Genomic DNA, 576,476 nt, shown 5'->3' with positions numbered 1-576,476 from the left:
GAGGTTTCTTCACACAAGCATTTAAATTAGTATTATTCTATTTGATATTAAATGAGAAGTCTGTGAATCATCATTATAGGTGTAATAGATTTTCAGTAAATTATAGTCATATAATTATTAATATAAAATTTTCTTGGGTCTTTGGTTTTCTCTTTATGAAATTGATTCTAAGTAACATAAATAGTGGTTTTCATTCACTTTTCTGATTTACATATTTTTGACGGTCCTTCCAGACTATAATGAAAATAATAATTTGGCTCAATTTTAAGTGAAAACACTTTATTGCAGTATATGATCCCTAAATTTCTGAAGTACAGTAGCTTCTATCATCCTCTTTTGCTAGTATCATGACCATAATAGTTGCTGGTAACCAGATATGAAACAAGATTCATTCCTGAAAATATCACAATGATGATACATACTTGGAAAAAGGAATGGAAGATTTTCTTCTAGTTTTCACTGACCCATTTGCAATGTGATTTGTAAACATAGTTTACATATTAAGTCAGCCATAAGAAACACTTAGACAATCTAAAACAATTAGTAAATGTACTTTTTTCTATCACAAAACAATGTGTTGCCTCAATTCAGCAGAAGAGAGTAGAGAAAATTACCATTCCATCTGTTCTTAATTGAAGTATAAATTCCCCAATTAAGTCATTATTTTAGTTAAATAACTTTTCTTAGTGTATGTATATATGCATATTAACAACATATATTCATTAAAAAAATTGTACATCTTGTTAATCTACACCTTTCACCCAGACGCTTCAATCAACAACCAGTAATCAGAATAATTCATAGAGCTGCTTAGGTGCCTGTTAGCAACCTCATCTCTACCATATTTCTCTTGCGAGAAATATAAAAGAGTAATCTAAACATCAACAAATTAGTCTATATTGTAGGTATTATTCAGATGATGGTATTATTTAAGAATAAAATATTCTTGAATAGAATGAACAAATCAGATATTTTGATTTTTTTTAAATGAAAGATTGATACTACTGTTTAACATAATGTGATTACACTGCATCTAATATGATTTTTTTCTGTAGTGTAATGTACCTTCCATTTTGGTGCATAACTTTACCAACATCATGAATGATGTACATCAATCTTATTTCTTCAATAGTTTAACTTAAACTCAGTTTTTTTGTGAAATACACATGAAAAATAATGGAGAAGAATTTTCTATGTCTATCCAAGTTTAAACAGCTCAATAACATTTGATATGTCCAAGGAAATATGTGGACATGGCTTTCTTATATGTTTTATTCCAGTATGAGCAGAATTTTATTGTACACCCTTGGAATTATAAACAGTAAAAAAGGAGGTGTGAAAAAAATAGTATCTAAAAAAACTTTTTAATTAAGCCTTACAACAATATCTTAATTAACAATGTTTACACTTCTTTGTAATTCATTCACTATTCAATTTTGAAAACAGATTCTATACAGTGGAATTCTGGAAGAATTGCCATAAAAAAATCTTGGGTGAAATGGGTAAATGATGAACTGAAGGCTCATATTACATGGTCTGGTGCAAAATACTTAGCTGGATCGATTCCCAAATTTATCGTTACCTGGAAAAGTACAATGCCTTGTTCAGCTAAGAAAATTGAAATGTCTGCAACAACTCATGTAAGTAAAAAGTGTATTTTGATTAAATTAATAAATATTCAAAGAAATTCTATGTACCTATATCTTTTTGATGTACTAATGAAATAATACATTAATGACTTTCATAATTCGTGATCATAAATATTATCATAAAGATAATAACTAATTTTATTATTAATTCTTTACTTTTCATAATTTTAGGTACTTTACTTTCTAATCTTTTGCACCTTAGGATAAAAAAAAAATATATTAACCTTTGACTTAAATTTTTCATACTAAAAACTACAGAATCATAAATATTCATTTTATTGCTTGGTCAACTCTTGTTTGAAGTAATTCGTGCTGAAACCTTACCTGCTTGAGCTTACTTATTTATTAGTTGATTTTTAGTTCACTTCATTGTATGTTTGTTGCTTTGGCCCCCAGCTAATTTATCTCTTCTTCACAAGTGTGCTTCATTTTTTCTGATTGTAGCAAATCTTCTGTGGTAATGATGAATAAAAATCTAGTTTTCCTGTTCAATTTTTCTTTTATTTTACATTTTTAAGCAAGCTAGAATAGTTTCTATTAATCTCATTATTGCTCGTCAAAGTCTAGGAAGGGCAAACAAATAAATTTGTTGTTGCTCTGTCTAGAGTATCTGAAGTAATTGCATTGCTAATGGTACAGTAGAGGGGATAGTCTACTAAGATATCGTAGATAGCAAGAAACTAATCCCTCATCCATCAAATAATCTTCATCCTGCACCCTGCGCATCTTAAATTTTTACGAGTAATAGATATCTACTACTTTCAGTATTATGAAAACACTATATTGAGACAAAGATGAACTTTATAAAAAATGATTATATTACAAAATTATTTATTTTTTTATACAATTATTTACATTTTTACAAAATTCCACTTTCATATTCCCATGCAAAAACTTCATGATTTGTGGCAAAATCATTCAAGGAAAAAAAAAGAATTATTTAAATATATATATTTTTTTTTTTTATTTGAATATGTACTACAATTACAATATTGGGTAAAGGCTATATAATTATCATTTATTAATTAATAAATTTAGTTTGTACTTTGACCAATTTATTATTATAAAAGTTGAACCAGGTTTTTTTCAATTATTTTTAGCTAAAAACCTTTTTATTACTATAAAATTAAATGTTTTTTCTTTGACATTCAGTGTAACATTTATAATTGTACTTTCCTGTTTTTTGTTAGTTTTAACTATAATTTTATCAAATTATCAGACGGTCACAATTCTTCTGGCTCAAATATAAAAACAACTTGTAGCCAGATTAATTAATTCATTTAAAATGACTTACTTTTAAACTTTAAAATGAAGATGTTTTTTGAAGCCCACATACTTGTATAGCACAGACAAATTAGGTTATATTTTTTTCATTTTTTTCATTTACTCATGGAATATGGTTAAAATTAACCATTCCCCATGATATGATAATATTGTGGAGCCAGTATCAAAATATAATCCAGGAATTTACTAGCCAAACTAGCAACCCGAATTCTTTAAATTTAGTACATCATACATCTACTTTTTTATATTATTTTATAAATTTTTAATTTCTGTTAATAAATATTCCAATTTTTACTTCATGCATGCGAAGTATTTTTAGTGATATATTTTAATGTAGCTATTTGTAACATACCTCACTTTATTTATGAATGTTATTTGTAATATTCATAAATAACATTCATATCTAAATAAAATGCTTTGCATTAAAGTAATTTATTTATAAGTAAGTTTTAATGTACTTTTAATTTTTAATAATATGTTACGTATTATAATATAACAATGCATTAATTAACAATATAGCATAATAGTTGCAAACATCTTACTGACAAGACGGTTTTTTTTTTTAATGTTGACTTATTTTAACTACTGACAATCAACTGTTATAAACATAATAATTTTAAATTTTATTATCATTTTAATTCCCATTTCCAGAAATTTATATGCACAACTATAAAATTCATAATTAATCAGTAATCTCTGATAATAGAGGAATAATCTGAATGCTCTTGGATAGTCAATACTCACAATTGTTGATAAGTGGATACTCTATTTTTATATAAATATTATATGTTATAATGATTCATACAGTACATTATTCATAAATTAGTGATGGACTAAGAAATTTTTTTTAAATTCTTTGATAACATTTATTATCTCATTAATAAATGTATTAAAAAATTAGTTTTGTAACTAGAATGCGCACACTTTCAGTTGGGCAATTTCCCAGAGCAACTCTTAAAAAAAATATATTTTATGTAATATTTTGCAGTGGAGTCAAATTCTCCCATCTAAGTCTGCAGAAATAGATTATCACCATTGTAATAACTTAGGATTAAAAAACTGTTTTCAAGAAAAAAACATAAAAAGTAATATCAAGTACTATGGAATGTATAAATACAATGTCAAGTTAAATTGTAAAAGCATAGCTATCATGTTCATATAATACTGATCTAATGTGTTACTATGATGGTCACACCAATTGAAGTCACAAACTTATCACCAGTAGTAAGCCTTTTCCATCCTCCTCTGTTCACCATTGTTTCCAATTCGTTGACGTACTTCTACACTCAGGACTTGTCCCCTACACTTTGACTCTGCTAAGTGAAATATAAATATTAAACAGTATGATTATCATAGATCCAATTATTATATTTAGTGTCTTTTTATTCCTCTTAACGCCTTCATTCCTCACTTTATTTAATCCATTTAAAGATTTTAGAATGCTATTAATTCAATTCAAAATTCAGAATTCAAATATTTTTAACCTTAATTAGAAAAAATCTAAATCACCGCAGTAATATAATAAATATGTTATGTATAAGTAAAATTTATTCAAAAACTATTAATTTTTAATGATAACCCAACCAAACTACTTTAAACAAATGTTTTTAAAATTTATATCATAATACCTTCAGCCATTTTTGTGACTATCTTCAATGATATTGATATTACTCTTTTTCAACACTATGTTATTGCTGGCAGTGATTTTGTTTTTGTTCAAATTTTAAAACTGAGATATAATGTTTTTTTAAACATTACTGGATTTTTCATTCATTAAAATATTTTTTAGTAATCTATAAGTACTAAGCTCTGGTACTCCTGAGCAGTAGCAAAACAGAACTGATTATTACAACTCTTTAGAATTTTTAACTATTGACATGATGACTGATAGTGAATCCTTTACTTTTTTACAACTGAAAGCAGGTATCATTTTATCCCACAACCTTTCATACTTTGTAAGTACTAATTAATGTATTCTTATTAGTAGTAGAAACATTTTTAGTGAAAACTTAGATAAATTATTCTTAAATAATTGAAATAGTTTGATGAATTTTTATGTTGAACACTTTTTTATTTCTTTTCAATGAGGCTGACCTTCACCTTGTTGTAGCGGTGAAAACTCTGTTTTGGGGAAGAAAAAGACTTTAATTAGAAAAAAAATTTAACTATTTTTTTAAGTACATTTAAAAAATATTTATCTCATAAAATAAAAATGCATTTCACAGATGTGTACATTGCAAGAAATTGCATAAATGAAACAAAAAATAGGTATTGTAATCAGAAATAATAATGTTTAATTTCATCAGTTTAAATTTTTTACGTAAGTATTAAACAGTATAGTAAATATTTTAACTGATTTACTTAATTGATTTTCTTAAATAATAAGTTTTGTTTCAGAATACTTATTTTGACTTGTTCGGACTTGAGCCTGGATGTAAATATTTTGTTAATGTAAAGGAAATTGGATTAAGATACTCAAGAAGTAAAGGGATTTATATAGCTACACCAGCTTGATTATCAATGAGACCATACTTTAGCTAACATTTTCAGTTAGAATTACCTAAGGAATGTTTTTCAACATATATTTTTTTAAATTATCAACAGTACATCCAAGGAAGGGATCCTGCTATTTACCTCCTGATGGATTGCCAAACATTTTTTTATTAAAATAATACTTTTATTACAATAATGTTTTGTTTGATATATTAAGATACTATGGGCTATATTTTATGAATTTAATACAAATGACTTCAAAATATTTTCTTAGCACTAATAAACCTACAAACTACAAGCAATCACTGCTATTTAGAATTATAAAGCTACATGCTATAAAATTATTTATAATAAATAATACTGTAAAAGACATTAAAATACAATATTTTTAACATTAATTAATGCTAGAAATATTATTGCAATACTGATAATAGAAAATCTTATGAATGTATTAATATGCAGAATTTATTTATTGTTAGAAATATAGTAATGTCATTATCAGGGTGCAATGATATACTACACAGTAGCATTGTATAACAAAATAAAATCATGATTTTGTATTTCACAATAAAAATAATCACATATTAAAACTGTAAGGTTTGAACCTCATTGAACCCCACACAGTCATCAGTAACTATGATAAATATGAATAGTATACAGTACTTGCACCGATTCAGATACTGTAGCAGTAAATATCAAACATAATGCGATATAGTCTGCTGTATTTAGAGAGCAATAGATTTAATATATGTCAGCCAGAAATGAATAAAAGACCATCAATCAGTTAAAGATATATATTAATGATCTATGTAAATGAAAACACTTGTTTATCCCTTTACAACTACCACAAAACAAGTAATGTTAACTTTCAGAATTATATTGTCTACTTTCTAAGGTAGTTTAATTTTTTATCTTCCTTTAAAAAGAATCAGATAAACTGGCAGTTGGAAAAAGACACCTTTTAGAAAATTAAATTATATATCTAATAATCTTTATCATCACTTTTTTTTAATTTTAATTTAACATCAGTTAACATAAAAGTAAATGTCAGAACTGACAGACAAAATACTAAGTCACATAAATTTCTAAAAGAAATTATTTACAGTTAAAAATTGATAAGGATAAAAATTAACTATTTAAATAGTTCTGAAGAAAACTTACTTTACCATAGAAAGTAGTTTTGCAACATAAAAAAAAATCATTAGTTACATACTGCTTATTAATTATTTCCTAGTGTGTACATTACAATTTGTTCAACTAATGAACAATAAATAATCCTCCATCTATGGCCCGATGAGATGAGGATGCCATTTATGATTTGTAAATGAGGTGTAGTCTCGTACATACTCAGACCAACAATTCCTGAGTTATGTAGTTAATTGAACGCCAACCACCAAAGTACACTGTATCCACTGTCTGGTATTCAAATCCACACAAAAGCAACTATCTTTTACTCTGATTTGAACCTAAGAACCTTTGACTTCAAAATTCAGCTTCATACAATCGATTTTGTAATGAATTATCACTAGACTAGCCCGGTGGGCATATTGTTTTGAATAATATTTTTTTTTTTTTAATTAATCAAGATAATTCTGATTTATTTATATTTTAATCTTAAAGCAATAAATTGAGGATTAATCTTTTTAATAAAGCAACTTTTTACAATTGGATTGTTTACTCAAATAATGTTTTCTCTACATTATAATACAAACAACAATTTAACATTTTCTCACCAATTAAAACAGCTAAACAAAGTTGTTAGACGAAAATAATGTTGTACTCTTAATGTTACTAATTCACAGATTAACATTATTAATTTACTTGGTGAACTCGCTTAATAATAATAAGTAATATTCTGTTCTGTTAGGGTTCATGAGTTCGTATATATGTTACAGAATATTTTTCAGTGTTTTGCCACTGTAAATTTTTTTACTACTTGTCCATAAGTATTTAATAAAGTTTACTGAATTTATAATATTAATTGTTTTTTTTTTTATTAATTTCATTCATGCTAATACAGATTTCAGCAACAAATAAAAAAGTTATGATAAAGTTATCAAAAAATCAAACTTCATTGTCACTTAACTTTTACTGTAAGGGTAACCATTATTCAATTACATCTTTCTAACAAAATTTCTTGAGAAATGTCTTAACCAGGCAGCAAATACAGCACATACCAATTTTCATCCTCAATCACTTATATCTGAAAGAATAAGAATAATCTCCATCATATTAAAAACTAAATAAATTATTTTTAATCTATGTTGTTAAAAACTGACATATTGTACAGAAAAATAAAGTATTAAAAATAAACTACCAGAAAAAATTAGATTACTTACTTAATTTACAAGAGTTTCACCTAAATAAATTCATAAACCATAAGCATCTTCAATGAAGAAAAAATCTTATTAATAAAATTTAATGAATGATTCACTCCTACCATGGAGGCCAGCACAAGTATATTTGTATTAATATGCTTTGTACCAAAAGACTACTTTTGTATTCTGTACAATACTACCATTACTGATACACAACAGACAAAATAATGCTGTATGAGTGGCCAAGTGCAGTTAATAGAAACAGGCTTTCTTACAGTTCAATGCAATTCAATGTTTAATCTATATCATCACTTAAAGAAAGGTAATGGTATATAATGGATTCCCTGGTAACAAGCTAAATGTTTTTGGGGGTCAAATGTGACAGACTCTTCATTTGTTTCAATAGATAGGAATAGCAATATGTACCATAGTAATAGTTGTTGATAATTTTTTTTTATGTATTCATTCAATTATTTATATATCCATTAAATAATCATTGTTTATAAACATTGTACCAAAATCACAGTTTTGAATCATAATTAAGTATTTAACCTTTATGGTGGTGTTGGTGTCTCTGCCTTTCATCTGGTAGATCCTTATTTTGACTCCAAGTCAGGCTTGGAATTTTCACATACTAAAAAATTCACTTCTTATCAGCAGCTATAAATGGATGGTTAGCCAGTAATTGCTTGAAAAAATAAAAACAAATTATTCTAACATATCAATTCCTTGTAAAATGGTGGTGGAAAAATTTCTGAGATTTTGTGGTCAATTAATTACACAAATTACAATTTTTATCTTAGCCAGGAAACAAAAAGTCAAAATCTCTGCTTAGACTATCAAATGTTATTTTATATATTAAATAATATTATAATTATACTAATTCTGGTTAATTAATACTATTGTTAAAAAACATAATGTATGAATATTTTATATAAAAATAAAAAATATGGCATTTAAAGGAAAGAAGTTGATCCACTTGAAAGTAGAATTAATAGGACGTTTTCAGAACAATTAGGTAGATTCAATTATCTAGAATGGGATGTTAGTGGATTTGGGGAATGAGAGACAGGTAAGAAATACAAATATATTTGTGGCTTAACTTTGAGGTTTTTTCAAGAAGAATGAATTTTTATAAAGTTATGGCTACTCCAGTCTTGCTTTATGATACTGAAGCTTGGGTTATGAAGAAAAGAGACAAGCGTACATTTAAGCTCCAGAGATGTTTCCTTTGATTAGTGAAGAAGAGTTGCACACGGTTAGACCATTTATATAATACAGATATTTGGTAAGAATCAGGGTTTGAAGGAATTATTAATGTCAACAAACATTATTCTAATCCAAGCAAATGGTCATAACACTAATAACAACACATATATACATTAATATGAACACTTGTTTAAAATAAGTGATATATACTTTATGCAGGCCCTAATTTTTATTCTTCTTATTTCTATGAAAGTAAGAAGAATAAAAATAAGTGGCATGCTGAAATATATAATAAAATATGCGATAGAATCTGTTCAGCCAAAAGTATGAAAAAATTGTTTTACACTGCCTATGGTCATAACACTAATAACAACACATATATACATTAATATGAACACTTGTTTAAAATAAGTGATATATACTTTATGCAGGCCCTAATTTTTATTCTTCTTATTTCTATGAAAGTAAGAAGAATAAAAATAAGTGGCATGCTGAAATATATAATAAAATATGCGATAGAATCTGTTCAGCCAAAAGTATGAAAAAATTGTTTTACACTGCCTTTTAGAATTGTACCGTACAAGCAGCACGAAATTCCCCCTATCCGATACACCATCCATAACATATTTTAGTGAGAGAGACACAATAAACAAAATAATTATAAAAAAAGTAAATATAAATAATTTTTTTTTCCCTTATATAAGCAACTAAATAAGTACAAATAAAGACAAAAACAACTCTACATTAACCATTGACCATCTGCCAGGTTAGTAAACTAAAAAAAAATATATATTTTTCTAAACAATAGTACTTTTAATTCAAATATGTATACATCTGTAAATATTTTGTCAGTGAAAGATTCATTTGGAATTATTCTGTTTTACTTAATTTGTGGCATTTCTGCCTTTCATCTAGAGGTTCTGGGTTTAAGTCCTGGTCAGGCACAGCACTTGTTCATATGCTCTGAAAAATTTATGTATGTATAATTTCTTTGATACAGTGGGACATATCAAAAGCTGATTTTTTTTTAATTGTAGTACTTTTACGTGTTCTTTGTATGTCTAAGTACTTTGTAGTTGTTCTTTGTAGTACTTTTACGTGTTCTTTGTAAACTGTCTGTTCTTTGTATTCTAAGTGAATACAAAATATAAGCTTTCTTATGTGAAAGCTGAAGGTTCTGCAATTACTAGTAGAAGTTAGTTGCTTTTATATGGATTCGAATACTAGACAGTGGATACTGGTGTACTTTGGTAGTTCTATTTCAGTTAAAAATTCTCATTGGGCCATGGACGGGGGTTGCTTATTTTTTACTAGTAACAGATTGCAGCATACACATATAACCGAACATTCACGTACCAAACTATATAACCTGTTCATATATGTTATATTATTGTTACTTTTTTCAGCTTAAATAACTGAATAAAGAATGTAGCTCTTATCTTGAATGCCAGGATTTAATTGAATTCGGGGCAGTTAAGAATGCCGGGATTAAATGCAATTCAGGGCAGTTAAGAATTCTTCATGGTAGGCTCATTATTCATAGTAGGGAGAAACAAAGTAATTAAAATTTCCAATTAATCTGCTGTAGGAATTTTGTATTTTAGTCACCACTAAAGTAATACATAACTGACCACACATATTTTTTTAATATAAAATTTAACAAATGTAAAATACATAATTTTTTATAGATAAAATTTATTAATTTTTATAACTAAAAAATAAAATAAAAAAATAGAAGATAAAATGATCATATTCACATGTTCATCACCTGAAACAAAAGATATATAAAAATATTTCGAAAATTTTGTTTATTTTTACAATTTTATTTAATTGTATATGTTTTTTAATACACCATATTTGTTAATCACTTTACCAGATTTGGTAAAATGAAATTTCATGCAGCAGCAAGAAATTCTGTTTGCATATAATTATGATGTTAATCTGGAATTATTCTTAAAAGATTCTGTGAAGTAGGAAAGGATAGAAATTTATGGTAAAATTTAAAATGTGTTTATTTACCCAAAGATATCCTTATATAAATGGATGTCTAGAAAATATTAACTGTCGAGGAACATAGATTGGACTGTATAAAATTGATAACTTAAGGATATAGGATTTCAATTTTTTCTAATTTAATATTGCTTTGATTAGGGTTCTATTTCAGTTTCCCTTGCCTTCAAGTAAATTCATGAGCATACTGTATACTGATACAGCTCTAACTTCCCATCAAAAAATCACGTTGATTTCATCTGTAATGATCTAATTTTGTATTGTTTTCTCTTTATAACTCTTTAATAAAACGCTTATTAATTTATTACAAATTTATTATGCATGCTGTGCAGGTAGGGAACGTTTGGAATATGTAAAACAAATTGTTTGGAATGTAGGATGTATGGGGTATACTGAAATGAAACAACTATCACTAGATAGGGTATCTTGGAGAGCTGCATCAAACCATTCAAATGACTGAAGACAAAAAAAAAATTATGCATGCATGCGTATTGAAATGTCATCTGAAAAGGTATTTAGATATCTTGAAAAAAATATAATCTTTAAGAGGTTTGCAGGACCAAAGTCATCATTTAAGGAAAATAGTGGTTTTTAATCCCTGGAATAGCACATCTATATCTCTCAAGACAAGGCTTTGTTGGACAAATTTTTTTTTTAAAGAGAATTCCACTACGTTTTCCACTGGTTTCACTAGAATTCCACTGGTTTTTAAACAAAACCACTATGCATCAATAAATAATTGTAATAATTTAATATAAATATAATAATAATTTTGTTAAATTTGTGTAATTTTTTTCAAGTGAATTCAACAAAACTGTATTTTCGTGCAGCTGTTATTATATACTGAATTTTGTTTTTGGAAATTTTAAGTTAAGGGAGAGAAATGTGTATTTTTTAATTTTGTATTATATTTTTAATGCTCAAATATTTGTTGTATAAATAATTTTTAAAACTTCCTAATTTATGATATAAATTGTATTAATTTTTCTTCTAAATTTGTATTTGTTTTAAATGCTCAGATATTATATGATATAAAATAATCAACATTAAAATTCATTCTAATAATAAATGACATACTTTTTCCTGTCTTTATTAAATTAAATTATATAAAAATACCCAATAATCTGTTGAAGACAATTTTTGTAATTGTTTAGAACGTTTAAAATATTTTCACAATGTAACTACATATTTTATTATGGTTAATCACACATTAATGTAAAGAATGAAATACTCATTAGTAATTAATATGGTACAATATTATTGATTTTATATTTAATTTTTTGTTTAAAAATAAACAGAAAATATTTTACAAATTTAAAATACTGTACTTAAATCTTGGGTTATTAGGATTAAAGCTAACCATACACCTTAGAACCTGACTGCAATTTCTTTAAATTTAGCTAAAAAAAATTTTTTTCAATTTTTTTCAAAATTTAAGGGAATGTGATCCCCCTTCGGTTTAATTATTTTAAAAGGTTTATTAACTTTATTAATGTTGTTTAATGTTTATTATTAAATGTTAATTCAAGTGAAGAAAAGTTATTTTATTAAAAAATGTAGGCAGTATATTATATTGGATTTATATTGTTTATGGCAATAAATAAAATGGTAAAAATAAAATTATATAAAAAAGTATAAAATTATATAAAGTATAGGCTAATGTGAAGTTTTCTCACATTTTGGTTAATTTAATGTTAAAATGCATTTTGTCCAAATTTTTGTTTAAAAATATACAACTTCAAATCTTTTTATTTTTGTTTCATTAGAAACAACCTTAAAAAAAAATTGTAAAATTTAAAAAATATATTTTTTAAATTTAAAATGTACTACAAAAATATCAAAATGGGGTACCCAGTTCTTTTAGTTAACTACTAAACACATATCTCAGGAACCCGCAGCTCTAACATTTGGCACAAATATATGGGACAATAATATTAATTTAAAAAAAAATAATAATAATAAAAATCTTTCTTAAACTTTATGCCAAACTTCTAAAAAAATATATTTATTAGAGAAATGAGTAAATAATCTGTGCATTGTCTGCAAATAGTAATTTATTACTACTGTATAAATATTTTTAAGGTTAGTTTAATTCGATTTAGTAAAAATATTTTACCATAATTTTATCACTGTAAAGATCACAGGTAATTAATTTTTTTATAGTTTTTATAGGTATCTTTTTAAGCAATATTTAGTTCTTAATTAATAAGTACTTTTCATAGGTAGGTAAAATTTTATTTACACATGTCACTAATTTATTTCTAATTAATTAAATTGTGCTGTATCATGTATTGCATTCACTACGTACAAGTAAACACTGTGTTCCAAACTAATAAAAAAAAAAATCTTCTAATATCAGAAACATACAGCTGACAAAGAAAAACAGCTTCAAATAACTATCAAAAATAGAACTCAACTGCTGCTAACATGACTAAGCTACACTCCTCATCTCTTCTAATGGAAATTCCACATCTTAACAAAAAATTAAGCCCGCCAGGAACTGATGATTAAAAACCCTAACGAGTAATTGTTGTAGCAAGATGAAAACAAACAATTAAAAGAAAATGAAACAAACCACACCAAAAAATATGCAAAATATTAACAGAAGTATATATACAAATTAGAAAATTATCCGCTTCATTGTCTTGAGTACAGGTTGCAAAATTCAAGGCTCAAGCTCCACAATAAATGCTAAGCCACAATCACCCACAACAGCTTCATTTAAAATCCCAAGGGTTTTGAAGACTTGCCGCTTGGGACATCTGATCCAAAAAAAAAAAACAATTACAAAAAAATCCAAACCCTCTAATATCAGAAAAATACAGCTTCGAATAACTATAAAAAATAGAGCTCAACTGCTGCTAACATGACCAAGCTACCTTCCTCATCACAGGTACATTTGATCCAAAAAAAATAAACTAGCTCCACCTCTCCTCAGCCTACAAAAATCATTCAACAAATAACACAAGAACTGTGAAATGTTTAAAAATGTGGTCCATGAAGTCGCATGGTCCATATCAGCAATGTAAATATCAAAAAATCAACTGCTCTAGAAAACAAATCAACTGCTCCAGCTAATTCCTAATAGCTGTAAAACCAGACTTGCTCATAATTACAGAACAGTCTCTGGAAAAACATATATGATGGTGAAGCTCATATATATGATGGTCAAGTGGTCCATCATCAAGGATAATAAGCGCATCACAAAAATCTGTAGAACTGAGTATGCACAAATTTTGGACAAAATAACACTGAAGAAATACTCAGATAATTACAATACACAGAAAGACACATACAAAAACATATTATGCAACTCCTGACAGCTATTCTAAAGGAATAGCTTCTTCCTTTTGCAGATTGGCAGACTTCATTTAGCAAACCACCAGTTTGCATTTGCAAAAGCAAACTCTATGACGTCCTTGGCTAAAACTTTTGGAATACCAATGCTTTCAATGCCATCTATCTGCCTGTAAAAAATCCTCAAAAGAAAAAATTATATGAATAATTTGAAGAAAGTGCATTAAGGTGCACAAATATCCAGGTATTAAAAATACAAAAGTAGGTAATGTAGAAAGAGAAATTGAAAACAGAAGCATCGACCTCATTTTAGGGATGCAAACCAAAAATCTATGCTGCTGTAAACATCTCTACAACAATGACAACTTGCGAAGCAGGGAAATGCAATTAATACTAGTGTCCAAGTATACTCTCTTAAAGTGATCCTATTACAGCTGCAAAAAGCTGCATTCTCATAATTTTTTCACAATAGTAGAAAAATTGTTCTAACCACCTACTAAAACTACATGCAGAAAACTACTTGTGGAAAACTACTTGCTTACTGATCGACACTACTGCTAAAAAATTAAAGGTAGCTAGAGCTTATACAGTAAACCTTAGCCATGATATAAGGATGCAATGTCAAGTTTATTCCTGGACCTTAGCAAGAACTTTACCTGGACCCCTGAGGCCTGCTGATAAAGAAAACGTGGGGTGACTTGAAATCATAGGAAGAGTAGCAAACTAGTTTGGCGCTAACCAAATGATGAAAAATAAATAAAAAAAGCATTAATTTTTTAAATTTTAGCCAATACTTAGCACATTATGTGTAATTTTATCAGAATTGTAAGTAATGAAAAATATTTTGACCTAATGACAATTGAGAATGAATTTTTTTTAGTATACAAGAGGCAAGCCTAACCATCAAACCTTACTAATTAAGGCAAGAGTTGCTACCACTCTGCCGTAATCAGCAGTTCAATCTAATAAAAAAATGTTAGTGGAAGGAGAATTGTTGATTTTCATTATTTATGCATATTTTAGGGTTTATATTACTGTAACATATTGAAATATTTTTTACTGATTGTACTTCGACCTCTTTGTCAGAACGACTATATTATATACAACTGTAATTAAAAAAAAACACACCATAAAACTTAGTGACCACCACACAGTCACATGGGTGGAATTGCATTTAAACAGTATTGCATAATAAAAATCTAGACTTAAAACCTTTTAATCATTTTTTATAATTCTTTATCGTGTTTAAATTAGTTAATCTTCAACAAAATCAATTTGTATGAATCATTTCAGATTATAATAAAATATTTGTTTCTTTTTAGGGTTGATAGATTAGGGTTGATAAGATTTGTTTATAATGTTGATACAGCAAAAGAAATTTTACAAAAAATTATAAAAACTTAATTCAAAACTGTTATGACAGAGTTTGGAATGAATGCAAAAGTGACACACTTTTGGAGTAACTTTTTTAAAAACACAATTCATTTCCATCCAGGTTCTCTTGTCTTATTGTATAATTTAAAAACTCAATTCATTTTCATACAGACTATCTTGTTATCTTCTCAGTGACCTCTGTTTCTGCAGTGAGCACTGGCTCATCATTCAATTTGCAAAGTCTCTTTAATTTTTTTACGTTTATCGTAAGAATAATCAAAGAGAAATTAATTATAAACTGGTATTTAGGCATGTAAATATTTTTTTACACTGAATTTATAATCCACATTTATTTCCATAGTGATGAATAAGTACCTTCAAATTTATTTTTCATGCCCTAGAGAAAAAAATATTCTTGGTTTTCGCCTGTTTTTTTTTTTTTTAATTTGTGGGTCGTACTCTTTCTGGTTTTTGGTTGTGGAGAATTTCTTATTTTTCCCATGTAAAATGATGTTGGTAGTTACGGTAATTTTTATCCACAGATGTGATCTTATTACCATTTCCATTATTTCCAAGTTTTAGTGGACTATTTCATACAATTTGTCACTTCATATTATATGATAATGGCCTATACACTTTTCAGTATTTGACACGTTTGATGCTGGATTCAATAAATACTTTGTTACAGCATTAAATCATACTGATTTACGTACATTGATATATTTATATTTGTAACCTTTTCACATTATGTACATATTATATTAGTTCACTGTTTTAAGTTATCTTTTTTATGAATTTTATCTTTTAACTGAACAATAACACATTTAAAACCACAAAAAAATACTTAAATAGCATTTTATAAGTAAAATAAATGTAACAGATGTGCTTAGTTTGTGAAGTAGTAGACTGTATAGAATGATATAGGGCTGTAATAATCACTTGCAGCAGTATGAAAACTAAATATATTTGATATATCAACTGAACAATAAATTTGAATAAAAAACACACATAAATATAAAATAACTAAATGTTCATAACCAAACATTATTTTTATGATCTCCACACCCAACACTTGTATTAACAAAAGTATTTTCTTCTTACTTCAGCTGTTATCTTTTGTAATTCATTAAATATCCAACATGCTGCCAGCCGAAAAGTATATTTTTTAATATACTTTTTTATTAATCTAAATATGAAAGTAAAATAATAATAAACAATTAAATCAACAAACTAATAAAGCTAAACTGCAAGAAAGTTATAGTGATAACCTGTATAAACAAAATTAAAGGTAAAGTTGACGTCATATTTATTGAAGACTGGAAGTTTGCATAATTTTACAATAGGTTGTTTAAATGTTCCTTGTTCATTTCTCAGTGTCACTACATGCACAAGGTAGTTGAGCCAGGATGAATCTGATCAATAATAGCTAATTTTCAGCTTAGTGGTGGCAGGTTATCTTTAACAATGACATCACCAACCTTGGCAGCAACTGGCCATGAAAGAAGCAGATAAACATCCCGAAGCAGCTTTGATTTTCCAACGTGACTTCTAAATGGACGATTGTATCTCAGGAGCAGAAATCGTCCATGTAGAAGTCACTGAGAATCAGCTCTCCACTCTCCTTGTGAATGGATTCCAGTATACCCCTGTACTTGGTAAATCTAACAAGACTACTCTCAAATACAAGAGTGCCCACCTCACATAGGAGGAAACTGCTTACTGGTGTGGTCTATTCAGTACTGCTACATGGTGCTGAGTTGTGGTCGGGTGTTGTTTGATTTGCCAAGTACAGGGGTGTATTGGAATCCACCCAATAGGAAGTGTTGCATCAGAGCAGAGCTGCCTATAGGATGGTGTCCAGGGAGGCAGTTGAGGTGATTACTGGATTCTCGCCTGTAAACTTGATAATGAGGCATAGCAGAACTAGGTAACTGAGAACACTCCCTTTAGAAAAAAGGAAGCGCTCTGCTGAAGAACTAGAAGAAGTGATCACACAGACATGGCAGGAGCAGTGGGACCAGGCTATAAAGGGTTGGTGGACTTATCGCCTAATTGGGGTCATCAGGGGGTGGTGCTGAAGTACCCATGACACCTTGGTTTTTGAGTTAACACAATAGCCCACACCAGTAAACAGTTTCCTCCTATGTTGGGTGGCCCTCTTGTATTTGGGAGTAGGCTAGCAATAAGCCTCCTCGTTTTGTCCGCCTTCTCCCAAGCACAGAGTACGTGAATACTAAATCTTAGTCTGGAGTCAACCCAGATTCCCAAGTATTTTATGGCCACCAGAGACACAATTTCTCTGCTACCAATGATCAAATGTAAAGTTGGCGTCCTCCTGGCGACAGAGATCACCACCATCTCTGTCTTTTCAAGAGCCAACTCCAGTCCTACCCCAGCCATCCACTCACTAATCCTTGTATACGACTCAGTTATCTTGCCTACAGCCTCCCTTGTTTCCACCTCCACTAGCAACGCTATATCAGCATAGCCAAATAATGTAACCCATTGTGGGAAAACAACCCGAAACACTTCATTATAAGCCATGTTCCAAAGGGTAGGTCCAAGGACCGACCCTTGCGGTACACTTCTATCGTGGTTCTTCTCAACATACTCATCATGCAGTCTAGATCATCTGAGGTCCGATGAGATAATTTCGCACCATCCATCGCAGGAAAGAAGGGACACGTAGGTCTTTCATTGTTCTCATTAATGGCTGAATGGCGGATTCAATTAAACTCGTTTCGTACGTCCAATGAGACTAGGACGCAGATCCTACTATTGCCACTCCTTGAGACTGTTCCCGTCAAGTCGCAGACTGCAGCCACAGCATCGAGGGCGTGGGCAAAAATTTGGACAAAATGTATTTTAACATTAAATTAACCAAAATGTGAGAAAACTTCACATTAGCCTATACTTTATATAATTTTATACTTCTTTATATAATTTTATTTTTACCATTTTATTTATTGCCATAAACAATATAAATCCAATATAATATACTGCCTACATTTTTTAATAAAATAACTTTTCTTCACTTGAATTAACATTTAATAATAAACATTAAACAACATTAATAAAGTTAATAAACCTTTTAAAATAATTAAACCGAAGGGGGATCACATTCCCTTAAATTTTGAAAAAAATTGAAAAAAATTTTATTTAGCTAAATTTAAAGAAATTGCAGTCAGGTTCTAAGGTGTATGGTTAGCTTTAATCCTAATAACCCAAGATTTAAGTACAGTATTTTAAATTTGTACAATATTTTCTGTTTATTTTTAAACAAAAAATTAAATATAAAATCAATAATACCGTGCCATATTATTACAAATGAGTATTTCACTCTTTACATTAATGTGTGATTAATCATAAATAAAATATGTAGTTACAGTGTGAAAATATTTTAAATGTTCTAGACAATTACAAAAATTGTCTTCAACAGATTATTGGGTAATTTTATATAATTTATTTTAATAAAGACTGGAAAAAAGTCATTTATTAATAGAATGAATTTTAATGTTGATTATTTTATATCATAAAATATCTGATAATTTAAAGCAAATACAAATTTAGAAGAACAATTAAAACAATTTATATCATAAATTAGGAAGTTTTAAAAATTATTTATAGAACAAATATTTGAGCATTAAAAGCATAATACAAATTTTAAAAATACACATTTGTCTTCCTTAACTTAAAATTTCCAAAAACAAAATTCAGTATATAATAACAGCTACACGAAAATGCAGTTTTGTTGAATTCACTTGAAAAAAATTTCACAAATTTAACAAAATTATTATTATATTTATATTAAATTATTAACAATTATTTATTCATGCATAGTGGTTTTGTTAAAATTCTCTTAAAAAAAAATTTGGTCAACAAAGCAGACAAGACCTTGTCTTGAGAGGAATAGATGTGCTATTCCAGGAATTAAAAACCACTATTTTCCTTAAATGATGACTTTGGTCCTGCAAACCTCTTAAATATTATATTTTTTTCAAGATATCTAAATACCTTTTCAGATGACATTACAATACTCATGCATGCATATTTTTTTTTTTGTCTTCAGTCATTTGACTGGTTTGATGCAGCTCTCCAAGATACCCTATCTAGTGATAGTTGTTTCATTTCAGTATACCCCCTACATCCTACATTCCAAACAATTTGTTTTACAAATTCCAAACGTTCCCTGCCTGCACAGCATGCATAATAAATTTGTAATAAATTAATAAGCGTTTTATTAAAGAGTTATAAAGAGAAAACAGTACAAAATTAGATCATTACAGATGAAATCAACATGATTTTCTGATGGGAAGTTAGAGCTGTATCGTTATACAGTATGCTCATGAATTTACTTGAAGGCGAGGGAAACTGAAATAGAACCCTAATCAAAGGTCAAGGGGGAAACCAAAATAGAACCTTAATCAAAGCAATATTAAATTAGAAAAAATTGAAATCCTATATCCTTAAGTTATCAATTTTATACAGTCCAATCTATGTTCCTCTACAGTTAATATTTTCTACACATCCATTTATATAAGGATATCTTTGGGTAAATAAACACATTTTAAATTTTACCATAAATTTCTATCCTTTCCTACTTCACAGAATCTTTTAAGAATAATTTCAGATTATCATCATAATTATATGCAAACAGAATTTCTTGCTGCTGCATGAAATTTTAATTACTTTGTTTCTCCCTACTATGAAGAATGACCCTACTATGAAGAATTCTTAACTGCCCTGAATTGCATTTAATCCCGGCATTCTTAACTGCCCCGAATTCAATTAAATCCTGGCATTCAAGATAAGAGCTACATTTTTTATTCAGTTATTTAAGCTGAAAAAAGTAACAATAATATAACATATATGAACAGGTTATATAGTTTGGTACGTGAATGTTCGGTTATATGTGTATGCTGCAATCTGTTAGTAAAACAATAAGCAACCCCCCTCCATGGCCCAATGAGAATTTTTAACTGAAATAGAACTACCAAAGTACACCAGTATCCACTGTCTAGTATTCGAATCCATATAAAAGCAACTAACGTCTACTAGTAATTGCAGAACCTTCAGCTTTCACATAAGAAAGCTTATATTTTGTATTCACTTAGAATACAAAGAACAGACAGTTTACAAAGAACACGTAAAAGTACTACAAAGAACAACTACAAAGTACTTAGACATACAAAGAACACGTAAAAGTACTACATTTAAAAAAAAAATCAGCTTTTGATATGTCCCACTGTATCAAAGAAATTATACATATTTGAGTTAATTAATTGAAACACTAGATATGACAACATAAGAAAATGAGCAGATTTGACTACAAAACAAGATTGTCCTAATGACAAATATTTATCTGAATCTATTTTTTACATTTTTTAAAAGCTTTCATAATCTTAGTCATATAGTTTGTACCAGGATTTTGCAAAATTTAACTACTTGCAACTTCTTAAATCACCTGGAGTTCCAAATCCCAAATCCCTGTTTTGAATGCGCATGTGTATAAAGAGTTTTATGTACATGGTATTATTTGAATAAAGGAATAAAGCAAATAAATAAGAGAATATAAAGGAAATAAATATTCATTAGTTCTCTACCACTAATTAGCATCGATACTTAGGTAGCATATATTACAACTACTATTTCTAGTCATTCCTTCAATGAGCTAGTAACCTAAAATACACCTTCATAATTATAACAATCCAATAGTACATTACAGACTATTAAACTCCTGTATTCGATAAGGAGTTAGGGTTTTATTGGCATAATTAAATATTAACTATCTGTTCCCTCAGAACCATGAACAAGTGTGCTGAATGTCTGTAACTGACTTGAAGGAGAGAAAGATGAACACCAATTACCTCCTCTGTTTTCTGTTTTATTCTGGCTAGCATCTTGTAACAGCTGCCAATGGCTGATAATAAAATAAATTTTTCAGAGCATATGAACAAGTGCTGTGCCTGACCAGGACTTAAACCCAGAACCTCTAGATGAAAGGCAGAAATGCCACAAATTAAGTAAAACAGAATAATTCCAAATGAATCTTTCACTGACAAAATATTTACAGATGTATACATATTTGAATTAAAAGTACTTACTTTTGTTTAGAAAAATATATATTTTTTTTTAGTTTACTAAGCTGGCAGATGGTCAATGGTTAATGTATAGTTGTTTTTGTATTTATTTGTACTTGTTTAGTTGGTTATATAAGGGAAAAGAAAATTATTTATATTTAGTTTTTTTTATAATTATTTTGTTTATTGCATCTTTTTCACTAAAACATGTTATGGATGGTGTTTCAGATAGGGGGAAGTTTGTGCTGCTTTCATGGTACAATTCTAAAAGGTAGTGTAAAAAAAATTGTGTAAGATAATTTTATCATACCTTAACTAAAGAGATTCTATTGCATCTTTTATTATATATTTTAACATGCCATTTATTTTTATTCTTCTTACTTCTATGGATTAGGGTTTCAAATCCTGCTCTACATAAAGTATATTTCACTTACTTTAAACAAGTATTCATGTTAGTGAATATATGTGTTGTTATTGGTGATGTTTGAACATCAAATAAATTTCCAGTTCAATCAGTTTATTGTCAGTTATAAATTTACTTTAATTATCAGTATTATAATATATGGGTATTATAATATATTATTATTTCTATTATCATTTTTTTCAGCAATTCCTTCAAACCCTGATTCTTACCAAATATCTGTATTATATAAATGGTCTAACCGTGTGCAACTCTTCTTCACTAATCAAAGGAAACATCTCTGGAGCTTAAATGTACGCTTGTCTCTTTTCTTCATAACCCAAGCTTCAGTATCATAAAGCAAGACTGGAGTAGCCATAACTTTATAAAAATTCATTCTTCTTGAAAAAACCTCAAAGTTAAGCCACAAATATATTTGTATTTCTTACCTGTCTCTCATTCCCCAAATCCACTAACATCCCATTCTAGATAATTGAATCTACCTAATTGTTCTGAAAACGTCCTATTAATTCTACTTTCAAGTGGATCAACTTCTTTCCTTTAAATGCCATATTTTTTATTTTTATATAAAATATTCATACATTATGTTTTTTAACAATAGTATTAATTAACCAGAATTAGTATAATTATAATATTATTTAATATATAAAATAACATTTGATAGTCTAAGCAGAGATTTTGACTTTTTGTTTCCTGGCTAAGATAAAAATTGTAATTTGTGTAATTAATTGACCACAAAATCTCAGAAATTTTTCCACCACCATTTTACAAGGAATTGATATGTTAGAATAATTTGTTTTTATTTTTTCAAGCAATTACTGGCTAACCATCCATTTATAGCTGCTGATAAGAAGTGAATTTTTTAGTATGTGAAAATTCCAAGCCTGACTTGGAGTCAAAATAAGGATCTACCAGATGAAAGGCAGAGACACTAACACCACCGTAGAGTTGAAATATTTAATTATGATTCAAAACTGTGATTTTTTAACAACGTTTATAGACAATGATTATTCAATGGATATATAAATAAATTGAGTGAATACAGCAAAAAAAAAATTAACAACTATTACCATGGTACATACCACTATTCTATCTATTGAAGCAAATGAAGAGCCTGTCACATTTGACCCCCAAAAACATTTAGCTTGTTACCATGGAATCATTATACACCATTAACTTTCTTTAAGAGATGATATAGATTCAGCATTGAATTGCATTGAACTGTAAGAAAGCCGGTTTTTATTAAACTACACTTGGCCACTCGTACAGTAGTCTTTTGTCTGTGGTGTATCAGTAATGCCAGTATTGTACAGAATACAAAAGTAGTCTTCTGTTACAAAGCATTTTAATACAAATATACTTGTGCCGGCCTCCATGGTTGGAGTGGTAGCATCTCAGACTTTTATCCAGAGGTCCTGGGTTTAAATCCTGGTCAGAGATTGCTTTCTCATACACTACAAAATTGCCATCTCATTTCATTCTCTGAGGCAATACCTAATGGTAGTAGTGGAGGCTTAGGACAAAAAAGATATATATATGTTTATTCTTATACTTAAAAAAAATAATTAAAGAAAACATTTTCTGATGATTTGTTTTTCATAATTCTGATATGACTCATGTAAGTTATCATTTGACAAAACACTATTACAACCCTCTTAACTTCATTATATTCTAAAAATTATTCAAAAGTTTTTTATTATGATTAATTCATTTCTGAAATGAGTTTATTTCCGTTTTATTTTACAAATTGTTAATATTTCAACCTTAATTAAATGCTTTAATTAATTTTTAAAATATTTTAAAAAATTGTTGTTTTGAGAATACGTATAAGATCAAATTCTTATTAAAATGTCATTCATTAAGTTATATTAATAAGATTTTTTCTTCATTGAAGATGTTTATGGTTTATGAATTTATTTAGGTGAAACTCTTGTAAATTAAGTAAGTAATCTAATTTTTTCTGGTATTTTGCTTTTAATATTTTATTTTTCTCTATATGTCAGTTTGTAACAACATTGATTAAAAATAATTTATTTAATTTTTAATATGATGGAGATTATTCTTATACTTTCAGACATAAGTGATTAAGGATAAATATTGGTATGTGCTGTCTAAGACATTTCTCAAAGAAATTTTTTAAAAGAGATGTAATTGAGTAATGGTTACCCTTAAAGTAAAAGTTAACAGTGACAATGTAGTTTGATTTTTTTGGTAACTTTTTCATAACTTTTTATTTGTTGCTGAAATTTGTATCAGCATTAATGAAATGAATAAAAAACCAATTATTATTATAAATTCTATAAACTTTATTAAATACTTATGGACAAGTAGTAAAAAAAATTTACAGTGGTAAAACACTGAATAATATTCTGTAACATATATACGAACTCATGAACACTAACAAAACAGAATATTACTTATTATTATTAAACGAGTTCACCAAGTGAATTAATAATGTCAATCTGTCAATTAGTAACATTAAGAGTACAACATTATTTCCGTTTAACAGCTTTATTTAGCTGTTTTAATTAATGAGAAAATTTTAAATTGTTTTTTGTATTATAATGTAGAGAAAACATTATTTGAGTAAAAATACAAATACTTGCTTTATTAAAAAGATTAATCCTCAATTTATTGCTTTAAGATTAAAATATAAATAAAGCAGAATTATCTTGATTAAGTAAAAAAAAGTATTATTCAAAACAATATGCCCACCGGGCTAGACTAGTGATAATTCGCATCCCCCCTTCCAAGATAGAAACAAATCTTTAAAAATAAAATAAAAAATATATAAATAACATATTTTTGAAAAATTTTTAATTAAACAACATTTTGAAGGAAACTAATTACAAAAGACTGATACACCATCAGTGAGAAGATTTAAGAAGTACTGTTACATGCTGGTGCCATCTTATTTACAACAACAAGAAATTTCTACAATAGCCTCCTCCCTCACCTCATTTCACAACACAACAGGCATATTCCAGAAGCTATTTACCAAGTATATAAGAGTGCTAGCATTTTTGGTTAGAGTTAGTGCAACTAGCACTTTCACACAAGTGTGTAAGTGGTGTATGGAATTTTTTATGAGTAAATTTTGCTTTTTGTGCTGGCCACCTGCTATCCACTTTATTACAACGAATGGATATTAGAACATTTTTTGATAAGTAGCATACTGTGATTTTTATTTCATACTTTTATTTAACTTGCAATGTATGTACTGCATATTTACGTAAGCGCAACTCTTGCTTTAAAAGCATGTAACATAAAATTTGTTATTTTTCATTTTTTTGATTATCTATCTTTTTATGCTTGCAAGTGCAACCATATGCCATTAGAGATTCTTTTGGATCTTTCAACATAAAATCGAGTCTCATTTTTAAGTCTGTAATTTGTGATAAGTTCTTCTAAATAATCAGTACTTTTGATGAACAATTAAAATTAATTCAGAAGGTGACCAAATTACCAATATTGCTTTTGGCAATTGCTCAGTTTTTATAACAGTAAAATCATTTTGTTTCTAGTTTATCATGAATTCATCAGTAAAGAAAGGAAAACATTTAACTATCTTGTGACAAATTTATGATTATGATATGAATATATGGAGATGTCCGTTTAGGGATCCCTGTGTCCAAAAAAGTGATTATTAAAAAATGTCTGTATATTTGATAAACTTTCTATTGATGATTGATTCTTCCATGAATTTTTAATGTTACAATGATAAGAGTCATATTTTTAATTAAGTTCAACTAGTATAGTGATTTACCATATAAAACTCACTTTTGACAAAAATGTCAATTAGAATCTCCCTTGTCAAACCAATGCAGCGATACCAATTCTGCATCCACATCAAACAAAATTTATTTTTTTTTTGTAGTGAATTTAAAATGAAATAATCCCTGTAGCACTGGTGCAGATGAGGGCAAACAAGTACAACCACCCTCTAGTTCAAACATTGCAACTGCAGGGCCTTCTTCTACAGTTCAAGCCAATGTGTAACATAAAGAAAGTGAAATTGAAGATGATAGTTGTCTTGAAGATGGTAATGGAAAATTTGATGGCCTGATGAGCACTATGCCGGTTGATAAAAAAAACACTCTTTGAAAATGTCTTCGAAAAACTACAATTTTACGGCAGATGCCAAACACCTCAAGAGAAAAATTTAATCACCAATGGCTGAACGCATATTCACAATGGCTAGCTTACTCAAGGTTATTCAAAGGTGCTTTCTGAAAATATATTCTGTTGTTTCCAGTGTCAGCAAGACGATAAGAGATGGTTGGGGTTCTTTTCCCATCAAACCCTTCACATAGTACAAGACGATTATTGTGTGTGCGACTATTGTAAAGCACGTGTACAGTCCCAGAGACATCGGACTGCAATGGAATCTGCAAAATGTTCATGGAGGGTGTTCCAGTGAACCTCCAACTTCACCATCCTTCACAAAAATGAATAGAAAAACAAAAAAGTACTGACCTCAATTGTGTCCTGCGTCATTTTTTCCGGCACACATGATTTACCTCTCAGAGGCAGAAATTTGCATGAAGACGTACTTATTGACTTATGCAATTTACGCATCGAAGCAGGTGATTCACAGCTAAAAGATCATTTTGAGCATGAATTGAAAAAGCGTCATACCAATCACTTAACATCCAAAATGAAATAATTGATCTATGTGGCGCTACAATTGGGAAACACATCATCAGAAGAATTAAAATGCTTGCATTTTCAGCATTTTGGCTGATGAAATTGCAGATATTTCTGGCAAAGAAAAGCTACATATTGAATTACATTTCTTTGATGAAAAGGCCACTGAAATTGAAGAAGAATTTTTAGGCTTTGTAGGGCTTGAAGAACTTAATGCCATAAGTATTGCCAAAGTCATTGACAATTTTGTGACAAACCTAAACCAAGACCATGATAAGTGTGTGGGGTTAGGCTTTGACATATGTTTAACCATGTCTGGGAAAGAAGGAGGTGTGCAGGTGATCTTGAGACAAAATACAACAAAGCCTTTTACCCCCTTTCCTCTTCTCACAAGCTTAATCTTGTTGTGAGCAACTTAAACGTTATTCCACCAAATGCATATAGCGATGTGCAGATCTTTATTTATTGTCAGTACCATTAATTGATAAGTATTCTGGTCTATCTTTAGAACCCAGGTTTTCTGCAAACAAATCGCCTGCATTATCATTGATAGATTTCCATCCAAGTAACATGAAAGGTGTTTCACTGGAGCAATGGAGTACTTTCACTCCATTCCTCTTGTGCAACTTTCAACAGTTTAGAAGCATTGAAGGAGAAAGTGAATTTTTGTGGTTCAAAATGTGGAATGAAGTACAGGAAGCGCCAAACAATTGAGATTTAAAACAAAAACAAATCGTTTTACCTGACAATTAGAAAGGCTCTGTTGACATCACTTTCACAGCAGAAGTACTATCGACCATTCATTTAACTCCCTTGGTTGAGTTAAAACATGCTAAGAAGCACCACTGGTGAAAACAGATTAAATGGGTTAGCTATGTTAAGCATCCACCAATAATGGGTTTTTGCTAAAAAGGAGCAATAGTTGAAGCTATACTTAGACAACTTGCAACTAGTCCTTGCAAACTATTCTTACAAAATAAATACTTTATTCTTCCTTTTGTTATTGTGTTTTATTGTATAGCACCCTCCCCCCTCATGGACTACCCTTCTCCCATGAAAGAAGTTAAATTCAGAAAGCTATTCTTCCTTTCATTTTGAGATGGGTATCCCCTTGGTTCAAGCTGCGAATTAAAGAATCATATTCAAAAAAGAACATTAAGGTATTAATTGGTATAACGACGATGGTATAATCAGTTTGAAAAGCCGTATGTCTATGTAAGGGAAGAGCCCAAGGCGATAAAAAATGTCTGGAGAAAATGTTGAACATGTCAGGAGTCTCCTAAAAAAAAATTTTTGAAATTTTGAAAAAAGTCTTGAAAATTTTTTTTTCAGCCCTTAGATAGCAATGCCATTGATAACAGTTTGGAATGTTTTATGAGAACGATACATTCGTGCAATCCTTTTACAGCTATTACGGGCTTTGAAGCTTACTGACGACGCTGTAAGTGTCGGCTTCGCAATCCAAATGCCAAATGTTGCAGCATGAAAATGACAACTTCTTGGATGTGTTGTGTTTAGTATGAATCATTTCATCTTAGTGGAAAAGTTAACACACATATTGTCTGTATTTGGAGAGGTTAGAAAATCTTCATCTTACAATGCGAAAGGATTCCCAAAATTAATTGTTTACTGTCAAATGTAACAACGGTAAGTTTACGGCCAGTTCTTTTTCACAGAAGCAAGAGTATTAGAAGGTGCTTATTTAGATATGCTGTGTACGTGGTTATTTCCTCAACTGCTAGATGGATCAGAGAATTTTATTTAGTAGCAAGATGGTACATCTCCTCACGTTGTACAGGATCGGTCGGCTTGGACCCGATGAAATCTCCCGATTTCATGAGATTGTTTGAGGTGGCCTCCAAGGTCATCCAATCCGACTCTATGTGATTTTTCCTTTGGGGTTTTACAGAGGATTATATGTCTTTGATACCTACTGATCTACCTGATTTGAGACACAGATTTGAAGCAGCTGTTGCTTCCATTACATCAGGCTCACTGCTTAAACTATGGGATGAACTCTCCTATCAGATGAATGTGTGCCGAGTATCGAAGGTGCTCACATTGAACACTTGTAGGGAAAAACTGTAAGAGTTACTTTTCCATTTTATTTGTGATTCATTATAGTAAGTCAAAGTTAAGGCATATTAAATAGTTTAAAAACCCCGATATTACTTTTTTGTACTATACAGATAAAAAAATTGTATTTACGTCAAGAAAATTGCCGATTTCTGCGGCAGAGTATTACCATTACGGCTTTCATCCGAAGATCCGGATTCAGTCTGGCATGCCATTTTTCATACGCTAAAAGTTTCCATTTTCATTTTCCCACCACGCTGATCTAATAGTTATCTCGTCGTCGCCAATCAGTTGTTTAAGAGCTGATTTTCGAAGTCGAAAGTTCTGAGGTTCAAATCCGAGTAAAACTTAGTTGCTTTTATATGTTATTAATACTAGACAGTGTATAATGGTGAGCTTTGGTGGCTCTCTTTTTCTGTTTAGCCTCTGGAACCACCGTAAGGTATTACATTACAGAATAAATGAGGATGATATGTATGCAGACGAATGAAGTGTAGTCTTGTACAGTACTAGGTCAACCACGCCTGAGAAGTTGGGTTAATTGGAACCCAACCACCAAAGAACACTGGTATCCACGATCTAGAATTCAAATCCGTATAAAAGTAACTGTCTTTACTAGGATTTGAACCTTGGAACTCTCGACTTCAAAATCAGCTGATCTGTGATGACGAGTTAACCAGTAGACCAGCTCGGCGGTGGCTGGGGTTCAATTAACCACACGTCTCAGGAATGATAAACCTGAGTTTGTACAAGTCTACACCTAATTTGCATATGATACATATCATCCTCATCTCACTGAACCTTGGAGAGGTTGGTTATTGTTCAGTAGTTGAACAGATTGCAACGTACTAATTAGGAAAATAAATATTCCCAAATAAAAGCTTCTGTGATAAATTAATTCGTCGGTCAAAAAAATATTCGTTTTGAACATTAAGATATTATTTTAATCATCTTGAATGATTCAACTGTGACTAGCAGTATTACTTCCATTTTGCTTGTGTCTTGGAGTGAATGTTAAGTTAATGTAATGTAAAACCTTATTATTTTTTAAAATCAAAGTTAAATTTTTACTGAAGTTATTTAGCCTAATTATAAGTCGTATTCAGCTTGTTAAAATGGCATTGTTTTGATGAAAACTGTTAAATTTTGTATTTGTTAAGGTTATAACTTGTTCGTGTGATAAGTGGATATTGAGGGCAAAGTTAATCTGTTTATTTTTCACAACACTTGTTTCTAGTTACAGTGCAACTGATGACTTGTATAGACTGTGTAATTTGAAGTGCTTAGGTTTTCTCCCGTTTTACTCGATTTCAAGTTTTAGAAAACATTCGTTCTTGAGTGTGTGTAAGTAAATATTTAATTAATTTGCTTATAAGTTCATTCCTGGCAGTTTGTGTCGCGTCTGAAATTCAATCAAAAACTGCCTTGTGGAAAAAAGAAAAGGATTTTCGTTTGGTAGGTTGTCATTTTCTTTCTGGAATAATTAAAATTATACTAGTAAAACGTTAATATAGATAATCTTTATTTTTAATTTTCTCAAGTGTTCTGTTAATATATAGGAGTAATCAAGGATAATAGTAATTATTCTAATATTTTTATAACGCTGACTTAAATTGTTCTGGATTTACTTTAGAACATTTTCATGGAAAATCTTTGGAAACAGTATATATATTGTAATCATAAACTTTCTGTTTACTTGTGACACCGCAGCCTTTAATTAATGTCCAAATTTTGTGTTTATATTTTTTAAGCTTTTAACCTGTTTGTTCCATAAATGGATTTATGAAGAAATATATTACAGTACCTAATATTTTTTAATGCATCAGTGATTTTATCATTCCAATTATGCATAAAAAAAAAAATTAACAATTTGTATGGTATTTATATATGGTCTGTATGTTATTGTTACAGGTACTTCATGTGCTGTTTTTAATACTTATTGAACAGTCTAGTGAAGTTATAATGGATTCAGCACAATCTGAGAGGTTGGAAAATTTTGATGGGAAGGTTTGTCTTTCTTCTTTTTTTTTATTAAAAGTTTTTATTTTACTTGTCAAATTTTCTTTTCAACCCAGTAAATAAGTGTGGAAAATATCACTAACATAAATAATAATATCATATAAATAAATTTGATAAAATATAGAAATAAAAAAATATATCATAAGCAAATACAGAAATAAAAGTTTGTCAAGATAAAAAAAAATTTAGAAAAAAATCCGGAGTATAGAGGTTCTTGTGAATGCAAAAAAAAAGAAAAGAGATTGCATGTGCTAGACACAAGTATGAAAAACAGTATAGTGAAAGAATGAAAGAATTCTGGAAGAGAAAGGGGGGAAATCAGAACCAAAGGAATTGAAATGATGTTTTCGTGGTCCTCTACAGGCATGTTCAAAAAAAATGATAAAAATCACCATTTCTTGCCCAGTAAATAAGTTTTTTGTTAATTTTAATCCTTTGCTAAATTGAACACATTTGAATTAAATATCTAGTTTGGTTTTATATATATATATATATATATATATATATATATATATACACATTCTTCATGGGAAAAATTAATTTCTTTGTTAGATATAATGAATAAAAATTTCACAATAGTGACAAAAATTACAAACAGTAGAAGTGTGTTCAATATAATATACAGTTTGGCAAGTTTTGGTATGATTGTGAATAGTTATAAATACTTTAATGATAAAGGGATGTAAGTAACTTACAACTGAGCTATTCTTGTTAACCTTATTAAATATCTGATGCTAGTCTGTTTTATTTGGTGACAGTATTGTTTAGCACTGTTGTATAATCTAGTTTTACCCTTCAAGTAATTGAATTTTTCATAAAACTGCACACTTTTTTGTCCTGTATATTAATTAAGTTTATCCTATATGAGTTGCAGATGTTCAACTATTTCTTGTGTAATACAATAGCCCATATAGTGTACTAGCTTCTAAGACAAATAGATTGACAGTGTTTTTCATAGAATGATATTAGTTTCTAAAAGTGTTACCTGTTGTGATTCAAGAACTGATTTTTTATTTTTAGAAATTCAACAGTTTATATAATTATGATTTATTATTTTCTACTTTGTTAACTATGGAAATGCTCTCTAACATTTTTCCTTGTTGTATTGAAAACAAATTATAAAGAGACACAAAAATCCAATTAACATAACTCGGACAAAAGTCAGTTTAAAATTTGAAAGTCAGACTGAAAAATGTATAGCTTAACTTGGTATCAACGATTTCATATTTAATAGCAGGTAAATTGATGTTTTTAAAATAAAAATAATATTGTGTGTGTAGAAATGATTGTCAGTGATAGAATAAATGGTGATATACAAATCTAGACAAAACTATTGACACAGGGATCACGGTAATGCTGTTGAAGTGGGCATGTTATACAATTCATTAAAAGACGTTAAAATTTTAAAATGAGATTTGTGCAAATGGTAAATATCAGAATAATGAAGTTTTTGATTTAGTTTATACAATAATATATTTCAACTAATGAAAACTTGTAATTGGAATGTCAGCAAAGTTTGCATGTTTTAAAAATGTGAATGAAACTCATTTCATTTCTTATTTATCAAAAAAGAAAACTTGTAATTTGTCAGAACTCTTACAAATTGAAATTTGTAATTGGAATATCAGTCTTCATAACTGAAAGAAAAACATTTTGTTATCAACAGATTTTTTAATTAAAATTTAAAAAAAAGAAGAAATATTGATTCTAATAAGATAGAAATATTGCTGAAGAAATTATAAAAAATTAATTATATGTGGAATGAAGCAAAACGGAATGGAATTGTTAAACAATTTTTTTTTTAGTCATAATCTTGATGTATTTATCCATTGTTTAAATTATTTAGCGAATTTAGAAAACATGTTACATACATGTTCAGTTGCTGGTGTAGTTCTCAGATTTGTTTGTTAATATTCAATTTATATAAAAGTACGCTTCAAAATAGTTTGAATAAAATAACTTTTTTTCTTCATCTGTAATAAAATAACATAAAGCACTCTGAAGAATCATTTACAAAAGTTGAAGCCTAAATCTAGATGCATATTTCAATTATTTAAAGATCATTATCAGTAGTTATAAAAAAACATAGGAAACAAGGAAGTAGTAAAACAATCTGTATTTATAAACTCAAGACTAAAAAGTAATACAACTTTGCTGTAAGCAGCCCAACCAGAATTTAAAGTTAGGTATCTTGTCCCACCATTTTTTTACTATACTATCTCATTATTGCAGACTTTTGTATAAATGTGGAATGTACGAGTATTATTGAAAATCATTTGAAGTAAAGCTGGTGTAAATAATGATTAATTCTTTTGTTACACTTATTTTCGTTCTTCAACAGTAAGCATGTTCTGATGCTTGTTTTTATTAATTAACATTGTTTTCAAATATTTTATTTACTTTAATTTTTTCTGCATTACTTATTAGTATAAGTTTTTTTTGTCCATAGCAATATGACTTCTTCATAAACTTATTTCTTTTGTTTTTATTTTACATTGGCCAACTAAGTCTTTTATAAAATGTAAGAAAGGAAAACTTTGAAAATAATGAAAGACAAATTATTACAAAATAATAGTAGTAGTTAGTAGAAGAAGTATTTACCAAATTATTAGTAATTTTAAGCATATAGGAGGAAAACTAGAAATCATTAAAAACTGAATAATGATCTGGAATCAGTCTGGAATTGATAAACACGCCAGTATTTTATACCAAACTTGTATTTGAATTAAATTGCTGTAAACTCATTAAATGGTTAAATATTTTAAGATAACTCTAAAATATATAAACAATTTTTAAGCCTCAAAGTTAAATAAAAATATTGAAAATAAAAAATCACACAAAATAATTAATTATACAGAGTAAGTCAAAAGTATAGAAGCCCCCTCAACAACTTTAAAACCATTCCAGTTAGAATACTGTAACTTTCAGAATAAGGTATCAGTCAACTACTTTACCTTTTGATGTAAAATAGAATTTCAACCCCATTTTTGGGGATGGCCCAGGAGTTGTAAATCAACTATTTTAAGTTGTAACACCGTCTGTGTGATACTTCATTTTTAAGATCTCTTTAAGACATCAAAAATGGTTTAAATAAAGAATTGGTACATAATCTGTACTCAAAATGGCGGCAGGATAAAGTTTGAATTTTGAAAATTAATGTACTTAATTCAGTTACCTTATACAGTTCAAGTAAACAGACTGCGCATATGAGTGTTCAGGTGGCCAATTCACAAGCATCTTCTGTAAATCCTGATGAACATAAAAGAAAGTAGGTGACATTAATATTGAGTAACAATCCATTATTAAATTTTTAAAAAATTATACATTTATTTTAAATTTAAATAAATTAAGACATGTTGAGTGATCAATAAATATTTCCTACTTTGTTTGGCACTTCTGATAACCCATGAATATTTTATTCATTAAAATTGTTTATTTATATGTAGTTTCCCTGAGTTTAAAAGTTATAAAATTGTCCATTAACAGTAAAAGTATAATCGCATTTTTATCAAAATCGTCAATGTTTTCACCAATTGATCTGCGGGGTTTTGTTCTCTCAGGAGACTATAATTCATTATTAGAGTTATACTTGTGAACCACTTTGTGCACTGAAGCAGCACAACTTCCACTTTATGTTAGCCATTTTATTAATGACATAAGTTTTATTAACGACATCTGAAATCACCGCCATTGGATTACTCTGTAATTCACTTTTGTAAAATATGTTTTTCCACATGACTCATGGCCTTTTTTTCAGGAGGGTTATCAATAATTGTTCACTATTATCAGCTGAATTGGTTTCAGACATGGTGTCAAAATAACAATATAACTCAAGTCATAGAGACAAATGTAGGAATACATTACACTCATGTTCCAGTAAACTTAAAAATATTGCATTATATTAATTTTAAATAAGATTAGAATAAGTAAATAAGTAACTTATTTAATATAACAAATTGAAATGAGGACAAAAGAGTGATCATATGAAAAGATCAAAGGTTCTAATAGAACTTAGAAGACATAACATTATGTAAACATTTGATTACATGATTACTGTATGACTAATTATATCGTTACTAATATATGACTAATGATTATTGTGTTGTATACAGATATGATCGTGTTGTGAATCGACACTGATACAAGGGATATACTCAGCCGAATCATGACAAACTCACTCACACATACGCAACGTTTGTTTATTCTTCACTCTATAAGCTAACTGAATACAGTATAAATTTAGAAGATCAATTAATGAATAAATAAAAACAAATTAAACTGAATTAAATTAAAATTTAATCTAATTTACTTAAAATTTATTTTTAAAGTTAAATTAAAGTTTTTAAAAATTAAAAAAAATTTATTTTTTAACACAAAAGATTGTTTTTATTCCAGTTTAATCAATAATTAGAAAAAAAATATTGTCACATAACCTGGTTCATCTGCTGATCATTAATGGTCTCTTCCCATTCTTGCAAAGTTTACTTCATTGTTGTTTAATTTTCTATTTAGAGTATTTCATTACTATACTGTTAGTTTCTTGAGAATTTATTGTGATCAGTTGGCTGATTGATTTTGTCTAGCTTTACCACATTGTAAGCCATTTTTTTATTAACATCTTTTTTATCGTTTTTGCAATTGTTTTTTATTGAATTAATTTTTCTGTGCCACTTGCTAACATTGCTATCAATATGTCACTTGGTGAACAGGAGAGACTTACACTTTTAATGATGAGGGGCTTTGGTGATAGAATTAGGTCGAATAATAAAGTTTGAATTGTTGAGTGTAACATTTAATAATCATAACCTATTTCAAAAGGTATAGTGTCAAAAACCATCAGACAAAACAGGGAGCATTAATAATAGAGGAATACCAGGGCCTAAATTAACAAATCATTAGAGATTATGCAAGAATATTTTGTGAATCCTCACTCCTTGACTCAGAACAGCAACATGCGAACATTACATTAGCAAAATTTCAGTGATTCGAACATTAAAAAGTGAAAATTCCTAACTTTTCAAAATTCATCTGGTGCAGGAACTTAATGAAGATGACTACGATTGAAGACTTGAGTTCTGCAAAATTATGATGAATAATATTTGTGCAGATCCTAATTTATTAAACAATATAGTTAGTAGTGATAAGGCCACTCTTTTTTAAATGGCAATGTAAATCACCATAATTGTTGATACTGGACTGATATCAGTCCACACTGGTATGGTGAGGCACATTCATTACACAATATCCAGTCAAAGTAAATGTACGGGCAGGTTGATAGATCCCATATTTATTGATGGAAATTTAAACACAGTGAAATATGCTTCTCAACCATATAAAAGAAAGACTGATCCCATTTAATACACCAGAACTAAAAGAAAAGATCAATAGTTTTGTTTTGTAAAACTGTGGCTTATCGATGGGAAAGCAATGGCGAAAAAAGCAGACTTTAACTTCATTAGCATAGCTAAAGATTTCATGAGATCTGAATCATTTCATAGTTCTGTAAGGTAAGAGATAAAGACAGAAGAGTACTGTGAATAGTGGAAATGACTTATTGCAATTCTTTGTCGAGATTTTAAAAATGTAGAGAAGATACAGCAGAGATTTATACTTCTTGATCATATCATTCAAAACATTGTTGGCTCCAACTTCCAAAATATTTGGTTTCAACAAAATGGTGCCTTGCCTAATTTCAGTCTCCATGTAAATGAAATTTTAAATGTGTTTTTCCTGGAAGATGGTTTGTTGAAAGGGGTCAAATAGAATGGCCAGCAAGATCATCTGACTTGCTACCATTGGATTAATTTCAATGGGGCCACTTAAAAAGTGTTGTTTATCATAATAAGCCCCAAGATATCTATGATTTACAAATTAAAATTTGAGAATCAGGGCAAAATATCACTAGGGAATCATTGAATAATGCAGATCATCATTTTACAACCGACTGCACATTGTCAAACAACGTTAGTAGGACATTTCAAACATTCATTAAAACGAAATGCAAGTAAATAAGTGAACTTTATGTTTAATAAATAATTTTGTTTTTTGTTAAATAAATTTATTTTATTATTTCCATTTAATAAAATTTGATACTTTTTCATTTCTCCCCCCCAAAAGTTACAAAATAGCAGGAAATATTAACATTAACAATAACCAGGTTGGAGAATTAACCCAATAACCATTTAAATTACTATTTTTATAAACGTAATCTAACCAAACTATGCTCGCTTCGCTCACTAACCTTAACTAATTAACATTAATGTTTTGAGTATTTAAATATTAAATTCAGAAATTATTGTTATTATTTATTAATTAAATAATCAAAACATTACTGTTAATTAGTCGAGGTTAGCGAGCGTAGGTTTGGTTAGATTATATTTATTAGATCGTGGATACCGGTGTTCTTTGGTGGTTGGGTTTCAATTAACTACATATCTCAGGATTGGTCAAACTAAGACTGTACAAGACAACATTTACACTCATACATATCATCCTCATCCATCCTCTGAAGTGTTATCTGAAAGGTAATTACAGGAGGTTAAACAGGAAAAAGAAAGAAAGATTACGTTTATAATTAATATCTAAAATTATAAGCAATAATGTTGTATTTTTAATATGTAAAATATGTTAATATGAGAATTTTTAAAATGACCAGTATAAAGCAGGATGATTGTGTGTTTTTTTGTTTTTTTAACTTTTGGGACCTTTATTAAGTATTGCTTCAGAAGTTGAGATGAATGACAAGTGGCATGTGAAAAAGCCATGCCTGACCAGGATTCGAACCCAGGACCTTCGGTTGAAAGCTCAAGACGTTATCATTTGCACCATGGAGGCCGGCAAATTTCTCCAACCTGGCTATTTTTAATAACAATATTTCCTGCTATTTTGAGTTGTATCCAGGTGAAAAACTTGCAAACTTTAGGAGGAGGGGAGTAATGAAAAAATACCTCCAACTTTTATAAAACAATAACAATTCCTTAAATTATCAATGTAATTTTTTTTCAAAATCCAAGCATTATCCTGCCGCCCTTTTGGGTACAGACATTGTATATACTTTTTATTAATCTTTCTTGCCTTAAAAAGACCATAAAATGATGTATCACACAAATGGTGTTGCCATTTAAAATATTTGATTTACAACCCCTTAGTCATTCCCCCAAGAAGGGGTTGAAATTCTATTTCTCATTCAAAGGTAAAGTAGTTGACCAATACATTATTCTGAAAGTTACAGTATTCTATCTGGAATGGTTTTAAAGTCGCTTAGGGATGTTTCCATACTTTTGATTCACTTTGTATTTATTAAAATATTATAATAAACAATAAGATTATAAAAAGTATTTTAATAATGAAGTAAAAATATCCATTTTGTGCAGTGAAAAATGTATTATAAAAACATGGCTATAACAAACAAATTAATCTGTTAAGTTTGACTTTAGTTAATCTGTTAACTGCTGTGGAATTTTTAAAAATATGTCATTCAGGTTTCGGTACCATATAATAATGTATGAGGGATGATCAATAATTAATGAGAATATTGATGAAGAGGAAAAACTATTTATTCAGTGGCAATGAAACTTACTGTACTTTTCAACATAGTCTCCAGTAACATTTAGACTCTTGTCCAACCATTCTGTGAGCTTTATGATTCCCGCAGAATAGAAGTCTTTACCTTGGTGTTTGAACCATTTGTGTACTGCTTTTTTGACTGCTTTGTTGTCAAACTTATTGTCGCGTAAAAAGTCTTTGAGCGGACTGAACGAATGAAAGTCAGATGAGAAAGGTCTGGGCAGTAAGCAGGATGTGGTAACACCTCGTGACCCAATTTCTCGAGCGTTTTTCCCATTTTCTAAGCGATGTGGGGGCACGTGTTGTCATGCAAGAGAATTGCACCTTTTGAAAGAGCACTCTGATATTTTTGCCTTATCGTGGGTCTCACTTTCTGTTGGAGAATATTAGAATAGTACTCACAGCTAAACGTGTTCATCTAAGTAAGTCACAAAAAATTGAGCCTTGCGAGCCCCCAGCCCAACATCACTTTTAATGGCTGATGCTTGTTTTTTGAATTTTTTTTCATTGTTTCCAGTCAAGACTTTGCCATTTGGATTCAGCCTCGAAATAGTGTTACCACCTTTCTTATTTCTTATATAGAAAGTCATTCATTACCCTCCGCTTCAGACAGTTCTTTGAGTTCAGAATAGATGCAAATCCAGTTGTCTTTATGGGCTTGAGTCAACTGACTTGGAACCCACCTCAAACATGTTTTGCGATAATTCAGCACATCATGAATGATTGAATGCACAGTTTCAACACTAATTTTACACAAACAAGCAATTTGGGAAATTTTGACTCGCCTGTCTTCACGAATTAGATTATTTGTATGATTTTGCAGTGCGGTAGATGAAACTTCAACTGGTCTTCCAGACTGATGGAGATCAGTCAAATTTATTCTGCTAGAATTAAACTGTTCCACTCACTTATACACATTACTGTGGTTTAAATATTTTTCACCATACTGTTTCTACATTCTTGAGAAAACTTTTACCAGTTTCACACCTTCTGAAAGCAAAAATTTTATCACTGAGCATTGCTGTTCCAGCGTACATGTTTCAAGCGGAGCTGACATTCTGAAATCAACAAAAGAGATTATGTTTAGATTAATTATGATTGAACAGCTGATTAAATATGTTCTCAAGGATGTCCTTGACCCTCAAAAAGTTTCATTGTTATTGAATAAACCTTTTTTTCTCTACATCAGTTTGTCCTGTTAATTATTGAACGTCTCATATATAAAATGTATTCACAAGATTGTTCAAAATTATTAATTAACAGTTAATAATATACATCAGTTCACCGGTTAGTGTTTTAATTCTAGTCAAGATTATTGCACACTGAACAAGTATAAATTTTGAAGAGTTTCATAATTTGACTTAATGAAATTTTGATGAGTATGACATATCATATGAACTTATTTATCTTGGACTACTTAAAGAATATCGATTACAGCCATTGTTTCTGTACATATAATAAATCTATAATTTAAACATATTAACAATTTATACCATCATTTCAAGGATATAGTCCTTTACTTCTTAAGATCACCTGTTGATGATGATCTACAATTTTATATCTGTTAATCCAATATTTATTTAGATATCAATTTTTTTCCAGAAAATAGATTGTGCCTTTAATAATCATGAGGTATCCAAACATCAGGAACTTTCAACAGAATCTGCAATTATAAAGATTGATCAGCAATTGCAGGTAAGATGGCTATTTAGATTATTTTCTACACATGATCATGTATATTTCTAACTGCTGCATGTATGAGTTCTAATAATTTTTTGATTGTGTATGTTTCAGATTCAATTGAAAATTAAAGCATAGTATATATTAATGTTAACTAAATTTTTTGTTATTTCACTTTAATCAGAATTTAAAAGAAAAAAAAAATTGAATTCAACATGACTAATATTATTCAATGGATATAATTTCAAAAGATAGAGGGTGGCCAAAAGTAACATCTCAGTTTTTCTTTAATGAAGCAATACAAATTAACTCATAACTGATCTTTTTATAATTAAATTAAATTTCAGTCAAAACGTGATTTACGGAATTACATTTTGAAAATAAAATGTTCTAAATGCTCTCCTCTGAAGTGTTCACAAAGCTAGACTCTTTTTACCACATTTTGCATAATTACAATCAGTGTTTCTTCTGGTATTACCACTATTTTGGTTAGAGTGTTGTTTTTTTTAGCTCTTCTAAATTTTGTGGCTTATTTACCACTAAACCTTTTCTTTCAAATAGTCCCAAAGAAAAAATCAAGAGCTGTCAAATTCAATAACCTTGGAGGTCAACAAAAACTGAAATTATTCAATTCAAAAATTTTGACCTAGGGAACTCCATTGTGGCTCAGCTGGTGTGAGTTGTATCTTGCTGGAACCATGCCTCTTTTGACACCATCTCCAAGGTCTGGAATGAAACTTTCTAAAGTGTTTACTGATATCTAACAATATTCACTGTTACCAAAACATTTTCTTAAAAAAAATATGATCGACGATTCTTTGTTGACAAAGAGCACACCATACCATAACTTTTTGTAGCTGTAAAGGATGTTCATATGTAACTTGGGCATTGGCAGTATCCCAAAAATGAGCATTTTGTTTGTTGACATAGCCACTAAGGTAGAAATGGGCTTCGTCACTCATCCACAAATTAGGCAAAAAGAAATCATCATTGTTGATAAACTTCCAGCAGTATTCCAGGCGTAATGTGTAATTTTTCAAGTCTATTTTATGGGCTAATTGGATTTTGTAAGGAAACATTTTTAAATCCTTGTGCAGTATTCTGCGCAATGATGTTCAATTAATGGTCAACCGAGTGGAACGTTTTCGTGTTCACATTGTGGCACCCTCCTGATACACGTTTCTTACTGACTGATTGATTACTTTCATTATATCTGGAAGATCTAACAGGTCTTCCTGATCTTCTGGCATCTTCCATTAATCCAGTCTGTTTAAATTTCAAAATCATTGCATGGATGGTTGCATCAGAAGGTGATTTTTTAGTTTTGTAAAACATTTAAAATTTTAATTGTTCAGAAACACTTCTGTGACTTTCCAAGTAAAATGTGACTATATTTATTCTTTCTTATTGGGTGTTTTTTATTTTTTTTTTATTATTATTATTATTATAAAATGAATCTTGCTTTTAAGTTTAATCTCAAGAAACAAAATTATATTTTAATAATATAAAAATTGTAAATTTGTTGTTTTCATGGGCAGTGAGTGATGGCCCAACCAGTTTTAAAAATATTTTTTTTTATATAAAATAAAGAATTACAAGTTTTAAGTACAAAAATTTACAATCATCACAAAATTATTTAAGTTTTAACAATAAAAGTTAGCATATTTTATTATAAAAAGGAAAGTTTAAAAATGTTAAAACTTTGAAACAAAATATTATTACACTGACTTGAAAGTAAGTAGGGTAATGTAAATAAATAATTAGATAAGTAAGTAGTGTAACTGTCGATTATATCATTAAAAAATAAAGTATAAACTTATTATTTACAAAGAAGCATAAGAGGAACAAGCGAATATGTTATGTTTTCTTGTTCAAATGTTCTGAGCTGGTGCAAGTTTTTTACATTTCATTATATTTTTCTTTACTAATGTAAAAAGTGTTTTGCTGTTATCTCTTATCAAATGATAGTTATCATCTTTACTTGAAACTTCTTTCTCATTGTGTGAATTATTGTCATTAGCCATATCCTTACCTTCGGAAACGCTGTTATTGCTCCTCCATCATCTTCCTTCTTGTAATGTAAGCTTCCATTTCTGAGATGTTTTTAATGTCATATTCAAAAAGCAAGAGACACTCTATAGATACAGTAAAATTATCATAAAAATTTATACAAATAACAAAGAAATATGAAATTTTCTTATTAAAAATTTACTCTACTGGTCAACAACGCAAGGTGCATATTCAGAAAGTTTACAAATTACTGTTCTGTAAGTCACATTCCAGTGGTACTAGTAAAGAAATTGCGACTTCTGCCATGAGATTAGTTTGCTGTTTTAAACATTATTGTCTTGTGTGTATGGATGCAGGTGCATGTCATTTTAGTGTTACATAACATTGTATTATTTACTAGGCTTTATTTATATTAATTTCATATTAATGAATTAATTGATGTCATTTTAATTTCATGTTTAATAATAAAACATCAATTTTTCTTCTGCTTAATTACAGCCACATTGTATAAATAATGTATTTTATATTTTACTCAGTTATTTTGTAATAAGACCAGTTGTTTTCTTAGTCATTGTACTTTAAAACTCAAGCATGATGAAAATATATTGTACTAAAAAAAGTATATACAAAAAAGTGTAAATTTGTTACATCAATTGTTTTGGTTTAAGTAATGCTATTATGACAAACATAGATGCATTAGTCATACAATTATGCATTAAAAGTTTAAAACAGAGGTGTAGTTAATAAGCAATATTTAAGACGTGTTGTTACAATAAAAACAGTATTTTTTGTTCTTTGAATTGGAAATTGTAACAGCTGTTATTTAACAGTAGTCGTGTTAAGATATCAAGTGAACACAAACCTCTTCACAGTCAAGCGCATCGTCTCAATTTTAAAGGTATTAAGTTCATAGACAAAGAAAAAATGGATTAATGGTGCCTCTTGTGAAAGTGATGGAACATGCTTGTAGAATGCTAAACTTATCTGGTTTGTAGTAATTGACGTCAGGAAAAATCTGATACAAAGCAGAGGCTAGTGGTTCTCAAAATCAAAATCCAAAAAAAATATACTCTATAATAAATACGAAATAGATGATTCTGACAGCTGGGGTATTAGAAAAGGATTCCTTAAATATTTCAAATTCTATAAAGAAATGCCTTCTATAAGAAAATTACACAATGTTTGCCATGAGGAACTGAAATTTACCACTTGGGTGCACACACATTGTATGGTAAATGTACGAGGGTTTTGTTTTTTTCAAGGTGTGATCGGTCGCGAAATAAAAACCCGTGCAAAAATCAGATGAACCTTTCCGCACATGTGTTGCACAGCGTCTTTAGTATGGCCTTCAATCAAGCCACGTCACCTCGTTTAGTTCTGAACATGCAGCTAGCACGTAAACATGTCTACAACAATAGCATCTCCCACCAAGTGTGAAGCGCGTGCGGTAATTAGATTTCTTCAGGCTGAGGGGTGTAATGCAGCTGAAATTAATCAACGAATAAGTAATGTGTACGGTGAAACTTCAATGAGTGACAGAAAAGTGTGACAGTGGTGCAGGAACTTTAAAGTAGGACGTACAGATGTTCATGATGCAGACGGTCAAGGAAGGAAGCGAGTGTCAACCGATGATCTCGTTGAGCGAGTGGATGAGGCGATTCGAGAAAATCGTCGGTTCACAATTTCTGTATTGAGTGATTCATTTCCTGAAATTTCAAGATCAGCTCTCTACACCATTGTGAGTGAGAGACTTCAGTACCGCAAACTGTGTGCGAGATGGGTTCCCAAAATGCTGTCTGACCATCACAAAACAATGAGACGCCTCCCTAACGTTTCTCCAGCGCTACCACAATGAAGGAGAAGATTTTTTGAACAAAACTGTCACAGGGGACGAGACATGGGTCCATTTCAAAACTGAAGAAACAAAAGAACAATCCAAACAGTGGATGCATTCTCATTCTCCCAGTAAACGAAAGAAGTTCAAGCAAACCTTCTCCAACAGAAAGTGTATGGCTACTGTGTTCTGGGACCGGATTGGAGTTCTGTTGGTGGAATTCATGGAACGTGGCACGACCATCACTGCAGCCTCATACTGCGTGACTCTTCAACGTCTATGAAGAGTAATTCAGAATAAGCAGAGAGGAATGTTGTCATCAGGCATTGTCTTTTTCCATGACAATGCTCAGCTGCACACTGCAGCTGTAACAAAGAAGCTCCTGCAGTGTTTTCATTGGGAAGTGTTTGATCACCCACCATACAGCTCGGACTTGGCTTAATCTGATTTTCACCTCTTTGCTCACATGAAACGCTGGCTAGGAGGACAACATTTTGGCACAGATATCGAGGTGCAGACCAGCGTAGAAACATGGCTGAAAACACAGGTGGCTCTGTTCTGTGGCAAGGGTATTGGAAAGTTGGTACCATGCTACGAAAAATGTGTAAATCGGAGTGGCGACTATATAGAGAAATAGCGTAACTATGTAAGTACTTGTTACAAATAAAAAAATTGTTATTTTCACTGTGGTTTTAATTTCGTGACCGATTAGACCTTGAAAAAAAATAAACCTTTTATATCATTATGAAAAATGATATATCATTAGAACACAAACTTTCAGTTGCTGTAATTGTGTTATCATTAACAACATAGTTGATTAAAAAAATTTAACACAGAAATACCTTTACACAAAAGAACGTGGTTTTGCAACAATAACGTTAAGCAAAAACAAATTTGTCAAATAAATAACATGCTGGATGTTTATTTGTCCACTATAAGAAGATTTTATACATACATAATTGGTGTGTTTTTAACTGGCACTCTTATTTGCACGTTTGCTATGTTAACAAAAAATTAGTTGTGTAAATAATCTAGAAATTTATGAGGTCATAGAAGGCCATAGGAAATGTAAATACAGATGGATAATTTAGAGTAACTGAATATTTATCGTTAGAGGATAGAAAAATTGCTTTTTAGTCCCCCATTTTAAGTTGTCACCATAACCTTATTAGAAATAAGTAAGGGATTTATTTTTGTGAACCACAGTTATGATTGGTTAGCTGTCATATAATTTTTTATACTTAAAAGGACTCCATATTTAACTGTAAACCACAGGTATCATATTATTGACCTAGATTAAAGTGCCTTTATTCAAAATACAAAGAGGTTAGAGGCAGGATTAGACTATACAGGATCGAGGTGTATCATGTATAGTCATTTAGCAAATTCATTTTTAAGTTTGGTAATGGTGTACACAAGCAATATGTGTATGAAATTTTTAGAGTTATGAAACTATGGTGGTATTGATGCCCAATTATGGTGGTAATGGCTCTGACACTACAGTAGTTGGCCAGATATGCCTATAAATTGGTGATTGTAACTCATTTGATCAAAAAACCTCCAAGTAAAATTAATTTCAGATTACAACAGTATTTCATTTTATCAAAGCATTATAATTCAATAGAAAACAATTAAAATTCTAGGAAATATTGAATAATTATCAAAGACAATATTAAATTCATAAATAATAATGATAGAAACGTGAAATGAAAGAAGTAACATCTGTTTATATAAACGGTTTTGTAGACATCTTTTCAATTTTGAAACATATCTAAATAATATTAAAATATTATGCTTTAATCCAAACATTTTTTGAATTCATGTCTGAATTTGAAAAAAAAAAAATTATTTTATATATATATATATATACATGTTATAAGATTTGTGTTTAATGAAGTATTTCTTTTTATTTGCTTTATTGTTAAACATATACTTTTTTCATTTTATACTTATAGTATACTAATACATTATTAAATCAAAAATTTTTGTGTAATACAGTCTTACTTATAAAGAGTGTTGTACAGTGATTTCAATATGATTTTTAATTCTTTATGTCATTAAACCTCATTATTAAATGTTAAATTATTAAATAAGCCTTCAATTATTTGGTCATCTGTATGTTTGAAGTTTTAAATAATCTTAGATGCAGTTGATAGCTGCAATCATTAAAATAATCAGACTAAATTTGTTTTAGGTTGATATGAATAGAGAGAATAAAAACCTATCTTCAAAAAATGACAATTGCTTTTATTGTGAGGGTCCTAGATTCACATCATCAGCAGAGGTACAGGTTAGTTTTGTCTGTAATTATAATTTTCAATACTGTGTGTAATCAGCTTTTAAGTTAATAAAGATTAATATTGGTTGCATTTAATTATGTGTTGATTATTAAAAAAATCTTTCTATTAAATATTTTCTCATCTTTGTTTTGTTAATTTTAAAAAATTGTTTAACTATATTGGTATTTGATTTGATGAATAGATTAAAAATGAATTTTGTTGAAAGTAAACGTTTTTTAAGAGTAATAGGATTTAGACCTGTAATATGCATAGATATTTATTATTTGTGGCAGGGACTAAAAGGAGAGAGTGAGATTTGTTTTATTAGAAGTTGAATAATTCCCATGAACATTATTCTTGATGACTAATGTATAGCTTTGATGATGTCATAAAATTTACACCAATGAAATCATTAAAATCCAGATAATTATGAACCTGATTTTTATGCATAGAGGCTCACATTATTTACCTTTTAAAGGTAATTAACTATATAGCAGAAAAAACTTATAGGGGGTACTTTGACAGTTCTGGTAATATAAAATATTTATGCTCTAAAATTGATAAAATTTATGATGTTTTACAGAATATTTAGCCACAAAATTATTTATTTATTTCTTTCTTTCTTTCTTTCTTTCTTTCTTTCTTTCTTTCTTTCTTTCTTTCTTTCTTTCTGAGTAATATTATACATTGTAGAAAAATTGCTGAAATGATTTTTTCCTCCATTTGTAAAACTGTTTCTTAAAAAGAGAGGGAGAGAGTAAGTGAGTGATCTGTTTACTTTTCCTGATTATGAAATTTTCCTAGATCACTGTAAATATTAATTTAAATTAGAAAGACTACAATTGTACAGCCTTAACAGCAAACAATGACTTATTCTTATTTATGTTAAACAGAAATGTGACTAGTTTTATATATCAGCTTGGAGGAAAAAAAATAAAAATTTAATGATATTAACTTATTGTTAGTAACCAGATTGACAGCTTATCTTTTCATTTTGGAGAAAACAGTCTTTTTGCCTGAATGAACATCTGCAAATCTTAGAATTAAATGAAAAAATAACTTCACAGAGTTATTCAGCTTGCTTGCACATATCTAAACAGTTATTTGCCTAAGATGATTTTTCTTTTTACATAAAAGTTCAAAATAAAATCCATGGTCTGTTTTTAAGGGAAATTTTTTTTAGAAATAGTTCAATGTTTTTTTTTTTATTACTACTAAACCAAAATTATTTAGAATTTCTTGGATTTATAGAATCCATACTTTGAAAAATGAAAATAATCACCATTTTTATTACAAATTAAACAGGAGTTTGGCTAATTTCTAGAATTTTAGTTGTATAATCAGACCAATACAGTACACAACCTTATATACGGTACTTGATCCGTAATAAGGCTTGCATGCTCAAGTGACCCTGAGAACCTGAGAGTTGTATAATGGCAACTAAGCTATTGGGTTTGGGAGAGGTCAAACGTCAGAAGCCGTGTGATTTTGAAGATGGGGAGTAGAAAAAAATAAAAAAATATAATTTTTGGAATTTTTAACATTTTTTTTTTTTTGTTAAAATATTTAATGATAATTTTACTATAAAACTTGACCACAGATTACTCCCTCCCCAAAAAAGAAAGCTTAGGTAACTTTTTTCATGTATAATTATTTTTTTAGTATAAATAGCCAATGCCAGGAATATATTACAAGTTTGTTCTTGGATTTTTTTTACATAAACGTTTCTTTAAAACGTTCAATATATTTAGTACATTAAATATTGAAAGAAATTTTCTTTTAGTTATTCATAAGCTAATATTTTGTCAGCAAATACGGAATAGAAAAATTATACATAACAGAAATACTTATATAAAACAGACAAATTTATGTATTCAAGTGGTAACCATGAATTTTCAACTTCTTTTTTAGTGAATATTATCAAAGTCTGTGGTTGAGTCACTTCATTTGTGTCATTTCTTCTTGTACAAGTGGGATCAGCCATCCCTTAGCTACGCTATCCTATTCTAAAATGTTTGAACTAATAAAGCTGGAACTTTCAACCCTGCTTTAGAAAGTGACTGCAATGAAGTAGTAGAGAGACAAGTATGATAATAGGAAGAAAAACTTAGGAAAAAAGAATATGAAAGTATATGCATAAGTAGTGGTGGTAGTAGTAATATTAAAAATAATGGTGAAAAAGATAATAACATTGGGAAAATAATATTGAAGATTGTGTTTCAAATATAAATAATGAGAAGAAGAGTAGAAAATTCAGGAAGACAGAAAGGAGAAAATGAATATAGAAAAGCCCTACACATATAATAGTGTGAGAGTTGTTACTCAGAGGTAATCCTTTAAGATATTGATAGAAAAATGTGTTGTATTCTTAAATGAAGTATCATCTGCAGTTTCTAGAGAATGTTAGAACTTGGGTTCCCAAGATCAAAGATCAGCATTTGTAGTTTATCATGTTAGCACTATAGACTCTTTAGTTGCTAGAAAAAAGAAGCCTGAGCCCTCAAAAACAAAACAGATTACTAATGAATAGATTTTACAGATCAGTGGCACTAAGAATGTTGTTTGTGAAGAATGTTTGTGCAAGACTTTTAATGAAAATGAAAATTTATAAGGAATGTTCTAAAGGCTAAATCTAAATCATTAAGTATTTTGGCCATTACACTTCCAGATGAGAAATGCAAGTTACCTTCAGCCAAAAAAAATAGAAGTTGAAATTACTGCTATGAATATTACATTAGATCTTGTCTGGTTTATGAAAGCCATTATACAAGAAAGGCTAGTAATAAAAAATATCTTCCATCTCATTTGAAGTGCAGAATTATAAATCAGCTATATTATGGAAAGGCTGATAAATTTGTTTCTAAGAATATCTTTGAGGTGGAGATTCATAAAATGTGATTATGTTTGAAAAGGCAGAAGGTTGATACTTATCGTAAGTGTGACACAGTAGCAGCTAAAATGTCAAGTAGTAAAGCTAAATTTCAAGCCAGAAATAGACTAAGCCCACCATGAAGCAACTAACTTGGCATATGAATAAACAAGAATGGAAAAAGTGATTGCTAAAATTGATGTGTAAAATGATGCTTCACATTTGATTGTTTATCAATACCTTATATTTGCTCATCAGTATCATTTTGCAAATGTCAACTTTGGATATGCAGTTTAATAATTCATGACATTGCAACTGGTCAGTGTAGTAACTACATGTTGTATGAGGTTATTGCTGTCAGGGGAGCTAATGAAATATCATCTTGGTTGTGTTGTTATCTGATTATATCACCTATTACATTTCTTTAAAATAGTATAGGTACTTCAAAGACTGTTTAGTTTTTTTTAATTTTCCCTGGATTTTATGTTTTTTATTTAAAATTAAAAAAAATCATACTCAAGAATTAAATACTTATTAGAATGTTATGATCTCCTAATTTTGTTTTGATTATTTGATTACAGAGCTGATGAGGTTTTGGTTATTGTTTTTTCATTTGATTCCTGTACTAGGTTCCATTACTGCACATATATTACTGGATTTTATGCACATATGTTATTGGATTTTATGTATTTTTTATTATATCCTAATACCTTAATTATGCTGTATTTTTAGAGTACAGATCATTAACATTAGATAAACGTTATTCACTCTTAATTATATTCTTAAATAGAATGTTATCTTATCACATGAGTAATGTTTTTTCTAAGTAGTTTTTTTACATTTACTAATTTTTGTAAGAGTAAATCATTCTCCTTTGTAATTATAATATAATCGTTGTATATCCCTTGCATAAACTCTAAAAATAATATATTTTAATTCAAATAAATATATCTTCATACTGAAGTTTATGCAAGGTCAGATTTATATATAATAGGTTAGTGCTGTGTTTGTTAGTTTTAGATTTGGTTTTTAATCTTTGGTATTTTATATTTTTACGGGAAAAGAAATTTGGGTTAAAATTTGCATTTAGATACTTTTATTGAAAAAATAAATAGTTTATCAAATCATTTTAACAGAGTTTTATTATTTTTGAATTTATGTTTATCATTTACAGTTTTCATTTTAAATAATTGCTATTTATCTTCCAATGAATTTAAATAAAGTTTGAGTGATTTGTTCTTATTTTTTTTTACTACCCCCTTTGTGGAATTGCAGCATTGGGGTGATTCAACTCTGTCCGAGACTATCCAAATATTGGTAAGAACAATGAAGATATACTCTGACCTTCAGCAGAGTGTCCTCGAATCTGAGAACCATTGCAGTATAATGGACCTGCAATATAAGGTGGGTTTTGAATGAGGACAAAGCCAAAACAAATAATTTAATTGTTAATAAAGAATTAGTTAAATGAATTTTTGTCTTAGTAGCTTAAGAGAGAATCTTAGTTTAAAACTGAGCAACTTCATAAAACAGTTAAAATCAGTATAAATTGTGAGATGTGTAAGTGGTATTAGATTCAGTGAAGACCCTAAATATATTAGCATCATCTCAGAATTTTCATATAAATAAAATAACCCAAAGAGTTTTAAATCTATATTTAAATCAGTTAACTTAAATTGTCATGTAGTAGGATGATGAAATTTTTTAAGTTGGAATATGTAAAAAATAAAACAACAACAAAACTGTATAAAGAATATTGAGGATAAAGGTAACAAAAGGTGTATGAGATATGATTAATTTGGAGAAAGGACCTTGAAATGTCAAATTCCAGAATTGCATTATAAGATCCAAGCTATTTTAAGTTGAACTAAGAGAAAATAAAAAAAAAAAATTAGGTGAAACTAACTACAAAAACTACTCTTCATTTTATCTTTATGTGAATATTCTATTTTATGTGTTAATGTTTTTTTTTTATTCCATATTGAACTTTGACATATTTTGAGATTAGATTTTGTAAAGAAAAGGTCGTATTTATGTTTAAGGTTTTATACAGTGGTTAAAAACAGCTGATTTAAGCGTACTTATGCAAGTTAAAAAAGAGAACTTGCATTGATAGTGTATCTGAGAACTCTTGATTTATGTTAGTAAATAAACTTAATAAGAGTCATTTTGACTTTTAGTACTTTGTGTGTAAATTTTAGTAACAAAAATAGATAATCAGGTGCTTTTATGAAAAAAAAAACAGTTGCGATTATTAATCTTTAAGTTTCTTTGTTTGGATCAGGAGCCCTTTACATTCTAAATTGTATATATGGTACAGATTTTTCAGGAAGAAGGAGCACACTCTAAATATTTATTTCTAATGAACGACAATATATACGCATATACATCACTGAATAGAGGAAAATTCAAATTTTTATTTATTTATTTTATTTTTATATGCATCCAACATGACCAGCATCATTTGTTATGTGACAAAATTCAAATTGGTTGTCCATTTTTTGCCACACTCAAATTAATAACTGGTCCCTGGTAATTGAATTCACTCCTTTAACAATTTGATTTCACAGATCTTGGAGAGTAGCAGGCATAGGTGGTACCTATACACTGTCTTTTATATATCCCCACAAATAAAAATCGCAAGGGGTAAGATCTGGTGACCTTGGAGGCCACTTAAAATGAACAAGATTAGGTTGCCCATCTTTGCCAGTCCATCATCCTGGAATTGTATCATCTTCCTGCCATACCTGACGTAACTGCAATTTATATGACTTCAGGTGCAGACTTTTTTAAACACATCCCATATCGTTGGTTGTGGAATTCCAAGTTCTCTGCTTCCTCTGCTTGTGGATTTCCTAGGGCTACATTCGAAAGCAGTTCAAATACGTCACCATTTTCATCTGACGTGCAAGACGACCAGTGCTTTTTCCTTTGCACATGCTACCATCTTCTATGAATTTCTTTTACCAATTGTAAATTTGTTTATGATGAGGTCGCTCTTTGTTTAACTTACAACAAAATGCATGCTGCATTGATACAGTGGATTCACTCTTTGCATACTGCAGCACACAAAACAACTTTTCCTGTGCTGTTGCCATTTTCTTGTAAACAAACCACAGTCCCACTGTAGGTATTGAATGGAATTATTACTTAAAACTTGGAAATTTCCTCTATTCAGTGATGTATCATATGTGTCTATTTATTTATTATTGTCATTAGAAAAAATATTTAAAATCTGCTGCTTCTTTTCGAAAAACCCATTATATACATAAGTTACATATTATAAATTATATTTTTACGTATAAGGTTTTATCTTGATTGACTTCTTTCTCGTCTATGGAATTTTTTTGTAACTTGATTTGTTATTCTGCTTTTGTGAAATTTTTTCTGTTTTGTATTTTTATGCTGCTTCTTGTGAATTTGTAATTATTTTTGTTACTGTTTCTTTTCTGGTGTTGCTGCAGAATTGGATCTGTAATACAGTTAATCGAGCTGAAGAATTCTTATACATTAGTGTAAGGACAGTGTAAATCTTTCTGTTCTGATTTTTCCATTTGAACTATGTAGCAGATTCCTTCAAAATCATTCCCCCTGATATCTATAACATTCACAATCATTTCCCCTACTATGAACACTTATTGCATTAATTAATTTACAGTATTATCTGGATTTGGGTGATTATTGAAGGCTTTCATCTCTTTTGAACAATGTATAACTTATTTTATATTCTTTTTTTAATTTTTAAAAAATCAGTGGTTTGTTGCAAAGATATTTTCTGCAAACTGATAGTGATTTAAAGCACATTGTATAGAATGATGCTGCATCCAAGCAGATTGTACAAAGGAAAATCTACTTTTATTTGACAGTTTATTATGATCTGTAATTCTCATCTCAAAAATTATATAAAATATTCAGATGCTTGTCATGTAGAATAATTTATATATACTTAAACTTATATGTGGCAAGTTCAGGGACATTCTTGGCCTCAATTAGAGTAGGTTACTACATAGAGGCTTTTATACCAGTATTGATTGTTTTTTTTATTTCAGAAGTATAAAAGAAGGTAAAAATAAAAATATCAAGTCACTTTGAAAATTATACTGTTGAAGAATAAGTTGTATTATTATCCATTTAAACATGAAATCAAAAAATTTACTATACTTCATTATCTTGAACAAAGCAATCATTTCTTGTTTATTACATGTGTTTTTTGACAAATTAATCCAGTTTTGTATAAATCAATAAATTGCAAACTTTACATCAAGTTGGCTAGACCTCTAAAAGTAATCAGTTAGAAAACTGGTTTCTAATTCTAACTCATGTGAGAATCAGCCACTGATTATTACATGAGTTTTTTTGTAATTCAATCATATAATTAGTTGTATTATTAGAATATCTTATAAACAAATCGAATGCTTGCTTGGATACATAGGTTGTGGTACTTTTTAGAATAACTTATGTTAGCAGTTATCATCAGATTCATACCAAAGTAGACTTTTTATGCATAAATAAAGTTATTTTATAGCTTAATTACCACAAATTCATTTTTGAAATGACACATCAGCATCTACAAACTTGATGTCAAGATGGAATTCTGAATTTTTTTCTATTTAACAACTTCTTATTTATATTGTATCAACTAAGCAACATCGAAAGGGATTAAAAAAGGAGATGATTCTATACCCAAAAATAAGAAAAAGAGTGCATATAAACATAGGTCAGAAAATGGTTTGTTAGCAAGTTCAGCTCAACGAAACATTTAGCCGTCCTTTCTGTTTCCTCTGAACACCGTAAATTCTCCCTCTAAACCAGTGTTTCTTAACCTTTTAAGTGAGCCGCACCCCTTTGAATCTGAAAAAAGGTCTCCGCACCCCCATCGCACAAATACCAAGAGCTGGCTGCAATTATCAACATCGGTTGATTTATCCAGTTGTATACTTACTTTTAGTGGACTGGCTTTTATGTCTTATATTATTTGTAGTAAAACAAGCTTCTAACAGGGGCTTTTGAATTGCTGGCTGGCATAATTTTAAGATAGTACCACTGGTATCAAATCGAGCATTTTTTGACTTCAAGCTGTTCATGCTATGCACCTGCACCTTCACCACCATGCAGATTGTTGAAATGCTCTGATAACTTTGATGGTTTGAGATTGCTGTTTGAAAATATCTTGGAACATAAGATGCATTGAGGTCATTGCGTACCATCTTTTTCTGTTGTACAAGTGAATCCATAAGCAACATACTTGTCGTTCCATTGGCGTTTTTTTGACATAGCAGGGTTCACTATAATCAATTAAATATTTAGAAATAACGTATAAAAAATACCAAAAATACACCCAAACCTCGTATAACACGTATGAATAAATTGTGGCATATGTTTCATTGAAACATATGTTTGTGGCTCGGGTGCATTATTTTAAATTAGTGAGAAAAATTCTTACATTTGTATTATCGATGTATCCTATTTGGGCTTGAATCACTGATCAATACGAATGTATTAAATAGGTAAGTAATGTAAATGTAATGGAAATAATCGGATTTTTAAATGCGTACATGTATCCGTCTCAAGAGGTTTTTGAACAAACTGGCGATGACGCAGAAACAATAATAGACTCAGGTAGAGAGTAAGGGAGTGGGAGTGGACACAGCCAAATCTACCTAACCGTTTTTAAACAAAAAACAATTGATTGATGTCATCGAAAATTCAAATACATACTTTTCAAATATCACAAAAATAATGCATGTATATTGTTAGAGGCTTCTCCCGCACCCCCAGGGGTGCGGGCACCCCCGGTTAAGAATCACTGCTCTAAACCATACTAAAATTCTTGGGGTACAAATTGAGTAATAAATTTGATGCTTCCTTATGGTTTTTTATCTAAGAATTTGATTGAAAGTGGTCCCAGAGCTCTCTCTAATTTTGGTTTTAAGAAAAACGGAGTAAACATGAAAACGTTTTGTCTGAAAATACACTTTTAGGTTTGGAATAAAATCTCTTTGTTAATTTACCAATAAACAAATAAAAATTTCTAGTTAACTTTGTAGAGAATTTAATTCTGAGAAAATTGATATAAATAATGTTTATTAAAATTTATCACAAATTTGAAAAGTTCAACTTTAATTAGAAACAAAACACTAACTAGATTGTAAAAATGATATGATTTTAAACTACATAATATAAATGAAAAAAAAAAAAAAAAAAAAAATAGGAAAGTTATTTAAAGTTAATTAATAACAGAAAAAAATGAAAAAAATTTTTGTTGTTTTTTGTCTTGTCATTTCACTGGTTTGATGTAGCTCTCCAAGATTCCCTACTTAGTGCCAGTAGTTTCATTTCAATATACCCCCTACATCCCTAACAATTTTTTTTACATATTCCAAACGCTGCCTGCCTGCACAATTTTTTCCTTCTACCTGCCCATCCATTATTAAAGCAACTATTCCAGGATGCCTTAATATGTGGCCTATAAGTCTGTCTCTTCTTTTAAATATATTTTTCCAAGTGCTTCTTTCTTCATCTATTTGCTGCAACACCTCTTCATTTGTCATTTGTCTCTTTTCAGATACTCCAATCGTCCAAGTTTCACTTCCATATAAAGCGACACTCCAAACATATACTTTCAGAAATCTTTTCCTGACGTTTAAATTAATTTTTGATGTAAACAAATTATATTTCTGACTGAAGGCTCGTTTCGCCTGTGCTATTCGGCATTTTATATCACTCCTGCTTCGTCCATCTTTAGTAATTCTACTTCCCAAATAATAAAATTCTTCTACCGCCATAATCTTTTCTCTTCCTATTTTTTACATTCAGTGGTTCATCTTCATTATTTCTACTACATTTCATTACTTTCGTTTTGTTCTTGTTTATTTTCATGTGGTAATTCTAAAATAAAAATTATATACTTTTAATGGTTTTTTTCAAAAAATTATTGATAAAACTGTAAACATTTCTTCAAGGCAGTTGCTCAATGTGGATGCCATGCTGTTCAGTGCATAGTTCAGTTTGGCAAATCCATGCTAGTTGAGCATGTCTAATATTATCATTATTATTCCTAATTTTAGACACAGCTTCTGTTATATGATGTCTCAATTCTTGTGTGCCAATATGAGCAGAAGAGACTAACGACTTCATCCAACCTCAAAGGATAAAGTCTGCTGCCATGAAATCATGAGATTTAGGTGGTAATTTTACCGGTTTGTTTCAACCAATCTATTGCTTACTAAATGATTCATCATATCACAATAGTTATCAGCAGGTGTGCCATCATTGAAAAACCATATTGCACTCTGCAAGTGGAATATCTTCCAAGAAACCCATCAGATTTGTTTGCAAAAATGCAAGTACCACTCTACATTAAGCCTTGGCGGTAAGAAAAAAAGGCCTATGAGATCATCACGAAGAAAACCACACCACACATTAAACAAAAAAGTACGTTGGAAATGACCTGTAGCAGTCTCTTGGGGATTTTCTTCTGTCCATGTATGTTTCGATAATTTACAGTACCATTTTATGTAAAACAGGATTCATCAGTAATAAGAATATTACATAGGAAATCAGGATGATGTTTACTTTTTCTAATTAACCATCAACAGAATTTCATCCGTTTATCAAAATCAGGTGGTAATAACTCTGGTACACGTGTTGTATGGAATAGATATAATTGTTATTCTCGTAACATTCGCCACACACTTGATTGCAAAACAAGAAAGTGATATGACAACCTTCTGTTGCTTGAGTGGGGGAGATACTTGTACCACATTCAATATTACTTCTTCATTGTTGGTGTTTCTCACAAAACCTTCATGGCCAGCATCAGATTGTGATTTAAGCATATCTTTTTCTCCAACTCGCTTCTCCAAAGCCTCAAATGTTTTATGATCCAGTACACTTCAGTCTGGATAATCTTCCTAGTAATCATGCACAACAGTTTACCATGAATTAAAAACATACCCATTAACTCTCCAAATGAAAACAAATTTGTGGCATCACCCAATGTGAATGACCAAACAATAACAGCATAAACACCGCTCAAATGAATATTCAGATGCTAGACACTAAACATAATTGTTGATTACCTGTTATTACTAACCTACGAAAAAATAAAAATTTTAATATGTTTTAGAAGGATGACTTTTAAATTTACTTTTATAACTTTTAGCATTTGTATATAAATTATTCTGTTTAAAATTGTATCACTTTTCCGATCCAGTTTATGTGTTTTGTTTATTCCAAACCTAAAAAGGTATATTTTCCGACAAAACTTTTTTAAGTTTTATCCCATTTTTCTTAAAATTTAAGTAAGATAAAGGTCTGGGACCACTTTTATTCAAATTCTTAGATCAAAAATCATAAGGAATCACCAAATTTACTCCAAGAATTTTAGTATGGTTTAATTTCAGAGGAAACAGAAAGTAGGGCTTTCACGAGATGGAATTTGCTAACAAACTGTTTTCTCACTTACGTTAAATGAACTTTTTTTAGCTTATTTTTGGGTATAGAATTGAAGACAATTTCTTGGGAAATGATTCAATCATCTTCAAAGAAATTACCACCTTTTTTTTCATAAATTTACAAAGATTATTTTATCATTAAATATTTCATAATATTTATTTTTAATTAGTTTATTAATGTTCTTTTGTACAAAAGTTTGTTTGTTTTACAGTGTACACCACTCGGACATGGAGAAGTTGGAAGGTCTGATGCGATGAATTTAGCAGATAATATGCATCTCTTAATGCATATGCATAGCAGACTGCATAACAGATTACTAACTGCAGTAGTTAATCAGAGAGGAGGAATAAGTCCACAACACCTCATTTCAACAGATCTCAGTTCACCTGTTACACAAACAAATCCTTCAGAAACTCAGCCTGCATATGGACCAGAAAAATCAATTCATAAGTGCCCACAGTGTGGTAAATTCTTAGTTTCTAAGCGCAATTTAAAGTATCATATGAAGTTACATACAGGAGATATGGATCATAAGTGCTATATTTGCAGTAAGGGATTTACTCATAAGAATAAACTATTGATACATATAAAATTACACACTGGACAAAAAGATTTTGTATGCACAGTCTGTAGCAAAGCATTTGTACAGAAATGTGATCTATTAAGGCATACAAAATTACATACAGGGCAAAAAGACTTTGTTTGTGGTGTATGTAGCAAGGGTTTTATACAGAGAAGTGATTTATTAAAACATTCTAAATTACATACAGGTCAGAAGGATTTTGTTTGTACAGTGTGCAGTAAAGCTTTTATACAAAAGAGTGATCTTTTAAGACATAATAAAACTCATTGGCCTGATAGATGCCATGTTTGATGTAGAAATTAAGTTTACATAGGTATCCATTACTGTGAAATGCATTCAGAATGTAGGAGAATATCTCTGTCAGTACTAATCTTAATTGACAGTATACTCGTATTAAATTTTCAATTGTAAATACTGTCATTAATTTTTTTATCCATTTTATGATATTTCCAAGAACTATTTAATATCCAAATGCTGTTTCTTAATTTTAAGTTTTTTTTTAACATATTGTGTCAATTTAGTGGTTAATTAGTGTACCAAACCTTTATTATTATTGAATTTAATCTAGCAAAGAATACTCTTCACCTTACCTAATTATTTCTGTTTATTCTTTTTTTTTTTACTTTGGTGTTTCAGTAATCTTATGGAAAATGATAAAATAACAAAAAATAACTTGAAATGATAAAGTTTATAAATACATGGATCAAACTAATAGTAAACATAAATCAGATCATAAATAGATCTTGAATGTTAAAGTGGTAATCTTAAAACTGGTACATAATAATAGAAAAATTATAACAAATGGTTGAAAATTACTTTTTGTCTAAAAAGCTTTAACCATTCATTTTCTCATAACCTGGGTGATTGAATCAAGAAGCTGGTTGATAGTTTAAAATTCTTTAGGTCCTTAATTAATTGACATTAGTTATTCTGTATAAACATTTCCGGAACCTTAAAATCCAATTAAATTGTCAAAACCAAACAGTATTAAGTTAATTTTAAATAAAATTGTGATCAAATACTAGTAACAACAGTATTTCTACAACTTTAGTCATTAAGATTATTTTCATTTATTTTGTTGTAATCTAGAATTAGCAAAGTTACCACTCATACAAAAATGATTTATTTCTATATTAACAATATTATGACTGTTATTAATTTCTAGAATAATGCAAAAGTAATGTGGGAAAAGAGTCCAAAAGTATATGACATACTCTTATGTCAGTATATCTCTGACTTTTTTGTAGTTTGATAAGGTTTTCTCGACAATGCATTTCAGTCCATTTCCCTTAACACTACATCACACACAAGCATATAGTAATGAGATTGCACATGATGACGGCATAGTGCCGTTACTGCAATGTATCTGTTTCTAAAATTATTTTTATTGCGTGAATGATTTTTTTATTTTTGAAAATATTATATAAATATTTTTTTTATTCTGTATGAATTTATTGAATTTTTATTAATATAAAAGTGACTTCTGCAATATATATATATACAATATTCATATTACAGATACGTTTATTAACGTAGATATTGAAAAACCTTTAATTACATTAGCAGTCGATTGCGGTAAGGTTATTATTGTTATTACTACTAATATTATTTACATTAGTTTACAATCATAATTGCAGTACTACATAAAATTACATGTTACAATTATTCTAATAACAGTTTTTCCTCATGGAAATTGTGTATTCTTCACAAATGCGTCTTGTAATTTGAACAAATAACATCATCTTCATATTTTTCTTTGTTGGGCAGAAAGCCCATTGTTTTCTTTCTTTACAAGCTGAAGGTTCACCTTGTTCAGCTTCAGGATGTGGTGGAGGAAGGGAATTTACTGGAATCTGGAAAATTTCTTAGTCTTGTTGTCATACTCGTCGGTATTTGTGTTTCATAAAAACGTCGTTTTGCTTGATCTTCAAGTAGACTCCTGGCAAGCGTTTTGAGAAACTCTTTTATGGGTTTCTTTTCATTTGGATTATTATGTTTGAAAATAATGTTGCATTCTCCTCCAACATTTATCATAAAGATATAAAATGTTATGATTTCATGTTTGGTTTGCTCACTTATATCTTCATCAATGGCGTTGTCATCATATGTGGTTGAATGGTTGAAAGGAGATAAACAACTTTAGTCTCCTTTGTTTTATATGAAACCAGAGTAATATTTTTTTTGAAATCCAAAAATTGTGATCTTTAGTGGTCTTTTGCAAAACGTTGTGGTGGAATGTGGGATTTGTTTTTTGTATCATTCCTACAATTGTTAGCTTCTTTTGTATGAGTCTTTCTGCAGGTAGAACCAATGTAAGCAAATTATCACAAGTAATATTTCATCCAGTTCTTTCACTGTGGTGAACCAATTTTTATACAGCAGCGTTTATTGCAGTATCAATGTAGAAAGGATCATGAGGCTGGTTTCTGATAAAATCTTCTAAGTTAGAAGTATAATAAGTTTGTTAATCGGAACACAATACTCATTAAAATTTAATTCATACTTTCATGCCTAAAATTTAATTTCATACTTTCCAGGTTTTTTGGGCATAAAAACCCTGAAGCAGCACATTCTTCATGAATTTTGAACCATTTCATCAAAAGTTGTGTACATACTGTAGTATTTTTTACAATACTACGCTATAGCAATAGCAGGCAAATTCATCAAAAAATTTGTCTAAGCCCTTTCGTTTCATTCTATTTGCATCAGAGACATCATCAAAATGTAACATTTGTAATAAAAATATAAATCAGTTTTCACCACAAATGAGCTGAAAAAACTTTACTCCAACACCATCAGATCTATGAACATTTCATTTGGCAAATACCTGCAAGGTAAAGCAAACCAATGAAAGATTTCATTTCAACAAAATTAGTTTGCCTTGTGTCCCTTTCTCTAGCATAATTGTCCTGTACACTTCTAATTTTTATGTTAATATATGCTGCTATTTTATTAACCATATCTAGAAAGAAAACAACCTAACAACGTTATTCAGTTTTTTCATGTTGTACTTTACTTCATGCAGTGGACCAGGAAGCTTTGCCACAATGTTCTTTTTAGGATTTTTGCATTGTTTTCTGATTGGATTAGCATACCAAATTGGTTTTTGTCCCTACATAAATAAGTTGGATCATTTCATTTGATTTCTTCAGTGTCTATCTGATTCGACACTGTTCAGATTCACTATCTGGTTCAGGGTTTTGCATCACAACTCCTTCATCTACGTCACTATATTCTTAGTTGTCTTTATAACCATTATCCTCAGAGTAGAATTCATTTTGACTTTCCTTACCTTTTAACTCTTGCAATATACTAGCAATACATCTTTGGTATTCTTCAAAATTCATTTTTGACAAAAATAACACAAAAAAATGTAGAAATACAGCACAGATACTTGAAATAAACTGCAAAAAAGTAATGTAAATACACACAAGGATGGCATAGATTATCGAAAATTTGACAACTGTATAATTACCACTGGAAGAAGGAATTGGGAGAATTGAGTAAACAACGGCTCTATAGTGCAGCCAAAATTATGAAAAAATAATTGCTATGCCGCCAGTGCATGTGATCTGATGTTAATCCATGTCTGAATCATATTATACCTTTTGTATTAATGAAGTTGTGTGGAACTTCCTTGATTACCATTTAAGAAGTAAAAATTCTCTCTTTCTAGACCAACATTAATACAACTGAACCCTAACATACAAACATAATTTGTTCATAAAGGGTGTTTAAGTTCAATTTTTATTGTACAGTATGTATTATAGTTTATAATTAAATAAAAATTACTGTACTATAGTTCATAATGATGCAGTGTTCACTTACAATACTATGTGAATGGTACAAATAAAAAATGGAATTAAAAATAAAATAAACATTTTATAATATAGGATATTTAATGAAAAAACAACACTGTAAAAATAGATACAGTAAAAACATAAAAGTGTGACCTATGTACATAAACATTTCATCTATAAAAGAAAGCCCTTAAAACTTGAGTAACATTCTGCAAACAGTTCAGTTATAAAGGTAAACAAAGATAATCTTTACATTGATTATTTAAAAAATTATAGATTCTAAAATTAAATGTTTAATTTCTCAATTTACATATGACATGGTGTACCATTAGGTGATGTTATTGGCCAGAACTTGGCCCTGGAGCACCTAAACTGTAAATATTCTTTACTTTCTTCAAAAACTTCATGATTGAAAGTTGCACTGTACCCTTTTTTCCACCTCATCATGAATTTGTTTGTAGCAGGCTAACGCTCTGTTAGCCTTCACAGAGAGTAGAGATTCTGTTAGAGTTTCGGTTATTCTGAAATGCCTTTAAAGAAAGTTCAATCTGATTTAAGGAATCTGTAAACAGGTTTGGCTGTCAAAGTCTTTGTTGGAAGAATTGCATTAGGTTCTTCTTCATCATGGCCTTCATCTCTTAGTTCTTCCTGCATTTCCATTAACTCATAGTTTGTCAGTTCTACTGAATGAGACTCAATCCTTCCACACTACATGTCAATACCCAAATTTAATTTGTGTCCCATTTCAAAGACTTCTTAGGTGATTTTTTTATCTGCTTCTGCAGTTTCTTGGGCAATTCTGCCATCAATTTATTTCTTTTGGCCTTGTAAACCAGAAACAAACTTCAGATTTAGTTTTCTCCAACATTGATTGATAGTCGTTTGTTTAATTTCGTTCCAACAATGAGCGATGGTTTTTACTGCATCTAAGATGTTGTAATCGTTCCATAAACCATTTAATATTACTGTTTCATCTGCACTAGTAGTTTCTACTGATTGGCTAATACTGCGACATAAACACAGCCGTTTGAAGGTTGCTATTACTGTCTGGTCCGTAGGTTGTAATAAGTTGTGGTGGTATTTGGAAGCAAGAATTTGACATTTACATGTGAATTAAAATCAGCTAATGTAATAGGATGACCTGGTGCATTATCCAAGATGGGTAACACTTTAAATGCCCGATTATTTTTCAGGCAATAATTTTGACAACTGGAATAAAGTAATTTACAAAAAAATTATGAAATAAAACTGATGTGACCCATGCTTTTTTGTTAGAACTCCAAATTACAGGCTATGAAAATTAATGAGAATCATAACCTTATTTTTAAGTAATTTTTGCCAGAACTGGTGGATAGTCTTTAGATGCATCATGATTGGCACTTGCAGACTCTCCTGATAAAGGTTTTTCATACTTATCTGTTTCTTAAATCTAGCAAACCATCCTGCACTAGCCATAAAATCAGTATCTCCAGAATGTGCTTTAATATCATGAAAAAGGCTTCTGGCTTTGTTTTGAGTCAGTTCAGTACTCAGACATTGATTTTTCTTATTATTTTGATTTTGAATCTAAATTGTTAGGCAATGTTCCATTTCCTCCACAATGGTAGATCATTTTTTAGACTGACTGGACTAAGTTATTATATGCATTATAATAAGATTGTTCATATAATAAAGAATGTTTGTTTGCCTTTTAAAATTGTTGCAGTATTTGAATAATTGAGGTTGAACACAATCTATTGAAGCAAGCAATTCATCATATTCAAGATGCTTCATTATGCCCATTTTCATTTCTATTGTAATCAACTGTATGTTTTGCTGCTTTTAGTGCTTCCATCCTTACTAATGCTATGTTTGTTTTCCATATTTATAATTAACCTTGCACTGGTAACATAAATAAGACAACTGGGTTAGGTAACAGGGGTGATGGATCATCCTAGGCTGAGGTTTTTGGTTTTTATTAATTAACAAAAAAACAAAATTGTAATAATGGAAATTTATTAAAACTACGTATACACATTATATTAGAGTGAAACAAGGAAAGGAAACAAAATCTTTTACTATTGTACAAAGTCAGTTTATAATACACTTTATACAAATCTCTGTCCGATGGTCTGGACATGGATTTCCACATTTTGTTCAGGCTGTTTTAATTTTCCAGTCTTTTATTTTAGAACAAATGAAGCACCTTGATTGCTTCTGTAATTTAGCTGGGAAATTCTGTTTTTCATCCTCATCTAATGGCTGCTTCAGTCCAAGAAAATTAGAAATGTCTTGATTAAGTTGACAAGGTAAATTTTGTATCAAGATGTCAGTGAATAAGTGGTTCGCAGAGATGATATGCCATTTTTCAAAAATACTTTTCATTTAATTTTTTTTCGTTATTAACAATTCTATAAAGAATCAGAGCATTAATTCCAGCTTGATCAGTAGTGCCAAAAAACATATCAAGGGGCCAGCAGCAGTGACAGGTACATCTCGAAACACTATATGCACAAACCATTCTACCAGACTCCACCTTTTGTTGAGTTGTAGAACTCGATAATTTTTGGTTTGTGTATATTTTATTTTCATACACATCTTTTTAACTATGCATTGTAGATATTAAAATAAGTGATTTATTATTTTTTGGAGTAAATGAAATCATAGTTGTTTTACCATCAAATGTAACTGAGAAACCAAGATGATAGGACACTTAACATTTTGTTTTGTAGGAAGCATGGTGGAATATCTGCTTTGTTTTTGTACAAATTTCCAACAAATGTTAAGCTGTAATCATTTAGCATTTCATTTACTCAAGGTACCTACAAGAACCAGTTGTCACAAGTGGTATTTCAGTTACTTCCATGTACCGATTTTGAGAGAGCTTTTACATAGCATGTACGAAGGCTGTCTTTAGTAGGCCTGTTTCATTGCTCCTCCCCCATACACGGTATGGCATCAATCATATAAAATATTCTGGCATCACATATTAGCAATTTTAATGCTGTACGTATCAGGCTTTGAAGCAGTGTACACTTGGAAAGGGCACTTTTCTCAAAAACCAAGAAGCTGTTCATCAATTGTCAGATAAACATGAGGGATATATTGTTCTCTGCAATTTTTTTATGAAAGCCAACTGGGTCAAGATACAAGATACAAGATACCCACAAGATACAAATAGGCAAGAACTTATCTGTCCTAATTAATTGTCAAATTTTAAACAAATAAGCAAAGATTTAAATCGCATTTCAGACATAATAAGTTTGTACTCAGAAGAACATGCTCACATTTCTTCACTCAAATTGCCATCTTTTCTCCTTCCTTCCACATACAATAATCCTAAGAGTGCTTTTATCATCTGTGATATCATCTGTGTTTTGTACAAATCTTTGGTTAGCGTAATTAGCATGTCTTATCTCTATTTTTTATTTGTAAACTGTACTTCAATAGCATTTAGATTTTTATCAATGTGTAAGTTTAGAACATCAATTTCAGAAGTAATATTTACATGCAATTTAGTGTTTGGAATTTTCACTAGATTACTTAATTGTGTTCTATTGGGTTGACGTGGTGTAAGTGACCATTTTTACCTTTTATGAAGTAGATGAAATTATTACCTTGTCATCTGACAAATTAGGTTCTATTTCACCTTCACACTAATTCAATACCTCAACACTTTATTCCTCTTCAGATGACAACTGGTCTTCAGGAACATTATCTTCTTGTCACTTAAATCATTTATAACAATTTTTTTAAAATTGGCATCATTTAAATTTATAAATTCCGTTTTTTAATAGACAGGTGCTGACAATTAAGCAAAACAGATGGTAACAGGGGTGATGTATCACCCTAAGCATAGTAAAAACCAATGAAGGTAAGTACATGCAACTATAACTAAGAGTGAATGACCTAAGAATAGAATGTGTGGAATGACTGACACAAACAAGCAATAATACCAACAAAATAATGCAATATATACCTCACTGCGGTGATGAAACATCTCTGTTACGTAATTAATTAAAGGCGAAACACAAAACACAATAAAAAATAAAATGAAAAGTGTACCTTCAAACCAAAAGTTGTTATATTTCCCTAAAATAATGTATAACCTTCTACAAAATGTTACTAATTTGTTTAAATTAACATATGAATCTGCTAAAATAGGTGCATTTTAAAATATAAACTAAACATTAAAAAGATGTTACAGTGGTTTTATATGAGGGAAAGAAGATATTTCATCAGTTTATTAGCAGCCACAAACACCCACAAAAAGTTTAACTTAAAAAAAAAATACTATTTTAACAAGAATGAATAAAAAACAAAAGTTTGCAGCACGATTATTTTTTACAAACTTAATACGGTAGTGAACTGAACACTACCTAGGCACACAATCAATAAACTAAGCAATAAAGTCATAGGCGGGAGCGATGACTGACTGACCCATTTATAAAATATGTACAGTTTCTTTTCCGGCAAGTCTCACAAAAACAATAGTCAAAACCGTAATGAATTACTGAGCAGTAAGGCTAAGCACTCTCTTAACTAAACATTTTTTAAAGAAACAAATAAAAAAATGTACATAATGAATGTACCCATACGTTTGAAACTGCGGGATTTAATCATTTGTTGATTGAATTGTTGGTTTTAATTTGTAGTTCATAAAGTGTATGTAAATCTGAATTGTTCATAACTTGAGGTTGGACTGTATTGATTTCACATTTTTCATTCTCAGTTTATTTTGGATTAAAATATATTGAACATTTTTTGTTGGATTGTAGATATATCTCAGCATCTGCGATAGTTTTGGTTTTCTTTTCTTTTTTTTTGTTTGTAAGCAGAAGAGATAACTCATTTTTTTTCAGGAACATTATTGATATTTTTCTTTATTTGACCAAAAAAGCTTTCCTTTCCATTCTTGATTTCTTTGATATATTTTTGCTGGCTATGGTATTCGATAGACTTTTCTTCCTTCTATTATTCCTCTTTCCAAAATCTACAGTTTCCATGCTTCATAATATTTTTTTTATTTTTTATAGTAACCTGCTTTAAGATTTTTGGTAGAAGCAAAATCATATTAGAAATAATTTTCTTGGCTATATTTAAAAACAAACAATTTAAATTTTAATCTTTAATGTCAGTTGCTTCATTGATTCAGAATTGCATTAGGAAAACGAGTTATCCTCATTAACATTTACCAGCAACAGTTGATTGTAAAGAGCTTCAGTTTGTTGCCCTTGTTGAGTAGTTGCAACTGGAATACCATATGATTAAGAATTATGTGATTTTTTCTTTTTTTTTAGATAAAACTATACATTTTTATTTTATATTAATTCTATTTATTTATTTTTAATGATGCATAACATTTGAATTCCAATTATCATTTAACTGTGTTTAACTTCTAGTTTTTTAAATTAAAAAAAATCACATCTTTGAACATTAATTACCTTATATTTTCAATAATATTATCCAATTTCCTATCATATCTAACAGGAAGTGTAGTTTAGAAACAAAAAATGGAAATAATTTTACAATTTGTAAAAGTATAAAAATACTAGACATTTTCTTCGCAATACATGCAACATACACTTAGTTCATGTTCTCTAATTACACTGAATTTTAGCATTTATATTACCAATTGGTGGTTTTTTCTTTTGTGATGTATAAAGAGACTTTTTTTATTCTCTGTGGGGGAAAATATTGATAGACCCATGTCTTATCACATATGACTGTTTGATGCAAATATTTATTTTCCTTACGTCAAAAGCAATTTGGAAGCCCGTAGCAAATTTCCTATTCACCTGTTTCTGATTTTGGGTCAAAAGTCTTGCACACCTCGCACAAACTTTACAGAAAAGAAGCTGCTTTGTGATAATAGAATGGAGAATCCATGATAGATACTCATTTCTGAAGCAATTTCATCAACCAAATGATGCCAGTTATCTTTAATGAGATCACAGATTTATCAAATGTTGTCATCCATCACAAAATTTTGGGATCCCAAAATTCATGCAAGATTTGAATTTTGTGCAGTAAAGTGTTGCCAACAAAAAAAAGATAGCGTGGCAGCTGACAGTTCAAGGTTATTAAAAATGGACCACTACATGAAAGAACAATGCGTTTTCACTGTGGAGCAATATTTTAAAAATAATGAAGGTTTGGCAGCTACAGTTCGCAATTTTCATACAAAATATGATCAGAATAGTGATTTAACTTCATCAACTGTGAAGAGATTAATTGAAAAATTTGGGGTTCAGAAAATCCACAAGTAATTGTTGAGAAACAAATGCATCCACAATGTGTCACTGTTTGGTCAGGTAATAACAGTTAATGGTGCTCGCTATCACGACATGATAATGCAGTTTTTGTACCTAAATTGCAAGATATGGATGTGAATGGCATATGTTTTCAACAAGACAGTGTCACATTCCATACAGCCCAAGAAACAATTCACTTATTGCATGAGTCATTTCCTGGTTATATAATTTCCCGTTTTGGTGATCAGAATTGGCCATCCAGATCATTTGAATTAATGCTGTTGGACTTTTTTCTTTGGGGTTTTTTGAAGTCTAAGGTTTATGTCAACAAGCCCACAACCACCCATGCATTGAAGGAAGAATTTGAGCGCTGAATCAACGAAAATTAGCTACATTTATGCAAAATGGTCATTGAAAATTTTGACAAAAGAGTTCATATGTGCCAGCAAAGTTGTGCAGGCCATTTACTTGATGTGCTATTCCATACATAACCCTGTACTGTATACTTTATGAATCAATAAAAAATTTACAGTTTTTAATTAAAAACGTGTGTTTTCTATTAAAATTACTTCTTGCATGAATTTTGGGACACCTATATATATTGTGATTCTCATTTTCCATTGCTTCATGCTCTCCTTAAATTTACTGGTCCAGTCATAACTTGAGTATGGGCAACATCATATCCCAAACTGTACATACAGTGTGGTCAAAATTTTGGAGGGTTTGATGCTCTTACTCATGAGAAACTTCACAGTAATACATTACACAACTGATGATGAAACCGCTTGCTGTGACAGTATTATTGATCAGAGAGGCATGAATACTGAGGTGGCTGGAGTATCTGTCTCTTCTCTGCATGGAGGTGTATTGAGGGGATAAATGCTCCAGTGCAGAGGGATATTGGTCATGGAAACCTAAAATATTGCTCTATGCCGTCCCACTTGTGTTTGTATGTGAGGCGTGAATTAAGTCCAGTTATTTGATCTCATATGTACATAAAACAAGTTGAATTCTTATAATAAAGAAAACTATAAATAAATATAAAAATTATAAAAACACCATATATCCTTTTCAAAATAATAAAATAAACATTGTAAATTTAAAATAGAAGCCTACTTGTAGTTTTTATTCTTTGATACCATCTACTAATTTATTATAACACTATGTGTAGCCAACATTAAATAGGAATTATTTCTAGGCTCAATTTTTCACTTTTAGGTAGAAATTGCTCTACTAAGCTAATAATTAAAGTATAAAAAATCTGAAATAAGATGTATTGCCACACAATGTAAAATAGACAGCCTATAAGTTAAAATTAAAAAGCAGTATAACAATTTCACTGATTATACAGTGAAACCATCTATAGCATGTACTAAGTGAATCAAATTTATATAACACTAGCAGACCTGTCGCGGCATCGCCCACGCTATAGGGTTACTTGCATTTCCCGTCATGATCAGGAATGTTAAGCCAGTCCAGGCTCGCTTCACTTAACCCACCGGGTTGGTCTAGTGGTTAACGCGTCTTCCCAAATCAGCTGATTTGGAAGTCGAGAGTTACAGCGTTCAAGTCCTAGTAAAGCCAGTTATTTTTACACGGATTTGAATACTAGATCGTGGATACCGGTGTTCTTTGGTGGTTGGGTTTTAATTAACCACACATCTCAGGAATGGTCGAACTGAGAATGTACAAGACTACACTTCATTTACACTCATTCATCCTCTGAAGTATTATCTAAACGGTAGTTACTGGAGGCTAAAAAGGAAAAGAAAGAAGGCTCGCTTCACTTGCCGTTCCCGTTTAACTGCACCTGGTTTCTGCACCCTGGGCTCCTCTGTATTCATTAAACTTATAAAACAAAAAAAAACTATAATACATAAAAAATTAAAATCATAAAAAAAATATCTGAATAAATTAAACTTCTTTTACTAAATTTAGTATAGACATATATATTGAGAGATATCGTCTAATATATTGTCATTGTCTATATCGACTTTCTCAGACAGTAATGTGATTAAATTTTTCTAAATATCTCAACCCCAGCGCCATCTAGCTGGTCCATTTTTTGCAAAAATATTTATTTTCATGTAACTAATATATATTCTTAATATGAACTAAATCTGACCAAAAATACAATTTTTCGAAATATCTCGACCCCAGCGCCATATAGTGGGTCCAAACTAACTCAGAAACCTTCCCTGGTATGTGACCAACCATTCCCCAAAGTTTCATCGCTATCAGATGAACGGTTTAGGAAGGCATAAGAGATACAAACATTCATTTTTATTTATATCGATTATTGGAGAGAAATCATTACAGTTGTAGAAAGATGTGTACATTCTTCTCTCTTAACTTTTCTAAGCTATCATATAGACCAGTCTAAAGATGGTAAGATCACTAAAAATTCAAAAAAAAAGAAAATAACAATAAATAAAAACTTTATTAAGTTTATTTATCATAATTTTACTTTGTAATTATTTAAATGTAAATTCTAAAACTTTATTTACTACAAGTCTACTCATAAAATTATAATAATAACAATATTAATAAAGTGGATAATATAAATGAAGTATAACTATTTCATAAATGTTCTGAAGTTCATGTCATGAAATTATAATATTTATGAGTGAGGAATCACTATCTCCTTGATTTCCTTAAAAAATGATAACATGTTAGTCATGAAAAGAAATAAGACTTTTCTAATGGTTATTTTAATATTTAACATTCCAGTAAAGTTTCTTCCTTGCTGACACAAAATAGGACCTTTTTGGAGTATTTAATGCATTCAATTTCTTTATTAGAAGCAGTCTATATATAATACCTTTTTTGAATCTGCATTATTTTAGATAATAGCTTCAATCTCCTTCCTTTTCTTTAGAAATGTTGCAATAGTGAATAGAGACAATCATTTTCGAGCAGTTTCTGACTATTTCATGCATTTGACAATTTCTTAAATGATATTAAATTTGTCTTGCAGGTATAATTTCTTTTATGAAGCCATAAGAAACTGATAACTATTATATGTATTAGAACAAAAGAAAGCATAACTGTAAACAATAAGTTGAATCAAGTAACTGAAGTATGAAATAGGTCACTATTAAACTACAGATACAGTATTGTACTGTAACCAACAATAAATTGTTAATAAAGCAAATGAACCTTAAAATATCAAAGCCAAGGTTTGGGACTTGCCAGTGTAGACCAAGTATAAAAAAGAAAAAAAAAGATTCTTTAGCAAGGTGCATATTGTTGAAGTTCAAGTTAGTGTCAGGCAGTATCAATAAAATGATAGCAGTTTCAGATGATATTATTCTAACTTAAATGGAACATAATGTCATTTCTGCTGGAACACACCAGAATGTGGTGACTAGCCTTATATACATGACTGAAGTTAGTACAGTAACCAACAGAAGCAATTCCCAACTTTGTTATAGTTAAACAGCAGTGCTGACTGTAGATCATTGCTTATTAATACTATTTATAGGTTTAAAAGTTATTGTAGTTGGTGCCACTGCAGAATTCTGATCGTGTTTTACAGTGTTGGGTTATATTATATATTACTATTAGACACGAAAATTGACTGGTTGTACTGAACATGAACTCATACCCAAAACAGTGGATAAATTTTATGGAGTTATTCTAGAAAGCGTAATGATTATAGGGTAAGGTACATGATAGAATATTGCTATGTCATGAAAGCTTTTTTAAAAACATGTGACCGGTGATTTCCTGTAGATTTAGCTCTATTACTTTCAACTGTAATTAAAATATTAAATTTTATTTAAGCATATTTACATCTTAAGTATTAATAACATATGAGGTATCTTGTGCAAGACAGTACTCAACAAACATCCATCAAGATGTATATATATATATATATTTTTTTTTTAAATAGGATGAGTCTCATGGCAATATTTTTCAAGTTAGTCCTATTTTTTTCTGGAAAAAAAAACAGTGTAAAGTACAGGGAGATTTTAGAGCATAAGGTTTATTACAGATAGGTGTGGTCAAAGAAAAACTAAGTTGCTACCTACCTTTTTGTATTGCATAGCACCCACCACTTCTATATGTCGAAGTACACTGTTGTGGCTGAGTTGGTAATTTTCATTCATTATTCTGAATTTAGACCACTTTATTAACGTTGAAATTATATTTTATTTAGCTTAGAATTTTTATTTGTTTAATAAAAAATATTTTGCAGTGTAATTTTTGAATTGAAGGGGGTATTGTATTTCTTTGGGGGTCCCTATGAAATAATTTACTGTAAATTTTGATTTTTACTATTTGAAAGCATTTGTAAGAGTCCACTACAGTATTAAGTTAAATAATTACTTATTATTGTACATGTGTAGTTTTAAAAATATACTTTCCTTATTTGATTTTCTTTTATGATGAAAAATTTAGTAATTATAAAGAAGTATATTTATAATGTCTGAAACTGTTTTGTTATGAATTAAAAATTAATGTTTTCTGAAATATAGATTATTATAATTTAAAATTGCATGAGGAATTTGTGAGTAGCCTATTTAGAGCTATTTCTGACTTAATTTAACTTCACTGTTTTAAAGTTTGTTTTATTAATAGTAGTAGTATATTTTTAAACAAATCTCTTTTAGTTTTTGGTTTTTTTTATTTAGTAGGAAAATGACTAAATGACGGTGGAAATTTTTACTGTAAAACAAGTTCACTTTTTCTACTGTATTGCCATCTTATTCTTCAACAGAGGTTTTTTCAAAAGTCTGTTTCTGTTTTGTTGAATTTACCTTTTGCACGGGATCCCTCATATTGTGTATATTTATATTGCCAATATGATACATAATTATGATTGTACAATATGATATATAGTAATTTTCAATAAATAACTTTATTTTTCAAAAACAAATGTGTTTATTTAAAAAATAATGATTTTACTTTAAAAATGAGCAACCTCCACTTGTTTCATTGTATATCATGCATATGACTTTTATTACTTGTTTTACTTTTAGTATTACTTTAAAAGAGTCAGAAGTGTAATCAACATAGCTGGTTTATTGCTGAGGTGAGCTGCACATGATAGAATTTAAAATGGATGGCTTTCTGAATTGATTTATAGTAAACAAAAGAAAAGGTAGAAGAAAATTTGGTTGATCTGAATGCAGATCAAATGAAACTATCATTTCTTACATCAAATAAATCCCAAAAACATAGGAAAGCAATTATCATTATCATAAGCAACATATTACATAATTAAAAAATTGATTGCTTATAAATCTTATAAAATATATAATATCTATAAACTATAAAAATCAGATTTCAACATTGCAAAAAAAGTGCCATGTTATTTTTTTTTTAAATGTAGGTTATAAAATGGCAGAAAACTGAAAAAACAACCATTACTGTTTGATAATATTAATATTAAAAAGCGGTAGATATTATTTGCAGAATTCAAAAATTCGAAGATATACCTGCCATACACATGGATGAATCATGTGTTTTGTCGTCACATATAAAATAGTCGTCATAAAGATATCTTTTGATGTTTAAAGAAGCACATCTCATTATCATTCAAGCTTTTGGAAAGGAAGGTTTTGTGTGCCAAACACACTTACAGTGCAGAAAGCTAATAAAAATTACGGAACTCTTACAAACAAATGAATGAGATCATAATCAATAGATGATGCCTTTACATGGTAAAAATCTGTAATACCAAATTGAAAATGAAAACAAAATATATTTTTAAATTTTTACAAGATTTATTTGAAAAAATAGAAATTGGAGTAGTAGATAACACTTCATACCTTAATAAACTGTACAAAAATGTCCTTGTTCTAATGATAGAAAGGAATTAATTATACAAATGTTTTGCTAATGATGAAAAGTAAATAGAGCTCTGATAAACACTTTATTCACACTTGAATAAACATATATTATATTAGTGCCACAATAAATAAATATTAAACAAAAATTAGACCATGTAAATAAAACAAATGATTATTAATAATAATGAAGAAAAATTAATTTAAAAAGTAAAAGTTTTACAATGCAGGAAAATAGTATTTTTAACTAGTAGAGTATATGGGTAGCCAAATAAATGCTTTCTTAATCAGTATATTATTTGTATTAATTTTATAGATCTATTGAGGATTTGAAATTGTATTGTTTGTAACTGATGGATTTTCAATTTTATTGAATATCATTCTAATGAGATTTCAGTGTTACAAATATTTCTTAAAGTTCACAAATATACAAACAATAATAGTTAAAACAAAAAATAGATTTTATCAACTATAATAGTTACAGAATTTAATTTTTGTTAAAAAATATTATAAAATATTTTAGAAACTTATTTTTTTTAAATTATTTTAATTTTAACTATAAAACATTACAAAAAATATTCATATAAATTAGTTTTAAAAAATGTATAAATAAAAGTCATGAAAATAAAAATTAAGAATATATTTGATTTAGTAATGGAAAAAATGAATATAATATTACCCCCTGTGACCCCTGTATGATACATGGTGGTCATATACCTATTTAAAAAAATTTGTATCAAAATTTTTATTTTAGTTGTGCCACCAGCCTCCTATCGGATAATTCTAATTTTTTTTTTTTTGTCTTCAGTCATTTGACTGGTTTGATGCAACTCTCCAAGATTCCCTACCTAGTGCTAGTCGTTTCATTTCAGTATACCCCTTACATCCTACATCACTAACAATTTGTTTTACATATTCCAAACGTGGCCTGCCAAAACAATTTTTCCCTTCTACCTGTCCTTCCAATATTAAAGCGACTATTCCAGGATGCCTTAGTATGTGACCTATAAGTCTGTCTCTTCTTTTAACTATATTTTTCCAAATGTTTCTTTCTTCCTCTGTTTGCCGCAATACCTCTTCATTTGTCATTTTATCCACCCATCTGATTTTTAACATTCTCCTATAGTACCGCATTTCAAAAGCTTCTAATCTTTTCTTCTCAGATACTCAGATTGTCCGAGCTTCACTTCCATATAAAGCGACACTCCAAACATATACTTTTAAAAATTTTTTCCTGGCATTTAAATTAATTTTTGATGTAAACAAATTATATTTCTGACTGAAGGCTCGTTTCGCTTGTGCTATTCGGCATTTTATATCGTTCCTGCTTCGTCCATCTTTAGTAATTCTACTTCACAAATAACAAAATTCTTCTACCTCCATCATCTTTTCTCTTCCTATTTTCACATTCAGTGGTCCATCTTTGTTATTTCTACTACATTTCATTACTTTTGTTTTGTTCTTGTTTATTTTCATGCGATAGTTCATGCGTTGGACTTCATCTATGCCATTCATTGTTTCTTCTAAATCCTTTTTACTCTCGGCTAGAATAACTATATCATCACCAAATTGTAGCATCTTTATCTTTTCACCTTGTACTGTTACTCCGAATCTAAATTGTTCTTTAACATCATTAACTAATTCCATGTAAAGATTAAAAAGTAACGGAGATAGGGAACATCCTTGTCGGACTCCCTTTCTTATTACGGCTTCTTTCTTATGTTCTTCAATTATTACTGTTGCTGTTTGGTTCCTGTACATGTTAGCAATTGTTCTTCTATCTCTATATTTGAACCCTAATTTTTTTAAAATGCTGAACATTTTATTCCAGTCTATGTTATCGAATGCCTTTTCTAGGTCTATAAACGCCAAGTATGTTGGTTTGTTTTTCTTCAATCTTCCTTCTACTATTAATCTGAGGCCTAAAATTGCTTCCCTTGTCCCTATACTTTTCCTGAAACCAAATTGGTCTTCCCCTAACACTTCTTCCTCTCTCCTCTCAATTCTTCTGAATAGAATTCTAGTTAAGATTTTTGATGCATGACTAGTTAAACTAACTGTTCTGTATTCTTTACATTTATCTGCCCCTGATTTCTTTGGTATCATGACTATAACACTTTTTTTGAAGTCTGATGGAAATTCCCCTTTTTCATAAATATTACACACCAGTTTGTATAATCTATCAATCGCTTCCTCACCTGCACTGCGCAGTAATTCTACAGGTATTCCATCTATTCCAGGAGCCTTTCTGCCATTTAAATCTTTTAATGGTCTCTTAAATTCAGATCTCAGTATTGTTTCTCCCATTTCATCCTCCTCAACTTCCTCTACAACACCATTTTCTAATTCATTTCCTCCGTATAACTCTTCAATATATTCCACTCATGTATCGACTTTACCTTTCGTATTATATATTGGTGTTCCATCTTTGTTTAACACATTATTAGATTTTAATTTATGTACCCCAAAATTTTCCTTAACTTTCCTGTATGCTCCGTCTATTTTACCAATGTTCATTTCTCTTTCCACTTCTGAACACTTTTCTTTAATCCACTCTCCTTTCGCTAATTTGCACTTCCTTTTATAGCATTTCTTAATTGTCGATAGTTCCTTTTAATTTCTTCATCACTAGCATTCTCAGATTTTCTACGTTCATCCATCAGCTGCAATATATCGTCTGAAATCCAAGGTTTTCTACCAGTTCTCTTTGTTCCACATAAGTCTGGCTCTTAACAGATATCTCTCCAATATGGTTGCACCTTTGGTCCAGCTACTCTGTATCACTGAGCACTCAAGCCCCCTCACCAACGGCAAAGTCTCATGAGTCATAGAAGAGGAATTCTAATTAAACACTATATTTTTATTTTCAGCCAAATTATGTTTCAAATATCCTGAAGAACAGTAACCCGGATTAATCACAAATATAGTTTTTTAATAAACATTTTAATTGTATAAATACATTTTTATCATTTTATTTTTTACTAGTGTGATTTTTATTTCAGTAATTATTACATTTTACAAAGTATGAACAATTAGGCAATAATTATTTTATGTGGGCAAAAATTGTATGTGTGCTTAAGATTGTACAACTGAAGTGAGAACTTCTATGGTGATCGTAATTGTTTCAAAGTAATATATATGTTGTACTTTACTTGACTGAATTACTCTTCAATAATAATATTTAGTATAGAATGATGATTCACCAAATGTTAGCGCTGAAAGATAGGTATAGTAGTTACACAAATAATTACAGATATACCAATTATAAATTTATTTAATGTAAAACAAAACACAGCCAACCAAGCTCAGAAGCCATACTCTACTGATGTTTCTCCCTTGCCTAACTAAACTCGGCTCCCTGAGTTTACATGAATGAGCATTTCACGTGAGAGCCTGACAGATCAGACTTTTTTAATACCCATCAAAAAGTGTAATGTTTTCATATTAAAAACTTATAAGATATCTGTAATTTTCTTTACTAATTAATTTTTATTAAATTTTTTTTGTGACATAAATAAATGAATGAATAATTTTGATTTAAATAGAAATTATGTCTTAATTTTGCAGCCTTTAGAAGACTTTAAGTTAAAATAGCCAGTATTGTTTTAGAACAGTCTCATATTACAGTAAAATTAGATTCTTTTATTTGATACAGTAGAATAAAACTTTTCATTTATAAACTCTACTGCTTATTGTTGTTATTACAACAATAGCCCACTACTATCATGATAATCAGGCAACAAAAATTGAATACTGTAACCAGTAATTTATAATATTAACAATCAAAAGATTTTTTTTTTACATTTAATAGCTTACTCTACTAATTTGAAATTTAACTTCAGAATTAAAGAAATTTGATTTAAAATATATATCTATTATTTCTTTTCCGTAGAATTAAGTAAAAAATAAAGTTTACTGTTAACAGATTTAGGGGTGTTGATGACCAAATAATCTATTTTTCTTAAGAATTATAGTCCCAACTTTTGAAAGTTTGGTTTTTAAGGCCCTCATCCATACTAGCACTCCATAAAGTAATGTAGTCCATGCTACACTAGCCAACAGCTTTCTGTTTGACACACGTATCTCACCTACATTTTCCATCTGCATAGGATTCCCTGCTGCCTTGACTACCACTATTTAAAAAAGTAGTGATGCAGAAGTCTTCTGCTGTCCTCTCTTTTCTTGTCCTTCATGCTCTGGGAACAATTCAGTGATCTTGTTCCTTCCTCTTCCTGCATGTTCAAACAAACATTGGTTCATATATACACCAAATTTATTTTCAGCCGGGCCAAAAGTGACTTTCCTCTGACAGCTGAAATATTCTTTCCACACACTTCCTCATATCCTCTACAGCCTTCTTTCCCTCTGAAGATTCTACCATTACAGCATAAATTTTTATTTCATCCAACCCTTCTCCCATCATTAACTTAGTAGAATATTGTCAGCTAGCAGTTGTCTCCTTTCAATTTCTTCTCAATAGAAAGATGCTTTACATTAGGTGTATTCCTCCTATACAGCTTCGCTATAAATGTACCATCCTGCATTCTTACGTCATGTAATAGGTCCACCCTACTTTCCTCAAAGCATGACTCTTTCCTTTCATAATATACGTAAAAAGTAATTTTTCCACTTATTCATCACCAGTCCTGTGATATCTTTCTCCTTCACACCCTTTTCAGACTGCTTGAGAATTAAATTATTCCCAACCTTCCTATCTGTGTTGACAAGCTACATCTGACAAATGTACATGCTCGTTTAAATGTCCGCCTTTGCATATAACCTTGATTGCCTTCCTTTTGGTATTAGGATTAGACAGCAAGTTCAAGTAATTCGTAGATCTCTTTTTCAACCTTCTTCGAGGCTCCATAAGACTGTTCATAATAACAGGTTCTTCATCAACTTCTGTTGTCTCACGCCTCTTCTCTTTGACCAACCTGTCAAGAGATTGGTCCTTTGCTACCACCTACCTTTGAGGCTTCGCTACCACTTCAGAAGCTTCTGGGTTTATTACCAAAAATGGCCTACCATCAATACCATTGTTTCCCCCCTGAAGCAGATCTCTCAGGTGACCTAGTAAAGGCCTCTCTGGATCTGTGCGGCTTAAAGTAGTCAATGCCCATATTCTCTATACTTTGGTTTATTAGACTTGATATTAAGTGAAGCAATTCATCAGTGTAATCAGAAGAAATGCTATGACCAAAAGATACCAAACACACATTTATACTACCTATTGATGCTAAATCCTTATTCCACTACTATTAACATTTCAGTTAAATTAATAAACTTCTAACAAAATGTAACCTGTTGTAAACAGAATACAGGAAATAGTCTTTTATGGCAAATTTAAATGAATGTAAAAAAATACTAAAAAACGTATCATTCACAAAATACACTAATCATACAATCCTTTTAGTCCTTGCCAACACAAGGTTAAAACATCCATACAACACAGCAATAACTGAAAATCGTATGACAGTATTAAAGAAATTGAATATAATGCAATGAAAACGATGTGAATAATATATTTGCATTTAATTTAAAACATGTTATACTTTAATACACGGAATGCAACAACAGAACAATTTTCTTGCCCTCTATCTAAAGTGCCGGTTCATAATCATAATAATTAAATTAAATGGTGATTTATATTATATTTCGATATCGTTATTGTAATTTATGTTACTGCTATATTTGTTTAAAAATTATTTTTTATCAAAGTTTAGTAGTAAAATTCAATAAGTAACAATTTAATTTCGTCAGTTGAGCTTACAAAATGCGAGTGTAATTGCTTATTTCTTGTTGCAAGATTGTAGCATATTATGTAACAGAACACAGTCGAAACATAATTTAACTTTTCAGATCATGCAGCCATTAAACTGGCACTATGTACGGCGTCAGTTTTAAAACGATGTTACAAAATCATTTTATATGGCATCTAAGTCGGTTATTTTGTTTTGTATTCGCAAAGGAATCAGTTTTATTACACAAGTTGAACGACGTTTATACGATGTAAAATGTTTTATTTAGACTAGAAAGAATATGACCATTTTTTTCTCAGAAATGTGCTTGTGTGTATGTATGTAACTTGTGTATTATAATTACTATGAGGGTTACGGATTTATTTATTATTTACAAAAATAGCTTATCTTACTAGCAACACATCGATGTATTGAAACACATAATAAATTATGATATACGGCACACAAAAAAAAGGAATTTTTCGTCACTTTTACTTCAGGTCTACAAATATCTTTTCTGACAAATGATATCGGTAAACATGTAACACATGTCGATTCGTAATGAATAAGAGTATACAGTAAAAATGATTTTTTGTCAATCTGAATAACCTTTTGAGCGGTGGGAATTTTTATAAAACGTAGTTTTCTAAATCTGCTTTCCTTATACTAACATATGTTACTAATCTGTGATTTATGACACGGGTTTTGTCATCATATTTTGTCCAATTTTCAACCGATTTGCTTAAAAGTATTATTTTTTAAATCAGCAAACTATCTTTCATAAACACAAAGAAAAAAAAATTCCATAATAATAAACGTTCCATAAAAAAAATCTGCAATTAAATTATCGTAATTTTTGTACTGTTTCAATTTTTTTGTTGTTACAGGCATAAAAAATATCCAATCTTAACGGGTTTTTTTTTGGGTTAAAATCTGTTAAATCTCTTTAATATACTGTAATTTTTGAAATTTTTTTCACAAGAGGGTAGCATAAGACTATGAAGGGAGGCAATCAGATACCAACATATTTTTCCGGAGCGCTAATCAAAGCTGATCATTGTGATGGGAAAAGGTTACTGACTTTAATCAATGCCCATAGTGAATAAAAATCAGTAATTACTGATAAGTAATTACTATGCCAAGTATAACAAATATTGCGATTTTTGTGAATAAACATTTGCTATTACCGATCAGTAATTATTGAAAAAAATCCATAGTTGCGTGTAGTGTACTGAAATATATTCAGTATTTACTTGTATGATCACTTCTCACGGAAAACTGTGTCAACACGTTCATTACTAAGCTTTTAGTTCTTTATCGGCTCTTAGTCGGTATGAAAAGTCAGTGATTTTTGTTGCTCAAAAGCATAGCATAGTTTGCTGATTTAAAAAATAATACTTTCAAGGAAATCGGTTGAAAATTGGACAAAATATGATGACAAAACCCGTGTCATAAATTACAGATTAGTATCATATGTTAGTATAAAGAAAGCAGATTCAGAAAACTACGTTTTATAAAATTCCCACCGCTCAAAAGGCCATTCAGATTGACAGAAACCATTTCTACCGTCTAAAAGTGTCTAGCGATAGCGAAACACATGAGAGTAGTGAAACTCAGTTTGATATAACGAAAGCTGAATGCAGTAGACCTGTATTTATTAATGCTCTTAAGAAGAATTCAGTTGTATTGAGCAAGTCATTAACCTCAAAAGAACAGACCTGGAAAGAAATAAAAACTGAATATGAAAAAAGTATTGGCGAAACAATCTCCTTTGAAAAACTTAAGAGGAGGATCTTAAGTAATCTAAAAACGGAAATAAAAAAAAGATCGACAAAAAAGCTACTGGTAATAAAAGTGTGGACAATAGTTGCTGGCTTCCTTCGCTTCCTCGCTCTGAGCAGGGCTGCCGAAGGGATCTAGTAGGTGATAGGAACCTGGGTGGTTAGGGACCGCCTGGGCAGTTGACTGGCCGAAGGTAGGCGCTTAAGGCAGCGTGCTTCGGTTAAATGTATTGGTGGTATGTATTTAATCATGCTGTCGGCGGAGTTGCGGCCGTTGTCAGCGGGCGGGATTATTCTTGCCCGGTGGGTGCGGTCGCGCTCCGACGGGGGCGCTAATGAGCTAATGACACTGTCGGCGGGCCTTCTCTGGGTACTCCTTTGGTGGTATGCAGGGGAGTCTTGACGGCGGTCTGCGAAAGATGGTGAATGTCACGCGGGACTCCGTGATGGCGCTGTGCGGGAGTAGGCGTTAATTCTCCTCTCCCGGGCAGACCGGAACGGAGTCAGATAGAAACTCATTTTGAGTATTAAGCGGGGTTCTTAAGGGAACTAGGTCTAAATTTCGATGTATAAAACTTTAGTGGGAAAGTTTATTGTTGAGGTTATTAGTACGGATCTGAGAGATTCAGAAAGTGGCTCTTTAATAGTTGGATCTAGGCGCGGGGTCTTCGTTACGCGGTTAGGTTTCTAGCTTAGTTCCTGAGGGCGACGTGGTAGCTGCAGGTGTCCGTTGTCTTCATTCTGAAGGCATAAACACGTAAATCTATCTCGGGGTGAATTTTTACCGATGTAGATGTCCCTAGGGGCATCTGCATCGGTGGCATCTCTGCGGGGCCTGAACTGAAAGGTGTTTGGCACAATCAGTTTGAGGGCGAGAAGATGTCCTCCGTTAAAGCCACTACCGGCTAGGAACGGAGGGGGTGGTGTAGCGACCGGACACGCTACGAGGGGGGATCTTCTCCCCTCGGGGGGGAATTGAGATGGTAATAAAAGTATTAATATTAAAATATGAGAAAAAGATTTCATTAAACTAGAAACATCACCTTCATATAGGGTGTTGGTTGAAAGTACCGACCAACTTTCAGACTCTGCAAGAGCAATCCAGAAAAGAGAACGAAATAGTTTTGATACAGACGAATCGGCTTTTTGTCTACTGCTGAATTACAGCGACTTGTTCTCATCGAACAACTGGTCTTAATAGGAACCTAACAAAAAGAAGTGGACTTGAAACTGCAACAATTGCAGAATGAAATAAATAAAAACCAAGAAACTCAAGCAACAGATGGAGAAGGAAATTTCTCTTTATCAGAATTTCTTATACTGAATTAATTTATTAAACAAATGTTCTATTGCTTTCATTTAAATAAAGAACATTCCTGTACCACCTTTCTTGCCTAAAAAAAGAATAATTTAATATATTTTACATGAAAATGTCCCTTATAGGAGCTTCAGTGCACCTCACTAACGGGCGTTATCGAGGTTAGTGAGGTACACACGTACAGATCTGGTCAACCTAACCAGACCTGTACATTAAATTTTTCCTTGTTTCTTTTTTGGTCTTATTATCTTTAATATTTATTAGATTTTTTTTTCCTTTTAAGGCCGCAAAGGACCACTTTAGTCAGAATAATTCAAGTCTTTTTTGCCGATCTTTTAGCCTTTAAGTTTTTAGCTTTCACTTTCTCCCAATATTTAGTCATTCTTAATGATCTTGCTTTACTATCCTCTTCGGAATTATCCCTTTTTTTATAACTAAAAGTTCTTACTTTAAAGATGGTATTCGGATCTTTAATAACAAATTTTAATTTTTTGGATTTATTAAGTAAATCTTCGTAAGTCAAATTTAATTCTTGCATGTCTTCTTTAATTTCTTTGATCTATAATGGCGGATTTTTTAAAGACCAAAATCGGTCAATAATTCTCTTAGTAATCCTATCCTGCGGTAATCTTAACAAGTGTGCACAGAAAGAAATTCGCTTCTTTTCCATAGTATTAATTAAGGATTCCAAGTTTTCGTACAGAAATTTATTAGGCAATAATCTGTACTGATTTTCGTGTTTATATTTTTTGTTTATGCAGGTTCTAAGAATCCTGCGTTCAATTTTAAGCAAAGGTTCAGTCCTATTTTTCTGATTTAATCTAAATAAAGTCTCGCTCGCGTAAGTAATTACCGGTTTAACCACAGTTTTGTAGCGTCTAATTTTAGTGTTAATCGAGAGCGATTTTTTGTTGTAAGTATTTTTGGTTACTTGTAGCACTTTAAATAATTTATTAAGTCTTTCAGTCCAATTTTATTTTTCGTTACAATTACAAGTAACGATCTCTCCAAGATATTTAAATTTTTCTACAAGTTCTACTTTGTTTCCATTAATATTCATAGAATTAATAATTAAAGGATCTATAGCCATCATTTTAGTATTTTCGTAAGAAATTTTAAGTCCAATTTTATTCGCAAGTTCTTCTATACTTGTTATTTGTATTCTGGCTTCTGCGATACTATTAGCTAATAAAGCTAAGTCGTCGGCAAATCCTAGGCAATTTAAATTTAAGTTATCTCTTTTGTATCCTATGTGAATATTTTTTGGAGTAATTTTAAACCGTTCGTGCTTCAGAAATTCTAGTGCACAATTAAATAATAAAGGCGAAAGTCCGTCCCCTTATCTCAGTCCGAATTTTATGTAAAAAGGTTCAGAAAGTTCGCCACGAAACTTCACTTTAGATTTTGTATTGGTCAATGTTAAACCGATCATATTTACCAATTTAGGATCCGATCCCAGATTTCTCAGAATTTTTAACATCGAAGGCCTACGTATGCAATCGTACGCTTTTTTGAAATCAATAAAAGAAATAATCATCTGTTTTTGCTTTCGATTATAAATATCTATAAGTCATAAATATTATAAATATCATAGTTATTTATATACAAAAAAATATAAATAATTAAAAATATTGCTATTTCTAATAGTTATAATATTAATACTATAAATAAATTATACAATAAAATTAATACAACTAATAATATAAAATTATTACCAGATAAAAAGGAAAAAATATATATAAAAAATGTATACACTCCATTTAGTCTGGTAATTGAAAAATTATGTAAATGTATTAACATAACACCTGCACATACTACAAGTAATAAATTAATCAAATATAGTAATAATAATTATAATAAGATATAATATAATAGTGATGCTAATCCTGATAAGGAAGGGGCATAGAGTTTGGGTTGTGAAGATTGTATGTAACATGATGCATATTAATATGACCAATCGTAAATTCTCTATACGTGCAAAAGAACATATGGATAGTTTAAAAAACAATAAACCAGAAATTTCTAACTTTGTTAAACATATATATATTAGATAAGGGTCATACATAATGTATCATTAAAAGTTTCCCCTATATTGTGCAACATAGCACAAGCAACAACAATCTTAGGAATTTTTTCCAATTTCACTCTGATTAGATTGCGTAATATGGGGAATCGCATTTTTATTTGACGAAATACTCTCTCTATGGTGACTCTTTCCTTAGCGTGGATTTTATTAAAAATGATCCTTTCTTCTCTAGTCTGCAGTGGACTAAATGGAGTAAGCAGCCAGGGGGCTATCCAATAACCACTATCTGTCAAAAGGCAAATAGCACCATTTAATTTGGATACTTCTTTGCAAATATTGCTTCGTCTCCAAATGCGGCTGGCGTGAATGCTGCCTGGCCATTCTGCTTCAACATTCGTTATTCTCTCTTTTGCATTGCAAGTGAATTGCACATTAAGGCTTGCATAGCCCTTCCTGTTTATGTAGGAATCACCAAATGCTTTTGGTTTTCTAATCTCTACGTGAGTGCAGTCAACTGCTCCGATAACACTCGACATTTTAAACAGGTTACTCTACTTCTTTCTAGCTTCTACAACTTCATCCGCCGTTCGAGGGAAATGAATCCAATCGTTAGCTTTACAAGTACGAGGGTTACTTTTTTTTCAAGGTCCGATCGGTCGCGAAATAAAAACCCGCGCAAAAATTGGATGAACCTTTGCGCATATGTGTTGCGCAGCGTCTCTAGTATGGCCTTTAATCACGCCGCATCACTTCGTTTAGTTCTGAACACGCAGCTAGCACGTAAATATGTCTACAACAATATCATCTCCCGCCAAGTGTGAAGTGCGTGCGGTAATTCGATTTCTTCAGGCTGAGGGGTGTAATGCAGCTGAAATTAATCGACGAATAAGTAATGTGTACGGTGAAACCTCAATGAGTGACAGAAAAGTGCGACAGTGGTGCAGGAACTTTAAAGTAGGACGTACAGATAGATGTTCATGATGCAGACGGTCAAGGAAGGAAGCGTGTGTCAACCGATGATCTCGTTGAGCGAGTGGATGAGGCGATTCGAGAAAATCGTCGGTTCACAATTTCTGTATTGAGTGATTCGATTCCTGAAATTTCAAGGTCAGCTCTCTATACCGTTGTGAGTGAGAGACTTCAGTACCGCAAACTGTGTGCGAGATGGGTTCCCAAGATGCTGTCCGACCATCACAAAATAATGAGAATGGACGCCTCCCTAACGTTTCTCCAGCGCTACTACAATGAAGGAGAAGATTTTTTTTGAACAAAATTGTCACAGGGTCGAGACGTGGGTCCATTTCGATACTCAAGAAACAAAAGAACAATCCAAACAGTGGATGCATTCTCATTCTCCCAGTAAATCAAAGAAGTTCAAGCGAACCTTCTATGACGAGGGATTTGGAAAGTTGGTACCACGCTACGACAAATCTCTAAATCGGTGTGGCGACTATGTAAAGAAATAGCGTAACTATGTAAGTACTTGTTACAAATAAAAAATTTTTTATTTTCACTGTGGTTTTAATTTCGTGACGATCGGACCTTGAAAAAAAAATAACCATCGTAACTTTCTCAAGAACATCATTAAATATTTTATTAACTGTAGTTCTATGAATACCAAAATCTTCGGCAACACCATCTTGGAATCCCGGATCTGATAGATATCTAAGAAATACTTCCATCTTTGATGTGGACTTACGGCACCACCTCTAGTTTCATTTCTTTCTTCTAAGAATAAAGTAGTTAAGTACTGTACCGACTCCTAGTCAAAACGAATCAGTTCCCTGTATCTATCGTCACTTAAATATCTACATTCCCTAAAATGTTTAGGTAATAAGTATGAAATCAAAACCTAAACCGACAACTATTGTTAACGTCTATATGCCTACAAGCGCCCATGAGGTAGAGTTTGTATACGAAGAGATTGATGAAGCAATTAAACACGTAAAAGGAGATGAAAATTTAATAATAGTTGGACATTGGAATGCAAGCATTGGAAAAGGCAAGGAAGGAAATATAGAGGGTGAATACGGGCTGGGCAAAAGGAATGAAAGAGGGGACCGACTTATAGAGTTTTGCACGAAGTATAATTTAGTAATTGCCAACACCCAATTTAAAAATCATAATACAAGAATATACACTTGGAAAAAGCCAGGCGATACTGCAAGGTATCAGATAGATTATATCATGGTTAAGCAAAGATTTAGAAATCAACTCGTTGACTGCAAAACTTACCCTGGAGCAGACATTGATAGCGACCATAATTTGGTGATAATGAAATTTAGATTGGGGTTTAAAAACCTGAAGAAAAGGTGTCAGATGAATCGGTGGAATTTAGAGAAGCTTGAGGAAGAGGAGGTAAAGAAGATTTTTGAAGAGGACATCGCAAGAGGTCTGAGTAAAATAGATAAGGTAGAAAATCTAGAAGAAGAATGGGAGAATGTTAAAAAGAAAATTCTTAAATCAGCAGAAGCAAACTTAGGCGGAATAAAGAGAACTGGTAGAAATCCTTGGGTTTCAGACGATATATTGCAGCTGATGGATGAACGTAGAAAATATAAGAATGCTAGTGATGAAGAAAGTAAAAGGAACTATCGGCAATTAAGAAATGCAAAAAACAGGAAGTGCAAACTGGCGAAAGAAGAGTGGATTAAAGAAAAGTGTCCAGAAGTGGAAAGAGAAATGAACATTGGTAAAATAGACGGAGCATACAGGAAAGTTAAGGAAAATTTTGGGTTACATAAATTAAAATTTAATAATGTGTTAAACAAACATGGTACACCAATATATAATACGAAAGGTAAAGTCGATAGATGGGTGGAATATATTGAAGAGTTATACGGAGGAAATGAATTAGAAAATGGTGTTATAGAGGAAGTTGAGGAGGATGAAATGGGAGAAACAATACTGAGATCTGAATTTAAGAGAGCATTAAACGATTTAAATGGCAGAAAGGCCATTTAAGGCCAGTAATGAAATGTAGTAGAAATAACAAAGATGGACCACTGAATGTGAAAATAGGAGGAGAAAAGATTATGGAGGTAGAAGAATTTTGTTATTTGTGAAGTAGAATTACTAAAGATGGATGAAGCAGGAGCGATATAAAATGCCGAATAGCACAAGCGAAACGAGCCTTCAGTAAGAAATATAATTTGTTTACATCAAAAATTAATTTAAATGTCACGAAAAGATTTTTGAAAGTGTATGTTTGGAGTGTCGCTTTATATGGAAGTGAAACTTGGACGATTGGAGTATCTGAGAAGAAAAGATTAGAAGCTTTTGAAATGCGGTGGTATAGGAGAATGTTAAAAATCAGATGGGTGGATAAAGTGACGAATGAAGAGGTATTGCGGCAAATAGATGAAGAAAGAAGCATTTGGAAAAATATAGTTAAAAGAAGAGACAAACTTATAGGCCACATACTAAGGCATCCTGGAATAGTCGCTTTAATATTGGAAGGACAGGTAGAAGGGAAAATTTGTGTAGGCAGGCCACGTTTGGAATATGTAAAACAAATTGTTAGGGATGTAGGATGTAGAGGGTATACTGAAATGAAACGACTAGCACTAGATAGGGAATCTTGGAGAGCTGCATCAAACCAGTCAAATGACTGAAAACAAAAAAAAAAAAAATTTTAGTTTTACGTACTCATAAAAACAGCCATCTTTCTCGTACATAAGTTTTCAGTACGGGTCTTGGATTAGTTAAAAATTATTCAGTAATTACTGATGGGTTTAAGTAATTTTGAACTTTTATTCACGTCTTTTCAAGTTAGTACTGAAAAAAATCAGTAATTCCGTGAAGTTTCTGTAAGTACAGAATAAGTAAAAGAAATACGGACGGAAGTAATTATGTAAAACAATAACTTACTTTTTATTCACTTACAGTTCAGTATTTACTGATGAAAAGATCAGTATAAGTAATTACTGATTTTTATTTAATTAACCCAATGAATTATTCATTTCATTTAATATTATATTTTTTTTATAAGCATTTAATTTGATTTTGTTTTTTGATTGTTGTTGGATGTACGTAGAAGTTTGTAGCGGACGGATATTTTTTGAATTACTATTACTTTTTATTACCTCACCGCTTTAAAGGTATAATCATTTTAGTCTTGCCTAGATGCCCAATGGTATTTTACGCTGCTGCTCTCTGTATAATGGGATATTAAATTATTTCGCAGTCTGTAAATTATAAAGATTATTCGGTCTATACTGTAAAATCTATTATATTCTCTATAACTTATAGATATTATACAATCTGTAAATTATAATATCGCGGTTATAGAGATATAGTGGTATTTTATCAATAGAATGTTGCCGAGAAGGGAAAAATAAGGCTAACATGGGAAATTTTATATCTGCTGGGGAGATTGTACTCGAGCACGACGGTTCAATTCAGTTTATGTTGGTGCATCGATTATCTTTGTTGAAGCTGTGTAAAATGTAAGCGAGTTATTACAGTTATTTTCTGCTTACAGTTAAGTTCGCTATAAAAGTGTGTGTTTGTTACGAATTAACGGATTACTGATTTATTTTCTTTTGTTTTATTGTTTATTGCGTAATTACCGAAAATCTTGTTCGGTAGCTTTTGCCGGCTTCTTTAATTAATATTACTAAACTGGATTTATCACGAAATCTAATTGTTCGCCCGTTTTATATACTTCAGAAGTATGAAAGCGACGGTGTATATTTCATTAAAGATTTTTTTGTACGTGACGAATGTTTATTGTAGTTTTGAAAGTTCAGTGAACTTCTGTCCGTTGACTGTGTATAATCAACAGACTCGCGAATATTTCCTGTACGATTTTTCCAGGTAAGTTGTTAAATGTTCATAATTATTTCCTTTTAACAAAGTTTGTAATAAAGATAAAAACATAAAATATAGAGAACAAAATTATTTCCCGATTCGTTAGATGAGAAACGTTACAGACTGGGAAATAATTTAATATCACTACCCTTATAAACACTCAGCCTCGAGTACGTAATTTATTTTAAGTTTGTGTTGTAATCTTGTATCCCTGGATGATGAAAACGATATTAACTCTATACAGTGTCTAATTAGTTGTACTAATTCATTCGGCACATGTTTTATGATCGGAAATCTTGCCTGTATAACTAAGCGGTTTGCTGTAAGGTACTCGGTTACATAATACGAAACAAACCGTTATGAAACCTGGAAACGTATCTCGATGTAGCGAACGTGATGATCTATGTACAATTTATTAAAACGTTCTGTTAGTTGCATATCTACGATTCTCTTGAAAGAAAAAAATCTGATATAGACAATACATGACTTTCTTTATACGTCTATTAAATTACATATATGCATTTTTGCTGACTTCATTTAAACTTATTTCATTTGAAATGAAAGTGAGATACGATCCTCCAATTCTTTAATAAAGTGGACAGTTACACGATTGCTAAAATATTAGTTTTTATTGTCAAATATTTATACAGTTATTAATTCAACAATCTTACCTGAAATATTAGGTTCGTTTTATTACTCTTTAAATAAATGTAAGTCTTATATCTATCTGATACTATGTTTTTTTAAAAATTATTATGGTGTAACTATCAACAAAATTAAACAAAAACGGAACAGGATAAGGTTACTAAATTTTATAGGGATATTTATTATAAAGTAGACCGAAAAAAATGCATAATTAAAAATAATACGATTCGAAATTATAATTTTCAATTAATATTAAATAATCAAGTGTTTCACCAAATCTGATGTGGACACCTATTAAATTAAATGATGTGGACAACTATTAAATTAAATGTACACATTTTCAAAAGTACACAAAATTTTATTTCGCTAATAACTTTTTTTTTAATTTTTTTTTTTGTCTTCAGTCATTTGACTGGTTTGATGCAGCTCTCCAAGATTCCCTATCTAGTGCTAGTCGTTTCATTGCAGTATACCCTCTATATCCTACATCCCTAACAATTTGTTTTACATATTCCAAACGTGGCCAGGAATATAAATTACTCTGGTAAACTAATTACTGGAATTTCTAATTACTTGGCTAAACAAGTAATATGTTTCTTACTAGGTTTGGTCGGATTAGGATTTAATTTATACTTTTCAATACAAACTTTTAGAAGAGTTGTCAGATCTCTTATTTTCGTTTTTACTTTCTTGGCGACATAGCTCTAATGTCACTAGAAAGGAAGTATGATAATCGTTGAAAAAATGGAGTACGGGTTTTTTTTTGCATTTTTCGACGCTTCATGACCTTGGAACCAAAAAAATTAAAAAATGGGTTTAATGTTATTATATACGTGTGTTGGCGGTTTAAGATTAAAAAAATTTGTCTGATAAATCGATTTTGATGAAATTATATACGAACTCGTATATATGGGGCAATTTTTTGATACAATTTTGGGCTCATTTTTTCCAGGAGGTGGGATAGGTAGTTTTTTGGGGCCAGTTTTCTTGAAACTTTACAAACATAATCCCGCTATACTTTATTTACTATATTTTTCCAAATGCTTCTTTCTTCATCTATTTGCCGCAATACCTCTTCATTTGTCACTTAATCCACCCATCTGATTTTTAACATTCTCCTATAGCACCACAGTTCAAAAGCTTCTAATCTTTTCTTCACAGATACTCCGATCGTCCAAGTTTCACTTCCATACAAAGCTACACTCCAAACATATACTTTCAAAAATCTTTTCCTGACATTTAAATTAATTTTTGATGTAAACTAATTATATTTCTTACTGAAGGCTCGTTTAGCTTGTGCTATTCGGCATTTTATATCGCTCCTGCTTCGTCCATCTTTAGTAATTCTACTTCCCAAATAACAAAATTCTTCTACCTCCATAATCTTTTCTCCTCCTATTTTCATATTCAGTGGTCCATCTTTGTTATTTCTACTACATTTCATTACTTTTGTTTTGTTCTTGTTTATTTTCATGCGGTAGTTCTTGCGGAAATTTACTATTTTTTTTTAACATGTGTAAATTTCATGCTCAGTTTTTTAAACAAAATGATGTTATATAAAACGTGGTTAACATGTATTAAAATTTATGTTTATTCCAATCAAAATTGTAACTCTTTGGCCAGTCTATTGGCGATGGTTTTAAATCTTAATATTTTATTTGTAAAACTAATATTCTCGTTAGCATTGATCGCATTGAAAATTTCTTAGCGGTAAACAAAAAACATGTATAAGACGGTTTAAAAAATTTTACAGCTGGCTGGGGAAAAAATGAACGTAATAAAAGTATAAATTCGTTTAAAAACTTTCTATCCGCTCGATTCACCTTAATGGTTTGATTAAAAATTTCATGATAACGCTACGAATTACAAACGTTAAATTATTTCGTTTGCAAGGACTAATTTTTTATATTTATCCTATGTTATGTTTATATGTTTACTTTTTTATAGAAAAGATTTGCGAAATTGCTTACATTATTCTGCGGTGTACAACTCATTTGTAAACTTAAATCGAACAATAGCACTAACTAATATAAACGGTTAATATTTCACGAAAAACGTTTTTGCTTTTTATTTTTAAATATCAATGTTTTTAATCGTTACAATTATATGAATGAAATTAAATAAACTAAAAACAATTACAAAAAAGAATCAAAAATTTCAAAAACATTTTTTTTTTGTCTTCAGTCATTTGACTGGTTTGATGCAGCTCTCGAAGATTCCCTATCTAGTGCTAGTCGTTTCATTTCAGTATACCCTCTACATCCAACATCCCTAACAATTTGTTTTACATATTCCAAACGTGGCCTGCCTACACAATTTTTCCCTTCTACCTGTCCTTCCAATATTAAAGCGACTATTCCAGGATGCCTTAGTATGTGGCCTATAAGTCTGTCTCTTCTTTTAACTATATTTTTCCAAATGCTTCTTTCTTCATCTATTTGCCGCAATACCTCTTTATTTGTCACTTTATCCACCCATCTGATTTTTAACATTCTCCTATAGCACCGCATTTCAAAAGCTTCTAATCTTTTCTTCTCAGATACTCCGAACGTCCAAGTTACACTTCCATATAAAGCGACGCTCCAAACATACACTTTCAAAAATCTTTTCCTGACATTTAAATTAATTTTTGATGTAAACAAATTATATTTCTTACTGGAGGCTCGTTTCGCTTGTGCTATTCGGCATTTTATATCGCTCCTGCTTCGTCCATCTTTAGTAATTCTACTTCCCAAATAACAAAATTCTTCTACCTCCATAATCTTTTCTCCTCCTATTTTCACATTCAGTGGTCCATCTTTGTTATTTCTACTATATTTCATTACTTTTGTTTTGTTCTTGTTTAGTTTCATGCGGTAGTTCTTGCGTAGGACTTCATCTATGCCGTTCATTGTTTCTTCTAAATCCTTTTTACTCTCGGCTAGAATTACTATATCATCAGCAAATCGTAGCATCTTTGTCTTTTTACCTTGTTCTGTTACTCCGAATCTTAATTGTTCTTTAACATCATTAACTGCTAGTTCCATGTAAAGAATAAAAAGTATTGGAGATAGGGAACATCCTTGTCGGACTCCCTTTCTTATTACGGCTTCTTTCTTATGTTCTTCAATTATTACTGTTGCTGTTTGGTTCCTGTACATGTTAGCAATTGTTCTTCTATCTCTGTATTTGAACCCTAATTTTTTTAAAATGCTGAACATTTTATTCCAGTCTACGTTATCGAATGCCTTTTCTAGGTCTATAAACGCCAAGTATGTTGGTTTGTTTTTCTTTAATCAAAAACACTAATTAAGTTATTAAACACAAAATGAGACCGACTAATAAAATTAAAGAATAAAAAGAAAATACAATTTCAAAAAAAGTATGAAATTGCTTCAAGAAAAAATAAAATATATTAAACACACACAATATATATATATATATATATATATATATATATAAAAAATGTTTTTCTGTCTGTATGTCTCTTATGCCTTCCTTAACCGTTCATCCGATAGCGATGAAACTTTGGGGAATTGTTATGCGCATGCCTGCGAAGATTTCTGAATTAGTTTGGACCCGCTAGGTGGCACTGGCGTCGAGCTATTTCGAAAAATTGTATTTATGGTCCGATTTGCCTCATATTCAGAATACATGGAAAGAATTATCTCTGCAAAAATTTAACCCGCTAGATGGCGCTTGGGTTGAGATATTTAGAAAAATTATATTTATGGACCGATTTGGTTCATATTCAGAATATGAATATTAGTTACATGAAAAGAAATATTTTTGCAAAAACTATACCCGCATTAAATAATAACCTAAAAATTAAACAACCTCATTTAATAAAAAATATATTTTAAAATACAGCAAATGTCTATAAATACTTATTCGAAAACATTGTTATAAAAACTGCGCCACGCTTTTATTTAACTAAATATTTTCGTTACTTTTAATTTAAAAATTTAATAATTATTACATTTATTTATTGGTTATTTATTAGGTATTTATATAATTTAATTTTTACTTTTCAGTGCATTTTTATATTCGTTAATATATTTTTTTTTTTTTGTTTAAAATTCTCAATTTGATTTAATTCTTATTTTTTACTTTTTAGAGGGTTTTTGTAATTTGTTTCCTTTTTTTATTAATGTTAATATTAATATTAGTTAAATAAAAGCTTTTTTAAAAAAATAATTTTTTATATGTAATCAAATATATTTTTGTAATTTTTATTTTTTTTTATAAATTTAATTCTTGATTATGAGGTAGACCAAGAAGTGATGATATATAGGCCTACGTACTACTTTTTTAACAATACTGCTTCTTTTATTAAATACGTACATCATTATAAAAAAAATACTGGACATTTATTATAACTCGCTTATTCCCGTTGCAGATATTTGTCAACTTAACTTAATTTGCTTTTGTTTTCTTGTTTACCTTTTTTATGCTGATAACGTTGTGACAAAATCATGCAGAATATTTCCTGTTTGCTCTAAAGGGAATATTTACGTTATTTTTAATACTTGTAGTTCATAACAACAGACCGTAGAAATGCATTGAATTCTTATAAGTACAAATAAAAATCAGAGACTTTACCTATCATCTCTGTATTTAATCACAAAAAAATAAAAATACAAAAATAGCTGGAATTATTTCCTTTTTATTATTAATTTTTTTTTTCAAACAATTTTATGAAGAACAGCATTTATCATTTTTTCGATATCACATCTGAGTTTATAGAAACAATTCCATATCTTTATAGCAGTATCAAGATTACTATTAAACGACTTAGATTACAAAATGGTTTACATATTATGTGTCAGTTCCATTAATAATCTGATTCATTCGCATTATATTAGTTTGTAATATACAGTATGCCGATTATTTGATTATCACAAATTTGCTATTTATTTATACAAAAATATTTAAAAAGGCTAGAAGTTTCAATCCAAAAATCAGTTACTTTTTTAAGTATAATTTTTTGTGTATAAATTAAGCAATAAATGTTTCGTTAATATGGTGCAAATGTGCATTATATTGTAAAAATGGTCATTTGTACATCATGTGTACTTCATATCGTGGAGCTCAGTTTGATTTGTTCTATAAATCTCTTATCTATGAAACGTTTTGGAAAAATATTCTAAGAAGTAGTCAAAAGAAGAATCCAAAGATTTGACCGTCTTCATCCTTGTTCTAAGTTTCTTATTATTTAATAAAAAAAAAAAAAAGGCTTCATTCAATAAATATGAAAAAAGCTAGTCGAAAGGCAGGTTAGTTATTAGTTTGTTCAAAACATTATATTTATCTTTTAAAAATTGGATTAGTTTTTTCTGAAAAAAGTAAACTGATATTTTGTCTTGCATAAGGCAATCAGACATAACTAAATTATCATTTAAAGTATTTGCAAATTCTTGATTTTTAAAATAAGTAGCGAAAGAATGAATTTCAGCCTGTTGATTGTTCCAGTAAAACCCTTGGGCTTCATCTTGTAGCACAAATGAATATTTTCAGCAAAGTCACATAATATGATAAAGGTTCCGTGTTCAATTACAGTTTTGTAAATTTTTTAAGAAGTTTGCTGAGAAGCAACAACTGAATTTCAAATGAAAATTGTTAATTTTTCAATAAATGTCTCGATAAAATCTTCTGCGTTCTTATCCACTGTTTCTAAACTGTGGATATCTGTTGATATCCACTGCTTAAAAGTTATTTTTTCCGCAGAATTTTCAACAAATATTGAATCTAAAATGTTTAAAAATTGTCTGAATCTGGACAATTTTTAAACTCACCAAAATAACAAATTTCTTGAGGTCGGTTACAAATAATTTGTGCAACACACTGTTTATAAGAAATGAAATGATTGCTCCACTCTTGTTAAATAATTTAATTTACATCCTTAAAAACTTTAATTTCTTGTTCTGATGGATGACACACACACAAACACACATACTATGAGTGGTGAGTTGACAATTTCAAAGGATTTATGGTGGGCTTTACACCGATATCGAATACAGTGGTAGGGTGACTAGGATTTCTTCATTCTCTTTTATTTTTTCAGATATTCAGATAACTTTTGGAGGACAGGTTATAATCCTATTTATATCCGTATCCGAAGTATATCGAGATGCGTTATAATGGGGCTGTATTGTAATTAAAATTAAACAGTTCGTAAACTGATTTTTAAAGAAAAATTATAAATGACATTTGAAAGTGATGGAGAATATTTATTTATACGAGTCATTTTATATGAAGAATTCCTAAATTAAATTTTTGATTCTTAAAAATTAAATGACAAAAAATTACATTATTCCAGATGTTGTAATTTTCTTTTTGCGCTTCCCTTCAAACAGTATTGTCCTTACTTTTCCTTCCGGATAAACTTTTCGTTTTTAATACAAATAAAATACCGGAATAAGAATTATTTTTTATAAACATAATTATATTTGTCTTTACATGATAGTCTCTTTATATATCGATTACATTGCCTTTTGTTTTTTATATTAACTACTAACTAGATTCCATATTCTGAATAAACTTTGCTGCTCTCAAGCGGTTTGTATTTCCGGAAACACACCAAATCGGAAGGCAATACTGATTATCACAAATTTCTGCCTGTAAATGATATCTTCATAAATTTTCTTTTACATGTATTGTCTTCTCAAAGGAAGTTACCGGTTACAAAAATAAAAACATTTAAACAGAAAATGAAGTATTTTTTTAATAAAATAATATTTAGTACGATTTAAGAATTTATTGGATAATTTAAATTTGATGGTTGTCGTATATGTTTGAAGAGTATGCTTGTGAATAGATTTTTTTTATAATTATAGTCTGTTTTTTTTTTCATGTTTCCTGAACACGAATATAAATCTTTAATGATAACTCCATTATTATAGTAACGGCAGCAGTTTTATAGAATAAAAACAATGTTTACTTATCGCTTCTAGTCAGTCGGTAACTCTTTGTCATATGAAATGTGTAAGGCCTACATCGTTAGTTTGATTTTAAAATAATAACACTGGAATTAGCTACTACGTACTTATGCCGATTACGTAACAAGTTTTGACAAGTTGCCGTCGTGTCTTTAATAAATTGGCTTCTTGAATTTTCTCTAGGGCTGTAAAAATTAAACAAATCTTAACCCATAAAATATTCTTTTATATAAATTTCATCCTTTAACGTGATCTAATATTTTCATTATGCATTATCTTCAGTTCGCTGATAAATATTACTACTTTTACTGGTAACATACACGTATATATTTTCTATAGCTTTGGCCGTACAATTTTGAATAGATTATCAAAATTATGAAATTAATTTGAATGAAGATTGAATGAAGAATTTCTCCGGGTTGACGTTTAGCCGATTAAAAATTATTGTAAAAAGTTTTACACCCGGTATGTTGGTATATTTGTTTCATTTCTTCCGTATTCGGATACTATATGTAGGCTACTATATATGCACTCTTCTTAGTCCAGACTGACATCAGATCCAGCTGACATTATTATATTGAATACCTAGAAAGAACAGCAAGCAAAACGTACATTAATTTCAAGGAAAAAAGAAAAAAACTTGATATACTGTATTACAATTCGTAATAGAATAAACGCCAATCGAAAAAGCAAATATCACTATATATGTAATTTATATTTGGTAAATGTACATCTAAATAATATACCATTACATGTTACAACATGTAACATTTTAATGGATGAAATGAAAAATGAAAACATAAATTAAATTAAATTCTGTTAGAAATTTATTACAGAAAGTTTTACAAACGAGTATTTACAATTGAGAGCCCTGGGCAACGATGCACTTTTGTGCTGAAATGCTCGCTTATATTTAGATTCACTTGAAACAAAACGTTGCCAATTCCATTGATTTCTTGTTCGCATTCAGTTCATCGATAGTGTAGGAATCTGATTCATATCCTGTAAATAATCCCTGAAAATGACGTTTCAGTGTGTCTATCCTCTTAAATTGTCGCACAGTTGGTTACTCGATACGGCCTCAAATTTAAATCGTGAAGAAATTTACGCCAAGATATTAGCTTTCTTGTGATTACGAATAGATTTATTCGGACAGGCAGAAATTTTTTGAACATCAGCTATAGTCTTAATGAAGGTTACGTTAAGAGATTTCGTTTTGCGTTTGAAACCGACGCCGTCGTAAGACATTTTTTAACCTAATCATTTATGCCACACTTTTCTGGGATATTGGCATTCAGAAAATTTTCTCCTTTGACGCGTTTCGTGAAAGGATTCATAAAGTATATAAGCTTCCACTGTAGCAACGTTTTCCTAAGGATTATACGTGTGAAAGGTTTTTTTGAAAAAACAGTTGCAAAGAACGAAAACTGTACCATACTAGAGTACGAGTAGTTTAAAACTGACAACAATAGATGGCAGTAGTAATATGTGTAACCAATAGTGGCAGCGTTAAAGGTAATCTTAAATAATTGCAGTTCGAGCCGGCTCGGTTCGATTTTAAGTTAGTCACTCTTATTATATCGGTACGTATTAATGTATTGTTCTTTATAAAATGTTATTGAATTTCTAAACGCAAAACCTTTATTATTCAAAATGATGGCCGATTTTGTATTAATCTATATTTTTTAGCAGCAGGGTAGAGTTAACGTTTGTCCGCTTCATTATTTATTGCCCAGAAGTGGATGAATATAAAACCTTAAAAACAGCTATTCCGTTTTCTTGATAAATATTTTAAATCTAATGCAGTGATTGCAATAACTTTTCTCCCCTAAAAGTGTATGACTTTTAAAAATGATTGCATAATTTTAATTTTTACTTTTAATTTTTTTACTGTAAAGTAACTTCAATGAGAATGTTTTAACGATGTTAACTAGCATTACTTTTGCTACAATGTGACGAGGGAACACTATTCGTGAAAGAATGAAAGAAAATTAATCTTAGAAATTATGTGTAAAAATGATTCCGAATGAAATTTTACTACGAACATCATAAAGTAAAAAGGCAGTACTTTATATATGCTTGGGTCTTTTTCTTTATACAGTTACAAAAATATGTTCTTATAGTCTTTCTTTCTTTAAAAAAATGTATTGAAATAATTTTCTTGTAATTCATCTCTCAATTATGATGTAAAATATATAAACCTAGTAATTACTAATTTATCCTAACCTAACCTAAATTTGAATTATTTCTCTAATGTTCCGATGTGACGGCCAAAATAGTTTTATTCGCTCAAAGCTTTAATGAAAAGAACGTTATTTTTTCTTGCCTATTTCAGTGCATTATATTCTCACAATTAAAAATCGAACAAGTCTTTGCTTGTACCAATCTCTTTTCCATTTCGCCCTTTCGTTACGCCAAAAGAATTCTACGGTCTACGAAATTATCGGAACGGTTTACCGTATAATTTTGGAAATTATTTAATACTAGCGTATGATTCCCTATACCCGAAAAAATAATTGTTCTCGTTCTACATACAGACCTGTCAGACCGTAAGAGAGTGTCAGCTAAAAATAGGATGCTACATTTACCAAAAAAAATTGTCCGTCTTTCACAATTACCCCTGAAAATCTATTGTTCTGGATATACACTGTACATTATTACCTTTCCTTTTTGAAAAGTAAGATTCGTCAATTTCAGTTATTTTAATTACAACCTCTTTGTGATGCGATTAAATTTTAATGAAAAAAGCGTTAAAGTATTGCGTAATACTTTAATTCTATAACGATGTTTACGTTATGTCATCGAATAACTGAAACAAAACGAAATTCCAATGAAATAAAAATTGTAAAGTCTTTAAATTGTAATTTAAGTTTTAGGGTCGTATTACGGAAAAGTTCCCAACCTTTTTTGTCGGCACGAAATCATACCGTCTTAAACAAAGATGCATTCTTTCGTATGTAAGCTGTTGTTAAATGCATTTTATCCGTCTTAATATATTGATTTGAATGAACATTGTGTTAAAAGCTGGTCACCAATTTGTATTTCAATTCAAAAATTTCTTTCTGTTTGTAATTAATAATAATTTTTTAGTGTTGATGTTCGTACTATAATTTTTATCTTGATACTAAAATTAATTATTGTGAGACAGAAAGCTCTAGTTAGTATATTCTCCTTAACGTAAAAAAACCTCTGCCACAGTAAAAGAGAAGAAGAAAATAAGTCAGAAGAACGGATTTCCGGTTGTAGTTAAGAATTCAGTGCTGTATTGATTTTTGAAAACAATATTGCATTTCGTGTTTTAGCTACCTTTCGGTGTTTTTTCTTCTTTTTTTGCATTTCATGTTATGTTAGTATTATTTATTCTTTTTTTTAATGCTGCGTGGTACTGTGTAATTTTTTTTAGTTTATCAATTTTTATACCCCCCCCCCCGGACCGGACCCGAAACCAAGCATGAACACAGCTCCAGGAGGTGCCATCGCCTCAAACTGCCTAGTCCAGAACTGACATTCCCCGAGACAGCCGGGACTCAGTCTTTAATTAGTCATCATGCTTCTAATGAGGGAATGTAGAGATCCTCCACCAGCACTCCGGTCTTGACGCCACGCTTCAAATGAGGAACCCCAAAGGGATCCCCCACCGGGACAACGGTCTTACTTTGCCACCTCATTGAAGTCCAATTAGAACACTAAGGGAGTCTCTGTTTAATCACCGGCAGCGGGACACATAAGCGGCGTTCAATCGCCCGGTGACACGGAGTCCTTTACAGTGCAAAGGAGATCCGCATATGTGCAGCCAACCGCCTTCACCATCACTGTCGCGGTTGGGGGCCCAACCGGTTTCTTCACCGAGACCCTACCCACTGTGGTACCCAGTGATGACAAGTCTGTGTACATCTGGAGCTTACAAGAGCGCCTCCGAGCCACACACTCGGTCACTCAATACAAAAGAAGCCCCACCCTTCCGTGAGGCCCATCAAAACAGGCATTTCATTCTCACCCAACACCAACTGAGCTGATACCATCAAGCGATTGACCAATTGTCGCTCACCCTCCGATGAGTCTACTAACACCAAATAATTCAGTCCGCCTACGTCCACTGATCCACTGGCCAAATCCATCCCACAGCTATTGTCAGCAACAACCTGACCAGCCTGTAGTGAGCCTCATCGAAGCATCGGTCCGCCCAGGGCATCTCTCCCAACAACTTTAGGTGGCCCAATAATCGTGCCAGGTCGACCACCCATGCAAGGTCATCGGCTCCACTGACCAAGTGGACGTAAATATCTCTTTGGGCCATCTCTGGAGGATCAGCCGGGGCAATTCGCTGTCAACTACCCCACTCTAGTACCTTCTGCACATTTATCTCAGGAGTACCTCCATCCGTCGTTTGAGTGGCCACATCAGAAACAATGAAATAAGTATGCGTAGCTTCATCCACTAGGTCCAACTGAGTCGACCGCGCTCTCTTTCGCTCCTCAGATGTATCCTCCAACACGTCTTGGAACAGTCCTACCATCCGAGCAATACCATCCATATTATGGGAAGACACCCTAATCTCTGCACTCTTATCTACATGTTGGCTAACTAAGTTGCCTAACATAACGGAGAAGAATAATCTTACTATTAGCTAGAAACAACCTCCGCTTGCCAGGATCAGAAGTCACACCACTCTTCACCCGCTCCTCATTGAGCTCTCCCTCTTCCATCGAGGAGGCATATTCCCGATCCAGATTCGAGGCCTCCTATCATGAGGAGAAGGAACTCCTACTGCCAGCCTTTGATTTCTTTATCTCATCCGTAGCCGGGGGAGAAAGACGCAGACGTCGTTTCCCGGTCGGCTTCAAAAATTTCGGTTCAATACCCACAACACAAGCTGTTGTGGGTGTTGATATTAGACATCAGTGATGTCTAAATTTAGCTGTTTGCTAAAATTTTGTAATAGAACAAGCAATGTTGAAATTATTATTCTATTAAGGTTTATTATACTTTTCAAATTTTTTTTATTTTCTAATGTTAATTATATAATATGTGAAATATAAAAGCAGTAAATGTACATCTATCCAAATTTATTTTTATTTTTGGATTTTTTTGGACACTTTTGGTTTAGTCCATTGCATTCAAAAGGGGTGGTGCATAACTAGATGTTACAACAGTCCTAAATTCAAAATTTCATTTTCCTACGGCTAATCGTTTTTGAGTTATGCGAGATACATACGTACGTACAGACTTCACGCCGAAACTAGTCAAAATGGATTTAGGGGTGGTCAAAATGGATATTTCTATTGAAATCTGAAAACAGAAATTTTTCGCGATCATAATACTTACTATACTTCGTACAAGGAAGTAAAAAATAGAACTTCTTTGATCCTAGGGACCAGAATGTGCGTTCATCTCCTCGTAAAAGAAACGTTCTAAACCAGTTATCGGATTAGAAGATTTTGATAAAGGAGTAGTTAAGCGAACTGTAAATGAATTTCACTCTAAGAATAGGGGAGCTGCCAGTAGTTAACAAACTTTGTAAAGAATTGAAATTAAAATTAATTTAAACGGCAGTGAAATTAGTTTAAGAAGAGCTTTGAAAGACTAGGTTTTAAGTGGCGCAAAACAGAAAGCGAAAGGAAAATTTTAGTTGAAAAACAAGTTATTAGGCAGAAACGGTTTTCAAATTTGCAGGCAATCGATGATTTTAGAATATTTAACCGGGAGATCTTGTACTTAAATGAGTCGTATGTTTTATCATCTCATTCAACGGCAATCATAAGATGACGTCAGCGGTGCAGGACTTCATTTATCAGTAAATAAAGGTGAACGTTAATTATAAATCACGCCGGAGGTGAAGTGGGTTTTATTCCAAACGCAATATTAACTTGGACAACCAAATCAAAATGTAGCGATTACTATGATAGCGTGAATACTGCAGGATGATTTTTAAGTCCTGTTACCCAATTGTTAATGTCTGGTAATTTTTTTTCTAAGAAAGGAAAATTTTGTTTTGTGACACGAAGTTGGTAGCGCTACTCAAGCGGTATAGGTACGGCAGTGTGAGTTGATTCTCCTTGAGCTGTGTAAACTTTTGTGGCATTTCCGGTCGTGTTACGAACAGAATGCCCTTTACCATAGAATAACGAGTTTTCATTCTTGAACAATATTTTGCTACGAAATCGTAGGCGAGTGTAAAAGAATCATTTCAAATTAAATTTGTTGGTGTTCCTCCGCCAGAAAAAAACGTCAATTTCTAGGCTAGCAAACCGATTTCGAGAGACAGGTAGTGTTTGCGACAGAAAACGTAGTAGTCGACCAACTCGCTTGACAGATGACGTTTTAGAGAATGTGAAAACAAGATTGCTCAATTCTCCACGGAAAGTTTACGAAAACTTTCCGCGCAAGTCGGTTTGTCATATTCGAGTATTCAGAAAGCCGCTAAAAAATTGAAATTGTATCCGTATCGCGTACGATTAGTCCAAGAGCTTCAGCCTCCAGATTTAAACAAACGATTGCAATATTGCCGTTGGTCTAGGTCTCTCGTAGACCATAACGGAATCGAATTTTTAAACACAGTATTCTTTAGTGATGAAGCTTGGATCCATCTCGATGGTTATTTGAACATTCAAAACTGTCGAATTTGGGCGGTTGAAAATCCTAACGCTTTACAAGACAAATCTTTGCATCCTGAAAAAATTGGTGTGTGCGATATCTCGTCATCGTATAGTCGGACCCATATTTTGCGAACAGTCAGTAAATGGTGAAGCATACAGGAATATTGTGCGCCAATTTGTGTCCCTCCTGGAACCTCAAGACCGGTATTGCTGGTTTCAGCAAGTCGGCGCTACACGCCACACGTCTCGAGAAACCGTGAGTTTTCTGCAAGAGTTCTTTGATGATCGAATAATAAGTAGGGCTTATGGCCTCCATGGTCCCCAGACCTCACATCTCCTGACTACCTTTTGTGGGGCTATATTAAGTCCGAACCTTAAAATCAATCCTCACACCATTGATGAATTTTAGTCAATATTAAAGACTTAATCACGAATATTACCAATGCAACTCTGAAAAAGGTTTCTGCTAATATGCTGAAAAGAGTCCGTGCGTGTATAACCGCAAGGGGTGGGCATTTTGAGCATATCCTTTAACAATTATGTAAGTAATAGCTTTTTATTAAATCTCTTTTGTAAGTAACAAATAGATTTTTTTTATGTAGAATAGATTTAAAAATAGATTTTTTTAGTAATAGATTTTTTAATTTCATGTTTAGTTTAACACCCATTTACTCACCGTACAGTCACAACAGGTGAATTACATAAAGTTGTGTCATCGTTTCAGCAGCAACCTACTACGTGCTCAATTAATTTCAATGCGATTATATTGTAATTAACTCTCTTTATACTGAAACTATTGTAATTTAATTATCTAAGTTAATAACACCCGTTCATTGCTATTTGTCATATTATAGTATATGTCAGTAGTACAACTGTTTTCCCGTTACATTTTTCTATTGATATGTTTTTCTAAATTTACAATTGAAAATAAGGTGTTTTATGTTCTCTTGTTTTCAGGAGTTGTTAAATTGTATATTGTCAAAATGTGTATTTAAAAAATATATAATTGTAAATCTCATTTAATATCATTGTTCATATGCTGATTCAGCTGATATTTATTTAGCATCATTAAGTTATGTTAATTTCATAATTTCTTTTCATTTTTTAAGATTGTGATTTAACTTAAGTTCATTTGTTCTTTCTCATTAACGTCTAATTTCTTTTGGCAAATACGAGCTTTTTTTTTGTTAACTTTACCCAACACTCCGTATCATAATACCCTTTTTTAAAAACTTCCAGTTTCATCAAGCAAGAAACAAAACACGACTGTTTGGCTACAGAAAGATCATATTCCATTTTTTTCTCAAATGCTTAAACCACAATTGTACGAACTAATTAAATTGAACAAAAGTAAAAGAAAACGATACCAATTTGATGAATTGTTGGAAAGAAATGGGTATCAAGTTCTGCGGCTTCCGCCTTACTGTGCTGTTTTAAATCCAATCGAGATGAGGTAAACGATTTGTTGCGAGCCACAATATAACGTTTAAGATGCCAGAAATGCGAAAACTCTGTGAAGATAAAATGAATTCGATGAGCGACGAACACTGGAAAACTTACATTGAATAGTTTAAAAAAATCTAAGGAGAATATTGGAGACAAAAGTTGGTAATAGATTCTCTGACAGAATCTTTAGTTTCATTGTCTCTTTATTATGTAGTGACAATGGCAATAGTGACAATTACATTCAAGGTAGCGAGGAGAGCGTTCTAGCTGAGGAATTAAACGAATAATTCATTTTCCAGTAAGAAACAGTAATAACCATGTTTTTGGAAATATCATCCGTTATTACATTTTACAATGTACAGTACAGAATCAGCCGACTGTATTTCATTTCAAAATTGTTGCATTTATTTGGTAAAGGGGAATTACTAAGAGCGAGGTACATGTTTTTACGTTAGGTAGTAATTGTCGCCACTCCAATCTCGCCGTTACTTGGCGACGTAGTTGATGTACGTTAGTGTGAATATGTATGTGTGTGTGTGTGTGTGTTGACGTATGTTAGTGTAAGATGTATATTAAGTGTGAAGGTTGATTAAATATAATTTAATAGACCAAATTAAAATAACTAAATAAAAAAAAATGAGAAAAAAAGGAAAACGGGAGAAAACGTCCTGCTGCTAAACGCAAATTATGTCTAACGGGGTGTCAAATGAAGAAATATTTTAGAACTTAAGATTAAGTACCATGATAGCTTATAGAATAAATTATAATAATAAATTAAATAAACATGAGAGTATGCTTTCATTAAGCAAAAAGTATGTATTTTTGTAATATCTACTTATAAAAAATAAGTACTAGCTGCAACTTAACACGTAAGTACCAGCAGTACTAACAATTAATACTTTAAGTTTTTTTATTAGTAAAATTAATGGGTCTTTTCTGTTTCTCCTTCACAATGGTGTTCTTAAGAATAACTATTTAAGCTCATTAGGAAAATAGTTGTTATTTTGTGGTAACTTACCTACATATTGATATTACAAATTAGATGTAATAAGTTTTTAACAATGCAGTTGTCTACACTATTTTATTTCATTTCGTATTGACATTTTAAAATTAGATGCTTTAGATGTAATAAATTTATAACAGTACTGTTAGATTTAAAATATAAGGGACATTTATATTTATAAATATAAATATAATTAACCAAACTTAACCTAGTATGCTTGCTAACCTTGACTAGCGAGCGTAGGTTAAGTTTGGTTAGGTAATATTTATAATTTTTCTGCAAATGGTAAAATTTTTTAAATCTTAAAAAATGAAAATTACGTTCTTAAAAAAACATTGTGGGGGAGAAACAGAAAAGACCCAAATTTATTAATTAGGTCAATATGGATGCGTAACGTAATTTTATGGCATAAATTGATTTATGGTCGCACTTAAATGTTGAAATTACTTCTGAAATGGTAAAGTTTTAAAAGATTATTTTTTTAAAGATGTATTTCGCTTATAAAAAAAAAACAATTCACAACCATGAATGGTGACACCATTTATCTGTTGTCTCTGCTTTCTTTAGTCAAATATAACTCGCCTTTCATTCCGCCAGTTAACTCTTTTCTTTCTTTTGTTATTCCTTTAAATAAAATATATATTTTTTTAAATTATTTCAAACAAGTTTTATAAACTTGTAAGGACATTATATCACACTGGAAAAGAAAAAAAACATGCAATCCAATTATCTAATTTAAAAGTAGAAAAACAATAACATAAAAGATTCATATTTCTAAAGAATAAATAATAGAGTTATCAAGTTCCATTTGTGCTAGTATTTGTAAATAGAAAAATAAGATTAATTAATCCATGAAAGACATAATAATGTTGCAATTTAAATAAGAGAAAAAATTTAAAAAAAAGTTAAATAAAAATTCTTTGTGGCTTTCATCGGGAGTCGAATTCCCGTTACAATATATATACCGCAATTCTTCGAATTTAAGACGTCATCGAATTTAAAACGCATCCTAAATTTAGTAGGTAATTTCTGGAAAAGAATTCAAAAAAAAAATTACAAAAATATATTTGATTACATATAAAAAATTATCTTTTAAAAAAAGCTTTTATTTAACTAATATTAATATTAACATTAATAAAAAAAGGAAACAAATTAGAAAAATCCTCAAAAAAGTAAAAAATAAGAATTAAATGAAATTAGAATTTTAAACAAAAAAATATATTAACAAATATAAAAATGCAGTGAAAAGTAAAAAATAAATTATATAAATATCTAATAAATAAAAAATTAATAAATGTAACAATTATTAAATTTTAACATTAAAAGAAATGAAAATATTTAGTTAAATAAAAGCGTGGCGCAGTTTTTATAAGTTTTTTAAAACAACACAACATTTATTTTTACAGCTATTAAACTTCATTTTCATTTTCAATGACGACGACAGGAGACGAAAAGGTCTGCTGGAACCTCTCCAGTTGAGACTGACTAGCTACAAGTAACAGTCTCGGAAAATGCACCCGCTCGCTTTCTTTGTAACCCTTAAAGGTCATCTCGGTGCAAATTTGAACCATCAAGAATTAAAACTTAAGTTATTTTATTACAGATAACTAAAGTATATACATATACTAAACAACCTCATTAAACAAAAAATATATTTTAAAATACAGCAAATGTCTATAAATACTTATTCGAAAAGATTGTTATAAAAACTGCGCCACGCTTTTATTTAACTAAATATTTTCATCACTTTTAATTTTAAAATTTAATAATTATTACATTTATTTATAGGTTATTTATTTTTTTAATTTTTTTGTTTTGTCTTCAGTCATTTGACTGGTTTGATGCAGCTCTCCAAGATTCCCTATCTAGTGCTAGTCGTTTCATTTCAGTATACCCTCTACATCCTACATCCCTAACAATTTGTTTTACATATTCCAAACGTGGCCTGCCTACACAATCATTCCCTTCTACCTGTCCTTTCAATATTAAAGCGACTATTCCAGGATGCCTTAGTATGTGGCCTATAAGTCTGTCTCTTCTTTTAACTATATTTTTCCAAATGCTTCTATCTTCATCTATTTGCCGCAATTCCTCTTCATTTGTCACTTTATCCACCCATCTGATTTTTAACATTCTCCTATAGCACCGCATTTCAAAAGCTTCTAATCTTTTCTTCTCAGATACTCCGATCGTCCAAGTTTCACTTTCATATAAAGCGACACTCCAAACATACACTTTCAAAAATCTTTTCCTGAGATTTAAATTAATTTTTGATGTAAACAAATTATATTTCTTACTGAAGGCTCGTTTAGCTTGTGCTATTCGGCCTTTTATATCGCTCCTGCTTCGTCCATCTTTAGTAATTCTAGCTCCCAAATAACAAAATTCTTCTACCTCCATAATCTTTTCTCCTCCTATTTTCACATTCAGTGGTCCATCTTTGTTATTTCTACTACATTTCATTACTTTTGTTTTGTTCTTGTTTATTTTCATGCGATAGTTCTTGCGTAGGACTTCATCTATGCGGTTCATTGTTTCTTCTAAATCCTTTTTACTCTCGGCTAGAATTACTACATCATCAGCAAATCGTAGCATCTTTATCTTTTCACCTTGTACTGTTACTCCCAATCTAAATTGTTCTTTAACAACATTAACTGCTAGTTCCATGTAAAGATTAAAAAGTAACGGTGATAGGGAACATCCTTGTCTGACTCCCTTTCTTATTACGGCTTCTTTCTTATGTTCTTCAATTGTTACTATTGCTGTTTGGTTCCTGTACATGTTAGCAATTGTTCTTCTATCTCCGTATTTGAACCCTAATTTTTTTAAAATGCTGAACATTTTATTCCGGTCTACGTTATCGAATGCCTTTTCTGGGTCTATAAACGCCAAGTATATTGGTTTGTTTTTCTTTAATATTCCTTCTACTATTAATCTGAGGCCTAAAATTGCTTCCCTTGTCCCTATACTTTTCCTGAAACCAAATTGGTCTTCTCCTAACACTTCCTCCACTCTCCTCTCAATTCTTCTGTATAGAATTCTAGTTAAGATTTTTGATGCATGACTAGTTAAACTAATTGTTCTGTATTCTTCACATTTATCTGCCCCTGATTTCTTTGGTATCATTACTATAACACTTTTTTTGAAGTCTGACGGAAATTCGCCTTTTTCATAAATATTACACACCAGTTTGTATAATCTATCAATCGCTTCCTCACCTGCACTGCGCAGTAATTCTACAGGTATCCCGTCTATTCCAGGAGCCTTTCTACCATTTCTGCCTTTCTGTTATTTATTAGATATTTATATAATTCATTTTTTACTTTTCAGTGCATATTTATATTTGTTAATATATTATATTTTTTTAATTTAAATTCTCGATTTTGTTTAATTCTTATTTTTTACTTTTTAGAGGGGTTTTCTAATTTTTTTCTTTTTTTATATTAATTTTAATATTAATATTAGTTAAATAAAAGCTTTTTTACAAAACAATTTTTCATATGTAATCAAATAAATTTTTTTGTTTTTTTAAGACTAAAAAAAAGTAAAAATATTTACTTTTACACATCAAAGTTACATACGTGTACCAAATTTCAATCACTTTAATACGATTGATGAAAAGGTATAGCAGTTGCAAGATTTGATTATTCCTAAAGCGAGTTAAATAAAAGCTTTTAAAAATAAAAACATCCAATAGAATTATTAAACTACTGTAAAATGTATTTATTTTTAAGTTACAGTAAGTCATATGAGTATTTTGTTTATATCAGTATTTTTCATTAAGTTTATCCTATTCTGAAAAAATGAATATGAAAGTTAAATAGTAACTACTTACAACAATTTATTGAATAATCAAAATATGCAATAAAACCCCTAAATCGAAAGCACTTAATACTATATTTTGTATAATAGTACCTAAGATGTAATGCAGTTTGCTATGTACGTATTTAGCTTTACAAGTGCGTTATTTTATCACCAGTGGCGGCTCGTAGCTATAATTCGTGGAGGTGCACCTTTCTTTTTTCTGTCCAGCCTCCGGTAATTACCTCTGAGATAATACTTCAGAGGATGATATGTATGAGTATAAATGAAGTGTAGTCTTGTACAGTCTCAGTTCGACCATTACTGAGATGTGTGGTTAATTGAAACCCAACCGCCAAAGAACACCGGTATCCACCACTTAGTATTCAAATCCGTGTAAAAATAACTGACTTTACTAGGACTTGAACGCTGGAACTCTCAACTTCCAAATCAGCTGATTTGGGAAGGCGCGTTTACCACTAGACCAACCCGATGGGTTAGTGGGGGTGCACCAGAAAACTTTTTCTGGGTCTATTCAAGGACATGGTTAAAGTTTTCTGTAAAATAAAAGAACCGAAAATAAAATTAGTCTAATAGAATAGCTGGAAGCAGGATAATAATATAATTCTACACTTTACCACATTGAAGAATATGGTACACGGTTTTTAAGTACATTCTACTTAAACCCCTATTCGGTTTAACCGAATAAATAATAAAATGCCAATAAAGATAATATTTTTTATTATTATTAGATAATAACTTAATAAAATGTCCGTTTAAAAACACTATAGTCCAATGGTGCTTAATATAAATTTCTATGTACACAGAAACACATACATAATTAGTTTTTACTAATTACCTTCTCTTTCGCCCGTCCAGCATGTTTTTGGACACATTTGGCAATCAAAAAGCCCTTGATTTCCGCCATCTTCTGATCACTACTGAAAAAACAACTAAACCGCTTTTATATTCCTTCCACCGACTAAACTAGAAGAGGAAACGAACAAGGAACTTTCCATACATACGTCGAGTAAAAAAAAAAATACTACCTTCCACCAGCACGCCAGGATCGGCACTACGGGAGCGACAGTACTCTCTCCCTCGCCTCACGTGCAGCTTCCTATGTGCGCATGCGCATAACAGCCATATACGCCGCTGGAACTGTGAAGCTTACAATTCCATACAAAGATTATTGTACCTTTTTCATAAACTGGGGGATGGCTACTGACATTAAGTTTAAGGATTATCTATTGTACAAGTCTAAAGAAAGAATTAAAGAAAAAGAACTCATTATATGCACTGTTATCGATAATATCAAGAGGAAAAAGGGAATGCTGCAGTTCTACAGTGCCTATACGCGAGCCGCCATTGTTTGTCGCTAATCACACTAATTTTTTTATAACTAAACAGCGTGTCTCGTTACGCTTTCTACGTTGTTAAGTTTTCTACGTGGTCGAGTCTTCGTCATAAGTTTCATCCGAGTCGGATTCATTTGCGTCATTGGTTTGAAAATACGTCGTCTTCGGAACCATCCAATGCATTCGACATACAACATTTCAAGAATGACTTTTTAACTGTTTTTGATGGCTCGGTGTAAGGGGATGATCATTTTCAGTCAACCACTGATTTTATTGTTCACGAATACGGTGTTTAAGAGATTTATTAACCACAACATCCAGTGGTTGTAATTGATTTTGGTTTGATTGGAATTTCTCCAACCACCACCCCTTTCGGTCGCCCTAAAGCATAAGACCGAATGTCTGTGCCACAAACGGCTACGAGCCTCGAAACAGTTTTAGCGACCAGTGTCCTAACTAACTCCTAGAGCTAATCTAAAAGCGTGAGCGGAATAAGCGTGGTACCATCCACCACTCGGTTGCGTGTCCCACCGCCCTCTTGTATAACACTAAAATGGGTAGGTGCATCCCGTCAACTATTAAAACAAATATGTCTATCAATAATTAAATTTATCTCGTCAAAGACAGCAATTCGCTGCCACGCCTAGGCTGCTGAATGCCAGCAAGTACCTGTCCACCATTAAAGCGTTTGGAACCTTAATCTGGCTGGTAACCAGCCATATCTCTTGGTTAGTTTCCTACAGCAGCGCGGTAGAAGTCTTTTCCCTTAGGTAAACTACTGATGTCGGTTGAACAAAGCTACCGCATCTAGGAACTCCCACACGGTCTGACAATGCGGCTGTCGCTACATTGACTCGTCGCTTGTGAATGGCCAGTTTGACCTCTAAGTTGCAGCGTGTCCTGAGTTCTGGCCCCCACAAGAGCAGGGTAGTTGAACATCATGTGTTCGTTGGACTGGACCTCTCCACAGACGAACAGCTCATCAGCTGCCAAGCGGAACCGAAACAATATTGGTTTAATTTTGTAATTGACTTGTCATACCTCCAGAAACTACAACTAGATCACATTTTCCATTTGTCAGTTTTGTTTTAATGTTATCAGGCAAATGACGACGAAAAGCATCCAACACTAATGTACTGTTTCGTTTCATAAGTGCACCCGGTCTACGTTCCCATATACATCCTAACCGATCTTGCATTAGATCGCTCGTCATCCAGGCGTTCTAGTGAGCTCGATCAATTAAACCACCACAGAACCATTATTTTGGCACAGTTTTACTGTTCAGAATTACATACGGCGAACATTTATTTCCGTTGGCAGTAGTACTCAACAGTTACTTTTACTTTCTCATATCAATTTTTTTTTTTTACCATTACTTGTTTTTGTCCCTCCTCACTTACGGTGTTATTTTTTGGCATATCAAAGATCACAGCAACTTCATCAGCATTAAAAATTTGACTTTGTTTCTTTAATCGTGGATCGATTACGTAACTTTGATATTACCCTAATTTATGCTCGTAATCTGATCATAAATTCCGGCAAATGGAGGTTCTGCGACGCAGTAACAGATTTTGCCTTTTCAAAAATTTTTTACACCACCCTTAGTTGTAAAGCTCTTTGAGATGAATGAACTTTCTAGAAATTTGTGTACATTCTATGCATGATGACAAATGTTCTTTCACGCTTCCTGTCTGGTCTCCAATCGTTGTTGAACAGGCATATGAATTCAAAAACTTCAGCTTTACACCTATTTACTATGCGTTTATGTCAAATAAATGGCCTTAGACTCCAGTTGATGACTCATCTCGAATTTAAGACGTACGTGACATTTTGACATTTTAATCTGTAAAAAAAAGGCGCGTCTTAAATTCGAATCGATACATATTTATTTATTTAGATGGTATGCTGTGAAGTTTCAGATGCGAGCGTTAAGTTGCTTGTTCGTTGCGATCGAGTAACGAAAACAAGTTTTCGTTTTCTGAAAAAATGGATAAAGTTGAAGTTTTAACTGTTATAAAGTATTTTATTCAAAGCTATAACCATGACCATGACGGACATAAAAAAGGGTTACATTTTATAGAATTCTTCCTCTTTGTTTTCCACGGTAAAAAAAGTGGACTGCCGAATTTAAATGCGGCCATACTTCCATTCAATATGATGAACGTTCAGAAAGCCCAAAAACCTATAAAACTGACGAAATACACAATGTTGCATAAAATGATCGTCAGTTGCAGGTAAGTGAGCTAGCTGACATCGCAAATATTTGACAGATCGTGTTCACTACAGTTTGCGTGAATTTTTGTGTATGAAAGAGCTTTCCTCTCGACGGATGCCGCATTTGTTAACAGTCGACCAAAAACGCATTCGACTGAATACGTCTCGAGAGTGTTTAAACTTATTTAAACGCGATTCCGCTCACTTTCCTCGATATTTTATAATATAAGATGAAACGTGGATTCAGTATTGCACTCCAGAGACTAATCAGCAGATAAAACAAAGGCTGGGGCATGTAAAAGTGTGCCAAACTACACAAAACGGCTCCACCGGTAGGAAAATTTATTACTGTGATTTTTTTTGTGGAATTCTTAGAATGTAGTACTTATAGATTACCTAGGGAAAGGCAGAACCCCTCATCGGGAAGTACGCTTCACTGCTGGACCGATTAAAGGTGTTATCCAGGCTAAATGTCCACATCTTGCCGAAAAGAAGGTGCTTTTTCAACAGGTTAATGTGCATGCAAATACGTCTCGGGTTGTTGCTGTAACAGTTTTATGATCTACGCTTCAAAGTGCTTCCACATGCGCCGTAATCGCATTAGGTGTTATCGTAAGGATATCGTTCCCAGCGATTATTTCTTCCTAAACCTGAAGAAATGGCCAATTTCCTGGATAAATCGCATTTTTTTGATAAATCAATTTATTCGATAAGTTAGATATAATATTTGTATTCTGATGCCCAAATATTTAACAAACTGCTTAACAACTGAAAATCACTAGACATTCTTTAATTGCAATCAAGTGTTTGAATAATGAATATTTTAATTTCATTATAGAATACAAAAAAAAATCATACATATTACAATTTGCACATTACACCGTACAAAATTTTTATTACAAGTAACATCCTCCTAAAACTTACATAATTATTCGCGGTTATTTTTCAGTTTCGTAGAACAACCTTTTAATGAGTGAAGGAAATGAATAATTTAACACATAAAATATACTAATTAAACGAATGAATAACAATACAATAAAACAAAGTATTCATCACATTTAGTTATAATAATCATCCTGTCTATATTAGATTTAAGATTCTAATCCTCAACAACACAAAGTTCTGACTGAGTTTAATAGTTTAAGGGTTATACAATTGAATCAAAAGAAATATAGAACACTGTATTTTTATATTTAACAAACTATTATTTTTGAGATCAAATTGTGAACTATTATTTTTAAAACTTAACAAATTATGCACCATAATATTTCATACATAATCTTTACACCGATATGAATTATTTAGCGTCATAAACATCAGTTCATTTTTCCAAAAAAAATATTCAATATTTATAATAATAGTTTTAATAACCCATCGGGTTGGTCTAGTGGTGAACGCGTCTTCATAAATCAGCTGATTTCGAAGCGCGAGTTCCAACCTTCAAATCCTAGTAAATGCAGTTACTTTTATACGGATTTGAATACTAGATCGTGGATACCGGTCTTCTTTAGTGGTTGAGTTCCAGTTAACCACACATCTCAGAAACGGTCAACCTGAGACTGTATAAGACTTGACGGTGATTCCCGGAGGTTAAACTGGAGAAAAATAGTTTTAATAATAATAATAATAATATTAATATTAAAAATGTTTTTATTGAATATAAATTATACATTTGTTTAACATTAAAAAAAAAAATAAAAACTAACATTGATTTGCCGACATACACATACAAGAGCCGCTTGAGTGATCGCCCTTAACATAAACTATATTCTATTATATAAACAATAACATCTTAATTACTACATCCTCTATAGGGATAAAAGCCGTATAAAAGGGATAAAATAATCAAAACAAACCGTCATTAAGTTCCAAAACAATATTAAAATTATAATTATTATCCTATGAACAATAATAAATCTTCACTTAATTGTTATTTAAGTATTTATGTATTTATTTATAAAGATATAGTTATCGCTATTTTCTCATATATCCGTGAAAGGAGTGGTTTTAGACGCCCGATTTCTTTACGTTTTTGATTTATTTTAAAATAAAATTAATTAAGGTTTTTAGATTTACGGAGAGCAAACAGTGTTAAAATCGATTAAAATAATTCACATTAAATATTTTTTTTTTTCTATTTTTCTCCGTTTAATGAATATTAATAAAATTATAAGACGCTTCTAACATGTACAGGAACCAAACAGCAACAATAACAATTGAAGAACATAAGAAAGAAGCCCTAATAAGAAAGGGAGTCCGACAAGGATGTTCCCTATCTCCGTTACTTTTTAATCTTTACATGGAACTAGCAGTTAATGATGTTAAAGAACAATTTAGATTCGGAGTAACAGTACAAGGTGAAAAGATAAAGATGCTACGATTTGCTGATGATATAGTAATTCTAGCCGAGAGTAAAAAGGATTTAGAAGAAACAATGAACGGCATAGATGAAGTCCTACGCAAGAACTATAGCATGAAAATAAACAAGAACAAAACAAAAGTAATGAAATGTAATAGAAATAACAAAGATGGACCGCTGAATGTGAAAATAGGAGGAGAAAAGATTATGGAGGTAGAGGAATTTTGTTATTTGGGAAGTATAATTACTAAAGATGGACGAAGCAGGTGCGATATAAAATGCCGAATAGCACAAGCTAAACGAGCCTTCAGTAAGAAATATAATTTGTTTACATCAAAAATTAATTTAAATGTGAGGAAAAGATTTTTGAAAGTGTATGTTTGGAGTGTCGCTTTATATGGAAGTGAAAATTGGACAATCGGAGTATCTGAGAAGAAAAGATTAGAAGCTTTTGAAATGCGGTGCTATAGGAGAATGTTAAAAATCAGATGGGTGGATAAAATGACAAATGAAGAGGTATTGCGGCAAATAGATGAAGAAAGAAGCCTTTGGAAAAATATAGTTAAAAGAAGAGACAGACTTATAGGCCACATACTAAGGCATCCTGGAATAGTCGCTTTAATATTGGAAGGACAGGTAGAAGGGAAAAATTGTGTAGGCAGGCCACGTTTGGAGTATGTAAAACAAATTGTTGGGGATGTAGGATGTAGAGGGTATACTGAAATGAAACGACTAGCACTAGATAGGGAATCTTGGAGAGCTGCATCAAACCAGTCAAATGACTGAAGACAAAAAAAAAAAGAAAAAAAGACGCTTCTAATAAAAACTGTTAAAATTACTTTTAATTTGTCATTTTATGAGACTGTATTCTTAATAAAGTTAAAAAAAAAAAATAATAACAAAATAGTCTACAATTATAATTAATTAATAAATTCTTTAATTAACTTATCTATAATTCTCAGTTTTCCCGTCTGAGAACTCAACCTCATTCATTTACAGCTCATTTTTCTTCATCCTCTACTCTGCTTATCGGACAACTAGCGATAAAATATAAAACATCTTCCTTGTTTTCAAACACAAAAATCATTTAATTGCTTAATTAAAGCATATAATTATTTTTGTAAGTGTACTGACTGATCTTACCTTAAATAGTTATTTAATCAGAAAATCATCTCTGTCGTTGTAAACAGTCCATGCCCGATTGCAACTGCATTTAAATAACATGGCGTATCGTTCGTCTACCGTTTAGTCCTGTTCGTAAAATTCAATTTACATTAGATCTCAATCAAAATATTCTCCTCTTCACTTGTAAATGATCTAACGTAAAACATTTAAAATAAAATGCACGTCATAAAAATCGGTAGCCCTTTTCCATTTTTTTTTTTTTTTTTTGTCAAAAAGTATTCCTTTTGATTATTTCTTCATCCAGAATTTTCGGATATCTACTTGATGGTAGTAAACCGTAACGATTCCTAATATTTTCAAACGTAGTTTGTCGAATGCAAATAAACCGGTTTCCAAAAATGTACAATAAGTAGGTGCATCGTCTTTTAAACTGAAAACTCTTTTCAATTGTCGTATTTCTTAGCAAATTATTGTTCTAAAATTACCATTGAATAACTGCAATTTATACGAAAAACTATATTGTTACGAATAATGTTAATAATAATACATACGCATATATTAATGTCTTTATCAGTCTTTTGACGTAGGATGTAAAAATACTAAAGAATGTAACTTATTTAAGCGGTGGTCTGGTGTAATTTTTTTATCGCTATCTTCCATTAAATCACGTATGAATATAAGTATGGAACGTCTATTTTCCATCATAACATTACTTATCTTGAACCCTCTGTTTTTACCGTTTAAATAAATGAGTATTATGTATACAGCAACTCCATCGGGGATCACGCATTTGTAACTTGAAACGGAACTAAATTTAAAAATCCTACCGATTGTCTTTTCTTTCTGTGTAAATACTTCCACCGCTTGATCTTCTGAAGTATGACTTTCTGAAAGCCGATAACTGTGCCGCTTTCAATTTGAAAGTCGAGAATTTAAAAGTTAAGAATCTTAAATGTATTAAAATTGTTAATATCCACCGGAAACGTTTCAAATAGAATAATAATATTGTTATCCTTATATGCTACCATATTTGTGAACAATAGCAGTATATTATGTTTTTCTGGATGGAATTGAGATTGACGAATCGCTTCGGGAACGAAAATATTCCATGTTACTTGTACTTCCTGATTATTCTGATTTTTTTTTGTTTTCCGTAGGAGAAGAAAAAAGCTCTGCCAGCCACCGCCAGGCCCGTTCTGACGGCAAGTGCGGGGCTCTCACCCGCTAAAAAACCTCCCCCTCTAGTCACGCCGGGGACAGACCTAATCCACATGGTATGTACACAGCCCCTGCGCAACCAACCGGGCGCTCTTGTCACCGAATTAGAATAGCCAGAGCGACTTCCCCAGGGGATCATCGGCGAACGACGATTCCGAGAAGCCCCCGCCGCCCACCACCCTAAGGCTGGTTGCCCATAGCCGTCCGGCATCGGTCTCTTCGCCTCAGGCCAACTGCAGTCTTCCAGTCTGCCTGCCCCTCTCCCCCGCTGCCTTATTTCTAATTATGGCTGACACTGCAGTCGTCACTCTCGTCTAAGCATCTCTGTCACCCAACATCACACTTTAGTGATGTTGGGTGCCATCCCCTCACCAAGTTCACCGCATCCTCCCGTACAGCCATCAGCTCGTCTTCGGTTTTACCGACTAACACCAACGCTAGGTCATCTGCAAACGCCACTGGTGTGACCCCCTCCGTATACTCCTGTCGTAATACTCTATCGAATGCTGTGTTCCACAAAGCTGGACCCAAGACTGACCTCTGAGGGACACCCCTTTCGACAGAGAACTTTTCTTCTCCCTCCTCAGAATTTCCAATCACGTACTTGTCTCTGAAATACTCTTGTATGACTCTCTTTAGTTGCGGTGGGATTTGCTTGTCCCGTAAATCGTGAAAAATCACTTGCAACGGAACTTCGTTAAAGGCATTTCGAATATCCAGGAACATAACTGTCCCAATTCTCCTGGTCCGCCATTTCCCTGCAACCGCTGGCTTCACAATGCTCAGAACTCTCCCAACGGCGTCCAGCGCTGAGCGTCCAATTCGGAAGTAATACTGATCTGCATCTAGCCCTCCACAGGTGGAGGGCTAGATGCCCTCCACCTCCGCAGGTGCATTCTCTCCAATAATTTGGCGAAGCAGTCCAATAGTCGTAAGGTCTATAAGCCGACGGAGCACCCAGACTTCCTACCTGCTTCCGCAGCATAACCAACCTCGCAACCTTCTACCTTTCAGGCATCCGCTCGTTGTTAATAACTGTGTTCATGGCCTGTAACACCTTGCCCGGCCGGGTATCTACTGTGATCTTCACAACCACTGGAGGGATCCCGTCCAGTCCCGGTCTCTTGCCACCCTTAATAGCTTTGGCAGCAGCAGTCAAATCATCGAGGGTGAATGGGACGACTTTCCCCGACCCACCTCCTCCTTATAGGTATCCCCGCCTCGTGGAAACAGCTCTCTTGCACCAAATCACTTCACCAAATCATCTTTAGGCAAGACCGGTAACCTCTTCCCGAATCTCTTCGTGACGACCCGATACGCATCGCCCCAGTGATCGTCGTCAGCCGAGTCGCACAATTGTAACCACTTTCTTTTCTTGGCCACCGCTATACCGTTCTTGAAATCTCTCCTGAGCGTCCGAAGTCGATGCAGCTCATCATCCAGATCCACATCCCGTCGCTGCGCTCGTTGAAGACGTCGCCGACTAGCTATACACATTCTTCTTAGAACTGCCAGGTCAGGAGTCCACCAGTAAACTCCTCGGTGACCAGGGACTGTGTCCTTAATGATTGCAGTTTCTCTGCCCGCTATATAAATCACACCTGTTAAGATGTTCAGGTCAACTATTTCATGCTCCTCGAATCCAGCTCCGACCCCAGCCCGAAATTGATCCACTCTGTGATCAAAGCGGGCTCTTTTCATACCACTTGTCCTTTACTAAGACTTGAACGTTGGAACTCTTCCAAATCAGCTGATTAATACCCAGTTGTCCTCTCAGAACAACTCCGTCAACCTCATATGTTATCAGGCGGTGGTCACTTAACGACTCCTCCTCCAGGACCCTCCAACCCGTCAGCCGCCGTACAAACAACAGCTGGGCCAATGCAAAAAACGACAAAAGTAACCAGGATACTCCAAAAAAAATACAATGAAAACAAAACAATAACAACAGAATACGTAGAATTGAACAGCAACTACAGAGCATCACAAAACACGACCGCCTCGCGTAATAGCTCAACAATCAGTTATTATGATGGTTATTCTGATTACCAACCTTTTATTTGCTTCGATCGAACGGGATTTATTTACAACCTCTTCCATTTCTTCAAAATTATACGCACAATAAATTTATCGTAGGCGATGTATTTCCTATTAATTATAAGACCACGACCTTGAAGTAGGTAATCTTTCTTTCTCTTTCAATCGCACTCTAATTTCATCTCTTCCTTTAACTTTCTTCTCGGGTTTATCATAATAATGAGAAGTAAATAGTACAGTAAAACTTTTGAACCGCGAAAAATTGACACCTTTTTAATGAAAGTTCGACACCATCAGATTTAAATGAATAGTTAGAGAATTATTACCTTTTATTGCCGGCTCCTGACCTTTCTTGCAAAGTTTTATTCCGTTTCATTCACTTCCACTTTAATCACTCTTACGTAATACAATAACCGATTGTTTCTTTCATTTTTTTTTCTTCGTATAACGCCCATAATACTTAAATTAATTCTTTCTTTTATGATCGTTTCTTTCAAATCGACTTTATTATCATTTTTTAATTCATTTAGTCGTTGTAGAGATTCGTTTTTATTCGTTGTAATACCAAGATGTCTAGTATTCGGTTTTAATATAAAATTATTTAAATAAAATAATTATTCAACCCAAAATAATTACATGAAAACTGAATTTACAAGTTATAAACAGAAGTTCTGATAAAGCAAAATATTGTTGGTAATCAACGGCGTTGTGTGCCCTGTATAGATAACACGTCAATCGTAAAATATACAATATTAAATTTTACAATTGTCCAACTTATCTTAATTTTCTTACAACTGATCTGACAATCGATAACTTATCTAAATTACCGTCGCTGATATAAGATAAAGCTTAAATTCTTACTATGTGTAACTCATTTCACTAAATCTAAACTTAAAATCAGTTTTCATATAGTTCCAAATAAAATAAAAAAAATAAAAAATTTGATTTCTCATGCTCCGCCTCCTTAAACCGCGAATGTTTCAAAGCGATACTTCTTATAAAATACAAAATTGCTTTCAAAATCATAAAATTTCTGGAGCACGTGAAACCATCGTCTGTTCACCGCAGTATTACAAAGACAACTAATATGCAACACTTTGTAAAATGTATTATACAGTACATAATTACAGCTATTATTGAACTACTGAAAACAGAACTTTTAATAGTTCATTACACGAATCGCACATCCCTAAAGTTTTTGAAAAAATACATTTGTAGAAATGGCCGACGTGGCAGTATTATCTAAGTATACACTGCACACTAAAATTCTTCACTGTCTGTAATAATGTTAAAATACTGAAAAAATTTTATAATTTTAACATAAAAATAAATAAAAGGAAGCTCTCTCTCTCTCTCTCTCTCTCTCTCTCTCTATATATATATATATATATATATATATATATATATATATATATATTGCAAGTAAAATGTTAAAAGAAATTAGATTTTACCTAATTGTTCTTTGAATAAATGTTTAAATATGTTAACAGTTTTGTCATACGTAATAGATGGTGTTGAAAATGCCAATGATATTATGTTATAATATCCGAAACAATTTTTCGCCAACGGAGATTTTAAGGGGGAAGATTTTATAGAAAGTACGCCATCGTAGTTGCTATTTCGTGGTTCTATATGCACTGCTGTAATTTCTACCTCATGATTCTAGCTTAAGTAAAGCTTTTTCTTTATCTAGATAGATAATCCATCTGTTTACAATTCGATTAGAATTGCGATTAATCTGAATCGATGTACGTATATATACTTTTAACAGTATTTACATCATCAAACAAGTTCGTCTGAAAAAAAAACTGCTGTGAAGATCTGTTGCATTGTAGTTTAATAAAATTACCAATGCTAAACAATCAGTTGGGTATAGCATTTTTCATATGCTAAAAAAAATTTCCAGACCGCATTCTTTCACACAAGCTTCGAGTTTATAGTAAATTAATTATGGTAAAAAAATAAAATAGAGAAATAAAAAAATAATATAGGTCTTGTGTCAGCTATAGAAATTATTTAAAAGTTCTTGTTTAATAGTATATTTATTATTCCTGGAAATCTAATAAAAACCATGTGTATTGTACTATGGAAAATTGGTTATTTATTAAGTCGAGTTAGTCTTACACATAAAATACATAGTTTTTGTTGCAGTTTGCATATTTTATCTAATGATAGACTAAATAACTATATTAAAATTCTGGTTTAATATATCAACACAAAGCGTCACGCTTTGTGCTTTGTTTTAATTCCTTTCCGGAGGAATTACGCTTTCCCAGGCCTAGAAGGAAATCAAATTTTAAAAGTAAGCTGGAAAATTTAATAAAAAAATAATTTAACTACGCGATCATCAGACGATGTTATTTGACGTTTAAATAGTCAGATAATTAATTCAAGTGAGGATTAGCTTTCGGCAAGTTTTTATCCATGTAAATAACTGGTTTTATATATCTAATCAACAGAGTAAGATAAATTCCCAAAAAATATAATATATATTGTTGCGAATAAAAAAATCAAATAGTTTTATTATAATAGCTGTTTTACAAAATTGCACAGAGGTCAAGGATCTGAAATGATCAGGGCCCTCCGGATGTCATCATTTCCTCATGACGGCTAGCTTTGTTGGTGAAACCGTCTATTTCAAAACGTGTTCCTCATATTATATAATTTGAAGGCAGATTATACTTTAATGAGATGAAATGGCTTCCAAAGGTACAGCTTAAAAAATTTTAAATAGGAAATTTTTAATTTTCTATCACTGAAGTCGTTAAGAAAATTGGATTACAAAAAGTCAAAATAAAAGCACAAACTGGCCTCGATTTTACTCTAAATTCAAACCAAAAAAGAAACTTGTAAGAAAAATATTTACTAAAATGTAAAAAAAAAATCTGATGTGGACATCACATGACTTCCTTGTACGCCTATTAAATTACGAGGGTAAGTAAATTATTACCAGCAATGTAGTTATAAATTTTATTGCAATACAAATAGGAAACTTACATGTACATCATTTTTCAACATAGTCCACTTGCATTTCAACGCACTTGGTCCATCGTTGCACAAGCTTCCTGATGCCCTTATGAAAGAAGGTTTTCTGTTGAGCTGGGATCCAGGAATGCACCGCTTCTTTCACTGTTTCGTTCGAGTAAAATCGACAGCTCCTTAATGCCTCTTTCAGTCGACCAAACAAGTGGTAGTCAGAAGATTCAAGATCAGGACTATACGGAGGACGAGCCAGTATTTCAAAGTTGAGTTTCTAGAACGTTTCAGCAGTGTGAGCAGCAGCATGTGGACGGGCATTTTTTTTTTTTTTTATATTCCCACCTACTCCTCTGGAACGGATCTACAATCAAGTTTGACTCGCGCCAAAGGAGTGTCCTTTACTCTAGCTCGCCTCCCCGCCCGCCGGCTGTATGTCCGGCACGGCAGGTCAGTTCACCGGTTAGCTCTTTTATTTCGTAGGTGGAAATTCCACCTACAACAAGCCGTCATCAGCGAGCGGTTTCTTCTTGACGAGCTTCCTCATCTTTCTTCTTTATAACTGCGGTTATAAACGACGAGATCACATTAAAGTTATCCTCGTTAAGTAGCATTTTATCCACCACATTCTCCGTAGATAATGGCCCTATACGTCTTACACAGGATTGCCTGCTTTCAGTCCAACGGTTACATTCAAATACTACATGTTCTGGGGAATCATATGCCCCACAGTAAGGACAGTTGTTGTTATCTACCCTTAGTCTTGCACATAAATAGGACCTGAACGACCCATGCTCTGTAAAAAAATTGCGTTATCCAGTAATTTATGTTCCCGAACTTCCTTTCTATCCATGGTCGGATCAAAGGTATCAAACGATGTGTCCATCGTCCCGTGTTGGCTACATCCCAACGATGTTGCCAATTACGCAGCATCTCTTCATATGCTTCTTTAGAAGGTTGTCCACATGCTATACTCACTCGCATCTCCGCCAGTTGTTTAAGCGGAGGAACTCCTGCAATTACGAGTACTGCCTCGGTGGAGACTGAAGAATATGCGCATATCACTCTTAAGCCCATGCGCCGTTGAATTCCTTCAAGGGCTCTTCTGTTCTTGTCGGCACGCAGAGCTCTTTCCCAGACTTGTATACCGTAAAGTAAGATGGAATTAACTACGTGAGCGTAAATCTTACGCTTCGCAGTTCTGGATCCTGTCATATTACCGAGTAATCTGCTAAGATTTTTGACCGTGCATTCAGCTCGTTTACGTATTTCATTCACGTGTGCCGTAAAACTCCTCCTCTTGTCAAGCCAGAGCCCTAAATATTTGGCTGAAGTCTGTTGCTGGACAAGATTACCCTCTACTCGAATTAGGATGTCAGATATTCTCCTACGATCTGTCATGACTACGTATTTTGTTTTACCATGCGAAAGTTTTAAGCCTTTAGTGGACATCCAGACTTCTGCCATTCGTATCGCTGCGTTTGCCTTCTCCGATAACTCTACTTCAGTTTTTCCAGTAACAACCAAGGCCAGGTCGTCAGCAAAAGCCACTGGGAAAACACCCAGAGGATAACTCAGCCCGAGAATTCCGTCATAGACCAGATTCCAAAGGAGTAGCCCCAAGACAGAGCCTTGAGGCACTCCACACGTCACTTTGAAGCGGAAGCAGGATCTACCCTGGTGACAAACAACAAACCTATCCTGCAGGTGATTCTGGATAATTCTTCTTAGGTATCCAGGAATATCCTTATCTCTCAACGCTTGTAGGATCCCATCCCATTTCAGCGAATTAAAAGCATTGCTCACATCAAGCAATATCACAATTGGTATCTTCCTGGTGCGCCGAGTACCCGATGCCGCTTCGTCCACCAGACGCATAACTGTCTTAACAGCACCCACCGTAGAACGCCCCTTACGGAAACCAAATTGTGCGTTAGAAAGGCCACCATGTTCTTCAATCGCATTTTTCAGCCGCAATTCCAACAATCTCTAGGAGTTTGCAGATGTTATTAATCATGAATATAGGTCTATATGCTACTTGTAAGTCATCGGTCCCCGGTTTCTTGATAAGGGCCAACCTGGACTCTTTCCATTGCATTGGAATACAACCATCTCTCAGGATCTTATTCATGATATTAAGAAGCTCTGCAGGCATCCTCTCTGCTAATATTCTGATTATCTCGGCTGGAATGCCATCTGGCCCGAGTCCCTTATGTAGCTTCAGTCTTTTCACCGCCATTAATAGCTCACTAGCGTCAAGAAGTTCAAAGTTATTATCCACAATCTCTTCCCGAATAGGATCCGCTTGCTGAGGAAATAATTCCTTAACAACACGATGGATCTTATCGTCTGTTAAGGCAGGTAATCTCTTCCCTAACTTGTTGGTAACAATTTTAAAACCCCTGCCCCATGGATCAGCATCTGTATCTTGACACAGTCGCTTCCAGCAACTGGCTTTAGCCCTTTTAATTGATGCATTATATGCATTCCTTGCTTCCACGTATACCTCACGCGCAGCATCCCTTAATCTAGCATTCTGCCTACCCGATCTTTGGTAGGCTCTTCTTGCTTTCCATGCTGCCTTCCGTAGTTGTTCCAAATCAGGCGACCACCAGTAAGCATGTTGCTGCCTCCGGGGATAAACTAAGACCCCCGCTTTTCCGCATTCCTCTTGAACTTGTTCCACAAAGTCTTCGGGGGACATATCGCCAGCAAGTCTTAGGATTATTCTGTCCCTAAACCGTAAGCATCCTTTTTTGGAGACGATCAGCCTTCCCGACATTACACGAATTTCCCTGGATCGGGACTCAAATGCTATAAATAGATGGTCCGATAAACTCTCTTTATTAATAATCCTCCAATCAAAGAAGTCGTTAATATCAGTACTCGTTGTAAAGGCTAAATCTATTGCCGAACACGACATTCGTCTACGGAACGTCATATCTTCACCGTTTATACACGTCAGCCCTAGTGTATTAACATACTCACTCAGGTGACGCCCTCTTAGATTGTTTACAGTTCCCGCAAATTCGGGACTTTTGGCGTTAAAGTCTCCAGCGATTAAAACTTTACGACCTCTATGCCTCATAACCTCTCCTGCAAGATTTTCTAGGAATACTACAAAATTATCTATTCCCGCATTTGGGGAATTGTAGCAAGAAAATACCGCGATTTCACCGAGGTCGGCCCATATAAAACCGTCACTGCTGCCACTGCTAATTATAGGCATCCCAGACACCGGAAAACCAATAGCTGCTGTCGTTGTCGTATCCACTAGCCATCCTGTTCCAGAAGTAAGATCATAAGGAGGTTCCGACACAAAAATGACGTCTGAGCGCTCCGTCAAAGCGGTGTCCCACGATAAAGCCAATGACTGTCGGCTCCTATTGCAATTGATTTGTAGAAATCTTATTTCGCAACAGTACACCGACCGGTCCTGTGGCCCTCCTTACCACATAGCATGCACGTTGTCAGGTCTTTACATTGTGCTCTGTGATGACCCGCTTTTCCACACCCGTAGCACAGTTGCGAACGGTCCACACCCTTGCAGGTCGCAGAGACGTGGCCGAAAGACCAACATCTAAAACATCTTTCTTCCGGTTCTCTTATGTACGCTCCACAATGAACCCAGCCGATGCGAACCCGTCTTTCCGTTAATTTTTTTGCGGCCCGGAAGTTCGTGACGTTTTTAGTTTCACCGTAAGCTTGTCTTATTGACGATAATTTAAAGTCTTCGTCCTCACCGAGTACTCGCGATAACGCAGTGGTTATTTCTTCTTCTGTTGTATCCATGGCTATGTCCTTAACATGTACCACCGTCCGCCTGCTTTCACGTGACCTGAGATCAATTTTAAGATCAGCCGACTTGGTTTTCAATAACGTTTTCAGCTCGGCAGCTTTCTTTGAACCTTGGACCCGAATATATAAATCATCATTTACATCTTTCTTTAGTGAGAAAATATCACCCACTTCTTCTTGTGACACCGAAGACTTGACAGTCCGTAATAAATCCGCGTAGGATCTTCCCTGCGCTTTAACAATAACAGTACCGCTATCAGTTACCGCGGGTGTAGTTCTTAAGACCTGTTTTACTTCTTGACGTCCTTCTCCTGGTCGGACATAAATCTTAATGTTTCCCTCCTGTTGACGAAGCAAGTACAATATAATCTTGCGTAAGCTTGTCCCGAATTTGCCTCCAGGAAGAACGAAAGTCGGCACTGCAGAACTACTTACAACTCTTTTCAAGACAACTAATATCGTCTTGAGTAATGGCTCCTCATGCTCCGATGAGTCATAAAATATTGTATATCGCGTAAATTGAATCGTAGAAGCATCACTACACATTATAGTAGAGATATCTTGCTTTATTTCACCTGGTTTCGCTTGGTACCTCCTAGATTCTTGAACGCTTTTATTTTCCACAATGTCATGAAAATGACATGTGTCACCCTCCTGTGGATATTCCTCTAGTTGTACAAGACCCTGCAATAAATCAATAGGCCATTTCCTATGTAGGAGGCCTATCAGATCATCGTCCCATGTTATATCCGCCATTATGTCCACTACTTGACTTTGGTGTGACAATTCAGTCTGAGTCGGAATCTCATTACATTGCTTCGGATGTGAGAGCTCATAAAGAGCCCTCACCGAGGTTCCTAAGTCTTTAGCTAATTCAAGAATCTTAAAAGCGCATTCTTTAATTTCTTTCTTAGTATTAGTGCTTTCATGCACTAATTTCACTAAATTTCCAACTTCTGTCATCAACTGATCAAAGTCTGTGCCCTCGATAGAATCACTATCTGTGCTAGATTCAATCTCCTCTAGTTTACGTTTATGAGGCTTATCACCAGGGGCCTCCCTTCTCTTGTCTCTTTGTGGAAGTGGGACCGTCCGTACACTAGGTGTAGTCTGCGGAGACACGCTCTCCAATTGGCTCACAGACTGTTCCTGCTGCGATACTTCCATCCTAACAGGGGAACGAGCCAGTGTTTTTTTAGGTTTAAAACATTTGTCAGCCATCTCACAATTCAGTAAAAGCAGATAAAATTATAAAATATTAAAAATCTAACTCTCAACTCAATCCCAATTAACTTGATACCCCACTCACTATAATCGGAGGGGGTCCAATACGGGGGTCAGGGGGTCACTTACTAGAAGCAAATTCAATAAAACTAGGTCTATATATAACAAGATTAAACTTGACTTCTATTCCAGTAACTTATAAATTAAAATATTTATATACTAACACACTGCATGTTAATAACACACACACAAATGCAGTTAAATGTAAATAGTTTACTCACTACTATACACAAGTATACTTACTTATGTATAGTCTTACACGCACAGTCTTAATATAATAAAAAAGCTTAATATTATATTTATAGGTCTCTTATAAAGAGATAACGCAAACAAAAGAAATAAATTTAACTCTGTTCAAGCCACAATAGCTTATCACTGTAAGCTATTGTTATTAATAATATAAAGTAATTATAGATAACAATTTATATTAAACACCTGCATCCATAATAATGTAGAAGCAAGCAACTCTGAACCTTATTGAAACTCAACACAAAGTTTTATACACTACTAATAATGTAAAACACACGAAAAAACACTCACACCTACCTCGCGCACTCACAAAAAACCACCAAAACCATACCAATAGCTCCAGAAAACCTCTGGACCGAAAATTTCTCCTAAATTCACTAGACTATAACCAGTTTCAGTACCGAAGTACGGAGCCAGCTACAAAGCAACCAAACATTCTGACGTCGAGTCAGATACTCCAATGTGGACGGCCATTGTCGTGCAACAACACAACACTTTCAACAGCAATCCTCGACGTTTGCTTCGAATTGCAGGCTTCAGCTTGGCAGTAAGCATCTCACTGTAACGCGCACTGTTTATTGTCGTGCCTCTTTCCTCATAATTTTCCAGTATTGGGCCATGTGAGTCCCAAAAAACCGTAAGCATCAGTTTTCCTGAGGACAGTTGGGTCTTGAACTTTTTTTTGCAGGGCGAATTTGGATGTTTCCATTCCATACTCTGCCGTTTACTCTCCGGCTCATAATGATTGATCCATTTTTCGTCACCAGTGATGATTCTGTCTAAGAAGACTTCCCGTTTGTTACCTTAGCGATCCAAATGTTTTTGGCGGAAGCGCGTTTGTTTATGCAACTGTGCGAGTTGTTTTGGGACCCATCTTGTACAGACTTTATGAAACCTAAGTCTGTTGTGGATGATTTCGTAGGCAGAACAGTGACTAATTTGCAGACTATGTGCCACTTTAATAGTTACTCGTCTGTCTAAGAAAACCATGTCACGTGCACGCTCAGTGTTTTTCCTCATTTGTGGCGGTAAGCGGTCGGTCCGGCTGCTTCGTCGTGCGTAACACTTGTGCGACCGTTTTTGAATTTTTCAATCCATTCGTAGACACTCTGTTGCAGCAACACACTTTTCCCGTACTGTACCGAAATTCTTCGATGAATTTCGGCCCCTGATACACCTTCCGACCGCAAAAAACGGATCACTGAACGTTATTCTTCTTTGGTGCAAACAGAAAGCGGAGCAGCCATGGTTAACGGCAGAACAGCGTTAATGGAACTAACCTAGCAGCATCAAACCTGCACAGACATAACAATTAAACCACGCATGCGTCATCTACGCCACACGACAGTACTACCAACACAAACAAAAATATAAGTAAATTGCGGATAATAATTGACTTACCCTCGTACATACACATTTTTTGCTGCAATTCATTTAAACTTATTTCATTTGAAAGCAAGATATGATCCTCCGATTCTTTAATGAAGTGGACAGTTACACAACTGCTGAAATATTAGTTTTTATTAACATCAAATGTTTATATAATTATTAATTTAACAATCTTACATGGAATTTTAGGATAGAGTAAAACTCCCTTTATTATTCGTATCACTAGATCGGTCTTCGTGAGTTGCTGATTAACAAAAGTTTTAGATTTCTGGTGTGTCGTACATACACAAGTTAATGATAATTAAACTATTCCGTTAAGTGAACTCCTGTATACTGGTTACAAATGTTAATTTTGACCTTACGGTGTAAAATATTCAGTTTTTATTATTGGATTATTTGATGAATAATCAAAAATGAAAAAGAAACAATCATACAGGAAAAAGAAAGGTAAAATGAAGAAATATATCTCAAAAAAACGACAAGAACATGAATATGAAGAGGAGAAAAATGTTAAGAACAATGGAAGAATAAAAAGATTAAGCGAAGATGATAAATATAAAGAGGAGGGAAGTGTTAAAACCAAACAAAGAATAAAAAGGAAGAAAATGTTGCAAACAAAGAAAGAATTAAAAGATTAAGAGAGGATGATGAATATAAAGGGAGAGAAAATTTGAAAACTAGAGAACGTGTACACCAATTAAGATCAGAAGAAATATATCAAATCAAAGAGCGATTAAATGATTGGCAACAAAAAAACAAATAAACGAAATAATCAACTCCGACTTACGGAGAATATTGTCCGACAATATTAGAGGAGTAATGCACCAAAAGATAAGAATTTTTTGGAATTTATTAAAGATCGGGCAAGTATGCCTCAGCTTATATGTTGTTCTTGAGGGTCTATTTCTCAGTCACTCTGTAGTTAAATTTAATGTAGATAAAATTAAACAGAAATTCCAGAATAATTAAATAAAATTAAACTAGAAAATCCAAAAATAATATAATTTTCAATTAATATTAAATAATCATATATTTCACCAAATCTAACACGTACACGTATATAATAATGCCTAAAAAATTAAATTTATACATTTTTAAAAGTATACAGTTTTATTTCACTTATAACTTCTGATTTTTTTTTTGTTGTTATTAAATAATTATTTATTGTAATTTTTTTTTTAAATAACAGGTTGATAATTATTAATAAATCATTATATTTAAATTAAAAAAAAGTTAAAAAAAAAGAAAAGGACATGAAGTCTGATTCGAACCGATGTGCATTCCCTTGTAAGATCCAAATATTTCATTAATTAAAATTTTATTTGGCTATAAGTAGAACCAATAATAATAAGTACTACTTAAGATACATCGTTGAAAAGCTCTCAATGACTGTTGATTACTGCAGTTAAAAAAAAAATCCAAATTCCAAATTTTGGGGGATTTTAGGGGCTTTTTTATGGTCACTTTTGGTTCAGTCGATTGCAATCAAAAGGGGAGGAACACAACTAAATGTTACAACAGTCCTAAATCCAAAATTTCAACATCTTACAGCTAATCGTTTTTTGAGTTATGCGAGATACGTACTTACGTACAGACGTCACGCCGAAACTAGTCGAAATGGATTCAGGGATTTTCAAAATGGATATTTCCGTTGAAATCTGTAAACCGAAACTTTTTGCGATCATAATACTTCCTTTACTTCGTACAAGGAAGTAAAAATTAATTTTAAAAAAAAACTTGTGTCTTAGAGCACTGGATTTCTAAAAAAAATATTCTGATTAGATTAAAGTTAGAAAAACTACATCCAAGAAAGCCTTAAATAAAATGGAATCTAAGGAATAGAAAACTTTTCGGTGCTTAATAGATCAATTTTGAAATATTTCATTTTAAATTAAGTCCTTAAAAATGGAAGAGTAGGAACATAACCCTTCTAAATACACTTACTTCAAATGCCGATTATGTAACTCCAAGAATCCCAGTACTTAATGGTGATTTTCTTGATATTATTATCACACTGTATGAAATTCTCCCTAAACTTGATAATTGTAACAATAAGAGGATGCCAAGTTGAGTTCTAGCCTTGGTGGAGTAAGGACATGCTGCTGTGCACTCGTTTACCAGCGTTGCTTGTTGATACACCTGTTATTATGACTATATTTTGCTTATGGTTAATAATAATATCTTTTGCATATTTTATTAAATCTGACACACTCCCTATGTCAAATTAGTTCCTTTTATTTTATAAAACATTAAATCGTTAAATAAAATATTATTTATAATATTTTAAATTGTGTTCCGTGTGGTCAATGTTTCTCTGGAACTTTTATTTAAATTACGGATAAATTTGTTGAGTCACAGTCTCAAAAAGGAAAACGGGATCGTTCATTCAATTCGCCTAACGAGGAAGACCAAGCAATAAAACGAATACCTGGATTTGAAAATGTATATTTGCTTCAAGGCATGGAAGCAGTGATGAAGAAATTCTTCGATGAAAACTTGGCCAAACTGGCAACAAAAGAAGATATTTTGGGTATATCAGCTGCGATTCGAGATCTCGTGGAGGAAAATAGATCCTTAGAAGAAGAAGTGCGGATTTTGGAGGAAGAAAACTCCAAAATTTTGAGTCGGCTTGATAATTACGAAGTCTGGTCACGCCGTAATAATTTAATATTCAAAGGGCTGAAATTTAATTCCGGTGCGGACTGCCGTGTGATTGTTAGGGACGTTTGAAGGGATTTCTCACAAATAGATTCGCAAGTAGTGATTAATCAGGCCCGTACATTTGGCAAAAAAAAGAAAGGATAATGCTCCTCTTATTGCGCATTTTTTATTTGATAACGTTATTGAGTGTATATTAAAAGTCACAAAGTGGTTAAGAGGAACTAGCATGATAATACACAGGGACTTTTGTTCGGAAATTAGGAAAAAAAGGGAAAGCTAGTGGCGATTCGAAGAGAAGTTATTAAAGCGGTGGGCAATACGAACACGATTGATTATTAATGTGGACCAGCTGATTGTGGAGGGTCAGAAATTTAGTTGGACGGCGATGGGACGGTTGATTTGCGGATCGCAAGACGGCATGGCAAAATTGAAGATGTTCAGTTATGTATAGTTAAATGTTGTTATAATTAGTTTAACTAGTCATACATCAAAAATAATAACTAGAATTCTATACAGAAGAATTGAGAGGAGAGTGGAGGAAGTGTTAGGAGAAGACCAATTTGGTTTCAGGAAAAGTATAGGGACAAGGGAAGCAATTTTAGGTCTCAGATTAATAGTAGAAGGAATATTAAAGAAAAACAAACCAACATACTTGGCGTTTATTGACCTAGAAAAGGCATTCGATAACGTAGACTGGAATAAAATGTTCAGCATTTTAAAAAAATTAGGGTTCAAATACGGAGATAGAAGAACAATTGCTAACATGTACAGGAACCAAACAGCAACAGTAACAATTGAAGAACATAAGAAAGAAGCCGTAATAAGAAAGTGAGTCCGACAAGGATGTTCCCTATCTCCGTTACTTTTTAATCTTTACATAGAACTAGCGGTTAATGATGTTAAAGAACAATTTAGATTCGGAGTAACAATACAAGGTGAAAAGATAAAGATGCTACGATTTGCTGATGATATAGTAATTCTAGCCGAGAGTAAAAAGGATTTAGAAGAAACAATGAACGGCATGGATGAAGTCCTACGCAAGAACTGTCACATGAAAATAAACAAGAACAAAACAAAAGTAATGAAATGTAGTAGAAATAACAAAGATGGACCACTGAATGTGGAAATAGGAGGAGAAAAGATTATGGTGGTAGAAGAATTTTGTTATTTCGGAAGTAGAATTACTAAACATGGATGAAGCAGGAGCAATATAAAATGCCGAATAGCACAAGCGAAACGAGCCTTCAGTCAGAAATATAATTTGTTTACATCAAAAATTAATTTAAATGTCAGGAAAAGATTTTTGAAAGTATATGTTTGGAGTGTCGCTTTATATGGAAGTGAAACTTGGACGATCGGAGTATCTGAGAAGAAAAGATTAGAAGCTTTTGAAATGCGGTGCTATAGGAGAATGTTAAAAATCAGATGGGTGGATAAAATGACAAATGAAGAGGTATTGCAGCAAATAGATGAAGGAAGAAGCATTTGAAAAAATATAGTCAAAAGAAGAGACAGACTTATAGGCCACATATTAAGGCATCCTGGAATAGTCGCTTTAATATTGGAAGAACAGGTAGAAGGAAAAAATTGTGTAGTCAGGCCACGTTTGGTATATGTAAAACAAATTGTTAGGGATGTGGGATGTAGAGGGTATACCGAAATGAAGCGATTAGCACTAGATAAGGAATTTTGGAGAGCTGCATCAAACCAGTCAAATGACTGAAGACAAGAAAAAAAAAATTATTTATTTGTATATAGTTTATTTATTCCGTTTTAAGTGCAGATGATTCTGCTTCTGGTGTAATATTTTATTTATTTTTTTACTTATTATGGACACGATTAATTTAGTAGTACACAGCTAAAAGGGATATGTTAGCCTAGATTTATCACTATTAAAGAAATGCTTTTTATGATTTTAAGTTTTTTTTTTTTTGTAACTAGTTTGGATGGATTAAATGTAAACTCAGTTCATTTAAAAGTGTTGACTAGTAATGTTTATATCAAAATTAGGTAAAGTATAGATATTTACTGAAAATAAATACAGTAAATATTATGCAGCTTCTATTAAATATTGCACTTCCAGCTCATATTTTCTAAATTCTATGTGGAATATAAGGCATGTTAGTTTTTTCTGTTTTGGAGGGGAATAGGGAAGACAAAGGAAAGTGCATAATTTTAATTGATGAATCTGGATATAATTTAATGTACTGTGTATACTGTTTGACCTATTATTAATTTTTTCTTATTTAAAAAATATAAGTAACACAAAATCGATGTTTTTGGGCTGAAGGTAACCTTCCTTGTAGTCCATTCTATTTATATGATTCCCAAGAATATAAACTATCAATATTATTTACTTTCAAATATAAAAACTAATTTTTGAAATAGCTACTCTTACGAAAAATGCTGCTAACAGTAAATCTGTTATTCTAAATTGAGCATGAATAAGAGAAAGAAATAGTTAAATAGGTATTAGAATATATTTTTAGTTAGTAGAGAGATGTTTTTCTGCATTTTCCAATGGCGTAAAGCGATTATTAAATTTCTTTGCTCTTTTGGTTTTTGAAGGAGAAGTTTGCAGGTGAAATTAAATTTGCAGATTCCCAGGGATAAGCTAAAAAAATAAGGCCGTACTCGATTATTTTCATACTTAACAAACGAATTATTATACTTCAGATTCATCGACAAATATATAATGTAACTGCATTATATGACATAATCGCAGCTCTACAGCATGTTTCCAAACCGAACAGATGCCCTTTCTCAGAGAACAAAGATCTGAATAAAAACAGTGAGAAACTCTTGTTTTGAACGATTTTACTACTTCGAACATTCGTTCCGGTAATCAATGGTTTACGAGCCACAAAAAATGTACAGTTTTATATTCTTGTAAGATTCGATTCTACGCCGGATAGATTTTTTAATGCTGATTTAACATACAACTAGAATTGAAATTTATTCAGTCAATAAACTTCATTCATAAGTAAATCTCTTTTTAAATTAATAATTTTATTTTCATTCCGCTTTTACGATTTCCTCTAATGATTGCCGATTACGATATCTGAACACGATAAGTAAATGAGGTAAAGGAAGCATTATTTCTGAATTAGTATTTATAAAAAGATATAGAACGAGCCGATTATAATGTTAAGAAATCATCTGCAAGCTTCTCTAATTAGTCGGTCGTTAAAAATAGATAAATCTATTTACGATGTAATATTATTCTATTTTCCGGTGTATATAACGGCCACAATAGAGTAGGATAGATGATATTGAAAATACATCTCCCGTGAATGAAAATAAAAATTTAAATGAAATGTTGAATAAAATGGGTTTAGTTTTTTGGAAACTAAAATTAGTCGGTTAGTTAATGGAACTGATTTAGCTTTCCACCTAAAAAGAAAAAGGTCCAAGGTGTTTTTATTTATTTATTTTTTTTTTTAATGGTTTAAAAAGATTAATAATTATAAAAGTACGTAATCCGAATTCAGAAAAAAATACTCAACAAAACAATGCGCTCAATACATAACTACTAATAAAAATAAAATTGTAACCTGTACTTTCTCAACAACTAACCGGTTACAATAAATATTTCCTAATAGAAGCAGAGAATTGTGCGAGAATAATGGAAATAACTTTGGCGGTTAAATTAAAAAATTATTTTTTTTGAAATTGAAGCAAACGTTCTCCGAGTGTCAAAAAATCGCTATTAGAAAATTATTAAAAGTAATTTACGAAGGAATTATTAATCGATGGGTCTAAATGTTTCAGTTTCTTATTTTTTTTCGAGTGAATTTTACATTTACTGTAACAATTTTAGATAATTTATTTTCTCTAATATTACTTGAAGTAAGTGAAAAGTCAAAGCGGATAACAACTTAAATCTGTTCGAAAAAATTTTGTGGTTAAAAAATATAGTGTAGGTGTACTGTATGTACACCTAGATGTAAAGGTACATCCATACTTGTATCGATATCGTACCGGTAATTGTGTAAGATTACTCAAAACATTCGAATGTGGACAGAGATCCGTATCTTATTGTTTTCATATATTTATGAAACCTGAAGAGATAATAATACAAATATGGAAAACAGTATTTACGCGGTTCTGTATTTATATCGCGTATCGCAACTTTGTTCGGTTCTAGCTGCAAACGACTAATCTACATTTAAGTAGTTGTTTTTTCAAAGTTTTTTACTTTTTAAATTTTATTACTAGAGACCGGATTATATGAATTTGCATATTTTCCTTAAAATCAAGTGATTGTGCATATTTTTGCTATATTTATAATATTTTTCGGTAGGGTATGTACCGAAAAAAATTAAGTCTTACGTTGTAGCCAGCCAAACCTATTAGTCGCACGGTTCTTACAGCGCACTTAGCAGCCGCGCGTCTATTGTTTTGCTAGCATAATATTATTATGAGACAAGTAAAACACAAACTCACACGAGACAAGGACGGACGATACCCACCTTGACATGGAAATGAAAAGTACATAAAATTTTATTACACTAATAACTTCTGATATTTTTTCATGATTATTTTTATTGTTATTATTTAGTATTATTTACTGTTAAAACAGTTTTTACAGTCAGAGGTTAATAATTATTAATAAAATATATTTAAATTAAAAAAAAAAAAAAAAAAATAGTTAAACAAGGGAGATGAAGTTTGATTCGAACCGATGTGCCTATCCCTTCTAAGATCCAAATATTTCATTAATTAAAATTTAATTTGGCTATAACTCTGAAATCAATGAAAATAAGTACTACTTATGATACATCGTTGAAAAGCTCCCAATGAGGGATTATTACTGCAGTTAAGAAAAAGTCCAAAATCAAAATCTTATGCATTTTGATCTTCTTTGGACACTTTTGGTTCAGTCGATTGCAATCAAAAGGAGAGATAGATGCACAACTAGATGTTACAACAGTCCTAAAAACAAAATTTCAACATCCTACGGCTAATCGTTTTTGAGTTATGCGAGATACATAAGTACCTACAGACGTCACGCCGAAATTAGTTAAAATGGATTCAGGGATGGTCAAAATGATATTTTCGTTGAAATCTGAAAAGCATTATTTTTCGCGATCACAATATTTCGTTCAAGGAAGTGAAAAAATTCAATATGAGCAAAAGGGGTTTCAACAAAATTTTATTTTGAATAAGTTTCGCCAAATTCTCAACATTTAATCATGTTTTATATTACGGGATGTTTAATTAAAGTAAATAATGTTTTATCTGTTTAAAGATAGTATATATTTATCTATAATTACAGAATAAGGGTTTTTATAATTGTAAAACGTATTATATTTTAATAAGATAATAATTTTGGTATAATGGGTACGATCAGATTAATGTTGTACAGTTTAATTACAAACAAGCAGGAAATTAACGATTTAAAATAGTTATGAAATAATTAAATAAATACTCGTGTATATTATAATAGTATGAAATTTTGTTCTGTTATAAAATATTATTACAATTAAATCTCACTTACAACTAGTTACATTGATAAATATGACGGGATTCCAGGTAAAATTTTTAATTAAAAAAAAATATTATGAAGATGATTTGCCAAATTGAAAATTGCAATTTTTTTTTTTTAAATTGAATAATAATTTTAAAAAATATATATAAACATAAGAACTATATTTTTTGAATAGAAAAAAAATAAAATTATAATCGTTAATATTAAAATAAATAATTTAAAAAAAAAAATAATGGTTTTCCTTTAAAACGAAATTGCTCTAAAAAGTAGAAAATAATTTTTCAGTGATTGTAAGGTAATCACAATAATTTTCAACATTTCTAAAAAGAAAACCATTGTGCGCTAAAAAAATATTACTTTTTCTAATAATTTTAATTTACGTTCACATTTTTACCTTTATTAATTCTCACAGAACACTTGCTCGAATTCTTTAGTAATATTTTATGAGCGCACAATGGTTTCCTTTTAACAAATGTTGAAAATTATTTTGATTATCTTATAATCACTAAAAAATTATTTTCTACTTTTTAGAGCAATTTCGTTTTAAAAGAAAACCTTGTTTTAAAAAATCTTTTTATTTTTTTTTACTTTTTAGTCTCCTGCCCGCATTAAAAATCACAAAATACATAAAAATCAGAATTCATTTACTTACAATAACGAATCGGTTTGTCGTCGTAACGATATCAGTAACAAATTAGTAACTATAGATTATCGTAACAAAATCGTTTCGCTGCCACAACAAACCTTTAGTTACCGAAATATATGATTGGTTATCCATATGAAAAAAAAGAACAATATTTCACCATGTCCGCCATATTGGATTTAAAATTATATTAAATGTGCTATATTATATTGTCATCAGAACCAAAGTTGTATGCATAATTTCAGCTTGATTGGATAATGAGAAGTGTGTCAGATTTAAGTTACCAAATTAGACCTACAGAGGATTTCGAACATACGCGTAAGAAACCCATTGAAAAAATAAAAATTGTAAAAATCCTAAGTTTGAAATTTAAAAAAATAATGGATTAATGAAATAATCTAAATCTCATTTTTTAATAATCTAATAGTAGTAAAAAAAAAAAAAAATTATGCGTATCAGGCTGAAATCGTCGTCCTGATTGCCGCCGGTCGAAATCTGTCAGGAACTATGAATGGAATTGTACAGGTAGACATCAGATCCTCTGATGTCCTTGCTGCTTCCTGTCCCTGATGACCACCGCAGTTTTGAATCTTAAAGTGTTTTCTGGGAGAATGAGCGACTTCTTCCTGGAAACCGCCCGGGCTTATATACACTCGGGGTTCTGACGTCTTTGCAACTATGAATGCTAAACGCAACTTATTTAAACAACTACCTTTTACCCGCGGCTTCGCTCGCGGTGAACCTTTAAACGAAATACGCGAGCAACTATGTCATGTCGATCAGTGGCTTTTTTCCCGGACATTAGCTCTTTAGTTACATCCTGCCACGAAGGATTACAGGTAAAAGTTACAAAGAAGTCAGGCCTGCCGTAAGTTCGTACATAAGCGAAAGCGTCTTGAGTGTATTCATGCAGTTACTAACTGTTCACAAAAGTAGAAGGCAGAATAACCATCTTGCCTATGTCTTTAGGTCTAATATTACCATCTGCGCTAATCGCATCTTGTAGATGAATGTAATTTTCAGCTCGTAATTTCGTCTGGTTTATAAAAATGTAACGAAGGCGTTCGCTCTCTACTTTAATATGCATATCTACCAAGAATTGTTGAAACTTTTTTATTGGGAACTGGCTGTCTTGTTGTTGGATTAATGACTGGAATATTGAAATGATATCCTGGCTCAGCTTTATTGAAAATTAATGGGTACTGCAAAGCATCATAAAATTTATGAGTATCGGCTACGCGTTTCAGCGTATTATCATGAGCCCGTAACACTATGTCTCGTGGAGAGCATGGGTCACCACTAACTAAAACAGCAACTTCATTGATCATCGGCGCATTATGACGCCTCTCATGTTCGCCACGTGGAGTCCGATCTGCATGAATGACCACTATGTAATTATCTGGAGGCCGGTTTTCTATTGCACTTTTAAAGGTATTTACCAACAAATTGTGGCTGAATTTTCAATACTGTATCTCTTTCGACTCCTTCAATATACTGACAACGACGGGTTACTTCATTTTCTTCATCACCCATAAAATACACTTGCAAAAATTTATACTGTTCATTATCTGCTGGAAAAAGTGATCCAATTTGATGATATATCTGTCCTTGTACAATAAAGGTTGGTGAAAATCCGGGCATTCTTATCACTTTATCTACTCCAAAGGATGTCATTTGGAAGCAAGATTTATACTTTCTGATTTTACTTAAAAATTGCTTCGACTCATCCATAACACTTAAATATAGAATTTTCAAAGGCTCCTCTGGTTCACCAAGTAAAGGAAGAGAAACTTTACCTCTGAAACAGCACATTCCAGCAGTTTCATCTTTCCATTTCAAAGCGTCGCAATGCTGACATTTTCTATTTATTGAGCCAATACCAATTGAAGAATGCTTACGGTATTCAAATGAAGGATCATATTGAAATCCAGAATTATTAAATACAGACCAATTGTTACGCATAAAATTTCGACGGCGCGCAATTTGCATTTCTGCATGAACGATTCTTCTCGCCTGCGATTATTCTGGAGTTTCTCTCGCTCTTATAGCTGTCTGTTGTTCAGCTTGTCTTTCTAAACGAATTTGTGTTTGAATCGGCGTTTCAGCTGCTCTTAAGGTAGCTTGGCGTTCAGCTTGCTCATCTAACCTTTCTTGACTCTGAGAAGTTGTTTCACCAGCCCTCAAAGCACATTATCTCTTCGCTTGTTGTTGTCGTCTTAGTTCTGCGTGAGCGGAAGATTCTTGAGTTCAAGCAACTTTTGCCGCCCGGACCCGTGATGAATCCCTGGACAGGTTAGATTTGCGCTTCCGAGGCATTTTAGAAAAAAAAAACCAGTAAAAACTGAAAATAGCGTTAGAAGTAAAACAATAAACAGGCACCTAACCTCAAAAACTGGAAAAGTTTTAGTATTGCTTAGAAGTGACAGAAGAATAACAATAAATGTAGAAGGATTTGAAATAGCAGAAGCACTATACTCGATTAAATAGTGACTTGACCGTCGGTATTATAGTGTTGGATCGGCACTTTATTTCATTTACTTACTGGAACGCCAGATGGCGTTGAATTTGGTCAAATTTTTTGTCGGACGATCATACCTACCAAAAAAATATTGTTTTTTTTTTTTTCTAAAAAGTGTCCTATGTCCTTCGCAATACCTTTGAAAATATGTGTACGAAGTTTCATGATGATCGGTTGAGTAGTTTCTGCGTGAAAGCGTAACAAAGAAATAAACAAACTCACATTCACATTTATAATATTAGTAAGGATAAATAGTGATAACAACTAAAAATATTTCTTACTAACTGCTGAGATAAGAAGGAAATATTCTAAAAAAAAAGAATGTTCAAAAAACTGCCCTATTTTGGTACATTTATTATCCTACATTTACACCTATTACGTTAAAAACCTGTGTGAGATTATTTTATACAGTATAAACTCGCTACAACTGTCCGAAGTGGTCGACTTTTCTCTTCTGATTTTCTATTAGCTTAAAAACAAGCGTACAAACAAAATCACATAATTAAGTAATTTAATATATTAAACGTTATAAAAAAATCCAGCTTCGAATATGGGCTACAAAGTTCGCCCGATATCGGCTCACCTAGTAGTTCGAATTTTTTTAACACCAATATTTTAAACCCCGTCGTCAGCGAACGGAAAGCCAGACTAAAAGTTCTTTTACAGAAAATAATTTTTTTTCTTCTTTATTTCATTCGAAGAACATAACAGATACTACGTACGTCCAAGAAGTTACGCAGCGGTGCTTTTTGATGCGAGCCAGAATGTTATTCATAATTCAACGTAGACCTTTTTAAGAGTTATGTACAGCTTAATTTAGACAAATGTACAGCTTAATTAAGACAATGTGTAAATTTTTATAGTATACCCGCTTTTCCGTTGAATTTGAATCTTTAAAACACATTTTTATAGTAAAGGTAGTTTTATTTCATATCCCTGTCTTTCTCCTATTAAACTTAAATAATTTATGCGTTACTGAAATATTTCTTTAAAGACTAAAAAAAAAGTAAACTTTTGAACTATCTTTTTAACGGTTATATTATTGTAATTCTTCGTCGATCGTTTCTATATTCGGCATGCAAATTTGATATCACGCCTGATATCGGACTCGAAAACACAATACAAAGTCGTAAAAATATCTTTGACCGAGGAAAAATATAAAATATACGGTTTTGAATTAAATACAAAGCGAGATATTCATAAGATTTACTTAAAATAAAGGCATACAAAAAGATAAAATGAGGATTTTTATTACATCTAAACATTTAGTAAAGCGATAACTAGGGTCGTTCGTGTGCTCGTTTCACACAAAGACTACCGGATAAATTTTAATTAGACTTTGCAGTTTTATATCTTAAAGGCTCGGTCATTATCTGCAATTAGAACTATCACGGTATTCCTGATGGAAGTTAAAAAGATCAAAGATACTATTCATTAAAGAAAAAAAATTAACTCTTAATTTTTTTTTACTTTTAAGACCATAATGGATCACTTTAGTTCATTTTTTTTTTTTTTGGCAAGTTCTTTCTTTTCTTGCTGATTTGTTGTTTTTCAGCTTTTCTTGTTTGCCAGTAATTTCTAAGGGTTTCAGGTCTTTATTTTTTAATTTCTCATAGTTTCCGATTTTCGTTTTTAGATTTTCACGGGTTATGTCTAATTCCTCCATGTCTTTCTGTACTTCGTATAACCAGTTCGATTATTCGTCTGAACTCTTACTTTATTATATATCCGTTACCATGTTAAAAGAAAACGATTTCTTAGTTCAGATTTTTATAGTTTTAAATATTTTATTATATGGTTATTATAGAATTATTATTTTTATTATAATTTGCTTAAATTAGCACATTTAGCGAACTTTTATGGGTTTTGATTGTTTATTTTGGCTATCGATATTGTATATGTCAAATTTAAGAAAGAGAACTTTTGTTTTTTTTATCTCCGGGACCACCGTTAGGTATCGCTTCAGAGGATGTGATGAATGATTTGTAGCGTGAATAAAAATGTCATGCCTGACCTAGATTCGAACCCGGGACCTCCGGATGAAAGACCGAAACGCTACCGCTCGCGCCACGGAGGCCGGCAACAAGAAAGAGAACTAAACTTTCTCAATACTCAAAGCTTGCTAAAATAATGAGAGTATCTCGGTCCTCTGATGCAACTGAAGTGCGTGATCCTCGGTTAGCTGCTGACTCGAGCTGCAATAAATTTCCAAGGCGAGTTATAGTTAAATTCCTCACGAGTTCATACTATGTCATTGTAGCGCTACCATGACCGCATAAGGATAAAGTGGATTTAGCTATAATATACAGATTTAGTTCGCCGATCGTCGACAAATTGGCGCCATGATAGAAGCGTGTTCGTATTGTCACGCTCAGAAATGGAAAGGGAAACCAAAGGGATGTGTTGTTTGTCAGCAAAAATTTCATTTACCTCCAATTCAAGAACCGCCGAAGGTACTTGAAGCACTGTTGAATAGAGACCATTCTTAATCCAACGATTTTCTAAACAATATAAATCTACAACAGCGCCTTTCAAATGACTTCATTTGGAAATTTTATCACGGTTTTTCTCACAACCATGAGGATATGTACGCAGCGGGAGTCCTGGCTAGGTGAGAAGGACAAGCGAATTGAGCAGCTAGTTATATGTAAATTGCATATTAATATGTTAACCTTCTTCTGTGTTGCAACAAATAATTTTGTTAATAGTGAATATATAAAATTGACCTACTACAACAAAAATACCTACAGTTATTGGTTTGTACGGTTGATAAGTTGACGGCGAGTGAATCGTCAAGAAAACTCATTTAAAAATAATATTAATTCTGGACTAGAGTTAAGAGAAAGTTGAAGAGAGTAACAAATTTCTAGATGGAAGTTTTTGGTGAAATGATATGATGGCAATTATGCGATTGACCCTGATTACTTTATTTAACGATCTACTGATCTTTAAAATATTAATTTATAACAGTTACAGAGGATAAAATTGAAAATAAAGCGCGTGTTTGAAGCCACGTGTCTTTAAACCTTCCTCTATTCTTGATTAGTTAACAAAACACGTAATTAAAACAATCACACCGCGTTTCATTGTTAGTAAAAAAAAAAGCTGTTAATAAATGAATTTTACCACATTTTTTTTGCACGTTGAATGTGGTACCAGACAGCTCTTGTAATTTATAATGAAAAAGCTATCCTTCGAACACATTCGCGAATGAGCTTTTTACGTTAGAGAAGTTTCATTCGTATTGTGTTAGGGGGTCGAGAGTTTAAGAAATTTTCGTTAAAAAATTGTATTTTCGTTCCCTAGACGCTTAGCTATTCGGTTCAAATTAAAAAAAGAAGTAAAATTATTAATTAAGAAAATTATCGATAAGGATATAAAGAAAATATGGACTAAAGTTGAGTGTATTGAGTAAATTTCGTTAATCAGTTGAATAATAAGAAATATGACATTTAGATTTTGAGGCGTAACTAAAACCGTCACACAGTGTATGAGGTTCGAGGCCCAAAGGAACCTATATTTCAGGTGAGTATTTTTATGGAACTTATTAAATGCGCGAATCGAGTACCGTGGTTACTGCCCCGGCAAGTGGCTTATAAAGTTTGTGGCAGGCACTGATGTAAGTGGATACCCTCGCTACTGATAGATTTGCGCGAGTACTAAACCGGTCATATGTCCCAAACGGTTCTCCTCCTTCATCAGATTTCCCTCCTGTCGTGAGTTGGACTCGCCGGATACATAACATAATATCCGTGTTATAACGACAGTAATAAAATCTTTTATATGCGTTAGAATCTGTAGTTATCGCGAAAACTAAACTATTATTGAAATTATATCTTATCACTTGAAATTATGAGTGAATGTTTTTTGATGGTATGTAAGAAAATAATTAAAAATTTAAAGCATATTTGATAAAATGTTAATGAAGTTCTGATTTGGACCCGAGCAGGAAGCAAGTAATATATAGTACGCTACCCACGTATTTAATTATGTAATAGCTAAAAGAAGAACTCTTTATAATCACAAGATAAAATTTATCGTAAAGTGATAACGTTATAAAGAACATAGGCGTTTTATGAATCATATTTTAAATAGAATTATCTCGTAGTTTATCTCCGGTTATTTAGTTAAATCTTTTTATATATGTGTATTGTTTGTTAAGAAAAAAAGTTACTGTTAATTATAACAACTGTTTTCTACTGCTGGTTCAGTTAATTGGAGGAGTACGACTCCGTTTTTCTGATTCAACTATTTGATATCCTACATTTTCTTGATTTCCTAGAAATTAACAGATCTCCATCTGTTTCCTAGTAGCCTTGATAATAGGTTAACCCCCGGCTAAAACTTCCATAGCTGTTGGTGATATGAATTTAAATTAAATGATGTTACTAATAAGATGAATGAATATATTCCAAGATCTCGTGGTTTTAAATCTTTGGATTTACCTTGTAACTTTACATTTAAACTGTCGTATTCCTTGGAACAAAGCAGATATCCTAACACGGTCATTAATTATATAAATGTTTCGAAAAATTAAAACAGAAAAGTAAGTTAACCAAATTGAAAAGATAATGTCGTTCCAGTAATCTGTTTGAATTGTTTATTGGATAAGCCGGTCGGATTATCGATAGTGAAAATACCGAGTATGCTGTTCCCAGTTCTAAAAGGTCATTGAAACATTTGAGTTCTACTAATGTTTATAAAAAAACGGTGATGAGTTGTACCAAAAAGTAGCTAAGAACTTTTTAACTTATGATTAAAAATACATTGTATTAGATTACTTATTGATCGTATAAAAAAAGCTATTTTATTTTTTTTTTTTGTAAACTTCTTTTTTAAACTTACTCACTTTATTAATTACGTAGATATTTTATTTACAAATGTTCATTTCCATTTATTCAAACATATTTAGTACAGTCAATTTGTATTTTTTTTTGAAAATCCTTACCTACCGATTGATGTTTTTTCCATGCGTTAGGGGTGATGAGGGAAGCTTAACTCCAGATTTTTAACATCCCCCTCAAAAAGATTTTTGAAAAACGCAAAACTTTTTGAAATGCTTTTTCTCTGAATCTATGCATTTTAGAGAAACGTTTTTCAAACAAAAAATGTAGAGGACATTCTCCTCTACAATTAATGTCTTTGAAGTTATGCCGTATAATTTGAAATTGAAATACTATGTGGCGCTGAAGTTGTAAAAATCGTGTTTTTTCGGTTTTTTCACCGGAAAAAATGTTTTTCGTCTGTATTGCATTTGGAAAAGTTGTAAATCTAAAAAAAAAAAAACAGACATCTTTTATTTAAACAATTTTATTGTACGACTTACCGTTTTGGAGCTGTAGCTTGTGAAAGTGTGAAAATGTTGTGAATTGGGCACGTGTTCGAAACCGGTCTAGTCGCTGAACAATGCCGATCTCCCCGGCTACAGTAACAATAGGCGTTGCCATTGTACCCCTATAACTCTGGAATGCTAAGTCGTACAAGAAATTTGTTTCAATAAAAGTTGTCTGTTTTTTTTGAGATTAACAACTTTTCCTAATGCAATACTGACGAAAAACAATTTTTTTCCGGTGAAAAAACCGAAAAACACGTTTTTTACAACTTCAGCGCCACCTAGTATTTCAATTTCAAATTATACGGCATAACTTCTAAGACATTAATTGTAGAGGAGAATGTCCTCTACATTTTTTGTTTGTTAAAATTTTCTCTAAAATGCATAGATTCAGAGAAAAAGCATTTCAAAAACTTTTTGCGTTTTTCAAAAATCTATGGAAGGGGGATGTTAAAAATCTGGAGTTAAGCTTCCCTCATCACCCCTAACATATGGAAAAAATATCAATCGGTAGGATTTTCAAATACAGCCTATTTTGATGACAGATTTCCTGTACTAATTATGTATAATTAATTCTGTGAGTTAGTCGTGTGAAACTGATCCGAACATTCAGAATAATTTTAGAAAATGTGAAAATCCTGTTTGTGGGGGAATAGAAATGAGGTAAAGATTCCGAATTAAAGAAGTTAAATTATTCCTATGTTGCAGCTGAAATGTAGTTGTTTAACTTTGACAATGAATCTAAAAAGAATCAATATGACCACTCATTACGTTGTACAAAAAACTCGACCATATTTCGTTTATCATCTTCAAAGATTTTATCCCCAAATATTAACAATTCGAATTAATATATGTTTATTACTAAAAACTTTGGTTCTTTTTCAGAATCGCAGCCACTTTTTTTCTGTTTTATCTTCCATATCAGTGGATATTTGCAAATAAATTATAAATGTAATCTGACCAACTTAACCTAAGCTCGCTTCGCTCGCAATCCTATTTTTTATTTCTATTTCTACTCGTTCATTTTATTCAAACATGGATCTTCCTAATGTACCTGAAAGAGATCCAATATAAGCATTATGCTTATAATTATAAATATAATCCAAGAAAATTTAACCTTTTTTTCTATCCTTTTTTTAACACTCCCAAAGTAACTGGTTCTCGCCGCTTAAGGTTAACACAGTTACTTCATGGTGTCGTGGCAGTTTCCCCCCCCCCCCCCACCGTATTAGCTAGCCGCCATCTGTGGCTTCCCATCGGGGTCTCGATAGCTTCATCAAGGCACGCCAGCCCCCTCTTCTGGATAATCAACCTATCTCTCCGCTAAGGAGCTACTCTTCCCGTTCCTACAATACGTATGCGAGGCTCGCATTCCGCGGACCCCGTATAACGAAGACCGCGTTACAGCCCAACACAAAACCAAATTTAACCTAGGCTCGCTAAACTTGACTAAAGCGTAGGTTAGGTTTGGTTAGATTATATTTATAAATTTTCTGAAAAATTCTTACAAATACCCACTGATTTGGAAGAAAAAATTGAAAAAAGTGGCTGTCGGATTCCGAAAATGTACCAAAATCTTTTTCGTTAAAGTTTTCTATCGTAAGAGTATTTAAACGGTTACACTTTCCGTAAATTGTCAAAGGATGTGATATTTCATGGTTAAAGTCATACGATCACTGTCAAATTTTTATCTTATCCAACGGTATAAAATTACGTGTATGGGTGAGGGATCTGAGTTGGAAGTTTCAGAAGTTAAATACTTTTACGTTTGTGTCTAAAACGATACTTCGAAATTATTACTCAACAGTTATGTATTTCAGCGGTTATAAAGTAATAAATAGACAATGTCGATTTCCTTCTTTGTTTCTTAATAGAGGAGGAGTTTCTTTCCGAATATTTCGATTAACATTTCGACTGACAGGACGTATGGGGAGAGAATTTTTAGCAGTAGATGAAACATAATAACTAAATGGAAGCTATATATGAGAAAGAATTGTTCAAATTTAGCAGTAGTCTTTAAACGGCTAGGTTGCAAACGTCGGAAGTGTAAAAAAATTCAATCTAGGATGCTTCTCCTATATAATAAATATTCATGAAAAGTAATTTCATTTACTGAGATTGTTGCTAAAATTTGTTTAATAATCTTTTTTTTTGCCAACTGCAAAAACTTTAAAAAAAAAACTTGCGAACTTCATCGCTTACTATTCTTTTAAAAGGTTTTGTACAATGTATCAATTAAATATTTTTCCGGACTGTGCTAATAACAACAAGCATGAGGTACACCATAGAATACATTTAACTACGTAATTACTAATCCTTAAATTAAATATTAAGAAACTGCGTAGCAGCGGTGTTCTTACACTGGAACCAATGGTTCAATCCCTCCCGATTCAAACTGAAAATAAATAACATCGATGTGAATATACTTTTTTCATTCACTTATTTTAATGAGGGCATAATAATAATAAGTAGCAGTATAATAGACCTATGCGTTAGTATGACTACTTCTGTTCACCATTTTAATTTTCCCTTTCTCCCTTATACAGTTCAGGTAGCAGAGTTTCCTCCCTGTCAGTATTGTTCTCTGTGTGTTTCTTTATAGCTTTAGTGCCCCGTTGTGGCGTATTCTTGCTAGCCTATGAAGCGTTAGCACCGAAAGGATTTCAGTGGACGGTCTGAAGGGAATTACGTCGGGAGCACAGGTTTAAAAGCCTAGTCTCCCGCGCTCGGACCCAGAAATGGGTTTGAGAATGCTGGTCGAAACGGATATGGAACGCTATTCACAAATCCATCCATAAAATTATAACAAAACTTGAAACTTAGACCTGACATTAAAATAAACACTTGAAACACCCCCGATTAACAGAATCATACAGCAGCAAGGGACACTGTCCAGGCTCTGCGATTTGAAGGGAGAAATTTGTAAAACTCCCGCCACTTTTGCGTTTCGTTCCGTTATAGTTTTATACATAGACTAAATATATATATTTTTTATTTACATAGTCAGTAATTTTTAAAAATGGGTACTGTTAATTAATTATTATCATTATAATCTGCTGTAAACTTTAAATCGGAGTTTTACTTCGTCTGGCCACAATTCCATTTCTACTTAAAAGGGTTAACGATTGTCCTGTTCAAATAATCGCTTAGATGACGTCTTCTGGAAAATCAACCGACCGAAAATACGTGAGATAGTACTCATGTACATTTTAGTTACTAGAACCTTAGCACCTGTATTTTCATTTTCTGCACACAATTTTTTTTCGATATAACGACGATTCCTCGGCTTTAAATTTCTCTTGATTTGAATTTGCTGTGTATTTCATGCCAGTTAAGGACGATCATTCTGATTTCGAAGTCGAGAGTTCTATGGTTGAAATCTTAGTAAAGGCAACTGCCTTTACATAAAAGTGCTTTTTATAAAAGTAACTGCTTTTATACAGATTTGAGTACTAGATCGTGGATACCGGTGTTCTTTGGTGGTTGGGTTCAATTAACCATACATCTCAGGAACGAACGATCTGAGACTGTACAAGACTACTACACACTATACACTTCTACTGCTACTACTGTTACTATACACTTCATTTCATTCATACATATCATCGTCATTCATTCTCTGAAGTAATACTTTGCGGTGGTTCTGGAGGCTAAACAGAAAAAGAGGAAGAAGGACAAATCACTAACGATGCCAGTAAGCTGAAGTCAACGCTTTCTCATCTTATATTTACCAGCATCCACTATATATTTTTTCCTTTTACCTACGAGGTTTACTGCCGATCAATTAACAAAATCTTAATTCTAAATTTTTTTAGTGTTTTTCATTTCTACGAAACTTTAACGGCAGTATTATGATATTGATGGAAATTCTTAATTAAGTCACATCAAAATATCAGCTAGTTCATTTCTCCAGAAATAAAATTAATCATTAATATTTTTCATTTATCACTGCAACCTATTGCAGATAATTTCTTAATATGGCTTGTTAAAATGTGTCCTAATCATCTATACTTCGACTAATAGAAAATGTCCATTATAAAAAATCACGCTGTTAACATCAACCATTGCGTCTCCATTGTGGACTGATGATACAGTGGACCACGTCCTCTACGTCTGTCCTCGATACGAGATCGAACGTTCACAAGCTGTTGGGGAACTTGAGAGAATACGTTCCTTTCTGGATCTCGATATTAACTGGATGATCCACGAGGACTGGTCTATAGTGGCTGGTTTCCTTCGCGCCCTTGCGATGTATAGGTCTGCAGAGGGAGTTTAATCGAGGCACTCGATCATGGTAGGATACTGGGTGGCTAGGATTTCGGCTTAAGCATTGGATTGGTTGGAGGTAGGCGCATTGTCATCGTGCCACGGTTATATTGGTGTTGTTTGTGATTCGATTTGGGGCACTCCCAAATCCCAAATGGTGTGGGTAGCCGCGCCACCGAGGTACGGTAACCCGTGCGACCAGGGGCGTGGCTTCGTTTCGCCGGTGGCAGTCCTGATCGTGACTTGGTAATACTGCGCGAGACTCCACATGATGGGACCGGGTGGTGGTGCGGGGTTTGTCCCCGGCTTCTGCGCGGACCGTAATGAGGTTACGTTCCCCTTGTTAGGTGACCTAAACTGGTCGACTTATTTGGGTGTAGGTCTGAATTTCTATGTTGCGTAAGACATAATTTTGATTGGTTTAAGTGTAGCACGAATTTACCTTTTAACTCGTTCGTTTTCTGAGGCATTCACAGTCACGAACGGTGCTGTCAAATGTGGACTAGGCGCGGGATTCGCGCTTCGGTGGTTTCGGTCAGTTTGTTTGAGAGAATCATGTTAGGTTGGTTGTGAAGATGTCTGTTTGAGGCCTATGTGAAGGCAAAATTTGATTTGTATTTTACTGATGCAAATGTCTGCCGAGGCATTTACATCGGTGGCATTCCTACTGAGGCCTGGCTGGTGACTGTGAAATGTAATCAGTTAGAGGGTCTAAAGGTGACCTCCCATAAAGCCCCTCACAGCTTGGAACGTATGGGTGTTGTGGCGCCCGGTAACATCACAAGGTGGCTGTCTTCCCCGTACAGTGTTAGGATACCTCCAACAGGTTTTAATAATACGTTCAGGTTACTACAATTAGTTCTACAAACTGAAAAACCCATTTTTTCACCTCCAAATCTGATAATGACTGTACAGAACCAATATCAATCTGAATCCGTTCCTTATTTTGAACATATTTACTTTTATGATACTGATAAATGAAATGACAAAACCCTAAAACTGCATAAAGAGTCACACAGTATACAAAATTTTATAGAAAAATCCAATGTATGAGACATGTTTGACATTCGGTATTTCCTCGCTCAAATGGCACAAATGCATCGAAGTTCCTACCTTCCTGTTTAAGACAAGCACAGTTGTATATAATTCTTTGAGTCTACTGAAAGTCTGCTTACTGCTTCAGTCTATGTACATTTACTGTAACCTAAATTTTATCAGTAAACAATACTGCAAGAGCATATAGTATATTTGTATGTTTGTTTATTACCGTAAACACAATAGTTGTACCTGACACAAAAAAAGCCACTTGCAATGAAATGGCAAAGTCATTCTAAAGAATAACACGTACTCTATGACTTGCCTTTTTAGGAAAGTGAGGAATTCAATGGTTTCCTCATTTCTTTTTTACTTAGCCAAACATGCTGTTTCAAATCAACATTATGAACTGGCTGAATTGAAGGTGACAATAAACCGAACAAGTGACAATTTGTTTTATTTACTTCAGAGACTGCCTGTGCAATGATATTACCCGTACAAAAGCTATAAGTATTATCACCTCTTATTCTGATAGTTTACATCCACACAATCATAAGAAAATTATGAAAAATACCGTAAAACAAATTTTGAAAGGAACAGTGAATTATACACATTGTCTTCATTCAATTAGGAACAACAGCAAACTTACTTTGTTATTCAAGTTCATAATATTCAACCCAGAACATCATAAATTTAACTCCTAGAGCTAACAATACTAGCTGATGAGATATATACAAAGAACATTTCTTTACCTTTAAATCTCTACAATAAATTAACTTTAAATATTATGAATTGACAGAGAAAAGCTAAGCTACATTTTTAAGTTTAAAAGTTTTACTTACAAAATAGGTTTTTGTGTAGTGACTGCAGTATCACTGCTGGATTGCGATTTCTGTAAAATTATTCCTGCTAATGTTAATTTCATTTTCCTATACGCTTATTTAAAAAATCGGAATTAGTTTAAATTTCCTGTCTATTATATTTATTATATTTATTATTAATGCAGGCAATTCAATTACAACCGTATGACAAACCTGCTGGGATTGTAAATCTGTGACATTATCGGTAATCTGTTAAGTATGCAAGTGCATTTTTAATTGTATTTTTTCCTGTCATTTGTCATATTATACAATGTTTTCCAATTGGATGTAGGCCATTTCATTAATCAGTAAGTAGTCATAATGTTAAATTGAATTATATGACCTGTATCATCTTTTGCAAGGAAAATAATCTGTATGTGGTTAAATAATATAGATACAATAGTGAACATAGCTGCACTCAAGATTGATAATCAGTATAAACATTCAATCAGTGCGTACAGTGCATTCTCGTGGAAGAACAAATCTTTTTCTTAAAATTCTAATTTTCTTTCTGTTATTGTATTTGTGCTGTGTATTGTAAAAGTTATTAGCATTTTTGAATTATGTTTTTTTGATTACAATGTGCAAGAATTATGTTTAGAACAGTTATACATAATCCTCCTTTTAGTTATAATCAACACTTTCTGTATATTGTATAAATATTTGTTATTTTGTTCCTCTCAAGAACTAGAATTATTGAAGTAATTTTTATTGATTGTTGTCAGAAGCCTGTAAAAGTGTCAAGAAAGAGGAAAGTTAGCATCCTGTTTATTGGTGATCTAGATCTTAATTTTTTTTTAATTCGACTGAAAATTTAAATTGTTTGTTTCAGTTTAGACACAACTGATTTTGTTGTAGACGATAATGCAGATAATGTAGATTACAAAGTCAAGATGTACTTTTCATTCTGTAAAAAATCAATACAATCTGAACAGCTCCAAGATACATTCATTTGTGTTAAAAATAGTTCTTCAAATGGAGATGTAATTTTTAGTGCTGGGAGTATCATTACAAGTAAGTGTTTGTATACCATATTTTCATTTTATTCATTTCTTGACGTTACTAAGTACTATAATTTGTGAACATTGATGCTGCTTTTGTTTTTCATTTTTACTTCACACTCCTTTTCTTTTTTTTCCTTTATAATGAAGACCAAAATAACTCTTGACTGATTTGATGCATTTTTTCTTCATTCTTTTATTTTTTATGGTAATAAATTTTACTGAAAAGCATTTACTGCACTGTACCTCTTCAGTTACGTACTACATACCTTCATCTTTGCTTCTCTGGCAATAAAAACTTGCTGAACTTCTTTTATTTACTAACTTTATATCAACTTAATGTTTGACTCATCAGTGTAGTTAAATTTCTGAGAATTGCTTCAGGTTTTTCTCTTTGTTGTATGGTAGCCTCTTCAAAACATCCTATTGTTAGCCAATGCTCTGAACGTTTTGATTTTCTTGTCATTTATCTTTGATTCCAAAAAAATTCCTTAGAAAAAAATGGTTCCTTAAAGATATCAGACATTTTTCTAATACTAATATATATATGTATATAATATTAGTTGATTACTTTTCTTCATGAAATTTCTCCTGAGCTTGAGCTAGTTTGCTTTGAACCCTTCTTCAGGGGATTGACATGGTTTACAAATGTATAGTGTAGTATCAATACTTTTACTTCTCATATTATAAGTAAAGTTAAACTCCTAAAATAACTAACTTATTCAGTCTGGTTAATAGCAGTGGCCATTACAAAGGCAACATTAGTTAAAAAAATGCACTCTGTCACTACAATAATGTCTCCTATTCCTTGAACTAAACAAAGTTTGAATCAAGGAGTATAATTTTTTAAAACCTACCACAATCTTCTCTCATGTCTCATTTAATTAATTGTTTTATTTTTTCATTTTCTATTTGGGTTTTTGATCTAGCACGATGATCAGCATTTCCTCCAAATCATTTTTAAATAGAACAATTACATATGTATAATTATAAATTATACATTAATTTATAGCTTAGAAAAATAAACACTTTATAATATTACATATAAGTTAATTCTAACTATATATTAATTTTTATTACAGTAATAGCATTAGTGATTTTTCAGAGCATTATAAATTGGTCTGTTAAAAAGTAACCCTGTAAAAGCATAACCCTGTTAATATTCAGTATGAATTTTTGTATTATAAGAAGACCAAAGCCTCCCAGTGTTACTTGCAATTCTTTTTACATGCCATAACTGCTCGGCTCTGCTATCAGATTCATCTTAAAACTGTTTTAATCTTAGTTAGATTTTTATGCTTATACTATAAAAGCACATTTGAAAATCTTATTTAACCTTTTCTAGCTTAACTTTTTTGCTCTCTTGTAAACAAAAAGGAAACCTTAAATTTAATTTGACTAATCTGTTCAATTTAAAATCATTACCTGTGTAATATAATTTTTGTGAAAAGATCATTGTACCTGAATTAGTGGGAAGATTTTTTGATGGTTAGGTTAATTATTGTAAATGACAATGTAAACCATTGTCCTTTTCTCACAGGCAGAAAACTAATGCTAAAATAGTTCTGTTTTCTGGCCGGATTCTTTTTTTCACCTTCCCTGATGACTTAATATTCAATATCAGATGAGTCAAAGATGACCTTAATTAATTTTAAACTACAACTTCCTAACCTATTATTTAGTTAAAAGTTATTTATTGTTGGGGAAGGAAAGGAACTCTGCAATGGGGTAAACAAAAAAGTTTACCCTTTTCATAAAAGTTCATGTGTTATCACTGTTATTAATGTCATCAGTAGTTTCTCTATGAATATTGGTCTTAGGTTCATTAAAATAATGTTCCTTTATATCCTTTCTTATATTGCAATTACAAGTGTCTGTTTGCTTTGTTTTAAAATCTGTCTGCTTACATTAATTATTTGTAAATAATAATGGAGCAATCATTACTATAAGGACTTTTTCTAGATTTTATTTAGGTTATAATCTCTAAACCTATTTCAGTATCATATGTGAAATCTATTTTAAACATTTCTTAGCAATATCATCACCAAGCTGAAATAAAATATTTTACTTTATGGTTTTGCAAAGTTAATCTACATACTCATTTCAAGAAATGTTACGATAAATCATTACACATAAGAACTTCATATAATAATGCTCAGAACAGACCATTCAAATAGGCCACAAAAAGTTTGTACCACATTGAGTTATCGTTCCCTGTCATTGCGGTTCACTGTCGTAGAATTACCATCTTAAAAAAAAATAAGGTCCAATCACTCAACAGTTGTATATTGTTTGGTGTCAAGGGTACAGTACGTCATCTTGTCATGGGTTTCTTAATTGTTTTCTGTTTTCTAATTGTGGAATTTTGTTTGTTTACCCCCTCAAAGCCCCTGTAAGCCCCTCAAAGTGAAGTTGCCTCTTGTCACTAAAGATGATTTCTTTTGAAAAATCGTCGTTTGTATTTTGTTCCAATTAAAACCATTCAACAAACTGTTTCTGTTGAAATGATCAGGTGGTTTCCATTGTCCAGTCAACTGAATTTTGTAATCTTACGTATAAACATCTTTCACGAGAATTCACGGCAAGTAATTTCTTGTAATTCTCAACAATTGTGAATGACAACAAATGGATCTTGTTGCATTCGCATTAACACTTTCACACACAATGGCAATACTTCGCAAAACGATTAGAATGAGATGGTAAAGTGTTTAATGTTTGCTATCAAGGCCGATCCCGTATAACACGGCTTTGAGGGTGTCAGTTGTTTCTACTCCCCAGGGAGGCTATGCCGACCCAGCTATGCTGTTCCTGTTAGCACACCCCCCCCCCCCCCAGTGGGTGGGTCTTGGTCTTTTAATAAGCGCCTGCCACTAATCTGGGGTCCCCAGACCGGGTCTCGGTATTTCTTTTTCCCACCTAAGGACCCCAGGAGTCCCCGTTCAATCACTGAAGGTGGGATGCTCTGGCATACCTCCTGAACAGGCTGTCCTCCCTGCCCTAACACTAACACCCCTATCTTCCACTTCTTCCAGGGTCTTCTTTCGGTTGTACTGACAATTGACCACTTCTGTTCACCATGAAGCATTACCTCCACTATTATCTGCAGTAACCTCTCCAAACTGTGTCTGCATCATCATCCTGTCTTCCTCCTACCTTGGGCAATGGAAGACAGTGTGTTCTGTGGTATCCCGCTCACCACAATACAGGCAGCTTTCAGAAGATGACCGTCTTCTCCTGCCATATAGGTAGCTATTAAAGCTACCATGCCCCAATAAAAATTGGGTTAGCACAAATTTAAGTTCCCCGTGCTCACGTCTGAGCTAAGGCCTGATATCTGGTATTAACCTCTTCGTCCAGAGACCCACCTCTGATCCAGTCCATTTCTACTGCCAGTGCTCTGTTGTGCCCTTCCTGGCCGTACTCTTTGTCATTCCTTCTCTTGTCCGAACCTCGTTCTTCCGCCAAGCTCCATAGGGGGAGCGAGGCAATCACCAGAACTGCCTCTGTAGAGACCCTTCGGTAAGCCCTAGCAACGCCGATTGCCAGTCGGCACTGCAGCCCCGCAAGCCTCCGAACGAACGGCCATTTCGTCCATAACGCCCTCCTCCACACTGGCACGGCATACAAGGCAAAGGACCGAACCACCACCACCAGCACCCTCCTTTTTGATGAGCTTGGCTCGCCAATCTTGCTCATAGCCTTGAGACAGTCGACACTGTTCTATCTGCCTTGTCGACTGCCTCCCTGACATGATCTTGAAAGGCTCTCCAGCTTTCAAGCCAAACCCCCAGGTATTTGGCTCTACTGATCGGCTCGATAACGACCCCCCCCTTTCCTGTAGCCTGAGAGGGGAGAGTCGCCTTCTCACGACTATCACCAGCAGCTTCGTTTTTTCTGCAGTGAGGGTAATGCCGTGGCCCGCCAACCATCTGTCGAACAATGGAATAGCTCGTTCACCTTTCCAGATGATCTTGGCCCGCCAACCATCTGTCGAACAATGGAATAGCTCGTTCACCTTTCCAGATGATCTCCTCTTTTGTTCAGGCGACTAATACCATGGAGACCTCATCGGCAATATCAGTAATCGAAACTTCCTCACAATACCGCAACCTGAGGACCCATCATATGCTAGGTTCCACATGGTCGGTCCAATTATCGAACTCTGCAGGACACCGCTCCATACTAGTCATAACCTCTTTACCTTCTTCATGACCAATTATCCTTCTGCCAATAAAATAGTCGTAAAGGACTCGCACCAGATATTGGCTGATATCTCTCTGAATCAACTCATCCATGATGCACCCGAACGGCAGTGAGTTGATTGCATTCTTGACATCCAACATCACCACCGCCGGGATGCACCTCGTCCTCCAAGAACCCGCTGCGGCCTCATCAACAACCTTCATCACCCTAACTATGGCATCCTCCGTTGTCTGCACTCTCCTTATCCATTAATTGACATTGATTCCTTATCCTTATTAATCCATATTGACATTCACTAAGGCCTCCCTTCCGTTCTACTTCATCTCGTAGAATCTCCACCAACAGCTTCTCGAAGAGTTTGCTTAGGTAACTTAATAGGCAAAGAGGTCGGTATCCGACTGGGCCTCCCACCTCTCCTCCACCTTTCCTCAGTGGAAACACCCTGGCCTTTTTCCATTTTGGTGGCAAACAACCATCCAGGAGTACTCAGTTAAAGGCCGCCAGCACTTGGTCCGCAGAAAATTCCACCGTTGCAGCCACAACCTCGTTAGTAACCCGGTCGAGGCTCTTTTTAACTTTCAGCCTCCCTTCCACCTGTCGCAGCTCGCCAATTGTGAATACATGGATATCCACTGCAGCTATCTCTCAATAGATGGGTCGGTCACCTCTAAGGAACAAAACAACAATTTGTTTCTAAGAACCTCCTCGGCAAGAACGGGTAACGTCCCCTACCAAATCTACCAGTTACAATTTGGAAGGCGTCACCCCATATGTCATTCTCCAACATGTCCAGGAGCTCTCTCCACTTTCCCTTCTTATTGTAGTATTTCACTCCTGTAAGCGCTCTTTTTTCCAGCCAGTTCCTTTCTGCATGAGAGGATGTCCTCACGATACCCCTTTCTTTTGGCCCATTCCAGCTGTTTCCTGGCCGTAATACAGCACCTTCTCGTATCCACCACCCGAACAGTCCACCAATATACATTCTTTCTTTGCGGACTTGTATGGTCCAGTGACTCTTCTGTTGCTTTTGATACCACCTTTGTAGGGTGCTGGGGGGAGACATTTTCCAGATGACAAAGGCGCTCTTTCACCAACTTCTTAAGCCTAGCTAGGCTCTCTTTCAGACATAATCTCCAGTTATCAGCCGCCACGCTACATGGCAAACCGTCCCCAATTTCAAACCAAACAAAGAAATGGTCGCTCAATGACTCCTCTTCACCACTCATCTCCACGACCCCTCTGCCAACCTCGGCGAGGCAAACGTGACATCTACAGACGAGCATCCGTTTACCATCACCAGGGTAGGCGCTGTCCCAATATTGAGCACCACCAAATCCAACTCGCCTGTATACTCCTCCAGAATCCGCCCTCTATGGTCCGTGACATGTCCTCCCCATGTCACGTTCTTTGCGTTCAGATCATCACCCACAATTACATCCTTTCAAAGAGGATGAATCATACCCGCCAGATCCTCCAAGCATTGTTTAAAATCATCCAGACCTGAGTTTGGTGAAATATAAACAGAAAAGACCACAACAACTGAAATCTCAACCCACACGTATCCATTTCTCTCACCGGTGGTTAGGATCGGCACATCGCTCCCTTAAACCATCGCACTCCTCAGCCACTGTCCAGCCGTCCTCCCTTAAATTAGGCTCAGACACTAACAGAAGGTCTGCTCCCTTCCGCCTTCCCAATTCCAGGAGCGCGTCAAGTGATGCCGCGCTCCTATTCATGATTAACTACAGAACTCTAGGCATTTCTCTTACCACAAAGGGCGCAATCTGATGCTCAGTTTCACCACACCTCAAAAATTTCGCCATGACCTTGTACTCTTTGGCTTGGTGCCCTTCCTCACCACAGTTATGACCCAAGGCTGACCTTTCAGGGCCACTGCAAGAAGTAAGCATACCTTGTTCACCACTGAACCATTAATTTCTTGCATTGGACCTTAGCATTAATTTCCTGCATTTTGTTTACAGCTGTGTGCAAGTCCTCTACAACTACTCTCTCCCCAGCCATACTACTACCATGTACATCCTGCCCTGGATATCTTCGATGTCCCCTATCAACACTTCTGCTAGGCTTTGTTCCACTACCAGCTTACCCCTCTTCAGCTTAGATTGCTTCACCAGCCTACACATGGTGGCGACCCTGTCCAGCAGTTTCCTATCATGGCCATCCTCCGCTAAGTTATATGTGGCTAAAATATCACCACTGGCCTCAAACAAGTGGACTCCTTTACCTCCTCACAATTTTTAAAGCATTTCCCTGACCATCTCCTGATAACCAGGTCCAGGACTTCCTTGTCTGTCACACCCTCCTCTATCTGACAACAGCTCTCTGTTGATGGCTCTTGTAGTTTGTGTGGCTGCATCCTTCAGCAGTTCACCACTATTGCATATCCCTATAAGACTGGAATGCGACAACGTGTACAGCTCTTTCATCACAATTTCCACATCCCTCGCTCTCTCATTGACCAGAACCGCGCATTCCTTAATTTCTTTTTTGGTGTTTGTGTACCGGCAACAAAGTTCTACCAATCTGGTAATGACCTCCAGAAGGTAGTCCATATCCATCTGTCCCTTCTGTTAGATCCCTTCATTGGTAGTTTCAGTGACCTCCACCTTCCTCTTGGGGGCCCTCACCACTGTAGTTTCAGTGTTTACTGTCACATCCATCATACTGGACTCTGGTATTGACCTAGGCGATCTAGGTGTCTTTCGACTTTGTTGAGAAGGAAAGTCAGACTCCATTTTTGCTTCTTCTGGCAAACTCATATTAGACAACTTAATATAAAATAAAATAAATTCAATTCAATTTACTTACAATTAGTCCACCTGACCTGCCATAGAGTTCCATCATAACTGCAACAAAAAAGACAGTAGAACTTATAATATGGGTTGGGTTGGCAGTGCCGCCAACCCAACAGCAAAATAATGGCATGCAATTCAAATCCATCATTTTCATGGGGATAGGTTTTTGTTCTGATTCCATTTATTGGCTTTTCTACATAAATTACCAGAGCCATTTATTGTCGATTTACTATTTCTGAAACCATTTTATTCTGCTAGTAATAAATTATTTTCATTTAGGTGAGATTTTAATTTTCAAATATTTTTGAGAAAGATAGAATCAATTCAAAGATCGGTAAGCCTATTATGTGATTAGGGAATTACGTTATATAGAAGCTTCTTACAAAAACAATAGAAAATTTCTCGGCAAAAAGCCATTCAATAACAACACTTCAACAAATTCTTTAAAATATTATTTAACTATCCTTTAGTAATACATAATTTCACAAAACAGATAATAAAAAAATTAATTTTATTTTTTTAAATTGGCAGAAAAATATCAATTAGACTTAAATTTTGTTTTAAAAATACACACTAACAGAAACAAAATGCATTGCACATGGCAGAATTAGTTGCAAGTGTTATGTTATAAGAAATCATTCAAACTTTCTAGCTCCTTTTAGACTTTATTGAAACTGAAATGTACCAGATTGCAAAACTGTAGTTATAATATGGAGAAACTCCTTCTCAGTTCTTTGGAATAGCAAACATGTTAAAAATATCTTATTCTATTTCCATTTATGAGTTGGGTATAAAAAAAAACTGTTTCTATAAACTTAAAATATTTTTATTATTGTTGATTTTCTTATGCCTACTTATTAAGATATAATAATGCACTACAAATATAACTTTTAAAAAGTGAATGAACTTTGTTTTTAAAAAAAAGTTCTGAAAATTATATGGTTTATCAAAATACAAAAACTAAATTTACATTATGTTGTGAGTTATCTAACAGTTTTCATGAACTAGCAAGTTTGCAAATTATCAAACCTGCAAATGAAAAGTTTTCGATAAAAAGTTAATTTATATTTATATTTTAGGTCACTAATTGTGGTAATATCATTTATATATATATATATATGTATGGATATTTTATTATTTACAGCAATTATTACGATGTTGGTTATTACCACTAATTCTGTAATATCTGGAAAATGAAGAACCCATTTTTGTGAATCATAAGACATAATAAAATGTGGATATTTTATACATTTCACATGTAGATATATTACATATCGTGTACAGAAAAAAATTTTGATTGAGGTTCAAAATATTGTAGGAAGATGTAATTTGATTTTATAAAAGCTAGGAAATTGAAAATTGTTTAATAAATATTTATTTAGGCTGATAGTAAGAGCAAGAAGGAAGGATTAAAATAACTGAAATGATATAATTTCAGTTATAAATAACCAAGAAATTATTTAATAGAAAAATGGAATTTATAAAATATTTCTACCTGAAAATGATATATTTTTTCAGTATGAAACTGTTACATATCCCAAGCTTTCAGGGACCCTATGGAGAGCAACTCAAAAATTTTAGATGGGAAGAGAAGGACTTTGCTTTGAACATCACTTTAAAGGGTATTAAAACCAAAAAAATATTTGTGTAAAAAAACATTGAGCTATGACAACTCTAATCAAAACGGTAACCATTTAATATTATTTATAGTTAGTTTTGAGATTGATCTACAGAACCTCTTGAATAACTGGTTAACATTGATACATTAAAAAAAGAAATACCAAATGCTTGTACCTCAAAACGATCTATTTTTTATTTGAGACTGCCTCTAAGCACTCTTGAAAGGAAACAATTTTAAGTGGATAAGATAGGATTATGATACACGATTTTAAAGAGCATTGAAAAACTTCTTTATAAAAATCTATAGGCTATGATCTATGACAACTTTAACCAAAATGGTTGCCATTTATTATTTTTCACATTTAGTATAGTTTTTTTTTTTTAAATGTTGTCTTTGTTATCAATCAATAGATTATTTTCATTGAATTGTTCATATGTTGTCTTCCCATAGAAGGCAAGCAATCAGTAGGGCAATTATTTATGATTTAGCTTTAAATATTTCTGTGAAGGTACAGTTAAACCATACTGTTTTGTTATTAAGTCGTAGTATGCATTTTCCCCCAATTCTGCATTACATCTTCCCTTTACTTTGCTTTTTTCTTGGATCATTTTTGTTTAGAAGTTACTTTCTTTGTCCCTGTATTATAAAAGTTACTGTAATCTTGTACTTTTAATGATGTTTTTCACTTTAATTAATATCTCCATTCTTTTAAGTATATCCTCATTAGTGGTCCTATCTGGCCCTTTCATATGTCTATAGATGTCCACGTTTATACATAAAGTAAAGATGTACAATATTTATTGTAGTTGTAAGCAAAAAAAAAATACACAGCACAGATTGGAGATATTTTATTTTTACCGTAAATGATTTCAACCTGTGCATGATATTTTCCTTTGGGAATGAAACAGAATTAGGAATACATTACATTTCAAGATTCTGATTTTTAATTTATCCTAAAGTTTCACTATTGTTCAAGATGTTTATAATTTTTTTTAAATATTTATTTTGTCCTGTTTTCGACTTTACCTTATATAGTAACAAATGTGACATTTTAGAGAACATCATATTAATAAAATTATATTTTTAAGTACAATGGATGTGCTAGAATAGATTATATGTGTTCAATTAATGCAATATAGTAAATTATTGTCAAGAAAATATTAATTTATATGTTTCATGACAATTTATTTCATATTTGTTTGCAGATGGTACTTATGAAAACAGTAACAATGATGAATTGCTATTAATAGAGTTAAGTGGAGGAAGCAAGTGTGAAGAAAATGTAAATTATTCATCTGTTGTCTACATTTTATGTGATACTTATGTAAGTTATGGTTTATATGAATAGGTGAAATGTGTCCATGTACGTGGGCAAATGAGCACATGTACTTGCATAAATAAAAGTTTACTTATTTATTAAGTTTATTAGTTGTTACAAATGCTGAAAAGAAATGCTCAAGAACTATTAACAAATAATGGAAATATATAAATGAACAGTCAGTATAAGTAGCTGTAAAGAAATTACTTAAAAACAGATACAGAAAGAAAGTATAGAAAAATAGATGAATGAATAAATAAACAAAAATTCTAACATCATTTGTATAGCTCTACATTCCAATTTTATAATTAAAAAAGTAAAAACATTGTTGTGCAGTTCTGTGTATGAAGATTGATTTTTTGTTACTTTATTTTCTTTCCTTTTTTTTGCTTTTGTCTAGCTCAAACACATAACCAATTATTATGACTCCCAAAGTAGGTAATACTACCTGAATACGCTTAGCAACAGATGCTGCTGATAAAGAAACATCAACATTCCAACTCGTAGCATAATAATGAATCATGCTTCTAACTTGATCCATTCAAATTTTTTTGGCCTTAAATTGAGCGTAACTCAAAAATGATTTAACCAATTATCAAATTTTCTCATGTACAACTTCAAATACATATTAGAGCATATATAAATTTCAATGAATTTGATCCTGTAATTTTGAATATTTTCGAGCTAAAAAAATTTATAAATGGGTTTATGTATATGCATATATAAACCCATTTATAAATTGAACCCATTAATAAACCCATTTATAAATTTAACCCATTAATAAACCCATTTATATATATATATATATAAACAAGGAATAATAATATAAGGAAACCCCATTTTAAGTGAATGGTATTTTCATACTTCTCATACCTCAAAATAAAGAAAATTCATTTCCACTCTCCCAGTACAATCAAATTATCAATACCAATACAATCTAGTTTTATATATGATTTTTTTTTTCATTTTTTGTAAACAATTCTTGACTGTTTATCTTCTTATTTTATAGTATTTCAATCAAAATGTATCACTGCTCTTTCTTTTTCATTGTTTATTATAATCTAAACATATGAACCATGTATATTATGATTTTATATGGTTAATTATTAAATATTTTATTAAAGCTCATAGATTACTTTCATTACTTTTTCTTTTATATCATACAAAATTATATTAATAGACCCTTTTATACTAGGACAACTTCTGGGACCGGTTTTATTAGATTTTTCAAGTACAAAAACAAGAAACAATCAAGTTTACTTATTATATAATGCCTTAAAAATTTTAGAATGACCTCATTTCACCAGGGTAACTAAAATCCAGCCAAAGATTTTTGCTGGCTGTAACTTCATAACAAAGAGTTTTCAGACATATGTTTGCATGAACTTTTTTCTTTATTTCAAAAGTTCCCAAATTGGCTAATTGTTCCCTTCTTCTGATTCACTCTGTGTTTATACATATATATACAATTTATTTTATAATAAATATATTTATTATAAATATGTATTTATTTTATTTGATATTAGATATATTTAATATTTAAATCCCCACATTCATCTAAGAATGTGTAAATGACAATTTTTTTAATAATTATTATCAATAAAGGAAAGGGATTGTTATTAATGGACCAACTTCCTTATGTTACAAACTCAATTAGGAAATCTGGATTGCTATTTTTCAGAAAATTGTTTTTAATTTTTCTGAAATTCCACCCATGGGACCTATCACCCATTTAGTCATATTAAAAACCAGATGTAATGTTATGCCATTAGCGCAATTATTTGCTGGCAACTAACTATTTTCATGACTTGAGTATTTTAATTGAATATCAATTTTAAGTACATTTCTAAAGTTTATTTTTAATGAGATCCTTTTGTAAGTACGAGTATTGTTATATTTTCCTTTGTTAAAATGTATAAATATTTCATTCATCATGATCATAATAAATTTTACAATTATCAAATTAAAAGATATCATGAAATTTTTTTATTGAACAGATACAATTGCATGTATAAACTTTCATTAAAATTATGTTACAGGTAAGTTATAATAATTAAAAAAATTTAATGACCACCACTGATTTTACATGAATTTTCACATTGGTTGTATCTAGAAATTAAAAAAATACAAAGAAAATAAAACTTTTAAACGAATGTCTTTGTTACTAAATTGAACTGTTGAAAACTATATGCTACCTACCATGCTAAATGCAGACTGAATTATTAAATGTAATTAACCTTATTCTACAGTCCTACTTGTTTTAATTTAAAAATTTTCAAATTCAAATTCATTATCAGTTATTATTTTGTTAATTTTATTAACTGATATTAAATTCAGTAGCATTTAATTTTTAATGTTTGTGCAGTACAAGTTACTGTAATTGCTAATATATTTTTATGTATATTAATATTTAAAAATATTGGTAAAATATGCTATAAGGTCAATTCATCTTACATTTATTAAGAATGAAGTAGAAAAGTAATAAAAAAACAAAATTAAAGTAGCTTCCAGAAATAAAACGATGTTAACGTTCCTTTTATAGTTTTTTAATTGTGTGTGTATGATTAATTAAAGCATTTGATCCAGCTATAGACCGATATATCAACATCAAAAGATTTGTTGTTAAAAAAACAAGCTAAGTACGCGAATTCAGTTGGTAAATAAAATGAAGATGAAATTTTAAGTAGATTGCATGCCTATAACATCGCTAATAATGAAAAATATATAAGTTGAAATCAAATTAAAAATATTTCAAATATAGATTCACTGTTTTTAGTATTAATTGTGGTGTATAAATCAAGCCCTTCATCTTGAAGGTGGTGATGGAAAATTAATGAGCATTCATGACATTTTATAAAAGAAGTTGAGATAAAATTTTTGGAATAATCATGCTTATAAATTTATTTATCATTTTCTTCAGGGTACAAAAGTAGAAAAGTGAGTTGAACCAATTATGACATGAGTATACTTTCAAGTTTTTGGTTTTTTTTTTTAAGTAATTAATTTATATAAGCTCAAAATTTGTTGGGAATACATTGTGGAAATTTTGTTATTTATGAAAAAAAAAGCATGACTGTATTTGAAACAGGATCTTTCAGTTAAGTGCAATCATTAGGTGATTGTTTTGTAAAACAAAATTTACACTAGAAGCTTTTAAAATTATTGTATTTATCCATAACAGCATGATAATCATTAAATAATGCTTTTCATTTCAGCAGTGTATTGACCTGATTTAATTATTAGAAAGTAAAATGGACTATGAAAATCAATTGAGTAGCTGTGTAATACATGTGTCATTTATTCCATATCCACTAAAATGTGCAAGAGGTTATACCTTTGAGTCTCAGGAAACTTATATTAAAAAAAATGATAATTTTTATTTTGTTGGTGAATAACAAAAGTTATAACAATTATAGGAAAATATATTGTTAAGTTATTCATTTTGTTACTTTTATTTCTAATATAATATTATTACTAGTATTTTAATTTTATAATATAATGTAGAAAAATCAGAATATTTTAATTTTAGCCTGTATTTAGTACTTATAAATACTTATTTTAAGTATTTAGTCCTGAAATCTTGAATTACACACTGGAATTTACATTTATCTTAAATTATAGTCTGTACTTTTTGCCTTATATCAGTAGTGTGCATTGTTCACAGAAACTGATGGTTTATGTCTTTTGTACTACAGTATTATACTGTGTAAAGATAGATATGAAACATTAGTATATCTTTGAATTAGATTTCGTAATTATATTACTTTAATATTTTATTTTAGGATATTAACCCAATTCTGATAGAGAACAATAAATGTCAACTAACATTTAAATGGGTTACTACAGCTGCTTGTGTTGCAAATAAAAGGCCTAAAGATGTTTCTCGAGACTGTATATTAAAGACAAAAAATTACAGGTATCTACTTAAATTCTATTTGTTGTATGTAACTATTTTATTTTGGTTAAAGTTAGTTAATAAATACAGATTATAGTTTATGAATACTAATTTATTAGTTTGTATATAGTGTAACTTAAATGTAGATTAAAACAAAAAATATAATATCTATCTTTTAACAAGTAGCTTCAATATTGAATGTCTAAAATATAATATAGTTAACCAAATTGCATTTAAAAATAAAAGAATTGTTACCTGGACTTTTATCAGTGGAAATGGTGGAGGACTTATAATAAACATAAAATAAATGTGTGGGTGAAGGTGGTGGAGGGATGATTTGGGGGGTTGAAAAAATGTCTAATATAGAAGTAGTAGATCATACAAAAATCTACAAAATTTTTAGAGGTCACTTTTTAAGACAACCTAAAAATTTCTGGGAAAAATGTGAACTTTTTTTTGTTTTATGTTTCATTTCTGCAAAAATAATTTAATTTTGACGGAACTTGGTGAAAGTATACCTTTCTGTGTCTTAAATAACCACAACTGTTTCTGACATCAACTTTCGTCCGAAATTGCAATAATACCATTTTTTATCCCTTTTCAACCCCCAAAATCAACCCTCCGCCACCCCTGCTTACGCATTTATTTTTTTATGTTTATTATAAGCTCCTTACCATTTCCACTTATAGAAGTCAAGGTAACAAATTTTTTTCCCTCTAAATGAGTTATTTCGATCAGTCTAATATAACCAAGTATAAGAAAAAATGTTTGAAATATTAAAACAATGGATCAATTGTTCTTAAACTTCAATTAGTGCTCATTAATCAGCATTTATATGCTCATTGGTTTTTTTTTAATAGTTAACTGTACTTATGGAATGTTGAAATTAACAAAGCAGAAAGAACAAAGAGAAACCACACTCTTTATTACAATTTTCCATAGTTCCTACATATATTTTTCAAACAAATTATGACTTGAACAGTTATGTAGAAAAGAAAAAAAATTTAATTCAGTTTATAACTCAACTTTTTCTACATAGGGATAATAATTTATAATAACTATGCCAGAATTAATCTTTCTTTCATGATGCACATTGTGGAAGTTTTTTAAACTAATTATGGTTAATTTATTTAAAAAATTTTTCTGTGTAAATAAATAATTTATCATTTCTTGGTCTTTTATTAGTTCTTGTAGTTTTTCTTTGCTCTTTGTGGGCTCTTATCTCTATCTTCATTTTATTTATCTCATCACTTTAAGTGAGTAAAAGACTAAGAAATTGTCACAAGAAATCTTGTATTTCAAGAAATAAAAAAATAATTATGTTAAAGACTTACTTGTATTGAAATTATTTATTGTTTTATTCTGTTTTTCACTTTTATATTATGTTTTTGATTGACTGTCTTCCCTCATTAGTGTCATATTCATTGATTATTCAGAATATTCTATTGGTTACTCAGCTTTGCAGAGAAATGTGTATGAAAATTGCATGAGTTGCTGCAAAATAAATGGTGTTTCTGAATCTACTAGAGTATTATGAGCTTGAGTAATATTTAACATTTCTACTTAATTTTTTTACCTGCGGTAAGTATATTCTTAATTCTTTTAGTTTACCACATTAGAGAACGTCTGTTCCAGATTTAATTTTGGACCGCTGCGAAATCCTAGCTTTTACACAGTACCAAGTGCATATGGGATAAATTATGAAGTGAATATTTGCGGTTCAATTGTAAATGGAAGTTGTTTAGGAAGGGATACCATTGTTTGTGAAGTACACAAAAATAAAACTGCTATCATTAAAGCTTCTGGAAAAATGGAATTAATTTTTAACTATACTACACTTACAGTAAGTGGTATACTGAGAAATAATTCACTAAAAGGTAAGTGATGTCTAGAATTTTTTACTTTTATGTTCAGAAACCATTCTTTTATATACTGTACTAGTACTTCAAAGTGGAGGGGAAAACGGCCAATTATTTCTTTGGAATGAAAATATGAAATTTAGTATAGTTCTGTTTCTGCCACCGGGTTGGTCTAGTGGTGAACGCGTCTTCCCAAATCAGCTGATTTGGAAGTCGAGAGTTCCACCGTTCAAGTCCTAGTAAAGCTAGCTATTTATACACGAATTTGAATACTAGATCGTGGATACCGGTGTTCTTTGGTGGTTGGGTTTCAATTAACCACACATCTCAGGTATGGTCGAACTGAGAATGTACAAGACTACACTTCATTCACACTCATACATATCATCCTCATTATTCCTCTGAAGTATTATCTAAAACGGTAGTTACCAGAGGCTGAACAGGAAAAAAAAAAGAAAGTATAGTTCTCTTTAGATTGAAGATTACGCTTAAAGCAGCTCTTAAACATTTGAATAGATATATGCAACTTGTTCAGCAAGGTATTTTATTAACTCAAACTATTCCTTTTTCTGTCTTTTGAGGTTGCAATGTTAAATATTAAAACTTTTTTTGTCCTTCATATTTTTAAGTGGATGGAAAACATATTGAATTTAAATGACGTTTCTTTAGCATATAATGCACATAATTTGGCAGCTTTTTGTTCCCCCAAATTAAATTACATTCAAATCAGTTCTTTTTAAAGATGTTAATGCACTGTATATTGATTATTTGAGAAATAATATGGCTGATTGATCATCGTGTTTGACTTCAACAGAAAAATGATGACTATACCAATTGGAATGAGAAGCAATAATGTTATCAGACAAATTATATATAGAGACATGATTGTCATTGTCAGTTTCAAATGATAAAAACTAAAGTTCAGTTTCAATAGTAATAAATGAATTTTAGAAAGAAAAATATGTAATAGAATGGTCTTCAGAAAATAAATTCTCTCATATAGTTTAAAAAATGTTAAATATTTATAAAATATAAGAAGAAACATGTGGCCAAGATTCATTCATATTATTTATTGTAACTGGGAAAGGGAAACATTTTTTTTTCACTCAGAATGATTAAGTAAATAAAAAAAACTATTTTTTTCAAATACTCCCCCCAAAAAAAAGACTACATGTATCAAAGTAACAATATATATATATATATATATATATATATAAATAAATAAATAATTAATTTTGTAGAATCTTTTGTGAGATCACATTATTTTATTAAAATGAATAAGTATAATCTGTATGTACGGCTGTATGAAACGTATACCTACACATACACTAAAAGAAATGTACTTGTATTTATTCTCTGTAAATAGCATGGCTTTAATCACAGCTTCTTCCCTTATAAGCTCATTTTTCCCATGTTTTTAACCAATAAAGAAGGTAAACGAATGGATCAATCAGATTTTTGTGGTTATGGGTTCCTAAACTCTGCATTTATTATAAATGCCATTATAACCCATGATCTCTTGCTCAAAGCCAAGTTTGATCACCAACTGACTCTTGGTATTCACTGTTTTTTATCATCAACCAGAAGGCATGTATGATTTAGAGAATGTCAAGGACATGATCACAGTGGTTGACTTCCTACGAAGAAGTGCTCACATTTATATGCGCACACACACACGCACGCACGTATGTGTGCACACATGCAGATATGCAAACAAATACACATGTAGATGTTTATTAAAGAGATCATAGTCTGTTATATGTAAGTTGTAATTATAATCAGAATTCATGGAGATATATACAGTACACTTTTTAAATGTTTGTAAAAAGAAAAAAAATTGCAAAATACTAATTTTTTGTGAAAGAAAAAATATAATTTTTTGAGTGCTATACGTTTTAAAAATGATCTAATTTCAAAAATGAAGTTTGCAGCTTTTACAAATTCATAAAATATCTTTTTTGTCAAATTTGAATAATTTTTAATCAAAATGAGTGTTGCTTGTGAAATAGTCAAGGTACCTTTATACAACTTCATTTTGAAAATAACCCTATTTCAGTTTGGCCTGAGTAATTGAATAGGGTACTCCTATACTCATTTTAATAAGTGGTGGTTGCTGATTTATATTTAAAATTAAGCTGTGCCTACTACTGAATGTTGTGATATCCCAGCTAATAGTTTGACAAATTAGGATGTATAGTTTTCTTACTATTTTTTTTTAGCTAGATTGAACCAGATGTTGGTTATATTTGCCATAGTTTTATTTTTTTTTAATAGCATGACCATCAATAGGTATTGCTTTAGAGGATGAGATAATGCTATGTCTGACTGGGTTGTTTGAACCCTTTGTGAAAGAAGGCAGAGGCGCTACCACTCGCGTCATGGAGGCTGGCATATTTTTCATACCTATATCTTCCTCAATTTTTGAAGGAATTAAAAATTCACATTATCAAAAAGATTATTTATATCTAAAAATGATGGACAGTTTTTTCCTAAATCTACTGCAGCTATTTCATTTTCTACATAAGTTACTAAAATACTATAAATTTTTCCTTTAAAAACCCATGTATTACTTACGTAAAACCATATCTGACACTTATGTATGTTTTCATTTATTTAGATGAAATGCTGACCTAGTCAATGCTATTCCAATGCTTTTGAAGAAAATGAAAGCAAGCTAAACAGGTTTATAATGAAAATTAATTTTAGCACTTTTAAAATGATTCAAAAACTATTACTGCTTCAACTGAGACACATTAATTATACTTAAATTTAGGTATACTGTTTGTTTCCTATAAAATTTCAGGATATTTCATTTGTACCACAAGATTTTGAATATGTAATGTTTAAATCTGCCTCTTCTTTTATGATTAACTTCAAAACCATTGTAGATACTAATCCAGATACTATTTCTAAAAGAATTTTTGTCATTAAAGCATGTATATTATTTTAGTTAAATAAATAATGTATAAGTGTATAGTATTATATATGTGTATAGTATTAAGTGTATTTAGTGTATATTATTAAGTATATAGTATTATATGTATGTTGTATAGTATTATATAAAATATGTTGTGTAATATTTTAAATATTATGTATAATGTTGTATATGTTAGAAATTTAGAGAAGAGAGAGAGAGAGAGAGAGAGAGAGAGAGATATTAATTTTTATTATAGATAAAACTACTTGAAAATTAATTTAACTTTTCAGAAGAAATCGTACAGAAATCTGAAAAATATTACATGAATAAATATATATATTTTATTAATATGAGTATATAAGAATTAAAAGGATTTAATAAATATATGTTATTAAAAACATAAGAATTATATTTTATAGCATATCATAAAATAATAATACTGCCATGGAACCATGAAATATGAATATTATGGAATTGATTTTTTTACATTCATGTGTACATAAATGAGTTAGTATAAATATAAAACCTTTTACGTTATATTACTTATGCTGATTACTGAATTGCAGGTGCTGTGATAATTTTCAGTTGCGCTGAAAATGATAGTCCTGAGAAAATTGAGTTAATGAACTATGAAAAAGTGCCCTTTTTTGAAGTCAAGACTCAGTTGGCTTGTATTCCAAATCTTTCTCATTGTTCAGTGAGTTTTTCTGTAGTATTTTATCTTTTATGTTGCTATTTATATGTTTTTGTTTGGTATGAGTTATAACCATAATATTTGTAAATGATGTGACATGAATCACAAGTTACTATTGAAAATAAGCATAACTGTTTTCATAGATTACATGCGTTCCATTTCCGACTTACTAAGGAAATTGAAGAATGAATTTCTTGCCTTTTTCACTTAGCTAAATATAATGCTGTACTCACGCTACTGCAAGTCAGATGTTGAGTTTTTAATTTCATTTATGATGTTTAATCTATATATATATAAATATATATTTGTACAATATTTCTGCAGAAACAGAAAAGTTTCACCTGCTGTGACTCAGAAAAGAATTATTTTTTATACATCATTAAATATTTTTAAAGAGAAGCAATCCATTGTGTAGAAAAACATGCTAGGGGTTATTGCTGGAAAAACCAAAGGATCTCCCCTTATATAATTAAAAAACACTGTAATTGTGGTAGCAGTGTACCATATTAAAATATTACTAGCACACTACTTTTACTAGAAACTAATGTTTTCATGTTCTATGAAAGATTTGTCATTTTAAAACTATTATAAAAGAACTTGCAGTAATATTTTATATGTTACCAGTATTGTTGGGTATGAACATAAATAATTAAAAAATTTGGTTTGTTTGAATATATTAAATACTTAACTGAAATCGTGTAAATGTAATATTGTATAATTTTATATTTAATTATATGTAAATGTACATTAGTCTAAATACATCACTGAAAATATCAGTTTGAAATTTTTGTCTGTTTACTGCATTGATCGCTTAAAGTAGTCTTATCTCTAAAAAAATCCTTCTGAAAATGATTGAATATTTTTATTAACAAAATATCTTGTCTTCTATGTGAGATTGCTTAATAAAAAACGATCTGGGTCTAATGTTTTTGATAAGACTTTGTAACTTTCTCCCAAATAACAACTTTAACAAAAGCTGGATTGTGCCTCCACAAGGTGCGCCTGGATATATCCCAAACAAATAGGAGAAATTTGTCTGGTGAACTGAATCTAAACAAACTTCATAGCTTCATTTATCATCAAATCACATCTCTCTGTTACCTTACTAGATCACATCTACAGTTATAACTCAGGACCTAGTCCCACCATAGGTGACCCCCTTGACAGTCAACCGTGAAAGGTCTTTTAAGGAATATTCCTTTAACTGAACCAAACAACACCAGAGTTCATAGAAGGCAGCATTCGTTTATGGTGGGCTGCCCCACTTAGAAGATAACATGTGATAGAAAGCATTGAAATATCCCAAAACTACACACATGCACAAGAAAAATACAAAGTCCAAAATCAAACCAAAGCAAACCAAAGCTACATTTCCACACACAATGTAAACTCACTCATACAGACTGGCATACTAAAAATAATAACTGGCCTAATGGACCAACACGAAATTCATCATTGATCTGCAGGAAATAAGAAATATAGTCTAGGGTGCCATGGAATCTCAAAGACATAAGCTCTACAAACATATACCTGGGGAGAGAGTGATAAAAATTGCCCCACAGTTTGTCTCAAAATAATAAACTCCATACAAGAATTCAAGTCACAATCCGCAAAAATCTCAACGCTCACCCTAAAAGCATCTAATGAAATCTGCACTCTAATAAACACCCATGCACCCACTAATAATAAAAATAACTCTCCAAAAGACCATAAAGAAACGGTAAAGTTCTGGGATTTACTTTACCTGACTATAAATAACACTCCGAAAAACCTTGCTAAACAATTACTCGGGAGACTTCAGTGCTCAACTAAGCAGAGAAAGAAGATACCACGACATCATCAGAAAATGGCCTGCTCAAAAGAAAACAAACAAAAACAGACAGAGACTTGTCGATCTCTCTACTGAAACCACAACCTAATCACAAAATCTATATATTTCAATTGGAAACCTCAAAAACTCAAAACCTCAAAACACCTCTACTACACTAAAGGAGAATGGCGACTAGATCAAGTCTTCACAGACAAACACCACCACAAGGAGATCTACAATGTAAACAGCGAATGTGACGAAACAGTGGAGAAAAGACATCAAGCATGGCTATTTCATCAATCCCAAAAATCAGAAACATCCTTCCAAAATGTACTAAAACAAAGAAAAGAAACCACCTGTATTTTATTTTTTAATTTTCTGGTGACCCCTTCCCTTAGTAATCCCCACCAGGAGATCTGTTTGGATCTTCGAGTGAGAACTGCTATTTTTTTTGAAAATGGTAATTTAGTATACTGGGAGGAGTTCTTGTTTGTCTTCTTTTTTTATGTGTAAAGGTTTTAATTTGATATTGCCAAATTCTTGTTTTAATAATCAAAATCAAAATTTACATTTCAGTTTTTCGAATCTGGTAAATATTATGACATAATGCCTCTTCATAAATCCACTAGCAGTTGGGAAGTAGATGACCTAAAAGGAAACAAGTATTTCTTTAATGTCTGTGGGAAGATTAAGAAACCATCACTAATTGATAGCTTGGAAGGTAAATTAAAAAAAAAAAAATGTTAATACCAATTCAAATGTTGTTTTTCACTAAATATAATAAATTAACATATTCAATTAAGATAATAATATTAGGATTGCTATGTTTCCTGTTTCGATTTTTTTATTTATATCAGTTTGGATTGGTACTCAAAGTTATTTCAATGTAACACTTTGTTTTGTTTTTTGTCGAACACTAGTTCTTTTTCACTAAATTTTAAACTTCCTCCTTATTCTTTAATGGTAAATTATAGTTTTTGGAGATCAGTTACAGCAACCTATAAATTGTCTCTCTGAGAATGACAAGATTTACTGTTAAACTGTAATTATGCTTACAATATATTGTGACTTTGCAAAATGAAAAATCCTAAGCAGCAAGTCTACTTTTAAACTTAGAGTAGGTAGGACCTTAGTGTTCCCTATTCTGCTGTTGATTTTTCCCAAGCCTCCCCCATCCAAAAGCCATTTTTTTTTCAAATATTCCCTTTTCTTTTTTTAAAATTATAAACCGGTTGAAATGGTGAAATAAAATCAAAAATTGAGAAAATTCACAAAACTGTTTACATAGAAATAAAAATCTAAAATAGATAAACATTTTTACTGTTAAAGAAGCATTATCATATCAGAAGAAATTTGTTTAAGTAAATATAAATTCAATGAGTTTAAAATATTAAATAAACATAAAAAGTTGTTTTAAGGGAAGGAGGGATATTTCTTTGACCGATTAAAGATTCAAACTGTCAGTTAATTTTTAGATAAATTCTTGTATCATATTGTACTGTATGTGGGCATAGAGAAGAGTGTAGTGGCCAGTTTGAGAAGAATTCAACTTGTTTGAATTGTATATAATCTAATATTTCATCTTTCTGCTTCAGCTGTCTAAAGTGGTATAGAATCAGTTTTTAGTTAATTATTTTAACAGACAAGAAAATACTAACCTCATAGTGTTATATTATTTTTCTTCTTTTATTTTTCCTTGATATGCCACATAAGCTTGAAGCTTGTGTATGGGATATGGAAAATGAAAACTATTTTAGTGTATGAAAAATCTTATTTTATATTTCTTTTATATTTATGTGCTCCAAGTTTTGTGTATCTATATATACTTAAACTAATTCTCTCTGCATTTAATGATATTTTTTAACAATTGAAACGTGCATCTATTTAAGATTTTTATTTCATGGTTAAAAAATTTTGAGTTTGTTTTTAAGTCAGATTTAAGAGAGGGATAATTGTTTAATTGTCCTAAGAACAAGACTTATGTTATTTTGGTACTTAAAACATGTAAAATGTTTTTTTTCTTTTGCTAGTCTAATTTACTTTATATTACATTTATTTACTGTGTATATACAACATTTTTACTTAACTATTTATCATTTATTCTATTTCTTTATGTAACTTTGTACTTTATTTACTACTGCATACTTAAATATTTGTAATATTTTTTTTATGTGAAATTGTGGAAAAAATGTTGAATTATATTAAGATATTACTCGTATATTAATTCAACACTGATTTTTCTTTACAATGTTACATTTTTACTTCCTTGCATGAAATAAAGGAAGTATTATGATCGTGAAAAATTTTGGTTTTCATATTTCAATGTAAATATCATTTTGACCCTATTTGAATCCATTTGACTAGTTTTGCCATGACATCTGTACATACTTATGTGTATATATATATATATATATATATATATATATATATATATATATATATATATATATATGTGTGTGTGTATGTGCATATATGTGTATCTCGCATAACTCAAAAATGATTAGCTGTAGGATGTTGAAATTTTTGATTTAGGACTGTTTTAACATCTAGTTGTGCACCTTCGTTTTTTTATTTCAATCGACTGAATCGAAATTGTCAAAAAAAGCCCAAAATTAAAAAAAAATTGGATTTTGGACTTTTCTTAACTGCAGTAATAAGCCCTCATTGAGAGCTTTTCAACGATATATCATAGGTGGTACTTATTTTCATTGGTTTTTGAGTTATAGCCAAATGAGATTTTAATTGATAAAATATTTTGATATTTGGGAAGGCACATTGGTTCGAATCAGACTTCATCTCCTTTTATTAACTTTTTTTTTTTTTTTAATTTAAATATATTTATTAATAATTATTAACCTCTGATTGTAAAAAAAGTTTTATGATAAATAGTAATTCAATAATAATAAAAAAAAAATGAAAAAATATCAGAAGTTATTAATGAAACAAAATTTTATGTATTTTTCATTTTAAAAAATTTGGATATGTAATTTAATAGGCGTACAAGGAAGTCATGTGGTGCCAAAAATCAGATTTTTACATATTTGCTTCAGATATAAGTCCTGGTAAGAATATTGTGCTAGCAATGGTTGTAACTGTAGTAAATTATAGTGAGACTTCTAAAATCTAGAATCTTTTCAGCGTTTTGTAAAGACATAGGTGCAGTTACTGTTTTATTATGCGGCAAGATGGTTACCACATGGGAAAATTTTGCAACGTGTTTCTGAATTAAGAAATGAAATCGCCAATTTTCTAGAAGAGGAAAACCGACTGCAAACCGAGAAGTTTCGAGAGGGTTTATTTGTGATGGAATTGAGCTAATTGGTCAGCATATTCGAGAAATTAAATACCTTGAATCTTCAACTTCAATGAGCAAAAACACATATGTTGCATATAAGTGTTAAAGTTAATGCTTTTTGAAGAAAATTGGAATTGTGGAGCAGAAATATAAAGAAAAAACCTAGAAATGTTTGTGCATGATTATGTTAAAACTTACAAGGCTGAAGAACATGTGAAAGTTGTTTTTGTAATCAATGAAAATCATGTAGCCATGATGGCAAAGAATTTTAAAAAGTATTTTCTTGCTGTTGACAACTTGGTAGCAAGTTATGAGTGGGTTAGGGATCCATTTCAAAATACTCCCGAAAGGCTCTTAACTGCCAAAGAAGAAATCTTCATAGACTTCACGGCAGTGGCAAAATCAAAAGACAATTTACTAATAAATCACTCTGAATTTTGGGCAGGGGTGGATGATGAGTTTACTACATTGAAAGTAAGAATATTTCGTACACTATTACCATTTTCAACATCCTACCTTTGCGAAACCAGATTTTCTGCGGTGGCTGCTTTAAGACAAAATATAGATCTCAGTTAAATACAGAAAAAGAACCCAAAGTGTCTATTTCTAATATTAAACCTTCCTTCAAAAACTTTGCTCTGCAAGACAGGCCCAAGGAAGTCACTAATAATTATTAAACTTGTTTTTAATTTAGTGTGTAAATTTATATATCTATTATAGTGGTGTAAATTTGTATTTTATTATTTATTATGTCAGAATATATTTTGTTTTGTTTCCTTTTAGCAAATAAGTAAATTCTTTTAATAATGTTTTCTTTTTGATATGTTCGCGCCACCATTTAGTGTTATCATCGCTCCCTATGGGGGGCAACCCCACAGGTTGAGAAACACTGTCTTAACAAATTAATTTTAAATAAAACCAAATTAGTACTTTCATTTTCAAAGATATTCTTAATTTGGTTTAATTTTTTAACAAATATTTCATTGTGGCTGGAAAATACAAAAAGAGGAAAAACATAATCAAATATATGAGCCAGATTTTGTTATTGATGTTAATATCTTTTTAGAAGTCCAGTGAGTGAAAAGAAGGCAATGAAAATCCACTTTATTCTTATCTATTTCCCTAAATTCTTGTATTTAGATTTACATTTATTAATTCCCCTGAATCTACTGATTAATGACTGTTTAAAAAGAAGAATGTACATCTAGTTTAAAATTTTTGTTTATTTTTAATATGCTTGAGCTTTTTAACTTTTTAATCTTAAGATAATTAAAACTAATTTTAAGTAGACAATGTTTAATTTGTGAATTATTATTTATTTATTACTTATATTATTCTTTGTATGTTTAGATCAACATGTAGCTGCCTACCTTTGGGTTGCTGGTAACAACTCTACAGTTCTTCTGGGTCGTGAACACTTTCAGCCAAAAAGTGATTTGAATCTGATTTACATTGGTCAGTTTTTTATTTTATTACTATTAAGTAGATTTAATATTTACATATAAGATGCTTATATTTATTTATTTTTAGATTAGGTTCTTGGTATTTATTAGTATGTTGGGAGCTTTGGTCTCTACATTTTTAAGAGCGCTTAAATTTTGATCAAAATTTGATTAAGCTTTAATACTCAGCATTTAAAATATCTAAAAGACATGCTAGTCTGACTAATTTTTTTTTAGACTTGCCTTCAAAAGTAGGCATATTTTTGTGAAATTTAGTAATATGTGAGAATTTTAACATTTTGAAATTGTGTTTCTATAAATATTTGAATCCAGCTTTCTTGGATGGCCTTAATATTATTCTGTTTAAAAAAGTTTACTTGTATCATCAGAAAATGATTACCTGCACACTGACAAAAGAGTTTCTTCTGAAGTGAACATTCTTTCAATTACAAAATACTATCTTAATCACATATGTAATTTTAAATATAATTGGAATTGGATATAAAATTACTGGCTGGAATCATTACATAAGCCTTTATTACAGATAAAGTGATTAAAATGTTATGTATCTTTTAACTTACATTTTTAAGTTACATTTTTTCAAGTTCAATGAATACTATATTGTATTTATTAATGTAAGGCAGGCATAAGGTTGTTGTAAGTGTTGATATTCTTTTCCTTCAGTTGACAAGATTTTACTGAATGAACACATTCCACTGAGAATGCTATGTTCTACAGTATAAGTAATTTAGATGATTGATTTATACATAATATTTATATACCAGGTTTTATGCTATTATTAAGGTGACTCAGAATACAGTATTATGTCATTAATTTCTTTATCTAAAATTTAATAGTTATAATACTAGTAAGAAAAAATAATTCAGTGATATGTAATCATTCGCTATGCTATATATGTGTGACTATATTCCCACACTATTTATTAGATGTATGGATTAAGATAGTTCTTTATTTTATATTTCCACTTAATTATGTTTTTTGTAATTCATGTCACCTGAGCAACGGGTATACACTTACATTTTATTATTATTCTTTAGTTCAGTGTGAATGTACATTTTCATTTCTTTGCCGATCATTAATGCTAAATTTTACAAGAATTTTACTCTCTCTTGCTGACATTGGACTTGGAAATCTGTGAAAATAAAAAATAGATTTTTATGACTTTCTGCAGGGAAATACCCTCAAAGGTTAGAACTCTACAGTCTTCATTGTTTACTGTTTCACTGTGATTTATAGTTGTGTTTGATTGTTAGTACATTGAGTTATTGTTTTGATTTGTTTTTTGTGAAAGAGAGCAGGTTTAAATCTTAAGAAATTTGAGGAGGCTTATTTTACATTCTTAAAGAAACTAATGTAGTCTGTATGGCTGTGAAGAGCTAATGAGTAGCAATGCTTTCCCAACAAATTAAAAAAAAACATTCAAAACTTCCAAAAATTATGGTAGTACTTCCTGTCAAAGACCTTACATGCAAGGATAATTTCTTTTTCAGTCTCTGAAGACTTATTTTACATTCTTAGGTGATCACTATAGATCAGACCATTAAATATAGATGCTTCTGAAATGATTCATGTCCAGGATTAAAGGATAGGATTGTACTCAACTCACCCCTAAACAATGCGATTTGGGAGTTTAAGAGGAATTATTTAGTTTATAATTTATAACAAAAAAGTTCAAGTTCTATAAATTGAAGATGCTCCCTTCTTAGAAAGTGCTTATTCAGCTCTTTCATTGTCTTTTACGTCTTGCTGTCCTGACTCCTACTGTACTCTATGTTACTGTTAGCAGAGATACTAAGTATAGGTCCTGGCAGAGAGAGTAATTATGGCTATACTGTGCAGCAGAGAGAATGCTTATGGCCTAATAAAACTTCTATATTAGTTCATGATTGAAATTATGTAGTTATCGTTCCAAGGCTACCCATGTAAGAAAGAGCTGACTAAATGCAAATAAAAGTTTGCTTGCCTCAGCAGCCCATTTCTCTACACCATTTTACATACCATAAAATAGTTCAAATTTTAATTTGAAAGATTAGTGTCCTGCAGACATACCTTCATAAAGTCCATGGGAAACATCACACATTCCAGTCCTCATTTTATAACTGATCCTCAAATCATTTATGTAAAACACAAGACTGTGCTCAACTATCTTGTGTGTGAAGTCTTCCCATTCGATCTTTCCTCAATCTTTGCATTAAATGGTTGAAGCCATGAGACTTATTATATTTTATCAAATCTCAACTTAAAAAAGATCCATTCAGCACAATGGTACTGATGGACTCTACTATTGATATAAATCTATCCTTTCACCATTGTATGTGCCTTAATAATTATGTACGAGAGCAACAGCATCCTTTAGAGCAACTTCTATTATAACAGTATGGGGTACTCATCAAAACCCAAAAGCTACACAGAAGTGGCTAATCTCTAGAAGGTTCAGAGCATTTCCTTGACAGGAGACTATTGGACTTTGCTTCATCATAACAGAGCACCATACTTGATCTACCACTTCACCATAGACTCAATAAATCACTCATAAAATTTGGGTGATGGGTTCCTATCACCCACTCAAGATCTACTAGTTTTATCTGATTCTCTTTCTTGTAAAGAGCACTGCCATTGTTTTTAAGGGTTAATTCCTGAGCCTTTTTAGCACACCAACGATGATAAAAAAGCATTACCTTCATCTCTGAAACAATATGGAGAAATTTCATCTGGATAAGTACAATAAGGTCATCAGCATATTACTCCATGAAGAACCTGTTCAGTTTAGATCAACTGTGAAATGTTTTTTATGGAGCCACATAAAGTGGGTTCCATAATCCTTTCTGCAAGCACAGGTGTGATAATTCCTCCCTCTATATTCATAAATGCACTTCTTATTCAGCTTGATGTACCGACAAGCTGATGGGGTGATAGTCACTGAATTTATGTGTCTTATTAGCAAACTGGTTATGTTGTGATGAATTGCCTCATTTTATGAGTAAATAAAAATCTGATGTGGGCACCACATGACTTCTTTGTACACCTATTAAATTACATTTACACATTTTTTTTAAAATGAAAAGTACATAAAATTTTATTTCATTAATTTACAATATTTTTCATATATATTTTTTATTGTTATTATTGAATTATTATTTATTGTAAAACTTTTTACAATCAGAGGCTAATAATTATTAGTAAATCAATATATTTAGAAATAAACTCTCATTTTTTGATTCTGATTATGAAATTGATTGGGAACAATTTATAGGCATTCTAAGATATTCAGTGCTTTTAAGTAGAAAGGAAGTTATAAAATTTACATTACTATTGTTTTGATTGTTCCAACTTCAAGATTTTCAGTTAATGTGAGTATACAAATGAATCGGAATTTCTTAATCAAAATCTCTGTTTCATGTTCCTATGAACTAGCTTCAAACTTGTGATTGAATTAACTGCACAAAAAAATATTTTATCTGAATTTGGGGTGTTAATATCATGACAAAAAATCAGATTTCTTGAATGTTGAGAGTAATTGTGTTTATATAATTTTAAAGTTTAACTCAGATTTTTTGCTGTGGTGATAGCTGAGAAGTTTTATTGTTATAGTTTATATGTACAAATTTACATTTGTTTAAATTTTATTATTTATATAAATTAACTATATAAATTTTATTTTTTAAAAGATTAAAGTTAGATCTCATAAATATAGTTAAATTTAACCTTTTACTTCTAGCTATTGATTTTTCAACAGTTCTTAAATGATGCTTTTGTTTTAATTACAGTTACAGTCACTTAAAGAATAATTAAAATTTTGATTATTAATTAACATTTTATTCTTTTGATTTTGGTACTGGTAAGATCTTACATTCTGGTATTACTTTTATGAGTTAACAATCAATCACCTTTTGTTATATTATTTTAAAGTTATCAGAACAGCTGGGAATCATGTTGTACTTGCCATGGAGTTGCTCTATTTTCACTTCTTTTATTTACAAAACTTTTTAATAAATCATGAATATATAGTAGCATAAGCACATAATTTGCTACCTTTGCCTAATTTGGTTTTATAAAATTGTTAAAACAGGTTTGAACCTCATTAAAAGAAATCTAAAAGCACTGTTTTTTAAAAATATTTTCTATTTATTTTTAAAGAAAAAAGTGCATTTTGAGAATAATATTTTTTTAAATATTGGGGTAATTTCCTACACATTTTTCTAATCGGTATGTGTAATACAATACGTTAAATATCATCTTTATTTGCTTTAAAATAATGTATCCAAAATATAATTAAACAATCTGCTACCTCAGAAATAAAGGATCACCGATAAGCTTATGTCATAATAAATATTTTTATTGTTTGTACAGTATTAATAATAAAACTACATATTTGTGAATGTTCACAGCATTTGATTTTATAATCATTGACAAAAGTTAATTATAATGCCTTAATTTAATAAAATAATGGTATTTTTTTTATTAATTATTTTAATAATTTTCTTTTAATTCTAACAATAAATATCATTAATAATGATGATTTATTTAAAATTAAATTCTATAATTGTTTACTGGCTAATTAGTTTCCACATACAGGCATTATTTTAATACAGTTTTAATCTTTTAATATAGTTTGTTTCATGTACATCAGTTATGTTAAAAAATAAAATAAAACTAATATTGTAACAATAAAGTGTTTATATGAAATTAGTATGCTCACATAACTGACTGATTCCTAACTGACGGATTACTAATAATAATATAATAATTTAGTCTCATCATACTCTTTAATAGCTCTAACTTTTTAAAAAATATCCATCTATATCTATTTACCACTACTTTTAACTTTTTAATTTAAATTGATTAAGTATTAACTGCTCTATGGTAATGTATTCAGAAGCCACTTTTTTCAATTCACTTTCACTTTCATTTATATTCCACTCTTTTCAGGGCCATTTTTACTTCCTTGTACAAAATACAGGAAGTATTCAGATTGCGAAAAATTTTGGTTTTTAGATTTCAATGGAAATATCAATTTCCAAAAAAAGTCCATATCCAAAAAAATTGGATTTTGGACTTTTCTTAATTTCAGTAATAAGCTCTCATTGAGAGCTTTTCAATGATATATCATAAGTGGTACTTATTTTCATTGGTTTCGGAGTTATAGCCAGATAACATTTTAATTAATGAAATATTTTGATATTTGGGAAGTCACATCGGTTCGAATCACACTTCTTCTTTTTTTAACTTTTTTTTTTTAAATTTAAATATACTGATTTATTAATAATTAATAATAATAAACTTAATAATAATTATTAATCTCTGATTGTAAAAAAAATTTACGATAAATAATAAATCAATAACAATAATTAAAAAAATATCAGAAGTTATTAATGAAATAACATTTTATGTACTTTTCATTTTAAAAAAATGTGTGTATGTAATTTAATAGGTGAACAAGGAAGTCATATGTTGTCCACATCAGTTTTTTTTTACTAGTGAAGTCGTATACACACTAGTTAAATACTATATTTTATTTCTAATGTTAAATTTCCAAAATCTGAATCAGTACTAGTAATAGTACCTTCATAAAAATTACAGCCTTGTAGATTTAAATATTAGTTATTAAATTAACCTAATATTAGTATTCTAAATGTAATTATAATAATTCTAGCTTTAGATATGACATATATTCTTAAACATTAAATTAATAGCAAATTGTTGAGATAATGTTTTGTAACACTTAAAAGTATTAATAGCATTTTAAACCATAAGAGAATATAGCATAATAGATCTCTCATTTAGTACTCCCATATCACCTATTTCCTTGATCTAATGAAAGCAGAAGGTTTTTTTGATAATTTACTGAACAGAAGTTCAATATGTATCTCACTTCAAAGATTATCAAATATAAATCCTAAGAAATTGATGTTATTTTCCTTCTTTTTTTTACTCATCCCCAATTTTTAACCAAGTTTCAAAATCACTTTGTTTTCTCTGGTTGAATTCAAATAATTGGTGCGATCCTAATTATAACTTGAAAATCACATGATCTGATTTATCTATGTTAATATTAAGATTATTATTATTGAAGTACTGAATTATTTCATCTGTTAGAATTTTTGCATTAACAAACTTGAATAATTTCTCTGCATAAAATGATGGTATCATTAGCTTAAATATAATAAAATAGTTTATTCAATCAGAACCCCGTATAATTCATATTAATGACTTCTGATTTAAACATATCATTAGATGACATGAAAGTTTAAATTTCTGTTTTTGTTTCAGTGCCCAAATTGTCTTGATCATATTATAATAAACTATATGCTTTTCCTTGCACACCTAGATATTACGCTTTTGCAATAATAATATTGTTAGTATTAACTCTATTAACCTATCAGATATGTTTTCTTAATCAAAATGTGCTTGCTGTATTATTTTCAACAGCGTTTATTACCTTGTTTATAAATTTAATAGTAGGCATAGATGTAGATACATTTTTCATAAAACCAGTGTGGTCTTAAAAAAATATTCTTCATTAAAAAATTCTAAATTCTATTATAAATATTATTCGTATTATTTTTTTTAGAAACATGGAAGAATTGAAGTAGGCCGTTAAACTTTAATTTTTATTTTATCCTTACTTTTATTAACTGGAATCACACCTACTTAATTTGTAATCAATCAGGAAATTCACCAGGCTCTAAACACTTATTAATATTATCATTTGGTAGTTCTGATAATTTTTCAATACATATAGAAGTGTACACTAAGAAACTTAACAGTATAACATCAGTAGAATGAGAAGTCTTTAACAATTTTATAAATCTGAAGCAAGGATATATGGCAGAGGCTGGAGGTACATTTAACCAACTAACTCTGTAAAGAATTAAAAGCTCCTATTGGAATATTAGTTTAGATATTTATTTATATCTTAAAAACTGAGTTTTCAGATATCCATCTTAAAGAATTTTGATTATTTACATATAGTCTTTAAAATGTTTTTTGTATGCATTATTAATAGTACTTTCAACTGACACAGTGTGCATGAGAAAGATATATATGTTATTCTGTTGAGGTAGCAAGTTCATTAAAGCAACTGTATCACAAAAATGGTTGTATCAGCTGTAGTACTGATGTTACAAGTGATGTTAGGACCAGTTTCATCCATTGCTTAATTATCATGAGTTTATTGAGAATTCTTACTGACTGCATTCATTGTTAAGTATTTCACAAAGTACTTTAAGTAAGATCTTTATATAACCTATTTTTTTTTTTAATGATGTTATTCTATTCGGTCCTGTATTAATATATATATGTTTTAAAATTATTTTAGGTGGTAGTCGGTGTGAAGGAGAAAATTTAAATGAAAGTATTAATAGTCATAGTTTGATTATAGAATTAGCGTGCAATCAAAGTAAGGAACAGCTCTATTTTAAGAATCAAACTTTGTGTAAACACTACTTAGGATGGATTACTCCTGCTGCATGTTCTTTGAAAGTATGTAACAATTTATATTACTTTATTTCTTATTACTATTGTAATCAGCAATGATTAAAGTAACTGAGAAATATATAGATGAAGACATATAGTGCAGAATTATACATTCAAGTTTTCAGTATTTAATTTAAAATACAGATTTGTATACAATTAAAAACCCCTGATTTAAAAACAGTAACAATGTTGCATCAATGAAACTGATAGCTGGCATCCTTTCATCTCTTTTAAATATGCATATTTAAAAGCAAACATATGCATGTAAGACTCTTAGAGTAATAATATGCATATTTTAAGCTGGCATATTTCATCACTTTTAAAGATGTTTGAATTAATTTACATAAATATTCAAATATTCTGGCATTTTATGGGCTACATAATTTTTGTAGTTGAAGTGAGTGTTAGGATAAATTCCTGAATTCTGAAAAGAGATTAGTAACTCATTATGGCATTAAGTTTTTGATACTGAAAATAATAGTTACCAGTTGAAAATATCACAAATTCGTATAAGGCTGTGGTGGAAATGGTCCTGTGTGCCTTAAATATAATTTTCATCTGGTCAAAAAAAAGTAGTTGAAAACTAACTTCTTTCTTTGTTTCTTAAAAAATTAATTTTCTCAATCATGCACTTTATGGGGTCCAGAATTATTTTTATAAATGAGTCACTTGAATTCACATCACTGCTTGAAGAATAATTTTTTTTGTACAATTAATTTAACAGCTTGTATCAGTTCTCCCTTGTAGACAATTCTTTCAACATCAGTTAATAAACATAAAAATTAAGTTGTGTATGTTAAAAATGTTCAAATGAGTAAAGAAACAGTTTGTAGAGGTAGAGGAAGTCATTGAAAGAATTATTAAAATTAGGTAGTATTTACAGAAATAAAATTGACAGATTTGATGAAGACAATAAAGTAACTTACTTTTTGAATTAAAAAAGAAACAATTTAGAAAATAAAATCACCAGAAATTAAATCTATTTTAATAATGTTGTTAGCTGTTAAAAAATTTATATATATATATATATATATATATACTTTTTTTTTATCTATATTTTTATTTTATTGAGTATTTAAGAATCTAATGGTTCGGTTTTCACGTAAGAATAATGCAGGATAATGGCTTTCTTATTCTGGCATGGTTGGAAGAGGACGAGTCCACACAAGGTGAAACTGATGACAAAGCAAAAGTTGCTGTTGAGTTACAAGCAGAAGTTTTTTCTGACACGGACGCTGAGCACAAACATCAGGAAGAAAACACAGATTCAGAACAGTCAGATGAAGAAAATGATCTGCAGCCTGCCAATGTCTTATCACAACAAGTGCTTGCTCAAATCAAGCAGCAAATAGTGGTGCTGGTGGTCCAATCTACCACGGTAAGGATGGCATAAATAATTTGTACACGCACAATCCAGCATCGTCACAACCTACCCGAACTGCTAGAGAAAATATAGTTACTAGATTGCCAGGCATAAGAAATGTAACTAAAGGAAAAGAAACAATTATGGATTGCTGGAGTTTTTACTTTCCAGATAATATATTTGAAGATATTGTTCGCTGTATGAACCAGCAATTGCTGCTAATGAACCACTCATACACGTGGCATCAGAGATGCACCGCAAACTGATATAACTAAATTGAAGGCTTTCTTGGGCATTCTTTATTTATCTGGTGTTAAAAACGGTAGTCATCAAAATGTTGACGAGTTATGGAGCAGTGATGAAACATGTCTAGAAATTTTTGTGGCTGTACTGTCAAAGAGACGATTTCAAACATTGGTTCAAACTACACGGTTTGATGAAAAAAGTACCAGAGTTGCTAGAAAACTTATTGATAACTTAGCCCCAATTAGGCAGCTTTTTGAACAGTTTGTTTAAAAATGTGAAGAAGTTTATTCAATACATGAATATGCCACTATCGATGAAATGCTGGATGCATTTCACGGTTGCTGTAAATTTCGGATTTATATCCCAAATAAACCAGCAAAGTATGGGATAAAAGTGTATGTGGATGTAGATGCTCATACTTTTTACACAAGTAAACTGGAGGTACATGCTGGGGAACAGCCTCAAGGACCATATTTTATTCAAAATGATGCCAGTAGTGAAGTGAAATGTCTTATTGAACTCATAGACAAATTACAATAATGTAACAATGGACAACTCTACATTATTAATGTCCCTCTTGCAAATGACTTGTTTCTAAATCATAGACTGACTATTGTAGGTACGATTTGTAACAATAAACCTCAAATCCCGATTGAGCTCACTGTTATTAGGGATCGTCCTCAGAAATCCTCCATGTTTGCATTTGGAAAACGCCCCAACAAATGCATACTGATTTCATATGTCCCAAAGAAAGGCAAAAACGTTCTCTTACTTTCAACGATGCATAACGATGACGCCGTTGATGTAACTTCAGGAGACTTGAAACAAGAATTTATAACTCCACAAAGGGGAGTGTGGATGTTGTGGACCACTTGAAAAGTGAGTATGATGTTTCTAGAATCAGTAACCGATGGCCTCTAACTTTGTTCTTCTCCCTGTTGAACACTGGTTCTATAAACTCTAAGTTAGCATTTAAATCAAACACATCAAGCCATGTCAAGAAAGAGTTTCCTCAACCGGCTGGCAACGTCCGTGGTGCAGCCACATCTCATGAGAGGGGCAGCAATTCTAAACCTTCATGTCAGCCTCAAGCAAAAAATACAGTGGATAGCACAACTTCCCCCACTACTGCCACCAAATCCTCAGCGACTACATGTGTTACTGCCCCGTGAAAAATCGATTTACTTAGTTTTAATGTGGCAGCTATTCATCCCCTATATATAAAGAACACAGCAAAGACTGTTCTGAATTGTTCCCAGTGTAATGACCACGTAGAAAATGAATGATATAAAAAAGGAACATTCAAAATAAATCCATGTGTTGCAATATTGATTCAATCAGTGAACTAAATATTTAAATATACAATAATTATGTATTTTATTATTAGTTTTAGTTTTTAGTTGCCATAAAATGTTGGTCATTATTTTGTTTTCATGATTGTAAAAACACAATTACGTTATTTTGAAGTGTTCTTTGAATTTTGAAATTTAATAAATTTTGTAGTATACTTTTTTTTTTTGTCTTCAGTCATTTGACTGGTTTGATGCAGCTCTCCAAGATTCCCTATCTAGTGCTAGTCGTTTCATTTCAGTATACCCTCTACATCCTACATCCCTAACAATTTGTTTTACATATTCCAAACGTGGCCTGCTTACACAATTTTTCCCTTCTACCTGTCCTTCCAATATTAAAGCGACTATTCCAGGATGCCTTAGTATGTGGCCTATAAGTCTGTCTCTTCTTTTAACTATATTTTTCCAAATGCTTCTTTCTTCATCTATTTGCCGCAATACCTCTTCATTTGTCATTTAATCCACCCATCTGATTTTTAACATTCTCCTATAGCACCACATATCAAAAGCTTCTAATCTTTTCTTCTCAGATACTCCGATTGTCCAAGTTTCACTTCCATATAAAGCGACACTCCAGACATACACTTTCAAAAATCTTTTCCTGACATTTAAATTAATTTTTGATGTAAACAAATTATATTTCTTACTGAAGGCTCGTTTAGTTTGTGCTATTCGGCCTTTTATATTGCTCCTGCTTCGTCCATCTTTAGTAATTCTACCTCCCAAATAACAAAATTCTTCTACCTCCATAATCGTTTCTCCTCCTATTTTCACATTCAGTGGTCCATCTTTGTTATTTCTACTACATTTCATTAGTTTTGTTTTGTTCTTGTTTATTTTCATGCGATAGTTCTTGCATAGGACTTCATCTATGCCGTTCATTGTTTCTTCTAAATCCTTTTTACTCTCGGCTAGAATTACTATATCATCAGCAAATCGTAGCATCTTTATCTTTTCACCTTGTACTGTTATTCCGAATCTAAATTGTTCTTTAACATCATTAACTGCTAGTTCCATGTAAAGATTAAAATAACGGAGATAGGGAACATCCTTGTCGGACTCCCTTTCTTATTACAGCTTCTTTCTTATGTTCTTCAATTGTTACTGTTGCTGTTTGGTTCCTGTACATGTTAACAATCGTTCTGTTTTCTCTGTATTTGAACCCTAATTTTTTTAAAATGCTGAACATTTTATTCCAGTCTACGTTATCGAATGCCTTTTCTAGGTCAATAAACGCCAAGTATGTTGGTTTGTTTTTCTTTAATCTTCCTTCTGCTATTAATCTGAGGCCTAAAATTGCTTCCCTTGTCCATATACTTTTCCTGAATCCAAATTGGTGTTCTCCTAACACTTCCTCCACTCTCCTCTCAATTCTTCTGTATAGAATTCTAGTTAAGATTTTTGATGCATGACTAGTTAAACTAATTGTTCTGTATTCTTCACATTTATCTGCCCCTGCTTTCTTTGGTATCATTACTATAACACTTTTTTTGAAGTCTGACGGAAATTCCCCTTTTTCATAAATATTACACACCAGTTTGTATAATTTATCAATCGCTTCCTCACCTGCACTGTGCAGTAATTCTACCGGTATTCCGTCTATTCCAGGAGCCTTTCTGCCATTTAAATCTTTTAATGCTCTCTTAAATTCAGATCTCAGTATTGTATCTCCCATTTCATCGTCCTCAACTTCCTCTTCTTCCTCTATAACACCATTTTCTAATTCATATCCTCCGTATAACTCTTCAATATATTCCACCCATCTATCGACTTTACCTTTCGTATTATATATTGGTGTACCATCTTTGTTTAACACATTATTAGATTTTAATTTATGAACCCCAAAATTTTCCTTAACTTTCCTGTATGCTCCGTCTATTTTACCAATGTTCATTTCTCTTTCCATTTCTGAACACTTTTCTTTAATCCACTCTTCTTTCGCCAGTTTGCACTTCCTGTTTATAGCATATCTTAATTGCCAATAGTTCCTTTTACTTTCTTCATCACTAGCATTCTTATATTTTCTACGTTCATCGATCAGCTGCAATATATCGTCTGAAACCCAAGGTTTTCTACCAGTTCTCTTTATTCCGCCTAAGTTTGCATCTGCTGATTTAAGAATTTCCTTTTTAACATTCTCCCATTCTTCTTCTACATTTTCTACCTTATCTTTTTTACTCAGACCTCTTGCGATGTCCTCTTCAAAAATCTTCTTTATCTCCTCTTCCTCAAGCTTCTCTAAATTCCACCAATTCATCTGAACCTTTTCTTCAGGTTTTTAAACCCCAATCTACATTTCATTATCACCAAATTATGGTCGCTATCAATGTCTGCTCCAGGGTAAGTTTTGCAGTCAACGAGTTGATTTCTAAATCTTTGCTTAACCATGATATAATCTATCTGATACCTTGCAGTATCGCCTGGCTTTTTCCAAGTGTATATTCTTCTATTATGATTTTTAAATTGGGTGTTGGCAATTACTAAATTATACTTTGTGCAAAACTCTATAAGTCGGTCCCCTCTTTCATTCCTTTTGCCCAGCCCGTATTCACCCACTATATTTCCTTCCTTGCCTTTTCCAATGCTTGCATTCCAATCTCCAACTATTATTAAATTTTCATCTCCTTTTTTTGTGTTAAATTGCTTCATCAATCTCTTCGTATACATACTCTACCTCATCATTATCATGGGCGCTTGTAGGCATAGACATTAACAATTGTTGTCGGTTTAGGTTTTGATTTTATCCTTATTACAATGATTCTATCGCTATGCATCTTGAAATGCTCCACTCTCCTCCCTATCTTCTTGTTCATCATAAAACCTACTCCTGCCTGCCCATTATTTGACGCTGAGTTAATTACTCTAAAATCCCCTGACCAAAAGTCACCTTCCTCTTCCCACCGAACCTCATTAATTTCTACTATATCCACATTCACCCTATCCATTTCTCTTTTTAAATTTTCTAGTCTACCAACCTTTTTCAAGCTTCTAACATTCCACGCTCCGACTCGTAGAATGTTATTTTTTAGTTTTCTGGTGACCCCTTCCTTAGTAGTCCCCACCCGGAGATCCGAACGGGGGACTATTTTACTTCCGGAATATTTTACCAAGGAAGACGCCTCCATTATTTCTATGTGAAAATACAGAGAGCCACATTTTCTTGGAAAAAAAAAACAGCTGGAGTTTTCCATTGCTTTCAGCTGCGCAGTACAGCTGCGAGGACTGAGTGATGTTGATATGGCCGTTTAAGTCATTCTGACTCACGTCCCTAACAACTACTGAAAGAGCTGCTGCCCTCTTTCAGGAATCATTCCTTAGTCTGGCTCTCAACAGATACCTCTCCGATATGGTTGCACCTGCGGTCCAGCTACTCTGTATCCCTGAGCACTCAAGCCCCCTCACCAACGGCAAGGTCTCATGATTCATAGAGGGGGTAGTATACTATTTCATTCATATTTATAAAAACTGTAAGATATAGCCAGTTTATCATTTTTTTAAATAATTAAAAATTTGTTGCCATTATAAATTATGTTTTGAGAAAAAATTTAGTTTTATTCAGGTATTCACTAATGTTAGATAAAATCTAACACGCGAATAACCATGTGATTTTCAGACATCTGAGTATCCCGGGTTAACAATATGACTAAAAACTGAGAAAAAGAATGTCTCAAATTGATTGAGACATTCTCTTTATATTGATGTTGCAAATTATTAACAGAGGAAATGGACAAAAAATTGCATTTCATAAAATCAGTTTCAGACAAAGAAAAGAATTCCAGAATGAAAAATAAAATAGAGACAAATATTAACTCTAGTCGGTTATGATTACCATACATCACAGTAATATCGAGCATATATTTGTGAAGTAAGCTAAATCAAATCAGAGTTTCAAGTTTTTTCTGGTTGTTTGTTGAAAAGTAAAGATGCTTTATATCATAATGTATCTTTTAAGCTATCATATCATCAATTAATTAATAAATACATATTATTGTGTGGATGTGTTTCAATTTTTATTAGGGTAAAAATTACCACAAAAAAAATTTAAATAACACTACTCTAAAAAAGAATTGAAGCTAGTATTTTGTGTTCAGTTATTCTGAGCTTACTTGCATTTTATCATACTCGTATCTATTATCTTTATTTTCAAATTTCGTATTTTTCCTTATAGCTGAGAAATTTTGTGAATCCTAATAAAAAATTTAGTCATGGTTCCAGAAGAAATAATTCATAAGTGCAAATAATTTGTGTAGAAGGATATTAAAAAATGAAAAAATGTGCCAATGAAATCCACTGGTTTTTATCAATATACTTTGATATCATATCACTGTGCTGTTACTCTGTAACATAGTGCTATATAAAATAAATAAATAATAAGATGACTAGGTTACTTTGTACTTCTGTTAAAAAAATTTAATAGTATTTGTAGATGCATGCACATGAGTGTACTTTGACAGCGTTATGTGGTTGTTAAAATTTCTTGAATGGAATTTAATTGATATGCGATTCCTTTTTGTATTAACTTGTTATTTCTTTTTTTGTTCCTAATAATATTTGTACTAAAGATTTCGTTCTTTTTATGTGGGAAGTAACCCTGGAAAAAATCTTGTAAAATAAAGATATAATATAAATCTATTTGTAGAATACAATAAATACAGCATAAATTTTACAACTAGGCTTCAGAGCTACAATTTTTTCAGGTCAACAAAAATTCAGATTAATCTAAAGTTACTTTTAATTATAGTATTCAGTGTCTCTAAACCTCATCGGTTTCTTTATTGGCCTATTTAATAAGCATTTTAGATGAAACTTATCATTTACTTTTCTCAGCCTAAATTATCAGTCTCCAAGTTCTGCAATGTAAAATATTTTACAGACAAATAAATGAGTCAAAAGTGCATAATTTACTCTGATAAATTGGTAACACTGCTGGCTTTTTGTGATTAAATTGTTTATAAGGCTCTTGTAAGGAAATATTTTTGTATTTCTGTTCATTAATTTTTTTCTCAACATTGTTATTTTAAGTTTCATACAACCAGCTTGATCAATCTGGATTACCCAATTACAGGCTATTGAATTACAGACTGGTAGGTCTGTAATTAATTTTTTTGAATTTTTGGTAGTTCTGTAATACTGTAACATGTATTTTACATATTGTGCAATTTATAATTAACTTTACTCATATTTTCCACTACTGTGTAAAAGTCAGAAAAAAGAAAAAAACAATTCTGAGGTCACTAAAAAAATAATATAACATCTTTAAGTAGTTTTTTTATAATGAAAAAGGTGAATATTACTGTATGATTTTTTCTTTTCAGGTCAATGAAGGATATGATTGTAAAACAAATGATCCTTATTTTCATTACGAATTTGATTTCAATAAGTTAACTAGAACAGATAACGATTATATAATTACAGTGCCAAAGAATAATGAAATTTATATGGTAAATGTATGTAAAAATGTTAATAGTAATTGTAATGATAAAAGAAATGTAGGAGTTTGTTGGAAAGATAATACCGGTCAATTAAGAGCCATCGGTGAAACTTCTTACAGTCCAAAATTCAGAAATGGGCGCATCATACTGGAAATGACAGGAGAGTCATGTCGTGCTGGTGGACCTAAAAGCACCGTTACAATTCATTTCTTGTGCGAACATGAACCTACTTTAAAAAATAGAACTGAACCTGAATTTAAGAAAAAGGTAAATTTCTGTCATGATTATGATGAACTCTTTCTTGGCTAAGTCAAGTAACATTTAGAATTATTTTTTTAAGCGTTTGTATGTGGGCAGGATGTAAATGCTGTCCCAACAGTATTTACTTCCTCATACACATAATGCAGAATGATTGACTGCCCAATTTTCAGTGTTTCTAATGAACACCATATATATAAGTATGAAAAATAACACAAAATTTTAAAGGCTAAGAGATATTAAATTGTATCTGAACTCATAAAACATAAACATAATTAATCTAATTATTGTACTCAGATGTTGTGCTACCTTTCACTAATACATTTTATTTTCAGTGGTGGTTTTTTTTATATTGTTCTTTAGGATAAAAAAATTAGTTATCTAATTTTAAAATATTTTAACTTATTTTAAAATAAGTTTATTTTAAAATATTACCAAACAATAAAAATAAATTGTTTTATAGCTTACAAAAATAAAAATCTATTCTCATACTTTCCTTAATCATTATTTTTGCTTTCTTTCATATCTCTCTTAGATTGTCATTTCAGTGTTCCAACTGAGTTTGTCTTCTGTTCTGTCTTCTGTATACTAATATTGGTCTTTTTGAAAATTTTTGTTTTCATTTCAATGGGAATTGAATTATGTTCTTGGATATCAGTTGTAACAATTTATTTTTCAGAAGGCTTTTATTTTAATTTTTTCCAGTCAGGGTTTAAAGCTATGAATGTTATTGCCATTCATTTAATTTAAAATTTTCGAAGTAACATTTGAATGGTTTATTTAAAGAAACATCAATGTTGGAGCGTCAGATCAATGCCAAATCAGATGTAATAATTGCAAGTTTTGTCTTGATTTTTTTCTTTTCTTTTGTGTAATCAATGATACAGCTATGGAAACTGTCTAAAAGTAGTAAGCCTTTGAAATATGAGAAAACTTATGTCTGCTTCACACTGCTTGTTATCAGTCCTTCATCAGACGGACACTTTTTCTTGCATCTTTTATTAATTCTGCTGGAAGACTTTCTTTCCTATTTATAAACAGCATAAGGGAGTAACCACCTATTCTGATAGCTAGCCGTCACTTTGCATCTTCATTTTTGTGCTGTAATTACTCATGTTTGAATATTTGATGCTCCTTTAGAGCTGTGAGTTGAATTCCTTGTCAAAAAGTGCTGGCAATTCATCAGCATTACAAAAGCAGCATATTTTTCTGTTACTTTTTTATAATAAAATGTAGAAAGTTAATTATTTTGTGTAATTTTTGTGAACTTTTCATTGCAATATGTAGTTTCATGAACTATGTTAGTATTATTTTTGAGAGGTATATTATTATTTATAGGATTATTGTAATATTATTATTTATATTATAAATTATTTATAGTATTATAAATAATATTACAAAATACTTGCTGATTTAAAATGTTTGTCTATTGTTAATAAAGAACAAGTTTATTTCTAACCTCAATATTATGGTAGTTGATTAGCAGTGTTATTAAATAATGCATGCTTAGTCAGGATTTGAAGTACTTTTAAATTGATTTTTTTTATACAAAAGTATTATACATATGTTTTCCATAGATCTCTCTCTGAATTTGTTTTATGAAACATCATGTATTATGTAACTACAAATTTTTTGCTCTGTAATTTCTTTTTTAAACCTTTATTGTTTTTAAACAATACTATCACTTGTGTGACTATATCTTTTATTAAAAATTACTTTTAGTGTTAGTGTTATACAGTATAAATTATAAAATGTAGAACTATTATTATGGACTATTCAGCATCTTTTAACAACATAAGATTCTTCATTAAAAATTCTGTTATTATAGAATAATACAATTTAAGCGTATAATTTCCAATTTGGCTGTTTAAAAAACTATTGAATTATCATTATCAGCCAGTTCAGCTGTATTTTTATCTGATATAGAGTTGAATTTTTAAAATTATTCATTTAATGGTTATTTAGGATTTAAGTTGATCTCTTTATAAAATCTCAATTTTCTAGAATTAAAAGTCAAGGAATTACTGTGATCATGTAGGAGGTACAGTTGTGTCAATCATTATTAACTATCACAAGACAGTAATATCTGTGATGGAAGTTGACTGTATAGATGTGATACAATAAGCTAGGTTTAGTCATTAGAGTGAAAGCTTTGGTCATTTTAAATCAAAGAAAACAAAATAAAGTCATGAAAGTGATATAGCAGAATTTTTAATACTATATATTAAAAATACAACAAAAGTATTGAAGATCAGCTCTTCATCATCCTCATGGTAGTGTTCATCACAAAACACGCACCTATGGTAATTGTACAATTGGAAACTCAAAACACCAAAAGCCTCTGTTTATTCCTCTAACTAGCCCATAACTTTCTAAATTCACACTTTAATTGTGATTTCTCATGTTCACCAAGCATCTTAGTATCTAGCTTCCTATGATTTCTATTTGAATATTTCCTATATTTCGCGATTTGAAAATGCTGTATAAAGTAAGGGTTGGAATTTTATAGCCAAGAGGATATTATGAAAAGTGCAACATCACTGCTAGATGCCATTCTGAATCAAGACCTCCAGAAATATTCTGAGCAACGAGAAAAGTTCTGGAGTATATATCTGGAGTCAAAGGTCATACTTTTAATGCGATATGATTTTTCAAAATTTTAGTCAGAGCTAAAACTTTGAGATACTTTTATTGTAATTCTTGAAGATGGAATACTTTTTAACAGATCTTAGAGAACCAATTTCCCAACTGTTTGTCAATAGTTCTATTAAAAATCTGTTGTTTTTTTTCTCAAGTTTTTAGCATGTAAAATATAAAATAATCAGAAAAGCTCAACACCATTTACAAAGTACAAAAACTATTCATTATACAGCTCATTAATAATATATGGATTTGCTGTTTAAAAGGTAAATTTGGCTTAGGTGATCCTAAAATAAAAATCAAAAATAAACGTAGAATGTAGATTATTCTGACACAAGTTTATAATTGTGATAATGTTTAAAATAAATTTTGTTTAAAAAATTTCCTAACTTAATAGATTATACCAATATACTAATAAATGCCTAATATACTAATAGATTGCTGCACAAAGATGGGGTAAACAATATAACATAATACAGACTTTAATTAACAGACTCCTTTCTGTTGTATCAAGCTCTCTATATTAGTTTTATCTGTATAAACTTGCCTGAGTGTCTGGTATTGTAAGGATATTTGTATAAATATTTCATTAACAAATCTATATTTTATCACCAGTTATGATTCGTTTGATGAACACTTCACATTACTGACTGAACTTTGTACAGTTAGTAGTTTCCGAATGATTGCAACATAATTGTCTCTCTGCTGCTGTATGAGATGAACTCGGTTACAACCACAATGCATTCCAAGTTTTCCTACCATGATCTTATAAAATAAATTAGTACTACAGTTGCAATCTTTTGTGATTTTTTTAAGTAAAGTGCTAAATTTTGTCAACTTTTCTCAATTGATTCACTGTCAACAATCATGACAAGGGACACTGATGAATGGCCTAAAAAAAAAGTCAAATTCAGATGATGGTGATGATGCTGAAGTATGTCTCCTTATGTAGAGTTTTGTTCCAGTCAGTAATCAGTTTTTATTATATATAAATAAGGACCTTTGGCTGCAATATAAATATTCATATTAGTTTTCTCCAATATCCACTTCATGATTTTATGTCATTTGGCTGTGTGCCAATCAAGATTACATAGTTCAGATAAAATTAATAATCATTTCTAAAATTCTTAATGGTAAATAGATGAACTTATAATTGCTTTTTCGATAAGCTTTACAGTTTATCAATGTTGAAAATAAAATAAAACTTCTTTATGTAGTAATATACAGATATTTTGGTCAATTTTTTTGTACAATATAGTATTTTTTTCTTTTTGATTATTTATTATTATTATTAGTGTACAATTACATGTTTTTATATAAGTTGGATTTTTTCTGTTTTTTTATGAAATTATTTACTATACATGTTTTACAGAATGTAGGGAGTTGTGAGTTTGACATGCATTGGTACACTGATAAAGCTTGTGTTAATCGAATTATTAGTAATTGTGTTATAACTGATAAAACTGGAAATTTTTATGATTTAACACCACTTAGAAGAACCGGGAATAATTATATAATATCACACAGTGATGAGAATCATGATTTTTATTTTATACTGAATGTTTGCCATTCAGTCAACAATGAAGAAAGAGTAATCTGCAAATCAAATGATGGTATTTGCTTGTTCAACTTAACTGCAGAACATATTAAGAATAGGTAATTTTTTACTTTTCCTGCTAATTCTTAATATTTATTTTCATCTTCTATTTCTCTTTTTTCTTCTTTTGCCATGACTGATTGATTAAATGTGAATTAAGAGCTTTGCCTTATTTTTTTTTAATCTCATGATATACAAATAAACAAGTTATTATTAAACACTTTCAAATTAAAATAATAATTTATCTTATTATCTGTTATGCTTTATCCTAATTGAGATTATGAAATATCTCTTTTATCAATACTTTTACTAGCACTAACTTTTACAGTTATTTGTTGTTAATTAATCCCAACAGTATGCTATATAACTGCACCCAGTTTTGTTTAACTTCCATGATCTTTAACTAGTAATTAATCTTTGCTTTGGCCTTTGCTATATCTCAATTTTCAGGGTACTCTCTAGAATGTTACAGATGTAGTTGAATCATTAAGTTGTGAGAGACTTAAATTGTCTTACTAAACACCATATTTAATGTATTGCTAAACAGCCCTATTTCATTTCAGTTAATATTCTGTGCAGCAAATAATTTATTTTATTTCTGCTCTTACTATTTAAAAAAAAATAATAATAAGCTTTTTTATTATAGTGCTTTCTATTGGTTTTAGTCATACTTTACTGACTGAAACAGATAGTTGAAATTTCATATTTTTATAAGGTACAAGTAAATAATCAAGTAAATTGTCAGAGAAAGTGAGTTACTCTTGCTATTTTATGTTTATTATCTTCTTCCAAATTTCAGACTAACTACTATCTATGAAGTTACCTAATTCAAAGATGGTAATGCTGTGTTTATTAGAAGAGATTACATAACAGGATTTAATGGAGATTATATAACAGTATTAAAAAATTCTGTATAGCTACTTAAAAAACATTCAAACATTCCTACACATTTAAGTTTAGGAATCTGCTATTTTTGATATAGTGCAGCAAAGTGTTATTTATTTCTAACAAATAACATTATTCACTTGCATTTCTCAATAACCTTATTATGCTCCTGATTCCATTTTTAATAATTTATTTAAACATCTAAAAAGTATTTTGATCTTATTTTGAAATTACTCAGCTTATTCTAAATTATTTTCTATACAATAACAGCCTTAATTTAAAAAAAAACAACTAAATTCTTTCAAAACTGTTATTTTATACTGATTTAATTTATTTTACTCTCATTGTCTATTTGCATCAGTGTTATTTTCCTAATCAGTAATAATTGTAAAAAACCTTTATTCTACCTATTACTTCAGGTGGAGAGTGTGGGGGTGTTTTATTTGTTTGCATGTTTGTTTTTGCCTCTGTAATCCAAAAAGGCTATATCTGTTTTAATGAAATAAGACTTAACAAATTATTTTTGTTAATTGTGTAGCATTTGTTTGTGTTGGTACGAAGAAAACAAAGTGTGATTAGTAGATGATATTTTCTTTCAGCTGATAAACCAAAATTGTTTGAAACTTGAGTGGAAATCAAATAAAAATACTAAAAAGGTGGAGGTGGATTTCTAAAAGTAGGTGTGTGTGTGCGTGTGTGTGTGCCTGCGTGTGTGTATGCATGTATGTATGTATGCATGCATGTAGGCTTACCATACATTCGGGATTAGCCCAGACAGTCCTGCTTTTTTAGTGCTGTCTGGGGTTTGAGAATTTTATGACTAGTGAGGATTTTTTTAAATTTTAGACCTATGTGTTCGACATCACGGTTTTACACATTCTCTTATGGCCGTGCATCTCTCAGCTGATCTAGTCGATTTTGAAAGAGGCGTGGTTACTGGTCTCGCCACAACTTTTTACTTAGTCATTTGGTAACACAACAGCGGCAATGTAATTATGTTGTTTTCATGTGTGAAGTAACTCGTCTGCACATTTTTGATAATTTTATCTCTATTCGTTTTTGTCTCATCATTTAACAATGGACAAAAGAAAAGTGTATTTAATGTTAACCTGTAACAGGAATATACATTTTTGAAATAGTGTAATGATAGTAACAATGAACGTGTTTATTGCACACTATGTACTGGAGAATTTTCTGTTGCACATAAAGGAAAGGGTGATATTGAAGACCATGTGAAAACAGCTAATCATAGGAGTGCTATTAATGCTACTGCTTCAGCAAACACGAGATTTTTTTTAAAGCCAAAAATGGGAATAACAATAACAATGATCTAGTGTGCTGTTAAAGAAGCTACATTTTCATACCACACTGCTAGACACAAATTCGGTTTCAAAACATCAAACTGCACATCTAAACTGGTTAAAAGGTTATATGACTCATCTGCTAGAACCAAAACTGAGGCAATTATTGGTAACTTTATTTCGCCATTTATTTTATAATATGTTGAGTTGTTTGGAAAACATTAATTATGTAACAGTAATGATGGATAGCTCAAACAGAAGTGAAGTAAAATTTGTTCCAATTGTTTTAAGATATTTCAGTCTGGAGGAGGAAATTCAAGTTAAACTTTTAAATTTCGATGAAGTGTCAGGTGAAACTGCTCAAATTTTGACTCTGTATCTTTTGCAGTGTGTGAAAAAATACAAACTTGGAGAAAGGTTGATTTGTTATACTGCTGATAACACTAATAGTAATTTAGGTGGTGTGAAGAGAAGGAATGTGAAGAAAATGTGTTCAGAAAAGTTCAAAGTGATTTAGATAGACCTATTTTAGGAATTGGTTATTCAGCCCACATTGTACACATTTCAGTACAAACACTCCTGGACGTAGAAGTTATTGTTATAAAAATTTATAAATATTTTCACATATAAGCACTAAAATGAAACTTAAAGAATTCTGTGAATTTTTGGAAACAGATTACAAAAAGTACTATCTCATAGCAGCACAAGGTTCCTTAGTTTGTTACCTGCAATAGAAAGAATTCTTTCCATTTTTGATGGCCTAAAATCATAGTTATCTTGTCACAAATGCCCAAAATTATTATTTGATTTTTTTGGAAATCTAGAAAGTGAACTGCTTTTGAAATTTTTATATGGTACTCTACAATTGTTTAATAATGTATTTCTGAAATTAAAAGCTAATTCTATCCCAGCAACAGAAGCATTCACACATATTCTGAATTAATTTGTCAACTTCAGGAAAGAAAAACCCACAAATTTATACCATCTTCTGCCAAACAATTGCTAGGCACTCTAAAAGAAAATGATGTTCAGGAACAAAAATTCTTCTCAACCTTAAACAATTTTTATAATTCTGGTATCCAATGCCTAGAGTTGTGGAGAGCCAGTTTTGATAAAGTTAATAAGTTTCAGTGGATAAATTTACGAACTGAAATTGCCTGGTCTGATTTAGAAGATTGCACAGATTGTTAATGAAATTGTAAAAGATTCTTCTATAACTATTGATGACCTATTTGATGAACTTACATTGTTGAACCAGGTAATTCAAAACCAAAGGGTAGGTTGTGGTTCAAGTTCTGAAAAAGTACCAGATACTATTGAGGAGAAGTGGAAATCAATTTTTAAGGTGTTTCAAAAGACTGATATTTCATGTTATAACATTTCTAAAAATGGTGAGTTTGTGATATCTTTGCCTGGGACATCTGCTCCAGTTGAGAGAGTGTTTTCAATTACAGGGAATGTTTGGTCTGCAGAAAGAGGTAGACTTTCAGTATCTACTGATAAACATCTGCTAAATGTTAAAATTAATTTAGAATTTTCTTGTTATGAATTTTAACAAGTTATTAATTTTAACAAAGAATTATTAATTTTAATAAAACAAACAAACCATTTTTGAAAAAAAGTCATGTCTAATGAAAAATACAACTGAATAAATACAGTTTAATGTTTCAGTAAATTGTTAAAACTTTTAAGTAATTTCAAAAATATGTCCTGGGTTGGACCCAAAAAAATATGATAAGCCTATGTATACTTTATAATCTCATATGACAGTATATGAGATTATAAAGATTTCTCTTATTTCTATAGAAAGACACAGATTTTGTCCAGCACTACTGTACCAGTATGAAAAGTTCTGCAGTATTTTAAAGCATAATCCTTTCAAAGTTCATAGATTGATAGCAATCATACATATCATCTCCCTATGCTTCAAACTTCATCCTTTGATGGTACCCCTTCTTAATAATATGATTAATATATATTTTGAGAAAACCATTTATCCACTACACTTGCTATCCATTAAATTCTGTGATCAGATTATGACCAGACATTCTGTTTTCATTCTTGGTTTTTCAACCAAGATGAAAACATTGTAACACCTTCAACTGTCTGATTTCATGGGGAAAAATAAAATATCATAGCATGTGAACTGTTCTTCAAGAAATGTTCTATTTTCAGAAAAAATTAAAAATCATAATAGGTCTGATATATTCGGGTCTCCTTGCTCCTCCATGGGACTCTTGCGGGAGTCCCTATCCCTTTAATTAAAACTCCCTAGTGCCCTTAAATAACAAGAATTAAAATATTTGATGTTTGAATCATTCTCTTTGAAAATAATTTCTGTTTCAAAAAATATTTTAAAAAAAGCCGGGAAAAGTTTGCATATCCCAGGTTAACACTTCATAGGGTATTTAAATATTTAGAGTGCTATTGGGAAAAAGGTCAAAATTTTCATTAAAAAAATGTTGATTTACTTGATCATCTGATGGTTTTACCTTAAAAATTATGCAGTGTTAAATGTAAAAAAAATCAAAATTTTTAGTAAAAAATTTCCATCCCAGTAGATTTGCTTAACCAAATCATCAAAATTAATTTGATTTTATCATTAAAATTATTTTTATTTTAGAGTATAATTGCCAAAAAAAAATTTGCATACCATTTGACCCCCATCAGTCAACAGCTACTTCATAAATATTTTGAATAATAGCCTACAATTTGAAAAACAGATGTAGTATCAAAAATTATAAAACAATTAAAGAAATTTTTAAATTCTTAAGTTGGGGATCCAACTTGAGTTTTCTTTTAAATTTGCATATCGTCTACATTTAATACTGATATAGTTGAATTCTTAGTCTTGAAAATTAAAATTAAAAAAAGTTATATTTTATTTATGGGTCCCTGAATGGAATCTCTATTTTTTTGGGAGGGGTGCTTAAAAGCTTATTTTCTGGAGTAATATTCACTTAATAAGTTGGCCCAGTTCAGTGCAATGTGACTTAATAAAGGTAAAAAAAATTACAGTTTACTAAAAGAAATTATAGGTACATAATGTCCTCTTGTCTGATGGGGTTGTAGATCAAGCTAGAAATGGGTTTATTTACAGCTAAATATCTGTCCCAAATTTCAACTTTTTGGGTAATAGGTTTTCAAGATAGGAGCCAAAAGCTGTTTAGAAATAATATTGAGTAACTCACACCCCTAAATTCGATTAACTTGAAACTTTGGAATTTTAAATAATTCTTAGTATTTTTGAAGGAACCTTCAATGTACTAAAGATCAACCACCATGTTTCCATGACCACCATACAAGAAGTCAAGAATTAAAAATGTGAAAGCCATCCCTCTCCATTTTTAATTTTGTCCAAAATTTAATTCCATGTATAGAAATTGTTTGAACATTTTCACAGAATGTATATTAACCCAGATTGGAGATATTATCAAAATACAGACCAACTTTCCCTTCGTTATGTTTTTGAAACAGCAATAAATAAGCTCTAGCTGAAAAAGTAAAAACATTCAGATGTTAAATACATTAGGTCACCTTATTACTCAAGGGGCTCTAGCTCCTTGCTACATTCAACTAACAAAAATTGAAATAATGCAGTTTATTTAAATGGATTTTGTTAAAAAGTATTGACAATAAAAAAAAAAATCAAATACACAATGCCCATGTTCAGTCAATCTTGTCCCTTGAAGCTACCTACCCTAGCCACTTAGGAAATACTGGTATTGAGACTATTCTTCAAATTCATTTTATTTGAAGAAAAGATTAAAAGAATAATTATGGCTGGGAAGTTATTACCTCAGCTCTCAAGGGTCTCTAGCCCCTGATTCTCCTAAAATAATAAAAATTAAAATATTTCAATATTTTAAGCATTCTTTTCCAGTGTTTCTACTAAAGAAAAAATTAAAATAATTGCATCCAAGATAGAAATTCCCTTTCCTCACAAAGAGTTCTACTACCTTATCTCTTTCAAAAAAATTAAAATTATTTGTACAGTTTTTTTGTCAAAATATGTTCAACCATATGAAAAAATTAACATTCACAATGATATTCATGAGGCTGAGGTTCCCTTAATCCCAAAAGATCCCAGGTCACCTTCCCTTCTAATTTACAAATATTAAATTATTATAATATGTGAGCTCTTTTTCAATATGTGTTCTGTCTTCAGAAAAAGTAAAATAATGTAGTATTGTTCAAAAGGTTCAGGCCCCTTGCTTCCAAGAAATTCAATATTCCTAAATTAAAAAACAAAGTTGAAATATTGCTAGATCTGAACCCCTTTATTTCAAAATTTTTCTAAATATTTAAATTGAAAAACAGATGTACAAAAAGTTAAGTTCTCTTGTCCCCCCCGAAGTGGTCATAGCCCCCTAGTCCCTCATAATTCACAGATATAGGAATAATAGAATAAGTGAGCTTTTGACAAAATGTGTTTGACCATCTGGAAAAATTGAAATAGACAATGTTATCTAGAAAGTGCATGTCTCCTTCCTCTTCCTAAAGCCTTTAGCCCCCTTTAAGTAAATTTATAATATTGAGATGTTTAATTTTGCCTTTTAGAAATAGTCCCAATTCTTTACACCAGTAATATTTTTAAGTATGTTGAACCCTATTGCCTATTTATGTTCTCTGTGTTGCTTAGTCCTCTTCAAAATATACTCGTAAATTGAATTCTGTAATATTCAAAGTTTATTTTTCAGATCACACTATTTTCAAGAACTTGAATAATTCTAAATGATGTCAAAGAAACTATGGATTGCTTCTGCCACTATCTTTTGATGAATTGAAAGTTAAATAAATTGTTTCTTTACTTCTAAATTACTAATTGTGAGTTTTCACATCAATTGCAATCTTTACATGTATAAGTGTAAAAAAAAAACTAATGCAAACAAGCTCGCTGTGTACCAGTTAATATTTTGCTCATTAATTACAACAGAATGCCACTATTATTACAGGATAATAATATTAAACAGTGCTTGATTGTAAAGCACAGTAAATGAGTACTTTAATAATAATAATGAATGATGCTAGTTTTCACATCAGAAACCAGCATTCCTCTTATTATTATTATTTAAATTATTTGAATTCTCTCTATTTTGATTCCCATTACAGCTAGTATATTTTATATTATGAATTTATTAATTGAATGCATATTGGATCAATAAACAGGATCAAGAGAAGAGAGGGTACTTAAAACATTGGTTTGAAATGAATTTTCTTTTGTTTGCTATTAAAATTTAACAGGGTTAATAATTTAAATTATTTTATCCATTCTTATTTTGAGGTTTGATTTTAGTTATATTCTGTTAACTGAACATTTGGTTTCACACTTGGTCCCTCACAACTCTACAATTAACTCAGGAATTTACCCAATTTTAATAAAATGATTATCAAACAATCCATCTCAGTTATGTTTTTGACATTAGGCTGTTATTATATTTTAACACACATTTCATATATTTTTATTTACAAAAATATAAATTGCAATAATATTAGAAAGTAACATGGGCTCAAAAAATAAATCGACTTCTGGTTGACTTTTATGAATTCAGGAGTATGATTAATGTGATAATATTGGGAGCTGGAATGCTACCCTAGGAGAAGGATATGGAATTGAGAATTTGGACTTAGTCAGAGTAGTAGGATGGAGGCTTTCAGAAATCTGTACAAATTGAATTAATGATTATGTATGTCCATTTTTCTAAAAATGATTCACTAGGATTTGTTTTTATTTACCAGTTTTTTTTTTTTTTTTGATAGTTTTTTCATTGTAAATAGATTCTTCACATTCCCATAAAACTGTTCCTTCTATCTCTAAAGTAATAATTAATAATATTTTTTTTTCTAAAATGTAATTGATTCTAGTATTTTTTCTCAAATAAATTTTCAGTGCCTAAAAAATGGGAAGAAGTTGAAATATTTATTTCTGATTCACCAGGATTTCCATGTTTTTTTTCCTTCAGAATATCGGCTGACCAACACAGAATCCATTTCTGAGCTGGATAATTAAAAACTTGCTAAAATTTTTTATAGAATTATACATAAAAATTAGTCTCGGGTAAAAAATTACCTTTTTTCAGTAAAGTTTAAAATTATTGTATATTTTTGTAAGAAAATATATAACAATATCTTTTTCTAATGTATTATATTTTTTGTTCATTTTAATTATAATTTAATAATATTATAACATTTATTATATTTTGAAGAAAATATTTGTGCAATTTAATGACATAGTTAAAATTAAGATTGGCACTAATTCACAGATTTCCTTCTGGCTTTTTGATACATTTTCACATAAACTATGTAAACCTTTTTTAACATTCATTAAGATTCAATGTTGTAGAGTGTAATAAGTTGAATGTTAACTTTCTAGACAATTCTAGTCTTGTGTCGAAAGCATCAATTTAAGTCAGTAGAAATAAATGTTTCTATCTTCCATCCAACTAGAATAACAAGTTACTTGGCCGCCTATATTAACAATGTTTTAACGAATTTACCTAAACATAATTCTCGGTCCTTTACTGTAGATTAGTCTTTCAGATTATAATTGTTAAATTGTAATAGTATAATTTATTAATGAAAACATGTAACAAGATTATGATTATTTTTATTATTTTAAAAGGATGAGAAATAAAGATTGAGTTAGAAATTTGCGAAACTTATTGTTAGAAAAAAGAAACTGGTGAAATAATAAAATTAGTTTTACTGAAAATTTAACAGTATTAATGTTTTTCAAAGACGTTTTTAGCTTGCCCTTTACTAAAAAAAAAATAATTTAAAAAGAAAAATGTACAAATTAATAAAGGAGTTTTATAAAATGTAGCCCTAGTCTAAGAAATTTCTATGAAATGTTTAAATATAATTTGTGTACTTCCAAAATTTGTTGAAAAGTTTCATTCAAATTTATGCTAGTTATTTGCATTGCATTATGATATTTTAATATATAATTCAAACAATATTATGGTTTAATATTAAAATACATAATAAAATACATATATTAATATTAAAATATTAATATTAAAATAAATTAATTAAATACAGATAAAATTATTGGATTGTGCTTCTCAGATAGATGTAACATTGATAATTGCATGGGTAGAGTTGCCATTAAGATAATTATAATTCTATTGTCCGAAAAGTAAAATTTGTGGGTGTTTATTAGATGACAATTTAGTTTGCAACAAATCACACTGTTTTGCTTCAAAGTTCTTTAATAAAGTCTTTAGCTTATTAGATATTTATTATGGTTATGTATATTCCCATCTGATAATATAATCTCTTGGGGCTCCCTCAAAAAGTCAGAATTAGTTTTCAGAATATAAAATTGGGCTGGTAAATCCTTGTCTGGTACCCATAAATATGAATCGTGTAGATCAGTGATTCTCAACCACTGTGCTGCGACACATTATTTTGCCACCAAACCTTTGATGGTTGCTGCAAAAATGTAGATGGTGACAAAGCCATACAATTTGATTGGGTGGTGCATCAAAGTGGTAACGGTAGAGTTTATTATCTGTGGAACACGTTGTATATTGAAAGAGGCTACCAATTGTCAATGTGCACACAAGTTTGTATGCTTTTATAAATGTACTCAGTTCTCATTTTGTGTTCGTTCTGTTTTAAATACCAATATTTTTTCAACCCTACTTTTTTGAATTTAATGCGATTTAAGGTACGTACCCCTACATATATTTTTCATTCTTGTTTTGGATTTCATATTTATATTTTTTGAATACTACTTTTTCAATATGTTAATATGGACAAATTTGTAATTAAAAAACGAAAGAATGACAATGATGAAGAAAATACAACAAAAGAAACAAACAGTAAATTCAGATGATATAAGTAAACCTTGTACAAGTAATAAAAAGTGTATATAATCATCAATACACAGAAAATTATTTGAACTTTGAATTCACGTGGACTGGAGAAGAAAGTCAATCTATTCCTCTTTGTGTCATCATATGTGAATAAAACATTAACAAACAGTGCAATGGTACCAAATAAATTAAAATGACACTTTAATATTAAATATATAAATATTTTTTTCAAAAGATAAAAATTATTATCAACACAAGCAAAACAAGCCAAATTTTTTTTAAAGAAAGTTAAGTGTTTCAGAAAAGGCTCAGACTGATTTTATGAAGTGTCTGAATTGATTGGTTTAAAAATGAAACCTTAAAATATTGCCAAGGAAATTCTTTTACTTGCTTGTTGAAAAATTGTTAAAACCATGCTAGGCGATGAAGCAGAAGTTGATATTTCCAAAATACCTGTTTCCAATGATATAGTAAATCGAAGAATTGTTGATCTTTCATGTAACATGAAAATACTGCCAAAGTACTTAATAAATAAAGCTTTTTTTGTTGCAAATTGATGAAAGTACAGATATTTCTGGAAAAATTCATTTTTTTGTCAACATTTGTTTGGTTTGTTCGTGATAATACAATAATAATAAATTAGTTTTTTGTTGTTGAGAATTATCTGATTATACCATAGGAAAAAATATTTTTTATGCAATAAATTCATATTTTGAACAAACAGATATTTCATGGAATTTTTGTGTTGAAATTTGCACAGATGGCATTCTGTGTTTGACTAGTTTGATAAAAGGATTTGTAACAATTGTAAAAGAGCAGAATCCAAATATTTTACTTCCCATTGTTTTTTACATTGAGAAGCAATTATCAATGTGTTTATATGAATGTGCCATCTCTACTAAAAATAATAGTCACCGATTCATAAATAATAACGATATTTACCTCTGTCAAATCAGAAACAAAATGTTTTCATGTAATACAGTACAATACTTGGTCTTACAAGAAATAATGGTTACATTGCCATTTTTAGTAAATTACTAGACCATTTAGAAACATTTCCCATCCATTTATTTAAAATACAATTAAAAAATTTTCTTTTACAGAAACAGTATTACTGTTGTTAATGGATTTTTAAATAATAATTTATGAAAAATGAAAAAACCTGAATTTTCTGCATCTCTGTTCAACATATACATAAATGTAGGCTCATATAATTTTCATCACCTTTGAATTGTGTTTATACGTAAATATTATTTCGTGTGTTTATAATTTTAAAAACACTGGCAAAGTATAACATGACTTTCCTGGCTGTTAATAATAAAAATTAAAAGAGTTAAGAGCCAAAAAAAAATATATATATATCTTTTAGAGTTGGGAATAAAATTTAAGAAAAGGTTTTCTAAAATTATTCATACGTAGGTTAAGTTTAATAAAATTTACTTAAATAAAGTTTTCTCTAATTCTAACACCTTTCACTAAATCCTATAATAAGAAAAACATTTTTTTCAAAAAAACTTTTCTGCATTTTAGATCCAAGGTCTAATTTTAAAAAAAAATTATAGATATTTCTTGATGACTCTGTGTATGATATATAAGTTTTTAAAAATTTTTGAAAAATTGAAGGAAGTTGGAGCAAAAGAACAAAAACTTTCAAGTTTACTTTACACAAAATCTCAATTTTAAGAGGTGGGGGTTGATTTTTAAAAAAGATCTTTTGGATTACTCATATATGCGTTGTAGGTAATAAATTTAAAACATTTTTCTCTAAAATGTCTTTGAAAAAAATCAAAATTGTTTTTTTTGCAACTCCCTTAATAAAATTTAAAAAAAAATTATCAGTGTATATAGAAGAAATATTTGACCTGATATGAAGAAAATCCATTTGATCAGTCCTGAGAAGTAAGGTCAAAAGAGCATAAATAGATTTTTTTTTGGATTAGATCAACTAGTTGGATCCTAAAATGTAAAAATTCACACTTTCATACTTTCTCTTTTAATAAAATAATATAAACTTTATGATTTTTATTTTTATTTTTAACTTAATTAAATTAGTTTTAATTAAAAAGACTTGAATCGCATTTTTTTATTTTATGGTTAATTGTTAATTTTTTAATACGCCTCTGTTTATGGCTTTATCATGGATTCCCTTGATCCATTCAGGCAAGTGCTGGGGCTATTTCTTTTTTTTTCTCTGTAGAATAGCGTATCTACCCATTGACACTCCGATCTGTAACCAAAATTCAAATGATTTGCTTCCTGAAATCTGTGATAGTATTTTGATCCCATTGTTGCAGTTACATTTCGCAGATATAAAGTGAAAAAGAATATTGTTGGGTATGATATTCTCCTACAGAGAGTTGCAGTTAATTCAGTTTTTCTTGACTAATGACAGATGTTTTATTTATATGGCTTATGTTAGGATATTGAATTAGTAAATTGTTACAGTACTCTTTCAGAATCAAAATGAAAGTAATTTTACCATTACTTGGTCGTGAATGCTGCCCATAATATTGTGTAACAGCTGATCAGCAACAACACTGACTGTTAATCCTGTATCAGCAAGACAAAACTGTTTTGTTTGATAACAATTGGAAGTCTTGGGGTTTTTGATAAACTCCAGTACAGTTGTCATTTATACATTTATTTTCAGAATGTAATTAAAAAAACTATAATCATCATACAACTCTGTGTTCTTCAACAGGAATATCATTAAAGTTAATTTCTGTTTTATGTTTATTCTTGCATGGAAGGTGTGTGTACATAACTCTCTGTCTGCCGATTTTTCTGAGTGTGATTTTAGTGCAAAGGAACAAGCAGTAAGAATGGCCAAACTATTTTTAACTGCTTGTTTGTACTATGTTAGTCTCTAAATTAAATCAGCTAGACTTAATTTTTTTGAGTTCTAAAGCAGATTTTTTTTAATGTGCTGCATCTATATAAACTTGATCTATTATTAATTGGCCTCAGAATAGTAATCTTTCCCTGCCTAATTTAATTGAGAATATAGAATCAGGTTAGATATATAAAAAGCCTGATATGAATGAACTTGTCACAGATATTACTGTTAAGAGATAGATAAAACTTCTTATTTGAGATTTGTATTATTTAAATTCTAAATGATTTGCATTTAAGCTTGATCTGATGATTTTCTGAAGTTTTACCTACTGGTAAGCAGATAACAGCAGGCCCTGTAACAGCAAACTCCTGTTAACCAAGTCAATACTGATTATTGACATCACAATTTTTATGTAGCTCGTGAAAATGCAATCAGTTAAATGAACAAAAAGATATACACCAACAAATATTAAATTATTGTCATTTAAATAAATAAAAATGCTGATATAATTTAGATGATAATTATTGTCTCGTAAGTAAATATATATATCTGCATACCAACATTAAATAATGGTTATTGTTTTCTTTATTATAATGTATAAAATTTTAATTTAAGTTGGATTTACATAAAGAAAACTTGTATGTGCATGTCTGTGTATGTTTTTTTATATTTCTGTTCTATTACGTACATGTATTTTCAGGATTTGAAATTATTTAGTGGTTAGTGTGCACACATATGATTAAGTTGCATGTTATTTTTTAGTTATACTTAAATAGTACTTAAGCAGTTATTTGCATAGTTTTTAGATATGGTACGTATTAATTGAATAGCTAGTTAAATAAATCAACATCACTATAAAATTTAAATAAGATATTTTTTGAGTTATCAGTTTACATTTAATTATCATTTTTATACAGGCTATCTACTCGTTAACTAAACCATACTTATTTTTTATTTCATAAATGTAAAATTTGTAATTATTTCAGCTGTTTATGCTCATGAGATGTTTCTAACACTTTCAAGTTATTTTGAAAATTTACATTTGATGATTTATTTTTAATGAAATATTTTATAACATTTTCAATTTTTTGTTTATTTTTTAATTTATTCATTTATCAGAAAATCTTCCTTCACATGATCTTATGGTTTTTCCTGTATATTTTTTCAGTCAAATTTAATTGTGTATTTATCTAAATTTGAATTTTTTAATAAACTCCTATAATAAACATTTTTATTGTCTATTATGTATTATATGTGTGTGCATGCTTGCACACACATATATAATATATATATATATTTATTTATTTGCTACAATGCTGGAAGAAGTGTGTGGTTGATGCTAATTTGGTAAATGAATACAAGTGACAAATTTCATATCTCTCCTTTTCTGTGTTTCACAGATCTCAAGGGCAGTTGTTTTTTAAATTACGTCAGATCATTTGCCTAGTTGAAAGTATTGTTCATATTGAATGGTTTTCAGAATAAATAAACTAAGAAGTTGACAATTCTTTACCTTTCTCACACCAAGTGATCTTAGCCAAACCATTTTAGCTGATGAGGCAAGCATTTTTGTGACCTCGTCAAATCAGTAGTTGACAAAATGAATTGCCAAAAAAACATGAACTCTAAGAAAGATGTTCAACCCTAATATTTTTCGCAGTCTCATAACAGAAAAAGAGTTTTACTAGTGGACTTCTTGTCTTATGTTCTAGTTATCATATAATAATGTTAAGCCTTCTTTACATCAGGCAAAAAATAAATGGATCAGTCCAGATTTAGTGTTGGATCTGTTGCCCAGATTTAGTGTCAAATTACTTTCAAGTATTCATACATCTGAAAGTAATCCTTTCTGGTTAGTGTTTCAATAACAATGCTGACATCAAAATAGCATTGCAGCAGGGACTGTGTTCACATGTGGCTTCATTTAATAATGAGAAATACAGAGATTTATGTTCTGTTGCAGTAGATGTCTCAATTATAGTTGAAACTATGTGTTGTTTGTTTTGTATTACATTACCAAAAAATGTTTGAAGGTAAATTATATTTTTCTTTATGGCTTAATGGTTCTTATTTTATGCATACGCCTTAGTATATATATTTTTTGTTGTTTTTTTTTAATAAAATTTATCATAATTTTTTTTATCTCTAAAGTAGCTTTTATTAAATTGTATGATATATTATTTTTGTATTATATATAATTTAGGTACATTAGTCTGGGAATTGTTAGTGGTAATGAAGGTCCTTTTCTTGATAATGGTGTGCTGAAATTGCAGTATAAATATGGTGCAGTGTGTCTTAAAGATACTTCTTCCAGTATAATTTCTGTAATTGAATTTTACTGTAGCAAAACTGTAAGTAGTTGATTTTTGTTACAATGTTATATTTTATAAAAGGTTTTGCAGTTGGAATATTAATTATATTAGATTATTACATTCAACTGCTGAAACCCACCTGGAGAAACTTGTGTATATTTTAGCAGTTGCACAACTCGCATGGGCTATATTAGGACAATTTTACAACAAAAAAAAGTAAATAAATAACTAAACAAATAAAAAGTATTATCTAACATAAATAATTTTCTTTCTTGTTAGCAAAAATATTATATTAATATTTTATTTTTAACCATTTTGATAAAAAGTAAATAATTTTATCTCAGGCTAGGAAGATCAAAATGTTACAAGAGTTTTTTTTAATGTTCACCTAGCAGAAATAAAATTTTTTTGTGGTTTTCAGTTGAAAGTTTTGTATACGTTTCATTCAGAATCTTGAATACTAATTAATAAGTAACAAGTACATTTAAAATTTACGAGTTATTGTAGGTTAAACTGCTTGAATGGGATATGTGCAATAGAATTTCTAAATCCACTGACTAGTTTCAATGTCATTTTGACAAGGCATTGGAACAGCCTACCTTTTGCAAAGTCTAATGTGTGATTACACATGAAATTTCTATTGATTGTTTATGTATAAGCAGGGCTTTGGAGCGAACACGTTTTTGAGTTGCTCCACTCCAGCAAAGTATTTGCCGAAGCTCTGGTTAAAATATTCTTATAGGAATTACATTATTTTTTCTTTTAAGTACATATTAAAAAAAACTTGTTTATTTACAACTAATTTATTTATTATTAAAAAATTAACTTACAACCTAAAATTTATTCATTGATTTTAATAAATAAAATGGCAGACAGCAATCATCCTTCATTGACTGCCTATTATCACTTAAAATTAACTTTAATCCGGAAAATAGACATTCAACACTTGCTTGAGAAGTTGGTATGCTTGAAGCAACTCTGCATGCTTTTCTGATGCACTCCATTTAATGGTCAATGGTTTCCAATACATTCAACTTTAATCTCCCCACATCCTCTAATGCATTGCAACTTCCTCAGTATGTTTGTCTATTTTGTTATCTTTATTATGTATAGTGGAAATTCAATGACTGTTTTTTCTTCTATCCAATTCTTTTTAAAAATCAACGTCTTCCGAATTTATATTTATTATGTTACAGGTTGGATGTGACAGCTCAACACTTGCTGGCTCTTCAGCCAATTCAGTTAGTATTTGCCTTTTGGTTCGCTGTTGGATGTCTGAAAGACTTTCTTTCACTTTTAGTTATTCTGCTGCACTTAATAAGATTCTATATCTAGAATCAATACACTCCATCAAGAAAATGTGTCTTTTCTTTCCACTTTTTCATGGAGGACAGAATTCCTAACACAACATAACCTCCAAATTCTTCCATACGTTTTTCTGGTGTACACCATTCTTTCATAAACATATCCAGAGCAAGATTGGCAGCTTGGGAAGGACAATTGTGGAAATATTTGGTTTTTCTAAAACGGCTCTGATATCTTTTACTTTGTTCCATTCTGCTTTGCTAAGTTCCAGGCCTTTTGTCCTGGCAGTAGCTACTTGGTTGCAGTAGCCTTTGAAAAAAAGAAGACGATTAAGCATGGCATATGTAGAACCCCACCTCGTTATTGTATCTAGGGAATGAGTTTTAGCAAGTATTACGGACTGTTAGCGTTCTTAATTTTACTACAACCTGTTGAATTTTCCCTAATATTTTTATTATTCATTCATTCTTTATCAATCCCAAATAGCCAGTTGAAGAGTGTGGATCCCACACCTCATTACTTGAATTTTTTATATTATCATTAGTTCACACTGGCAGCATTATGGAAGGATCTTTAACCCATTGTTGCAAAATGTCTACATTCATTTCTTCGATGTCTTCAGTTTTTTCATCTTCTTTATCCTTCTATTTACAGCACATGTCATGTTTCTGCATTATTTACTCAAATACTTAGTACTTGCTGTTAATTGATTTCAAATTTGTTTAAAGTTTCTTTAATTTTATTTTTCACATATAAAGAATTATGCCTTCCTTCAGTATCAATAATATCCATTGTTTTTATTTCAGTTTCTTGTTTTTTTATTCCAAAATTGTACATTGATGGAAGGAAAATTTCTATTTCCGTGGGTTGTAGCATCTAGCTTGAAATAGCGTAATTGTCCTTTTTAAGTTTGTCTTAAATTGATGTGAGGAGACTCTGCTGTGCTTTTTACTAAGTTACAAACAGCAGCATGACCTGTTGATACACTAAGTTCTGAGCCATTTCACCAGCAATTTTTTTGGAATCCTTTGTTATTTAATGTGAACGTAGTGAGTGGTGTCATACTCATACAAACTATCTCAACAAGTCCCTTGCGGAAAGTATTACTATCCATAGTGATTGCAATCTTCAATGATGCTAAATATGTATCAGTTTTTGGTTGATCAGTTCTGCATTTCTTATGACATGAAAATGCAATGGTAAAATTTTTGTGATTACGTTTTTTTGTTGCAGTGGATCCTTCTTTTTAAGTAACCCTTCCTAAATTTCAGGATGATTGCGCTTTACATGCTGCCAAGGGTTGATCTTTTTCGACACACTAGTTCCACTTGCCTTGAAGTTGCATTGTATTTGCCATTTATAATGTGTTCCATCTTGTGTATAACTGACTTCTTCTTCCTGTTATATTCAAATACGAAAATCTCTTTAAGCTCTTTCGTAAATCGACTGTCTATCATGGGTGATAGTTTTAAATTTTGGTTTGACGCCATGTCTTAAATAATCAGACATTTAAGTGTTATTAATTGAGAAATAACGGATATAAACAATTGTGCTTACAAAATAGCCAAATAATAATCTTACCTCTGCAAATAAATTACGAATTACAATATACAATTACAACAAACTGATTGCCAACAGAAATGAACCATTCTCACACTCACGACCTGGCGCAAAAATAGTTAGGTTATGTATTGCTTGACAAGTTTGCCACATTTTAAATAATATCAGTGTTGTAAACTTAACAAAGCAAAATATCAAATGAGTCTGTGAGAATGAAAGTGGCGTAAGTCACTTTTTGGCCAATTGAAGAAATTTAATTTAACATTTAATAGTTTGTTAAAATTGTTATTGAAAAATCAAATGTAAGAAATGGATATTAGTGCTGCTCCTAGTGGTGAATTTCTCTACTAATGACTAAAGCCACTTTCATTCTAAATAAAACAGAACTATGTCAGAGGATTTCAAACATGAACTTAACTCAATTTTTAAATTTTATGACATGTCACTTCCATTCTCACCAGCTCAGATATTAAAAAATATGTATATCGGAGCAGCAAAACACTATAAATTTCCATGGTGTGGCTCTGCTCCTGCTCCGAGTAAAAATTTGTTGCTCCACTTGCTCCATGTGCCAGCTGCAGCTCTGCTGCAAAGCCCTGTGTATAAGGACTGTACTTACATTGTGTGATGTGACATTACTATGTAGGGAGGATAAAAAATATGGTATTATAGTCAGTACAGTAATTTTTACCTTGCGTAGGGAAATTGTTATGGTTAGTAACAACTATGGATGTCACAAGCATCTAATTTATTGCTGAGTGATAGAAAATGTGGCAACTTGAATATGCATGGTTTGTCAAATTTTATCTGAAATACTACAGCAATACATTTGACTTGAGTACATTTATGTCTTTTATTGTGCAATAAGTGGAAGTTTTATTATAACTGAATATTTAATGTTAGGTCATCTAAATACTGATTGCATTTACTTCAGTGGTATACGATTAGAGATAAAAATCATGGGAATTCATATATAGAAAACAGGGCTTGCTAGCAGTATATTTACTGCTTAAATAACACATTAATCACCTTTTTGCTGACTAGAATTAAAACATTAAATAGTTCTGAAATGATGAAATATTGTAAGTGTGTTTTCTTACATCAGAATTAGAAATAAGCACTTTATCACTTTTTAACACTTATTATCAATGAAGCCTGGTAGCATTTTATGGAATACTGCAGACCTAAATGGTTGAGTCTTGTCTGGCTAATAGTTAATCAAAAAAAGTGTTCAATTTTTGAAAAGCACTGATGCTTTTTCTGCTTCACAGCTTGATTCTGAGCACACAAGTTGAAGTTAACCAAATCTTCCAATTCTCAGAATTCCCCGTTCTTCACCAATCAGATAATGGAGAAATAATCAATCAGATAATGGGGAGTTCTCTGATTGCTGTAGTCATTGAGATCAAGGCCACCCTTACATATCATGTAAGCAATTTTTTTTAGTACAATAAAATAATTTGGCCTCCTTTATTACTAGAATAACAATATAACATGTATACAACATTGAATATATATTTTTCTTGTAGATGTTAGCTTACATTTATAAAAGATTTTATATGGGTTATTACTATTTAAGTGTGATTGTGATTTATATCAGGACTCTGAGCCAGAATTTGTATCAAAAGAGGTCTGCTCTTATAAGTTTAGATGGTATACTCCGGCAGCATGTATACAAAGGCAGTATGAGAAGAATTTAAGTTACCAAAATCCATCTAACAGTAATGATGACTACAAAGAATTTGTAAATCAAGCAATGCCAAATACACGGAGTAATACAAACAGCTACTTTCCAGTTAGTTCAGTTGCTGACAAAACTGTCATTCCGATTACAAAACCTGAATCTATTCCAGTTTCTACCACATCATTTAAATATCTGTCAGACAATGATTGCTTTGTGATAAATCCTTCCACTAATTACAGGTAATTAAAATATTTTTAATTAAAAACAAAACTTTTTTGTTTGTTAATCTATTGTCCATGGTTGTTAATGGTTTAGGCTGTAACAAAAAAATGTTTGGTCGAGTCAAAACTTTTTTAAATGCATATTGCAGCACTCACAGTTTCTGTTATTGTTATTATTTCATTAGTTCCAAATGAAGTTATTTTATTGCTGGAAGTTTTTACAAGCCAGAATGTTAAATATGATGTGCTAAAAAACTGTACTGAATTAGTACTGTGACTGTATACATTAGTACATTAATGTTAATGAGGTTTTTGGTACTTGAATATTTATATTGTTCAAATGGGTGTTGCTCATAACAGATTTCGTTACTCATTTATTATAGTAAGTAAATATTTTTGTAGTATTTTACAATTATTTGTACAGCTATGTTAAGTTTTCATAGCTAAGTGAGAAAAAAATTGGGTGCATTTATTTTGGAATCACCTTTGTTTGTGTGTCTTCATTAGATTACATTTTTATAATTTTTATTGTAATTTATGGGCAGGCAGGAGTAGGTTTCGTAATGAACAAGAAGATAGGGAAGAGAGAAGAGTATTTTAAAATGCATAGCGATAGAATCATTGTAATAAGGATAAAATCGAAACCTAAACCGACAACGATTGCTAACGTCTATATGCCTACAAGCGCCCATGAGGTAGAGTGTGTATACCAAGAAACTGACAAAGCAATTAAACACATAAAGGAGATGAAAATGTAATAATAGTTGGAGATTGGAATGCAAGCATTGGAAAAGGCAAGGAATATAGTGGGTGAATACGGGCTGGGCAAAAGGAATGAAAGAGGGGACCGACTTATAGAGTTTTGCACGAAGTATAATTTAGTAATTGCCAACACCCAATTTAAAAATCATAATAGAAGAATATACACTTGGAAAAAGCCAGGCGATACTGCAAGGTATCAGATAGATTATATCATGGTTAAGCAAAGATTTAGAAATCAACTCGTTGACTGCAAAACTTACCCTGGAGCAGACATTGATAGCGACCATAATTTGGTGATAATGAAATGTAGATTGGGGTTTAAAAACCTGAAGAAAAGGTGTCAGATGAATCGGTGGAATTTAGAGAAGCTTGAGGAAGAGGAGGTAAAGAAGATTTTTGAGGAGGACATCGCAAGAGGTCTGAGTAAAAAAGATAAGGTAGAAAATGTAGAAGAAGAATGGGAGAATGTTAAAAAGGAAATTCTTAAATCAGCAGAAGCAAACTTAGGTAGAATAAAGAGAACTGGTAGAAAACCTTGTGTTTCAGACAATATATTGCAGCTGATGGATGAACGTAGAAAATATAAGAATGCTAGTGATGAAGAAAGTAAAAGGATCTATCGGCAATTAAGAAATGCTATAAACAGGAAGTGCAAACTGGCGAAAGAAGAGTGGATTAAAGAAAAGTGTTCAGAAGTGGAAAGAGAAATGAACATTGGTAAAATAGACGGAGCATACAGGAAAGTTAAGGAAAATTTTCGGGTACATAAATTAAAATCTAATAATGTGTTAAACAAAGATGGTACACCAATATATAATACGAAAAGTAAAGTCGATAGATGGGTGGAATATATTGAAGAGTTATACGGAGGAAATGAATTAGAAAATGGTGTTATAGAGGAAGAAGAGGAAGTTGAGGAGGATGAAATGGGAGAAACAATACTGAGATCTTAATTTAAGAGAGCATTAAAAGATTTAAATGGCAGAAAGGCTCCTGGAATAGACGGAATACCTGTAGAATTACTGTGCAGTGCAGGTGAGGAAGCGATTGATAGATTATACAAACTGGTGTGTAATATTTATGAAAAAGGGGAATTTCCATCAGACTTCAAAAAAAGTGTTATAGTAATGATACCAAAGAAAGCAGGGGCAAATAAATGTGAAGAATACAGAACAATTAGTTTAACTAGTCATGTATCAAAAATCTTAACTAGAATTCTATAAAGAAGAATTGAGAGGAGAGTGGAAGAAGTGTTAGTAGAAGACTAATTTGGTTTCAGGAAAAGTATAGGGACAAGGGAAACAATTTTAGGCCTCAGATTAATAGTAGAAGGAAGATTAAAGAAAAACAAACCAACATACTTGGCGTTTATAAACCTAGAAAAGGCATTCGATAACGTAGACTGGAATAAAATGTTCAGCATTTTAAAAAAATTAGGGTTCAAATACAGAGATAGAAGAACAATTGCTAATATGTACAGTAACAATTGAAGAACATAAGAAAGAAGCCGTAATAAGAAAGGGAGTCCGAGGATGTTCCCTATCACCGTTACTTTTTAATCTTTACATGGAACTAGCAGTTAATGATGTTAAAGAACAACTTAGATTCGGAGTAACAGTACAAGGTGAAAAGATAAAGATGTTACGATTTGCTGATGACATAGTAATTCTAGCTGAGAGTAAAAAAGATTTAGAAGAAACAATGAACATGGATGAAGTCCTACGCATGAAAATAAACAAGAACAAAACGAAAGTAATGAAATGTAGTAGAAATAATGAAGATGGGCCACTGAATGTGAAAATAGGAAGAGAAAAGATTATGGAGGTAGAAGAATTTTGTTATTTGGGAATTTTGTTTATTACTAAAGATGGACGAAGCAGATGTGATATAAAATGCTGAATAGCACAGGCGAAACGAGCTTTCAGTGAGAAATATAATTTGTTTACATCTAAAATTAATTTAAATGTCAGGAAAAGATTTTTGAAAGTACATGTTTGGAGTGTCGCTTTATATGGAAGTGAAACTTGGACGATCGAAGTACCTGAGAAGAAAAGATTAGAAGCTTTTGAAATATGGTGCTACAGGAGAATGTTAAAAATCAGGTGGATGGATAAAGTGACAAATGAAGAGATGTTGCAGCAAATCAATGAATCAATGAAGAAAGAAACATTTGGAAAAATATAGTTAAAAGAAGAGACAGACTTATAGGCCACATAATAAGGCTTTAATATTAGAGGGTCGATAGAAGGAAAAAATTGTGCAGGCAGGCAACATTTGGAATATGTAGAACAAACTGTTAGGGATGTAGGATGTAGGGGGTATACCGAAATGAAACAACTAGCACTAGATAGGGAATCTTGGAAAGCTGCATCAAACCAGTCAAATGACTGAAGACAAATCCATGTGCTAGTGAGAGAAAATTTGGGTTAAAATCTGAACCTATTGGGATTTTAATTGTCAACTATCTATCCTAGAGCTCTAGGTTCTTACATTTCATTTAATGCAATACATTACAAGCTCATTAATGATACCTGAAATGAAAACTGTACAGTGCTGATTGAAGGAATTAATGATTTTATGGGGAATCAAACAATTATGGTCATAGATATCTTGTAAATATGATGCATTTCACTACCTCAGAAAAAGAAAGGAAACTTTGATTAATGTTATACATTGGTATAAGTTATGAAGTTTCATCTGTTAATCTGGTTATAAAAGACATTAAAAAAAAGATAATGCAAGTAGTAGATTAATATAAAAATATAAATTTCCTTTTATGCTGCTGCATTACTTTTTCTACACTCACCATGGGATCTACATGAATTAGAGGGGAATGTAAATATTATCTAAACAATTAACATTCTTGTTATAAAATTGGACTCCACAAACAGTTACAGTTATGAATAGTTCAAAAACAAAAACAGCCAGTGCACTGAAACTTTACTAATTCAGACTAATGGAGTGTGAGTATTGAGTATGAATTATTGTGAGTTTGAATCAAAATGTTTTAAAAAGTAGTTTATGAAAACATAGAATTTACACATAATAACATAGAATTATAACATCAAACATAATATTTATATATAAAACATAGAATTTATATAAACATAAAATGCTTTAAAAAGTATAATCATTAAAGAATTAGGACCAGTAGTTTAATTATTGTATTTGTACAGACCAACTTTTTAAGATTACAATTTTATACTTTTCTAATGTTGTATTTACTTGTTTCAGAAAATAATATTTTTGAAAACCATCTTAGATAGGTCACATTAATTTTTTTTGTATTATGTACAGGTATAAAGTACTCATCACAGAGAGATATCTATTTCCTAAATGTAGAACTACCGCTTTTGAAAAATTGCATTTTTACGCAAAATAATATGTTACTGTAATGAGCTTCCTAGTTGTATTAAAAGAAAAAAATTATCAATAATTAAAAAATATTTCCAAAGATTTTTCATGAACAAAACTATAATAGAATAATTTTTGACTGAAAAAAGTTGCAATATGTTACAAAATTATGGATTAATACTTAAGTCATAAGATTTAGAATATCTTGCCATGGTTTTTAAGTAAGATAACAGCCAGTTGAACAGAAAATGTATGAAAATGTGTTTATTGCAATAAAGAATACATTTTACCCAGTTATAATGTTATTGGCATAATACTTTTATAAATTAGCTGTAAAAACCTGTTGCTTGAAGCATGTATTTTAATAAGTATTTTTTATCTCGAAAAATTTATCAAAAAGAAAGCCATACACAAGTTTTCACTTATTTTTTATCAACATATTTTTTTTTTAAATTATAAGAACATTTATCAATTTTAAAGTATGAAGTTCAAAATCTCAGGATCTTCATATTCATATGCAGCATAGTATTTTTTACATAACAAAAAAAAGACATTCAACAATTTTTGTAGTAAATTTTATAGCGTACCTGTTTTCTGTTTTCAGGTGCCCTGTACAAGGCATTACTAGTTCTGTGAAATAAAAAGAATATTCATAATTTGAAAACAATTTTATAATTAAATTATTTAATTAGCTTGTGTATTTTTTTTTTTTTTAACCTCCGGATCCATCGTTAAGAATTCTTCAGAGGATGAAGATGAATGATTTGTAGCATGTGTGAAAATGCCATGCCTGACCGGGATTCGAACCCGGGACCTCTGAATGAAAGGCCGAGATGCTACCACTCGCACCACGGAGGCCGGCCAGTATTTTATGTTACTGCTAAACAAATCTTTTGAGTTAATCTAGAAACCCTTTGACTTGAAATTGTATTTGTTTATTATTACTGAAAAAGTTGTTATGAGGGTGGAATAGTTTTTAATTTATATTATATAGGTAAAATTAAATTAATATTTTTTTTAAATACTAGCTTGTTTAAACATTCTAAAAATTTTTCTTTTCAAATTGTCATTTCAGCTGGTATAACCCCACTTTGTGAAACAAGATTAAGTTTCCAGAACTTTCTTCTTATTCTATTTATTTTAACAAAGTGACCTAAAAAATTTTTATTGCTTTTCTTTTAATAAAAAAAATAATAAGAATAAAGAAGAATATAAGAATAAAAATAATTAAAAATTTTGATGACCAACAAAAGAGTTCTAAGCTCTACCCAAACTAAGAACATTTGTCAACAATTACGCTACTTTTTTTCTATGTTATTAACAACTGTAGCTTACATTTCTTTTTCCAAACACAATCGTTATTTTACAAAATATAATTTTAATTAGAGAAATTATGTACCCACACAAATTGTATATGTTTAGTAGCTAGCTATTAGACATGTAAAGGTACTTCTTTATTATTAATTTCAGAATTTTGATATTTCTTTACTTTTCAACATAACACCATTGTCACTGATACAAAGTGTCAGAAATAAAGCAACCAAAAAATGTTCTGTTTAAGACCAAAAAATATTTTCAGTGTTTAACTGATTATTGAATATGGACTGGTAACAGTCCATTTGATCCCTTCCTAAAAAATCAATTATTTACCCTGAATATGTATGTGTATCTTCAGAAAATGTAAATATGATTTTTTATTATTGGTCCTATTTGTACAGGCTTTTACTGTTAATGAGACTTTTATTTATTTATTATTAATGTTAAGAGCTGTTTTACAACCAACTGCAGAACTTTCTGTTCAGCTGCAAGTGACTTGCTTTGAAAAATTATTGTATGTACATTACTACCACCAGCTGCTGACTTTTCATTTAAATCTGCAGCAGATAGTTAGGATCACTCTTATTTTTCTCTAGCTAATAATAACAACTTAACCACCAAAACACAGTAACTGAAAAACCTGAAAAAAAGTTATACAAATAGTAGATATTCACGTGATCCCACATCATCCATCAGTCGATACACAATTCTGAAACAAACAAAAAATCTGTGTATAATACATAATATATGAATTTTTGGAATTTTGATAATTCAATTCCAGTTCAGTTATTGTGTACATTACTTATGTCTTGTGTTTAAATATCATATCGTGACACATGCTTTTATAAGGTATTACCAGATTTTTTCAAATCGATAATTTTTTTCTTTGATTCAGGTTTGATTTAAGCCCATTAAGAATTAAAGATTGGATTGTACAGAATAACAAAGGGAAGAACATTGTGTTTTCTGTATGTCAGCCTTTAAGAAATACCGCTGGATCTAACAATATTGGTAAGTTTCTTCTATGAGTATGCTTTAATAGATTGTAGAGTATGTTGATATTTGTTAGATTTAACACTGTTTAAGCTATTCACTGTTAACCTAAAATCATATATTTATTTCAGGGACTATTATTTTTTTTATTTTTTTTGTGCATTTGTCATTAATGATAAAAAAAAATATATTACAACATAAATTAAACCAATTTATACATATATTTTGTATTTTTTTTTTATAATCAAAACCAACTCGAATAATCCAAGTACACAATTACAAAGTAAATGAAATGACATCTTTTTTTTATTCCTATAGCACTTTCACAGGATCCTGCATCATCAGTAGTATATATATTATATAAAATTACATATCAAACATAATTTTTTTTTTAGAATAAAAATAAAAAGATTAAACTATTACAATTACTATCATATATACAAAATATGAAGTCAATTAAATAAAATAACTACATATGTATAAATATGATGTCAATTAAGATATAAAAATTAAAATTAAAAAAAAAAATAATTAGAACATTTGTACCATGTAACCTGGTCAGCCAAATGTAACATTATTAAGTGAATTTGCAATTATTTATATACATTCTGATCACATCTATTTTTATCTAAAGACGTGCTGCCTTCTGTTGCCGCTTTTATAAGAATGTCATCTTCATAATTCTGTCTGAAAGTTCAAGTTGGAAATTCTTTTGTATATATATATATAAAATCTCTCCAAAATGTCCAAAATTATTTTATTTTTAATTTTAATTCTTAATTGACATCGTATTTATACATATGTAGTTATTTTATTTAATTGACTTCATATTTTGTATATATGATAGTAATTGTAATAGTTTAATCTTTTATTTTTTATTCTAAAAAAATGTATGTTTGATATGTAATTTTATATAATATATATGCTACTGATGATGCAGGATCCTGTGAAAGTGCTATTGGAATAAAAAAAAAAGATGTCATTTCATTATACATTTATAATTGTGTATGTGGGTTATTCAAGTTGGTTTTTGATTATAAAATAAATACAATATATTGGTACAGAGGAATAAGGGTCTTATAAGTATTGACTTTACAAGAAAAAAAAAAAAAAAAATATATATATATATATATATAAATTTCCAATTAAGCTGTTTGTCTCTGGTAGTCAATCTCCAGAGACATACTAAAAGTAGTTAATGAAAAGTATATTTAAATAACTGGTCAAGAAAGTTTCATTGAATTTATATTAAAAAATGTATGTAAGATTCTAATATATATATCTCAAAAAAGTTTAAATTCCTCATTGCTATTTTTATTTGTATATTGTGAGCAACATAGAAAAATTATTTGTTAAAAAGTAGGAGTTATAAATTAAAATGTTATTCTAAGACATCACTAAGTTAAAAAATAAAGATTTTCAGATTTTGTGGAATATTATACGATAATTTTCAACATTAAATGGGTAAAAACATTTTTTAAATGTTTTTTTCCAAAGTATTTCTAGCAGAAATCAAACTCGTTTATCACTGGTAATGACATTTTTAGGGTTAGTAATAACACAAATTCTAGTTTTAAATCATCAAATTTTAGGGTAGTATTTGTTAATAATGGGTAAACCATTAAAATAGGCAATTATAGACAATGTTTCTTTGGTGTAAGATTTTGTATATTATAAATACCCATATCAATAGTCTATTCTTTGTATACTACTTACTTATGAGGGAGAATTGAACAGAAGAGAATCCATTTAAGAATAAAGCAGTTTATAAAAATGATATTTTTATGATTGCTCAACTGTTTCAACTCCACTTTAATATCCTTTGGAATTCACTGAGTCTTCAGTCCATGCCATGCCATTAAATTGTAGATGCAGAATTTTGAAAAGTCATTCAATGTTGAACAAAAAGCTTCCTGACCCAAAACAAACGAATGTACGTATACCTTAAATCCACAGTGTTGTGAAGCCTCAAATGATCTGCCTATTGTCATCAGTTTCACATGCCTTGTTGAGCACCTTTTTTGAAAAATTAAACGTAATTTTTTTTCTGCATGCATCCACAGAAATTCAAGTTGAGCAGGCATTGAATGATGCTGACTGAGCAAATTGAATGGTCTTTTTCTGCCGACTTTTGAGTCATATTAACTTTAATGAAGATAAAATTTACAATGTGCTAATGAATGATGAATCACATTTCCACTTTATACACAACGAAGGATCCTCTACAAATTAACTCAGGGATACAGGAAAAGTATACAAAGAACTTTACCTCTACATGGAAATTATTAGTTGATAAATAAATACTATTACCTCAACATGTATAATAATATTACATTTTTGAGATATCTAATTAGAAAAAAAACAACATAATTTCTCAAATCCTTAATATTTGTAGCATTCTTAATTACTGCAGAGCTGACTTTCTTGGAGTTGTTCTTATATCTTTTGTTTGATTTTCTTAACATTTGGCTGGACATTTGTTGGTAATTGGATACTCACTCTATTTTTATATATTTTGTTTGATTGATAGTAATTGAAGTTTTTTATTACATAAATATGAAAATTAACATAAAAAAGTAATTTAAGTATGGTAGCTTATCAATATTCATAGTGTGTCTATAGATTAGCCTCCTGTTATGATCTGATCTATTCTGCACTTTTTGACAATTACTTATTTAAACAGGATCTTTTTTTATTATGAATTGTGTTGAACTCTATATCTTACTTGCACTTATGTAGTTGTATGGTCTATAATTTTAACTGAAGAAACAACTATTACAGTTTCTTCTTCAAATTCCATTAAATCACGTAACGCACGCACGCATGCGCGCACACACACACACACACACACACACACACACACACACAGAGAGAGAGAGAGAGAGAGAGAGAGAGAGATACATTTAAAATTGTTAATGTTAATCAACTTTTGGAATGACAAACTGAAATAAATTTAAAACCTATATACATTTTCAATCACATTTGCAGTGACTTTAAGATGATTGCAGTTTTCAGATGTTAATTCAGAAACAAAGCATATGTTTTAACTAAACAACATATTCAATAAATCTAGCTTGATGTTCTGCATTTAAAAAGTTAGTACTTTTTAAACATTTATCATCACAGATCTTGTGAATAAAATTTAGGCAAATGAAAAAATGAAAATGTCTTAAACTTAATGTAATAAAAAAGAATTGCATGTATGATAACTAATATAGCAACATTATGATTTTTGTTCTGGTTAATTTTTTTAGGATGCCTAACAGACGGAGAAAACCATGGGAATGCAGATAATAAATTAAAGTTTCATGAAGATACTCATAGTTTATTACTACTTTATACTAATGGTGAGATATGTGTAGAACAGAAAAACAAAGATCTGTTGTTTGAGGAAATTTTACCAGTTAAAACGAAAGAAACACTTATAGAATTTAAATGTAGTATCTTAAATAATAACCCTGTGTTATTTGAACAGAGTAATAAGTGTCTTCTTCATATTATTTGGGAAACACCTTATGCGTGTGAAAAAAAAGTAAGTTACCTAATACATATATTCATAGAAACTAAATAAGATTAATAAAAAGTCAGATAAATAAAAACTAATCAATTTCATGCTTAACAATTGCTGACAAAACAAGCAATGGTCATCATCTGTGACCAACTCTCTTATTTGAGGACCAAAAAATATTCCTTCTTTAATTTTTCCTTCACTTACATTCGGAAATTTCTTACTGATGTACAAAAATCCAGACCTATCCGTCATTGCTTTTAAAAAAATTTTTCATTAGTCCAAGCTTGATATGGAGAGGGAGTAAAAATATTTTGTTGGGTTCAACTAAGGGCTCATGAATAATATTTTTTCCATTTGGAGTTAAGTTGTCTCATTTCTTCCTCTTTGATAACATAATTTTTATTCCTAGCTCGACTGTACCATTTGCAAAGAAAACACATGTACTTAGTATAGCCTAACAAAATAGCTATAACTTTCATATCACCACATATTTTCCAGCTATGTTTTTTATAATTTATTTTTTCAAGAACGTCTTTCATCACATCATTTATCTCTTTCAAATTAATACCACAACTGATTTGTATTGAAGGATATTTGTTACCATTGTGTAGTAGAACCACTTTTAAACTATACTTGGACGAATCTATGAAAAGGTGCCAGTTCTCAGATTTATGAACTTGTTTTAAGTGCAGCCTAAGCTTATCAATATTTGTGCAATAAACCAAATTATTTTCATCAATAAAGTACTGAGAAAGTTCTTTTTGTCAGCTTCGAAAGCCAGAAATTATTATTTTTTTTAAGTAAATCTAGCCTTACAGTTTTGATCCTAGCAGTTCAGCTTGAATTTTTGATATTAAATCCCTAACCAAATCATTTAATTCACCTTGTGATATAAGATGTTTCTTATTAGAAGATAATTCAAAATCAAAATCATTGTTGACTTCTTCAGTACTGCTTAATTCTTTATCTCTGCTTTTGAAACATACATTCACAGGTGGCTCAAGAACTGGAATAATTTCACTGTGAGGTACAGGCCTGATTGCAGATTGCAATGAAGGATATTTTACAGTATGTTTAGAACTTTTAGAAATTCCTGACACACTTGTTAAACAAAAGTAACAATTGGTTACATGATCCTTTGATTCACGCCAAACCATAGGTACACCAAATGGCAAAGCCTTCCATGTACCTTTCAACCATCCTCTTAAATATACAGATCAATTAGTGCATACTATATGAGGAGCCCACATCTTATTGTGATCAGCAATTTTGCATTGAAAGTACAAATGATATGCTTTTTTAATTAAAGGTGTAATGATTTTTCTATTTAATTTTATGGTAAACTCACCACGTATGTAACAAAAGGCATCCACATCATTTACACAATTTTGAGGCATCATGACACTGCACTGTTAACAAACTTAAGACAGTAATAAGACTGAACAAAATTAATTCATTCCTAAATCCAGTACTCAATACAGACAACACAGCTGTATTTTCAGCTACATGTTTTGACCTGCACATACATGATTAATCTTGTCTTGAAGGGCCGGCTCTTCATTATTAGATATGATTTCATATGTGACTATAATATGATTTAATTCTCTGTCTAGAATTGTTTATTTGTAGCTTACAAATTATGTTAAAATTAAATAATAAAAAATGAGCTAACAAAATACAATATAGGAGCTTAAAATGCTAACTATACATTGAAAACTGAAAAAATCCTTTAATTAAAATGTTAAAATATTTCAAAAATGGTGGGTGATAGAAAGATTCTGTTTGTATTCGTTTTCAGCATCAAAAAACAGATTAAAATCATGTGTTAGAAAACAAAAATTATGTTTATCAGTCTTATTTAATATTATGGGTTTTTAACAGGCATGGATTTTTCAGCCATAATGTGATCAGTTTTTGCTCTGCAATAATAAGATAAGAAAAGAGGTCTGCAGTAATAGGATAAGAAAAGATATAAACATAAAGTAAATTAAACTTCATTATCAAGATATTTTCTTTACAGGATATTATTTTATTTTTTAAATCACCAAAATACAGGATTAAGATTCAGTTATTCAAAATAATGGTTTTTCAAGTTGTTATTCAGTCAGGTTTCGTTGTATAGTGACCAAACAAATACTAATTAAATTAAAGTTTCATACAAACGTAAATAAAAAAGCTTTCTTTTCTTTTTTGTAAAATACATATTGTAACAAGACCGGTATAACAGACCTGAGTAACGGATTCCTACCAATTAAGAAGAAAGTAGTAGAAAATATAATAATGGGAGGAATTTAGAAAGGGGCTAACAGAAACCCTTTTAGTAAAGGTAACAGGTCTGTTTGACAATCCTCTTTTGTAATATTGCCCAGTGACACACTAAAACAAATGGTTGTTCCGTGAAAAGAGTTACTGGACCACGGTAGGAATTTCATGGGAAAATGTGAGGGTGGTTGATCATTCTCATGCTTCGAGGTGGGTTCGGTCCAGCAGGTAAAAAGGATTGGAGTATAAATACTCCAGGGAAGACCAGTTGGAATTAGTTCTGAAAAATCAATCTTAAGTGAGACGTCATGATGTCAGTCTGCGAGATAAGTTCTGTGAAATCGCTCTAAGCAAGATGTTATGATGTGAGTCTGCGAGATGTCAATCAGCAAGATTATTGTGCGAAGAGGTCCGATGTTACTGAGTGTGAAATGTGCAGAGTCGAACTGTTTCATGGATGCATTTCTAGTTTAGGTTCGACGCAGTTACGGTGATGTTACAAATAATTACAGTACATAAAAACAAGAAATGGTTTGGTTAGTTACTGCAAGACTATAAGTGAAAGAAATAATGTACTATTTTCATTATAAATTGTTAGGGTAGTTTTATTTATGAACATCAAAGGTATTTGCAGTAAAAGAACTTTATACTTGTATCTATTGTACTGTTATTGTTGTTAATACAAGAATACAAGAATAGTGGTTAAAAGGCTAGTAGTCATATCTTTTGTCAATGGGACTGAATTCTGCTTTTTATTATTTATCTACCTGTGAATAAATTCTGACAATTACTTTAAATTTTGTTTTGAATTTAGCCACTGATTATTATTACTATTGACGTTTATTTTTATTATTGTGGTGATTACTATGATTAATATTTGTTTATTATAGATTTTATTATTATTATTATTTACTGTTGTCATCATTATTATTCTGATTATTATTGTGGTTGTGACTACTATTTTTATTATTGTCACTTACTATTATTCTTATTATTGATTTGTCTTTTTTTACTTGTTCTTAGGCTAAAAAATTGTAATTATATAAACATTTTCAATTGTCAATCTCTCAATATCTTGGTCGAGCCACGAAGACGCGACAATATTTTAAGAGATGTTCATAAAATGAAATTTTTTACTTTTCACTCCATTAAAATGAATGCCATTCTAGATCGTGCTGTGGAATCATTGATTGCTTCATTACTTTACCTTTTACTTATATTTTCAATTTTTACTGGATTAAGAATAGGTGTGTACTGTGCCTTGGCCGACACACAACCAAACTGTCAAGGACAGCATTTAGTTCAATCACCGATTTTTAATTTTTATATTCATAGGTTGCTTAGTGTGTCAGGATTTTGGTTAATATTCTATATGTTTAGCTTATTGTTATGATAAAAGAAAGAAACAGGTGACATCTTAAAGCAAGTCTAAATATTAGTATAATGTACTTACTGTTTAGGTGTATTTTGGTTTTGTTTTATATATTATGCAGCTCATTGTCTGCCTATGAGTTTAAGTATCTATAACCATTAAACTGTGCACAGTTTTTTTGAAAACTGACAGCTGTCGGTTAGTATTTTCAGTCTAGATATCAGCTGACAAAAGTGAGTGTATTAGGCAATGTAACATACATTAGAAAGCTTCATGTTTTTGCTAAATCTCAGTATAATATTTTTTAGTAGTTCCTGATATTAATTGAATTTCTAATTGAAGTATCCAGAGTTAATGGTGGTTATAATAATGTTGATGATTTTAATGCTTTGGTGGATTCTTTATGGTGTGATTCAATGTGCATTTACTTTTATCTTATACCAAAGACAATCAAATGTACAGAGTACCAAATATTTGTTTAATAACAAATTGTAATTTAATTTCAGCTTTGGGTTATGGTATTTGTGTTAACTATGCTCATAAGTCAGTATGTCAATATGTGCATTTGTGTTCAAGAATAGTTCACTAAAGCTAAAAAAGAATTAGCTTTTATTTGCAATAATTTGTTAATTGATGATATTGATAATACATTTTTTAACTGTTCATATGACAATCTATTTATGTTTTATCATGCTCTTTATGGCTTCTTTTTGGTAAAATATTTTATTTTTTTATTAACTTTCTTATTTTATTTTGTTAATTTAAAACAGAAGTAAATAAATAAATAAAAATAAGAAATCAGTGAATCCTAGTTTTTTTTATTTACCAATTTTCATGTAAGAATGTTGGTAATCGTAACTTACCAAAATTTTATTCTGAAGTGGAACTTCAGTTAACACCAATTTCCACTTTTCATTTAGTCAAATAATTTATCTTCCGGTGTTCATCTGGTCAAATTATTTATCTCACTTGATGAGTCATTATTTTTCTCAACTTGTGTAATATAATATTCAGTTGTAATAAATGGATGTAATGTATTCATTTGTTTGTTAACAAATATGTTTATTTTGATTAAGAGCAAAGTATTTTCGTGTAGTTTTCTTCATAAAGTTGAAAAAAAATTCTGTGTATGTACTAAAATATACCAGCATGTCAATTCTACTGAAATGCTGGCAATATTCAACGCCACAAGTGATACATTCACTCTCTTTACTGCAGGGACTGTGTAGAAACATTACTAGTACCAGATAAATAAACTCTGATTGAAACCTGGTGCACTTTAAAATGTTTTATTTATGTTGTAGCCATAATAAATGATGGGATGAATAGTAGAAAACAATAAATTATATCCTTTTCTGTAGAAAAATCAATGGATCGACACTATTTACATGGGGGAAAAATTACTGAATTACATACATAAGTAATGGGGAAGTAAACTTCCCCCTATTACTTATGTATTTGTGTATTCAAGAGTACATGGCTGATTATCTAGTGTTCTGTTGATTTCTGAGTAAGAAAATATTTTGCATAAAGAATTTAATAAAATGAAGCTTACATATATATCATTATTATGAATGCGCAATAATATATTTACATACAAAAAATTACTGAATAACATTGATTTGAAATAGATTACCAAAAATAAGATAGAGTAACAATGTAGTCATACCAACAATCAGATTAACTAACAATATAGCATTCTGATAATTTGTAAATCTTATATCTAAACACACAGCAACTAGAGAGATAGAGAGAGTGAATTTTAGCATGGAAATTATTATTTGGCTATGACTAAAATGAATAGAGCTGACCATTAATTTAAATCAGTTTAATCAACATTAAACATGATTGAACATGGTCTAAATTTTATGATATGCTTAATAGTGATGTACTGTTATACATTTTTTAAATATATTCATTATTTTATTACAGGAAAACTGTTATGTTACTGATGAAGACGGAGATATGTATGACCTGACTCCATTAATTAAAAATTATACAGACTATATGATTCTAAATGGATCTAATAAATTTTTCATAAATGTCTGTGATAAACTTGTAAATAGTGGAAATTCTCCTTACTCTTCAGAGAAGAGTAGTGCTTGTGTAATTAATGATGAAGAGGTAGGGTTATATTTAAACTATTTTCTTGAATACAGAGATTAGCTGTGAAGCCCATCTTTGTTTAACTTCTATATTAATCATTCATTGAAAGTATATGTACATTTTTCATCCTGAAGGTTCTGGCTCTAATTCCCAGTTAGGACTTTTGGCATCTTTCTTACATTATAAAATTACAACAATTTAATCCTTCATCTTATTGTTTGTAACTGGGTGTCACCAAGAGTTACTTGAACAAATATACAATAAAATAAGGCCTTAGTAAATATCGTTAAAATATATTTTGGTCACACTGTGGTTCTTTATTATTGAAAAAATTTAAATCAGCTAATAATTTTAATAAAATTTATTCTAACAAATACATTGTGTGCTGTGTTTTGGCATATCTAAATACTTATGAAATGTTTATTTTGATTTACAATACTAATCATTGATCAAGGAAATGAACAGCAGTCACTTTTTTTGTTGTGGGGATGCAAAATAAACAGCATAATAAGAATCAGTAACTGACCTGAGACCTTCAGTCAGTGTCAAAGAATTATTATGCAAATGTTGCCATATAAAAGAGTTGGGTATTCTGCATAAATAAGCTTGATGATTCATCATCATGTACTTCTATTTTTATGTAACAAAATTTTAGTGAATTAGTTCTTTTCATTTTTTTAATGAATCTTTATGAAGAAGAGATCAGGAAACGTGTATTAGTTTAAAGATCATTAGATGACTTAAATGAAGTCCAACATTTCACTGAATATAATTTTTTTCAGGTATCGAGCAGCTAATTAATAATTATTATGAGAGTAATTTCTGAGTCTTTTGGAATGATGTAATCTAGATCAATTCAAATATATCTTATGTTAAATAAGGATAAACATATTTATGTTAAATGTGATTATCTCATTTGATGGATCATAATGTTATAGATGTAATATATTATCAGAAAACACTAACAAGAGGCTAGAGTCACCAAAGAACTTTCAATTTTTTTTCATTGATTTCGGCCCACATATTTTCCTCAGACAACTCAGTAGAAAATGTTTTTCTACACCCCATTACTTATGTATTGAGTATTCAAGAGTACATAGCTAAGGATCTAGTATTCTATTGGTTTCTGAATAAGAAAACATTTTGCATAAAGAATTTAATAAAATGAAGCTTACATCTACATCATTATTATGAATGCATAGTAATTATATTTACACACAAGAAAACTATAGAATAGTTGTTGAAATAATATCATGAATAGAAAATAGTATTTTATGATAGTCTAAGATTAGATGCACATTTTGATTATTAAACTAGCAGCAGCAGATAAGGGGAATGAATGAAGGTAAAGAAGTATTAAAAAAAGAATTAATAATTAACCAGAATTTACAAAGCAATATAAAAATGTAGTTTTACATGTTTATTTTTTTTTTTAAATTATTTCATAAACACAATTAGATATAATATTTTAGCAGTTTTTTTATAATATTGATTATTATATTTTTATTTTGTTTATTGTCAGCTTTGTTATGATACTTAGCTTTATTAATTCCCTTCTACCTACTAGTGATTTTTCTTTATTTTATTATTATTATTTTTTTTAGATGCACATTTTGATTATTAAACTAGCAGCAGCAGATAAGGGGAATGAATGAAGGTAAAGAAGTATTAAAAAAAGAATTAATAATTAACCAGAATTTACAAAGCAATATAAAAATGTAGTTTTACATGTTTATTTTTTTTTTTAAATTATTTCATAAACACAATTAGATATAATATTTTAGCAGTTTTTTTATAATATTGATTATTATATTTTTATTTTGTTTATTGTCAGCTTTGTTATGATACTTAGCTTTATTAATTCCCTTCTACCTACTAGTGATTTTTCTTTATTTTATTATTATTATTTTTTTTAGTAATTCTTGTGTTTTCTATTCATGATATTACTATATGACTTAATTTCCAATAATAATTGTGAATGAAAAATCCATCTAGCATCATTCATATAAAACAAAGATTTTCAAAAATTCTGGCTATTAATAAAAAAAAAGTTATTTATAAGTTTAACAGTCACCCTTAAATATTGGTTCAAGCAAGTCTTGATCAATGATAGTTGATCTCTTTGATACGTACAGGATGATTCAAAGAAACGGGAAATTTTGAAAGTTGTGTTGGTAGCCGTGGGCAATTGGTACCACTTGATAAGTGGCGCCACCCTCTCTAACCTAACCTGCCATTTAGTTGTCATGGATCCTTGGAGTGGTGCGCAATGTGCATTTGCTATCAAAGCGTTTTACAAAAACAATGACAGTGTGGAGGGAGTGCGTAGAGAATTTCACCGTCATTTTAATCTGGGATGGCACGACCGTGTTCCATCAGCACATCCAATTAAAACATGGATTTCTAATTTTGAGGAAACCGGTTCGGCATTGAAAAAGAAACCTCCAGGCCGTGAGCGAACCGTCCGTACACCACAGAATGTTCAAGCTTTACAAGATGCTGTCACACGAAGTCCACATCGGTCAATTTGTCGTCTCTCAGCATCTTTACAATTGCATAGTTCAAGTGTTTGAAGAATGTTAGTGAAGGACTTGCAATTCCATCCATACAAGTTGCAGATTGTCCAGGAACTGAAACCGAACGATGCAGTTGTGCGAGCACAATTCTATAATGTAATGCTTGAAGATAAATGATAACGAAGAGTTTGTTCACAAACTGTGGATGTCAGATGAAGCACATTTCCATCTCAGTGGATTTGTTAACAAGCAAAATTTCAGATACTGGGCACGAGAAAATCCTACGCAGCTACACCAGCGTCCGTTGCATAGCCAGAAAGTGACCGTGTGGTGTGCTATGTCGTCTTACGGTGTTATAGACCCTTTATTTTTTTGAGGATAACTGTCCTGTCTTGCGATTACAGTGACGTCGGCTCATTACGTAGCTGTGCATGAAACCTTTGTTGTGGAACAACAAAATAGATTTCCACCGATTCTTAACACAGCCTGGTTTCAACAAGATGGAGCAACGTCACATACTGCACGAATATTGATGGAAGCTGTACGCCGATTGTTTGGACAACGTGTCATTTCATGAAATGGTGACATTATATGGCCTCCCAGATCGCATGATCTCTCAGCTTGCGATTACTTTTTGTGGGGTCACCTTAAAAGCAAAGTGTTCCACAGTAGACCTGCTACAACAAAAGAACTGAAGGCAAAGATCCGAGAAGCAATTGCGGAAATTCCAATTGAGATGTTACGTCAAACCATGAACAATTTAACGAAGAGACTTCGTGAGTGTTTACATAGAAGAGGAAGTCACCTGCAAGATGTCATCTTTAAAAAATAAACTAAAATGTATGTATCCTAAAATGGCAAAATTTATATAATTACATGAAATAAAATTCATTTTCTAAAAAAAATTGTTCATTAACGTTATTTAATTTTTTTAATTTCCCATTTCTTTGAATCACTCTGTACTTAGTGTAATTATTCATGTATTATCTTATTACATAGAGATTGTAAAAAATACTGGTTTCTACAAACAAACCCACCATTCCTTTTTCTATTCCATTACCAAAAAACATTTTATATATTACTATATGTCAGCAGAAATTTATGTCAACAATATTCTTAAAAATAGTTGTAATTTTATAATGAGCAAGTCATAAATAAATCTTTAACTTTTATATATATTTATATGTGCTCGCGTGCACACACACACACACACACACACACACACACACACACACACACACACACACACACACACACACACACACACACACACACACACACACACATAATACACACACACACACACACACCATTCATCATAAAAAGGACGGTGCATGAGTTTATTTGTTTGTTGTACGTGCTCACATTTCTATTTTCGCTGTTATTAGTGTAATAGATAAAATAACTTAAAAATTTTATTAAAAACAAAATAGTGAATAGTTATCCACCATATTTAATGTTACAAAAAATTTCACTGGTAACTGAAGGGGCAGAGCCCCTTCTCATTACACTTTCTAACCCTCAATTTTTTTTACCTTAAAAGCAGCAGCTATTCTGATTTTTTTTTTAGCAATTATATTCGCTTTTCCGTTTACGTTTGAAGTAAATAACCAGGTTCATTTTCTGATCATAAAGTACAATCACCCAAATATTTCATCTTTTAAAATTAAACAATGGTATTTGTTCTGAAAGAATTCAGCCAGGATTATTGAGAAAAAACAAATTCCAGAAACACCATTCCCAGTAGGCATAATCCATGTATTTAGTTACAAATTTTTATTTTGAACATGATTGACCTATTCATATTACTTGGTTACTGAGACAAAAGTATTTTTTAGAATGTGGTTCCTTATTAAATACTTTGTCACAAACAGTAATGTGTTAATAGGATTGGTTTTACAAGGTCACTTTTAAACTATGTATCAGCATAAATATTCATATTAATTTACTTATTAATGCATCACTGACCTGTATATTATTTATATTAATGTAGATCACAGATTTTTTCCTTCTCTTTTTTTTTTTACTGTAGTGTGAATGCACAAGGTGCACAAGAAACATTTTTAAAAAAATGGTAGTTATTTATTATAGAAGTATCTTTATAAATAAAATAAAAAAATATATCATCAAAAAGGACTATCATATTAATATAGTAGTTTTTTTAATTTATTATGATTATTGAGATGATTTTCTTAGATGGTTTTTTGAATAATAAAATTTTACTGCCTTAACTGAAATACACAATAATTCCTCTTTGATGTTTTTCAGGTAAAAGAATATTTTTCTTCATTGTTTAGAGCTACTAAAATTTAAAAATTCTTTTCTCAAATGTTTGTGCTCCCTGTGACTGTTAACTGACTATACAGTGCATCCTTGTGGATTATGTTTGTTATGTAGCATTGGGTTGGATGATTAAACTAGGGGCTATTGTAATGATATCAAATGCTTTACAATTTGTAAAGGCTGTACTTCGTAATTAAAAAATTGCATTATTCATATAATCTTTAAGTCTATTTATACCATTTGTTGTATGCCGAATTCTATTTTTGTTCTTTTAAGTTAAATTTTAATTATTGTACTTAATAGTGGTTTTATTTTTCTTTGAACATATGCCATAGGCTTTTTTCACATATGCTGTGTTTTTATATTATTCTTGATTAATTTTTAATTGTTTCTTTTCAATATGTATATGGTTACTATATAAATATCGTATCTGGGTGCTGGTAGCAAAACTTCATTATGCATCCAAAAAAAAAATTGTCAAATTTTTGCCTCAAAATCGTCATAATAAGACCAACACCATAGCTTTTTACACACAAAAATCACTTAACTCTGAACACTAAACATCATTTAAAGAAAGTATCATTGCACATTAACACAGCAATTCATAATTATTTTAAAATCCCTGAGAAAAACAGATTTAAAAATAATGAGACTTAATGCCTCAAAGGCACTGCAATGTTGTCAGTTACAATGTAACTAACTGTAATGTTTCTACAACATATTGTATAAAGAGCAGTTCAAAATTACAAATGAATTTCTAATTTATAAATGGGTGTATTCTTAATTCACTCAAAATATACATAATAAATGACAAAAAAAAGTCTTAAAATTAAGTGGGCCTGAATTTTAATTACATCTGGAATTATAAATTATGAGTTGTGCTCTAATATGTTATATTAAAACATTTTTAATTCATTTTAAGTTATACATTTACAAAACATGACAGCAGAATATATTTTGATTTCATTTTATGGTAAAAAATGACAGACATCTTGAATACAGCAGCAGCAGCAATGATTTTTTTACAGTCAGGATAAAAATAATGGCTGACTTTCTAGATAACTGAAAGTATGCTTCCAGGAATTTTTTTCTGTACTATGATCTAGAAGGAAAAATGGTTGAAAGTATTTTGTTTTTAATATTAAAATGTTTTAGGGGTTAATGAGTATAGTAATCAGAGTATCAAGGAATATAGTCATTCTTTAAAAGTGTAAACATCATTTTGTCTGAATAATAACAAATAAATATATAAGTCATGAGAGAGGTTACAAAATTAACAGAAAAATACTTACTTATAAGTAAATAGAAAGCCTTGAAAAACAGAAAAATAATTACTAAAAAATAAAATAAAAATTTGTGTCAATTAGTCAATCATTTATCAAAGTCAGAATTAATAATGTTACTAACAATATAACTAATCAATTTACAATACTACACAATCATAGTTCATAGCATTTTCCTATAACCTATCAAATAGTACCAATTTTTGCATTCTAATACATGATTACCTGTCCATATAGATTCTTTAAATCATTTATTTTTCTATTCAAGTGAAAAAGGGCACTGTCCAAAAGTAGAAAAAATGACTTAAAAACTAAGTTTTCTTAAAACTTTTTTTTTAACTAGGTTTTTAAAAACTATATTTTATTTATTTTTTATTTTTATTTTTTTTTGTAAAAATTATTGTAACAGCATCTATCACATTGAAGATGTATAAATGCAGATATTCACACTATGCCATCTATAACTGATATCAAGTAATTTTCTTTGCTAATAAAAATTGTAATTTCATGATGAATAATTAGAAAAGATTAATCTCAGAACAAAAGATGATCCACATTGAAGGGAATTAATTGATTGAAATTAATATATTAATTGTATTGTAATTAATAAAGCTACTTAAATACTGTAACAGTAAATATTATTTTTACTATCTTTTCATAATTGTTAGGTTTATAGTATTTTTTATTCTTCAAAAAATTATTGCTTTTTCCAGATTTTGAGTTTAGGTATTGCTGAGGCTCCTCCTGAAGTTGTCTCCGAAGGGGAAGTAGTATTAAAATATAAAAAAGGATCACCTTGTCCTGGCAGTAACAATCAGTTATTGACCTCACAAATTAGTTTTATATGCAGTAAAGGTGCTGGAAATGTAAGTTACCATGAAAAGTTGAACTCTATTTATATTTATTGTTTATATTTGAAGGCCAGAATTTATTTTTCTTGGCTATTAATTGTAACAAGTAATGATTACAATATCTAATTTAAAGTTAAAATATTAAGGTATTTTTTAGGTGTGAAGTATAATTGCTACACTTGACAGCTAATCTTAAATCAAGATTTCCTTATTTATTAACCATATAACAATTTCCATAACAATAGCATCTTTAAAAGCAGTATTAAAAATTCCAGGTGTATACAAACTAGATTAAAAGTTGTAATAAATTTTGTATAGATATGATCATTTAATGTTACAATTAAAAACTTATATTAAATAACAAATTTAATATAATTTTTGAAAATATCATGTTATAACTTAACAGTAATAAATTTATTATTGAGCAATTAATACTGAAATAAAAATTTTAATTGATGAATATGAAAGTTTTGTATAGACAAATATTAAATAAAATATAAATTAACTGTAAGTAAAGTTTACAATTTAGATTTAAAGTAGTATAAACTACATTTTATATTCAATTTAATAGGGACATGTTGTTTGTCATAGGGATATTATTACATTTAGGTGGCGGCATTGTTTAATTCAAATAAAACTTAAGAGGTATGAACACAAATGTTTACAATGGGTGTTTTACTCATTTTTAAATATATTATATACTACTAAGGATGGTGTGAATAGGTGAAATAATGGAGTGACTTTTTTTTTGTTATATTTTGTGGGTAAGAGATGTTCTAAATTATTTTTATATTAATTATACAAGCTGATTATTACTATGATCTATCTCAACCACCAAAATCATGTAATAAATATAATTCAAGTAGTTTTGTTTATTGTTTAAACAAAATTGAGTTCTTCCATTTTTATTTTTTTACTTTTTTTTTTAGGGAAAAATGCAGTTTCACAGTTTTTCTCAAGCACTCTGTCAATATAATTTTATGTTGATAACTGACATTGTTTGTTTAAACAAAACAAAGCATTTTCCTGTCAATTCATGTATTATAGTTAACAGTATGAATCAGTTAGTTAACTTATCTTCATCAGTATTTGAAAATGTAAGTTATTATTTTTTCTTAAATTAATTATATAAATGAGTACATATTTTTAAGAATTTACCTTGTAATATTTTTATAAAGCTGATGTAAAGATTGATGTAGGTTATGTGAAGAATCTTTTTTTTTTGTATTAACTTAAGTCTGGAAGTTCAAAATTAATAATTTTTACCTGTCAAAGTGATTGAAAGTGATGTGCACAATTTTATTCTGAAATTCATTCTAAAAACATGACTATTCTAACTTTAATCAAGTTTGCATAGGACAAACAACATAGCAGTATAAGCTGTATAATTTTTAACAGCTATGTTAAGTTACACAGTAGTTTTCATCAACTGCTGTAAAAGAATGCCCATTGGGCAATTAAGTCATATAGGAAAATATTTTCTATTTTCTTCAGATAAAAAATAATAAAACTTGTTGAAAAACAAATCACCACATGTTTATGAAAATTAACCTTAGTGATTGCATTAAAAATTATATTGGGAGTTGCAGTTGAGGTTTTGTTCGGACAGTTGTTTTTATTTTGTTGCTTTCTTATCTTGTTTGTTGTAATGATTGATATTCTAATTTTTCATGTAGGTGCTGGCATGTCTTGCTGCAGTGAATGTCTTATTTTTCAAAATTTTGTACTTGAAAAATCTTTTTCAGGAAAGAAGTATTTCAAGTGCTGTTAATTGTCAGCTGTACTGAGTTAAATCTTGACATAGAAAATGGTGAACTACCCTTGGTATAGAATCAGAAGTTCTAAATTCTTATAAAGTGATATTAGGTAAAAAAATATATTGGGAACAAACTAAAGACTTTTTACTAATGGCAAAATTTAGAAGTGTCATGAATATTTGAGTTTTGACATGTTAGTTATTAGTGACATATATTAAACAATAAATAGAATTAGAGAATGGAATAAGAAGAAAATGTGGACAATATTGGGCTCGTTTCGTGCAGTAACTGACTTTGTGACACGGATACTCCAGCACAAAGCCAGGGAGGATGGGGTGGTGAGGGGTTGAGGAACAGCCCCCTGCGGAGCTGACGTCCATTTGTGCTTGTACGGATGGGTGGCAGTGATGTACTGGGAATCCCTCATCCCTTTGTGAAAAAGATCGAGACATAGTTTGATTGCCCCACACAGATTGCTCTCACTAGAGGCATTGTACAATTTACAGTATAACTAAATTATTCAAAATAATCAGATGTTTTTATTTAACGACCGATTAAGAAACAAACTGATATACATAATGAAATCGAACATTTTAACTTTAATTAATGATATGAGATTTACTCTAAAAAACAATCAGTGACATACATAGGTAATTCACGTAACGAAATTATACATTATAATTATGATTAATGAAATTTATGTAGCTGTAATCTTCCACTGACAATTGTGTGCAGTTGTGATCAAGTTTACTTGTGGAAATTATCAGCACTGACTCTACAAATGGTCTCATCAGTTAATTTGGATCTGTAAATATTTTTTTTATATATCATTTTGGAGAATGGCTTTTCACACAGCTAAGTAGTACCAAGAGCGGAAAAAAAGCCACAAGAAATTTATGCAACAGTTCAAACTGTGTAAGTGGAAGACTTATAAAATTCCAGCAGTGATGAAAACATTTAAATATTTTCTTTAAAAATATCGCTACACTGCAAATCAATCATTTACATTTGAAGTTTTGGGGCAAAGGTTTCTATATTGGTGTTAAAAGGATTGTGAAAAATCTTGATATCATTTGTAATTGCATCAAAATCTGAAAAACGAGACTGAAAATTTATTTTTAAAGCACCCAAATTGCGAAATCTGCTGGAAATAGAGTCTCAGTTTGCTGACTGAATGTCTGACATGTATTAAAATGCGTGAAACATTTTTTGTTCAATTGAGATTGAAAAAAGTCTCAAAGCTTTTAAAGGACTTAATATGAGTGTATAAATCAGGCAGAGCTGTTTTTCTCCTTTAGGTCATTCATATGTTTAGTTAAATCTGTATAAAATGATAACTTCCATAACCACTCATTGTTTTGTAACTCAGCCAGAGGATGATTCCTTTCATTCAAAAAATTTTGATTATTGCTCGAAGCTCAAAAAATCGTGTTAGAATTTTTCCGCATCTAAGCCAGCACACTGCAGAATAATTAACAGCTGACACGACTGGGTTTAAAACTTCTAACATATCCAAGTATTTTCTGCACAAAGACTGTGTAAATGATGCAATGTAATGGTTTTGAACCACCATCATTTTCTTCAGCCTTTGATACGAGAGAAACAACACCTTTATTTTTTCCACACATGTTTTTGCTACCATCAGTAGTGAAACACTTTAATTTTTTTCACTGAAGATTGTTTTTTTAAACAACATTTTCAACTCCTTTAAAAATATCTTCTCAAATGGTCATACCGTGAATGCTATGAACATCAAGAAGCTCTTCATACACATCACAATTTTTATCCGTCCCTCAAATAAAAAGTAACATCTGAGCAGTATCTGAAACATCTGTTGACTCATCCAGAGCCAGAGAGAACCACTCTAAGTGTCGATTTTTATCAGACAATCGAGTTAATAAATTTTCTGCAATATCATCTACTCTTCAAGCCACAGTGTTTGCTGACAAACTAATGTTTTTAAGTAAATAAGCTTTTTATGGACACATTTCTTCTGCTGCTGCAGTTCTTAATTCACCATCAGTAATGGTTTCTCATGTTTTGCTATTGAATGAGCCATGCGGAAACTAGCATGAGTTGCTGCTTCTTGTTCAGCATTTACTTTCTTAAACAATTGCTGAGATTTCAACCCGCGTTTCAAACATTCATATTTTTCTAACTGTAGTCCTGTAAATTTGGAGTAATTCTGAGAATGTTTAGTCTCATAATGATGTTTTATATTGTATTCTTTAAGGACTAATGTTGTTTCATTGAAAATTACATACATTGCCTTATTACTTGACTCAATCATGAAATATTGATATCCCCATTGCTCTTTAAATGTTCTGGACTCGCTACCTGTCTTTTGTTCCTTTCCATATTTATACAAATCCACACAAAAGGGATGTAACTTCAAATCAAAATAATGCCAATTAATACTATTAAGAGTAGTTGTTCTGAGGAAAAAATGCACTGGATTTATCTTTAAGATGCTTTTAATTAAATTGAACACTCACAATTAAACACATTTTATTGTCACCAAGAAACTATAGTCACAAAACACACTAGTTGCATTATATTTCACTTTTCAGATTGCTGTACTACTGTAGCTTTGCCACGTACTGCACTTAACTTCTCTTCTCACCACAAGATGTCACTAATATATATTTAGCATGGTCGTAAGTAGTCGTAATAATACGTAATGCTGCACCATGCACATTGGCTAACTCCACCGTGATGAAATGTCCTTGGCACTTGCCTGTAAGTACCAACCGAAATTGCGAACGGAGCAAAGTCCACCTCCCCTCCTGACAACTCACTCTCTCTCTTTTTTTTCCTGTTTAGCCTATGGGAATTACCATTCAAGTATTACTCCGGAGAATGAATGAGGATGATATGTATGAGTGTAAATGAAGTGTAGTCTTGTACAGTCTCAGTTCGATCATTCCTGTGATGTTTGGTTAATTGAAACCCGACCACCAAAGAACACTGGTATCCACGATCTAGTATTCAAATCTGTATAAAATACAAATTTTTTTAACACTGGAACTCTTGACTTCCAAATCAGCTGATTTAGGAAGATGCATTCATCACTAGACCAACCTGGTGGGTCAATCATCCCCACACCCTGCTACATAGATATTTCACTCACCAGCTAGTCCCGAAACAAAAATTTGTGCATAATTCAAAACTACAGTGTGTTGGTATGATGAGCTAGCTAGATCTTGGATCTTGGGACTTAGTGGAGGAGTCAGTGTGGTCCTTAGGGTAAAAGGTTTGGAGACCCCTGGGTTAGATTATGTTGATGTACATGCGTGATTCGACATTACATGGAATCAACATAATCTAATCAAACACATAACCTATGCCTGCTTCGCTCACTAACCCTCATCTGATTAACGTTAAAAATAAAAATTATATACAATAAGTTATATGTGTATCGTGTCCAGTTGCGTACAAAGGTTATGTATAATTATTATCTTGTACTTCTAAATTCATTTCATAAATAATAAACTAATAGATAAATGATGCAAATTTACTAGAACAAGTAAAACGCAGAAAACAGTTTGATTTCAGTAGGGGTCCCATACAATCAAAAGTATAACATATAAGTGTAACGTATTTGTTTATATTAATACATATTAAAAATTGAGTTCTTATTGTCTTTTCAGATCAAAAATAGAGAAGATAGAAAAAGTTATACACTGAATTTATGCAAGAATATTGAAGGCATTTGTCCTAACGGAATAATCTGTCAGAGTAAGGGAGAATTCTGGCTAAGTTTTGGTGATTTTAGTAATGTTAAATTTAATATGGATCAAGATATGATTTGGCAGTATAAACACAAAGAAAATTGTCATCCAAATGGTAATTCTTTCATGAATATGATTTAGTGTTTAGTGAGTGATATATACCCAGTTTGTGTTCAATTTCAAATGTGTAAGGCCTATCCATGCTGAAATACACAGGATTTGCAAAGTGTGCTGACAATGTTAATAACATTTTGTAATCTACAATAATTTATGATACAGTTTGTTGTGATACATTTATATACCCAGTATGCATTTTTTAAATGCATTCATAAACCATCATTTTATGTATTTATATAAATTAAATTAATGCTATATATATGTCACCAAATGCCACTTATATATATATATATCATACTTATATTTATATCATACCATATTTATAGCATAATTATGAATTAAATATTAGGAGTCCCGATTAATTTTAAGTGTATCAGTTTATTATGAGTGTGTCACTATGTTTGATGCAAAATAACGTATGTTTCAAATTTTTTCATACAGAAAAAAACATAGCCTACATTTGCCTACAACAAAAGATTTACAGTCTGAGAATAAAAGAACAAGATTTTTCTTCAGAATTTTTTTTAATGTAGTCAGCCTGAAATTTGTTATATGTAGACTTGCCAACTTTTTAATACTTTCAGTATAATGTGATTTGTCCAACTCTGCAAAATAAGCAGTTGTCTCTGACTTGACATCACGACTTGATGAGAATCTTTCTCCTGCGACACATCTCTTCAGGTTTGGTAAGAGGAAGTAATGTCTGAGAGCTAAATATACAGAATACTGCATATATGAAAACACTTCAAAGTGCAGGTCATGGAATTTGGCAGCAACTATCCAAGACATGAGTGCAGGCGCATATCATAGTGAAAGAGTATTTTTTGGCCAGTCATGGACGTTTAGCTTGTATAGCACCCTTCAGTCAGTCCAGTAGTAAAGCTTACTACTCTCCAATGATGGTCCTGTCTTTTTCTATGTAGTCTATGAACTTCCCACCATGAGAATTCCAAGAAACCATAGCCATGATTTTTCCTACAGACGGAACCATTTTTGCTTTCTTTGGAGCACTTTTATCTGTTCTCACCCACTATTTGATCTCTGTTTGGTTTCTGGTGTGTACGGTAAATCCATGATTAATCTACTGTTATAAAACTTTGAAGAAACGCAGCAGAATTGCATTTAAATAAGTCTAAATACACTTGAGAAATGTTTAGTTGAATGCCGTTTTAGTTGACTGTTAATAAATACAGTACCTATTGAGTGACAAGCTTTTTCATACTCAAAACATATAAAAAAATAACATCTTAACAACCATAAAAACATCTTAATAGATTTTGCCCAAATCTATTAAGATGTTTGTGATCTCAGCAAGGTCGTGTACCTTCAGTCGGCAATTATTAATATTGCATTTTAGATTTTTTTGTTGATTTCATTGATCATACTGGTTTTTGGGTGTCTTGAGCATTTATCATCTTAAATGGATGCATAACCTTGATTAAATTCAACAGCCCAAGTTTTACATGGCAAATGAAGAGGAAGAATCCTTTAAAGTGAAATATAACTCTTTTGTTTGTACGTTGAGGTTAAATCTTTTGAAACAAAGTACTTTCTAACTTCTCAAATTTCAACTTCATCCAATTTTTAGAAAATGTCAAAACATGTTTAGTTTACTTGATTGCTACAAACAGCTACTAAATGCACATGTTTGAAATTTAGCAGTATGTCATTGAAAGATCATTCTCGACAAACATTGTTGTCATTTAATCATAATTCTGTCATTTCTGTGTCAAACCAAATACTTTCTAAATGACCATGTAATATGATGACATATCCACAAAAGATGAAACGATAGAAAGGATACATAAAGAACTGAGATCAAATCAAAATATCTTAAAGGAGATAAGAAGTTGATGGTAATGGGGAACTGGTATACCATATTTTGGGAAGAACATTCAGGAAAAGTAACTGGAGAGGTACAAAGAAATAAAACAGGAACTAATATCCAAACAAATATGTGTGAAACAGGATCAATAACTCCAAAATAGATCATTAGATTTTTGTATTTCATACATCAGTTCATTACATTTAAAATTATTGATAGCCTTTTGAAAAATATTTGTTTCCTTAAATGAAGTGTTTTAAGGGAAATTTAAAAAATAGAACCAATTTTAGAACATAAACTCAGAAGACCCAACATTAGTTTATAATGAACTGACAAAATTCTGTAACAGAGTTCCGTAAACTCTTAAAGGATTATATGTCTATTTTTAAATACAAATGCCAGATTTCAAATATTTAATTGTACTTTTCTAGTTTTTTTAAAGTTATGCTAACTCTGCAATTTTGAGTTATAGAAGAATTTAAGAAAGTCTATTCAATTTACTATGAGTTCAGTTAACAAACAATATATTCAGATAAAATTATGATGAGCAATTTTTTAAAACAGTTTTATCATTATTAGTTAAGGACAGGAGGAAGGCACTGCTGGAAAGTTAATTGGTTTGCTATAGGAGGTATCTACAACTCACAATTATACTATTCCTTTTATTACATATCAATCATTAAAAATAAAAAAAATAATCGGAAAATAATACAAAAGAAATCTTCCTTTGTTTTATATTTTGTATATGATATTCAATGTATCTTAATACATTAAATAATATTCATTTAATGTATTTTCACGTTAACTCATTTATTTAAAACCCACCTGCTTTTAACTTAAGGCTGATTGGATTTCTAATTAAAAAAATTGTTATGAATTATACTTAACAATAAATTTAAATAAATCCCAACACTAAAGCTAAAAAATAAAATTACTGTTTTGATAGGCTGTTTACTTTTCTGTTGTTTTTTTTATTTTATTATATAGTAAAAAAAAGCATAACTGCTAAATTTTATTACCAAACATATTTACAAAGAAGGGGAGGCATGAAAAAGCAGAGGATATCCAGTTATTAGTGGTTTTACCTACTTAAACACTAAAAATCTGTTTAGGTAGACTTATTTATGTGCTTTTATAATAATGGTAATATAAGTATAGACTTACATTCATCATGCATCTTTATCTCACTTCCATCACCCTTTTTACATGTACCTTTTTTACATGTACTTGGTAATCTTAAATTCCTTAATCCCCTTCAACACAAAAAAAGAAATGTTGTATTCAAATTTTATATTAAATCTACATCATTCTTCAAATATAAGTAAAAACCTCAGTGATATCAAAGAGGTCAGGGACCACATTCTACAGAATTAAGCTTTAATGAATTAAAATTGAAATTGTTTTCCACCTTCAAATTATAAAAATTGAAATAAATTATTTCAATCAAACCAGTCTTTTTTTAAATTTTTATTTTTTATATAAAAATAAATGTTTATGATATTATCGCAAAAAACCTTTCTTAAAATTTATTTTCCACCTTTAAGAAATATATATTCTGTTTTTTGGCTTTGACTGTAATTTTTATTCTCAACTTTCTCTTGTCATTTAACTTCTGTTATTAAAATCTGATTGACTCACATTTAGCATAAAATAAATATTCCACAAGTTTATTATTCTTGAAATCTATACAAATAAAGTTAACCTTTTATGCACATAGACCCGTCATTATGGCTTTTTGATGTTTTATTGTTAAGAGAAAAACTAATCAAAATAAATCCACCCATTAGTTACCTCATTTTTCGTATTTCTATCAGTTATTTTTACTTACTCAGCAAATACATCTAGAATAGCTACATTAAAGGGAAAAATATGGTAATCATGTCAAAAATGTGAGTTTTTGCAAATTTCTAAGTTTCAGGAATCAACTAGTTCATCTAGACAAAAAAAAATCGTCTGTATGTATATCATGGGTACATATGTGCATAGGTGTGTTGCATTATTTTTGGCCAAACCAAATTTCTTCAAACTTGGCTCAAATATTTCCACACATGGAACATTGACCATATTTTTTTTCCAAGATTCATTAAGGGGTGGGGGTTATTGAAAAAAAAAAAAAAATTTTTGATTTTGTTTAGATAAAAATTTACTAAAGGAAATTTGTTGCCTGTAATGCTATATAAATAATGAAAAATTTTTACCCAAAAAATCAACCTCCAGCTTTTAAAATTGAAATAAATGTTTTTTGTTCTTTTGCTCTATCTTCCTTTGGATTAAATATTTTTTGAAAGTTTATACTTCATATAAAATAATGGACTCCAGAACTAAAATGCAGAAAAGTGTATTTGAAAATTCTCTTTTTCATATTTAGTCTTTTTTGAAGAAGGCGTTAGAGAAAAATCTTTTTAATTAAAATTTGTTAAGCTTGACCTGTATATGAATATTTATCGCAAAAAACCTTTCTTAAAATTTATTTTCCACCTTTAAGAAATATATATTCTGTTTTTTGGCTTTGACTGTAATTTTTATTCTCAAAAGAATTATTTTTGGTATTTTTCTTCATCACTTAAAAGGCTATTGAAATTAAAGTAGCTTTGGCATCTATGTTATATTTTAGACCCAAAATGAGAACCAATTTTTTTTATTAGTTTTATAAAAATTATATTTTATTTTTGCAGTATTTTTAAACAATTGTCTTTTAAATTAATTTTTTTGTTAGAGATCACGTCTTTATAAATAAATGTTTTCTAAATTTTCCCCACAGAGAAAGGAAGCCCCTAAAATCAAATTTTTTTTATTTTAAAATTGGGGATTTTGATGCTTAAATTTTATTTTGGTTATTGTCACAATCAATAAAAAAGCACCTCTTTTTGTTTGGTCATCCCGATTTTAAATTATGCAAGAACATATAATGACTAACTTTTAACACTATTTTAATTTACTTTCAACTTCTAATGCTATTTTATTTTACAATTTTGTACAATACTTGCCACCTTTTTTCTTATCAAATAACAGCATACCAGTTTTAATCAAATTTGCTAGGAATTTAATCATAAACCATGATTGAGATATATTTTATCTTTTATCATGAAATAATTTTGAGAGGCTGTTTATCTATCTTACAGTTTTCAAATTATCCTTCTTGCAGAGTTGTAAAATTTGCATTTTAAATCTATTTGGTCTTAGAAATTAATACTAGGAACAATATTTATCAAATCTGTTAATGACAGTACGAGTAGATGACCACCATCTGATTGAAACTAGGGACTCCTGTTAGTAATAATAACGTTTGCTGACCAAAGATTAAGTATCAGATTAAACAGTGTCAACTATTACTTTTTGTTTTCAGATAATAATAATTAATAAAATAATGATCTAAGAATATGAATAACACATAAATAACTCTTAGTCTTTTAATACACATTAGTTTGCATTTATATGTCCATCAGTTTAATATTTACATTAGCTTATATTAATACATGTTAGTTAATGAATAAATCTTTCTTACACAATTATAAATATCTTAAGTGGTTATACAAAAGTTATCTCATAATATTATGTAGTTCATTTATTTTAATAGAATTATCTTAAAAATTAAACATTTATTTCATTGGGAGTAGGAAGTATATGCCTAATAGAAGGAAAGAATAAATAGTAAATTAATAGTATTATTAGAAAAATCCTTGTTTTAATTTTTTTTAATATATATTCTTGAATTCTCTAAATATCTAGAGCAGATATTTAATCCACGAACTGTAGCACCAGCATATTTTGCTGATGTAATGAATGTACCTGTAGGTTATTGGATTTTCAGGCCAGGATTTGTTGTTAGAACAGTATAGTGGTCATGAATGAATTCAAGGAACCATTCACTGTAAAAAGTTAGAAACTTTTTAGAAATCCTAATTTTCAGAAAGAAATGTAATACACTCTCTCAGCTAATAAAAATACATATTCCAAAAACTGATCTGATAAAAATTAGAAATTGTTTACATTGTAATAATTTTTTTTTTGAGAAAAATAATTAAAATTGAAATCCAAAGTTGGAACATTAAAATCAGAATGATTTTTTTAAATTTTTGAGCTGAGGAGGCTTTTATGAGCTACTTTTTCAGACATTGATTGAATGGTACTATTTCTAATGGTTCTATTTCAGTAAGCCAAAAACCATACATGAGTAAAGATTTTACTGAGTTCAGTCCCCTTTCAGTAGCTTCCCTTTTAATGTGATATTTGATACTATAAAATGGATAAATTACTTTATAAAAGTTATCTTATTCTTAATAGCAAATGTATAAAGTTAAAATACAAGGAACCAAGATAGAATTACAACTGGATGAATTACATAAATTAAGAAATGAAAAGCTTTTATTTCAACCCTGTTGAATAAGCATAAAAAGTGAATACTATTCTAAAAACATTCTTGACAGCATGATACTTGTTACAATTATGCTATTGTTTACAACTAATGATTTTTGTAATAGGTCCAGCATTTATTTAGATTTATTTAATAATCTTTTATACCTGTGTTTACTATTTTTCAAAATCAAAAATTACTTATTCATAAAATAATTATTAAATAGTTTTTGTCACTCTATTCAGCTCGACTATGGTAACAAATATAATAATTTATGCTAAAAAATTTGGTTATTTGATTGCAAATAGAAGCATTCATTTGTAAATAGAACAGCATGAAAAACCACTAATGCAGCATTATTGTTTTTCAACTTATATTTATGTACATTATTTTTATGGTTCTCGATATTTATAATCATCAGATTTATGAGGAAGGTAGTAGGAAGGTAGTATATTCTAAAACTTCAACATGCAAATTATCTGAAAATGAAATGAAAGAAAGTATTGCTTTTTATACTAAGTTGATTTAAATGATATATTCTAAAATATATTATTTAATATTTAAAACAAATAAAAAAAGAAAATGGAAATTCCTTTGCTCATAAAATGATGTTTTTAACAAGACAGCTAGTAGTTTTTAATAGCCTTAAACTTAGTAGCTTGTTCTTATTTTTCTGCACATCTTCATTTTAATATAAATAATTGTGTTCACTGAAAATATAAAAATCTAATTTATTCAGATTTAGTCAACATTTATTTTCGACATTTTAATATCTTAACCACTGTCATCTTTTGCAGATTAACCACTGAAACAACCATATATATTCATTGTTACTAATAGATAATTTATTTTTCTTTAGTTTTTATACACCTAATGATGGACTGAACTTCAACAAAATTTTGTTCAAATCCTAACCAGTCCCCCTAAATATTATTTATTTTATACAATTTCATAAAAAAATTAATAGTTGTTAAAATTATTAATGTTTTACCAATGTAGTTCATGTAAACAGCATTAACAGTCCATGAATGACCTACATTAAAATATTCACTTGTATTTTATTAGATAATATCGCACCACACAGATTTTTTTCTGCTCTTCTTATTAGCATTGTCCTGTAACATTTATAGTTGACACGTTTTAGAGTACCTTCATTCTCAAAACTACTTGTAACCTTTTTTTTTCAGAATGGAAGTACTCTGAAACATGATAACTACAAATGTTAGAGCGACAGTACTAGGAAAGCAAAAAATAAAACTCAAATCAATTATGATAATCCTAGTGGAAACATGAAATATTGCGAAAATTTTATTCATACCTACCTCAATCAATGTTTTATAAAATCAGTACTTCCTTTGGGATCAGTAAATCTTGTAGGGTGCTAATGGGTTGTATTTCCACTTAGCCAAATGTCTGCAGGTGGATGGTTTCTTTATGGAAATCTAAGTATCCTCAAATGGATCTTTAGTATCTATGTGGAAGAAGGAAAGTATACTCTGATATTTGCTACTGCAGCATACATTTCTGCTGATCAATGCAAAACTGATCAATAATTTGCTGCTTCTATCTTCAGTGAAAATACTGAGATATGAAAAGCTAAAAAGAGTAGAGAAGGCATCCATTAGGTGGAGTGATTTCGAAGCACTCTTAATAGATTTCTTAGTCTCAAATTACTGTCTCTCTATGGGTAAGTCATCCCTTTCTCACTATTCATCCCTTTCCTTTATCCTTTCTCATCTTACCTGGGGTGTTCTGTGAGTTGTGTGGATTAGATGCCAACTCATAGAGCTTACAGAATTATCAGATAAGGAAATTCCACCATCATTAATATTTTATAATGAAAGATTAAACGTATTTCAATCATGATTAAAATTTACTATCCGTGTAGGTCTCAATAAAATTAGTTTTGTGTTGTGTTGTAAGCCAAAAATGATGCTTAGACGCTTGAAGCTCAAAAGTTTATAAAAAAAGAACAGTAAAAATTCATCTTTTTTATATTTACAGACAAGCCCTAAGGTACTGATTGTCTATAAATGTATTTTTGTAATGTTTGTTAAAACTTGTCTTGTTACCTACTATTATATCATTTTCTATATAACACTTATGTAGTAATAATAAAACTTAAATTATAATATAATTTTTTATATTTTGTAGATGTAAATATTGACATGCTGAAGCAGTTATATTGTGGACTGATTCCAGATGCTATTGTGAAAGATGTTAGTCTGGTAAGTTGTAAATTTTATTCCATTTTACATAACATTGTAACTCTTTAATTTAGTGTTGCTTGCTTCAATTCTCTTTCATGCTATTAAAAAACTAAAATTTAAAAATTCAATCTACTGTTATCTAATGTTAAAAATTATTTTTTTACGCTTACTGCTTTTGTTTATTTCTAAATGTTAATTTTTCTGAGTTTTCCGCTTCATCATAATATGCATTTTTTTAAAGAAATTTAGTTAAAAAAAACACAATTTAAAATATGAAAATTAAATTCTTCTGATGCTTGTAACTGACCAAGATACAATTCTGATGAAGCAGAGATGTAGGGGATATAATGACTGCAACATATTAATTTTATAAATAATTATTTTCTGCTGCTAGGATTCAGTTTGTTTAATTATTTATTAATACTGTGAATATTAATATTACTAAACATATATATTTGTTTATTGCTTGCATTAGATTACAATTACTTTCACAGACTGTCAAAAGCTTTCAGTGATTTAAACAATAGTGTAACTTGATATTGCAGCTGCTATGTGATCCTTTTATTAACCTTTTCCATGCAATTGGCAGAGAAGTTAGTTTATGTTGTTGCAGTGAACTCAGATTTATGAGAGTGTAATAGAGTACATGTCTTGAAGTATTCATTTGTTTTTCAGACTACAGTTATTAAATTTTTTTAAATTTTGTATAACAGAAGATCATTTTATGATTTCTAATGAATGGTCTTCACAAGTATGTTATATTTTATGTATAAAAGAAAGTTGAAAGGTTAAAGTTGAAATTTTATGTATGTTATACAAATGGGTCTGAAATGGTTTTCCTCATCATTATTTATAGAGCTTTTTATCTGTCAAAAGAAATACTTATGCTTTGATTTTTGCTTTGTTTATTTATTATTTTGGTTTTCTGTCCTATTTTCAAGGCGTTTGCCTTTTTTTTAGAGTATAGTTAGAATTTATCATGCAAGAGGAGGTCGGTGGTTTTTTTCATCATTTAATTGTTGAATAGTTACCGTTAACAACGTAATCTGATTTAATATTTTTTTTAATTATTTTATTAATAAAAGTATACACATTTTACTTGTATAACTGAAGCTGGGCTACAGAATTTTTAGTTTTACACACTACCCTTAAAACAAATATTCATCGGTGCAATATACTAATATATGCATGTTCATACAAATATATAAAATGCATCTCAAAGATATGAAAATAGTTCCACGATATCTTTTTTTCTTTTTCCTGTTTTGCCTTCAGTAATTACCTTTCACAAAATACTTGAAAGAGTATGAATGAGAATGATATGTATGAGTGTAAATGAAGTGTAGTCTTGTACAGTCTCAGTTCAACCATTCCTGAGGTGTGTGGTTAATTGAAACCCAACCACCAAAGAACACTGGTATCCACGATCTAGTATTCAAATCCGTGTAAAAATAACTGACATTACTAGGACCTGAACGCTGGAACTCTCGACTTCCAAATCATCTGATTTGGGAAGATGCGTTCACCACTACACCAACCCGGTGGGTTCCACGATATCTTTTATTAGCCTAAAAGCAGATGGATATATGATCAAAAAATTTACAAAATCATCAATTTTACTTAAGAATTTGAGGCTTATTTTACAGTAGTAGCAGAAATCCAGGTAAACTTTTTTACTAGCTGTTATTTGAAAACAGCGTTTTTGGAATTATGTTTATATAAACTTTTTTTTTATTTTCACCAATAAAATATCCCAAATTTTTTTTTCATTTCTCATGAGACCGTATTTAGACAGTCTGCAGTATCTTACTGTGCATTTCTCACACGTACTAGGCTTTCCACACAGGCGAAATCAAGGTGAAATGCAAATAAAACATCTTACTTTTAAAATTTATTTTTTTAATTTATGTAACTGTGATTGTATATTTAAAAATTGTTTTGTAACCACAAATATGAAATGTTAATTAAAAATGTTGTAGAAAAATGTAAGTTATATGATAATTTTATCTTTTCATCATGAGAAAAATTGAATAAACTACTGTGTCCTGCAAAAAATTAGTGATTGATTATGAGTTTGTGCATATATATGTCTGCCAAGAAAGAAAAAAAAATTTGTATGTGTTAAAAATGTTGGGAGAGAAAAGAGTGCAGAAAGTAAGAGTTTGAGACAGAGAGAAAACTATCTGTAAAAAAAAATCACTCATTGTGCTTGAGAATGTGCTCATGCATGTGTAAGCATGTTATTACATAATTTGACTTTAACAACTCCACCAGAATGGATCTTATTTACGTATACTTTTGATAAAAGTATACATAAATAAGATCCAGCTAAGTACATACATTGTTAGTGAGCAGACACAATTTTGCTGGTAGAGTATACAAAGCTTTAGTCACAATAATTCTCAAATGCTGCCACTGAAAAAATATTGTATTGTAAGTTATGCCTGCTTTTATATGCATAAGACATCTATTCTTTTCTTAATCTACAACAGTATTTTTTTATCTTTGGAATTAATATAACAAAGGAGGCAGAATAAGAACCCAACGTAAAGATCCCATTATAATCCCAATGTAGCATTTTAATGAAAAGATATTAAAAGAACGATATCTTTGATAAACAGTTGCTAAATAGATAATTGTTTTGGAGAGTTTGTGTTTAAGTTTCTAATTCAGCATCTTTAGTCTTGGAGTATAGCTACAAGGGTCACTTATGTTGTGCTTACAATTTGGGTAACCAAGATAGATTTTCAAAGCAGAGTTTTACAACCCTGGAGCTTGTAGACATGAAACTATTTCTGGATCTCTGATCTTACAAGAACAGATAATTTTAAATTAGGTAAGAGGTGTAGAACTGGTCAACTGTCATAAAGCAGTAGTGTCTGCTACCCAATATTTCCTAGTCACTATTTTTGTGGAGATTAATGTATTAATAGTCTACTCTAGAAAATAATTAGTGTGACTGCTCGGTACAAGTTTTTGGTCAAACACAACACCAAAGATCTTGGGATTTAGATTCTTCCAAAGGTTTCTTCTCCTCCTACCTGATTCAGGAAAAGAATTCTTCAGTGGTCTATCTTGAAAAGAAATTTTAGAGAAAGGGATAGATTAGATTTCACTTTTATGTGGAATGCCGATAGAAAAATGAATTTTAAAATAACTCGTAGGGCCTTTTTCCAAATATGACATCATCAGTGAAATTTATGCTCCTAATGCTAAACAGCTAACTCGTGCAAAGATATTAAAAAGAGTAGGATTTGAGTGAAAGAGTAGTATCATTTACAATGCCACTTTGCATTCCTTGAATGTTGAGCATTGTAATATTAATTTTTACCTTTATTTTATGGTCTTGTAAAAAAATTATGACAATGGTTCTTTCATTGATGAAGACACTTTTGTCATCATTTAGTGGTGCTATATTTTACTGTTTTTCCAGTTGATTGCTTGGTTTCATTTAAAATCATCTTGTTCAAAAATAGCTCTGATAACGGGAATTATCTATATGCTGGAGTGAGGATTCTAACATAGATTGGTTCATACTCAGTTATCACACAGTATTGTTGGAATCCCTTTTTCAATAATATGTCTGTAATGCTCTCCAAATGTTTACATTTTTCAATTTGTAATTTCATATAATTTTCATTTCTTTCTTAAAAACTTCCAAGTTTACTTTCATTTTAAAATTATGTGGTTTAATATCAACAGAAGTGTTCCCTTGTTTCATGTGTAGAAGGAAACTTAAATGTACTAGAAAATGGTTTCTTGAGAGCTCTTTACCCTACAGTCAATATGTGGTAGGTGAGACAATGATTAAATTTAGTGAACTAAGGGAGCCAAAAGATGTAGTTTATTAAGTTGGTGTTTTATCCTTATTATGTGTACTAAATATGCCTTCTAAAAGCTCTTTGAAAGTGTCTGGTATTAACATTTTCTCCAGCAGTTATAAAATATCTGATATCAGAAACAACTGTGGCAAATTCTCAGCCTGTAATGCCCTGGGACTGGACAGAGATATTTAAAATCTTTTCAAATGAAAGAGATATATCAATAGTTTATAAGTTGTATTTTATATTTGAGTAGTTTTAAATTGTGTGTTGTGAATGAATGTGGAAACACCTCCAACCTCTTCCATCATTTTGTGTTGAGTTGGACACAGAATGTCATTAAAATTTTAATTATTTACTGAGAGTCTTTGGTAAGAATTTTTCTTGCTTGTATACAATCTCAGTTTTGTTCTTTTCAATTTAAATTTTCTTTTCATCTGAAATGAACAAAACTTTGAAATTTTCTTGTTAAAAGACTTTAAGTTTGTGCACATTACTAAAAGATTTTCTTTTTAGAAGTTATTTTATTCTTAGCTAAGCCATTGACCTTTGTTGTCTTTACTCTTTGTCTGCAAGTTTTGTTTTTCCTGAAAGAAGCATGTAATTTCTTCTGTATATATTCTTTTTGTTTTATAAAATCTGCAGCATTAGTTTTAAAATTATATCAAACTTCTATCTTTGACCAGTATCTAGGCAATGTTTTTTTGTAATAATATTTTATCAATTTCATAAGACACTCTGTAGTGTGTTTGTTATTGTAATTCCAAATGTTTAATCTAAGTCTATTAGGATGATTTTGCTTCTTTAATTCTGAAGTTGACGTTTTGAAGACTTTCTCATTACAGAAAGCTACAATTATATGTAGTTCATGTTGAGACTGTAATATCAGGGGCACTGTAGGAAGTTAGCAGCAATCCCAAATAAAAAGTGAATTATAACTTTTTTTTTAAAGATAAGTGAGTGAATAGTAGATTTTAAATTCCACGTTTTTTTTTACTTTCTCCTGTATCATTTTTTGATAAAAATTTATAAAGTGAGAAATATGATTAAAGAAGCTGATAGCTCAGAATATTATTGATGACTTAAAATAATTTGAAAGAGGATATTGTTCTTCTGGAGAAAAAATTTAAAATCAAAAAAGATCTTAATTTCAGAAAATAATGATGTTAATGTTTATTGTTTATTCAATATCTTTGTATTAAAAATTTTACAAAGAAAATAAATTGCAATGTTATCAATGTACTACGTTTTTCTGTCAAAGCTGTATGATGTGGTTCATATCTTAGCTTCATCTAACTCTTATTAATTGATCTTTAAGCAGTACCATCAAGTACTTTACCTAAAAGGTGTAATATTTATATGTTAACTCAAATCTACAGTTTATACAGGCTTCTATTACTTATTTATAAATAATGTTTAGTCGGTTTTAATAAATTATAATAATTCAAATTAAATTAATAACAGTATTATTTAAGCTTGTTTCTACAATAAGTTAGTTTCAGTTTTTCATTAATATAATTAATTAGTGAAATTTTAATTATAACTGGTATTCTTTAATTTTTTTTCTTTCTATGAGTAAAGAAAATCTTTATATAATTTTAAAAAACCGTTTAATGGATTTATGAAATTTTATACATTATAAAATAAAATTACATAATTTATCTGATTTACTATTTAGTAATAAAATCATGCAATATTTCAGTTAATTAATTTAAGAAGTACAAAAGAAATTATAAAATTTATCATTTTTTACTTTAGTTTCAGAGATCAATAATTGTTTTGTTGAATATCTAATTTTTTCCCTTAAAGTGTATGTTGCAATCTGTTCAACTAGTGATCAATAAGCAAGCCCCTTAATGGCCCAATGAGATGAGATGAGGATGATATGTATGACATGTAAATTAGGTGCAGTCTTGTACAGACTCAGGCTGACAATTCCTGAGACATGTGGTTAATTGAACCCCAACCACTAAAGTGCACCAGTATCCGCTGTCTAATATTCAACTTCACATAAAATCAACTAACTTTTACCAGGATTTGAACCTCAGAACCATCAACTTTAAAAAGTCAGCTGTTAAATAACTGATTTGCAACAAATTAACCGCTAGACTAGCCCGATGGGTTAAATATTTAATGTGTATTTAAAAGTATTTGTTTGTATTTAACTCAAAATAAATTTATAGGCATTATATAACACTTTATGATTCTAAGTGATGTATCAATATTTCATTAACAGTAACTCAGATTAGAGAGATATTTTCTTTAAAAAAAAAAACAATCTTAAATATTGCTCAAAATTTTTTTATTTTATTTCTTCAAATTTATGGAGGTTGTTGCTGACATTGTTGTTGCATGTTCTTGTGCATTTACAGCCTGTTCTTTTTAAAAACAATCGATGCAAGAGCAAAGAATTCTTGTACCCGATTAGGCTTGGCAATATAGACTCACCTTGATCTTCTTTTGTAGATTAATATCTAAAAAAGAAATAATTTGTAAAACATAGCACTAGCCATGTTATATAATTGGCAATATGGTTCAAGCTTTGTTCAATATAGTAATAAAAAATAGAGTTGTTGTAGATAATATTTTATTCCTTAATCGCTTTTTCTTTTTTTAAAACTTACAAAACTACAGTTGTTACTGAGATTAGTCTTCAAAAACTGGAAAACTAAAAAAAAAGGTATCCTTCTTGACTACTTTTTAACCTTACTGATTTTAGCTCTGTGTAAAACACACAAAAGATTTCAAAAGGATGCCCTCTCAATTGTCTTTTCCTACATTCCTTACCAGTTTTGAGTATTTTTATACCAGCAGTGTTTTTAAACTGCAACATATTGGTTTTGTAATTTATAACCATAAAATGACATTTTCATCAATAAACTGATCAAATAAAAATATAGAACATTTTCCTCATTACCTTTCATCATTAGTGTTCTACTACCTTGCATAAATTAGTAGTAGTAATACCTTGTTATTCTCATTTAGAGAATTTCTACTGTAGCGTAGTTTCATTGGGCAGGGATCTAATTGCAATAAATAGTACTTGTTCCAGGTTAAAATATTTCCTTCATCATTTAAAGTAGAGATTACTTTGTTCAATTTGAGACCTCTGTTAACATTAAACAGTGAAAATATATTTTTTATTTGAAGACTAGTAAAAGGTTTTGAGAGTATAATATTTACACATGCCTGCTTCTTAAGTTCTTTTATTCTAATAATATGTATTGTAGTATTACTAAAAGTGATTCGTAATTTTTAAAAATAGAAAAGTTAAGACAAAAGATTACATGATCGTATATAGCAAGTGTTATTTTAAAGGAAGTGGACTGCCATTTTGTGTACAGATGTATATTATAATAATATTACTATTACGATAATAAAGTATTGCTAGTAAAGTATGTAATGTTCAGATATGTTTGAACAATAAGAAGTTTAACTAATTGCTAAGTAAACTTAATTACTTAAATACTTTATTTACTTAAATACTTTACTTTAAATACTTTTATTAACTTAAATACTTTATTTACTTATGTAGTTAAAGTTCTGAATGACTTCCGGCATGAAATGTTTATAATGATTAATTAGCAGTGATGCTAACAACTTGTCTATTTCATGGATTAAGTTATAACTAATTAGTGATGTTGCAGGATGCACATCCAAATTCAGTTTGTATCCAGTTTAATGTATCATTACTTTTCTATATTCATGTTACCAGTGTTCTTAAACTGTCACGATTCAATTAATTGCTTTACATAACAAATGTCAACCTGAGAATTGGTGGCTAGCAAGGTGATCAACTGTTTTATTGTAACTAAACAATGCGTTGCTGAATAATCTTAAATTTAAAAAAATAAAATTGTAGTTACATGAGCTAAGTAACTTATATTACTTTAATATTAATATAGTATAAGGATTCATTTATTTAGCTCATATTATGTGAAATAATTACTATTGATTATAGTCATATGGCATATAGTTAGAGTAGATATATCTATTGCACAGATACTGGAAATGATTCACACCATCACTTTTGGTGATGGAAATAATATATTGCTTTCAATCTTAATGTAAATTAGTAATAAATTAAAGATTTGCAGGCTGGGAATTGTTTTATTTATAAAGCAATGTTTAAGGGTTAAATCTTTACTATTGTAATATTCTAGAATTACATTTATCATACAGCAGCAAATAATGTGAAGATACCGAGCATTCTCATATTCTCATTTATATCAACCATTCCTATCCTATCCAGCTTCAAATTGAGAAAAAGCTTTTTAAGATCATCACAGGTTTCAGAAACCTCCATGCCTGCATCTGAATAGAGGCAGAATTGACCTCAGGATGTTTCCTGGAAACAAATTAGGAATTTCCTTCTCTCCAGAAAATAAATGATTTAATATACGTAATTCTGCAGTATTTGCAGTACAATACTCCTAAGTAAGATGTCGTCAGAGAATGTGAGTTATTTTATACTTGGTGACTGACCTTCATGTAACAAACCACTACATTATCCTCAACTGAATACACTGTGGATACTGAAAGATTCATATTTCCTTATGTATTAATAAAGCAAGAGTACTTTAAAGTAAAATGATGTGTGATTTTTAGACATGATGGTGAGGAATAATTGCATTATTTAATAAATAGGGCCTCTTAGATATAAAATAATAATAGTATTAAAATGGCAGCCACATATTTGTTTCTAGAAGTAACAGTTACTACTGATAATTAATATCAACTAATTAAATTACTATTACTAATAATAATAGTATCAGTGTTAATTAAGTATTTAAACATTTCATATATATAAACATACAAATGTTCAACTTCATTGGTAAGTAAAGTAAATTAATTATTATGTTTAATTAAATTTCCTGTTATACAAACATATTGAAACATTACATGTTTGAATTCAGTTGAATTGAAATTAGTTACAGGATTAAACTGGGATAAAAGCTTAGTTTTTCAACTGCTAAAATATTGTAGTTAATTTTTTCCCAAAGATGTGTTGTTTTCTTTACCTAAATAGATGAAATATCTAAGTATTAAGAAATGAGATTTCTGGGATAAAATAATATTTTTTTCTGGGTGCTGCCCCAGGACTCATAGTTTGATAAATCAGATACATAAAGGTTGTAATATTTTGTTTCTGCTAAGCAAATGATCCCAGATATTTGGAGTCAGCATTAGTTTTACAAGGTTAATTTTTCTGCTTTATGTCACCCTTTCTCTATGGCTTGTAATAGTTGATTAATGAATAAAAAGTGAAATATTGATAGCAATTTTATTAGAAATTTTACAATTATGTTTCATTTAAGTTCTAAAATGAGCACATCGTATTGTATTACTTACATAAACAATTATTATTTTAAACTAATCAGTCTTAAAATAAATTTTAGTTGTAAATTACAAGAATATATCTCATATTTTTAACTTATAGTCAGGTTTTAATTTATCCACTTGCAGATTGACAATATAAAATTTAAAAAAAGTATACTTTATACCTATACTAAAAACGTGGCTTATCATAAAGATATCATATTAAAAATTATGATTTACAAAACTAAATAATAAATTACTATACATACGTAATAGTTAGATCTACCTAACAGTAAGTAAAATTTTTCTTTCTTTTATTTTTGTTTATATTTGTACGAATGATTAAATCTAAAATTCCTACAGTACATCTATAAATATACTTAAATAAAACTTAAAAAGTTGTTTAATCTAACTCCTATCTTAGATCTTAAACTCTATATGAGCAACATTCTTTAAATAATGTACGTTACTTATTTTTAATTTATTTGAGAATTATGGTACCTAAATACTAAATACTATGCGCACTGACTTGTGATTTCTGCTGATTTTGGCTGACCATTTTGTTTAAATGATGGTGTTTGGTCAATGAAACTGTTTGCTGGTGGTGTTGTAGTAGCTGGTGGGGATGAATTAGGATCTGAATCTTTTATGAGATCATCTTTATCGATACTTAGTACTGGTATATTTTGCTGCCTTGTTAAATTTCTTTGGAAAAGAGGTATTCCTTTTGATAAGTTGGGAGGATGAGGTAAAGCAAATCGAAGCTTATCCCAAAACCAAGGATCACCCCATTTTAGGTATGTGTTCATTGATACATATGCTTTAAGTTCAGGATCTAAATTATCAGCCGGGCCAACATCACCGTAAAGTATGACAATTACTCTTGCTCTTCCCTCACTCAACGCTTGGGAATGTGCTGTTCTGAATTCCATTTTCCCCCAAACACTTTCTAAAAAGTTAGGTGACAACACAACAATAGTTCTACGTGAATCTTCAACTGACCGTGCTATTTGACTTGGTATATAATCACCTATAATCCAATCTCTATAATGTAAACATAACTTAAATTTAGGGTTGCCATTCTCCAGCCCTGGAACCAAATGTTTTATCACAAAATCTTCATCTCGGTGAGAATAACTTATGAAAGCATCATACAGCTTATCACGATCTAGTTCATCTTCAGTAACAAACCAAAGAAACATCTGATGTGCATACAGCCAAACTTTTATTTCTTGATTATATCGATAGTAGAGAGCTATAAGAAGACCTACTATGAGCCCAAGAACAGCTATAAGAATGCTAATAATTATTACGCCTGCTGTAGATGTAGGACAAATTTCATTTACTGTTAATTCTGATATAGATTTTCCTTCCATGCAAGTTACATTATTCAGATTGTCGATCTGAAATATAAAAACGATAGACAGATTAATAATCGTATTTAAAAGATATTAAGACAGAAAAAAATCTTAGTAAATTAAGAAGTTATTTAATAAAAATCAAATTCATCAAATGAATTATATATCGCTATAAATCTTAGTTATTTTCAAAAGATATATTTAGTGATTTTTAAATATTTTTAAAATTATTCTTTATAAAAAACAAACATATACTTACTAGAAAGTCATCCACAAAGGACATTAAAGTTCAGTTTTTAGTGGTCAGTTTGTGACCATTTTAAGAGATAGTCATTTTAAGAGATAGTCAGTTTAACACTAATAAAGTGCATTCTATGTTTTACTAGTGTAAAATAATTTTACATTTATAAAATTTCCTATGCATGCACTAACTTATGATTTCTGCTGATTTTGACTAACCATTTTATATAATTGATGGTGTTTAGTCGATGAAACTGTTTCCTGGTGGGGATAAATTAGGATCTGAACCTTTTATGAAATCATTTTTATACTTAAAACTGGTGTATTTTGCTGCCTTGTTAAATTTCTTTGGAAAAGAGGTATTCCTAGGCAGTGTATGTTTCTATTTGAACTCTCCATATGCGCCATAGGTTTGGGGTTCATGTCTAAGCCAGCTATAAATTTTGAAAATCTGTACCTATAAAGCAACTTGTCATGACTGACTGACTGACTGACTAACAACTGATTCATCAATGCCTGACAAAAACTAGTGAAGATAAATTAATGAAAAGTTTTTCTTACTGTGGAAGTGCACATAAAGAAAGGATTTTTTGAAATTCTTGGTTTAAAGGGTTAAAATGGAGTACAATGAAATTTACTATTTTTTTAATTTCTCAGTAACAAATGAAGATATCAACTTGATTTTTGGCATGTGCGCTTGTGTGTGTGTTTGTGCGTGTGTGTCTGTGTGTGTGATAATCTTCATGTGAATATCTAAAAACCAATTTTTAGATTTTTTTTAAATTCAATCTTCAAAGGGATGAAGAAAGTTAAACAATTTTGAACAATGATTGCAAATTTTTCCCATTTCTGATTAGACAATATATTAAGTAGATTTGGGCTTGCAATTATTCTTCAGATAATTTCTAAAGACCATTTTTGGTTTTTTTTATTTTCGATTTTTTAAGGGATGTGTTCGTGTAGTATTGGAATGCTGTTGGTAGCTCAACCAATAGCCACGGTTACTGTAGTGCAACCCAGCTGGCTGCCTCCAGTTACTTGACTAAAAAACACATAAGAAAAATAAGAAACAAAATACGATAACCTCCTAGTGGTGTTTGTAGGGTAACACTAAGAACCAGACTAAATATATTTTTACTCGTATGGATGGGTATAACTACTATTTTTAAGATGAAATTTTTATTTTGAAATCCACACTCTTCAAATCGCTCAGAGTTTTGGGGGTCCTGTACTGATTAAACTGTGCTTTGAAGTAATTTACTTACTATATAATGATATTTTTTTGTAAACTGAATGAGGTTTAAGTTTTATTTATCAGTATTATTCTCACAAGCATGAGGATATCGAAGCACATTGGGGGTCCTGGCTAGACGGTTGGGTAAGAAAAGTGAGCCCTGACCAGCTAGTTTTTTTACAAAACCTTATTCCAACTTATACCCAAGTAAATAATTGCAGTTAATTTATACAGCCCAGTAAAGATGATGGTGTCTTTTCTTAATTTAAAGTTTTAGTCCAGCACCTTTGATTTCCTACGTTAACTAATGTAAGAATTCAATTTTTATTTTAAGTACATTTTCATGAAATTCAGTAAATTTCAATATACTGGTATAAAATACTTCTCCAGACTAATGGAAATATTTATTAAATATAAGGGTTCATTATGAATTAGTGTAATTTTTAATTACTGATATGGTGATACAATCCAAATCAATTGCTTCTTAATTTTTAGAGACTATAACTGATTCTACTTCATTTTATACTGGTTATTTTTTTATTTGGCTTTTTTCTGGGTGAAAAATGCTTCGGCACTATCATCACCTGAATTTTATAATGATGAGTCGATTCTGTTCTTATATGCAATATTTTGATCAAGGACTTATAATTATTTTTATAATATTCAACACTATTTCTTGAAAGTTTTATGTAACTCAGATCTAACTATGAAAAAACATCCACTATTACCATCTTTCTCTATTTCATCATATTCTGTTTTCAAATAAAGTTTTGTTTTTATTAAACATTTTTTGTAGCTGTAATTATTGTGATAGTTTCAGAAAAGACTTCTTACATTTCTGGCCTCAGAAAATATGCATTATCATTTTTTTTTTGTGTAAATTTACCTTAATGTTTGGTTTTGAAGTAGCTGGCTGAATGATACATATTCAATATCCAGTGTTTATTTTCAGAAGTTTTATGACAAATCCGTGTCAATTACCACCAACAGTATGATTAAGAAATTTATTTCCTCTTGGTTATATCAATCAAGAAATGTCAAGGCTACTCCACCCTTTGTTTTCTTCATTCATTGATCAGGGAAAGTCATCATACAAAATTTATTGTACCAATAATGTTCAATAAAAATTATGTATATGAGAAATCTTGAAATCTAATGAATGAGATGACTTTCAAATTTCATCACTAGTGATTTGTCGAACCTTACAAATTTCAGTGTTGATTTCTTGCTTCAGCTCTTTAGTACAAGGAAAGATCATCCAAAACAATCTCTTTTCAGTCCAATAAATTTCAGTGTAGCTTTCTTGAATATATTTTATTAATTTTCACATTTTATTTATAAATATTCTTATCACCACCATATACTTTACCTACAAATTTTTATAGTGTGAATTTTACTTGCATTAAAATTAAATTACAAATCATGTTTGGCCAAATTTTATATTTTCAATAAATTTTAAACTCAAAGATAAAAGTAATAACATATTTAATCATGAAACTTAAGGTTGAGCTAAACGGGAAGTAATTGAATTATTTCATTGGTGGAAGCATAACCAACAGGTGTAAGTGTTATTTTCTTTCTAAACAGCTTTCATTTTATACAAAATTTCTAATTTCTCTCAGCTTAATTGTTTTTAATTATTTAAAATTTAATTTCTATGATTCTCACATTGCCTTTTATTTAGAGTGAAGACAAGTAATTCGTTAGTACTAAAATCCATATCAATTATCCATGTGAAGTCTTTATTCTTAACTTTTTTAGAAACGTAGTTTATATACAATATTACCATATATATATATATATATATTACCACATCTACCATATAAATCTTTAAGATGGGTAATAACTAGAGATCGGATTATATGCATTTGCACTTGCATATTAAGCCGATTTTCAACGGTTATTGCATATTTTCCTTAAAATCTAGTGATTGATTATGCATATTTACAATATTTTTCGTTAAGGTACCTTGTTAATAAATGAAATCTTATGTTGTAGCTGGCCAAACCTATTAGCGACATGCCTCTTAGAGCGCACTTAGCAGCTGCAAAACAGTACCTCTGATTGTTTGTGTTTACAAAAGTAACAAAATGTTAAATAATTGAATTTATCGATGTGTTATTCAACTACTTACTAATTGTATGCTGATTTTGAAAGAAAACTAAAAATTACTATTTTTTTTATTATTTAAAGTTGCATATTTTGACACTTTTTATGCATATTTTAAGCATTTTTCATGCATATTTGCATGCATACTTCAAGCTTTTTATATTGCATATAATCCAGTCTCTTGTAAAAACTAGTCAGTCTGAAATCACTAACTAGTAAGATAAATACTGACACATCCTGCTGCAGGTAACTTATGGTATTTTAGGACTTCATGATCTGTAATAATTGTTAAAACTGGAGACAAAGAAATAATCTGAAATGATTCTTACTTTTTCAAAATGATTTTGAATGAAGCTTAAGAAGTCCTTTGACTGACAGTCACAGGCCCAAGGATTGTTATATAAGGAAATTCGTTGTAATTGGTGTGCATTGCTTAAAAATTTTATTGAGTCTGCTTCTAGGTATGTCATGTTGTTGTGGTCCAGTTCTAAGATCTGTGAACAGAAAAAAAATAGTTTTTAATAAAATAATCATGTGATTAGTTGAAATATCAGCTGATTGATGATTAATTCACAATTTAAACCCAAAACTTTTACACTGGGGTATAAAATGGAAATTCTTCTTTCAGATGAAAGGCTGAGATGCTATAACTCCACCCCAGAGGTTCACACACACACACACACACACACAACACATATATATATATATATATATATATATATAAAACAGGTATTTCAAAAAGGATCAACCCCCTTTGTTTGACGACATGAATTTATTACAAAGATATTAATGTTAATAAAATACTTATACAGCAATATTCAAATATTACCTTTAATAACTTTACAATAGATTTTCAAAATGATTTCCTGCGATCCCAATGCAGGTTCCTACACTTTTCATAACATTTGCACCCACTTTTCATAATGTTTGAAATTTCACTTTAAATATTAGCTTTCAATTTGTCAATTGTATGAGAATATTTTTAAATATTCCCAAAGAAAAACATCTGCTAGTGTAAGCTCTGGGGATCTTGGAGGCCATAACACTTAGACAATGGCCAAAAAATTCCCGTAACATATCCAGCGTTTCATTAGCAGTATGACACATTGCATTATCCTGCTGAAACCAACATTCTTGTTCGTGTAAATTTAATATGGCAATAAACATGATTTGTCGCTGAAATACACACTCCAAAATTTCAATACCATTGTCATCAATAAGAGAACGAAACCGACAATATTGTAAACGTTTTCCATGGTATATTTCTTTCAGTTCTTAAACGACACCAATGCAATAAGTATGTAATTGTCATTTTTTAGTAGCTCTGAAAGCTGTAAACAGTGATAGCCCAGTCCATGGAGATAACTTTCTGAGAGATCTTCTGGGTGAGCGAGTCAAACGTTCTTTTAACACCTTCCAGAACTTCTATTGTTAACATGATGGTTGACCCGTAATTTTCCGATCATGTACACTTCTACTCTCACAAAATTTATTAATCAAACACGATATTGTCAACTTATTAGGAATTGAAGAGTTGGAAAATTTTATCTGAAACTCGTCTTTCACTCATTTGTAAAATTTATATGCACAATAAATCTCAACAATAAACACATATTTGTCCTTGGAAAACGACATAGTTAACATAATAGAGACAAACTTATACTGGTATAGCACTAGTGCATAAGAAAGACATTTCAACTGTTACAAGCTTTCAACCTTGAGTACAGTGTTGCCAGCTGTCATATGGGGAGAAATAAAATTTACCTATGCGTGACTTCTACTTTCTTAATTTTAGGGTTGCGTCCTTTTTGAAATATCAGTTATATGAGAAAGAACAAACTTTGAAAGGTATGGCTGAAAAGAGCTACTAATTGTACAAGAAACTTTCATGTGTTCAAAAAATGGTAATCTTCCATTCAAATCTAATTATATTAATAAAGAGTAGGTAGTTTCTTTATTGTGTTCACAATATTTTACATTATACTGCTGAGTTGTTGCGCCATATCTTTAATACGAGTATATCAGGGTTAACATTTTTTATGTTAAAAAATTATGTTTTCCTAATGTAACATGTAACAATATTCAAAAGTATAACAATAATTATTGTTAAAACATTTTTTGTTTTTGAATTTTTTTTATTAAGTGGTTTTAGTTAAGTTTATTGTACTGACTCAGCTCCATGCAGTCTTAACTAATCAAGGTATATCGAATCAGTGATTTTTTTATCATCTCTATCACCAGTTAAAATTATGTAATGTAAGGAAAAAATGATTATACTAGTCGACAGAAGGAGATGAGTAGAAGGAACTATTCCAAATTTTTATGGTTGGAAAAGAAAAGATTTGTTAATATTTGTGTTTGAACAGCTTACAGTATTTAATACCATCTTATTAATAAAATGAAATTATATAATCTATAAAAAAGGAAAACACTATCATAATTGTTATTGAGTAACATTTTTTTTATTTTTGTTTATAAAAAATGTTATACACAAAAGGTATTTTAATTTCACAAATGTTTAATTTCTATCAGGGGTTGATTCTATCAAGATATAAGCATAACTATTGCTATTTATACACATTTCCATTAATCAAACACTAAAGGACTGGTAAATTGGTCTTTAAATTCAGTTTGTATTCTTTAATAGGATCTCAATATTTTTTTTGCCTTTAAAAAAATACCTTATACTTCTTTATTTATTAATCTTTTAATTTTTTTTCTATTTGGATCAAGGTTTTGCACATTTTTTAAACAAACAAAGACTAGAGCATTTCCCTTTGGTTTTCTTGAAGTAATATAATCTTACATCGTTGCATACTTTATAAGGTTTTATATACTATACAATATTAAGTTATAATATTCTCATTAATTTACAAGATTTACTCTTATTACAAATGACCATTCTCTTAACTTCAGTGTAGAACTTAGTTTAGCTCCATAGACAGCTGTTCAGGGAGCTGAACTGTGTGTGATTATTCTTCACCAGGACCAGTGATAACCGCATACCAAACCAATGAAATATAAATTTTATAATATAAAAGTAAAGTTTTATAATATTAAAATTAAAGTTAGCTAGGAAAGCAAGCATAGGTTGTTAAGATTATCTTGACTGTGTTTACTGACGAATAGTAAGAATATAAACATATCCTATGATCGCTTTGGTCGCTAACCTCGTCTAATAGCATTAAATATGGAATTATATGTTATTTATCGTTATACAAGGTTAGCGAGCGAAGGTTATGTTTAACCCACTGGGTTGGTCTAGTGGTGAAGACGTCTTTGCAAATTTGGAAGTAGAGAGTTCCAGTCAAGTCTTAGTGAAGGCAGTTATTTTTATACGGATTTGATTACTAGATCGTGGACACCATTGTTCTTTGTTGGTTGGGTTTCAATTAACTACACGTCTCAGAAATGGTCGACCTGAGACTGTACACTTCACTTACACTCATACATATCCTCATTCATCCTCTGAAGTAATACCTGAATGATAATTCTCGGAGGGAAAAAGAAATGTTATATACGTGCGATTTATCAGTACATGGAGTCAACGTAATAAAAGGAGTTTTGTAACTTTTATTTTTCATTAAAAGATGTTCCTTTTTCTACCTTAAATAAACGTTAACATTCATTTTCTCATGAAATCTAAAGAAGTGCATAAAAAACTGAAAAAAGTGGCGGTGTGATAACAAACGGATTTGATTACTAGATCGTGGACACCATTGTTCTTTGTTGGTTGGGTTTCAATTAACTACATGTCTCAGAAATGGTCGACCTGAGACTGTACACTTCACTTACACTCATACATATCCTCATTCATCCTCTGAAGTAATACCTGAATGATAATTCTCGGAGGGAAAAAGAAATGTTATATACGTGCGATTTATCAGTACATGGAGTCAACGTAATAAAAGGAGTTTTGTAACTTTTATTTTTCATTAAAAGATGTTCCTTTTTCTACCTTAAATAAACGTTAACATTCATTTTCTCATGAAATCTAAAGAAGTGCATAAAAAACTGAAAAAAGTGGCGGTGTGATAACAAACAAGTACCATATTTTCTTTTTTTAAACAAATTAAATTTTTAAATATCACTTTAAAGAAAAATAAATAAATTAAGATATTCTCAAATATACAAGGTACTGCTGTTCTGCTTCAACTATTACAGGTGACAAACGTTTCCATCAATATTGTTGATGCCAAGTTGCTGACATAACCTTTAAAAATTGTTGTTCTTGATTATTAAATTATTTTTAAAACTCGGAAAATACAGTTAATCTTATCTAGCATAGACTAGACCGAATGGAATTTTCAATAAATATATTGGAAGGAACTAAGATTTCACTTAATGAAATAAAAAATCCTTCTCAAGATGTTCATTAAAAGTAAACATTCAAACAGTATGGAAATACGCCCAATAGTATAGTTAAAGATTTATTAATATTTAAACATTATTGTTGAGGCAGTTTTAGTCAGCAGAAAGATTAAAAATGTTTTTGAAATAAACCAGGTTGCTTTATATTTCTGAAAAGTTGTTAATACAAACTTGTGAACAGAACTGAAATTACACTCGTTCTTAAGGTAATCACTAACTTCTGTGAATGTAAAAGCATATTACGGTGGTGAAGATATTTTTGTTAGAGCTTGTTTGATCTCTCTCTTTCCCCCCCTCTCAGGTCTCCCTCTGTGTGTGTGTGTGTGTCCACAAATCTTAATCATTACTTAAAATAATTTTAGTACAATTTGTCTAATTACTGTATTTTATAGTCAACAAATGTGAAAATCATTAAATAAAATATTTATTATTAAATGTGCAATCATTATGGCTACACTTAAAATAATTTATTCTGTTACTTACTGTTATATTAGGCGATAAGCCAGTCAAAGTTATTTGTGAAATGTTATTTGAGGAGAGTGATAAAGTCGTGATATACTTGAAACCTTCATCTAATTCTAGTGGCAGTGATGATAAATAATTTCTTGCTAAATATAGCTCAGTATGATTAACATTTTTATATGATTTAGTGTAGAATTGTAATGTTCCAAGAAGAAAGTTTTGAGGGAGGGTTTTTATCCTTAGTTCAGTGCAATCGATAATCAAGCCTTCATCTTTTGGACGGTAGAAACATTTACATTCTTTTGGACATATAGTACTAGATTCGTTTATTATTTGACTTAATTCACACGTTAGAAGTTTTGATGGCACCGTATTCCAGAACAAACCTTCTAATTGCTTTGGTCCATAACATGTTAGATTATTTGAAATGATATCAATCAAATAATAAACTTCTGGTGTTAGAGTTCCCTCAAAAAACTTTTTAAGGTGATAATTTCTACAGTCGCATAATAATGGATTTCCAATCAGATTAATTCTAGCACTATGATTTTCAAATGTTTTGTAATGCTGTGAAGTTGATGAATTCAATTCATATTGTGCAAGTGCTAGTAATTCCATCAGCTGAAGATCAATCACTGAAATATTGTTGTATGATAAATCAACTGTTACATAATTCATTGAGCGAAAATGAAGATCATTTGCCTAAAAAAAAAAAAAAAAATTTAACGTAAATATGTTAATTTATAACAAAATAGTTTATTAATTTTAAAATATGACATAGAAAGACATTCAGTCAGAGAAATATATTTATAATAGTAGTGACAACCACAACCTTATGAACCACCAGACGGTAATTAACACACAAGACTGTTAAGTTGGAGCCATGAGAAAGCAAATAATGCCCTCTACAACACAGGAAGTATTTCAGTTCTCAAATTATCCTCATTAAATTAACTGATGTTATAATAAGTTACTAATGTTTTATTCTTAACTATACATTTTATAATATTTGGCTAAGAACACATTATCCTTGTATGATAACTGCTAATTACATTTTAAAGTGAGTTGTTGTTTTACTGAATGGTATTAAAATTGATAAATCGCTATTTAAATAAAAGATATTTACCAAAGCTATATTGTTTTCCCACATCAACAACCAACTCGATGATCTTTTAAGGAAAAATAATACCTTTTATATTGTGCCTACTTGTGTGCCCACAGATTATTGTTTTATTTAATTAACTATAAAGGATTATTTCTGTCACTTAATTAGTAATGTCAATATTGCATTCAGTGCATATCTATTTTATTGCTAACTCTAATAAAAAATTCACTAGTTGATTCATAACTATCTCTGCTCATCTGTCATACCATTATTCTTTAGCATTTTGATTTTATATTTTCTGTATACGCAGTTTATTGTTTAATCTGTTCTAAAAATTTTAAGTATTAAGTTTGTATCTTTTGTAATCCTTATTTAATTGCTTATTTAAACACTGACATCTGGATAATTTATCTTTTAATTTAATTCACTTTCTTAGTTAAAAAAAGAAGTAGGGTTATGTTTTTAACTGACCAAGGCTTAGCTTTACAGAAATTTAATAGTCTTTGCAGTATTTTTGGCATATTCAATTCCTTTATTCAGTTTATCGATAATGAAAACATCATTAATGTTATTTTTTTTATGAATGTTGCCCTTTATTTATTTATTTATAGAACTAGAATATTTTTCATTAATTAAATCATTAAAACAATTAAAATCTATCTTTACATTGTAACTTATTTTTCTGTTTACTGTTTAGAACTATCATATGATCTAAATGCTCAGGTTGTAATTTAAAACAAGGTTATATTATCTTATCTCTTTTACTTGTTTACACAAATAGTCTGCAAACGATCTTAAACTTATGTTGGTCTCAAAGTAATATTAACTTGTGATTTTTATCCCTGACTATTCCGTAGGATTTTATACTTATTTATTTTATTATTGTTATTTGGTAAATCTATATTCCTGTCATCAGATAAGATAAAATTTTTTTTAAGGCTGAGTAGTGATGATTACAATTAAAAAACAAGAATTATTTTGACAATCAATTCCGAAACCGCTGTAAAGCGGTTGAGACAGAAAAAAATATTATCATAAACTTTATAATAAACTGCAGTTTTTTAATTTTATTACCTAAGATTTAAATTTTCTTCAATCTAAACTAAGGTTCTCATCGTAAAATTGTTATATTCAGTTTCTGTACTGAATGAATATAATTCTTTATCTTGATGGTGAGCTTCGTTCAAATATTCATATTTCCAATAAAACAGTTTTTTAAAGTTCTTTTGTTAGAATAAATAATTCAGCCAAGAAAAATGAAAAACCAAACATTTTTTGAATCAAACAAATTGAATTTGGAATTTTCCTTAAGTTTTATTGAATTTGATTCCTTAATAAGGCTTTATTCTATATTAATATGTGTATACATTTGTATTTTTTTTTTTATGAAAAAAATTAAAATTAAAATAAAAATGTAATAATGACTATATTAACTAATAAATTTTAAGTAAAAGACAAAGTATTTTAAAAGCTTGTAATAGTTCAAAGTTATTTAATGACATTATTATTGGACCTTTGTATTCTCTTTCTCATTAAAACCTTACTTCTCCATATCTGTTAATATTTGAATTAATTTTTATCTTAAACTCCTTGTAACCTTCTCACTGCTCAAATACTTGTTTATACACACTGGGAGTATGGGTTTCTAAAGCCAAATGCTAAGAAGTTTATCTTGTGTCTATGAAAGATTTCTTCTTTTTACTCTGATCTACAAACTTAACAATGATAGGAATCAGGCCATTTTGTCCTGATCACACCTTCAGCCTATATAGATATCAGTCATCTCAACCAAAATGGATAATCTACATTTTTACAATGTTCAAGAATTATGACAAAATTCTAATTTTTCTGTTCAAATATCTGATGTATTTCCAAAGTACTGAGTCGAGTATATTGTTCAACATCTTCAACTTGTTTCTGAGTCATCTACTACCTTTAGTTTCAGTGTTACTATTCACTAACTAAATCATCAGTTTTATTTAAAAATTGGTCTCTTCTTTTATCATATGCTCTTTACACATTTTTGTTTTATACCCTTTTTTTTGTTTGATGATTTTACAAAATAATATGTTAATTGTTACTGACACCAGAAAGAAGTAATGGGATAAGCAAACATCATGTAAGAAAATGCAAAGTAGTTTGGCACGCTTATCACAGTTTAATACAATTACTACCATATACACCGTTATGATATATGTCAATTATATACATTACCATAAATAATAATCTAATTTATAATATAAAATTATAATTTTATTTTAATAATTCATTTAATTATAATTAATTTGAACAGATATAAATTTAACATACCTCAAGATATGAAATTTTGTTGTTTCTAAGATCAAGAGTAGTGAGATTGTTCATCGAAAGCCAGTCATGAAATATTTCAGTTATAGAGTTATTAGCTAAGTTAAGTTCTTTTATTTCCAAACAATGATGGAATGGTGATCGATGTCCAAATTCATCACTGATAATCACTGATTCAGGATCATTTGAATCATATAAATTCAAAAAATTATTTGAAAGCATTATATTTCTCAGTTTCTTATTTCCACTTAGCGCATCATTATCAATTTTTACCAATCTGTTGGAACTCAGATCCAGTTCTTTTAATTCTCCTAGATTTAGTAACAACTCCCTGTAAGCGAAAGACATTCACTATTATTACTTTAAAGCATTTTCAATAATCTTTTATCATTTTATGGTGAGTAGTGATACTTTGGAATATATGATGTTTATTTATTTGGATGGCTGTAAAAAACATTTAAGAAATTGGCTGGGTTTGGCCATAATGGAAAGTGGTTATTTAGTAAGGAAAAGTGTAAATATGTTTTACAGAAAGTAAAACCTGTTTCCCTAAAAAGCTGCCATTTTGTAAGTTAATTATTGAATAAGGTTTATCTTTGGTTAAGGTGAACAAATTGATTTAAACCTTCATAATAAATTAAAAACTTTATTCAAGCTCTAAGTACATAAAAATATATTCCTTCCTTTTAAAGTTTTTTAATGCTACATATAAAATTTGCATGTTGTAAATGTTTTTTATATGTTTTTCCAGTTGCTAATGGTTTGAAGAGCGGATTCAATTGTAATCTACCTGTATTATATGTATATTCAATTTAGATAATAAGCACCAGCAATTTAGAAAACCCACTACTTATTTAGAAAGGCAATTCAATGTAGAAAACCCATACAACAGGCACACTTATCTAAAAGACATTTTATTCCCATGTAGCATAAATATTCAGCATTTTCATATGTTTTGTTACCTCTTATTTCCTACTCAGCTGACAATTATAAAATAACTTAAGACTATAAAACTCCAAATTCATATTATTGGCGAGGTTAACTCCTTATAAAAATTATTCTACATAAAATGCACAACAAAATCATGATTACTAAATGAAAAAACATAATATTAACATATATCAATATGCATGCTTAAATGCCAAAACTTCATGCATTTGGTACAGTTTTACTGTTGCTTTCAAAATGTCACACTACATACTAATGAAGTACACGCAAAAATATGTTGATTAATATAGTAACCCAGTAATATTCTAATCTATAGTGGCCATAATAAACACCATATTAGGGAAACTGTTTAAACATTCACCCAGGCATGACCAACACATGAGAACAGTATATGCAACAGGATCATTTTTGATAATCAATCCTTAGAAACTGAGCAGAGATAAAGATATTTCCCATAGCACACAAATAGCATTGAAAATCATGAATCCAATTCATTTGTAGAAGATGAAATTTACAAACAAATCAAAATAACATACAAAAAAGATAAAATGTGCTATTTAACATACAAAATAAATTCCTGATCGTTTAAAGATGATAATTATTATAACAATGTCACTTGCAACGCTAATCTACTAATAAAGGATTCTCATCATAGAAATGAAAAGATCTGGAATTTTGTATTTATATATATGCAAAGTGAGTTGTAGTAATGATTATTTATTTTTTATATATAACATAAAATTGCAATGCTCCTCATTCACACAGTAAAATTTGTTGATTTTTGCTTCAAGTAATGAATAGTTTTCTTAAATACAATAGGTTAGTTTGTATTAAACAAAATTTAGCAGGTAGCTTTAACTAAATAAAACAAAATAAGATTATTTAGATAATGTAAAGTATTTTTTTTACAGTAGTGTCAATTAAAATTTTAATCACTTAAAAAGAGAAGTTCAAGATAGGTGTTGTTTTTCATTTGTACTAGTTCAGATGGGTGTACTAACAGTGAACTAATATCAGTAGAGAAGCTTAATGACTACGAAGATCTATTTTAACAAACAAATATATTTTTCATACTGTACTTACGTTGATATGTGCATTAATTGATTATGATGGGCCTTCAGTTTCTTCAGTTTAACTGTCGTTGAAAAAATAGAATTAGGAAGTGTCGATAGTTTATTATGGCTGATGTCAATGTTAATTAATTCTGTATTATCTTGAAAAAGTTCAGCCGGTAGTTCAGTTAAAGAATTTATGTTAAGTAATATATCTGTCAGTGAAGTAGAACCCCAAAATAGATCTTTTGGAACAGAAGATATATTGCAGTTATGCAATTGGATTTCTTTTAGAGAGGTTAAATTAGAAAAAAGTCCTGAAGGAATCATCCGTAATGTTTTCCTATTGTTATGCAGTTGAATTCGTTCTAGAAGAGGATTGCCTGTTAATAATCCTGGAGGTAAGGAAGAAAATTCATTACCAAAGAGATTCAAATTTTTTAATTTTCCTAAATCAATAAAGAGATCGGGTCTGAGTGTAACTAGCGTGTTTGAATGAAGATCTAAAGATTCTAAATTTGGGATATCGGAGAACACTGTTCTTGTCAGATTGGTGAGTTTATTACCCCAGAGATTTAAAAGCCTGAGGTGAGTTAAGTTACGAAACAACCCTGGTTCTAAATGCGTTAAGTTGTTGTTTCCAAGATCAAGTACATCAAGTTTTGGGAGAAATTTAAAAATACCCTTTGGGAGATTTACATTGTTATTACTTAAATGAAGCCAAGTTAAGTTTGACATGTCATTAAAAAGATCTTCTGGAAGCGTTGTTAAACCACTGGAACTGAGATCCATTTGAGTCACTTCATAAAGCCCCTCTAGATGTTTTTTTTGAAGAGTACTGAAATTAGCTGCTGACTGTATTTGTAGTTGCTGTATTCTTGGTATTCCCATACCCAGCATAAATTCTCGGAAAGATACATCAGGCAATGGACATAATTTGATACTGAAACGCTTGACCGGTCCCACCAGAAGGCCAGAAACAAGCAAAAGGTCTGCTGGACTTTTTGCTACTGTACATAACAAATTTACATGTTCATTTTGTTGAATATTTGCCATCAAAATGTAGGAGTTGTGTGGATATTGACTTTGTGGGCACAACAGTTCATATTTTCTTGCACCTAATTGTGTGCATGAGCAATTCACTGACTGATGAAACGTTTCTGGACACTGAGAAGTGTTAACTACTTCTAGATTCAACACCATAAGCAGAAGTACACATACAACTAAGGTAAATCTTCTGATCTTCAAACTGTAACAGAAAGATATCATTACTTTATCATTAGATATATATTATATAGTAAGTCAAATTTATTTATTTGCAATTTTATTCACATATATTATTTTCTGAATACACGGTATTATGTAGTCAATATTAACTAATTATAGATGGTATGATATGAATGGTTAGCAATAAATAAGTGATAAAAATTTTTATTTACTTTTCTAATACCTTTTTTAATTTGCAGTTATGTGTAGAATGTGTCACTAACTGGTGTTAGTGATACCAATACTCTTTACAATAATGAAAAACAGCATAATATGTTCATTGTTATTTCATATTTATTTATTTCCATAGATTATTGATTTTAGTCCAGTTTGTTTGATTCATTATCAGTAAAAAGTAACCTTGGTTTATTCTTTTAAGGCAGAAGATCAGCATTGTGTAGAAAAATAGGTTTTATACATTACAATTTGTTTTTTTCATTCCATCTTAAATTAAAATAATGAAAGAATTAAACTGATTGTTTTCATGAATTTTTACTGATGCTGAAACTGATGACAATTATTTTTGAAGTTCTGAATTTAACTCATGTTCTTAAAAAAATCAGTTTAATGAATTCCCTTCATTATTATGGATCGGTTGTTTTTTCTGCTTGCTATAGAATTATAATCTTTTCTAGGATGAGGATTGTTTTTTTCTCTGTAAGTTTTATAACTAATTTTGTAACAATTTTATATAAAAATAGTTTGAATCTGAAAATTAGAATGACTAGGGTATTTATCATTTCATTGTAACAAATTGATACTACCGATTATAAATTGACAAAATTATTTACAGCACTTTCAAATTGCCTGGGTAAAAAATGTAATTTTTCTTTTAAAAAATTTTACCCCTTAGTTATGTGGAAACCCTTAAAACAAGATTTCCAAGTAGAACTACAAAATAAAAAAGTATCAACAAAATTATTTCATTTGATGAAGAGTAATAAGAGTACTTGAAATTCATTTAAAAAGATATGTACAGGTCAAACTGAAAAGGGGTTACCTTCTACTGAAGTCAGTTAAGATATAATAACTTTTCAGTTCTTTTTTAGATTTCAACTTCTGAATTCGTGCTGATTTAATGATTAATGAGTTGTTGCAAGTTATTTGTTTTTAATCACGCACCAACTTTAAGAATTAAAATTAGCAGAAGAATAATAATATATATATATATATTTTTTTTTTTTTACTTCCTTGTACAAGTACAAAGAAGTATTGTAATCGTGAAAAATTTCAGATTTCAACGGAAATATCCATTTTGATCATCCCTGAATCCATTTTGATTAGTTTCAGTATGACATATGTACATACATACATACATACATATATGTATGTACCAATCTCGCATAACTCAAAAATTATTAGCCGTAGGATGTTAAAATTTTGGATTTAGCACTGTTGTAACATCTAGTTCTGCACCTCCCCTTTTGATTGCAATCAACTGAATCATAAGTGTCCAAAAAAGCCCAAAATCCAAAAAATTGGATTTTGAACTTTTTCGTAACTGCATTAATAAGCCCTCATTAAGAACTTTTCATAGGTTCCAGAGTTATAGCAAAATAAAATTTTAATTAATGAAATATTTGGATCTTAGAAGGGAAAGGCACATCAGTTTGAATCTGACTTCATCTCTTTTTTTTAACTTTTATTATTATTTTTTTAATTTAAATATATTGATTTATTAATAATTATTATTCTCTGATTGTAAACAATAATAATTTAAATAAATAATAATTTAATAATAATAATAATAAAAAAAATATCAGAAGTTATTTATGAAATAAAATTTTATGTACTTTTCATTTTAAAAAAAATTGTAATCTAATTTAATAGGCATACAACGTGTGATGTCCACAATTATTTTAATTTTATTGAGTCAATTTCTGTTTTATAAAATAAAAGAAAATTCTAATGTTGCTTTTAAAAGAAATTATTTTTTCTTAAACGAAATCTCTAAAATCGATCAATTTGATGATGAGAAAATCTTGCGTAATTATTATTTATAAAAATCACAAACTGTAAAATTACAGCTTTCATTCCTTTTGGAAGGTAATTAAAATGTATTTGTTTATTAAAATCCAAATATTTGAATTTAATTTCAGAATTTGAATTTTTCTCATGAAATTTTATTGAACTATTTTATTTTAAAGGTTATTACTTTATTGCACATGACTTTATTAAAAATTATAATTTTTTTTGTCTTCAGTCATTTGACTGGTTTGATGCAGCTCTCCAAGATTCCGTATCCAGTGCTAGTTGTTTCATTTCGGTATACCCCCTACATCCTACATCCCTAACAATTTGTTTTACATATTCCAAATGTGGCCTGCGTACACAAGTTTTTCCTTCTACCTGTCCTTCCAATATTAAAACGACTATTCCAGGATGCATTAATATGTGGCCTATAAGTTTGTCTCTTTGTTTAGCTATATTTTTCCAAATGCTTCTTTCTTCATCTATTTGGCTCAACACCTCTTCATTTGTCACTTTATCCACCCATCTGATTTTTAACATTCTCCTATAGCACCGCATTTCAAAAGCTTCTAATCTTTTCTTCTCAGATACTCCGATCGTCCAAGTTTCACTTCCATATAAAGCGACGCTCCAACCATATACTTTCAAAAATATTTTCCTGACGTTTAAATTAATTTTTGATGTAACAAATTATATTTCTGACTGAAGCCTCGTTTCACCTGTGCTATTTGGCATTTTATATTGCTCCTGCTTCGTCCATCTTTAGTAATTCTACTTACCACATAATTAAATTCTTCTACCTCCATAATCTTTTCTCCTCCTATTTTCACATTCAGTGGTCCATCTTTGTTATTTCTACTACATTTCATTACTTTTGTTTTGTTCTTCTTTATTTTCATGTGATAGTTCGATAATAATAACTAAATTATCATTTAGTTATGGCTTATCGAAATCACGAGGGATACAACTTTATTTGTTACCTAAAGGTTATAGTAATTAATTCATCGTGTGTAAAACATGAATGAAGCTTCTTTTCGTTAGAGTTTTATATTTTGTATCATTAGTAGCCGAAAAAAGCAAAATAAAAAAAACCTTTTAAGGTGATCTGTTCCATATAATCACTTCAACAATTATTAGTGTGAATTTAACGTTAAAGTAAGTTAACTTTATTAATGTTGGATTATTTGAAAAGGGTTTGATCATTTTAATGAAGATAAGTATGTAGGTTGTAGGATCATAAAATTTAAGAACTCACTTAAATTTTAGCCTTAGTGTACTTATATTAAGGATATTCTGCTAAGGCATATAAATACAAAATATATTACTCAAATTTAATATCTACTTATTAAAACAAAAGTTTTAATAAAGAATTGATATAAAAAAATGTTATGACCTTTTGTAATATTTATTTTGATAAAAAATGAACACTTAATAAAAATCATAAATTGTGAAAGTAAAAAATTAAATAAATCAACATATTTATATCCTCTAATGAAATATATTATTATTAAATATATGTTAATGAAATTCTACACAGTTTAGCCGACTGAAGCTGTACTCTGATAACATTTAAAAATATAGCTATATTTAAATGAGACCAGTTGTTTATGACATAACAGTTAACGCAACCACAAACACAGAGAGATCTTGTGTTTTTATAATTGAGTATTTGGGTAAATGATTTCTCGTTTAATTTTATTAACTAAAGTGCAGTAAATTATGAATGCCTAGTACAAAAAACTGTAAAATACTAAAAAACAAAAAAAAAAATCAAACTCAAATTAATGATTTTTCTGTTTTCATTGAAATCTCACAGATTAATTTTGTATATTTAAAGTGAAATAATAAAACAACGGTTTAATTCTAACCTTTTTTTTAAAAAAAAAAACAAAACATTTTGTTCATTTACAAATCTTTAAGAAAAGAAACCTTTGTGAGTTTTTGTTTATAAGTAAAATCTGTAGGTGTTAGTGAAAGTTATATTATGCAATCTTAATTTCCTGCCAAAACCAGCGTAGTAGAATGTAATATTCATGTCAACACCTACATTACTCTGGTCTTTAAAATGTTTGCTGCTATCGTAAAACATATGAGTTATAAACGAATATTCATGAATTAAAAATACTCATGTGTACAAAAACTGAATGTTTAAAAAATTGGTATTAAATTAATTCTAATATACATTTAATACTATTATTCTAAACAAATACATTTGAGAATCTTCTTCAACGTTATTGTTATCTGGTAGCAAACGTGTTTTTTTATTGTGTTCAAAAAGGACTTCATTTTATTTAAGAAAAAACTGAAACCAACTAATGTAGGTGATACATTTTTTATTGGTTATATTTTATGAAAATTATGTATTATATTACACTACTATATAAAATAATACTGTATTGTATTTCATGAAATAATATTTCACCACTGAAAGGTGGTTAGCACCAACTTTCCCGTGCAAGAGGTTGATAGTTTGATGTCAGTTAAACCAGGAAAACTCTGATATTAATCGTTTTCAATATCTTCCTTGGCCACCATTTTTATATTAATACATTCTGGCCAGTTATGAAGTACAGTCCGGTTATGAAGTAAGCTGTAGGTATACTTGTAACACTATGAACAAGGGAACCAGACACATACAGGCACCAAATCAAGAAAGCTGCACTACATGTCTGGAGACTTCCTTAATACTATATAAATTTATATAAAAAATAATCATTTTATTTGTAATTTTATTGGTATCCACTAATTATCATTCATTCTTAGTAGTCAATACTCAATAAATCATGAAATAAGGTATTCGATTAAAAATCACAAAACAAGATTTCAAGATAAAAAAAGCGTGCAGCCTTTTGTAGGCTGAAATGCAAATTGCATGTGTTATTATGCATGCCGAAAAGTCGTATTAAAATATTTATTATATTAATAGCATAAAAAATTATAAAATTATTTAAAATAAATTACGTGTCTTACATATCATGCTCATTACATTTGCCTGTTGGGGGGAAGGGGTTGCACATTGTTCGCCCGTTAAACATGTTGCAACATAAACATTACAGGAAAAGAAGAAGAGAAAAAAAATTAAAAGCAATTTATGAAAAAAAAAGATCAGATGTTATAAATTTAAAAAAAAAAATAAAATAATAACTTCAACTGTAGTTTGATGGAATATTTATTTTATGAACATAAAATTCTTCTATCGACCTGTAACTATACTAAAAATATGTTGCTTTGATTAAAACGTTTGAACTGAAAAAAATATATAATTAATTATTGTTAAATAGGCATTCCATTTATAAAAGATTTTGTAACAGTTTCTTCTTATTTTTTCATTTATTCTTTAATTTGTCTTTGCATAAAAAAGGATGGTGCATAGTTTTGTTTGTTTCATGAATGTACTCCCTTTTTATTTTAGCTGCTACTGGCGCAGAGCGGACCAAATGGTATGCCGGGCAACTGCGCGCAGTAGACGAACGATTCATTTATTCCAACGATTTATACGTCTTGATACGAACGATTTATGTAAAATTATATTTGTGTTTTGGGAATAAAAAAGGAAAGCATTGGGGTATGAGCTGTATTAAAAAAATCACAACTAAAGAATCTGATAAAAATGTTCAGGTTTTGAAGCTTATCGTTGTAAAAGTTTTTGTTGTTGGTACGCTAAATTCATGATCGTTATTTAGTTACTATTGGCAAAAGCATTTAACAAAATTATGTGTAATGAAACATAAACCATGTAACATTTTCGCGGCGGGCTGTAGGACCGTTTTTTTCCTACTGTAAATTAAGTTATATTGATTGCAATGTGAGGTTTATTCGCTGTCGACTTACTTATTTAACTTTACTAGTTTCCTTCCAGATTTTTTAGTTTTTTTATAGCTCTCCCCTTATCAACCTGTTTGAGTACACTTACAGTTCATTTCGTACATGAACGGTCACAGTCTACACCTCAAATATTTCCGATGTTATTTAAATTTGGTTTTCATGCGGATATTTCTGTATTAACAATTTTAAGATGATCGATGTATAGGTTTTACGGGAATAAAATGTAAAAAAATACGTTAAGTATGAATATCTACTAAGCGAGGCGATTTCCTCGCTTGTAAAGAGGCGACTTGTGTTGCTTAAGTTAATTTTCATAATCAACTTGTGACAGCAAATGTAATTTTAAGTAGTAAAAATTTGGCCGAAAGGCAGCCCTAACAAAGAATGTAGAGTGGTTAATATTTAATCGATCATTTTTTTATTTTGTTATTAACATAACTAAAACATTTTAAAAAGCGTGTAAATTGCATTTTCAAATATTTAACATTAAATGTTGTCCAAATTAATTTTCATCTATGCAAAGTATTGCACTGAATTTTAGCTTACGTAATTAATTGTTTCTTATTTTCCTAAATTTGTTTTTTATCACGTGTATCCAGAGACCAATTTAATTAATTAATATACTTACCTAAATTGTATGAAAAGTTTTGAGCCTTACGTAGAAAGACGTAATTTTCTGTAAGAAGTCCTTAGACAGTAAAGAGCGTATCTTTTCTGTCAAATGTAATTTTATTTTTCAATAAGTCTCCTTTCAAGTCACTACACTTTTTGCAGCGATGCTCTAATCTCTTTAACCCTTCCAAATAGTACCTGGCGTCTTTCTCCGCAAAATAGCGTTTACGTATTCGATAATCTCCTCGTCCGATGAAAATCTCTTTCCTCCAATAGGAACTTTAAGGTTAGGAAATAGGAAAAAGTTGCTTAGAGCCAGATATGGTGAATACGGCGAATGGTCAACCAGTACAAAGTGCAATTGGTGAATTTTAGCCATAGCGACCGTCGAAGTACGAGCAGGGGTTTTGTCCTGATGTAAAAGCAGTTTTTTCTTTTTCTTCTTCTTCAAATGTGGTAGTTTTTTTTTGCAATTTCTGCCTTCAGCTTGTCAGGTAATGATGCATAATACTGTCCCGTTATTATTTTACCTTTCTGAAGATAATCGATAAACAAAATTACGTTATTATCTCAACAAAAAAAAAAACAGTCCACGTCACTTTCCCGGTTGATGAAACCGTCTTTGCCTTTTTCGGAGCAGATTCATCCTTTGCAGTTCACTGGTTTAACTATTGTTTTGGATCTCAAGAATGTAGTGTAGATCCACGTTTCATCTACAGAATCGACGCAAAAATCTGACTCGTTTTGCTTAAACTGCTCCATCAAAGCCTTGGAAATGTTCATTCGAATGCGTTTTTGGTCCAAAGTGAGCAAACGCGGCACCCGATACGCGGATAGCTTACGCATATCCAAGTCTTCAGTTAATATACGACAAACACGTTCGTTCAATATACCCATAGCATCTGTTATTTTTCTAACCTTAATTCGTCGGTCGTCCAGTAATATTTGGTGAACTTTTCGATGATATCGGTGGCAGTTGCAGTTTTTGGCAGTCCCGAACGCTTATTATTAAGCAAGCTGATACGACCATGTTTAAATTCAGTCGCCTATCTTTTCACGATTGCGAATGGTAGGGGCAGAGTCCCCGAAAACAGCGTTCAACTCTGTTTTAATTTTGGTAGGCGTATTGCCTCTCAGATGCACATATTTCATCACGGCACAATATTTGATTTTTTCCATTTTTACAAAAGCACTCACAGTAACTTGCTGAAACGATTATGAAGCAACAACTGAGCGTCCAAAATGGCTGAAATTTTACCGAGTACCTTTCAACGCATGCGCGAATACATCCCCTAACTTTTGTTGACGAGTGCTGCCACCTTCATGTTGAGGGTCAAAACTTTTCAAACAACCCTCGTAATATAATTAATTCTTCAGTATATTCGTTAACAGTCGATATACGATAAAAATAATACTCCTGATATACTGTATATATATATATATATATATATATATATATATATATATATATATACAGAGTGATTCAAAGAAACGGGAAATTTTGAAAGTTGTGTTGGTGGGCGATTGGTACCACTTGATAAGTGGCACCAGCCTCTCTAATCTAACCTGCCATTTAGTTGTCATGGATCCTTGGAGTGGTGCGCAACGTGCATTTGCTATCAAAGCGTTTTACAAACACAATGACAGTGTGGAGGGAACGAGTAGAGAATTTCACCGTCATTTTAATCTGGGATGGCACGACCGTGTTCCATCAGCACATGCAATTAAAACATGGATATCTAATTTTGAGGAAACCGGTTCGGCAATGAAAAAGAAACCTCCAGGCCGTGAGCGAACCGTCCGTACACCACAGAATGTTCAAGCTTTACAAGATGCTGTCACACGAAGTCCACATCGGTCAATCCGTCGTCTCTCAGCATCTTTACAATTGCATAGTTCAAGTGTTTGAAGAATGTTAGTGAAGGACTTGCAATTCCATCCATACAAGTTGCAGATTGTCCAGGAACTGAAACCGAACGATGCAGTTGTGCGAGCACAATTCTGTAATGCAATGCTTCAGAAGATAAACGATAACGAAGAGTTTGTTCACGAACTGTGGATGTCAGACGAAGCGCATTTCCATCTCAGTGGATTTGTTAACAAGCAAAATTTCAGATACTGTGCACAAGAAAATCCTACGCAGCTACACCAGCGTCCGTTGCACAGCCAGAAAGTGACCGTGTGGTGTGCTATGTCATCTTACGGTGTTATAGGCCCTTAATTTTTTGAGGATGACAACGGTCTTGTGATTACAGTGACGTCGGCTCGTACGTAACCTTTGTTGTGGAACAACAAAAGAGATTTCCACCGATTCTTAACACAGCCCGGTTTCAACAAGACGGAGCAACGTCACATACCGCCGATTGTTTGGACAACGTGTCATTTCACGAAATGGTGACATTAGATGGCCTCCCAGATAGCCCGATCTCTCAGCTTGCGATTACTTTTTGTGGGGTCACCTTAAAAGCAAAGTGTTCCGCAGTAGACCTGCTACAACGGAAGAACTGAAGGCGAAGATCCGAGAAGCAGTTGCGGAAATTCCAGTCGAGATGTTACGTCAAACTATGAACAATTTAACGAAGAGACTTTGTGAGTGTTTACGTAGAAGAAAAGGTCACCTGGAAGATGCCATCTTTAAAAAATAAACTAAAATTTATGTATCCTAAAATGGCAATATTTTTACAATTACATGAAATAAAATTCATTTTGTAATAAAAATTTTTCATTTACGTTATTTAATTTTTTAAATTTCCCGTTTCTTTGAATCATCCTGTATATGAAAAAAATTCGCCATTGTTGGTGTAAATCACACAATTAAATATAATTTTTAATCATATAATAATGTAACTGCGGAGATTTTATGGAAAATATATTTTTTCTGGAAGCATAATTTGTTATTTCAATTAATGCGGTCTAAGTTTTATCACTGCAACATCTGTACTCGATCCAGTGAAATGCGTTGTGTAATTATGAAGCTTATGCAACTCTCTCTTCAGAAGTATACAAGCGTAAAATACATTTTTTAACGCTATTTTAAAATCGATACGAATAGGTTCCAACATCGTGTCTTAAAACCGCAGTAAATAAGTTAAATATTCGTAATTGTAATTTTGACGTTTCAAACGGTTTTTTTCTTCTTTTTTTAACCTTCGGAAACACCGTTAAGTATTGCTTCAGAGGATGAGATGAATGATTTGTAGCGTGTGTAAAAATACCATGTCTGACCGGGATTCGAATCCGGGACCTCCGGATGAAAAGAGGTCAAACGTTTGACCTCTAGAAAGTTTTATCGATCTTACACATTTCTTTTAATTTTTTACTTCGTTTATTTTTATTTTTTAACATGTATTTTCTTACTACGCTTCGCAGACATTTTATTAAGTCGTAGTGAACATAAGAAAATAAAAAGATTTGGAATCCGAAAATTTGTTTCCAACGTCCTAGTTCAATTTACTCTATTATTTATTTATATAAGTTAGTACTTTTCTTAGAATATACACCCGATGTTATTAATTCGTGAAAATTTACAGTAAATCAGTAAAGAAGTAGATACCGCTATAAATACGTACTTTTTGGAAATGAAAAGATAATCTACAACCGCTGTTTAGTCCGTACTTTGGATTAATTCAATTCACGTACAATTTTTTTAACTCTCCAGAATTTACTGACGAAAGCTGAGAATTCCTGCTATGTTATTTTCTTTTATACTGGAGGATATTTAAATATGAAGCCGACGTGCAATAGGATATAAAGATTGCAGAAGAAAATGGGAAACCGCTTTACGCCTCGTTTTTTCCCCCGGTAAACCCATTACGGGATGTTAGTTAAACTTCTGCTATAGCTAAGGCGTAACGTATACGATTATTACTAATATACCGATAAACGCAAATACAAGCTGATCTTGTAATCGTGATAGCTACGAAATAAATAATAAAAAATTAAGACATATAAACCGACCTTTGTGCTTTTTTATCAGCTAAACAACTCCGTAGTTCGTCGATCGTATCACAGTATTTTGTGCAGAAGTGTCGTTCACTGTTCAATTTCTATGTGCGCAAAATTTATCGAACTATAGTTTGAAAGAAAAAATTATATGGATATTGAAACTGCATGCAGAATTTATTGCGGCTATTTTTAATACGTATAATTTGACTTCATACAGTTACTGCTTTTCAAAATAAATTACTTTTTTTCGTTAATCTTTATAAATAACGAAATTTCTTTGTTATTAATTTAGAAATATTATGTAATTACATATTATTATCAGGACATTTTTTGTATCATTATGAAATGTTCATACGACGTAACATTGTCATATTACTTTGGTTTTTTTTTCATTCAGTAGATAAACAAGATTAATTTGCATCGCCTTAACCCGTTACAGCAAATTATTAGAATGTTTTGAAAAAACAAAATGAATGATTACAGAAGAATTTATTTTACGCGTACCGGTGTAAAACATAATAGAATAAATTATGTAATAACTCGACGTTATTATGGTTAGCGTGAGATGAGTAGGAGAAACATGCCAGTCATTTTATTTCTACTTTCACTTGACGAGTAGCAGCTACATCCGGGTGAAACAGCGTAATGATACTTTTTCATTAATAAACTACCGTAATTCATAATTCAGCCATTACAATTTTATTCTGTACCTCACACCCTTCTATTACTTCCTTGTATGAAGTAAAGGAAGTATTGTGATCACAAAAAATTTTGGTTTTCAAATTTCAGTGGAAATATCCATTTTGACCATCCCTGAATTCATTTTTGACTAGTTCGGTTATGTATCTATAGTATGTAAGTATGTATGTATCTCGCATAATTAAAAAATGATAAGCCGTAGGATGTTATTGAGAGCTTTTCAACAATTTATCATAAGTGGTACTTATTTTTCATTGGTTCCAGGGTTGTAGACAAATAAAATCTTAATAAAAAAATAAACTACCGTATTTTCTGCAAAATTAATGAACAATACCGCGATAGATCTCTTTTCGTTTAGAAAAAAATTTGGATTAATGATTGTATCATTATAAATCTCAAAAAATTTTATGCAGCTCTTAAGTAATAAAATGTAAACCGATCACAATCTTAATTCTTTCTGTTCCGCCTATTAACATTATTTTAAAATTGAAACTAATAATTGCTTACTATTAAGATACCAGTTTAATAAGTAATAAAAAGTTTTAGAAAAGCTACATGGGAATTCGTTTCTTAATCTTTTTGAAATGTGCGGTGTGAAGAACGACTTAACGCTTTAAAGAAATAGGAAGCGTTAAGACTAAACAGAAACCGGGAAGGCCTAAATCAGTGACCGGCAATGATAAATCGTTACATTAAAAACGTAAAGTGCCCGGTTAGAACAGCAGCTCAAAAACATATGTAAACCAAAGTTCGGTGTTGTTCATTGAAAAGTAGCAAGAAATAACTTTTTAAAGATCATTTTGTCCAGGAACTTAGTGACACTGATTTTTATCGTGGAGTTGAATACTGCAAAATTAAAACCGCCGGCATCGATGCGCATCTTATATTTATTAGATGACAAGTTTTAGAGCAGTTAAGATTTCACGTTAAATGAAATCACCATAATTTGGTGATATTAATCGGGTGTAAATCTATATTTGTATTGTGAAAAGAATATTCGGTATTCGAACGCAATTAACGTGTGGCGAGTTTCGATTAAGTGATATGGCCTATTTTTACTGGTGGGAATTTAAATGAATTTAAATTAAATTTAAATTTAAAATTACGCTTCTACGTAAAATCGTTTAGAAAATTCAAAACATTTTTGAGGTTAAACTTTTTAATTCACTAGTTTCAAGAGAGCGGAACTCCACCTCATTTTGGCAAAGTACAACAGATTTAAATAGAGTTTTTATTGAAATAGATTGATTGAAGGTTCGAAATAACATGGCGGAAGATCACCGGACCCTTTACTTATAAATTACTTTTTACAGATAGATGAAAAATATTATTTACGAATAAAACCAAAAAAAATATTCTTAATTTAAAAAATATAATTCAGGAAGCATCTCAGAATAATCGTTATATCGCTTTAATGAGATTTCATCCTTTGTGACTGGTTGGCTCATTGTCAAAAACTAGAGGAAGACGATTTGAACATTTATTCACGTTTTTTCACAAAAAAAAACTGTTGGTCTTGTAACATTTTTAAATAAAACAATACATTAAAAATGTTTAAGTCAAAATAAGTTTTCTAAAATCATTTATGCCTTTTTTTGCAAACGTTTAGAGGAAAATATATGTGGCTATACGAATTCTCATACCGCCCAAGAGCTTTCAAAATATAATGAATTGGAAATTTATTCTCCCGTCACTTTGAATCGAGACATCTTACCCACTTCACATCGTTTTCTTGTTATAACGAGATCTTTAAAATAACTTGTCACTCTATGAACACTGATATTTACAACTAAACCGAGCTTCGACGATGAGCAAGGATTACGTATCGCAAAATATCTATCCGTCTGGTTCTAAAAAATGTTTAGTTTCTCTCATTTCTGTCGTTATAGAACTTTCGTTCTCGCTGAACTAAGCTATTATATATATTAAAGATTGAAAATTCTCAAGATGTTTTTATAGTTCCATAATTTTCATTCCGGAATACTTAAAAAAACTTAAAATACTTGTGTTACTGTATGTCGGCTAACACTACATTGATTTTTAATATGTGTCGTCCACCCGGGATCACTCTTTTGGAAATTAAAATTAATCTTCTTTTACAGATTTATTTATTAAAAACTAATTTATAAGATATTTGTAATCAGCGTGCCCGCATCAATTTGTAACTAATAGTTAATACCGTATTTCTTTTTTTGTTTAGTCTCCAGAACCACCGTAAGGTACTACTTCAGAAGATGAGTGAGAATAATATGTATGAATGTAAATAATCTGTAGTCTTGATCAGTAGCTCGATGTGTAGTCTTGTGCAGTCTCAGGTCGACCATTCCTGAGATGTGTGGTTAATTGAAACCCAATTACCAAAGAACACCGGTATCCACGATCTAGTATTCAAATCCGAATAAAAGTCACTGCCTTTACTAGGATTTTGACCTTAGAACAGTCGACTTCAATATCAGCTGATTTGCGATGACGAGTTCACTACTAGAACAATCTGGTTGGTCTAGTATTGGTTTAACATGTAGATTAAAATAAGTTTTTTTCGCCGTAATACGATTGTATCCTAAATAACAGTTCATTTTAAGTTCCGCTCTCACCACATTTCCAAGGCTGCGATCGAAAAAAAATATTCCTAGCAACGCATAGTTATTAAAAAAATACAAAACTAATTTCAGAGAAATAGTATATATTTTTAAGAAATTCATGGCTGGTAGCAGCTTAAGCATAACAAGCACATAGTTTCTAAACAATAGTCCAGCATCATAAATGAATATTTATGTTGTAAATTTATTAAATCTGTTAGCTAATTCAAGAAACAATTCTCGGATGTTCTTAAGAATACCAAACGAATAGAAACGTATCATAAGCGATCCTAATAGATGAATTAGTGTTTCTAATTTTCTACTGTAATTAAATTGCATCTATCTCTTAAGGTCTAAGATAGAATAAAACTAGAAGTACAGAAATCGTTAAAAAATTACGTTGAATTACTACTATTTTTTATGTAAAGTATGACTACTTATGATCTCTTTTGGTTGAAGGACCGTTATTTGGAAATAAGTTGAATTGAGGGCCTTTAACGTCTGAGGGATTTCGAAATTTACGCGTAACCGTCACTTTACACGTTATTGCTTTGCGTTCTTTTGTTTTTTCATTACTATTATTAACAGTTATAGTCCTACACCTATTTTACGAACACGCCCATTTCCTGAGGTCATTGCTACTTCTTTCAGAGGGAATGCGGATTAACTACAATACCTATTAACATTCATATCATACGCAGTGTTGGAGTACGTATGAAAACAAAATTATATGTAGCAACGATTACGATAAAAATATACTGCATATGGATAATTGAATTTCATACACAATAAATTATCCAAACGATTTAAACGGTTAAAAAAATTGTAAGTATAATTAATATATCTCATAAATTTTTGTTATGGTATATATAAAGAACTTTCATTTCGGCTTAAACAAATAACGAAGTCAACATTAATCTTCTTTCTTAGTTTAATGTGATCTTTATTGTTCGCATTTCTCGTGAGTATTAAAGTCATACAGATTAAAATTACGCGTTTCTTCGCTGCATACACTTGTATGCAATTTGTGTTATATTCGCGTACGTTCAGATTCTTAAATATTCAGCATTAACAGTTGCTAGCAAGAAACAAAGAAAACATCTAAATTAAATAATATCGATTCTAAAAAAAAATCAGCTCTACTTGAAATTTTGTATCGTAATTGACATTTCCTCTGACCTATGTCCGATCCAAAAGGGCACTTTCTAGTAAAATATAATCGGTTGATTGACCGCAATAAAAAAATGCCGACTTTGGAATTGTACCTACAACCGACGTTCCTTCAACTGCATTTAAAATTGAATAAAAATATAAATTACTAGGAATAAAAATAAAATTATTTTATGATGTAATAGCCGCAGATTATTGTCGTCTGTACAGATTCGAAGTTCTGCCGCACTAGATTTTAATACGACAGATTTATTTAAATTTATGCAAACCAACAAAACAAAAAGTTCGTAGGAGTTCACCCCAACAAAGCGTGAGCGACCGGTACAGTGTCAGAAAAGAAACAGTACTTATATCTAACTAAAGGAATAATAAAACACGAAACAAAAAATAAATCGAGATGGGATTAAAAATTCATCACACAAAAATAGTAAAAGAAATAAGCTTAAAATAATTTATAAATAACTAAAAAAGTTAAGTATAAAAAAAATAAACCGGAGGGGAAAGTAAAGAGGCTCAACTGTCGGTTAAACTTGGGTTTCGATCGATTACATCTGATCCTATATTCAAAATTCAACTTCTCGGATGCTACTCCCGAGATGTTGAATTGGTGCGGAACCATCAAGCAGTAAGGGATGCAGTTACACTCTTACCAAGGACCTACGTTTCTCTTCAATTTCCGTATTTTAATTGCATCTCCGTTTGGAGATGCAAATTGTAATTCTCTGCGAATTGTAATCATAAAACGGCTATTGAATTAATTAACAAATAACTTACAAATATTTCGATCAAACTGATTTATAATATATATTTTTTTTAAATTTATTTATACAGTTATAACAGGCTGAAACTCGATGATAACAAATTTTATACGTTGTGAAAAATGTCTTGCCTGATCGCGAATTGAACTTAAGACTTAATAGTAATAAAACTGTATTATGAAATCAACACTAAATAAAATTATAACAAAATTGCATGTAAACATTTCTGCCAAACAATGCTTTAGTAAATAAATGTATAACTTATTGATAGAAAATGAAAAAATACACAATCTTAACAATAGCAAATAGAAAAAAATATATATATATATATTTTACTACCTAATATATTATGTATTTACCAATCCTTTTCGCTGTAGTAAAATCTTTTTATAGCTTAATAATAATTTATCGATGTATACTTATTTATTCACATTATGTAAGTCGTAAATTTTTTTTTACTACAAAAAATAGGAAATTTGAAGTGTTTTCCTCTCAATTCAATGTAAATTGAGGAAAATTTAATTCGCTTAAATAAAAAAAGTTATTTCTTATTACTGAATACACGTGCTTAAGACATTGAGACTTTGTTGCAGGATAACGGAAAATTACTTAGTAAAAGCTTTCGTATATAATTACCGACCCGTAAACCGATGTGATTCTTACAGATGCTACAATATGATATCGCATAAAATGTAGCCCTAACGACGATATGTACTAGGTCTAGAGTTATGAAGTCGGCGGCCAATTCCTTTTCATTTCAAAAAAATGATCGGGTTTATGATTATTAAATTAGCCATATCTCTTACATGCTTGACAAACAACGACTAATAACCCAGAAGAATAATAAAAAGCGGCATTAATAATTCAGTTTGTTTACAACAAATTAAAACATACTTCATTTAAGATTTAATTTAATCACTCAAATATTTATCAAAAACGAAAATTAAATATTTTATTAACGATCTCTACTTTTAACATAATATTATTACTGTTTATTTTCGTCTATAAAGATAACCCATATCGGCACCATAGTTGTTGACAAATATTAAGTTAGATTATATCGAATAAAATATACTTCCACTGTAACAGCACTTCAAATTACTGCTTTCACTTCGTTCACCGATTCATTAATAAGTTAATGTACAACGATTCAAGCGTAAAAAGAAATTCAGATTACTCGAGGAATTTAAATTACAATAATTTGTTCGTGATCGAAAGAAAGGATGCGGTGCCTGTGCATGATGAAGAACGTTGTTTTGTTCATTTAAAAGCAGAGTTTTAAAATGCTAAAATTTGTTTTTTGAATTTATACGGAAGTTGTAAGAATTTATTATCTTTATGACGAAAAGTTAACTTTTTTATATTTGATTTTTCGCATTGTATGTTCTTGTTTTGAGTTTTCGAAACGTTGTTTTTTTTTTTAACTATCTTATACATGTTACTTATGATAATTATTTATTTTTTTGGTTGTTTTTTTTAGATCGGTTATGTTTTTATTTATTCGTAAGCATTTTCTTTTATGTCTGTTGGGCCTTGAGTATTTATTGCTTTATTCTTTTCTTTTATTTTCTGATTTATGGTTATTTTATTTTTGATTATTATGTTTTAGTTGTTTATTTAGTGTTTGGTGTGTGTGATGGTGTTTTGGGGTTACTTTACTTGTTTTTTTAATTCGTAATTCTAGAAGAGATTATTTAGATAGATTGTCTTTATGTTAAAGTTTACTTTATTTTTTTAATTTTCTTTGATCCTTCTTTGCTTTTTAAATAAAATCGCTTTTTCCACATAGTTTGGAGCTATGAAATAACAAGAGTTCGTTCAAAAGATAAATAATTAAACTATAATCGACTTCAGTATTTTATATTTAACGTATTTTAACGATTGTAATAACGGTAAGGATGTTTTGAAACATTATTTCTGAAAGAAATGTATTTCAATTATTGAAATAAAATATTAAATATTTATGTCGAGATTGTAGATGAAGATTTATGTTGAAATGTAGTAGAAATAACAAAAATGGACCACTGAATGTGAAAATAGGAGGAGAAAAGATTATGGAGGTAGAAGAATTTTGTTATTTAGTAGAATTACTAAAGATGGACGAAGCAGGAGCGATATAAAATGCCGAATAGCACAAGCTAAACGAGCCTTCAGTAAGAAATATAATTTGTTTACATTAAAAATTAATTTAAATGTCAGGAAAAGATTTTTGAAAGTGTATGTTTGGAGCGTCGCTTTATATGGAAGTGAAACTTGGACGATCGGAGTATCTGAGAAGAAAAGATTAGAAGCTTTTGAAATGCGGTGCTATAGGAGAATGTTAAAAATCAGATGGGTGGATAAAGTGACAAATGAAGAAGTATTGCGGCAAATAGATGAAGAAAGAAGCGTTTGGAAAAATATAGTTAAAAGAAGAGACAGACTTATAGGCCACATACTAAGGCATCCTGGAATAGTCGCTTTGATATTGGAAAGACAGGTAGAAGGGAAAAATTGTGTAGGCAGGCCACGTTTGGAATATGTAAAACAAATTGTAGGGATGTAGGATGTAGAGGGTATACTGAAATGAAACGACTAGCAGTAGATAGGGAATCTTGGAGAGCTGCATCAAACCAGTCAAATGACTGAAGACAACAAAAAAATAAGTTATATCTAATGGTGGTCCCGGGGTTAAAAAAAAAAGGTAAGAAAAAATGACGATTACATTTTAGTTTCTTATGATTTAATAGTTTACACTAGCGGACCAACTGAGTTATAAATAAATATAAAGTCTGCTATTTGAACCCATAACGGCAATAATGATAAACTACTCGTGTGATAATGAAACAATCTAAACATAAGTTATCAACAATAAAAGCAGTTTTAATTCAAAAACAATGATAGGAAAAACCTTTGAACTGCCGGTTCAGTTATTTTAATTTTATTTAATTAATTTAGAGCTAACTAGTATTTATAAACATATTTGTATTATTTTATTATTATCAGTTAAACAGTAATATTATGTCTTGTTTAATTGTACGAATTATATCATTTCATTTTTTAGCTTTTCTTGTCGAGATTATTTTGTGAACCTACACTTAAAGAGATAGTCGATTTAATTCTACTATTACGTTATCGCAACAGAACAAGATCAAGATGCTTTCATCTTCATAAAACTTGTAAATCTTTAACAGGCTTATCTGTAAAAGGCGAAAACGTAGAAATTAAATCTCTATCTAAATCAAAAAATAATTCATACAAAGCATCTCGTACTATAATTTTATCAGTTAAATGAATATTCTTTCGAAAAAATCGGTTAAATCTGAAATTTATCCTTTCGCCATTTCGGACTGGGACATTGCCGCGATTTTTTTGATATGTTTTTTCGTCTCAACAAGACTTTTAAAATAAGACGTCGTGCAACGGTACGGATGTTTAACATTTTTGATTTTCCCTCCGAAGGGAATCTCGGTTCTAACTCAAACGTCAAAAGGTGAAGTAATCGATCCGTAAAATATTCTGGAAGTTTTACGATTTTTGAAACTGCTGACAGAACCATTGATGAAACGGTGGAATTTTAACTGAATCGAGCGAACAGTGAAGCCAGTTGTTAACAGTTGAACCGGTGTACATTTTAATAGACTAGCCTGTACCTCGGTAGAAGGTATTTCACCGAACGGGTTTTTTTTTTGTCTTCAGTCATTTGACTGGTTTGATGCAGCTCCACAAGATTCCCTATCTAGTGCTAGTCGTTTCATTTCAGTATACCCTCTACATCCTACATCCCTAACAATTTGTTTTACATATTCCAAACGTGGCCTGCCTACACAATCTTTTCCTTCTACCTGTCCTTCCAATATTAAAGCGACTATTCCAGGATGCCTTAGTATGTGGCCTATAAATCTGTCTCTTCTTTTAACTATATTTTTCCAAACGCTTCTTTCTTCATCTATTTGCCGCAATACTTCTTCATTTGTCACTTTATCCACCCATCTGATTTTTAACATTCTCCTATAGCACCGCATTTCAAAAGCTTCTAATCTTTTCTTCTCAGATACTCCGATAGTCCAAGTTTCACTTCCATATAAAGCGACACTCCAAACATACACTTTCAAAAATCTTTTCCTGACATTTAAATTAATTTTTGATGTAAGCAAATTATATTTCTTACTGAAGGCTCGTTTAGCTTGGGCTATTCGGCATTTTATATCGCTCCTGCTTCGTCCATCTTTAGTAATTCTACTTCCCAAATAACAAAATTCTTCTACCTCCATAATCTTTTCTCCTCCTATTTTCACATTCAGTGGTCCATCTTTGTTATTTCTACTACATGAAATGTAGTAGAAATAATTGTAGTAGAAAGTAATTAATTATCCGTTCGTTACCGAACGGGTAACGAACTTTATTTATTATGGTATGCGTCACTAAAAATATCACTAGTTTTTTAACAACTGTGCCTACATCACTAGAATCTGCAATTAGTTCTGCCTAAAAGGGGTAAAGTATTTTTTAGTTTTCAATTTTAGTTTAAATATAGAATAAACAAAATCCGGTAGCCGAAGAATGTTTAATATCTTCCGTTCGTTAATCAAGATTTTTCTACTGTGTCGTTAAAAATTTATATAAATATCAAGGTTTTACAGATATGTTCTTCAAGAGTCGATATTTAAAGCGAACAGAGCGTTTTATAAATAAAAAAAACATCGACTTCTGATTGAAAGTATACATGGTAAAAGAATCTTATACCAATACCATCATCGTTAAGTATTCTACAGTTTGTATTTGCAGATTAAAATACCCGTACTTGTATCACGTAGTCATTCCCTTTTATATTTACTGTTGAAATAGAAGTGAATATTGTTTGATTTTTAATTTGTTTAGGATTATTAAAAAAGAAATCATTAAGTTGTTCAAAAAAATTTAAAAAAGAAATCTTTAACAGAGCCTATATTTTGACATACGGTAGTCAATTTAGCCGATCGAAGCATTATATTCCAGTGAGACTACTTCGATAGCGAACCAGCTGTCTTTTTTAAATTTTAATCTCTTCTCAACCCCATTACAAGTATGCAGAAATTTATTTTTGAAATACCATAACCAAATGCACGTTCTCAGAATTTAAACGAATCCTAAAATAGTTACCACAATACGAAATGCATATGTATTCCAAAAAATTTATCGGAGAAATAAGTCGCTAAGTCGAGCTAAACCTTTTCTCAGATCATGAAGAGTTCTTTGATAAACAAGTAACATAAATAAAATTTCAAATTTTCGCTTCAAACGTAGGATTCGCTACATCTCTACCCCTCTACTCTTAAACTGCACACTCGAGAGACAAAATGGAAATCCGCTCTTGGCAGATTACATATATTTAGTAGACAGTGGAAAATGTTTAATTCCATATAACAATTACCAATTTTGTTTTTTTTTTCCGAATTTAATGGTAATCAAATAAAGAGAGGAAATAACCCGAGTGAAATTAAATGAGAAAGAGATGATGAGAGGCGTGTAAAAACAATTACGTGCACATAACAGCAAAATTAGTACTGTTACATTTATTTAGAATATATACTTTCATAAAAATGATTTATCTGTCCTTCCGATTTAGTTATGTCGGCTTTGTTAATTTTTCGTAAATTAGTAATTTTCTTTTCCAAACAATTAAGCTCAGCTTAATTTTCTCAAAATTATTCCTGTGTAACATTGACATATATTGTATTTCACTGTCCTAAACAGCATCTCTTTTTCTTTTCTTGTTTAGTCTCCGGTAATTACCGTTCAGATAATACTTCAGAGGATGATATGTATGAGTGTAAATGAATTATAGTCTTGTACAGTTTCAGTTCGACCATTCCTGAGATATGTGGTTAATTGAAAACCCAACCAGCAAAGAACACCGGTATCCACGATCTAGTATTCAAATCCGTGTAAAAATAACTGACTTTACTGGGACTTGAACGTTGGAACTTTCGACTTCCAAATCAGCTGATTTGGAAAGATGCGTTCACCACTAGATCAACCCGGTGGGTTCCAAAACAGCATATAATTATCACGAATACGCCTCACCAACAAAACTTAAGCTTCATTTTAGATCCTGTAAATTTTCAGTATGGAGTTCGTTAGCACATTTACAATTACTTGCATTGTTAATATAATGGCCGCTATTCCAAAGTGATAGTTACATTCTTGCCAACAATTATGTAGTCATTTTCAAGAAATTGAAACATTTAATAAATGTACTAGCAATGAAACGATTTCAGAACGTGTTTGCCTTAGGTCGTTCAGTTTTTCAACTCTAAGAAAATCAATCTAATATTTGTGATAAAACTGAATCTTCATGATCACCCAAGTTACCGCGCAGTCCGTGAAAAGGTAACAGCGTCCAGAACAGAAACCCAAGTATCTATTTGGTTGTAATTTATGGCAAAATGTTTAAGCTAGTTAGGTGAGCTTATACAGATTAACTAGTGCAAAGAGCGTCCAAGTACTAAGCAGAACCGACGCACACATTATTTTCATCTTTATCAAAGGAAGATTGAATCCTTCACATATAAAAATATTTACTCACGTATGCGTAAATTTATTTCCTAAGTTAAAAAAAAAAATAGTGAGTTCATAATTCTAGTCGCAGGCAATTTTGCTTTTTGCAGCGCAGAAATTAACGGAGAACTTTTTATTAGAAGACTTATGTACCAGTTTATTATGTTTGCGTGGCGACAAATAATGAATACGTGATAAGTATTCCATTTTAACAACATAAAACTTATGACTAATCGATTGAAATAGACGCTTATCTCTTAAACACAGGACGGAAATAAAATATTCGCGCGACTAAATTTTATTTTGCCTAATAACCCACGACATTTTCAAACGCTATATATTTTTTATTTACTTTGCGTACAAAGATTTCTTTAGTATATGATTCTTTTTAGAATATTCCAAGATACATTGCTAGTGTATTGCAATAAAATCCTTGTTTTTTAATTTTAATCGCTGATAAGATACATAATATTCAACCGACAACACAATGTACATCTATTACTTTAGAGTGGATATCTAAAGACGGAAATAACGTCATTCTACTTTAGGAAATAAATGTTTGTTGAAGACTACTGGTTTTTGAAGTATTTAATTTTATTATTAGGTTTACAAAAAAAACCCACCGAGTTGGTCTAGTGGTTAACGCGTCTTCCCAAATCAGCTGATTTGGAAGTCGAGAGTTACAGCGTTCAAGTCCTAGTAAAGCCAGTTATTTTTACACGGATTTGAATACTAGATCGTGGATACCGGTGTTCTTTGGTGGTTGGGTTTCAATTAACCACATATCTCAGGAATGGTCGAACTGAAACTGTACAAGACTCTATAATTCATTTACACTCATACATATCATCCTCTGAAATATTATCTGAACGGTAGTTACCGGAGGCTAAACAGGAAAAAGAAAAAAAAAGTTTTACAAAAAAAAAAGAGTAGTCCACGGTATTTTAAATATTTAGTCTATTTAAATGTATTTGTAATAAGGAGCTTAAAACTAGTGTACAAAACAAAATTCGGTAACCTACATGTTTTGAATTTTATTAACACAACGAATTTTCAAAAAAAAATATTTTTAAAGGCTAGAAATTAAGTCATTAACAGTATTTTTTTGCGAATTTTTTTTAACTAGTTACAGTTTACTACTTACATAATATTTTTGTTCCCTAATATAACTGTGTATTTTATTAGCATTTAGCTTGTTTACAATGGTTATAATATTGAACAGCAAATCGTAAATTCGAGCGGCAGCTTGATTAGTTTTAGCGACTTATTTCAGTTACAGACAAGAAAGTATTACAGACTGCCATGTAAAAGGTGCGTATAATGAAAATAAAAGTTTATGTTAAGAAAAGGTCGAGACTGTATTACTACTGAACCTGAAAACGTTTACACCAAACAAAAGACAACAATAATAATTGTACTTTTATTTAGGCACGTTTAATTTATTACCATTTTCATGTTTTATTAGTTATAATTCATTATTATGCAATTAGTATTAATAATTCAATAATTAAAGATTTGTAAAAACAAGAATTTTAATTTAGGTGTATTTTAAACCAAAAAAAAAAATCCTAATTAATGCTTGAATGTATATGTATCCGTAATTACACTAAATTAGATGTAAATTTTTTTTTCTTCAATATTTAGAATTTTAAAATTCTTTTTTTTTTTGCACGATTGTTTTTATTGTTGATCGCTGTTTTCATTCTTGATACTATTATTATTATTATTAACAATTGAAATTTGTATAATATGTCCAGTACCTGTGCAAGTTCACTATCTTCTCTGTCTTCATCGAACATTCACTTTCACTACCACTGTCTATATACAGAGAGATTCAGGAGGATAGGACAATACGTTGACAACTCATTCTAGAGGCTAAAAATAAGAATAAAGTTCATATAAGCATAGGTCCGAAAACGCTTAATTAGCGAGTTATACAGAGTGAAAGATTTCGCCCGAGTTTCAGTTCCTCCGGGTAAATTAAGGCTTTATGAAATTCTGGGGTCAATTATTGAACACCGTTGTGTTCAATGCACTTTTCAACGCGTTGTACTAGATTTTGTGTTGCCAGCGTTTGCGTTCCTTGTTTATACTTGCAGCGTTGAGAATGCGAGCAATCAGTTAATCGCGTGTCTCTACTTTTTGTTTGTAAATCTCATTTTTCAACCATCCCCACAAACAATAATCCAACGGAGTGAGGTCTGGGGATCTCGGTGGCCAATTAACCGGCCCTTCACGTCCTATGCATTTACCAGCAAACTTTTCATCAAGACATTGCCTTAATTCATTAGTGAAATTGTAGGAGCTCCATCAAGTTGGTAATACATTTCAATTCGTTTTGCTAAGGGGATATTTTCCAGCGATATAATAAATTCATTACGTAAAAATTCCAGATAATTTCTCCCTCTGACACGATGTTGTAGTATGAAAGGACCAATTAATTGGTCATCTATGATATACCACACCAAAGATTCACTGAAAATCGTTGCTGGAAATTTTTTCCAGTGTAGCATGTGGGTTTTCTTCAGACCACCGATGCGCATTCCGTGTGTTGTTTATTCCGTTACGAGTGAAAGCAGCTTCATCCGAAAATAGTATAATGGAATTAAATGTTGATTCATATTAGTCCATTGACAAAACTGCAGCCGGCTGGCGTAGTCACCAGGCTGGAGATGTTGCACTTTCTGAATATGAAAAGGATGCAATCCATTATTATTTAATGTCCTCCATACTCTACTTTGTGAAACATGTTGCAATGAATCGTGTGCTCGTTGCCGAACTACGTTGAACCATCTGCAGAATGTTTTCATCTTCATCAGCATGATTTGCTTGTCGTTCAGATGAAATAAGACCGCCGGGAAGTGTACCATTCTCACGAAGATTATTAAAAATTCTAATAAATACTTTACGATTTGGTACAACACGACCAGGATACCTATGTCGACATTCCGTAACCGCTGCCGCAGCACTTTCATTGCAAAATCCATAGATGAAAATCACGTCGGCATATTCAGCATTAGTGAAGATACACGGCATTTTTTCAAAACAAAACTAAACAGAATTTCACTTTTTTTAACAGACTTGATTTTTATGCACCGTAAAATGAATACAAACTTACACTTCTTTACAGTTTTCTGAAATTTTTACGATTGAATTCGACGTAATACTGCAAACACGATTGATCAGGGAAAAGTTATTTAACACATTACCACAATTAACTGACAACAGTGAGTAGTATTTAAACAAATTGTGATGAAAAAAATCAGTGTTGCCAACTTTTTTCCCGTAGGTCTAAAATTATTGTACCTACTAGACACATCTGTTTTCTTTTTTTGTAACATTTTCTTCTAAGTTTTCGTCGGTTTTGTTGTTAATAAGAGTCGACATGCTTAAAATTTTATTAGTTTTCTGTTGACATTATTTACATCAATCTTCTTATAATTAAATTCTTTACAATTAATGCTTAAAAAATGTATGATTCATTGCCAATTTGAATTCATGAAAACTAATATCAGAACTAAGATATCCAAAAGGAAAAGCTGGACCGATGGGAAATTGTGTAATTCTTTTTTTAAATATGGAATGGAAGGATCATAGCCGAAGAATAAGAAGATCATTATGCAACTGTTCAGCCAGCCAACATTTGTTACAGTTTCCATAACTGTACGGAAGTTGTTCTTATAATGGGTTATTGAAAGCTGATCTTTTAAAATAATTCTTATTTTAATTTTGTTATAAAATTACTTATTTTTATAGATTACGTTATTTCATTAAATGTACGTGTTTGTGTTTGTATATTTATATATTGTAACTCATAAAATTAAAAATTTCTGTAGTTAAACATTTTGTTTAATATTATTTTACTGTAATAATGATGTGAAAATTATTTTCTTATTGCTATAAGAAAACTGTTGCTGTTTGGTTTACAGGAACCAAACAGCAACAGTAATAATTGAAGAACATAAGAACGAAGCCGTAATCAGAAAGGGAGTCGACAAGGATGTTCCCTATCCCCGTTGCTTTTTAATCTTTACATGGAACTAGCAGTTAATGATGTTAAAGAACAATTTGGATTCGGAGTAACAGTACAAGGTGAAAAGTTAAAGATGCTACGATTTGCTGATGATATAGTAATTCTAGCCGAGAGTAAAAAGGATTTAGAAGAAACAATGAACGGCATGGATGAAGTCCTACGCAAAAAACTATCGCATGAAAATAAACAAGAACAAAATGAAAGTAATGAAATGTAGTAGAAATAACAAAGATGAACCACTGAGTGTGAAAATAGGAGGAGAAAAGATTAAGGAGGTAGAAGAATTTAATTATTTGGTAAGTAGAATTACTAAAGATGGACGAAACAAGAGCGATATAATGCCGAATAGCACAGGCGAAACGAGCCTTCAGTCAAAAATATAATTTGTTTACATCAAAAATTAATTTAAACGTCAGGAAAATATTTTTGAAAGTATATGTTTGGAGCATCGCTTTATGTGGAAGTGAAACTTGGACGATCGGAGTATCTGAGAAGAAAAGATTAGAAGCTTTTGAAATGCAGTGCTATAGGGGAATGTTAAAAATCAGATGGGTGGATAAAGTGACAAATGAATAGGTGTTGCGGCAAATAGATGAAGAAAGAAGCATTTGGAAAAATATAGCTGAACGAAGAGACAGACTTAGAGGCCACATATTAAGGCGTTTTGGAATAGTCGCTTTAATATTGGAGGGACAGGTAGAATGAAAAAATTGTGTAGGCAGGCCGCGTTTGGAATATGTAAAACAAATTGTTGGGGATATAGGATGTAGGGGGTATACCGATATGAAGCGACTAGCACTAGATAGGTAATCTTGGAGAGCTGCATCAAACCAGTCAAATTTCTGAAGATTAAAAAAAATAAAAAATATGAAATTTGGTTTTCCAACAAAATTTGATATTGCAAATTAGTATTTTATAATACTTTTGTAATCGGTAATTTTTTTATATTAGAAAATAATTCTAACGTAAGTTTCACATTTAAAAAAATCTTCAGATTTTACAATTATTTAAACAATACTAAGCGACACTTTTATTTTGGATTTTGGCATTGTCCAACTTCGGTTATTAATTTTTAATATACTTTCAATTACTATTTCTCCTATACTTGCAACATGTAATTACCAGATGTCTTATCTAAAAAATTACCTAATGACTATTCCCTATGAGTGCACTGTACGGGATCCCCCTTTCCCAGCAGCGATAGTACGAAAGGACAGTATGTATTCTACTTACGGTACACTATATGGTATACAACAACCACCGAATGAGTTTTTCTGAAACGTATGTAACCTGTTAATTCCTGACAGCAACACCGCAATCGCCCACCAACTATCTAAGTTTGGTTCAACTACCACGGAAGTAACAAACCCCATCTATAGTGCCAGATGTTACCTTAGCAGCTTTGGGGTATGCCGCTCAATTGTCGCGAAACGAGATTTAGATTCGGTCACCGGTTAAGTTCAGTGCAACCTAACTAGCACGGTAGTACCAAACATATCGAGTATAGCGCCAGCTGTCACCTTAATAGCTTTGGGCTGTGTTGCTCATTCTGTCGCGAAACAAAATTTAATTTCTCTCATCGTTTACAAAACCCGGCCACAAATCTTGTCTAAATAATTCTATTCTTCGAAAATAAAAACAAAATGATTCTGAATGATTTTTACAAAGAAAAAGATTATTAATATATAATATAATTATAATTATAGGTTAAGCAAAATATTCCTTTCATGTAATGACAGATTAATTGCAATATTTCTAATAAAAAATTAACCACTGCCAACTAACAGTTGAGCATTTTAAGACTGCAATTAAGGCTTTGTGTTTAATGAATACTGATGGTCATTCGCTTTATTCATTAATGAGTTAGATTCATCTTGTGACATGAGATTAAATAATTGGTTTTCATTGTCGTAAGCGATTGCATTCTGCGGAATTTCCTTATGACGTAATTCTATTTAGTCTATTACGTTTTTTGTTTTGTAATTAAATGGGATAAAACTAGAATAAATTGTGAATTTTGGTGTCAAAAGAATTGCACATCGCTTTGAAAATGATTCGTCATTTTAGTTCTACATTATAAAGCTACATTTTGCTTGGTTTAACATCTGTGAATAAAAAAAAAATGTTTTTTACGGCTGATGTATGTTCTGTTCAGATGATAGTATTTCATTCAGATAGAAACAAAACTGACTAATTAATTGGCGACCAGACTAAGTCCGTTGAATTCGAGCTGTGGTAGAAAAAGAACGTAATGTTTGTTAAGAAGGCGGAGCTTCTAATCCTACATTTTTTTCATCTCAAGTTATCTGGTGAAAACAGTATAAAAAAAAAAATTAAACTTATCACTCGTACAGGCTTGGAAATTTTTGCGTTGTATTACCAGAGAATTGTTAAATTGGTTCCGTAAAGTTAGGTTATTAGGTACAGTTTATAAGAACATAAAAAGAAAAATTAATGAAAATTCCATTCGACGAAGTCGAACGAGACGGACGTGATTTACCTTATCGTTTCGTTTTTATTTTAAGAAAATCGGTAAATTGTTTTCGAGTGTATGCAAAGATAAAATTAACCCCGAAAAGAGAATTAGTAGTTAACAAAATCGAGACGTGCATTTAAGCAGTTTTATTTATAGTTTCGCAATAAACAGGCTGTAGTAAGTTATGAATTAAAGATCTAGGATAGATGAAGTTCTACCCATCGGGTTGGTCTAGTGGTTAACGCGTCCTCCCAAATCAGCTGATTTGGAAAGCCGAGAGTTACAGCGTTCAAGTCCTAGTAAAGCCAGTTATTTTTACACGGATTTGAATACTAGATCGTGGGTACCGGTGTTCTTTGGTGGTTGGGTTTCAATTAACCACACATTTCAGGAATGGTCGAACTGGTACAAGACTACACTTCATTTACACTCATCCTCATTGATCCTCTGAAGAATTATCTAAACGGTAGTTACCGGAGGCTAAACAGGAAAAAGAGGGAGAGGATAGATGAAGTTGGTCTAGTGGTTAACGCGTCTTCCCAAATCAGCTGATTTGGAAGTCGAGAGTTACAGCGTTCAAGTCCTAGTAAAGCCAGATATTTTTACACGGATTTGAATACTAGATCGTGGATACCGGTGTTCTTTGGTGGTTGGGTTTCAATTAACCACACATTTCAGGAATGGTCGAACTGAGATTGTAGGAGACTACACTTCATTTACACTCATCCTCTGAAGAATTATCTAAACGGTAGTTACCGGAGGCTAAACAGGGGAAAAAAAAGGATAGATGAAGACATATACACAATCTTATTTCATGAACACCAGGTGTCGAAGTTTATTTTGTCGTATGAAACAAGACAACTTTTCTCAAATAATCTCATTAAATTTTTTTTCTCTGAAAGCATACCTTAATGTGTTTCTTTATACTTAAACCTAACCGTAAAATATTTACAAATCGTCACTTTTTATCGTTGAATGATGTTTTATTCTTTACGTCATATAGATGACAGGGGTTTAACTTTCATGTTTTCAAACGAACATTTCGTTACCTCCGTAAGAAAGGCCGAAACGCTACCACTCGAAAACGAAGTACTTTGATGAAAACATTCGGCTGTGTTTGTATTTTTTATATTCTGAATTGCCCTGAAATCATACGAGGTTATTTCTCAGGATAAACGCACTGAATATTTATTGGATTCATACCGTATATTTTGCAATTAAATGGAAGATTATAGTAGAGAAACCGCGTAGATATATATTTAACAAAAATAATTTTCTGGGCGATTAACATAGTGCGTTCTACTTTTGAAGTGGATATCTTGTATAACCTCGTGCACTAAATTCACGCGCCCTCTTGCGAAGAGTGAAACGCAGTCGAATAAATCAAACTGTTGCTACTCAGAAATATAAATCTGATTTCTGACATTTATTGCAGAAATGCTTTGTTAGAATTCATTAGTTAAAATATTAATCGCATTATATTACTCATGAAAAGTGTAAATTAAATTTCTGTAAAAAGATAAGACGTAAATCACGCTTACTTTTTGTCGTACCGTTTTATCTTCGTGCTGTGATTTAAATTACCTTCTAAAAATTTAATATTTTTTATTACGTTGATAGTGATTATAATTTTAAAGATAAGGTATGACTTTTATTATTTATAATTTTAACTTCGTATGTTGGTTTATTTTCATAATTATTTATTATTATTATCGATTAGCGTCCAGGAATCACAATAGTGTAAAATTCTATAGACTTATATATATATGTCGGAGAGGGGAGGAGATTTGTCAGGGATTCAACGTTTTGTGCTTCACTCATTCCCACCATTACAAGTGGAGAATATATCAGATTACAATAAAGTTCAATTAATAAAAATGAGTAGATAACTCGTACAATGAAATAATTACAAATGATAATTATCACTTATCAATAACTCAGTAGCACACGAATTACAATATAAGATTAATTCAATTTAGAATTCAAATAATATTAAAACAACTTGCGATAGACCGAGGCTCAGGGAAATAACGAATTCGCGATCACCAGGACGTCTGTTCGATCTGGGTTCCAAAGCAAGACTACCCTTTCTCCATATTCTCAAATAATATACCTACTGCATATTTCCTTTTCCTTATTAATTTTATGATACCCCTATCGTCCTGGGATCCCGACTACGTTGACAACCATGTGCCTACCTAGCCTAAGCCTACCGCAATAAAACAATTTAAACCTTATTTTACAAAATATTACTAGTAATAATACATTTCTTAAAACTACTAAAAATACAGACATTCTAAAGAATATTCTCATCGTTTTGTCGGAAGATACTCCACTGTACTTTATTCTCCGACATATATATATATTTAACAAAATAATTTTTTGCAATTTTATAGACTTATTTATGAATCACTCGGCTATACTAATACACAATAAGTATACATCTGATTTAAACCGAAACTGGTTATTCAGAGTGAATAAAAAAAAATACTGATACTTGAAGTGCAGTCTGCTTTTTTTTAATTTAATAAATCTGTCTGTATTTTTCCACTCAATGTCTAAGAATATAGTAGAATTATTAGTATTACTAATTATGTTAAACACGTTCAAAGAAATATAAGTGAAACCGATTTACGATTGCAAGATTTCAAAATTAGTGCGCAAACAGATTAGACGTCAAATCGCCCAACGAAATTTATGATAATAAAATCTACGAAAGTACATTTTTCAGTTTGTTGTTATTTATTATTGTTTATTTTAAGTACTTTCTTTTGATTTCTACAAGAATTTTAACGAGAGATATTTTCATCGGTTAATTGTTTAACAGAAATAATCTTCTGGACGTTCAGATTACATAGTAGTGTAATTCTACAGTCAACTTAAACAATAAAAATTTTCAGTCATGAAAAAATAACTTCGTTGTTTTATTTATAGATATTTAAAAATTTTTAATTTTATCGACAATTTATTAACTATTTCTTCTGTAGTAAGGAAACAATTATGTTATGTTTGAATTACTCGTAAATACATTCTATAATATAAAGGCGCTTGTTCAGTCACGATACAACCTCTTGGCGGACGTTGATTGGTCGTGTAGATCCAAGGTAAACCTGTGCCAGTATAACAAATTATTATTTACTGTCCAAGAAGTTTAAACTCGTCCTTGAATGGAACGCGAATGGTTAAAGAGTCTTCTTACATTTTTATATAGAAGCGTTATTTGATATAAAATAAAAGATATATTAAACCTAATTTAATTACATAAAGAATATGTTAGTTCGTTATTTTCATATATTTATATTGTTACTTGTGATCGCTAAAATAAGCGAAATACAGAAATGGTTTCTCCCTTGAGGTTAAATTCAGGTCATCGGCTACTAGCGGCCGTACGTTGGGTTTTCCACAAAGCTTATAATAGCTGTTCAATCCATTGACCTCAATAAACAAATAATTTCTATTTATATGAATTGTTTATTATATTATGCGATACTATTGTTTGTGTAGTAACTCACGTGATCGGTTAGATTCACGGTTTTATCGGTTTGCGTGATAATTAAACGGCGATTTGTATTCGTAGTTTTAGTTTGTCGTCTATTATCTTTACTCATTAGCCGGATACTGTACTCTCAAGTTGTTACCTAAGGATCTAAATTTCGCTTCAGGATTATATGCCGGTTAATTGTCTTCACAGGTACGCAGCCAATATTAATATTGGCTGCGTTATTAACTCCTATTAATATTCATCATTTGGAATGCAGGAAAAATAGCAACAGATCGCTGTTTTAAAGAACAGTTGCAAATAAAAAGATATAATTTTTTCTTTATACTAACACGGAGAATTTTCATTTCGGTATAACAGAACAGTGAACACGATCTTACAAAAATAGATAATCTCAGATTAAATAACTGAAATAAATAATTTCAGATATGAGAAATATTTTCGTCAGTTGCTGCACAGAAAATGAATGATTTGAATAGATATTTGATATGGAATCAGAAACGATGACAAATTTCTTGTAGAGAATAAAATGTCTCATGTAGACCAACAGGTGTGAGGGAAAAATCAAGGACATTACAGGCGGGTCGCAAGAGTCTGTACACGGGATTTATTTATTTTTTTTGTTAAGAAATTAATGGTTTTGTCGTATGGCTCATTTGTCTTCTCATATCTGTATTTTCGTGACCGCATGAATTAAGCTGGCTTTACCGCATATTAACTGAATGGTGAATTAGTTGTTGACAAAGCGTGCATTATATTATTAACATACATTCAGTTTATAAAGACACAGTTCCGTTTATACAACTTGGGCGATAATATTTCAATCTTTGCGAAATACCGTTTATTCTGCTTCGTGAATAAATTCAAATATCTTAACATAAAATAGTGAGGGTTACATTTACCACATAGATTTAATAAATCTTATCATTAACGATTTTTTTTTCATCCTGTATCTCGGTTTAGAGCCATTTAAGTAATTTCATTTTGCAAATTTATACTTTTTTTTAAGTTCTAAAAATATGCTGTACTGCGTAGCTCAGAAAAAATTATACAGCAATAATACAGTGAATGGTGTTATTTTCCTACAGTTAAAATAAAAATAAGCAACTGATCGAATTGTAAAAGTATAAATCAAGTAAGGTTCTGGAAAATGTTTTTAAATATTTTTAATTCTTTATAAATCGGCGAGTTATTTTCATGATTGCTGTTCTATAACGCTTTCATATGTATTCTTTACATTGTACGTAAATGTGTACTATTAAGAAACAACACTCTGGAGACTATTTTAATTTCCCTTAAAACGTTATCGTTTATTTTTGTTTAGAATTTTAACCTTGAGCGGGAGTTGTGAAAAGAACTTGAGAAATATTTTATTCATTTTTTAAGAAATATTCTTGTTTATTATATTAGATGGAATTTCCGTTCGTTTTATTACAGTGAAGTCGTCTCTGCTAACTCACAAATGAAAACTTTGTACCTTAAAAATACTGAATGAAATTTTGAAAACAATAACCTTAAACAATTTTAATAATTATTTCTTTCAACTTTGGATTAAGGTAATAAACATTCTTGGTCGCTATTTCGGTTTAAATAGTCAGAATTTAATTTCTTTGGTACCGTTTTGAACAACAAATCACATTTAAAACTTTTCAGCCGTCCCTGCCCCCCCGCTTCAATATGAAGGCCGAATACTTTAAATTCAGGCTTACTCTCTCTATTTTTTCCTGTTTAGCCAACGGTAACTACCGTTTAGATAATTCTTCAGAGGATGAATGAGGATGATATGTATGAGTTTAAATGAAATGTGGTCTTGTACATTTTCACTTCGACCATTCCTGAGATGTGTGGTTAATTGAAACCCAACCACCAAAGAACACCGGTATCCACGATCTAGTATTCAAATCCGTGTAAAAATATCTGGCTTTACTAGGACTTGAACGCTGTAACTCTCGACTTTCCAAATCAGCTGATTTGAGAAGACGCGTTAACCACTAGACCAACCCGATGGGTCAAAATTTAGGCTTACTGAGTTAGCCTCTCTTAACGTATAAGATTTCCAAAAAGAGAATCGGGAAACCTCAAATAACAAAAAAATTAAAGTGGAACATACAACCGTAGTTGTAGCTATATTAAACAAACACCGTCATTTTGGATTGAACGAACAGAATTTAGTTTTAATTGTTTCATTTTTCTCGTCTCATTGAGCTCTTTAAAATGATATATCAAATACCAATTGATCCTATTTGAAATTTTTGAGTTGTACCCCGCCGCCCAAAAATCAAAAAGGGTGAAATAAACGTTCATTGAATATACGTTCTCGGTACAAAGAAGAATACCGCAAATCGCATCCAGTTATCTCAACTGTAAAAAACGTTTGAGTGGGTGTAAGTTGAGAAGGGGGCGCATTGCTCCCTCCAAACAATTATGGCGTATTCCTGCTATCCTATGAAGCGTTAGCATCGAAAGGACTTAAGCATCGAAGTGGACGGTCTGAAGGGGAATTACGTCGGGAGCACAGGTTTTAAAAGCCTAGTCTCCCGCGGTCGGACCCAGAAATGGGTTTGAGAACGCTGGTCCAAACGGATATGGAACGCTATTCACAAATCAGTCCGTAAAATATAACAAAACTTGAAACTTAGACCCGACATTAAAATAAACCCTTGAAACACGTCAGATTAACAGAATCATACAGCAGCAAGGGACACTGTCCAGGCTCTGCGATTCGAAGGGAGAATTTGTGAATCTCCCGCTACTTTTGCGTTTCGGGTGTAAGTTACTTTTAAACCACTCCTATGTATGTATATTATGCGAGTATATATATATCAGTACGTCTAAAACATGTTCAATTTGTAAATAAATGTTTTCTTCACTATAAAAACATTCTAAAATTTCAATTAAATAAAAAAACTGAGAGAAAAATGAGGTTTAGGGAGGAAATCGCTGTATCAAATCTTCAAAATATTATTAAAATTAAGTTACAAACTGTTTCTATTTCACTCTGATTATATTCCCATTAATTTTCCTATAATCGAATGATGATTGATAGATCGGTTCGTTCAGCTACATTAAAATTAAAAGTTTACCTATTCTCACCCTCATATATGTTTGTTCGGGTGCGTGTGAAAGAACCAACCTTTGTTCCATTCACATCATTTCTTCCCCTATAAGGGGACTGTGGAATCGTTCGTTATTTAACGGAACTTGTCCAGTGAATATAGATTAAAACTAGCTCTTGCTCGTTTACGTCAGATGTAACTTCCGTTCACATTTTTTTTTTCTTCCTGTGACCGGAAACAAATTAAATACACTAATACAACGAATCTAGTAATTAGACATGAAAACCCTACCGTATTTTACCTGATGATATGTCACGACATAATATTTGTCGAAATAAGATTCCGAATACTTCATATTAATTAACGATGAACGTTCATTTTTTTTATGTACTCGGTAAGAAAATAAAAATGATCTGATAAATATTTTTAGTAAAGCATTTGCTATTAATTTTACCAATTACGTTTTAACTTGTGAAATTTACATTTTATTTGTATAAATTATAAATTAAATATGAAGTGATGTGTAGGAATCAGTTATCAGATAATGCGTTGATTATCCGTTGACACTTAGTCGATTATGAATTTTCCGTTGACACTTTTAACCGATAAAGATTAATACTACCTTATAATTATTGACTAAAAATTAAACAAAGATAAGATTTGAGTAATTTTTTTCCGAATTAGCAAGTCGAGCGGTCGATATTTTCAATACCGTTTAATTCAAAAAATTATTTTTAACAACATCCTCATCTTATCTTAAAACAGTTCGTTAAAACAAAACTCAAATATTTATCGACCGGCATGAATTCTAGTTCGTAACAACAGGCTGACGAAAAATACAATCTAAAGCTTTTTATGCATTTTGACAAACATTGAAGTTGTCGATTTTTTATCGACCAGCACGAATTCGTTTTAAAAATCAATTACATTTGAACGTATCAGATCATAGTAGTAAAGGGTAATTTGTAAATGTCCAGTATTGTAGGACTGTAAAAAATAATACAAACAGTTACAGTTTAAATAAAAGATTTAAAAAAATTACAAGTGTTTTCCAAATTTTAGTACATTTCGGTGTGAACACCTCATGTTACTTAGAAAACTTTTAAACCAACTCAAACGTCCACCTGCGTACGTTTCATCATATCAGTAGTGCCATTTGTAATAGCAGCTATTATTCTGGTGTCGCGGTTCACAAATTTTTACTGGATCGATTAAAATATTAATTATTACACCCCCTCCCGAAAAATTATCTAAGGATCTTAGATCAGGGCATATTTCTCTGAAGAATATTCTGTAATTCAATTATTATTATTACTATTTAAATTACCTCTTTGTTTAAATTTTCATTAATCATTTTCAAAAAAATATCATGATATTCCAATATATTTGAATAGTATTATTTTCGTTAATATTTTCATTATTATTTTTATCAAAAGATAGTCTATATTGTTTTAACATTAATAAAACAATATTCACAAAACACCTATTTTTGAAATTCTAATTTCGGAAATTTTTATTTAACTTTTCATTCGGTGTATTGCATTTTGGATTTTCTGTTTAGTAAAGAATGCGTACAACATTCAGTTTTTTAGATTCGTTATGTACAAGGGATAAATTGTGCGATACAAACTAATTTTGTGATTCGTTACTACTAAATTCTTTTGATTTCTAATGAAAATTAGTGCAGCCATTCTGGAGTTTATGGCATAGACAGTTTAATTCACACTCCGATGCATCAGTTGTCGTAATCGGTCAAAAATTAACAAAAATAAAAACCTCTGCGACGAAGAAACTCTTCATTACAATCGATATTTACTAAATTTCTCGATCCTACAAAATAATATTATGAAATAAGAGGAAAAAGGAAGCAGTTAATTTTTTTTAATATGTAACATTAGTATCCGGTGTAAATTCCATTCATAGATGTTGAAGTTTAAATATTTTTTTATTAGCATGTCATAAGATGCATTACCATAAAGAAGTTTTAGTAATCTATCCGACGTTTTTTAATTATTTCCGCTAAATAACTATAAAATCATAAACGATCAACCCGACTGCAACGTTGATAAAACCTTACACTGTTTGCACAAACTTAGATCTCCTTCACACCACATGAAAGCTGGAATCAGTCTTACACTTACGAGTTCTTATTTAAAGAATAATAAGCCAAATTAATGAACGAGAGAAAATACTAAAGAATTTTTAGATTAGACCAGAAAGTTTTATAAAATTAGCGCGACTAATTTAATTTCATGAGCGCATATCGAATAATTACATGTTCCATGAGCGCGGAGGAATTAAGATTTATTCCTCAGTTTGATTTAAAAACTTATCGCAGAGTAATGAAGTTTATGTAAAAGGAAATTATTTTTTTTAATAGCATTCTGAAGATCTTATATAACGTAAAGGTTAAAGTAGGGAGGGGGTAAAGATAAGTCATCTACTGAAAATAAAAACTCCACCGTAAAATCCATCCTAGTCAGCCGAAATATTATGTTGGGTAAAGTGAAAATAGACGTGAATTTAAGAAAAATCACTAACGTTACGCTAATCACGTTGACCGATCCCAAACTATAATCTGACGGCTCGTATTTTATTCAGAAAACCTTTTGAGGCGGTGTTCCTGCTGTATTTTATTTTAAACGGAAGTGCAAAAGAATAATAAATATTTAACAAAGATGTTAAGTTTAGCGGTCGATTAAGACGGTTCATGGTAAAACAAGGTTTGTTTTTATCGGAAATCAGTTATGTCAACCTCAGAGAAATTTATCATTAAACAAAATATTCAGAACTTTATCGCAGGAGCAGAAATACAGAGTGATTTTAAGTCCTGTTACCCAATTTTAAATGTAAGTTAAGAAAGGGAAATTTAGGTGGAATAAAAATCGTATTTGTTACAAAAGAGATTTAATTAAAAGCAATTACTTACATAATTGTTAAAGAATATGCTCAAAATGCCCGCCCCTTTCGGTTATACACGGACTGACTCTTTTCAGCATATTAGCAGAAACCTTTTTAAGAGTTGCATTGGAAATATTCGTGATTAAGTCTGTAATATTGATATTATTACATCAATAGTGTGAGGATTGTTTTTGAAGGCCTTGGACTTAATATAGCCCCACAAAAAGTAGTCAGGAGATGTGAGGTCTGGGGACCTTGGAGGCCGGAAGCCGTTCCTTATTATTCGGTCATCAAAGAACTCTTGCAGAAAATCCACGGTTTAGTTTCTCGAGACGTGTGGCATGTAGCGCCGTCTTGCTGAAACCAGCAATACCGTTCTTGAGGTTCCAGGAGGGACACAAATTGGCGCACAATATTCTTGTATACTTCACCATTTACTGACTGTTCGAAGAATATGGGTCCCACTATACGATGACGAGATAACGCACACCACACACCAATTTTTTCAGGATGCAAACATTTGTCTTGCAAACCGTTAGGATTTTCAACCGCCCAAATTCGAGAGTTTTGACTGTTAAAATAACCATCGAGATGGGTCCAAGCTTTATCATTAAAGAACACTCTTTAAAAAAACGATCCGTTATCGTTTCCGGGAGACCTAAACCGACGGCAATATTGCAATCGCTTGTTTAAATCTGGAGGCTGAAGCTCTTGGACTAATCGTACGCGATACGGATACAATTTCAATTTTTTAGCAGCTTTCTGAACACTCGAATATGACAAACCGACTTGCGTGAAAAGTTTTCGTAAACTTTTCCGTGGAGAATTAAGCAATCTTGTTTTCACATTCTCTAAAACGTCATCTGTCAAGCGAGTCGGTCGACCACTACGTTTTCTGTCGCAAACACTACCTGTCTCTCGAAATCGGTTTGCTAGTCTAGAAATTGACATTTTTTCTGGCAGAGGAACACCAACAAATTTTATTTGAAATGATTCTTTTACACTCGCGTACGAGTTCGTAGCAAAATATTGTTCAAGAATGAAAACTCGTTGTATGGTAAACATGTTACTCGTTGTATGTTACGAACGGAAACGGCACAAAAGTTTACACAGCTCAAGGAGAATCAACTCACACTGCCGTATCTATACCGGTTGAGTAGCGCTACCAACTTCGTGTCACAAAACAAAATTTCCCTTTCTTAGAAAAAAATTACCAGACATTAACAATTGGGTAAGAGGACTAAAAAATAAACTTGTAATACTGTTAACATTTTTCTAAATACTATCTACACGATTAACAATATGTGTAACCTAAGAACCGCGTTACAACAATAATTAATCCGAATATTTTTAATGAAATAAAGAATATCGTCTGTGTATTTTTATTTTAGATTTAATTAGACGCTGGTAAACTATTTAGAAGTAGAAGAAAAAAATAATCGCTAGTTTTATTGTATTTTCAACGATGTTTATAGAATAGTGATGGAATTTGTTAGTACAACTCAAAAACGGTAATTAAATATTGGAATGTAATAATAAAAGCTCTTTTTAAATAAAGAATAAAAAATTATATTTGAATAGTAATAGTAATCACTTCAATTATCGGGTTTTTGTATAATTTAACAAATTAGTTTCTTTTCTATTTCAACATTAAAAATTTCCCATTATATATCGTATGAGTAATCTGCTTAATCTACTCTGTAACTGAATAAATTTCTTACCGTTGTTCTTAGTTAATAATTATTTAATGATGCCTACACGAAAGTCATAAAAATTAAATAATACATTAAAAACTTTATCTGCTGTCAATTAAGATATACGTTTCTGACCGTAACCGTTCTACTCGTGTTTGAATCATTTATTCCAGTTTATGAGAAAAAACTGGAATTATCCTTCAAAAGAGTATTTTATATTTTAGCTAACAGTTACATAGTTCCATATTCTGAATGTTACTTAAGTTTAGAGAAAGCTAACCAGCCAAATGATTTATAAATAGGCACTGAAAATACTATTTGGAATTCGTTTTCGGCAAACTATTTTGATAAAAAATCGCACAAATTTTTCAACAAATACCGTAATTTTGAATTTTCTTGCTACAAAGGTTCGTTCAGGTATTAGAGAATGTTTCATATGATTAACATATCAGTAAGTTTACATACCCGTTAGTTATAACCGAGTTTCGTATACTTCTATACGTTCAATGTGTTTTTCTCATGTCTTAAATAAATGCATTCATTAGTGAACGTTTGTATGTTAACAAATAGTTAAATTAATGAAAAACGTTTTCATGAATTTTTCTCGTAGTTAAAAGAGGGTGGCAAAGTGTTCTTGAATTAATTTGGTTTCCACAGTTCTGCAATCGTATAAGTATATAGTAAGTTAATTTTTTTTTAAATTAATTTTAAGTCTTTCTAATTCTGTAACTAGTAATACCTACAGGTTTTATCAAACTTCAAACTGTCAGACTATAAACTGATTACAGTTTTTATTATTATTATTTTCTTCCTCGCGTAATAGCGGTTTAACCTGCAATTACGAGCTATGCCAAGTCAGTACAAATACTACTATGATACTGTATTAAAGAAAGACCGAACAGTCTTCGTGTTTTCGGTGTGACTGATTTCTGGAAAATTTTCTGTATGCGTGTATTGAGTTCTAATTGTACTAGATGCGGTGGAATGTGTGAGGCCCGTGACTGACATAATTAGGGGGATGATAATGACTTTTCCTTAATTCCAAAATCTTTTTGTTTCTATCGATAGGTCGGTGTATTTGAATGTGTTTTCGGTGTATTTGGTTTGAATGTTTGTGTCGTTGCGAATGGCAATGTCGATTAGGTAGGTGATTTTTTATTTTTTTGAATTGGATGTTAATGTTTGGTCTAATAATGGAGATTGTTTTATCCGTATGAATTTTACATCATAGTATAGTTTCTATTTAGTATTTTTTAGTGTAGATGTTGATGTGTATTTGTAGTAGGGAACTGTGTTTTCGATGAGTTTGTACGTTGTGGCTAGTGCTTGGTGTACTACTTTAGCTGTTGCGTTATGTCTGGCTTTGTGTTCAGTTCCGGCTACAGCTCTGCATCCACCTGTGATGTGTTCCACTGTTTCCTTTTGTTGATGGCATCTCTTGCACGTGTTATTTGTGACGGATGGGTTACCGATTACGTACATTTTGTAATCTCGGGTTGCTATGACTTAATTTTGGATGCCAAGTTGAAAAATGTTTAGGAAAAGAGCCGACCGTTCTTTAACTAGGTATATGATTATTTTTTATTGATGTAGTCTTGCATGACGTGGTATTTGTGTTTTATGTTTTCCACGGCGTTATTTTTTTTTTGTCTTCAGTTATTTGACTGGTTTGATGCAGCTCTCCAAGATTCCCTATCTAGTGCTAGTCGTTTCATTTCAGTATACCCTCTACATCCTACATCCCTAACAATTTGTTTTACATATTCCAAACGTAGCCTGCCTACACAATTTTTCCCTTCTACCTGTCCTTCCAATATTAAAGCGACTATTCCAGGATACCTTAGTATGTGGCCTATAAGTCTGTCTCTTCTTTTAACTATATTTTTCCAAATGCTTCTTTCTTCATCTATTTGCCGCAATACCTCTTTATTTGTCACTTTATCCACCCATCTGATTTTTAACATTCTCCTATAGCACCGCATTTCAAAAGCTTCTAATCTTTTTTTCTCAGATACTCCGATCGTCCAAGTTTCACTTCCATATAAAGCGACACTCCAAACATATACTTTCAAAAATCTTTTCCTGACATTTAAATTAATTTTTGATGTAAACAAATTATATTTCTTACTGAAGGCTCGTTTAGCTTGTGCTACCCGGCATTTTATATCGCTCCTGCTTCGTCCATCTTTAGTAATTTTACTTCCCAAATAACAAGATTCTTCTACCTCCATAATCTTTTCTCCTCCTATTTTCACATTCAGTGGTCCATCTTTGTTATTTCTACTACATTTCATTACTTTTGTTTTGTTCTTGTTTATTTTCATGCGATAGTTCTTGCGTAGGACTTCATCTATGCCGTTCATTGTTTCTTCTAAATCCTTTTTACTCTCTAGAATTACTATATCATCAGCAAATCGTAGCATCTTTATCTTTTCACCTTGTACTGTTACTCCGAATCTAAATTGTTCTTTAACATCATTAACTGCTAGTTCCATGTAAAGATTAAAAACTAACGGAGATAGGGAACATCCTTGTCGGACTCCCTTTCTTTTACGGCTTCTTTCTTATGTTCTTCAATTGTTACTGTTGCTGTTTGGAATTATATTATTATTAAAATCTTTTTAACTCTTATTTTAATTTTTATAAAAAAGGAAATATTTATTTTTACAAAAAACTATTCTTTATTCTATAATATAAATATTCCGCTATAAAAAAATTAAAGAAACTATTGTATCGACCCAGATTTCCTTCTTCCGTAAATATCAAAAAGGCAAAACCCTATATTCTCACTCGGTAAATGCGATTGCTTTTATTACTGGAATAACATCTATAATAACTAAGATTTCTTCGTGAACCGAGTCTAAAAATGTTCTTTAAAGAAATGTCTGTACTTTAACAGGTTGATTCTGTTTTCCTCCCGAGTCATATTCTTTTGTATTAAACTGATTCGGGTTGCAGACCATTCAATAAATTTGTTATTTGTTTTCGGATTAAGGATTTGAGAATATTTTATCTTATTTAAAAGATTGCTTGTAGTCGGTTAACGAGATAATATATTTTATTTGGTGGATGTTGAAAATAAAATTATTTCTTTCATTAGGAATTCTGATATTTGATTGGTTTCTTTCATAGTACAAATTGAATGGAGATAACCGAAACTGCTGTTTTCACAGTTGATTTTCATTAGCTTTTAAAATAAAAAAAATTGTATAGTATGATATTAATTTACGTTTGTTACTTACCTGAAACCACAATTATCTCATATTTTATTTCCATTACAGCTTTTTTTTTACTACTTTTGAAAGCATTGGTTTTTTCTAAAAGTACGTACTTTAGTCCCTTGAAATTCAAAGAATTAAAAAAACTTCTATGGTAAATAAATCTAATTTTTATAAGTTCAAATTTTTTATTCATTAAGGGACTAACGAAAAATACTTGTCTATGCCAACGATTAGAAGATACTTTTTTGAAATCATCAGAGCTATATCCTAACGATATTGTATCTCTAGTCATTCCGTTATTGAAAGTACATTCACACAAAAAAATTAAAGAAAGTTTATCGGAGAAAAAATAATATTCATCCTCTCTAGATTGCCTTCGTTTTCATTCCATAGCAGTGTCTTTGACATTTCTCTGTATTCTTTTTTTAATTTTTATTAAGTCAAAGTTTCTCGCTTTTCAGTTCCTATTGAACGGAAGGTTTTAAAACGGACAGAATTTGTGCGCTGTTCACATTTATAAATAAAAAATAAGACTAAATAAACTTTTTAAAACAATAACACCTATTATAAAAGATCATTTAAAAATACTTTTTTTACTTACGTATTTTTTAAATACAGTATTCAATCTATTAAATTTCTACTTTTCGAAATCGAGAAAAGATTAACAGTTAGTAAGACGCTACCTTCAATAAGTCATTTAAAAATTGAGTAGTAGACTATTATTTCCAAATAACGTCTTTTAAACTGGTCTTATTTTATTTATTCAAATATTATTCAGTTAATTTTCAAATCAGATCAAATAAAACAAAACATAATTTTTTTTTTGTTTTTTTTATGTATTATTTTAAAAAGACAAAATGAGAGTACTTACTACAGACTAAAAAGTGAACAAGCTCACCCGCGTTACCCGCTAATTATTCATAATGACCGATTAGGGAACACAGATATTGATTGACTGGTTGATCTTACAGGAAAACAGCAACATTTTATTTTTTTTTAACTTGCCGGAAATAAAACCGCAAGTTCCAAATTCCTAGTGTTACCGTTGTGTTTTTATTGTTACATTACATTTTAATCGATTTCAACTCTCTTGGATTTTATTATATAAATGTACTTTATGTATTTTTTTATTTTAATCGCGTGGTATACTTGTTTCTATATTTTATCCTCTTGAAATATAAAATAGTTAACTGTATTATTTTTGGAAACCATTAAGTTTAGTTATGTAATCTTAGTATAATGGCTTATGTATGTTTTACTATTGTGTATTAATGAATTATGCGTACATTAGCCGTTATTTCATTGAATAATTTTAACAGAAAAACGCTACTTTGTAACTGTAATTTTAACGGTGGAACAATTCGTTATTATTTCATTACCAACAAAAATTTGCTTTTAAATAGTCCATTATTTATTGAAACCATATTTACGTCAATAATACAGGGAAAAGATATCACATCTAATAGGTCGAGGCCGTATCAGTGTAGTTATTACAAGAACCAATCAAAAAAAAATTAGGCGACACTGCATATCCAAACAAAAATTTGCTTTGAGATTTTTACTGCTGAAATCACTTCAAATGGTTTCTGCTTCTAAGTAGTACGTATGAAATGTATCAGTTTCTCGCAGTAGTATCTCCAGAACCAGGGAATTCGGTCTCGTACAGTATCACCACTATCCCCAAATTTCACATAGTTTGCTTGTTATTTCGAATATCCATATAATTACTCTAATCAAAATCGCCAAAGTGATGTTGAATTCACAAAAAATAATTTTATTTGTAGACGTATATTATTCAAATTTTAGATCTTTGAATATTGAGCAATCAATGGTTTTAATAGTACGTTAAAATTAGTGGTTAAAAAAGGCAATGTTTTAATATTACAAAAATAGTAGCTTTGATTTTAAATTTTTTAGTGCAAGTAAATAGAAATCGGATTGTATCATATCAAGATGAGTATTGCTGTATAAATGTGACTATAATGATAAATTGATAATTAAAAGAGACCCATTTTACAATTGATTAGCTCGATATATACGTTTTAGGTTATGTAGACCATCTATTTACCGATAATATGATAAATTGTATTCGATTCTATTACCGTGACAAATAATGCTAACCTTTCAAAATATTCACGAGTCAGTTATTGAGAAATGAGTTTTATATTAATCAGTGAAAGCGTAGATCATTAGCAAATTTTCATTAAATACCCATGTTGGTAAACACCAGGAACTACCATCCCTATGTTTGACGCGCTATATCTTTGCTGATTAGTTTAAAGCTTAACAACTCGCCTCATAATAAAGGTAAAAATCCTATTTTATTACCAATACTTTTTTGTTAAATATTGTAATATAATTTCATGAAAGTTTTCTTGGAAAAAAAAAGTTTTTTAACTTAGCTTACACACGGGTGAATTGGGCATTTTTTTTTAATTTGTTCTATGGACTGTGTAATAACTAATGTATTTTCATTACCCTTATCGGTTCTAAAATCTCAAACCGGGCGAGGAAAATTATAAAAAATTAGGCAGTTAGTAGAACGCATTTGTAGATTTTTTGGCGTTCCACACGGTCATATAAAACCGAGTACGTTTAAAAATAAAGTAGTAAAAAAGGGTACTTTTTAAAATTAGTACTTAAATGAAATCGCGTAAGTAGTATCAACGGGTAGTACAACTCTAATTTATATCAAACCCTTATTTTTTTTGGAGTAAAGAAATTAAAAAGTGGATAGTTTTTATAGAATACTGACGTATATCCTTAAGCGATGTATGCCTACAATAACATAATGACACATGCAATTTACTCTAATAGTGTTAATGAATATTATTATCCATTATCCTAGTTTTGTTGTTCATCTGTTAGGCTTAAAATATTTTTTTGACAACAGAAAAATTGTTCTGATAGATGAATGCTTTGAAAAGTTTACAACGGTAATCTATAAACGTATTTAACACCAATTTACTTCCTAATTATTTCCGTCATTATAAGAATTTTATTTAACGTTAAATTAAATATAATTAGTAGCCTCCAGACGGAATAAATTATCTAACTTTCTGACCTGATTCAATTTTATTGTAATTTTTTTTAAAAAACTATCAGGCATTAATAATTATCATTCTTGTAAGCTACGCCGTAAAAAGTAGGCTATGCGATTCCTTTTGAAGACTAGACTGTTCTAAGAAAAAAACTGAATACTTCACATTTTTGGACAAACATTTAGTGTATTATACGAGGTTAAAAATAGATTCTTTGTGTAGCGGTTGACTTACCCTGAATTGGTGATAGTTTTACAACACGACATTCTTGCTGAAGTTCTTCCTCTGCTTCCAGCTTCTGATTTCGTTTCAACTCCAGACTGTTTATTAGAAACAATAACAGTAATTACTAATGAAGTAATTTATAGTGGTTTCTAAACAACGTGTTAGGTTAATACAGATTTCAAGTTTCATTTTTGTGTAATAAATATTTTGTTCGAATCGACAATGTTTTCCCTTCGCGTCAGACTTAAAACTAAAGAACTTTTGACAACTAAATTGTTAACACATTTAGGAGTTGTATTTTAACTTCGTAAAATTTATTTCATGTACATTGTTTTTTATACGGATGAGAATGATTCACTTTTACGAGTAACGTTACACAACACTATCACTTCCAACCTCTTACTGCGACCTCGAGCAACTGATTGTCAGAGATCTTTCATACAATAATGTAGGAACAGATGATGTCTCCCTACTTCCCTCTCCACCATGTTTACTCTAAACCGGTGTGACGGGTGTGGGGAAAAGCATCAGGCAAATGGAGGGGGAAGTGTATTTTACAAATACGTTAACAATTATATCCATTGATGAACAAACTTATTGTAATACGTTGTTTTATTTTCTGTACTTCTTTATTCACGAAGACGGATCGCTTAACGTTTTCCCGTCATATCCTGATTTTTTTTTAACTATTATTTTCCTTTCTGTTCGATTGAAATTTTGTTTCGTTTTTAATCTTGTTTAAATTTACGGAAGCGTGTTTATACTACTTTTTACGATAAACGGTCAGTCATTTAAAATAAATATTATTTTTAAATTTGCCGATGATGTACATTGTCACATTGGATATTAACTTAAATATTAAATTAAAAAATTATTTCGAATTCTAATCGATGAACATAAAAAAACTTTCTCTGTTCGTTCTGATGAGTTCTGTTAACTTTCCTTATTAGGACATAGCAGAAATAATGAGCTTAAGACATTTACTTCCGTGACATTTTTTTTTATTTCCACAAAATATTGTAAAATTTAACTTTTTTTGTTAAAAAAGCCGTAATTTTTTTTTGTCCAGTTTTAAAACATTACTTCAATCTTTTTCTAATTTAACTCGGCCAACATTTTTCTGTATTTCGTTGCTTAAAGGAATTTTCTGCATTAAGGCTATTTAATCTACTTTTATAAATTGTTGCACTAATACCGTTGCTATAAAACAGCTTTTCTTGAACTTTTTGATAAATGGAACCCTTTTAGTGACCACTTTTTTCGTGGAATTTCTGGTTTGCTTCAATAATATGGTTTTAATGGAACATTTTGTAAATGGATTATTTGTAATAAAAATGACTATTACTTCGAACAATATTTATTTGCTTCAAATAATAATTTTAAGATTAATCCAAAAGTTCTTAAAATAACTTAATAATAAGGTACTGAAACAGAATTTAAATTTTAATCAGATGAGTGGTACCGCTTTTTATTATCGCAGATATACTTAATATTAGGTTTTAAAAAGATGAATTCTCATGTCAGGTTTGGTATTCATTCTGTTGCGATATTTATTTTTTATCGACATAAGCTGAGAGCCCCGTTTCACATATATATATAAATGAATGTCTGTCTGTATGTCTCTTCCTAAACCGTTCATCCGATAGCGATGAAACTTTTGGGAAAAACTGGACGCATGTCAGGGAAGGTTTCTGAATTGTATTTATGGTCAGATTTGCTTCATATACAGAATATATATTACTTACGTGGAAAGAATTATTTCTGCAAAAAATGAACCCGCTAGATGGCGCTGGGGTTGAGATATTTAGAAAAATTATATTTATGGACCGATTTGGTTCATATTCAGAATATGAATATTAGTTACGTGAAAATAAATATTTTTGCAAAAACTATACCCGCTAGGTGGGGGCCGGTGTCGACATATTTACGAAACAAATATACAAACAGACTTTTTTATTATATATATAAAAGGCATGTTCGTATGTGTGTCCGCTAAAGACCAAAAAATTAATGGACCGATTTACGCGCGAGCAAAAAGGAAAATGGAAAAAGGGGAAAACGGGAAAGGGTAAAAAGGAAACTGGGAGAAGGATGAAAGGTGAAAGGTAAAATTTGTGAAGTTCAGTTTTTTAATTTTTTTATCAAATTTTCAATTTGTTCATTTAAACTCTCTCTCTCTCTCTCTCTCTCTCTCTCTCTCTATATATATATATATATAGCAATAGCGAAGCTTTGCCGGGTCTGCTAGTACATAAATATATATATATATATAATTGCAAATGGTAAAAGCGCTAACGCGGCCTTTTGCGACAAATGAGGATATTCATCTTTTAAACTGTACCAGAATTCCAATAACGGCATTATTTTTAATTTTTCTTGCAACGATGAATCAGAAGTCATTTTAATAAATGTTTCGTATTCTTCTGCTGACATATTTGAATGTTTTGCACTGACAATAAATGGGTTTTTAATCCACAATGAATTTTGATATTTAATCTGTTGTTCATCTGGAGAATACTGATTAAAAGTGTCACTCAAACCTTTCATGTTCTGAATAATTTCTTCAATGTATATTCCTTCTACAGAGTGATTTTTTAGTCCTGTTACCCAATTTTAAATGTAATTTAAGAAAGGGAAATTTAGGTGAAATAAAAAAATGTATTTGTTACTTACAAAAGAGATTTAATTAAAAGCTATTACTTACATAATTGTTAAAGAATATGCTCAAAATGCCCACTCCTTGCGGTTATACACGCACGGACTCTTTTCAGCATATTAGCAGAAACCTTTTTATGAGTTGCATTGGAAATATTCGTGATTAAGTCTGTAATATTGACTTTAAGTTTATCAATAGTGTGAGGATTGTTTTTGAAGGCCTCGGACTTAATATAGCCCCACAAAAATTAGTCAGGAGATGTGAGGACTGGGGACCTTGGAGGCCATAAGCCCTTGCTTATTATTCGATAATCAAAGAACTCTTGCAGAAAATCCACGGTTTCTTGAGACGTGTGGCATGTAGCGCAGTCTTGCTGAAACCAGCAATACCGTTCTTGAGGTTCCAGGAGGGACACAAATTGGCGCACAATATTCTTGTATACTTCACCATTTACTGACTGTTCGAAGAATATGGGTCCGATTATACGATGACAAGATATCGCACACCGCACACCAATTTTTTCAGGATGCAAAGATTTGTCTTGTAAGGCGTTAGGATTTTCAACCACCCAAATTCGAGAGTTTTGACTGTTCAAACAACCATCGAGATGGATCCAAGCTTCATCATTAAAGAACACTGTTTAAAAATTCGATTCGTTATCGTTTCCGGGAGACCTAAACCAACGGCAATATAGCAATCGCTTGTTTAAATCTGGAGGCTGAAGCTCTTGGACTAATCGTATGCGATACGGATACAATTTCAATTTTTTAGCAGCTTTCTGAACACTCTATTTGACAAACCGACTTGCGTGGAAAGTTTTCGTAAACTTTTCCGTGGAGAATTGACCAATCTTGTTTTCACATTCTCTTAAACGTCATCTGTCAAGCGAGTCGGTCGACCACTACATTTTCAGTCGCAAAGACTACCTGTCTCTCGAAATCGGTTTGCTATTCTAAAAATTGGCATTTTTTCTGGCGGAGGAACACCAACAAATTTAATTTGAAATGAATCTTTTACACTCGCGTACGAGTTCATAGCAAAATATTGTTCAAGAATGAAAACTCGTTGTTCTATGGTAAAAGACATCCTGTTCGTAACACGACCGGAAACGGCACAAACGTTTACACAGCTCAAGGAGAATCAACTCACACTGCCGTATCTATACCGGTTGAGTAGCCCTACCAACTTCGTGTCACAAAACAAAATTTCCCTTTCTTAGACTAAAATTACCAGACATTAACAATTGGGTAACGGGACTAAAAAATCACTCTTTATTTCAACACTGTCTTCTTCTGAAAAGCTTTTTATTGTTGGGAAGAAGTTAAAATCGTTGAATCTCAAACAGATTGTCCAAAATTCTATTTTTTCTCTTAAAAGCAAGAACCTTTTCACGGACTGGTAAATGTATTTACCATTTACTTATTTGCCCTGAAGAGTTAAATTAAATTCATTGATTTTTGTAGAAATGACGCTTAAATAGGCAATTTTAAAAAGCCTATTTTTATCAAATAATCGATTTTTCAATTCGAAATTGTGTTTTAAAAGAAAAGCACGCACCTCGTTCTTTAGCTGAAAAATACGGGTTAATATCTTCCTTCGAGATAACTATCGGACTTCAGTTTGTAAAAGAAGAGATGTATGTACACCTACCATATCCTTACTTAGTATTTTGAATAAACAATTTATTTAGTGGCCGAGAGTTTATAAATTTAATCATTTTGAAATAATTTTGAACCTCATCAAAACCTCATACTTTTTATTTTGTATTGTGTCGAACGCAAAGACGATATTTGTGATTATTTTTGCAGCGCTTATGGTTTTATTCATTTATTTTCACAACTATACTAATGACCGCATATTAAAAGCACAAAGAGTAAGTTAATGTATACATACCTTTTTTTTTTTTTTTTTCTCTCTCAGCTCCCCTGGGCCGGACCGATTTGTCGGTATTACGCCGCCCAGGGGAGTGTCTTTAAACTCAAATAGGCCTCCCCACCTACCGGCTATATACCGGCATGGCAGGTCGGCCTACCGGTTAGCTCTTTTTGAGAGTTCTTTATTAATATTGCCCTTTTGGACACCACGCCAGACCCAGTTCGCCGCGACGCGGCGCCGGGTCCCTTCAGTATTCAGTGTGCTGTTACCTGACTGTTACCCGTGGAGTCCTTGATGGCTCATCAGTGCCAACACACCGCAACGTGCTGGACCTCACCAGCAAGGCTGTCCACCCAGTCCTATTCTAGCTAACACCTTGTCTTCTCTCATCGGAGTATTTCTGTACAACAACTTGTCTAACAAAGCTAGCAAAATTGTTCCAGTTTGACTCGCTTCTTAGCATGTAGTCTATTGTTGTCTCTGGAGTTATACCTGTGAGTGCCTTACTATGTCTAAGTGTGTCCCACCTATTGCACTCAAAAAAGGTGTGCTCAGCATCATCTATCTCGTTGCAGTAGTTGCAAATTGGCTCTTCTCTCTTCCCTATTTTGTGCAGGTAGTTATTGAAGGAACCATGTCCTGTAAAAAACTGCGATAGGTGATGATCAACCTCACCAAATCTTCTCGACAACCATGGCTTGATGTTGGAGATGAGGGTTCTCGTCCATCGACCCACAGCTTCCTGCGACCATCTTTCCTGCCAGATATTATAAACAGCATCCCTGACCTCTTGTTCTGGCTTGCCTTGTGCCCTCTCCACCCTCTTTTTTGCGATTAGGTTAATAGGAGGTGTACCCGATAACACGCACAGGGCGGCATAGAACACTGTCCTGTATGCGGACACAACACCTAGGAGCACACACCTGTGCGTCCTCACCAGTCTCTTTGTTGCGCCTGATGGCGATAGAGCGCCACCAGGCCGGAACGGCATACATAAGCGAAGACACGACCGTGGTCGCCAGTAAACGGCGATTTGAGGCCCGAGGGGCATTCTGCGATGACATAATGATGTTTAAGCTTTTTATCATCTTTTCTGCCTTGTTGCATACATTGACTATGTGGTCGGTGTATCTACCGTTTTTCTGGAGGATAACTCCTAAGTACTTGATGTTATTCGCTTCTTCTATAGCATGACCGTTGATGGAAATATTGAACGGTTCTAGCACTCTTCTACCCGTAAAGGCAATACACCAGCATTTTTCCGTAAACAGTTGCAGACCCCTGGACCTCAACCACTCCTGTATAGTGTCGATGGCCGCATACACCCTCTCCCGCACCCCCAAGACCGTCCTTTCCTCTACGAGGACTGCATAAGCCAGGACCTGGACGCCGACAGGAAACTCCTTCTGAAGGAGTTCATCTATAATCACCAGCCACAACAACGGCCCCAGAACAGAGTCCTGCGGAACTCCACCGTGCATTTGAAAATGTACTGTTTCTTCCTGTGCTTCTACCAGACATCCTCTGTTGGACAAGTAACATTCAATTTGCCCACGCAGGTACGGGCTGAGGCCCCTAGCCGCAATTGCGTCATTAATGTGACCCCGACCAATGGCCCCGAACGCGTTTTTTATGTGACAGCATCAGTGGAATTCTCCTGGTTCGCCAAGTGCCTCTCTTCACCTCGTCGGCCCATCCCGAAATTCGGCAGATAGCCTGCACGGTGGATCGCCCCCGCATAAACCCATACTTGTTAGGACCGATTCCGGCTCCCTCTTCTAGTTCTTTGATGATGCGGCCAGCCAGCATCTTTTCTACTAGCTTCCCCATCATGTTAAGGAGGCTCAGAGGTCTATAGGTTATATCTTCCTCCGAAGAGGTGCCTTTAGGTAGGAATACCACTCTGGCCTCCTTCCAGCAGTCGGGGAAGTCTCCGTTCTTCATGCCGTGGCTGGCAATCTCGAGCATCTCCCAGGGAGCCTTCTGAACCAGCCCCTTGATCACTGCCGCGGGAATCTTGTCCGGGCCAGGGCTCTTTTTGGTTGCCAAGCTCCTCGCCGCAAGTTGTAGTTCTTCCATGGTGAATCTTCTATTATCGCAAGGTGTGGATCTTACGATATCAGGCACTGTATGCGGGAACAACCTGGCTACCTCCCTTGCAACACTGGTCTTATTGAGGATAGGCATACGTCTCCCGAACTTTTTGGTCACAATACGATATGCCTGGCTCCAGGGATTGCTGTCAAGCTCTTCGTAGAGCCTGATCCAGCAATCCTTTTTACGTCTCTTAATAGCCTTATTGAGCGTTTTTCTTGCCTCGAGGTATCTATTGGCTATTTCCTGGTACCCTTCTCTGTTATTTCTAAGAATACGTTGTTTCCTTCTCCTAAGGGAAGCTCCTGTCTCATTGCTTCAATTTCAGCAGTCCACCAATATACGGAGCGCCTCCTTGTATTGTTAGCTGCCATTCTGTCCATTTCCTGCTTTATTATATTAGATAAAGCCTCAGGTGATTGTTGATGTCTATCAGACAGTCTACTTGCAGTCCTGTTGACGATTTGCTCTATTTGTACTGATGAGAATCTCGGTGGGGGGGAGTGCACTTCACGCCTGAAATCTACGTCTTTCAGATCCAAGATAGAGGCGCGGTGATCGCTCGCTATATCTTCTGAGAGAACCATCCACTGGTACTGATTCCTCCTCCACCTACAGTCCAGGATGGTGAGGTCAAGCACCGACCGATGACCTCTCGCTACGTACGTGGGCGTGTCGTCATTAATGCAGATGCAGCCGGCAGTTTCCAGAAGATCGGCCAGGATCTGTCCCCTCCTGTTGGTGTGTCGACTGCCAGCCGCCACCATTTTGCTGTTAAAATCACCCAGCATTACGATCCTCTTGGTTGAATTGGTAATCACACCTTGTAAAGTGTCGATGAAGTTAGTAAAGTCCGCGATCGCAATGTTGGACGAAATGTAGACACCCACGAATAGAGTTGTTTCGGTCTCAACAGACACCACGCCACTACTTCTAAACTTGAAATTCCATTGTATACTATGACTTACGTCCATAATGGCAACATCTCCCGACATATCAACAGTCCATCCAAGTTTGGCAGCTTCATATTTATTGGGTTCGGTGACCACAAGGAGGTCTACGTTCTTGTCTGCAACAACACGACTAAGTCGTGAGCGAGCATACTCCTATTGGCATTCGCTAACATAGTCCTAATCATGCAATTTTTTCTTACATTGCCATGCTCCAGTCCTGTGATCACCGCTCTTACAATCGAGGCATTGCTTAGGTTCAAGACAATCCGCTATCTTGTGACCTCTGCTACCGCAGTTGAAGCACAAATCGAGCCTATCTGGGCCCTTACATTCGTGCCTTCTATGGCCCGTGCCCCAACAACGGTAGCATCTGTCTTCATCTTCCCGGATGTACTCCCGGCAACTAATCCATCCGATTCTTATTCTTTCCTCGACCAGTTTGCATGCCGCTCTGTAAGAGGTCATGACCATAATATTTTGTGTCTCGCCAAAACCTTTCCTCATGGATGTTATCTTGACTTCCTCGCTAGAACCCACGCAATTTATAATGGCGGCCATAACCTCTTGCTCTGTTGTGTCATGCTCGACATCTCGGATGTGCACAACAGTTCTCCTTCCAGCTCTGCTTTTTATATCAACATGAAGGTCGGCAGCCTTGTCCCTCAGGATAGATGTAAATTGTTCCGTTTTCTCTGCACCCTGTATCCTAACGTGGAGCTCCTCGTTACGGCCCTTTCGCAATGAGATGACGTTTTTTGCCTCCTCGCTGGTGACAGCATCCTTCATGGACCGGGGGAGCTCCGTGTACGTTTTTCCTTCTGCCTTAACAATCACTGTTCGGCTTTGCTCCGCCGGTGGAGTAGCCTTCTTTATCGGGATTTGATTATTACCGATGTGCCTGGTCCCACCATCCCCTTGGAGAGTTAACACATATACAGGTGTTTCCCTTGCTCTGAAGATATAGGATATGATCTTCTTGGCAAAATTTCCCATACTGCCCGAAGGCAGTATGTACGCTGAATTTGGTGACTGTATAGCTATCTTTTTGAACGCCTTCAATAAACAAGAAAGGGTTTCCTTTTCCGGGGCTCCCGAGTCATAATGTATCTTAAATTTCTTCTTCATTTCTTCAACGATTTGGTCTCCTATTAGAGTTATTTCGTCTTTTATGATGTCACCAGCTGCGAGTTTGTTACCTATATCCTGCTCACCTACTCTCCTTAAATCTCTAAGAGTACAAGTGTCTTTGACTTCAGGTGGAAGGTCAGTAACCAACTTTAGCTTGCCCGTAAGTGAGTTAGGCCACCTTTTAGGGAGGAGCTCAATGAGTTCTTCATCACTCAAATCACTGGTCAAAATATACTCCATGTAATCGTCACCCGCAATAGGGTCCGTTTGGGTAGCTTGGGAAGTCTTGGGAGAGAACAGCTCGGAAAGCGCATTCAGTCCCTCGTATACTCGCCTGAGATCCTGTTCATGGGTCGCAATGTACTTATTCAAACCTGGGCCTAAATGCTGTTTCAACGATATCAGTATCAGACCCAATTGGTATGCTAGACTGCTCACTGTATCGGGTGCCTCTTCTTCCTCCTAGGAAGATCCTTGGCGGAGCCTCTTCTTCCCTTTTAGATCGGTTTTCTTGACCGTCGCCGATTTTGTCATGCTGCTGCTACTTTGGGCGGATGGGACCCATAGGGAGTGAACCACGTCTTCGCATGGTATAGTACTGTACTCAGGGGGCCGTCCCAAGTTCTACGAATACCCATTCGGGGGAGGGGCCCCAAACAAAATTGGGGGGGGGGGGGGGGGTTGAGGGGGGTAAGAAAAATGGGGTCAAAAAATTTGGGGGGGGTCGTGGCGGTAGGGGGTTAGGGAAGGTTTTGGGACGAATTTATGTCCAGGTAGGAAGGAAATCGAGTGGGTAGTTCTCGAGATATTAGTAGAAATGTAATTCCCTAATAAAACAGCTCTGAGGACTTAGAAAAAAATCTCTACTCGTACGACGATAATACGAGAGAATAATTACAAGTCCTTGTTTACTATTATAAATACGCCTGTATGAGCCTGTGTATTAACTTAGAAAAATTTCGCAAGAATTGAATAATTCTAACCTCAAATTCACTATATAATTTATTAAAAAAGTAGTTTTAACTCACTTGATCGTACTTAAAGTAACGCCCAATAAAAGTACGATGCACTAGAAACGTAAAAACGCATTCACCTGTTATAAATCTTCAGTTTTAGAAGGTAAAAAACACAATATCCACAGCTCACTAATAAAGCTGAAAAAACTCTAATAACTTTTTTAGTCCGTGACCGAATTAAAAAAAAAACTTACTATACTTGTCCGTTATCCTTATCACTTTAGTTCCTAAATGCCGTATCCGAAATATAAACCAAAAAACCAATCTAAAACACTAAAAAGCGCGGAGCGGTACACAACACGTCTGTTCACAGCGATGTCCACCACTCGACTAATGTATACATACCTGCTTGATGTTATGTATACCCGTTTATGATGTTGGAGATGAAGTTAGGGTCATCTATTGCTGAATTTTTCAATTTACTACAGACAGCTACGCGATTTTGTTTCTGGTCGCTGTTCAATAGTCTCAGTACGAATTTTGCAGCAATGCGTCTCATGTTCAAATTGTCCTAGAAGATGCTTTGCATGGACCCATATGACATTTGTACGATTACACAAACATCATGGATTGTTTGTCTACGATCTGTAACAATAGCCTCTTGTACTTTCAGGATGTTTTCCGGAGTTGCGCTTGTTGATCTTCCTGAATGCTCATCGTCATCGACTGTTGTTCGTCCATCTTCGAATCGTTTGTACCACAAAAAAGTTTTACTTTTACTCATAGCATTGTCACCAAATGCTTCCACAAGCATACGATGGGTTTCTTTAAGCACGAAGCAAAATTTGATGCAGGTTCTTTGATCTTTAAAATCTGCCATTTAGAACTTCGCCGAAGCAGTAAAACACAACGTTACACAACAGCACGAAAGTCAACAATGCAGCCTCCCACCGTCACAACTGTTGGAACACTGATTCACAAAGAGTACTGTTAGCCACATCTAGCGGCAGCAGGTTGTACCAGCAATTTTTGGCGCGCGAAATTCAAATTCCCCGAAATTTTGGGTAGCACCTCGTGTATATATATATATATATATATATATATATATATATATATATATATATAGCTAGATACATTTTAAGTATCATGTATGCCATTCATCTTGTAGTTTATCCTTAAAATATTTAATATCATCAATTTCATAATATAATATTTTTGTACGACATATTTCCTACTAAACTGTCGCCGCTTATGATTGAAAATACGTCTGAGACGACTGTAAATTTATTTGGTTGTCGTTAGACTTCTAATCGAGTTTTGGTGTAAACTTCAAATTAAAAATTCGTAAAACTGTAAATTATTTTTATACCGATACTGAGAGTCAAGATAAGATTGAATCAAAACCGAAATAACAACTTTATTTAAAGAGACGTTTAATAAATTACAGATTATGAACAGTTTACGTGAACGATTTATATTTGACCAAAGAGTGTCTAAAATTGAAATTTGAAAGAATTTCAATTTATAGAGTAGTCCACCACGTGTAGCCTGTAAAATGTAAAAGTTGGCAAAATTTGGATAATAATTGTCACAGGTAGAAAAAAAATGGTTGTGAAGAAATGCAGTTAAATACGATAATATACTTAGGACCTAAATAAGCGCAAGTGAATGCATATATTCACGTGAGCCACTAGGGTGTGTTGCTATATTTATGAATAAAAGGTTTACACTACTGTAGTTACTTTCGTTTACTTATAGTCATCGGAATAACTATTGTAATTAAACAAGTAATGAAATACTTAAATAATACATTTCATAGCTGTTGTCTGTCATTCCGTAGCTTACAGATTGGTTATACAACTTAATATATTAAGTTTTATAAGCCAAAATTTTGAGATTGGGGATTTTTGCAAATCTCGACTTTCAAGACCCCCCTTGGTACAAAAAAAAATCGGGTGCGGCTGTGTCGGGGCGCTTGGTTTAACGTGAAACGTTACAGACCTTGGTTCAAGTTCCTCCTACCTACAGACGACCAACTTATCTGTAGAGTTAAATGAGAGAGCCACCATCGCATTTTTTAAACAAAAATGAAAGTTTTCAATGGAAAATTTTAGTTCCTTCGTTTGGCCAACTCTACAGATAAATTGGTAGGTCTGTATGTCAGCGAGTCACTTTTATTGTATTGGATTACAATAAAAACGAGACATTGACTGCATACTATATTTAATTTTAACATAAAACAGGCACTAAATGGTACATGACATATAGACTAATATTCGGCGACAGTTTTGTTCAACATTGGTCTGTGATGTGCGAAGTAAGAGACATAAGTAAGAGAGCATTATATCAACATCAGTGTGCCTGGTGAACGTCCAATCGATAGTGGTGTTGCCCAGTGTTGTGGACTTTGTTGGCACGTAGTTGAGGTTGAATTCATTCTTCATGAAATCAACGAGGGAACCGTAATGTGGATCGTTATTGAAATCGCCACGGAGAACGATGGGCGTCTCCAAGTCTGGTCGAGAGTTTTGTAATAATTTCGAATTTGCATAAAGGATAAACGCGGCGAAATTAACCGAACACTGATCGGGTCAAGCGGTGGCAGGCCGTCCGGCTTCGCGGGATTTCGAAATCCGTTTGAGCGCGATATCGTCAGGATTTTATTGATCTATCGACTTGCTACAGGTACTTCATTAACGAAATGCCGCTACATTTCCGCCGGGGAATTTAGTCTGAAGAAGAGAAATGTTGCGAGTTTTCGCCTGCTTTAAATCTCTGTCAAACCAAAGTCGATCGCAAACGCTGCTAGATAGAACAAACGGATTGTTTTCAAATACCGTTTTGAAGCGTTTATCCGCTAAACACCAATGGTCCTGCATCGCATCATTTCGACTGATGATAGCCATCAGCCCGGGGCCGCCTTCGACCGATTTATAGGTGTTATGTCCATTAGTTTGGGTACAGCAGCGGTAGAAGTGCTCGCGCTGTCGTCGTCGTTCACTGAGCGCGCTGTGTCAGCTTTGAGACGCTCCCGATACAGTCTCGCTCGGCACCGGACATTGGGATACTTGTGTGTGGCCTATAACTTACCGTTTACAACGATATGCGTAATTTATATCTTCGGCTGGCTTTTGCACGGGTTAAGGCTGACATATTGAATTTTTAAACGTTTTTACATGTTTACTTTAATTTTTTACACATAAATATTATCCAAAATACATTTATTGTTACTTTAATCGATCTAGCTCGACAAACTATAAACACAAGCACACGAATCACCACGCTATCACGCCTAAGTCGTGAGTTACAGTGAATGGAAATAAAGGAGAGAGCCAGTTTTGGCCGATCTGCACTATGCCCCTTCCCCGCCAACCCATTCGCCAGTGACGCTTCAAAGTCGTATCGGTGAGCTGACCATGTAAATTGTAAAATGACACCACATTTAAGTCTCTGAGACTAATAGTTAGGGAGTTATTAAGGCAGTACGATATAGACTTTTTGTTACGCTACAAATTTCTGTTCTAGTACCCGTATGTTTCGGTTTGATTTTAAAGACGTTTCACGTTAAAAACAAAACAGAATTATAGAAATATCCGGAAGATGTATGTACGCACGTGTGATGGCCAGTATTTTGGTAAATATCTCCGGACTGGCTCAACATAAATTCTTCGAAAAGGGCTCAAAATATTTGTGGGATTAAATTTTGGGAAAAATTAAAAGATGGGAAGGGATATTTTTTGTCATTTTGAATTTTTGATTTTTGCATAGTGGTCATGAAAGATTGAACCTTTATCAAATATTTTAATATATTTTCATCCTACTTAAGTACGATGAAAGTACTTAATAATTAAAATTACGAAGTTTAATCGATTGGATTTAGGGATGAAGGGATAGTCAACATTATTTTTAAACAGTTTTTGCCTCGTATTTTGAAAACTTGTTGACCAAAAAATAGTGAAATTTGGTTTAAATATTTGACTAGCTTTGATATCCTAGCTTTATTCTGATTTTCGCGTCATCGGACAAAGCATCACGGTGCATATACGTATATAAATTTATAATTTTATTTATTATCTACTATAATCTTTTTTAGTAAGTATAATTTAATAAAGAATAATATTTTTGCCTTTTTGAATGAAATTACATCAAATGGCCAATCTTCGTGGCGGATTCGGTAGCGTCTCAGCATTTCATCCCCGGAATCCCGAGTTTGAATCTCGTTCAAGCACGGCATTTTTCATACGTTACAAAATTCAGTTTCCATATTCTCACGTAAAAGCTTAATTTGCCACAAAAGCTTTGAAGCTTTTGTGGCAAATTAATTTATTTAGCACAAAAAAAAGAGAGAAAAACGAATCTCTTCTTAAAGTAAATAATTACTTATATAAATAAACCTTTAAGCCCTAAAAATACAAAGGGGTTAAATTTATACATGTATAAGTATATCTTGCATGTAGAGACTAAAAATCGAAAGATTCGCGTTATTATTTTTCATTTCTTTCTTCATTTCATATTCTTTATTGCTATTTTTGCTCCTGTTGAACTTAAATCCTATTTAAATTACTGAATATAAAGAAATCCAACTCTTCGTAATTAATATTGCAAATTATCATTATACTCGTATTTCCCAGGCCACATGTATGTTCGTCAGAATCGTCCACATGTAACAAATAGTTAGTTAGTTGCGGAGTATTAAATAAAATATAAAGTTTGGGCAGAAATTTATTACTTTCTGTTCAACGCTTCCTCAAAAACAGTTTATGATCATTAGATCAGACATACAATACACAAAAAAGATCGCAAAAGGGGAGATAGCACGCTGTTACTTAACCGTGAAGAGCGAGCATGATTGTTACGTTGAAAACGATATCTATGCAGCAAGTGGTGTTTATAAATCACACACAATCGGGAATAAGGAATTTAATTAAATATATTGTTATAAAAGTTTTTTTCCATCTAATTCCATAAATTCTGAGAAAATGGATGTAAAACCAAGAAAATTAGTAGTAATGAATTATAATAGGTAGTTTAATGGATAATTTAATTGGCTAATAGATAAGGTTTTTTTTCATTACTCTGCATTCAGCTGCATTCTAGGAATAAAATAATTACGGTTTATTTAGTCGTTTATTACTACTTGCCTTGTCTAATTATTTAATTTTTATTCGATTTTACATTTTAGCATTGAGAAATGACATTAAAAGTTGTAAGTTAACTTTAATGCCACACCTTTATTCAAAATTATTATTCCTCCATTAAGTTTTACATCTAAATGAAGAATGAAACGACGAATAAATACACATATTACGGTAATTGGATTGTAGAAAGTCCTAGAGAATTAAAGTCGGATCGATCGGTAGGATAATTCTTTCACTTAGGATAATTCTTTCACTTCATACTAAGAACGTATGAAAGGGGCACCAAATGATCCTCTCGCAGAAAAAAAAAAGATAAAATGTCCTTTATCCAGAATGCTTGCATTTTTTATTTATTTATTTGTTTGTTTTGCAATTAAATCATTGGTGTCTAGAAATAACAGTTAAAAAATTTGATTATTTTCATTTAATCATAAAAAGAGCACATTTGAAAGAAATCCTGAAGAGTACTTTTATTTCGGATCTTTGCCGGAACGTTTTCGATTTGATGGTAAACTTTGCCAATGTGAACGATTGTTACGGTTAGGATTGAACAATATGCTTATAGGTAACCCACCGGGTTGGTCTTTCGGTATGGTGAACTCGACATCGCAAATCAGCTGATTTCGAAGTCGAGAGTTCTACGGTTCAGATCTTAGTAAAGTCAGTTATTTTTACACGGATTTGAATATTAGATCGTGGATACCAGTGCTCTGTGGTGGTTGGTTTTCAATTAATCACACATCTCAGGAATGGTCGACCTAAGACTGTATAAGGCTATATTTCTTTTACATTCATACAATATCATCCTCTAAAATAATACTTTACGGTGGTTCTGGAAGTTAAACAGAAGAAAAAGTACGCTTATAGTTAGGCGTTGAAAATAAATATGTTGTACTCCTAACCATAATTCTACTCTTGTCAGTTTTCATCATTACAGTATACATTTACATTATAACGTTCTGTTATAAGTTATGTACATACCTTTCTTAGGAAAATTTCAGCTACAGTTAAAAACATCAATAAATAACAAAAATAAACTTGAGGAGCTGGGTATGACCAAAATCCTCCTTCATCTAGAAAGTATCAATTCAAGAAGAAACTGGACGAAAACTAATATGTATGTCATACAGATCTAACCAAAAAGTAAAAGAAAATCCCAACCGAGGGAAATATCCCAGTTCGTTCAATGAAAAAATAAATATTCTAAATAGACAGTTGACGGTGTGGAGATATTTACTCGGATCAAATCATTCAAGATTACAAATTTCTTTGCCGCGCAAACATTCAAACAGTGAAAAATTCATCCGAAAAGATGTAAGTGTAACATGCCTAATATGTCTAAAATATGTATATATGATAATTAGACAATTTCCAATACGATTAGCATTTTACATAACCATAAACAAGGCTCAAGGACAAAACTCGACCGAACAGGGCTCAATCAACCTGAACAGGTTTTTAGCTATGGATAATTGTACATTGCCCTATTACGCACAAAATCTTTTAAAAATGTAAAATTGGAGATGAAACCTAAGGATCGACGCACAGCTAATGTTGTCTGAAAGGAAGTCTTACGAAAAACATAGAAAATTATGTATTAAAAATTTATTTATTTACATATGCTGGGTAGCAGCACGGGTCAGATAGTAGAGTATTACAAAATAAACAAACAGAACTTCTATTTAGCACTAGCATAAATGAGGGCATGAATGTTTTAAATTAGGTTCAATTAGACTTCATCATCATTTTAGAAATTGAAATAAATTGTTTGGCTGTAAATTTGTGTTAACATATTTTACTTCATTCTCTGTTTGTAAAAGTGCAGCAGTAGTTGATTATTGCAGTAAGAAAGGAATAGAATTTGAGCTGTTATAGTTTTGTTTCTACTAATGCAAGTTGTTTTCTTATTATTTATAAATAAACGAAAACAACTGTAAATTAAAAATGATACATCATGTCGAAAGGTTAGCTTAATTTAGTTTAAACTGCACGTGCCCACCGGGTTGGTCTAGTGGTTAACGCGTCTTCCCAAATCAGCTGATTTGAAATTCGAGAGATCCAGCGTTCTAGTCCTAGTAAAGCCAGTTATTTTTACACGGATTTCAATACTACATCGTGGATACCGGTGTTCTTTGGTGGTTGGGTTTCAATTAACCACACATCTCAGGTATGGTCTAACTGAGAATGTACAAGACTACACTTCATTCACACTCATACATATCATCCTCACTCATCCTCTAAAGTATCTAAACGGTAGTTACCGGAGGCTAAACAGGAAAAAGAAAGAAAAGAAAAGTTTAAACTCCTCATACTTTCGAGTCAGACCGGCCAGAATGTATAATCTTAATTTAAAATGAAATAAAGCCGATTCCTAAAGTAATGTCCTAAATAGTAAAAAATTAAATCCTTCAATTCTTTATAGAAATTTATTTTTATGAAGCCTGGGTATAATTAAAAACAAACGGGTAACATAATTTACTACCTCTTTATGACTTCAGACGACATATTATTACGTGATCTGATACTAAGAAACGATGAAAAAGGAAAAAACTATCTTCAAATGTTTTATACGGACTATGTAATATTTATTTTTAAAATCCGTTCGTATAAATTATTCAGAAGAAACTTACTATGAAACTAATAAATAAATTAATATACTCTTCGAAATAAAAAAGAATCATCGAAACCGGCGGTTCAGATTTAATCGTGAATAAGCATTAATACATTTAAAAATAAAAAGACGAATCGAAATAAGAATTTTTTTTCTGCTAAAGTCGTTCTAAAAAGTTAAAGCAAGATTATTTCATTAAAATTATAAATTACTCTTGTGAAAAAACTTACTTGGTTAGTTTCATACAGATTTGTAATTTATCCAATGGTTTTGTTGCTAACAGCTTCGACGTATAAAGTCGCTTTCAGTAAAATTAGTAAAATCGCTTAAATATATAAGTATCATTTAAAAATTTAAAAGAAATTTTCTTGGAAGAATATGGTATCATTTATTAATTGAGTATTTTTTTATAAATTAGTATTTTATTGTTGTTTCTAGAGGTGAAGTATGTCAATTTATTTTTTTTACAGTTTATTGTTTTTTTTCGAATGATTTTGAAGTTCAAACGCCTTTCAAAAGCGTTCGTTCTTTATGAATTATGACTTTTTTTTCTATTTGTAATATTTTTTCCCGAGACCAGAGGCGAATAATAATGAAATTTATTTATACTACTTTCCTGAATAAAATTTCAGTTGTATTATTAACACATTAATCGTGATGCTTTTGTTTTCAGTAGGTTTTGTATAGAGAAATGATTTTAAAAACTTCCTATGATTATTTATACCAGATGTTCATGATGCTAATTATATTGTAAATATACATGTATTGGTCGGTTGAATAAAAAGTATTTTTTTTTATACCGCCTTAGTGTTTTTTTTCATGGGAACAGAAATAAAACCGTCTGAATCCAGCATTTGAAAACGAAGGGTACGTTTGTCCTGCTGTGTTTTATTATTATATTGAACTACAATTTGTAGAAAACATACATTTTATGTTTAAAATTAAAAACAGTTGTCCCCTTCTTTAATTCTGACTTCTAAAGAAATTTTTTCTCATTAACTGACGTAAAATATAATGGTTGTCTTAACTGTTAGGCACAATAGTAATGGTTTAACGGTCAAGCTATTGTTAGTTGTGTTATATAAAGTACAAAAAATAGTTTTTGATTTACCGTTTTTATTTCTTGTACGAAGTAAAGGAAAGTATTGTGATCGCGAAAAATTTCGGTTTTCATATTTCAACGGAAATATCCATTTTGACTAATTTCGTTGGAATGGCTGTATGTACGTATATTTGTATGTACAAACGTATCTCGCATAACTCAAAAACGTTTAGCGGTATTATGTTGAAATTTTGGATTTAGGATTTTTATAACATCTACTTATGCACCTCTCCTTTTGATTGCAGTCGACTGAATCCAAAAAAATTGGATTTTGGAGTTTTTCTTCACTGTAGTAAAAACCCTCGTTGGAAGCTTTTCAACGATATATCGTAAGTGGTACAAATTTTCATTGGTTCCAGAGTTATAACTAAATGAAATTTTAATTAATGAAATATTTGAATGTTACAAGGGATGGATGGATACGAAAGGTAAAGTCGATAGATGGGTGGAATATATTGAAGAGTTATACGGAGGAAATGAATTAGAAAATGGTGTTATAGAGGAAGAAGAGGAAGTTGAGGAGGATGAAATGGGAGAAACAATACTGAGATCTGAATTTAAGAGAGCATTAAAAGATTTAAATGGCAGAAAGGCTCCTGGAATAGACGGAATACCTGTAGAATTACTGCACAGTGCAGGTGAGGAAGCGATTGATAGATTATACAAACTGGTGTGTAATATTTATGAAAAAGGGGAATTTCCGTCAGACTTCAAAAAAAGTGTTATAGTAATGATACCAAAGAAAGCAGGGGCAGATAAATGAGAAGAATACAGAACAATTAGTTTAACTAGTCATGCATCAAAAATCTTAACTAGAATTTTATACAGAAGAATTGAGAGGAGAGTGGAAGAAGTGTTAGGAGAAGACCAATTTGGTTTCAGGAAAAGTATCGGGACAAGGGAAGCAATTTTAGGCCTCAGATTAATAGTAGAAGGAAGATTAAAGAAAAACAAACCAACATACTTGGCGTTTATAGACCTAGAAAAGGCTTTCGATAACGTAGACTGGAATAAAATGTTCAGCATTTTAAAAAAATTAGGGTTCAAATACAGAGATAGAAGAACAATTGCTAACATGTACAGAAACCAAACAGCAACAATAACAATTGAAGAACATAAGAAAGAAGCCGTAATAAGAAAGGGAGTCCGACAAGGATGTTCCCTATCTCTGTTACTTTTTAATCTTTACATGGAACTAGCAGTTAATGATGTTAAAGAACAATTTAGATTCGGAGTAACAGTACAAGGTGAAAAGATAAAGATGCTACGATTTGCTGATGATATAGTAATTCTAGCCGAGAGTAAAAAGGATTTAGAAGAAACAATGAACGGCATAGATGAAGTCCTACGCAAGAACTATCGCATGAAAATAAACAAGAACAAAACAAAAGTAATGAAATGTAGTAGAAATAACAAAGATGGACCACTGAATGTGAAAATAGGAGGAGAAAAGATTATGGAGGTAGAAGAATTTTGTTATTTGGGAAGTAGAATTACTAAAGATGGACGAAGCAGGAGCGATATAAAATGCCGAGTAGCACAAGCTAAACGAGCCTTCAGTAAGAAATATAATTTGTTTACATCAAAAATTAATTTAAATGTCAGGAAAAGATTTTTGAAAGTATATGTTTGGAGTGTCGCTTTATATGGAAGTGAAACTTAGACAATCGGAGTATCTGAGAAGAAAAGATTAGTAGCTTTTGAAATGCGGTGCTATAGGAGAATGTTAAAAATCAGATGGGTGGATAAATTGACAAATGAAGAGGTATTGCGGCAAATAGATGAAGAAAAAAGCATTTGGAAAAATATAGTTAAAAGAAGAGACAGACTTATAGGCCACATACTAAGGCATCCTGGAATAGTCGCTTTAATATTGGAAGGACAGATAGAAGGGAAAAATTGTGTAGGCAGGCCACGTTTGAAATATGTAAAACAAATTGTTAGGGATGTAGGATGTAGAAGGTATACTGAAATGAAACGACTAGCACTAGATAGGGAATCTTGGAGAGCTGCCTGCATCAAACCAGTCAAATGACTGAAGACAAACAAAAAGCCGATTATCGCCTTCGATTGTTGATGATTTTTTTCTTTTCATGAAAGTTCTCAAAATCTTCTGAAATTTGATGGATATAAATTGCTATAATATATATTTTTATGGCTCAAACTTTGGTATTTTCTTTTCTTATCGATAATATAAATCTATTACTGCAGTTTTTAATAGAAAAAAAATACTAAAAATCGAACCAGTAATTTATTGCCAGGCATAGTGTTTAATTTCTTAAAACGATGGTGAAGTCTAATTAAATCTGTTTTAAATTATTCACAGTACTTAGCATCATTTAAGTGTCAAAAATAAGTTATTCCTTTTGTTTGTTTACTGTCTGTTTAATAATTTTTATTATTGGTAATTCATCATAGCATTTCTTTCCGATAGTTTCCAAAAGACGGGTTTTTTTAAAACTGTATCATAGCTTATTTATAATAAGCAAGAGAGAGAATATTTATTTTTTTCTATTATTAAATTTAACCAAACAACCGGGTTAATAATAATTACCATTTAATTCTGTTTATACTATTTTCGGACAAATCTATTTTTACCCTTAATGGTGTAAACAACACTAGGAATTCACATCAGTGGTTTGAAAAAAAAACCCACATGCTGTAGTTGAATCAAATTTTCAACAACGATTTTGGGTGCGTTTGGCGTGGCATGATCGACAACCAATTAACTTTCATACTAGAATAACGTGTTATAGAGAGAAATTATTTGAATTTTTAAAAAATATATTTCTTACAGTCCTTAAAATTTCTCATTGGCGAAACGAATTGATATGTTATCAATCTGATGGAGCGACAACACATTTAATGACTGAAATAAGGCAGTTTTTAAATAAAAAATTTACTGGTAAATATATGGACTTAGAAGGCCGGTAAATTGGCCATCTATATCACCGGACCTTACTCCCTTAGATTATTGTTTATGATGGATGATATGCGAGATATAGAAGCAAAAGTAGATACGTGATATACTGATCGCTTGCATCCACAATGTTGCTGACCTCATCAAGGAACGCGAAGATATGTGGTTGGCGGTATTAGATTAGCAACAGAAAATGTAAGAAAATGAGTTGCAATAGTTCACCGACGTCGGTGGTGAAATTTTCGACATTTATTGTAAATTAATACACTATAAACCACAATGAGTATTATTTTTTAAAGTAAATGAAAAGTATTTTAATTTTTTTAAGTTTAAATCTATTGTACTAAAAACAACTGTTTTAATTAATTTAATTTTTTATAATTGCAAATGATAAAATTTTATAAATTAAAATTTTTCTTTTACCCGTCAATTTACAATATCATTTATTTTTTTAAATTTAATAATACATATGTTCTGTAAAACGGTAATGAAAAAATACGAGAAAGTACAGAGATCTGTCTTAGAAAAAAGTGTCTTGAAAGTTACAGGGGTCTGTCTGTCTTTTAGCCATTAATAAATTTAAAGATTGAAAAGACGAGATCGGTAAAAAAGTTATAAAATGTTCAGTCACCTGCTGCCCCGTGTTATATATAGGTGGGTGGATATTATCATCTTTTTTTTGTTTTTTTAATAAACGTGCACTAAATCAGATGTGCACAATCCGGAACTTCAGGTTTATAATTTTGTATTTAGCACTGAATTTCAAGGTAAAAAATATTTTTTGTAAAAACAGAATCTTGTTTTCTTACTCGATCGCTTGGGCTTACAATATACTAAATAACTACGGTGTTTTTGTTACGTATTTTAGAAGTCGTTCCTATAATATGTCTAATGACAATATCGTACTGCTATCAGCGTGAGTCATGAATTTTATCCATAAGTTTGATAACGAATACCTCAGCCTTTAAAATCGGTGAAGTTTTTATTTTTTATTTTGCAGTTGCTTGATTGAACAGCATCGCTTGATCATATTTTTGCTCAAATGAATACGTTTTTAATTCTAAACTTTCAGTGTTCATAAAAACGTAAGATATAAACACATAAAAATAAGAGAAACAGTGCTTTCAAAACGGTGAACAAATTTTTTTATTTGTATAAAAAAAGACAATATTTTACCAAAAAATTGCTGCAGTTATGAAAGAGTTTTAGTTGAAAGTAGACTATGAACCAAATCATTCCCGAACATATAAGATTTTACAGCACGATAAATAAAAAATGACTGATGCCGCTCCAAAAAAATTGCAGTTGAAGACTACATTGATGAGTGCAGTATCTTTCCTTATTAAAGATCGTATGGAATTAACCAATTATTTTTCATTTACGAACTGAATTTGTGTAAAATATCGCACCAAAAAAAAAAAGCTCATTATCATTATTATTATTAATACTAAAACTATTAACTCTGTCCATGTTAAAAGCCTTGTTTATCGCTGGTTTTAAAAAATACTTGATAATAACCTTTGAAACATGAAAATTTCATCCGATACTATCGTGTTGAGTGCAGGCAGATGACGAGAAAAGATTTAAATCTTCGCGAATAAATCTATATTTTTTCAGTCGTAATTTTTCACTGTCACAATTGAAATATGATCGGTTAGATGATGTAATATTTTTGTTGCCATTATACATCTGGTAGAAATTTAATTCATTCATTAGACAGTTTAGTGAAGGCCTTTGGAAAAGTTATCGGAGCGTTGTACACGGGTATTGCGAGCATATTTTCCTGCGTTAATGAAATTAATTTAAATTATAATTTCCCACGTTTTTCAAAATGTTGTAACTTTATTCAAAATCTGAAGCAGGATTTCGGGAAGTACTGTCAAAGAGTAATTTGGGGTTTTAGATCAAGCATTAGTTCAATTTACTTTAAGACTTATCCGATAGACTATCTATATTATTTAGTATCTTCCCGACTACTTTATTCAATTGTAGCCAGATCTTATAAAGAAAATTTAAGAAAAATAGAGTCACCTAAATGGTATTTGCAGAAGTGAAGAAGATATTTGATAATCTACAGTGGAGTAAACGTTTTCTGAAGTATGTGAAATGAAATATAGGGATAGAAGTGTTATATAAAAACAGTACAAGAATCGGGTAGACGTTTTTAAGTCTCTGCTTCAGAAACAAGCGAGATAAGGGTTTATTAAATTATATTAAGATTGGGTTTATTTAAATTTATATCTTCATTTTTTTTTTTGTTTTTCGGTTTATGTATAGAACCAGCCCAGTACAAGTATTTAAGAAAAAAAAATTGAGTGTGGAACACCTAAGAGAAGATAAAATAAAGGCGATAGAATTTTGTGGTGACCTTTTTTTTTAATGAATTAAAATAAATATCTAAACGGCACGGATTTATTGCCGCGAGAGAATTTCTGTTTGATAATAAATAATAAGAACAAAGTAAACCTAATGTGATAGAAAGGAAGATAAAATAAATAGTGAAATATTAAGATACAATGAGTTATACTAGAAGTTGCAGAAGTTTTTTATTTAGGTGTTAAAATCGCAAAGATGGACGAAGTAATCTGTGAAAATAAGATTGGCACGAGAAAGAAAAGGACTTCGTTTCTTGTGCAGAAAAGAAGTCTGTTGATGTAAAATATAGATCAAACAATTTGAAAGAAATTTTTAAAAATAGTATGGAGTGTATTACTTAACGGTACTGAATTGTGGAAAAGCAGAAAAAAATGTAGTTTGAAGCATAGTGAATCTTATTCCAGAAATAATTGTAAACCGTCATCTTTTCGAGTTTTTAACATGATAATAAAGATTAGAAGGTGTTGATTCGAAATTAAGAGGTATTAAGACCAATGAATAGAAAAGGAAAAATGTGTGCAGACGAAGTAGATCGATGGGCTGCATATTTAGGTCTCCAAGATTTACTTATTTTAGAATTAGAAATTAGAGGGTTGTAAAGAGACTTCTATATAAGACGAAGAATATTGATGTATGCAGAAACGAATAATTGAGGGTATTGGACGCCACAAATGCATTGAGATCAAAAAAATTGAATCGAGATAAAAAAAAAACAATGGAGATATCATCAAACCAGTCAGAGATTTGATAAACCCCTCCCCCCCAAAAAAAAAATAAATAAATAGACTGTAACGGCCAGTACGTCAGATTTTTTGTACTGCAAAGTTTTCGTGGAATTGGATTAATTCGATCATCGCTAGGATTCGGTGTATTAATTTTGTACTGTATTTATTCCATGATTTGTCATGCAACTTTAGTATTCCGATTAGAAGTAATCTCTAAGTAAAAAGCTATATGTTTCGGTGAATAGGGGAAATGATTAAGAAAATCAGGAAACATTCATCTGCATATTATTAATTAGTAGAAACTTTAGTCCGCTGAAAAAGTTTTCCCAAGAACTGATATTTCTTATTAGTTGTCGTTTACTGTAACCACTGCGTAAAAAGGTTGCAGTCGATTTTTTTGTTGTTATCGAGATGTTTTTTATTCCATATAACAGTTTCCCTTTCTGATACATATTTTATTGCGAAATATTGGAATTTAAAGATTTAATAAGTATAAGCAATTACACATTTATTTTGGTTAAATAAACTCATTTGTGAAGGCGTTCAGAGCAATCTAAAATTAAGGTCAAAATAATACCAGAAAGAAAAAATTAAATAAATTGGGAGTTTAGACTTATGCTATGGTGGCGACGTAGATGTGATCACAGTAAAATCCTTAGATCCCAAGGAGGTTTTGACCAAAATGTTGATCTCCTAGCCAGCGTTTCATGTGAGCAAAGAGGTGAAAATCGGATGGAAGTCCGGGCTGTATGGTGGGTAATCAAACACTTCCCAACGAAAACGCTGCAGGAGCTTCTTTGTTACAGCTGCAGTGTGCGGCCGAGCATTGTATTGTCATGGAGAAAGACAATGGCTGATGATAACATTCATCTCCGCTTATTCTGAATCGCCCTTCGTAGACGTTGAAGATTCACGCAGTATGATGCTGCAGTGATGGTCGTGCCAAGTTCCATGAATTTCACCAAGAGAACTTCAGTCAGGTTCCAGAACACAGTAGCCGTGCACTTTCTGTTGGAGAAGGTTCGCTTGAACTTCTTTGGTTTACTGGGAGAGTGAGAATGCATCCACTGTTTGGATTGTTCTTTTGTTACTTCAGTTTCGAAATGGACCCATGTCTCGTCCGCTGTCACAATTTTGTTCAAAAATTCTTCTCCTTCATTGTGGTAGCGCTGGAGAAACGTTAGGGAGACGTCCATTCTCATTGTTTTGTGATGGTCGGACAGCATCTTGGGAACCCATCTCTCACACAGTTTGCGGTACTGAAGTCTTTCACTCAGGATAGTGTAGAGAGCTGACCTTGAAATTTCAGGAAACGAATCGCCCGATACAGAAATTGTTAACCGACGATTTTCTCGAATTGCCTCATCCACTCGCTCAACGAGATCATCGGTTGGCACTAGCATCCTTCCCTGACCGCCTGCATCATGACCATCTGTACGTCCTGCTTTAAAGTTCCTGCACCATTGTCACACTTTTCTGTCACTCATTGAAGTTTCACCGTACACTTTACTTATTCGTCGATGAATTTCAACTGCATTACACCCCTCAGCCTTAAGAAATCGAATTACCGCACGGACTTCACACTTGGCGGGAGATGCTATTGTTACGCAGCTAGCACGTAGCTGTTCAGAACTAAACGAAGTGACGAGGCGTGATTGAAGGCCATAGTAGTGATGCTGCGCAACATATATCCGCAAAGGTACATCCGATTTTTGCGCGGGTTTTTATTTCGCGACCGATCGGACCTTGAAAAAAATAACTCTCGTATATGCAGTTTTTATCTTTTATATTTATACATTGGATTTTCTAATTTAACTTAAAAACCGAGACATTATGTATGTCTTTTTACAACCTTCTAAAGTTTTTTTTTTTTGGATAAAAGAAGATTTTTCTTTTTTGTAGCTTTCCTTCATTTTTCGTACATTTTTATAGGATTAAAAAAAATACTTTATTGCGTGTAATTAATGTAACAATAGTTATTTTTTATTTCTTCCTGTCAATTCTTTCTACTAGTCTTTTGTTTCTTATTGTGACTGCTTCTACAATAGTATTATTTTATAATGTAGAAATGTGTATATGCATTCCATACATTAAAATATGAAACGATGAAGCAGAATTATACAAATTGGTTATAAAGAAGTTATTTTTTCTATAACTTTTACTGAACATGTATCAAATTTTCCCGGTATATGTAACATTTTTCCGGCGTTTCATTTTATTCGAAAACCGAATCAAACTGGTGTTACGATATTTAACTTTGCTTAGCGATAAATCTTTTGTTTTACTTTTTAACCTTTACATTTTTTTAAAATATATTATTAGGCGGTGTGTAAAGTAATAAATCGAAGGAAACGTATGGATGGAAGGAAGGAAGGAAGGAAGGATAAAACCGAGGGTAAATCTGGGAAGGATATCCGGACCCGTTTAGCTAACAGATGTGTCGCCACGTGGCACGCACGACCAGGTGAGATGGCAGAGCCGTATTACAGTGGTTACCATCTGTCTTTGATTCTGTACCCTCCTCTTTTGTACCTTCCTCAAGCAGCTGCCTTCCTTACTAGCCTTTTACAACAACAGAATTAGACCGATTTATCTAGAAAGAAATCCCCATTTAGATGCACTGATTTCATTTATCTCCAGACTCTACATAAAAACATAAATATCGTTTTTTTTTTAATGATAGTTGTGTAATTTGTTACTGTAATTTTTTTATATGCAATCGGTAAGTAAGGTTGTGATAATTCTAATTTGGTCCGGCTCGGTTAAAATGTTAATTTGTTCTTGGATTGTAATCATTGAGTACAGCTCGGCAAACTAGAATGTAACAAAACTATTATTTATATATTTCTTTTAATTTATTATTAATGAATAATTTATAGTAAAGTATCTTAGCGACAGAAGATTTTGAAAATAGTACTTTTTTAATAATGGTCTCTTAATTATTTTTAATTAAATATATATATATATATATATGATGTTAAAGAACAATTTAGATTCGGAGTAACAGTACAAGGTGAAAAGATAAAGATGCTACGATTTGCTGATGATATAGTAATTCTAGCCGAGAGTAAAAAGGATTTAGAAGAAACAATGAACGGCATGGATGAAGTCCTACGCAAGAACTATCGCATGAAAATAAACAAGACAAAACAAAAGTTATGAAATGTAGTAGAAATAACAAAGATGGACCACTGAATGTGAAAATAGGAGGAGAAAAGATTATGGAGGTAGAAGAATTTTGTTATTTGGGAAGTAAAATTACTAAAGATGGACGAAGCAGGAGCGATATAAAATGCCGAATAGCCCAAGCTAAACGAGCCTTCAGTAAGAAATATAATTTGTTTACATCAAAAATTAATTTAAATCTCAGGAAAAGATTTTTGAAAGTATATGTTTGGAATGTCGCTTTATATGGAAGTGAAACTTGGACGATCGGAATATCTGAGAAGAAAAGATTAGAAGCTTTTGAAATGTGGTGCTATAGGAGAATGTTAAAAATCAGATGGGTGGATAAAGTGACAAATGAAGAGGTATTGCGGCAAATAGATGAAGAAAGAAGCATTTGGAAAAATATAGTTAAAAGAAGAGACAGACTTATAGGCCACATACTAAGGCATCCTGGAATAGTCGCTTTAATATTGGAAGGTCAGGTAGAAGGAAAAAGTTGTGTAGGCAGGCCACGTTTGGAGTATGTAAAACAAATTGTTGGGGATGTAGGATGTAGAGGGTATACTGAAATGAAACGACTAGCACTAGATAGGGAATCTTGGAGAGCTGCATCAAACCAGTCAAATGACTGAAGACAAAAAAAAAATATATATATATATTTATATTTACATATTCTAAATTTATTTAGAATTTATGTTTTGCATGAATTTATTTCCTAGAATTAAATGCATGCAAAACATATTTAAAAAAAAGATAAACCAGAACTGTTAAAAAAACTTGTCCATTCAAAAATGAATCGGTAATTTTTCCAGCTTCATCTTTCATCTCTTATCATGCAGTTCAAATATCTTATATGGTTATCTTATAACCATATAAGTTTAAGAAAAGTTACCAGAAACATTTATAAGAATACAAGCGTGACAAACAGAAATTTGTTATATATAGATCATATAAAAAATAGAAATGCATGTTTATAAAAATGGAATTATACGAGTATTAAAAATTAATAGTAATGCATTTAAATGTCTTAACCGTGAGTAATTCACATAATAAAAAATTAATGAAAGCGTAATAAATAACAGACTAAAATTCGATCATGGTAGCCTAAATCACAGGCATTATAAATGTAATTAAAAAGTTTATGTTTAGATGTTTCCTTTATATACTTCTTAGTCAATTTTAACGTTATTTACATCGTTTTTTCTTTTAGAAACTGGAAACTGAATCTCAGAACAGATTTCTCAATTGATGGGATTGTTTTTTTTAAATCACATTTAAATAAGCTCACTGTAATTAATCGAAATAAAAACAATTACAACATTTACAGTCGATAAACGACTGGGAGAAGACGGTTGATTGTTTCCTTTAAGAAAAAGATTTTTAATATCGATTAATTACCCCACTGATTCCCAAACTGTGCTCCACGGCCTTTTCACAGGGACGCCGCGAAATATTGTAAAAACTTCATTATTAATCGAACCAAGAAGACATTTATAATATCAATTTAATGTTAATAAAGTAAATAAATAAGATGCACGAGTTTTATTTATTTTTACCTCTTACTTACGAGTAGTCATACTTTTACTTAGGGTAGGGCGCCATTGAAAAATTTTAATTGTAAAAGGCTGCTGGGACTCGGAAAAGTTTGGGAACCACTGAGTTACCAGATGAAGTAGCGATCGCTATGAAAATACTCATGTGAATAATATAAGAAAATTTAACTGTAGTAAGATGATTATTTAAAAAATTATAATTTTAATATATATTTCTTCAAAATCACTCGGTTCACAGATATTACACGGCTTGTTAAAAAAATATCTTGTTCACGGAACATTAACTGCAGTGTTGTAACGGTGGAATAATTAAAAAAGGGATAAAATATCTAATTAATAACGATCAGGAAAGAATGAAAGGTGTAAAATTCCACGAAATTGTTGATGGAAACTCAAAATTTGTGAAAATGAGAATTATCACCGTATCTCGGAGTAGGTATTTCTGTCGATCGGCGAAAGAAAATCACCATTTATTGACTGATCATTTATTACAGGAAGGAAGAATTTGCTGAAGTATTTTTATGGATGACCGTTACTTCGGTTTGATTTTATTTTTGATTGTTCTTAGCTCGCATTGTGCTGATCTATGTAACGTAAAATGTATAATAATAATTTTCATTTACACCGTTCTAGTTCTCATTTCTGTAATTTTAAGGTACAGATCACGAAAACGGTATCATTAATGGGAAAACGAATATAACTATTGTTGTTGATTTAGAGCACTTAATACCGCTCAGGATGTAGCAAATCTATAATTTGCGATATCTGGAGAACAAAGAATCCGATTTAGGTGCGTTAATAAAAGGTTCGTAACAAAATATTGAGTTTTTTTTTTAGATTTCTTCCCCAGACGATAAAAATATCCCCTGTAGAATGATATTTTGATAGAGGTTGAAAATATCAAAGCATGAAAAATGCAATTTGATTTTTGGTCAAATTTTCTTTTAAATTGGAAGTTAGGAAATTGGAAACTGTTAAATAAATATATTTATTTTTAAATTAATACCTAAACCAAGAAATAAATTTTAAAACTAAACCAGAATCGGTTCCCATTTTAAACGACTAAGAAACAACCTTTCTATAATTATGTTGTACGGGAATATTCGTTATTTCTTTGTGTTCATTTTTAAAAGGGACAAAAAAATACATCCTCTTCATACTAGTTAACATCGATCGAACATATTCTTCTCCGATGTTCCGAACCGGCAATGGATAACTTCAAATTTGAGTTTTTGCCTGCGTTCGTGATCTTTAGTGTTTGTCAATGATATACAAAACGTCCGCAGGGATTCGATATTTCGGTGTGGACGTGAATTTTTCAAATGTTCTTGCTCATTCATTTTGTTTTTTCGTGTTAAAAGTTCGGCGTGGTCGTGGCTTAATTAATATACAACAGAAACATTTACTTGATAGCTCATAAATATTCTGGTATTTAACGCAAACGATTAAAATTATAATAGTTTTATTATTTTTTTCGGGTATCACTGAACTACACTCTTTGGAACAAATGTCTGCAGTACTTAAATCCTGAGCACCTTTCTTTAAGTAAGATGTTATAATTCTTTTTGTATGATTTTTTTTTAATTGTTTTTTTTTTAGGAAATAAATTATTTACTTAGAATGTAAAACTATATTTTAAAAACGCGATCTTAATATGTACGAAGAGGCAGAAGTACGATTTGTTCTTTAGTAAACCACTCTTCGTTTAAACAACTTTCCTTTTGTACTAAAAGCAACGATTTGTTTGAGCTACGCACCATAGACCGGAAATACGTCCCGATGCAATGGTTGAACAGATGCCCCGCCATGTGACATGTGAACGAATATTACACACCGACATCCAGTTCGTTTATATTATCTACTTCATAAACAGGAGACCATTTCCTGCAAAACAAAAAAAAAATAAATAAATAAAAATTACTTTCCTTATTAAGGGGTTTAACCCCGGTGGATTTATAAATCTTTAGCGAGATATGTTTATTTTTATAGTTCTAAGTAGATAGTTTCTGTTATAAATACTAATTGATATGAAAATTACCCAGCATTTCATTATATTTTCATTTTATTTACAAATAATTTGCTAAAGAAAATGTCTTATTAATTGGTTGAGGTTTACAACGATTTTTTTAATAAAAATTAAAATCAGACGTTTTCTCGGAAGAAATCCTGCATACTCAAAATCATATACGTGGTATAAACATGAATGTGTGAGTTAATTTTTGACGAAATTAAGGTAAGTTATAAGATTATAACTTTCATTAAAACTTTCATTTTATAAGATTAATTCTTAAATAAAATTAGGCATTTCTGTAAAAGCAAATAAAATTAAATATTTCAAAATTAAGAAAAGAAGCTTTAGTTATATAAAATAATTTTCTATATTTCCCTTTATAAAAAGTTTCACTTGGAAAAATTAATTTTTAAAAACTATTAATTAATCATTTATGATTACGATTGAATTATATAATCATTTATGATTATAAGTTTTAAGTTTTACGATTAAAGTTTTGATGTGAATGAACTAGAGTCGTGCAATAATATATTAAATATAACAAAAAATGCTTATTCTATTATAATTGTTGTTACCAAAGGAAAACAAACAACTATCACTTTATGAGATTGATCGATAGGAGGGTATATTTTAATGTCCGGTAAAATAAATGACTTAATTTATAAGAAGCTTTCTTGATCACGGAAAGGCACACGAATTCGCAAACGTTCGAAGAAAAGAGTTGGGGGTTACAAGCAGTACATTTTTAACTTTAATGAACTCTTAACTGTAAATTTTTATCGATTCAAAGCTCTTAATTAATACCAGTTCAATAAATTTAAAAAAAATTGAATATTTGCTTACGGTAATAGAAATGTTTAAATTCTGTTGTAGAAATCTGTTTAAATGTTACAGATTAAACGTTTTTTATCTGTAGGCTATTCATACACGTATTTGTAACAGTGTAGTGTTAGACTGTACAAGCCGCTCGCTTCGCTCTCCCGATCGTCTAGCCTGAATCCCGGGGCCCCGGTCCATCGGTCTAGGCGAACCCCAAAGCTGACTCAGGGGCTCTCGGGAACACGGGACCCACCCAAGGGCCGCATAACTCGCTTCGCTCTCCGTTCCAGTCTAGCCTAAGGGCTCCGTCCTTGATCCCCGCAGTGTTCGTTACCCGCATGGTTGTGAGAATAATACTGATAAAGTGTGTATTTATAAAGCCTGAATAAACCTGAAGAAGAAACTAAATAATAAAAGACAGAATAGACACATATTTGTTGTTATCATCGCCCGGGTACGATATTTATTCTACAAAAACTGGATAGTTAAAGATTAATTAAAAAAAAAAAAATTAAAAACCCCCGACACGCAAAAATACATCTTAAAATTAAAAAGCCTTTTACCATGTGAAAAGCGAAATAACAACACACAGGACCTCAGTTTGTGGCTTAAAACTTTCCTTGGGATAAAACGGCTTTATCCTGCAAATTTGAAAGTAATCGGTCAGTTGGTTCTCGCGTGATGCCAGAATAAACAATCAAACATTCGGCTTTGTATATAAGATACAATAAATTTTGAGATTTTGTTCTCGCATTTTAAGTGAAATAAAAGTTCACTTTACAGTTTGTTATTTAACAGGTACTGTTTCAGTCGGGATAGTCGTAGCCTATCGTTTCTTACGTAAAAATGTTTATTATGCATTGCTCTTTAACATATTGTTAATTTGTGACGTGATGTGTAAGAAAAAATAGATCGTTACGCTTGGAACATTGCTAAATTAAATTGTTTATGTTTAGCGGTTGAAAAGTTAAGGGTTATCATATTTTATCACTGTAAACTGTGTATAATTTTTATATATAAAATCTAATATTGTCTCTTGTTTTATTTTTAATCCGTTTTTCTTATTAATTTACTCAGTCATAATTTGTTGTATATTTTCCTGGTAATTTATTTTATCTTCATTCCAACTTAAAAAAATTCTGACGATAAACAACTTCTTGAATAAACCACCAGTTGACCTCTTAGTTTGGTTTTCCCCAGAAGATTCAGTTAAGTCTTATTTGTTCGACAAATGTAAATAAAATTATTAAATGTGATTCACTATCATACCCGCTCATTTATGCGACGGTAATTACTACATCTTATTAAATTGAAAAGACCGATACTATCCTTAACATGTATGGTACGGTATTACCGTAACATGTTAAATGATGGCTGTGAAATTGAATAAAAAATACGTCACTAACAATTTGAAACTTTTCTTTATGAATTATTATTTCATTAACCGTTCTACAATGAAGTCCGTAAGCCGGAACGTCTCTGTTGTTATAAGAGGCTCGAATAAATTTTTCCGCAGTCAAGATTCTTTCTCGGAAAAAATTACAGAAACTGAATTTCACAAGGATTTTCATATTCCTATAAGAACAGTAATCGTTCTATTAAAACTTACTGCGCGTGGAAAGCTAAGACTGCCAAGGTAAATGATATTAAACCTTTTTTTAGGCACCGACTAAACTTTCTGATGAACGTTTAATAACGTTGATGTACGATTATAACCGCTTGCACGTATTTTTCTGTCATTTAATGGTGAACTGTGCTTCTCAGTAGGTAATTGTTGACTCAGTACACGTGAATTAAATAAATAAAGTCATGCTGGATTTTAATTTACTCTTGAACAGAAATTTAACTTAGGGTTTTAAGGTGTTTTAACCCAAATGTGTTATAGAAACAACCAGCGGAATCTTAGTGACAGTTTTTCAATCGATTATTTGTTTGTCACGATTCTTTTTGTTCAGGAAGAGAATTAATATTTTGAGGAAAATTGGGACGTAATTTTATTTTAATAGATTAGAATGGCTTAACGTTTTCTTAATTCTAGAGAGTTCTCCTATTTGATTCGTACTGTACACAATAAGAAATATTTTGGTCGATTCGATAATCTGATTGCAAAATTTTACTGATATATACGAACGTAAAAAAAAAAATCACTTATTATTGAACTTCATGTTTCAGAGTCTTTTTCTATGTCTGCAATTTTTCTGAAAAAAGAACAGAAACTGTTTTTTTTTTTTTTTTCAGTTTAGTGACAAATGTGTTGTTCATTCTACCTACAACCGGATTTTTGCGTTTCATTTACGCTTTAGTAGATAGAACAACGCATCTGTACAATACAAGCGATACAAAAATAACCTTTCTAAAAAAATTATAAATTAAACATGCGATTTTAACATCGCACTACTTCAGAATGGAGACCGGTGAAGATTTCTTTTTTCGAATCGAAGCGTACCTTGACAAGAGTAATGGTAACAGTCTCCGTTGTTAAAATTTGTAGTGCTGGTATTAGACTTTAAAGAACAAAATGCTTGTTTTGGAATGATATTAACGAAAATATCACATTTATTAAAGTTATTAATTTCTAATCTATGTTTCTTTCTCATTCAAAATTTAATTAGAATGATGTGAAGTAAAAACTAAAACAGTACGCGGTGTGTATATGTACTAGATACATATACACACAAATTGACTGTACTAATGTACTTAGGACGTACATTAGTACAGTCAATTTGTATTTTTTTTGAAAATCCTTACCTACCGATTGATATTTTTTCCATATGTTAGGGGTGATGAAGGAAGCTTAACTCCAGATTTTTAACATTCCCCTCCCATAGATTTTTGAAAAACTCAAAAAAGTTTTGAAATGCGTTTTTCTCTGAATCTGTGCATTTTAGAGAAAAGTTTTACAAACAAAAAATGTAGAGGACATTTTCCTCTATAATTAATGTCTTTGAAGTTATGCCGTATAATTTGAAATTGAAATACTAGGTGGCGCTGAAGTTGTAAAAAACTTGTTTATTCGGTTTCTTCACCGGAAAAAATTGTTTTTCGTCTGTATTGCATTTGGAAAAGTTGTTAATCTCAAAAAACCAGACAACTTTTATTTAAAAAGTTTTCTTGTACGACTTACCGTTTTGGAGCTGTAGCTTGTGAAAGTGTGAAAATGTGAATTGGGCACTTGTTCAAAACCGGTATCAATCGGTAGGTAAGGATTTTCAAATACAGCCTATTTTGATGAAAAATTGCCGGTACTATAAGGTGTCTATTATCGGTTCGTCGGCCACATTATAAATTGTTTGTAACCAGTGACGGCTAAAATGAGTAAGGGTGCTGCTCCGGGAAATTTTTTCTAGTCTCTTTCAAAGCCACGGTTAAAGTTCTCTGTAAAATAAAAGAACCGAAAAAAAAATGAATGAAATAGAATATCTGGAAGCATAATAAGTTAATTCTATACTTTATTACATTCAAGAATATGATACACTATTTTTAATCACAACATACTCGGAGTAAAAAGAAAACTACCTCCACCAGCACGTCAGGGTCGGCACTTCGGGAACGACAGTGCTCTCTCTCCCTCGCAGCCTCGCGTGCAGGTTTCTATGTGCGCATGTGCACAACAACGAAACACCACTCCGCTGGAACTGTGAAGCGCACAGTTCCGTAGAAAGATTTTTGTAACATTTTCATTAACTGGGGGTTGGCTACTGACGTTAAGGTTAAGGATTATATATTTTACAAGTATAAAAAAAGAATTAAAGAAAAAAGGACTCGTTATATTAAATGTTATCGATAATATCAAGTGGAAATAGGGGGTGCTGCAGTTCCACAGTGCCAATACGCGAGCCGCCACTTTTTGTAATACAAATAGGTGATTTCATTTACCTGTATTCTTCTCAGTGACCGTAATAATATTACAAGAGACAAAAATATTTGTTCAATCATGTCGTGTTTGTAAAAAAAGGTTATTTATCCATTAATGAAATTTCTTCCGAATTTTAACCGAGTACTCGTCAGCTTAGAACGTTTTTCATCTTAAACAAAATAGTGAATTTTATTAACTAGATGATTTTATTAACTGTTCTCAGAAAAGACATTAATTTTTAGCTTTAATAATGCTGTATAGTAATCCTTACTTAGCGAATCTTCAATAATAGGTGATAATTAATTTTTTAATTTTTTTAATTTTAATAATGCATTTGCGTAAAATTGTTCGCATTTCAGCAGGAATCGGTCAAATCAGTGGTTGAAAATATTACCGCGAATGCTAATTATTAAGTTAATGATTAAAATGTAATATCAAAAATTTTATAATCTAGATTAAAAAAAAAATTTACTTCTAATAATACAAGTTCGTGTTCATTAATATATATTCCTTATTTCGGTAATATTCTGTGCATGCGTTTGATTCTGTTAAAATACAGACATATTGTGTTACAGTTCATTCTTATAAAATTATAGATAGAAGTTGCCGGGTAATTTTGTGATTACGAATAAGAATTTTCCCGTTTGAAGAAAAACTTTTTCAAAGAACAACTTAGGTTCAATGAACCGTTATATATATTTGAGTATAAAATGAATATTTCTGTATTTTGTAATATGTACGTTTGTGGGTTTTTCTGTCCTGCTTCTTATAAAAGAACCTGTTCTTAATGTAACCGGTTTTTTAAAGAAATAAAAATCTCGTAACCTTTATTTGCTATCAGTTATTTACTATTATCGGAATTCCCATATTAACGCATTAAAAAATTATTTTTAAATACATCTATATTTGTTTATTTATTTTTATACTTAAGAAAAGGAATTCGATGCAATTTATGATTGTTAAACCTGTTAAAATATTAGGTAAAGCTTCTTTTTACAAGATGTTTATTTCGGTTTTGGTTGAATATATTATTATCTAACATACGTTTTTTTAAAAATATAAGTACAAATATTCTACTTTCCTTTAGATTACTTAATCTTAAGATGGTGGTGTTTTCTCATGTTCTTATAAACTGTTTTATTTGGAAGTTAAAACCGATTGAATTCTTTAGTACACAAATGGAAATAAATTGAGAATTTCAAAGTTGTAATTTCTTTCCTATTTACCTTGGTTATTAAAAAATTAGTAAATTTAAGAAAAAATTACAGCTTTAGTTTTTTCATGATAACATTTTTCTCAAAAATTTTCATTTACAATTTATTTTCGATAAACTAAAAATGTAACGTTTCTTTTTAGAATTTTTACGAGTATGCTAGTTTTAAATACGAATATTTAAACATTTATTTATTTCAGCGACTAAGGTGAACCGCCCGATTACAGTCACTTAAGAGAGATAAATTTTTTAGCTTATGAAAAATGTCAAACCTGACCGAGATCCAAAAAAAAGAACTTTCTGGATGAAAGACAGAAATGCTACCACTCCACCATAGAGGTCGGAAAATAAAGCGATAAAATGTATGGGATCTATATAGTTACAATTTAACCTATTATTAGTTGTTTTTTTTATATCATTATGTCAATAAATATATATATATATATATGTGTGTGTGTGTGTGCGGTAACTTAAAACTTGATATGGACTCATTGACTTCTCAAAGAGTATGTAAAAATGTCAGTCTACTTTCTGTGTCTTTTATATCCTTTATTTTTAGGATTATATTAATAAAATTTAATGTTTGTTGTGACTTATGTTGTTAGATTTAACGAACGACCTCTACCTCCAGTAAGAGAAGGTTGTAATTTGGATAACTTAAAAATAAATAAAAAATATGGTGAATTTCATTGCCATTCAAAAGTTCATTTTAACTGCTGTATTTGTGAAAAAGCATGAAGTAAACAACATATTTAATTAAATTTATTAAGTATCAAAATTCCTACATAGTATTTTATTTGTAATTTAAAAATAATTAATATTAACCAATTAAATAAAAGGTGGCTTTATTTCAAAAATATATTATTAATAAATATTTATTCATCAAAATTGTCTCATAAAAAACTATCAAAAAATTTATATTCATTTTTTGTCAAGGTGCATTCTATTGAGTACTTTTAACATTGCTTTATCATGAGCACATTGTTGGCTATAACTTGGTCTGGTTTTTTGTTGTAAAGTAATTAAATAGGAATCAAATTAAGAGTAATTTAAATGCTATAAGCTTAATTATAATTTATTTTTATGTAGGAACCTCTGTTTTCAAGAAAGTCTTGAGAGTAGAGTTAAGAACAGATATGCAAAAGGGTGGGATTTCAAATGTTATATTTTTTATGGATTTTTCATAAAAAGGTTCTTCATATTTTTTATAAGCTTTTATTTAACTTGCTTTAGTTATAATCAAATCTTCCAACTGCTATTTCTTTTGATCTATCGTATGAAAATCAATGAAATTTGGTACATGTATGTAACTTTGATGTGTAAAAATAAATATTTTTACTTTTTAGTCTTAATAAACAAACAATAATATTCAGATATAAATATTATTAAGAATATTTTTTTGGATGTAAAAAGTTTATTGCTCATTAAGACTAAAAAGTAAAAAATACAAAAATATATTTGATAACATAAAAAATTATTTTCTAAAAAAAGATTTTATTTAACTAATATTAATATTAACATTAATAAATAAAGGAAACAAATTAGAAAAACTCTCTAAAAAGTAAAAAAATAAGAATTAAATCAAATTGAGAATTTTAAACAAAAAAATATAATATATTAACAAATATAAAAATGCACTGAAAAGTAAAAAAAATAAATTATATAAATATCTAATAAATAACCAGTAAATAAATGTAATGATTATTAAATTTTAAAATTAAAAGTAATGAAAATATTTAGTTAAATAAAAGCGTAACACAGTTTTTATAACAAAAATTTAATTTTTATTTTTAATCTTATTAACCCTTAAAGGTCATCTCGGTGCAAATTTGAACCATCAAAGAATTAAAACTTGAGTTATTTTATTACAATAAATAAAGTATATATATATATATATATATACTAAACAACCTCATTAAACAAAAAATATATATTTTAAAATACAGCAAATGTCTATAAATACTTATTCGAAAACATTGTTATAAAGACTGCGCCACGCTTTTATTTAACTAAATATTTTCATTACTTTTAATTTTAAAATTTAATAATTATTACATTTATTTATTGATTATTTATTAGATATTTATATAATTTTTTTTTTGCTTTTCAGTGCATTTTTATATTTGTAAATATATTATATTTTTTTGTTTAAAATTCTCAATTTGATTTAATTCTTATTTTTTACTTTTTAGTGCGTTTTTCTAATTTGTTTCCTTTTTTTTATTAATGTTAATATTAATATTAGTTAAATAAAAGCTTTTTTAAAAAAATAATTTGTTATATGTAATCAAATATATTTTTGTAATTTTTTTTGTTTTTTTTTTGTATTTTTTGTTGATAAACACTAAACTTTGGGTATGATTGGAAAAGATGAAAATTTTGCCTTCCCTAAAATGATAAATATCTTTTGATTGTGCTGTGATCACCTGAAAGAATAAGTTAAACTATATGTCTACTCCAGATTTTTCCTTTATATCTTTTATTTCATCTGGATTATATTAATGTAGTACTATGTAGAAAATCTTGGAGAGCTGCATCAAACCAGTTAAATGGCTGAAGACAAAAGAAAATATTAACATAATGTTTGTAGTAATGTTTATTGTGATGTTTATGTTTATTGTTTTATTTAATGAACGAACTCTTAGTAAGAGTGGTTTTCTGTAATTTTGGTATAATTAAAAAAGCAGTCTTTATGAAAACGTTCTCAAAAAAAAAAAAAATAGTAACTTTATTCAGAACCTCCCTTAAGTATTGTATAGGGAGTTGGTTTACACGCATTTACAATCATGTATAATTTTTAGCAAGTGCCTAATGCATGTAAACCCAAATACAAATACTTTTTCACATCAGTAAACTCATTAAATTTGTGGCAAAAAAACTAACTATTTTAACTTTAAATTGTTCATAATAGTTACAATTTTTTAACTTTGTATCCAGTTTATTCCTTAAAATTTTTAACTTGTTTCAGAACTAGGCTCTCATTGTTGCCCTCATTATTTTTAAGAGCCACATTTACTGCTCAGATTCCAAATAGATTCCAAGATTCCAAATAGATTCAAAGTAAACATACAATTCTAGTCAGTCAGTCAAGTATCAGTCAGTTAAGAGTAAAACTTTAAATCCAATTTTATTTATTTTTACTAAATGCATTAACTTGAATCTGTAATGTTCTAATAATTACTTTTTGAAAATTTATGAAACAAATGGAAACATGGTCCAGCAAAACATTATATTATTAATGTAATTTTTTTTCAGATGAGAACCTGCCTTATACCTTTAAAAGGATTTAATTTAACATGTGTTCAGCAAATGAATGAGAGAAAGGTCTTAGTTTCTGAGGAAATATCTTTTGGAAAAATTTTTTTTACATTGGGTCAGTTTTATATAATTAATACTTTTAGTGTAATGTTGTATCATTTTTAGAAAGATGTTAAAAAATAAATATATTATTTATTTAAAAAGTAAGACTTTTACACAATAATTATGATAAGAAATATTTAATTTATAGATTTATATAATTAACATTTTCTTTAATTTAATTTATGACTTTACTTACTTTTTATTCTGTCAGTACATACGGTAAGATTTTTCTTAACTATTACTTTTTTTATAAGGAAGCATCAATTGACTAGTTTGAATAGCAATGGAATTGCCTAGAAAAATCTGGTTTATCTAGATATATTTAATTTATTTTTGTAATAGCTGTTTGTTTAAAACAACTGTTAATTTGCTGCCACTTTGTTTGTTTATTTTTGTAGAGGTCTGCCATTGATTGGATCTTGTTTGTAAACAAACATCGTTAGTGCTTTGGAGTTTTTGTGTTTTGTGTTAATATCATGTCCGAGCAAAAAGACAGACGACAGGTTAGGCCCAGGCGGGATAAATCCAGTAAGGTTGTTGCTGAGGTCTGGTTTGATGATTCATCCTTTTCTTCTGGAGAGCAGGAGTCTCAGGCTTGTATGTCAGGGACATCTGTACAGGCTGGCATGAGTGTTTAATCTAAGATTTTGAGAGAATGGTAGGGAGTATCAGAAGCACAATTGTGCTCACTAGGGCATTTAATGAATGCTTTGATGAGTTTTTAAGGATTGTAGAAACTCTAGAACTGCTCAAGGAAAAATTATTCCTAAATTAAAGGAGCTTAAACCAACCATGACTGCGCTGGCAGAGGGGTATGAGCGGTTAGCTTCTAAGCCGGCTGAGACTCTGGAGGTTGTGGTGGGGGAGACTGTTCCTGTTTCAGTCCCGGCTCAACAGCTGGTTACAGTTCCTCAATGTAAACGATATGCAGATATTTTAAAGGAAAAGTGTGAGGCATGTTGATCTCTAAAACAACCGGAAGTGGTCTTCATAAATTTATGGGAAGGGGCAACTACTTAATCTAGCAAGGAGATGAACGTATTTCAGGTGGTCCTTAAACAAAAGAGATCGAGCTTAAAGATTCATAACATTAAGGAAACAAAAAAGAAGTTAGTTATCATTGTTGACAAGGAAACCATTAAGGTTATTTCTGAATCTCTAAAGGTCAGGTAAGTCTGATATGAAAGTCGACTGTAAGAACAAGAGGTGCCCAGGAATCATAGTTTATGTTATAGATCGGCAACTATCTGAGGATGAGTTGATGACTCTCATTAGAGAGAAGAATGCTCAGATGGATGATGCTTCTTTCAAGTCTGATTGTTGGTTATTGTTTAAATCGGAAGACGTGAGGCAGAACACTATCACGGTATCTTCAAGGTAAGTTATTCTATTTAACAGCTTCACTAAGGAGGGCAGGTTGTTTATAGACTTCTCTTCTAGTCAAGTTAAGGAATATTTAGATGTCCAGTGTTGTTTTAAGTACTGCAGGTTTGGTCACAGGGTTAAGTTCTGTAATTATCCTACAGTAAGTGCTCATTGTGGAAGTGAGGGCACAAGCGTGACAAGTGTCCTAAGACATCGGAAGATTCGACTTGAATTAATTGCAAGCACTCTCAAAAAGACCAGTAAAGTAAAGAATGTGGACACTATCTGAGAGCTGTTACAATGTATTATACCTCAATATTTAACGGTTAGATTTGGTCAGTTAAATGCACAGGGATGCCTACATTGTTACATGTTCTTCTGTTACAGCATCCACACATTGTATCTGATGAACTGTCAGGTTTTTCTTGTTGGAAGAGGTTTTATTTTGGTTCAGATATATATCTGCTGTTTTGTGCAGAAGAGAAGTTGATTGCATCTTCATTCGACAGCTCTCAAATAATCATCACGTTGTGGTCAATGTGGATGTTTTGAATTTGCACCTGTATGTTGCTAAGTCACTTTTGTGGCATAGGGGTTTCACCGATGATGGCAGTGGTGGCTTTTTTTCCCAGCATAATCTTCAGGTATTTAATGTACCCGGGGAGTTGCCCACTTACGCTGGTAATGTAGATGGCCGACGATCGTTTGGAGGAACGAACATCACCGTTACCGCTGGTAGGTATATCTCTGCCAATGTTTGTAATTAGAAGGTAGTTGATGATTACTCAAGCGATCATCGATTGGTTCTTTATGGGACTGCTGGGATTTGCGTGAATGCTACCAATGTAACGTTCCGGTTCAACAGGGTCTTTTTCTCCACAGGCATGCGGACTGGAAAAAAATTGTTAATTTTCTTTCGGCCAGGCTTCGAGTTTGAGATCAGAGTCTGGAGGTTCTGGATTTGGAGGACCTTGCAGTAAGTCTGTCGGCGGCCTTTATTGACGCCGCCGAAAACTCAATTTCCCGCAACTCTGGTCGAGAGAGGCTTTCTCCATGGTGAAGCAGAGAATTATCAGCTTTGAAACGGGCTGTCAGTTGTTTACGGAGAGATTCTCAAAATGAGGGAGATCTGGAACGGCGGACATATTTATGACTGAATACAGAGATCGTAGATCTCAATATTTTTAATATTTTTTAAGTTTGGGTGGCTAAGAGGGATTCCTGGCGTTCCTTTGTGTGTGAAGAGGGGAACAAGGATCCTGAGAAGTCGTCTATAGAGTACTGGAACACAAACGATGTAAGGACGTTCTTCTGTCTGCCCTCTCGACCTATCAGACCATGTCTGAGATATTACGAAAATTATTTGACGATTTACTGCCTGACGACAGTGAAGCTGGAGAAACCGCATACCATCTGCGGGTGCGGCGTGAGTTTTCTTAGTTTCGCGGTGATGCAGTGTCTTTGGAGATTATCGATGCTGAAGTGCGTCAAGCTATCTGCAGTTTAGCAAGAAGAAAGGCCCCAGACTCCGATGGAATAACTGCAGAGCTCCTTGCTCGCTCGGTTCGGGTTAGTGTGAAAGCAAACACACGCGTGTTTAACAAATTACTGTTTGGTGAATACTTCCCGGTATATTGGAAGAAGGGTATTGTTAAATTGTTGTTTAAAGGAGGCGACAAGGATCTCGTTGTTACTTCGTCGTATAGGCCCTTGCTGTTTCAGCTGATTTCGAAGTGCAGAGTTCTACGGTTCAAATCCTAGTAAAGGCAGTTACTTTTGTACGGATTTGAATACCAGATCGTTGATACCGGTGTTCTTTGGCAGTTGGGTATCAGTTAACCACACATCTCAGGAACGGTCAACCTGAGATTGTACAAGACTACACTTCATTTACATTCATACATATCATCCTCATTCATCCTCTGGAGTAATACCTTAAGGTGGTTCTGGAGGCCAAACAGTAAAAAGAGAGACCCTTGACGTTGCTGCCGGTTATTGGTAAGATCTTCGAAAAGGTTCTCAACCTGCGTATAAATGAGAGGCTGATCTCACAAAGCTCTTGACGAGAAATTGCAGTTGAAGAAGCACCTTAATTACCTCGCGGAGAAGGCCTGTCATGCCTTCTTTGGTATTCGACGAGTGGTCAATCCTGATTGAGGTTTTAATTTTAATACTATGAGTATTAATCATTGCCTGTATGAGGGCGTGTGCGAGGCAATTATGCTATATGCGGCGCCTGTTTGGGCGGAGAGGTTAAAATTAAAAAGCTATCGGGATATATTATTAAGAGCTCAACGCCTTATATTATTAACGGTAACGGGAGGTTACCGTACTATTTAACGGAAGGCAATCTCAGTGATTGTACGTGTGAAACCGATAGATTTTATTTGCGTCAGAAAAGCAGCAGCGTTATGTTGCTAAGAATTCAGGTGAATTGACTTCAGAAAAAATTCGCGAGATAGAATGGCTTTATGGCAGGGCAGATTGGATGAGGCAGTGGGTGGACGTTATACGCATGATCTCTTTCCAGACATTATTGGTTTGCGGGGCGCTCCTTGGATCCACCCTAACAAGTGTGTGACTGAATTTCTTTCTTGTCTTGGCGCCATCCGAGACAGACTCCGGCGATTTGGCCTGGTGGATTCGTGTGTGTGTCCAGATTATGAACAGCTAGATGATGCATACCATATAATTTACGAATGCGCGAAATACGAACTTTTGCGCACGGTGACAATTTGTCGGGTAGACATTAGATTTCCTTGAGAATTGGAAAAACCGGGCCTAATGGGTAATTATTGAAAATTACATCGGGTACCTGGCAAAAAAACGGATTGCCGAGGGAATTTAGGGCTCCGCTTGGTCTTTCCTGTGTCGTGGTTTTGTTGCTCTGGTGTTACAAGGTTTGAGATTTTTGTGGTATTTTATTTATTTAGTTTTATTTTTGAGTTCATTTTTTTTTTTTTTATATTATGTTATGGTTGCTATTTTGTTTTAACGAGGTCATTTCCTAGTAGTACACCAATAGGATATTCGCATCAGTGGCATCCTGTCAGAGGCAAAAACAAGGCTGAGAGATGCCTTTTGCCAGGTTTCTGAAGATGACCTCCGGTAAAGCCTATAAGGGCTAGATACAACGGGGATGGTGTGGCAACCAAGACTGTCACATGGAGGGTGTCTTTCCTTACGGGGTCAAGATGTGTGGAGGTAAAGTACATAAAATGCATCATTTACTGTAAAAAGTGATAATTATTGCTTCATAATATTTGGTTTAAACATTTTAATGACTCTGACACATGTAAAACATCTGAAGCACATTATTATCACTAGTCAGAGCTTTTTTCTGAGAGTAAGGATGTTTATTATATAGCCAGTCTCTAAAATCAATGGAATGAAAGTGTCGCTTGTAGAATTGAATATTATCAGCATCTTGATGAGATTAGCAAGCTGATATGCCGCTGCATGTTTGGGTATATGAAGAAGTCAGTGAAGAAAGGCATACGAAAACTATAATGGGATTATCCTCCTCTATGAATTATGAGACCTTGCCGTTGGTGAGGGGGCTTGAGTGCTCAGGGATACAGAGTAGCTGGACCGAAGGTGCAACCATATCGGAGAGGTATCTGTTGAGAGCCAGACTAAGGAATGATTACTGAAAGAGGGTAGCAGCTCTTTCAGTAGGTGTTAGGGGCGTGAGTCAGAATGACTTAAAAGGCCATATCAACATCACTCAGTCCTCTGAGTACTGCGCAGCTGAAAGCAATGGAAAACTACAGCTGTTTTTTTTCCAAGAAAATGTGGCTGGCTCTCTGCATTTTCACATAGCAATAATGGAGGCGCCTTTCTTGGTAAAATATTCCGGAGGTAAACTAGTCCCCCGTTCGGATCTCCGGGTGGGGACTACTAAGGAAGGGATCACCAGAAAATTAAAAAAATAACATTCTATGAGTAGGAGCGTGGAATGTTAGAAGCTTAAAAAAGGTTGTTGGTAGGCTAGAAAATTTAAAAAGGGAAATGGATAGGATAAATGTGGATATAGTAGGAATTAGTGAGATTCGGTGGGAAGAGGAAGGCGACTTTTGGTCAGGTGAGTTTAGAGTAATTAACTAAGCGTCAAATAATGGGCAGGCAGGAGTAGGTTTCGTGATGAACAAGAAGATAGGGAGGAGAGTGGAGTATTTCAAGACGCATAGCGATAGAATCATTGTAAGAAGGATAAAATCAAAACCTAAACCGACAACGATTGTTAACGTCTATATGCCTACAAGCGCCCATGATGATGATGAGGTAGAGTGTGTATACGAAGAGAATGATGAAGAAATTAAACACGTAAAAGGAGATGAAAATTTAATAATTGTTGGAGATTGGAATGGAAGCATTGGAAAAGGCAAGGAAGGAAATATAGTGGGTGAATACAGGCTGGGAAAAAGGAATGAAAGAGGGGACCGACTTATAGAGGTTTGCACGAAGTATAATTTAGTAATTGCCAACACCCAATTTAAAAATCATAATAGAAGAAAATACACTTGGAAAAAGCCAGGCGATACTGCAAGATATCAGATAGATTATATCATGGTTAAGCAAAGATTTAGAAATCAACTCGTTGACTGCAAAACTTACCCTGGAGCAGACATTGATAGCGACCATAATTTGGTGATAATGAAATGTAGATTGGGGTTTAAAAACCTGAAGAAAAGGTGTCAGATGAATCGGTGGAATTTAGAGAAGCTTGAGGAAGAGGAGGTAAAGAAGATTTTTGAGGTCTGAGTAAAGGTATTACTCAGTTCTATACTAAAGATACTTTACTATTCTTTACTTATTCTTTACTAAAGATACTCTTTAGTATCTGAGGTAAAGAAGAGGTCTGAGTAAAAAAGATAAGATAGAAAATGTAGAAGAAGAATGGGAGAATGTTAAAAAGGAAATTCTTAAATCAGCAGAAGCAAACTTAGGCGGAATAAAGAGAACTGGTAGAAAACCTTGGGTTTCAGACGATATATTGCAGCTGATGGATGAACGTAGAAATTATAAGAATGCTAGTGATGAAGAAAGTAAAAGGAACTATTGGCAATTAAGATATGCTATAAATAGGAAGTGCAAACTGGTGAAAGAAGAGTGGATTAAAGAAAAGTGTTCAGAAGTGGAAAGAGAAATGAACATTGGTAAAATAGACAGAGCATACAGGAAAGTTAAGGAAAATTTTGGGGTACATAAATTAAAATCTAATAATGTGTTAAACAAAGATGGTACACCAATATATAATACGAAAGGTAAAGTCGATAGATGGGTGGAATATATTGAAGAGTTATACGGAGGAAATGAATTAGAAAATGGTGTTATAGAGGAAGTTGAGGAGGATGAAATGGAAGAAACAATACTGAGATCTGAATTTAAGAGAGCATTAAAAGATTTAAATGGCAGAAAGGCTCCTGGAATAGACGGAATACCTGTAGAATTACTGCGCCGTGCAGGTGAGGAAGCGATTGATAGATTATACAAACTGGTGTGTAATATTTATGAAAAAGGGGAATTTCCGTCAGACTTCAAAAAAAGTGTTATAGTAATGATACCAAAGAAAGCAGGGGCTGATAAATGTAAAGAATACAGAACAATTAGTTTAACTAGTCATGCATCAAAAATCTTAACTAGAATTCTATACAGAAGAATTGAGAGGAGAGTGGAAGAAGTGTTAGGAGAAGACCAATTTGGTTTCAGGAAAAGTATAGGGACAAGGGAAGCAATTTTAGGCCTCAGATTAATAGTAGAAGGAAGATTAAAGATAAACAAACCAACTTACTTGGCGTTTATAGACCTAGAAAAGACATTCGATAATGTAGACTAGAATAAAATGTTCAACATTTAAAAAAAATTAGGGTTCAAATACAGAGATAGAAGAACAATTGCTAACATGTACAGAGACCAAACAGCAACAGTAATAATTGAAGAACATAAGAAAGAAGCCGTAATAAGAAAGGGAGTCCGTCAAGGATGTTCCCTATCCCTGTTACTTTTTAATCTTTACATGGAACTAGCAGTTAATGATGTTAAAGAACAATTTAGATTCGGAGTAACAGTACAAGGTGAAAAGATAAAGATGCTACGATTTGCTGATGATATAATAATTCTAGCCGAGAGTAAAAAGGATTTAGAAGAAAAAATGAAAGGCATAGATGAAGTCCTACGTAAGAACTATCGCATGAAAATAAACCAGAACAAAACAAAAGTAATGAAATGTAGTAGAAATAACAAAGATGGGCCAATGAATGTGAAAATAGGAGGAGAAAAGATTATGGAGGTAGAAGAATTTTGTTATTTGGGAAGTAGTGTTTTGTTACTTGGGAAGTGTTATTAAAGATGGACGAAGCAGGAGCGATATAAAATGCCGAATAGCACAAGCTAAACGTACCTTCAGTAAGATATATAATTTGTTTACATCAAAATTTAATTTAAATGTCAGGAAAAGATTTTTGAAAGTGTATGTTTGGTGTGTCGCTTTATATGGAAGTGAAACTTGGACAATCGGAGTATCTGAGAAGAAAAGATTAGAAGCTTATGAAATGTGGTGCTATAGGAGAATGTTAAAAATCAGATGGGTGGATAAAGTGACAAATGAAGAGGTATTGCGGCAAATAGATGAAGAAAGAAGCATTTGGAAAAATATAGTTAAAAGAAGAGACAGACTTATAGGCCACATACTAAGGCATCCTGGAATAGTCGCTTTAATATTGGAAGGACAGGTAGAAGGGAAAAATTGTGTAGACAGGCCACGTTTGGAATATGTAAAACAAATTGTTAGGGATGTAGGATGTAGAGGGTATACTGAAATGAAACGACTAGCACTAGATAGGGAATCTTGCAGAGCTGCATCAAACCAGTCAAATGACTGAAGATAAAAAAAAAAAATGGGATTATGCTAGTAACAAGAATAAATTTGTCAGTTTTGGGAGTGTTGAGTATTTTTTGTTTCGATCTTACTTCCATTGTTATGATAATAACAAAATAGATTTTGTAAATTTTTCAAATATAATTGTATCCAAAGTCACTCACAAAACTGAGACCTTAGTTTAATACTTTATCCATGAAAATACAAATTTTACATTTTGTTAAATATATATCTTTTTATTATTGTTCTTCTTCTGATTTTTCTACAGAACTCAGAAAACTGATGTTTGATAAACATTTAATAATGTTTGGACTTTCTTGCATCTAACATTCAAATCCTACATAAGGGATTTATTAATTGTAGACCTAAAAACAGTATGTTATCATTGGATGATTATCAAAGGTCAAAACAGGGCGATGATGAGGAAATCTTTCATACAGAAGTGTACACAGCACGTTTTTCTCTGGTGAAAATTTGAAACCATTATTGCTTGCAACTTTGTTAAGCGCGTTTATTCCTCATTGTAATTTATACTTCACCATAACTATTGTTACTGGTATGTACGATTGCCAGTTTGTTGACATAAGCACTTTTGCTTTTGATTTCCTCTGGAATTGCTAATGTAAGTTTATTGGTGGCAGTCGTGAACAAGGGTCACTCAACACGAGCCTTTTTTTTCTTTTAGAAAGCAAAAAACTCTCATGTTATCATTGCCTGGAAATAAAATAAAAGTAGGCTAAAAACTAAAATATTAAAAAGTAAAACTTACAACCAATAACAAATATCCCACACTCACTAAATACGTACTTAAAACTAACATCACAGTCATAATCTTAACAATAAGATGCAAAAATAAAAATTTAAATAAACATAAATAAAATTTACCAAAGTTCGAGAGAGGTGTAAAGGGCCTCTTCTATGATAACACAAAGATTAAAGAACTAACAAAAACCAAAACTAACATAAAAACTAAAATTAATGAATGTCCAGTGACACCAAATGTTCAATGAAAGATTGATCTTGTCGAAAATCATAATTTTCTGGAGATAAAAGGCCATGTTTCTCTAAGTACCATGCAAGACTGTTGTCACCAATCTCTCCATCACTTTGCATAAAGTGCTTGTCAAGGAGATAGGGAGGTAGCTTGACGGACATGCTTTGTCTTTACCAGGTTTAATTACTGGTATGACAATGGGGTCTGACCAGACAGGTGAGAAGATTTGTGCCTAGAATAAACCATTATAAATACACATTAGGTGTTGTAGCAACAAATTGGGAAAGTGTGAGATCATACTGAGATGAATGTTGTCAGATTCAGGGGAGTGTCATGTGAGTTTTTTAGTACAATTGAGAACTCGCTGAATGCAAATGGAACATTTAATTTACCGTTTGAAACAGCAAAGTTTAATAATAATTCTTACATCTGTATCTTGTACATCTGAAATTTGTTAGTGTACTTTATTTATTTTTAGCACTAGCACTGCATTTTTTATATTTTATTTATTTTCTTGTGTTGGGCTTTTCTTAAAACTATTAAAAGCCCTTTTCCTCTTTTTTAGCTTCACGAACAGCATCCGATCACCAAGGATGATGCGGTTGCTGCATCATCCCTGAGATTTGTGGGATGCGCCTTGATGTTGCAGTTGCAATGACATTTGTAACATGTTCAACATCACTGTAAAGATGTTGAACATATATATTAAAAATTTTGTATATGTACATCCTTAGTGAAGCTAGAGTCCAGTCAGCTCTTTTATGTTGTATACAATTTAATGGGTGTCCTTAATGTCACCACGATAGGAAAGTGATCACTTCTATGTAAATCTTCAACAGCTTTCCAATCTAATTTATGCACTATGGTGACGATGACTAAAGCTAAATCAAAGGCTGGCATTAAGGTTTCTGTGCCAGTATAACACAAGATCTAAATTTAAAAGAAAACCAACTGATCTACTCGCGGATTCAAGTGATTCAATCCCCAGAGGGAGTTAAAAAAATGACAGGGGGAGCCAGTAAGTTCTATTAGATTATGTAAATCTTCTCTCCAATTGAACTTATGCAGGTACACATTACATAAGGTTATGTTGACTGGGCAGTGTATATGTATAAGTTACCACTTGTAAATCAGTGCATAAATGAAATCCTTCTAAAGTACGAGTTGCTGAAAAGATGACATTTCCTCCTCATTTTCTCTGATTAGGTGCTTGATCTTGCCTAAATATGTTGTATCTTTTCAATTTCAAAGTTTCAGTATTCCTTAAATCGTCTCTTGTAAGCAAACACATAAAGTATTTAATTCTGTCATTAATAACTGCAACTCACTCACATTCGACAAACTTCCATTGCAAGATCAACTCATTTACACTAACCATTTTACAATATAAGACTTATCGCCTAGGTTTTCCCTTAGGCCATCCTTCTTAAACTTCTTCCCCATTCTCCTTATAGCCACTACCTCTGAAGATAGTGTCCAAGGCCTCAGAGATGTTTTCTTCCATCTGATCTTCCCCCTTTGTTGCCACTGATGGTGGTGGGGAGGGGAGTTCGATGCACCAGCATAGAATGATACCGACCCAGATGGAGCGGCGAGTATTGCATCTAACTCCATGCTTGATGCACTTCCCAAGGAAATTTTTGGGGTGGCTAAAATTCTCACCATCTCTTTTGGAGACTTCTGTTTTATCAGAGGCTCCACTACTGCTTTTACTTCTTTCTCTTTTCCATCAGTTACTATTTTGTTGTCTTTCTGATTTCCCTGAATGGGTACTTTCTCTATCTGAACCTCCACCTTCTCAAATTAGATAGAGGCTTTTGTATTTTTCCTTTTTACTCTTTTATCATGTTACTGGCCTATCTTTCATGTCTGAGCTAAGAACTGTTTTCCTTGAATGTGTCCTGAACTTTTTGTGCTGGTGTAGAAGATTTACTTTCTTTGATAGGTCGAATTCTAAATTTCTCATTAATAATGCTTTTGGTCATATTTGGTAAGGCTGGTGCTAACTCGGGTATAACATTTTTTTTGTTTTAGAGATGTTGTAGAAGCCTTGCAACTTGTGTATAAGACTATGTAGGTAATCTATTGTGGACAATTTTCTTTGCCTTGAAGTAGTTGACTTCTTTTGTACAGTCTTTACCTCCTGGATGGCTACCTCCCCTTTGTACACTGGGTAATTTTGTGATCTTGTCAGATGTCCATGATAATTTACACAGATGGATAGATCCCTGCATAGTACATGTGAATGCCCATCAGGGCTAGGAATGGAGGAGGTTGTGTGGTGACCAGGATCGTCACAAGGAGGGTATCTTCCCCTATGGGGACAGGGTCATCTAGATGCAGTAGGTCTCCACAAGCACGGACTTGTTGCCTTGTACAGCATACTGCTGTGTGTTCAGATCTTTGATAACCAAATCACTGCAGTAGAGTTGGAATGAATGAACACACTTCCAAGCTGTGAAAACCAGCCTCTATCTTTTCTGGACATTTTGGTTTGTTAAAGGTGAGGACATGCAATGCGGAGGGCACAACTTTTCTATTGCATCATTTGTTTAATACTCGACATGCTGTAACTCCTTGTTCAAATAGTTCTTCTATTTCCTCTTCTGTGTAATTAAATACATTTGGAGACACCTGTCTCCATATGACTACTTTTGAAGTATTTTAAGTACCAGGCAGTGAAACCTTAACATCCATAATGCCAATCTTCTTAGCTTTAAGTAGCCATGAAGACTGTAAATCATTAACAATTTCAATGGACAAAGCAACAGCTAGCTAGCTGTCTATAACTTCCTTCATCGGTTCTCCTCCAGCTTCCATGATTCACACTATATCACAAAAGGACTGATTTTTGTAAAGTCTCCATCACTTCTTCTAATAACAAAGTACTTTGGAATCTCTCTGTGACACTTCAGTTGAAACTTAGTTCGATTCGATTTTTCCTTTCGCTAGACTCTATACTCTGCTTTCGCTTCAAGTTTGATCCCACAGGTTCTCCAAGACGAGGGTTTTTATGTGGACCCTCTGCCACAGAAAGAGTGGAAGTTGGTTGATTGTTCCATAAGAAAAATAGTCGTCAGTCAGTTTGTCACAAGAAGTGGACAAAGAGAGAGTTGGGCATTCCCCAGATCCTGCCTGGGTTCTTCCAGTAAGCTGCCTCCCACAAATCTTCCCCCCCCCCCCACGGCCATGAGAGTCAGGTACTGCCTAACCTAGTATACTGACATCATAGAGCTCACGCGTAACAGTAAGGACTCTGACACCCCTACCCATGGGACAATTCCTTGCCAAGGGTAGAAGGACCCTTGGCAAGTTCAATGTGAGTGACTCACATTGAACAGCACAAGACTTCAGCAGAACTAAGCTCACATCAGCCCACCCTCAACCTTGCTCCACAACTGAGAGGAGAGATGAGCACTCCTTGTCTGCACTCCACCCAACGTCAGCAAAATAGATTAGTCATGATTCCCGCCACCTGTTTCTCTGTTTTGCAAACAGCGAAACAGAGAAACACAATTGCAATCAGCTTGGGACTGCCAATCCTTACTCCACAAGGGTGCCCCTTAACAGAACCACTGCCTGATTGGTTCTTTTTGTTTGCTATTGTTCTTGTTGTCGTTGTCATTATCATTATCAAGCTTGTAAAATATGTAGAGTATAAATTTGAATGATTTCTTTAAATACGGCTATATAAAATATTTATAAAAAATAAAAAAAAACAATCCATAATCTTAAAAATGTTTTGAATTTTTGATGATGATTATAAAAATTGAGAATTTTGAAACATCAAAATATTGATGTTTCAACGTCTGAATTTTTTTTTTGGTTATTAGAAATAAAATTTATTTCATGCAGTAACAGATATATTAAGATTTAATTTTGTTTTGCAAAATGTTCCAGTTGCAGTGATTTTAGCTGTTGTGTTTTCTTGTGCCTTATTAAAATGCCGTAAGATTAGAAAATGCTTTATGCCTTCAAGATCAGTTAGTTCTACGAGGACCAATTCAGTATCTAGAACTACTTTCAGAAATGTATGTTGTTTTTACTGTTAAAATCAGCTTATTTTTTTATTAGTTATTGCATGTACAAAGATAATTTGTCTGGAACCAAACATAATAATATTTCATAAACAGTTCATGTGTGTTTATGAAAATTTTAATTACTTTGATACAATTTTTATATGTTTATACCATTTAATAGAAAAATATAAGTAAGGTCACTGTTTATTACATTAATGAATATTTTTTTATAAATTTCTAAAAATTATAAACTAAGATCTTAATCTGTGTCTTGTGATCTATCAGCAGACTATAAGTATGTGATAGAATCAGCCCCATTTTACGTAGATTTCCAAGACCAGTAAAACCTGATTTAATAGTATTTCATAATATAGTTTTTCATCATAAACAGGATTCTTTTAAATGCCGAGACAACTATCTGTAGGTTATCAAAAATGTACATATACATAGTTTACAAACTAAAGATATTATAAGTAATCTTTAAGAAAACAGTGCAGTGTAAAATTGTATACAAAGACAAACCAGGAGGCTAACTTGATGAATGTAAAAAAACTGCTATTTCATGAAGAGTTGTAAAAATTTGATTACAGTTTTAATACATAAATTTCAGTTATTTTTTGCTGTTTGTTATGCTAAGAAAATGTAACTTAATTTAATCCAGGAAATTACTGTAGTAAATGCATTCAGTCTTAATTTAATGAACACAAAAACAGATTACATATTTTAATTTATGCTGAAGCTTTCTTCAGTCAACATTCCAACTTTAAAATAGTGGTAAGCAGTTCTTAATTATTTTTTTTACTAAAAAAAGTTTATAATTTTTAATATACTGAATAATATTTTTTATAATTATCATTGGTTTTCCTTGAAGCATCACTATTATTGTTAGTACACTCGCTTTTATTTTTACCTTTTTGGTTAATCAGTTGTGATTTATCAGATGGTGTTAAATTAATTCTGAACTGTAATTAGATATCATTTGCATGGTATGAAGAACAATTTACTGCACTTAAGTGGAATTCAAGTTACTGTAACAGAGTGATGAAAAAAGTAATAGAATAATCATAATAGTCCTAGTAGTTGTACAGTTGAATTGAGATTTAATTTCAGTGATAAGGTATTGGCTTTGGACTAATTATTCATTATATCAAAGCATGATAGGACTGTAAATTTTGATTAGTAAAAACTAATATTGTATTGCTCTCAAACATAATTACATGAATTGAACATAATAAATTCTTCAAGACATTTGTATCTATCAAGTATAATAGCAATCCTGGATTAGTTCAGAGGAAATCTGTTATTAATTCATAGAAACATATGCTTTTCATTTTTCAAATGATTTATTTACAATTATTAGATAAAATTTCTACCAGGCTAGTACCATCCTTCCAACACCAAAGAAATGTCGATTTCTGAGCAGAAATTTGTGATTCATACAATGAAATGGCTTTGACATATTATAAAATACATCAAATGTAGACTGTCAGATAAAAATTGCCTAGGTATCTATAATTTTCACTAGAATCATAATGTATTAACTATCTTTCCGAAAAAAACATAATGGTTAGTATTTATATAATTCATTTTTATCAAAATAATATATTTGTTTAAATATCATATAAAGTAAGGGTAAAGTTGCTACTGACTTGTAGTTGCTGAAGTTAGGTCGAATGCCTTTTTTTAAAAGTCTAACGATGTTGCTCATATATATATATATATATATATATATATAATAGTAATATCTTTGAAGAAACAACAAAAAAAAATCAAATTAACTAATAATTTAAAAGAACTGACATCCCAACTGAAAGAAATAGCTGAAGAACTAGTCCCTATAAACCCAAGAAAAAAACACCAATGGTGGAATGAAGAATGTGACAAAGCATACAAAGACCTACACTGGGCTTGGATCAACCACCAAACCCAGAAAACTGAAGAATCTAACCATGAATTCACCAAACAAAGGAAAATAACTCAGAAAATTATAAGAGGAACCAAACGACAAGCCCAAAAAAACTTGATTCAGCAAATAGAAGAAAGTTCCAAGAAAACTAACTCCCGAGACTATTATAAAATTTTTGGTCAGGCTCTTCAAAGATATGAACCACCCACCCTTAAGCTGAAAGGAAAAAAGGAAATATGGCCCACACCAACAAAGAAAACGCTGAAATTTTGGCAGAAACCTTCAATAGACTCCTCAACTGTGACGACCCCCCAGAGCTTTTTGAGATTGACACTGAAACTCCAGTTAAAACTTCACCGGTAAATATCAACCCACCAACAATTCAAGAAGTTCTCGCAGCCTAAAAATGAAATAAAAAACTACAAAGGAAGCGGAGAAGACCAGCTTTTCGCAGAACTCTGGAAACACTCATCAGTTTATTCAGTCAAAACTTCTCTACATCTATGCCTCGTGAAAATATGGAACGAAGAAAAACTTCCAGAACACTGGACCACAGCCCTCATTCATCCATTACATAAAAAAGGGGATAAAACTAATCCGGAAAACTACAGAGGTATATCTCTCCTGGATTGCACATACAAAATCCTGTCGAAAATCGTATACAACCGATGCAAAGATCAACTTGAACTGGAACTTGGGGAATACCAAGGGGGAGTTAGGCCATGGAGAGGTTGCCCAAAGCAAATAATATCCCTAAAACTTATGATGGACTTATATAAAAGACGAAAAAAACAACTAATAATCACCTTCGTCGACTTTAAAAGGGCCTATGATTGTATACAGCGACCATCCATGCTGAATATTCTGAGAAACCTGGGCCTTCACCCTAAACTCGTAAACATGATAAAATTAACTTTAACCAATACCCAGTCCAGGGTGAAATTCAGAGGTGAACTCTCTCAACCCTTCTATATAAAAACTGGATTAAGGCAAGGAGACGGCCTTTCACCACTCCTTTTTAACTGCGCCCTCGAATTTGTCGTGAGAAAATGGTATGAAATAAATCCCAAAAATATAAAAATGGGTACTAAGATAAACTCCATCACACTAAATTGCCTAGGATTTGCAGATGACCTCGCTCTTTTAGCAAATAATATTCAAGAAGCCAAAACACAAATAATGAGCCATCAAAACCTAGCACAAAAGATAGGGCTTCATATCTCTTTCGAAAAAACTGAACTAATGTCCATAGATCCTCTGGTAATAGAGCACATTATGGTAAACAATCAGAAAATTAAAATAGTAAAACAATTTAAATATCTAGGGGAAATAATAACTTATAATTTAAATGAAAAAGTGACATGGCAAAACAGGACAAATAAAATGATTAAATCCCAAAAATTAACTTGGTCACCATATAACAAAAAATCCCTTTCTGCTAAAACAAAACTTAAACATTATAAAACTGTAGTTCAGCCAGAAGTCACCTATGGAAGCGAGACCCTTTTCAAAATCACTCAGAAAAACCGAATTGATAAAATTCTGAAAATAAAGAGGACAATTGTCAGAACGTGTATCAATAAAAAACACCAAAAAGAAGGCCGATGGTGGATTGTGCCAAATGAGGTGTTGTATCGAGAAATAGAGCCTGTTTCTGATACCATGCGGAAAAAAGAATCTTTTTCTTTGGTCATCTCATAAGGACACCGGAAAAAGACTGTCAAGAAATATGATTGAAAAGCTCTGGTTCCAAAAGCTAGTAGGATGGATCAATGAAATTAGAGAAGATATGAAAGAATTGGGAATTTCCCTGACTGACCTACAGAATAAAACTGGAAAAATTACAAAGCTAAAAGACAAAACCATTAGATTTAAACAAAAGACAGACAAACAACAAAATACAACGAAGAGGATGTTTACGGATGAAGAAAAGAAAGCAAGATCTGAACGGATGAAGAAATACTGGGCAGCTCGGAAGAGTAAAATAACAGGCTTTTCTCAGAAAAGATCCAACTAAAATTGACTTAAGTGGTCCCATGTTGGCCGTAAAAGCATAATAATAATAATAATAATAATAATATCAGTAATATGAGGAAGATTATAGTTCTGAGTTTCAGGTTGATTAGATATCGACTGAGAATTGAGATAACAGTTTTGAAGTACATCTAATGTAAAGGCTGAAGTTTCTTCCCAACTTAGCACTTTTAGAGCCAGTCTCCATGGTGTGGTCGAATCCTGGTCAGGCATGGTATTTTCACATGCTACTTGTCATTCATCTCATCCTCTGATGCAATACATACCGGTGGTCCCGGAGGTAAAAAAAAAACCTAGCACCTTTAGAAGGCTTAAAGTACTTTGTAATTTTTAGCTTCTTTTGTCACCCATCTCTTTGAATACAAAGAGTATCAATTTAATAATTGATGCTCTGAAGGTTAAAAATGTTAGTGCCCTTTTTATATAGAATTGGATCACACTAACAGAATTTTATACAATTTTCTAAAATAATTATTAAGCAGGATTTAAACAGATTTACTTGGGCAGTTGTATTTTTCTTGTCTGGTTTGCTTGTTTCCTTTATTATTATTTCTATCCATTCTTACCTTTTAATTTTTCAATTTCATTATTATGATGAAATTACTTAAACACTATTAATTACAGCTATAGTAATAATAAGGTTTTATTATTATTAGACCGGATTATAATAACTGATGTAGCACGTTTCAGTTTAATTTATATTAACTCCTTTCTTAAAATTTTTCCAATTAACCTTTTTTTTTAATAAATGTCAGAAGGACTTTTTTGGCCATATATGGAAATTCATGAAATCCTTACTCTTGCAATACTAAATGCAAGAGCATTTATGTAGCTTAACTTTAAACATAACTTCTATAAAAAATTTAAACCATAATTTATATGTAGTAGTGATCAGTATAAATATATTATTACTGTATTTAATTATCCAATTTTAGTTCTACTACATTTCAAAGATTTTTTTTCACATGAAACCTATCAAATTCAGTTATGTATGACATCATCACTAGGTAACACACATGCACGTGTGCTCACATTTACCCTATTGCTGGATTAACTCAGCTATAGTTGGCAGTTAAATTGTAAACTTTAGTTCTATGTTATAAAAATAGATCTTCATTTTATGCCAAGGATGAAATAAATTAAATCACACTTCCTAATTTTTTTTAATGAACAAATTTTTTTCATCAATTTTAATAAATGTTGGTGATAATTTCAGGTATACAAGCTTGTACTATATTTTCTTATTGTTAAAGCCTTTATAAAATGTTGCTGGCATTTGTTTTAATTACATAATATGAAACCTCTAATTATTCATTGTACTGGTATAATCATCTCCACTCAAAACTCAGAAGTTGGCTACTTATATCCAAATCAGTGTAAAATATTTTCTATGAAATGTAAGATTATCTTGAGAATCTTCATTCATTGTCTTTAAAAATTACAGATCTAGATTTCATTACAACTGATTGCATTACAGGGGAAGAAGGAGGTTAGTCACTTTTTACAAATCCTTCAGGAGACAGATTTTAAAATGTGAAGTCTTATTCTTCTTAAATAAAATTTCATTTATTACAGAACTTTAAATAGTATTCTTTTCAACTTATTGTTAAGTCATTCATATATATTGTAAACACTATTGTATAAAAAAAACTATTGTAATTAAAACATTATACAGGCAAGAAGGAGGTCATGAAAACTAAATATGTAAGTTTTTCAATTCAGAATTACTTTATTTTAAAAAAAATAATATTAGAAATGTAAAAAAAAACAATAGTATACTAAAAATATTTTTTTTCATCAGAAAAATTGAAAAATGAAAATGTCATTTTGTGTTACCAATATCATGCGTTATTGTTTATCATTTTTATGTATGATCAATATTTTAATTTTATTGTTATCATCAAGAAGCAGAGAAAAATTAAATAGATATCTTTTCATCAGGTTAAAAGTATAAAAACTGTTAATTGTTGGTAGCTTATGTCTGCAATGCTTGATAAAAAAGCATATCAATATTACATAAATAAGATTAATCATTAGCATGATACTGGAAAAAAAATTTCATTTTAACTATATTTAATTCAAAGTTTTACCTACATTAATGTGTATAATTGATTTAAGTTATAAACTAATACTTTTTATCTCTACAACTTGCCAGTTAAAATGTTATTTTAAAATAAATCTATATTAGGAAACGTAACATAAATAAAAAAGACTCTACAGGATAAGAATCTTATACACAAGAGGCACACAGCACTAACATGGAATACAATTTTGGAACGAAGGCTTTAGATTAACAGCCATACTGTAGTCGAGTGATAGCATTCATATAATTCGCCTAAATACAGTCAAACTGGTGTTAGTCTTCATAAGCTTATTATATCTTCTTATCCCTTATTAACAGATAATCTCATCTAGCTGCTGGAGCTCCTATTTTAATATGTTTCATTAGTAATATCACCAAGTTAGTTGACAGCAAAGAATTCTGGTTCAAAGACTAATTTTACCGAATAAAATAATGATGTGATACTAGGATATAAAAGTGCTAGTCTTGCTATTCATGATAATGGGCATCAAAATGTCAGTGTACTTGGGTCTGAGCTAAAGGACGAAAGAAATTCTCTCTGCCTTGATCATTTACCATCACATTGACAATCAAAGATAATCTTCATGTCAGAGCCTGCTTTGAATGCACTGGCAACCTACATAAAAAACTTGAGGCAATAAAGTATACTGAATGGATTTACAAAGAGGTGTTTCCATTATTACTTGTAAACTGGTCAGTACTCTCAAATCAAGAAAGAAAATTAAACTCTTTAAAATCGACTACTTACAACCAACTGTTGATCTTTCATTTGAGAGATGTTGACTGTATGTCAAATTATATGCATGCAAATTTGCAGAAAAGGCATTCTAATATCATATAACCAAATTACCACCCGTTTAGGAGTTATCACAAAGGATGGTATTGAAATCCTTGATGTGGTTAAACTGTAGCATGTGTAAATGCTACACCAAATCAAAGATCAAGGTGAAGAGTAGTGTTCACTTGGTGCTAATGGTGATCTTTAACAAGCATCTTGAAACGTAATTTCTTGTATATTTCACATTTTAACAATAGACAGATTATCTGGAAGTTATATTTTTGTTTTGTATTTAATCTACAGTGACAAGAAAGGTCTTTAAAGAGGCTAGTTGTTTTAATATATTAACCTTAATAATGCATTCAGCATATTGATTACATCATGTGGTCTATTCTTAAGATGACCTCATAGGTTCTCAGGAGGTGCATTCTCGTTTTTTAAATCCTTCTGAATGTTTACTATCATATTTTAGTGCTAAAGTACATTGAACAGATTGAATTTTGTTAAATGTCATTCTGTTGTATCACCAAAAAATTCTGACTACTTAAAAGATGCAACAGGAAAATTAGCCACTTGGGATCTTAATTTTTTTACCATCTGTAAACTAATAACATCATCTCCAACAAATACAGTCTCATCCAGACTCAATCTCATCATCTGAACCATGGTGACATTAAACTGACGAACTCAAGTCATATGTAATTTTATTTGATTTGTCAAGGTGAAAAGTTTAATATGGGCAAGTATTTAACTATGGCTTTTTGATATCAATCCAATATTTTAATAAACAGCTATCATGATTTTTTTTTTATTTATAATATTACTTTCAAGTAAATCATAAATGTATATTATGGTTTATAACATTTAAATTGAATGTTTGAAATAATGTTGGCTTTTTTTAATTTATGCATCGGAAATATAAATTTTATTTGCCTTCTTCTTTGTTATATTAACTGGCATAAAATGAACTAAAGAAAAAAGAATTCAGTTAATTTTTTGAAATTAGTTGAATAAAAAATATTAGCTGATAATATCCAAAATTGTTTAAGAATTATTTTTAATATTAAAACCAGAATAAACCTTGTGGTTGCACATAAGCTCTCTGTTGTAACAATAACTACTTAATTTTACACTTTTCAGCTGAAGTAAATATGAATTGATTTCAATTTCTTTAAAATTTAACATCAAATATTTATTCTAACTTGTATTTTTTCCTTTTTTTAACAAATAAATCAAGCCTTATAGAGTGTTCTTTTTAATGAATTTTCTTAATAATAGAATTTTAAATGCCTAATTATTAACTGCAGTAGATCTTCGACAGAATAAATATTAAGTACTGCTTTTTAACTGATCGTAATATACACATGTAAAGTATTACTACTTATCACCAAAGCAGTAATTTTAGCTAGTACTGTTATTTAATTCTATGGAGTTGGAATGTTATCCACCTTCTTTAATTGAACAAATGTCATTTATTTAATTCTTCATGATTAAAAAAAATTAACAACTTTCTCCAGAAGGAGATAGTAATGCTCTATTCATATCTGAAAAATGTATGTTTAAAACAGCTCTCATTCATAAAAAACACTATTAATTTAGTGAGAAAAAACAAATAGAACATTTTAAATAGCTTTACTTATATCCTCTATTTCATTTTGTGGAGTTTTAGGGCATTTATTATTTTACCTGCTCAAAAAACAGTTGAATTTGATTTAAAGGAGTTTTCTTTAACTTATGCATGAATATAGACAAATACTAAATTATACAACAGCTAACTGCAATATTACAGTTTATATGACAAACTCTTCAGAAAAAGACAAAGAAATAGATGACTATTTATTAAGTTTCTCCAGAAACTAGAGGATGAAGACCGATTATAGTTTCTGATGATCCTGTAATGTTTGGAAAGTGTCAAATCTGATCAGGATTTTAATCCAAAAATCCACTGAATGAAAGGACCAGCATGTAAGAGGTGATAAAAATTTAATAGTTTGTTTTCTTACAAATATTTCAGAAGTCTCCAGATATCCCATGCGGCTTTCTGGGTTCAGGACCCATAGGCAGCCCTGTCCCTTGTTTGTGTGAGTGAGGTGTAGTCTTGCACAGACTCATACAACCAAACCTGAGACATGTGGTTAATTCAAATAAAAAATAAAAGCAACTACCTTTATTAGGATTTGAACCTGAGAACTCTTGACTTCAAAATCAGTTGATTTACGATAAGTTTTACAACTAGATCAACCTGGCAGGTTAACTTAATAGTAATGAGAAACTTGAATGCTATAATTCTAGGGGAAAGAAAGGAAGTGAAAGTAATGGAAGTAGCATAGGTTTGATTGTAGAACTGAAGAAAATTCTAGGATTTCAGAAATCTTTACAAATTGGAAATAACTAAAATTAAATAAATTATAGGAAATAGTTACGATCATCAATTTTTTAACTAAAAGTCATCAGTTAAAATATAACTAGATAATGAGAAATTAAAAAATTATTTTGAAATTTCTAAAAATAAAATTAAAAAATACCTGCACCATAAAAATATACTAAACTGAATAATTTTGAAATTAAAAAGAATAACCATTACGATGCATATAAAATGTCTGAAACCCAGTATAAAATAAAAAAAAGTTGTATAAAAAAGCAAAGACTTGCTTGACTGATTGCAAAAAAGAAATGTTAAAACTGCATAAATAAACTAAAAAGTGTAAGTGTCTTCTGAATCATTCATTTTATCATTCACATTACTGTAATTTGCATTCAATTGTTCTTTGTCTTAACGCAATTCATATATGTGTTTGAATTCTGTACACTACACCACTCATGAAAATTTTTGATCATTCATGCTGATTAATTTTAGCACTTAATTTTAAGTGATTAATGTTAGAACTATATTCACTAAATTGACTTATACAATTTAATGGAAACTGTATTACTGTCATTAATGCTGTACATATTTCTTTCTATCTTTGTATATCAAATAATATTTATAAAATAATTTTACTTATTGTAATTTGTTTTGTCTGTTTTACCTAGAAATTTGAAATTCATGAAGCAAAAAAAAAATGCAGCATTTCTCTATTAACTAGCAGAATAATATTTTTAAGGGAAATTTAAGTCTGAAAATATTTCAATTATAAAGAGAATATGTTCTCATTTTTAAGTAATTTCTTTAATGTTGAATACAGTATGATTTAAGATCTTAATTTGCATTTAATCTAAAATTATTCAGCACGTGCATTCATGTAATTAACAATTTCCGAGCTTTCTTTGCCAAACATAAAAAGAGTATGCCAAAAAAATCTATACAGATTTTTTCTATTCTCATTCACACTTTTGAGAATTGAGCTCAATTACTGTACAAACTAGATTAGTGTGGTTGTATGTACAATGTAAACAAGAATTAATACTATTTATTAATACTTTAGGTATTGATGTTGTTCATAAATCCAACAATATAGTCTGTGGCCCTGCTGAAGTTTTATATTATATATTACAATATTTAGAAATACAATAATTATAATTTAATGATTCTAGAATAAGCCTTTTGATTCAAAGTCTATGTCAAAAAAATATTATCATGAAAAATTTTCTAGTACTTAAAATCCACATACAGATTACTAAAATTAGGTACTGTTTATGAATAATATAAGTACATAATGTACATTATTTTTTCACTTTATGGGTAAACATGTTGTTGGACATACTCAGACATAAACAATATTAAATTTTATATGTAAATTTTCTAATATAAATTTTTTTTTCTAGAGGAATGGTGATTCAACAACGGGATGTAGGTATAAAATTTGGTGCTTTCAGCGTTTATTTAATAAAAGGGTTGGCGTAAGGAACTATGAAGAACCACGTAACTTTGAATGGGGTATGATATGGCAGTAAATAATAAATTTCAGAGTAGTTATTAATAGTTAATGAAAGAGTGTAATTTCAATGAAAGAATTAATTTTTTGTTCATCCATTTTTCATTATAAACAAAATTAAAACGTTTTTCTTGGATCAGATAAAACAGGTTTTATAGAGATAAATATATATATATATGTATATAGACTATATGTATTATATATAAATGGTTGTTTATATATAAACAATCATGCAAAGTCTGAGAGTCTGCTGGCACCAGCAGTGCATATTAAGGGAATTTCAGTTGGTAACATCTTCTGGAAAGAACACACACCAAGTTTCGATCTGATCAGATAGTTTCTCTGTGTCTGGTGTCTGTTTGAATCAAGAAAGTCAAATGATTTCTAAAAAATTGATGAAAGATGTGTGTTTATTAAACATTACTTTATAAAGAGCAAATTGCTTCAGGAAAATAAAGAAAAACTTACAAGTATTGTGGTGAATTTGCACTTTCATTAGAACAGTTGATAAGGGCCTCAAAATTTTCAAAGTGGTCACATGAGCACAAACAACGCCAAACATTTTGGATGCCCTCTTGAGGTGATTACTCCAGATATGATGTTGGATGATAGACAAGTAAAGGTATGTGAAGTTATTAGAGCTCTGGGCATCTTGACTGAACAGGTGCATAATATTTTGTATCAACTGTCAGTGATTGCTGACAGTTGACTAACAGTGAAATCGTATAAGGTATTCCATGAGTGGTTTGCAACTGTTTCAGTGAAATCCACAGGATTTTAAGTGTTGTTACACCACTGAAGATGAAACATGCACCATACAATAGTACGATGCATGTCAGGCATGTAATAACATGCTTGACACCAAGCAACCATCCAAACAATGGGTTGCCAGTGGGGTGTCTGCACCAAAGAAAGCGATGGCCATTCCTTTGGCGAGGAAGATTTGGCCACTCACAAAGAAATTCTTCGGATTCACAAGAGGTAATCCTCTTTGACTATTTACAAAAATATTATAGGCAATGATTATTCAGTGATTATAGGCAAATACTATGCATCATTAATGAACCATTTGATAATAATCGAGCTGCAAGAAAAATATTCATGATTGGTTGGCTCACAAAAAAGGCCTTTTCCAACATGATATTGAATCTGCTCATTCCTTTGCATTTTTGGCAACAAAATTGTAGAAATAGGCTTTAAACTCATTATGCATGACCCCTGTTCTATAGATTTGGCTCCTACGAACTACTATTTTTACCCCAACAAGAAAAAGTAGCTGGTATGAAGAACATTTTATTCAAATGAGGAGGTGATTGCAGAATTTAATACCTATCTTGCAGAATTAGAACAACCTTTTATTTGGAAGGGATCAGCAAACTAGAACAGCATTGAATGAAATGGGTAAGCTTAAAAGAGAGATTACATTGAGAAATAAAAAAGGTTATCTCTAAAAATTAAGTGGTTTTTATTCACAAACTTTTCAAACTATGAAAAGTTTATATACGTTGTAACAAGATGTTACTGTTGTTGAATAATAACTGTACATATGTTCTTGAAAAATATTAAGAACATATGTCTAATGTCAATTATTTCAATATAATATGCAGATTGTAAGTTTTCCCAGGACTTTCATAACCTATTCTATTCATGAATATAATGGAAAAATTTCATATAAACATATGTCCTAAAATGCTTCATTTGTGAGTTATGGCTAGTGAAATATTTCGCTCGGATTTCAGCTGTCCTGGTGAAATGAAGTCGTACTGAAAATTTAGTAAGTTAATTAGGGGGTAGAATTAGCAATTTCTTATGATGCACAGTAACTTTGTTAAATGGATAGAATCTCACAAAACGTTTAAATCAAACTTATAGATAATTTAATTCTGAACAAAATGGTGTAAGATAAGTTGATTAAAACAAAGAACGTTAGAAAAATTTGAATTTTATTTAGAAACAGTACACTGGACTAGTGTTTCTCAACCTTTTTTTATGGTGGACCAGTAAAATTATAGAAAAATATACAGGGATCAGCAGACCCTTAGCTTAAATTTTTTGACGAGCAAACACAAAAATTATTTTTTTATTTATAACCATATTATATATTCATTGATTATATTAATTAATTATATTATATTAAATGGTATGTTAACTGATTATATTATTGATTGTAATCATATTTTTATTTTATTAATAATTAAATTTACAAACACATAATATCATTTCTATCTATAAAAACAAAACAATATATAAATGAAAATCGGAAAATAAATAAAAAGTAAATGGAGGTTGTTTTATTTAAAAATAGAATTCAATATATTCAAAAAATTAAACATGCACCAGTATTTGCCAGTTTATACAAGGTGTGACTATTAAATAACAAGACTAATACTGTAAAATATTTTATTTTAAATTTATACATATTTAGTTATTATTCCTTTAATATACACCCCCCTCTATCCCTGCAACACTCTAAATTTCCATTGTTCTATTGCTTACATTGCTTGTTGTGAATTTTCTATTGTTCGAAACAGTGCTGGAAGTTTTTTCTGTGAGCTCTTTCTTGATGCGTGCCGCTTTTTCTTTCACAGCTTCAACAGTCTGAAATCTTGTTCCTTTTAATGCAGATTTGATCTTGGGAAACAGATAAAAGTCACATTTTGCCAGGTCAGGAGAATAAGGCGAATGGTCTAACTCGGGGATGTTATATGGCTAGAAACGTCGTGAGAGACACTGCAGTGTGAACCGGGACGTTGTCCTGATGAAGAACCCATGACTTGTTCTTCAACAATTCTGGTAGTTTTTTCTTATTTTTTCACAGAGTTGAGCAAGGACCTTGAATAAAGACAAGAATAGTTAACTGATGGTCAGTTCGGATCAGAATACCAATTTTCAATATTTTTATCTGGTTTTGACGTGATAAGGCGACCCGGTCCCTTTCACATTATCTTCAACATTTTCTCGGTCATCTCGAAAACGCTTAAACCACTCAAAAACGCACACACGTGATAAATATTCATTGCCATATACTTTTTTTAAATAAAAGATAAGTCTCAGTAGCGGTTTTTCCAAGTTTCATATGAGATTTCATGACAATTCTTTGCTCAACTAAAAGACATCATTTTTAAGGCAAAACAAAAAACAGATATCCAAGTGAAGGCCACAGCCAGATTAATATGTCTACATAAACTGGAGTGCCAACAGTTGAAAGAGAAGGGTTCACACTACACAGCTGTTGGTCGTACAAATTTGGTGCTTGCGCAGTTCTTCTGTAGCAACATTAGTCTCGTATTTAAATGCCACACCTCATATGTACAGAACATTATTAAATAATTGTATGTAAATTTTATATTACAGTTGAATTTTGTTAACGTTCATTTTTTTCTCTTATTTTAAAAATTTAATTATTTTTTCATGGGCCAATTTGTGCAAGGATTAGTAGCATCCCACGGACCGGTGGTTGACAAACACTGCACTAGACCAAAATTCATTATATGTATCAGTTTATAATAAATATTCAAAAATGAGCCCACCATTTCCAACACACTTCATGGCATGCTTCTGTACTGCTGTGTTGCTCTTTTTAGTTCTTCAGGACTGTCCTTAAGTTGCTTAGCCGCACATTAGTTGTCGGGCACCATATAGAGTGAAATTTGCCTCGTCAGTAAACAAAACAAACTAGTACAGTTGTTGATTTGTATTCCACCAGTTACAGAACTCCAAGCGAAGTGAACTGTCTCCTGGGTGTAGGAACTGTTCTCCTTATCAGAATTGGCTTTTCTGATAAGGATAAAACTTGTTTTGTTTTAAGTGTCCTGCAAACCACTCTGATTTACCTAGAAAGACATCATGTATGGATGTGTGATCTGCGCTGAACTGTATCAATTTCACCAATAACAGCGTCTTGTTGGACAGATCGTTCGTAGCTAGTCCGAATACTAGGTAGTGAACCTGTTTCCCGAACATTGAAAAAAATTGCAGTAATCTTTTTGGGATCTGGAATCCTGCAACTCGGAAAACGTATTTCATATTCTTCTGCTGTAACTGTAGCATTACTCTTACACACACCCAAAATGAATACCATATCAGCTTTCCTCTGTTGTAAATAAGTACAGCATTACTTCAATGGCAAACCGACCACGTTCAAACTAAAATTTACAGAAAATCTTCACTAACAACAGCAAAGTTTAAAGTACTCAATATATTTAATCTACCTTATAGAATGATTTAAATACTAATACAATATTGCAAAATGTTGTTCCGCTGTTTTTATTTTCTTATTATCTAAGTAATTTTTATTTTACAATTGTGCAATTTCCAATTCTTTTTTTAAATTTTTAACTCTAAATTTTTTTCAACATTTTTCTCATCAGCAATAAAGAATTCTGGTTTTATTAACATTAAAAGTATTTTTTTTTTGATAAATGTTTTAATGCCCATATACTTTACAAATATAAAATAAAGCCTTATAAGGGATAAAAATAAAGACTTTATTTTATCTTTATTCAACTTTCTTACACCATTTTTTCCACAATTAAATTCTCTACAAGTTTGGTTTATGTATGTATTACCCATTTATGTGTTTATTATCGATTTAACAAAGTTACTGTCTGTCAAACAAAAAAAGGGGTTTTTTCACCAATTTATTGGTTTTCATCTTACATTTCTCTAAAGCTACTGAAGATACAGTTCTTGGACCTTTCATTTAATTATTCAGGTCAAAAACCATATGAAATCACTAATTCTGTCCCTTAATTAACATCCTAAAAATTCCAGTACAACCTCATTTCACCAGGGTAGCTGAAATCCGAGCAAAATACAATGCAGGTCTAATGAATTACTAACTAAAAATAAAACATAGATTACCAGTACATTCAGTTACTACCACAAAGAAATTTATTTATTCAATTAAACAAGCATGTTATTGTAAGAAAGGGTTAATGAGGTAGTGTGAAAATGAGGACTGGCATTTTTACTGAAGAAATAAGTGTATATTAAATAATAAGAATCCAGTTGTATTCTGATGCAGAAATTACTTATTACTCTATCTTATTATTGACACTTGCTGAAATTTGCCTGACACATATCTACAGTAATTTTAAGCAGAATGTTGTTAAATTCTTTTAACTAAATAAATAAACCTCAGTACTAATAGATTTTAAAATAAAATAAAATTTATTTTAATGATTTTATTAATGAAAAGTAACCATAAATATGTTCATAAATAATATGTGTAATGACATAAATTTACGTGTAATAAGTAAATAAAATCAGATGTGATTCATCTGATGTTATGGTAACATCACAAATATACCATATGAATTGCAAACATTGAATCCTGCTACATAATTACAGTAGCTATGTTCTCATTTCATAGCAGCTAACTCTTACTCTGTTGTACCTAGTCTTTTTTATAATTTACTTTTCTCTAAAGTGCTGAAATTATTAATAAATAGTTTATGTGTGGAACTACCAAATCAGTAAAATAACATACTATTTGGTCAATAGTAATTGTTACAGTAAATGTTAAAGCTGTGACTGGTACTGTAATATCCCCTATTTAATTATATAGTTTATACAATTTTAATAGTACATCACATTTCCAGAAAGACTGTTTCAGGCCTCATTTGCTTTTTTTTAATATTTTATTGACTTGTTGCCAATGTCTAGAAATAGCATTGCCAATGCCACCTAGAAAAGGCATTCGATAACGTAGACTGGAATAAAATGTTCAGCATTTTAAAAAAATTAGGGTTCAAATACAGAGATAGAAGAACAATTGCTAACATGTACAGGAACCAAACAGCAACAGTAATAATTGAAGAACATAAGAAAGAAGCCGTAATAAGAAAGGGAGTCTGACAAGAATGTTCCCTATCTCCGTTACTTTTTAATCTTTACATGGAACTAGCGGTTAATGATGTTAAAGAACAATTTAGATTCGGAGTAACAGTACAAGCTGAAAAGATATAGATGCTACGATTTGCTGATGATATAGTAATTCTAGCCGAGAGTAAAAAGGATTTAGAAGAAACAATGAACGGCATAGATGAAGTCCTACGCAAGAACTATCGCATGAAAATAAACATGAACAAAACAAAAGTAATGAAATGTAGTAGAAATAACAAAGATGGACCACTGAATGTGAAAATAGGAGGAGAAAAGATTATGGAGGTAGAAGAATTTTGTTATTTGGGAAGTAGAGGGTATACTGAAATGAAACAACTAGCACTAGATAGGGAATCTTGGAGAGCTGCATCAAACCAGTCAAATGACTGAAGACAAAAAAAAAGTGTTCCCAATACTATTGCAAATAAATTTATGTCACTACACATAAAATTTATGAACATATTTATGCATTTTTTTATTAATAAAACCATTAAAACAAATTTTATTTTAATAAATAATTTAAATATAAAACCCACTTACCAACAATCTTTTAATGTGTCCTAGTGCTTTCAGAAACAAATTCTATCTTCAGGAACTTACATTTTTTTTTATTAACTAAAACTTTGTTGTCATGAGTAGAATTGAAAAAATTAATTCGCTAAGCATATTATAAATAACAGCCATAATTATAACTCAGATAATTTTATACTTCAAGTCCTAGTAAAGTCAGTTAATTTTACATGGATTTGTATACTAGATCATGGATACTGGTGTTCTTTGGTGGTTGGGTTTCAATTAACCACACATCCCAGGAATGGTCGAACTGAGACTGTACAAGACTACACTTCATTTACACTCATACATATCATCCTCTGAAGTATTATCTGAGAGGTAATTACCGGAGGCTAGACAGGAAAAAGAAAGAAAGAAAGAAAGATTTTATAGACATTCTTGATTTTTCAAATAATATACACATTATCAATAACTTAAAAAAGTATCACATATATCTTAATAATGATAAATTAATAAATGAACAAACAAGATTTAAAAATGATATATTATATAAACAAGTACTAAACAATAACTATAGAGTGAGTTGACCATATCATACCCCTCCCATTTTACCACAACGGTGGAGACATTCATTATGACAGGACATTAAGTCGATGCAATTTTAACATATGACGACCACCTTTATACATTTTACACACTTTACAAAACAATTCTATTCATGACAACAAAGTTTTAGTTAAAAAAAAAATTTAAGTTCCTGAAGATGGAATTCGTTTCCGAAAGTGCTAGGACGCATTAAAAGATTGTTGGTAAGTGGGTTTTATATTTTAATTATTTGTTATATAATCACACCAACAGGCAATGGTTAATAAAACTATTATAGATTTTATTTTATTTTAAACTGTATTAATATTGAGGATTATTTTTTTTGCTACTATAATTTGACCAGATATCTATCTTAAGGCTGTATATATCAAGGTATTAAATATGGCCATTTTTTGGTTCCAAGGATGAAAGGATTCGTATTATATTATTGTATTTTGCTTGGTGGGATTCCTAAAATTGTCAAAATTTAGTTTGTTATTTTTATAATCTTTGTTAATTTTTTTGTCTAAAAAAACTATACTAATATCTATCTATCTTAACTAGATATAAGAATCAAGTAAGTAAGCTTCTTTATCAGCAATTATTTCTAATCATGCTTTATCAATATTAAAAGCAAGAACTGAGGTAGCATTTTGTCTCTGCAAACAGTGATTTCATCATCTTAAAAGGCAAGTTGAAATACACAACATTAAATTGCTAAAGGAGTTATAAGTGCAGATGTTTCAAAAAACAATTCCACCATGTTAACTGAAGTATCAGAGGATGGTGAATACTTGGCATGTTTAATGTTTAATATCAGTGAAATAGGTGTACTGGAAATGTATACAGACAATGGAGAAAACTTTATGGCCAGTTCTGAGCTCACAAACGATGTAATTGTACTTTAATGCAACATAAAACAATACAAAATCATATTTTTTATTTTTTCATATCTTACTCTTTAATTTACTTCATCAAAAAAATACAATGAAAGAGAATCTTTCTGCCATCAATTTTGAATCAGCATGATCCTGCGATGCTAAGGGCTTAATTTATGATGAGTCTCTAAGATTTTAGAGCGAGGGTCTATTATACTAAATTGATGTTTATGGTCCAAGTGGAAGCACATTTTTACCACATCTTAAATGTATATCATGATGTTTAAAATGAGGCTATTAGTAATAACTAAAGTGCTAGTTACAAAGAAAGCTGTTTCTTTAGTCTTACAAAATAATATATTTTACTGCCTGTGAGTAAAGATTTACAATTTGAGTTAGCTTAAAAACTAATATATTTATATCTTTCACTTCATACCATTACCAAGATTTTGAACATGGATTAAACGAAAACAAAAATACGTACAGTTGAAGTTGTTTATTTATCAAATTTTTCATCTCAAATAGTTTTTTTACATAACTAATTAATTTCAATATGTGCATCATTAGTCGCTCGGCAAATGTTCAATTGATTCTAAGTTTCTGCCCATACCCAAATTAACATATCTTCTAATATGATTACAATTACTTTATTAATCATTTCCTTTAAGTGATGAAAGTCGCGTATTTTTCAATCTTTGGTGTAAAACTTTGTGAATTGTTGTTTTCTGAATACCTAATGCAAGGCTTTGGTGAGATATGGATTTGATATTCTTCTGAATGCACATTGTGTAATTTGTTCAACAGTTTTATCTAATACTCATAGCTGCCAGTTGATTTTTCCTTGAGAACAGGTCCAGTTTTCTTTTAACTGTTTGAACCAATGTTGTATATTTCTTTCATGTGGTGGCTGTTTTAATGTTGAACTAAAATTATGGACTTTAATTCAGCCTGCCACAAAACACACTTTGCTTTTTCTGGAACACTGAACATAGTAACGAACTAAACACACCTCAGAAACAATAAAAAAACTAGTGTGGGTGTTTAAACTGCTGTTACACAAATTTCCCTACTGCATTGATCCTTCTTTCTTTTTCTGTTTAGCCTTCTGAACCACCATAAGGTATTACTTTACAGGATGAATGAGGATAATATGTATGAGTGTAAATGAAGTGTAGTCTTGTACAATCTCAGGTCGACAATTCCTGAGATGTGTGGTTAACTGAAATCCAACCACCAAAGAACACCTGTATCCACGATCTAATATTCAAATCCATATAAAAGTAATTTGCCTTTACTAGGATTTGAACCTTAGAACTCTTAACTTCAAAATACGTGACCTACATCACTTAAAGGAAATTATTAATAAAGCAATTATAATCATAATAGAAGATATGTTAATTCGGGTGTGGGCAGAAACTTAGTATCAATTGAACATTTGCCGAGTGACTAATGATGCACATATTAATTTACGATGACAAGTTCACCACTAGATCAACCTGGTGGGTTTATTGCCTTGATTTTAATTACAGAAACCCCACCATTCTTTTATGATTTGCTAAGCTCAACTGAAAGTTTTTTTGTGTTCATTTAATCCATCTTCAAAACCCCACCATTCTTGTTTATTTAAGTTGAAATAATTGATATATTTATGTTTTTGTGTTGCAGAAGACCAACTCTAGATACTGTTATTTTCAGCTGAATTTTGTTATGAATCTTAATACAGTAATCTCCTTCATTGAATATGTCTCATATTTATTAATTATTATTATTAGTTAAAAAATAATAATTCACATAATTATATGATGTGTATGATGTGTTTACAGTCTGGTATTTAGTTTACTTTTTGAATTGTGAATATTAATATTATACCATAAATTAAGATAAGAAAATATATTTTGTATAGTTTTATTAATTTAGCATAAATATTATTGGTATTTGTGTACTTAGTTTTGTTAATTTTTTTGTAAATATTCTACAATTTGTAAAATATTTTTATGTTATGTTCCTATTAATGTTACCAAAGAAAATTTTGTTCACTTGATATTGGAAACAAGTTACAAAAAATTCATTTTTTCATTTACTGTTTATTTGGTTAATTTTTATTTTATTTTTAATTCAACACTGCTGCTTAGTATTACTTTGATATTATAAGACTAAATTACTTTTGTAATCTCTGTTATAATTCCCCCTTTTCAACATGGGATCATCATTTGAGGTTATTTAATTTTTTTGTTGTTTATTATGAAATAGTTTCCATGAGGGGCCATTATTCATTTCTCAGAAAGTATTAGTGTTTATTACTTAGTATAGTTGATGATAAATTAAGGTTAATGAGTTACTCATTCGATTTAAAAACATGTGAAATAAATGATTTTAAATTGTCATTATAAAGCTTGAGTTACAAAATGATAATTGAGTTTTAGGTTTTTTAAAAGGTTATGCAATTTTTTGAGTACTGAAATGCAGGATAATTGTCATGTATTGATAGTACTACTATTAAATTTTGGAATTAAAAAAAAATATTTTAAAGGAATCATTAAGTTTCATGAAACAATTACATTTTGTGATAACCTTAGTTTTAAACTAAGAAAACACAGATTTTTGTATTTTAATGGATTGTAGCAAATTTTATTAAAAATTGATTACTTTAATTCGTGAATTTTAATGAACAAAGAGATCATAATAGAATTTCAGTACAATAAATTGATTGTAGCTTTTTAATAAAACATTTAATTCAGTGTTAGTAATAAGTTCCTTCAAATATATTCTATTTGAGATATTGAATGAAAAAGTATAATACATTTTAAGTAAAATTATATATATATTTTTTTATACATAAATAGAGATTAATAAATTTTTTATAATTTGTTTTAGCCTTTTTTATTAAAATTTTTTTTTAATCATTTCCAGGTAATAAGTTACCAGTTATCAGTACACAATATTATAATACACACACAATGTACACATAGTACACAATGTATTTAAACTTTTTTTATTTTTGTAATGCAGTTCACTTCTGGAATACATTAAGGAATTTATAGATCTGGAGTCTTTGCCTTTTATCTGAAACTTTGAATTTTGGTCAGGCTTGGTGTTTTACACACTACAAAATTCATCTCTACATAAAAGGAAAGGTTTTGATTAGCCATCAGACTACATTTTCAGGTACAAATAAATATTTTCACTGTCTGTACTGTTCTACATAAATATTCTTGTTCAGAAACACACCATGCAACCGAATTTGCATGATTTCATACATATATTCTGTATAAATTCTATAATCCCATCCTATGCTTTTATAAGTACAATTTCCTGATTTTACCTGAACAAGTTGTGTAATGCATATTTTCTGCTGTTCAGATATTATAACAATTATTTTTTGCTTTTGCTTATAATTATTTTTTTTTTTGTATTTATATTAACTGACTGTAAAACTGAGGTTGAATTATCACAAATGATAATTCAGTTGCATTTTTCAGTAACTATCTTCTTTTAATGCATTTTCATGGTTGGTCTTAAAAACTGCCGATAACAGATATATTATGTTTTGCAATAATATTCCTAGTCTGTTTCTAATTACATTTTACAGAATCTGGGTATCCTTGCAACCTTTTTCCTGTGTGCATACAATAATTTCACTTTAGTTAATATACAGCTGCATATAATGTTACAGTGATAACTGCCAATGCTGTAAGCACATAAGAGCATTTTTTCTTCATATGCACATGCTCAGAGTTTTCTAGATAATCTTTTTTTAGAAAACAGCTTAGTCTAAATTAAAAAAATTAAATTTAACATCCATAAAATTCAAAAAAATTTTTTTAGAAAGCAGTATGGGGAAAAAACATGTTTCATCTACTTCAGTACAATATATATCATTCAATACAGCACACATTTTTATGATCTGATCACCCATATCTGAATAACAGTGAGATTACAATTCTCATAATGTCAATTTATACTGTTTTCTTCATTTTTAGATTCTTTGGCACTTACTTCCTTGACATTCTCATCCTTTACCCTCTAAATCTGATATTACAGTATTACTTTTGCACAGTTAAAATATTGGTTATCAGAAGATATTTTATACTTTAAAATCAGTTGCAGAGAATGTAAAGCAATACTAAATTGAAAGAGAATTATGTAAAGTGGTAAAGCCACCTATAATAATCCATAATTCACAATACGTTTAGTCATTAATAGTTAGATTATGTTTTCCTTTTTATTGAAATTATTTTAGAAGTCTATGAATGACAGATATGTAAGTATATTGTGATGTCTTAATGCTGGCAATAAAAGTTGCTGATTGTTATATGATCATGGCTAAATAAGAAGCTTTATTAGTTACCTGATTTCGCTATCCTACCTTGTACATGTTGGTGTAACTTGCACTAGTCTCAATCAAAATCTATTTAGTCACTGGGTAACCTAAATTGGAATAGTAGATGTAATCTGTAATAACTTGACTAAAATCCAATAACTAAAAGCCTGAACAATCAAAAGAAATAACAGCAACTACTGAAGTTCTGGACTAGTAATTACAGTAAGTTTAAATAAATTATTAAAACAATGTCAGACAGAATAATTTAACCTATTCCATTGCTATTTTCTTTCAGTAGTAATGTTTTTTCATCTTAGTTTTTCCTTATGGAAACTACAAAAACAAATTTTTAATTTTAAATTATGTGATCTGACATATCATTACGAGGATGATGTTTTTGCTGTTTTTGATACATTTCATAATTTTAAAAATTTAGTTTAAAATTAAACCAAATTAACAAAAACATTAAATTTATCTATGAAACTGAATGTAAATAGATCTTACCATTTTTTTTTTTTTTTTATAAAGATAATGGAATTGCTTTTGATATATTCAGAAAAAGTATGTGCACTAATGGAAATATAATCAATGATTCTTTTATTAATGTGCGTCATAATATAGCAAGTTTTAATGTGATGGTTTACAGGTCAGATCAAGTGGTATGGTTTATGACAGCATTCAAAAAGATTCAACAAAATTTTATTTCACAAAAAACAGAGAAGCAAAATCAGAGAAAGCATGAAGTTTAATGTTGCCTTCCATAAAGCAACAAACTAAAGAACCACAAATTTTTAACATTACCATGATAGCTATGTCAGACCAGCTGGTTGCCACTGGGGTCGGTACTGCCCAGTGGTAAGCATTAAAGAAATCTATGGGGGTGCTGTTGGCCCTTGGCAAATTTAGGAGATGTTGAGGACCAACCGCTGCCCCCTGGGCAATATTTGCAATAACATGGAGAAAAGTTTAATTAGTACTAAAAATCATCGAATGCATATTTCAACAAGTAGTTCTAAATATCTTAAGTATGATCAGTCCATATTAAAGTACGTATTTGGTACATTACAGCTTTGTTCCTAATACCTTTTTGACTAGTACATGAATGGGTTGCAGCATGCGCAGCGCACACACAGCACTACAGTGTGTGTGTGTGTGTGCTCATGAATGTGATTTGGCCCGATCATGAAAGCTTATATTTATAAGTATCATGACAAAATTAACATACATGCAGAGTATCAAACTACACATGTTTTGAGAGGTTCATTAAACATTACCATAAATACATGAGGCTTTTTATCCATATGAGATTGTTTTGAAGTTCCTTTAGAGCAAGTGTGAACCTAACATTTCTGTGGTGTCTACATATCACATTCAAAAGATAAACTTTTGGACATACTTATCAATATATATATATATAAATGTTTATTTGTCCTGTATGCGATCCTATACCATTCATCTGGTTCTAATGAAACTTTGGTGAGTTGTGCACATGCCTGCCAAGGTTTCTGAATTAGTTTGGACCTGCTAGGTAGTGATTTTGAAAAATTGTATTTATGGTCAGATTTGGTTCGTATTCTGAATATATATTATTAGTTACATGAAAAGAAAAATTTTTGCAAAAAAATATCCGCTAGGTGGTGCTGGTGTCGAGATATTTATGAAACAAACAAATATAAAAACAGATTTTCTTCTTCTGTATATATAAAAGGTAATGTTCATATATGTGTCCACTATAGACTAAAAAACTATTGGACTGATTAATGAGCAGGTTTTTATTATACTGAAATCTAGCAATAGTGAAGCATTGCCGGTTCTGCTAGTTAAAAATATATTTTTGTTGTAATAATTATTTGCCATAGAGGTAAGTATGTACACATTTACTATTATTATTTGTTTATTAATAGCTTTACCGACCAATGTTAGAGAGAGAGGTGCTGTGAAATTTCAAGTAACTTTAAGTTTTTAATTTAATTTTTATATTATGTTCTCTCTAACTGTGGTCAATTCTGTTCTGATTACAGCTAATTTTTGTGGTCATTAGCCCCTTTCCACATAACAAAAAAAAAAATTGGTAATTGTGAGCCTGACTGTCCTCAAACTTAATCTTTTTCATATTGAAGTATGTTGAAGATTATGTTTTTTGTAAAAAAAAAAAAAAAAAAAAAAAAAAAAAAAAAAAAAAAAAAAAAAAAAAAAAAAAAAATATAATTAATAAAAAAATACAAGTTTCAAAAGTCGGAAGAGTGAAATTACCTTATAGAATTCTTCCTCAGAATATTTAATGACAGTAGCGTTGTTATTAGTTGTTTTGGGCAACTCCATCATATAGTCAGGATACATTGAAGCAAGACTGGACCATAAATGATGAACTCAGGTCTTGTAGTCCTTGTATTTTCTTTTAAAAAGAACTCTGTGAGATGCCCATGCAAATGGTGCTTACAATTTCCATACCGAGGAATGTTTTTTTTAATTAATTATTTTACATTAGCTTTCTTTCTTTTTCCTGTTTTAGCCTTCAGGAATTATCATTCAGGTATTACTTCAGAGGATGATATGTGTGAGTGTAAATGAAGTGTAGTCTTGTACAGTCTCAGTTCGACCATTCTTGAGATGTGTGGTTAATTGAAACCCAGCCACCAAAGAACACCAGTATTCATGATCTAGTATTCAAATCCATATAAAAGTAACCTTTACTAGAACTTGAACGCTGGAACTCTCAACTTCCAAATCAGCTGATTTGGGAAGACACATTCACCACTAGACCAACCTGGTGGTTACTGAGGAACATTTGAACACACTTATCATCACGTATGCTCAATTGTCTGTGTATGAGCTCCCATGTTCAGATGTATGAAATTATATTTGTGGTTCACTGCTAAATTTTGGTAGCCCTAGTGTTGCAAACAATTATATGTCTTACAGCAATCGCTAACAATTATTTTTCCGGGAAGAATATACTTTTGTATGAAAGGTAATAAGGTGGCATGTCCACGTGTTGCAAAAGGAACCAACATTACTGTTTTTGTTTCTCGCTCATTGCAACCAAAAACCCTACTACCATTAATGGTTCTTCTTCTATTGTATTCTCTGTTTCGTAATTTAGCTTTGTTGCATTTGTTAGATCCTCTTATCGGTACCGTATTTGAAGAAAATAATTGAAAAAACTTCTGGATCACCGTTCAGGTATTGCTTCAGAGGATGAGATGAATGGCAATTTTTGTACCGTGTGAAAAAAGCCATGCTTGACCGGGAGACAATCCGGACCTCCGGATGAAAAGTCGAGACGCTACCACTCGCGCCACAGCAACCTAACCTTACCTTTCCGACGTCTACTATGTATTTTTCTGTTTTGTACTAGTTCGATTGTCCATCATATTCCAATATAAGAGATATTTAAGTTGAAGACGATCAGGCCCACAATTACCAAAAATTTCTTTCCCTCTTTGATAAAATCACTATGAGCAAGGTACCCGCTGCTGGCCAGAACTGTAGGAAACCGTAAACGCAGACCGTTGGAGACTGGATTACAAGGTCACGTTACTGTAACTACTTACTGATTACTAATTACTGGTCACGTTACCTTGTAACGTGACCTGGCGACTGGGAATCTCGCGGTCACCAATTTCACTAGACGAGACTAAACTGGAGTACGACGTTGTTCCCGGCCCATTTGGTTCGTGCCGAGCGGGACTTGGAAGTCCTACGGTCACTGAAGGTCAGAAAAGCCGCTGGTCCCGACGGTATACCGGACGAGGTCCTCAAGCTGGTGGTGCGCTGCAGGCCCCGTCAGCTTTTAGACATGTACAACAACGCATGTCTTGAGGCTAGAACCTTAAGCACCAGAAGGAAGACCGCACGTCTTATGCTGATCCTCAAGTGCAAAGGAGACGCGGAGTCGCTCATTGTGTGTGCGTGAAACAATTGAGAAGTATTCGAGAAGCTATTAAGGAAGAGACTGGTTGCAGCGATGAATCAGGCAGGTGGCCTGTCGTCCAATCACTAAGATGTCGGCAAAGTGGAATCAGTAAGAGTTTCTTGGACTGCACGTAGGTGCAGTCCAAGAGGTTGTTGTACCTGAGACTCTACAAGGCTCCACTTCATTTATTTTCATACATATCATCCTCTGAAGTGAAGTAATATCTTACGGTGGTTCCGGATTCTGAACAGAAGAAGAAAGTTAAGAGGTTGTTTAGGCAGTGCGGTGAGCAGAGGACCGCAATCATTTTTCGGTCGTGTGGTTCTTCTCGTTACGTCGGACGTCGGACGTGAAAAACGCGTTCAACTCTACACGGTGAAGTTATATGTTTCACGTCCTGAAGCATTCATTCCACGTGCCTCGATACCTCCTCAGAGTGGTGGACGCATATTTAAGGAACTGCGGTCACATCTATGAAGACTGTGGCAGGCTAGCGTAGAACCACAATCACGTCGGGGGCGGTGCAGGGGTGGAGTCTTGGCCCCGAGCTTTGGAACGACGGCATCCTGAGGCTGGAGATGTCCGAAGAGTCAGCCTTACTTGGGTACGCTGATGACGTTGCGCTCAGACAGCGAAGTAAAGCGCGTCCAACTGAGACTCAACCGAGCGATGCGTAGGGTCAGCACCTGGTTGGACGACCAAGTGTCTTTAGCTCTCAGCTAGAGATCTTGGTTCTAATGAAAAAGTGTATTGACACCCTTATCCCATTGCGGGTCGGAGATGAGGCTGTTGATACCAAGCCGGCGGCGAAGTACAAGCTGCGACATAACCGCTCTCAGGGGGCTTATGGCAAATTTCGGTGGACCGAAGACCAGCAGACGACTACGACTGCTGACTTCCACGGTGCATTCCGTCCTGTTATACGGGAGAGGTGAAGTACTACGTGACCCGTCAAAAAATGGGTCACGTAGTACTTCCCCGCTTATCTATAGGGAAAGCTTTGTTGGATAGTCCTGAGCCAGATGAAAGCTAGGTGACGGCCCTCTCAGGCTAGGATAGGATAACTCGACCTGAAGTAATGTATCATATGGTTCCGGGTCGAGTCCTAATAGAAAGAGGGTTGGTTTTAGCCGGTAGATTAATGATAGCGGTTTGACAAAACCACCAGTGGAAGCCCGGCACTCCGTGCGTAAATGAATTTCCCAAAATTATTGGTTTATTACCGACCGTCATATCAATTATCGTAATCAATTATAATTTTATTGTAATCATACAAATTTAAAAATTTCGAGATTTTTACATATATGCACGAATTAGGCTTATAGTAACACGAATCAGCTGTTTTAGCTTGATGTCCGTCTATCTGTATGCCAATTTGTGAAAATTCGTTCGAGAGGATTGTTACGAAATTTCATATTTAAGCTTCCGAAGTGAGTATTTTCATTGTATCAACTTTTGGTAGAGATATGGCAACCGGATGTAGCAGTTTAATGTAAGTTATTTTAACAATTTTCGCGCAGATAAATTATTTGAAAAAATCATTTATCAAAGTTTGTAAACAAGTTATAAGTAACAACTTCTATTTCTAACATTTTCCGATACAGCTTTTTATTTTTATAATTCGTTATATTTTTGCAACTTTTTTATTATTTTGAGTATCGCTTCCACAGTTAGGCGGTAATGTAATTTAAAACTATCTTAAAATTTAAATTTACATAACTTAATTAAATTAATATAAATTTAAATAATTTTTTGCAAAAAATCTTTCTGTTCAAAATATTCATAAAATAATCTATATAAATTAAAGTTTAAATTGTAATAATAAATTTATTTAACTCTTGAAGTTACAATGACGCGATATCGCGCATAATGTTTTGAGCTTTACTCTACAAATGCACGATATCGTGCAAAGCATAAAACGATAGTAGAGCAAAAAAAAGGGTTGTAAAATTATTTTTTTAATATCCATGTAGAAAAATAGGTAATTGTTTAGCCAAATGGTATTTATGAAAATTTGGTTGTGAATAGTAATTCATTATTACAGTCATTACTGCATCTGTACTTATTTTGCAATTTTAAGATCATTGATACAAATGTCGCTATTTTTATAAAACGATAATGGATCTATATCGAATTGTATTCAAACGTGTTTTTGTTGCAACTTTTTTCGATTTTTTAGAATTTGTTAAATATGTTTTAAAATTCTAGTACCTTATATTTTTACAAGCAATTATTCAAATAAGATTTACACAATGAGTAAAAACAGAATTTTTAGTTTTTGATTAAAACAGGATAACAAATGCCACTTCCTACTATAATATTTTTTATTGGTAGATAATAGTGTTGGAATATATTTTAATTTTTATTTTGTACTTTGGAAATTTTCAATTTATGACGTCATAGGAAGGAAAAAATTGTGTAGGCAGGCCACGTTTGGAATATGTAAAACAAATTGTTAGGGATGTAGGATGTAGACGGTATACTGAAATGAAACGACTAGCACTAGATAGGGAATCTTGGAGAGCTGCATCAAACCAGTCAAATGACTGAAGACAAAAAAATACAAAAAAAAAAATCGCGTCAAAAAATACAAAAGATTTTAGGGTTTTTTTAAAAAAAAAATTATAAAAAAGTAATTTGTTACCTCTTAGAAGCTTCAAGAGTTAATATGGTGACAGTTGATCCTGTGATAGCCACAGCAGATTTTATTATGATTTTTATTTCAGATTGATTCATGTCGCATTCAAAGAAAAAATTTACACGATATAATGCCGAATATTTGAATATGATTTTATTCAGGCACCCTCAAACAAGACATTACCCAATGTGCCTGATTTACCACAGCGTTTTCTCAAATGAAACCTTGCGAGTAGAAGAAGATTTGACTAAAATACATCCTGACAGAAAAGATAAAAATTTATCTTACTTTCAAATACTGAAAACAAGATTCGAGACGTCCAACTTAAGCTGATATTTTTCAGCGGCATCGAAACAAGACGATGATGGTTACGTGCCTTTTACAACATTTCCTTGCTTATTGCTAAATCGGGAAAACGCACACTATTGGAAAAAAATTTATTCCGCCAGCTGTGAGTAAGGTTCTGCCTACTGTAGTGCATAAGTCACCGTCTGATATTATTAACAAAATCCCATTAAACAATAATACAGTACAGAAACAAATCGACAAAATGTCCGAGGATGCGGAGAGTTCTTTAATTTTTTGAAGATTATCGAGTTTTCTTTATCGCTTCATAAAGTATGAGAAAATTTGTCGAGAACTATTATTCGCAAAAAATTAGAAACTGATACTAAAGGAAAATTTATATTTAACGTATGAAAAACTATTTTAAATAAAAAGGTATTGTATCCGTTACTATCGTGTCCGTTGCTACCGATGAGGCTTCGGCAATGGCTATACGATACATCGGGATGGTTTCATACTTGAAAAAGGTGGTACCAAATGTAGTCGCCGTGCATTGTGTAACTCACATACAACGTTCGGTTGCAAAAAACCTTAGTGATCACCTTTATTGCTTACTACAGTATTTAATTACAACAGTTAACAAGATCAGAAACAATGCTATAAGCAGTATATTTCGCAATAAGAGAGATCAACTGGTAGTGGAACAAGACCTAGCAGAAGTGTTGATAGGGGACATCGAAGATATCCAGGGCAGGGTGTACACGGTGGTAGTGGACACTAGAGCTCCGGAGAGAGTAGTTGCAGACGACTTAAACAGAGCTGTAAAGAAAATCCAGGAGATTAATGCCGAGGTTAGATATGGGAACAAGGTAGGCGTACTTCTTAAGAAAATGCTACTGTAGCATGGTAGGAGTAGTGGTAATAGGGTTGTGTATCTGAAGAAGCGATAGAAGAAAGTAAACGGCCGCATCAGTCGACGTAGCCCACCAGTACACTTGTGATTAAGGTGGAGGGGGCTACGTGTGCGGACCTCCTCAAAGAAGTCAAAAATGGTGTGACCAAGGAAGGGATTGGGGACATGCTGTCCATCAGGAGAGGTGGTGAGGAATCCTTGCATATAAAAGTGAAGGCCAACAAAAAAGAAGCTGTAGAGGTTCAGAAGAAGATGTCGAGTAAACTAGAAGGTGTGAATATCACAAATGCATCCAGCAAAAACTTACCTTTCAAGATCATGTCCGGGAGGCAGCCGACAAGGCAGGTAGAACATGGTCGGCTGTGTCAAGGCTCACGAGCAATGTTGGCAGGCTGAGCTCATCATAGAGGAGGATGCTGGCGGCGGTGGCTCGATCGGTTGCCATGTATGCCGTGTCTGTGTGAGAGAGGGCGTTGTGCACGAAAGTGGCCGTTCGGAAGCTTGCTGGGCTGCAGCGCCGACCGGCAATCGGCATTGCTACGGTTTACCGAACGATCTCTTCAGAGGTAGTTCTGGTGATTGCCTCGCTTTCCCTATGGAGCTCTTGGTCGAAGAACGGGTGCGAAGAAGAGAAGGGATGACGAGCATGGCCAGGAAGGAGACGACAGCGCTGGCAGGAGAGATACACTAGATCAGAAGTGGGTCTCTGAATGAAGAAGTTAATACCAGATATCAGGCCTTGGCTCAGACGTGAGCACGGGAACTCGCGTTTGAGCTAACCCAATATTTATCGGGGCATGGTAGCTTTGATAGCTATCTATGCGGAAGGAGGAAACGGTAGTCTGAAAGTTGCCAGTATTGTGGAGAGCGAGATACCGTAGAACATACTGTCTTCCAGTGCCCAAGGTGGGAGGAAGACAGGATGATTATGCGGATGCGGTTTAGAGAGGCTACCGCAGGTAATATAGTGGAGGTAATGCTTCATGATGAGCGGAACTGGTCAATAGTCAGTAAAGTAATAGGGAACATAATCTGAAAGAAGAGGAAGATGGGTGAGGGGTGTTAGCGTTAGAGCAGTGAGGACAGCCCCGTTCAGGAAGGCTGGGATGCTCTGACTACTAGTAGTGGGATAAACGATTCTTTCGATTCGATTCCCAGAAAGGATTCGTAAAAAAGAATCGTTCGTCCGATTCAATGATTTTTTTCCTTCCCAACCACTACCAGAGCTGTAAACTCTAATGCGCATGCTCTCTTTCTCTTCTTCACCCATGTTTAGCGGTTCATCGCTCTTCATACTCCTGTTCGACTCAATTGATGTATACCTACCAAATGTCTTTGATTCTTCTCTTTTCAACTTTATTCGACTCTTAAGTAAACATCTGATTCTTTTTCGGTTGAATACGATTCCTTTACGAAAACAAACCTATATCAACAAACGTCATCGCTAAACAGAGAAGGGAAAATTTTAAATGTTACGCACATATTCTATATGACATCATTATTCTTTTTTCTTTTAATTTCATTCGGGCGGGAAGCTATGTTGCACAATATTAATTACTGTCGATCTTTTGCGCATACTGTCATGCTCAAGATATATTTTACAATTATTCTTAGTAGACCTTCTGATTTTGTTTCAGAAATGCATTATAATTTAAATCCTACTACGTCTATTGCAACTGAACCTAATGAATCGCAGCAATTAGCTCTTAAATTAACAAACCTTGTTGAATCGCCTAATCCTTCTTCTGTGGATTCAATAACATCTTTTTCCTCAAACAAAACACAATAGTTGTCCCTTACTTCCTTTGTTACAAAACCCCTCAAAGTTTGTCCCTCAAAGTAAAAGTCGAGCGATAGATATTCAGTTAATTAGGTTAATAACTAAAGAGTATCAACCTATTTCACTCGTTGAGGTGAAGAATTCAATCACTTGTTAAACCCTGGGTATTCGCTTCCTTGTCGGAAAACAATTACAACTAGTTTAATTCCACAATTATATGATAGAATTTCTTGTGAGATTCGTAAGTCATATAATATAGAAGCATGCGCAATAACCACTGACAGTTGGACATCAGTTTCAAATAATAATTATATGGCTATAACTATCCATTTCATTGACCATGATTGTAATTTAAAAACCCAATTACTTACTTGTATGGAAATCTGTAGTCAACATACCGCTGAAAACATTCCCATTGAATTGCAAAGTAAATTCAATGAATAAGCTATTATTGACAAAATAGGAGCGGTTGTTAGTGACAATGCAGCAAATTTAAAAGCTGCTATTCGCAATTATCAGCTACGCCATATTCCTTGCTTAGCGCATACAATTAATTTAATTGTCCAAGCAGCAGTGTCTGAAGTAAAACAATTGTGGTAAAATCGAAGGCAATTGTCAAATTTTTTAAACCAAGTTCCATGCTGCCTCCAAACTGCAAAACATGCAGCGACAAATTAATTTAAAAAAATTAAAATTAAACCAGGAAGTGCCTACCCGATGGAACTCACTCCTGCACATGATTAATAGATTATTAGAAACAAAAGAACCACTAATTTCGATTATCGCTTTGGTGAATCCTATTCTTAATAATATTACATTTGATGAGTGGACAGTTATAGCTGAAATGTGCAAATTATTGTAAATGTTGGAAGAGATAACTATTGAAATAAGTTCTCAAAAAATGGTCACTATTTCAAAACTCTCTTTATTGGCGGGAGCGATGACAAGACATGTACTTAAGATTAAATCTTCTACTCAAAATTCTGAAATCATTAAAGTAAGTATGTAACAAGATGTTAGACCAACTGCAACATAGATATAAGGTTGTTGAAAAAAAAAAAATATTTTGCTTGAAGGCATGCTATTAGATACTCGCTTTAAAGATGAGGCATCTTACCAAAATGCTTACACAAAACTTTCACAGAAAGTTCGAAGTATTCAGATCGAACAAGGTGATAGGTTTGAAATATTTCAAAATTCGTAGCAACAGAATCATTGTAATAAGGATTAAATCAAAACCTAAGCCGACAACGATTGTTAACAATCGTTGTTACATGCCTACAAGTGCCCATGATGATGATGATGAGGTAGAGTCTGTATACGAAGAAATTGACGAAGCAATTAAACTCATAAAAGGGGATGAAAATTTAATATTTGTTGGAGATTGGAATGCAAGCATTGGAAAAAGTCAGGAAGTGAATATGGGCTGGGCAAAAGGAATGAAATAAGGGACCGACTTATAGAATTTTACACAAAGTATAATTTAGTAATTGCCTTCACCCAATTTAAAAATCATAATAGAAGAATATACACATGAAGAAAGCCAGGTGATACTGCAAGGTATCAGATAGATTATATCATGGTTAAGTAAAGATTTAGAAATCAACTCGTCAACTGCAAAGCTTACCTTGGAGCAGACATTGATAGCGATCACAATTTACTGATAATGAAATGTAGAGTGAGGTTGAAAATTCTGAAGATAAGGTGTCAGATGAATTGGTGGAAGTTAGAAAAGCTTGAGGAAGAGTAGGTAAAGACGATTTTTGAGGAGAACATCGCAAGAGGTCTGAGTAAAAAAGATAAAGCAGAAAATGTAGAAGAAGAATGGGAGAATGTTAAAAAGTAAATTCTTAAATCAGCGGAAGTGAACCTAGGCGGAACAAACAGAACTGGTAGAAAATCTTGGATTTCAGACGATATATTCCAGCTAATGGATGAACGTAAAAAATATACAAATGTTAGTGATGAAGAAAATAAAAGGAACTATGACAATTAAGAAATACTATAAACAGGAAGTGCAAACTAGCAAAAGAAGAGTGGATTAAAGAAAAGTGTTCAGAAGTGGAAAGAGAGATAAACATTGGTAAAATAGATGGAGGATACAGGAAAGTTAAGGAAAATTTTGTGGTACATGAATTAAAATCTAATAATGTGATAAACAGAGATGGTACACCGATTTATAATATGAAAGGGAAGGTCAATAGGTGGGTGAAATACATTGAAGATTTATACGAAGGAAATTAATTTGAAAATGGTGTCATAGAGGAAGTCGAGGAGGATGAAAGGGTAGAAACAATACTGAGATCTGAATTTAAGAGAGCATTAAAAGATTTGAATGGCAGAAAGGCTCTAGGAATAGACGAAATACCTGCAGAATTGCTGCGCAGTGCAGGTGAGGAAGCGATTGATAGATTATACAAACTGGTGTGTAATATTTATGAAAAAGGGGAAGTTCCGTCAGACTTCAAAAAAACTGTTATAGTCATGATACCAAAGAAAGCAGGGGCAGATAAATGTGAAGAATACAGAACAATTAGTTTAACTAGTCATGCATCAAAAATCTTAACTAGAATTCTATACAGAAGAATTGAGAGGAGAGAGGAATAAGTGTTAGGAGAAGACCAATTTAGTTTCAGGAAAAGTATGGGGACAAGGGAAGCAATTTTAAGGCTCAGATTAATAAAAGAAGGAAAATTAAAGAAGCCTAAACCTGCATACTTGGCATTTATAGACCTAGAAAAGGCATTCGACAACGTAGACTGGAATAAAATGTTCATTTTTAAAAAAAGCTACGGTTCAAATATAGAGATAAAAGAATTGCTAACATTTACAGAAACCAAACAGCAACAGTAATACTTAAAGAACATAAGAATGAAGCCGTAATAAAAAAGGGAGTCCGACAGGGATGTTCTGTATCTCTGTTACTTTTTAATCTTTAAATAAAACTAACAGTTAATGATGTTAAAGAACAATTTAGATTCGGAGTAACAATACAATAGGAAAATATAAAGATGCTATGATTTGCTAATGATATAGTAATTCTAGCTGAGATTAAAAAAGATTTAGATGAAACAATGAACGGCATCGATGCAGTCTCATGCAAGCACTGTCGCATGAAATTAAACAAGAAAAAACTAAAGTAATAAAATGTAGTAGAAATAACAAAGATGGACCACTGCATCTAAAAATAGGAAGAGAAAAGATTATGGAAGTAGAAGAATTTTGTTATTTGTGAAGTAGAATTACTATAGATGGACGAAGCAGGAGCGGTATAAAATGCCAAACAGCACAGGAGAAACAAACCAGCAGTCAGAAATATAATTTGTTTACATAAAAAATTAATTTAAACGTTAGGAAAAGATTTTTGAAAGTATATGTTTGGAGCATAGCTTTATGTGGAAGTGAAACTTGGACGACCGGAGTATCTGAGAAGAAAAGATTAGAAGCTTTTGAAATGTGATCTTTTAGAAGCTATAGGAAATTGTTAAAAATCAGATGGGTGGATAAAGTGAGAAATGAAGAGGTGTTGCGGTTAATTGATGAAAAAAGAACGGTTTGGAAAATATAGTTAAAAGAAGAGACAGACTTATAGGCCACATATTAAGGCATCCTGGAATAGTCGCTTCAATATTGGAGAGACAGGAAGAAGGGAAAAATTGTGCAGGCAGGCAATGTTTGGAATATGTAAAACAAATTGTTATGGATATTCATCGTTTCTGTATACTGAAATGATAAAACTGGCACTATGTAGCAAATCTTGGAGAGCTGCATGAAACCAGTCAAGTGACTGAAGACAAAAAAAAACAAGTAGAATCCGAAAAAGTATAGCCATCCTACCAGTTTGGAAACGTTATGTATATATATAAATTAATATATTTAATTTAGTAAAATCAATTTTCTCTTTATTGTTGCCCATATCTCCCTCTTTACTAATTATATTAAAATTAAAGGTAAAATTCTGCTATCCACCGCAGTACAGAATCCAATAATGGTTCTTACCATATCTCATTACTTCTTACTTGTAATCAAAAGCGGTTTCGAGGATTACCTTCATCGTTAGTTGATCATAAAATGAAAAAACTTCAAATTGCACATTAAAAAATACGTCAAGAAATTAAATTAAAATAATCGCGTATATGGTATAATTTATGTAGTCAACGATTAAAATAAAATAAAAATTAACATTCTTAATATTATTAATTTTTTTAAATCTCTTAAATATGCTTGTGGCAAATATTTTATGTAATTTACTTCAAATTTACAAAAGTGCTGCTATCTACAGCAGTTTTGATAAGCAAATCATTATCAAACCCGGTCTGCAGATTAATCAAGCTGAACTTTTTTCTATATTTGTATATATAATATTTTTTTTAAATGTCTTATTTATTATTATGATTCATGGTTCATTTTATTTTAAAATGTGTAACTGATTATAATGATTTTGCCTACTGACTTAATGGCTAACAGAAGTGTTAGTTCTCTGTTTGCAATTCTGTTTACTACACTTATTTCAATGTTGCGTTTCATTTGTGCAGTGTACTTTATGCGAGTCATTTGAGACATTTATTTATTTTTTTAAGCGGTTTGTAGTTCAGCTCAAGCTGTTTACCACATCCTGACCCTCACACAGGAAGACCCCCCCACACCTTATGATGATCCTGTTCCCACACATCCCTTTGTTCATAGTCCTAATGGGTTTTACAGACGTCATCTTTTAGACCCTGTAAACCTGATAACACTTCACAGTCATCAGTTTGGCTTCTGTAAGGATGCAACAATGCAAATGCCGCAGCAGACATTTCCATCATTGTGTACTGAGAAGATCTGATGGCCTGGATTGATTAGTGGTTACGAAAGAGAAAAAAAAAAAATAAATAAAGCAATCAACACTATTTAAAGTTTGTTAAATTTATAATTCTAACAGAATCGTAAAAGGAGTTTATGCATCAACTATTCTGAAGAAAAATAATACAGTAAATGATATTTATGCTACAAGAACAGAAGGTTAAATGGAGAATAATAGTCTGCACTGAATAAACATTATATTCACAAATAAGAAATGCAGGAATTCAAACACATAATTAACGTATAGCATGACAACATCGCACGATCAGTCTTACCAAGCACAACATTTTACTTGCAAATAATCTAATTTTAGTTTTTATATAATATATAAAAACTAAAATTAGATTACTCTGGATTGATGGCAATCCAGAAACAGCCGCCAACAGTAAATAAGAATTAAATAAAGTTTTTTGATAATTTAAATCTTGTAAAGAGCTTAACCTGATGTTTTATTAATAAATAAAAAATTTACTCAGCACAACCGAAATTAACACAACCACCGCACGAAGAGAACTACTGACATCGTCATTCCCACACTCTGAACAGAATTGTAAAAATAAATAATCTGTGTTATGTTGATAATGTAATTTCGTTGGTATGTTGTTTATAACACTGTTCACTGATCTGTTGACAAATTCTAGCCCAGTATTGCAAAATCAAAAAAACTGTTGGCTTCTGAACAACGTTGTATTTGCGACCTTGACCAAAAACTGAACACATTATATATACACAACTTACTATCGCCTTTACATAGTTTCTACTAACTACGATCCACCCACCATAACTTACAACCCTCAATCAAATTAACCGATTTGCAGAAATGTGATCCCCATGCCTTCCTCTAACACTGAAGGTTACAAACAAAAACTCTTCCCTTATCTAACTTCAATTAGAATATGCACTTAGATCATTACTTGATCGAGTCTTTAGTCACCAAAAGTACTGTTCTCACACCAACTACGTTTTGTTATAAAACAAGATGTTGATCGCACTAACAATTTTGTCCTGCAATTCAATTTACTCAAAAATCAAGAAACAGATTCACAAATCTAATAAGCTTCTAATGAAAACTTACCCTATTTTAATCTGCTCTGGTCTGCTTTCAGAAGCAGGGTAAATTCCTACACCCTTCCACATTGCAGCTCCATCACACATTTCTCCAAAGAACCATTCTCATCCTAACAGTGAATATCTAAGCTAACCGGGACTTTATGCCAAAACACCTACCTTGAAGTAAACACCCAGGCGGGCCCCTACCTACCCAGGTTGCTATTCTATAATAGCATCAGACCCCTCAACCATCCTCCGCAGGGCTAAGAATCTAAGGAAACCAGAAACTATGCTCCATTACCTTTTGGTCTTCCAATTTACTTGCAGATGAAAACCAGAATTGATTCTCGCAAGCTTTCTAACTACTTTGGTATGTTCAGCTTTATACCTGGCGCAGACTATAAAATATGGTGCACATCATCAATGGCCCTACACTCTAGAAACAAGCTGAATTAATAACCAAATCTGTTAACCAATTTTGTGAAACACCATGTCTAGAAAGAGATTATGTAATATGCTATTTGGGGGAAATCAACCTTACAACCTGCCTACTTTTGAAAAAAATTCTAAGCCATTTAAAAAAAAACTGTTTTCAAAAACCTTACATCTGGGTTAAATGAATACTGCACATGTAAACACCTCACCTGTTTCATATATACAGTGGTGTTTCACAAACATGAGTAATATAAAATATCAGACCAATTATAGTGTTTAAATAAACATCTGAAGGATTAAATAAATATTTGAATAAAAAAAAATCCCTTCGGCATGCTGGAAGGTAAAGGTCGATTTCACCAGTTTTAAAAATAGATTTCCGCCTTATAGTTAAGAAAAACTTCAAATTTACTCAATACGACAATCGTTGCATGTCAAAAAAAGTTTCACATGTTTAGCATACAACAAGCCCCATTTTCTTACAACTCCGAAAATTTTGGTCATCCCTTGCAATAAGGGTTGATCATATCAAAAATTTATGGAGGACTTACGAACACTTTAAACCCATTTTTTCCACACCCTGGGCCAATGGTTGGTGATATCAAAAAACTTTATTATATAAGTTTTAGGCTCTTATCAATAGAATAGTAAGAACTTTAAATGAATTCGATATTTTACTTAATAATTAAGATATAGCGATATTTTGGTTTTTTGAAAAAGCCCCCCCCCCCCATGGTCCGATTTTGACTGTTAATGAAGTTAATCGAGATTTTGTCACGAGTTATTTTTAAGGAACAATTTGAAAGTGATTGGCGCAAAATTAAGGCAGTTATCTTGTCCACAAGAAAGTGTAATACATACATAAACCTTTAAGCTAGCTGACAGTGGTTTTGGGGTCTGGGGGATGTGAAATGCGAAGATATGTCAAAATTCTCCAGAAGTTGAATCATGGCATTACAATAAGTAACTTTCATATGAAATCTATCTAAATCATATAAAAAAATTAAGAAGTTAGGCATGACATTTTTCATATGGTAAATTTTCCATCAGCCTAATGACCATAGCAGTTAATGCCAGTAAAACTAAAAGAAAAGGTATAATTATTTTTAATAATGATTAAATAGTAAAAGTATATTACTTTAAGTTTTGCTACACCAAAACGCTTAAATAAAAAGATTTAAGCTAATCAGTTTTTTAATATAAAAGAAACAACAACAGCTCAACTTATCAAGAGAGATTAGATAGAAGAAAAATACTTTATTGACTGTATAAGGAAAAGTAAGAGATCAAATAAGATAAAGAGAGAAGGAAACAAATTCACATCTAAGTGTATTTAGTGAGCTTCACTAAATCACTAGTACAAGAGAAAAAAGAACTATATAATAAAACTGTTAAAAACAAGGAAAAACAGTTTTACAATAAAAAATAAAAACAATCCATTAAGTTTTAAAAAACAAAAGCACCAAAAAAGACAACACCGAAGAGTTCTATTATATAGAATCTAGCAGGATTTAAACAAGCATCTTAACGATATACACAAGGAGAGATTTTAATTTAGAGTAAAAAAAAAACTTTCTAAAAAGAACTACAAGGTAAACTCATTAAGTGTAAAACACAAAGAGGTTGAAGAAAGTAAAAACAACTTAAGCCGAAGAGGAACTTTAACAAGTAAAGTTGTAAGAAAATCTAGCAAAGTTCAATTAAAAAGGGTACACAAAAGCACCAAACAGAAAACAACAAGAAAGAGTTCTTTTATAAAACAAACCTAGTAGAATTTAAACAAGAACCTAAGAGGATCTAAACAAAAAGAGACTTTAATTTAAAGTAAAAAAAAAACTTTGGAAAAAACTGCAAGCTAAAGAAAGCTTGTTAACTGTAAAAAAAAAAGAAGAGGAAAAATACTAGAAATTAAATTTCAGTAAAAGAAAACAAAAACAATAATGGTGGGGCCATAATGATTAAAGAGGGGTGAGATTAAGAGTGGTGGTGGGTGGGATTTCACCCTAATTATTTTCTTGCGTTTTTCTTTGAAAAATTATAAAACTGAAGTTTTATGTAAAAAGTAATTGAGGACAATATAATTGATATATATATTTTAATTGCTATGTATAATTGCAGAGGGATAAAATTAAGCAGGGTGGGGAGGTGCGTTCTCACCCTGATTATTTTCTTGATTTTCTTTAGAAATTTGTAAAACTGAACTTTTAGGTAAAAAATAATTTAAAACAATATAACTGACACATATTTTTTAATTACTATGTATAACATTTCTTTATAATTTTAAATAAATAAATTTTTTGGTTAAATTTCTAAAATTGAGTTTTTTTAATTTTTAATATTACATTAGGTAAAATTATATAATTTGGCAGTAAAAGTGTAGTTTGTAATAAACTAGTCTTTAAAGCATTTTTATAAATCTAATAATGTTGTTTTATGAAAATGGCGAAAATGACTAAAATACAAAGGGGTCATTAAATTGAATAAAAAATGATTTGAGTTATTTGTGACGTACATGAATGTAGGTATATTAAATAAAACATTAATGCTATTTAAAATTAAGATTTTTGAATAAGTATAATTTTAATAAATACAAACGATAAAATGTGAACCAAATATGTGTATATTTGGTAAGTAAGTTACCAGTATATACTATACCAGTTACATATATACTAGTATATATGTATATATTTTTCAGTAATTTTTTATTAAGATTCAATTGGAAATCATGGTATTACACAAGTCTGTCTTTCATACAGAAAGTTCTGAGTTCGAATCCTGATTAGGCTTAGCATTTTTCATATGCTATAACACCCATATTTAACTAAAAAAGAGTGGTTAGTTGCTAAAATAAATAATTTACACTTTTTAAATTAAATTATTTACAACTAAAACTGTAAATATTTTAATTGCGCTATGTTTTTTTTAATATTTATATACTATTTCAGTACTACAGTATTAGTTTTACCTTTTTATTACAACAAAACAGAAGAGGAATAAGAAACCTAATGAAATTAATTGGAAAGTTTTAAATTAAATCTAATCCTGAAAACCAATTACAGTAAAGTATGTTTTATAAAAGTTGGTCAAATTTGAAACAATAAATCCACATATATTTAAGAATATTTAAGATAAAAAAAGATCGATTGAATTTTCTTGTATAAAATAAAATTTGAACATAATTCAGGGTTGTTACTCAAAAAGCTTTGTATTACATTTGGTTCACAATATCACAACACATGTGCTCAATGTGAGCTCCTGTGTCATGCGATACACATTGAGTCTACCGTCCAATTCCTGCAATGCAGGTTGTAACATTGGTCGATCCACTAATGCAGTGGCCTTTATGATGCGAACTGTAACTTTAAGATCCTGGATAGTAGCTAGTAAACGTGGCTGATACATGTGTTGTTTGATAAAACCACAGAGAAAAATTCAGGGTGGAAGGTCTGGGGAATGTGGAGGCTAATACAAACATTCACTATCGTCATGAACAGAACGCCCAATCATCCCTTTGGTAGTTGCACTATTCAACAAACCTAATCCATCACTTTGGTAGTTTCCTTTTCAGTTCACAATCTTCCACAGTTGGTTAGAGGATGTCTAATCTCTGCTGGTTGTGATGGTGATTTCTGTGGACTTCATATGAAACTCTCTCACACATTCCATGTTTACCTTGCTTATTGGTGGACAGCCGGTTGACTTTTGCTTGCAGATCCATCGCCTTGTTTTAAAGTCGGAATAACACTTACGGACGACACCTGGGCCCATTGAGTGTTTCTTCACCAAAGTTCCTTACAAAACTATAATGCACAGTGATGAAAGACCGACAGACATGAAAATCCATAACATAAAAAGTCTGTGCTGGCAGCTATTTTCTCTCCCATCGCCTTAGTGACAAAATCAATAACATGACAGCTGTACCATCCACTGAAAACTTTTGAGTTTTCTTTCCATTGATGCTGCTTTCATATATCTGAGTGTTATTAAATGTGAGTCAAGTTTGTAATCAGAAAGATCACCTATATAATAAAAAGTCTCATTCAATTATTATCAACATCCTGACCCCTGTAGGGGAAGTAAGCTAAGCTGACCCCTGGTGAGTGCTTAGTAAGCTAAGTAAGCATTCAATAAACCTCTAGTCACTCGAGTTGCTATTCTAACTGTACATCTATAACAGCTTCAGATCCCTTCAACCATCCTCCGTAGGACTAAGATTCTAAGGAAGCCAGCAACTATGTTCCATTCCCTTTTGGTTTTCCAATTAATTAGCAGATCAAAACCAGAACTGATCTTCACAAGCTCTCTAGCTACTTTGGTACGTTCAGCTTCGTACCTGGCACAAACATATAAGACATGGCGCACATAATCAGTGGCCCTACACTCAGGAACAAGCCTTAATCAAACCGAATCTCACCAACATATCTTGAAAAGCACCATGTCCATAAAGAAACTGTGTAATATACCAATTGGGGTTTGGGGAAAATCCACCTAACTACCTGCTTAGTTCTCACATCATGAAAAATATCATGTATTTAAGTCATCAAATGATTTAGTCCAGCTGACCTGCCATAAATGGAAACCTTGATCATTTCTTTTATGTGCCCAGAGGTAAGGTTCTTGGTATAATTATGTAATTGGCACTCAGTTGCAAGAATATCAATGGACTTGAATACCAGAAATAACAAGGACTGTTTCTCGAGAGACAGTCCTATAGGCACCAATCACAGACAATAGAAGATGCTGGGCTCTTAACAAAATATTCCTATAACATGTGTAGCTCATTTGATGAGCACAGACAGGTACGGCATACAGTATTATAGTTTCGTATACACCCTTTATAGAAAGCTGCTTACCACAACTCAAAATACCATAGGTCTGTATTGTAGTGTTTTCATCCTTCAGTCCTTGTTTCCCCACAAAAGTCAGAACATCAGTCATTAGCTGACCCTTCTTACTCCTTCCAGCAAGAATCAAGAACCAAATTTTCTGTGGTGTAATTCTTATCCACTGAAAAAGATTTTCTGATTTTTCTTAGGATATGATTTCTTACTCGATCTAAGATATTAGACAATTCTTTGAAAACTCCTCCATAGAGCTCATTCTACTTTTAAGTTATAAGGAAGACTTTGGATCCATTTATGGAACAACTTGCAACAAAAAAGTTGAAAATTCTCTTCTTTGAATTATTTGATATCCAAAAAGTTTGATATTCCATAAAATAGGATTTAAGAGCTTGGTGATCATTATACCTTTACCGACTTTTCCAAAATAGCAGTATCTGCCTTTCCATCTGTTAGAATGTACCCTGATATTTAAACAAGCCAACTAATTTTACTTCTCTTTTATTTAACAATATCTGGTTCTATACATCCAATTACATATAGCTTCTTTTTTCAATATTCACCTCTAATCCCCATGTATCACGCTCCTCAATAAGCTTTCTTATATATTCAGCATCTTGTTCAACCTTAGCCAACATCACCTGGTCATCCGTAAATAAAAGTGTGAATATCCTCATCACCACCAATATGGACTACCATCGTAACACATTTTTTTTATCAGTTTGTATGAACAAAGGTAATATAAGTCTTAAAGAGAACCAGAAATAATGGACATTCTTGTCCCACACTTTTGCTAACAATAAAAAAATCTCAATACTTGACTCATCTTTACACAGCTTTTGGCATGTTGTACCTAACTTAAATACAATTTATATGTTGGTCTTCTAAAGAGTTCCATAGCAATTTTTGGGGTACATTGACAAAAGCTTTCTTCAAGTCAGTAAATTGTATTGTTACATTAAAAGTATGAATAAAGATAGAATAGTGAACAAATTTGTGGACTATTTTGAAAAACAGAAAATGAAAACAAAGTTAAGAGAGACGTGGAAGAGAAAAATACCAAAATTGAAGATGTAGAAAATAAGTGATTGTACACAGATATGATATGTGCAAGCACTTTGAAAGAATAAATATATTAATTAATATTTCAATTATTGGATATTGATCATTTTCAAACAAACTGTTAATATCTCATTATTCTACTGTAAAATGAACTGATTAGCAACTGAGTGTATTTCTGTGTACTACTCATGTGTGCAGATTTGTAATCATAATATGAGAAAGATCTATAACAGCAGCCACTTTTGCTGAAAAAAAGTATAATTTACTAATCAACAATTTTGCAAAAAACCACAAAACTCTAACTCTCATTTTTTTATTTTGATGTATTACATTGCACAGATTATAAAATCCATATACTTAATTGGTATTTTATTACAATACAAGAGCTGAAAGTTATCTCCTTGCCAACTGCTGGGTCTAGTATATTAGTCATTGTACTGTACTAGTTCGTTGTGTTTGTATTTTATATACAAATATGTCATGTTATTAATAATATGATGTCATTTGTTAGACAGTACAACAAACCAGGCTCACCTGTCTTGCCTAAGCCAGGTAACAGTTCAGTTGACAACATTAATTATTTTCCAGTAAACTGTTAATCCAAATATATTTCAATGTACTACTCAACTCTATCTGTCTATATATATATAATACGAGAGAAATCTACAACAACTTTGGCTGGAAAAAGGTGTATAACATCTATTTTTGCAAAAAAAGTCTATCCCCACTTTTTTATTTATAATTTTGATTTCTTTCATTGTACATTTTATTAACTGCTAATATTTTACTATTTTATGAATTTGTGTCATTAGTGAACATTAATCATTTCCCAGCAATTGTAATTCCATTATTATTCTATTAAAATACAAAACTTTTTATTAGGCATTGAGAAGAAGAAAGACTGTTTTTTTTTGTCACAACTTTTTAAAAATTAATAATAGAATACTGAAAAAAATTAATAGATTTCTGCAGAAAGAAAAACAAAATAAATTAGACTGAAGTGATTAAAAAGGTTCTCCAAGACGTAGGAATTGTTGAAAGTTTTTTAAAACAAGATCTGTTTAGAAAGTTAATTTTCGATCATGAGTAGGAAAATAGAAAAAGAAGATGGTCTGGAAAGAAATAGACTGAAGAGAGAGAAAATGAGTTAAAACAAAAAAAAAAATGCTGAAAAAAATTATCTTTAACATTGTCCATATATGCCTAGGATTATAACAATGACATACCATTAAACATAGAAAAATGAGATTTTTATAAATGATACAACCTCAAAACAATCTACTTTTTGATGTGAGGCCACCGCATTTAAACCCCCATGGCTGCGACACTAAAAATTTTAAACGGAAAAGTTAAGACTATGCAGTTACACAATGTAGGTCAGGCAAGAGGGTAGCTTTAATTTAGTTTTAATTATCTAACTTGTACAAGATAAATGCATCTGGTCATAATATAATACAACCAATTGTTTTTATGAAAAGGAATGGTGTACATTTTAAATAAAATAGCAATCTGTTTTTGTGGTACTTTGTTTATTAGATTAAAAAATAAATAACTTTGAATGTACATATGAAAATTAATCAAAAACACAATTTTTAAATAATAAAGAGTATACAAATATCGTTTAATCCACTTAATATTTAAGTGGATGGTAACGTTTTCATTTCACAGACATATTATGAAATCAGACTATATACTAATTATGAAATCTTTTACATTATGAACAAAATGTTATTTAATAACATCACATAATAATCACAATTTATATATTATAAACATATTTTTAAAACTGAACTTTAAATAAACTGAGCTTTATATTACAATAAAATACTCAATTTCATAAAGAAATTTATTTTATAAAAAAATTGAGTACAAATAAAATTTAATAAAAAATATTTTTAAATATAAGTCATATAAACTTGTGATAGTAAAATTTTAGCCCATTATTTTGAAAAACTGTTAAAACTGCTAAAACATCCAAAGAAAAGCTCAAATGTTTGTAACTAATAACTAAACTAGAAAACTCAAGTCCCCTGAATAAACAAGAAATAAAGAATAATAATCAGATCTCTAAAAAATAATAAAGCATCCGAGTGAGGACCCAATAACTGTGTAGTTTTTAAAATTATGATTATTAGCTAATTAATCTATGATCTATTAGAGAAAATATTTGATAACATTTGGAAGACAGAAAAATCCTGCAAGAATAAACAGTCTGCCCCAATTCATCCTTAACACAAAAGAGGAACAAAATTTACAGAGGAGTCAATGATTACAGAGGAATATTTCTTCTTTCAGTAACCTTTAAAATCTTATAAACGTTGTAGAGAGTACAAAGAAGAGAAGAGCACATCAATAAACAAATTGGAAAATATATCAGGGTGGTTTAGAAAGAGAAGATTCTGTGCAGAAAAAATAAATAGTTTATGTAAAATTAATAATCAGAGATAGAAAGGTGAAATGGATATAAATAATAAACCTTTTAACCAAACAAACAATTTTTAATGCCTTTTCTGAAGTTAAATTTAGTTGGAATTATCAGAACCATTAAAATAAAAAAAAAGGCAAAAGGTAATGAGTCTCTCCACTCCATTCACTTTTAATTATGTTCTAGATAGTCATAAAAGAATGGAGAAAAATATTGAAACTAAATGCAGTAGAAAAAAATATTTAGGTTAGAAAAGGACAATCTAAGAAGAGTTTTTTTTTGCCTTTAAAAAAGATCGGGCAAGAATTCTAATAGAAATGCTAAATGTAATTGCTGAAATATATTTCTTAAAATATATGAGAAAAAATTTCTTAAGGAAATGTATCGGAATATAATTAAATATACTAAAAAAATTTCTTAAAGAAGTTTAATGATTTTATGTTTTCATCTTTGGATTAATTTTTAATAAAATATTTATAATAGAATCCTTTAATAAAGTCATTGTTTTATAATTAAGAAAACAAATATTCTCTGTTTCATATGTTCATTGTAAGTTTTTTCTCTTACTCTGATTCTTTTCTTTTAGTTATCAATTTGAGAACGAATGGTAAGAAAAAAATCTCTCTTTTTATCTGGAAGGTTCTGAATTCAAATTCCAGTTATTTTTCATATGACAGGCTAAGAAATGCTACTATGCCAGAGGAGGTAACTTCAATAGTGCAGGAGGTGCTTGATGAGCATCAGACGGAAAGCACTGCCAGAAGTAAGGGAGTCTACTGATGGTGCGAGGAGGTGGCGAAGCTACATAGTGAGTGCCTCAGAGCAAGAAGGTGACTGCTGAGGTTGTTAAGGGGCGGTGACCACCCAGGCATCTTTCATGCTAGAGGGATGCTTAATGAAGCCAGGCGTGTGTATAGGGCAGATATTAATCGGGGTAAGAGAGCTAAGTGGGCTGACCTGTTCAGTGAGGTTGATGGTGACATGTGGGGGAGCAGCTACAAGATAGTAATGAAGAAGTTTGGTCGTTCCCTCCCCGTTCTGCCATGAGAGTGCCTGGTGGATTGTTTGGAAAAACTATTCCCAAAGGCTATTGAGTGCCTTGGCGGGAAATCGCTCTGGAAGGTTCAGTGCCTCTGTTTAACCGGGATGAAATAATAGCTGCCGCCATGCGCGCTAGGCAGAGGAAGAGCCCTGGACTGGGTGGCATCACCAGTGATGCATTGCAGGTCCTGGCCAATGTGGCCCTACAAAAGCTACAAGATGCTGCCAACTACTGCTTAACACATGAGTTCATGCTGGATGCTTGGAAGGTTGCTCGGTTGGTGCTATTGGAAAAGGGTAAGGACCAGGAAGTTAATGTCACTGGCTACCGCCCTTTGTGCATACCGAATACACTTGATAAGCTATTCGAGCGCCTTCTCGTAGGAAGATTGGCGATGGAGTTGCATGCTTGGGTAGGTATTATGGTTTTCGCAAAGGTAGGTAGGTCCACGGTGCATGCTATCAACCGAGTAATGATGCTGGTCGATGAGGGTGTTGCTGATTCCTGGCGTACCAGGATGATTCCGATTGTTATCCTACTGGATGGTGAAAACGCATGCAATAGCTTGCCCTGGCGAGTGACTCATGACGAAGTGGAGAGACGTGTTGTGAGTGCGTACTCCGGCGGATCGTAAATCAGTACCTATCCCGTAGGTATGTAGTCGCCAACTCAGAAAGAATGCAAATTACCCACAAGATGGAGTGTGATGTGTCGCAGGGCTCAGTTCTTGGTCTTCTGCTATGGAACGTCGCATACGATGTTGTGTTGAGAATCGGGTATCCGGAAGGGGTCACAGCTGTAGGCTTTGCAGATGACCTGGCCCTGGCAGTACAACACGAAGTGGCTGAACGGGGCAATGCAGCAATTCGCATGGCAAAGGAGTAGCTCGAGTCAAATGGCCTTAAATTAGCAGAACGGAAGACGGTAGCAGTGGTCATGGCTGGCAGAAGGCTTGACCCCATCGTTTTCTGGGTCGGTGAAACTGATGTTGTGACCTCCACCAAGACTAAGTTCCTTGGTGTTTGGTTGAACAGGTGGAGGACATTTTTTGAGCACACTCGGGAGGTGGTTAGCAAGGCTAGGAGGACGAGTTAGTGCCCTAGCCAAGCTAATGAGGATTCGTGACGGCCCATCTACCAGCAAGAGGAGACTCCTTGCCTCTGTGGCGTGGTCAGTGTGTTTGTATGGGGCTCCGGTATGGATTAGAGCCCTTAGCACCAGGCGGGCCAGAGAGTTCCTGGATGGGCTGCAGAGAATGCTTGTGCGTACAGGAATGTAAAAGGAATGATTTAAAAAAACTGTAGGTAATTGTTTTTATACCACACAACACAAATATACTGTAGAAATTTAATAATAAATCAGGCTTTTGTTGAAAAATTACTGAATTGGGACAGAGGTAGTGTTTTTTAAACGAAAGTGACATATTTACTTCAATTATATATAAGCACTATCAATAAGCAAATAGAAGGGTTTTTAATCTTGTGATCATCGGAAGTGAGTACTTTTCAAGAAAAGAAAGGAAGCAGTATCGGGAACAAATACTATTATATATATATATATATATATAACGAAAAATTGTTATAAAATCTAGAAATTTCTTTTATAATGTATAAGCCCTAGAATACACAAAACGCCAACCGGATAATCTGAAGAACTCTAAACTGAAAGAAAGCTATTTGACCTTCAATACTTTTCTTAAATTTTAACTTTAGGTGCTAAACACATTTGAAAAAATTTACTTTTTTTCGTAAAAAAATTTTTTTTAAATGTTATAATCTTATAAACTTTTTTTTAAGACGTTCATTTTAATATTTAGTATTTTCATGGAATGCATTCTGATAATTTAAAAAAAAAATTGTTTACGGGTACTAAAAAATAAGTTTGAAATAAACTCTTTTATTCAATAAAATTAAAAATTTCTCAACGTTTTACAATATTATCCTTCTATCTACTGGCTTTGACTGTACTCTTATTTGCTGGTGTTGCTTCTTCTTACTTATTGTTTATAAACATTTAAAAAAAACATGATTTTTTGATGGGCAGTATGTTCCATAATGAAAGCATGTTCTCAGCTAAGAGGAACGCATACACAGACAGATACACATGCAAGTGCCTTTAGTTGGGTAGGACCTAAATGCAATTTTAAGTAAAACTCTTTTTTTTTTAATATTGTCCATTGTCCTTATGACAGATTACATGTGAAATTTTTAAAGAAAGTTAATAAATAATTAATAATAATAATTTTTGCAAGTTTAAATTGAATGATTTGTTCAGAAATAATTATGAACAATTTGTTATAGAAATAAACTTTAATCAAATCAATGTTGATAAAGTGTCAATTTAAAACCATGAAATTGAAATCATAAATCAAATTCATGAAATTGCTGTTTTTGAAAAGCTCGCAAAAACCTGCTTGACATGATAGTATATTCCATTGCACGACGGTTCGGCTCAGGCGGAACGGGACAATTTTTCGTGCGTGCTGCCGGCGTTCATCGATTTATAAGACGTTGTCACGTCAAAAAAATTCTTTGTTTCTGAGGAAATATTTATTCATATAACTCCTGAATCACTGCAACGATAATAAAAATTAACAATTGCAGAGAAAATATAGGAAACATTGTGTCTGGTCGCCATCTTAAAATTTGTGATTGTTTCAAGTGATTTTTGTATTTATTAGAGAAAGTATGTGAATGTATATAAAAGTACAGAGTGTCCCATATAAAACGCAACCTATCTCATCCATGAAATTTCAAAAGTCAAGCTTACTCCCTACTCGTTACTGAAATGGACTCGTCCAACATCTGAACATCGCGGCGACGCAGTAGAACACTACTGATAGTAACAACAATACAATCATAACGTTCAGTGTTTTGTTAGAGACAAGATGGTGTTTTCGCTAGATGAACGTGTTTTCATTGTTGAGTCGTTCGAAATCAGCGGTTGCAGTGCAAGATTTGTTTCGCCATAAGTACCCAGATAAACCAGCTCCTAACAAAACATCAGTATTTAGGTTAGTCGCAAAATTTAGAGAGACTGGTTCTTTTAATAACAAGGAACAGAAAAGATCTGCGTCGGTGTTGAATACAGACACAGTCACTGAAATCAAAGACCGGATTACTCGCCTCGCCAAATAAATCGATCAGACGTTTGTCTGCTGAAATTAATTTGTCTAAATCAACTGTTCATCGGGCGACCAAACGATTACAGTTACGACCTTATCGCATTGAAACGGTTCATCGACTTCTTGAGCCCTACAAAGAAAAACGGCTACAATATTGTCAACGGTTCCGTCGATTTCTGCGTGAGGGAATTAATGTTATGGATTCGTTATTTTTCACAGATGAAGCACGGTTTCATTTGGACGGCTACATAAACAGCCAGAACAGTAGAATTTGGAGCGCTGAAAATCCCCACGTTTATCACGAAAAACAATTACACCCGCAGAAGTTGGGCGTGTGGTGCGCGATATCGCGGAAGAAATTAATCGGTCCTATTTTTTTTCGAGTACATCATTAATGCAGAACGATATCAGAATATTTTATTTCAGTTCATCGCACCCTTGGAAGAGGAAGACAGACACTGCTGGCTACAACATGACGGTGCGACATCGCACTACGCCGGTTCAACTTCTGATTTCGTTGAGAAATTGTTTGGTAATCGTGTTATCGGTTGAGGCCACTAAGATCTCTAGATTTGACTGCGGCGGATTTTTTCTACGGGGTTACCTCAAAGAAAAAGGCTACATCAACAAACCACGATATCTTGAACTACTGAAAGTCAATATTGAACAAGTTGTATTAAATATCCAGCCACAAACTTTGAAAAAAGTTGCAAGAAACGCTGTAAAACCAATTGAAACTTGTATTCAAGAAGATGGTGGCCACTTCCAACATTTACTCTAAATTTAAGGTAATTGATAGTAATAATAAAAATTACATTTACATTTACACATGCCTTTTTATTATTTCAATACCTACCAATAAAAGGTTGGGTTGCGTTTTATATGGGACACTGTATATTCCCTCAAATCGACTTTGAGGTGTATCTTTAAACAACATAAAATGGCGGAAAAAGCGAAATGGTAATTTTTCATGTAAAATCTTTTGAATACGTAAAATCCGAATATGTACTGCTGAGTTTATTACTGTATTCTGAGAGAAAGATTTTTATATAAAAGTTTAATTATTAAATGAAATAAGAGAAAACAGCGAGTGTTTCTGGTAATAAGAAATGAATTCGATAAATAGGGAGATTTATTATAAGATGCAGCAACCGTAGGGGCGTTAGGGTTGCGATCGATTCTATCCGAAATTATAAAGAAAATCTCTTATTCCTAAGTGATAGTTATTTCCTACTCCATACGCACTAAACCTGTGTTCTACATAACATTAATTAAATTAATTGGCCCGCCCCGCCGGGGCAGGCACTAACAAAAAATTAATTAAGACTCATCATTTGCCTCCATCCACGGAAATCTTTAGTAAAAGGCGAAAGATTTATACGAGATGAATAGAGACCAGAGTTGCAAATAATAAATGAGATACAAACACGCCTCATCTGAAGTATAACCACATCACCTTTGAGAAGTTTCAAAATAATGCACAATAATTAACCGTAAGTATTAGATAATTGATATTAAGAAAAATAAAAAGTTAAAACAAAAAACAGTTTTAATAGAAAATATAATTATAATTTCTGAGCAGAAATCTTTAAAAAGTTACATTTAAATATAATCATTACTGAATCTATTTTAGTACAGTTTATGTCTATAGGTAGCACGAAAGTATTGATAAACTGTACTGCTAATAGTCATGATGAAGATTGACAGTACGTTGTAATAATATTTGGGAGTAAAAATCTATTTTCTTTAGTACAATATTTTTTTAACATCACAAATATTCTGTTTATTAAAATAAATAAAAAAATAATGTTACATATTTAGCAAACTAAATACTCTTTATATAAGATTAAAGAAAATTCTAACAGGTTTTCAAGAAATATTTTTAACCTGTACGATGTTGAAGTCTAGAAAGTTCTTTAAACATTTGCAATTTTTTTGGTAGTATATTTTCTGAATGAAAAACTTACAGTTTTTTTTAAATTACTCTAATTTCACATAGTCGTAGAAAAGGGTCTCCCCCTTTTCATCTGACTTCTCCAGTCAGATAATTTTATTGGCTTAAAAAATTCTCATTTTCTCATATACTTTGTAATCTATTTCAGTTATTTTCATATTATTCATAGACAATGAATAAACACTAATAAATGATAAATTTGTGGTAGCAAATTTATAATTATCAAATTTAATCAAAATTGGGATAATGACTTTATAATCCCTGTTAATTTTATGAGTTTGTTTAATAAATTTAATCTGACCAGTAAGAAATTAACAAATTATTGTAATTATTATGTAATTATTATTATTATTATTATTATTATTATTATTATTATGTAACAAATTATTCTATTTTTTGTTTATTATCTGGAACATTTTTTATTATCTATTGTCTATTACATATATTTAACATGTTATTTTTTTTAAACAAAATTCTAAATTAATAACAGATTTTGATAATAGAAATCTAGTCTTCTTATTAAACTTTTTTGATATCAATATCGTTTTGTTAAATTTTTGAGCGGAAGAAGTGATATCTTTCTTTCTTTTTTCTATTTAGCCTCCGGGAATTACCGTTGAGGTACTACTTCAGAGAATGATATGTGTGGGTGTAAATGAAGTATAGTCTTGTACAGTCTCAGTTCGACCATTCCTGAGATGTGTGGTTAATTGAAACAAACGATCAAAGAACAAACGGTACTCATGGTCTAATATTCAAATCCGTATAAAAGTAACTTTTATACGTACTTTTTCGTAAAACTTTTATACGTACTTTTATATAAAAGTAAATTATATACCTTTACTAGGACCTGAACACTGGAACTCTTAAATTCTAAATCAGGTGATCCGGGAAGATCATCAACCCAGTGGGTTGGTCTAAGCCAACCCATATTTATGAAAAAGGGGTATTTCCATCAGACTTCAAAAAAAGTGTTATAGTAACGATACCAAAGAAAGCAGGGGCAGATAAATGTGAAGAATACAGAACAATTAGTTTAACTAGTCATGCATCAAAAATCTTAACTAGAATTCTATACAGAAGAATTGAGAGGAGAGTGGAGGAAGTGTTAGGAGAAGACCAATTTGGTTTCAGGAAAAGTATAGGGACAAGGGAAGATTAATAGTAGAAGGAAGATTAAAGAAAAACAAACCAACATACTTGGCGTTTATAGATCTAGAAAAGGCATTCGATAACGTAGACTGGAATAAAATGTTCAGCATTTTAAAAAAAATTAGGGTTCAAATACAGAGATAGAAGAACAATTGCTAACATGTACAAGAACTATCGCATGAAAATAAACAAGAACAAAACAAAAGTAATGAAATGCAGTAGAAATAACAAAGATGGACCACTGAATGTGAAAATAGGAGGAGAAAAGATTATGGAGGTAGAAGAATTTTGTTATTTGGGAAGTAGAATTACTATAGATGGACAAAGCAGGAGCGATATAAAATGCCGAATAGCACAAGCGAAACGCGCCTTCAGTAAGAAATATAATTTGTTTAAATCAAAAATTAATTTAAATGTCAGGAAAAGATTTTTGAAAGTGTATGTTTGGAGTGTCGCTTTATATGGAAGTGAAACTTGGACGATCGGAGTATCTGAGAAGAAAAGATTAGAAGCTTTTGAAATGCGGTGCTATAGGAGAATATTAAAAATCAGATGGGTGGATAAAGTGACAAATGAAGAGGTATTGCGGCAAATAGATGAAGAAAGAAGCATTTGGAAAAATATAGTTAAAAGAAGAGACAGACTTATAGGCCACATACTAAGGCATCCTGGAATAGTCGCTTTAATATTGGAAGGACAGGTAGAAGGAAAAAATTGTGTAGGCAGGCCACGTTTGGAATATGTAAAACAAATTGTTAGGGATGTAGGATGTAGAGGGTATACTGAAATGAAACGACTAGCACTAGATAGGGAATCTTGGAGAGCTCCATCAAACCAGTCAAATGAGTGAAGACAAAAAAAAAGATAACAATCAGTAATTCATAAAAAAAATAAAAGAATAATCTAACAAAACGCAGTGATATAAATAAAATAATTACAATGAAATTGTAAACTGTATGGTAATAGTCACAGATATCATACAACCCAGTGGGTTGGTCTAAGCCAACCCACTGGGTTGATGATCTTCCCGGATCACCTGATTTAGAATTTAAGAGTTCCAGTGTTCAGGTCCTAGTAAAGGTATATAATTTACTTTTATATAAAAGTTTTACGAAAAAGTACGTATAAAAGTTACTTTTATACGGATTTGAATATTAGACCATGAGTACCGTTTGTTCTTTGATCGTTTGTTTCAATTAACCACACATCTCAGGAATGGTCGAACTGAGACTGTACAAGACTATACTTCATTTACACCCACACATATCATTCTCTGAAGTAGTACCTCAACGGTAATTCCCGGAGGCTAAATAGAAAAAAGAAAGAAAGATATCACTTCTTCCGCTCAAAAATTTAACAAAACGATATTGATATCAAAAAAGTTTAATAAGAAGACTAGATTTCTATTATCAAAATCTGTTATTAATTTAGAATTTTGTTTAAAAAAAATAACATGTTAAATATATGTAATAGACAATAGATAATAAAAAATGTTCCAGATAATAAACAAAAAATAGAATAATTTGTTACATAATAATAATAATAATAATAATAATAATAATTACATAATAATTACAATAATTTGTTAATTTCTTACTGGTCAGATTAAATTTATTAAACAAACTCATAAAATTAACAGGGATTATAAAGTCATTATCCCAATTTTGATTAAATTTGATAATTATAAATTTGCTACCACAAATTTATCATTTATTAGTGTTTATTCATTGTCTATGAATAATATGAAAATAACTGAAATAGATTACAAAGTATATGAGAAAATGAGAATTTTTTAAGCCAATAAAATTATCTGACTGGAGAAGTCAGATGAAAAGGGGGAGACCCTTTTCTACGACTATGTGAAATTAGAGTAATTTAAAAAAAACTGTAAGTTTTTCATTCAGAAAATATACTACCAAAAAAATTGCAAATGTTTAAAGAACTTTCTAGACTTCAACATCGTACAGGTTAAAAATATTTCTTGAAAACCTGTTAGAATTTTCTTTAATCTTATATAAAGAGTATTTAGTTTGCTAAATATGTAACATTATTTTTTTATTTATTTTAATAAACAGAATATTTGTGATGTTAAAAAAATATTGTACTAAAGAAAATAGATTTTTACTCCCAAATATTATTACAACGTACTGTCAATCTTCATCATGACTATTAGCAGTACAGTTTATCAATACTTTCGTGCTACCTATAGACATAAACTGTACTAAAATAGATTCAGTAATGATTATATTTAAATGTAACTTTTTAAAGATTTCTGCTCAGAAATTATAATTATATTTTCTATTAAAACTGTTTTTTGTTTTAACTTTTTATTTTTCTTAATATCAATTATCTAATACTTACGGTTAATTATTGTGCATTATTTTGAAACTTCTCAAAGGTGATGTGGTTATACTTCAGATGAGGCGTGTTTGTATCTCATTTATTATTTGCAACTCTGGTCTCTATTCATCTCGTATAAATCTTTCGCCTTTTACTAAAGATTTCCGTGGATGGAGGCAAATGATGAGTCTTAATTAATTTTTTGTTAGTGCCTGCCCCGGCGGGGCGGGCCAATTAATTTAATTAATGTTATGTAGAACACAGGTTTAGTGCGTATGGAGTAGGAAATAACTATCACTTAGGAATAAGAGATTTTCTTTATAATTTCGGATAGAATCGATCGCAACCCTAACGCCCCTACGGTTGCTGCATCTTATAATAAATCTCCCTATTTATCGAATTCATTTCTTATTACCAGAAACACTCGCTGTTTTCTCTTATTTCATTTAATAATTAAACTTTTATATAAAAATCTTTCTCTCAGAATACAGTAATAAACTCAGCAGTACATATTCGGATTTTACGTATTCAAAAGATTTTACATGAAAAATTACCATTTCGCTTTTTCCGCCATTTTATGTTGTTTAAAGATACACCTCAAAGTCGATTTGAGGGAATATACAGTGTCCCATATAAAACGCAACCCAACCTTTTATTGGTAGGTATTGAAATAATAAAAAGGCATGTGTAAATGTAAATGTAATTTTTATTATTACTATCAATTACCTTAAATTTAGAGTAAATGTTGGAAGTGGCCACCATCTTCTTGAATACAAGTTTCAATTGGTTTTACAGCGTTTCTTGCAACTTTTTTCAAAGTTTGTGGCTGGATATTTAATACAACTTGTTCAATATTGACTTTCAGTAGTTCAAGATATCGTGGTTTGTTGATGTAGCCTTTTTCTTTGAGGTAACCCCGTAGAAAAAATCCGCCGCAGTCAAATCTAGAGATCTTAGTGGCCTCAACCGATAACACGATTACCAAACAATTTCTCAACGAAATCAGAAGTTGAACCGGCGTAGTGCGATGTCGCACCGTCATGTTGTAGCCAGCAGTGTCTGTCTTCCTCTTCCAAGGGTGCGATGAACTGAAATAAAATATTCTGATATCGTTCTGCATTAATGATGTACTCGAAAAAAAATAGGACCGATTAATTTCTTCCGCGATATCGCGCACCACACGCCCAACTTCTGCGGGTGTAATTGTTTTTCGTGATAAACGTGGGGATTTTCAGCGCTCCAAATTCTACTGTTCTGGCTGTTTATGTAGCCGTCCAAATGAAACCGTGCTTCATCTGTGAAAAATAACGAATCCATAACATTAATTCCCTCACGCAGAAATCGACGGAACCGTTGACAATATTGTAGCCGTTTTTCTTTGTAGGGCTCAAGAAGTCGATGAACCGTTTCAATGCGATAAGGTCGTAACTGTAATCGTTTGGTCGCCCGATGAACAGTTGATTTAGACAAATTAATTTCAGCAGACAAACGTCTGATCGATTTATTTGGCGAGGCGAGTAATCCGGTCTTTGATTTCAGTGACTGTGTCTGTATTCAACACCGACGCAGATCTTTTCTGTTCCTTGTTATTAAAAGAACCAGTCTCTCTAAATTTTGCGACTAACCTAAATACTGATGTTTTGTTAGGAGCTGGTTTATCTGGGTACTTATGGCGAAACAAATCTTGCACTGCAACCGCTGATTTCGAACGACTCAACAATGAAAACACGTTCATCTAGCGAAAACACCATCTTGTCTCTAACAAAACACTGAACGTTATGATTGTATTGTTGTTACTATCAGTAGTGTTCTACTGCGTCGCCGCGATGTTCAGATGTTGGACGAGTCCATTTCAGTAACGAGTAGGGAGTAAGCTTGACTTTTGAAATTTCATGGATGAGATAGGTTGCGTTTTATATGGGACACTCTGTACTTTTATATACATTCACATACTTTCTCTAATAAATACAAAAATCACTTGAAACAATCACAAATTTTAAGATGGCGACCAGACACAATGTTTCCTATATTTTCTCTGCAATTGTTAATTTTTATTATCGTTGCAGTGATTCAGGAGTTATATGAATAAATATTTCCTCAGAAACAAAGAATTTTTTTGACGTGACAACGTCTTATAAATCGATGAACGCCGGCAGCACGCACGAAAAATTGTCCCGTTCCGCCTGAGCCGAACCGTCGTGCAATGGAATATACTATCATGTCAAGCAGGTTTTTGCGAGCTTTTCAAAAACAGCAATTTCATGAATTTGATTTATGATTTCAATTTCATGATTTTAAATTGACACTTTATCAACATTGATTTGATTAAAGTTTATTTCTATAACAAATTGTTCATAATTATTTCTGAACAAATCATTCAATTTAAACTTGCAAAAATTATTATTATTAATTATTTATTAACTTTCTTTAAAAATTTCACATGTAATCTGTCATAAGGACAATGGACAATATTAAAAAAAAAAGAGTTTTACTTAAAATTGCATTTAGGTCCTACCCAACTAAAGGCACTTGCATGTGTATCTGTCTGTGTATGCGTTCCTCTTAGCTGAGAACATGCTTTCATTATGGAACATACTGCCCATCAAAAAATCATGTTTTTTTTAAATGTTTATAAACAATAAGTAAGAAGAAGCAACACCAGCAAATAAGAGTACAGTCAAAGCCAGTAGATAGAAGGATAATATTGTAAAACGTTGAGAAATTTTTAATTTTATTGAATAAAAGAGTTTATTTCAAACTTATTTTTTAGTACCCGTAAACAATTTTTTTTTTAAATTATCAGAATGCATTCCATGAAAATACTAAATATTAAAATGAACGTCTTAAAAAAAAGTTTATAAGATTATAACATTTAAAAAAAATTTTTTTACGAAAAAAAGTAAATTTTTTCAAATGTGTTTAGCACCTAAAGTTAAAATTTAAGAAAAGTATTGAAGGTCAAATAGCTTTCTTTCAGTTTAGAGTTCTTCAGATTATCCGGTTGGCGTTTTGTGTATTCTAGGGCTTATACATTATAAAAGAAATTTCTAGATTTTATAACAATTTTTCGTTATATATATATATATATATATAATAGTATTTGTTCCCGATACTGCTTCCTTTCTTTTCTTGAAAAGTACTCACTTCCGATGATCACAAGATTAAAAACCCTTCTATTTGCTTATTGATAGTGCTTATATATAATTGAAGTAAATATGTCACTTTCGTTTAAAAAACACTACCTCTGTCCCAATTCAGTAATTTTTCAACAAAAGCCTGATTTATTATTAAATTTCTACAGTATATTTGTGTTGTGTGGTATAAAAACAATTACCTACAGTTTTTTTAAATCATTCCTTTTACATTCCTGTACGCACAAGCATTCTCTGCAGCCCATCCAGGAACTCTCTGGCCCGCCTGGTGCTAAGGGCTCTAATCCATACCGGAGCCCCATACAAACACACTGACCACGCCACAGAGGCAAGGAGTCTCCTCTTGCTGGTAGATGGGCCGTCACGAATCCTCATTAGCTTGGCTAGGGCACTAACTCGTCCTCCTAGCCTTGCTAACCACCTCCCGAGTGTGCTCAAAAAATGTCCTCCACCTGTTCAACCAAACACCAAGGAACTTAGTCTTGGTGGAGGTCACAACATCAGTTTCACCGACCCAGAAAACGATGGGGTCAAGCCTTCTGCCAGCCATGACCACTGCTACCGTCTTCCGTTCTGCTAATTTAAGGCCATTTGACTCGAGCTACTCCTTTGCCATGCGAATTGCTGCATTGCCCCGTTCAGCCACTTCGTGTTGTACTGCCAGGGCCAGGTCATCTGCAAAGCCTACAGCTGTGACCCCTTCCGGATACCCGATTCTCAACACAACATCGTATGCGACGTTCCATAGCAGAAGACCTAGATATTCGCTTATTCGCATCTCATGCAATGCATCAATTATAGATGACCAGGGGACTGATCCGAACGCTTTCCTAATGTCCAGCATTATCACTAGGGGGATTTTCCTGGTCCTCCAGGTACCGCTCCTGCTATTTAAAGCCCAATTTTAACTTTCTCTAAGGCATTTATGGTAGATCGGCCTTTTCTGAATCCATATTGTTGTGGATGTAGACAGCCCTTTTCCTCAAGCTCTGCCCTAAGCCTGCCTTCTATCAGCCTCTCAACCACCTTTCCCATATTATTAATAAGAGTAATCGGCCTATATCCATTATTTACCCCCGCCACACACCTACACCTACCCACACCCACCTACACCCACTGAAAAAGGCTTTGGTGATTGGTTTCAATTAACCACACGTCACAGTTTGTTCACGACTGCAAATTTACTGGCACAATTACATTACACTGATCAGTCGCTAATAATATTTACAATGAAAATAATATTTTTAATATAAAAATAATTGTTGAAATTTCATTCAGGTAATTTAAAAAAAAATATTTTATTACAATAAAGTAAATATATATATATATATATATATATATATATATAATAAATTTCTAAACCTGCATTACCACGTAATGATTTTTTTACACATATTTTTGGTTAGCCTAATAATTTTTAACAGGTACGTAATTTTTTGTTTTCTACATAATAACTGTAAATACATATGTTTTTTATAAAAAAAACCATATGGTTCAAAATAAATATATTCACTGCAAAAAATTTTTTTTTAGAAAAAAAACGATGGATATTTTATTTAAAGCACTTTATAACAGAATATAATATATTCTGGTTATATTTATATAATATAAATGTTTTGAAAAATTTTTTTTAATTTTATAAAAAATTGTGCTTATCATTTTAAAACATTTTTTGCTAAAAAGCATAACTAGAAACTCATTTCTATAGAAAGAATTTTTATAAAAATAAAATTTCATTGTAATTAATATAAGATTTTCATACAAATAATCCTGTGTAATTACTGTATTAAAATAAACGTAAAAAATTCTTTCCTATATAAATCAAACGTCCTAGTTCACAAAACCTGCATACAACAGAAACCGTTTTTTAAAATGAAGATTTATTGAAAAATAATTATTACACAAAAAGGTAGTTTACGTTATTCATGCAAATATTTTTAAGTTTGTTTTATAATATAAAAATAATAAATAAACAGTTTTTTATAAAAATAGGTATTTGGTGCCAAAGAAATGTATTTCTAAAAAAACATTTTTTTTTTCTTTAAATTTTGTAAAATTATTTTATGTAAAATCAAATTTTTTCATTCAAGAAGAATATCCATTTCCACAGGAACACCTTTTTAAAAATAAATAATTTATTATTAAATCTTTAGGATGAAAATATTAATTTTAATAGGAAAATAAAAATTTTTCTATCCTTATTTTCTTATTTCTTATTACAAGAATCTTCTTCCTTATTTTCTGCTTATTTTTCTTCCTTATTTCATCTGCTTACAAGAATCGTTATATTATCTTAAATATAAATTTAAGACAAATTTAAAATATTTGTTAAAAATTAATATTTGTATTAAATTTATATTAATACAAATACAAATTTAAATACAATTTTGCGGGACTCTCCAGAAATCTTTTCCCAAGCATCCAACCTATTAGAGTGTCGTAACTGTTTCTATGGGCATTAAAGTCACTTTCCAGGTGACTTTAATGTCCATAGCATTAATAATGCCTTCATTAATGTCCTAATCATAAGACATTAACTAACTATAAGCCTAACTAGATCTGTTACTTCATTACTAGAAAACTGTCTGCTAGGGAGATAGGTATTACTTATAGTAAATGTGCCAGAAGTAAGTGTAAAAGTAACAGTCTCAACTTAAAGAGCAGTATGTAGACGAATTTCTGTATAGGCTATTCGATCACCGATGTAGTTGGCCACGCCACCACTGACTTGGTCCAATATCTTCCTGAAACAACATTATAACCCTTCAGTATTAGTCTCTTGAAGGCATATCATAGTCGGATAAAGCAGATTAATTAGAAACCGAAACTGCAAGTTTTCCTTATGCATTTGAATATTACAATGCAGGATTGAATCATCGGTATCGTGAATATTGCTTATCTATGAGGAATTACTCGGAAGGACGATTATAAATGTGGGTCGGCCAACGGGCTGCCGATGAGAAACATCTCAGCGCAGCTGTCGTTGCATTCTCATCGGATACGCACGTAGTTTCAGCAGCCTATTTTAACTCATCAGTCGAAAAGTGTTGCCTTAATTTGTTGACTACATTCTTAAACCGATTTTTAATTATACTTTCAGGATGATTTCCGAAGCATACGCACGAGTCCCATCGTGTTAGGCATATATTCTAATGTCAGCTCTAATCTCACTGGCTTTCCCTTGCAGCATTACAGGAGGCTTTTGAGTCAACACATTTCAAAACCTAGGGGTTGTCTTTGGTCTTAGGCTTGTAACACGATGGAAAGGACATCCATTAGGGCTCTAAGGCCCGCATCAAGTTTGTCAGTATACTTTTTTGGCTACTCCGACCGTATTCTATTGACATGTCTGTGATGGAGGGGTTGATCGGCGCTTTCTGTGCGTTCCAGATGATTCCCCGATGTTCATCAGAACTAGAATTGGTGGACAACGCCTTTTTTTGCGCCTTTTCCGGTGCGTCTGGAGGTTGGTAGAGGCTAGCAAAAGCGGTCTCTGAATCCCGATGGTCTGTATTCCCTGAAGACAATTCCTTCTTATAGAAAGCAATTTTTTGCTAAAGCCCCGGCTGCTTAAAAAGGGAGCAAGATTGGGCATTGGCTCAGAAATATATCAAGTATGGCGAATTATTGTCGGTCAGTTTCATGGTTCTTAACTTTTCAATATCGTCAGGGTTTACGTGTACCTGACGACGAAAGGGAGGAAAGTTATACCCGATCCCGAAATTTCTGTTAACATTTTTATACAAATAATTTTATAAAATTGTAGTGTTCCTATAAATATAAACACATTTCTTTCTTTCAAGAAAACGTACATTTCCATAGAAACCGCTCTTTTATATAATGAAATTATTTTAATAAATATTTTTTGTTATCCTAATTATCTTTAAGACAGTATATGTAATTTTGTTATGCTCTTCATTCTTTATTAGAGAGCAAATTTTAAGCCATTCATTCATTCAAATCAAAGAATAAATTTCTTTTTTTATTAATATGTTAAAAAAATTTCTTAGTTGCACAAAAATGTACATTTTTTTAGAAACAAGTTCTGTTTTTAAAGTATTATTTTTTGTCTTTAGAAACAAGTTTTGTTTTTGATTTATTTATTAAATATCTAGGATGAACACTTCATCCCTTCACTTCACAGAAGTACACTTATATAAATGTAGTTTCTTAATACTAGATCGTGGATACTGGTGTTCTTTGGTGGTTGGGTTTCAATTAACCACACGTCTCAGGAACGGTCGAACTGAGAATGTACAAGACTACACTTCATTTACACTCATACATATCATCCTCATTCATCCTCTGAAGTATTATCTAAAAACGGTAGTTACCGGAGGCTAAACAGGAAAAGAAAGTTTCTTAATACTCAGTTTGCAGTTCTGCCTTTAGCAACCTCATACCACAGAAATAGCTGTTTCACATCTATCCATCTCTAACAGCTCACAGTAACAATCAGCGTACCATCCCTAGCGCATGAACTGGCCATCTCTTTATTAAATGTTAAACTTATTATCAGCAGTAAAAACTATGGATATGATCAACTGCAAATATTATTTCATATGAACAAATTTAATCAAAGAAAAGTTAATGTGTTTGTAATTTACAATGAAAACACTCATACGATTATGATTTTAATTTTTCGTCTGTTTAATGCTTGCTTCTTTTTGTCTGGCAAATTGTATTCTACATCGTAGATTATGTTATCCACTTTTTTACAAGTCTGCGAACAATTTTGGATTATTATATTTTTGAAGGGGATACAGGACAAAAAATTCATTATCTGCTGTAGTGAGCAAAGCAAATGCCTCCTGTGATTTTCCAAGATATCAAGGGGTACCATCTTGTAGTATGTATTAATACTACCTTTAAAAGATATTTTATAAATCTGTTGAGACAAAGGATTCTTAATTCGAATTGAAGTTACATTCCAGAAAATACCTGTGGATATTTTATCAATGTCCTAAAATCCAAAGTTCGTAATACTGTGAAAATTATGCTGATAGAATAACTAAAAGAGAACTGGCTGAAAATTTGCCAAGAAAAGAATGATGAAGGTGTTGAAAATATTTATTAAACAAAAGTACGTTTTCATTACGTATAAATATATAATTACTTTGTAATAAATCTGTTACCTCTGTTAAAACACTATGTTTATTGACCTAACAAGGAAATTCAGTCAGATTACAATAGAGTTTGTCGATGGGAGTTTTGCAGGGTTGTAGGATGAGAATCTCTCTTTTAAATAGAGGACACCTTTTAACTTAGGTCATTAACGAGTGAATTCGATTTAATATTTTCAAGCAGTTGCAGTAGTTTATTCGTAAACCTGCATATACAGCAGTGGTAGCAGCTGTGTGGTGAGCGTTAAAGTCTCGTAATGAGAATTTTTTTTTTTAAACTTGTATCTTACTTAAACACTATTGCAGATAAATTTGTAAATAGGATTGAAAATACAATTAAAAACATGTAGGAAAGTTGATGGTAATAAACATAATGAACAAAAAATATTTCTGCAACCTTTTGACATTTAAATAAATCTGCAAAGAGACAATTAAACCGCAATAAAAATAGAATACAATCAGATTTTAATGCGTAGGAATTTTCCATCGCTTATCTATGAGCGTCATTTTTCTCAGGTAAAATTACACGTACCAATTGTGTGAATAACCGTTCACACAATTAATAAAGTCATCTTAGGTTTCCTCTAGCGTACCGATTAAGTCTTGCCTCTATTTGACAACGCTTCGGGTACCGTTCTCCTTCAACTCGAGTAGTATTCAATCCGAATTTATTGGCAAAGGAGTAATGTTAGAAGCATTATACCGTTTCAATATTCTCTCGTCGATTTCTAATTTATTATTGAGTATTCGTTTACGTTCTTCGACCCTCCGTTCTCGTCCTTCTCATCTTCGCCTCTCTTCTCCGGCCCTTCGTTCTTATTCCTCGACAAGATTTCTTTCTTCATCTGATTTCTTCTGTTATTCTCTAGTAACAAATGATAAAATTAAAAATTTTGAAAAACCCACGAAGCCGTTTAGAAGAAACATATCTACTGTAGCGCCCCTTGGCGGCTTATAACCGTAAAACTAATCCAAGAACTTGTTCTAAGGAGATGAGATACCTATATAATGTGATGAAGTGATACCTATGTAATGCAAAAAACCCATCAAAATTGAGCCTGTTTTAGACAAACACATCTACAGCAGCGCCCCTTGGTAGCGTATAATCGTAAAATACGTCTAAAAATTTGCTCTGAATTGATATGTTTATTAAATAATGCAAAAGCCCATCAAAATTGAGCCTGTTTTAGACAAACACATCTACAGCAGCGCCCCTTGGTAGCGTATAATCGTAAAATACGTATAAAAATTTGCTCTGAATTGATATGTTTATTAAATAATGCTAAAACCACATATAGTTTTGAGGAAAATTGTAACAGCCATACACACACAATCTCTTACCCCAAACGCATATACCGTCTCCATTCCATCGTGGGTAAAACGTCTGCGCTAAAACCATTAAATTAGCTTTTTCAAAAGGTACTGTTTGTATTTACTGGGATCAATATCCTCTTCCTTACCTGAACAACCCTTTTTCGAAATGTGTACATAACGTTCATAAAAGCTACTAGGGAATCAGTCGGTACTTTATTTCCCTACTTTTAAGTTAAAAATTTATTTCATCAATTTTATGTTAATTAAGCTAATTTCCTAATTTTAAGTTCCTATCCAAACTCCCAAAACAATAAAATTGTTAAGGTTTCGGCGAGAGTTTGCCGTCAATTGAAAACATCAAAATTCAACAATTTATTTATTTATAGTTCTTCAAAAAGATATTGTCCGACTCAAAAAATACAGATAAGTATGAAATGCGAGATAATTGTTATATATTTTTTCTACTTCATTTTCTCAAACAATATATATTTTATCCTAAATATTGAATATTAAATATTTTATTCCTCTACTAATATTGTAAGTAAATGGTAGAACTTTTTAACACAAAACAAATATGAAATCATCGAGAAATAATTGGACATAAACAATTTTTTTACATACTTGTGTGTATACTTAATAACACAATCATATAATAAAAAAATTTGTCAAATTGACTCAACTATGTTGAGTGAACATTCAAAAACTCTCGCCGGCCCGATTTCATACTTTAAACAACTTCATAAATCCTAATAATTCATGATCCATAAGCGAGTGTTCTACTTCTTTACTTGCTTTTGAAAGACGATAATTCCCAATGCAAATCATATGAATGATCATTCTCTAGTTCTAAATCCTAATTAGTCATTTATACGAAGTTCTACGGTATAAAATAATTTGATGCAATTCAGGAGTATCATGCAAAATAATGTGCATAATTTATATCGAATTTTTCTTGAAAATATACTTAATTTTTTATCTTTGAATTTTTGACAATGTTTAAAGTTATATTGTAACTTATACTTTAAAATAATTTTAAAGTATAATAAATTCGTCACTTTGAATTTTCAAAATATCAAGGAAACATTTTATTAAAGGTAAAATTACGTATGATTAATATTGTGTGAATTTTTAATCATCAGGAAAATATGACAAATATATCAATAGAAACCTACGATTAGTTCATAGTAAGGTGTGTAACATTAAATTAAAATTGTCACAACGAACCTTACTGCCTCTACCGTTGATCTTTGATCAACTCTTGATCTGTTCATTAAATGATCATTTTATTGAAATCAGAAATTGATTATAGTTCTTTATAGAATTTTTTCGCCATAACCTAAAAAGTTGGACTTATTTTTTGAGATCGTAATGAATTTGAGTAGAACAATAAATAATAATTTTAAGCGTAAAATACTGAAGTTCCGTTCAAATTCATACTTAAAAGTATGAAATCGGGCCGGAAAGAGTTTTTGCATTTTCAAACAACATATATAAAAAAATATGACGAATTTTTTATTATATGATTTGTGTTATTAAGTGTACATACAAGTATATAAAAAAACTGTTTATCTCCAATATATAAGAATTATTATCTCGCCTTTCATACATATCTGTACTATTTTGATTTGTACAATATCTTTTTAAAGAACTATAAATAAATAAATTTTTGAATTTTGATTTTCAATTTTTGATGTTTTCATCTGACGGCAAACCTTAGAAACCTTAACATTACAATTTTATTGTTTTGGGAGTTTGGATATCATCTGTTTTTCGTTTTCTGTTCATTTTATAAAAATGCAGGTGTCCGTCATGTGTTGTAACTTTTCGTCGATTGTATTCACGTATTTAATAAAAAATCAAATTTGTCCTAAAAATAAAACATAAACGTTTTTGAATTACGTGGCCGACCGACTTTTTTTGCATTTAATAAATCATTAGCTTCAATCCAATTTTTATCATGCTATTATTGACTACCCGTGATGAAATATTACACTTATAACTTCATATTTTTTCCGGATTAGTTTGCAAGCATCATTAGAAACTTTTTTATTCCATTAGTTTCATTTATTTTGCGTAAACATACTGAGTCGTTTTCGAATAATTGTATTTAATAAATAAAATTTTTTTATTAAAATTTTCCTAAAGAATGAGTTTCCATTCTCTGTATGAAATCTGCGTTTCCACATTCAGCACATCAACCTTCGACATGAGTTTTTATACTAAAATTATCAATTAAATCTTGGAGACTTAAGCGTTACTTTTCTTTAAATTATCCGTTTTAATATCTATTTGTAAAACAAAATTATTTTCTTTGTGCTCTGGAGCATAGGTAAATTATCATTTGCACAAATAATCGTGTGTTGGATAGTGTGTGCTATAATGTTCTTTAAAGGTTCACCTTTGTCAATTAAATATTTATGAGAAAATCTGAATTTTGGGAGCACCATCCGTACCTCAGTATGACAATGGCCGAGAATTTGCTAACCGAGTTATTGAGGAACTAAAAGACATGTCCAGATTTATCCAACGTACATGGCAAACCTCGTCACTCACAAAGTCAAGGAAGCATCGAACGAGCTAACCAACATGTACAGAAAATTCTTTTAACTTGGATGGAAGATAATAAAAGTAATCATTGGAGCGAGGGTCTCAGATTTTGTCAGCTGTAAAGAAATCGTGCCTATCACACCGGAATACGACAAACTCCGTTTGAAGTTATGTTTGGTGAGTAATAAGACTTTTTCAAATAAAAAAATATTATTTATTCGCTATTATTTGTTCTAAGTATTAATAAAACATAATAATAAAATTAAAATTATCAATAACTGCGAGCAGTTATATTTCTGTCGGGGGGAACTAAACTTTTTAAGAGAATTAAATAACTTTATTTCTGGTGTTATTTTTTAAATTAATATTAATTAGTAATAATTAAATATTACTAAATAATGAATAATTATTATAATTAATCGCTCGAGGTGGGTGTGGAGAAACAAATCGCGAGCGAGAGCAATAGAAAAATTAAAATTTCCCTAATAAAATAATTTCAGTATTTTTAATATGAAATATTTATGAATTTTTAATATTTATTCGATTATGGTTCTGCAGGAAGAAAAGCTCATGTCGGAATACAGACATTACCGGATTCTATTAAAAAAGTTCTGCAAACTGAAGAAGATTTAGATAACGCACTTGAATCAGTAAAACAACATAACACTGACTGAAACCTCATCGGCAGAAGATACAGTGGATAATGTAAACGAACATTCCTTGAAGAATAAAAATCAAGAAGTTGCAGGAGCATCATCAAAAGGGCAAGCTTCCGAATCTTCGTCTGTGTCAGATGAGAATTTGAACGTGAGTACACAAAAAAAAACCGTGGATTATATTAAACGGCTTTTACATTTTTTAAAAATTTTATTTGCAGAAAAATTTAATTTGCAGAAAACGATTAACCAGTTTCTTTTTTTTTAGTGTATGGTGTGCTGCATTTGTCAAAAGGAGAGCTCTGGAGCACACACTTGTAAAAAATGTTGGCAAAATGTTCATATCATCTGTTCCGATAGCACACTAACTTCAGATGAGGGAGGCGGAAGTGAAGTCTTTGCATTCGGTGTGCAAAAAAAGTACAAATAAATATAAACAAGGAAAGAGCTATCGATGGACTTGAAGCAGGCTGCTGTGATGAAGCAAACATCTCAAAATAAACATCCTCGGTGAAGTTTAACAGAAGAAGATTTTTTTATAAGCTGGGTACCAAACTAGGAACTATCAACACACTTTTCGCAAGGAACCAATTCCAGGAATGCAAAGAGATCATCATTAATATTAGTGATGTGCCTGATATTGAATTATCATTAAGAGAAACAGGTACCAAGGATTCAATGTTCGGAGGTCAGGGATTCATAAAATGTAATTGTAGTAAAAGATGCAATTCTAAAATGAGCAAATGCAAAAGATTAAACGTTTTGTGCACCTCAAAATGTCATAAAGTGACTACTTGTAACAATAAGTAGAGTTCAGCGTCCTAACTATTGACAGTTTACTAACACAGAAACAAAATTTTCGTCGAAAAAATGAGATACTAACAATCTTTTATATTTATTCTTTTATACCAGGAGATCTATGAAATAAAAAAAAACATTATTGATTCAACAATAAAACATGTAAAATTAAGACAAAAAACACATTGTCAGTTAAGTATTAATGACAAAGCTGATTGTTTGATGAGTTTTCAACTTTGACTGGTCGATTCTAGGATTGCCTAAAAACATTCTAGCCAAAGGCCGAAAGAGAGTCTGTTTTCAGCTTTGACTACGAAGCTTAGTCAATCTGCTTAGTCAAACCTAGGAATGACTGTAAATAGGCCTTTGACTATAACATATGTATCATACTCAACAAGGATAGGCTCACTGTCAAGACCAAATTAAAAAAAAAAAACGAAAATACATGTTCTTTCAAATTTATGAAAACCCTCACAAATCTATTTCAGTTCGAAGTATTTAGATTCATACCACAAAATTAACTTATAATTACATTAAAAACAATCAAAGTACTTATAATTACAACTATATTTTCTTTTTGATTTGTTATTATATACATATGAATACATCTATTTCCCCCAATTATTGAGTAATCTTTCCATTTCCTAAATTAAAAATGTAGTTTATATTACACATTAGTCTTCATCCTTTAACTACCAAATTATTATAAGTAACTCTTTTCTTAAAATCTTACAGATTCTCTGCATTGATTAATATAAAATGATTTTCTTAATCTCTGAGGTGAAGAACACCACAGTTTTTTATATTTTATTACGACCTATTCTTGAGCATGCTCAACCCAAGGATCTGAATGAAAATTATTTACACATGAGTTATCACTAAAAAAAGAAGAAAAATATTTCTTGGAAAATTATCAACAGTTTTCTATCACTTTCAGTTGTGAAGTACACAAAATCTAAAAGTTTAGCTGAAAACTACATTTGACTAGCTTCTTTGTAGATGCTCACCCATTATAGTAGTTCCTACACTACAGTAGCTACCTGCTTCTCAAATGCATGAAAGTTTGATTTGAAGGAATGTCAGTTTATTTACCTGTAACATAGTGTAGTTATTGGTTTGTTGAATTTCATAAAACTGCTTTTTATGAATTGAAATAAGTTCAAAACCATTATTTAATACAACGAAGTCAGATTTTAAAAGGAACCTTTCCAGTACCCCCAAAAAATGTTGTGTACATTAAAGCCACCCATCAGTAGTATGTGTGGGGAAGCTGGTTAATTAATTGCATTATGTCATTCTCCTAATCAAAATTCGACAGATATGCTGCAGATAGTAATCTGTAGCATTTAATCATACACTAATATTGTTTAAAATCTATAGTGATTGGATTAACGATGTCCCTGATGTATTAAGTGAATGTTTGTTTGACTTACATGGAATAGAATGGATATTTGTGATATTAGGTGGCTTATAGAAATACTTAAATTCTTTCAAATAACCACTATCTTGTCCTGTTGAGGGCACAAACTAAATGAGACTGTATTATTTCATTTCAATACAGCTACGAGTTACACATATCTAACTACTTGATTCGATATAACAAATCAAAATTTAACCATCATATTCTGTTAGTAAATCTCAATGAGGGTTGAATATAAGATATTGTTAAAATTTATGTATTTTGGATTTATTTAGTTTTTTTAATTTTAAAGTAAACAATAAACATTTCTAGTTAAATACGTTGTCTTTCTTTTCTATCGTTTACCTTAAAATAGTAATTGTAAATTTTAACCCATTTCCTATCTGCTTTCTGTAGGAGAGGGGGTAATAACAAAACACACAGTATTATCAGAAATACATTTATTGACAGTTAATACATTTATAAAATTACATTTAATTTCTAATATTCTGTATAATAAACTACAAAACAGAAATATTTTGAGAATAATTAAACCTTGATAAATAATTTTTTCTCAGATTGATGATTAAAAGTTTAAATGAAAACAGACATGATTTTGTCCTCAGTCATTTGACTGGTTTGATGCATCTCTCCAAGATTCCCGACATAGCCGTACAATTTGTTTTACATATAACAAATGTTGCCTGTCTGCACAATTTTTTCCATCTACCTGTCCCTCCAGTATCAAACTGACTATTCCAGAATGCCATAAGATGTGGTATAATAAGTCTGTCTACTTTTAGCTATATTTTCCAAATGCTTTTTTCCTTCATAGCTGCAATACCTTTTCATTTGTCACTTTATCCAGCCACCTGATTTTTAACATTCTCCTAAAGCATCACATTTCAAAAGCTTCTAATCTTCTCTTCTCAGGTACTCTGATCTTCCAAGTTTCACTTCCATATAAAGCTACGTTCACTTTCATATAAAATAGCTAAGCATATTCCCAAAAATGGTTTCCTGACGTTTAAATTAATTTTTTATGAAAGCAGACTGTATTTCTGACTGTAAGCTCATTTCACCTGTGCTATTCGCCATTTTATATCGCTCCTGCTTCGTCTATCTTTAATAATTCTACTACCCAAATAACAAAATTCTACCTCCATAGCCTTTTCTCATCTTATTTTTATATTCAGTGGTCCATTTATTTTATTTTTACTATATTTCATTACTTTTTATTTTGTGCTTTTTTTCATGTGGTAGTTCTTGCGAAGGACTTCATCCATGGCATTCATTGTTTCTTCAAAATCTTTTCTGTCTTGACTAAAATTAATATATCACCAACAAATTGTTACTGTAAATATTAGCATTTTTATCTTTTCACTTTGCACTGTTACTCTGAATCTAAATTGTTCTTTAACATCATTAACAGCTAGTTTTATGTAAAGATTAAAAATTATTGGAATTAGGGAACATCTTTGTCAGACTCACTTTTTTATTATTGCTTCTTTCTTATGCTCTTTGATTATTACTGTTGCACTTTATCCCATATTATTATTATTATTATTCCATACAGAATTCTAGTTAAGATTTTTAATGCATGAGTATTTAAGATAATTTTTCTGTATTCTTCACACTTTTCTGCTCCTGCTTTCTTTGGTATCGTTACTATAACACTCTTTTTGAAGTCTGATGAAACTTCCTTCTTCCTAAATATTGCACACCAGTTTGTATGACTATAATATACTTATCGCTTCCTCACCTACATTGTGCAGTAATTCTGCAGCATCTAGTTTATCCAAGGAGCCTTTCTTCCATTTAAATGTTTTAATGCTCTATTAAATTCATATTTCTGTACTGCAACTCCCTTTTCATCCTCTTCAACTTCCTCTTCTTCCTCCATAACAGCAGTTTCTAGTTCATTTCCTCCATATCACTCTTCATTATATTCCGCCTTCATTAACTTTTCCTTTCGTATTATAAATCGATTTACTATATTTATTTATCACATAGGATTATCACTTATGTACCAAAAAATTCTCCCTTATTTTCCTGTATGCTCCGTCTATTTTACCAATGATTATTTCTTTATCCGCTTCTGAACACTTTTCTTCATTCCATTCTTTCGCTAATTTGCACATCCTGTTTATAATATTTCTAAACTGTGGATAGTTCCTTTTACCATCAGCACTAGCATTCTTATACTTTCTACGTTAATCATCAGCTGCAATCATCCGCCTATGTTTGTTTTTGTTGATTTAAGAATTTCCTTTTTAACATTCTCCCATTCTTTATATTTTCTACTTCATCTTTTTTACTCAGACCTCTTGTGATGTCTTCCTCAAAAATTTTTTTACCTCCTCTTCCTCAAGCTTTTCTAAATTTCAGTGATTCATCTGAAATCTTTTCTTTAGGATTTTAAATCCCAATCTACATTTCATTAACACTAAATTATGGTTGCTATCAATGTCTGCTCCTGGATATGCTTTGTAGTCAATGAGTAAATCTACCTGATACCTTGTAGTATCGCCTGGCTTTTTCCAAGAGTCGTTACTCTTCTATTATGATTTTTAAATGGGATGTGGTGCAATTAATAAATTATACTTCGTGCAAAACTGAATGATTCGGTCCCCTCCTTTATTCCTTTTGCCCAGCCCATATTCACCCACAGTATTTTCATTCCTTGCCTTTTCCAATGCTTGTATTCCAATCTCCAAGTATTATTAAATTTTCATTTCCTTCTATGTGTTTAATTGCTTCATCAATTTCTTCATATACACATTACTCATCATTATGGGCACTTGTAGGCATGTATCCTTACAATGATTCTATTGCTAAGCTTTTTTAAACAATCTGCTCTCTTCACTATCTTTTTGTTCATTACAAAACCTACTCATGCCTGCCCTTTATTTGATGCTGAGTTAATAAATAACCTGACCAAAAGTCTTTCCTATTCCCAACGAAAATCGCTAATATAAATAAAAGTTGATACAGATATATTACATCTATATCAGTATAACTATGAATAAAGATATATTTATAAAAGTTGTAAAGGGAAAATATTACACCAAAACACTACTGACATAACAATTGTTTGTTAGCATTTGAATATTCTAAACTTGAAAGTTTTGATATTACAAAAAAAAAAAATTTTAACTATTACACAATTACATCAATTATTAATAACACGAATATTTTATTTTATAAGAATATTATATTTTAGTACGGTAATTATTATTTTTACATGTTCAAATTGGATTCATTAAGTATAATTTCCAGTCAAATTAAAAAAAATGTTTGTTTACAAGATTTTTCTTTATTCAGGCTATAATAAAATAAAGTGTAGAATATATTTTACGTATCGAAATTTTCAGCAAAATTAAAATGTAAAGACACTTGATTAAATCAGGTTCTTCTTTTAATATCTGCACTCTAATAATATTTTTCTATTCCCACATTTTGTTTTAGTTTATTAAATGTGTCGAGGGTTATTTAATTGAATTTTCTGATAAAAAAATTTATTTTGATGCAAGTAATCATTTTCTTAAATCTATTTCTTTTAGTTATAAACTAGAAATGATGATACTGAATATGATATAGAAGTAATTTTTCACACCCGATGTGAAATTATTATTACACATGTAGATGGAGATACATAACGATATCAAAAATTGAAACTGTAAAGCGTTTGAACATTTAACTTTTCATTAAAATTTTTACGTTTGTAACATGTTCATGAAAAATAGTACATTAGTATCATTAAGTTTTCCAAAATCAATTGTTTTAGTTTTTCAGGCACTAATGATATTCTGTGTGTTAAGCATAAATTAATGGAGACTGATTTTATATAAATTTATTTTAAAGTAAATATTTAAAACACCAAATCTGTCTTAACTGAAGAAAATAAAAAAAGCCAAATATTTATTTTTATTTTTTTACAAAGTACTTTATGACAGACAATCCAGTTACCAACGATTATTATTGTTAATATTATTATTATTATTATTCTACATTACAGCATATTACTTTTTACAGCTATTAGGCTATTTCCATCATTTCACAATTCATACATCTAGAGTACCAGTAACACCTCAAAAAATTAAAAGAAGTGATTTTGTAAAATTAGGAATCATGTTGCCAGGTTTTGAAATAGTAACGACATATTTAATAGAAACAATTTTTTAAGAGATGAAACTGAAAGATATATTCAATATTACAGATAATCAGAAAGTCTAGATGTGATATATAAGTAAATATATTCATTGGAAATAAGTGTTACTTACGATGAATTTTGAGATCCCCGTAGGCTGAGTATGGTGACCTTTACTAGACAGTTTCCGCTCCAATCTGCATCCAGACCAATACCCAACCTAACGCGTCCCGACCGAAATCACATTTAACGCCCTTCCACTCAGCGGGCACTCCAGGCGCACGTCGGATGTGTACATCTCTCATCCCAACGAACATCTACCCCGTTCGGCAACATTCCAGTCTCCCTACCACACAAGCCGCTCCCCCCCCCCCCCAACGCGCTACGACCGATACCACACTCAACGTCCTTAAAACCAACGGCCCTCCTGGCGCCCATCGGATGTGTACATCCCTCATCCCAACGAACCTCTATCCCGTTCGGCAGCGTTCCGCTCTCCCTACCGCACATCTAGCACACTTTGAATCAGCCGCTTCCCCCACCCAACGTGCCTCTACCGATTCCACACCCAACGCCCTTCCTCCCAGCGGCATTCCTGGCGCCCGTCGGATGTGTACATCCCTCATCTCAACGAACCTCTCCCCCGTTCGGCAGCATTCCAGTCTCCCTACCACACAAGCCGCTTTCCCCACCCAACGCGCCACGACCGATATCCCACCTAACACTCCCCACGCCCCGACCGATACAACACTCAACGCCCTTCCACCCAGCGACCTTCCTGGCGCCCGTCGGATGTGTACATCCCTCATCCCAACGAATCGATTTCCCGTTCGGCAGCATTCCAGTCTCCCTATCACACAAGCCGCTTTCCCCACCCAATGCGCCCCGACCGATATCCCACCTAACACGCCCCACGCCCCGACCGATACAACATTCAACGCCCTTCAACCCAGCGGCCCTCCTGGCGCCCGTCGGATGTGTACATCCCTCATCACAACAAATCTCTATTCGGCAGCATTCCAGTCTCCCTACCGCACATCTAGCACACTTTGAATCAGCCGCTTCCCCCACCCAACGTGCCTCTACCGATTCCACACCCAACGCCCTTCCACCCAGCGGCCTTCCTGGTACCCGTCGGATGTGTAATGTCTCCATACCAACGACTCTCCACTCCCTTTTGCGACGTTTCCTCTCCGCTGATCTCAACTTCTGTGGTTTTTCCGATGCATTTAAATCGGTGGCATCCGAACCGAGGCCTGGCTTATTACTGTGAGGTGTAATCAGTTGATGGTCTATAAGATGACTCCCGTGTTAAAGCCCATCAGGGCTATGAACGGGTGTGGTGGTGACCGGAATCGTCTCACGGTGGGCGTCTTCCCCTGCGGGGGTTGGGATGATAGAACTCGCTGAATTCTCTTCTCCGGCGTTTCCTCTCTGTTGATATAACTCCCTGAAAATAAAACATAAAAATACATTAAAACTTAATATTCCGTTATCATAGGTACAAAAATTTTATCATATATTTTATTTCAATTTTATTTTATATTTAGGATATAAAACATTCGATTGTATTTTAAAATTTCATACTGCATCTTAATTAGATTTTATTACACATATGTACATAATTATCGTTTGATTAATTTATAATATAAAAAATGATTAACTTATAATATAAAAAAATAAATATTCATGTAAATTATTAAAAATTTATGTAATTTATTATTGTTTTTAAAAATATATTGTGAATATCAGTTTATTACACGAAAAAATTAAATAAGTAAATAATATTAATTCGTTTATTTAACTTTGCAATATATCACGAGATATCAAGTTTTAAGAATTCAAACGCTAACAACCAATTGTTATGTGACAAGGTTTTGGTGTAATATTTTACCATTTCATCTACATATTAATATTATCTACATATTGAAAATATATATTAACAAATGAGAAAGAATATATAATAAATAATATGGTTTTGCAAATATAACATGACCAATGCAGTCAAACTGAATGAATTTTTCGGCGTTCTCAAAAAAAATCGACTAAAACAGCAGGTCCAAGAAATGTATTTCGTGTAGTTTTCACATCCAACGTAACACGAACATTTGGTGACGAAACACACTTTTTTTAGGTTTAATTCCAGCTTTGTTTAATGATTAAATTTTGTCACCAAAACTTGTAGAGAATTCAATTCTAAGAAAACTGTTGTAATAAAACCTGTGAAAAAACAAAAAAAAGTCACTTTTGTTATTAAAAACAAAACTTAGCAAAAAAATGTTAGCAAATGTTTAACAAATGTTAGCAGCAAAATGAATCTAAAAATTAAAAACAGCCTTTTTTTGTACAATGAATTTAGACCTTCGAAAAATTAAAATACTTTTAATCTAGCTTTCTTTTAAAAAAAATACACATCATGGTTTATTACTGCATTAATTAACAATAAATGTTCGAAGATTCCACCACTGACATCGATGCACTTTTCAACGCGTTTCCTTACATTCTCTATCGCCAACTAGTAATTGATGAGGGCGCCCTCAACCGCCTTCTTGATGACGGCAGCAGCACTGAGAATGCGAGCGGTCAGTTCATTGCGTGTGTCTACCTTTTGCCTCAATACCTAACATATAGTCAGCCCCATATAAACAATAACCTAAGAAAGTAAGGTCCAGTGATCTAGGTGGCCAATTTAACGGCCCTCTATGTCCAATCCATTTAACAGAAAAATTTTCATCTAACAATTGTCTTACTTCATTCGTGAAATGTTTTGTCGGTGATCAATGAAGTCGATAGTACATTTCAACTCCTTTCACCAATGGGAAATTTTAAGTACTATACGAAATTGTTTAAAAATTCCGTATAATTTCTCTTCTGGTTTCAGTATAAAAGGGTCTATTAATTGGTTTTCGATCGTGTCACACCATACGTTCACCAAAAATATATTCTGAAAGTTTAATTCGATTACAGCATGTGGGTTTTCTTCAGACCAACGATAAGTATTCCTTGTGTTTTTTATGCCATTACGAGTAAAAGTAGCTTCGTCCAAAAATAGAATGAATTGAATTAACTGGTAATTATTGTTAACTCTATGACAAAATTGCAGTCGTCTGGTACGGTCACCAAGAGGAGATGTTCAACTTTCTAAACATAAGGATGCAATCCGTTATAGTGTAATGTCCTTCATACGGTATTTTGTGGAATATTGAGTCATGTAGAAATTCTTCACGTGCTCGTGCTTGGATTAAGCTGTTAGTTAGCTGGTTCTAGCACCTGAAGAATGTTTTTTCTTGCCATCAACGTATATCGGTTGACGTTCAGATGAAACATGTGCACTGGAAATTATTTTCACGAAGATTATTAAAAATTCTACAAAAATATTTTACGGTTTGGAAATATTCGTCCAGGATTCTTACGTTAGTATTCTTCCACCACAAATTAGTATTTCCATCGCAAAAGCGGTACGCAAAAATCATATCGGTGTATTCTGCATGAGTGGAGAGACGCGGTATTGTTTTCAAAACAAAGAACTCCAAACAGAATTTCATTTTTTTAAATTCAGTTTCAATTGGAGAAATGTAGGTACAGTTTATAGTGCAACAAACACAAAAATATTGCATAACTTGATTTTCAATAATAATTAACGTAATAAAATTTTTGTGAAAAACAACTAAACCGCTAACGTTTAATATTAAATAATCATAATTTATAACAATGAATAATTTTCACATTAATTTCAAAGCATACAATTATGCATAAAGTATATTTTTAAGCACATAAAACACACACCCACACGCAAATGTACATTAGAATATATTATTTAGCAAATGCAATCATTATTACTAGTGTTTTCCTGGATTAGTAGTAATTCTGAGAAATAATATGTTGAAGTCTTTGTTATGTACATTATTTTATTCAGTTGTTTAAAACGTACTCTGTTATCTTGTACACGTAACATAGTTCATAACGGTCTTGTATTTGGAAGATATATCCAATATAACATAGAAAGAACATCTGCATGTGAAATAATTATTTTATATGTATAATAACTTCTTTTTTTTATTTTAAATATTCATCGCTAAGAAACAACTTAACTGACGCATTCGGTAGGACGTTTTCAATGGAATGGAATGCAAAAGTGGCGGGAGTTTCATAAATTCTCCCTTCGAATCGCAGAGCCTGGACAGTGTTCCTTGCTGCTGTATGATTCTGTAATCGGGCGTGTTTAAAGGTTTAATTTTAACGACGGTTCTAAGTTCCAAGTTTTGTTATATTTTATGGACGGATTTATGATTAGCGTTCCATATCCGTTTGTACCAGCGTTCTCAAACCCATTTCTGGGTCCGACCGCGGGAAGCTAGGTTTTTAAAACTCGTGCCCCCAACGTAATTTCCCTTCAGACCGTCCGCTGAAGTCCTTTCGGTGCTAGCGCTTCATAGGCTAGCAGGAATACGCCACAACAGGGCCCTAGTTTTTGGAGGGAGCAATGCGCCCCCTTTTCCGGAGGGAGTCGCAATTGAAGATTTGATTTAATTAATTGTAAGTATTAAGATATTTTAAGGTATACGTCTTCAAGGAGTTAATTAACATAATTCCTCATAGCTTTCCACAGTTCGTGAAGACGACAAACACAACGAGAATAAAAGCATATTATTCTAAGGAGTGTAATGAATAAGTGTATATTATTCAAAATAATTTTATTTTTTTTATGCGTTAAATTTTTTATAAAGTAAATTTATTAAAAGGTATAGAAGAAAAATAAAATCGGCGTGAATCAGTAAAAATTAAAATAGTAAAAATAACGATCACAAAATAATTTTATGGTAAGTAGAAAAGTACTAATAATATCAAATTTAAATTCTATTATTAGTCACTTTTAATTTGCGTAATTTTTGTTGAAAGAAATAGTTATTTGGACAAAATGACGAGAACAGTGTCGCAAAAGCCAATATTTTGACGAGATCCCTAAATTCTAAGGTGATTCGACTTTATTAAATCGATTTATAATTATTTTGCTACAACTGTAACAAGATTTTATGTAAACAGTAACCCAGATTTTCAGAATGAACATTTGTTTTTAACTATTTGTCCAAAATAAAATCGCCTGTTTTAGAATTAATTGAAATAGTTACAAACGGGCCGATGTTAAAGACAAGTGATATTGAATGGTTATTTAGGTAAACTTGATTGTTTCAGATTAACTTTAGAAATGTGCAAAATTAAAAAAAATAACAAAACACCTTTTAATTTTTATGAAAAGATCTAAAAATGATTAAATTTTCAAACAGAGGATCTCTAATAGCAAATGATGTATGGGAATATGTTAAGAAAGTTAGCTTTAAGAGTCTTTATTAAGGTTTGCAAGAGTCTTTATTTAGGTTCACTTTATACGTATTAAAAATCGCAATTCACTTGATGCTTTAAGCATGTTAGCGAATGATTTTCAATTTAAAATAAGTAAATGTAATTCTAATAGCAATAATAATAATTTTGTAAGAAAACGTACTCCAATCAAAAACCAAAATAATTTTAGATTTAACCGATACCAAATCCCGCAACATTCTATTCAAATCAAATTACTTTTCGAAAAATTCAATACCCAGAAATTACCTTATAGAAATCCCAATTCCTTTGTAAGATGGCAGTTTAAAAAAATAATAAAAAATTTCAACGGACGACTACTCTTTCAAAATACACCCCAACCAGAGACCTCAATTTAAAAGGACTCAAGAAATACCCATGAGTATTAGAAAAAAATTCAATAGAACCTCCTAACAAATAATCTAAATTATATCTTATGCCAGGAAATAATATTAGTAACGCACGAGCGACGAATCTGCATCACACAACGGAACAATATGCTGACCTTTTACGAGAAATAGATAATCTCAATATATAAAATAAAACTAGTTTAAAAAATAACAAAACAGTAGAAAAATTTGAACCGATCATTTTTTTAGAGTAAATGAACTCGGAAACCGTTTGTCAATTATGAATTTACATTCGGAAATTAACGACTGCCATAACATCGGTGCACGAAGTAGATATAGGAAGTATCGATACTGGAAGTAAATTAATTAATCGATACTGGAAGTATCAGATCTTTTGTAAGAAATTTATTGGCTTCAGAGTGTCTAGGTAAAGACGTTTTCGAAGTAACCACGGCGGCCATGGTATGTCGAAAGAAGAATTTTTTACTCTAATATCATTATTAAGAAGTAACCAATAATATAGATTTATAATTATTATGAATATAACTTTATTATTTTTATTTGATTTTCATAAAAATTTGATTTGCTATTAGGACTAGATGATTTGAAGGAAATGAAAATCGGTTTAGATTTTGTAAATAATAACTTGTAGAAGTATAGTAGTGCCTATATATTACTTTAATACAATTGAAGAAATGCAAACAGAGCACATTTGTTAAAAAAAATAAGTTCCATAGTGCAGGTACGCACGAAGCGAGATATTAGGTTTCATAGGAAACGTAAAAAACAGTCAAGTCGTATTGTCTTATAGAAATATCAATGGACTTGAAATACCACAACGTATAATTACGATCAAGCACAACGTAGCCTATAGTACAATAAAAATTCCACTTAGTAAACAAAAAAATTAATATATATTAAACCGATTTTAGCAGAACCGTGAAATAACCACAATTGTGTACCAATAATAAATAAAAATTACAAATATTATGCTAATAATAAAAGGAGTAGTAATTTTAATAAGATTAGTCACTGAAAAAAAAAAAAAATTATCGACGAAGAGAATCGATCTTATGAATTCTGAAGAGAAATAAGCAATATTAGTTTTGTAAAAAAATTTGCGGATATATTTCACGTTGAAGGAAACGATTTACCGTTTACGAGACGAATAAAACAAAATTCGTATAACAGATGAGATACCAGTTTACACGCGAAGTTACCGCTATCCCGAAAAATATAGAAATGAAGTCGAAAACCAAATTCAAGATATATAAAAAAAAAATTATTCGATCCCCATATTTGTCCAGGAACTCTCCAGTTTGGATAGTACTCTAAAAACCTGACGTCTTATGAAAACAAAAATTTAGATTAGCGATTGATTTTATAGAATTAAGTTCATAAACAATAGATGATAAATTTCCGCTTCCGAATATAACAAACATTTTAGACGAGCTAGATAGGAAAACCCCAATATTTTAGTACGTTGAATCTCGCCACAGGATTTCATCAGGTACAGGTGGATATCAGCAGCATAGAAAAAACAGCGTTCTCCACAAAAACAGGACACTATGAATTTTTAAAGATGCCATTTAGATTAAAAAATAGCTCACCTACCTTCCAACAATTTATGAATAAAAACGAAATTTGCCATGTTTATCTTGATATTATTTATTCAACTAGTTCAAAGGAACAAAAAAAGTTTTTGTTAGATTTAGATAGGCTAATTTCAAAATTCAGTTAGATAAAAATATAATTTTTACGAAAGGAGGTGCCTATTTAGGACATCCTGTTTCAGCAGATGATGTTAAATCAAATCCGGATAAGATGAATGAAATTAAACGTTATCTGATACCAAGGACCGCTAAAGAATTAAAAAAGAATTTTTAGGTTTATTAGGATATCATAGAAAATTTATAAAAATACTGTTACTATAACAAAACCACATATTAAATGTTCAAAAAAGAACGCGAAATATATATTGAGAACCCAAATTATGTAAAATGTTTTGAAATGTGTTAAAATATTTTGTTAAATGAGCCGATACTACAATGTATTTTATTAAACTCACCATAGATGCCAGCAATTTTGCTATCGGAACTGTTAATTAAGCCATAATGACGGCACATATCTACCCATCGCATATGAAAGTCGGACCGTCAGCGATACTCAAATAAATTATTCCACAATAGAAAAGGAATTACCGTAGTTTGAGCGACGAAATATTTTCCGCCGTTTCTTTACGGAAGAAAACATTAAATATTCACCGTTCATAAATATCAATGGCTATTTTCTATTAAGGAACCAAATTCCAAACTTTTAAAGTGACGATTAAAATTAGAAGAATTTGACCACAAAATAGTTTACAAAAAAGGAAATAAAAATCAAAATGCGGATTTATTAAGAATACAATTAAATAAAAATGAAAAAAAAACAAAAATGTTGAAACCGTGCTAGTAGATACAGATGAAAAAGACAAAATTATTAATGAACTGATAGTTTATATTTTCCAGAACTGTGAGTAGATGACCAGTCGATGATTGTAAATGTAGATGACGGCGAAAATCATGGAGAAATTCTACCGATTGATGATAGAATAATAAGGTCAAGTCAAGGAAGATACTGACCAGACAATGCGTACGAAGGTAACTCATGTGTGAAAATACCAATAATTAATTGATGAACCACTCAATTTTGGAAAAAATCAAGTAACATTAAAATTAATACAAAATAACCCACATAAAATTAAAATACAAAAATCGTTTAATAATAAAACTAGATTAACAGTGAAAATATCCAAAAATAAATTATTTTGGCGAAATTAATTTTATAGAAAAATATTTAGTTTCTGATATGAAATATAATTTTGAAAATGATTTTTACGAAAGATCTGCAGCGGTTTTCACCGAATATTTTAAGTTTCCAATATTGCAATTAATAAGATCTGTAACGAAGAATTATAAGAAATAAATAATTATGTAGGAAAAACTAATCACAGACGAATACAAGAAACCAATCGACAAATTAAACGAAAATATTATATCTCGAATTTAAAATCTCGAAATTATGTGAATCTTAAATTCATTAAAAACCAAAATATGAAAGAATTCCTTTAAATTTAGAGATTAATTTTACTCCTACACCATCTAAACTACTGCAAATACGAGTATTTCATATCGACAGTGCTTTTTTGAAAAACAAATATTTGTGTCAATTATAGATAGTTTTTCTAGGTGTGCACAAGTATAACGGATAGAGGATCGCAGGCGATCGAAGCAGTAGTAAATTATTAAATTAATTTACATATCGCAGAATCCTTGAAACAATTATTTCTAATAACGGTACCGAATTTAATAATAGTATAATTAAAGAATTGATGCAGATATACAAAATTAAAATACATTTTACTAGCATAAAACATCCACCGACTAATGGAATATGTGAGAGATTTCATTCTACACAAATAGAAAATATTACACTTTTTAATAACCAACCAGAATTTATAAGAAGATTATTAAGTTATCAGGTACATATTATCAAAAATTAATTCATTCCATTATCAAAAATTAACACCGTTTGAATCTTTTATATAGGCATATTAACCCAAATTCATTATAGAAGCAGATATGTAGTAGTAGGTAATAAACGATTATGTTAATAATAAAAAGGTGAAAAAATTAAATGAACATGTAAAGGAAACTAATGAAAAATAAAAATTAAAAATTCAAGAAAAAATAAAGAAGATTTACTGGAAATACCACCAGATGTTTATATTAAGACTGTCCATAAAGTAAAACAAAAAATAAATACGATAGAAAGTCAGTTCAGTAAATAAACAATGAAAAACAGCAGAAATAGAAGCAGACATAATACAAAAAGTAAAATACATTTGTCAAAAATTAAATGACCTCGAAAGATTAAACAGATATAAAAGAAAAAACCTTCCTTCACTACAGAAACTAATCCTTATTTATATTTTGCTGCAATCCTTCCTGTTCCTAAAAGGAATTCAACCTGGAGTACCTAAAATAAAAAACTATTAATTTGGAAATAGTCCCGATAGAATTAGGTTCTGACAAATTTTTAGCCTCTTACCATACATTTACTCATTATTATAGTTTAGATAAATTATTTATTCGAATCGTTTTAATAATCATAATTATACGATCGTATAATATAAGTAAAAATGAAAACTTTTTGACTGATAATAGTCATAATTCTAGAGATGTAAGTAATTATTTTAAATTTATTAATCAAACGAAAATATTAATAAATGAAAAGTTAGAAAAAATAGTCTAAGTAATAAAGTAAAAAATAATAGAGGATCTGTTAAGGGCCTCGGTTCAGGTGTTAAATTCTTTACTAGTAATTTGGATGCACATGATGGAGATAAATAGGAGAAATTCTTACAACAAAATAAAATATAAACAAGAAGGTATTGTAAATCAGATTAATGAACAGTACTCTGTTAGTACAAATATTATAAACGGGTTTCATAAAACAGTTAATATAAATGAAGATAATTATAAGAAATTACGCAATAAGTTGTTAATAATGAATAAAAATAATAAAGATTTTTATTTAAATTAGAAAAATTAAGAGATTTCTTTAACGAGATAAATATTTTGTAAAATATTATTTTAAGTTTAGTTCCAGATATTGAGAATTCTATGACATTTTTTGAATTAGGAATGCTGCAGCAGAGCGATATTAGAAAGTTATTTAACAAAATAGAAAAGGTTTCCACATTACGTTAATCAACTGTCATCGGAACCAAAGCTAGAAAATATAACAGAATTCGAAAACTTATTAAAAGTTAGTTGTAAGATTAATTCTAAGGATGTAGTGTATTTTCTTAAGATGCCAATCGTAGAACAATTAGATTGTAATTTGTATAAAATGATTTCTATTCCGACTAAAAAACAATCACCATACATGACAATTATACCAAAAATAGAAATTTGTTACGAGAAAAATTAAAATTGGAAAACAAAAATTATACTTTTATATAGTAAATGTGGCGATAAAATGTACTCTAAATATTTATGTTCGTTTGAAATAATATTGCATCAAGAAATAAATTGTGAAAACCTATTAGTCAATCAAGTAATACAAATAATTGTAAATGTTTCTTTAGAAGTTAATGACAATTAAACGAATACCAGAGATGCAATATTTTTTGGCAATACCGCAGTAAAAGGAAAAAAATAAAATTTTAAATTATAAGGAAACATTATTAGTCTAAATAATAGCAAAATTATATATAGAAATAACCCTGTACTGTATGCAAGTGAAAGTTGCAAGCATCAAACATTTTTGGATAATAATTAATTAAATTTTGATGAGACAGCACAGAATTTTCTGTAAACATAAAAACATTAGCTTTAAAGAAAATAAATTTGAATAATTTGTCATCTGTTAGAAAAGCTAATCAGCAGCCCCCGGAAGTTTTATTTGGGGAAGGAGGAGTTAGAATTAGTAGTTAGTGTATGTAAGCATTATTACTGGTATGTATTCCTGGAATACCAGTTATTCAAAGAAATATTTCATTGAAGCCTTTGTTTTTTATGTAATTTTTCTTTAGTCATGGACTCACTTCGTTAGAATGAAAATCTAATATTGTATTAAAAATTTTTAACTCACTCTATTAGAATGCACATCTAATATTACTTATAACAAAGTCGAACTTGGTTGGTTGGAAGGTCTTGTATTCATTTTATTATATAAAGAATATCTGTATGTAAAATAATATATATATATATCATATTTATAATTTTTAATTTTAACACCAGATATCACTATTCTTTGGCTGTAGGGTTTCAATTAACCACACACCTCAGGAACGGTCGGTCAGTGGTTGTTCAAGACTACACATTTACTGGAACAGTTACACTGATAAGTTGCTGACTGCTAATTCTTAATGCGACTATAAATAAAAGTATAAAATAAAGTCTATTTAACATGAAAATATTATCTGAAAAAACAACTTAAAATATCAAAAGAAAACTTTATAAACTAAAATTAAGGGAATTTAATAAATTTAAATAAAAATATAAAGACAATCATGTCAAAGATAGAATTCTTTTGTAAATTTATAAAGACAACTATATTTTCAAATTTACCTTATTTTACTTCCAGTATCCAAAATATAAAATAATGATAAACCTCTATCCACTGTTAACTAATTGTGTTTATTTTCAGTATTTCTCCAAATTATGTCCTCGTGTCTTCTACTTTCAAAATTGTATAATAAATATGAATGTTTATTTTTTAATCATACTTTTTGAACGGTTGCTATGAAACAGAAATTGTTGTAAATAGTTTTAATGTTACTTTAATATACTTTGTATACTTCTTTAATTTAACGACGGCCGAGGACCAGGAAGTGGCCTCCATTGTCTGTCGGTCGGATCCCCGAGTTATGAAGGATGGTCACAGTAGGGCGGTGTGCTTCTCAGGACCGTCGGGGTCGTCGACCAATCTTTACGTCCTTCAGTCGAGTACTTCGGTCGATGGGTTACGGAGAGCTATCTTGTGCACCTGTTGGGGTCAACGCCAAATGATATCGTCAGGTAACGACCGGTAAGCCCGCCGACGACGACAGTGGTGGCTAAAGTAGAGGGGAAAACCTACGCCTTCGCTCAGTGAAAGGAGCTGTGTCGCCAAGTGAAGTTGGGGTCCTCTCCACACGTAATGGGCAGGGAGAAGAGCTTCGTATGGGGTTGCGGGCCGATAGTGGTGCGGCAGAACGAATTAGTAAGGATATTTCCGCAAAGGTCGAGGCCACCAGTACGGTGCTGACAGGGAGAGACGGCAGGACGGTTCACGTCCTTGTAAAGGACATGGATATTTTAACTACTCAGAATGAGTTCGTGACGGAACTTGGAAAGTTTACGGGGGAGTCAGTGTCGATAGACGTTCTGTCCATGCGACTGGCTTATGGTGAAACGCAGCTGCTCGCTGTGACCGTGACACCTATCCTGGCAGGCAAATTATTGGCCGACGGACGTGTCCGTATTGGGATGGGTGCTTGCAGAATCATGAGGCGCTCGGTTGACGATCTTTCTTTCCGCTGTGGAAGGTGGGCCATAGAGTCAATTCTTGTACTGAACCAGACCGTAGTGGCCACTGTTTTACCTGCGGTGAGGCTGGTCACCTGCGGAAGGACTACTGTCGGGAGGCTCGATTTCTTTCGTGCAGTTTGCGTGAGCATGCACCCGGGGGGCCAGGATGTACGACTTCACCTGCGCCATAATATGCGGCGTCTGCTTAGCGCTGTTGGGTGTCTGTGGGGGACAACCCCGTTCAGGAAGAGTTTGAGGCTTCGGGGTCCCACCATCAATGATTGACCGGCGACTCCTTCACAGCACCTTCGGGGCGGGTAAGAAGACAGTAGTGCCGGTGGGGGGGGGGGGCATTGAGGTAGCTTGAGGCGATGGCACCCTCCGGAGCTGAGTTTATGCTTGGCTGCGGACCCGGCTCTGGGGGGAGGGGAAAATACATTAAAAAATAATAAAAATGAATGCTATTCAAAAATATACATCAACCTTTTGCAACGTTTTGGTAGAAAAATCGTGCAGAATCCATAACTTATTTAACCTAAAAAAAAAACTTTTTTTTTAAATTTTTTACATAGAGTTCCTTCAGCGATTTATATGTAAACTATTACAAATACACTTAAAAATGGTTAAATTTCCTGTAAAATGAGACGTCTTGCGTTAATTTATCTTTATTGAAAAATATGTTACAGCAATTTTAATACAAGTTAAGCACACAGCTTCGATAACTTTCTAAAATAATTGCAGAAAATCAGTAATAATTACTTGCAAATGTGTAAAATTAGTTTTTTGCTTGATGAATTAATTCACTACAGAAAGCTTTTAAAGAGTGTACGGTATTTAGAAATATGGGAATAGAATTTTGTAGCGAATTAAAAATACCATGCCTGACCGGGATTCGAACCTGGGACCACCAGAGTAAGGCCGAGATACTACACCTGAGCCACGGAGATTGACTATATGAATATAATTCATTTTAATAAATTTTACTAAGAAAGCTACTTTCTAATTTTTTACCTTCTAACTGAAATTAACATTTTTACAGGAAAATGTTAAAAAGATTAAAAATTGAAGATTGTAAAATTCAATCAATGTGATGAAAATAAATTTAGGTTTTCGATCTAGAAAATTAACTTCAAAAAAGTGATATCATTCTATATGTGACAAATTTTCCTTCCAATCGTTTATCAAATTTATGTTTTAAGATGATATTTATAAAATAAATTGAAAAACCAAACTCATTGCTCAAGGGAGAAAAATTATAAGAGCTTTTAATTTTTGTTTATTGTATAAAAAATATAAAGGTAATTCACGCGGCTAAAACAAATCCTACAACTGTGCGTTGTTTCTGAGGCACAGCTTACACACACAACTTAATTTAAAAATAATTATTCTGTTATTTAAATATAATATTTTTTTGTACAACAGCATTTTTTAGGCTGGGGTTGCGATTTTGCAAAACTTTTTGTTGCAAATATTGTCATTATTTAATTTTTAATAAATGCGCTCAAGAAAAATATGACTTTATTTAGTCGAAATCTCTAGATACTGTGGGTGACCTTACTCTACAGCCTTACCGCCATGACCTTTTAAGTTGAAAATTTAATAGCATCAGTGCCCCATATGTAGAAGTAATCTGATCAAGTTTGGTCAAAATCGGTCCGTTATTTCTAGAAATATAAGGTGATTTAAAGGCCAACACCGAACACACACACATACACGTAAATATGAACATTAACATTCAGAAAATTTCCAACCGGTTTTTTGGGTTGAAATTTTTTTATAAAATACAGATTTATTTTTATTGTGTTGGTAAAATAAATTACAAATAAAATGAAATTCTACACGACCGAGTATTAATCTGAATTTAAAAAAAAATACAAGTAACGTTGTGTTATTGTTAACACTTGAATTTAGATTTACGTTTACAACATTATATTTGGAGCAAAACATAAATACAATTAAATTTTTAATTCTTTTATTTTTCTAATATGTATGTTGCAATCTGTTCAACTAGTGAACAATAAACCACAGACTCTGGCCAACCATTCCTGAAATATGTGGTTGATTAAACTCCAACCACCAGTGTATACCGGTATCCACCATCTAGTATTTAAATTCGCATAAAAGCAACTAACTTTTACTAGGATTTGAACTTCAGAACCTTCGACTTTGAAAATCAGCTGTTAACAACTGATTTGCGATGACGAGTTAACCACTAGACCAGAAAAATGGGCTAAGTAAATTTGAACATAAACAATGTTATGTAGTAGAATTAATTCAATAATCAGAACCATTTATTTAAACTAGTCTTCCATAGATTTTTTAAATTTTATTAGAAAATGTATAAACAAGGGAAAGCTTAACAATTTAAATATTTTTATTGTTTCTTTAATATATTAATTTTAACCAACAATCTATGTATTGGAACACAAAATTACGAGTGTGTAAATACGTTGATTTAACTAACATTTAAAACTTTTAAGAAAATTTCCTTTATCCATTCTGTTAAAATAATAAACAAATAAGAAACAAAACATAATTTACTTTATAATGGAGCTTTTGAACAAAATTATACTCGAGTAGTTGGACAGAATGTGTGATATGACATGCTCTTGACTTAACTGATATTGATAAATAGCTGTATTTTAACAACTTTCCCAAATAACTTAAGTGTTTTAACATGAAAGAGAGAAAATATAAATACTATGTTACGATTGGAAATGTGCAAATGATAATGTAATTTTTTAATTTATTTCTAAAATGTTATGCAAATTCTAATCTGATTTTCAAACAGAGATTTTCACTTTTTTCAATGATTATACCTTATAGAGCAATTAAATGCACTGACAAGTACATATTTAGTTATATTATCAGATAATCCACCAATACTTAAATTATTTACTCCAACCCACTTTTACTTTTTACTGGTTAGGAAATACAATAAAAAACTAATATCTTTCAACACTAAATAGATTAAAATTGCAATAGAAGGTCGGACACACAAGAGTCAAAGTCGTAAAGATAATTTTTTTAATAAATAAAAGCTAGGATATAGTAATTAGGCCAACACTGTTTTATGTAATTACTATTATACTAGTTAAAAACTGCAGTCGGAAAATAGTTTAGTGAAAAAGTAAATGAATAATCGAAAACCTAATTCCTAACTAAATATATTACTCGTTTCTCAGCGAAAATTTTTTTACTCTTCTTAGACTTCATTGATGAAGACTTACAAAGATCATATATTACTTTCCTGCATGTGGTACACGTTTATTCTGCAAACCGAGACAGCACAGTACGCGTTCATTTTAAAAGTACTAATTTGTGAACTGATCATTTGTAAACTTATTGCTTTTATTTTTCAGTATCTGCGGTTCCAATTCACTTTTTAGATCTGAAATATGTGATAAAGATTTTCGATCACCTTATCACTTTTATCTATGTACAAAGGCTATTCCTTATGATATCTTCCCCTTGCTGAACGTGATTACTATCTCGTTTGTAATATTTCCCATTTTCGTCGATAAAAATAAATCTGTATCCGATAGGTAGCACTTTTTCATATTCTGAAATAGTTCGCAAACGGGACGAGTAGTGTGCGTTTATAGTTTGTAAATTATACTTTATCTTCTCTAACCGACCCGCCCCTATTAGTTACATAGAATAGTCGTGGCATCAATATTCGTTGTACTTTATTTACCGACAAAATTCGATAAGTTTGGCGGGGTCGTCTTTTACATTTACGCGGTGATTATTGGAACAGAATCTGTGGATGCAGAAGGGACAGTATTCGACGGCATCGGTTACTTTGTCACTCCTGTACACACCTCCACAACTCCTTTGTACACACCTCTAGCTCGAAATATATCTTTTATGGCTATTTTACCACCCGGTTAGTAATCGCATATGCCAACTACATCGTAAAAATACACAAATATAGCGAAATCCGGGTTCTGCTGCTCAAATTTATCTATATCGTAAACGGAGATCGGAATTTTCATGCCTTCCATGTTCAGAACATGTTCGTACGTTTGCGGCCAAGTGTCTTTGTAATTTCTATTACCCGTTGGGTCATAAAGGTAAGCGAGAATTGACAGCTGAAAAAATTTTTCCTTATTTAGTTGCTTGTTAATTTGCGCTTTATTACTGTACTTTATAACTCCGTATTACAACCGACATAGATAGGATCGTATTGAGACACTTTAAAACTTGCAAAAAAGGAAACCGTCAATCGCCACTTTTGCCCATCCACTGTGGGAAATTTTCATTTATAAGTTCAACCGCAGATTCGTACAGCTTTTTATACTTGTGCTCCTTGTTTGCAGCATCGCGTATTTCACGGCTACTGCTGTGAAATGTAGGGGTACTGGTTGTCATTTCTTGGTCATCTTCTGAAATAATAATGGCCTTTTCCACAACGACGCGAAGCTCTTATACCACTTTACGTTACAGTGATTTGACTATCTCGTAATATTTAAGTAATTCTAAACAGCCGCATTCATAGCATTTAACAACTCTGGTATGCCGAACACGCAATTATCTCCCTTCTGTAGGTCGGAAGTTAAAGAGTCGGGTACAGTTATAACATCGTAATCCCTCTTTTTTCCAGGCACTTGTTAAACGTTTCTACAAGGGCGATCTATAAAAGTTTCCACCTGAATTTTTGCGGAGAGTTGACAGATTTATTCATTTTGACAGTTAATCGATTTTCGGTAAGATTTACCATCAATTTTTCTATAAATAATCCAAACTGTCTGTAACCTAAATCTTTACATCGAGTCTAATTACATTACCAGGACAAATAAAATTGGCTTTTGACCAGAGAGCATTAAAATCATATTAAATAAATCACCCCGCAAAAGAATAAAATCCTTTGGAATTAATCGAATCCATTTCTTTAAATAATTCAATGTAGATTTATTTTTTAATGGAAGCAGATTTTCTTGTTGAATCAGTACTTGTATTTCCACTTTGTAGCTAGGAAGGGAAAAATTATATTTTATATATGAAGAGCAAATATTCAGCGGGTATTGATTATAATCCTGCTAGTGAATAAAAAGAAGTATTAGTGGCTATAATAACCTGAGTTGCAAATGCGAATAAAAAATATTTCAGGAAGGAGTATTTCCCGGCTGGTTTAATATTTTTGTGGTTATTCCCCTACTTCAGCAAGTTTCGGCAATTTAAAAAATTGTTGGCCAATTTCATTAACGTACACATTTTCTAAAGTATTTGTAAAATTATGATTAATCGCGTTTAAATCTTCTTGAAAAAAAAAGAGTATTAACAAAATTTCAGCAAAGCATTGGGAAAAAACTTGTTTCATATCATTTCTGGTGAAAAATATTTTCAATTATGGTGTCTCAGGAGCAAATTAAAATCGCCTAAAATTATCCATTACAAAGTAGTCGTCAAAATTTCATTTTTTTTTAAAAGAGACGTGTAAAATTTACTTCTCGCTTAAAGAAATTCAACGCAGCGTGCCTCAGGGAGTGTGCCTTTAAAAACTTCTAGTTTTACTAGAAGGAACCAAGAAATGTTGAGCCATTGATTGTAACTGTTTTCGAAGACTTAAAGAATGTATTATACATGAAGATATTATTTAAACGAATGAAAAATATTGGGATAACGGCTCAAAAATTTATTCACTGGATGGATTGTGAACATCTAACTTTGAATACGGATAAAATCATATTTAAATTTGAATCTGGCTTCTCAGGTAGACGTAACCTCTCTATTTGCGTGTACAAAATTCTTTTCAATGATAAAGCTGTTTTTTCTGTTCCCAAAAAGCGAAGTTTCTGGGTGTTTTATAAGTTGACAAGTTCTGGGAAGATCAAATCGATTACGTTTTGTAATCAATTTGATGTTTGCCTCATTTAATAATTAGAATTTAATATTACAGTACTTGCTCCGTAACAAACCCGATAAGCCTGTTTTGTTTTTAATAAATATTTATCATGCCGTAATATTGTTGTATAAATTATAATATCATATGTTGGAACTTTCTCAAAAAGTCAGATCGAGGTTTTAATACAAAAAATAGGCTGTCAAATCATTATCTCGGGACCATAAACATGAATCGCATAGACTTTCATCTATAATTTAAATACATTAACTTGTTTTAGTGTTTAATAATGTTTATATATATATATATATGTTTTTTTTTTCAATTTAAAACTTGTCTTGTATTGCCTTGATCTATAATAAATGAATTTTTACGTGCTGATCAGAATATATTCTTGAACCTTTATTTCATTTATTTATTTGTTTACTTTACGGTAGATTTCAACTGTTTCAAACGATTGTTTTCTCTGAAAGGGGAACTAAATTAAATAAAATATTTTATTCTTTCAACTAATATTTCAGCCAGACTTTGATTTTCTTTGCTTGGCTGAGTTGCTGAAAAATTGTTTTTTTATTGTTCTATTTTCATCTAATGCTAAAGACCAAACTAGCGTCTTAAGTGTCCGTTTAGAAAAATGCTAATAATGTAATGAAGAAAAGTCGAGTGTGGATACTCTGTCTGAGAGGACGTGTATATTGAGCTCTAAGTTTTGTATAATTTTGGTTTGGTTTTTCGGATAATTTACTGATTTTATCTCAATTGGTTATCTCAATTGTTTGGTTTTTTATCATAATTTACTGATATTTGGGACTCAAAGTGGTATGGTTAACGGACACGATTGTTAATTTTCAAGACATTTGGTTAAGGACTTACTTTTTTAGTAAGGTTTTTAGTGAAATGGCTAAATAAGCCATTTATAATATAAGGAAATATAAGGAATATAAGGAAACCTCTTAGTAATTATTTGATGGCACACAGTGTTTAAGTGAAATATTGTGGTTACTAATTAGCAAGGACATAAGAAGAGGTGAAAACATATTACCTAAAGTGAGTACAAACTGTTTTTTTACAGAAATAATTACTAGTTTTGAGGTTATAATATAGCTCATAATAGTGAAATATTCTAAGTCGAATAGACAGGACAGTACTAGCCGAACTTCTCAGAACTGTCAAAAATACTGTGACTAAGGAGGAGGCCGGCGAGGTCCTGTCTCTTAGAAAAGGCAAGAATGACGAGTTGGAGGTCCGTATTAAGGGGGCAGACAGTGCTGACCAATTTACGACCACATTACGCGATAGAGCTGCTGAGTTGCAAGTAGACATGAGGACCAAAGGCGACAGGCGTACTGTCGTTCATATGAAGGATCTCGACTCGGACACGACAGAAAGAGACATTAATGATGCAATTGTTTCCGTGGTTGGTGCGACTGAGACTTTTAGTGTTACGTCACTAAGGCACGCATATGGAGACACCCGTAATGCTACCGTAATTACAAATCACAGAACTGCGACAAGGCTGGTGGTTAACAGGCTTAAGATAGGTTGGGTCCACTGTAGGGCATACATTCGCACTGATAATGATAAGTGTCATAGATGCTGGTCCACAGGACATAAAAACTCAGACTGCAAAGGACCGGATAGATCTGCCCTCTGTTTCAACTACGGCGAGAATGGACACATCATTAGGGACTGTAGAAAAGCCATGAAGTGCCTGGACTGTTGCAGTAGACATCACCGCACCGGAGGCGTGAAGTGCGGATCTGAAGCCCATGCATAGATTACTATTATCTAATGCTAATCGGAGCTATCTCTCCCATGATCTAGTAGGGGTGATTGCCACGGAGATTGAGGCTGACTTGGTGATTACTACTGAGCCTAACAGGAATGTCGCTGCTCGTCATGACTGGATAGCGGACACCAAAGGCGATGTGGCAATCAAGAATTACAGTAATAGACACGCTTGCCAGTTGCATCTCCGTGATGAAGGAATTTTGTCAATTATACTGACTGAGTTTGTCTTAGTAACCGGTTACGTTAGTCCCAATATTGATCTCGAGGACTACGAGACATACATTGCCAAACTAATGAGTATAATCATGCAGGCGCCCAAAAGAGTCATTTTAGTGGGAGATTTCAATTGCAAAGCAATAACCGCTGGCAGTGACTTTACTAACAGCAGAGGGCAGATATTTTCGGATATGATGATGGCCACAGGATTGACTTGCCTGAATGATGGGACTCATACCTATGAGGCGACAGGTCATCGATCAGTTCTTGACCTAACTTCGGTGGATAATAGATGGAGTCTTTCCTGTTTCTGTTGGAGCGTTCTAGAAGCCGAAACTGGAAGTGATCACTTAGCTACATTATTATTTTTCGACGATGACCGATCGGCAAACAAGAAAATACCTGTCTTGCCGAGACTATCCAATACGAAGGTTGAAATAGTGGTGGACAGGGTAGCCCGCAAGTTGTCGGACGGAAGGGAAGTTACGCCGTTCGTACTACAGGACCTTATAGCTGCGGAGATGGCGAGGATGCCCCACAACAACAGGGGGCATCAGCCGTCATACTGGTGGACTACTGACATCGCTGACCAGAGACGGACCTTACAGTATTGGCGTAGGAAAAAATACAGATTACGCAGAGTTGGAAGTGATGCTTTTAACCAAGCCACGAGTATGTTCACAGAAGCTAGGCGGACATTAAATCAGCTAATCAAGACCAGCAAGAAACGGTGCTGGAAAGAGATATGCGGGGAGCTCGACTCGGACCCCTGGGGGAAGGCATATCAGATAGTTACTGGTAAACTGGGAAGACTCTCCTTGGATTGCCTCCTGGATTGCCTCTCCTTACGGCGGAGACCGCTGTGGAACAGCTAAACAGGCTTTTTCCGGTACCTGAATCGGACACTCTGGAATTGGTGAATTGCGATGCCGGTAGTTTCACGCAGCAAGAGGTTGCCTTGGCTGTGTCAAGACTTAAGGAAAAAAAGAGCCCAGGACCTGATGGCATTCCTGCCGCAATTCTCAAGGGACTTTTTAAAAGGGTCCCTTGGGAAATAACAGATGCGGCTAATTTTGGTGCCCAAAATAAGATGTTTCCTAAGTGCTGGAAATCCTCTAGGACGGTGTTTCTACCAAAGAATACTGCTGGTTGTTCTGAGATTGGATACCGTCCGCTCTGCCTCATTAACGGAATGGGCAAAGTGGCGGAACGACTTATTGCAAACAGGTTAATACAAGAACTGGATGACAGCGACGGGCTGCATAAAAATCAGTATGGTTTTATTAAAGGAAAATCCGCCCTGGATGCCATGAACAAAATAATTAAATGGGCTATTAAAGTAAAAAGCGGAACATGGCGGACCAGAAAGATACCTTTATTAATAACTCTAGACATTAAGAACGCTTTCGGTTCTGTCAAATGGGCTACGATTATTACAGCACTCAACAAAAGAAATGTAAGCGCTGGTTTTCGGAGACAGATTGCTGAGTATCTCTGACAGATGGACAAGGGTAAACACGTGGGAGGGTACACTGACCACTGAATTATCAAATCCACGGTGGTTTCCCTCAAGGATCAGTCCTGGGACCACTTTTGTGCCTAATTACTTTCGACGACGTACTGCGATTGCAGGTGCCAGCCGGGACTGAGGTTGTCGCATACGCTGATGACTTCATGGTCATACGCTATCATGGTCAACGCCAAGACGGAGCTAGAACTTGAGACCTCTGGTAATAGAGCACTCGAAACTGTATGCGATTGGCTCACTGAACGTGGACTGGCATTATCTCTGGTCAAATGGGAGTACATAATGATTGCGGGCAGAAGAAATATTCGAGACCTCGACTTGTGGATTGGAGAATATAGATTAAGAAGGGTGGCACATACTAAATATCTTGGCCTAATAATAGATAAGTCCTTAAATTTTGGTTTACACGTCGCTGAGAAATGTAAATCTGCTGAAAAAACTCTCAAAGCCATATTGATATTAATGACTGGACGTGAAGCACCTCGATCATTTAAACGTAGGGTTTTAGTCTCCGCATGCACCTCGGCTTTATTGTATGCTGGACCTGTTTGGTATAGAGCCATATTCTCGCAAAGGAATGCTAAACGATTGAGGAGTCTACATAGACAGGCTCTAGTTGGGGTGATGTTCGGATACCGCACAATATCTTATGAGACGGCGTGCGTTCTGGCGTCCACAAAACCCATAGAACTCCAGGTTTTGGAACGCTGGCTTTGCTTTCAGGGCATGGAACGGGGTGATGCTTCTGAAGTGGTTATGCAGGCATGGCAGCGTAGATGGAGTCAACATGAGGGGGCTATGTGGACAAAAAGGTTGATTTCAGACATTAGCCAATGGGTCAAACGAAAGCACGGCGAGGTCAGCTACTATGTCTCTCAGATGTTCTCTGGACATGGAAATTTCGAGCAATTCTTATTCCGCTTTGGCAAAAGAAGCTCTCCACGTTGTCGGTACTGTGAACGCGATGACACAGCTGAGCATACAATATTTGAATGCGATAAATGGACAACACTTAGGTTTCGCACGGGAATACAGAATCTCACACCCGAGGAACTAATCAGATTCATATTTGAGTTCTAGACAAAATTGGAATAATTTTGAAAAATTCTCCTTTTTAGTTTTAAAAGAGAAAAATGATACTGAAAGACGTATGGGGTACTAATAAAGAATGAAGTAATTGTAGAACTAGGATATTCATGAGTATTGTCTCTTTATGAAAGCTACGACCGCAAGTAGGCGTTACGAGATCGGACTGGGAATGTAAAGACCGAGACCCGGCTTCGTAGTTGGTGGTTGGGAACGACATAGTCGAGCCTGGCCTACCTTCTGCGGGGTTAGAGGCAGGCAACACCAAAAGACCGAGACCCGGTTGCCGGGGCTGCGGCTGGGGACGGCATAGCCGGACTCGGTTCCTGCCCTGAGAATTTTAGGCAGGCAATGTAAAGAAAACAAAAAGAAAAGATCCGACCGGGGGGGCTGACCTACCGTGCCGGACATACAGCACCTGCTGTATGAGCTAGAACTTGTATGAGCTAGCCCTCCCCACCCAGGTGGGTGGGGAGGGCTGCTTTTAGTAAAAGGACACTTCCTCGGGCTGCGTATACTTAATTGGATAACCAGCGCGAGGGAGAAGGGGGAAAAAAAGTAATAAAGAAATTTACCAAACCCTAGATATTTAGAATAATATGTTTTTACTAACACTAAATATATTTTTATTCTTTTATACGGTTACAGAACTTGCAGATAACCTAAATACGCAAAGAGAATGAAATTAAATTTGATTAGTTTTATAAGTGGTCTTAAAATGGGATAAAAAGTTCTCGCACCACTTACCTTCAGTAAATAAATGATTTTATTTTATACAATTTGAACTAAATTATCCTTTATTTACCTGTCAACATGTGTATAGTATCTTCAAACATTTGTATGTAGTTCTTTTTACTTTATTTATACAAATTTGCAATTCATTTCAATGTACTGTTATATAACAGTACATTTGTAAATTATTAATGAAAAGTTTACTTTAAAAGATAAATTGTAAAATCGATCTTCTCCCTTAATGGATATTTTATAAATTATAATTAGTTCTATATTTTATACTGTATTTTATTATTTGACAAGTATTCGTACACATAAGCTGGTGATTGCAGAATATATGGAATATAATCGTTTCAAAAGATACGTTTTATTTCGTCAATGTTAAAATCATAATCTCTTTTATAGACTATTAAAAATGTTATACAATATTTTAAATACAAATTATTTTATACAATATTAAAAATTGTAATGTCGGACAGTAGAAAATGACCGACTCATATTCGTTTTTGTATAACTCAGTTCAAAAAGTATTGAGGGTTTTTAAATTTTTTGGTTTCCTTCCGCTAAAAATAACAAGAGCCGAATTCGGATTCTTCAAATACGACTGGAAGTGTTACGAATTTTGGTATTCCTATGTAATTTTAGGGGTAATTTTTTCCTTCACGTACTTTCCAAGATATTTCGAAACTTTCCAAGATATCATCGGCACAAATAAACATACCAATTACAGTCCGAATTCTAAATTAATAAGTATTCTATTGCATTTCTATTCGTTGAATATAATTTTACAACAGCTATCCCTTATACCATTGTTTAAGAATATTAATAATATTTTTATAAAAATCGAAAAATTTGATAAAAACGTGCAATCGTACTTTCCTTCCTACAATATAAATAGATTTTTTGAGAACGAATACGATAAATATTTTAATTTCGCTTTATTAACAATCATCTTTCCATTTACATTACTATGCGTTTACCTAGACTACATGAATTTTAAAATTTATAGCGTGCTTGGAAGCGGTTTGTTTCTTTTTTTAATGACTTTTCCAACTCACATGAGTTTCATATTGAATGTTGTTTTTTTAACAGCTTTACAAAAAAGGATAAAAATGTTGCATCATTTACTGAGTACGTTCACGGTAAATATTAGACGAGGCACGTTAGAGCACGATACACCGTCACAATTTATAGGGAAAGTAAGATCTCTACATAACGATTTGAATGAATATTTTTCTGAAGTAAAAAACGCATTCAGATGGGAACGTTTGTATAATCATTTTTATACTAGATATGCAATTATACCATTGATGGTTGTTTCAATAAAAATGAAATATCACGCTCGAGTAGCAGTACGTGCTTTTTATCATATTTCAATATACGTGGTTGTAGCCGGTTTATCCACCAGATCAAATATAATGGTAAGTCAAAAAGTTTTAAAATTAGAATTAGCCGTTTATAAAAACGAAATTATGTTCGATAAAATGTCTGGTATTTATATATAAACAATATTTTTTATCGCTATCCGTTGTCAGCGAATTTCTTCGACGGAAAGTGGCATGTTAGAACCGTATAGTAGCCCTGAAAATGGAACGGTGGTTCTGAAAAGATCCGTGTATGTGTTTAGCGATGGAATGGAATGTTTTGTTGGGTCCGGAAACTGGTATCCGGTGGTGTCGGCTCGGCTGTAGTCGGGAAGTTACTACTCGTCTTTTGGGATGGGACCGAACTTCTCATTAGTGGGTTCGATCGCCACTAGAGCGTGGCAGTGATGGCCCCACAGCCTTGAAGTTTCGGGTGGGCCTCGGTCATCTTCCGCCACACGGCCAAGGCGGTTCTCCCGGGGAACCTCCTAGACCGCTCCTGCTGATGGGTCTGATGATCGGCCTGCCGGCCAGGACGCTTGAAACCTGGTGAATTTGGGCGGAAAGGTAGCGTCCGTGCCCAACAGCCTCCTTGCTAAAACATCCAGGCCTGCTTCTCCGGCGTGGGTGCTGACATCCACCAGGAGGTCCCAGGTTGGGCTGGCCAGGGATTTTCTTCTTCTTCTCCAGGTTTGGCGACGAATTAGCCCTCGCAGTATTTACATCGTACTTAACTGACAGATTGTAGTGGAGCCGAGCCGCTGTGGTGGGAAACATTGTGCGCCAGCTAGCTTGTGGGGAAGTGACGCTGTACAGGTGCGCAGGCATACTGTACTACCGCTGACATCTAAATGGCAACCTTCAAGATCGCTGATTTGAAGCTCAGCATGTATGTGGAAAAAAGTGCACCTCGTCTATGCGGGCGCATATGGATCCAGATCGGATGAATCTCGCTATAGTTCAGCTGTCAGGGTGTTGTGTCCAGGTTGGAGCCTAGATACGTGTACGTTTAGCCGAATGCCTTTCATAAACTCGCCCTGTACGTTGAAGGTCAGTGTTCCAGCCCTTTGGAGCCTCGAATCCTGCACATCGACCATCACCTGCATGGCCGGCGTGTTGTCTGAAGAACACTTGATCGTCCATCAAGTGTATCGTCCATCATAAATGTCGGTTGTTCTCTGTTGTCTACGAACCTCTTTTCACAGTAGACCTCCTAGTATGATGCTTCCTATCTTCCTACGCTTGCGGCTTGTGAGCGCAGTCCCATTATCTGTTACCGAAGATGTAGGACAGCTTTAGCTGCAAAACGCTTTCTGTAGCTAAAGCTAGGAATAGCTTTACACAATCTTTAACTCATATGGCTAAAGATTGTGTCTGTATCAGCGAGAGGAACAGGCCTTGCCTCTATCCAGCGAGAAAACAGGTCAGTCGGTATCACTAGGAACTCATTCTCTCGTTCCGTTTCCGGATAGGGAGACATTAAGTCAATCGCCACATGCTTCTAACAAGTTCTCCTACGTCTCCGATTTTCTGTTAGAGTGTTTGGCCCTCGTTTGTAACATGCGCATGTACGGCAGGGCCCGATGTACTGCTGAACGTTCTTCATAATGGCGAAATCGTTGGCACTCTTTATCGACTTCTTTTGCCTCCCACACCTGTTGAAAGAGAGAAATGTTGAAGATTTCTTGCGATCAGGATGAATTCGCTTCAGTCTCTTAGCAATATATAAACCTTATTTTCTGTTCTGAAAATGGAAGTCTGGTCTGTGAAGTACGGTTGATTGCCCACGCCAGGGTGAGACATTCAAGATCACTGGAATGATATTTCTTCTCTGCCTCTAAGAGCTTCGTGCTCGCGGACAAGATGGCTCTTCGCTCCTCGTTCTTGTCTTGGTGGTAAAGCGCGGCTCCGAGCCCTTGATGGCTAGCGACGATTTGATATACTGAAGGAAGCTCTGGATCCGGCTGAGATAACTTCAACGGCTGGTTGAATGCCTGCCAAAGAGCTTCTAAAGCTTGCTGTGTACTGCCATCTGTTATGCTCAATAAATATTTTATTGTGTCAAATAAATGTTCTGTTAACATTTAAAATTGAGTTAATGTCACGAATAGTTGATATTTGAACTTAAAAAATGAAATTAAGCAAAAAGAAAAAAGTCTTAGTTCAGGTTGTTATATTTTAATTAAGATAATATCGGCAGATATATATTTAATTATTTTTGTGTTAAACACTAATATTTTAAAAAGCATTAAAACGTTTGGTAATGTTCATAATTTTCTTTTATCAGATTCGTGCTATCATAAAAGATTTATTAAAAATGAACACGGTTCTTATTGAGGACGACTTAAAGGATGAGGTAAAAATATTTTCATTTTTATTTTATTTTTTTATCATAAGTAGATGTTTGTGTATATGGATACGTGCATCCATATGAGTTAAACATTAAAAGGTCTACTTACTACTTTTACGTTAGTGTAGTAGGCCAGCACACACTCAACATAAAATTTGTTTGTGCAGAATATGACAAGCATTTAGAAAACACAATGGAAATTTAAAAAAAAGAACAAGATTTGAATGACTGTTTGTTCACGGAATATCTTACAATACTTATGATTTGCACGAGTACTAGTGTAACAATCTCGTCAAGTGTAACCATATTTATACAGTATTTTCTCCGTGTAGACACTTTATAAGATATTGCTTAGAAAGCAATGAAATGTAAATTTCCAAATTTTTAAACAAAGCTTCAAATTTTACTTGCTTGGAAGTCATGTATACAACATTATAGGTATCGATAGTTCAAGCGCTACTCACTGATACTTCACGGATCGCTGTAAAAGTTTCAGTAATCCTTGTTGTAAACATAACCTGTTTATGTGATTTTTGTTAAGTTCGTTACATCTCTTATTAGGGGAGCGGTGTGTTCGGGTATACGTGCAGAAAACGTTCTTGAATTTCAGTCACATATCTACAGAAAAAATATAAATAAAATGTAAAAAAATTGTTCTACTTATGAATAATTCACGTTCGACTTTACTATGAATATGAATATTCATATTCATATTCACATCCACACGCTACGGTTATTGAAATTGATCTCTTGCAGTTACCGCTTGTTGAATTTCAACCGGAGATAACGTTCGGCAAGTAGCCTTATGTATTCGGGATATATTATATTCTATAAGAAATGATAAACCAAGTTTTACAAAATGAAGCTCGACTTGATGCGATTAAAATAAGGCATTCTGTATTTTAACTGAAGAAATTGGTATCTAATATTATAATATTATTTTATTTTTTGCAATTTTTAACAGCTCTTATTGTTGCAGATATATTTTTTGATAAGTCAGCTGCATGAGACACCGTTTAATGTTTGCACAAAATTCGGACTTGTTATTACTAATGCTGTAATTATTAAGGTATCGGAATATTTTGTTTATATAATTAAAAGCGTAACGTATAAACGTATATTAATAATTACATAACCCTCGTTTTGTATCGTATTTTTTGTACATATTATCTAATAAACCTTTAGAATACTTTTACTTGACCTTAGTTGATCCTGATGTTTTGTTTAAAATTAAGCAGTATTAAATTTCAGTACGTAGGACCAATTAATATTTCACACTTCACCACAAATTTTTAAGATCGGTGGATGTTTTCTTCACATAATTCGGAAATTATCGACTGTTTTAATCGGTTAATAAAATTAAAAAATCTCATTGCTATATCATACATCTAATAAAGTGAAAATGAAGTTGTTCCTTAAGAATACGCCACGTTCACAATAAATGCAAAATGATTTACTCCTAAGCTATTCAGGACAGGATGATTTTTGTAACAGTGAAATGGCCTAACACTTTAAAATATAATAGTTTTTCCTCTGCTGTATGTTTACTGCTTCTAAGGCTGTGGATTTTCAGTTTATTACTACTACGCTTTTCAATTATTAATACTCAATTCTGAAGTGGTTTTAGCTAAATGAATACCGGATGAATGCTAACGATTCAGAGGACTCTTTCCTTTATTTTCATCCTTTATATCTGCAAGGTTGTTAGATAAACATTACTTGTACATGTAAGGAACTGTCGACAATAAGTCTGCTGTAAAAATCAACATTCTGCTTCTCGGGTGCTTATACGAAAATTCCTGACTTCTAATACAGTACCACAATCGGTAGCAAATACTATTTTTCTTGATCTTGTTTTATTTCTTGATGGAGAATAAATTTTTTATAAATTGATTTTATAATAAAATGATTGCGCTTTTTGAACTGCAATAAATGCATTATTTAAAGAGTTACATAAATCAAAACTAAATCTCCATAACGTTATTGTATTTTTTTATCACAATTTCAATAAAATTTGTTTTGCTGCTCTAATCAAAATATTTTTATATCGTAATTTAAAAATAATACTTTTTGTGTTCAGGACTTATCCAGACAAAAGATCTAAATCTTTCAGGTATTTAAAACAAATAATTAAAATTAATTGATTTGTTATTTTGTATTAAAAATATTTTTATGTAAAATATTTTTTTCACCTACTATTATAAGATATAAATTACGTTTGTTTAGACTTTTTTTAGTAAATTTATGTACTAGTCGCTCCCTTTATTTTTGAACATTTCTTACCTATCTGAATAAACAGATTTTAAATACATTACTGTATACAGGACCCTAAACAATTATAAATTAGATATTTACAAAAATGAAAGCACAGATCATAAAAGTAGCAGTAGAGCCGACGAATAAAACTGCTTGAAATATTTATGGGATCTAATCAAAAAAAAAGTAATGTATTATTTATTTCGTTATTTTTTCACAATTATATATTTTACGATAAAATTAAGGATTTAGTATTTCTTAACCTAACATTATATAATTAGAATTTACTAACCCTTTTATAATTTATTTACTGATAAAGGTTTTTATTTTTTTGTAGGTTGTAAATGAGATTGTAAATCAATTAATATTAATTTTCCAGTTGGATAACGATGGATCGTAATACTATTTTATAAAACGTTGAGACCAAATAAATTAAAAGAAAAAATAATCAATTTTTTAAGACAAATAAGAACAAAATGAAGAATTAAAAATTTTATGATTTATGTTATTAAAGACTATTAACTTCATTTAATTTTCGATTTTATCGTATATTGTATGAACAACTGCGCGGGCACACGCGCACACACAAACAATCTTAGTATTAGCATCTCCAAAAAATAAAAGTATTAATGGAGTTCATCAAAATGTAATTTAATAAAATAATTATTCTTTCAACATTAATAAATTTATTTTTTCTACCAAAACCCTAGGCAAAGTAGAGACCGGATCAGCTTTTTTTTTTCCCAGTCGGTCATTTACAAGTAGTATTGCCGAGAACAACGTATCTGGCTTAAATTAAATTTTATCATCGCTGAAGAGAAGATGGTGTATAGTACAATTTATGTGTTTCATTTACACGAACCGAAGGTCAACACCAGTGATAATAACACAAACGCCATCGTTTATATGCGCACATCCACCAAAAATGTTCATATAAAGTTGATAAAAATGCTTTAGAAATGAAATAAGGAAAGTTTAACTTATTAAAATTATTATTATTTTTCAAAATAGGTCCTTATAAGTCGATACATTTCTCCCTGCAATTGTTCCTCTATTTGAAATATTTAAATATACGGTATATGTTGATATCAAAATCTTCAAAAGGTTCTTCGTCGCATTTGTTTTGATCTATTCATTATTAAAAAATGTTACGCTTTCGATTGATATAATGAAAAATGTAAAGAACCGGTAGTCACCAGACTCACGATTTTTTTCACTGCCAGTGATTCACAAGCGATAATGCGGCAGAGAACATTAATAAAAAAATAATTAAGAATTTAATTTAAGCCGGTTAGGCTTAAATTAAATTTTATTATGTGTGAAAAAGCCGGTTCACATTACAACTTAAGTGTATCCTTTACTAATAAACATTAACCAAAGGTAAACACCGATGACAATAATACAAACTCTTTCTTTTAAATCAGCAAATCCATTAAAAGTGTATATGTACTTCTAATCAAAACGCATGAGTTATGAAGCAAGGAAAAATTAACTTAATAAAATACTTGAATACTTATTATACTTCAAAACCGGATGTGACATCCTTATTATCCTGATGTTTTAAAATACATATATGTTGAAATAAGAAAATCTTCATAAGGTTATCGGTTTCATTTGGGAGGCTGTCAAACTCGTACAATAATATTTGTCGCTAGAAATTGTCAATGAACCTTGATCAACCGGTAGGAATATTTCTGATAAATCTCCTAGACACCGCTTTACAAGAACCGGGATCGTTTGAGAAGTATACTCATGTGGAATTACGGGTAGGTGGTCGAAGAAATCTACAGATATGACATTCAATTGCGATTGCTATGTTTTCACCCACCAAGATGGGCATATCCATTGAGATGAGTGTGTCTTCGCCTAAGTAACATAACCGTAGATCCGGTATTCATTTACAGCTACGATTATCTTCAATAAATCAAAGTTGATCTTTTAAACAACCCGGAATGTCACGTGAAACACGAAAAACAGGAGTGAGAATCCTCAGCGCAAATTTTGCTGTAATGTTGCATGCAATAATCGTCTTTTTTGATTCATTTTTCTGAACCGAATGAAGTTTCCACTATACTTTTAATCTCTGTGATTTTATTTATGATCTGATTTTTTTCACCGCTAATCATCCTCTTTCTTTTCTGAATTTTTTCTGACCGAGAGCCAAACTGCCATTTTTCGACTTGTAGTGACTGCATTACGCAGAGTTTTACGTACTACCATTCCGTAGAACAAGTCTGAAGGAAAAAAAATTCATCAGACTTTTTTTTTATCAACTGGTAACAGTATATGTTGTTCGCTTATACTGTATTTGTAGTGAAGATCTGAACTACACGTATGTATATACAAATGTTATTCCCATATTATTAATATCGGTCACGGTTTAGCACTCGAATTTATGATAAATTTAAAAGGCCCTGTTATCGGTTCAAGCACATCTATTTCATTTGAAATATTCATGAGAATTAGTGGGAAAATATTTTCTCAGTGTATGGATCCCGTCATTCCACTTCGTAACTTCCTTACTTTCGAAAAAATACCATCCGCTTAATTACAGAACTAGCTGATGCTACCTTCACCTCATGCGGAATACGATGGTTAATAAAATCGATTTTTATGCCGAATAATATAATAATAATATACCTAGATAAAGTAACACATTAAGCGTAACTTTCTAATATTAAAGTACTCACATAAAAGATCTACAAATCCATTTCCTTAAAACTGAATTAAATGATTTATTTTAAAAGAAATTATTTTTTACATCGAGTTACACAAAATACTTATCGAATGAAGCTGCTTATAATAAAATGCAATTTGACTCGTTATTAAACAACACATTAATTGCTGGCCTCAATTTTTATTGTATCCGGTATCAATTTTTTTCATTTCATTATCTTCACATAGAATCAACATGATTATATAATATCAAGTTTATCATTAATAATATGGAATTTAACCTTTTTCGTTTTTATTTCGTAATTCTACTCCTGTCAAGATTTTCCCAGCGTTTACATGGATCTTTCAAACTGCCATCTGGAGTTTTTTTATTATTCACGGGACATAAAATTTTATTCCTGACGCGGTAAATAATTAAGCATATTTATGTTATGACCTGATTAAATATGTTTTATTAAAATAATTTAAACGAATCAATTTAAAAACGACCTATGCATATCCGTACGTAAACATATTACACGAGCCGTCAAAAAAAGGAAACTAAACACAGAAACTAATAGAATCGAAATTATCATACAAAAATTTACTTTACGAAGAACAAGAGAAACTAACCGGAAATTCTAAGTGAAGAATAAATAAGTAGTTTTATTTTTATTTATATCACTGTTGCGTCGTAAGGCCTCATAATGGTAACTTGTAATTTATACAAGTAATAATAATTTATACATAGTAACTAATAATTTACTCATAATTTATACAAGTAACGGTCATATTAATTAATTACAAAAAAATATTATTTTGAGAAAAACATGAGTAGCACATAATCGTTAAACAATTTCAAATAAAACAATAGCACCTACAATCCTAAAATGAAACCTATTAGACTTAAGAAGCGAATCAAATAAACTTCCAAATCCGGTGTAAAATGAAAGTCTTTTCAATTTAGAAGAAATAATATCGTCCCGTTTAAATCTCCTCAACTGTCTTCATGAATAAGTAGGTATATTTTTATTTGCAGATGCAGTCAATATATGCAGTCGTATTTTAAAATTATGCAGTCAAATACAATTAACACAAGTATACAATTCGGTAAGCATTCTTGGGAAACATTAAAAATTCGCTGACATAAATTAATGACAGGCTCAGCAGCTTAAGTTGCCGATTAGTTTTTAATTTTAATTAGTTCCTCATTTATATTAAATAATCTTTGGCTCACACGCATTACCAAAAAAATTACAATATAATATTCCATAGGGAATACATGTACGTGTAAAATACCATTTCTGTAAGCGATTAATATAAGTGACCGTGAAAGAATTAATAAATTATATAAGTTCAGTTAAAACAATGTTTATCAAAAGATATTACCAAGAAGTCATCTTCTACAAAAAATCTGTTTGAAAATGACGGATGAGAAATAACAGCAGAATTTAGTGGTAATTTCTGTTTTTACAATTGGAATGCGATTAATCGATCAGATTTTCCGATTTGCTTATGCGAGGTCGAACCTGCTATTTGTTTAAAATATTGAGTGATGATTTCAACCGGGATGAAAGTCTTAGTTCAAATTATCGCATACATTCTGCTGACACTTATTCGAGATTGTATTTTAGAGAAACCGTGATAATAATTTAAACGTTTGGGGAACAGAAAACGGTTAATAAGATCAGTTTGATTGATTAATGATTAATGATTGATTAATGCCACTACATTATAGAAGAGAGATCCTTTTGTTAAGATATGCAGCAAATGTATGGGCTTTCCTTGCCCATATAAATAATAAATTGTTTACGAATCATCCTATGGCTGGAGTATATGAACATCGTATGAACATTACCTATTCCAGACCAGCCGGAATTAGGTACCACGAATTAAAAAGAAAATATGAAATTGCTATACCAGAGACATTGGAATTTCTACTAGAGAAATACCGCCATGGCTCTTGCCAGCGGTAAATACAAGTTTGGATCTCTCTCAAGGAGAAATAAAAAAGAAACCAGCAGTGATCATCCAACAGGAATTTTTGGCAACCGTCAGTAGTTACGAAGAACATACAGAATTTATACTGACGGTTCTAAAACCGAACATGGTGTTGGATGCTCAATATATGTAAATGGAGAAGCCCACTTTTGAAAACTGCCAGATATGGCCAGTGTCTACACGGCAGAACTCACTGCAATTCAGCAAGCTCTTCGCTACACTGAACACTATTGCGAAGAGAGAGTGTTAATATGTTCCGATTCTTTAAGTGCACTTGTCGCAATTCGGAACAAGAACATTAAGGATGTCCTAATTGCAAACATCCTGTCCATTTTATACGTTCTAAAACAACGAGGACAGCGATGCGTATTTGTATGGACTCCGGGGCATGCTGTTATTACAGGTAATGAAATCGCAGACGAAGCTGCCAGAAAGGCAACAGTCTGCGATGATTTGGATGCATTTCCTGTAAGAGTGGCAGATGTTAAAAACCGTCTAACAAACATAGTAAAAAACAAGTGGAATGCTGAATGGAGGAGTTTAAATACAAAATTAAACTCAGTAAAAACTTCTCCTTATAAATGGAAAAGCGACTTTAAGTTGACTCGCCGTGAACAAGTAGCGGTGACCAGACTTAGAATCGGTCGCACGCGACTAACAAATTTATATTTGTTAACTGGCGAAGTGAGACCAATGTGCGGTGTTTGTAATAAAACACTGACAATCAAGAGTGTACCATATATGAGGACCTCAGTAAGAGGTTCCATCTTAGAAATAATATTTGTGCTGATCTGGATAATGGAAATGAAGAAAATATAGTTGCATTTTTACACACCAGTGGACTTCTTAAAAGTCTATAAAATGAAAGTTTATAGCTGTGATAAAAGAATCTCTAAGCGGTAGTTTTATATATATATATATATATATATATATATATATATATATAAGAAAGAAATGGTATTGAAAAGTTGAAATTTTAATTTTATGGTCTTTTGAGAACCTTATCTCAAATTTTAATATTGGGGCCCTTTACACCCCGTAAGTGTTTGTGATTGTCCTTGTCTTTTATGTCTTAATGTTTATTGTGAAGTTTGTGTTTTTAAATAAAATGTAAGGGCCCTTTACACCCTTACATATGACGATCCTGGTGGAGATAATAATTTCTTTTAAAGAATGTGACGAGGGCTAATGACCTTAGCAGTCGATGCCCGTAAGAATTCAGTTAAAAAAAAAGATGAGTTTGAAAGGAATATATCCGGAGATATATGTAGTGAATTATTTAAAATTTATAACTTTTTCACAGTTCCTATATATACATACTAGCGACCCGTAGCAGCTTCACCCGCGCTATATTGTTACATGCGTTTTCCCTAGCGGTCAGTCTTTTTATTTTATTTTTTAGTCAAGTAACGGTAGGCAGGTGAAGCCAATCACACATACAGTAACGGTGGTAGTGGCTATGTCAGTTGAGCCACAGCGCCGTACACCTTCGAACCCCTTAAAGAAATCGGATTTAAAAAAATCTGAAAACGGGCTTTAAATACTTATCTGAAGATTATTTTCAAGCCCAGACCCAGTGAATATTTTATTAACTGCTGTCGGGATCGGGAAAATTTATCATTGTTCAAATTTTTTTTTACCTTCATCACATTTCAGGGTCGAATTTCAAAAATCTAGAAATTGGTTTATCGACATGAAAATTACAGTAATCAAAATCAGGTTGTTTTCTTCATTTGTTACGGAGAAATTAAAGAAACAACAAGGTTACAAAAAAAGTTCCAAAAACCATTTTAACCCTTGAAACTTGCAATTTCAAAAAATCTAGAAACTGGTTTTTATATATTCGTATTCGATCGGTTCAAACGCAGCTCACACGATTAATAGACACTCACAGTTCAAAATTCATTCAAGTTTGTACTTCAACCGGCAGATCTCTTCTAATACAATTATATATACATATATAATTTCGAGATAAAAGATAGATAGATTACTTTATTTAATGTAAATTTATTTCTATATTATGTAATATTATTCATTTAGTTGTTTAGAATCATTCAGTTCAAATCCTGTTCTCAGTTCAATAATTCAATTTTTTTAATATTTTTGCTTCGACCGGAAAACCTCCTCAACTAAATACATATATTTCTCCTTTCAAAATGAAATATATCCAAAAATCTTTTCAGTTATGCCAAAAAGTAGGTAAAAATTTAGTAGCGATAAAGCGGGTGGTTTCTTTTTTGTTTATCCTGAACAAAATGACCGCCTTCCTCTATATAGTAGTGTAGAGAAATATATTATAATATTAGAAAAGTATTCATCAAATGTGGATATATAATACAGTTAGGTACATGAAATATGACCCACCGGGTTGGTCTAGTGGTGAACGCGTCTTCCCAAATCAGCTGAATTGGAAGCCGAGAGTTCCAGCGTTCAAGTCCTAGTAAAGCTGTTATTTTTACATGGATTTGAATACTAGATCGTGGATACCGGTGTTCTTTGGTGGTTGGGTTTCAATTAACCACACATTTCAGGATTGGTCAAACTGAGAATGTACAATACTACACTTCATTTACACTCATACATATCATCCTCATTCATCCTCTGAAGTATTATCTAAACGGTAGTTACCGGAGGCTAAACAGGAAAAAGAAAGAAAATGTACATGGAATATATCTGAATATTAATAAATTATTGTAAGAGGTTATGCAACTAATCGGACTAGTAACTGGATTAAGTATTATGAGGAAGAAAATGCTAAAGGATATTAACAATTTATTTTATTGCTGAAATGTATTAAATTCGTTCGCTGGGTTTCTTAAACCGGGTCAAATACTAATCAGTCGAAATGTGGATATTGATTTGTATTAACAATTCTCCGTGATATGGTGGGGTAGAATAAATTCTAGCGGTTAAAAGGACCAGTCCTTTCGTTTAAGTACGTGTTACGTGCCGGCCTCCGTGGCGCGAGTGGTAGCGTCTCATCCTTTCATCTGGAGGTCCCGGGTTCGAATCCCATCAGGCATGGCATTTTCACATACGCTACAAATCATTCGTCTCATATCCCCCGAAGCGATACCTAACGGTGGTCTCGGAGGTTAAAAAAAAAGTACATGTTACGTATACACAAATACAGAGATGACTGCCAAAGTAAGAATTTAACACGTAGCAATTCTATTAAATTACCACAAGGTGGTAATAGATAATATTTAATTACAGAAAAAATTATTAACATACTAGTTCTAGTTTGTAATGAACTTTTCTTTTCATACCTATTTTTGTAGCTTATTTTTTTTTTTTTTACTGTATAACTTGAACGATTATGTCAGATACTATTTTTATTTCTTATTTTTTGAATGAATTATACTTTTTAAACCTTTACTTTTACGTAGGTATTATAAAGATTGGTCATTGACAGAAAATGTTTCTAACATGCCCGATTTATTTTATACTAATAAAAAATTAACGAACTACTGTTCGCTTGGATCACAGTATTATATACTTTTAGCTGTTAGTGAAGTTAACATTATGTTTCAGCGAACACATTATATTAACTTTAATGAAACATTTACAAAAAAAAAACTTGTTGATAAAAGTACAAAGGAAATTCTGTAAAAACGCGTTTCAATACTTAAGTTGTAACTTATGCACTCGTACGTTTAAAAATAAACAAAGGAGGAATGCTTTATGTTTTGAAACACAGTGATAAAATTTGTACGATAAGTTAGAAAGTTTATAAAATAATATATTTTCTACAAGCAGAAAAGTTAAAAGAACTCAACAATATAAAAATAAAAGTAATCGGCCATAATATTAATAACAGATAATAAGGAGTACTTGCTTAATGACATATTAAAATGAACGAGCAAGTAAAAATTATCTTATCACAGTAAAATAGTACGCCTTTGAATGAACTAAAAATTTACTTAGTAAAAATAAAAATTACGATAATATAAATAAACGTAATTTTTGCCACTGAAGCTTCTGGGAACTAAGGTACAGGATACTAAGGCTGTTACCGTGTCAGTTCTGATAAATTTCATTCCTGTCTATCTCAGGAGCCTTTCTCCCATTCAAAGCCTTTAATGGACTAATAAATTAAGATCTCATTATTGTATCTCTCTTTTCATCCTGTTAGACTTCCTCTATAACACCAGTTCAAATTAATTTCCTCCAATATATTCCACTCTTATCGACCTTTTCCTTCGTAACATAAATGGGTATACCATATTTATTTAACACATTATTATTTTAACTTGCCGTACCAAAATATTCTCTTTAACTTTTTCGTAAAAAAAGTTTAAGAGAATATGTTCGGCAAAGTTTACCAATGATCATTTCTCTTTCCATTTCTGAACACTTTTTTTAGGCCACTCTTATTTCGTGATTTGCACTTTCTGTTTATAGTATTTCTTATTTATCGATAGTTCCTTTTACCTTCTTCATCGCTAGAATTACTATACTTTCTCCGTTGACCCATCAGCTACAATATGTCTTTTGATAAAGGTTTTTTGCGGTTCTCTTTGTTCCGGCTAAGTTCGCTTCTGTTGATTTAAGAATTTCCTTTCTAACATTCTTCCATTCTTCTTCAATATTTTCTATCTTATTTTTTTTTACTCAGACCTCTTACGATGTTCTCAAAATATCATCTTTACTTCCTCTTCCTCAAGCTTTTCTAAATTCCACCCATTCATCTGGCACCTTTTCTTCAGGTTTGTAAACCCCAATCTACATTTCATTATCAATAAATTATCACTTTAATTATCAATTAGTTATCGCTATCGGTTTCTTCTCCTGGATATGCTTTGCAGTCGTCGATTTTATTTCTAAATCTTTGCTTAACCATGATATAATCTATCCGATACCTTGCAGTATCGCCCACCTTTTTCACGTGTATAATCAATCTTCTATTATGATTGTATTATGATTCTGTTATGATTGTTGTTGATTCTATTATGATCATGATCTTCGATTATGATGATCTGTTAAATAGAGTATTGGCAATTATTAAATTATACTTCGTGCAAAACTGAATAAGTCGATCCCCCCTTTCATTTCTATTGGCCTGCCCGTATTCAACCACAATATTTCCTTCCTTGCCTTTTCCGATGTTTGCATTCCAATCTAAACTATTAAATTTTCATTCCCTTTTATATGTTTAACTGCTTCGTCAATTTCTTCCTATACACACTCTACCTCATTTTCGTCATGGGCACGTATAAGCATATAGATGTTAACGACCGTTTTCGACTTAGATTTTGATTTTATCCTGACTACAATGATTGTGTCTCTCTGCTTTTTGAAATGCTTTACGCTCTTCTCTCCCTTCTTGATCATTACGTAACCAATTCCTGCCCGCCCTTTATTTGATGCTGAGTTAATTATTCTAGATATTTATATTTATCTATATTATTTATATTATAATCATATTTATTTTTATTAATCTGTATATCACTTGAGTATTGTTCTCGGATTTTGTAGGGGATATTCACAAATCTTGAGAACTGCAAACTATTAAAGTAGTCCTATGTATGAAATTCTATACCGATTAATGTAGAAACCAAATCGTTATGATTTACTACGGGGAAAACGAATGACCGATGAAAAATTTTCAAGAATTTTATTACTTACCATTAGAGAAAAAAAAAATACTATCCATAAAAATAGTTATTAATTTACATTTGTTTCATCAATCCCTTATTTTCTGTTTAAAAGTGAATTTTATTCGTTATATTTGTTACTTCTGAAAAATATAAATGCTCAGCTGATAGAGAAAGAAATGAGAGAAAGTAATTCAAGATCGAATTCATAATATAAGACGTAATTTTATTTCAATTGGTACCGGTAAACAAAGGTTAGATTGCTCTGTGAAAATTTCCATCTAATACTATCGCAAAAAATCCTGAATTTTTCGTACGCTTGAAGAAGTATCTACTATCAAAGAATTTCATTTCAAAGTTTTTGAACTACCAAAAATTTAATGTAACGGATAACCGATTTCAAAGCTTCTAACTGTTAGTTATAAAAGTTTCGAAATAGCCGTTCAAATGTTTTAAAAAGCCATCGCGTGAAACTGCTTTCGCAAACAAAAATATTCTAATTGTAGATTATCATTTGAAGAAAGGGTTTCATTAGTTTCCAATCAAATTTCCAGTTTTAGAGGATACTCCCTTATCAGTGGCGGCTCGTAGCTAAAATTAGTGGGGGTGCTGCTCCAGAAAATGTTTGTACGTTCATAATTTAATTTTACTAATTACCTTCTCTTTCGCCCTTCTCGCGTGTTTTTTGACAGATTTGGCAATCAAAGAGCCCTTGCTTTCCGCCATCTTCTGATCGCTACTTAAAAAACAACTAAACCGCTTTCGTATTCCTTCCACCGACTAAACTAGAAAAGGAAACGAACAAGGAACGTTCTGAACACCGCGGCGTAAAACAAAAACTACCTTCCACTAGCACGCTAGGGTCGCCACTGCGAAAGCGACAGTGCTCTCTGTCCCTCGCAGCCTTGCGTACAGCTTCCTCCTATGTGCGAATGCGCATAACAGCCGAACACCACACCGCTGGAACTATGAAGCCTACAGTTCCATACAAAGATTTTTGTATCTTTTTCATAAACTCGGGGATGGCTACTGACATAATGCTAACATAAGGATTATATATTGTACAAGTATAAAGAAAAAATTAAAGAAAAAAGGACTCATTATATTAAATGTTATCGATAATATCAAGTGGAAATAGGGGGTGCTGCAGTTCGACAGTGCCTACACGCGAGCTGCCGCTGTTCCCTATACATTCAGACTTCCAAAATATATACCATATTTTTTTAAAACTAACTTTTTTTGTTACTTTCTATTCATTTTCAGCTTGTTTGGTTACTGTCGGTGTACATTCTTCTATTAAATGTGTACTAATCCGCTATGCAAACCTACAACTGGTAAATAAATTCCTCAACTTATGCGTGCATCCACATATACAAATATTTATTCGGGATAAAAATTTATTTTTACCTCATCCTTTAAGGCGTCGTCAATAAGAACTGTGTTCATCTTTAATAAATTTTTTATGATTTCACAAATCTAAGAAAAGATAAATTATGAACTTCATAAAAAATTTAAATAGCGGTGTTTTTACAAAATAATAATTAAATATATCACTTTCGATAATATGATAATTCCAATGTAGGAATCTCATGTCAATACCGTTTTAGTTACCAGAATGCAAAAATTATGTACAAATATCAAACATTTCTTCGTGTAATTCCACGGTAAATATTCAAATGGAACATTTATTAAACGCAATAAGATCTATTGAACAAAACGGATATCCTCAACTCCTGTTGTCAGTCTTTGAAATTTAATTTAAAATAAACTGAATTGCCTATTTATTTAAACAAATAAAATTACCCCTTGTAATAAAAGGTGTCGATTTTCCTGATATTTTAAATGATACTATTTTATAAAAGATAACATGTATTTCCAAGTCGGCTTACCATGGCATTTCTAAGAATTCAACAGAGAGGTATTGTATGAATATATAAAATTAATTATAAAAATATAACTAAAAAAACCTTTTACAGAACATAATTACGTTTTGAAAAACAAGTAATTATATATATTTTTTTTCAAATCTAACTTACCATGTTGTTCGACCTGGTGGACAAAACAGCTACAACCACGTATACTGATGCATGATAAAAAGCACATAATTCAAATCGAACATGGTCTTTTAATTTAAATGAAAAAATTATCAACGGTATAATTCCATATTTGGTATAAAAATGATTAAACAATTGTTCCCGTCTGAATGCACTCTTGACTTCAGAAAAATATTTCTTTAAATCATAATGCAGCGATTTTATTTTTTCTATAAATTTTGTTAGCGTGTCATGTTCTAACGTGCCTCGTCTAATATTTGCTGTGAACGTACTTAGTAAACGATGTAAAATTTTCATACTTATTTGTAGACATGATAAAAATACAACGTTCATTACGAAACACATGTGCATTGGAAAAACCATTAAAAATTGAAACAAAATTGTTTGAAGCACCAGATGAAATATTCATGTTGTCTAGGTAAGCAGATAACAAATGGAAGTGGAAATATGGTTATTTATAAAGCAAAATTAAAGTACTTATCATATTCGTTCTCAAAAAATCTGTTTAGATTGTAGGAAGGAAAGTATGATTGCATATTTTTATCGAATCTTTCGATTTTTATAAAAAATATTACTAATATTCTTAAAAAACGGTATGAGTGTCAGTTGTTGTAAAATTATATTCGATGCGTAAAAGTACCATAGAATATTTGTTAATTTAGAATTTGGTCTGCAATTAGTAAATGCATTTATGTCGGAACGGAACGGAACGCAAGAATGGTGGGAGTTTCAATATTTTTCCCTACAGATCGCAGAGACTGAACAATGTCCCTTGCTGCTTCTACTTTCTATTATCGGGCAGATTTCATCGGTTATTTAGTGGCGGTTATAAATTTTAACTTTTATTTGTGGACGGATTTGGTAATTTGCGTTCCAATCCGTATGGACCGGTGTAATTTATTGACCGTGATAGACTAAGCTTTTGAGCATAGTTATCCCGGCGTGATTCCCTTCAGTCCATCCGCTGAAGTACCCTCGGTACCAGCAACTATGGGCTAGCAGGAGTGCGCCTACCGGAGCTCTAGGTATTTGGAGGGAGAAATGCGCCTCGTTCTTCGGAGGGAGTCGCATATGCTGACTAAATGAAATTGTGGTCTCTTCGTGGGACGGTGTGGGGTGATGTCTAGCTTTTTATAGGTTTAACAAAATTTAATTGCGAAAACGGTCACTTTCGCGGCCGGAATTTTTGTGCGGTTTCCATTTATAGGTTACGCAATATAGAGACTCCTAAGCGTGGTTTGTCATTTTTGACTCTCGTACCGCCTCTTCACGGTGGTTCGTTTAATACGGCATGAGGCCGTTTTCTTATACCCTGTGGAGTACGGTTCTCTCGGCAGATGTCCCGGAGATGGCCGTGTTCGGACACGGCCGCTCTCCCGAACAGTCTGCGTGCCTGCGCCACTCCCACCTCGGATGCGGTGTGTACTCCCGCATCGTAGCGAAGAGTGACGTTTCTGAGGAACCACGGTGCTCCAAATATCGTCCGTAACGCTATGTTTTGGACGGTTTCTAATTTATTTTGAAGCATGGAGTTCAACAAAGCTCCCCATACCGGGTAAGCATATGTTAGAATTGGCAAGACGTATAGCCGAAAAATGAGCAGTTTGGTCGCCAGTGGATATGGGCTGCCACTGTTCAGTACTGGGTATAGTGAGGCCCTGACGGCCTTTGCCCTTTGGGTCACATATTTAACATGTTCTCCTAAGGTAAGCCGTTTGTCCAGGACTACTCCCAGGTACTTGACTGTTTCCCCAAATGGGATTTTCTCCCCTGAGATTTTCAGCTGCCTGGCTGGAGCACGTGTCTTGTATGTGAACATCACTGCCACCGATTTTTCACCGTTGACCTTGATTTTCCACATATCGAGCCACGGCTCTAATAGATCCAGTTGCCGTTGGAGTCTCTCGATCGCAAAATCTACACTTCCGGATTCATAATAATATGCCATGTCGTCAGCGTATAGAGCTTTTTTGACTCCTTTTGACAGCGACATATCATTGACGTAGGCCGTATACAAGAACGGCGAAAGCACTGCTCCTTGGGGGACTCCAGCGTCTCTGGTGGAGGAAATTGTTCCCCCTACATTTATGCCGTGAAAATATATTGTAAAGAACTCGCAGGATTAGATTATACCTAAAATTAAATACGAATACCAAAATTCATAACAGTTCCAATCATATCTAAAGTATCTAGATTCGGCTCTTGTTTCTTTTAATCGAAATAAATCAAAAATTCTAAAAATGTTTAATACTAATCGGATTGAATCGTATAAAAACGAATACGAGTTGGCCATCTCGTATCACACCGGTATTACAATTTATTATATTTTTGTATTAAGGATTGCATTGCATATACCGTGAACATACAAGCTGAAGTGTTTTTTTTTCAAACAATAAAATAAGGGACAAAGTTAAAATGGAATTACTTATATAATCGGCCTATTAAATATACATTATGATAAAAGAGCAATTTTATATTTTATCTTTTAACGTAAACGTTTTTGTTAATAAATTAGAAAAAATACTGATTGTAACTTAATAATCTTAGGAATCTTCAATTATTTTGAAGGATTTTAATGCAAAAAAGTGATCGGCAAAAACGTATGTTTCTTGAAGGATATAATTTTAATGGTGATAAAGAAAATTATTTATTTTTTATATTTAAGTGGTGTAGAAAATATTTACCCGATTTAAGACCACTTTAAAACGAATCAAATATACATTCGTTTTGTTGTTTGTATATCTACGGGTATAAGCATAAAACCATACGGTATGTAACAGTAAATTATACACCTATTGAAAAAATAGGTGTATACTATAAAGAAATCAGATGAAATTATTCGACTCTTAAGAAGGAGCTGGACGTCTTCGATTATTCATATCAGGCTGAATTTGTTGAAATTTTAACCTACTCAAATATTTTAATAAAGTTTGCAGATATATATATATATATATATATATATATATATATATATATATATATATTTATACATATATATATTTCGCCATGCGCCCCTGTTAATCACTTAATCTCTAAATAATAATTTTGTGTCTAAGAATTATTATTGTATTAGAACCTTTGTCTTAATGTAACAATTTTAGTTAATTCTCTTGCACTTCTCACACAATTAACATATATGTTTAATTGTATGTTATGTTGAAACGTACTCTAAACGTTGATAATAATTATTAAAGTGAATATTTAATATTAATTGAAATACGATATAATTTATATAAATTTATAATATTAATTGTGTATAAAATAAAAAAAATGTTTTCTAGAAAGGCAACTACATTAGGCAAAGTCTTAACTGGCGCAGTCGGTAGGATACCTTGACTTCAATTAGCGCATTTAATTAACTTCGATCTCAGTCGTTAACAAGGTAGACTAAAATTAGGGCAAACTTCGGAAAGATTTGTGAACAACTTTTCGTTCGATGTCATGAAAGCCCACTCTGTAAATCATGAAACCTTGCCGATGGTGAGGAGGCTTGCGGGCTCAGTGATAAAGAGCAACTAGACCGAAGGTGGAACCATATCGGAAATGTATCTGTTGAGAACCGGATTAAGGAACGATTGCTGAAAGAGGGCAGCAGCTGTTTCAATATTTGTTACGGGCGTAGGTCAACAGGAGTTAAACGGCCATATCGGCACCACTCAATCTTCTGAGTGCAGTGCAGCTGAAAGCAATGGAAAACTACCGCTGTTTTTTTTCCAAGAAAATGTAGCTGTCTGCACTTTCATATAACATAGATGGAGGCGCCATCCTTGGTAAAATATTCCCTCTTTAAACATAACATTTAAAAAAGGGAAATAGATAGGTTAAATGTAGATGTATTAAGAATTAATACATCGCAATTACATTACGTAATTGCGTTAAGCTTGTTGTCGGCGGCTGGGTTGTCTGGGCCTACGCATTTTTGTGTGTGAGTCACTGTGCTGTGGCCTTGGCAATGCAGCTGCTGATAACCAACTCTATAGTTACCTTTTCTCGAGTGCGAGTTAATGTTTCACAGAGATCAGATGCATGCGCTCCACAAGGGAGTTTTTTTCATTGTTCAATAAGTTAAGGTGTTTTCCTTTTTTGTATAATTAAACATTGTGAATTTCACATTCTCTTTTCATTGTGTACCATTATCTTACCCCGTAGATTCGGTCGGGATCAACTAGCGATTTACAGACCACTTAGTTAATTTAATTTACTATTTTTAAACATTCTTACCTTAACAGGTGGGATGAGGAAAACGACTTTTGGTCAGGTGATTTTAGAATAATTAACTCAGCGTCAAATGTAGGGCGAGCAGGAGTAGGTTTCATAATGAACAAGAAGACAGGGAACAGGGAAGAATATGTCAAAAAGCACAGCGATGGAATCATTGTAATGAGGAAAAAAATCAAAACCTAAGCCGTCAACGATTGTACACGTCTATATGCCTATACGTGCACGTGATGATGATGAAGTAGAGTATGTTTACGAAGAAATTAAACACATAAAAAGGGATGAAATAAAATAATAAAAATAATTAGAGATTGGAATGCAAGCATCAGAAATGGCAACGAAGGAAATATTGTGGGTGAATACTGGCTGGGTAAAAGAAATGAAAGAGGGAGAATGAAAGACTTATTGAGTTTTGCACGAAGTGTAATTTATTGATAACAATTATAGTAGAAGATTATACACATGGAAATCCCCGAGCGATATTGCAAAATATCAGATAGATATTTATCATAGTTTAGCAAAGATTTAGAAATCAACTCGTCAACTGCAAAGCATATCCACATCGATTGCAGCCGTAATTTAGTGGTAATGAAATGTAGATTGGGGTTAAAAACTTGAAGAAAAGGTGCCAGATGAATCAGTGGAATTAAGAGAAGCTTGGGAAAGAGGAGGTAAATATTATGTTTGAGGAAGACATCGCAAGTGGTCCGAGTAAAAAGATAAGGTAGAAAGTATAGAAGAAGAATGGGAGAATGTTAAAAACGAAATTCTTAAATCAACAGAAACGAACTTAGGCTGAACAAAGAGAACTTGTAGAAAACGTTGGATATTAGAAGATATATTGTAACTGACGCATGATCGTAGAAAGTACAAGAATATTAGCGATGACGAAAGTAAAAGGATCAATCGACAGTTAAGAAATAATGTAACCAAGAAGTGCAAATTACGAGAAGAGTGGATTAAAGAAAAGTGTTAAAAAGTGAAAAGAGAAATATCATTGCTGAAATAGACGTTGCGTACACGAACGTTAAGAACAATTTTGTGGTACGTAAGTTAAAATCTAAAAATGTGTTTGAGGAGGATGAAATCGAAGAGGATGAAAAAAGAAAATACAATAATGAAATCTGAATAAATATACGGAGGAAAGGATACTGGTATAGACAGGATATCTGCAGAATTACTGCGCAGCTGTACAGGTGAGGAAGGGATAGATAAATTATTAAAGCTGTTGAGTAATATTTACGAAAAAGGGGAAGTTCTCACCGACTTCAAAAAGGGTGTTATTGCATGGATGAATCTCTACGTAAGAACTACCGCATGAAAATAAACAAGAACAAAACAAAAGTAATGAAATGTAGTCGATATAATGTAGATAGACCACTGAATATAAAAATAGGACGAGAAAAGATTAAGGAGGGAGAATAATTTTGTTATTTGGAAACTAGAATTACTAAAGATAGATGATACAGGAGAGGTATAAAATGCCGAGTAGCACAGGGGAACCGAGCTTTCAGTCACAAATATATTTTCCTTGTATCAAAAATTAATTTAAACATCAGGAAAGCATTTTACGACGATCGGAGTACCTGAGACGAAAAGATAAAAGCTCTTGAAATACGGTGTTATAGGAGAATGTTAAAAATTACACGGGAGGATAAAGTGACAAATGAAATTTTGGGAAAAATTATTTAGGCAGGCGACGTTTGGAATATGTAAAACAAATTGTTAGCGATGTAGGATGTAGCGGGTATACCGAAATTAAACTACTGCATTATATAGGGAAACTTAGAGAGCTGAATCAAACCAGTTAAGACAAAATAAGTCATCGGAAGAATTCGTCCAGCAGCGCGAGTGAAATGACATCTCTCTACAAGTTGTAACCGATCCACAGGAGTTAGGGCATACGATTTCTGGTCGACCCAATCCAAACAACGAATCCGATGGTCCAATCATCGAAGGCAACGATCCATATTTAAGACAACGCATGATAAATAAAGTAGTGTAAATATAATTGTAAGCAACAAAATAACATGTAGTAGCATTTGATTTAATTTTCATTATGTAGTTAGTTTTATTTTGTATAATTTTGCGAGAGAACCCTTAATTATTTTTCTATATCAATATGGCAATCCAGTCTTATAAAAAGTATACTAGACATGCATGATAGCTGACGTTTCAGGGAATTCTACATCACTGAATAGATTCATTATACTGCGCGACAAATCAGTAGCAGAATATTATGTAAATGATATTCCGGACAATTTCCAAAATGGATACTTATGTTGGACTATATTATCTAAGATACAGTCACCAGCGTTATAATTAGTTATTAGTTCAAATTATAAATGGGCCAGTGGTCGGTATTGTTAAAGGTTTATTCAGGTAAGCGAGATTGTTTAACTTTAAATTTGGAAACGGCAGAACTAAATCAAGAGTCAAATGAAACGCCATTCAATTTCTATGAAAAGGTTCAAAAATTACTAAATTTGCAAACGGCTTATTTTACGAACAGAGAACCAGTAATTGCGAATGTTTTATGTGAATATGTTAAAAAATTAGCTTTAAGAGTAGTATTAAGAGGTTTACAGGAACCGATAGGTTCATTAATGAGAACTAAGAATTCAAATTCTCTTAAAGAAACATTAAGCATGTTAACTAATGACTTCCCATTTAAAATGAATAAGTTTAGTTTTGGTAGTAATTCTTGGAGAAGTAATTTTTGGAGGGTGCAATCCACTCCCTTCGCGGAGGGAGTCGCATATGGTATCTATATGAGGTTGCCTGACTAATAATTGTAAGATGAAGGAAGGATAATGTATCTAGGTTTTGGAGAGTCAGGGCTGGACTGAGTCGGAAGTCACGGGATATCATTTTCCTTCTTTCGCATGACTACGTGTTTGTCGGTTGTAAATATTTACAACCGTAACCTCATAAAGACATGCGTGTCCTTTGAAAAATATCACGATTGAGAGTGCAGGCCTCTTCGTTTTCTCCGACGGATGGTGGTAGATTTCTTCTATTTTCCTCAGTTCTGCCTTTCGGCGGTCTTTATTTTCTTCTCCATTGATAGGACATAGAATTGCGAGAAGGACTGAAAATTAATATTAAATCTGTGTTCGCGTACCAGAAAGTGGCAGCGTCGCATATGTTTGAACTTCCACAGAAAAGCAAATACCAGTGAAATTTTCTTATAGATACAATGTATCTAGGAAGGGTTTGCGGAGACCGTGAGGCCGACAAGGTGACCTTTTCGGTGTTGTTTCTGCTGTTCTGTCTTCAGTACCTCAATCTGGATTGAAGCAATAGAAAATGATGAGTAGGAGGTAACCTATCCGGCGGTTATTCTTTATTTCTTTACATATACATTACATTAAATTGCATTCATTTTATTTTACTTTATTACACATTTATTTGTGCTTGGATTACAGCGCTGAAGGGGGAGATTAATGTAAAAGATTCGAACAACAGAAACCATAAATACACACTGAAAATTGGATAGATCGGCTGTTGAGTCAGTACAGACCAAGCCCTAGGTCGTGAGGTGTAAATACTGCTCAGAATCAGCGAATTTAGAAATATTGTGCCGTATTATTTGAAGGATGTGACCGATAATAAGGAGTACGAGCGAAGAATGTATCACACGATTATTCCGTTTGGGGACAGTGTTTTTCTTGCAGATACGTACTTAAGACCGTTTCAGTGAGAATGGTGTGAACAGGAAACAAAGTGACATTATTCATTGATAAAATTGTAAGCAACTTTCCTTTTGTAAACATTAAAAATAAATAACGCTTGTGTTAGTTGTTGATTTTGTGATTATTAATTTGCTGTATAATCTATATTTACTTTTGTAATAACTGTTGTAGAATTCATAGTAGAATAGAAATTGACACGCGATAATATTATAAAATTAAATATTATTATTTATGCTGGTGGCATATTGATATTTATGAACACATTGAAAGCGAGATAATTAAAATTAAGGCGTATTTGAATATGTACATATACATGTATGAAACTAAATTATTATGCGATACAAAAGCTAGGAATGAAATCTGGATAACTATTACAGGATTTGATGGAGTAACAAACAAATATCTGAAATTATTAAACTAGATCGTACAGTGGAGTGCACTAGTTATAAAATTAGGATTAAACATCCAAGAGACAAAAATATTTTATTTTAAATATCGGGAATGTTGCTGAAAGTGTAAATTAAATTAACGTTTATGTTTTGCAAATAATAAGAACACAACTGAATTTTGTGGGATAATCCGTACCAGAACTGCATAATGCGGTGTTAAAGAAAAATCATCGTAGAGTTTTATTAACAGTCGAATTATATAAGGAAACTTTCACATGTTTGAACGATTTTAACTGGAAATAATTATTACTTTTTTAACTGTGTTCAATGATAAAACGGCTAAACATAGTATTAACTAAATACTGGACCTGGAAAACGTCTATAAGTAAACCCAGTGTCTTTGATCTTTAGGCATACGCTTTGATACAGTGTATATGTGTGCTTCAAACATATAGATATTTATTATAATACCATTTCATTTTATTATTTTTTATGAATTTATAATATATTTTATATTTGTTTCGTATAATAATCGGCCATAAATTGAGGTAAATATGTATTACACTACTTTAATATAATATATAATCTTCATTCTACTTTTTAATTGTTTTTAAAAACAATTTGTCGATTTAAAAGCAATTGAAAATCAATTTTAAATTGATTTTTCTGGATTTCATTTCTGCGGTAATCTAAGATAGTTTCTTTGTTCTTATATATGTAATCATTTTTTTATTATATAAAATGTTCGATAATAAATAAAATTGCTGTTAAAAATGTACAAATGTATTCAGCTACATACCGGTACATATTTAGTTTAATTAACAAAGGCTTTTACGTTACAATTTAGTATATTTAATGAAGCTATTATTGCCGTTAAAATCCTGACGAAATATAAAATTACTCTTTTATCACGATGTATTTTTTTTTTATTGCGCATGTATCTACTTAAATTTTCATATATTATATTTAATTTTATTATTTGGCAAGTGTTAGTTCAGTTCTTATCGATTAAATTTTCAGAATATAATCCATAAGACTAATTGTAGTCGTACGTACAGAATAATTTTTATTATTTTAAAAAAGCGACTGAATTTTTTCCAATAAATTAGGAAATGAGCGATTCGTATTCATTTCTTTACAGTTCGGTTCGAATAGTATTAAATGTTTTTAGAACTATCGGTTTGTTCCCGTTAAAAGAAACAAGTGCTGAATTTGGACACTTAATATACGACTGGAAAAGTTATGAATTTTGGTATTCGTATATAATTTTAGGTGTAACCTTTTTCTACTCGTACTATCCGCTTTACTTTAAGGGCGAAAATGAATTTATAATTTATAAGCTTAATTCTAAATTTACAAATACTGTCGTGTATTTCTTATCTTTGAATATAATATTACAACAAATAACGCTAATCCCATTGTTTAAAAATATTAATAATATTTTTTTGAAAATTGAAAAATTTGATAAAGATTTACTGTCGTACTTTCCTTTCTATAATGTAAAAAGGTTTTTGGAAAACGAATACGATAAATATTTTAATATCGTTTTGCTAATAATCGTCGTTCCAGTTCTGTCGTTATCTTTTCATTTGCAGTACACATATTGGAACATCGAGAGGGCAGTTTTAAGATTATTATTTGCTTTTTTAATGTTTTTGCCGATGCACATGAGTTTCATACTGAATCTTGTATTTTTATCTTGTTTACATAAAAGGATGAAACTTTTACATCATTTATTAGATACATTCATCCTAAATATTAAACGAGGTTTGTTGGAACGTGAAAGACCGTCAACATTTATTGAAAAAATAAGATTTCTACATTACGACTTAAACGAATATTTTTCTGAAGTCAAAAAAGCATTCAGACGGGAACGTTACTTCAACAATTTCTATACCAGATTTTCAACCGTATTGTTAATATTTTTGTTATTCAGGTTAACTAATAAAGCTCAACTCTCATTATGGGTTATTTATCTTGCTTCAATGTACTTAGCTGTAGTACTTTTGTCTACCGGATCAAACAAAATTGTAAGTCGGAATTTGTTTTGAATTATTAATTATACTTTATTTAAAATGTTTTGTCTTCTGGACACTTAATTAGTCATTTCTATCCTTCACTGGAACCTACAGATTTAATATATAAAAGGAATATTGTACGGCAGAACAACTACGTAGAGCTAATATTTTGTAGCGTTAAATGGCGAGAAAGAATCAGATACAGCGCTCGAAAAAGCATTCGATAAAGTTACCGACGCGATAGCCAACAACCGAAATACGGTTAGCGTTAATGTCTTACTCCTTTGTATATCGGTTAACTGTCAAAGGGTACAGTTATCGGAGGTTCGAAAAATAAGAAGCGATCCGATGGTGACTTTGAAATAGAAACGAAATGACTTTCGTGAAAACCTTCACGGTTTAAGAGTAATTTATTTATCTAATTTTACAATAAAGCCACGGGAGTAAAGGACATATACTGATTCCTGCACGGCTTAAGACAAAATATCATAAACTTAACGATCGAGACACGTAACGATGAAAAATCGTTGGTGTTCTACCTGATTTATTATGTACAAAAGAATGTAATAGGGCAAAGTAGATCAAAAACAATATGAGAAATGAGGCTAAAATATGATCGTTTATAGTAAAAATGATTTCGATTAGGCGTTCAATAAATCTTTCAATGGAAACAATTAAAAAGAAGTATGGCCTAAGTATCCGATATTTACCTGGCTTAGAAAAGCACACCGCTTCTGTATAAGTTACAGGCTCATACTCTCTAAAAGCCACCGTCCTGACGGGACTATCACTGAACGTAACATCGCGCCTAGTGCTGCCTCCACAGCACCAACTTGCCCGTTACTAAATTCCGCTAATAGTACCCACCGCTATCTAGCAACCGTACCACTACCAATCGGCGCCTGTTGCGTCATACAATGTCGGAAAATCTTGTCCGACAATCAATGTCCAATCTTGTGGACTTTTCCTACTCGTAACGACAACGCTGTAGCGGTAACAATTTAGTAATCTATCAATGAACGCTGTAGTAATGTAAAGTTAAAGGTCAATATTTTCGAGGAAGAAACGGTGGTAAGATTAAATTCTAATAAAATTGCGTGCTACACCGCCAATCGCGGTTAGATTCCAAATACGACCACAAAAAAACCTTATAGTGACCTATATGTTGCAATTAACAACGTCTTATCGACTGCAAGGATATCAGACAAACTGTCAAACCGACTAAAATCTACGCTAGAAGCAGTATTGTTATCTACTTCCAATGTTACTTAACAGAATATCAAGAATATTTTTTCCCATCCCAGTAATTATGCTATTTTAAGACTAGAAAAATGATTACCCAGATACAGATTGTTCACAGCTGTCACAATCAATTCTATTCTTGATCGTTTGTGTGGCGGTTGAAAATCTTATCTCAAACAGGGAACCAAAACCAGATTTGTTTCTAGAAATATCGACTTGACGATCAGGCTTTTTAACTTGTTACAATAATTATGGAAAATTACTGCAAAAAATAATCGGAAGAATAGAACTATCGTTCAAGAAAGACCGAGTGACAGCAACGATATTAAAATACCTATTCGCAACTAAGACAAAAAAATTTATCAGACAAAAAATTGCCTCCTTTTCTTCTGATTTTTTATTGTAGGGATTTTTAAGCCGTGAATGAAGATATGAGTACGCTTGCCTCATCGTATTTCTAGCGTTACTATCAGAAAAACACGGTTAGATTCCTTAAAAGAAATGAGGATCAACACACAAAAAGACCACACCAACGAAGCAGAAATCCTATAAAAATTAAATTCATTCACCTCAGCCTCAAAAGAGTTACAAACTAACGTTTTTAAACTAATTTATAACATATTTCTACTATAACTGAAAGGGATTAAATGATAATTTTATTAGTAGCGATAGGGTTAAAGCTGATGACAGTTACGGCCTTTCATTCAGACTTCACCAAACGAAGGGTTTTTTCATCTTCACCCACTATACACCTTTTCTTAATAATTTTCCTTTCTTTTCGTGCCTTAATATGAAATTTAACGACAGCCAGAGCTTTAGCAGTTATTTTCTGAGTCTTCTCCACCAAGTATAGACAAAATTATTCCGAAACAAACAATCAAATTATGTAGAAGATCGATCACTAGTTTGAGTAACTATTGCTTAGATTATCCCTACCGATGCCCTAAACCGTTGAAGTATCATCACTCGTAAGCAAATTGGAATTAGTAAATATTTATCTTGAAAAAATTAAGAATTAAAACTCCTACCGCATGGGATTTTGAAGAAACGGAGTTTTTGCTTCCCGGCAACCTCTTTTCACACTTAAAGCAAGTGAAATTCTTTGTAGGAGTCATTTCGTCAATAAACACGATTCGTAAAGTAATATAAATTAAAAATTCACCCAAGAATTTAATCATCGACTGAGAATTATAATCAAGCAACGTATTTGTTAAAAAAATTGATATATTTAACCCTTGATAAGGTGAAGTATGGGCCCTTGAAGGATGGGCTGCAGAGAATGCTTGCCTTGCAGATTGCTTGTGCGTACAGCACTGTATCCAAAGAGGCGGTGTTTTTCATTGTCGAAGTTCCACTCTTGAGTCTCGTAGCAGATGAGCGGGGTACGGCGGCCGGTGAGGCGTGTACATGGCTTATCAACCAGTGGCAGGAGAGATGGAGAGAGTCGAGAACGGGTGAATGACCATACCCCTCATCGCAGAAATAATTGTCTGGGTGAGGAGGACGTTCTTATAAGCTGACACAGTTTTTGAGTAACCATGGCTGCTTTGGGGCATATCTTCATACGATTGGGAATTGGGCTTCTGCTCTATGTCAGTATTGTAGGGTCGTTAACTCCCCATAACATGTTGTGCTATGGTGTGGGCGGTGGCATGATGTAAGGCGCCCAGTAGTGGATGAGTTTGGGGAGTTAAGGGTCGGGAATGTAGTCCCTAAGATGCTTGCCTCGGAAGCAGCGTGGCGGAGTATAACTGCCATGGTTGAGGCTTTGTGCGTGTAAGAGAGACAATGAATGGCGAGTAGGAGTACCTCGCAAGGGTTGTGTGATGTGCTCTTTTTCGGTCGGGGCTTGTGTTTTATTATTGTGTATTTCATTATTATTCATTGTATTGCATATTAGTAGATATATGTAGCTGGGTGAGATTAGTTTCTGTATGTATTAAGTGTATTGTAGTTTTATGTATATATAGGTGATATTGCATCGTCTGTATCTAATTTTGTATTTTATTAATCATGTTTTATGTAAGCAAGTATTGGGTCGGGATTTATGTTTTGAACTATATTGTTTTATTGTTGCACATTATGCGTTTATCATAGTAGTTTTCAGTAGTATTATGTGGAATTTCCTAAAAGGGTATTACCGGTTTTTATTTGTAAGAAATTACTTTCGGAAGCAAGGGAAAAAAGTGTGGAGCATAATATTGTTCAGTACATGAAAATTGTACTGAAAAATTATCTGCAACTGTGTGGCCGAAAATTATTCGGGATGGCCGTTTTTGCAGGGTGGTAACTGAGTTAACCTTACAAACCGCAATTTCTTTACAATCGTAAAGAAAAAAATTATTTTTCGTAAGCCGTAGAATTCATGTTTTTCTTAAGCTTGTTGTTTTACTAAATTTAATGCAGAATAAAAATATAAATATATTTATAAACATATAAAATACACATTTTATCCACAAAATATTTTTATCCTACCCTGTCCTATTAGTGTAGCTGTAAAATATATTGACTTAAAGTTCTTTTGAATATGTTGCTGAAGGGAAGGGTTAACATTTATTTGTGAATTTAGAGATTTTTTAAAATCTTATTGACCGATGCTAGTAAATATTTTAACCATTCACCCCTATTTTCATTCAATCAAATAAATTATTAATGTTATTTTTAATATATAGCCAATCTACTTTATTTAAAATTAGATTTCGTCTGCTTTATTCCTTTCTCCCTATATTCAGTTGTATTTTAATTTATATCTGTTTTCTTTTAAAATATTGCGCTTTGTCATTCTGAGAGAATTTAATGGGATCAATTTAATAGCTTCAAATGCAAATAAAAGTTCATTATTCTCTATTTATTCATATTAATTCATCATTCGAGTACTAGATTACGAAAGAGGGTTTGAGTGGCAATGCATGAAGCATTATGTAGAAACTTCTGGAATGACTGAGATGATTAAACGTGAAAACAATATAAATTTTTGATTAAGAGCTCACCAAGTAGGTATTCGATTGTTATTTGTACCATATTTCTCTATCCTTTAAAACTCAGATTCATAAAATTAAAATTATCAGGAAGTTCAAAAAAATTAAATCCATTTTTACATTTAAAATAATGCCAAAGATTCATCTTCTTGTTTTGGGATTGCTAAGCTCAAAAAAGGAATACCATCAGTATGCATATTTTATATATTTAATTCAACAGAATTATTAATTTGTAATATATTAATTTTACATTCAGGGATGTAAACTTCTGATTCTACAAAGAACACAACTTACAAAAAAACAAGTTTCTTTAAAGTAACTAAAAAACATATAATAAAATGTTAAATGTAATTTGTATGAGTTTGTTTTATCCCGTAATAAATTACAAGCTCAGTTACAGTTTTGATAATTGTTCAGTCTAGTGTTCACCTATACAAAGACAGTTCAATTAATTTATGTTAATAAAACAATATAGAAGTAAATCAATTATATTTGTAAAAGGATTTTAATCAGATCTACTCTTCCCTATCTTCTTGTTCAATATGAAACCTACTTCTTGCCTGCCCTTTATTTGAAGCTGTGTTAATTATTCTAAAATCACCTGACCAAAAGTGGTTTTCCTTTTCTTACCAAACCTTGCTAATTCCTGCTACATCTACATTAAATCTATTCATTTACTTCTTTAAATTTTCTAACCTACCAACCTTTTTTAGACTTCTAACATTCCGCTCCGACTCATAAAATGTTCTTTTTTAATATTTTACTAAGGTAGGCGCCTCCATCTTTACTATTTATGAATATGCAGAGAGTTACATTTTCTTGCAAAAAAAAGCAGCTGTGGTTTTCCATTTCTTTCAGCTCCGCAGTACTGAAGATGGCCGCAAGTCCTCCCGACCTATGCCGTAAACTACTGAAAGAGCTGCTGCCTTCTTTCATTAATCATTCTTTAGTCTGGCTCTCAACAGATACCTCTCCGATACAGCTGTACCTTCAGTCCAGCTACTCTGAATCACTGAGCACTCAAGTCCCCTCAACAACGGCAAGGTCTCATGATTCATAGAGTGTAATTTTAAAATGTATGTATGTTAAAAATCTATGTTATGTTTATATGTGTACGGGTGCATTGCAGCAACAATTATTTATTTTGTTTCATGTTTTTTAACAGCTATTATAAATAAAAATCAGAATATTATTTATATTTATAGAAATGTACAGCATAGTACTGTATTTGCACAAAAAATGTGTTTCTATTATTCATACACCACACTTATTTTACAAGTTTTTTTTTACATATGAAAAATGTAAAAATTACAAATGAAATAAAATTAATTTTTAAACCAAATTAAATGTACGCGATTCATTTTATTTTAAGATCTGTAACCGATTATATTGATTTTTCCTTGTAACTTAATGGCTAACAGAAGTGTTAGTTCTCTGTTTGCTATATTTATTTCAATTGTTGTGTTTCATTTGTGCAGTGTACTTTGTCAGTCATTTGTGACATTTTTTTAAGCGGTTTGCTGTACAGCTCAAGCTCTTTACCACATCCTGACCCCCATAGGGAAGACTCCCTCCACCTTGTGATTATCCCAGTCACCATATACCCCTAGTCCTAGTCCTGACGGGTTTTACCATTTTACCAGAGGTTATCTTTTAGACCCTCTAAACCTGGTATCACTTCACAGTCATCAGTCTGGCCTCTGTCAGGAAGCCAACAATGCAAATGCCTTTGCAGACACTTCCATCATTGTATTTACACAACTTACCATTGCCTTCTTCCAACCATGATCCACCTACCATAACTTACAACTCTCAATCAAGTAAACCGATTTGCAGAAGTGTGATTCCCATGCCTTCCTCTAACACTGAAGGTTTCACACAAAAATTCTTCCCTTATCTAACTTCAATTAGAATGTGCACTCAGATCATTACTTGGTTGAGTCTTTAGACACCAAAAGTATTACTCTCACACCAATTACGTTTTGTGTTATAAAACAAAATGTTGATCGCAAAAAATAATTCTGTCTTGCAATTCAATTTACTCAAAGTCTTCTTGTTTACTCATAAATCAAGAAACAGATTCACAAATTTAATAAGCTTCTAATGAAAACTTACCCTATTTTTCTCTGCTCTGGTCTGCTTTCAGAAGCAGGGTAATGCCTACACCCTCCCATATTGCAGCTTCATCACACATTTATCCAAAGATCCATTCTCATCCTAACAGCAAATATCTAAGCTTACTGGGACGTCATGCCAAAACACCTACCTTGGTAGGTAGTAAGCACCCAGGCAGGCCCCTAGCTACACAGGTTGCTATTCTATAATAGCATCAGACACCCTCAGCCATCCTCCACAGGGCTAAGAATCTAAGGAAGCCAGCAACTATGTTCCACAACCTTTTGGTCTTCCAATTTACTTGCAGATCAAAAACAAAATTGATTCTCGCAAGCTTTCTAACGGCTTTAGTATGTTCAGCTTTGTACCTGGAGCAGACTATAAAACACAGTGCACATCATCAATGGCCCTACACTCCAGAAACAAGCTGAATTAAGCCATCTGAAAAAAGAACTGTTTTCAAAAATCCTTACATCTGGGTTGAATGAATACTGCACATGTAAACACCTCACATGTTTCACATATACAGTGGTGTTTCACATGAATGAATAATGTAAAATATCAGACCATTTATAATGTTTTAATAAACATCTGAAGGATTAAATAAATATTTGAATAAAAAAAAATCCCTTCGACATGCTGGAAGGCAGAGGTAGATTTCATCAGTGTTAAAAAAATATTTCCACCTTAAAGTTAAGAAAAACTTCAAATTTACTCAATATAACGATAGTTGCATGTGAAAAAAGTTTCTCATGTTAGGCATATAACATGCCCCATCTTTTTACAACTTCAGGAGCATTTTGGTCATCCCTTGTCGTAAGGGTAGGTCATATCAAAAATTGTTAAAGAACAGAAGTTTTAGGTAATGTTTGGAGCACTAACAACCACTTTAAACCGATTGCCTACTGTGCCTAGGGACAGTCGATTGCCGACTGTGCCTAGGGAGGGTATAACTTTTTGTCTTCAAAACTACATTTTTACACACCCTGGGCCAATGCTTTGGCTATATCAAAAAACTTTACTTATATAAGTTTTAGGCCCTTATCCATAGAGTAGTAACAACTTTAAATGAATTCTATATTTTTCTTAATAATTAAGTTATAGTGATATTTTTTTATTCGAAAATGCAGCCCCCTTTTCTGATTTTGAATGTTAATGAACTTAACTGAGATTTTGTGACAAGTTATTTTTAAGGAACAATTTGAAAGTGAAATATATATATATGTATATATAAACTTTTGAGCTGATTGTGATTTTGGGGTCTGGGAGGACGTGAAACACAAAGATATGTAGAAATTTTCCAGAAATTGAATTATAGTACACTTTACAATCGCTAAATTTATTATGAAATCTACCTAAATAATGTAAAAAAATTAAGAAGTCAGGTATGAAATTTTTCATCTGCTATATTTTCCATTGGGCTAATGACCATAGCAGTTACTGCCAGTAAAACTAAAAAAAAGTCAATTATATTTAACAATGATTAAATAATAACTGAACAACGATCAATTTATTTCAAATTTAATTTTATTAGCATTTCATGTAGAAGTATATTACTTTAAGTTTTGCTACATCATAACGCTTACATAAAAAGATTTAAGCTAATCAATTTTTTAATATAAAAGAAACAACAACAGCTCAACTTATCAAGAGAGATTAGATAGAAGAAAAATACTTTATTGACTATATTAAGAAAAGTAAGAGATTAAATAAGGTAAACAGAGAAGGAAAAAGGTTCACATCTAAATGTATTTAGTGAGCTTCACTATATCACTAGTACAAAAGAAAAAATAACTATATAATAAAACCGTTAAACACAAGGAGAAAAAATTTTACAGTAAAAAAAAAAAAAAACAATCCATTAAGTTTTAAAAAACAAAAAAGACAACACTGAAGAGTTCTATTAAATAGAATCTAATTCGACTTAATCACCTAAAACGATATACACAAGGAGATTTTATTTTAGCGTATAAAAAATAAAAACTACAAGGTTGAAGAAAGTAAAAACAACTTAAACCGAAGAGGAACTTTTAACAAGTAAAGTTGTACGAAAATCTAACAGAGTAAAATTTAAAAAGGGTACACAAAAACACCAAAAAGAAAACACTAAAGAGTTCTTTCCTAAAAACTGGATTTAAACAAGAACCTAGGAGGATCTAAACTAGGAGAGGCTGTAATTTAGAGTAAAAAACAAAGAGGTTCAAGAAAGTCAAAACAACTTAAACCGACTAGGAACAAGTAAAGTTATAAAAAAACCCAAGCAGAGTAAAATTTAATTAAAAAGGGTACACAACTGTTTCTTTTGTCTCATCTTTTTAAAAAGTAATAATAGAATACTGAAAAAAAATAATAGATTTCTGCAGAAAGAAAAACAAAATAAATTAATTAGCCTGAAGCGATTAAAAAGGTTCTCAAAGACGTAGGTATTGTTGAAACTTTTTTAAAACAAGATCTGTTCAGAAAGTTAATTTTCAATTACGAGTTGGAAAATAGAAAAAGAAAATTGTCGGGAAAGAAATAGACTGGAGAAGAGAGAGAGAAAATGAGTTAAAACAAAAAAAAATGCAAGAAAAAATTATCATTAACATTGTCCATATATGCCTAAAATTATAACAATGACATACCATTAAATGTAGAAAAATGAGATTTTTATAAATGAAACCTCATAATAATCTACTTTTTGATGTGAGGCCACCGCATTTAAACCCCCATGGCTGGGACACTAAAAAATTTAAACGGAAAAGTTAAGACTATGCAGATTCACAACGTAGGTCAGGCAAAGAGGGTAGCTTTAATTTAGTTTTAATTATCTAACTGGTACAGGATAAATGCATCTGGTCACAATATAATACAACCAACTATTCTTACGAAAAGGAATCGTCTACATTTTAAATAAAAAAGCAATATGTTTTTTATAGAACTGTATTTGATTAAAAAATAAATAACTTTGAATGTACATATGAAAATAATCAAAAACGCAATTTTTAAATAATAAGAGTATATAAATATAGTTTAATCCACTTAAATATTTAAAAGGATGTTAAAGTTTTCATTTCACAGACATATTATAAAATCAGACTATATAATTCTCAAATCTTTTACTTTACGAACAAAATGTTATTTCTTAACATCACATAATAATCGCAATTTATATATTATAATCATTTCTAAAACTGAAATTTAAATAAACTAATTTTTTTATTACAATAAAATACTCTATTTCATAAAAAATTGAGTACATATAAAATTTAATAAAAAATATTATTTTGCGATAGTAAAAGTTTAGCCAATAATTTTGAAAAACTGTTGAAACTGCTAAAAAATCCAGAAAAAAGCTGAACTGTTTGTAACCAGTAACTAAACAAGAAAACTCAAGTCCCCTGAATAAACAAGAAATAAAGAATAATCAGATCTCTAAAAAATAATAAAGCATCCGGGTGAGGACCCAATAACTGTGTAATTTTTAAAAGTATGATTATTAGCTAATTAATCAATGATCTATTACAGAAAATATTTGGAAGACAGAAAAAATCCTACAAGAATGGCCAGTCTGCCCCAATTCATCCTTAACACAAAAGAGGAGACAAAATTTACAGTGGAGTCAATAATTACAGAGGAATGTCTCGCCTTTCAGTAACCTTAAAAATCTTACAAAACTTGTAGGGAATACAAAGAAGAGAAGAGCACATCAATAAACAAATTGGGAAATATATCAGGGTGGATTAGAAAGGGAAGATTCTGTGTGGAAAAAATAAATAGTAAAAAAGAGATTTTTTTAAAATTTTTCAATACATATTTGTCTCCTATTAGTTTTGATATATCACAATTTATTGTTACAAATACATTTCATTCAAGAATCAGACATTTTTAAATTTCATCATACATAGAACATTTTTTGATTATTTAAATTTTTAATTACTTCTTTTATTTTATAATACGTGTAAAAAATTTTCATAAGTAGTCTGTATTAAGAAATAAAAAAATCATTAAAAATGTTAATCTTTTTATCAAAAAACACATTTGCAATTTTCATACATATATCACATATTTAGATCAAATTAGTTTTATTAATTTATATATATTCTAAACATTATGTTGAATATTTTATTTCTTAAATGCAATGATAGATATTTGAAATAATGTATATTAAGTAATTTGATGTTTTACATGCTACAATCAGGTAATCTCATTAAATTTTATATAAAACAACAAAAAATCCACATTTGTATGTTTTTGCATTGCAAATACGGTCAATAATTTTGTCAACAAAAAAAAAATATTTATTATTGTGAGAATTTCAATTTTTGGGTCAGGTATGAACCGACGATAGCATTAATGTAATAGCAGTAAAGAGTTATTAAAGTGGTACAGAAGTAGATCAAATTTCAAAGTGTGGTAAGAGACCTGGCATCTCAAGTCTCTGCCCTCTATTGTTTAAGTTTGCAGCTCCTATACTTTCCAAACCTTTTTCTATTGTGAATAGAATATATTTGAGAATATAATAGCAATAATAACAACAGTTTGAGACATGTATTTCAAAATGTTAGTTTCTGTTCATATTCAAGTTTATGAGAACTTTTAACAATGTTAGTGTGTAACAAAAAGAGGAAAATAACTCACAACCAGGAGATAAGATAAGAAAACATTTTTAAGAAATTGACACATGAAAAAAGCAGTCATTTTTTTACATGTTGATAACAAATTAAAAAAAAAAGGTTTTTGAGGTCAATACAAACAACAGGCGCAGGAATCCTCCTATTTGTTTTAAATATGCGAGTAAACTTTAATACAAAATCAGAATGAGGTATTAGATTCTTTCAAGATCAACGTTATTTGTGAAAATGAATTTGAGAAAAACACATGTAACGTGTGATTTGTATAAGAAATCTCTCTTGTGAACTTCACAAATATTTTAAAAATTAAATGACTTTTGACAAAATTTACAAATATAATTTTTGTGTTTTGTATGAATATTAAGATGTTGCTTTAAATTAGAATTATAGTTAAAAACCTTATGGCAGAAATTGCAAACATAATTTTTCTCCTTGGTATGAACATTTAAATGTGATTTTAAACCAGAATTTTGATTAAAAGTCTTTTGACAAAAGGTACAAACATAATTTTTCTCTTTTGTATGAATATTACGACGTATTTTTAAATTGTTTTTGAGATGAAATGACTTTTGACAAAAGTTACAAATATAATTTTTCTCATTAGTTACAAATATTAAGATGTCGCTTTAAAATAGAAGGCCGATTAAAAACCTTATGGCAGAAATTGCAAACATAATTTTTCTCCTTGGTATGAACATTTAAATGTGATTTTAAACCAGAATTTTGATTAAATGACTTTTGACAAAAGTTACAAATATAATTTTTCTCATTAGTTACAAATATTAAGATGTCGCTTTAAAATAGAAGGCCGATTAAAAACCTTATGGCAGAAATTGCAAACATAATTTTTCTCCTTGGTATGAACATTTAAATGTGATTTTAAACCAGAATTTTGATTAAATGACTTTTGACAAAAGTTACAAATATAATTCTTCTCCTTTGTATGAATATTAAGATGTCTTGTTAAACTGTCTTTGTGATTAAATGACTTTTGACAAAAGTTACAAATATAATTCTTCTCTTTTGTATGAATATTAAGATGTAATTTTAAACAGCTTTTGTGATTAAATGACTTTTGACAAAAGTTACAAACATAATTCTTCTCCTTTGTATGAATATTAAGATGTATTTTTAAATTGCTTTTGCAATTAAATGACTTTTGACAAAAGTTACAAATATATTTCTTCTCCTTTGTATGAATATTAACATGTCTTGTTAAACTGTCTTTGTGATTAAATGACTTTTGACAAAAGTTACAAATATAATTCTTCTCTTTTGTATGAATATTAAGATGTATTTTTAAATTGCTTTTGCAATTAAATGACTTTTGACAAAAGTTACAAATATAATTCTTCTCCTTTGTATGAATATTAAGATGTATTTTTAAATTGCTTTTGTAATTAAATGACTTTTGACAAAAGTTACAAATATAATTCTTCTCTTTTGTATGAATATTAAGATGTATTTTTAAATTGCTTTTGCAATTAAATGACTTTTGACAAAAGTTACAAATATAATTCTTCTCCTTTGTATGAATGTTAAGATGTATTTTTAAATTGCTTTTGTAATTAAATGACTTTTGACAAAAGTTACAAACATAATTCTTCTCCTTTGTATGAATATTAAGATGTATTTTTAAATTGCTTTTGCGATTAAATGACTTTTGACAAAAGTTACAAATATATTTCTTCTCCTTTGTATGAATATTAACATGTCTTGTTAAACTGTCTTTGTGATTAAATGACTTTTGACAAAAGTTACAAATATAATTCTTCTCTTTTGTATGAATATTAAGATGTAATTTTAAACTGCTTTTGTGATTAAATGACTTTTGACAAAAGTTACAAACATAATTCTTCTCCTTTGTATGAATATTAAGATGTATTTTTAAATTGCTTTTGTGATTAAATGACTTTTGACAAAAGTTACAAACATAATTTTTCTCTTCTTTGTGCGTAATAAGCTGTGTTTTTAACTTATTTTCAAGAATAAGAGACTTTTGACAAGAGTTAGAATTATTTTCTTTCTCTTTAGCATGACAGTTAACATGCCTCTTTAAATAACATTTACATCTGAATCTTTCATTGCAAAATTCACAAACCAATTTCTTTCCTTTATGCTGAGGTAACTCATTTTCATTACTTATATCCTTCACTAAATTTTCTGTTCTTAAATCGCAATTCGCACACTTGCGTTCACTGGTTTTTTGTTTTATAATTCCACCATATACTGAATTATTTACACATCTCTTACAATTGTTAGTACTTGCAGTGATGGTTAATTTATCAATAATAACCTGTAAAATTAAAACAACAATTAAAAAGTAATTATCAATTAATGTAAAATTATTTCCATTACAATAACATTATTCTATTTTGTAAAAAGCCGCAAAATATGGATAAAAAACTGAATATTTTAAACATATATTCAAAATAAACATCGTTTGGAATATTATTTCATAATTCACAAGATAAAGTTTAACGTAATAAAAAAACTTTACTTATCCTATTGCATATCTATACACATAGCTGAAAATTTAGAGATTGTCTGGGCTAAAGGTATCCAAAATAAATGGCCTATATTTAGGAAATCAGTCCTAACTTCTTAGTACTCAATGATAGCATAAATCTCGGAGAATTGTTCAGTGTACTTTCAATATTCAGTAGAATATGCGTATGATGTGCAGACAAGCTGACTCCAATGCGATTGTAGTCCATCAAGATATGGATCCCACAAAAAACCATTCAATGCATGCTTTTGTTAATGGAGTTTCAATCATGTACACATGTTTAACAGCTTGTACAAACTGAATGGAATATCAATTCTTTTATGTCAAAGTTTAACGTCCTCCAAGGTATGACTTTAAGAGACAGAAATCATCAAAGGTTTCAGTTGTGATGAGGCAATGGATCAAGTAAGCGACGCATTCACTGCCCGTCCCATTAACTTTATTAGGCGACCTGGTTATGGACTGCAAATAAATATCTCTTTCTACTGTTCACAACATTACTATAAGCACTCAGTTTGCAAGAATACAAGTTACAACTCTTATTTGTAGTTAGATATCTTATTTAGTGGTGAGACAACTTTTCATTTGTGCAGGATAGTTAAAGACACTCTGTCAAATTTAATGTACTTAAAACCCCATGCAGTAATCAAAGACATGCAGGGACACACCCAAAGTCAATGTCTAGTTATGATGAAACAAAAATGGTATAATCAGACTGATTTTTTTCATGCAGCTCATTGTGACAGGACACATTTATCTCAACCTGTTTGAGAATTTTCCTGTTCCTCAGATTCCTGCCGGATTCAGTTTCCAACAAGATGGTGCTCCTACACACTTATATTGAGATGTTACCATATTCCTGACAAAAATTCCCTAGATGTAGGATCAGATGAAGTACCAACTGCATGGCCAGCTAGATCTCTCAGATATAACTTCTCTAACTTTTTTCCTTGAAATTTCATTAAAAGTTGTAACAAAGGAAAGTTTGAGATTTGGACGATTTAAAACAAAAAATTGAAGGCGTAGGTCTAATAATAAAATAATAATCCTGCATATCAGTTGTATGTAATATAATTAAATAAAATTACATATCAAACATAATAGAAAATTAAAACTACAATCATATATAAAAAACGTATGAAGTCAGTTAAATAAAATAACTACTTCTACTATAAATAGCAACTTAAATTAAAAAAAAAAATAAATAGAATAAATTTACGCTATGTAACCTGGAAAGCCAATTTACATTACTGAGTGGATTTAAATCACGCTATTTATAAAAATTATGATTATTTATTTTTTTTATCTAAAAATGTGCTGCCATCTGTTGCTGCTTTTATAAGTGTCATCTTCATATTCTGTCAGAAAGTTGATCAAGTAGGAATCTATTGTATTTATATGTTTAAAATCTCTGGAAAATGTCCAAACTTTACCTCGTATTATTTAAATTAAATTTCTTGATATTTTCACTACATTGAAATTTCAATATTAAAATTAACTATTTACAATATTTTAATTTTTTATTATGTTTGATATGTAATTTTATATAAATATATTATATACAGCTGATGATGCAGGATCCTGTAAAGGTGCTTTTGGAATAAAAAATAAGGTAAGTGTCATTTCATTTACTTTATAATTCTGTACTTGGGTTGTTCAAGTTGAATTTTTTATAAAAAAATACAACATATATATATGTTATCATATATCATCAAACTGGAAAACATGATTTATAATGTATAATTTTATAATAAACAAAATAAAAATATATAATTTTTTTAATTCTTCTAAATTCGCGTCCTCTTCTAACAATATATTAAAAAAATTTTAAAAAACTAGTAAATAAATCTGATAAAGTGGTGCGCATGCAAGAAACACCAATATATATATATATATATATGTATTTCCACACAGGGCAAGAAACTTAAAAACGAACTGAGAGGGCTTGAACTACATGTATTTTAGTGTTACCTTTTACACTGCTCTTATTAGCTCTATTATTGGAGGTGTATATTACTACAGACAATCTATTATTGTCTGTTGTAAACTATTCATGCTTCAGTGCAATAATTTTGGAGAACAGTGGTTTCCTTGTCACCACGATTTGTCTACTGCAATTCTGACTAGACGATTTGTCTAGTTGCAAGTCCTACACTATCAATAACTGAAGGCCAATGTTCACAATAAAAAACTGAAGTCATTGACAACAGTTTGCATCAGGTGACTCTCAATATGATTACTTTAACATTGCTGCATCAGCTGTGCAGGGTGATCACTTCGGATATCTTTTGTCAAAATGTGGTAGATATGTTAAGTCTTCCTAATGTAAACACAAAATTAGATTTTATATTATATTATTTTCTTTTCATTTACAGATTTTATGTCACAACCATGTTTAGTCTGAACCAAGTCCACTTTAAACTGCCTACCTGATAAATATTGAAACATGAACACTGAATACATTTAACAACAAATCACCCCCAAAGCTTACTAAAATGTCAACTCCATCAACAGGTTAAAATTCACATATTTCAGTCATCAATGAATTTCAAAAACACACTTTGCTCTCACACATTGACCATTTATCATTCACAATCATCTCAATAAATCGATATTAATTAAACAGAACTAAATACAGTTACAAACATTTTTTTTTAAACGAACACAATGATATATATATATATATATACAGTAATGAAATTAACAAGAGACAAATCATGTTTGTTACAATAGCCAATTGCTAATACTTACACGACATGGATAAAATACCATCCCATCTTTTGTCTTCACTGTGTGAAAATCTTTTATTCGAAGTTCATTGCTTTTCATATTAGGATTAACCTGTGGTGAAACATCATCATTCAATAAGATCTCAGATTGCTTTAAAAAAAAGATAAAGAAATCATATTACAAACTAATTAATTTCCAATAAATGTTTTTTTTTTTTTTTTTGTTTCTGACTGGAAGTTTGTAATAATACCACTTATATACAAATCACATATCATAAAAATAAATATTTTTGGCAGTAAATACCATTAAAATCTGTCTTGCTAAACTTTTTTAGAAAAATCCAAGTATTATGACAAAATTTAGCCAAAAAAGAAGAAAATTATTTTAATTTTATTTTTATATGAATTTACTATTAATATAATATTACAATTGTTATTAATATATATATATTATACACTTCATTTTCTCAAAGTGTAATTGCAAAAAATAACAAAATAGCAAACACATTAATCACAAATTTAATTCTGAGAAAACTAATTTTATAGTCAATTTAAAACAAATATGGCGGTTGTTCAAGAAGGCTTTGAAGAATTTTTTTTAAACTTTCAACTTAATTCTCTTGCAATTTGATTCATTTACCCAGATTTTCCAACTTTTTTTATATTATCAGTATGATGTGATTTGTCCAACTCAGCGAAATAAGCAGTTCTCTCACCTTTGCATCATTAGAAATAAATCTTTGTCCAATGAGCCATTTTTTCAGATTTGGGAGAAGGTAATAATTAATTGAAACCAAGTCAGGTGAATACAGCACATGCTTCTAGATGACTTTGTCAAAGTGTAAATTATCATTGAGTTTTGCAACTACTATCAGAGATATGTGTACCCGCACATTATTGTGGTAAAAAGAACAGTATCTTTTTGGCCAATGTGGCAGTACATATCAATCAGTCTAGTAAAACATCAGAACTGTAATGATCCTCGTACTTGAAAGTTCATGTATTACTAAAGAATAAACCAAAACATGGTAAAAAAATGCAATAAAAAGTCAAATTAAAAAATCATCATTAAGTGCTTACATAAAGTATCACTCATATAACTACTCCACTAAATACACTATGAAAGGGCGAGTAAAACTAACTTACTGCTTCATGTTTGATTTTATGATCTTCTAATTTAATTAGGTTGGTCCCTTCAGTCACAAGAGGATCTGTCACTTTTTCAAAATTATCACACCCATTACTGATCGGCTTATATATATATAAAATATTGTCAAGTGAATTATTAATGCGAGACCTGACATTAGACACATCACTAGTAAAAATGGCACTAGTCATTCTCAAGAATGAAAGAGAAGAAGAGGTTTTGCAATATTTTCTTCATGCAACAAATATACACAAGTGTTACATAAACATGATATTACCACTGAAATAAAGGTGATAGTCAGCCACATACAAGTAGCTCAATTGGAGATATTTATACCACAGATATAATATATTTATACCACATAGTTTTGATGTCCATTGTACATAAATTTCATCAGAGAACATTACCATGACTGTGCCCAGACGTACTTTAGTTGCTTCACATGAAACAAAATCAAACTTTAAAAAAAACTAGGGAAGAAAGTTTAAAGCAACCAACTAATGGTCTTTTAAACAGAAAATTATAAATTATATATGACTCCATTCACTAAAAACATTAAAAAGCTGGAGCTACAATTTTAATACATTTTTTTTTAACTTTACAGTCCAGTACACTCTTCTTCAATTCTGAGAAGCCCCTTATTGAACAAAATGTTGAAATTCATCAAAGTCACTCCCAAAAATTGTAGGCTCTCTGTAGGAGATGATTCTCTCATACTCTGAGAATGACATTTCCTGTCGTATATTCCCGATACAGAATAAAAATTGCACCTAAAAGATGTATTGTTTGTTATGCAAACAACATAAGAAAGGAATCACAATATAACTGTTGGGAATGTGATGTTGGTATTTGTCCTGCCCCTTGTTTTAGAAATTTCCACACTAAGAAGGAAAACATTTTCATATTTCAAAAACATTAAAATTCATTTAAAAAAAAAAATGTATGACTAGTATTAAACTGAAATATAGTAATAACTCTGTGAACAGGCAAACATGAATCTAAGTTATTATTCTGTGATCTTGAACTCTGAATGGCTAAATTCATAAATATTTATGAACTATTTCCATAGAAAATAATTTAATCGTTTTCACAGTAAGATTAGAAATATATTTAATAGAAGATTCACAACATGTAAACTTATTTCACCATGGCTCAATGAGATAATGATATGTATCAGACTACACTTTGTTTAGTTTAGTAGAGACTCAGAAGATCGATTCCTGAGACATATGGTTAATTAAACCCCAACCACCAGAGTACACAGGTATTCACTGCTAAGTTTTTAAATCTGTATAAAAGCAACTGACTTTTACTAGGATTTGAACCTGAGAACTTTCGACTTGAAAATCAGCTGTTAAAACAACTTTTTTGTGATGAGTTAACCACTAGATCAGCCTGGTGGGCTAAATATATATATTATTATCTTTTATGACCGCATAGTATCATTTTAGTCAGTCTGTTATGCATGTCTCTTTGATGGGACTGTTTGGGCCTTGTGGTCCTCCCATTACTTTTTCATACATTTCAATCTTTGTGCCCTGTGTTGTTAGTGTTGAAAATGTTTGTGTTGTTAGGTTTTATCTTATAAGAGTTTTTGTTCATGAGTTTCTCATTTAATTTTATCGTACCTGTGGCGTCTACTGATGTAATGCCAATTTCCTTCAGATCCTATCTTATTTCTCTGAATCATCTGCATCCTGCCTTTGTATTTTCTGAGTCGAGATTGTACTGCATTAGCAGTTTCCGAAGTCTTGAATACTGCATCCACATGATTATGTCGAAAGAATCCTTATCTCCTCTTATGCATATCAGTAATGGGTTCCAACTCTTTGTACATGATTTTGTTTGGCACACTCCCACCACTGCCCATCTTTCAGATACTTTTTATCCATGCAAGTTCTAATTTTTTCTTTCCTTCTTCTGGAATCTGTCTGTCTTTGATTGTTTGTTCAGGTGGAAGAGTGTTTGCTGCATAAGTGGTTTATGGTTTTATAACTGTGTTTTAGTGTCTTATTTTTGTATTTATTGATAGGCATTTTTATTATAAGTGTACCAGGTTCATTTTTGTGCTTCAGCTTGATTTTTCTTCTTATTCAGATAAAGGAATGGTTGTTTAGATTGTTTGTTACTATTTCTCCAAGGTATTTAAATTGGGTTACTAAATTTTGGGTCCAATTTTATTTGTAATGTTTTGAAGTACTAATATCCGTGACTTAGTTTCATCAATGCCATTTGCTACAAGTGACAACTCGTCAGCAAAACTAGGAAGGTTTGTTTCAATTTTTCCACCCATTTTAACTTTTGGTAGACAACGTTTTGAGAGCTTGAGCCATTCCCTAATTACAATTTCTAAAATACAGTTGAACAGTAGTCATGAGAACTCATTGCCTTGGCGCAATCCTGTTTTGATTTCAAAAAGTTCTGAGAGCTCACCTCTGAATTTTACCTTTGACACTGTTTGTAAGGGTCAGTTTTATCATGTTTATAATTTGATAAGTAGTTCAAGGTGTCTTAGAATTTTTAGTAGAGATGCAGTCATAAGCTTTCTTGAAATCTACAAACATTATGACCACATCTTCTTGTAATCCATTATTAGCTTGAAACTCAAGATGTGTTCTGGGCAGCTCCTACAGGCTCTGAAACCTTCCTTGTATTCTCCTGGTTTTTTCGAGTTGTGGTTTGCTCCTGTTGAGGATGATTCTTGAAAGAATTTTGTATGTTGTGTCTAGGAGTGAGACTCCCCAGTTAATTGTTAGGGTCTGTTTTGCCCCCATTTTTGTGTAGTCAATGGATGAGGGCTATCGTCCACTGTTCTGGTAGTTCTTCTTTGATCTAGATGTTGACAAACTGATGATGATGGACAATTTTTGCTGATCTTCATGCATATTTTCAGATCTTTCGAAAAGTCTGATCTTCTCCTGGTGCTTTGTAATTTTTCATCTCACCCAGTGGTTGGTAGATTACTTTTATTGTGGGAGGGTTGATGTTTTCTGGTGGTGTTGGTGTTAAAGTTTAAAAATTTTGTTGGTTCTTCGCAATTTAGGATATCGTTAAAATATTTAACAAGGATTCCCACATTGTTTATATTTCTGTTAGCCAGTTTCTTATATTGACTTCAGTGTTTTTTTTTAATGATGTTGTCTCTTTATTCTCCTTAGGGGTCAGGTGGTTTCTTTTCTTTGTTTTACTAGATTTTGGAAGGATATTTCTAATTTTTGGGATTAATAGCAATAGTAGATTTTTTTCCACTGTTCTGATACATTTGCTATTCCAACATTGATGTTTTTGTACAGGATTTTATTGGGGCTAATTCTTCTGCAATTTGTTTAATGTTGATGACTGGATCTTCGAGTTTATCTGTGATTGTTATTTTTTTGGTTGCTTTTTGGTCATTTTCATTCTTGACCAGTCGGGCAGGATCGTCTGTTCTTCTAGTTTTAGGACTTGATTTTGTTGTTTTATTTGTGAAGCAAATTTAATTTTGACTACATAGTGATTGGATCCAGTGTCTACGCCTCGGATGACTTTTACACTGTAGATCTCAATGTGGTGCTGTTTATCCATAAAGACGGTCTAGTTACCATTCTCCTATAATGTAATCAAGGTGTTTTATGATTTTGATTTTTTAAGGTTTCCTCTTGAAATATGTGGATTTCAAGATTAGGTTGTCATTTCTGCAGAGATCGATGAATCTCTGTCCATTTTTGTTTGTTTTCTTTTGGGCGGGCCATTTTCCAATGATGTCGTGGTCTTCTTTCTCTGTCTAGTTGGGCATTGAGTTTCCAATTAATTGTTTAACATGGATTTCAGTTATGTTATTTATAGTTAGGTCGAGTAGATTCCAGAACCATACTGTTTCTTTATGGTCTTTTGGAGAATTATTTTTATTATTAGTGGATGCATGGGTGTTTATTATAGTGTAGATTTTATTAGATGCATTTGGTGTGAGTGTTGCGATTCTTGGAGATTATGACTTGAATTCTTGTATGGAGTTTATTATTTTGAGTCTGACTAAAAAGCCAGTTCAAAACTGTGGGACTTTTTCATCACTCTCTTTCCAGGAATACCTCTGCAGAGTCTATATCCGTGAGATTCCATGGCATCCTGGTCAGCGTTTCTTATTTCCTGCAGACCCATGATGAGAATTTTGTATTGGTCCATTCGGCCAGTTATTATTTTTAGTTTACCATTCTGCTGCAGCAAGTTTACTTTGTGTGTGGAAATGTAGATGGTTTGATTTTGGACTTTGTATTTTTCTTATTTGTGTGTGTAGTGTTAGGGCATTCCAATGCTTCCAGTTGCATGTTATCTTCTAAGTGGCAACCCACCATATCCAAATGCTGCCTTTTCTAAACTCTGGTGTTGCTTGGTTCAGCAGGTGGTGTATTTCTTAAAAAAGACCATTCAGTGACGCCTCTCAAGGGGACACCTGTCAAACTAGGTTCCGAGTTACATCTCTAAATGCGATCTAGTGAGGTGTGATTTGATGATAAATGAAGCTATGAAGTTTTTTTAGATTCAGTTCACCAGACAAATTTCTCCTATTTGTTTGGGATACTTCCAAGCATAACCCATGAAGGCTCAATCTGACTTTTGTTAAAAGATGTTATTTTGGAGAAAAGTTAAAAAGTCTGATCCTAAATGTTACACCCGTATATATATATACATATACAATAGCCTTCGCAATTCACAGAATTAGAGAAACACTCACCTTTAATCTTTTACTTCATCATAATGCTATTGGGCCTAAGCCCATCCTCAGTGATATCTTTTATAAATTCTTAAACTGTTTATAATTACACAATAACTATTAGCTTTTTACATTTTGTAATCATTTTGCAATTGTTGGATTTAATTTTATAAATACCAGAAGAATACGATAAAACAAAAATTCCCGTTATTTCAATTGAGAAATAAAATGAATATATAAATGAAATGGTTTTAAAAAAAATTAATGACCCAACAATAAAGTTTTAAAAATTAAAAAAAGATTCCATAGTTAAATACAAGGAAATATTTAATAATAATAATAAATTAAAATATCATATCAGATTATCCACATATACAACAAGACCATTAATTAATTTCAAAACAGCCCCAAGTTATATTATTACTAAAATTATTGATATAGCAATTAGATCAAAGATAAATTTAGAATACAAATAAAATATAAAAAACAGATATGAATTAATAAATTAAATAAGTTAAACATTATTAAAACTGTAATTACTAGCTTAGATATAACCAATATGTTCCCAGATTAACCCATTGATTACACAATCTCAATAGAAAATAAATTAATAAAAGCAGGTGAAGACAAAAAATTTATAAATATTTAGCAATTAGAAACATGTGTAAGCAGAATTATTTTGAATTTATTGGAACCTGTTACATATGAGAAAATATTTTACCCATGGGATTTCCCTTATCTGCTTTAATGTCAAAAATATATTGCAGGAATTTGATAATAGAACAGTATATGGCATAAATAACGTATATTAAATTTTATTGTGGGTCAGATTCGTAGATGATAATTTAGTTATATATGAACCAGTTATAGATAATGATGAAGTAATTTTAAATAAATTAAATTCAGATCATAAAACTTTATATTTTACATATGAAATGGAACATAACAGAAAATTAAATTATTTAGATGTAAATATTAAAATAAAAACAATCAAATAATAACTGAATTATATAAAAAACCTACCTGAAATGAAATTATTATAAATAGGAATTCTAATCATATTTGGTCCCAGAAGGTTAATATTTTTAAGTACATGATAAACATAGCAATAAAATACATAAACGACAAATGGGAATTTTGTAATTTTAGTATAAAGAATATAGCTATAAAAAAATGGATATCATACGTCATTGATTGATATTAAAAATATAATCCAGAATTTTTCAGTAATACAAATATTACTACATTATTACCCATAAAAATATGTAAAATAATCTTATACAAATAAAATTATAGAAAACTAAATTGATGCGTATACAAATAAAAAATACAAACCTGATAATCATATAATAAAGCATTAAAAACATACAAAATCCTGTCGAGAATCATATACAACCAACATGAACTGGAACTTGGGGAATACCAAGGGGGATTTAGACCATGGAGAGGTTGCCCGGAGCAAATAATATCCCTAAAACTTATGATGGCCTATTTAAAAGACGGAAAAACAACTAATAATCACCTTCGTTGACTTTAAAAGGGCCTATGATTGTATACACCGACCAACCATGCTGAATATTCTGAGAAACCTGGGCCTTCACCCTAAACTCTTAAACATGATAAAATTAACTTTAACCAATACCCAGTCCAGAGTGAAATTCAGAGGTGAACTCTCTCAACCCTTCTACATAAAAACTGGATTGAGGCAAGGAGACGGCCTCTCACCACTCCTTTTTAACTGCGCCCTCGTATTTCTCATGAGAAAATGGTATGAAATAAATCCCAAAAATATAAAAATGGGTACTAAGAAAAACTCCATCACACTAAATCGCCTAGGATTTGCAGATGACCTCGCTCTTTTAGCAAATAATATTCAAGAAGCCAAAACACAAATCATGAGCCTTCAAAACCTAGCACAAAAGGTAGGGCTTCATATCTCTTTCGAAAAAACTGAACTAATGGCCATAGATCCTCTGGTAATAGAGCACATTACGGTAAACAATCAGAAAATTAAAATAGTAAAACAATTTAAATATCATGGGGAAATAATTATAATTTAAATGAAAAAGTGACATGGCAAAACCGGACAAATAAAATGATTAAATCCCAAAAATTAACTCAGTCAACATATAACAAAAAATGCCTTTCGACGAAAGCAAAACTTAAACATTATAAAACTGTAGTACAGCCAGAAGTCACCTACGGAAGCGAGACCCTTTTCAAAATCACTCAGACAAACCGAATTGAAAAAATTCTGAAAATAGAGAGGAGAATTGTCGGAACGTGTATCAATAAAAAACACCAAAAAGAAGGCCGATGGTGGATTGTGCCAAATGAGGTGGTGTATCGAGAAATAGAGCCTGTTACTGATACTATGCGGAAAAAAAGAATCTCTTTCTTTGGTCATCTCATAAGGACACAAGGAAACACGACTGTCATGAAATATCATTGAAAAGCTCCGGTTCCAAAAGCTAGAAGTAGGATGGATCAAAGAAATTACAGAAGATATGAAAGAATTGGGAATTTCCCTGACTGACCTACAGAATAAAACTGGAAAAATTACAAAGCTAAATAAAAATTAATAAAAAATCTTTAAAAACATTTTGAATATTTTTAGAAGTTTAAAATTTGTTTTATTAATTTTTATTTAAAACAAACAATTTTTACACAATGTAAAAAGCTAATAGTTATTATATAAATTGTGAACAGTTAAAGAATTTATAAAAGTTATCACTGAGAATGAGCTTAGGCCTGAAGGCATTTTGAAGTAAGAAATTAGAGGCAAGAGTGTTTCTCTAATTCCGTGCTTTGCAGAGGCTGAAAGAATATTCTATCGTACATACAGACATTTATGTAGAGAGAAAAAAAAATGGACTATAAAAAGTTTAATCTGCTAAATAATTAATATATACGAGTTTACAAATGAACTGCATGGAATCCAAAATTTACATGCAAGGCCATAATAATGAAAAACAATACAGTAGGATGCCGATTTTCAAGATGTCTGACAAACTGGACTGCTTAGATCCAAATTAAGAAATTAAAGAAAAAATAATACATTATTTGAAAAATAAATCTTCACTTCAACCGGAAATATTTTATTTATGTTTATTTTACTGAATTTTTCAATTGACCTTTTTGCAATTCATTTAGCAAAAACATATATGTATTTTAGCCTTTGTAAAACTTATTAAAGTAAATTTTTACCCAGTTATCCAGATCTGGCCTTGTAAAGGTTCATCTGGACAATTGGTGTTTTCACTGTATGCAGAATCTAATATCCTTACTTACCACTTCATTTTTAACTTCTAAATTTTCTGATTTATACAAATTGGTGTCTTCAATTGCTAAATGATCTTTTTTGATATCAAGTAGTTCCTCTTTCAGCTGTAGTAAATCTACTTGCTGTAATAAAAAACAAAAAAATGAATGCTACAACGTAAAGATTTTTACGATTTTTTTGTATAATTTATTAAATATATAAAATTGCTCCTGTAATTTGCTTAGCATACACATATAGGACAGCCACAGTTAAATTATTACTATTATTATTAGGTGACTTTAAAATGCCAGATTTTGCAAAATATTATCAAAAAATGTTTCAACTCATCTTATAGATTTTTCTACAAATTGTAACCTTTTACAATTAAATAATCTGTTAAAACACTTGTGGTAATTCTCATGAGTTTGTTTTTTCTAATCTTACTGACATTATCTTAATACTGCTTACAGTAAAATTTTTTATCATGGTAAATATCATTTACCTTAGAGATAACGTTGCCTAAGATTTTGAATTTAATCTTATACCTCAACAATTCTTACCAGATATTTTTATAACATTCAACATTTACTAAATAGGAGTTTGATTGTAAATGATATTTATTTTTCATATTGTCATATAATATTGAAGTTTGTGCATGAAACATGGAAACTGAATTTTGTAGCGGATGAAAAATGCCATACCTGACTCGGATTTGATATTTATCACCAATATAGAATTTTTTTTTAAGAATTGCAACTACATATTAACAATATTGTTGATAATCATGTACCAAAAATATTTATAAAAAATTTAATTTTTGAAGCAGTTCTCTACTGAGAATTCACACAATTATTAATGAGAAAAACTTCCACAAGCTTCAAAAACAACATAGATCTACCTTATTATTAAGGTATATTTAAGAACAAAATATTTGTAATACTCTTAGTCTAAGATTTATTTTTTAATTATACTGTTAAAGTTGAGGAATCTTTATCTAATGATTCCAAAGATTTTTAAAAAATTAACTAACAAAAACAATGATAGATCTATTTTAGGTGGCCACAAAGATGGAGGGAATGTCCTCAACACTGATGGGGCTAATGGCCAATGTCGGAGGTCCCAGGGCATCTAAATGCAACATATTAGCATCTACGGTGGTGTTGGATATACTGGATACTACTGCTATCACATACAATATTGTATGTGATGGCGGTAAAGTGGGAGGCCTTCAGACTGAACAGCATGTATAGGAAGTTTGCAATCAGGGTGGCCCAACTATATAGGAAAAAGTTTCCTTGGATGCTTCACTAGTGGTGGTGGGAATGCCACCATTGGACCTCATAGCCAAGGAAAAAAGGGACAAGACCACAGAAGGCAAAGAGGAGGCGAGGAGCCGTATGTTTATTGAATAGCAGGAGGTGGAAGAATCCAAAAGGAAATTAAGAGCTATATTTTGATCCTAGAGGTAGCTGTATTGGTCAATAGACCGCGGGTCGTTTGGGGTCTACGTCTGCAGGATTGGAAGGAGGTGTACAGATCAATGTTAGTATTGTGAAGAAACTAACACAATGGAGCACATCTTTTTCATGTGTCCCAGGTGGAAGGAAGAATTGCCATATGATGGTTTGGACTCGCTGGGGGGTCATGCAGTTGATACTCTTGTTCGGTGAGGGTTGGACCAAGTGTTCACAGTGGTTTCTGGTGAGCGCTCCACCAGAAACTACTAAAGGAAGAACATGAGGTGGGCAGCAAGAATGTCAGTTGAGGGTAGTGCTGGGCACCGTCATTGGGGGCAGATGGCAGGGGTGTCTCGACACTGCTATCAGCAATGGCTCCCCTGCCATCTAAGGCCAGCATAGCTGTGTGGGGTTAAGAATCTACTTGTATACTATATATTGAGTTGTAAATATCATGTGAATGTGGTGTGTAAATATTTGTATGAATGTGAGGGGTACCCGTGACGCACGTGGTGCTGAGGTTGAGCCTTTACGTCAGTTCCAGCACCACATTGCATGAGGGAGTGCGTTTTTAGCTAGTTCACTGCAGTAGGCGGTGAACCTCACACACCCAGTATGTACAGGCTACTGAGCATTTGGTTTAAACATATTTTCCCACTTCCGATGTAAAACAAAAAAAAACATGATTTTCTATTTTATTATGTATTTATGATTTTGCATTCATGGGTCTCATGCCTGTCCATTAAATTAAATATAAATAAAATAAATTTAAAAATTTACCAAATACAAATTACCCAGCCTTTGCTTGAGAATAAAAATCGAAAATTAGGCCTTAACAACAAAGACAATTGCAAAATTATAGGAAGTACTTCAAAAAATTATTAAACTGCCATGAACCAGCAGTAAGATTTCAATTCCAAAATCCAACATGAACTAAAAATATACAGACACCACCCATCTGCACAGATGACAGTGACTGGCCTTAACTGTCCACTTCACAACTCTTGCAACATGACATCTATTACATTGATTGTGTCTAGCGGGTCAGTTACTGCTGCACACCTCTCATACTAAGCGGCCGATATGATGTTAATCATCAGGTAGTTTACCTAGTTTGATTGGTTTCAGCTATTTAACATACATGGAGAAAATATTCAATTTTGAGAATGGATGTACAGTAATAATAAATAGCTGAACAAGAACTTTACAATGAGTGAAGTTAGCATTGTAGATAGTTTATGAATTAGATAGTATGCAAACAATGAAGATATTGGATTTTAAAGTTTAATGATAAGAAAATTAGAATTTATTTTATAAAAGCAGCAAAATTTATTTGTTTTGAATGAACACAAAGTTGTTTAAAAAATCTATTCATATGTTAAAAACAGCTGCTGGGTTGTGTATGAGATTTTTCACTCTTTTTCTTATTTCTGCATGCCAGCAATCTGTTAATTTTTTTTAACAACTTTCAAATTAAAAATCTTTTTGGGTGAACTTAAAATTAATTTAATATATATTCTTAGAATTAAGCTTCACTTTAACAAAGCAGTACTTGCTTATAATACTTCCTATCTATATCTGTACTATTATATAAAGTGGACGAGGGTTTTTGTTTGTTCGGGATAAACAAAGATACTCCTTAATCAATTTCAACCAAATTTTTACCCAAGTTTCTCAGCATAACTGAGAAGGTTTTTAGATATGTTTTCAATCTAAAATATAAGTAAGTTTTACAATCAAGAAAATATGAGTATATGTATGTAGTAGTGGAGATTTTCCGGTTGAACATGGAAATGGAATTGCATAGTGTATGAAAAATGTCACACCTAACCAAGATTTCATATTGATCATGAATAGAAATTTATTAATAAGAAAACAGTTCAATAAGCTACAATAATATAAATCTACTTTAAAATTAAATAAAAATAAATTCATAGTGTGTGATAAGGAGAGAAAAATAATGTTGTTGAAGTGACAAGATAAACGACATGTTTTCTGTTTGACAACTAAATTCAAATTAGAATGTGCAGAAGTAGTATGGAAAGAAAGAATGCAATAGTTCCAAATGTTGTCAAAGGATATTAAATTGTGAGAGGTATTTATATATATACAGTAATGAAATTAACAAGAGGCAAATCATGTATGTTACAATATCCAATAATTATAAATACTTACATGACCCGGATAAAATTCTATCTCTTCTGCCTTTACAGTGTGTACATCATTAATTTTAAGATTAATCCTAGGTGAAATGTCATCATTTAATGAGATCTCGGATTCCTTTAAAAATAAGATAAAAAAAACCTTACAAAAATGTTGAAATTAATTAATATTCAATAAAATATCTTTTTTTATTCTAACAAACTTAATTATACCATTGTAAATTCATCTATTATGAAGATATACTGTCATCATAAAATAGATTAATAGAAAAACAAATTATATGATAAAAATAGATGCGATCAAAGTCTATATTAATTGTTTACATAAAACACATGAAATAATGTTAAGGTATAAATGAAAAAAATCACAAAAAGATAATTCACAATTCAGAGCGCTATTGAAAATTATTTTGAGCATATATTTAAATACAAGTTTATCGGAATGCAGATAAATTGTGTTTTTTTATAATTAGTATTATTTAAAAATTCATCAACAGAGGAATGTTGTTTCCATAAAAGAGAATATTTAATTTTATTTTAAATAAATTGGTGGGAAGATTTTTCAAATGATTCAGCAATTCAGAAGCACAATAAGGCTCTTCTTCCTGTAAGCTGAAGTTATGAAAAGACAGTACTGTTGTCTGGTTACTTTTCTAAATTTCTTATAATGATATTTAATTAGCTGTCAAATAAACTAATAACACACAGGAAATTACTGAAATTGAAGATTTAAAATACCCAGAAGAGATTATTGAAGTCAAACATCTCTAAATAAGAAGCCATTAGGTCCAAACACAGTAAAGTGCCTAATCTATCAATTAACTAAACACCTGCAGCAGAAAATTAATATCACTGAATGATAAAATAAGGCACTACTGAACAGTCACATTTGATCAGAAGCTCTATGTCTGACTGAACATCTGACAACTTCTAATAGACAAATGAATGAACAATATTAAAAAAAAAGGTTCTTTCAGCCCATCAAAGACAGAAAAGAAGACACAATAATGAACATGGAGAAAATATTAGATTTAATCAGAAAAAGAAAAATCACCTTTTATGGTCATCTACAAAGAATGAACCCTAACAAGCTATTTATACACTTTAAAAATCTAAAAAATAATAACAGAGAAACTGAAAAAGACATAGAAGAAATAAAAATAACAGAAAAATACATCAAAGAATATTTACTATGACAATTGCAAAATATTTCAGGTTTCCAGGGGAAAAAATGTAGGAAATAACAGGAACGTAAAAGGAATTTGATTAGACAAGCGAGATTAAAACTACAATTCAACCAAACATAAATCATTTAAACTTATGACACCAATACTGACATTAATAGCAAGTTATTTAACCCCCTTCATGGTTTTTGATGAAATAACTCATCAAATAACTACCCTGATAAAAATTTCCTTGACAAAATAATTCGTCATCCACTTTTTTGCTGAAAAGTGCCACTGATGAAATAATTCATCATTATGAATTGACCCATTTTATTGTGTTTGTTGATGGGTTACTGTAACATAACTGAGTCTAGTTCCATTTTTACTCTAATTTAATGCTGAAACGCTAGTATCATATTGTTTCTCTATTCTATATGTCTTCGATTCTTAGAGCATTCTGAACAGGTGTTACTATGGATTTGTTTTCGTAGTTTTGATTGCTCCATAAGTTGAGTTTACGTTATTTTTATTATTTATTTATGTAATCTATTGTTTTCTTTTATCTTTTAATAATTTTACTATTATTTTTGTGTAATTTTCAGTCATTTTTATTTCCAATTGTTTGTGTTCATGGATGTGACCATACATAAATAATTAACAATGCAGTTGTTTACTCCAGCCTTTATTACTTACATAATAATTAGAGATTGTAAATGATATTTATTAGTTCAACATGGCCGGTTCATTATGAGTAAATGTTAGTGATACAATTGAACTTTTATATGATTTAGCTGACACCGATTCAGAGAGTGATTCTCATTTTCGTGGGGATATTACAGATTATGAGCATGATGAGGAACAGGATTTAAAACATCCTGTTCAGATGACCTTGAACATCCTATTCAGATATTTAGAACACCTTGAGCATCTGCTGCCAAAAAAAAATACAAAACATTGAGCTTAGAATGGCTGATGTATGACGTTACCACAAAGCTTTGCAATGCTCAAATATTTACTTGTACTCCAGGTATAAGCTCCCCAATTGATGATCCTAACAATGTATATTCATTATTCGGGTTATTTTTTACAAATAAATTAGTTGACATTCTAGTGAAGCAAACTAATCTTTATATCAAAGATTTCTTAAAAAAAAAAAAAATAAAATAATAAACCACTTTTTGAGGTTTCACCTGTGGAAACAGACTGATAATTATGAGATGCTTTTGTTTGTAGCTGTATATATGCTATCAGGAATTACCTGAAAGCCATAAACTGAATGTTATTACACAAACAATTTCCTTTTTACAACTCTTGGATTTGGAAAAGTTTTAGCCCAAAGAATCAAACTTCTTATTGTGTTTCCTCAATTTTACTGATGATGATAATAATACTAATAAATCTTCAAAAAATAAAATCGATTATTGACTATCTTGTTAAAAAATTCAGATATGTATTACACCAGAAAAAAGTTTAGCAGATGATGAAAGTTTACTGGAAAGGTAGGCTAAACTTCATTCACTTTATTAGAATAAAAAGAGCACACTTTGATATTAAGACATTTCAGAGTCAGAAACTGGATATATATAAATAAAACTTGATAGCATATGTAGGTGCAGACACACAAATTGTAAAAACTCCTAATCATGGCTACACCACTAATATTGTCATTACTCTTTTAGAAACTAGTAACCAACTAGTGAACAATAAAGCTACCCCACCATGGCCCACTTAAATGAGGATGATATGTATGACATGTAAACAATGTGTAGTCTTGTACACTCAGGCGTACCATTCCTGTGACATATGGTTAATGGAACCCCAACAACCGAAGTCCATAGGTATCCATGGTTTAGATTTTAGATCTCTATAAAATCATGAAATTTTACTAGGATTTGAACTTTAGAACTTTTTGACTTCAAAAATCAGCTGTTAAACAACTGATTTGCCACATATTAACAACTAGACCAGCAGGGTGGGCTAAATATATATACGAGTTAAGAAATAAATTCTATGTATGTAATTTAAAATTTACATATTAGATAATTATAATGAAAAGATAATCAGTGGGATGCCAATTTTCCAGATGGCCCAACTAATTGAACTGCTTAAATCCAGACAAGCAAACTTTATATTATTTGAAAATTTAAACCATTGAAACAAATCTTTGCTTAAATAGGAATTTTTTACATCAATATTTATAATACAGTGTTACTTAACTGCCTAATTTGCAACTCAACAAATATTAGTAAAAACGTGTATATATATATATATATATACCAACCTTTGTAAAACTGATTATAAAAGCAAATGTCTATATACTGTATATTTTGTACCATATTACTATCTCTTTTTTCTTACACTGTACATTGTATTTTCATTTTCCAAATTTCTTCTTAATTTAACTGAAACACATTAACTTTTTATTTTTTTTACTTATTGTATTACTCATTAAATATAGAATTATATGTGCAATATATACCACAACCTTTTTTAAATTACCCTTTTCAATTATCCAGATTTGGCCTTGCAATGTCCATCTAAATAATTGGGTGTGCCACTGTATATAAAATCTAACACTTACCACTTCATTTTCAACTTTTAAATTTTCTGGTCTGCTCTCTTCAATTGTTAGAGATCTTTTTTTATTATCACCATTCATCATGTCAAGCAGTTCCTCCTCTTTCAGTTGTACTAAAAAAACAATAAATTAATGCTACAAAGTAAATATGTTTGATTTATTGTAAAATTTATAAAAGTAAAATAAATTGTATATGTAATTCACTCACAATACACAAACAGCGCGGCCACAGTTAAATTATTATAATTATTAGGCAACTTTACTGTGACAAGTTTTGTATGGAAAAACCTAAGAAATGTTTCTTTTGCTAAATGTTGTCACACAAATCTAAATATTAAAAATGCTGTTACCTGTTACAACAACACCTAACAAGGTGGTGTTGCTTTCTACAAATTGTAAGCTTCTGCAATCAAATAATTTGTTAAAATGTTGCAGTAATTCTCATGATTTAGTTTTTCTAATCTTACTGACAGTAGTGTTAATACTGCTTATGGTGAAATTTTTATCATGATAAATATCATTTATCACGATCAGAGATAATGTTACCTAAGATTTTGAAATCTAATTTTATTTCTCATAAATACTTAACAGATTATAAAAATATTAATCTTATAATAGTTAGCATTTACTAAATGAGAAAATATATTATATTTTCTCATAAAAATTGATTGTAAACAATATTTATTATTTATATCGCAATATAAGCATGAAGCTTGTGCATGGAACATGGAAATGGAATTTTATAGTGCATGAAAAATGTCACACCTAACCAGAATTTGATACTGATCATGAATAGAAATTTATTAATAAGAAAAGAGTTCCATAAGCTACAAAAACAATATAAATCTACTATAAAATTAAAAATGAAATTCATACATAAAGTTTGAATTATTCTTTTATATGTAGCTGTTGTTAGTAGTTTACCATAAATAATATTAAAGGTGATATACTTACCCCTAAATTTTTATGAATTTTTTGAAAATAATCTTTTTACATGATTTAAATTTTGGCTTCAAATAACTTTGATGGGGCTGGTGATAAAAATTTCAAATTTCCACCACTTGCAGTGTTTTTGTTTATAGAAAATAAAAAGGTTTCTTGTGTATTAACTAATAAAAAAATTATAACCTCTCAAAAGTCATTAAAAACCTGTTAAAAGCGATACAATTTTGACTAACTAAATAACTGCTCCAAGAGGTTTCTTGTCTTCTTGGCACTTTAAAATTTTGATACTTAATACTATAGTTGAAATAGACTTGTTTCAACCATTCAGTTGCAGTGCTCATGTTATAACAGGCGCTTGAAATCATTTCCAGTCATCAGGAAAATTCATGTTGCAACATGCTCAATTATGCTTGTTGCATCATTTAGCTTTGCATTTACAGACTGGTGAGTCTGACATTAGTCAGTGACCTGTTCACAACTTTACCAAGTGTCTCAAATTATCCTGTGTTTGGAAGTGTTTAAGTTTTACTTAAAAATATTATTAGCAATTTTAAAATTAGTTAAAATTTTACATTATTTTCAAGTAATTTCACATTATTTTTCAAGTAAAACAAAGGAAGAACAATGTTCCATAGAAATTTATCTGAATTAAGTGTCAAAACATTATACTGCCACAAGAACTCATTAAAATTTGTGAATTTAGTGATGAAAACCAAGAACCTATTTTTTTTACATGTTAATTCAGATGTCACTAGTGTTTGAAAATATCGTGAAAATGTTTTTGACAACATACAGTCACCTGTATGGACAGTTCTTTAGCAACCCTTCGAGAACTCATAAAAAACCAGTTTCTTTGTGTTTCAAAAACTGTTTCAAAAATATTTTTTCTCAGCAGAACAAAGAACTATATGAATGCAAAGACCAAGAGCAATATATTGTCCCACATTACAATATTGAACAATTGGATGCTGCTTGTAGCATTTTGGTGTATCACTTCAATCAAAATTAATTAAAAACTAAGATACTAGAAGCTACCATAAGTATGTTCCTGTGTCAAAAGGCATTGAAAGATGTTACTTTACTTCAAACTCCACGGACTATGAAGATCATCCTGTGTCAAGTATTGTACCACTTTCACTCATGGAAAAAGACTCTATTGCTTTTGTATATGACTATCAATGGTGGATAGAAGCGGTAGATATTAGCCTCGAAAAATGTGTGCAGGTTCATTTTTCCACCTAGCATGGCCACGTACATCATTTCAAAAGTCTCAACAAGACAAAGTGTGGGTACCGATCTGCAAAGTCCTGAGACCATATGACACCACTTGAATTAACTACTGTGACGGGTCATTCTCACACAATTTCAAGAGAATTATTAGAAGAGATATCACAGCTGTTTGTTAACCACACTAAATAATAAACTTTCATTGCTACAAAAACAGGCTATTTCATTGAAGAATAATTAAAATTTTGCTACAATTTATTTTTTCTTCAATAGTGTTTACAAAAATAAACCAATATAAAAATAAAAATGTATTCTTGAAAAAATATGTAGCCTACTCATTGAAATCTCAGTTTGGGTAGGTTTTACAAGATTTTTTTTAATTAAAATTGTATTAGGTTACTGGTATTGGTTATCATTAAATTACAACCTACCTCAATAATTTTAAAATAATTATTTAATAATATTGAAAATGTCAACTTCAACAAAATAGGGACTAAATATAAAAAATTAAAGTCCAAAGAAGAGACAAGAAACCCCCTTGGAGCACTTATTTAGCGAGTCAAAATGGTATCGCTTTTAACAGGTTTTTTAAGATTTTTGAGAGGTTATAACTTCTTTATTGGTACAATATACAAGAAACTTTTTTATTTGCCATAAACATCTACAATAACAGTGTAAGTTGTGCAAATTTGAGATTTTTATCACCAGCGCCATCAGAGTTATTTAAAGCCAAAACTTGAATTTAAAAAAAAAAAAATTAGTTTTCAAAATTCATAAAAACATAGCAGTAAGTATATCACCATTAATATTATTTATGGTAAAATTATTAACATATAGTGTTAGTAATTACAATCAATATACCTACATATAAAAAACCTACAATCTCAATATACCTACATATAGAAAAATAATTCAAATTGTGTATGCCATTCCTGCCTCTTGAAAAAAATTACTAAAAATGAAATTTCATCGTTTTTTTCATGTTCAAATTTATTGGTAATTTTCTCATAGAAAGATGAGAGGTAGGTAAATACACCACTGGACCAATCTTTTACATTGAGAAAATATGATAAAGTTGCTTTTTGTTTCATCCTTCCAGGATCCAATAGGACCAATAGTTTTTTAGTTATGATTTTTTCTGTAAACCCTTACAATCACAAAAATAGATATGTGCACCGTAACAAAAATGGCCACCACAGATAAACTGCTTAAATAAAAACAAAGATAGTTTTAAGGTCCTGAGACATGTAGGAAACAATTGGGTTTCTATTTTTTTTCAATTGGTCAAGCAACCGCTTATGTTTTTTTGGGACACTTCAAATGGATTTACCCAGAGTAGAAAATACAAACAAGTAATAGTAATAAATAGAAGTAATACCTTCTTCCACAGCTATGAGACGACAAGAGAATGAAAAACTATTTACAGTTAATCCGTAAAATAAAAGTACAAAAAATTATAAATATGCACAAATTACATCCAAAAGAGAGAAGATCTGGATTACTTTAACGTATTTAAAAAACCTACTTACATAAAAGAATTAAACTTCAAACCACAAAAATAAAAACCACATGCACAACAATCTTGAATTTTCTGTAATACCAATAATGGACACGAATAACAGCAACGGTCGCTGGCAGTTTAAAATTCCAAAGAGATTTAACAACACTCTATGCCGTACATATGATAAAATAAAATAAAAATGTTTACCGTACTGAATTATTTTTTTTAAATTAAATGAAATGAATACAATTTATTTATACATATTTTTATTAATTCTGTTTTCTTCTGGAACCTAAACAAAAGTAAGCAGATATAAACTACCCACACTCTACAAGAAGGTTATTTTCAGGAAATTTAATTAATCATTTCCTAGACCTCTTTAATTATAATTTATTGTATTCATCTATATTCTAATCCAGTCGGTCTTCACTTTATTTACCAAAATTTGTTAGGCTATCTATTTTATATTTGGCATTTATAAAACTTCGAATAAAATAAATCTGAACACTACAATTGGCGTAGAATGTTTTTATGAACGGATTTTTTTTTAATTGCATTATTGCATGGCGGGAAAACTTTCTGCTGACGGGTACTTAAAAGTTGTAAAATAATTGATTTTATTAATTCTTTTCTGGCGGTTTTGTAATTGGCTACTAAATAAATTATAATATATCACATCATGTTAAAACAATAACCTGCATTTAACTTAAATATTTTCATTTACGTTTCTTTGCCAAACAGATCTGATAAAAATAACACGGTTATAATTTTTATTAAATATTTCATTATGATGAAATCAATCGCATACATCATATGAAATTAAAAAGTGAGGTGTATTTGTGCTTCTACTTTATTCATTACATTTACTGAAAGATACCACCTACTTGTAACAATTGATAAGGCTTTGTTTAGTTGTATATTTATAGTATGTAAATTTACTGGCCTCTGTGGCGTGAGTGGTAGAGTCTCATCCTTTCATCCAGAGGTCCCAGGTGCAAATCCCGGTCAGACATGGGATTTTCACATGCTACAAATCATTCATCTCATCATCTGAAGCAATACCTAACAGTGGTCCCTGAGGTTATAGAAAAAAAATATGTAATTCAAAATCCAGTCACAATGTTGGGAATACTATTTTTATATTGTCATATTTTCAGTATTACATTTTAAAACATAATTTTTAATTACAATTAGACAAACGGTAATTTATTTATTTCTACATCTGCATTAGAAATTATATTAATAATAACTAAATGTAAATATAATTAAACTTATATATTTTGTTAATAACATCATTACCTTACTATGCTGCCATTACTTGAAAAAACTTTCTCTTCTAACTTAGCAGAAACAATAAACAGTCGTTCAAGTACAGATATGTGTAAGTAAAGTAGCATAACTATAACGTTGTAGATTATGTGAGTTAGCCACTTTTGAAGACAATATAGACATTCTCATGAATAATAACCATCACATGCAAGACTTAATGCTGTTAATAAGGATGAAAGTTATTTACTTTTATCTTCTTTATTGAGCCAATTATACTATTACTAATCAGCATGTCAACCAGAGAAATGCAAGTGGCAACCTTGAAAATATCTTCACTCTGTTCATTATAGGGGTCTAGTGGTATAATGAACGTATAGATTATGTATTACTCTCAGAGAAAGATACTTCAATTTAAGCTTCCAGTATCGTAAATGTTTTACTGATCACTAAATAAGAAAATTGGAACAGTCATTCATTGTACATTAATGTGATTAAGTAAATCAATAATGTATTTCTGTTATGAAACAAGCATTATACTTGTATTTAATGGTTCAACTCATTAGGAAGATGGGTATACTGGTAATCTAAAAAAAATATTGTGAAATTTCAGTAAGGTATTATAGTTGCTATTGCTTAAACCAAATTCTTCAATGCATTTCAAAACTTGTATTTGCTTGATTGCATGCAATTAAAAACAAAAATATCCAAGAATACCACCTGTGATTACCAAGAATATTAAAAAATTGCCATAGTTAATTATAGTTCTAGTAACTAAGTTACTGATTTCTATTATACTTTCTAACTCTCCAACTTACTAACGCACAAATACAAGCATGCAACCTATAAGCTAGTTCTCTAACTTTGCTGAAATAAAAAATAAATTTTTTACTTCATTTTAGTATTGCAATGAAAAGCATACATGTTACATACATATATTATAGGAAGATGAAATCGTAGGTAAAAAAAAGTGATGCTGTGTTTGGTCATAATACATTGTGGAACTTTTATTATACATTGAAATGAAAACAAAAACTATCATACAACCAGCTAAATACTTTTTTCATTAACATAGGAAAAGGAGACTAAGAAAGTTGGCTACAATATAATGTACAGTCATTCATAACTTGCGCAATGAAACAGATATGATATAAAAGTGCATTTTATTTGCTACAAAAACTTATATTTATTTTCCCACTTAGTCTCTATTTACAGCTACAGATTTTTTTCCATTGGTGAATCAGTTTTCTCATTCCATCAATGAAGAATACTGGCGATCTTTCCTAGATTTATGACCTCACTGCATTCTTCGGCCCACCATGGATGGTGAACTGAATCCCCATAATATCTTTCTTTAATTGCAGAAAGAAGTGAGAATCATAGGGCACTGAATCTGGTGAGTACAGAAGGTGTGGAATAGGTTAAAATTTGAAATTCACAAGACTACTCACTTCAAACAGATTTCACAGTAGCCCAGTTGTGCAGTGTGTCCATTTGTTCTTTCAACATGTCAACCTGGGTGCCATTATTGTATGATGTGGAGGTCATTTTGAATCAATTCATCCACTTCCTTTTGGTCCTTCTCACCAGTTACAGAAACTGGTTGACCACTGAAGTTTTCATCCTCAATATTCCCTTTACAATTTTACATTTTCTGATGAAAAATCAGAAAATGAAAATCACACTATTTCAACTAACAATTTCATCACCACAAATGCCTTTTAGATGACAACGAACATTACTAGGATTCATTTTTGCAGCTGTTAAAAATTCAATCTCTACACACTCTTTTAGATGCGATAACATAGCAGCCATGCTTGACTTCATAACATGGTGACACATGTAATAAAGAGAGAATGGGTCAACGAGTTTCAGAACGTAGCAGTAGAGAAATGAAAAACCAAATAAAATCAAGTGACGCTATGGTAAGAACAGAAAAATGGCCATAAAAACTAATGAAAATATTTTGATAGAAATTTTTTAAATATTGTATTTATTATATTTTTGTTTCAAGTTGTTTCAAATTTTTCATCATAATGATAAAAAGTTCCACTGTTTGGCCATAATATAAAACAAAAATGGAATAAATTCCTTACTAACATGCGTCAAAGTCCTCAATCATTGACACACTCATCATCACATACCTCAATATCACCAGTACCCTAAGTCCAAACACCTGACAATTATCAAGGAAGGTTTTTTTAAAGTATAGAGAATTGCTATAAAATTCACCCACAAAGGATTGAAATGGAGTAGATAGATTTTCCAACAAACACTATTGTTGAGGACAGTCAGGTAGTAAAATCTTGAAATTTAATTTACATCTCCATATAAAACGTACAGAACTGTTCTTAGAATGCACACAGACTAGAAAAAAAAAAAGTTAGGACCAGAGAATAGAAAGTTAGGATAATATCTACTGAAAAGCATGTGATTCACTATTTACCAATAAACACATCTCTCAGTGTACTAGTACCTAAGTTTATTAAAACCAACAACTATTCTTACTTTACATCTGTGCAACTCATTTATTCTCGATGTTTACTTATTAATTAGAACACAGTAATTTATACTTGCTGACAAAGTCAAATAGCAAAACTGGTGGTTTGCTTTTTTTAAACTTATGTGTCATCAATGTTATGACATCAATACTGTACTACATATACTAGTGTTATACAGACACTAAAATGTTAATGTTAATCTTTCAATACTAACGTGTAATTTCTAATTTAATTATTTGTTATGCAATATTTATTATTATTTTCAGGAATTTAATACATTTAATTTGAATAATTATTTATACATGTCTTAATAAGTTAACACTTGTATTGTTTTAAAATTGTAAAATATACATAATGTGGACTTCATTATTATGAAATAGTAGCAATTCATAGTATATTAACCTTTAAATTCAACGAAATAAATTAATTTTATGTGACAAATAAAGATATTTCTTGCCATAATTTTGTTAGTCAGTATGTATAAGACAACACCTAGTCATATAAATCCAGTAAAAGTCACTGAACCATTCTTTATAAGACTGTCTCTCTCTCTCTCTCTCTGTCACAATATAAGCATAACCATTGCAGTACCCTGCCTGGATAAAAACAGTTTTGTATGGTTATACATTAGTTAATTAGTTGCAATGAATTTAATACATTAACAATAAATGAAGAAATATTGAGCAAATGCAATGATTAATGTTATAACTATAGTATTTTAGTATCCAGTTTATAAAAATATGTATGAAAATTAATTATTTCATTATGTATATATGATATTGTTTGTAAGTTTCTGTTATATTTATTGCAAAGCTCCTAAAGTATTTTTATTTTGTGTTTAAAAGTTTGAGTTAGGAACCTGCTAATGTTATTGACAAGTAGTGTTGTATAAATTCATTCTTAGAAAAGTTCATCTACACATTTTTTCAAAACTCACTGATGTTCAAGGTCAGAGGGAAAAAACTTTTATTCAACTTTCAGTAAACCTTCCACTTTTGTTTCACATAGCAGATGGTAGAAATTCCCTTTGAACAAAATATCATCCAAAAACAGATGAAAAATAAATGAGTTTTGATGATTATGGAAGGGTGATTGTCAGTATTTTTGAACACCATTACTGCAGTTTAAAATTATTTACCAAAAACAAAGTAATTCTGCATACAGGAGGTAGAACCCAATTTGCTGTTAACTTTTTTAATTAGAACCAAAATAAAAACACGAAAGTACTATTGAAATAGTTTATCACAATATGAAATGGCACTTTACATGTAATTTTATTATATTCTGGGTTGTGGAAAGATTCCCAGTTTGTTATACATCTGATGTTTTATGTGTATCCATTTACATAAAAATGGATAATTTGGTTTTAAAATGTAATCATAAATCATGTAAATCAATCATAAATATGATCTACCAAAAAATACAAGATCTTGCTTAAAACAATTATAGATCATGCAACAATGAAGTATAATGGTATGATTTAAATATAAGTAATGAGTATCAAGTCAAAAATATAAGATATAAACATAGATTCAGGTTTTTATCAGTTGAACTGTTAACTATTTTAAACTAAATAAAGCAACACACAATTAGATATTAAGCATGATTGTCTCAAATCTTTTCTAGAATGAACGCATTTAAAAGGTTTTTCTAAATTGTGTCCTACTGCAGGTTTTGTTTCAGTTTCTTTAATTGTTTTTACTTGAATTCTTTCTATTCCCTAACTTTATATTCTTTTAATGTTATCTGCACTCACATTGAAAACTATATCTGTCCTTGCTATTTCACTATCTTAGATTGCCACCACTTTCTCCTCCAACTATACATATATTTCTTTTTAAATTACATTTACAAAAATTTTAATAATTCATAACATCAAGCAATAAAACACTTTAAAATAAAATTCCCAAAACTATTAAAAAATTGAATACTAAAAATTTCACAATGTCTATTTATTATTTTCAATTATATGCAAATTTTTTTCTATTGTTAAAATTGCAAATTTTCCTACAAATTAATTTATTCTTCGTTCTCCTACAGCCATAAAATTTAAAGCAAAGTTTTATTTATTACATAAACCTTTCTTCAAGGACACTTTCTCACATAGACACAACTCTCTGTTGTGGACAAAATTTTTAGAATCCAGAATGTTAAATATTTTACTATATAGTTTGAGTTACAGCATAAGGACAATTTTTGGTTGGAAAAGGACATTAAAATTCAAGCAATTTTATAAAATCAATCTCCCTTTTGCGAACAATAACACAATAACCTGCTTTTGTAAATTAAATTATAATCAAAAGATAATAAAATTTTTGTTTATTATTAAAATAAATATATTCTCTGCTAAGATTGTCACAATTTTTATATTTTACATCTGCGTTTCAGATATTTTTTTAATGTAATATATATTGCTCAACGTGTGATTTAGCTAAGATAAAGCTGAAAAGGTAGAAAAATGTACACAATATAAAAATTTCTATTTAATATGTTTCTTTTTATACAAAAAGTAAATAATGATGTGTGATTACCTAACTTAAATTATTTCAAGCAAAATAAACAGCAATGTTATTCAGAACCACATTTTAATCAATCCCAAGTTTCACTACCAATTTTATTGATACTGATACATGAGCAATTTAGTATATATATATATATAAATATATATACGCTAAGTTTAATCAACTACTGTTAAGGTGGTTTACATTTCATATAATACAGAATGATTCAAAGAAACGGGAAATTTAAAAAAATAAATAACGTTAATGAAAATTTTTTTTTAGAAAATGAATTTTATTTCATGTAATTGTACAAATGTTGCAATTTTAGGATACATACATTTTAGTTTATTTTTTAAAGATGACATCTTGCAGGTGACCTCCTCTTCTACGTAAACACTCACGAAGTCTCTTCGTTAAATTGTTCATGGTTTGACGTAACATCTCAACTGGAATTTCCGCAATTGCTTCTCGGATCTTTGCCTTCAGTTCTTCCATTGTAGCAGGTCTATGGCAGCTGCCATCGATATTCGTGCAGTGTGTGACGTTGCTCTGTCTTGTTGAAATCAGGCTGTGTTAAGAATCGGTGGAAATCTCTTTTGTTGTTCCACAACAAAGGTTTCAAGCACGGCTACGTAACGAGCCGACGTCACCGTAATCGCAAGACCGTTGTCATCCTCAAAAAAATAAGGGCCTATAACACCGTAAGATGACATAGCACACCACACGGTCACATTCTGGCTGTGCAACGGACGCTGGTGTAGCTGCGTAGGATTTTCTTGTGCCCAGTACCTGAAATTTTGCTTGTTAACAAATCCACTGAGATGGAAATGCGCTTCGTCTGACATCCACAGTTCGTGAACAAACTCTTCGTTATCATTTATCTTCTGAAGCATTACATTACAGAATTGTGCTCGCACAACTGCATCGTTCGGTTTCAGTTCGTGGACGATCTAGAACTTGTACGGATGGTATTGCAAGTCCTTCACTAACATTCTTCGAACACTTGAACTATGCAATTGTAAAGATGCTGAGAGATGACGGATTGACCGATGTGGACTTCGTGTGACAGCATCTTGTAAAGCTTGAACATTCTGTGGTGTACGGACGGTTCGCACACGGCCTGGAGGTTTCTTTTTCATTGCCGAACCGGTTTCCTCAAAATTAGATATCTATGTTTTAATTGCATGTGCTGATGGAACACGGTCGTGCCGTCCCAGATTAAATGACGGCGAAATTCTCTACGCGCTCCCTCCACACTGTCATTGTTTTTGTAAAACGCTTTGATAGTAAATGCACGTTGCGCACCACTCCAAGGATCCATGACAACTAAATGGCAGGTTAGGTTAGAGAGGCTGGCGCCACTTATCAAGTGGTACAATCGCCCACGGTTAACAACACAACTTTCAAAATTTCCCGTTTCTTTGAATCACTCTGTATAAGCAGATGTACTCTTAACTTCAAATTTTGTCCTGTAAACTTCAGATATATATATATATGTTAATGAATTATTTTCAATTAATCAATAACAGATTTCTTCCAATTTACTGTGCTCTGGAAGTAATCAATCAGATCATAAAAATTTATTAGAAGAACTAATTCTTCACTAGCAAATATTTTGTTTTTCTTCAAAGAATATAATTTAAATTTAAAGAGTCCAGCAAAAACTTAACTTTTTTTAAAGCATATATGTATACTCATTCAGATGTACATACCAAATTTTCCAGGTAAAAATGGTGTGCTCAAGCAATCATCACCATGGCACATGTAGCAGAAATGGTAAAAACATGTGAAATGAGCTTGTTTCTTCTACTTTCTTCAAACAAATATTTCTTTCTTTCTGTTACTGTTTATCACTGTATAGTGGAACTGTTCTAGCAAGGCACTTTCTAATTAGAGTAATAGACTGAAGCCATTTTTCAGTGGGCACTGATTACTCAGTTTTTAGTTTGACATCATAGAATTCAATTCGAAGTATAAATGAAAGTTAAAAACATTAGCTGCAGTACAATGATTGTACATGCATAATGCATTGTGCCACATTTTTTTTGTGTAATTTTTTTATACTGTATTATAAAACTTTAAAATATTTTGATTAAAATCATTGGTTGGTTATCAAAAAAGTACAAATTATTTTGTTGCTTACATAAATTTTTTTATAAGCATCAATTTTCATGCAATAATGTTTTTGTAAACAAATTCATGGCTATCTCACTGCCAGCTACAAACATTTTAAATAGTCTAAATATATTAATCATTGGGCTTGGTTCTTGCTTCCTTCCAGTAAAGTGTTGGTTTCTTAAAATTGAAGGTGTGTAGTCACACACATGACTCTGATTAGTCATCAGTTCACCAACAAAAACAAACATTTTAATTCAGCAATAAAAACAAAGAAATGTATTCAGTATAGTACATAAAACACTAAACACAGTTATTGTTAAATCATGGTGTGCATTTATGTAAAAATTATTAGGAAAATAAGTTTTTATACATTCATTTTTATTTTATGATAAGAATATTGTTTATTATTTTTATTTATTGATTTAAATTATACTAATTGTAAATACCAGATGTGTTTCATGGTTTTTATTGTTAACAGTTTTACATCTGCAATTATGGAAATTCCAAAGAAAATTGATGGTATAAAGTTTTACACAGACTAGTGAAGTTATTTTCAATGTCTGTTCTTTTTTGAAAAAGAAGCCATGGAAGGTCCATGGTTAATAACAAAATTTCAGGAAAGGGCTGCTAAAGCAACAGGAATTTCTCGCTGTAGTGTTCAATGAATAACTCAGGAAAGTAAAAAAATGCAACATCAGGTAGTGGATTTTCTACTCCAAACAAAAACCATTTGCAAAATAAATTTATAACTTTAACAAATGTGTTATTATACAAAGTACAAATGAATTTTATTTTTCACAAGGTCAACGATCTACTATAAAAAGTTTATTAACAGTAGTAAAAAACAAAATGGACTTTAAGGGTGGAAAATAGGCTTTGTGGGAGGTTGTTAGACAATTAGAGTTCAGACGGAAAAAGATTTGTAATAATAAAAAATGTTTGATAGAGAAAAATTATATTCTGAAGAAATGAATACTATATCTATGGGCATTCGAAAAATACAAGTTGAAGGACAACCAGTCATCTATATGGACAAAATGTAAGTGCATTCAACATGCACAAGGCCATATTGTTGGACAAACGATTCCAATGAAATATTCAGGTTACTTGTTCTGACTTCTAAAGGTCAACGAGTAATTATCATTCGTGCTGGTGGGGAAAACTGCTTCATAAAAGATGTGTTATTGATTTTCAAATATGGGCAAAAGTCTGGCGATTACCACAATAGTATGAACTATAGAAATTATGAAAAATGGGATAGAAATCAACTTATAAAAAATTTACAACATTCAGTGTTATTCATTGATAACGCACCATATCATAATTTGGAGTTCAATGGTGCACCAAAATCAACCTCCAAGAAATGTGAAATGATTGAGTGGCTTACTGAAAAAAATATACTGTCCAATGAAAAAATGTTAAAACCCAAAATACATAAATTAATTTCTATCAGTAAATCAAGATTTAAAATGTATAAAATAGATGCTTTACTTGTTGAAAAGGGTTAGTGTATTACGGATTTCACCATATCGCCCGGATCTCAATCCAACTGAGATGATATAGGCTGAAATAGAATTATATTGCTGAAAAATGTGACTTTCAAATTGGATGATTGTGTAAAATTAGTGCAATTAATAAAGATGATTGGTTGTGCAACAGTTTGAAAAAAATATTTAGAGACTGAGCCCGTGATTGACCAGGTATCAGAAACTATAGTGAACATAGAAAATGATTGTGAAAACTATACTGATAGTAATAGTGACAGTGAATCCAGTGACAATGACGATTCAGATGGTGAAATTAATAGTATTGAAGAGTTACATTAATTAGGGTAATATTATGTTTAATGTTTTTTAAATAGATTAGTATACTGATTCCTGTTACAAATAAGTTCTTCCCCGCATTTGTTGTGAAATTCCCACAGCTGTACATCTACTCCCTTCCATAAACGCCTTGCTATAACTACTCAGCTGTACCTAAAATTGCTTATCAGTATAAAACTTTTGTTAAATTTTGTTTAAATTCAAACAGTATCTTAACCTACTGTTTTTAATTATTTTTATAATCTATTAACGGTCTATCAGTGCATTAAAATATAGGAAAAATCAACAGACACTTTAAGTGATAATTGCACAAATCTACTAAACTCCAGTGCACGTGTTTGTTTGGTGACTGTGTACAACCGTTTGTTTTGTTTTTTGTTCTGAAGGATAATAATAATCACCTTTGTTTCTTTGAATCTTTGTAAATGTATCCTAGTGTAATAATATTTTTTATTATCTTTGTTTTTATTAATGTTCCATATGAGGGTGTTAATGAGTTATTAAATCAATCTGTTACTCAGTATTTTAGGACTGAGTTCTGTGTGATCTTCAAGTGATTTGGATGCTTTGAGTAAACTAAGGATTATGATTCTAAATGTTAAGAGTTTTTATGAAGTGTTTGAGGTATATAACACGTATGTATGTATTTTCTGTATACTTTGAAATAAGCAGTTTTTGCTGCTTACTTGCAAATATATTATTTACTGGTGGTGTTTGGGATTGAGATAGTTTTGTATAAATTTTACTGCTATCAAGAAAAGAAATTGCAAATTAAAAGGAGAATTTATTAAGTATACAAGTAAATACATATTTTTGGAAAGGCAGCAAAATAAAGTATGAGAATACTATTTTAAATATTATTTCTAATATATATATATTTAGCCTGAAATTTGGGTATCCAAATGTTAAACCTATATACACTACAATAATATTATGTACGTGTCTCATGAAAAAACTTTCAAGTCATGTTTTACTGGTAAAAATAATTTCATATAAACATAGGTCTGGAAACGCTTTGTTTTCGACTTACAGCTAGCAAAAGATTTTGCCTGGATTTCAGCTCTTCTAATAAAAAGAAGCCCTACTGCAATTTTTGGGACCCAAATTAAGGAGAAAAGTTGGTGGTGTCTGGTGTAACTTAGGCTGAGAAATTGAATAAAACAGGTCCCAGAACTGTAACTCAAGTAGTTTTTAAGATATCTGATGTAAAACACAAAATTTGATGTCGAAAAATTTGGTGTTTTTTAGGTTTGTAGTACAATAGCTTTGTTAAATGAATAATAAATGCAGAAGAATTAGTAACTAAACTTATAGAATTTTTTAGCAAATTTTTATTATAATTTAGCCATAAAAAAGTAAATAAAAACTTTTAAAAATCAGTTTTCTATAGAATCAAAACAGACAGAAAATCATATTGTACTTTCTGTACCTTATTAACATTCTTTTGAATAACAAAAACACTAATTACTGAAAATAATTTTAAAAGAAATAAAAAATTTATTTATGTATTTTAGCTATGTATATTTAATAATTCACAAAGGTAAAACGAAATAATTGTGTAAAAAATGAAATTGAGATTTATGTTACTTTAGAAATATTTAAAAAAATTTTATAGATTGGCAATACTAACACCAGCTGGTCAACAATGAAAACTGCATACTTTGTTTGAATCTGTTGTCATAAATTATCAAACAAATAAAGGAAGTATAGTGTCATCATATGTAGTGTGTAAAAATGCTGTTACAATTTTCTAACAAGGAATATGACACAAAAATTTTGTTCTCTGATTTTGTAACAGAAATTCTGAACTGCTTGATGTGAATATCAGGAGAGATTTTTTGGAAGGTGGATTCCAAATATGAAAACTTTTTCTTTGGTGTATCAGCATTTACAAACAAAAGGGTCATTTCCAATGTGTTCGTTTTCTGTTGAATGCCAAGTAAATCATCATTTTAATGATGAACATTGTGTGATTCAGCATATTCAATGTAGCCCAGGAACTAGTAAAGGCGAATTTCATGTCATATTGATTTGTTTAAAAACAAAGTGTAGCACATCTTAAGGAAAGAAAATGTTTATCCTTTCCGCCTGCAGAAGGTTCAAAATTTGCAACCAACAGATTACTCCCAGTGATTAAAATTCTGTCACTGGCTTTTAAAAAACGCTGATAAGATAAATTCAATTTTATTTGCTGATGAAGCCACTTTTACAAGAAATGGAGTCTTCAATTGTAAAAATAGTCATTTGTAAAGTGAAAACAATCCAAATGGTACTGTGGAAAGTAGTTCCCAACGTAGAGTTTTCATTAATGTTTGGTGTGGCATTATTTATGGCAAAATTCAGAAACCATTTGTTTTCAATGAAAACCTTAAGGGAGATGCACATATTCATTTCTTAAAAAATTATTTGCCAGCTCTTTTGAAGGAAGTACCTTTACAAACTAGATGGCGAATGATTTTCCAGCATGATGGTGCAATGCCACTTTTTTCTTTAGTAGCTAAAAGTCACTTGAAAACTAATTTCTTAAACTTTATTGGACGTGGTGGACCAACAATTGGACACCAAAATCACTTGACCCAGTGCCACTAGATTACTTCATTTGGGGCCTTATGAAAACAATAGAACATCAAGAAGTCAATGCAAACAAGAGATACTTATAAAAACACAAATGCTATTGTATTTGTATGAAACAACCCTGAGTTGATATAGTAAGCCACTAGAAATATTTTATGTCGGGCAGATTGCTGTGTACATTGTGAAGGAGGAATTTCAAACAATTATTTTAACTGTGGTTTCTCATTCAGTATATAAATTCTTTCAAATCCTATGTTTTGTTGTATTCCAACTCTTAACAAAGTGAGGTTTATAAACAAAAAAAAGATATTTTAAATTATAATTTTGTTTGTACACAAATCATCAATTATTACAACTTCAAAATAAATAAAAAAAACTTAAGCTAAGAGTCTAAACTCTACAATAAATACTATAAAATCATCTTACAACATAAATTCCAAACCATACACAAGAAATGAATGATCATTGTTGAATAATAACCAGCTAAGCATTCCCCACTCAAAAATAATTTTGCTGCTAGTAACTTAGAAAAGTTAGAAAAATATGAATAAATAGGAGCACCTATCTAGCAAAGTGGTTCAGGATAGAGGACATACATTAGTTGTTTACATTTATATGAAAAACATTATGATTTTTACTGGGATTGGTGGTGACAATGGTTTCATTTGACAATCTAAATTTCTAGAATTCTCCAAATGTATAGCCTATTTGGACTTTTTCTCAGCAGTTGCTAAAAATGTCATACTTACATTATGCAGTTGTTTGTTGCTCAATCTTATTATCTTAATAAGATAATGATAAAATTGAATGTATAGATTTTTCTTAAAAATACTTCCATACCTGTCAAAAAAAAAATTATGCTTCTATTAAATAATTAATCCCTTACTGTAGGTTGTAACAATTAAATAATTTACAATAATTAGAATTTGTTTTATTTTGTAACTCTAGATATTAATGTTCATTAGAGAAATAATTCTGGACAGGGTTTGAGTTATGTAATGTCAATATTACTGCTGATATCAGTATTCTGAAGAAGTCAAATCTCCTTCTAATGACCTAGATTTAAGACTGATAAATGAACTTGTTTAACAATCATAAAAATTCTATGAGTCTGATGTGTAAGATGATAACTGGAGAAAAACATGGGATTTTATCTTTATGAGAGGTTAATGAATGACCATTTGTACATGCATATAACAAATTAAACCAACAATCAGTACACATGATAGAACAAGATGTAATGTTAAAAACTTTACATAAATATTGACAAGTGAATTCTGTAATATTACAGTTAATAAAATAAAATATTAAGTAACTTATACACATAAAACAAATAAAATGCTTATTACTATTAAAAAAATTGAAATTTGTAACAAACTCTGTAAAGATATATTAAATTACTTGAAAAAATTTACCCAGCTATTTTAACTTAATTATGAATTTATCAGCTTTATACCAATAAAGTTGTTTTATTATTTATGACTAAAAGGATATTCCAATGATTAAACATAGTTAACTAATTCTACATAGCAAAAACATTTTTAAACCTAATATTTATAACATTATAATATTAAATTTAGTTAAAATTCAAGTAAAGTTTGAATAATTACAAAGAAGGAAGTTCTGACAGAATTACCAGAAATTAATTATCATTACTACTTTTTATAACTTTTAATATGAATAATAACAATAATAATATTATTATGTAATAATTATTTCTTTATTATAAAGCTAAAATAAAACTTTATAAATAAATTCTAAAAACATGTTAAAAATGTATTTATTACAACTAATTTACAAACAAATATTCATTTTTAATTAGATTTTATTAATTTTAGAATCTGCAATAAAACTTATGTTATCATATTGTTTTGTTATTAATAATAAACATACTTCTTAGTGAATATTGAGATCAAAATTATGTAATATTTTAAAGAACAGTCTTTTGGCACATATTTTCTTATAAATTGTTCTTATTAATATAACAAATGCAAAAACTTTGTTAATGAAAGGACTAAATAAAAAAAATAAAAATAAAAAATCAGAAAATAATTTACAAATTATTTTATTCTAAAATTGTAAAATATTAAACTAATTCAATGAAATTAATGAATTATATTGCATTGATTACTTAGTTTCAGTTATAAAATGGCTAAATAGTTTATACCATTTACTACTGAATTGAGATAATTTATTTAATTTCAATACATGCATCCATTCACAATTAAAATATAAGCCTTTATAATAATCTCATTAATTCAATAATAATATATATAGTATATATTATTATTATTTAATATTAGTATTATTATTATTAGTATTATTATTATTTAATAATAATTCAATAATAGTATATATTTCTGTCATCTCATTGCAATATAAAGAGGAATGTAATCAATTTTAATGAAAATTACGACATTACAAAAGATACATAAAAGAAAAAACTTTATAATCACCATGTATAATGAAATTTAGGACAATTAATAGTCCCTAATTAATAAAGAGTTTTCTTTGAGTCTATGTAATGATATCCTTAATGCTGGTTTGACCACTATTAAGGTTTCTATGATGAAAAATTATCTAATGTAGTGTGAAAGTCACATGTAATAAAGGCCATATTTCTTCATTGTTTCTGGATGAATCAACCATACTGTTAACTATGAAATCCTATCACAAATTTGTGGTTCTTTAATAATGCCAAATCTGTATATGTTTATAACTACTAAAAGTAGTATTTATGTTAAGGGATTATTGTTTTATCAAAATTACATTTAAAGTAATAATGATAATTTATTTATATGAAATAAATCAAGCATTAAATAACATGTGAAATGTGCCAAGATATTTTGAAAACACTTAAAGCAATCAAAAATGTAATTATTAAGATATTTATGTTTTATCAGATAATATTTAAATATAAGTTGTAAAAATTTTAACTAAAAATTTATCAGAAGGTTAAAACTTCAACGAATCTTTCCCTTTGAGTTATTGAAATGCAAATATAAAATTAACAATTTAAGTTTTAATTTAACATGTTTTAAGGAGCAAGAGGCATTTGTAATAGAATAAATCATTCTGAAAACTACGTAGGACCAATAACTTAAATCTCAAAAACCATTAATAAATAAATAAACATGTATTTATTATTGAAAAGCTTTCTTATACAATATAGGCTTTCTTATCTCTGGCAGAAATATATTACTTTATTACTTAATTCTTTTAATTATAAGCACTTCCATTTTCTTGTCTTAGTTAAAGAATATTTCAAGTTCCAAATTGTATAAGAATTTTCTTTATCCCATGGGATTATTCCATTGGAAAGTATTAAAATTATTAAATTTATATTTCCATAATCTATTATATTTAAATTATTATTTTTACAAGCACAATTTTAAGAAACGTCCTTCTTTAAGCACAAGTACACACATACAACTACTGTAACAATTCTGAAAGGTGCCAAGTTTTCAGTACCTCAGAATAATCAAAGGAAGAAAACTTAATCGGTAAACTAATTTGTTACATATTTCCAGTGATCTTTACAATATTTAAATACACAGTAGCAAATGTAGTTATTATGGAGGAGAGACTAAAGATTACCTTTACAGAGACTATAGAAAAAAGACCTTAGTAACAATAAAGAAAAAATGTTTGAATCAATACAGAGTTTTGTTGCTTCCTAATGTACACTGATATGAGAAAAACCTGAGAAGAAATAAGGTGACAAAATTAAAAACATCAAAGTACAGTTGCACATCCAGTTAAAGAGAACTGTAAAAAGGTTACCTCATGTGTTAGAGGAATACTAACAACAAAGAGATGTAAAGTACTTTTTGTTATTTTGACATACCCCATCTGATCAAGAGAAGTTATTTGAGTCACACTCATGAGAAATTTTTTAATACTCTTCTAGTTAATTCTTATTTAAATTATCACATTACATAAAAATTTAAGCCCAGAAATATGTGTAAAGTACGGTGTGTGTGTGTGTGTGTGTGTGTGTGTGTGTGTGTGTGTGTGTGTGTGTATGGCAGCCTTGCCACATTATTAATGATTAACATGTAAAATGTCATGACTTATTTAAATAATTAAAATATATAGCAAAAAATAACATTAAATGTAAATAATACATAAACTGTAAAAAAAAGAAAAAAAACATTGTAAAACACAATAAGAATGCTCAACAAGTAATCTCCATGAACTTGTAAAGCTCTATAAGAACTGACTTTACAAATCTTCCCTACAATTATATGAGGGTCAACAAAGGGTCAAATTATATGAGGGTTAATAAGTCCTAAGTAAATCCAAGAAATGGCGCTCACAGTATCAAAAGTGGTTTACTTTTAATAATTATTATTTTAGTAAGTGTCATTACAATAAGTGTCATAACTGTGAATGAAACATGGATACACTACTTCAGAAAGGAAACAAAGGAACAGTCAGAAACAGTGGGTTTTTGAAGGCAAACAGGCTTCAATGAAGGTGAAGACTGAAATCAGCCAGCAAGGTGATGGCCACGGTTTTTTGGGATGCACACAGTATCATCTACACTGATTATTTGGAAATAGAACAGACAATAACTGGAGAGTATTATGCATCGTTATTGCACCAGTTGAGCAAAGAAATCAAGAAAAAACATCCTCATTGGAAAAGAAAATGATCCTCTTCCATCAAGACAATGCACAGGTGTATACCTGCACAGTTTCGATGGCGAAAATTATGGAATTAAAGTTTGAATTATTACAACATCCACCATATTCATTGGATTCGGCCCTGAGTGATTTTTTTTTATTTCCAAACTTGAAAAAATGGCTCAGTGGGCAATGGTTCACGTTGAAGGAGAAGGTCATCGCCCAAACAGAAGCTTATTTTGAGGACCTTCCGAAATCCTACTTTTTGGATGGCCTAAAAAAGTTTGAGAAATACTTGTAAAAGTGTATAGAGTTAAAATGAGATTATGCTGAAAAATAAAAAAAATCTACACAAAATAAATTGTTTTCTATCTTTTTCTAAGAACTTATTGAGCGACCCTTGTAACTCTTCAATTCTCTATCATTTTGAAATTAAAAAAATGGATAAAATATTATCTTTTGAATCTACTTTTATATGTATTTAGAATTTTATATGCTACTGCAATTTTTAATAAAATAAAAGCAAGTGACCATTAATATTTTAGGCCAAGTATAAAACAATGGCTAACATTCTAATTTAATTTTCTTTCCTTACATACATTTTCATTGGCACACTCACAAATAAGTTTACAAAATTTACATTAGATCATGCTAAGCAAATATTGTTCAATGTAAATTATTTTTACATTATCAATAATTAGTAAAGTAATAATAATATCAATAATGATATCATTTAAAGCTATCTATAAATATACAAATACTGTAGTTTATCTACAATTGTTTAAATCCTTATTATAAATTCGTCATTATTACTAACTTAAAAATATAAACAATAATAATCAATACATTATTTTTAATTATAATAAAGCGTTTTATTTTAACTAAAATTAAGGAAAATCTATTCATCATAAAAATAACTATTCTTAATATAATGTAAAAATAAAATTAGATTCTACAAAATAATGAAAAAATTCACATTTCATTAAAATATATATATAGTATTAAAAATGTATGACAGTAAAGAAAAACAATATGATACAGAAATAAATACATAAAAATATAATTTTAATAAATAAAGAACAATATAAAAATTTCTATATATTATTTTATAGTTTATAATTATTTTTATAGAAAAACACTACTTCTTAACAAACTAATAAAATCATTTAATATAATATTTAACGTAACATTTTTTTTTGTAGTTTTAAAAAATAAAAACACATAAAGAAAAGAAATGAAATTTATGACTATGTACAAGAAAAATTAATATAATATCAATACAGTTTACAAATTTAAACAATATACATTTTCAAATACTACTTTTCTAATAATTATAATACAGATGTTATATATTTAAATGCAACAATTATGATATAAAAAACAAAAAAAAATAACAAATTATATTCCCTACAATAATCTTTAACAACAGTCTTAAAATTTATTATTATATGTGTATTGAACGTAAGAAAATAGAAACGTAATGATAACAGAGATAGTTTTATTTAAACATCAACTGAATGTAACAGATGGAATTTAGATTCAGCTGAATCTAAAATGGAATTGTGCAGGAAGTGCTGAAAACAGTTTAAAATTTATCTGAAAACTAATATGATATTTTAAACTGATAAATTTGTACTCCTTAATATTAATAATAAGGTGATTAAAGGTTTGGTGTTTGATAATGAGAAAACTCTATAGAAAAGAAGAAAACATTACGTCTTGTATATAAGCAGTATTATTCATTCATTTTTTCTTTATGATCCTACAGAAATGTAAGCAAGTAATAAAGGTATATATTAAGTAAATTATAAAAACACAGAAAAGAACCACAGTTTAAAATTTACAGAGAAAAATTACACAAACAGTCTTTCTATTGCACTGTAAGTACACCTCAGAGAAATATTTACAACTGCTAAACAGAAGAGAATAGCAATGTTTGACATCAGAACAAAATCTAATGTATTGTATTAAACAAGCCATGTAACATGTTTTCTTCTCTTACTTTTTTGTAGGATACAACTGCTGCTCAAATGAAACCGCATCTTAAGTAACATCTGAAAAAATAAATATAAAAATTTCTATTAAGCGAACATATGCACTCACCCATCTGCGTGTGTATATGCATGTGTGTGCACGCATGCATGCATACTCACACAAACATTGTTTACACACCTAAGATAACCCATTCTTTAAAATGGTGAATTAGTGCAACATATGAGGGTACTCAGAAAGTAAAAATACATTGCTATTGTAATAAAAATGACAGTATTCACATGACATCTAGAGTCAGTTAACGGCTTATGGGCATCAGGCAGGTCACACTGTGCTTGTGATGTGTTCAAAATGCCCATAACTACCCTAAATCCAGCCAAATTCAGGGTGCTTTCAGTAATTCAATTCCTCTGTGTGAAAGGAGGAACTGTATCTGAAGTTCATTTTACTGTTAATTACAAAGATATGAATAGGCAAAGCATGAAAAATGCAATCACAAATTGAAACTAATGCTATTGAGTACTGTCAGAAGAAAATGACAAAATATCAGAAAAATCTGAAAACCATCTTTTGAAACAGAAAAGGGCTGATCATCTATTACTGACTACTGCTCAAGGAAGAAATAGAAAAAGTACTGATACTAACTATGAGACCCTAAAAGCACTATATTACAATATAAATTCAGATGGTGATGACAAAGCAGTCAAAGTATCATATCAGAAAGTGAGTAGGTTCATACTTCTTGCATTATACAGAATTTATAACAGAGTAGGGAATTTTGGGTAGGCAACAACCATAATCCCTTTTTTAAAAAACTAAAAGAACAATTTAAAATAATATATAATGTAAATATTTTTTTAATTTAATTTCAGAATAAAATATTTTTTATTCTTTGTATCTTAATTTTCTGAATATCCCTAATTTTCTAATAACATAAAGAGAAAAAAAATTTAAAATAAAGTTATTTACTATATTTTTACAGGAGCTTTAAAAGCAATACATAAAATTTGAATTTAAATAGTTATTGTCAATACTTAAGATATAAAATAACTACAAGAGGGTGCAAAAGTAGGTATACAGTTATAATAGGTATTACTTGATTTATTATTTGTTACTTAATTAGTATGTTACTTAATTACTTAGTAGTATTTTTCAGATAATCATGGCTGGTTATTTAACTATCGACCAACGGAAGTGGAGAGTCAAACAATACTGGAACACTGAGAATCCTGAAATGATTCGACGAAAATGGGTTACAGAATTTTATACACCTCCACCAAGTAGACTAACAATTTCCAGATTATGCAATATTTTATGCAATGGCTCCATCCAGAAATTAATAATAATAAAAACCTCTGTGCAAATGTGGTTCAGTGTAAAAACTAGATTGCAGGAATGAGTAAATGCTGGAAGGCCAGCAATTTGAACACCTCACAGGTTGTACTTAATTGTAATTGTAATTCTCATTGCGTCCTCCTAAAGGTATTGTTTTGTTTCATAATAAATAATGCATTAAGTATAAAAAATTACAACTAGCTATTAAAGAAAACTGTAGAACTCTACAACCCCCTGGTATAATTACATAACTACTTTTGCAACCCCCTGGTATAATTACATAACTCCAGGACAGAGCTAAATATATTATATTTATCACTTTTAGCAATTATTATTCCACCCAAAACATAACCCACCCTCTGAAAGACATTTAATTTTCATTCTTATAAAACTAAACTGGATTTTTTCTTTTGTAAAGGAAATAGAAATTAAAACAGAAATTTGTAACTAGTCTTGCACATACCTTCATCAAATTACATTTAAATAAGTGATAATGAAGGCAAATAGATTTTGGCTTCAATAAAACTATGTTCAATATTTATAAGATGGGTGCCAACTTACTTTTGTAAAGCTAAGTACACTAACCATAAAAATCATAAAGCAGAATATTGATACCTTGGAGAATGCATAATATTTTTATCCAGTGAGGGAATTTTTATTTCACTTGAGTATAAACAGTATATGAAGTATCGAATACACATATTTGTAGGAGCAGGTGTGAAGAAGTATATATTACCTAATAAACACCTAAGCAACAATTTTATTGGAAGTAACATCCTCAAGAAATTATGTTGGGAATAATAACTGTAACATATAATACTAATTACAAGCATATGTAAATCTAAAATAATGCAATGAAGAATTACAGTAAATATAAATCATAATGAAAGAACTGTTTCTAGCTCATAAAAAAGCTGATTTGGCACTCATCTTTTAAATAAGTACCTGATATTTATAAGATGTAAAGCTCCTAAAACGGTTTCCTATTTGAACAGGTTATAAAAATAATAAATTACAAAAAAACTTACAATAACCTTATTTTCTTTTATTTTTATTAGAAAGAATAAATTCTCAAAATATTAAAGAAAAACCATTCCAGTAAAATTAAGTGGGTATGCTGATGCTAAATAGCATATAACTTGAACAGTACGTACACAAATTAAAAAAATTCCTTCTATGTGCACATTGGAATAATACTATGCAGAGGCTGTAAAATGCTATCCAAAAATGTTTTGTCAATTTTGTACAAAATATTTTATTACTCTTACATTATATTAACAAAAATTTAAAAACTTAAAATCATTTCAAAAATTTTAGATAAATAGTACTATGTACCAATGATTAAGATTTCATAAAACTGTAATTTTAATTCTTACAAAATTTATGTGAGTGTAATAAAACACTGACTATTATATTATGAAGATTTTAAGCCTTGTACTTTATGTTTGTGAAGTAGAATCACCCTGTAGTTTTCCAATCACATGCTTAACCCAGCCTCGAGAAGTAGTTGCACATGTGTTTTCAATAATTGTTGAAGCAACTGAGCTAGAATCCCCTTCATCAGGTTCTTGTTTAGATATACTTTTAATTGTTTGTGTCAGTGGGGGTGGAGGGGGTTGCTGTTTATTAGTAATCTAAACAGTTCGTAAATTGCTTAGTTTAACTGGAATAGCTGAAGGTATTTTATGTCTTTTAATATTTGGTTTATAAATGATTTCAATACTTTCTTCAGGATCACTAAATACCGCACTATCTCTATACGTTTCACTATCTATGGTGTTTTCAATTGCTTCAAATGAACGTTCATAAAAACTATCTGCCGAACCATCGCTTTCAATAATGTGTTCTTCTGTTACCTTTTTGAATCAACCTTCTGTTGATTCTGTGTTGAATTAGATGCTACACTTCCACCGTAACCTGATGTTTTATCTCTATCACTTGATGAAGTTAAATTTGAGACTAGTGAAAGAACTGATTACGGCCTAATGCCAAGAAGCAGCTTTTTTTGATGATGTTATCGATGGAAATAACACCCTTGGATCTGCATAATCTGACCCATGAGCAATTCGAGCCCCAAGTCCAGAACTACCTTGTTTATAAACTGGAAGATTGCTTTCTTCATCCTTTCGATGCCTTAACTTTGCTAAAGCTTGCATTAAACGACCTCTTTTTTCCATCTCTGTCTCATCTAACATTTCAGAACTGACCCTCAAACTGGCCAATTTACTGCTTACACTTGATATTACATGTTTTAATGTAGCTTTTGTAACACTGGGTCTATAAATCTTATACTCTGGGTGAACATTAAGATGTTGCATACTTACACTATATTCAATAGTAGTCTCTTCTTCAGTCGTGTAATCTACAGGGGTGGGTACAGGAAACTTATGTTTCCAAGTTAAACAACTATTCTTCTCTCTGTCCATGTACTGTTCCATATCATCTAAATTAAGTTCTTGAGGTTTGTCTGAAGCAATGGTGATAGGTCTTTCTGGAGTTGATCGCCATTCAGGAGTATGACTAAGAGGAAAGCTATGTGGTAATGATCCAGATTTTTTGCTTGTAGGACTTGCAACAGCAAGATGTTGATGTTGTTGACGAAGTCATACAGCTGGAGAAGTAGGTGAAAGTCTTAATAAGCTGCACCCAACTACTGACTCATCTGGTGAACTGTTCTGACTGGAAAATGACTGTGAACGCTTCAAGCTCATTTTCTGCTCATCTAGCAAATGAACACCTTCCCACACATGTTGCAAATTATCATACTCACCTGACAAATCCTGCCGACTCAAACTTTCCTGATCTGACCAGCAACTTCTAAGAGATCTGAAAAAGAATATTAAACATTAAAGTTTAAATTTAACTAGAAGGCCACAAAAAAAATCAAATATACGATTCTAAATTGATAATCGATAGTACAAATTTTTTCCTCAATTTATTTATCAAAAATAGTTGTGTTTTAAGATTTAAGATACTGAATGAATGAATAATGGTAATACAATTTATTAATCTATTTTATAATTATTATTACTGCTATTTATTGTTTGTGAACAATTAGGAAAAATAAATTATGATTTTTGACAGGCAATATGTTCAATCATGTAAGCAAGTTCTTTCTTCTTTCTCTTATTTGTTGGTGTTGATTCTTCTTACTTATTGCTTATAAGCATTTAAGAAAAAAAAATCATACGATTTTTGACAGGCAGTATGTTCAATTATGTGAGGATGAAATTTTTATTGCTAAATGTTAACTAATAGTTCCTTTCTTTTATTAATAAAATTAATAAATAAATAAAAATACAAGTATGAAATATAATTAAAATTAATGTACGCTTAGAAATTAAATAAAATAATCAGTAAATCAATTGTCAATGTACTGCTTCAAGTAGGAGAGAGTCATGGAGGGAGCTGTGTGCAGCCACCTGGTGCACCGCCATTGGTCTGCTACGCGCCACAATTTTATTGCTAAATATAAACTAATAATCCCTTTCTTTTGTTAATAAAATTAATAAATAATAAGTAAATACAAATACAAATAAAAATGATCTATGCATAGAAATTAAATTAAATAATTTGTAAATTATTTGACACTGGATTGCTTCTAGCAGGAGAGAGTTGTAGTAAGAGCCATGTGCAGTTGCCCGGCACACCACCATTGGTCCACTTTGCGCCACAATTTTATTACTAAATATTACTACTAATCCCTTTCTTTTACTTACACGACTGCCCAAAAAGGAGTGTAATACATTTAAGATGTATGTATGTTTGTTTGTTCCACTGTAGCAGCTCAATGGCTGAATCAATTTAGATGTTATGACCACACATTGGAATCCTTACACTAGCGAGAGTATGATAGGCTATATAAAAAATAGGTTTAACAAATTTAAAAAAAATATATACAAGATTGTCACCCACGCTCTTCAATTATCCTACATTTAATAGCAATATTCATCACCAATGCTTTTTTTGGCAGTTGTGTTTTTAATTTTCGATATTCATCTCTTGCTGTTTGATGAGCTACATAAAAATATTATCATTCTATAATCATGATTCCAAAATTATGATTCTATAATTCACCTAACAATACTAACTATAGTAACCTAGAACTAAATACTGGCTAAGGCCAGCCAGTAGTATTACACCTAAGATTATACTGATTTTGCTGTATAAAAATGGATTATAATCCTATTTCTAAATTCAATTTAATCTCTTTTGAACCTGATACATCATTTTACATGCATTAAAAACTCAATAAGAGAATAATAAATTTAAAATTTATGAGAGATTTTATGAAAATATAGTATCATGTAGTTACATGAACACTACTAATCAATGTATAGACAATATACCATCTCCAGTAAGACTAGTTCTTTCATTAGACCAAAGTGTGCTGGATTGTGGTAGATAATGCGGACGTTGTGTAAAAGCACACTTATTCCTAACCATGATAATACTTTCATATTACATGCAGATCAATTCGTTGTGGCGGTAGTTCGTGTAGTTTGAGGTTCATCTTCTTCGTCACTAGTTTCTGCAGTTGGACTACGTCTTCTCCAAACTCGTTGCTTCCTTAGCACCCGTTGAAATTCACGGTTTTGATTCAGCAGTTGGATGATTATATCTTCCAGAGTACACTTTTTTTTCAATTTGTGGTTTCTCTGCACTTAAGTCCGATTCAGAAATTCGTATTTCAACAGTAGATTTGTTACAGCGGTTCATAAAGCAGCTAGGTTCAGATTTCCTACGAATTGTCCCACATCGATCCTTAAATAAGAAACACAATATAAGTTAACTAAACTACAAATATTATCTGAACAACCATACAAATAAAATAACAATAAACAATTTAGATAATTTATTCAGAAAATCAGATTCCTTTAGTCTATTTAAAAGTTACCATACAAACCAAATTAAATGTTAAATATTTTTCAATAACTTATTTCAAAACTGTTTTAGTAGACCTTGCAAACCACATTTAGTAATGTTGTTTTCACTAAGGTGACAGTTGATGTTGGTGTATTTCTAATTTGGTAAATACGAGGTGTGATCAAAAAATACGGTGAATAATTTTTTATTAAAAAAGTAATAAGGTTACATAGAATTCGATGAAATCTTCTTCAAAGTACTGTCCTTGGCTAGCAATGCACTTATCCCAACGTTGACTCCATGACTGGAGGCATTTCTGAAAGGTGTCTTTCGGAAGGGCTTTCAGCTGCTCGGTCGTGGCCCTCTCAATGTCAGCAATGGTGTCAAAACGTATTCCTTTAAGCACAGTTTTAATTTTTGGTAAGAGCCAAAAGTCGCATGGTGCTAAATCCGGTGAGTATGGCGGATGTGGACAGACAGGAACACTTTTTTCGGCCAAAAACTCGCGAATGAGAAGCGAGGTGTGACACGGCGCGTTGTCGTGGTGAAGAAGGAAGACAATGGTCCATTTTTTTGGTCACCTTTTTCGTACGTCCTTTCGCAAACGTTGCAGTACACCCTTAAAAAGTTCAGAGTTTACAGTTGTTCCCCTTGGAACGAACTCTGATCGCACTATGCCCTCACTATCGAAAAAAAACAACGAGCATGACCTTGATGTTGAATTTTGACTGACGTGCCTTTTTAGGGCGAGATGAACTGGTTTTCCATTGGGGACTCTGCATTTTGGTCTCAGGGTCATAGCCATAGAGCCAACTTTCATCTCCAGTTACAATTTTGGCCATGAAGTCCGGATTTGCATGAAGACGACCCTTCAAATCCGTGCAAATTGACACACAATTTTCAAAATCCATGTTGCGCGACAGACACGATAAACACAACCTCACTCTAGCGGCTCTGACAGCTGACTGGCAAGCTCAAACGTGTTACAACTTGTACCTGCCTGTCCCAGTTGATCACGCTATTGGACAAATTACAGCATATCGATGTAGCGTCGGCAGTTGCCGTTATAAAAATTCATTCACCGTATTTTTTTATCACACCTCGTATGTAATAAAAATGTGATCATAAAATGTACTGGATATGAATCATGTCTGTACATTTAACATATGTTGTTATGTGTTTTTATATTGTTTATTAAATAGCTTTCAAATATGTTGGTGTTTATTTGTAAGTACAATATCAAGATTAATGTAGATTTTGTTATGGAGGGTTTTCAATTGTTCATTGAATCTTTATTTGAAGCTGCTTACATTTGATCATTGTGTAGTGACAGCAGTTCAGTTTATATATCAGGAATATTGTGTTCATTTAGTGATTTTTTTCTGTATGAATTTTGTTTTAGTTGTTATTCCAAAGGCCATATCATACTCTGATTTGTTTATACTCATAAACTATTTGCTTTAATTCTTTAACTTATATTTTTAATGTAATGTATTTTTTGTTTTGTTTATTTTTTTGTTAATTTCTATTTATTTTTATAAGACTTTATCACTGAGTGTGCTGTTACATCCATTTGAGTGGGCTAGGTGTTTTATAATAGTATCGAGTACTTCTATGAGGTCTTCAGGTGACATAGTTAACTGTAGATAATATAAATGCTCATAATTTATGTGAGGTTGAGTGGTTTAAAATGTTATGAAGGTGACCAACTTCCATTGCTGGTTTTCTGTGTATTTTTTAAGTGTATTTTTGTTTGTTGTTTGTAATAGTGAGCTCAAGAAAATTCGTTTTTTTAATGTGTTCATATTCAGGTGTAAAGTTTAATCGGTATAATTTGCTTATCTGTGGTAATAACTGCCTTACAATGCCTTGGTACAATAAGTTTATTCATTGTAAATATAATATGTGATCTTGTTTAATTTTGGTAAGTAACACAGTTTATCATTCTACATGTTGCAGATATTTCAGCTATACTACTGGAAATATAACCCATAGGAAAGCCGTTAGATTACATGCACATTTGTTTGAGAATATAATATTGTTTTGTAATAATGTCTAGTACTGTATTATTTTTGAGATGTATTCTTATGGTACTTCATTTGTTTTATCTGATTTTAAGAATAAAGTTTTCTATTACTGGGGTGTAAATGAATTAATGCTAATGTTACGTTATGGGGTATGATGAAGTTTTTAATTTCTTTATGTGATCTGTTTTTCTTCCTTGTAGAAAATAAAAAAAGTACTGTGATCACAAAAAATTTTGTTTTCAGATTTCAATGGAAATATCCATTTTGACCATCCCTGAATCCATTTTGACTAGTTTTGGTGTGACGTCTGTACATACGTATGTATGTACAGATGTACGTATGTATGTATCTCGCACAACTCAAAAACAATTATCCATAGAATGTTGAAATTTTGGATTTAGGACTGTTGTACATCTAGTTGTGCACACCCCTTTAGATTGCAATCGACTAGATCAATGTGTCCAAAAAAGCCAAAATAAAAAAAGATTTTGGTTTTGGACTTTTTCTTAACTGCAGTAATAAGTCCTCATTGAGAGCTTTTCAACAATATATGATAAGTGGTACTTATTTTCATTGGTTTCAGAGTTATAGCCAAAAGAAATTTTAATTAATGAAATATTTAGAACTTATAAAGGGAACTTATACATAGGTTCGAATTCGACTTCATATACATTTAAAAAATTTTTTTTTTTTTTTAATTTAAATATATTGATTTATTAATAATTGTTAAACTCTGATTGTAAAAATATTTTAACAATAAATAATAATTCAATAACAACAACAAAAAAAAATCAGAAGTTATAAGTGAAATAAAATTTTATGTACTTTTCATTTTAATTCAATAATTAAAATCAATAGGTTATTAATATTTATTTCACTAGGCTAATAATTATTAATAAATCTATATAAGAGGTTTGTTCAAAAAAAGACTAAACTTTTTAATTACGTGCCAACGGAGATATTTAGTGACATGCAGTTGGAAGCATTGAGTTCCTCATAACCTTCTCTCTAACCACATGTTCTTGGATTGTTGATATCTCATTTAGTTTCTGTGTTATTGTTATTTCAGTGCAACACGTTTAAGTGCTAGTAGTGATTTTTGTAATGTGTGTTTTTCAGGAGCAACAATACAACATAAAGTTTTGTGTTAAAGGGGAAAACTTTCACAGAAACTTTTCAAGTTTTGAAACAATCTTACAGAGATGATGCTCTGGGTCATATTCAATGCTGCAAATGGTTCACAATTTAAAAGTGGTTGTCAGCCAATTGAAGATGACCCTCGACCAAGAAGGCCTTCGACTTCAACTGATGACACGTTCAGAAAATCAACGATCTGAGGCGAGCAAATCGCTGATTGATTGTCAGAGAACTTGCAGAAAGGGTTAGCATCTCGATTGGATCATGCTGTGACATTTTGACTGAAAAATTGAATATGCGTAGGCAGCAAAGTTTGTTCTGTATTTGATGAATAAAAAGCAGAAAGAACATAGAGTGGACAATTGCTGTCAACTCCTTGAACAAGCCGATGACAATGAAATATTCATGCAAAGGATCATAACGTGAGACGAAAGCTGGGTTTACAGCTACGACATTGAGACAAAAGTTCAATCATCAAAAAATCACACATTAAAAAAATCGCTACTAACACTTAAACATGTTGCACTCATATAACAATAACAAGAAAACTAAATGAGATATCACAATCCAAGAACATGTGGTTACAGAGGAGGTTATGCAGAAACACTGCTGCCAGCCGCATGTCACTAAATATCTCCACTGTCACGTAATTAAAAACGTGAGGTTTTCTTTTTTTTAAACAAACCTCGTATTTAAATTTAAAAAAATATATGTATATGAAATTTGATTCGAACCAGTGTGTCCAGGTTACGGATACAACACATCTCACTTA

At 31.3% G+C, this 576,476-nt stretch overlaps 4 protein-coding genes, 2 non-coding genes and 1 pseudogene across 10 annotated transcripts in view; 4 read left to right on the top strand and 3 right to left on the bottom strand.

Annotated features, from left to right (window-relative positions):
- LOC142317283 (anosmin-1-like) overlaps window positions 1–7,396 on the top strand; it is a 104,765-nt gene extending 97,369 nt beyond the window's left edge. Inside the window, exons 6-7 of the mRNA XM_075353700.1 lie at window positions 1,447–1,640; window positions 5,331–7,396. Coding sequence (XP_075209815.1) covers window positions 1,447–1,640; window positions 5,331–5,447 — 311 coding nt within the window. The 3' untranslated portion in view covers window positions 5,448–7,396. The remainder of the gene's footprint in view (window positions 1–1,446; window positions 1,641–5,330) is intronic.
- Window positions 7,397–29,812: 22,416 nt separating this feature from the next.
- Window positions 29,813–58,560, top strand: LOC142317282 (uncharacterized). 5 transcript variants are annotated; one of them, XM_075353695.1, is made up of 6 exons: window positions 29,813–30,202; window positions 30,770–30,865; window positions 40,046–40,138; window positions 46,162–46,257; window positions 50,391–50,519; window positions 57,784–58,560. In XM_075353695.1, the coding sequence occupies exons 2-6, from the start codon at window positions 30,821–30,823 to the stop codon at window positions 58,444–58,446; spliced, it is 1,026 nt and encodes a 341-aa protein (XP_075209810.1). In that variant the 5' UTR covers window positions 29,813–30,202; window positions 30,770–30,820; the 3' UTR covers window positions 58,447–58,560. The 5 variants fall into 5 exon arrangements, with proteins under 5 accessions (XP_075209810.1, XP_075209812.1, XP_075209809.1 ...); XM_075353697.1 differs by having other exon boundaries at window positions 29,813–30,313; window positions 46,162–46,251; XM_075353694.1 differs by having other exon boundaries at window positions 29,813–30,313.
- A 30,715-nt stretch (window positions 58,561–89,275) lies between these two features.
- Lerp (lysosomal enzyme receptor protein) lies at window positions 89,276–402,592 on the top strand. The gene is made up of 24 exons (XM_075355029.1): window positions 89,276–89,664; window positions 153,712–153,893; window positions 163,726–163,844; window positions 167,621–167,754; window positions 169,369–169,610; window positions 173,076–173,206; window positions 175,590–175,734; window positions 179,659–179,763; window positions 187,090–187,253; window positions 195,524–195,907; window positions 199,911–200,194; window positions 215,181–215,328; window positions 219,755–220,077; window positions 226,388–226,503; window positions 229,740–230,017; window positions 235,563–235,754; window positions 242,532–242,684; window positions 243,599–243,766; window positions 248,077–248,272; window positions 256,608–256,681; window positions 368,889–369,006; window positions 382,133–382,263; window positions 392,818–392,929; window positions 402,455–402,592. The coding sequence occupies exons 1-24, from the start codon at window positions 89,522–89,524 to the stop codon at window positions 402,466–402,468; spliced, it is 4,056 nt and encodes a 1,351-aa protein (XP_075211144.1). The 5' UTR covers window positions 89,276–89,521; the 3' UTR covers window positions 402,469–402,592.
- LOC142317281 (protein toll-like) lies at window positions 265,755–328,916 on the bottom strand. Its single transcript, XM_075353693.1, has 6 exons — window positions 328,489–328,916; window positions 281,021–282,238; window positions 278,993–279,320; window positions 275,599–276,279; window positions 271,074–271,238; window positions 265,755–267,206 (listed from the first exon to the last, which is right to left on the bottom strand). Exons 1-6 carry the CDS (start codon window positions 328,518–328,520, stop codon window positions 266,319–266,321), a joined length of 3,312 nt encoding a protein of 1,103 aa, XP_075209808.1. The 5' UTR covers window positions 328,521–328,916; the 3' UTR covers window positions 265,755–266,318.
- Window positions 402,593–434,752: 32,160 nt separating the features above from the next.
- LOC142318602 (U5 spliceosomal RNA) lies at window positions 434,753–434,870 on the bottom strand. The gene has a single exon (XR_012754978.1). It is a non-coding gene; the product is annotated as a U5 spliceosomal RNA (small nuclear RNA).
- A 4,152-nt stretch (window positions 434,871–439,022) lies between these two features.
- LOC142318601 (U5 spliceosomal RNA) lies at window positions 439,023–439,140 on the top strand. The gene has a single exon (XR_012754977.1). It is a non-coding gene; the product is annotated as a U5 spliceosomal RNA (small nuclear RNA).
- A 129,973-nt stretch (window positions 439,141–569,113) lies between these two features.
- LOC142317951 (uncharacterized) lies at window positions 569,114–574,174 on the bottom strand (annotated as a pseudogene).
- Between the last annotated feature and the right edge of the window lie 2,302 nt (window positions 574,175–576,476).

Source organism: Lycorma delicatula, chromosome 1 (assembly GCF_047948215.1).
Source record: "Lycorma delicatula isolate Av1 chromosome 1, ASM4794821v1, whole genome shotgun sequence".
NCBI lineage: Eukaryota > Metazoa > Arthropoda > Insecta > Hemiptera > Fulgoridae > Lycorma > Lycorma delicatula.
Note: the sequence above shows the minus strand (reverse complement) of the source record. Positions and strands in the feature narration are given on the sequence as shown.

Bases quoted from the DNA above. Each gene is read 5' to 3' on its own strand.
- Lerp (XM_075355029.1), top strand. From the start codon at position 89,522: ATGAAAGCGACGGTGTATATTTCATTAAAGATTTTTTTGTACGTGACG. The intron at 163,845-167,620 runs GTAAGTTATGGT...ATTTTATTTTAG, and splicing joins ACATTTTATGTGATACTTAT to GATATTAACCCAATTCTGAT. The intron at 173,207-175,589 runs GTGAGTTTTTCT...TTTACATTTCAG, and splicing joins CAAATCTTTCTCATTGTTCA to TTTTTCGAATCTGGTAAATA.
- LOC142317282 (XM_075353695.1), top strand. From the start codon at position 30,821: ATGGATTCAGCACAATCTGAGAGGTTGGAAAATTTTGATGGGAAG. The intron at 40,139-46,161 runs GTAAGATGGCTA...AATTTGTTTTAG, and splicing joins AGATTGATCAGCAATTGCAG to GTTGATATGAATAGAGAGAA. The intron at 50,520-57,783 runs GTGGGTTTTGAA...TTTGTTTTACAG, and splicing joins TAATGGACCTGCAATATAAG to TGTACACCACTCGGACATGG.
- LOC142317281 (XM_075353693.1), bottom strand. From the start codon at position 328,520: ATGTCGTGTTGTAAAACTATCACCAATTCAGG. The intron at 279,321-281,020 runs GTAAGTACAGTA...TTTCGCTTACAG, and splicing joins CAATTAATGCACATATCAAC to GGAGTTGTTACTAAATCTAG. The intron at 276,280-278,992 runs GTATGTTAAATT...TTTTTTTTTTAG, and splicing joins ACAAAATTTCATATCTTGAG to GCAAATGATCTTCATTTTCG.